The following is a 576,716-nucleotide window of genomic DNA, read 5'->3' on the forward strand; positions in this document are numbered from 1 at the left end:
GTCCAGACCCCTCTCCAATTCTGTGCGTTCAATTACTAAAAAAAGATGGTGTCTGGAAGCACCGCTTGGGTGTCCATTTGAAAATGTATGTTTTTGGGCAATGTTTCCCTTTTGAGGCCTTTTTATTTTGCATGACGTTTTTATTAATTCCATTAATTATCACCAAAGTTCTCTAATTTGTTGTACATGATTAGATGTTGATGCTGTCTAAAAAGACTGTCTGAATAAAGTTTACGAGATGCATTAATGGACAAATGCTGCCTCCATGTAGAATTCCAAGAGGACTCCTGCATGCTCCCTGTAGGATTCCTGAACCATTCCCTGTAAGACTCCTGCAAGAATACTAGCTGTTCCACATTGTAGTCCTGCAGGAGTCCCTTGTGTTCCCCTAATGGATTCCTGCACAATTTCCTGTAGGTATTTCTGTAAGAGTCCTCATATTTCCTGTAATTTGCCTGCAGCAGTCATACAAGTTCCTTGTATTTTTCCTGCAGGTGTCCTGCATGTTTCCTGTAGGAATTCTGCTTGATTCCTGCTTATTCCTGTATGTTCCCCGTGTGTTTTTATGTCTAAACATTGTAGCATAAAAAGTATGGAAAAACATGTTACTAACTATGGATCAAACTATGACTTAGTCAGGATAAATGTATTGAATTTAAAGCGTAAAGTTCAAATGGTCCAGAATGTCATGAATGGTTCACTGAAAAAATTATTCAGTGATGATTTCTTGGATTTACTAAATTTGTTTACGTTAAGTGGTTGTAAACAATTTATTTGTGTTGAGTTTAAACAAACAAATTAAGTTGAACATTATTAAACTTAATTTGTTTAAATTTAACACAAATAATTTGTTTGCAACAGTTCTACATGCAACACTTTTTTTCAGTGTTGATGAGGTCATCGATGAGTCAAAAGTGCAACATTGAATCCTGCAAAGGCCCCAGTGACCTAGCCGGTGTCCTCCCTGAATCTGCTCCCTCTCCACGATGGATGCTCATTTCCCCTCTGATGTCCAGAGAACTTCTCTCCTGCCTGTTTCCTGGAATGTTGCACAATCTGAATGAAAATCTATTGAAGCTGCTTTGGCACATTCTACATTGTTAAAAAAAACACTGTAAAAATAAAACTGAATTGAACTGAGCCCTCTCAGGAACTTTTTTGAGGTTGTGAAATATTAAATGTAATAATGTCATAAATGATACTGTTTCTGGCACAGACATCTTGTTTGCTTCAGAAGACCTCAGTGTATCATCAGGAAACATAGATATTCATTTTGCTTTGCCTGTATATATTTTTTTAGTATTTCAAAGTTTTTTTTATTTGGTCTTTCACCAATAACCACATTTTCAGCTAGTTTTTGTTTTACTGAAAGTTGCAGCAAAAAAAAAAAAAAACAATGGAGGAATCGTCCTTCAAGATAGATGAAGACAAAGCCTATGATTAGTAGTATTATAGTCTTTAGAGCAGTGAGCATTGTCAAGCATACCCATATTTACAATTGGTCCTCGTTTTTTACCAATTCCAGTGCGCTCACACACACACAATTTGAGTAATGAGTGAAAGCACACATAAACACACACTGTGAGCATACACCCAGAGCAGTGAGCAGCTATATACAGTATATTTAATGACATTGTACACACTGTACTAATATCCCTCGCAGACTGAAATAAACACCATAGTTTTTTTTGATTAACCATAATAAATAAGCCAAACAGCGACATTATTAAGGCTGAGTAAACTCACAATTTTAATAGAAATTCAAAGACAATTCAAAAACAAGCATTAACAAAAATTCCACTGACACCAAACAGAAATGCAAAGGAAATGCAACAAGAGGTTCAGTGTGAAAAGAGTTGTTGTTTAGAGCTTGTGGCTCTGCTTTGGTTACAGTACATGGTACATACTGCCAAGACTAAGACACCTTCCTCAATGCAACTTTAACATCTTCAAAATATGAACTGGGAAAAATATAATATAATATAAACAGAGTTTTGGCAAAAAAAAAAAAAAGTATAAAAAAATAATTATTTTATTCTACCGTCTGCTCGATGTGTTGAATAATTCAACGTGCATTTGACTATTTCCTCTAAAATGAAAAAAGGTTGGTCGTGTAATTGTTTATTATTTACATTCAGTGCAAGTTGAGGACAGCAGATCACGAAAGTAAAAAAAACGTAATAAAGCTGAGCTCTACAGGATGCTTGCGCTTCTCTCAGGCCGGGACATTTTTAACTCAGACTTTGGCATTAACGTAACTCCCTCTCCTGTCACAGTGAACATGAGAAATCTCATATGAAATAGCTAATCAAAATAAAAACTCAGAGGCATGACATGAACCCAACATTTTGCTTACATATTTGGAAAAAAAGGTCAGCCGTGTCAGAGAATTTCCCTGACTAATTTATTTGTACAGAAATTGCCCTCAAGCTTTATCACTGGGCAGTTTCAGCGCTGATCCTGATGAAGGTTTACAGTGGTAAAGACAGTCTTGGTGCTTCAGTGCATGGACTATGATGTGAAAGCAGGTTCAGAACAGACACAATGACAGCATGAAGCAAATTATGACTCTTCGGCACTTGTTGAATGCCCCTCAACAAAGGCACTTGCGTTATCATAAAGATATTCAAGCACAACCTTTCAAATGATGTCTCAGGCATATTAAATAGCTAAATATATACAATATTTTATATAATATATATATATATATATATATATCTACACGTTTGAATACTTGAGCGGAGTCATTCTTTCATTGATTTTTCACCCCAAAATAAATATTTTGTCATCATTTACACTCCACGTTTATTTTTTTTCAGTTCAGAACATTAAAAATACTATAAAGACAATATTATGAATAATATTGGAACTCACTAGCCATCACTTCCATGGTATTTTTTTTTCCTACTATGAATGTCTACTGGTTTCCAACATTCTTCAAAACTTCAACTGTGTTCAACAGAAGAAATAAACCTTGAGGGTGAGTAAATGGTAAGTAAATATCCAGTTTTGGGTGATCTGCGCCTTTTATTAACCTTTCAGAACTGTATATGGAGTCAGATTATAGCGAGTCTAATAGAAAACATGGGAAGACAAGAGTGGAACTGAGTGGGAATCCAAGAAGAGGGGAAATTGAGGTCTTTCTGCACTCATATTGGGATTCACCCTGAGACGGAGCACTCGAGGACAACATGTCCATGTAGTTTTTAGTCTTTGACATTGTTTGAAAGAAAATGCGAGGTTTTCATGGCACAGGGAGTGTCTGCCTTATAAATCGTGGGTCTTCGGATTGGATTTGAGTTCAGAGGACTGTAGAAGAGCCAATAATGTGAACGTGTTCAGAAGTATTGACCTATTCAGTGGGTGACTTTTTGTCTCCGTTGACTCCCTGTAGAAGAACAGCCTCTTCAGATTTACCGCTCTTCATCTCCATCACAATATCATCCTTACTGGCCTTTTGCTTCATGCTGCAGAAAAAAAAGCAACAGATGAGATGATAATGTTTTCAGGGTTCATACACATTTTTGCTGCAAAAATTCCAAGACTTTTCCAGAACTTTCAAGTCAATTTTCATGGCTCAATGTTTCATGTCTACATATAGACCTTTTTCTTAAAACGCAAAATTACCCATTATGCTTTGTGTGTATGCGCAAGGAGAATACTAAGAACTTCCGTTCGGCAACTAATGTGTGTAAACAATCACATTTGGAAAGCTTTGAAACGATAGTTTTAATCTACTTTTTCTCTTTTATCATCTTTGAACTAATACTGTTGTCGATCAGCGCCACCTCCAGGACTAATCATTTAAAAATGTGATCTAATGGGATGGAAAACAGCTGCTGTGAGGCATTTTCCCCTCTTTGTCAGACAATATCTTGTGCTGATCAAATGAAGCCTCGTCATCGCTAAAGCTAACTTTTTGTCTTTCTTTCAAACATTTAACCAGCCCAAACAAATGTAGTTCAACACACACACACTGTATTTCTGACGGCAGACATGTGAACTAGGAGAACGTTTTTCTCTCGCGTTTGAACCACATCTGACAGATTATAACGGCTTTAACACACACTTTTCAAAGTTGTGTCACAGAAACACTCCGAAATCCATGCAAAACGCTATTGAAACCCATTTTCGGAGCGCCGGTTGTAAACGCTGTAAACGGAAGTTCTAAACATTTTACCAGAAGATACTGGTCGCTATGGTGCCCTCCAGGCAGCTGCCAAGAAAAAGGTCTATCCATGGTAAATCATAAGAAACATTTAAATTTATTATAGCATATCATTAAACAAGAAGAAGTTTCAATTTATTTTTATATCTATGTAAAATAGATGCAGCTTACACAGTGCTAATAATGTGAGAGCATGTTTTTGCACAAGAAAAAAAAAGTAAAAACAACTAACCTCCATTCCAATATATAGATATTTATCAAACTAATTTTAGATCATCTTAATCGTTTGTTAAACTAGTAATAGTCGGTAAAACTACTTCTATTATGAAGCCACGATCACGCTGCAGTTTTCGCTCCATAAACTTCCATTCATAGGCATGCGAATGCGGCAGACCAGAAACGCAAGCTCGTGTTTCACCTTTCACTGCATACGAAAGTTCAAGCTTGGTAAATTCTTACCTGTGAAATCACATCAGGTGATTGCGATGGACAAATTGAAGGCAATTTAACATTAAGAAATTTAAAATATGGAGCAAACACTCACTTTTATTAATGTCTAATCATATTGTTCAGCCCTGCCCTTTTCACTGCACCGTACGACACAATTTTGCAAGCACAAGCTCTAGTGTGATCGCAGCTTAAGTCACTTTGGACTAAAATGTCTGCTAAATGTAAATATAATTTCTATGACTTTTTTCCAAAACTTTTCAAGGCCCAGAAAATGCCATGTCAAAATTGCATGACTTTTCCAGGTTTTCCATGACTGTATGAACCCTGTGTTTTGTTTAAAGTGTGTGTGCTTTCTGTAGCACCAGACAGTCAAACAAACCTATACATTGCATTTTTCTTGCAGTATTTTACTTGATATAATTTCATTCATTTATTTTCCTTTGGCTTTGTTCCTTATTTATAGAGGGTCACCACAGTGCAATGAACCGCCAACTATTCCAACATATGTTTATAACAGCGGATGCCCTTCCAGCTGCAACCGAATACTGGAAAGCACCCATACACTCTCGAATTCACGCACACACACACACACACACACACTACGGCTGATTTTGTTGTTTTCCCGATTCACCTATAGCACATGTCTTTGGAGGAAACCCTTGCTAATATGACAGACTCCACACAGAAATGCCAACTGACACAGCTGGGACTCAAACCAGCAACCTTCTTGCTGTGAGGCAACAGTGCTAATCACCAAGCATTTATAAAGATGTTATTATTTATTCGTTTATTTTTGGCTTAGCCTCTTTATTAATGCGGTGTCACCACAGCGGAATAAACCGCCATCTTATCCAGCATATGTTTTACACAGCAGATACTCTTCCAGCTGCAACCCAGTACTGGGAAACACCCATACACACTCATACACACAGATACACTACGGCCAATTTAGCTTACTCAATTTACCTATAGCACATGTCTTTGGACTTGTGGGGAAAACCGCAGCATGCAGAGGAAACCCAAGCGAACACGGGGAGAACGTGCAAACTCCGCACAGAAATGCCAACTGGTACAAGCGGGGACTCGAACCAGCGAGCTTCTTGGTGTGTGGCAACAGTGCTAACCACTAAGTCACCAGTATAATTTCAGTTAAAGTATAAAGATGTTAGTATATTAGAAATAAAAAATGTTCACATACAAGTCCTTCTTTCCTGATCGTCCACAGGGCAGCTTTCCCTTCTTGTAGAGGTAATAGAGCACGCTTCCCACTATGGCTATGAGGAGCAGACAGATGATGATGACCGCAATGATCACTCCACTGCCACCTGCAGGACGAGGAGAGAAACACATAGGGGAAAAGCTCGCACCTGAAGCCTGAAAGACAGATACACTGAGGAAACGTTTTCTATGTATCTGACTAAAATACAATAATGGTCAAATTTTTGGGGGTCATTTTTTATTTTATTTTTAATCTTATTTAATAATTTTAATAAAATTAATGTTCATCAAGGTGGCATTTATTAAATGTAAAAAAAAATTAAATACTTATTGAATAAATATTTATTTATGACTTATTGTATGGAGTTTCAAATGAAATTATTACTCCAGTCATTATTGATTTTATTAATTTTACCAATAATAATAATAATAATACAATAATTAATATTAGTGTGTTTTCTGAAGGATTATGTGACTTTGAAGACTGGAGTAATGAAGCTGGAAATTAAGAGCGGTAAATCTGAAGAGGCTGTTCTTCTACATGGAGTCAACGGAGACAAAAAGTCACCCACTGAATAGCTGAAGCATCTTTAAAATCACTAGAATAAATGATCAAATTAAATGATAAACTACTTTTGATCAGTTATTTTTTAGTGCAAGAACATTTCAAATTTTTACAATTTATACTGTGTTTTTGATGAAATAAATGCAGCCTTGATGTCTTGATATTTTAAACCATTTAAAAATCCTACTGACCTCAAACTTTTGACCGGTATGTATTTTTAAAAAAGAGCTGTCAGTAAAGTGTGCTCTGAGTGTGCTAGGCAAGGAAATGCAGTGATGATGCGTGATTCATTTAAAGTGATAATACAGAGAACAAAGCATTCAAGTTTCATTCATTCATTTCTTTTTCTTAGCAGGGCAGAAGAGGTGAATGGCACCTAAAACACACATAGATGTTCACTACTGATATGCCTAATTTAGATATTTTAAGGACGATCCAATTGCCATTTTTACCAGCAAATTGGGCATCTTCCAATAGTTTTTTTTTTTAATTGAAAGATAATGATACTGATAGATAATGACTTTAACTTTCTGAAATTTTTCTTTCTAACGTAAACCTGTACAAAAAAAGTAAACCAGTTGAAAACAATGCTTATTACTCTCTTCCTAAAATGGCTCTAGAACAGCAAGAATAATCTCCATAAAAAATACCATCTGAACTTTTCTGAAGACAGTTGGGTTCTAGTTTTAGATACTTGAATTAAACTTTCAACCACCAATTCAGTGAATTTCTTTCAGTATTTTATGCAGCAGAAACATTGACATTTTTAAATTCAACTATAATCCAAGTATAGGATCATGCACAAATATATTTTGAATGTTCAATTTATAGCACATTTAGATCAGATGTTTACTGTAGCTTTCGATAAAGATTTTCACTAATGTTTTTTTTTCTAACTAGAATTATTTGCAGATTTGATGTATTTACAGAAAGCGGGGTTGCACAACACATTGGCACTCATATCAATATCTGCAGATAAATGCTATTTTTAATGTTATCATTACGATATATAACTTGGCAGATATCTTTAAGCTGATGGATTACGTAGTTGTACAGAACTCCATGCCTCCCTGCGAGCACAGGACGTCAACTTGATGTCATATTGACATTGTACCCCAACGTGAAGGATTTTTTTATTTTTTGAAAATAGCAGACATCAATGTCTAATGTCCAACCTAAAATCAACACAATATCATTGTCTAATCATGTTATACCTTGAAGTTGTGTAGACGTTACCACAATGACATCTATAAGACAGTGGATTTTGGTCGCTTTCCATTACAACTTAAAATCAACCAAATATTGATGTATTTTGACATTGTTATTGGACATTAAATTACCTTGTCTTTAGATGCTGACTAGACATTGACTTTTGGTCACCCGACGTCATGACCTAAATCTAACCTAATATTAACGTCTTAAGACATGATGCGCCTGCTGGGCTCATGCACGCATGGACTGAACTTGTTCAGACTTGTCCAGTGCACTATGAGTTTTCCCTCACATTGCTTATTGACAAACTTAGCAAGAATGAACATAGAAGCGTTGATTGATTGACAAGCTGCACCCATGTGTTCAAAAGAATCTAAAACGCCAAATGGAACAAATTTATTCTGCATTTTCTAAAGTAAAACACACCTTCTGTATTTAGCTTATCCCTTGTATGATGGCTCTGAGTCTGAACTGTCAAAATGTTCTCTCAAAATGCTTTTTCGAACATTACATATTTGTACATATGCACATTACTGTAACACACTTTATTCAAGAACATTTGAGCTGTTTTCAGTACTTCAGTTCTTTCATTTTCAAATACATTTTACTTAAAATGTATTTATTTTACTTGTTAATTAAATCCCATTTTGTTATTTATCCAATTATTTTTATGCAGCAGTCAAGGTTAATTTGCTATGCGAAAAAAAAGGAAATAATTTGTTTTGGCATGCTAATTTATGTAAATTCGTGAATATAGGTCTATATAATCACCTTGCACTTTTGCAATTATAGGTTTTTTGCTTTGAGCAGGCTATTCACTTCATTAGATCAGTTCAAACTTTTATGAAGTTTTTAAAATAAAATCAGTTGAATAAAAAAAAATTAAATAAAAATCAGTTGAATGAAATAAAACAATTTACTCTATAAAAATGTAACATTTTGAAATATTTATATTTATCGGCTAATATATCGGTCATCGGCCTCTAAATCTTAAGAGTTATCGGTTATCGATAATGGTCAAAAAATTCATATCGGTGCCTCCCTAACAGAAAGAGAGAGAAAAAAAACAGCCAATTGCTGATCACGTTTTCCCTTTTCTCTTCAGTCAATCCTGTATCTCTATTGCTGATGATAGTTTAGACCAGTGAGTTAAAGCAAAGAGTTGGGTAGAAAATAAAGGGCTTTCCAGCCTGTAGAAAGGTGTTTTTGTGAGTGAAGCTGGCAGTCGAGTAGGCAAGTAGAGATATTTTGGTCTGGATGTTATCACAGATGCTATACAAACCTTTCTGTGGAGATTTTGGTTGCACCGTAATTTCTGTTGCTAAGACAACAAAAGTTTGAGTTACACCACAGACACAAAGTATTTATGTTCATTCTGAAGATTGTTTGTTCACACTATTTTCTAAAGGACACTGGGAGGAAGTTAGTGGTACACCCTGTACATTTCAGTGTCTTTTGAAATTAGGCTGTTTTAAATTTAGTGTCAATGGATCTCAGGAACTGGCAGGACAGCTGGTGGTCCATGCAGCTTTTGAAAGACAGGTTTTTAAAAATGAGATTTGGAGGAAAATTTGTTAAGTGACTGTGTACAAATAATATACACCAACCATTTACTTTACCATCCTTAAATAAGTAAAAAAAAAATCATATACAATTAAGTATATTCCAAATAATGTAAAAATAATTTGAAGTGTTATACTGTTCAACTCCTACTGTATTTTAAAATACAATAACATATTCTAAATCTATTTTATAACTTTAACTATGTTTATTCCTGGCTACAGACATAAACAGTACATGACTTAAAAGCTCTGAGGGCCAGCATAATATGAAACAGAGAGGTCAGCCGATATCCCTAAATAAGAGTGGATACTTTGCCTCATTTGCCCTGATGCCAAGCGCTCTGGACCCATGAAGTCATAGGCCTGATGTGAAACCTGCCTTTGTCCTAATGAAAATCCAGTGACCACATGAAAGCCTTTTCACCATTAGCTGCTTTCTTCTATTACAGTTAAACTGCTCTGTGCTCAAACACACACTGCTTTTGACTGCACCTCTGGAATAAATACAATTCAGCTGCTTCATTAGCTGCCCTCTCAGATCGCACACTGTTTATACGGCACAAATACTGATTTCCGTCATCAAATCTCAAGCGTGTGTTTTCTGAGCATTTTCTGTTCACTAAAGTCAAAGGAAGCGTGAAATTAAAAGTATTTTTGAGTAAAAGTTACAGATACGTACCTTCAGTGGTAGTGGATGTGGGTGAAATCGTTGTCACACGTACAACTACAAAAGAAAACATGTTATGGAATTAGTATAGCATAATGAAATTGACATTGAACATATTGATATATTTACAGAATTGATGTTTATTTATATACTAAAACGTATAAATTCTTGGTGCTACATTATATGTACTCCTAACAGTTTTAAACTTGAATTGTATTATTAAAAATGACAAACGAAAAATGTCAATTATATAAATTTTATCAAATGTTTACTTTGCTATCACAGAAATATAAATATTGTTTTAAAATGCCTGATAGTGAATGTGTTAATGTTAAAACTTTTTATAAAGCATTGCTAAAATGGTACAAAGATAAATCAGGGGCCGTATTAATGAAATGTTGCATAGAAACTATCCTTTTTTTATCTGAGATTATTTAGCAAATATGCATACAAATTATGCATAGATTAAAAAATGAAAATATACACACAAAAAACATACTCACTTTTTGTTTTGTATACAAACTTTGTAAACACACTTTTTAAAAATGTGTAATAAATGATCTTGAAAATTGGCAGAATAAAAGGGTTTAGGGTTGTTGACCTTACAATTATCCATTAATTAAACTCTGGCATATACAACTTAATGACCAGACTTGAGAATTATAGTTGCTAACATTGCTCGCATATCAAAATTCTCTGATTTGACCAGACACACACACAAAAATGTGCATGGCGCTATAAGCACTTTTCTGCATTGAAGATAATTTTAATACATCTTAACATTGGCATGAATTTTAACACGCACACACTCTAACCCTATATCTGTACACAAATATGTTTCAGAATTGTTGCCCCTAGTGATGCATAATATTATTCATAGACCAATTATACATTTCAAGTAGAGGAATTCATCCAGTCTGAAAACAAACACTTACATGCTTTAATGCTTTGAGAAGCATCATCTGTGCCCAGCTCATTGGTGGCGCTGCAGTTGGCAATGAGATCAGAGGTGGCTTTCACAGAAATCAAGCTGTGAACACTATTGTCCATCATTTGGTTCACTATTTTTAGTACAGGGACGATCTGGCCAGTCTGAAGACATGAAGAAATCATAATATTATAATAGACACTCAACAGTGACATTCTAATAATTGAAATTCAGCAAAATGCCTGCTGGTCAGAATAACAGTGTAAACGTGAAAGAAGATGTGCTCAAACATGTATACAATCCCCTTTTACAAACCAACTGGCAAAGCAAAAACGAAGAGCTCAGTTTAATTTAAAGATATGTGAGAGTTACATCTGCGGTTTACAAGGTTTCATAATTGCCCAATAGTTGATTTATATATTGTTTTGCATTTTATATATGCCTATTTGTTCAGGCATACTCTACTTGTTTGACTGTAGTTGTGTATATCTTGATATGGACATTTGCCATATTTCTGTGATTTCAATAAAATAGCACAGCCCTAATTTATGGAGCCAGATCAGTCTCAAAATTAATACATTTACAAAATATAATTCATACATCCACAGCACAATTCACATTTACAAAATCCAATTCCAAAGTTCAAAACACAATTCTTAAATACACAAATCCAATTTGTGAATTTAAAAGACAATTCATAAATACAGAAATTCAATTCATAAATTCATTAATTTTCTTTTCTGTTTAGTCCCTTTATTAATCTGGGGTCGCCACAGGGGAATGAACTGCCACAATTAGTAAATTTGAAACACAATTCATAAATCCAATTCATTTTACTTGTGAATTCACAAATTGTGTCTTGTATTTATGAATTGTTTTTTGAATTAACAAATTGGATTTTGTAAATGTGTATCATGCTGTGGATGCATGAACTCTATTTCATAAATGTATTATTTCTGAGACTGATCTAGCTCTACATTAATTGAAATCATGTGACTAGAGAGGTAGTTTAAGGTGCATATTACACCAAACCCGCTTTTACGTTCCAAAAACGCAAGGCACACCACACTGCCTTTTTTGCTCACAATTCTTATACGCTTTTACACGCAAGAAATTTTATGTGCTTCAAAAGTCTCAGTAGTTGTCTTGAAAACACAAACAGTGAAGTCACCTCATCGGAAACCCAGCCTCTGCTTTCATTTTATTGGAAAATGAAACTGACACAACAGACGTAAAATGCTTTTTCCACTCAAAGTTGACTTTTTTTTTTCAACTGTGAGCGCACAGTGCGCAAAAATGTGAGGTTCAGCAGGTGGTTAAAACATGAGGTGCTCAGGAAGCATAAGCAGTGTGCAAAACACTCGCGCGGTTAGTAAACAATTCAAAAAAGGCTCTTCTCAACACAAAAAAACACATTCAGTGTGATTGGTCTCTTAATCAGTGATTTAAAACAAGCTTTTTACTTGCTTGGTCCTTAATCAACATGCATATTAAAAGCCCAGTAATCTCATCTCTAATCTGCCCTTAAATTCTAATGAGTCACCAGAAAAAGATTATTGAAAATTTAATCACTCAGGATGTATACCTGTTGGTCAAAGAGGGTCCAGGTGATGTTGGGGATTGGGTAGCCTTGTGCATAGCAGGTCAGGTTTACAGGGTGGTTCACCTTATTCATCTGGTTCACTTTTATTCCTTCTTTAATCTCAGGCTTTCCTAAAGCAGGTTCAAATGTTACTAGCCATAAAAGCACATATTTTATTTTATTTACTTGTTCACCAATGAGCCAAAATGTTATAACAACACAGCATAGGCTTGTAGGTTCTATGACAGCTGCTGAAACAGCATTAACACACCAAGTCATGAATTCTACAAGACCCATAAAAGTTTGCTGAGCTACCTGAAAACATGCCTCTCAACCAGGACAACAGCAGCAGATCTTTTAGATGTCATGTAAATGTAGGTGTTCTTGGTCAAGCATAAGCAATAACATAAGCAATAAACATTACACAATCAGTTGTAGTGACCCACCTCGCACGTTTACTTGCACTGACTTTTGTTTTTTTAACTCTGGCAGGGAAAGGACCATCACTTCACACATATACTTCCCCGTGGTTTCATAGGAGGCGTTGTGTAACTCCAAAACATGCCTCTCGACCAGCAGCTTGCCATCCTGCATTAAAACACACCATCAAATAAGTCTATTTACATACTTGTGTTTTTCAGGAGCATTGTATATAGCAATTTAACTGTATTAATGTTGGATAGTATTAATTTTAGATCACATAAACATAGTCTTGGTGTATTTTTTGGTTTTACTATTTAAAGCTAATCTGAACTGAGTCTAAAGACCTTGGGCCAAGAATATATTTGAATACTTTTATTGAGAAAGAATGCATTAAAATAAACGTGATAGAAAATAAATGTATGTTTCAAATGATTGTTATTTCCAAAAAATGCTTTTCTATTATATGTTCTATTCCTCAAATAATCTTAAAAAAACATAATACTTTCCACAAAAATACGTAACAGCTGTGTTTATCAATGATATTAATGATATTAGAAATGAATAAAATTACAATGATTTCTAAAGGATCGTATCAAACTGACTGCTCAAATTTATGAATTTAATCTCACAATATAGAAAAAATGTATTTGTAAGTGAAATAACATTTCACAGCATTACTGTTTTTCTGATTAAATTAATGCAGCCTTGTTGATTCTAATTGTTGACCAGTAGTGTATATGGGCCATTCTTCAACTACGTGCACTTTTAGCCTTGTGAAGTTGAGTAAAAAAACTTGTTCAAAATAAATGTAACATAGCCGTATAAGTTTAAACAATTTGTCCCGTTTTTGTCTCGATATACAAGAGAACAAACTTAGATAAGAAGAGAACCCTTTTTTCCATCGTGAACTGAACAAATGTCAATTTCACCACATCTCAATATACAGCTTTTATTTCAAAATTAAATAAATGATGGCAGTCAAACATTGTCTAAGATCATTTTTGTATCTAGTTTAACCAATCTTTCCACAATATATATAATAATTATACATTTGTCAATGAAATAAATAAGTTGTTAGCTGAATTGTACACCTTTCACACGCTAAAATTTAATATTAATTTGGTTAAGAGCTTATTAGAAAATAAATAAACTGAATTTGTATATTAAATAGAGCATGAACTCATACATTGTGAATACACTTTAAATGTGTGATGAGAACTTTTTAAATATTTTTAAAAAAATTGTGTGTGGTGATGGAAATGACATTTCAACAGTTTATTGTGCTAAAATAAAAAATAGCTTCACCAATTAGCTTTGAATTGATACTAGCCTTTCATGCATACAAAACACTCTTATTTACCTTAATTTTGTTTGGTTTTTCAAAACATCTTTAAGGGTACAACCTGTTTGGAAATGACCTAGAATAAATGTATTTCTTTATCAAACATTATTTACCTTGATTTTACTTCAAGTGTTGTTGATAAAAATGTTCTCAGATGGCACTATTCATTTTCATAAAAACCACCTAAATAATCTTTCACAAAAACTTTTTAAAGCGACATTACAGTGTTGTGTGACACGGAAACTGTGTGAACGCTGTATTTTGTTTAAAAAATAATATTGATAATAGTCTCATATTAAAAACTGTAAAATATTTAAATTATTTCACCAGTGCTTCATTAAGATACATTAACAGTTACCAGATGAATAACATTTTAAAATATTATTTTCATATTTTCATTTCAACTCTGGGTGTGTGACAAAGTGAAAACAGTGATTTTGACACCTAAAGGAGATTGAATAATATGAAAAAATATTTAATAGAAAGGAAGTAAATCTTTTTAAAGTGGGTTTATTGTTAGTTTGACAAAGAAAGATGGTTTTGAACGAAATTATATATATGGATATATGATCAAAGGACATAAAAGTGCCCGTAGTTGAAGAATTACCCATGTCCAGCATAATCATGAAATCTTAACCTTAGATACAGGCTGGCATGGTGTTCATTAGTTTGACACTATCATATTGTTGTACCTTATACCATGCTGTGTGTGTGGGTAAAGAAGACAATGCGTTGCAAGTCAAGGTGATATCATGCCCCTGGTCTGGATCTGTCTCGTCTGGTGTCACCATAATATTATCCAGATCTATAAAATAAAAACAAAAAAGCCATTGGTCGTAATGAAAAGAAAGGTCAGTCTTATCTCATTAATGCCTGCCATAACTCAGAAACCATGTAAGTAAATAAGTTCTTACAATGTACTTTGATATTGAGGGAGTCCTCATAATTCATGCCTGTGTCTAAGTCTAACGACTCGCACACATATTCCCCGCTGTCTGAGCGCTTAACGTTTTTCAGATGTAGTATTCCATTGTCTTCGTTTATTAAATCCCTCTGGAAGGAACAAGTGAGAAAAACAATCAACTGTAATGTGCAACAAAAGTGCAGGTGAACATTTTCATGTTTCAGAGATTTCAAAACTACTGACATTCTGTTTATTTGTTCATTTGAGAAAATAGACTAATGATAGATAAACTAACATATTGGTAGATATAATGACAACACTTAATGCCATATTTCCAGAATATCATCAAAATCCTGTTTTTTTATGGTTAATGATATCTAAATATATGTTGTTACTAATATCGCTAAGCAACTTTTGCAATAATTATTCAGAATTTGGATTCACACACAATGCTAGCTTCAGCATTCCTTTAAATAATGTTAATAAAATAATCATTTCAAATTCCAAGATAATAATGGGTTGTTTTTGTGTTAATGGTACATTTTACATTATTTCAAACATTATATATATGATAAAAAATATGAACTCTGGTTCTCTAAAACTAAATGCACTCTAAACAGAATTCAGCATTCGACAGCCATGTAGTAAAAGCAGACATAATTAACATATCAGGCAATAATTGGAGCTTGGTTGGTTTATAGTATGTCTTACCTCGCCATGTCTGAAACTAAAAATGGGTTGAGGGTTTCCATTTCCCTCACATTGTAACTCCAGAGTGTCACCTTCTTTTATAAGCTTATCAGGTGGATTTATGGAGAGCTTTATATTTGTTGTAGGGTCTGAAACAATGAAATTATAAAAAATGTTAAGACTCTGCAATAAATGTTGTGCTTTGTAGATCCAACAGATGGCAGTACAGAGCACTGTAACCTCAAAAATGAAAAAGTCTGTCAGAAATCCAGACAAGAAAGAAAGTTTATCAATGAAATGAGAACAGTAATGACTATATTTAGTTTTATTGTGAACTGCCTATTTAAATTAGAAGCAGGCTGAAAGCAATCTGACTCACAATGAACTGTGACGTTGAATCGACTGGACTCTGTCATTCTTGCTTTACCAAGCATTAAGTACTTGACTTCACAGTAGAAATGAGCACCTTCATCTTCCTTCTTGACTTTGATATGCAGTTCACTCTCTACCCTGAACAGGCCACTTGGTTTGACCGTCACTGACTCCAAGATCTTGACCTCTAAAGGGGATGCAGATGTTTAGTTTTTGTCATTTTTAAAACAAAGAGAATGTTAAAAAATGGTTCTGTATTTTACCACCATCTGAAGGATCGAGAGGGAAGCTGCCCTTGTACCATGTAATGTTGGGTCTGGGATAGCCATCATCCACTTTACATTGTGCAACCTGGGTATTAAAGATAACATTTTTTTACACAAAGTTAATCATAAGTACAAAAACAAATGATTTTGTTAAGCTTTACCTTTGACGGTTCTGTCTCACTAACAGAAATCCCTGTGTGTTCACGTTCAATCACAGGTAGAGATGGTGAATCTAAAGGACGGAGACGTTTAGAGTTAGGAAAAGGTCACAAGTGGTCAAGCAGCTCTTCTAAATTAGGTGGGACAAGTCCTTTTTGTCTTACTGTAGATTTTGAGATGAGTGCGTCCTTCACCAACATCATTCAACACACTGTGCACCATGCAGATGAACTCTCTCTCATCAGTCAGTTGCACATCGTCGAGGATCAGAACAACACTACCACGCTCTTCCTCTGTGTCATAAGAGTGACTGACTTTGATCCGCTCTGCATATTCATGGTTCTGATCGATAATCTCGGTTTGATTTTCAGAGTAGTAAAATCTTTTCCTGTTTTGGTCCTTGCCTGGTAATTTCTGTCAAAAGTAAAAAATAATAATTCAGATTTCAACATATTTCAAACACATTTTTTGATTATTTCTTATTATAGATTATTATAGATTTCAAATTTTAAAGAAGAAGCAAAAAGGTTTGATTGATAATAGCAGAAGTGTGATTGTGTTAAAATTCATAACATTGAAAAAAAACAAAAAATATTTTGTTATAGAGTTAACTTGCTAACAAAGGCGGCGAAACCACACCTCACTTTGTCTCCTTAACCAATCACCTAATTCATAAAACTTGTTTAAAGCAGACCGCTAGCACCTCTAGCACTGCTCTTCTCGTTCTTTCGAACCCACCATCCCTCCCTCTATTTACTTGCTTCCCATTCACAACCCTATAACCCTCTCTTTAATCCTACGTTAAATCGGGGGGTCCAACCACTTAAAAATATTACAGAGAGAGATGATACCCCCACTCTGAGTCTCTGGGCATCATCATAGAACACCCGATCAACCAATTAGGTATCTGTTCACTGTTTATCCTCTTAATTCCCTTCCCCTTCATCCCACTGTTCTCTTACTATCATTATATATTTACAATAAAGGCTAGCTCAAAGTGTGGCATAGTCCATGTCGGTGAATTGTTTTTTAAAGGTGTCATTGGATGCATTGTTTCAATAAATTAAACTGTTCTCTGATATTTACATGGTAGGTATGTAGATAAACAGTTTTATATAGATGTTAATAAAACACTGGTATAAGATTATGATGGTATAATAACCTTGTATAAATGGAGGAATTACCCCTACAATCAGAAGGTCCTTATTGAATATTAATTAGTAAATATTAATGAGCTCCATCCTGGTGCTCTCACAACTCTCTCACTTACAAACACACACACAAACACAGCGTGAAATACTCCAAAATAACATGAAATATTGACTAATTAAAGCTGCAAGCAGTGATAATAGGCACTTCGCACCCAGGCTCACCGCCACTCGGTGGCCTCAGGATGACAGATAATAATAATTTAAACCAATATATATATAAAAAATTGAAAAAATCACAGATTTATGCCAAACTTCCTTCTGTCAGCAGGTAGCGCTATGACTGTGACTCTATATTGGCCTGTAGATGTCTTTAGGAGAGGAATCTTATCAACCATGTGAAGTTTCAGGAAGGTCAGACATTGTGTGGTTGAGTTATAACCCAAACTTCCTTCTGTCAGCAGGTGGCACTATAACAGACTCAATATTGGCATGTAGTTGTCTTCAGGAGAAGAATTTTTTCCAACATGTGAAGTTTTAGGCAGGTCAGACATTGTGTGGTTGAGTTATAAGTACTTCCTGTTTCATGGCGAAACACAGAGGTTTGTCATGCCGCCACAGACACGCCCCTCGGCAAAAACTTTAGATCTTCACAATATATCATTGCCAGAGCTTTCAGACAACACCAACCAAAATTGGTGCTGATATGATAAAATTTGTGGGAGGAGTTTGTTACAGTGTAAAACATGTAACATTTCCTGTTGTCAGCAGGTGGCGCTATAACTGTAACCTGTATATTAGCATATAAACGTGTTCAGGTAAGGACTCTTATCAAGCGTGTGATTTTTGAGGCAGGTCGGGCAATGCATGCCTGAGTTAAAACAACTTCCTGTTTCGTGGTGAATCGTCAAAGTTTGCAAGGCCGCCAAGGACACGCCCCTCTGCAAAAACTCTAGATCTTCGCAATTTAATATCGCCAAGGCCTTTAGATGACAAAACCCAATTTTGGTGTTGATCGGATAAAATCCCTAGGAGGAGTTTGTTAAAATACAACGCCTGGAAATGGTAAAACCAAGCCACTTTTTCGGAGCAGGAAGTTAAAAATATTTTAGAGAAGAAGAAGAAGAAGAAGAAGAAGAAACAGCAATTCAAATAGGGCCTACTTATAATTATATTGGACAAAAGGGACTGACAGAGATGTGTTTAGAGTTGTATTTTAAAGCTTTAACATACAGAGACAGGAATGAAGATCAACCTCTGCATAAACAGATGATGATTAATAAAATGTGTTTGTTGCCTCATTACAGACATACATGCACATTTCTCATTTCTCCTCCCTTCTCTGAATAAATGTATAATTCGTATATCCTGCATCTGTAATCAAATGGATAATGGAGAACTGTACATTAGGGGACATTACTTAGCAACACTGCTCCTAGCTTGTCTACCTGCATCTCTGGTTTTCAAAATAAAAGTCACATATATTTTTCATATTTGCTAGAATAAATGTGAAAATAAACTAAAAGTCTGTGCTTTGGCTGCAAAAAAGTTATGACTAGGTTGCTGACGTAGAACATGACCTAGAGTACATGCAAATGTTGAGTGCGTAATAATTAATGATCCCATGTGCAACGTAACAGTCTGTGTTTGTTTCTGAAAGGCCTGTTTTCCAACCAGGGATTTACAGTACACTCACAGGATTTACATGAAAATGACAAAAAAAATGATGTTTGAGGCCATTTCCATGCATTCAACTCTTATTATTCAGCTATACTCAGGTATAACCAAAAATATATATAATTTAAAATGGTAGATTATATTTTATTGAGGAAATTGAACTGAATGATTGCAATTGCAATAAATAATATCAATTAATTTTTTTTATTTTAAATACAACATATTTTATTGTGAATGAAAAAAAATATACACTTAGAATTACTTTTTACATACACTTATGTGTATTTAAAATATTAAACAGTGTAGATTATGAACATGTCTTTTTCTCACCGTAAACCAGATTATCATCTTGGCTTCTTCCGTCAGAGTGTAAGTACAGCTGATCTTTGCCTGGCCTTTCAAAGTTACCTCCACCACGTCTTCCATTCTCACATCCACCAAAGCCCATGCTGAAAACACATCAACATACATCAGTTTGTCAGTAAGCCTAATGTTTTATGTGAAGTGTCCATCAAACAATGCAAATGAAAATGCAATGAAAGAAGGGCTACATCTGCAGCTACTGAACATGTGCAAATCAATATACAACAATAACTGTTTTTCCCATTACTGTAATAGGTAAGTTTTACCCCCCCCCCCCCCCCCCCTTATTATTGAACACAATATTTTTTATTTTAAGAAAATTATTACACATTTTGGAACAGTAAACATTCAGTTAAAAACATTCAAATACCTTCCCATTTGCCAAATTAATATTTCTTTGATTCCTATGCAAGACCCCAAGACCCTAATTTTGGAATGCAGTGACTCAACAGGTCAGTGATTTAACAGGAAACAAGGCATGGGGAAGACCACTTCAGATTAGACCTCACCCCCATGTTTCCATGTCAAATTCTCCATCTAGTAGGAGCAGAGCACTTGAGAGAGAAGATATTATGAGAGGAATTCACAGAGCCCACCCATGTCCAGATTCATGAGTAGCATTCCCTCATGTCACGCCTCAAGAGGAAGAAAGACTCGATTTATCTAGAGAATAAGTGACCTACTGTTTGCCAGAAATGAGCTGTTCTCTCCCTTAAAGCATCTTAAAGCTCTCAGAATCATGAGGAGGTTGAAACTATTCATCCTCAGAAGTCTAATCACTACAAGACAAGACAAAACATTCATCTGCTGCTCATTCTGGCGGCGTGTTTGTTCTGTGAGGAGAAAGAATAGATTGCTAGCACACTTCACAGAGACTATAATCTAGACTCGCATTTCCAATTGATTTTGCACCAGTGTTACTTGGTAACCTTTCCAATATATTGTAAATGGCCTTTCTGGCCTCTATGTGGTCTTGTGGGCACTACAAGGGGATAATTGAGTATGAAGGATGCTTTCACATTACAGAAATTTGATTAGTGTCTTTCAACAAAGGCATTTCCTGTGCATTAGTGACATTAGCGCAAGACTGACGTTCTTTGTTGTGGCCATCAAACATTCACCTTGTTCATAGAGCTCAAAAAAAGGACAAAGGTATCTATAATGCTTTTTCTGAACTTTCTGAAGAGTCATGTGGCAACGAAAACAAATTTAACATTTTTTCCCAACAAACGTTAAATCAAAGCTATTTTTAGTGGTGACTGAGTTAGCATGTTAATGCTATGCTGTCTTAAGACAATTTGTAATAAGCTGTTTTAAAACATTAATGTATTTGGGGAAAATATCTAATTGCGATTTTTTTTTTTTTTTTTTTACCTTTATTGCGATTTTGATTTGCGTTTTATTTTGTAGTCAAGATTCAGCTCAATACTCTGTATTGTAGCTTCTTACTGCTAAAATGCAGTGGGTGTTAAAAAAAGGAACTTAAAATATATTAATTTTTATTGGCAAACATCTTTGAAATTATACTTTGCTCTGGCTTATTGGAAGACTCTCTGTTTTTGCCCTACCCAACTTCATTTAGGTAAGTTTGATGATGGAGTTTGATGTCATCAAAGCTATTTTAGAAGCTATATATATATATATATATATATATATATATATATATATATATATATATATATATATATATATATATATATATATATATATATATATATATATACAGTTGAAGTCAGAATTATTAGCCCCCTTTTGATTTGACTTGTCAGTCTTATTTGTTTTATTTCGGCTAGAATAAATGCAGTTTTAAATTTTTTAAATTAGCCCCTTTAAGCTAATTTTTTTTTCGATAATCTACAGAACAAACCATCGTTATACAATAACTTGCCTAATTACCCTAACCTGCCTAGTTCACCTTATTAACCTAGTTACGCCTTTTAAATGTCACTTTAAGCTGTATAGAAGTGTCTTGAAAAATATCAAGTCTAATATACTTTACTGTCATCATGGCAAAGAGAAAATAAATGAGTTATTAATAAGTTTTTAAAACTATTAAGCTTAGAAATGTGCTGAAACAATCTTCCCTTCATTAAACAGAAATTGGTGAAAAAAATAAACAGGGGTGCTAATAATTCCGACTTCAACTGTATATACATAAAGAAGCAAGCTGCCAAACTAAGACCTGGGTTCTATCCCCGACTCTGACAAAAAAAGAAAAAGATGAAAAATCAGAAGAAGATGACAACTAAGCAGATGAGTAAGGCCAAGCAAAAAGCAAACATGATAATGCGAACCATAAAGGTCAAGATGAAGACTAAACAGATGATGCAATCGAAAAAGACCAAGCAGATGAGCAAGGCCAAGAAAACGACCAAGACCACGAAAATGAAGACTAAGACCGAGCAGATAGCCAAGAAGAAGACTAAGTCCAAAATAACTTTAAAGACGATAAGACCACGGCCAAGATGAAAACTAAGCCCAAGATATTATCCAAGACAAAAAAGACAAAGCAGGCGACCAAGAAGAAGACGAAAACTAAGCAGATGACAAGGGTCAAGAAGAAAACAAAGACTAAGAAAAAAGATAACGTCCTAGATGAAGACCAAGCAGACGACCAAAAACAATGAAAATAAAGACAACCAATTTTGACATTTACCATTTGTTAATCGGTTGATCAACTTGCAGTAGCTCAGTCGATACATGACTCACCTCTCAACGTGAAGCAAACGGCAAAGACGATGACGCAAACCATGAAGATCAAGACGAAGACTGAGCAGATGACCACAAATGATGCAAACCAAGATAAGACAACTAAGAAGACCAAGCAGATGTGCAAGGCCAAGAAAACGACCAAGACCACGCAAATAAAGATTAAGCCTAAAATAAAGTCCAAGAAGATGAAGACTAAGCCCAAGATATTATCCAAGACAAAGAAGAAGACCAAGCAGGTGATCAAGAAAAAGACGAAAACTAAGACAAAGATAACAACCTAGATGAAGACCAAGCAGACGAACAAGACCAAGAATTTAACGATGAAGACCAAGATGAAGAAGAGGACGACATAGAAGATAAAAACAAAAAAGATGACGACTAAGACCAGACGACGAAAACAAAGAAGATCAGTGTTGGGCACTGTTGGGCAACAAGTAGTGACGCTACTAGCTTAACTACATTTCTTAGTAGCGTGACGGTAGCATCGCTACTTGCAAAATCAATAGCTTTTCAGTAGCGAAGCTATTTTATTAGTCAAGTAGCGCAGCAGCATCCATTCAAGCTACATTTACTGATCGCGGATAAATAAGTGACGGCACTGACATTCACGGAGCTGTGAGGCCGGTGTCTAGTCGATGAAATTAATTCCATTTGATGGCTAGAATGACGATTTCTTTTTCTTCCTGTTTTGCGGTATTCGACAACAAAGTTTTTGGTGCGTTACTGCCACCTCTGGTTGTCGACGTCGCCAACCGAAACTAGCTTGATGGAAAGAGAGATTTGATTTAGAGAGATTGAGAAAGAGAAGTTGTTTCGGAAGCGGGATTCCTCATGACCATACCCTGAAAAGTACTTGTTAAGATGCAATAACTTAATTTCTGATGCTGTGCCCAATATTAGCGCTGTCAAAATTAGTGCGTTAACGCATGCAATTAATTTTAAATAATTAACGCGTAAAAAAAAATTAACGCAAATAACGCAGTTGCTGGTTTTTTTACATCCTGTTGTGGTGGACGTGTGTTTAACATGCAGGAAATGTGGATAAGACCAAGGAAGAACTTTTTGAAGGCAAGTTTCAGTATAAAACAATTAGTTGCATCACCAGGCTCTCCAAAGTTTCATGCAATTTCGGGTGTTTCATTTTTAACTTTTGACTTCTGTTGTAAGTTGATACCGTATGGCAAACAGAAAGAAAATCCTCCGCATTTCGTGACTCGGTGTTCCCTTAAGGTAATAAAATCACTGTTTAGGCTACAGGGTAGAATTTTAATAAGTGTAATCTTAATCATATTAAGATCTGAGTATTGGTGTCTTATGTAAATGTACTCAGAAAGTCTCTGGTGAAGTCGCGAGCTGTAAAAGACAGGGCATTACTCTGCCTTTCAGGATGAGCCCTCCAAGTTTAGCGTGTTTCCTCATTAAACGCAACGAAAGCGTATGCTTCGCGTTGTTGTGTCAGAATCCTTGTGAAATACAGTAATACTTTAGGATGCTTAGTTTAAGCAAATTTGATAAACGTGATCATGCGTGTTGAATCTGAGGGGAGTCGCTCCAGTATGGAAGGCCGTTGGGGCCAAAACGTCTGCAGCGCATTGCGTGTGTTTGTCTGTGTGTGTGTCTGTGTCAGGCCCGTTGAGGGGTGTCAGGGGTGGAGTGAGCGACATATCTGAGTAGGGGCGTGTGCGTGCGAGACGTACCTGAAGGACGGTGGGGGTGAGTTGCGCGCGACATAGGCTACCTGAAGAGCTAGCAGGGATGGGGAGTAGAGGGGTGTGCAATGTATTTAACGACTGGTTTGCGAGAGATTATCATTAATTTGCGGGCATTTGGGAATCTCTGTGCACTTGCGGGATACTCCTAGTCTTAGCAACTGGATGAATGTAAAGGAGGATTAAGCAAAATTGTTTCTACTCTATAACTAATAATCTCAACTAACAGCAATACAACTTTACAATGAGTGCAACAGTTCGTATTCTATAGTTTTTATTATAATTTTTCTTTTTCCATATCTACAATTCCTGTATTTTGGCATTTTTTTGCAGTTCACTTAGAATCCAATATGGAAATCAATGTTTTCTTTATTGGTATTGATTGTTTTACTGAATTTTAATCGATTGACAGCACTAATATATATATATATATATATATATATATATATATATATATATATATATATATATATATATATATATATATATATGAGCAATTCTGTACAAGTTTGTCAACCTTTGCAGGTAGATTAAAATCAAAACAAGACCAAAAAGAAGACTAAGACCAAAATAGCCTCCAAAACGAAGAAGACCACGGTCAAGATAAAGAAAATGAAGACTAAACACAAGATAGTGTCCAAGACTAAGAAGAAGACCAAGAAGAAGATGAAAACTAAGCAGATGACAAAGGCCAAGAGGAAGATGAAGAAGACTAAGACAAAGATAATGTCGTAGATGAGGACCAAGCAGACGACCACAAACGATGAAGACAAAAACAACGAAGTAGACCAAGCAGACGAGCAAGGCCAAGAAATTGATGACAACCAAGATGAAAGACCAAGATGAAGAAGAGGAAGACAAAAAAAGATGACGATTAAGACCAGATGATGAAGAAAAGGAAGATGAAGACTAAGACCAAGATAATGTCCAAGCCGAAGAAGATGACATAGACCAAGACAAAAACGACCAAGCAGACGACCAAGGCCAAGAAAACGATGACTACAAAGATGAAGACGACCAAGGCCAAGAAAGTGATGAAGACCAAGTTGACTACTACGAAGATGATGACTAAGACCAAAAAAACAGAAGAATACCAAGATGAAGACTAAGACCAAGATGAAGACAACGAAGAAGACCAAGATGAAGAAGAGGACGACAAAGACAAAGAAGATGATGAAAATAAACTTAATTTCTTATATATAAATATATATTCTAATTCCCACCAATATGACCACGACCAAAAATACTAAGACGAAGAATACTCTTAGTTTTTGCCTTTCCTAAGTTCATTTCTTATATATAAATATCCACAAAGAAGCAAGTTCGTTAATCAGGTTCATCATCTCCAAGTAGCTCAGCCATTATATGACTCACCCCTCACACTAGAGACCCGGGTTCTGACCAAGATGACGCTTGCGAAGACCAAGCAGACGACCAAGACAAAGATGATGACTATGTAGACGAAGACAACCAAGGCCGAGAGAACGACCAGCTGCAATCCAGCACTGGTAAACACCTATACACTCTCGCATTTACACACATACACTACAGCCAATTCAGTTTATTGAATTCACCTATATAGTGCATGTCTTTGGACTGTGGAAAAACCGGAACACCTGAAAGAAACCCACAAAAACATGAGGAGAACATGCAAACACCACACAGAAATGCCAGCTAACCCAGCCAGGGCTCGAACCAGCAACCTTTTTGCTGTGAGGCGACAGTGCTAACCACTGAGCCATCGTGTCTATCTACAATAAGGTTGCATTAGCTAAAGTTAGTTAACGTATTTACTAACTTTCTATTTACTAACATCTTTCACAGTATTTAATAGGAGTTCGAGCACGAAGCGCTGAAACCCTATGGTTCATCTTTGTAATTGTTATTTAATATTGTTAGTTATTGTTAAATGAGGCCCTTAAATGAGTATATTAAAATTAATGTAACAAAAATATTACAATTAATGAAAAAAATGTTATTTGAAGTATCAATTAATATCAAAAAGTTAAATACTGATGCTAAACATTACTCAATATCACGTGTTTGCAAGTCAGCAAATTGTTTTAGATATTAATATTAAAGTAGTGCAATTAATTGTACATAAATACAGTATTAAAAATGTAAAATTTTGAAATATTAAGTAATTGTATTATATTTTTTCTTCTTTAGGAAATAAAACCACAAGCGTTTCGGCTCAACACCTTCCTCAGTGTATGAAACCATTTTCTCCCTCCATCCTTTTTTTCAGTTGTCAATCACATTACGTCAATCAATTCAATTCTCAATCATTAAGGGGGTGGTCCACTGAGATATTTTAAACTTCAGTTCATGTGTAATGTAGCTGTGTAAACATAAACAACATCTCTCAATGTAATATGCTCAAAGTTCAATGCAAAGGGACACATTGGCCTTTACAGAGTTAGCTTTGCAAAGCCTACAGCGAACAAAGTTTGGGGAATACAAAAAATACATTCCGACTAGTAAGATCACAAGGGCTTCTGGTTACACATATTCACCACGCGCACACACCCTGAGCAGTGACGAGGCATGGCCAGAGGTGCTGTAAGGTTATAACAGAGAAAGCTAAAATATAAAATACGTATCTCAGCACATTATGTTAGCTGACCAATCAGAGCCGCTTAAGGATGGGCCTTTCAAAGGAACTAGGGAATATGACAGTCGATTTCATGTTAGCAGAGTAGCTGTATATAATCAAAGTAAAATATATGAAAAAATAACAAGATTTTCTACAAGTTAAATATGAGCACTGTTGGAGAAAAGGAATTTATTTTTATTATTATTCTTTTTATTATTTTTTGTTAGAAAAATGTTTAGACTAACAACAGATTAATCAATCTTTCTCTTTTGTATTATAAAACATCTTGACCAGACAAACTTCCTCTTTTTTACTGTGCTGCATACTTTTTAGAAGAACTGCTGACAAGTGGAAAAGCAGAATAAGAATAAATTGAGGGTGGGGGCCTTTGTTCCAGAACTATAGTCTAGACATGTCACAAGTTGTCCTGATGCTTGTAGAAGTTGTGAAATATATTAAAGATGCACGTAATTGTTCAGTTCTGGTATGCAGAGAAAGGTTGCAGAAAGAGGAAGTAATGTCCAGGGGTTGCAAAGAGCCAAGGGACTGCAGAATGACTGATAAGTGACGTTAAACCAAAACTCCACCTGTTAAGATCAGTTGTGTATATATATACTGGAGTCAGGAAATGTAAGTTAGTTGCGAACCTTCGGAATGTAATTCTTGTATTGCATTGGGGTAACGTAACCCAGAGCTCTGTCATCGAATTATTCATTTGTATCTAATAAATTACTAATATTTTTGCCATTGAAGAAAACCCTCTCCAGACCTTTTCTTATTGAACACGCATGGAATTGGCTAGATATTCCAACAGCACACATTGCTCTGCATCTTATAAACACAACCAAGCCTTAAAAATACACTGTGGACCATCCCAATTACATGTATATAACAAAGAACATCAAAAGGAATATCACATGCACCTACAAAAAAACATAATCTCCATAATCAATGAAGACAGGTTTGTTAAAAAAAATCACAATAAAATTATATGAATCATAATCACTTATTATTTCATATATTCACCAAATGATACAACAACGAAAGCCCAACAATTAAAAACATAAGAATAAGATTCCCAAACATTATAATTATTTACTTTAATATAAACTCAAAATCCATCCTAATTATTAAGTTTTTTTTTTCAATAAACCATTTTAAAATGTAATTTAATCCATAGCATGTGAATTACATACACATAATATCCGATTTGCTTGAATCTAAGAATCAGTAATGTCATCTGCAATCAGCTCTGTGCATAAACTTTTAGAACTGGGTGTCATAATGACTAGCATTTCCGTCTGTACAACGTTTGATTGAGATAAAATGAATACGATAAGAAATAACAACAATCAACTCCAACATCTTGCCCATCTAAAGATCTCCAGACAAGCACAAGTCTGCCAAGATGCCACAGCGGTAACCATGCAATACATCATAACAAGCTTCAATTATAGTTGAGACTCAGACACACTCAGCAGTTTGGCTGTTTGAGCTGCATGTCACTCTCTTTAAGAATGGAAATTGCCAAAAATGGAAAAGAGAGCTCATTAATGTGCCTATGAGCCACTGTTGACATTTTGGTGTCTGGAGTGCAGATAACAGCCACAGATGACTTGCTTTGTGTCATCATAAGTCTATTAAATTGGCTTAGTTCAAAAGCACCAGAACTGGACAAAAATCAACACATTTAAACAAAGTTTTGCCTCAAAAAGCAGGAAGAAAAAGAAAAGAAAGCAGGAAGACAAAACTCAAGGTTTACACATTTGCCATCAAAGCACTGAAAAATGTCTATGAGTCCTAGATGAGCCCAATATCAAGCATCTTTACTTTCAGATGAAGTCACAAACAAAAATAACACATCCTGTGATGGTTGGAAGATAAATAGAGGCCGACTTGGACATTAAAGAATGTACTTTTCTTCAGACAATAGAAATCACCCCATGAAATCCTGACTGCACACAAGAGAACGGCTACTGACAGGAAGTCACAGATGGATGAGTGTTGTAGCACAATTACGCACGTACATTTATATTTTACCATAAAACACAACAAAGGAGTCAAGGCTACCGTGTAAAGCTGAGCCATGGGGAGTCATGCATTTTTCGTTTCCTTGCAGAAACACAAGCCAAAATTTCCAGACTTGCCAAAACACACGAGACAGACAATAAGGTAAAATAAGAAACAACACTGATGGTACATGGAGGAATTTGATGTGTGCATCTTAGTCGAGTTGTTAAAACTTGCAAAGTTAGCTCATTGCACATATAAAAGTCAAATATTAGATCATACACTGTAAAAAAAATCTAATTTTACAGAAAATATCCTTAAATTTTTTACAGTAATTTTTTGTCATTTCACATTATATTCAAAATTTAGTAAAATGACAACCAATCTCTTTAAATTAACCATTTGACTTTCATTTTAGGTACTTTATTATTAAAGACAAATTACTGACATTTGTGTTTTTTATACAGGGAAATTACAGTATAATTTATACAGTATTTTTTCTGTTATTTTAAATTATATTCAAAAGTTCATAAAAATTACAAACATTATCTGTAAATTAACGGCTTGACTGTTATTTTATGTACTATATAATTAATGACAAATTACAGCAATGTGTCTGTTTTTTACAAAAAAATGACATATTATTTACAGTGTTTTTTCCTGTTTTTTAAGTACATTTAAAATTACGTAAAATTAAAGTAATAAATTGTAATTACTTGCTCTGTAAAAAAAAAAAAATCTTAAAAAAAAGGTCAAATGACTGGCAGCTATGGCTGCCAAACAAAAACTAAGGTAAAATTTCTTTGTTGAAAAAAAGTGCAAAAAATAATAAATCTACAGATATTTTCATTAAAATGTTTACAGAGAAACACTGTTATTTTACAGACTTTTTCTAGATTATTACTATCAAATCGATTTAATAAAGTAACACACTAAGACACATACACCTGTTTCAGATTCCGCTGATTGCACACACACAGTCGGAGGATCGTTATGAACTGATTACATGCACTTTAAAAGCAGCACAGACGCACGCTCCAATTGCTTAGTCTTGTTATACTGCTACTGTGAACAATATGACGCGTTTCTCTTCTTTTGCCTTGCTTTGTTTGTTAATTGTTTATGTTGTTTGCTGCCGGGATTGACTATTTGCCTGTTAATTGACCATGACTCTGGATTCCCTGCAAAATGTTACATCTGTTTGCCCCTGTGTTGACTGTTGCTTGCCTTTGGATCTGCACTCATTTGTCAGCGTCCCCTTCATGTTACAGTTCCATTTCATTTAAGATCTGTAACTGAATCATTCCATATAACTTAAACCTCTACACGTTTTACATAAACACTATTCAATAAAATGTAACAACTGTAATTTTAAAGTTGTGAGAATTTTAATCAGTTGTATCTTGTTTGTTGTTTTTTCCAAAAATTTTTGATCCAAAATAAAACTGTTAAATTACGATCATGAGCATGTCTTGGCATGTTATTAAAGGTGTTTAACCGTAATGATTTAGGGAAAATTCTTTTAAATAACATTGTTTTCTCTTGAACGTTTAGTGCGGTCACTTTATTGATGATGTTTGATCATAATAATCTAGGAGAAGTCTGTGTAATAACAGTGTTTCTTTGTAAAACTCTTAGCGTATACCTTTATTGAACGGATTTGATCGTAATAATCTAGGAAAAGTCTGTAAAATAACAGTGTTTTTCTGTAAACATTTTAATGAAAATATCTGTAGATTTATTATTTTTTGCACTTTATTTCAACAAAGACATTTTACCATAATTTTATGTTTTTTGTTTGGCAGCCGTAGCTGCCTGATATTTGACCTTTTTTTTACGATTTTTTTTCTTACAGTGTACTTTACAATAAGGTTTCATTAGTTGATGTTAGTAAATGCACAGTATTTATTAACAATGAACAATGAAACTAACCATGAATAAATTTTTCTACATTAACTAACAATAACAAAGATGAATAAATGCTGTGAAAAAATGTTAGTAAATACTAACTGACATTAACTAATGCAGCCTTATTTTAGGGCAACACAGGGGTTCAGTGGTTAGCACTGTCACGTCACAGCAAGAAGGTCACTGGTTCGAGTCCCGGCTAGGTCAGCTGGCATTTCTGTTTGAAGTTTGCATGTTCTCCCATTGTTCACATGGGTTTCTTCCGGGTGCTCCGGTTTCCCTTATGCTATAGTTGAATTGAAAAGCTAATGTAAGTGTGTGCATGTGAGAGTGAAACATATGGATGTTTCCCCGTACTGAGTTGCAGCTAAAAGGGCGTCCGTAGTGTAAAACATCTACTGGATAAGCTGTTGGTTCATTTTGTTGCGGCAACCCCTGATTAATAATGAATGAATGAATGAATGAACTTTTTTGTAAAGTTTACCAAGTGTGTTAAGAGTTATAGAAATAATCTTAAGGATACATTTCTTTATGCAAAAGGCTATGAGTGTAAGTTGTGTTTGCAAAATTGTTTTAAAATATGCTGTATTTAAGTAATTCTATAGGCTTCACCTTTAAAATTCTAAACATTTAAATATACTCTTAAAAAGTGAAACATGGGCAGCATGGTGGCTCTGTGCTTAGCATTGTTGGCTCACAGCAAGAAGGTCACTGGTTGAATAAAGGGGCTAATCCGAAAGAAAAAGAATGAATGAAAAATGAAACATCTACTTATATTTTCAGATTGTACTTTATGATTTTTTTAAATCTGCAAAAAGAAATAACACTCTATATTGAAAGCATGTCAGCTTTTTCTGCCAGCTATAACATAACCGTCTACAATTTTCTAATAAAAGACAGTTGAGTTGCAGATTTAGCTGTAGTCAACTGAATGCCTTAAAAGTGTTAGTTACTAAAAAAAAAAGAAGTAAACTTTTCAATCATACATTTTAAAACCTGACCATGTCAAATAAATAATTTGTGACTTTTGGACCCTTTCCACAAGAGTGTTATGACGCATTTGACGATAATCATAATCTTAAATCATTGAGAGTTTTTAAAATAAAAATAAAAACATATGAACATTTCTATGCATTTATGTATGTATTATATCATCTTTGTGTCAAATTACAAAAAACGAATTACTGCTTTTGTGAGGTCTGAGCTGCTCATTATGAGCTTGGGTCTTGACCTGACAAGAAATCTCTGATTGCCTTTAATGCCGGAAAAGCACACCCAAGCCGAGAAAAGGTAAATAACTGGTGCTTTTTTCAACAATTATCAAATTCTTAACCCCGAAAATCCCCTCAAGATAAGATCTGACTTCATTCAGTTCAGCCGTATAAGAGCCTATGCTCTTTGCTAAAAGGAGAGTTCACCCAAAAATTCAAAAATTTGCTGTCAATTAATTTATTTTATGTATTGAAGAAGATTTTTAGTTAAAACTGTGGCTTTTGTGATTCATATAATAAAAGCAAATAATAAGTCACTACTGACACATCCAACATACAAAAACATACCTGTGCCATTAACTTATCAATGTCCAACGAAACAAAATAAACTGCCTATAGGATTAAAACACTGAACATTATTATCTTTAATCCATAGCCTTGTCATGAGGGCAGAATCCTAATGTTTGATGTTCGTCGTTAATGCACACAGGAAGCTTGCTCTATATGCTGCCAAAAACACACTCAGTATCATTTGTCAAGGCTGTGGATTAAAGCTAATGTTGTAACAACATTCTGTTTCTGATTGTTTTGCTTCACTGTCTTCATTGCATTTTTAGGAGCCACAAGTTTTCATTTGGTTTGGCCTGTATACACTACCTGACAAAAGTCTTGTTGTCAATCCCAGTTGTGAGAGCAACAAATAAAAACTTGACTGCTATTTGATCATTTGGAAAAGTGGCAGAAGGTCGATTTTTCTGATGAATCATCTATGAACATTATTGAGCTTGTCTGGGGTAAGATAAAGGAATGAATGGCTTTCTTTGCCATTCCAGATGACTTTAATAAGTTATTTGAGTCATTGCAGAGATGTATGGATGCAGTCCTCCAAGCTCATGGGAGTCATACACAATATTACTTATTTTTCTGCTGCACCATGACTTTATATTCTATACTGTACATTATTTCTGTCAGAAAGTCAGATCTTACTGTTCTAATTGAATAACTAAAAATCACGGCATGATCATATTTTATTTTGGTAAAATAAACATAATCTAGAGTCCTTTGCCTTTCATATTAGCCACTTCTGATACCAACTGATCAACTAGAACTGTGTTTAAAACTTAGATAGGTGACAAGACTTTTGGCAGGTAGTGTATGTTTTGTTTTTAGCAGTTCAATCCGCTGTGGCGACCCCTGGTATATAAGGCACTAAGCCGAAAAAAATATGAATGAATGTGCTAGTTGTTGATCTTGTATTATATAATTCACTAAAGATAATTAGAGTTAAAAACTGCAAGATTTGTCTGTGTGAGTGCGTGTGTGTGAGTGTGTGTGCAAGTGCGTCTGCGTGTGTACGTGTTTTTGTGACATATCAGGACACAAATCCGTGTAATGACATAGGTATGACACAGGTATTACAAAAAGGAGGTGAAATATGAGGACATTGGTGATGTCCTCGTTTCTCAAAATGCTTATAAATCCTACAGAAAGTTTAATCAGAGAGTAAAGCTGAACACAGTCTCCTGTGATGTTTGGGTTTAGGGGTGGGGTGGGGTGAGAGAATACAATATATGGTTTGGAAAGTATAAAATGAATGGAAACCTATGTAATGTCCCCACTTTTCACAAAAACAAACATCTGAGTGTGTGTGTGTGTGTGTGTGTGTGTGTGTGTGTGTGTGTGTGTGTGTGTGTGTGTGTGTGTGTGTGTGTGTGTGTGTGTGTGTGTGTGTGTGTGTGTGTGTGTGTGTGTGTGTGTGTGTATATATGCATAAGAACAATAACAATGATGAACATTAACAATATTAAAAAGCATAAAATATAATATCAAAACATAAAGCAAGAATAACAACAGGAATAATAAAAGCAAATGAAAAGAAATGAAAATTAAGGAACATGATCTATATTAATGTTAATATTTGTAGAAGTAGTGGCTATAACAAAAACAACAACAACAATAATAATAATATTTATATATATATATATATATATATATATATATATATATATATATATATATATATATATATATATATATATATATATATATATATATATATATATATATATATATATATATATTTATTGTTAATTAGACACAATTTTCTAGAAGAAATTAAAGGAAAAGCTCATCTACATTTTGGTGATGAAATAACTGCACATTTTTATTTTGACCCTCTAATAGGGAATACAGTCGACGTATGCTAAATGTGAAATATAGGATATTTCAGATAAATATTGCTCTCCTTTTATTCATGAGCACACACATACACACAAACTCCCACTGCTGCAGAGTGAAACTGAAGTGCTGGAGTCCCCATATCAATCATTGCAAGCTTTATTTATAGGACGTTCCACATCGTTGCAGCATAAACAAACACAGACACCCTACAGCAGCTCTACAGTATAAGCTTCCACATCCTCTGATAAATATCGTTTTTTTTCACAAATCACACAGATGTTTGTTTAATACCTAACGCTGCACAAGTTGTTTTATTAGTGTTGTTTATTATTTGGCCCTGCAGATTATCTTGTGAGAGTTGAGATTCTGCTGCCAAGGGAGATGACTTGTGTTATGAGACAACAGAGGAGAGAATCGCTGCGCCTACAGCACAGCAAGCATTACTTACTACAGACTACCTTGTACATCGATTCATAGGGCAAATTCAAAGGTTAGTTACCATGCTCCACTTTATCACATCTAAGAATAACTATATCAGGTGTGTTTGACACTATGAAAAGCTTGCATGTCATGCCATTGAGGTTGCACGCAATGGTCCAAAGACACAGACATTTGTTTCTAAAAATACAGCACTTCAAAGAGGGCTGATGGAATTATACCAGCATATCATAGTGATAAGCAACAACAACCCTGTAAAAAGTTGCCTTTAAAGTTAAAAAATTGCCTTTACTTTAAAAATTGAGTAAACCCGTTGTAAATTGGAACTGTTAAGTAGGGTTGTAACGGTATGATTTTTTTACGGTATGATAATCGTCTAAAACAATACCACGGTTTGACGGTTTCGCGGTATACGGTATGTTACAAATGTTACAAAATAATAGAACAGTGAAGCAAATTTGACTTTTTCCAAATAATATATTTTTAGTTACTATAAACAACACCACTTACAATGAACAAATACAAAAATAAGAAAATAATAAATAATGTGTCAAAGTCCAAATAAAGTCCAAATAAACATGGTGCAAATCCTCAGTAAAAAAATAGATATAAATATTTACTATACTATAAATAGTTACATAACGAAACTAGATTCAATATGGAACATCCTTAGGTTTTATGTGCCAGCATGGATATGGTTGTCTGTGGATATGCATTGGGATTTGGTTGGCTGCAATGCAGACAAACAGCTGCACCTTCATTTGCGTCTTTTGAAAACAGCAAGAGCAGCAGTTCGTCTTTGCTGTGTCACTGTTTTGTCATGTTTCTGTGCTGCTGTGCATGCAAAAGTACTTAGTATGAGAATTATTTCATGCAAAACTTTTTGCGTTTTATTTAGCCACGCATAAATGTATGCCTATCTCTCATTCTGTGTTGTTCAAAAAGCTCATTGTTTGGTCCACAAACAAAAGCGAAACCTATGCTTATTGGTTGTGATATAGCGAGTTTGAACCAATCTGGGCATGGAGGAGGGACAATGCATCAATGTATCATGTCTGGTTTGTCCGGAGACACAGTGACGAGCGTTTCTTTGTCAAATCAGCGTGGTCAAATTTTGATGACGTAACCGCACTGATTCCGGAGCCTCTGAAAGTCCGTAAATGTAAAAAAAAAAAAAGAAAAAAAAAAAAAGAAAGTCCGCGAATGTTATGTGATACAGCACTGGAAAGCTGAGATTCTCTTCTTTATGCCAATCTTTGAATTGTATGAATCGGATCAGCGGATCAAAAGTTATTAAACATTTAAAAGCAATACTTATTTTTAGCCGCGGGCGGCTGTCTCGGTCTTTAAGGGTTAAAACCGTTGATATGCAATTGTTCATGGTATGATAATCGTGCACGTTCAAATCGTGGTAGACCGTCATACCGGTATATTGTTACAGCCCTACTGTTAAGTAGCTGTTTGGTAAGCTTTTATGGCCGTTTCCACAGTCAAAAGTTACCTAAAGTTACCACATCATAGCCAAGAAGAAGAGCAGAATCTACTCTGTGCACCATAGTTGTTTACAAGGCCATCTAAAGCATGAGTGATGTTGGCGTCAATGGTGTAGTGGTTAGTGCGGTGACCAAACTAAATAAGGCAGGTGTGAAAGCACCCTATAGCCGTACTCACACTAGGTACAGTTGCCTCGAACCGGGCCAAAGCACGCTTGTCCCCCCTCCTGTCTCCCCCGACAGCCCGCACTCATACCACAATCGGGCCTGGGTACGCTTACGTCATCGATGCTACGCTGTTTAGTGAGAAGCGCTGTCACTCAGCAGCACAGTGGAGATTTCTCTAGTTATATTGTGTCAGTCGGTTTGATATGCAGTGACATGCAGTCAAGTATTTCGCCAAACAGTTCTTAGGGATGCGGTGACACACAGTCAGATATTTCGCCGAATAGATCCGTCACTTTTGGCGCTTATAAACAATCATAAAGCCCTCGTGCTGCAGGAATGAGGACGTCTGCTGAAGCCGCGCAGCTGTTGTGCAGTGAGGGGTTTGCATATTTAATAAGCTACGGAAGTTTGCGTTCACTGAACAGTAAGAATTATTAATAAATCTATATGAACCAGTCCCTTAAAAGTCACGTCTCGCTTTCAGTTTCAGGCTTTGGCGCGTTTTGCACTCATACTACAAGCGTACCGTGCCAAAGCCCAAGTGAACCGCGCTCAGGCCAACCTCTTCCAACCGGGCCAGGGCCGGCCAAGTGAACCGTGCTTGAGCCCGATTCAGCACACTCACACTTGTCAAACGATCCGGGAAACGGGCTTGGGCACGGTACGGATGGCATAGTGTGAGTAGGCCCTAAGACTCTAATTTAAGCCTTGCACACTATTACAAATAAGATACAGCCTACACTGTAAATTCATGGATTCCACTGCAATGACTTTTTCTATAGCCATACTGAGCTTATCTATAGGACAAACTTTAAACATAGTCTTTGAGACATTTATCCAGTGCAGAAAAACTCAGATTGTCGTCATTTATATACAGTCTCACAAATAGCACACATATCTCATTTTTCCGTCCGTCAACCATCAGAGTAAAGAGACAGCATGTGTGCTATGAAGATGTGCAGGACTCCATATTAAAGCACAACTGCCAGCCACTTCTGAGCTTCCCAGCTAATTATTGTCTTGACCTGAGGTTCAGAGACTCTTTTTAAAAGCTTTAATGCCTTTAGAGTGGAGTTCCTGTACTTCACCCCGGGCTGCTGAGTGACATGAACTGACTGTTGGAAGGCCTTTAAAAGAGCCATAAGCGATACAAAGCTTTTTATGGTGAGGTTAAAGTAATGAGAACATAATCACTATTTATAAGCCCAAAATCCTACAGTGACTAAGCTGGAGTTCATGATGCTCATACTGCACTGTAACCGGTGCCTGTGTCTTTTATTACTCCTCTCAAGTGGAGAGATGATACAAACAAAAGCAGCTGTTTAACTCCATCTCATTCTCCCAAAATCTCCCACAATCCAGTGACCTACAGTCCAACATGATACGTCACGCTGTTCCCCTCACAGCACCCTCCAAGATTAATAGGAGTAAATGGTGTACTTACAAAAGTTAAGGCTCAGTTACATAAAGAATGATAACAATGAGGACAACTATGAGAACTGTATTATAATCTACACAAAAATGGCTTTGTCGTATGCCACTTAATATGCCAAAGCTCTTTAAATAGAATGAATTCAGATTGTCTCTTAATATGAATGCTTTTATAGTTCACCACCAAAATATTTTTTTATTGACTCCAATTATATTGTTCATTTAGTCGACAGTGCTAACCACTGAGCCACCATGTTGCCCCCCAATTATATTGTTAATTTATGCATTTATTGTTAAAACTGGGGTTGAGGATGCTGTTATTCTGTTTGTAAAACTTATAAACCAATTTAAAAACAATTTTATTTACTTCATATTTGATTATTGAAATTGAGTACACGTTTACTAAATAGGTTAAACTGGCTTGAGAATGTAGTATAATAAATAAGCAAGTGGAGTAAATAGTGTTAAGTGTTGCAATTGATCTATTAACAATACCAAAATGACAGAAAAGAAAAAAAGCTGCTCATTTTTATAGTGACCAATGCAATCGGCACTGATAGCCTCATGGGCAGTGTGCTACAATTGCATTTTAGGTCTCGCAAGTTTGAATCTTCCTCAAACCTGTTTCCCCTCTCTTCTCTAACTCCTTTCCTATAAAAATAATGCTACAGAATCTCAAAAATATTAAAAAATTTAACAAAATAAATAAATAAATAATGGGGCGGAGCAGTGGGTAGAGATGTTGCCTCACAGCAAGAAGGTCACTGGTTCAAGCCTCGGCTGGGCTAGTTGACATTTCTGTGTTGAGTTTGTATGTTCTCCCCGTGTTGGCATGGGTTTCCTCCGGGTGCTCCAGTTTCCCCCCAAAGGCATGCGCTATGGGTGAATTGAATACACTAATTTGGCAGTAGTGTATGAGTGTGAATGAGTGTGTATGGGTTGCAGCTGAAAGGGCAAACATAAGTGACGTCAAAGAGTAATGTTCAGCATTAGTAAAAAACTTTTTGGTGTCAATTGGACTTTCATAGACAATTTTTATTTTCATTAAATGTAATGTTTTTGTTATATTAATTTCCCAGTGATGGGTTGAAGCTGGAAGGGCATCTGCTGCATAAAACATATGCTGGATAAGTTGGCGGTTCATTCCACTGCGGTGACCCCTGATTAATAAAGGGACTAAGCCAAAAAGAAAATTACTGAATAAATGAATGAATGGATAGATAAATAAATAAATAAATAAATAAATAAATAAATAAATAAATAAATAAATAAATAATAACCAATAAAATTTACCAGGAGCACAACAAATTAGTGTATGGTCCCATACAACCAGAGGCGATGCTAACATTTGTGTTCAGTACACAGTACCCCAGTAAACAGAAATACTGATAAATATCCATAAAATTGCTGGAGCCAATAGCCTAGTGGTTAGAGTGTCCACATAGCACTAAGTTGCTCATGGGGACCTGTGTTCAATTCCTGGCTTAAGGTCCAAAATTCATTGGTCCAAAATGACCCTGGAATGATTTGGCCTGACAATGCCTTTGACTGGTATTCCAAATGAATAAACCTGAGTGAAGAAAGTTCTCTCTTCTAACATGCTTTAAGGGTAAGAATCTGTTTCCTATTAATTATGATATAGCTCAGTTATATACAGCTCAAGACATAAATTAAAAGAACATTTCTTGTGCCTGATGCTTCTTCATTTTACCTCATACAACAATATTGCAGCATGTGAAGTGCAAAAATGGGTTAGGACATACTTTTTTTTGGTGGTAAAAAAATAATGCAAACGGAGTAAATTGGCATTAAAAACTAAAATGTGAATGTCTGTCACAAAAATAACTGCAACCAAGCCTGTTCTTGGCTAATTTAGTATATCCTGACATTAGTTATATATATATTATTTACTAAAAGTAGGGTCGCACTGCCAAAAGTTGTTAGAAAAGCTGTCCCTCGGTGTAAACTGGCCTTTGGAATTTGATTTACAAAAAGCATCTGATTGAGCTGACAAAAACTCAACAGCCATAATAAATGTACTTCATCTCTGGAGTGTATTAGCAATGATCTCAGTGGACTTTTCCCCAAGCATCCTCCCATGAACCTCCACTTCCCCTCCGTCTTTTTTTCCCACGTCTCGGACAAATCCTGCAAGCAAAAATAGCTGCTCATTTCTGGGGTATGGGAACAAGCAGCAGGACATTATTTATGCTGCATTGATTGTGATGACTTGCCCTGAGAAGTATGGGATATGCGATGGAGATCTCTCATTGGTCAAGCAGATCTAAGCACTAAAGATAGCCAGTAACTAGATGTGATGGAGCACTAGAGAGCGGCTCATTCCTTTTTTGGTGCACTAGAAACTGGCATGAGGTTGGGTTCTGCATCACTAGCCTCAAAGTGTGCCAAAGAAGAGGCATTCACCATGTGACACACAAATATGTGGGATAGCTGTTAAAGACATAGCATTCAAAGATAAAGTTTGTTAAGTTAAACATCTTTTAATCTCCAGAAATGGAATGTTGTGATGACAGAAAAAAGTGGAAATCTCGTATTCTTTAAAGGCCAGAATTATCTAAACATAAGATCACAGAGAAGTCTGGTCTGCCCTGGGGAAAACTTACAGAGCATCACAGTGTTATAAAACAAATGTAAAACAGCCTACTTAAAACTCAGAATGCCCGCGAGACCCTTCAGCGTTAAAACAGATGACTGAAAAAAAGCTCTTTTAAATAAGAATGTTATTTCCTCAGGCACTTTTATTTAATTTTTAATTTTAATTTTTAAAGGTTTATTTTTTATCAAACCTTTTTATTAAAACCATGTTTGCATAATGCTTTAACTACTTTTCAAATGTAGAAATGTTATTGTTTCAGGCTTGTGCCATATATGATTATGAATTTAGATCTTAAAAATTTTCTAAATAATAATTGGCACACCAGTAATTTTGTCCCCAACTCAGGCTCATAAAAAAACGTGTATATTGATGATATTTTTGTGTAAATTATATTACAGTCAGTGCTTAATTTGAGTCTGACCTTGCCGAATCCTGTTCCCGAAATGTCAGTTATTCGTGTTTTTTATTCATTCATTTTCTTCTCGGCTTAGTCCCTTTACTAATCCGGTGTTGCCACAGCGGAATGAACCGCCATCTTATCCAGCATATGCTATGCCCTTCCTGCTGCAACTAATAACTGGGAAACATCCAAACACACTCACTCACACACATACACTACAGCCAGTTTTAGCTTACCCCAATTCACCTATACCACATGTCTTTGGACTATGAGGCAAACCAGAGCACCTGGAGAAAACATATGCCTTCAAGAGGAGAACATGCAAACTTCACACAAAAATGCCAACTGACCCAGCAACCTTCTTGCTGTGAGGTGATCATGCTACCCCTTGCGCCACTGTAACGCCTAAACTTGTTTTGCGTTCCACTATTTATTTTAATGGATCTAGCATTACTTGTGTTTGGTTAATACCTACGTGTATGAGAGTGAGAGAAAGAGAGAGAGAGCATGTGAATGTGTGCAAGCAAAGGCTGTGTGGATTGTGTGGTGTGTGCAAAAGTCATGTTTAACTATTGGCCCTCAACAATATATTCAGCCAATCGGCTTTCTTAAGTTTACAATCACTCTCATTGGCTGGTGATTGTTTCAGGCACAGAGAGCATCAAAAATAAATAATAGCAACATGGCTTACCTAAAAAATATTTTTAATAAACCGCCAACTTATCCAGCATATGTTTTCCGCAGCGGATGCCCTTCCGGATACCCAACACTAGGAAACACCCATACATTCTTGCATCAATCACATACACTACGACCAATTTAGCTTTCTTTGGACTGTGGGGGAAACCCGAACATGGGGTTATTCATGCAAACTCCACACAAAAATGTCAACTGACCCAGCCAGCGAACTTTTTGCTCAGAGGCGATCGGGTTACCCACTGCGCCACCGTGATGGCGATTAGACAGAGTGAGTCATTTAATCATTATTTTCACTTGCCACATAATATTGAAGTGAACTGAATAGTGATTGTTCGTACAATTTATGTTTGTAGCTACATGTTTTTATTATCCATGACTGACCTATAACATTATATGGCACAAAATAATTAAAGATGTGATGCTCTTTTTTGTACCATCACCGTTTAATGACGTCATGTTCTGAGAAAACTGAAATTGTTTGGTGGACATTGGTCATGGTAACTTTTATTTCTAGGTTTTGTTACGGGAATTGTTCATCTTCAAATTAAACACTGATTACAATGCTTCTAAATATCGTCTTTGTGGCTTAACATTGACAATGACACAATACTTAATGCTTTATTAGATCTAAAAACAACACCTACATTAATCTTTACACTAAACCCAACCAATGAAGTAAAAAAAAAAGTGTGCACTAAGAAATAATTTGCTGATGTATCTATGCAATTTCACAGACATACAATGCAGATGTCAATATGCATTTGTTTACATATAAAGCACCATGTTAAACGTGTTTAAGTAAATAACAAAGCCAATTGTCTGCATTAATTAAATAGTATAATCATAATTTATGTGGGAAAAAAGAGCTATTCCATTTTGGCTATGTTTTTTGTACCTCTAATTGATTTTAGCTGAAAACTGCAGCTACAAATATGCATATGTACTTTTTTTGACAAATATTTTAATATAGAAGCATGTTTTTAATGAGCCTGGTCTTTACAAAGAAACAATGTCGACGAAGAGCTTGAGAATAAATTTGAGAATTGCACACATTTTTTACTTGAGAAAAATCGTGTAACAATATTTAATTGGTCCACCTAGTTGCCAAGACATTCTGAATCCAAATGTCATTCACCAGGTAATATTGTTAAGCACAATTTATAATTTAAGATGTGGTAAAAATGACACTGTGAAAGGACTTTCCTGCTAATGGACAAATTATATAAACTAGTGAGAGTTTGGAAAGTGTTTTAAGAGAGTTTATTTCTTAAAGTCCAACAGTGTTCATCGCTGAAGTAACCTCATTCTGTATATAAAATGCCGTCAGAACCATATTTTGCTTGTCTTAAGGGTGATCTATTAGACCTACATTTGTGTAAACACAGAAACCTCTGTTTATTACTGGAGAGTCAAGTATATGTGACCTACTGTGCTGTAATGCAGCAGTGCAATACCAGAAGAATAACTATGAGCTCTTGCCAAAATGTCCAGAAATCATAAATCATGTGTAGTTTGTCCTAAAAAGCTCATTATGCTGTCCCTAGATCTTTGCAGTGGAGAGGATTCATAACATCACTCTCTGAGTCCCACACTGATTACATTCACTTTTTTGTATTTACATTCATGTCCTTAAGCCAGGATTCAAACGGCACAATCCTGATGGTTCAAGACTGTGAGCTGTTGTGTCTGCCTGAGGAGGAGACAGTCATGCTGGCTGTAAAGGCTTCTTAGATGCTTGTGATCAGCAGAGGTTGGTGTTTCAGGAAACACCATTAATTATTAAGTTGCATAAATGAAGGAAGAGAAGAAGCTGCTTTTCCTTGTCAACATCAGCTCCCCGAGGAACATCCATCCCTGATCACGCTAGCTAATAGCTGAAGGGCTTCAAAGCATAAGCCAGTGGCTGTTTACAGCCTGCTTCAGTTCATAGATGCAAATGGATCCAATGCATGCCTGTAAAAGCTCCCCGAGGGGTTACAGGAGGATGTAAGGAAGTCCATAATCCAAACACAACATGAATGGAGCGTTTGAATTGAAGATGCAAGGGGGATATCTTAAAAAGTGCACAATGTGTTGACATGGAAGCTTGCATGTTTGCAGTTCATATTATAAATAGCAAGATTAATATTATTAAGTCATATTTCAGGAAAGTGAGATCAGACCAATATAATCATTGAGGCCATGCTTTTACCAAGGTATCAATTAAAATCAAAACTTTCACCAAACATGTCACCAATTAATGACGTACAGCTTCAATTGAGAAAACACAGAATCTACATTTTCTACGACTTGATTGGTTACAACTAGGCATGGGAAGATAACCAATTTTCAAGGTATACCGCGGTTTGGAAAAGTCAAGGTTTTAAAACTGCCAAAATTTTCTGGTATACCTTTTCTAAGGTATATGTAAGTTTTTTATGTTTTGTTTTAAGTTTTTAGGATAACAGTATCTCCAGCAGAAAAGCTTTCCAAAAATGATGTTTTAAAATGTAAAGAAATCAGTGTTTTTGAAACTAATGAAGACAGCAAAAATCAATGATTCATATTTAACTATTTAGCCTGACATGTTTACTGTTCCAAAATATTTTAAATGTTTCTCAAAATGAAATACATTGTGTTCACAGGAGATTTGTTTTGTTTTGTTTTTGTTTGTTTTTTACCCAGACATTTAAAATGAACTCATTTTAGAGCAGTAATCACAATACAGTGAAACTGTGATATTTTTATCTAAGGTTATCATACCATTAGAATTTCATACCGCTCTATACCTAGTTGCAACTAAATATGTATCTCATGAACTGATCACAATTTGAGGATGTGAAACTTGAACAAAGTTTGACGAACTTGAGAAAAAAAAAGAACACAAATACCCCACAAATTCAAGATAAGAGGGCAAAAATGCCTCTCCACAATTAAAGATTTTTTTTTTCAATCTGCCTTTAGGCTTCTTAAACTTTTACTCCATGTGAATAGGCATAATGTAACTATGACATCATCATAACACATAACCAAGAAGGATTTTCTCATCAAAAACCCTATTTTAAGTCTCTGACTCTCACAAAGCCCACCACGATTCAATAAAAATTTTCTCCAGTCTCCAGTGTGTTATATGATCGTTCAGATTTGCAGTTCAAGAAACATTATCAGTATTGAAGACATTTGTGATTGACATTTTATATATATATTTGATAATGAGTAAAAATGAATTAATACAAAGTGTTCTCAACATTTACTCAACATTCTTTCCTGAAGTCATATTTCAGGAAAGTGACATGAGACCAATATAATCATAGAGGGCATGCTTTATCCATATTTCATTCCAAGTCATTTCAAATCAAAACTTACACTAAACATGACATAGATTAATGACGTACACTTCTAAGTGAGCCTTGCGTATTTCTGTTTTAAATGAGTCTTCATTAGCCACATTAGTCATTAGTGACAACAGATATCCCACAGTGTGACATGGCCGATGGCTGTTAATGTGCTTGTACAGTCTGCCAAGCAAAAATTTTCAAGGACTATCAATCATGCATGGTGCACCTGTCTTAAATCGGTAATGAATCTCCAAAATCATGTTAACGGTTTAAAGTGAGAAGGTGTGAGTGGATTTGATATGTTGTATGAAGATCCATCTAGGGGGATTTGTGCTGGTATGTATTTCAAAAGTAAGACTTACACTATGGCAAAAGTCTAGAAGGAAGAACCAGGGACACACAGGACTTTAGATGGGGGAAAGGAGGGAAGTCTCAAAGGAATGTCTGGCATCTCTGGCCATATGATGGCAGGGATAAGATGACCATTATGGAGCACCGTATGTCCGACAAGCCAGACGCTCCACAATTCACGCTCTGTCATCAGCCACTGACCCCACAAGTGTCTGTTTCACTCGCAAGTGGGAAAGGAGGCACCCTTTTGCAGAGATTAGGCATGGCTGCTACAGATCAGGATATATGCACAATCTACAATGACAAAACTATTTCTCAGGTCATGAATCCTAAACTGAGAACACACAGGGGTCTGTGTGACAGAGGTTAGGAGGTTAGGAGCCTCATAAATTACTCTACTGTGTCTAAAGAACCCTTGAAATGACTTGATAAATGCTGTTTTCTACCCTTTGTTGGCGAATTGTTTCACAATATTTCGAAGGGCTTCTTAATCCTTTAAAAAAGTGATGATAAGCATTTCTTAAATGGTTAGTTCAGTCAGAAATGAAAATTATCCCATGATATCAAGGCAGGTGTACATGTATATGACCTTCTTTCCAACAAATCCATCCTAATATTAAAATTGTCTGTTGACTTGTAGACCCTTCTTGATCCTGAACCAATCTCATCCTCCCTCTCTCTATCTTACTTTGCTTCCTGTCTAACTACTTTCCTATCACAATAAACAAAAACAAAAAAATGGCAAAAATATATATTTTTTTTAAAAAAGTGTAATAGATTGGCAGTTACCAGGTGTTAAATTCTTCAGTCCATTTGAAGTTAAATACAGAGCATTTATCTATAGTGAAACATGCCTCACATGGCTCCCGGGAGTGAATATAGGCTTTCTATAGATAATTAATGCATTTTTGTAATAAAACTTTTCATATTCAAAAACATATAAACACTTTTCTGTCACTTCCTCTAACTGAGTTCACTGAGATTGCTTTCCAGTAGGAAAGAATACAAAGCAGCTGTACTTTTGTAATTCTATATATGTTGGGGAAGCTATAATTGATAATTCACAGATTCTACACTTTCTACAACTTGATTGGTTGCAACTTAATGTATCTCATGAATTTATCACAATTTGAGGATGTAAAACTTGAACAAAGTTTGAGGAACTTGAGCAAAAAATGAAAAAATATACCCCACAAACTCAGGATAAGAGGGCAAAAAAAAAAACTCCACAATTAAACTAAACTTTTAAACTAAATGTTTTGATTGAAATTGAATGAAAAGTTTCAATTTGTAGCATTACATTTTGATTTGCCCACTCTAGATTCAGCTTCAGTTTCTTTGCAGCGCTGAACATTATAACCAATCACACACGTTTTTGTTTAACTTATGAAAACAGTAGCCAATCACAGTCCTTTGGCAGCCGATTAGATCATTAAAAGATATTCGTATCAAAATAGAGCAATATTGATGAATGGATCAAGGCAGAGTAGAAATGAGACAGGCCCTCATTTATTCTAACTTTAGCACACTCACAAATTCTCTTATTAAAAAGTGCTGGAATTATGCAAGATTGTACTTTACTATGGCTTCAATGAATATAATGGTTGCTTATAGAATTAAATATTGAATTATTGAATTCATGATCTTATTCTGATGAATATTACATGTCATCTAAAAAAGCAAACAGAACGCTTCGATATCACATACAGAACTTTAATGATATGGAATGCAAAAATCCTGATTGAAGCATTAGCTAATGCTAATTGGTATGGACAAAGATTAGAAGGTTCCCACAGTAATCACAGATGTGACTCAGAGTGAGCATTTCAGTAAAAGACAGCAAAACAGTTTCAGAGTTCTAGACTGAGTGTCGGAGAGTATCAGAGACAGACATCGCTCTGTTTTCTGAAATCAAATCACATGGCTGAGCTTTATAAGTTCATGAGCTTTTCATGTCGCATGTGGAAGGTGTTTGAGCCTGAAATCCTTTACAGCTGTCTGTTTTTAAACCACTACTGTCCCCATTTCTCAATAATATGTTTATCTGTGAGGCTTACGTGTAATCAAATAAAAACTAATTGAAAATATTTTTGCCATATATTGTCAGAGCCGCTTCGGCCATTAAAGCTGAAGTGCATCTTTTTATAGCATTTAAACATGATCTCCTAAACAGATTAATGTGAAGCACAGATATAAGACTCATCTGATGAGTATACTAGACACTCTAAACCGTGGCTTTGTTTGTTTGAGTGATATCAGGGGTTAACTTTAGCCTCAACCAGATTCTTAGAATTGGAAACAGTTATAAACACAATAACCCAGACTCGACATTGCATGTGCTATTTCAGTAAATATAACAATCGTGACTTAAATGTGGCTTTCAAAGATCAAACATCATGAGATGAAACATTTGGCTAATGCATGCCTTTTAAATTGGTGGTCCACTACGATATCATATTTTAAACTTTAGTTGATGTGTAGTGTAGCTGTGTGAACATAAACAACATCTCTGAATGTTATACTCAAAGTTCAATGCAAAAGGAGACATTGGCTTTTACAGATTTAGCTTAGCAAGGCCTACAGTGAACGAAGTTTGCTGTACAAAAAATACATCCAGGTTAGTGAGATCACAAGGGCTTTCAGTTACATGCATTCACCATGCGCATATACCCCACGCGGAGAAGGGGCGTGGCCAAAAGTGCTGTAATGTTATAGCAGAGAAAGCTAAAATGCCATCCAACTGCTACTAATCATTTACTATTAATCAATGATATACGCCTAAATACAGATTCAGGCAAGCTAACAGTGCTGGTATTGCTCGATCTCAGTGCTGCATTTGACACTGTTGATCACAGCATACTTCTGGATAGGCTGGAAAACTGGGTTGGGCTGTCTGGCACGGTCCTCAAATGGTTTAGATCTTACCTTGAAGGTAGAGGTTACCATGTCAGTATAGGTGACCATAGGTCGAGGTGGACACCCATAACACGTGGAGTCCCACAAGGTTCGATTCTGGTACCTCTCCTGTTCAACCTTTACATGCTCCCTCTGAGCCAAATAATGAGAAAGAACCAAATCTCCTACCTTCAGTTAAACAAAGAGAAAACTGAAGTCATTGCGTTTGGGAACAGAGATGAGGTTCTCAAGGTAAATGCGTACCTTGTTACTAAAGGTCAAACAACAAAAAATAAGATCAAGAATCTTGGTGTGACTCTGGAGTCAGATCTGAGTTTCAAAAGTCATGTCAAAGCAGTCAGTAAATCAGCATACTATCATCTCAAAAACATAGCAAGAATCAGATGCTTTGTTTCCAGTGAAGACTTAGAGAAACTTGTTCATGCTTTTATCAGCAGCAGGGTGGATTACTGTAACGGCCTCCTCACTGGCCTTCCTAAAAAGACAGTCAGACAGTTGCAGCTTATCCAGAACGCTGCTGCCAGAATTCTGACCAGAACCAGAAAATCAGAGCACATCACACCTGTACTCAGGTCTCTACACTGGCTCCCAGTTACATTCAGAATAGACTTTAAAGTATTATTACTGGTCTATAAATCACTAAATGGTCAAGGACCTCAATACATTACAGATATGCTCACTGTATACAAACCCAACAGATCACTCAGATCTTTAGGATCATATAAACTAGAAGTTCCAAGAGTTCAGTCAAACCAGGGTGAATCAGCTTTCAGCCACTATGCCCCCCGCTGCTGGAATCAGCTTCCAGAAATGATCAGATGTGCTCCAACATTAGGCACATTCAAATCAAGACTGAAAACACATCTGTTTAGCTGTGCCTTTACTGAATGAGCACTGTGCTGCGTCCGACAGATTGCACTATTATGTTTTTCTCCTCTTCTTCATTCTTTTATATCACATTTTACCTGTTTTTTACTTGTTTCTTTTATTCTAGTTTATGTAAAGCACTTTGAATTGCCACTGTGTATGAAATGTGCTATATAAATAAACTTGCCTTGCCTTGCCTTGCCTTGCCTTGCCTTGCCTTGCCTATTTCCACAGAGCACATTCTGTTTCTGTATTTGGCCTTTCAAAGGACATGACACAAAGAGAGAAATGCTTACAGTTTAATTTTAATTATGTTACAGAGAATTATAAAAATATATATATAGCTAACTTTTGACAAAGGACAACTTCTAGAATCTTTCCCAGTTCAGTGCTGGAATTGGCTAAAAACTCCTCAAAGAAGGAGCAGCTCCAACCATTACAGACGAAGCTGTGGACTGTGAGCCACAACCTGTAAATATTTTTATTCGTTAAAATTGACCAATTAAATGCACAGTTTCTAGCATTAATGGTATGTTGTAGCAAGGATTTAAACAAGGTTGTAAACAATGGTAAATGCTGTTTGCCACAGTGAACAATTTAGCTACAAATTCATATTTATCCATCAAACCGCTGTAAACACCCACAATCTTCAGCAGTGCGTGCAGTCTCTCTATGTGGCTTCTTTCCATGCATTCTACATCTCAAATAACAACCTCGCAAAATATATGAGAACGTTTTATATTACTTACACATGCTTATAATTCGAATACATATAGAAGTGCGAATATATATAATGATGCTAACAGCTACTCTGACTGACTGTTTACACAGCACAAAAGTGTGTGCTTGTAGGGGCAAGACCTGGTGATGTGGAGCCGATCAACGAATCACAGCACATTATGTTATCTGACTAATCAGAGCCTTTTGAGGGTGAGCCTTTCAGAGGAACTATGAAAAATGACGTTTTATGACGTATTTAGCTTTCATGTTAGCTAAGTAGCTGTATATAATCAAAGTTATAGACAGTAGTGTAAAGTAACTAATTACAAATACTCAAATTACTGTAATTGAGTAGTTTTTCTCAGGAATTGTAATTTACTAAGTAGTTTTATAAATGTGTACTTTTGCTCTCACTTGAGTACATTTTAGTGCAATATCTGTACTTTTACTCCACTACTTTCCTTTAACCTGCAGTCACTACTTTATTTTTTTCTTTTCTATCGGGATTAGAAAAATCAGTCCTGTATTAGTGTATATGTATGGAGTGTATGTGTATAGTGTGTTTATGTATAGTGTGTTTAGATTCATCAACTTCTAGTAGCTCAGTGGGTAAGTGATTCACCTCTCACACAAGAGACCTGGGTTCTATCCGAGATGCTGACAAAAGTGCATAGTGTGGATTGTATTGTATCATGTGTGCATATGTATAGAGTTTATTAGTGTGTATGTATAGAATGTATTGTGTGCATACGTATGGTATATGTATATGTTTTCATGTGTATCCTGTGTGTAAATGTATAGAATGTGAAAATGTATGGAGTGTATTATGTCTGCATATGTATATGTACAGTATAGTATTCATCAACTTCCAGTATATATGTATATGGAGTGTATCGTGTGTGTATGTATAGAATGTATGGAGTGTATCATGTGTGCATATGTATGTATATTTGCCTCTCACACTGGAGACCTGGGTTCTATCCCAGAGGCTGACAAGAGTGTATTATGTAAGGAGTGTATCATGTGTGTGGATATGTATAGAATGTATCATGTGTGTATATGTATCATGTGTGCATATGTATGAAGTGTATAAAGTGTATAATGTGTGCATATGTATGGAGTGTATTTTGTGTGTAAATATAATATGTGTGTTTATTTAGAATGTATCATGTGTGCATATGTATGGAGTGTATCGTGTGTATATATGTGTGTGTGTGTGTGTATAGAACGCATCATTTGTATGGAGTGTATCATTTGTATGTGTGCATTTGTATGGAGTGTATCATGTCTGCATATGTATGGAGTGTATCGTGTGTATATATGTTTGTGTGTATGTGAAGAATGTATCATGTGTGCACATGTATTGAGTGTGTGTGTGTGTGTGTGCATGTGTGTGTATAGAATGTGTGTATGTATAGAATGTATAATGTGTGCATATGTTTGAAGTGTATATGTTTGTTGTATCATGTGTGCATATGTATAGAAAGTATTGTGTGTCTATCTGTATGGAGTGTATATGTATAGTGTGTCAGGATTCAACTTCCAGTAGCTCAGAGGGTAAGTGATTCGCCTCTCACACCGGAGATGTGGGTTCTATCTCAGAGGCTGACAAGAGTGTATTATGTATGGAGTGTATCATGTGTGTGCATATGTATAGAATGTATTGTGTGTGTGTATGTATGGAATGTATTATGTGTGTGAATGTATAGAGTGTATCGTGTGTGTGTGTGTATAGAAAGTGTGTTTATTTAGAATGTATCATGTGTGCATATATGGAGTGTATTGTATGTGTATATATAGAATGTGTGTTTATGTATTGAATGTATCATGTGTGCATATGTATGGAGTGTTTAAACTGTATCATGTGTGTAAATGTATGTATTTAATATGTATGTATAGAATGTATTGTGTATATATGTATAAAGTGTATCATGTGTGTAAATGTATAGAGTGTATCATGCCTGCATATGTATGGAGTGTATATGTGTAGTGTGTCTAGGTTCATCAGCTTCCGGTAGCTCAGTGGGTAAGTACATTGCCTTACACACTGGAGATCCTGATTCTATCCCAGATCCTGACAAGTGTATTGTATGTATATGTATAGAAGGTATCATGTGTGCACATGTATGGAGTGTGTCTGTATTTGTTTAAAATGCAACATGTGTGTATATATCTGGAGTGTAACGTGTGTGCATATGTATATGAGTGTATCATGTGTGTAAATGTATAGAGTGTATCATGTCGGTGTATGTATAGAGTACTTCCAGTAGCTCAGTGGGTAAGTGAATTGCCTTTCACACCCGGGTTCTATCCCAGATGCTGACGAGAGTATATGTATAGAATGTATCATTTGTATATATATATGGAGTGTTACATGTGTTTATATGTATAAAGTGTATCATGTGTGCAATTGTATGGAGTGTATAGTGTGTGTATGTATATATATATATATATAGAATGTGTGTTTATTTATAATGTATCATGTGTGCATATGTATGGAGTGTATCGTGTTTGTGTATATGTAAAGAATGTATCATGTGTGCATATGTATGGAGTGCATCATGTGTGCATATGTATGGAGTGTAATGTGTGTATATGTATAGAATGTATTAGGTGTGCACATGTATGGAGTGTGTCTGTATCTGTATAGAATGTATCGTGTGTGTATATATGGAGTGTAACGTGTGTGTATGTATAAAGTGTATCATATGTGTCTCTGTGTATATGTATAGAATGTGTGTGTGTGTATAGAAAATAATGTGTGTATATGTATGGAGTGTTGTGTGTAGTGTAATGTGTAGTGTGTCTGGGTTCATCAGCTTCCAGTGGCTCAGTGAGTAAGTGAATTGCCTTTCACACCAGAGACCCAGGTTCTATCCCAGATCCTGTCAAGAATGTATGTATAGAATGTATCACATGTATATATATATGGAGTGTTGTGTGTGTGTGTGTGTGTGTGTGTGTGTGTGTGTATATATATATATGGAGTGTAATGTGTGTGCATAAAATGTATCATGTGTGTAAATGTATAGAGCGTATCATGTTTGTATATGTATAGAGTATCATCTGTGCAAATGTGTAGTGTATACTGTATATGTATGGAGTGTATGTGTGTAGTCTGGATTACTAATAATAAATGTATGGAATATATGTATGGAGTGTGTGTATATATATATATATATAGAATGTGTGTTTATTTATAATGTATCATGTTTGCATATGTATGGAGTGTGTCATGTGTGTGTATATGTATAGAATGTATCATGTGTGCATATGTATGGAGTGCATCATGTGTCCATATGTATGGAGTGTATAGAATGTGTGCATATGTATAAAGTGTATCATATGTGTCTTTGTGTATATGTATAAAATGTGTGTATGTATAGATTGTAATGTGTGCATATGTATAGAATGTATTGTGTGTGTGTGTGTGTGTATAAGTATGGAGTGTATCAAGTGTGTAAATGTATAGAGTGTATCATGTCTGTGTATGTATAGAGTATCATGTGTTTTTGTGTAGTCTGGATTCATCAACTTCCAGTAGCTCTGTGGGTAAGTGAATTGCCTTTCACACTGGAGACCCGGGTTCTATCCCAGATGATGACAAGAGTGTTTGTATATAATGTATCATTTGTGTGTATATATATATATGGAGTGTTACATGTGTGTATATGTTTAAATTGTATCATGTGTGCATATGTATGGAGTGTTTAAACTGTGTCATGTGTATAAATGTATGGAATATGTGTATATGTATGGAGTGTGTGTGTATATGTATATATATATAGATTGTGTGTTTATTTATAATGTATCATGTGTGCATATGTATGGAGAGTATCGTGTTTGTGTATATGTAAAGAATGTATCATGTGTGCATATGTATGGAGTGTATCGTGTGTGTGTATATGTATAGAATGTATCAAGTGTGCATATGTATGGAGTGCATCATATGTGTATATGTATAGAATGTATTAGGTGTGCACATGTATGGAGTGTGTCTGTATCTGTATAGAATGTATCGTGTGTGTTTATATGGACTGTAATATGTGTAGTCTGGATTCATCAACTTCCAGTAGCTCTGTGGGTAAGTGAATTGCCTTTCACACTGGAGACCCGGGTTCTATCCCAGATGCTGACAAGAGTGTTTGTATATAATGTATCATTTGTGTGTGTGTATATGTTTAAATTGTATCATGTGTGCATATGTATGGAGTGTTTAAACTGTGTCATGTGTGTAAATGTATGGAATATGTGTATATGTATGGAGTGTGTGTATATATATATATAGAATGTATGTTTATTTATAATGTATCATGTGTGCATATGTATGGAGTGCATCATGTGTGTATATGTATAGAATGTATTAGGTGTGCACATGTATGGAGTGTGTCTGTATCTGTGCGTATAGAAAATAATGTGTGCATATGTATAAAATGTATTGTGTGTATCTGTATGGAGTGTATCGTGTATAAATGTATAGAGTGTATCATGTATGCATATGTATGGAGTGTTGTGTGTAGTGTAGTGTAATGTGTAGTGTGTCTGGGTTCATCAGCTTCTAGTAACTCAGTGAGTAAGTGAATTGCCTTTCACACCAGAGACCCAGGTTCTGTCCCAGATCCTGTCAAGAATGTATGTATAGAATGTATCACATGTATATATATATGGAGAGTTACTTGTGTGTGTATGTATAAATTTTATCATGTGTGCATATGTATGGAGTGTGTAAATGTATGGAATGTGTGTATATGTATGGAGTGTATTGTGTGTGTGTGTATATATGTATAGAATGCATCATGTGTCCATATGTATGGAGTGTATTGTATGTATATGTGTATGTATAGAAGGTATTATTTGTGCATGGAGTGTGTCTGTATATGTTTAAAATGTATCATGTGTGTGTGTGTGTATATATATATATAGAGAGTGTAACGTGTGTGCATATGTATAAAGTGTATCATATGTGTCTTTGTGTATATGTATAAAATGTGTGTATGTATAGATTGTAATGTGTGCATATGTATAGAATGTATTGTGTGTGTGTGTGTGTATAAGTATGGAGTGTATCAAGTGTGTAAATGCATAGAGTGTATCATGTCTGTATATGTATAGAGTATCATGTGTGCAAATGTGTAGCGTATACTGTATATGTATGGAGTGTATATGTGTAGTCTGGATTACTAATAATAAATATATGGAGTGTGTGTATATATATATAGAATGTGTGTTTATTTATAATGTATCATGTGTGCATATGTATGGAGAGTATTGTGTTTGTCTATATGTAAAGAATGTATCATGTGTGCATATGTATGGAGTGTATCATGTGTGTGTATGTATGTATAGAATGTATCATGTGTGCATATGTATGGAGTGTGTCTGTTTATGTATAGAATGTATCATGTGTGTATATATATGGAGTGTAACGTGTGTGTGTGTGTGTATATGTATAAAGTGTATCATATGTGTCTTTGTGTATATGTATAGAATGTGTGTGTGTATGTATAGAATATAACGTGTGCGAATGTTTCTTCAACTTCCAGTAGCTCAGTGGGTAAGTGAATTGCCTTTCACACCGGAGACCAGAGTTCTATGCCAGGGGCTGACAGGAGTATATCATTTGTGTGCATATGTATGGAGTGTTTAAAGTGTATCATATGTGTAAATGTATGGAGTGTATTGTGTGCGTGTCTGTATATATAGAATATGTGTTTATTTAGAGTGTATCATGTGTGCATTTGTATAGAGTGTATTGTATATATATAGAATGTATTTATGTATAGAATGTAAAAGGAAGAATCTAAAACCAACCAAATATCAATGTCTAATGATGTCACAGCTTGAAATTGTGTGGACCTTACCACTATGATTTCTATCAGATGTTGAATTTTGTTTGCCATACCTGAGGAATAAATGTCAGTATTTGACGTCAATATGATGTTGGTTTAAGATGTTGGCTCGACGTTGGATTTTGGTCACTTTCTACCAAAACCTAAAATCAACCAAATATCACTGTCAATTGACGCCATTATTGGACATCAAAATAACGTTGTCCTTAGGCGCTGTTTAGCCATTGAATTTTGGTCACCTGACATCACAACCTAAATCTAACCTAATATTAACGTCTTATGACGTTGTGTGCCTGCTGGGCAATAACTAAATACCCTACAGAATGTTACGTTTACACACACATGCACAAAATACATATAATTGCATCAGCTTTATACAGCATAATACTCACAACTCAGTACTCTTGAGTACTTTTGAAAGGGCTACTTTTACTCATACTCTGAGTAATATTTACAACAGATACTTTTACTCTACTCGCACAACATTTTTAGTCAAGTAGTGGTATTTTTACTTGAGTATGATTTTTCAGTACTCTTTCCACCACTGGTTATAGATATATAATATATGAAAAAAGTATGTGATTTTCTATAAATGAAGCATGAACACACATTGCTTTGCATCTTATAAACACAACCAAGCCCTAAAAATACACTGTGGACCACCCCTTTTAAATTTCTCCACATTCTCAAAAATTATTTTACTTAATGGATTTTACTGAGTCTACTGACAGTATATGTTACAATTGTGATTGAATTGTTTGTTTATTCGTCATAGCATGAATTGCCTGTGCATGCAAGATCTGCCTTAAAAAGTTCAGTATAATAAAAAAAACATTTAATTTTAATATTTATCCACTTTTATTGTTTCTACACCACTCTTAAAAATAAAAGTACAGTCTACTTTCATAAAGGGAAACATTTCCATGTTTATGACCGTTGCCTCAATGAAGAAGTTTGAGATATTTAGATCAGAATTTAGTAAAACAGAATAAGACATTAGCGTGATATATATTTGTCAGTACTATAACCAATATGCAAGATAATAACCAGATAGCTAAATGTTCGAATTAATCCCCATACTTAAGTGTTCTTTAATCACATTTATTGTTCCATGAAGAACCTTTGACATTCAAAAAAAAATTTTTACAGTCAGAAAAGCGTATTATATTAAGAATGCTTTAGTAAACGTTTTTTGGGAAACTATACTTTATTTAACATAGTGTAACACTTTTTCTGTGCCTATTATATCGTGCATTTCCCTCGGTTCACTAATTAGGTTCTCTACTAGGCAGCTCTATAAATTTAGAAAGGGAGCTTTAATTCTAGATTCATTGCCATGTGATTATTAGTAATTAAATATATAGTTGTGTGTGTTTCACATTTTAAGGGCTGTTGAAAGACACTACCTCCATTCAGAGGACAATCACCCTCTAGCTGTCCTCAACTCATAATTTCCATCCTGATCTCCTGCACAAGATGATCCAGAGCTCTATTTTAAGAATGCGTCATTGCTAAATAGTTTCAGAAGACCACAAAAATGAGGCCAATCATGATAGCAGTTTACTTAACTGCTGCCATGCAGGCTTTAAATTGAGCGTTAAACCGCTCACGGTGAAACCCAATGGCACGAGACAGCAGATTCAACACAACATGATTTACAAAACATAGGATAGTTTTTATGTAATAGTTCAGATTTGTATGCTGACACACTGATGTTCTCCAAAACTGCCCTGCAGCTCTGTTTAAAATCATTTGACCATGCCCTGAAAATATTTACATTTCTTAAGTATACATTGTGAAATATCACTTGCCAACCAAATATTCTGAATGAACTCATAACAAACTCAAGACTGATGTACAACTATAATGACGTATTGTGCCCTGCAGTACTCCACCATCCAAACTGACAAACCACTGATCTAAGTGGCGTAAAATACTTGATTTCATACCACATTACACTGATGTAAAGGGATTCATTAATACAACTCAGATCCATTTAATAAATAGACCACTTTAGACACATGCACTGTGACCCATTCATAGCAAACAGCTGTAAACTCATTCTTCCCACATCATTTAAGCATTCTTTTATATTTTTATAGTTTGGTATGCATTTTACTTTGTTTATATATTGGCCAGGTCATCCAAGATGTATGTGAGGGTTTTTTCATCAGCTAAAGAGATTTTTTTTCCAGACATTCCTCTAACATTTGCCACAAGTTTGTATATGGTCCAATGTCCATATTTAAGCTGCCTCAAAAAATTTTTTAATCAAAAATAAATGATTATACTAAACTTTGCGGGCTCTGTAATATCCATATATCTCGTATGGATAAAATAAAAAGTCTACTTCGTATTATGCTCTACTGTTTATTTCATGGTGCCGGAAAATACATTGTCTGTCTACATCATTTGGATGAGTGGGGAAAACTTGAATAACAGCATGGTGAGCAAGTCGGAACCTTAAAAAAATCTGGAAGAAATCTGAAATCATTAGTTTTTGGAAAGTGATTGTAATTTATTCATATTTATTTTATATTTATATGTTCTTAATAAAAAAAATTTAGAAATATGATCATATATATTGCATTAATTTACAGAAAAGGTATGTATGTTGATATTGTTTTCAGATTTTAGTCATTTTCCAAAGCCCAATACTTTTATATTATTATTACGTTGGCTTGAGAAAACCAACACATTGTTATCATACTTAAACATATTATTATTGTTATCCTGTCATCAGACCAATTCTATCTGCTCTTAGGACTTTTTTTGCTACAATCCCCAAATTTGGCCAAAAGCTGTGTTCTGCATTAGAGTTTATTGATATATCATTTCAGGTTTATCAAACATATATTTTTCCAGTAAATAATTTTTAAGTGTTATATTTTTCAAAATATGGCAAGTAAGTTTAACTTAACTAAATGTGTACCCGCATCACACATTTAGTAAGCATTATATTTTCCATAAAATATGGCAAGCCATTTTTACATAATGTCCAAGTTCATTTTTTGACTGTCCTAGGGACATCAAGTTGATTTATATCACTCATATTGGCAAGAAGCTTTGATGTATCATCACTAAGCTGTCAATTTTTCCCATACCAACAAAACAGGCAAACCTACCAACTTTTCAAAAACAGCAATATCTCTACATCAGAACATCATAGGGACCTGGGTATTGGCTCATTTGACTCATGCTAGCAAATGGGATTTCCTGTGCACTATCCATGGTAACAATGAATAGCCAAATGCTAACAATGATTAGCTACATGCTATTAATGATTATCTAAGTGCAATAACATATGCTAGAAATTATTACTAAGTATTAAGATTTGATCAAACATGTACATGAGGGTTGCCATTTAATAACCTAGTTTACATTAGCAACTAGATTAGCCATAAACATTTTAGCCATTGCCTAGTGCCATTCCCAGTCCTAGCACGTTCACGTTGTCTTTCTCTAACCAACATCAAAGTTTGTCAACAAACTTTAGGTTCTAGTTATTATTATTATTATTATTATTATTATTATTATTATTATTATTATTATACCGGTTAAGTTCAAAAGCCTCCCAGCTCTGCAATCACAACAAATAAAAAAAAAAATTCACAAAACTTTAATTTACAGGGGAAAAAAATTACATGGCAGTTTTGATTTAAAATTAGGGAGAAGCATTATCAGAATTGTTATCAAATATTATAACTCAGATATTATTAAAGCTGTCTAAATTTAAACCAATTTTTCATCCACATTGTTGCAGTGTTAGTGGACAAAGCTGTCATGTCCACTTGCATTAAGTGAAAAAAATCTTGGTTTGTTTCTCTCTAAAAGTTTTCTTTTTGCATGGCTAAAGAAAGAAAGTCATGTGCATCCTGAAAAAGTAAGTAATCAGGGAATATTCATTTATGAGCAAACAAATCCTTTTTACCGGAAAGTTGTACAAGATTTGTTCACATTAAGTTAGAGTAGCAGGCTTTCAGAATGTTCGAATCTGTTTGACTGTAGCACATGGCCAGAGCTGAGCACAGAGCAGTTCCTCTGAGGCCTCGACACAGCCTCCAGACCTCCAAAACAAGAGCCACATTCAGGCCTACTGAGTTCCTAGCGGGCAGACCTATGGGCCCTGGCGACTTTTGAAAATTGAAGACTTCTGTCTTCAGACCACAATACTGTTTCCTCTAACCATTATACATCATGTGTCCCTAAAAATAAGCCAAGGTTCTGGATAACTTTTTAAACCGGCCTTTGTTTTTGGACAAAATATGAACAGGATGTGACATTATTGTCTTATTTTGGTATTTGTATTACTTGTATGACTTTTTTTTCCTGTGGGACATAAAGAAGGATGTCTAATCTACTCATTTCTATACAGTAAAGGTTAATAGTGACAACAGGGTTATTTTTAGAATATAGCTACTTCTCACAAAAATCAATTCAACTTTAGAATACAATTTGCAGCACAAAATATATTCTCATATGATTCTTTAATGATGCTTTTTGTCATTTTTTAAGCTAAGCACTATGAAAGAGAGCTTCTTGAACATTTTGCTAAACCTCTTATTTTTCAAAAATGAAAATTAATCATAGTTTCAAAAAACATGGTAAATAAAAAGTTTTTATAAAGCTATGCAACTGGTATATGTTGCATTAAATACCTAAATTGACTATGTCTATCATTACCAGTGTTCTCATTCTAAAAGTATTTGTTTGAAGGGGACAGTTGTGTGTGTTTAGTCAGAGAAAGAAAGTGAAAAAAGGATCTGTCTTCTGTTTTCATTCAGGTCATCAATAATATAAAATTAAATATGTTAAAAACTGAGACAAAGTCTACATAATTAATATTTGTTTAAAATTGGTTTAAAATAGCATAATTTTAAAAGAAAAACATCATAGAATTTATTAAAATTTATTTATTTAGCAAGATCACATGGAATATTTCAAAAGGTAAAGACAATTGATTATAATGATAATAATAAAAAATTATATTAATAGTAAAAGCACCAATAATGTTACAGAACATTTCTATTTCAAATAAATACTGTTACAAACCTTCTTTTCATGAAAGAATTGAGAATGTCGTCGTTTAAACAAAAATAGTAAGCAGCAAAACCTTTTTGGTATTGATAAAAATAAGAAATGTTTCTTGAGAACAAAATCAACATATTAGAATGATTGTGTATGTCATGGAAGAGTGTGGTAATACTAATAATTAATCACAGGAATAAATTACAGGTTAAAATATATTTCAATAAATAAATGAATACTATTTCATAATAGTACAGCTTATACCTTTACTGTCACACATAAGGGATATTTTACCAATCCACAACTTTTGAATGCTAGTGTCATTTTTTCACTTTTAAAATGTTTTAAACATTAAAACTTTGAATATACTGTATATAACAGATTTGCTGGCAGTGAACTTTGTCTCAAAATGCATCACCTTCATGCTGAAATCCACAGCTAGAACTGTAGCTTGTTCTACAGATCTCAAAAGCAAACATACATTCACACAAACTGCTCAGCAAGACCGCTTTTCCAACCCACATGTAACCTCCTCCATCTGGAAAGATCCCAATGCAGCCACAAAGTTACTTCTTGTCAAAAAAGGAACACTTTTGATTACTATATTGGACACCATTTGACCCCCTTTGCTCTCTGATTAGTGGACTTTTCTATACAGTAACATGGATAATGTACAATTCTGATCAAATTCTACACTATAAAAAAAATATTGTAAAGTTTAAAGTGTTACTAGCAATTTTGGTTGCCAGTAATACAGTAAAATTTACAAGTGCACTGTACATTAACAATTGCAACTGTGTTGTAGTTTTAAAGCACAATTGTAATTATTTACAGTGCAGTTTTACAGTTTAAAGTTGTAAATTCTACAGTATTAGTGGCAATTTTTATAGCATTGCTGGCAAAAATTTACAAGCACATTGTAAATTAAAAATTACCACTTGCCAGTAATACTGTAAACTTTATGGCAATTACAGTGTACTATTAAATATTATTAGATTAATCATTCATTTAGTTTAACATTGAACAACATCTGAGCTAAATTTGATTTTAAAAAGTCAGTTTTTATTTCCAGAACATGACTGATGTGAAATCCAGCAAAGCAAACAACGGCTGTATAGTGGAGCTGGCGTACTCCAATTTTAAAGAAAACCACTGAATTTACAAAAAATTAATAAATTTATATATTTTTGTTCGGGTGCCAGGTAGATCCAAATCTACCAAATGCAGCATAGAATTTAAAAAAATTATTTATCTGAGGGTATGCCTGCATTCAATCAATACAATCCTGATGGGAAAAAATCAAGTCACACCTGCATTTCTTTACGTTCAGTAAGCCGTTTCACTCATCATAATTATGTTTAAGCCTACAAAAACACTGTCAAAACCTTTTTTTCGGTGTAGTAACACACAACCACATTCTCAAATGTTGACAATAGCAAACAGTGGAAGTATATAGGATAGGTTTACCATGTGCGGGTCATAAAAGGAAATGAGTCTGAGAGCAGACTCGATGTTGGAGTAATCGTAGTGAATCATATGACTCATTTCTGTAACGCAGCAGGAGGGCTGGTGTGATGGGGGTGGCCTGGACCCGCTGTCTGAAACTTGAACTTCAGCAGGCTCTCTGATTGTTTGAATGCCAGCTGTGGGCAGCTGTTTGCTGGGACCGCTAACAGAACAGGGAACGCATTATGGGAACATGTCCAGAGATCTGCAGTCAGTTTTGGTAACATTAAACAGCTTTTGGCTACACTGCAAACACATCTCTTAATCAGTATTTAAGAAACGACATCCTTTAAACAAGATAATATTTGAAAGAGAAGACTGCATATGTGGCTTGTTTTTGAGACTTTATCTTGAATTAAGTTTATCTCAGAAAATTGTTGTCTTAAGTTTTTAAGGTGCTCTAGTAAACATCAAAATTATTGTAATTACATTTTTGTTAAGTAAAACAGTATCTTTAAAACAGTGTAATTACACAAGTATATGAAAAATATTCACAACATTGAGTTTGGGTTAGGGTTATGGGTTGATTTAGGGTGTATGTTGCAACCCAGGATAATTATTGATATGTACCCCTATCTACATTTCTGGAGATCGCGAAATGCATCCTAGTAGATTTTTCAGTTTTTGTTTTTCAAGAATCCACCGAGGCCACCGTGTACACTTTTCCTGATCTCAAATATGTCTCGTGAGTGCCATTCGCACTTGCTGTTCTCACGTAAATCCACCAGAGGCTGCTATCGACTGACTGACTAACCGACCGATCCCGCCATCCTTCCCCTTGCCTAAACTCAACCAATAGTTTTTTTTAAAAGCACTGATTGACCTGCCACCTTCCCTAAACCCAGCTAACAGTGCTTTTAAGTAATCCAGAAAAAGAAAAGCCCACGTGGCCACCTAATTTCAATCACAATTTTAGATCTCACCATGTTCTCACCCTGTTATTTACTTATCTATTTTATTTTGGACTTTTGTTTAACCTGCTTTCTGGAACCGTTCATTGCCGGACTTGAACCCCATCAGCATGGTTAACTCCTCTTTGCATCTCTAGTCTGGTAATAGTGGAAAAGCCATCCACATGAAGGTAAGCAGTTAGCAGGGAGACCGAAAAGAAACAGAAGCCGTTGGTGGTGTCATACCTCTTCATAGCATTTATTTTAAAAATGAAATGCAGCCATACGTAGCTCTGGATACATAATTCGCGCTCTCCAGAAATGTATGTGGAGGTTCGTTTTCACAATGACCCTGTGTTGGTATTTTGGATTCATTATCCAAAGATTTTTGTAATTTTTTAAGGAATTTCCTAACTATTTAACCTTTGACAAAAACACTGTTAAATAAAGCTATCAAAATACCCTTATACACTATTTAAAAGTATCTTGCTGCCTTATTGTTTTAGGTAATCAAATTAACTTTTCTAGTCAGCTCAACTCTCATTCAAATGACTCAACTAAAAATGAACGTTGCATATCTTAAAAAGCATAGTTGAAACCTGATTAACTTATTAAAATACCAAACATTTGTAGTCGTGACTTTTTGTCATCAATCTTACAGTGTACACAGAACCCTACACAGTAAAATATAATCTGACAGCCGACAATTCTTTTCATCTGCTTCCAATGCAGACTTTTATTTCACATCCTTTATAGCTGCTAATAACATTAAAAGGCTAAGCGCTTGATAAAAATGAATGTAAGCAGTTAGCAGGGAGACCGAAAAGAAACAGAAGCCGTTGGTGGTGTCATACCTCTTCATAGCATTTATTTTAAAAATGAAATGCAGCCATACGTAGCTCTGGATACATAATTCGCGCTCTCCAGAAATGTATGTGGGGGTTCGTTTTCACAATGACCCTGTGTTGGTATTTTGGATTCATTTTTCAAAGATTTTTGTAATTTTTTTAAGGAATTTCCTAACTATTTAACCTTTGACAAAAACACTGTTAAATAAAGCTATCAAAATACCCTTATACACTATTTAAAAGTATTTTGCTGCCTTATTGTTTTAGGTAATCAAATTAACTTTTCTAGTCAGCTCAACTCTCATTCAAATGACTCAACTAAAAATGAACGTTGCATATCTTAAAAAGCATAGTTGAAACCTGATTAACTTATTAAAATACCAAACATTTGTAGTCATGACTTTTTGTCATCAATCTTACAGTGTACACAGAACCCTACACAGTAAAATAAAATCTGACAGCCGACAATTCTTTTCAACTGCTTCCAATGCAGACTTTTATTTCACATCCCTTATAGCTGCAAATAACATTAAAAGGCTAAGCGCTTGATAAAACTGCTTTAAAAGTGATGCAACATGCACAGATCTGAAAGTGATTTCTCCGAATGTACATTTATAATTCATTTTTACATTATACTTTAATCATGTCAGAGGGCTTTCTCTTTTTTAATTCCAATTTATTCATTCATTTTTATTACTGGATGATATCCATATACAATAGTATTTAATTGCACTGACCACCATGTCATTAACATTTGCTTAAAAACTTTAAAGTGCACATGAACTTTTGCAGCTCCTGAAATGCTATCATTTGTGCCATATCTAATGGAGGCATAGAGTAATTACATATATTTAACTGAAAATGCCTAAGCTGCATCGAATCATGCATTAATCAATCCAGACACAAAAGAACTGCGGAGCCTCATATATCGCTGCTCACTTAAAGTTCAGAAGCTTCCAATATCATTAGGAAAGAGTTTAAAGTCACAATTATCTAAATCTTTTTTCTCTTACACTTACTAACACACACTAAGCCCCTTATGAGGCTTTTTATGCTCTTTCTGGGAAGTGAAAGTATTATATTAATGGTCATGACCTGATAAGCAGCATGCTTTCGTAAAAAAAACTTTTGAGTGAAAAGTTATGGCAGAGTAACTTACTGCATTCCAATAAACTGCGCTCTAGACATAAGTATAGCAAGTGATCATTGAGAATTGTATGTATTAGCATACTTGAGAACATTACAGTGTTATCTTAACATGTTTTTAAATGGGAGCTGATTTAATACCCCCAAAAATAAACAATATACAAATTAGAGGATGAAATAGAATTGACCCAAACTTACACTATTAGTTCAACTTAAAAATATCTTTCAGGAAATTCAAGTAATGACTTTGTAACAGTGATATTCAACTCTAAAGAGGGTCGCACAGCTGATGCGCCACTCGACAACACGCAGCACCATGCATTTTGAATTTTAAACATTGATTTCTAACAGTGTATGCACACTGGCACCCCAAGTCAGTGGCTCTCTACGACACCCAGCTATGATACTGTTCATATTTCTGCCGAGCCACAGAGCGCCATCTGAATAGTTTCATATTAATTAACATTCAAATGTGCACATCTGGTGTGCAATATTTCCAACTGTCATGGGTGGCGCATCTGGTGTGCAACCCCTTTAATTCTGATGGACAAAAAAAACTTATGTTTCTTCTAGTTTTACACAATGTAAGGATTAAGACTTACGTTTTTTTTTTTTTTTTTTGTCTTTCTTTTTTAAATGTATTGTTTAATATAAAAAATATTTAACAGCTTGGCATAAAAAATTGGAAAAAATCCAATTCCATAAAAAATGCTCATGTAAAATTTATATTAATTCACATTTACCAAGTCTATAAAAACTTCTGAAATGAGACTTATAAAATGAGGCTCAGATTTTGATTGATATATTCCGATTATGCCAACTTTTTCCTATTAAGAATTCCTATTTCAAATTTTTGAGTAAGATTTATAGTCTAATTACATTTTTTATGCAGTTTTCAAAAAGTCATGATAACTTATTTTATTCTAAAAAATGTGTTTAAAAGGAATTAAAATAACATCAATTTGTTTAGTTTTGGCTAAAATTAATACTTGTTTTGTCTCATTTTAATCTTGAGGTCATCTCATCTTAAGGTCCGATAAGAACACTCAAAAAATTAAGTTTGTTGTTTGTTCAAAAGACGTCACGGTGGCACAATTTCCTCACAGCAAGAAGGTCACTGGATCGAGCCCTGACTGGGTCAGTTGGCATTTCTGAGTAGAAGTTTCATATTTTTTCACAGTTCCAGAGCTCGCAGTTCATTTTGCTGTGACGACCCCAGATTAATAAAGGGACTAAGACAAAAAAAATGAATAAAGCAATGCATGTTTGTCAAACTACTTATTTCAATTGAGCTGAAACATAACTCTTGAGTTTTTTGGGGGGACAACTTAATTGTTTTATGTTAAATCCACTTACATTTGTAAAAATTTATTAGTTAACTTAATTCCTTCATGTTGTCCCAACACAAATCGATTGAGTTGAAAAAAATGTTATAGTGAAGTTTGCTGTACTATTATGCACTGTAAAAAAAAAAGTGTTGATTCAGCTAAATTTAAATGAGTAGTTCAAACAAGCACCAAAAATATTTCTGAATGTAATACATATAAAATTCATATATTTAATTAATTATAAATGTATGTATGTATGTATACATATTTTAAAATATATCGTAATTATTATAAAATCCCACCAAAAACAGGACATTTGAATAAACAAATCTCCTTAAAACAAAAGGAAACCAACTTATCAATGCAATTATGACTTTTCTCCAAAGCCCACTAAAACACAAGTTTATAATGCAATAGTTTAACAAGAGTGCTGGGCTTTTTCTGCCGGCAGAGATCTGGATTCTGTCAGCCTATAATCTCAACAATACTGCATTACCCAGACAGATATTTATACAACACTGATAGAAACAGAATATCATAGCCAGGAGCACGTTTCTTCTTCTGTTATAAGAACGAATTGATAAAGACTGAACAAAAAAGAAATGCACATCCAGGCATCATAAGCCTGCTGATTATTCCTGGAAACCGCATGGCAGGAGGCCACACTGGAGAAGCTGTAGATCTGAGCAGAGACACAGAGCAGCATAAAGGGGAAATGATTGAACACTAATGGATGGTCAGCTGCTATCCATCACTCAAATAAAGCAACAACAAACACTGCAGACCCACTGGACTGAAGCACACAGTGAACACAAGGCATGCAGCAATTATCACTCATGACATGTGCTTCTGCCACTTAGAGGACTCTTTCTCTTTGGCTCCTGCATAAGGATTGACTGTATGCTTATTCTGAAAAAAACTCAAGCAAAGAAGAAGTCTAATCTCAAGTTAATGACATTCATCCAATTATTTTTTAGGCTTAGTTCCTTTATTAATCAGGGGTCACCACAGTGGAATGGACCGCCAACTTATCTAGCTCATTCGCACACATACACTCCAAACAATTTAGCTTACCCAATACACTTACACCGCATGTCTTTGGACTTGTGGGGAAAACCGGAGCACCTAGAGGAAACCCACACGAACACGGGGAGAACAGGCAAACTCCACACAGGTATGCCAATTGACTCAGTCGAGGCTCGAACCAGCAACCTTCTTATTGCAATATACGTATTGTAATAAGCTGTTGTTTTTGGACCTATTTCTTTTCTTAGAAAAGAAATAATGGATTTATAGGTGCGCACTTTAACTCCTTATGTGCTCCAAACTTTATTGAGACATGTTGAATTCTTCTTCAATGATTTACAATGTTTCCAAACTGCTTTATTAGTCAATTTTTTATGTTTTATCTATTTTATTCTGTAAATTTGCTTCTGACCATGACATGATCACGCTAAATGGTTCAAAGTGACATGTTTAAGGAATTTTATGCAACATCTTTCATTTATTCTCTGAGGTAAGGCAAGATCTCCACTTCAGTATCATACTTGGACTAAAAATGTGCTTAATGCATCAGTAATCTATTTAAATAAACCAGAAGAATTTCACTTGAATGAGCAACTTTACAATTTAAAAACTGTAGCACTAGCATGTTTTCAAAAAACACTATTTCCTCATATTAAACTTGAACAATATACAAAGACCTTTTCTCTTTTACTACATGCCTTTGTAAGAATAAAAGCTCATCATTTTTGGCATAGTCCTGAGATGGAGAATGGCCTTTAACCCTTAATTAGCTGCTGACCAGAAAGGCACTTTGTTTCTTTATCAGCTTAAATGTTGAGACGATGAAACTGAAATGTTGTAAGTCATTCAGTCAGTGACTCAGAGAGGAAGGCATCTCTTCGTACCAAGCACATAAAAGCGGCTGTAGTCACAGAAGCTTTGTTCACTTTATGCTCAAACACACAGTCAAACCAGACAGCAAACACAACACCATATATGAGTAGAGAACATGTTCACACTGTTTTATGTTCATCTCTAATCTCTAGGAAAATATGACTGTGTGGAAGAACAACTATTTGTCTATATAAAATACTCACAAACTAATGGCATGGTTGACCCAAATTTAAATGCCATAAAAAATTGTCTGGTGGTTTACAACCTTTATGAGTTTATTTTATGTGTTGAACACAAAAGAAGATATATTTGAAGAACGCTGGATCCTGGCACTCATTGACTTCTATAGTAGGTAAACAATTACTATGGAAGTCAATGGGTGGCACAATATTTTCTATTTTGTGTTGAACAGAAGAAAGACATTTGAACAGGGTGAAGGGTATGGAACGATAGCAGACATTTCATTTCTGGGTGAACAGTCCCTTTAATAAACAACTCTGAAATGTGGACTGTTTTATCGCATAAATTGTATTTGCTTAATAATAAATAAAGCTTTGAATAAAGCTTTGAAGGTTTGACTCTAAAAATAATACATACATTTGCTGAATCCATAGCAGGCTTTGATTACCTAATTACTTAAACAGATCAAATGCAGTAAATGCAATAAGTGCTGGGCATTTAGAATTACTGGGGGGACATTTCTGGATGATATTACACAGATAAAAATCTAATTTTCCTAACCAGATCCATTTATATCAGAGTACTGAGCTATATTGGCTCTTTTATCTTTTGGAAAAGAAGTCCTTAATCAAAAAGTGAAAAAGTAAAAAAAAAAAAAAAACGAAACAATAATAATAATAAATAATACAAATATTAAATAAACACTAATTTATTATTAATATTATAATTAGTAGTAGTAGTAGTAGTATTCATTCATTCATTTTCTTTTCTGCTTTTTCCCTTTATTAATTAGGGGTTGCCACAGCGAAATGAACCACTAACTTATCCAGCACATATTCAACGCAGAGGATGCCCTTCCAGCTGCAACCCATCACTGGGAAACATCCATACACACTCATTTACGCACATACACTATGGCCAATTTAGCTTACCCAATTCACCTACAGCTAGGCATGGGACAATAATCATTTTCAAAGTCAGTTTGGAACAGTCAAGGTTTTAAAATCGCCAACATTTTCTGTAATACCATTCCTAAGGTATGTGTAAGATTTTTAATTTACGTTTTTAGGACAACAGTATCTCCACCAAAAAAGATGCTGTTTAAGTTGTAAAGGAATCTGTGTTTTTGAAGCAGAAGTCAATAATTCATTTTAATTATTCAGCCTGACATGTTTACTGCTCTAAAATATTTGAAATGTTTCTCAAAATCAAATATATTGAGGCAATGGTAAAATAAGAAAAAGTAAAGGTAAAAGGGTGGATTAGTGCATTTCAGGTTGGAGAACACAAACAATGGAAAAAATATTTTGGGGGGAAATAGCAAAACTAGAAAAGGTAGGCATGGGAAGATAACCGGTTTTAAGTTTTACTGTGGTTTGGAAAAGGCAAGGTATTAAAACGGTTGCATTTTTTTGTTATACCGTTCCTAATGTTTATAAAGTTTTTAATTTTTTTTAAACTATTTATTTAGTTGTTATGGACCTGAACATTGCAGTGGCTTACTTTATATTCAAAGAAAAGAAAGATATCAAAAAATCCCTTTTCAAGTAGTTTTTTTAACTATTGAAGATGGCAGAAGTCAATGGTTTATTTTAATGACTTAGACTGACATGTTTACTGTTCAAAATATTCTAAATGTGTTTTCAAATAAAATATTTTGTGTTCAATGAGAAAAAAAAACACATTTAAAGAGAACATTTTAGAGCAGTAATCACAATATCGTCATACTGTAAAAAACAGTGATTTTTTTTCAAGGTTTTCATACCATCAGAATCATATACCGGATAATTATAAGTTTAGAAAAAAAGAATGAACAAAGTAAAAGGTAGAAAAACTTTTTTTCTTTTTGAATAAACAGCAAAATTGTTATACTAATGTAAAAGTAAAAACTGCAAAAATCATTTCAGCACATTACAGAGACCCTTTTATCCTTGTCAGAAATATGGATTTTATTTTTATTTTTATTCTTATTTTCACCCAATAGAAATCACCTAGTTGATTTTGATGATCACAGCAGTTTAAAACTTTTCTACTTGTATGTGTATAAATCATCAACAGCAACAGGATGTGATGTGCCACACAGATTACGTCAGAGATCCACCAGAGGTGTGCAGGAAAGGAAGTTTGCTTATCTGAAGGAGGAGGAAAGAAGGAGCTCAAACAGGAGGTCAGTACAATAAGGAAAAGTATGAATGGAAAAGCGGAAGAGGGGATAATTACGCCAAGGTGTAAGGAAAAATGAAGAAATAGTGAGGAAGTTTAGCACAGATGTGGGGATAAAAGAGAAAATGGAAACAATGTCACACTATGAACTTAAACAGCAGTCAACAGATGCTTGTGAACAATGAAAATGCTGTTGGTGGAGACGCAGTTCCTTCCTTCTCAGTCCTCACAACTAATTACACAGAAACGTATAGGCTGCTCCATCATTTAACACATTCACAAAACACATCAGCAGCGAATCCAGTGATTCAAGAAAAATTAGATCAGCTCGTGGTAAGCTGTCTTAAAAACACAGGCATTATCTAACCACAGTCCCGTGGTCTGAAAAGAGAACCACATAAACCTGCTACTGTGTGTCTGCCACAAAACTGCTTTCACTCCCCTCACTGAAGTGCAATCGCTAGTCCATAACAATCATGTTGTTTTACCAGTAAATTCCAGTGCTTTTTTGTGTTTGTCTGTTAAACTAAAATAGAATTATTGGCTCTCCTGAAATATTAGATTAGATTATTATATGTTTTGCCCAAATATTGTTTAACTGAAACAATATTTATTTTTAGACATTTTTTAATAACTAAATTACTAATAACTCATTTATTTTATCTTTGCCATGATGACAGCACATAATATTTAGATATATTTCAAGACACTTGTCTTCAGCTTAAAGTGCAATTGAAAGGTTTAACTATGTTAATTAGGCAAGTTAGGGTAATTAGGCAGGTCATTGTATAACAGTGCTTTGTTCTGTAGACAATCAAACAAACTAGGGCTGCACAATATATCCTTTCAGCATCAATATCACAATGTGCGACTCTGCAATAATCACATTGCAGGGATCTAGAATTATAGTTGACCAGACATTATAATTATCAACATACTAATTTCTTATTTTAACCTTTATTATTTGCATGTGTTTTTAAGACCTGACTGTATGGGTTGGAAGTTAAGCCATTTGGGCACATGAAATGAAATGTTTGTAGCTTAAAGATTAATTGTACATTATATAATTATTTACTCATTATTTTAAACGATACAGTGTTGTTGTTGTTGTTGGTAATGTTGGTAGTGATTATTTAATTTCTGCTTCTGAATACTGTTTGACTATAGCAAGAAAATCGTAAATCAATGTTTATTTGTATGTTTTCTCTGTTTTATTTAACTTTGCTTGTCATTTTTTAATATATTTTATTCAGATTTGCTTCCCTACACAATAATCTCAATCTTTACAAGCTATTCAAGTCATCTGCTGAAATTTGATTTATATCGCAATATATATCGTAGTGAATGAAAATATTCCATTGTCAGTTTTTTTCCAATATTGTGCAGCCCAAAAACAAATATATTGCATAAGGAGGCTAATAATATTTACCTTAAATGGTTTTAAAAATTCAAAACTCCTTTTTTTCTAGCCTAAATAAAACAGATAAGACACAAAGAAACAAAACCCTTGCTCTGTTAAACATCATTTGGGAAATAAAAAAAAAAAAAACTAATTCACTGGAGGGCTAATCGTTTTGACTTCAACTGTATATAGCAATAAAGCTAGCTAGGCATATTGATAATAATATACAATACAGAATAATATCATAATTATATAACAAATATATATAAATATGTACTTATAATATATTATTGCTAATAATACTAATAATATAAGGCTTTTATACTAAATATATTTTCACAATTTAAGGATATTAAAACCATACATATATATATATATATATATATATATATATATATAATGTACAAAATAAAGTTAGTGTATAATTTAAAAAGAAATCAAGTATAAATGTATTTTTTGACTAAAAAAGATAAAACATTGGATTAGCTTTGAATGCTGTATTTTAAATATGCATATTTATTTATTTATTTATTATTTTCGTTGTTTGTTTGTTTGTTTATTGCAACTTTTCATTCATATCAGGTATAACCAATATTCTATCATTACAATTTAAACCATGCGTCAATCACTCAAATACTTTACATTATTAAAAAAATTATTCGTGTTAAGCATTTGAATCACCCCGTTAATATTTCATAACCCAATATGCACCACGAATAGTGTTCAGTCTTAATGCCAATGCATTTCGTACAATATTTTCCTTATTTCTCATGAACTAGAAAAGCATCTTACTCTCTTGCACAGAAATCCTCAGCTCAGCCAACATTAGTCTATTTCAGGCACAAACTTTGCAGACGACTGTTTAACCAGATGCTGTCACGCTTATTTGAAAGTTTGCCTTACTTTTGCAGGTGAGAACGGCGAGTCCCGCGAGCAGCAGTGCGGTGTAGGTCATTTCTCCAGATTTTGGTTCTGCTGTTTGGAAAGAAACAATTACTGACTGACTGACTGACCGAGAGAGAGAGAGTGGAGAACCGCGCTGGACAGCACAGGTTTACAGTGAGCGCGCCTGGAGCCCAGAGAGAGCAGTGGGAGGAGCCTGAGTGCTGAGCTGCGCCCTTCACGCCTTCATACAGTAACACACATCAAACACGGACATCGGCGATAATAATTTCTCATCAGCTTAAAGGAATTTGACACATTCATCTTCAAATACGGCTTTAATTCAGGAATAGTGAGTAGCTTTCCTTTAAACCACTTAGTTAAAGGGATAGAATGTACCCATAAACAGAAAATTCTAGCATCATTTGATCCCTCCTTACATGTTTAAGACTGTTTCACATTCATTCTTCTGTTGAACACAAAAGAAGATATTTTGAAAAATGTTGGAAACCTGTAACCAGTTACATCCATAGTAGCCTATTTTTTTCCTACAAAAGTTAAGGGTTACAGATTTTCAACTTCCACCAAAATATCTGCTTTTTTCATCAACATAATAAAGAAACTAATAAAGGGTTCACTGAAAAAATGATGTCTGCAAAACTGTTGCTAATAATTTAGTTTGTATTGAATTTAAACAAATTAAATATAATAATTCATTCTTTTTTTTCAGCTTAGTCCCTTTATTTGTCCAGGGTCACCACAGCAGTATGAACCGACAACTTATCCAGCAAATTTTTACGCAGCGGATGCCCTTCCACCCACAACCCATCTCTGGGAAACATCTACACAGACTCATTCACACTCATACACTACGGACAATTTAGCCTACTAAATTCACCTGTACCACATGTCTTTGGAAACGAGAGCACCCAGAGGAAACCCACACAAACACAGGGAGACAGGACACAGAAACGCCAACTTACCCAGCCGAGGCTCAAACCAGCAACCTTCTTGCTGTGAGGCGTCAGCACTACCTTCTGCGCCACTGCGTCGCCCTAATAATAATCAACTTAATTTGCTTGTTTAAGTTTAGCCCAAATAAATTGCTTAATGTAAAAAAAAATAATCCAAGGAATCATTTTTAAATATATTTTTTTTAGTGTTGGAGCCACTTGAGTGTACATAAAGAATAGGTTAATTTGCGTTTTTTGTGAACTGTTCTTTTAAGGATTTTTTATTTCTCTTACGGGATAGTTCAACATCATTTGCATGCCCTATACTTGTTTCACACATTATGCATTTCTTCTGTTGAACAAAAAGGAAGTTATTTTGGAAAATGTTGGAAACTTTGAACCTTTGACCTCCATGTTTGTTTTTATATGGATGTTGTTGCAGGTTTTTAGATTTTTTCAAAATATCTTCTTTTGTGTTTTGAGTCACTTAATTGAAATGGAGAGTAAATAGTGAGTAATTATTTTTATTTTTGGGTGAACTATTGTGTACGGTAGATTTTGATTTTGGAATTTTAAAACTTTACATTATATTTTCTCTAAAGTCAACATGAAATTAAAATGGACAATTCATATTTCTAGAAAATATTGCTACATTTATTATAGGTTAAAAGGTTTATGTGTGCATATTATTATTATTTAAATTCTTGTGACCTCATAATTAAAAGAATAACTTACCTAGGGAAACAGGTCAATCACATGAGATTGACAAATAATCCATCCAGTCACTAATCCATGGGCAAAATCAGATCCAGCCCTGCATATAAAAACCAGAGTCAAGTGAATCAAAACATTTAGACTTTTTATAATAACTGATGTATAGTTGACCAGAACATGGGACAGACACCAAATGTATTTTTAATCACTGAAATTGCAAAAAAAAAAAGTACATTTTCACATGTTCTCTTAATTGTTTCCTTAAAGATGTATACACTGAAGACTTCATTTACACTGTTTCCTTATCATAATACATTTAGAAACTATGTTGAGAGATTTAGAGTTGTGTATGTCTCTTGCAGTATACCTAACATTTTCTGACGTGCGATTACAAGAGCTTGACCTGATATATTTAACTAACGGAGCCTAAAATCTTCTAATCAGAGCTTTCTATATTTATCAGCGGTCATTATAAATGCTATTGCTCTTGATAATGAGGCTTTTAGTTTTTAAATAGTTTCTAAATTGACTTTATTTGAGCTGTCTACCATTAGTGGATGAAAAACAGATTGGGAGCCTGTAATCTGATCAGCCATCCAATGCACAACTGCTGAGAACTAATTACAAGAAGGAATATGTATTTGAAAATAGCCTAAAGATTTCCAGTGGGACTATGGCTGAAAATCAATTTGACATGGTTTATCCCCTCACAGGACCGACTAAGTCCCCCTTTGAGAGCTGAGTATGAAAAACTCAAGTGAAGGCAGCATTTGCCGGGGTATTATGGGATGCTGGCTGCAGTTTGTGAGTGTGATGTTGACAGCTGTGCTCTGGAGACAGCTATAATGTTTGCACACCTGGAGGAAAATATGGCACTGCTTTGATGATTAAAACAAGAGATGCAAATTTGGTTGGTCAAGTTTTTAAATCACATATATCAATGTAAATATGTATGTGAGATCTATCGTGGGTTGCCAAAATTGACCAGTTATGTTCATCAAAAAAATTAAAATATTCTCATTATTTACTCACCCTTTAGGAGTTCTTTAGAAAGAAGATACTCTGAAACAAACTGGAAAACTGTAAACACTGACTTCCTTAGTACACTGTAAAAAAAAATCAGTTGTTTTATGTTTTTTTTTCGGCTGTTGGGGTGCTGGAAAAAAAAAAAGTAAAATAACAGCGGTATAATTACAGAAATTTACCATAAAATAACAGGCTTTAAATTACAGAAATTTACCGAAAAATTTTTTTTCTGTAATTTAACATCTGTTATTTTACGGTAAATTTCTATACTTTAACGTCTGTTATTTTAGGGTACATTTCTATAATTTAATGCTGTTATTTAAGGGTGAATTTCCGTAGTTTAATTGTCGTTATTTTAGGGTGAATTTCTGTAATTTACCCGCTGTTAATTTAGGGTGAACTTCTGTAATTTAATCTTCGTTATTTTAGGGTAGAATTCTGTAGTTTAACCACCGTTATTTTAGAGTAAATTTCTGCAATTTAACGTCTGTTATTTTAGGGTAAATTTCTGTGATTTAACGTCTGTTTTTTTAAAATAAATTTCTGTAATTTAACGTCCGTTATTTTACAGTTATTCTCTGCAATTTAAAGTCCATTATTTTACTGTGAATTTCTGTAATATAATGTCCATTTTTTGCAGTAAATGTTTGTAATTTAACACCCGTTATTTTAGAGTAAATTTCTGTAATTTAATGTCTGTTATTTTACAGTAAATTTCTGTAATTAAGCGGCTGATATTTTATAGTAAATTTCTGTAATTAACATCCGTTATTTTACGGTAAATTTCTGTAATATAATGCTGGTTAATTTAGGGTAAATTTCTGTAGTTTAACCGCCATTATTTTAGAGTGAATATCTATAATTTGATGTTCATTATTTTACAGTAAATTACTGTAAATTCACATCTATTCATTTATGGTAAATTTCTGTAATACTGCCGCCATATTTGTACTGTACTCCCAGCACAAATGCCATTGAACCGCACTAGTCAAGACCAAAGCCAATGGAAAGATGCTGGACATTAGCGCTGTGTATGTACAAGAATCAGAGCAGGCTTAAATTTGCTTGGGTTTTATGCAAGATTTATGCAGAGCTCTGCTAAGGAGCTTTGGAATAAATGTCTAGAAATACCTACTGACATGGAGAATATGGTAGTTTGGTATAAATAAAATTCCTGAAAGAAATTTTTTGTGCTTCTATTTATGTTAAGGCTGTTGAAAACAGCTTACTGCTTGATATTGAAGCCATTTCTTAATAATTAATGATTTGTCTTAAAAAATGAATTTTAAAAACACTGGTTTGTGGTACAAATATATTTGTATAGTTTTATTAAAAGTTTATCTATAGTTTTACAGTTTATTTGCACTTTATTTTCTCATCATGTCCAAACAGTGGCTAATGATTCAGAATTCTCACTCATTCAAATCAGCTTGAAAAATGGGTTGATTCCCACTTCGAAATACAGGTGAAGCTTCAACATCTATGACAGTTGAATTTTTGTGAATAAAAAAATACTGCTTGTTGTTTTATTAAAAGATGGATTTTTAAAAAGTATTTCCTATAGTGACTATTAAAGGGTTAAGAACTGTATATGTTTTCAACCACAGTATACGTAAAATACTGAAAGCATACAATACAATACAAAACATTGAAAAACAATAGAAAATGACATAATCTTTCTGCTGATAAGCCAGCAGATTGATTCATATCTGTAAAGTGCTCATATCATTGTCTTGCTTACTTGAAGTGGTGGAAAGACCCATGCCTTTCCTTCAAAGACAGGAAGGAAGAAGGAAAGAAGTCATTCTTTCCATTCTGAACCCTGGGGAATGTTTTTTGGAGTTGTCTGCTTGCATGAGAGGGGCTTATTGTCTTTTAAACACAAGGGTGGAGGCTGTGAACGTCCGAGGACTGAAGAGGCTCAAGGGCAGAGAGCAGAAGACATTTAGGGTCCATTCTGCGTAAAAGAGACTTCACAAAAACAGCGTTTGTCTCAAGGAGACACTGACATCAGTGGACTTCATCATGGCATAAAGCTGTTTCTGTGGTGATAAGAAGATCTAAATATGTTGCATGCAAAAATGTTAAAAATGCATGTACGTGTTTATTTGAATAAATGATCTCTTAATAACATCATTTAAAAATATTCTTCAAAATTATAAATTTTTGTTTTTACAAATATTTCCCATATTATGTTTAAGGAACTTTTCACAGTATTTCCAATAATATTTTTCAGCTTGAGTCTTAATAAGTCTTATTTGTTTAATTTGGCTAGAATGATGTTTATTAAAAAAAAAAAAAAAAAAAAAAAAAACATTTTAAGGTCGACATTATTAGCCCCCTTAAGCAAAATTTTTTTTGATCGTCTACAGAATAAATCATTGTTATGCAATGTGTCACAATCATCAGTGATCCAACCCTCATAGATTGCTGGAGAACACCCACTTTTACTTGGTCTACAATCCTGTTACCAGAAGAACTACAAATCCTGTCATGCACCACACACACACACACCTGTCCCATTTCTCATTTGATTACACACATACACAGCTGAGAGCTGCTCAAAAACTGATTACAGGGACTATATATACAGCACACAAACACAGACCTGTCTTGTCACGTTGTAATTATACAAAATGTCTTCTTGTCTTCTCTTGTTTAACCATGTTTTGACCCTTTGTCTAAGTTTATTGTTCCTGTTGTTTTTGCTAGTGGTGGGCAAAGCGAGGCTTCATGAAACACTGAAACATTCATTCATTCATTTTCTTTTCGGCTTAGTCCCTTTATTAATCAGGGGTTGGCCAACTGACCCAGCCGAGGCTCGAACCAGCGACCTTTTTGCTGTGAGGCGAAATCACTGAAACAGTTGAAGTAAATGAGTCAAAGCTTCAAAATGTTTTGAAATCCATCTCTACGGTGACACCTAGTGCTCATTTTATTATGCATCGCTCTGGAACAGCTTCAGAAAAGAAACAGTTAAGCAAATTGAGGTATTAAACCCCACGTTGTAAAGTTGAGGTTTCAAGTGATTCAGTGAAGCAGTGAGAGTTCCAGGCTAGCATGCCAAGATAATGCGTTTAAATCTAGGGTAATGCAGCTATGGATGATAGTTTTTAAATGCTCTGTTCTGGTAGCGTGTGTTGTTTTAATACTGGTCTGACATAGAAATGAACACTTTGTGAATAAATATCTTGTTTTGGTCATAAAAAGGTAACATTAATGAAATACATCAAGTCATAATTTCAGAGTATTTTTACAAATTGGAATTCAAACTCGGGCCATTTGCAGCACAGTAAATCTGTGCACACACAAAATCCACAAGGCTATTTAAGATTTTTTTCCGACCCTGTCAGTCAAACACAGATTTGCCAGGTCTCAAAACGCATTTGAAATGACCTATGCTTTGAATCGCTTTAGTCACATGACCTGGGTATTTCGGATCATGATTCGGTGGGGTGTTTCGAAACACTTGTTCTTCGAGATCTCAACGCTGAGTCAAAACATCAGTTTCAAGTCAGCTATCCCTAGTTTTCACTGCCTGCACTGTCCATTCACCTGTTTTTGACTGATTCTGGATTACTCTTATGCTACTGTTGACAATTGCCTGTCTGATAAAGCTTCTTAAATAAACTGCACGAGGATCCTCACTTCAGCATCACCCAACTCCTTTGTTACACAATGACTTGCCTAATTACACTAACCTGCCTAATTAACATAGTTAAGGCATTATATTGCACTTTAAGATAAATATCTCAAAAAACATTTAGTAAAATATGCACTGTCAACATGGCAAAAATTTTTAAAAATTAGTTGTTAAATTTATTACGTTTAGAAATATGTTGAACAAATCGTCTTTCTGTGAAACCGAAATTGGGCCAAACATATACAAGGGGGTTCATAATTGAGGAAGAGTAATAATTCTTATTTTAACTGTATTTGAACATTCAATATCTTTTGCGTGTCGATGATATTATTCTGAGTTTTTAAGTTTAGAGGTCTTGGGAACAATTAAAAGAAGTCCACTCTGAGTGAAGTTCACCAATTATTGTCCATCCCTTCATTCAAAGTAATCAATGCAGTGGAGCTGTGATAAACTCTTCAACTAAAGGCTATAAGGCAAGAGAAACATGGCTTAGAGATTTCAGAAAAGAAACAACTTTACTGAAAAACAGAAAATCAACTTGCAAATCTGTCTGGCTATGTCTAGCTAGCTTAAAGGAAAACATCTTACAAAATGTCTAAAGAAAACAGAGATATAAACTTTTCCATAATAGATATAAATATTTCTACAACGTGCGGAATCGGTATTTCCTTTGTTTGTGGTAATCTGATAGAAGGATCACGCCCTGGTAAAAATGACAACGCTGGGAAGGCAAACTTTCACAGACTAAGAATATAAACCCTTGGGATTGTCCAATTGAACAAATCAATATTTTCTCTACCCCTTCCTATGCGTCTTTTTAAGAGTGTTGGACTTGGCTGGAGCCGTGGGCTGATGTGGTATGTGAGGTCGCAGTCTAGGTTGTGACCAGACGACACACCAGTGGTTTCTTCTGTTGAGAGTTTGTGTTTTCCCATAGAAGCTCATGGACCGCTGCACCATTGCTCTGTCTAACTGACTGGCTATTAATAGTTCTCCTTATATTGCTTTTGATAAACTTCCTGAGTCAAAACAGCACCATCTGCAAGTTAACCCAGTGTTTGCTCTAAAATTTGGATACTCTCGTTCAGGATCAAATTTAGTCTGAATTAGTTTTTTAAAGTACAAATTAAATCAAAACTCACGAATTTTGTTATGTTACATTGCTATTTTTGTGGTGAACAATTCATCTGAACATGCCATCAAGAAAAAAAATTTTTGCCCTTGTAATCTTTATTTAAAATCTGAAAATGTGTGTTTTCAGTTAAATTGTTGTGTTATGTCTGTCTTACGTATTGGGCATGGCTAACATACTTAACCACAAAAAGTGAAAAAAGACCCACACTTACTTATTCAACACAAAAAAATTACATTTACGCATCAGAGATCAACCAAAAAATACATGTACTAAAGAGGAAAGGGAAAACACCTTTAAGTGTAAAATAAGAATATTACCATTTAGCTATGTGGAAATAGGTCATTATTTCCATCTGTTGCTCAAATTGTCCCACAAATATCATAATCCTAATCTAAACTTTGTATAGACTTTATATTCCAGAACACTTGTCAACACTTTACACTTCACATGCCAAAAATGAAAAAGTCACAAAATTCAGGTAACTCATAGATTAATCTGTGCCCTTTAAAAGTGGGTTATATGAACTATTTAAATTAGGGGTATCAAACTAATTTTAGCTCAGGGGCCATATGGAGGAAAATCTATTACCAAAATGGGCCGGACTGGTAAAATCATGGTATATATAACTTTAAAACAACTTCGGATTGTTTTCTCTGTTTTAATACGATCAAAATAAAGCAAAACTGGAGCCTGAGGACAACACTATCTCACGGCAATTCATTACTTTTTTTAATCAGTGGCTAATTTGTATGAACTTGTACAATCTCATTTGTACAATTTAGTACGATTTGCTTGTGCACCAATCACAGTTGGGTTTAGGGGTGTGGTTGAGTCCCATGCCTCCTTTTTAAAATCGTACATTTTCATACTACTGAACTGACAAATCAAAACGTTTCTTCTTGAGAGCACCGCAATGTGGTATGGCAGGGCATAGATGTGGTTTTTCTCTCTGAGAAAGCTGTCAAACTGATGCTGATTCAGGCTTCTGGATCAGATTAAATTAACAGTTTGCAATTGCTATGTGCGCCATCAATTGGAATAGCAGTTTCTATTATTGAAAATTTGCAGCTCATTTTTATACTTTACAAAATCATCTCACGGGCAAAATTAAACCCATTTGCGGGCCTGATCTGGCCTGTGGGCCGTATGTTTGACACCCCTGATTTAAATACTAATTTGTACACTTAAGGCTCTAAAATGTAGGGAAAATTCACCAAAAATTAACAATTTACTCCCAAGAAATTTGTTTGCAAATCATCTTACTTCTGTGATATAAACTGAAAAAGAATGATTTATCTGCATAGATGGCTTTATGAAGAAATTTGCATTGAAACTTTCTATCCTGTGTAGATGTTAAGGTTCTTGAAAATAAATTAAAAATGTTTTTAAGGGTGGCACAGTGGCTCCGTGGTTAACACTGTTGCCTCACAGCAAGAAGGTAGCTGGTTCAAGTCCCAGTTGGGCCAGTTGGCATTACTGTGTGGAGTTTAACCTGGTTTCTCCCACAGTCCAAAGACATGCGCTATATATAGGTGAATTAGATTAACTAGACTGGCCATAGTGTATGATTATGTGTGTAAATGGAAGGGTATGCACTGCAAAAAACATATGCTGGAAAGTTGCCAGTTCATTCCGCTGTGGCAACCTCTGATAAATCAGAGATTAAGTTGAAGGAGAATGAATGAATGAATGAATGAATGAATGAATGAATGAATGAATGTTCTTTTAAGAACTGTTCAGAAGGAACTCTAGGGGACATTAGGAACATAATTAACAGTTTGTTGTATTTTGTTTTGTGTTTTCCATGTGTACACGTAAAACTTTAGGTCCTACAAAATTAAATTTATTCACTTTGAAGATTCTGACTTACACTGAACACACTAATAAAAATGTGTTTTGAGAATGTAACCAAACCGTTTAAAATAATACTATATAAGTCAATGGCTTCCAACAATAGTCATTCTTTTAAAATATCTTTTTTGTGTTTAACAGAAAATGAATAAATTATTGCACACTTTAGAGTTAAAAAAGGTGCAAAGGTGTAGTTTCAGTGACAACTTTTGTTCTTTTATTTCTGAAAGTAAATAGGTAAACCAACAATTCATCATTAACAATGGGTTTAATGTGTGCTAAACAAATTTTCTCATGTCAAGAAAAATATTTCACTCTGTTAATTTTGGCAAATACACAGTCTCTAAACAAACATTTTTATAGATGTAGCAGAAAACCAAGTGAACCGAACTAAAATTAGATTTACCAAAGTAATCTGTTGAAGCTTTTCCAGCTCATTGTTACCAAACAATGGCGCATAATAGCATGCTAACAACAGCCATTGAACAAAGCATCTCTGTTGATCAGTCTACAGCAAGCTAAGCAAGCTAAGCTCCTGCTTCACAATATGAACCACAAAACACCAACATAGACAGATTTCTAAATGTTCAACACACCTGTAAATCAATATAATGTTCTAATTAGCATTCCTGTTTACTTAGAAATACATAAAACATGTAAAACCAACATCTACTCTCTCAATCCAGTCAAATGCTAAACATAATGGAAACTGTAACACATTGTGCAGTTTCACCCCTAAAAAATGGGTAATGACCTTCTTTATTGTTGTTTGGTAGATTGGTTATCATTTTTATAACCAAACTTTAACTACAAATACTTTGCCTGAACAATGGGTAGTGTAGCGAAACGATGAATAATGGGTTTAAATTGACTAATTACGGGATCATTTTCAAATAGTCTCAATACAAAGGCATTAAAGGGATAGTTCACACAAAAAATTACAATTCTGCCATCATTTACTCACACTTCTCTTGTTTTTTAAACCCTTATTTTGTTAAATGCTGATTGCTGGCACCTATTGACTTCCATAGTATTCTTTTCCTACTATGGAAGTGGATGAGCATTCTTCAAAATATCTTCTTTTGTGGTTAAGAAAGATAGAATATAATAAAAGTTTAAAACCAAATTAGAGAGAAAAAAATAGGTAATTGTCATTTTTGGGTAAACTATCTCTTTAAGTTACATTTTACAAGTAGCCAATAACATATGTCTATGAATTCTCCAACATTGTTTTTGAGCGTCATCAATTTCAATAGTTTGTAAATAAGGACAATGTTTGCTTCAAATGAAATGCCAAGAAGACCACATCAATGTTTCATCCTGAATGAATCCAAAAGCTGTTGTGAAATATGAGAGTAAATACAGTGTTTTGTTGGAGGTGAAATGTTAGTGAAACAATGGAACCATCAATAAAATGACAACAACCTGTCAGAATTGGTTTACAAGTATTTTGTTTCCCTTTCCTTGAATACTCAGAACAGACAACAACAGAAAGGAACACTTAAAGACTGTCATTGAGTTTAATGGGGTGGAAGTGTCCTGGAGGAATGGAAAACACAGCAGTTATGTTTTGTTTTATGCTCTGGAAGAAGGAAATGTGTCAAAGGAAATCTGTTCTCCAGGGCTTTGTTACATCCAAACGGGGGTCTCAGATCAGTGTAGTTTGTTTATTTTCCCAAGAGGCCATAGCTGAGAATGTGTGTTTGGCCTCAAACGAAGGTTAAAGAGTGTTCGACCTGCCGGCCCTGACAAATGCTCGGCAGATCAGCGTTTGTGTCCTCCAATACGCCAAATGGCTTGTGTGTTTGCATGTGTGGGTATTTTCCCCATGAAATTTTAATGAGAGGATTCATAAATTGTGCAACACTGACTAATTTTGCTGTTCTTTCTGTAATGACAAGCAAAGCCGCTCCTTTTGTTCATTCAGCTGTTTATCAGTAATGTATTTTCTTTGGGCTTGAAGCTTTACTGACATTAAAATCAAGTCCAGAACTATAGGAAGCAATCTGGATAACATGAAGTCAGAATGGGTAATGGGTTAGTTGACAAACCCTATTAATTATTACCTTATACATTACATATTTCTCATATGCACATTAATATCTTCTTAATGCAATTCTAAGAGTCCTACCATTAAGTCTAAAGGCATTTAGTAAAAACTGCATTTATATAACAATATAAATCAAACATGAAGATATAATCAGTTTGGGTAATACATTTTGTAGCTCTATTGTGATACAAATGTGTATTTAATTGATATTAAAGGGCATCTATTTTACCCCTTTTTTAAGATTTAAGATAAGTCTTTTGTGTCTCCAGAATGTATCTGTAAAGTTTCAGTTCAAAACACTTTTCAGATTATTTATTATACCATTAAGAATGTTGAATTTGTTGCTCTGAACACAATGTAGCTGTTTTTGTGGCCTGTACCTTTATTGCTAGTTCTCCTCACCCACCGTTCCCACATGCCAGTAAGAGTGTGCCTCAATCTCCGCCTTGCCTGCGTCACATAAACAGCACAGTGACAGACATGAAGTAAATCTCACGTAACAAACCTTCGTACAAATGATAATTTGATGTATTTGTTGTGGAGTTAATTAAAGCCTTTCTGCAATGATGAGTCACACACAATGTCATTACAAAGTTCATGCACATACACACAAACAAACACACACACACACACACACACACACACACAGTGAGTGCAATTATTGATATCTGTTTTGTTATAAGTATGTATAAATCAGTATAAATCATTCTTCTTTTATAATTGTACTGACATGCAGCTATATGGTGATGATTTACATTGTGATTTTACCATAGTTAACTTACTTTATTACAAACATGCTATGTTTTAAAAACGTTTTAAACTTGTAAAACTCACATTTACATTTGATGATGATTGATGATCACAGAGAGCTGAATAGATCTTTAATCCTAGTTGCTTTGTGCACGGCCTGTCTTGTTGATATGATTATACGTGTTACTATGGAGACATTTTAATACGCAGCTGACAATCAATTTGTGGGTGAGGAAAAACCACACTTCTACGTCATGTCGGCCTCAATATGGGAGAGATTTTGATCCTATTTTAATGCCAGGAAATTAAAAAAAATAAACTTATTGTCATTATATGACTTAAATATGACTGTGGACACACTTTACCTACAAGCAGTTCTGTCCAAACGGCTTACAAAAATATTTTTTATTATAGATGCCCTTTAAATCTAGTGTATAAAAGAGTGGTTAGAAATTGTAAACAACATTTATGTAATGGAAAAAAAATTTTTTTTTCCCTTTCACCTTCAAATGAATGTATTTAGAAATATCTGAACCAAATGGACTGAATATGTAGGGTTACTCTATCTAGATTTTGTAGAAGCATAAAATAATTACTGCTTGGTTTTAATCTGCCAGGTACATATTGTCTAATTTTATAACTAAACTTTCTCTCAGTCTCCTCTCCATACTAAGAACAAAGATTTGATATTATTTAATAGGGCTGCACAACATATCATTTCAGCATCGATATTGCAATGTGATCATTTGTAATAGTCACATCGCAGGATGTGCAATGTTAAGTTTGTATTAGAAAATGTCATTTGCATGTGTTTTTGAGTGCTGTGACTCTATAACGATTTTAAAAGCACCCAGGCATAAGAAATTTTACCGTTTGTAACTTTTTTAACTTATTTTAATTTTTATTATTCAATTACTGTATGTGACTATTGTTAGACTTGGAAAACGATAAAACACTGTTTATTTTAATTTAATATATTTCTTTATTAAATTTATAGATTTTTTATTAGATTTAATGCAGATGCACTTCCACTGCGGAACCATCCCAAATAATTTTTTTCCAAGTCATCTGGTGGAAATGTACTGATATTGCAATATATATTGCAAAATAACAATATATCGCTATGTTAGATTATTCCAATATCGTGCAGCACTATTATTTAATACAAAGTTTGCCAATTAGGTGTATATTTGACCCTCCCTGAATTGTGTAAATTTTGTTATTTAAATTGTTTACATTCTTATTTTATCATTATTGTTATTATTGATTTTGTTTACTTTATTTTTTACATTGTGTATTTTTAACTTTCGATGTTATGTAAAAAAGTGAAATGATTGACAGTGGAAAACATCTACTTTACGCTTAAATGCATTGCTTATGCTGCTACAGAATTTTTTTATTTTATTTTTTAATCTAGTATAAATATACTAAGAGAAATACATTTCCATTTAAAATATTCTATTATTATTTTCGCATATTACCTTTTTAATCGAATATTGCTCTATCCATAGGAACTTATACCATTGTTTTCTCTATATGAATTAAAGATTTTTTTTCAGTCCACATTAAGACCAAAGTCATTTTGAAAATGTCTACGCTCATTCCTCTTGTCTTAAAGTCATTATTTAGGCTACATCAACAATTATGCAACGAAAAGCTATTTTCCATGCGTCAAACGCCTAAAATGCCTAGTGAGGTTTATATTGTGGAATATCTCCATCTTAAACAAACGCCAAACCCCTGAAACCAAAAACTAACCAACAAATAAAGCAGTGATTTAATCAACAGAAAATACATTGAAACTTGCAAAGATGTTTTTGTTTGACTGTCAGTGACAAATGATTATTGTTTTCAGCCTTCAAATTCTCCAGGAAAAACTATTGTTTGTGTAATCAGATCGTGTCCAAAGTGCACTAAGTCAAAGTCCCTATGTATTGTCTTTGGCTAAGTGCAGCCGTGTGTCTGCGCAGCCCGAGCGCCTAGTTGATCCCCTTCATGTATGTTTTTTTGCAAAGCGGAAACAACAGGACCCAGACAAACCGAGAAGCTTTCGATTATCTCGATTAATAACAGAAAGAAAGAAACATCTGAGCTTGTCGTCGCCTCGGAGCTTCACAAAACAAACCGGGTAACTGAATTACACAATGTACACAATGGACTCGTTCTCGGGGTGTACAGATTTATACAACAAGCCAGCACGACGCTGTTTCGATTTTCAAACGTAAACATCCGCCGAGCAGCATCGTCCATGTGTTAGCAGCAACTTCATGATGCTAACCGTGTTTATGAAGACTGTACCTGTCCAAAACAGATGATATGGGATTTCTAACTAATCCTCGGTTATAGTACGACCGGAATGTCTTTGTTTTGAATCTTCCAAGACGGCAGGTTATGATACGAAAGAGTTAGCACGCGAGCTAACTCGGCTAACGTTATCAAAGCTGCGTGATTGTGTAGCCACTAAACTGAACTGTCGTTTGACACCACGAACAACACGACAGATGATATACAGTTCATCTCAGCGAACTGAAGTGGCATTTTACGAGCGGACATGCTTATTATGGGTGTGCTGAACATTGTGTTTAGTACAGTGGGAAAATGTGTAGATGTCATTTGCCTCCTTCTGGATCTAAACTTCGTGATCGTCAGCTCATTGATTCAGCTGTTGGTTTCAGTGCTCTCCTTCATCAATAGTCTGCCCATGCTCCTCACAAACTCGGTGTTTGAGTGCTGGAACCTCACTCTGCTGTGCATCATCACCATGAGGGACGGAGTGACCGTCGTGACCCATAACATGGTCGGAGGCTGGACTCAGCTGCTTGGAGGTGTGTTGGAGAGCTTCAAGATCATCGGATACCTGTCTTCACATCTACTGCTACGCACCAAAGAGCTCCTTCACCGTGGCCTGCTGTCCGGACACGGTTTGCTTCGACAGGCTTGGGAAGGCTTTGGGATTTTATTCAGCCTGCTGCTGTATTTTATCAACACCATAGTCAACCTGCTCCTCATAGGCACTCAGAACTTATACTCGCTGTTGGTGAGCACTGTGGAAGCGGTGTCATGTCCTCTGCAGAAAGCTCTAGAGCTGGCGTTAACCGTGCTGACCTTTCTTTACAGCAGTCTCGTTGGCACCTCCATCCTGTTGTGGACACCATGCAGACTAGCGATGGAGTTTTTGGGATCAGCGTGTCACATTTTTGTGAGCATATTTTTGCTCAATTCCTACGGGCTGCTTCTCACGTTGGTGATCATCACCGGTGCGACTGTGTATCTGAACCCTGCGCTTCCACGACAAGTATCTCTGCGCATGATCACCTATGTTAACACTGTACCTATTTTACGCCGACTCCAAATGGTTCTACAGCGACTCTATGTGCTGGAGAGGAATGTTTGGCAGCGATTAGCATGGCATCGCAGCCGGATTGGCCTCTTAGTAGCTGCAGAAAGAGATATTGGTCAAGCTGAGCCCAATATTGAGCCACAAGTTGAGCTAAATGTACCAAACCAGGAGGTGGAAGATGTTCCCGAAGACGCCCCCCAGCCTGACATTCCACTTCCCAGTTCCAGCGCTCACAGACCACTCCGAAAGTTTCCATCTGAGGACAGCTGCAGAGGCCCGCCAACAGACAACCTTCTCAATCTCCTGCAGGAGCAAGAGGAGAGGAAAAAGTGTGTGATTTGTCAGGACAGCACTAAAACTGTTGTGCTCTTGCCGTGCCGTCACTTGTGTTTGTGCAGAGAGTGCACCAACATTCTTCTGCGCCAGCCAATGTACCAACAGAACTGCCCTCTGTGCCGCCACATGATCCTTCAGACCATGGATGTGTATCTCTGAGGCCAAACGTTTACGGATGTGTTTGTCATCCTCAGGTGTTTTTGTTTTTTTCCCTCTTCTTCCGAGCAGGACTATTGCAGAAATGTGTCCATTCCACTACTGATGCTTGTAAATAGATTTGAATCTCAAAGCTTTTATAAATTGTGATGGTGAGGATTGTGTGCTTTTTTATGTTTTTATATTCATTGTCACTTTTTTCATCAGCTTATAAAAGCAACACTATTTTTCTCATGAAGCAGAAATATCATATGAATGTAAGCTTTGTATTAAAAATTGGAGGTTAATTGTGCTTTATTGAGAGGGTTTTGTATGCTATGATACTAACGTTGGAGTTTACTGTAAGAATTCTTGTACACTTCATTATTTTTTAAGGTGATCAATGAACATCTGCGACATCCAGTTGATTTTTGTTTCAGCATACACTCCCTGTCAAAAGTTTGGGCTCAGTTTTTTCCATGTTTTTTTAATGACTTTGTTCATCAAGGCGGCATTTATTAAATGTAATTTTTTTGTTAAATTTTTACAAAAATTTTAAATAACTGCTTATTTTATGTAATATCAAATGAAATTATTGCTCCAGTCATTATTGCTTTTATTATTATTACCATTAATAATAACTATAATATTAGAGTGTTTTCTGAAGGATCATGTGACTCTGAAGTAGAGCTGTGCGAATAATCGAAATCAAATTGCAATTTGCAAGAGGCTGCGATAGGAAATAAATATATTATTTAATTTCCTCTGCCTAGAGCAAATGCGTGACTGTCCTCTGTGTGTGACAGTCTTAGTAGCCAATTAAGTAAGCACAATTATGTTCTGCCCAATCAAAATTGCACAACTGAATCATGCAGAATGCCCACCATAAAACAAACAAACAGGAAAGCACGGACAAGTGCTTTAGAAGCATTAATAGACAAATTCATATCGAAGAAAAACAGCATGTCAGTAATATGGGAATATTTTAGACACCGAACAAAAACAGGATATTTTTAAGAGCTGTCACAGAATTGTTGCCACAGCACAAGGAAATACAACAAGCACCTACAAAAGGAGCACATAAAAATTTGTGTTTCATTTCTGAATATTTAAAACAAATTTGAATAAAAGTTGGAGTTAGTTAAAAAAATAAACTAAATAGATGTTAACTAACACACTGCATTTTAGCAGTAAGAATCTGCGATAAAGAATATTGAACTGAAGCTTGACTACAGAATGAAATCACAAATCGAATCAAAATCGAAATATCTGTTAAAAAAATTCGCAATTAGGTATTTTCCCCAAATCGTACAGCTTTTTACTGCCCTACTCAGAAATTTAATCACAAATACAATTTGAAAAATTGTTACTAGCTAATCACAAGAGGCTGCAATATGAAATATATAAGTATTATTTGCCCAGAGCAAATGCGCGCATGCCATCTGTGTGTGACAGTCTTACTAGAAAATTGAGTAAGCTCACTTTTGTTCTGCCCAATCAGAATTGCTCAACTGAACTACGACCACAATTTAAAAAAAAAAAAGAAAACAAACAGCAAATCACGGACAAGTGCGATGATGGTGTCTGCTGCTGAAGCAATAATACATGAATAAATATCAAAGAAAAACAGCATGTCGGTAATATGGCAATATTTTGGTTTCAAGGTCACAGGTCTCGAACAAAAACAGGAGAATTGTTGCCAGGGCTTACAGATGATTGAGCTGAAGCTTGATTACAAAATGAATCGCAGATCAAATCACAATTGCAATATCTGTCAAAAAAATTAAAAATCGAAACTATCGCAGATATTTTACCCAAATTGCACAGTCCCACTCTGAAGACTGGAGAAGTGAAGCTAAAAAATCATCTTTAAAATCACTGGAGTCAATTATTATATTAAATGATAAACTACTTTTGAGCAGTTATTTTATAGTGCAATAACATTACCAAATTGTACAATTTGTACTGTATTTGTTTTGTATGTTTAAATAAATGCAGCCTTATTGAGCAGGAGAAGTTTATTTTACAACATTTAAATATCCTACTGACCCCAAACCTTTGATGGCTAGTGTATGTAGTAATCATTCCACAGAAAGCTGTTTTGCACTCTCTTTGACTGACTACAATATTTTCACAATCTGATGACGTAGCTATGCTGTTTTTGTCATTTATTATTGAAGAGCATTAAGGCTCTCTCACTGCTCAAAGGGTATTGATCAATGCATTTTCAAATCGAAGTTTTGTGCTTGTTTTTTGTTTCGAGAGCCGGTAATCCAATTCAGTTGCAGAAAGGCTTTTAGCTCGGCTTTTTCCAGTAGTTGTTGTTAGAAATCACTATTTTGGAAACATCTTGTACATTAGAGAGACAAGCTGCAGGTCTTATCTAATTTATTTTTGTCTTATGTGATTTTTCAAAAGCTGAAATCCACAGATGTTTTCGGAAAGGCACAATGCGCACGACAATCAGGTGCATTAAAGAGACAAAAGCAAGTCCAGTCAAAGTTTAACAACTTTTTTACTTTTTCTGCCACTCTCATTACTGCTTAATGCAGATGATAAGCACTAACACATTTTATTGGTTATTATTGTCATTTTAAGATTTAAACAAGCTGTGATTTCATTCCATATTTAAGCCACAAGCCTTTTTAAAGTATTCTTGTACTGCAGACTATTTTGTATAAAGGTCTTCAGTGAAGTCTGTGGGCAGATGACTGTCTCTCGAGAGGCCTGGATAATGTCAAAACCACATTCACTGACCATCCAGATGAACAATAAACAGTGTTTGACTCTGTGCTTGTGTTTTCTTTGTCTTTAGCATGACTTAAGTAGTTTAGTCACTGGACTAAAATGCGATTCACAGCAATGTCATTGATTGACTGAAGTGAGTAATCCAACTTTTGCGCACACATATGCAGATTCTTTGGACTGCCGGTTGTAAATGCATGTGAGACATTACTAATTAGAGAGTATTAACCTTATTCTTCAATGTGGAAGTTTTCGAAATTGTTTTAGTACTTCCCATTCAGTTGCTTATGTAAGAAATGACTAGGAATAATAAATGGCAGAAAACGGTCAAACTACTTGCTCTACAAACAAGTGTTTGCATGACTACAGACAAAGAAGAATATTATAGTAAGAAAATATCAGTTTGCAACTTTAAGCAGCAAAACAAGCTGTTTTTAATGTCTAAAAATGAATGGAAGTGAATGAGACCGGAAGTCTCGAGGCAAAAAAAATTAAAATGGATGCACCCGCTTGTAAGCGGAGAATAAGGTGAACAGGCCTTTTCTTTCAGTTATTAAATATTAAATCTCAAAGGGATACGTTCTCCAAAACTGAAAATTCTGCCATCATTTAATTATCCTTCGGTTCCAGAATTGTTTGACTCCTCTTCTGTTAAACAAAAAAGAAAATATTTCGATGAAAGCTGTAAATGCAACCATTGACTTCCAGAAGACCCAGGACACTCAAAGGGACTATGTCTCTCAGCTGGCCTGGGAACACCTCGGGATCCCCCCGGAGGTGCTCTAAGAAGTGTCTGGGGAGAGGGAAGTCTGGGGTTTTGTCCTAAGACCGCTGCCCCCACGACCCGGCCCTGGAAAAGCAGTACAAATTGAATGATTGTAAACGATTCCTTTAAGCCAAGGGTGTCAAACTCACATTTTTGAGGGCCGCAGTTCTGCACAGTTTAGTTCCAACCTTGCTTCAACAAACTTACCTGCAGGTTTTAAACAGCTTATTTGCACTTAAAGCCACAGGCTACAAATAAAGCTACAGCATACTCTAGACAACAAAATGGGCAGATTCTGGAGGCTATAATAAATAATCTGATGGGTGTTTTGAGTATGGTGTTTGGTGTATCTCTTACATCTCGTAAAAAGGGTAAAATATGTGTCCTTTACAGTTCTACGGAAGCAAAAAGTCAGCTTCAACTTGAAAATAAATAAATAGAGCAAATTGTCATTTTGGGGTAAACGATTCATACTTGATACAAGTTGTGTAAAATGCAAGCACTAATGAAAAAAAAACCTTCATGTTCAGCACTGGACAGCTCCACATTCCAACATTTTAGAAACAAGAGGAAATTTTGAGCAATGTGAATCACATATTAATAGTATTCAAGCAATTCCCTGAATACATTCAAATGCATCTTCCATAATTATCTGCGAATACATTCTTTAGAACAATGCTTTAAAAATAACCTAAAGCTCAGGAAGTGCAACACCCTAATGGATTAAACAGAGGTCGGCTTCCCATTTTTTTTTTTAAAACAGAGATGAAAGCTTTTCCGTGTTTATTTTGTGCTTTGAAATAAAACCAAGTGCCACTTCAATGATTGCTATTCGCAAATAATCGTTTAAATATGCCAAAACCAAGGGGAAAAACTTACAAAATATTTATTGCTTGATTATTGATTTATCAACATGAGTCTACAATTCTACTTTGTTCACTGCTATTTCTAATTATGTGTATGATGATGATGAGGATGAGGATAATGATGATGATAATAATAATAATAATAAAATCACTCAGAAATTGGTAGTACTTTTCACATTTATTATATTATATTATATTATATTATATTATATTATTATATTATATTATATTATATTATATTATATTATATTATATTATATTATATTATATTATACCATTGCACCATACACCTTTCTGGAACATTCTTTAGTAAAAATAGCTTTTAGATTAAGCATGCAGGGACAGTGCTATAGTTTTCTAAGTATAGCACAGTTAGAATAGACTCAACTTTAGTTCAGAGGGTCAACTATTTCACAGCATGTCATTGTCTGGCTCTGGGCCCACTTAACCAATACGTGGACATGCTTGAGATTATCTTACAAATAGGAAGTCCTGCCTAAGGGTCAATAGGAAAGTTTCTGTCTCTGAGGATGAGAACAGGGCATAAACAGCAGCTCCTCACAACACCCACACTCACCATTCCACCGCAACGGGGACTTCCATTAAGCCTGTCACACGTCACAACATTACACAATCATTTGTCCACTAAAATAACTTCAACTAAATCTAATAACTGAGCAAATGAATAGTTCAGATGCAAAAACCTCTAAATGCCGTCTGACAATTTCTTCTAAAATAAACATTTCTTTTAGGCTCCTGTGCATAGGGTCAGTAATTTCACTTTTACCACACAAGATATGTCCTTCTTTTCCCTGTAATGGGTTTTTGCTGGAATGGCAGCCGCTGTGTAAAACATGCTGGATAAGTTGATGGTTCATTCCGCTGTGGCAACACCAGATTAAAAAAGGGACTAAGTCAAAAAGAAAATGAAAGAATGAATTATAAGTCCTTCTCATGGTCTTCAAAGTGAAAAAAACTCAACATAAACACTGGAGGCTGAGAAAATTGTTCATTTTCTATGGAAATTTCAGATGGCACTTGCTTATATAATTCTTTTGTATGCATTTAATGCTCATATACTGTGCTCATGATAATGAAAGGACGTCCCCTGCTGTTAATAGAGCAAAATGTACAAGAGTAATGTGATTATTATAATTATATGATATTGTCCAATAGCGACACCATTGATCAAATATTTAATAGAGAGAAGCAGAGCATATCAGACCTCCAGAATAATGAAAGGACGCCCCCTGCTGACGTTTAATAAACATGGAAATTTAATATGCGCGTGTATAAACTGAAGTTTTTGGAAATGTAAAGGACATTATATATTATAGTTTACATATACCGTAGTTCACATTGTATATCGTAGTTTGTATAGGCTAGCCTAAATAACGTGAGTTTTATTCAAGTCCTCATTTTTTTTCCAAGCAGAAAATAATGGCATCATAAATCTTTCAAAGACTTAGCTGCAGTAAAATGTCATTCAGTAAAACTATATTGTATATAATAATAATAATAATAATAATAATAATAATAATAATAATAATAATAATAATTACACACACAGTATTATTAGACAAAGCTATTAGCCCTACTGTAAATGTTGTGCTTTTGCAAATATTTTCAAAACGAGATTTTTCACAGTATTTGCAATTCAATTTTGTCTTCTGGAGAAAGTATTATTTATTTCTGTTTAGCTGCTAGTTTATATTAGCCTCTAAGATTTTTTTATTTTTATTAATCTATTAGCTACAGAATAAACCACTGCTGTAAAATGACTTACCTAATTAACTTACCAAGTGAACATAGTTAAAAGCTTAAATTGTAATTGAAGTGGAATACTATCTTGCAAAGACAACTAGAAAAACACAGTGCATACTGTGATCAATCAAGAAATTTTCCTTGCTCTGTTAAACAACATTTGGGAAATAATTAAAAAGGGAAAAAAAATCAAAGGGTGCTAATAATTCTGACTTCAATTGTATGAAAAAGATCACAAATATACTGTCAAAAAGAAACAAAGATATCTGGAGACCTGTAATAACTTCCTAAAGTACAATATAAATGTTGGCAGTCTGTTACAACAAGAACACACTCTGAGAGAGAAGGTATCATGGTCTAAACATAGACTTTTTCCCTTGTTTTGGCTTTTGGTTAGGGTGTAAAGTGTTTGCTGTGTCTAAATGGTTATTATTTTGTAATCTGTTGTGATATGCAAACTGAAAAAAGTAATAAATATATTGTACAATCAAGACAAAGCAAAAAAAGTTAGTTAGTGTTTTAAAATGGGTTGAAACTTTCACTAGTATATACAGCATTTGGGAAATATGTGTGTGCGTGTGTGTGTACTGACGCTGCAACAGCATGACAGGAAAACATTTACAGAGAACGGTCAAAACATTTAACTTATGCAAATACAAGTTTATCTTGGTAATGCCTATAATTTAACTGTCTGCCAACTTGAAACAAGAGCAATCACACTTGCGCCAGATATTTAGCTTAAAATCGGACACTTTCGTTGTCATCTGCTGCTTTTCAGCACTCAAGCTCTATAAAGCTGGATGGAATGCGAATGCGATTTGTTTATCATAAGTTTATCATTGTATGCTTGTGAAACAGCTTAAAAAATTGGGAGTGTCTTGTCTTGGACAGAGATACCCTTCTGTGCTTGTTTTGGTCTGGTTGAAGCTGCTCTGCGAACAGCTGTGAAGGCGCAGGCCGTGACCTCATGGAAATGAACTGCACTATGGGAGGACACAAATGTACCACTCACTCTGTCTTCTCAGAGTTACTGCAAAAACATTCCGTCTAAAGTCTGTGCCAGAAGCCCGAGGAAAACTGGAGACTGCTACTCTTAGAACAAAAACACATAGAGAACGCAGGAAAAAGAGCTACAGAGAAGAATAAAAGAAGCAGCCAAGGTGAAAAAGGTACATTTAGACATCAAGAGACGTGAAAACAATAGTTCACACAAAAAATGACATTTCTGTCATCATTTACTCACCATTCACTTGTTTAATCCACATAAGCGAGAGCATTTTTCATTTTATGGTGAACTATCTCTTTAAGATTTGTCATTTTACCTGCATTCACATCACATTGTTGTAAGTACAATGTAATTACCATGACTATTAGATTTAACTATAACAAAAAACAGCATTCACATCCTTGTAATGTGACCACTGACCAGCATTCATGCTTAGGCCTCAAATTTATTGTCCAAACCTTTCCTGAATTTACTGTCCCTCATGAGCTCTAATCGTGTTTAACCACTCCTGAATAAGCTAATGATGATCTTTACACCCACTAGATTGAAATGTCCAGGAAGTATGTTGAAGCTGGCTGGATTTATAGATATTTTGCACCACTTCGACGACCCTAAAAAGATGGATTAAATGTTTTAGGTTTAATTTTCTGGCCAAGAATTAAAAAACTCAAAAGTATGATAAATACAACATGACGTGACTGCAGCTTGTTGTCTTTGCAGATGTTGCTGTTAAAGGCTCGGTCACATTAGTAAAAAAAAAAAAATCCGTAATATTTTAACAGTAATATTTTAATATTTAAATACCAAATTTCAATCAGGTGGGTTTTTAGCCTTTATCAGTATACAAAAAACTGAGATTTTAATTAAACTATAATCCCCAGTTGTGGACATTAAACAGCTGATAGAAATGAATTATATAAAGGAAAACTTCTTAAGTCAGTTTTTCCATAAGCTCCATGGCCAGATAATGATTTACCAGAAGTAATCAGGGTGTGATTCAGAAGCCAGAAACACATTCCAGACAAAATACAAGAAGGTTTTGATTTAATATCTGACAGAATTAAAACAACAGTGCCTTTTTTTTGTCTATTCACCTTGTCTGTCTGCAATAATTAATGTTTTTTTATAGTTTATTTGGAGCTAGTATTAATGTCCTGTGGATTCATCCAATCTATTAAACAAACAGCTAAAAGATATATGAGAAGACTGATCATTTTGAAAGAGTACCAGCTAATATTAAAGTTTAAATAAAATTCTGAATAAAAAGTACAGAAATGTACTGAAATATAATCAGTTTCAAGAGTAACAACATTAAGCTGATGATTGATTATAAAGCGTGTTTGGCATGCTTTCCCAGGAGAGAGAGCCCTGAGCTCAAAAGGTCCTCGAGCCAGGGCTCAATCCTATTTGCAGGGCGAGAGGGAAGTTTAAGCTCAGGTAGATCTCGAAAACTCCCCTGCTTATTTATGGCTAATGACAAATTAGGGACTTGAACCAGTGACATTCTTGCTGTAAGGCAACAGTGCTAAACACAGGGCCGATCATTTCGGTTAATTTTGCCAACTGACAACCGCCACTTATTAACCTAATACTAAAGGTTAACTGGTCAGATTAATATTGAGTCATTATTTAATTTTGGCACGTCTATTTTGTGTGTGACACATTAAATATTGCATTTTAAAATACTGATTTATTTTAACATGCAAACATATTACCAACAGAACATAACAACAGAGCATCTTCACGCATCTGCAGTGTTTACAACAGAATAGATACAAAGAATAAACTACATAAAAATAATAAATAAATAGTCCTGCCCTTGATATTATTTCACTTAAATCACAAATGTAGATTACAAACCAAAAACACTGATGTTATTCAGATAACGTTTGTAGTTTTCTTCTTAATGCCAACTGTGTAAAATAATATTGATAAAAGGATTACGATAAACCGCTGTTTGTTTTCCTTCAAGCTCTGCTTCAGTTACTTGATGCGTGTGCACGTGAAGCAGCCGGTGAGCACCAGCACACACACATATATTATGAACATCTCGACATGTGAAAGTATTCCTCCATATGTTTTCATATAAGTTGTTCACAATACTTATTCATCCACGTAATTTGTAATTTAGTCAAGTGTGTAAACATTAAGCTGCGGTTGGCGTTTCTGCCTTTGGATGTCTTACAAAGCAGCTGCATAAATGATGAAGCTTTTAATAAAAGTGAAATCGCTTGACCCCTTCTACACAAAACACAAACGTCAGACCCCATTTACAAACACAAGCGCTGCCGTTTAAAGATCATTTCAGGTTATTGATGTCTGAATTTACCGGTATTTTGGAATAGATGTGTGAACAGTCTTGTCCGGAAAAATTCTGTAATGCCCTTGCCTGTATGAACAGCGCTTTTTTGAATTTATCGGTAAAGTCATTCTGGAAATTTTCCAGATAATTAGCGATATCGCTGTGTGAAATGGGCTAATGGCGAGGTTCATATGTTGACCTTTTGTAAAGTTTAGTAAAGTATTTTGTATATTATTTACGTTCCAAAATGCAAGGTGCACCCCACTGCCTTTTTTTGTTGTATTAGCAAGGGCGATTTTTCCTCTCAGGGTTGACTTTTATTTCAACTGCGAACACACAGCAAACAACAGCAAAAATGCGAGGACGCATAAGCAGCGCGCAAGTATGTAAAGTTAATAAACCATTCATAAGATGCGCCTCAATGCAAAAAGTGCGTTCGCTGTGATCGGCTGCTTATGCAGCCAAACTTTAAAAATATAAAAAAAATTATATTTTTTAATCATTTAACTGATAAAATTAATGGTTAAAAACACAGCCTTTCAGTTTACGGTTAATCAGTTATTTTGAGCACCCCTACTCTGGTTATTTATGGTGAGTTAGGAATCGTCTGATTGGTAAATCATGTGTTAGCTAATGAGTGGGACCAGCCGTGGACAATCAAAAGCACGTAATCCTCTCGAAATTACTTTATAAATAAACTTCACTTAAATTGTAACTGAGTGAAGTTTGAATGATCCATCCTTCAATTTAACTTAAAACCTTGTAATACTTATATGTCCTTTTAGAAGCTTAAAAGTCCATCAGACCTCATTCCCATTGACAGTGAGACACTTACTTCAAAACGTCCATATTTGTGCTCTACAGACTCCATGAAACCTGAAACCACAGCTCCCGCTTGCCCAGCTGTAGAAATGACTTTTCCTTATGTCATTTAGTGATGAATTAGGTAATTATTGGTGTCATTTTTATTGAAGTCATATTCCAGAGAAGTAATGGAAAGTATTTATTATGCTTTTTCTCAAAACATAGACTGCCACTAAAATAAATGTTTTCTGTAAAAACAGCAGAAGGTTTTCTTTTTCACTATTTCAGTTTTTATTCCATATTTGTGAAGCAGTATTTTTCAGTAATAACTTTAATGCTTTCATTCTTTACATGGCAACATTTTAGCCTTTTTATTCAGTGTCACTACATATGATTAGAATGGGGTCATCTGTGCCGTTCATATTAACCATATTACTGAAGGCCAATCAAAGGCCTTTGTCCTATTACTTTCAAATTGCTGAACCCTGCAGTGTGATTTTAATCTAGGCAAAAACAGCAGAGTTTTTCCAGTCTGAGTACACTAGGAAACCAGTGAACGTGCTGTCTGTCTTTGAGCTGGAGTAAAAACCGATGTACTCGCCCAGAGCCATCTGCACCCAAACCTGATCACCAGGAATCAAGTGCACTAGTGTTCCTCCAGACAGTGACGCTGGTTTGGACCAGTTCCCAAAAATCTGAAAGTAGGAAGCCACGGTGTGCCCGTTCTTCATGAGGTCAAACTGCAAGCTGGAGCGGTAGACGGTGGCGTGAACGGCAAAGTAATAAACACCTGGCACTCTGCAGGTGAAACGCCCGGTTTCTGGATTGTAGTCACCCTGCTCGTTCAAAATGACCTTGTCGAAGCGCACCGAGTCACCTACAGTCAATGGAGTCGTGCGAGCCTCTGACAGTTTGGCGCTAAAGGCTGATTTAGGGGCCACTGCACACTCGCCTGGGGCTCCTCGCTCACCTTTTTCTCCTGGATCCCCTCGGTCTCCTGTGAGGCCCCTCACGCCCGGTTGACCTGCCATAAGCATCATGGGAATTTCATATTTTATGATTGACATTCAATTGAGTGCTGCAGGGATGATGTCTTTTTGTAGACCGGTAACTAGAAAAAGTCAGCATTGTAGGATTTCCAGCTGCACCGTTTGTGGTTTAATGCGTGAGAATAATGTCAGTGTTGAACGTGAGCTCAGTACTGTTGCACTTGACACGAATGACTAAAAATTGTTTTATTAGCATTATCATTTAAAATGCAGTAATTGGTTAACATTTCTACCATAGACCTCTTGGTATTAAAACTGTTGTGTAGAACCAAGTCTCAAAACTGTCTAATGGTGTGACTTTCTCAAGCAAAGTTCAGTTAACTACAGCTCTAATATATGAAAGAGAAAATTATAAAGTCATTGATAAATACATCAGGTGTAATTTTACAAGAGCCTATTTAAGCAAGTGCCGTTTCAACTATTTTTAAGCCATATATCTCTAAAAACATAGGAACTAAATACATGTTGTCACTGAAAGCCATGTCCTCTAGTGTGACACTGTGCTAATTATAAATGGGCAGTTCCTAAGAAAACTTAAATCAGTTAAAGGACCCCGTTCAAGATCATGTGACTGAAGAATCCCCCTGACATTTTTACTGATTAAATTTTTTGGAACCACTATAATATTAAGTTTTTATGTCATTTTGTGTGACACCTCATTAATTGAAAATGTCCAACAAGTCATGGAGAAAAACATTATTATTCAGTGAAGATAAATCACTCTCATGCTATTTGTATATTATGAAATGAAATTTTTTTTTATATTGCTGATTTTTTATATCACTTAATCTTTTATTGACTTTTAAAATAAAGGAAATCTCTACATTTTAAATAATAGTTTTCTTAAAATTAATTTACAAATAAAAATAATTAATATAGTTTTTTTATATAAATTTGACTGCTGGACTGCTCCGTGATGAAAATTTTATGTTGTATTATCATTATTATTATTACATAACATTATATTATTATAATAATTTTATATTTGATTGGATACTACATTTTTAATTACATTGAATTGTATTGTACTGTTTAACTCTCACCATACAAAAATGGTAGAAAACTGTCATATATAGTTTATAGGTAAAATTTAAACTTCCAGATATTTATTAGGGGCCCCCAGATTTCCCGGCTGCATACCTCGTTTATTGGTTAAATCTGCCCCTGTATATGTGTGTGTGTATGATTTGCAACCAAGTATTAAAAAGTGAAAGTTTGATTTATGATCATTATTCTGTCCAATCACTTTTGGACCCTTAACAAGTGAGAGGCACATATGCAAATTGTTGTAATCCCTACAGTGTTCACCTAATTTGGATGTAAATACCCTGAAATTAAAGCTGACGGACTACAATTAAATCACATAATGTTCGTTTCATTTGAAATCCATTGTGTTGGTGTATAGAACTAAAATTGTATTGTGTCGATGTCCAAATATATATGGACCTAACTATATATATATAAACATGAGTTTCAGTAGTGTAGCCATCAGAACGCAACAGTAAACTGCTATTGAAAAAAAAACTCATCTGAGAGTATATCAAGACCTTTACATTTTAGTTGTGTTTAAAAAGGCTGCTACAAACGCATGACTAAATGGGAGGTTGTCAAGGAAATAAGGGGAATGAAAACTTTTGTACTCATTTTTCCAGGGGTGCCCAAACTTTTTTGTATGAAGGACCAAAAACCACATATCATTTAGAGACATGGGCCAAGGTTAAATATACCAAACTATTTTACATTAAAGTTGCCATGGTTAATTTCCTAATTTATTTCGTAATATTTGAAAATAAGTTAAAACATTGCTTTGAATCGTGTTAACTAATGCAGTACAACTTCTTTATTTTAACCTATTGCAATAAAAAACAAACAATCACATTTATAACGCAGTGGACTAGTCAAGCAGAATCTGCCTTTGCCTTGATTTGCTCACCAAAGTCTCTGCATTGTCCTCTATTCGTCGGGTAACAGTATGTACATTTTAAACTAAATTACAGCATTTAAATTGAAACATTAATTTCAGATAGCTTTTTTAAGCTTAACAATAAAACAAACAATAAAAAGGTTACATTAAATTTGAAATGACAAGACCTAAACCATCCCCATTATTCCCCTCTCTTCTCAGATGGGGTGGCAAGCCAAATCAAAGGTTACCATGGGCCAACTTTGGCCCGTGGGCCTTAGTTTGGGCATCTCTGCACTATTCCATTTTTAACTGATGCTCTTTTAACCAAGTTTACTTGAATATTTTTTTAAGATATATATATATATATATATATATATATATATATATATATATATATATATATATATATATATATATATATATATATATATATATATATATATATATATATATATATATATATTTTTTTTTTTTTTTTTTTTTTTTTTTTTTATTAAAAGCTTGGTAGTGTGCATACTTTAGTTTAAAACCAGTGTTTAGCTTTTTACTTCTGCTGACTATTACTTGTTTAAACCTTTATGCCAATTTTCCAAAAGTCAATGTAAAACTTCTATCGAGTATTTGCCAAGGGCACCAAGACAATGCTGACTTACAGGCTGTCCTATAAAAAGGCATCACCACTGCAGCACTCTGTAGAGAAGAAGGTGAGAAACGCATCATGACAGTGGGTATTTTTGTACCTAGTTCTCCGCTCTCCCCTCTTTCTCCTTTCTCTCCTGGTTGAGCATCACGGCCATCTCGTCCATCCCTGCCAGGCTGACCGGGGCTCCCGTGCAACCCAGGGGATCCTGGGATACCTGGGCTTCCTGTGCACAAACTGGGAATCTTGTTATCTTCAAGTGAATTCGAACAATGTACTGCAAAAACAAGCAGCAATGAGAGAGGCCATGTCTGCAGAGATGTCATCGCTCAGTCTGTGGAGAAAAGAACGGAACTTTCATTACCTTGTCTTGTTTCAAGATGACTTCAGTCTCAAAATAGGCTGATGGTACAATTTCTGCACTTAATGTGAAAAGCAGCAGAGATCCATGATCTCACCTCTCGGTCAATAGCGTGAGTAAGCTGAAGGAAATTTGACATTACATATAATTTCTAAAGCTTTAAAGGTCACCTATGGTGAAAAATCTACTTTTCAAGCTGTTTGGACAGACGTGTGTAGATATAGTGTATAGACCATCATATTGGGGTGATATAAACACACCCAGTCCTTTTTTTTTTTCAATTTAACAACGTAAAAACGGTGGACCAATTGGAGCGGTTTTGAGACACACTGCAACTTGACATAGAAAAGCGGTCCCCTCGCCCACCAATATTGATTGACAGGCGCACAATTCCAGATCCTCAGTTTGTTGTTTCATGTCTGCCATTTTCAGCGTTTGAGTCAAATCGATGTCATCGAAGAAACACCCTTGCTTTATTTTTGGATGTAAGGCTCATTGGGCTCAACACAAGAGCCTTCATTGTCTTCCTGTGAATAGGCAACAAAGATTTAACAATTAGCGGTTATTTGAGCGGAGCACGCAGTGCATGCAACATATTGAGTTTGCATTTCCTGCGGTCACAGAAGCTCTCTATCATCTCAACTAGGTGCCGCTGGAAAGTGCGACCGCGTTGCCCTGCATGCACGTCCCTCCAATGAAAATAACGAACTTGCCTCAGTTATAGCCTCAAAGTTAATCCAATGTGCGTGGTTATTAGTCTCGGTGTACAAGCTCAGAACTTTAAACTAGCACACAGCTGGCATAAATTTGTTTAGTTGCCGCAGTTTTGTGCCGTGCAGAAACCCAGTGTTTATGAATAATTAACCGTGATGAATTAAAGTGCAGTTAATAGTGAAACTGGTTAATTATTACATCCCTATACGGATGACGCATGCATCATTACATAGCGACTGTAAAACTATACAAAGAAACAAATGATTTTGTAACTGCAACTCTGACACATTCTAGCACATTAGGAACATTGATTGCTCATCAGTAGTCTCTGTTTGGTCTGTGTCAGAGTCGTAATGTACAGCTGAATGCTGGTCCTCTCACTCATGCAGCTTCTCTCTGTCTGCCTGTTTGTTGCCATACACAAAGTGGCGGAGCGCTTGGCTCCGCCCCCTTGTTAAGTTGGGCGGGAAGTCGAAACTAATTTTCATGTGAAAATTTGCATGTTTGCTAAACTGGCACACCCAGAAGAACCATAATGATGATATGAAATCTTTAAAAAAGGGGTAAACTAGGTGCCCTTTAAGAAGAAACCATATGTTGCAAGACACTTTCAAGATTTGAAAATAACTGAAGAGCATCGTTCAAGTAATTTAAATGTTCGAAATTCATACAATTATTTAACAATTACACTTTTGTCAGCCAATTTGAAATTGCTTGTCATCATTCACAGTAAAGAGCAGCTCATAAACGATGCTTATAGCTAGATGGTGAATAATGAAAATGCAGAATGTGCGGACAGACCACAATAGTAAAGTTTACTATCTACCATCTCTCATTGATGAGGTGCTGAAGCCAGTCAATATACTCAGACTGCAAACACACACACACATCTCTACAGCAGGAAGTATTCATGGCCTTGTCAGCTCTCGTAATCCCGTCTGGAACGAAGCATTTCCAACATTTTATGTGTTGCCGTAAATCTGCAGGTTTCTATTCAAGTCTGTTGTCTGTCAAACAGCTGTTTCTTATAAAAGTTGAAAAAACTTGCTGATGATTCACTCTGAGAAATACAACCAGACCACCAAAGCATTCTTCGACAATTCTGCAGATTCTGTTAAAGCCGTGGCATCTTTAATTTAGGAGACACATCTGTCCTCAGACATCTGGATCTCTCAGGATCGTGTTTATGTGTTATGGTTTTCAATGCTCTGAGCACTTTAATCCATGTTAGGCCAAAGAAGAGTGACTGCCAGAACATATACTGTCATTCCACTGTCAACCGGACAGTCTGATTTCCAGAGTGAGCTTTCGCGTAACACATTCTTGATTATTTAAGTCGAATAAGTTGAAGGAAATTAAGTGAGTGCACTATGAGAAAGACTAATGTTTACATTTAGTCAATATCGTCATTTGGTAAATGTTTTTGAAATATTTCTCTGCTTAAAGGAATGGTTTACCCAAAACTGAATATATCAATAGCTACATTTCCATTCACCTATTCTTATGTGCATTTTGGAGATTAGTATAAAAATAATCAAGATGCGCAAAAATATTGCAAAATGTGCATAAAAAGCATATGCACATGATTGAGTAGGATAAACTTTTTATTCTGTAAGAAAAGATGCGCATAAATTACTATGGAAACACTTTTACCGAACAAATTCTCGTATGCGCATTAAAAAAGGTAATCTGATTTTGTTATAAGAGATCATGTGATGATAAAACTGTGTGAACGGCTGAGCACACTGTAAAACATCTGAAACGCTGTTTTTGTCATTCTAAAACGCCTTGACCATTTCAGTATTACTGTTATTATATTATTATAATCCACATATTATATTATATATCCACATTTGTCAAGAGTGTCTGCGCTCTGCGTCTCATAGTTTCAAATGCCACCAAATGCTTATTGCATGTTGGAATCATCTTCTGTGGTGAAAGTCATTTATTAAATAAAGAATTGATTGACGCAGCTTCTCCTACCGCAGCAAATTCCATTTTTATTGTTGATATTTGGTGCCAGTTAATCAGAAAGTGGCGATTTTGTTCTCTTTGCCTCATTGGATGGAAACGCTGCTTTATTTGCACGTCTTTAATGCAATATTCCAGTTTTGCGCATAAATTTAATTAGCATTTTTGGATGGATAGAAAGCTATTCACTCACTTTTTATTGTTCAAATCCTGTTTGACTTTCTTCTGTTGAAAATATTTTGAGTAAAGCTGGAAACTAGTAACCATTGACTTACATAGTATTACTGTAGAAGTTGACCGTGAGAGGTTTTCACCTTCAAAATGTCTTCTTTAGTGTTTAACAGAAAAAACTCAAAGTTTTGGGACTAATTGAGAGTAAACATAGAGTACTAAGGCTGGACGATTTAGAATTAGAATTAAAATCTTGATTAATTGCATTTTAACTTGATTACAATTAATAAACAATTATTTTACTTATTTATATTTTTTGCTGTCAGTTCAGACAAGTTTTATATGGCGCCTAAAGGCATCTCTGGCGCAGCTTCCAATTATTGTCAGTGTAGTGCAAAGAAAGGCTCAAGAATGAGTACATCGTCCTACTTGACCAGAGTGGCTGCAAATGGGCCGCAGAAGTATAAATAAGCCTCAAGCTTTAACAGAGCGTGGTCACAAAACACGTATGGAAAGTGATTGAAAAAATTGTCCTGGAAAAATTAGATTGATTATAGGTTTTGAATGTCGATTTCGATTACTTTTCAATTAATTATCCAGCCCTAATGAGTACATTTAAATTTTTGGGTGAACTACCCCTCTAAATAAAATATATAAAAAAATAAAACAATTCTCAGTTTGTCCTAAAATGTGTACTTTGGTACATTTCCCATTACTTTGAAGAATATGACCAAACTTGTCACCATCTCAAGAAAAACAAATATTACAAAATAGACTGGAAAATCTTTTCATTTTAGGACTTTGAGACTATGAAAGTGAATTAATATACTTATATGCACATAAACAGCATATACAATTTAACAAATTGCTTTAAACAGCAAATAGTTTTCATAATGCTCTAAGTAAACCTTTAAAATGATGCAACAAAATATCAAAACTCACCATTTACGTTACTTGAAGCTCCACTGGATTGACAGTCTTGAGCAGGCGAAAGAGAAACGAGCAGTGCAAACTCCTCTTTTCTTTGCCGTCTAAGGCATCTGGGAAAAAAATGAGCACTCCTAGTCTTCAGAGGAAACGGGAAGCTGTTGGAAGCCAATTAGAAATAGGGAGGCTGGGAGATGGGGAGGGAGAAAGAGGGATCATCCAAGGGACGGAGACTGAATGCTTGTAGCTTGTCCAACTTTTTAAGCGTAAACATTATCTGATACAGGAGAGCCCAAGAGATGGGGTCTTGGGCGCCAGTGAACAGTCTGGCGAGACCCTTGTGTGTTTAATTAGCATGGGGTTTATAAAGGAACAAGGCCAGTTTATTGTGGTGAATTTGGAAGAAATAAACCATTGAAGGATTACAGCTCTGTGGTCAACTCTGAGATTGAACTATTCTTTCTTTAAAAACACAAAGCATATTTTTGAAACCATGTTAATGATCATGTGACATGGTCTCTTCATGTAAACATTTCTTCTGGATTCATTGTTGCCACATCAAGAGAAAATAAATATTCAGTGGGGTTGTAAAATGATGGGGTTATTTCTCAATTTAAATGAGCAGTGAAAATCTGCAGACTTGAATGAAAGTTGTGCTGATGTGGGTGGCAGTCCAGACACATGGTTTTAGTTACTTTGGAAGCTGTATTCAGAGGGCAGCTCTTCCCCATTAGGGGTATACAGGCCCGTCCTGAACCTTTATCCTGCCTTGTAATTCTCATTATAGGCCTAATGGCTCATAAACTACTTCAGGGAGACTGTTAGTGGCTCCTTCTTGTCTGTAAAGTTTCATAGGCCCAGGTACTCCACAGTATGAGCAGCTGGATGGGACTGGACATCTTGTTCTTGATCTCTTGGTGTGAATGGTTTCAATAAAAAGACACATTTAGTGTTAAATCATTAATGCTTTACACCGTAGTTTCTCTAAGCCTTAAAAATAAGCAGAGCATTTAATTAAAAAAAAAATTACATTTATTGTTCACATGTACATACTGTTTACACACATTACCCAGCAAACTATTTTGTGTCTAATAAACATCTAAATGGAGACAGCTTGACTAAAACAAGGCTAAACTTGGGCTGTTATTAAAAATCTAATAGATGTCTAACATTAGCCCAAAACTAGACTAGTTATCAAATAGACAGACTCTATGTGTGTAGTCATTCATTTGATGACTAGTCTAGTTTTGGCCTATTCTTAGACGTCTATTAGATTTTCAGAGACAGTCCCAAATTTAGCCTTGTTTTAGCCAAGATGACTATGTTTAGACGTCTATTAGACATCTTTTAAAAACAAAAAAGGCTTGTTGGTAGTGTTGAAATATCATTTAAAAGTGAATTTTGCTAGGTATTTAAAGCCAATATCAGATGTGTGTAACTGCTCCTTTTAACAGCCATTTTGAATAGATAGTATTACATGTCATACTGACAAAACAATTAGCCTTTTATTCAGTTTAGAGCAGACTAAAATGATTATAAATCAGATTGCCTAACAATGGGATTTTTTAATAGACATGCGGTACTTTAAAAAGCACATTATTCCTGGTATTGAATTTTTCATTCCTTTTATAATAATAATATTGGCCACAGCTATTTCACCCTACGGCTCAAGACCGGGTTACTCACTGAAACTAAGCAGGGCTGAACCTGGTCAGTATCTGGATGGAAGACCACATGGGAAAACTAGATTGCTGTTGGAAGTTGTACTAGTGAGGCCAGCAGGGGCCGCATAACCTGTGGTCCGTGCAAGTCCTGATGCCCTTGTATAGTGAAGAGGACACTATACTGTCAGTGGGTGCTGTCTTTCAGATGAGACATGTAACAGAGCTCCTGACTCACTGTGGTCATTAAAAATCCCATGGCACTTCTCGTAAAGAGTAGGGGTTTAGTCCTGGTGTCTTGCCAAAATCCTTCCATCTGCCCTTGTCCATCATGGCCTCCCAATCACCCCATCCACTGAATTACCTTTATCACCGTCTCTCCACTCCACCAATAGCTGGTGTGTGGTGAGCGCACTGGCACTGTTTTCCTGTGACTGCTGTCGCATCATCCAAGTGGATACTGCACACTGGTGGTGGTGCGGAGAGAAGCGCTTTGGGTGTATGTCCATACACAGTAAATGCACTATATAAATACACATTACATTACAATAATATCTAGTTTATTAACTAATAAAATAATATCTGCTGTATACTATCATTCTCAGTATTTGACTATCCTAATCCCCAATATACATCACTGATGTTGGATACCACTCGAGTCGACAACTAAAAAAGTCTTTTATTTTTCCTGCGGTTCCATAAAGAATATTTATTGAACTGGATATTTATCTACTGGACAAAAGGTTTGCATAGATGTAAAGATTATTTAAAGCTGCAATAGGTGACTTTGTCCATAAGTATTTTTGTTGTGCTGATTGAAAGTCTCTTCACATTCCAATAGTAAAGATTTAAGTAAATAATCTGAATGCGTTAAAATGTATTTTTATATTCTGGGTAAGTTGTAGGACCAAAAAAATAGTTTGTCCAATCAAAATATTTGGGCCAAAAATTATGATAGGCAGCTTAAATTGTCGGTCAACAAATGTAGATTGTCTGCTGTATGCATCTCCCTGTGTCCACATGGGTTTCCGCCCAAAACTAAAAACATGCAATATATTCAAATTGGACTAAACTGGCCATAGTGTGTGAATTGAAGAGTGTGTGGGTGTTTCCCAGCCCAGAGAGTTGTACTACCAGTGGTGGGCTGTTGTTGGCAAATGTGTTGCAAAAACCGTTTTGGATTTTATGTGATGGTAGTGGTTCCTGGTTGATGTCCAATGTAAAATATAGGTAAAATATAGTGCAAGCAAATTACTACTCTAATAATAATCTTGAAAAGATCAAGCAACATGACACCCAGTTTGAGTAAACAAGACATGTTTATTATTTAAACTATCACTTAAATAAAAAAGTGCATAGAAAATAAACATGATTAGAAATTTCCTTTTTACAGTTATGTACATTTTTTTCCTCATTATACATTCATCTTTAAGTAGTTTGTGGTTGAATATTTTAGATTAACAAATTTTCCTTCATTTTTGTGTAAAATGGTAGAACACTGATGGGGCAACTTGGAGAAAAAACAAAACAAAACAAAACTAAAACTGTCAGTATCAACATCGACATGATCTCACGAAGCTACAGGGGAAAGGAAGTGTCGGTAAGACAAAGGAAAACTTGCTTCCTCCAAGAGGAACAAATTTAAAATCTCTCCCTCTCAAAACCTCCCTCAAGTACCTCCGATGGTCCGCAACTCAATTCTGTACAAAGTGAACCATGTAAAAACTCCGAAAAACAGTGAGCGCCATCACCTGCTTTAGAAGATTTACCTCAGTGTACATCTAGAGATGTTTGCAGAAATAAATAAATAGAATGGTCACCATTACTCATTACAGAACATCACATAAGAAAAAAGTACAACTTAAGTTCCAACAGGAGAGAGAGGTATAGGTGACAAAGGCTGCGTTTAGGCAAGGACATTTTTTTCCTGATGTCCACAAACTGTTAAAAATGTACAGAGTAAAATAAAGCTGACTACACCATCGAAAGCAAAAAAAAAAAAATATCAATGCTCAAAAAGTTTACAACCACATTTTACATGAACTTGTTTCATAATATAAATAGCGCTCCTTTCCGAATAAAAACAAACCAAAAAGTAAAACCAAGAAGAGAAGAAAAAAACGAAACAAACTGCGACGCTCCGTTGAAGGAACATACACAGGCACAGGAAAACTGGTACTTGATCTTGATATTAAAATGATGCACAAGTTAGTTACTCTAAAGTTTATCTGTAACACAAAACCATTATAGATTATACACTGAACATTGCAATTATTAACCATTATGAAGCTGCTGTTTGCTACTGTAACTAAGTTTGTCTGTCCATTCCGTATATTGTGTAGATATTGAAGTACAAGTTACTATTCATACACGTTTAGTTCATATATATATATAGATATTCATGTATATTTTGTATACATATAGACTGTTGATAATTACAGAAGAAGTTGTGGTGTGGAAGAGTAAAGTCCAGGAAAACGACAGAGCGTGTCTGTTCTGAAACACTGACTGAGCACTGTTACACCAGTTTATGGAGCATCTGAAGTTGTATTGATGTCTGTACAGGAGTCTATTACAAAGCCCTTAGGATTAGTAACTGCATTACAAAAAAAATATATTAATAAAATAAAAATCTTATTTCGTTAGACTGAGCAATAGTTTCTGTAGAACCCTGCAAAGATTGCCATTGCTGTAGAATCCTCCTAGCGTACGAAATAAAAAGCTGTCCTGCATCTTCCCAGCCTTTCATGTTGGAAAATAAACTCATGAAACAATCAAAACAACAACAACAAAAAAGCTATTCTAGAATACATTCAACGACGGCCTAGCTGCAGAGTTCAGCACGTCCCTGTCCCACAGGGCCAGAGGAAAGTTGGGCGAGACCCCCAAGTATCCCTGAAAAAGATGGCGATCAATACCGCATCAATACAAACGGGTATACAAATATGAGGCAGCAGCCAACGAATGTTCAACGTGAGGCAACGTACAGAACTCTGACCTTCAGTGCCATAGTCAAAAGTCAAATGCTGGGAAAAGGTCAAAATTATTGCAGCCTAAATACAGGGGGGTCTGCAGTGGCCGAGGAAAACAAAACACAATTGTATTAGAGTTACGAGGCAATGAGCAAAAAGAACTGGCCTTAAAAGTGGCTCGCTCAAGAAAGCCACGCTTGCACAAAGCAGCTTCGTCTAGAGGTATGTACAGATCCCAAGCCATTCTGCAATACCCACATACTCATGCTACAGCTTTCTTTAGAAAAATAAAACCAATTTGAAGAAGAATCTGTTCGTTTGTGCCCAAGTTAAACAGCTCTACACATCTGGAGCTCCTCAGCTGACGGTCCAATTAACAGAAACGCACGACAACAGTTACATAGAAGGCACCAAACTTTTGATCTGAAAAATGGAAGAACAATCCACAGAACATCCGTAATAAAGCCACGTCTACCTCAGTCTTATTCAAACAGGGCTCAACAAAAAAAGGGGGTCGACATTTGAGAGATGATACAAGCAAATAATGTGCATTGACTGAACGGGCTGGCTGGAACAATCCATGCAGTGCCAAGGCAACATGTGTTGAAGAAGACTGGGAAGAAGACTGATCTTCAGTGCACAAGACCGTGAGGAAACCAGAGCCCTCTCCTCCTCCATACATATAGTGCTTTAGAAGTAGTTTTAGCCTATGTGGCGATTCCTTGCAGTACATCAATCTCTAAGAAAATATTTTGATATAACAAAATATATGGAATAAACTTTGGGACTCGTCAGTTGCTAGAATGCATCCAAATAAAATAGGGGGCCTTTTAGGGGAAGGTGGGCTGTTCTTGCATGTGATTTTAAGGCTGGCACTAAGAAAGGAGAGACCGATCTCACACCTCGAACAACCGAACTCCGGTTTGAAATGATATTTGACATGTCCATGCTTGATCTGGGTTGGCAACGAGAGCCTCTGGTGGACCGCACTCTGTGGGAACCGCTTCAGTCTTTGGAATAGAAACGAACCATTCGAGCTACAAAAATTAAAAATCAACTAAAAAAGGAGACAGCGAGCACTAGAAAATGTCTGGACAAAGCATTAGTGTTGTAAATCTATCATTTTCTACAAAAATGTTGACAAAATAAATACAATGTTTTATTAAAAATATAAATACCATCGTTAAGTGCTATTCACCAATGAGTGCTTTTTAGTCATTTGTATAGAAAAATATACATATTATTTACATATTCCAATTATATTTCCGTCGGTAACATTGGAGAGAACAAAAATAGTCAACAACATTAGAATTCATACACAACTATGGGCCTTGGGAGAGAAAAACAACTCCCTTTTGTTGAGACACAATAAATAAACTACTGACAATATTTGGACTAAAATCAAATCAATTAAACAACATTTCATAAAACATGCAAATTATACTTTTTTTTTGCAATACAACGCAATTAAGCTACTTTCTCTCTAAATTACTATAAAAAACGGATAGGAAATAAAAGCATTTTTATTCCCCCCAAAAACTCAGAAATTGCTCTGGTCCATTGGTTGTCAGTCCACCAGGATCTCAACCCAGCCAGCTTCTACATCTCACAAGCCCTATGCTGGTTTACTCTTCGAAACACATCTCTTTCTACCACTGACAAAAAGAACATTTACAGACAAACTATTCCTGGGACCACTGCTCCCCCTAGTGTTTCCCCTAATCACCTTTCCTACGAGACAATATTTACAGTGTCTTCCCTACAGAGAATCAGGCCCAGCTTGGCAAGGATGACCATGGATGCTCTGAAGGCTTTAATGTACATTCAAAAAGGGAAAGATGTCTAAACAGCTCAGGCTAAAAAAAGGATTATGTATCGTCAATCTAAAAACATTAAATCTTTCCCTTCCGAAATTGCACTTTGGTGTAGAATGGAACGATGTGGCAATTTTTCAGTAATTTGTCACACTCAGTAAGTAAGGGCAGGCCAGACTCGACTTATTACAAATTTAAAACTATTCACAATATCCTTCTTATAAAAACAAAATGGTCAAATAAAAGAGCACATACAAAACGTTAAGAATGAAGGGGCACTAATCTCTTAAATTGCACATTACTAAAAGGGACATAAGGGCAATCTTCTCCATTGTGACTCCGCTCGAATGTCTTTTTCTAAAAACCAAACAACTTAAGAGGCACAATACCATTAACCTTCTGATAACCTGAGCCTGCTTCGGTAAAAAACAAAACATTTAAAAATGTCTCTTCCCTGGCAAGTGTACACTCTTGATAGCGCTTCACAGATACTTTTACATTGTGAATTTGCTTTCAATTGAGGAACTTGCGACACTTCTTTGCCCCGCAGTTGCAAGGCAGCTTATTGCCTGGTTCTTCGATGGGAAACTTGTAATCATACGTGAGCTCCTCGCCTTTATAGATCTTGCGTGTGGCAAAAATGACAATGTGCTTCTGACCGTCAACATTGACCACACGAGAGTAGCAGTTGGGCTCGCATGAGTGGTTAATGAAACGGGCTGAGTTGCCGTGAATGGTAGCATCCACCACCTCGTAGTCATCGATTCGAAACATGTAGCAGCCAATGCCCTGAGTATTAAAGAAAATAAATATTAAATCGTTAAGTAACACTGATAATGATTTCAAACTGCATTCATGAACCATCAAGAATTCTACCTTGTCATCATAGTACTTCTCCCGCTTGTCAGTGAGGACAGAACGAATTACATTGCCAGAATACTCGATCACCATTTCTCCGGGCTCAATGTTCTTCCTGCAGAACAAACCTCTGCCATGTATGGCTGATCTGTGAATAAACATAAGTTTGAATGCAATGAAGCAGCATATTTGTTTTCTGTCCTCTATCCAACCTTTCTTTTTCATTTTAAAAAGAAAGTGTAAATACCTATAGACACCCACAGCGTCCCTGGATGCTTTCTTCAACTGCCTGAACTTCTCAGGCAGTGGCAAGTCTGTGCTGGTGGCCCGTCTGTATATATATTGAAAAAGGCAAACCAGGAATTATGATGCTTTAAAGGGGTTTCTAAGGTTAAGGTTACAAAACTCGTAACAGTAAGTTGACTCACCGAGCAGACTTCTGTTGCATCTCCTCCTCATCTTCCTCCTGAGGGTTGTATACTGGAGGCTGACGGTGTTTGGATGCCAGGAAATTAAACATATCCAAAACTGATTTCCTAAATAAAACATTTCAAACAGATGAAGAGTAATTAACATACAGAATAATTTCAATTATTAACTTTTCCCAATCAACCCTTAGACCCCCTGGCCATGGCAAGTACCTGTGGTACACTTCAGCACGGGCAGATCCATGAGGGTTTACAGGAAGATAGTCTGTCTCCTCAGGCTTGTGGAAGCGAAACCTATAGTTCCGGCAATGCCTGGCTCCATACAGCTGCTCCAGCAGAAAAACTACAGCATCATGAACCACACCCAGCATCTTCAACCCATTTACTCCTAAAAGAAAAAGACGACGCAAAAAAATTTACACAAATACACAAATATTCAAAACAAATATACACTCCAATACACACTTACCATCGAAAGAAAGTGCCTTGAGTCTAGCATTGGACCGAGCTTCTTGCACTTTATCTGTCAGGGACTTCCAGGCCTCTGAAACAAACAGGAATTGCAAACAGGAGGTTTAGGGATTGGGGAAAGTAGAACTAGAATTTGGAACAATTGTACTATATAATCTAGATCTCGCTTACCCTCAATACTCTCACAGCGAATCTGAAATCCGTCATCACTGCAGATTTCAAATATGAGGCCTTTCTTGGGCTTGTGGTCCAGAGAAGAATCTCTCCCACTGTCCCTTTGATCAGGTGTATCCACTGAAAATGCTTTGTTTCCTGTTCCATCACCTTTACTTGGCAGTCCTGCAAAGAATTATAGAGAAAAAATAAACTATAACTACTGTGACCAATGTAAAGAGAATTGGGTTGACAAAACTGCTATTGTACCCACCTGCAGTACTTGGTTTCTCATCAACAGCATCTACGGTTTTACGTTTCAGAGCAGAAGAATTGGTAGTCATAGTGGTAGAATCCCTATAAACAAGAAAAAGTTTGATTAGGTCAGATACAACTGATTACATTGGAAAGTAAAGATTGACTTTTCTTATAGTTTACCTCTTCTTTGAACCGGTTTCATTAGACTGTCCTGTATCCATTGGCTCAGGTGATGACAGTTCCTGGTCCCTATAATATACATATATTTTTATATAATGTGCTTAAATTTATTCTAATTGCCTATAAACAAGATGTTTTAAATAACATCAGGTTCTTACCCTTTAATATATGATAATTGGATTGCAGATGTGTCAACAGTTGGTGTATCTGAATGAAGTCCTTTGTGTTTCTTTCCACTGCTCTTATCTGGACATGGACGGGGTCTTTTTGCTTTATGTTTCCCTTTCCCAAACGCAACTGAGCTTGCTCCAGCAGGTAATTTTGAGGCTTGGTGCTGATGTTGTGGCCGAGAGATGGGAGAGGTTCTTGAACTCTGAGTAAGGACGCTAACAACATGACCTTTGTTAAGTTCTTGAGAGATAGGATTAGGGGCAAGAGCCACTTGACCAGCTGAGCTGACATTTGGGTCAAGGGTCTTATCCGCCAGGACTCGACTGACTGCATGTTGGAGATGGACAGTGCCCTCCTTCTCCACTTGCTGGTTGACAGGCACAGTTATGCTTTGGTTTGGGGGAAAAACACAAATGCTACTGGCAATGGACGTCTGGGCAGGATTTGTAAGATGAGACATCATTGGGGTTCCTGGATGAAGAACCATTGGTTGCTCTGAAAGGCTCAGGTTGTGAGGGTTGGCTTTGATAAGGAGGTTACTTAAAGATCCTGTGATCTCAGTTGAGCTAATGAGGCCTGGGGCACTTAGAGATACAGAGCTGCCCCCCAAAAAGTTTCCAGGTGCACTGGAAGGGACCGACACTACATTTAAAACAGACTGACTTGTGTTGAGCCCCGACACAGTGCATGGGAGCAGGTGAGTTGAGGAATCATGTCCCAGTATGCCAGGCTGAGTTGTGGTTGAGATGGGCATGGGCTGTGGGAGGATAGTAGGCTCCAAGTACATCACTCCTTGCTTTGGCCGTTTTATGATGTTTGGAATTTTTCGATGAGGTGTGGCAGTTATAGTCCCCAGTTCCATCAGGCCTGTCTGAGCAGGGATGCCTGCTGCAATCTGTGAAGGTGACAAATTAATGAGGGTCATATTGGGTCCAACATCAGAAGGAGCAAGAGTGGGCTGGGTTTTTGGACGAGCCTGTTTCTTGCTCTTAGGACTCTGAAGACGGGAAATAAGGCGCTTTTTGCCATGACCAGAGGGAATCATGGATGGAGCTGGGGTGATAGTTGAAGCACTAGATACCATGGCAACATTAGGGGCATGATCATGCCTATGTCCTGCTTCTGTTACACCAATCTGGGGATCATGGGAGGTAACTCCTATGAGCAGGCCAGATGTGGTGCTGGGAATGACTGGTTGGAAACCTGTCTGAGTGGTGCCTGTGAATGCATGGATTTGTGGATGATGAGATACAGGCACTAAACCTTTACTGCCAGCAGGAAAAATGGACTGAGATGTGGAGATGCCACCACTGAGTCCTGTCAAGACAGGGGCATTAGGATTCATGACACCATTAGGAACGGTTTGCAATACATAGAGTGGCTGCAGATGTTGGTTAAGCACAATCAATTTCTCTGGGCCAGGCTTCAACTGAGAGGCAGCAGCTTGAACAGCAGAACTTGTAATTGGAGCCGGACCTGAGGTGACAGTGGTAGCAGGGATGAACTTCTGATTCTGGAGAGGCAAGGTGGGTGAGCTGGGAAGAACTGGCGTGCTACTAGTTCTAGTCATATCTTGGTTCCCGGTCTCTCCCACAGGTGCTACTCCAGGGCTTGTAATATGGTCACCATCAACACTTGGAGGAATGAAGTGTTCAGGAGTCATGTGTCCTTCTGGAACCTGTGAATCAGCACATCCCTCCTGTGGGCTCTTGCTGGATACAGTGGACCCCGTTCTTGTTTTCTTCTTGCTTTTCCCAGCTTCTGACTCTTCCGTAGCCAGAGCTAACATGGTGCGTTCAGAGGTTTCCGAGATAAGTGGCCCATGATTTTGATTACTTACAGTGGGACTTCGAGTTGTAAGCACAGAGAGGTCAGAGGGCAGCTCAAGAGGAAGCCCGTATGACTCTTCTACAGCAATGGTAGTGCTCACCCCAGATTCGCCAGATTCAGCATTGGCCAGAGGCTGAGTAAAATCTTCAAAAAGCATGTCTTTTCTTTGGTTAACATCCACCCCATAACTCTCATCTAAAGAGAATTGTTCAGCAGAAGGAGCTTCTGCTTGCTGTCCCAAAGCCTGCATTGAAGGGGTATTGAGCACAAACTCCATAATATCAGAGGGTAAGATGTTACCACAGTCATCACTGTTGTTGTTATCAGAGTCAGACTTGAGCAGATCTGTGGTGAGTGATAATTGAGTTTCAAGTGGGTCTTGTCCTTGTGTTTTCACACTTCCTAATGGAAGACAGTTATCCTTTTGATTTTTTCGACTGTCACGGCTGTTACTAGTGGTATTTACTGCCTCCTTCCCTGAGTCAACATTTGATTTTTCAGTCCTACTTTCTCTACCTTTCCTTTTTGTTGAACCTTTTTGTGTGGATGAAGTAGTAGCAGTGGTTGTGCTACTGGTACTTATACTAATGTCACTCTCTGAACCATCATCTACACCATCCAGCTGACCAATTTGTTGCAGCTCCAAGTTTTTGGTTGCTGTTGAAACTTCATCACTGTCATCTTCATGCTCCTTTGCCTGGTCCCTCAAGAATCTGTGGATCTGTGAACCTCTTCCCAAACACTGATCAATACCAGCAATAGATGGAAGACCAGAGCTAGGGTTTATTATAGTGCGTGTGAAGTTGTAATAGTAAGTATCCTTATTGGAGCCAATTCCTCCTTCTTCATCCTCTCCGCTGTCTGCTGAAGAAGATGTGCTCATATCATCTGCTCCATCAACCTGCCCTTCGGCTGAGCGCTTGCTGCTCCCAGTCCGCTTCTTCATAGAGATTTCACCACTTCTGTAAAAGGGTATGTCTTCCTCACCATACGATCGAACACCATAGAATGGAGTTAACCCAAAAAACATGTTAGATCGAGCACGGGCACTCCTCCTTGGGTATCTGCGTTTTGCTGAACCTGCTGAACCATCACTATCCTCCTCGTGGTGTTTATCGACACTGCCTTCATCCTCTAAATTATTGTCCTCCCCATCATCAGCACACTGGTGGTCCATGAGATGCTCTTCAGAATCATCCGGGTGGATGTGGCTGTCTGATTCAGAGCTCTCTGAACTTGCAGATGGGGAGAAAACCATAGCTCGAGACGACCTTCTTTGGGGGCCCTGGTTGCTAGGGGTAACAGAAGTGTATGTTTGTGTGTTAGGTGATATGCTGACTGCTTTTGTTCGATTAGGATCCATTTTCTGAGACATTAAAGAAAGCCTTTCGGTGTGTTTCTTTCCCACTAGAGGAACTTCCTTACTTGACTTAGGGTGCACTTGTGGTGGTCGAATACTTCTCTCTGACCCTGCTTTCGGTTGAATAGCATCCATGGCTGAAGTATGCTTTTTCTCAAAGCTAAATCTCTCTTTGGACTTTAATGGCTTCTCCACTTCCTTCTGATCAAATTTATTAACTTCCACAGTGCCAGACCCTGTGTTGCTGCTTAGTGCTGTGGCTTTATTGCTGATGTTGTGAGGTGGTGGAACCTGACCTTGTGTTTTGACATTGCTGCTTTTAGAGTTGCTGTTGAGCACCGCATTTCGGTTTTGAGGAGTCTCTTTTCTTTCTTTTGAAACATCCCTGCTGACATTCATTTTGACTTTGGAGTGTTTTTCTTTGGTGCTAGAGGTCCCGTGACTACCAGTGATACCAGCACTTGCCTGAAAGCCACGCTTTATGTCTTCCTCTCCCAACTTGGCACCAGATGACCAGAGAGGTTTCATTGCTACCACTGCAGCTGGGCCTGACGCATAGTCATGAGACTTCCTACTCCCACTTTTATTGTAAATCCTTTGCGGAGAACCTGTCTTTACTGTGTCTTTTAATGCAGCCATTGATGTCATATTTCCTTCCTTGTTTGGATTAGCTTTGTCTTTTGGAAGCATGGCAAGTGGATGACTGGACATAAAAGTGGCTCCAGCTGGCAGGTCATTATCTTTTGTTGCTTGTTTCCCTTTCTCATTTTTTATACCACCACTTGCTCTCTGATGTCCTGTCAATACTGCAGTTCCAAGAGGTGGAGACACCTGACTTACACTAGCTGGTTGCGATGACTTCAAACTCTCACCATCAGAGTGCTTTTTGGTTGCTTCTTTACTACCATCCACTCTTTCAGTGAAACCAAAACTGAGTCGACGCTGTGCTCCAATGTTTATCGAATTTGGTTCTCGACTGAAAGATGTCTCTCCAGATGATACCCTTCCTTTATCTGTGTCCTTGGTTAAAGGTTCTTTAGAGGTTGAAGACATGAAAGAGGCAGATGAATTGCCTGTTTGGCTGTATACTGTACCTCCCTGTGGAGGGGAGGAAACCTTTTGCCTAGGTTGTTGAGCAGAGATGGAGGAAGTGCTGTGTCGACGAGATCCAATGCTTCGAAGACTAGAGCTCAGCAGAGGGTCTCCAACAGTCACAATCTCATGGCCTGTATTATTAAAACCATCTATGAAGGAAAAAACAATTTCATTAACATTTTTAAAAGGTTTAAAAAAGCAGAAGGAAGTCGAAATATAAACATTTACAGTATATTACTCCTACCTGGTGAGGGAAGTGGTCTGGTTGAAGGAGAACGATGGCATGGTGGAAAGCTGGGGTGCCTGTTCCTAAAATAAACTCGTGGTTTTGGTGTGGAAGGCACATTTGATGGTTTTGTGGAATCTATGGGTCCAGGCAAAAAGGTATCCACTGCTGAAAGGTTGAACAATAATCAGACTTTAAAATGGCAAAAAAATATCTGAATACGGACAAAGAAACATGATAACATGCTTACCTGAAACAGGTGGAGGACTATGGACAACTGTGTGGTTCTCCTCTTGAGCTGCTATGTTCTTATTCAAAGTTTCACTCAAAGGAGGCCTACACACTAATATTCTACATTTATAAACACATCGCTTGCGGGCATCTAGAGTGCTCCAGTAGACCCTTGAACATCTGTGTAAATGCATAATTTGATCAATTAATTTAATTTCTATTTGTATTTATTAAAATGCAACAACACAATTTTCAAAGACTTACTGGTATCCCACAGGAAATAGCTTCCTCTCACAGTCTGACAGTTCAGTTAGCATACCTAGACAGTCGATGGTCATAGATCCTGTATAAAAAAAAAAAGGACATTTAACTTTTCTGCAGTGTGATTTCTTTATCATAGACAAGCCCCCTGTAACAACATACAGACCTATCACCATGTGTATGTTATCTGGTTCAAGTCCATTAACAAATTTTCTTCTCAGACGGATTCCCTCAAAGTCCACAAGAACCCTCCGAGTTACTTCAAAACTAGACTCTGGCACCACCTTAAAAAAAATAAAAATAAATAAATAAATAAATATAAATATATATATTATATATAATTCACAACAAATAAGTAATCCTTAGTGCACAACTTGCTTACTGATATATGCATGCATCACTCCTTACCTCGCCCTTTACAAGATCTTTGTGATGCTGACAGTAAACCTTCTTGTCCTCTAAAAAGGCACACTGCTGCTGACGTGCACACATGAAATGGTAGTTGTTGGTGCAGGAGGTCATACAACAACTCACAGTGGCTCCAGGTTTGTGACAATTCTTACATTGCTGAGAAAACAAAGCATTATGCAGTCTGTTTGTGGGCAAGGAAAGATTTATTGACAGTGGTCTACTTATAAAATACCAAAATTAAGCAGATTAATGTATATTATTGCGATGAACAAACATGACACAGTGCGTACCAGCTGTTTGCCTCGGCTTACAGCCATATGAACATTTTTCAGAGCTCCATCAACATCCTCATACACCTCTGCTGACCACAGGGCACAGTTCACATGCGCCCACTCATTATGACCAATATACAGCAGTCTGCCACAATCCTAAAAAACACATTACCAAGCAATGTCTTATAAAACTGAAATCCAGCATAATTATAAATCCAAGTGTAAATGCTAATGTATTCTTTTTGATGGGTGATTACTCACATTTGTTTTCTCATCTCCATAATTCAGACAAAGCGCACACTGTCTGTTGTCACCAACACCAGGAGGAGGAGGAATAACAGGGCTGTCTTCAAGGCTGTGGTCTGAACACAAAAGAAACATAAGAATATTATAATTGAACTCTTCTTGCACATATTGTATCATACCAGTAGTTCTTGTACATGTTTGTTTTTACAGTGCTGTAAAATGACTTTCTAACCATGGATAAGCATTGGTGGAGGAGGGGGTGGTGTAGGGGCCATCAGAGAGTTGGGTTCTCCAGGGGCTTTAGGATGAGGAGCCGGGATGATCTTTTTCATGTGCACGGACTGCCCAGCCTTGGCTATCTCCTCTCTCTCCTGGCACTGGGCATAGTTGTGATCCAAAGAAGGTGGCAGAACAACATTGGGAAGCAGTCCACTACTGCAAAGATGTAACACTGCCTTGTTAGCCATGACTTTGTTACACAACATGAGTACATGAATACCCAACATATTGAGATATTTGTGTGTATACAAATCTATTCAACCGTTTTTATTGACATTATACAAAAAAAAAATGCTATTGTGGCATTTTACAATAAGGCTAAATTGCTTAATGTTATAGTTTTTATAACAAATAAATAAATATTAATGATACATTTATTACAGTATTTAATCATATTTGTTAAGGTTAAAGAAGTTGTTCGTTATTAAGTCAAGTTAACAAATTTGGATTTGGATTTTTAAAAATGCATTAGTAAATGTTGAACTATGATTAATAATTAATGTACTAGTATTGTTCATTCTTAGTTCAGTTGAGTAAATATCAAGCATCACTCCCTCGTGAAGCCAATCCAGAAGTAACTGAAACTGCAAATCATCAGCTCGCCTTTGGGGGCTGGCTCCAGGAAGTCCAGATGTGCACTGACTGCAACGGTGAATTGGCCAATTTTACAGCTGATAAAAACATGTTTACAGCCTGGTACAAAAGTTGGTTTTGGTGCATATAGCTAATATTACTCTTCATGACAATTGTGAGGGGGTGATTTTTTAAATAACTAATCCATTTTGTTTTTTTAAGTTATATTAAGTCTGCATAATTAAGGGTGTGGCCACTTGAGTAACAGCTAGGTCTTGCTGGTCGCGTCACGTCACCTCAGCTGATTAGCCACCAAAACTCGGCATATACATTGTGTTTTTGTTTTGTTTTATGTGGCTTTACACAGTCTACTGCCTTTTGGAATTATTAATATTATCAGATAATATGGGATGCTGTGTGCACTTAATTGTGCTCACAAACCATTCAAGTTACCTCCATTTCCCAGGTGAGAGAAATTATATACTTATATACCATCTCTATAAATGTAAATGTTTTATTTAGGATCATTGTAAAGCACTCCAGAATCTGACAGATTGATTAGCTGTAGGCTATTGAACAGTCATCTGAAACGATGTCATACAGTGTTAAGCCTGGATTTCAGAAGTAGACTTGCATTTACTAACAGACTATTTTTGAATTATTTGGAAGTAATTCACATGTTCCTCAAGTAGAAAAGCATCATAACAACAATGCTTAGAGGCTCAATGTGTTACAACAGTGTTTTTAAAAGTCTAAACACTTCATTAATTTATTGATATAGTACACAACAAAACACCTGTGGCCAGAACACAAATGAAAAGAAGGTTACAAAGAATAAATATTTAAACGGTAGTGTAAATTTCCATGCCTTATTGATGAATAAGAGCAAAAAATATGTTTTATAAAATAATCCTACTAACCCCAAACTTTTAGCATTAGTGTAGGTTTACAAAGATGGAAGGAAAATATGCATAATAAAATCTAATGACCAAAAGACAATTTTAATTAAACAGACTAAAAGCTGAAAAATTATTTTAAAAGGAAAGTATGAGCAGAGATGCAACGATTAACAGATTTTTCTGTTAACCACATTTTAATTGGTCATGGTTAATTACTTGTAAAGGCTTCTCAACATTGCGTTTCAGCATGGAACAAAACTGCTGCAACTAAACATTTATGCCAACTGTAGACTAGTTTAAAGTTCTGAGCTAGAACACTGAGGCTAATACCCATACACATTGGATTAACTATGACTGAGACTATTAACTAAGGCCTGTTCACGTCGCGTGTTTTGTGCGCACAATTTTGTCATTGCTTTTCTTGCGAACCAGCGACTTTCTTGCTGTGAGGCGAAAGCACTACCTACTGCGCCACTGCCTTGTTTACTTTGTATTGAATATAGATATTTCTACTACAAAGGCAAAAAAAATACTAAATGAAAATACCAAACAAGCTCATAATACAGTTGATCAAAATGCCTTAGCCTTTGACTACATTTGTTCTCTTTAAAACGCAAATACTTAGCTAATATGATGCTTAGATTTACATAAAACAAGTAAAAAAAATTTCATTGTTCTGTAATTTATTTTCAATGTAAAACTATCACTTCTGTTTAAATGCAAAAAAAAAAATGTTTTCACTTATTTTTAAGTCAAAGGAGAAAAATTGACTAATTTGTCCAAAATGGATGTTTTTATTATTATTTCATGTTGTATGATTTGGTTACTGAGAAGCAATAAATAACACTTTAAAATATATATTTTTTAATATAAATATAAATAATTTTTATGTGATTTTCTAAACTAGTAGTGTTTTGAAATTAATGAATGCATACTAATCATGATAACCCTGATTATTCCTCAGACTATAATCGAACAACCAAAATCTATAATCGTTGCATCCCTAGGTATGAACATTGTTTTCTTTCTTTAGGAGGCAATATTCAAATGTCAGGCTTGCATACATACACAAAAACAAAACTTAGCACTGCTCTTAATAATTCATGGTAACAAATGAAGTATACAAACAAGCAAACCAAATGCCAACCACAAGACTTGTCAAAGCACCCCATGTGAAATGTGACACTGCCTGTCGACCTCAAACAATGGAACTAGACCATACAGGCTGCATTCCCTATGGAAAGGTGATATTTCTGCTCTACCAGAGAGCAAAGAATAGACAGACAGTCCGCGGTGAGTTTGCTCTCGATGCTCAAACACTACCTTGACTTGTCCAACTGTTTACCTTTAAACAACGTATATTTTGTGTGGGAACTTAGCAATGAAAAAATTCTTCTTTGATCAAATCAATTTTAAGGCTGAAATTAAAACAGCAAGCAAACTAAAACAAAGTTTGCACTCACTTGGAAGAAGCTTTGCTTGTCTCCCAAAATTTGGACTCCTTCACCTTGTACCATGGAAAAATCCGCTCCATTTGCTGTAACAAAAAAAAGCGACAAGTGTCATTAGACACAACGCAGGACTTCGAGACACCCAACTGTCAGAACTGTGTGTCCACCAGCTTTTTCTCACCCGAATAAAAAAGGACTTGAGCATGCTGTTGGCTTTCCTGCTCTCTAGCTGACCTCCATCTGAGTTGAAGGCTGTCTGGATGATTTTCACAATGTCATCACTGAACTCCAGCTGAAAGAGAGGAACAGAAAATGACACCTGGGCTCTCACATGTGACCGTTGCCTGAACCCTGCTGAACTGGAGGCTTAAAAGACAACAGATAATCTTTCGCAGAAGAATAAAAACATAAAAGCTACCTTTCGGATTTCACAAAGGAGAAAAACTTACCACAGATTTATAGCATCCAGAATCCATTTTCTTCTCCACAGACTCTAAATCGAGCGGCGAATCGTTTGGTGGAGAGACCTCCGTTAACACAGGGGGATCAGGACCCTCTGGGGAACGTCGTGAGGGAAGGCTTTCTTCGGTCTCTGGGTTGAGCTCAGGTGGCTTCATAACAGCCTGAAACAATTGGCAATGTTAAGGTATATAGTGGAAATAAAGCTGTGGGCAACTGAGACTGGAGATGGTAACTCACCTGTCTATAGCGGAGCAGGTGTGTGGATGTGCGGGAGTTGAACAAGGCGGTGAGAACTTGCCGCATGGACCTCTGAATTTCTTTCTCTAGGACAGTGCGCCACTCAGCAGGATGGGACTCAGTGCAGTTTGTGCAAGTGTAGACCACGTTCTCAGGCAGGCTAGACATGAGCTCGCACATGTCATCTACATACAAAAAAAACAAACAAAAGATTGCTATTACAACATGGCATTAAACCTCTAGAATGCTACCATACCCGTTTCATCACCAATGGCCACGTTAGAACTTATTACAGCTTAAGGGGATAGTTCACAAACCAAAGGAAAATTCTGTCTTCATTTACTCTCACTTGTTCCAAATCTGTATCTTCTGTTGCACACAAAACTATATATTGTGACGCATTTTGGAAAGCAGCAATCATTAACTTCCATAGTAGGAACAAAAAATACTATGGATGTCAATGGCTGTTGGTTTCCAGTGTTCCTCAGAATATCTTAATTTGTGATGACAAAATTTGTAAAGAATAAATAAATAAAATAAAATAAAAAGGAACCACTTGTGTGAGAGTAAATTTTCATTTTTGGCCTAACTATCTTGTTAACTAAAGACTTGCACTACTGTTTTAAAGAAGTATTTCAGAGACTACATTTATTTCACCAAATTTACAGTAAAAAAAAAATAAAGCAATATTTTGAGAAAGGTTTTCTATTTTGACACATTTTAAAGCAATTTGTTCCTGTGATGGTGATAGCAAGGGTGAATTTCTAAGATCCACTGCTCCATTGTTTCAGTATAACATTATCAAAGTTATAATAGTTTCAGATTTCTCATTAGTTTTAGTATTTATTTCATTGTGATTTTTTTTGTTTTCAATACAGTTTGTTTTAAATAGTTTTTAGAGGTCAAATTACTTGTTTTTTATCATTTGAAATAAGTTTTTCATTAGTTTCAATATTAGCTATACTTTTTTTTGTAAATTAGTATATTTGTTAGGTACAAGATTCAAAATCATCAGAATAAATAATGTACAATAACTCTACCCATCCTCAAATCCAAATACAACAGCTCACTAGAAAGCAGCCTCTAGTAAAATATGTGTGCAAGGCTGCTTCTGGTGGCAGATAAACTGAAGTTTATCTAACAGTAGATGGGAAGTTCCGATCTTTACTGTGAACTGGGTCTTTTGTGACAATCTTTTCAAGTTTGGACTCAACAGATCAAAAATATGTAGTCAGCAATCATAATTTCAGTCAGTTAAAACATCACTATGATCTAAAAAAGTTTCTTACAATTACGTTTTGCAACACAACTTAAGCAGGATTAGGCTTATTTGAATTCCATTACGACTTTCTGTTATAAAATAAACTTATGTTTCCTCTCATTTAATCCCTTGGTTAACTCAGTTCAAGTTAAGTTCCGTAACAGCAGGCTGTCATTACTATTTGCGTTCGATTCACCATCTATTGAATAATACGCATACGCAGTAATATCGATTAATCGCTTCTCAAATCTGATCTCAGTGTACTGTTCTAGTAACTGAATAACTCAGTATATATTGGTTTATTTTGAGTCAGAGGGGGGTATTAGGCATGTTAAAAAGTTGTTTGTGGATAAGTGCTTATCACTATTGGAGACACGAATCGTTTCAAATGATTCAGTTCGATTTGGTGAATTAGTTCAACCGGTTCACTTAGAAGATCCGGTAAAAAAAAAAAAGATGTCCACGATCACAATCACTAATACAGAAATAAAATTAATAAATGCTGTCATGTCCATTCATTGTTTTTGTCATGGACTCATAGCGGGAGCAACAGCGAGGATGACTGGCAAATGGCAACAGGAGCACTGGCAGCACAAAGCAAATATATTTACTTCTAAAAGGCTAACAGTATGTATTTTAATACAATTACAAAGACGAAAACAAAGGACGTTTTTGCGATAATTTTTGTTTAAATTAGTTTTGTACATACACAATCCAGTTTTAGTTAGTTCTAGTTTGTTTGTTTTTTTAACTCTCGTTTTTATTTTTATTTCAGTTAACAAAACGTTTTTCAATTCTAGTTTTCGTTAACTATAATAACTTAGCATGTGATCTTTTAGAAATGATTCTAATTTGCTAAATTTTGAGCCTGAAGAATCATTTATCTTTTTAAATTTTAAAAGAATAGGATTTATTTAAAAAAGAAACACTAGGCAAAATCATAAATCCCTTTGTAAGTTTTCAAATTTATGCTGCTTCACAGAATAAAATATAAAATTTCTGTAATCCAAATAAACAAATAAAAAATAAATGAAATTGTGCCTTGTTATGCCACTTGATACATAAGAGATGCAAATAAAATTTGATAATTCACCTGTTAAGCTTTCACATTTGGCATGGACCCAGCGGTCACACTTTTTGCACTTCATCATTTTGCTGTCACAGTCATCGTCATCATAGCCCTTATTACAAAGTGGGCACAAGTTGCCTGGAAGGGGGAAATAACATTTATTACATTGTTTAATGACAAGGCATACAATAAACATTCAAGATGATTAGAACTAACCTTTAGTTAAACGTTTGGCACAGTCATGACACAAAGAGAAATCATGTGACCACTGGGCATCCCAGGCCTTTCCTGGTTTGGTGGCTCCACAACTCTTACAGCGCACACACTTGGTGCAAACCTGTGGCAGAAGAAAAAATAACTATGGGAGAACGCTGCCACAGATGTTACAGACTTCTAAGATTTAGAGCATTCAAGTACCCAGACTCTCTTCTTCTTGGTGGGTCTGGTAGGATGGTTGGGTCCCAGGCACTCGGGGTGATAGCTGTTTCGGCACTTGTCACACTCCAGTAGCTGCTAAATGATGATGGAAAAAATAACATTTAAAAGTTTGTTTCCATCTTAGTACTGAGCATTTGTCATTTCTGAAGGGCTTTAAGAAAGAAAGAAAGAAGCTAAAACTTGGAAGTTGCTTAGAAGGTTTTTAAATAAACAGAAAGGAAATTATAATTCCAGATTGCTGACAAGAATTCCCCATTCATAAGGTCTTATTTTTCACTAGCACATCACAAAGGAGGACATTTATAATTCTTGATCCAAGCCAACTCATGCTTTCAATATTAATCTAATGTATCTTAAAATTATTAAGACAGAATGCATCACATTCTTTTGGATGTGGTCATTGCTTAGCCAAGTCACCATGTGAAATACAACTTTAGTAAATTACATAATCTCTCCCATTAAATACTGCCTACTGTAGAGGTCTAAAAATTCCATTAAATATGGTAGTTTAAAAAACTTTCCCCTCTTTGTTCCAACACTGTCTTCTTTTAAAATCAATTATGTATGTTTTTTTTTGGAAGTATTTGACTACTCTTATGATCTCTAAAATACTAAATCAGTATCTATGACAGCCTCAAACACTTAAGTTTTCGAGAAATGAAAATACCTGCTATTGTGTTCCTTGTCTATAAATTAATCTATTAGTCTAAATTATAAAATAAATAAATAAATAGATAAATGTTTTTGAGAAGTCCCATCTCAATTCTGTCTAAAATGAGCATTTTTCTCAGTCTCATGTTTATTTTCAGCTGTTTTACTTTAAACGGCAATGAAAAGAACCAATTCAACACCCTAATGCCAAGTTCAGACTGCACGATTTTCAAAGTAGACCAGTCACAGATGTTTTCACACTGCATGACTATCTAGGCAAGCGTTTTTATAATAGGAAGAATCAGCGACAACTTTGTCTCGTTCTGAAAACTACATCTCTTACAACCAAACACACGTGAGAAGTGACGCAAAAACAATGCAAGGTCACGTAGTTTACCTTTTGTTATGAACTACATAATGTGAAAGAAGACATTAGTGGAATAGAGAATGTTCTTAATTTTGCTCATCTGCCCTTTGGAAGGAATTGGCAATTTCTCTTAAACATTTTTTTCTTTTTCGACCCGGTTTGTTGTATTGCTCAGGTGACACTTCAAACAGACACGGGTGCTCCTGCCAAATTTACACTATTTCTTGGATCCAAATAGACTGAAAAGAAGCCTGCAACTTCTCCCCCAACTTCCCGCTGGCTTGCCAATACCCATACTAGTGGATGCTTCTCTCTCATTGGTTATAGGTGATCACTGATGCTATTAACAATCAGAACACATTTCACACCGCATGATTTTGAATCGTCGACAGGACGCCAACAGCACGCAAAATATCTCATGGGTATTGGCGACTGTGATTCTCTCAGAACGCGACTTTGATAGTTCGCAGAGTGTGATTGTTACTCGCGTGAACGAGCAACGATTTGCCTGTGATTTCAAGAATTTGTTGCTGATCTCTCAAAGCGGCGAGTCAAAATTGGGGCTAAAATCATGTAGTCTAAACTCGGCATAAAAGTAAAATTACTGTACCTACACAAAGGAGCCTGAGAAAGATGTACATTTTAGAGGAAACTTTTAGATGGCTCTTGCAGTCTTTTACATCAGAATTCTTCATAAAATGTCTTACTTTGGTTTTCTGATATTTCCGCCCACAAACATGGCAAAAGCGGCATCGGCGGCAACACCAGTTTTCCCACTGTTCGTCATGAGGCCGCTCTGCCTCCCCCAAGCAGAAGAGATGGAAGGGTTCACAGCACACCTGGCAGAAAACAAACTAAACACAACAAGGCATAAGAACACATCCCATCCTTTTTATGCCTTCGATTCTTCTCCTTTAACAAAAGATGACCCACCTCTACATTACCGCTGCTGGCACAAAGAAAGCACACCACCCGTGGGGTGATTGGCACAGAGGTGAGAATGCTGAGCCCACCCATCTCCCACACATTCTCAATGTTATAGTCCTCCTTGAAATCCACTCTGATTCGATGCACTCCATCGTAGGGCGCTTTCTGCTTGGCTGTGCCCCCAGTCGAAGGAGTGCTCTGGGAGTTTAAAGTACTGCTGTCAGGTTTGGGTAGCTGTTTCTCCTGTAAACAATCATATTTACATTACACAGAAGCATATCGAAGATGCTTTTATCCAAAGTGACTGGCAATGTATTCAAGGTACATTTGATCAGCATGTGCATCCATCGGGAATTAAACCAGCAACATCACTTGTGCTACGAGTCACGGAAATATCAGCATCGCTAAGAATATTATCAGATCAATAGACAACACTACTGCTTATAAACAAAATTTATGACAACAATAATCAAGTGGCTGCGAAATCTGCTTACCTTTTCTTTTGGTTTAGGCTTGAGTGGTTGAACGCATCGAGTGGTCTGTTTCTTTAGCTTTGCATCAGGTGCTAAAAAATGACATGACCATAAAACAAAAGAATTAATGGCAAGTTAAAGTTAGGGGTGTCCAATTCTGCTTCTGGAAGACCATCTTTCTTCAGAGTTTACAACACACCAGCCTGATACTAGAGCTAAACCTAAGAGCAGAAAGTGGTCTCTTCCAGGAGCCTAATTGGAAATGTTAACGAGAATAAATCTCTTTACCTGTGTCTGTGGCAGAGCTGGGTTGACTTTGTTGTTGAGATTTCTTCTTGGGCTCAGTGTGCGACTGCGACTTTGTAAGACCTTCCTTTTTTGCTGGCATTTGGCATGGCTGCTGCAAGGAATGCTGGGACTGTGCTGGTGGGGAAGATGGGGCAGCATGCAGGAAGGTGGGTGAAGAACTGGGCTGCTGCTTCCGTTCCTTTCTACAAGCTGAGCTCAGAGAAGTCAGTGAATGCTTGTGGTCGTCAGGAGGACTAGAAAGGAGAGGGTCCTTTGGGGAGGAAGCTGGTGAGGATGGTGATGAAGGTTGTGTCTGCTTTTGTTTGTCATCTCCCTGTGCTGGTGGCGGAGTTTCACTTTTCTTACGGGGAGGTTCATCCTTTGGAGGAGGAACCGACTTGGGGCTTGCTTCAGAACACTGGGATTTGTGGTGCAATTCCTTTTTTTCAGACAATTTATTCCTCCTCCTGTCTTTTTTACCTTTAGTTTGCAGAAACAAACAATGATTTGAAATGTAAGAGCATATTTGATTTATAAACAAAGCATTTTTAGGAAACTGACCTTTTGCTTGCTTCTGAAGAAACTTTGATGGCATCCACTGCAAATTCTGACACTTCCGTACTCTGTGATGACACAAGCAAAAAAGGTTTCAAGGCAATTACACTTTTAAGATACAAGAATTCTGAAACCCACAATAAAAAAAAAGATTGAGCTTACTTGCAACATTGTTTTTTAATATTGCGCCCCCCAAATTTGGGCTTATCCAGGCAGTTGGTGCACACCCCACAGTCATTTGGGACTTGGCAGCCTGGACACTGCCCGCAGCGTCGAGAGCGCCGGCCCTTTCTGGGTGGGGCCTCATGGACTGTCTTCTGCCTTGTTACTGGCTTAATAGGAGGTGTGGGTGGCTCTGCCTCCTCTGATCCCGCCACTGATGATTTGTCTATTCAAGAACATCATTTAAAACAACTTTACAACAACAATACTTTTGTAAACAATATCAAACTAGTTTTAAGATCTTTTCTCACCATCATTTCCCATGGAAGACAAGATCTTTTCTCTCTCCTCCCATGGCAAGGCACTAAGGGTAGGCATATCATCTGGGAACACGGCACGGTTGCGACCCAGAGCTACAGCTGCACGACGACACACATGCTTAATTCGTGGACCACGGACTGAAGTCTCAGAGGAGTCACTTTCTTGTCCCTGCACAAGACAAACAAGTGAAAATTAACTTTGCTGCATTTACAAACCTGAAAATGTTTATCAAAGCAAAGGTGACAAAAGATAGGACATACCGGCAATTTGGGTTGATCACCAGGTTGTAACTCTCGCTTCTCTATCTTATTGAGCTGGGCTTTAGCTTTTTTCAGCAGTCTAACAACACGTCTGTCTGTAACAGGCTGCTTCTCGGCACGATCTAATATGGAGTCTATGGATGTAGTTGTTGGGGGTTTCCCCATCTGACCTGCTTGGGTAAGGGCACTCAGTTTCTCTTTGTCCTTTTCCCTCTCTACTCCCTCTGATTCAATACTCTTCTCTGGAGGTCTGCCTTTTTTAGTCAGCCGACCCTTTGATGACAAGGACCCAACAGCCTGAACTGCTGCAGAGTCACTTGGAGAGGCCTCTGCACAGTCAACTGTGACTGACTTTTTTCGGCCAGGGGTCCTTTTTTGGGTGAGAGATTCCTCAATAGCCTCCAAACCAAAGAAACTAGATATAGAACTGGGGGAAGCTTCTGATGGAAGGCTTTTCCCTCTTTTATCCCAATCTCTTCTTCCATCTCTTTTGTTTTCCTTTTCACGTTCCCTGCTCTTCTCCATCTCCCGGTCCTTCTCCTTTGTACCTGTGTCTCTGGTAGCAGATATACCGCGTTCCTTTCCTGCTTTTCCAGTACCCCCACCTGATGCTTGAGGACTTGGTGTAAAAAGAGGGAAGAGCTGTGAAGATGAAGCAGAATTCCCACTTACACTGAGACCCCCTGCTGCTCGCCGCCCATCTGAAACTCCATGGCTTGTAAGACCAATGGAGCCTGAGGGGAAGCCACTGAAAGATGCTTGAGTTAAGGCACTGGCAGCAAGTGGACTGACTGCAACCCCAGGTAATGGACTAGAATTTCCAGTTACGGTTATAGGGACAGAACTGCTAATAATGGATTGTTCAGAAGACTTCCCTGTTGGAACGCCTGACTGACTGCTCCTGGTAATCATAGAGTGTGAAGGTGACCGGGGTTGCCCACGAGAGAACCTTGACCCCTTTTTCTTTTTGCTTGATGTTGGTGAGACTTGTAGGGGAGACAGAGATCCAGGGCTGCTCCCTGAGGAGGATGGGAGGGTTACTGACTCAAAGATGCGGGAATGAGCTGGACTGGGAGTAAAGAAAGGAGGGCGTAGTAAAGGGGTGCGCTTTTGGAGTGGTGTTTCAAAACGTGATGAGGAATGTTGGTGGTGATTGTGGTGAGGATGATGATGCAAGGGGGAGAAAAGTCTTGTACCTGTCCCAGCCGCACCACCAGGTGCTGGGAAGCCTCCTGAAGTGACACCACCTCCACCAGTGACTGGAGGCATGAGTCCCACATCCTCAGCAGTCAGTGGAGGAGGCCGAAAGTTGTCAAAAGTGGGTTTGCGGATAAGACCCTCCTTTGCATACTTGGCAGAGGAGAAGTATTTATTTTCAGCACATGACAAAGATGTCCAGCGGAAAGTAGGCTCTCGTAGTATTGAGCGACGTTTGTCATGAGAACTGGAGAGTATTGAAGAAGTAGGTAGAAAGGGGGCAATGGAGTGTGACATCATCCAAGGTGAATGGGAGTGATGTTCTGCTGCATTGGATGAAGCTGTCTGAGGAGGCTGAGGAGGACTAAGAAGAGGAGGCGGCGGTGGGGAAGATGAAGACGATGCAGTGGAAGAGGCCTGTTGAGATCCAGCTTGTGAAACTCCTGTGGCTGGGCTGATAATAGCCTGTTTTCTTCCAATAATTAGGTTGCCCCTACCACGTGCCACTACAGCACCTCGTCTATGACTCTGACCTCTGCGACCCCGTCTGCTGTGCTCCAAAACTATATGGTCTGGCTCTGGCTCAGATGTTGGTGATGGTGGGTGAGAGGCATGGTGCAAACTGGCCTCTGTCTCTCCTTGAGAGGCTGGGGAATGATCAGCCTCTTCTGAGAGGGCCTGCGTACCCTCAGAGGCTTGGGAATCACAGGAGGAGTCATCAAGGCTAGGGCTAGTAGAGCGAGATGACTCACCAGAAGAGAGCTGAGAGGAATGCTGCGAAACAGCACTGGAGCCACAGGATGCCGCACTGCTACTGAAGCGTCCATTGCTAGTGCTATTGTTGCAGCTGCTGTTAAGGAGACTAGCTGCAATGGCAGTAGTGCTGCCCGTTGAGACAGGAGGTGGTGGAGGAGGGAGAGACTCAACCGCAGACCCTGACCCAGGTGTGGCAGTAGTTCCACTTGTAGAAGGAGCTGTGGAAACGAGAGCTGGGGTGGATGGTGTTGCGGGTTGGGGTGCTGGGGCAGTCAGTGCTGATTCTAATCGAGCAATTTTCATGTGTGGTGGTGGAGTGCTGAAACTGCCCTCATCTTCAATAAATCGCTTTGGAGTCTTGATGATGCGCAAGGACACTGTGCTCACAACAGGCATGATAAACTGCCTAATGTTGGTTAATTGTGTTCGCCTTCTGTGCTTCCCAGCCTCAAGACCGGCTTTTCCTTGTGTGCCAACAGAATCTTTTTCCAACAGTTTTTTCTTCTGGGCCCCCTTTTTGGCCCTCTGTAATAGCTGCTTCGCAATTGTGGCATCAGTGCGTTTAGAGGGAGGGACAACCCGCACAGGTTTGATATGGCGAGGGCTCTGACGTAACCCCAAAGGCCTGCCAACTTTAGTTGGGGTCAATGGGTCAGCTGCTGTAGGGGAGTCTTGGGAATCTGAGTGAGTGTGTTCATCAGCAGTATGAGAAGCCCTGAGCTCATGTGGAGTGCGAGCACCCAAGTCTTGTGACCGACGAACCCTAAAGGCCTTTTTCTTAGCAGTCCTCGGTGCTGTTGTGGATGTCTCCTGGGCCATGGATGCATTTGCAGCTTGAGCAGCAGCGGCAGCAGCAGCAGCCTCAGCTTTGAGGCGCTCTGCAGAAGGTGGTCTGCCTCGCTTCCGTCTTTGCTTACCAGGAACAGTGACTGTTTTCCTTACAATGGCCTTCAGCTTAGACTTCAGTGGGCTCAGTTTGACTTCCCGCAGTCTTTTCAGTTTGGTCACCTTGGACTCCCGACTGACTTTGTGAAGCTTAGCCTCAGATCCCTGATGGTGCCCAGACCCAAGTGGAGTTTGCCTTTTCTCCTTGTTTTCCTCCACACCTTCCTTGCTGTGTACAGGACTGGAGCTGCACTCCTGTGGGACTTCTCTACCCTCTTCAGGCAGTGCATGGCCGCTGTGTTGCCAGGTCCTTTGGCTGACAGAAGCAGGAGGGCGACCTCTTTTTTTTTCTCTAGTGCCAGGAGGCCTCCCTGGTTGTCGCTTTAACTTCTCTGTAGGTGATGTGGCAACAGGCAAAGGGGCTGTTTCAGTATCAGTGCCAACCCTCTGCACAGCAGGAGTCCTAGGAGGACGTCCTCTGGGCTTCTTGTCTGGTGTGATAGAACCTGACAGATAGACAAAGCACTCCATTAACAAACCCTACATTTCTTTCCAGTTACCAGCTAACCAAATAAGGGCCTTTTTAAAATTACAACAATAATTTAGAGAATTTGTTTACCTATTGACGTTCTTCCAGGGCTATGTAGTCTTCTGTTGTCACTAACTGTGGTAAAGCCTCCAAATTCCTCCTGTAAATAAGAAAAATTATAAAATGGTTCAGTGTCAATTTATGATTTAACTCGCAGAGATTTTGATTTGTGTAAACTATGAATCCACAAAAATTAAACTGTTCTAAAGAATTAATTCTGCGATAATTTTAACTCACGACAGAAGACCACTCATTATGTTAACAATGCACATACTAAAGACACCTTAAATTAACTAGAAGTTCTGGGGTCAAGTCTTGAGGTGAAAAAAACAGCCTGTTCATAATAAATAAACATATGAAACTAAGAAGGCAATACGCTACAATCTTGATCATTTTAATTATTTCTACAAAAATATCAAATTTTCATACCCTCTACTTTGGTGTGCATAATTTATTTATTAGTTCACCACCATCTGTCCAAAACAAATAGTGTAGCCTTAACATGACCCGTATAATAAAAATGCAATAATTCACTTTTTGAACCCGTCATCACCAAAAAAAAAAAACTAACACAAAGTATTGGAAGTAACTAAGTATCTCTAACACATTAAGAGACCATGTATCTGTACTTAACTACCACACGTGAGATTCGGTTGTACCCAAAAATAAACAATAAATTTTTAGCTTGACAGCTACTTGTCAGGTTTCCCAAAACATCAGCCATTCAATTTACTTATAAGATGGTTTGCTACTTTTGTGCACTTCCCACAAGTAGAGAAAGTAACAAACGCATCTGTGATCACCTCCTACTAAGATGACCAGTTCTGCCAATTCCACTCAGGTATCCTTCGCAGAGGCTGTCGCTAGGCTGCATGACATCAGTGATGATCTCACTGTCAGGACATCTGTTGCAATGGCCGTATCACCTGACAACTGCTCCACCTCCGTCAATCAAACAGGCTAAGCTTTGCAGACGTCCTATGATAGGATTTTATAAAGCTCCAGGCTTTTATGATAGCCCTGTGCTTATCTCACACCTGACATGAGGGATACAGGGAGGAATGCTGATTACATGGCCCATTTGGGCTCTTGCCTTCCTGATCTAATTCTGTCACAACATTTTAGGTAAGCCATAATTCCAAATCCATTTCTGAGTCAACTTAAACGCTCCATATCCTTTCAAGTCAGCCACATTTCCCACATTTATCAGATTTTTCAACTGGCTTACAGTGCAGATGATTACTGTAATTACTGTCTGCTCTGCAGCTGGGCGCACTGTTTTATGTTGTGATAAAAATGTCTCAGTCATTGAAGTGTCCTTGGTGTGAATTAAGTTGTACTCACAAGGACACACACTGAGAGAAGGCATACTCTAATCGTCTGTGTTCATGTGAAGAGGCCAGGTCCGCGGAGCATTTAAAAGGATTTTATGGGCCTAACTGGAACATGGAGCGTATCAAAAGGAATTCCCTTTTACTATGACTTTTGAAATTGACATAAGAGGACATCTTCAATTTTAAATAAGCAGTCAATCTTAAAAGGAAAGCTCATGCAAAAATGAACATTGTCATCATTTATTAACCATTTACTTCATTCAAAACTTTGAATTTCCTTCTATTTAACACAAAAAAAAGATACTTTATAAACCTGTTACTGTTAACTTCCATAGTATTTGCTACTCTTACTGTGGAAGTCGATAGGTGCGTCCCAAATCGCATAGTTTTGCACTATTTTATTTTGTAGTATAAATAGTGTGGGTAATGCATTCACACTTAAAATTAAAAAAAATAAGGGCACCCGGATAATGCACTTATTTAACCGTAAAAAAAAAACTAAAAAAAGCGTGGAATGGTGGACACTTCACACACTTAACAGCCGCTGATTTGCTTACGAAGCGGAAGGGGTGGAGCTTTTGGTCACTTATGTTGGATTATTTATTTTGAATTATTCTGCCATGATGGTAATTCCGATGGTGAATGCGGTTATACTCATGGCAGGTATTCTTTGGTAGTTTGGTCTTTTATTTCACTAATTTGGCAATCGTCAAACGTCATCAGGGAAATGGTTTGAATTTTCGCTTAGAAAAAAAACCTGATAGCGTTCCACTTGGGACGTCACTACATACACACTTAACAGCATAGCATATGTAAGTGCATAAGTACATAGTGCACAAGTGCATGGTGTAAATTGTGGCATTTAGCAGACTCCCTTTCTCGATTCCGCAATCAATGAATCCAACGCAAAATCAACAAAAAGTCGCTAATTTTAGCAATTCTGTAAAATTCTTAATTTAAACGCAAAATAGCTGCAAAAAAGTACATAATCCCATAAAACATCTAACCCCAAACCATTTAATCAAATTATATTTATTTCAGTTTGCAAAGAATTGTTTTACATGATTTATAGATGTCGTATACGAAACACAAGTGATATATTTGAGTGTAAGCAGACGCGGATGAAGCGCGAGTGATTTACATGTTAAGTCAATGCAAAGATGGGATTAGACATCCTATGGTGTATATATATATATATAAAATCTATAGCAAAATTGTCCACAAAAAATCCTGAAAAACTACAGGGTCTGATTTGGGATGCTGCTAATGATTACAGGTTTTCATCTCTTTTTATTTGAAGAACAAACAAAAAGAAACCCATAAACGTTTGAAACCTGAAGCCATATGCCTATTAAACCAAATGATTCAAATGGAATAATGTTATAATAAAAGAAATGAGAAAATGTGACAATGCACACAAGACATCGGTCTGCATGGGCTGGTGGTCTGAAGCTGATGATTTTACACAAAGTGAAAACTATAAAAAAATAAACTTATAAAAATACTAATGACAAATGCACTTTATGTAAAACACTTTATGAAATCTCAACCAATCAATCATCAGAAAAGTGATCAAGTGATGTTTAATGTATCCTGTTGAAACCGATTTACACGTCCATTTGCCTACATACTGCTAAATGTTCCTACTGCTACAACAATTACAGAGAGTATATGGGTCTTTATTGGATTAAACAAGCACTGACAACATTTCACTATGCACCAGCTCCTACCTCTCAAAAGATGATTAATGTCCGCAAGTTCCTTAAACAGCCTATTGTGTTGATTTTCAAGCCTTAGGGGGCGTTTCATTTCATATTCTTTATTTATAGCAGCATGTGGGGCTGCAGCTAAATTCCCTTCGGTCCAGTTTGTAGAACAGATGCCGCCGGAGACTGCACACATACAAGTCCAATCTCACTAACAAATCCCCGTTCAGCTTTAATTTCAACATATGGTGACAAATTTCTTACGGGAAGCAGCCCAAAATTAAATGAAGGTCTGTTATCAGATGATCAGTGTTAACGGATCATCTCAATTAAGCATTTTTCATATCATCAACCAGTGAACATAATAAAGAAAACGAGGACCAGGAATGCAGCCCTATAGAAATAATGTTTACGATTAACCCATGTGGATAATGAATTTGTTTTCTGCTTTTGAAGAGAGCATGTTTTGAGTTTATTACCTTATCATCCTCTCTGGCTGTCAAGGCAAAAACAGGTCATTTATAAACATTTTATAAATATCACTTTAATAAAAAGCCTTATTACAATAACAAGACAAAGGTAACAATATAGAATTCACTACCTGATGAAAGTCTTGTCGCTCATCCAAGTTTTAGAAACAACAAATAATAACTTGACTTCTAATGATCATTTGGAACAGAATTAGCTTATTTGAAAGGAAAAGTCCTGTAGATTACACTTATTTTACCAAAATAAAATATGATAATGCCTTGATATTTAATTAGGACTGCAAGGTCTGACATTGCTTAGACAAAAGTCTGGTCACTTAACAGCAATAATGTACAGGAGAATATAAAGTCATGGTGCAGTGGAAAACTAATTAATATTGTGTATGACTCCCATGAGCTTGGTCGATCAAATCTATACATTTCTGCAATGACTCAAATAACCTATTAACATCATCTGATATGACAAAAAAAGTGTTCTTGCAGGATCCCAGAGTTCCTAAAGGTTCTTTGGATTCATCTTTAATGCTTCCTTCATCTTACCCCAGACAAGCTCAATAATGTTTATATCTGGTGACTTGGCTGGCCAATCCTGGAGCACACTGACCTTCTTTGCTTTTAAGAACTTTGATGTGGAGGCTGAAGTATGAGAAGGAGTTCTATCCTGCTGAAGAATTTGTCCTCTTATGTGGTTTGTAATGCAATGGGCAGCCATATGTTTTGATACCTCAGGCTGTTGATGTTGCAATCCACTCTGCAGATCTCACGCACCCCCTCATACTGAATTTAATCACAAACCTTGATTTTTCCTTCACTAAACTTGATTGACTTCTGTGAGAATCTTGGCTCCATGCGGGTTCCAATAGGTCTTCTGCAGTATTTGTGATGATTGGGATGCAGTTCAACAGATGATTCATTAGAAAAATCGACCTTCTGCCACTTTTCCAAATGATCAACTAGAAGTCAAGTTATTATTTGTAAATTGTTGCTCTTACAACTGGGACCGATGGCAAGACTTTTGTCAAATAGCTTTAGGATTTACTTTTAATAATTATAAATAACTGTGGGTCTAGACTGATTCATCATTAAATCAGTCCTCCGCACATCAATAACTGTCTGATTTAGCTCAGCTATCAAATCTGACCCTCGAAGACTACGCAGAATAGTTCGAACTGCTGCGCGAATCAATGGTACAACCCTTCCTACTCTTCAAGAGCTGTACTTATCCAGAGCAAGCAGAAGGGCTACCAAAATCACTCTGAACCGCTTACACTCAGCCTCTTTGAACTGTTACCTTCTGGTAACCAGTGCTACAGAGCACTGTGCACCAGAACAGCCTGACACAAAACAGGTTCTTCCCTCAGGCAATCCCTTTCATGAGCACTTGATGATAACAATTATGAAACAAACATCACTACTTGCTATACACTTCTTAAACACTTATCTAACAACACACTTTACATGTCAATTTGCACAACAGCTGCACACATAGCGTTGTATATAGTACTATACCTGTACATACAATCGTCAGTTTGTGTATTTGCATACAATACTTCTATTTTTAAAATATATTTATTATCTGTTTTTTGTCCTGTCTCTGTAATTCTGTTGCACTGTAGAAGCTCTGTCACGAAAACAAGTTGCTTGTATGTGTGAACATACCTTGCAATAAAGCTCTTTCTGATTCTGATAATTCTCTTAGGCCCCGTTTACAATGTCAGGTCTTAATGCCCAATTCCGATTTGTTGCCTATATCTAATTTTTTTTGCCCATCCGTTTACACATTGTTTTAATTGTGACACATCTAGGGCCAGACGGAATCTGCAGACGTTTTTTGCCATTTCTGCTGAGAATTTTGTTAAAAGTCTGCAGATTTCTGCTGAATTATTTTCTGCAGAGTATCATAACTAAAACCTTAATATATGAAATAAAAATATCTTTTAAACTTTTATTTAATGTTTAAAATGCAAATCCAATTAGATTCACTTTATTTGGTAAAGCAAGTTGTCATATAAGATATCTAGTAAATGACTAGATAAAAAAAATACTTTTTACTATAGTAAAAATATTACTGTACAAACGGCATTGTACATAAATCAGATTAACATTTTTACATTAGTCAATAATATTACTGAAATTAATTTAAAAAAAAACTGAATAAATATAGGTTTACACACATTTATTACACACGGGTGGGCCTACCCATATCCAGTTCATGTTTACACTTGCTATACCATTTACGATGTTACGCATGCATAAAGGCGGGATCTGGCATCTGTGCCACACTACCCAAGATGGAAGAAATTGTCTTGTTTTTAGCTCTGCGAAATATGCAGAGTGTAGTATAAGATGTGAATGGTTCAGTCCAGATTTACCCCCACGCAGTTTATGTAATGGTATAGCTCTGAGGTGTGTGTGTAGTTGAAGATGTAGCATTTGCCTGTGTGTGAACTGGTGTTAGAGCCCGCAGTGAGTGTATTAATAGCGACAAAAAGCAAAAGTTACAACACGAAGTTCGCCCAACTTTAAAAATGATTTTGAGGTGGGAAAGGGCCGTCATCGCAGCTTGCACCTATGGTTTATATATGGTGTCCTCCACCATTCAGAGGAATTTGTTGGTTCGAGAGAGATCTCAGGTCTGGTGGGAACAAATTGTGGCGACTGATTTCTTTCCTCCTCCATGTTTCCTCTGTTGTTGTTGTTTACCACTTTAGTGTTTCCTCACACGCTCTTCCTTCTATGTCATTAAACCGTGGAGAAGCACCACATTGTTGCAAGTTTAATAACATATAAAACGGAATGCCTCAATAAATCTGATCTGACTGTTTACAAGACAGTAGCATTGTCACATATCCAAATTATATCTGATTTATTTCCACATTTGAAGGAGGCCTGAAACTGATCTCAGAATATCCGAATGCGAGCTTTTTATTTCGGTTTACACGGCCATAGAACAGATCCGATCTGTGTCACATAGGTGCAAAAAATCTGAATTTGGTAAATGGGGCCTTAGTCTCTCCAGATAAAAAGTGCTGTTTGATAATGTTAAAAATTGCATATTACAAAAGTATAAGTGTGAGAGTTGGGCAGGCATTGCAATATTTCATTTTGGAGAAACTTCTCCTTTGCGTAAATGTGTCTAATATGGCATCATGTTAACAACCTCATCATGTCTTGAATTAAAAGAATAGTTTGATTATTCATTCATTCATTTTCTTGTTGGCTTATGCTGCGTTCACACCAGATGCGGAACGCGCGTCAAGCGCGAGTGATTTACATGTTAAGTCAAGGCAAACGTGCGAATAGACATCATGCAGCGCGATAGGCGCGAATGACGCAAATTGCGAGGGGCGATTTGAGCGTTTTGCGAGTTTGATGCGATTAACGAGCGTTTCGCGCGAATCTCGAGTTCATTCAGCCGCGTTAACCAATCAGAAGCTTGCTCTAGTGGGGGTGTGATTGTGACGTAGAATCTGTTGATGGTGTCCCGGGGGAAATCCTCCAGGCGACACCCACAACAAGTCATTAAACTGGGCTTGGCTCAGTCAGAAGCACCGCTGAAAGCCTCCATGATCCAGGTTCCATTTCTGGAGGAGTTTATGAGCTCACAGAGCTGGATGCACCTCTGAAAGCATGTAGTGGACTAAACGTATCAACGCGGTTTTTCAGCCTTCATAAAGAACATAAGCACTGCAATTGTCTTCATAAAATCCATGTTACCCTTTTAGCAAAGAAGCTAGAGTCACCGGGCAGACAGAAGCCCTGCGCCTCACGCGAATCCGCATCTGTTCTGAAGTGAATTTGACACGCAAATGAAGCGGGGTTTGACGCGCGAATGAAGTGGGGTTTGACGCGCGAATGAGGTGAGTAACCTCAAATGTTCACGCGGCAATTTACGCTTGAATAGCGCGATTTATCCGCACGTTCCGCATCTGGTGTGAACACAGCATAAGTCCCTTTATTAATCCGGGGTCAGCAGAATGAACCACCAACTTATCCAGTAAGTATTTACGCAGCGGATGCCCTTCCAGCCGCAACCAATCTCTGGGAAACATCCACACACACACACATACACACACACAATCATACACTACGAACAATTTAGCCTGCCCAATTCACCTGTACCGAATGTCTTTGGACTGTGGTGGAAACCGGAGCACTCGGAGGAAACCCACGTGAACGCAGGGAGAACATGCAAACTCCACACAGAAACGCCAACTGAGCCGAGGCTCGAACCAGCGACCTTCTTGCTGTGAGGCAACAGCACTACCTACTGCGCCACTGCTTAGCCCTCTAGATTGATTATCCAATTATGTTATTTGAGCTAGGCATGGGACAATAATCGTTTAAGGTATACCACGGTTGGAAAAGTCAAGGTTTTAAAGCCACCAAAACATTCTGTATTACCGTTCCTAAGCTATGTTTAAGATTTTTTTTTATTTACTTTTTTTTTTTAGAACTATAGTATCTCAAGCAAAAATGTTATCCAAAGCTGCTGTTTTAAATTGTAAATAAATCTGTGTTTTTGAAACAAATGATGACAGCAGAAGTCAGTAATTCATTTGAATTATATCCCCTGACATGTTTACTGCTTCAAAATATTTTTCACAATTCTCAAAACAAAATATATTGTGTTCAAAGCGGAAAAATGTTTTTTTTTTTTTTTTACCCAGACGTTTAAAAAGAATATATTTTAGAGCAGTAATCGCAATCCCGTAAAATACCGTATTTTTATCCAAGGTTATCATATGGTCAGAATCTTATACTGCCCCATGCCTAATTTAAGCGCTAATTCTGTTCCGCTTCCCACACCCTTTTTTTTTGACTATAGCTTTTTATTCTGCTTTTGAATGTAGGCTCCCAGAGCTACGATGATTTCATTGCAGCTCTACTGTTGAGCCGAAGGTGATAGAGTACTAGAGAGCTGTGAGCAGTGGAGCTCAAAGTCAGTGTGACACCATGAGTAGCTCTCAATGACAGCACGACTCTGCCTCAGGCACTCAAAAGCGCGCACACACACACACACACACACACACACACACACTCCCTCCTCCACCTTGTGTGTGAGGCTCACTGCAAGATGTAAACAACATCCTCTAGACATGAGGAGAGGGAGGAGGGATGGAGGAATGCAGGGCAGGAGAAACAGGGCACCACAGAGCATCATTCTGACCATATAGGCATGGAGCGAAGATGCCGCATGATGAAAAGGACCAGTGGCTGACAAGCACACATGAAAAGCTAATCTAAACAACTCACCCCCGCAATACAAGTTCTCTGACTATTCACTTTGGCTGCTCAATCAACACCCACGGCTGAGACCGAAGGAGTGGTGGTAGTGGGGGGTGAGCGTCGAAACTGGGCTCGAGAAAGTGTCACTCGGCTCGGCCAAAGCACCTGCTGCCAGAGCAGGATGGGGGGAAGAGAGATATCGGTGAAGGAGAAGGTAAACAAAAACACTTGTTTGTTATTCTCCTTCATTTGTGTTCTCTCATTTTCAAAAAAAAAACTAAACAAAAAAACACATACATAAATACAGGATAATTATTCATTCATTTTCTTTTCGGCTTACTGCCTTTAATAATCTGTGGTTGCCACATTGGAATGAACTGCCAACTTATCCAGCATATGTTATCCAGCATTATGCAAGAGATGCTCTTCCAACCCAACACTGGGAAACACCCACACACTCTTGCATTCACACATATACAAAAAAAAAAAAAAAAAAAAAAAAAAAAAAAAAAAAACACTAAAATAAAAACCGCTAAATTTCACGACCTATAATCCCTAATAATAACTCCTGTATAGTAGTCCCACAACATTGACACTCAATGACACTGGAATACCCTGTCAGAAAAGTCAAGTGGCTGTCAATGTTTTTTTTTTTTTTTTTATAGTTTCTGCTATAATGTTAATGCTGTGTTTACATTGAAGAGTATGGCCACTGTGTTAAATGCACATGATTACGATCTTATTGTCGCATTAGATCATTATGATAACATAATATATGCCTTCAGCTATTTCCTGAAGATCAATACCAAAAAATAACACAACTGGAATCACTCCAGCAGTCGCGATTGTCTGATCTCATATGAAGCAAGAAATCGCGAGGACATATGATGACGTGTGCAGGTACTGTAGTGCTGTCCCAATTCTTAGGGGTAAACTTTGAAGCCCTTCACCTTAACCCTCGGTTGCAAGGGCCGGAGTACAAAATAGAATTGGGATTGGGCCTTAATCACCTTTCACTTGTTTTAAACGTGTAGGAGGTCTTAAGATATCTTCTTTTTGTGTTCAACATAAAAAGAAACTTGTAAACGTTTAAAACATGTGAATGGTGAAACAAAGATAATGAGTAATGTTGAATTTTTGGAAACATGAAGACGATAAACTTTCTCCATTATGATTAAACTATGCATTGATTATAATCAACTATAACCCCAACTCCACATTCCATTTCCTGCTTTAGATTGTGACTACTGCAGATGCGCACATTGCAATATCGACGTGTACACTATTTATTGTGCAGCCCTACCTCAGTATATTTTAAGGTATGGTTATGAAAACTTCCAACCTTCAAACACGTGAAAATGCAGAGTAGCATCAGTTCATTCTTCCTTTTAAAAGAGGTAATGAAATACTTGTTTGTGCCACCTCTGAGTTCCCGTAAATAAAAAGGTAAACAAACAAGACTATTTGTTTACATAAACTCATTACATCCTGTTTTGAGCAGATGGTCAAAAACCCGGGAAAGTTGCTCAACATGGCATCTACAGTTCGCTTAAGAACTGGGCATAAACTGGCAAGCACACTGCAACCTGGCAACTCTCCCTCCCCAGAGCAGGACATAATTGCACTACTGTGTGTGTGGCCAACAAACACACACACGCACGCACACACACACGCACGCACGCACGCACGCACACACGCACACACGCACACACGCACACACGCACACACACACACACACACACACACACACACACGCACGCACACACACACACACACACACACACACACGCGCGCGCGCGCGCACACACACACACCCCTATAATCACAGAAAACCAAAATAACCACATCAAGACATGTAACTGATTATCATCTGTAAGCCCGGGGATATGTGATAGTGAGGCCTTTCAAAAATTCACTGAATCACCAATTTCTAAACAATGTGAAGTTTTGACAACTGCTGAGGCATCAGATTGCCTCAAAAAAATCCTGTGCAAAAGATAAACGCAACGCGGAAAAGCAAAGCATTAAATTGGGGTCAGACTGGTGGCGTTCAGCTCAGCCAAAACGGACAAACCCCAACCACTCACAGAGAAAGAAACCTGTCTGGTCATCACACCTCCCTTTCATCTCATATGAAAAATCATTTCGAAAACAAGTGGTTGCTGCTGAGCCTCCTGACACACTTTCAAAAGCATCAAGTGACATTTCCCTTGATGAGAGATACAGAACTGATGCTGCAATGTTGCTCATGCACCCACATTCAGAGCACCCAAAACTGAGAGCTTCTGAAACGGCATGTTCTAACACCTCACGCCCACACTAATGAAGAGCCATGGCTTTAAGATAAAAACAAAGATGCGCCTCCTGTGAGGTGTAATGAGGGACGTAAATTCACAGAGAACTGGTCCATGCGCTCAATGGCTGCCGAAGCCCCCACCCAGGCCAAAAAATAAAGTGAAAAGCGGTAGACGAAACCCCCTCTGCCCGCCTACAAAAACAGAATAAAGCCATGGATGGGACGGCCTGTGTCTAATTCCCCTCCCAGCGCTGTCCCAGGGGGAGGAGGGCTTGCTCTTCACCCTTTGATATCCACGTCTGTGCTCTTTCAGCTGCCTGCACTTCTTAAAGGCTGGAATAAAAGCAGACACAAAGCTTCCTGCTATGATCCACACGCTGTCTAGGGGACAGGGCCCTCTCCAGATAAATAGGCCAAACACCTGCTGGACTTTTTCCCTCCGTATAGGCCACACCATTCATTAGAAAGCAGCGGAGCAAAGCATTCATTTGCTGTATCCATTCAACTGCTTTTTTTGTATAAGGCCTTGATATTGATCCTCATTCTGCTTCTGTAAGCGGGGCTTTACTCTGGACATTAAAAGGCAAGCCAAATGGCGTCCCTCACAAAGAAGCCGATGAATGGAGACTTAAACAGGACACCTCCCGAAAGTAACAGTTGTCTAGCAAGCAGCCACCGACTAGTATTTGCACTTTAGATTTACGAGGAAAATATCTCAAATGTGGACGATCAGAGCGAAAGCGAGCAGCGTTTGGTGAAATCACAGCGGCGTATTACCTCTGTGTAAACATTTTTAAGCCATCCAAATGGGTTAATGAAGTAGTCTAAAAGGCAGCCATCAGAAGTAAAATCCTATTGGGGCCCTGTGGGCCCGTGCTGTTGGATTTGGGTCTGATGGGAAGGAGGGGCGGCGTGCTTCTGTTTACTGAGCATGCTACTGGCCTTAGGCTGCTCTGTGAGCTCAGCGGGCTGCGATGAACCAGAACAATCCTACCCAGGCACAACATCCCCTCTGAATGAAACTACAATGCTGTGTCCGCAACTCGCATGAGCTGCAAACTCCACTGGGATTTTAGCCGTCTGTCTGGCTCGTAGACTACTTGTACATTTCACAAATGTATTCATGTTTTAACGGAGCACTGTGCAAAAGGGCTTCAATTGTGTATTAAAGCACACTGAACTGTTACAATGATAGGGCATAACTGCTAATCGAAAAGCATATTCAATAAGAAAACAAAAAACAGAACAATGCTGTGGAAATTGCCATTTCCATACTTGTTAATACCATAACCAATAGCAGATACAACCAAAGTGACATCACAAGGAAAGTTGTTTTATATGTGCCATTTGATTAAAGCAGTTCTCACTTTTTCAGCAGTGCTGGCTTAAAAAAAATTAAGCAATTTAAATCAATTAAAACACATCTGCTAATTAAAAATAGTAATAATTAAAAACAAATAGCACTGGTTCGGTGTGATTTTCCATGGTAAACTAATCACATGTACACAAAACAGACTGAAGCAATGAACCCAGAGAAGCAGAGAACTGCATATTTTGCCTCATCTCAGTGGAGTAAACAGGGCAAATCTAGGATTTACTGAAATATCTCAATATATAATATAAAAAAAACGTCTCAAAAACATCATGTCTATGAACCTCACCAGCACGCTCTTAAATCTGCGCCACGTTTTCAAACCCAAAAATTTCCCGAGGCGAAACAGAGAATCCAGCACGCTATTTGCATGTTTCTGGTTCGCGCCCGCTCTTGTTTCGATCTCCCCGCGATTCAGATGCGCAGCGCTGTACTACCGAGAAAGGAAGATGGTAGTTTGTCACAGTACACACCCCCACACATAACAACCTTCGTCAAACGCTGCCCTTTTTATTACAGCCGCCTTTTGCACACCTCAAAACATTGCGTTTGGCGTCTTTGACTAAACATATGGTCCCTTCAGCCGCTGTGAGGTTTTGCACAGGGATCGTTTGATTCCGGGTTGAAATAAAACATTTTGTTCCGAATGCATACTGCTACTACGCAATATCTGAGAGGGGAAAAAAACATGTCCACCTCCCATTTTCCCGTGCATCACGGGTGCTAACAAGCTAACGCGTTAGCCAGCCTCTCGAGGGTGAAGGAAACCAAACACCAGAGCTTTAAAATTTACACGCTGCAAACTTTTGGAAGTGAACGAATAATTTGTGAACATAAATCCCATTCTCCACAACAAACACAGACCAGGAAGCATATTTTTATAGCAACGATGTTTAGGCTACTAGCATCCATTTCTCAACCCAAGCTAGAGGGCAATGTATAACTGAAGAAAATAATACCAGAAGTGCACATATGGCCAGTCACAATAGTTTTATAAACAGAACATTACACATTTTAAGTTTAATCTTCATTTTTGCGTGGGTCAAGACTGTAAACTTGAGTTTAAAAACCAAACAGACTACAGCTGGGATAGATGCACTCCTGCGTGCTATCGCTAAATGCTCAGACAACAACAACCAACTGGCACCAGGTGTTCAGTCCTGCTCGAATCTGATCGTTTATGCTTCTTGAGAAACCATAACCTAGTTATTTCACTACAAGAGGAAAGTTCCGTTATACACCCACCAAGTGTCTGAACTAAGTTGTCTTTAGGTGAACGACACGCCGTGAGCTAACCTGGCAGTTTAAGACGGATGTATGTAGTAGGGTATAATTTAATCTCGTTATGAGTGAAAACGCAGTTTAAAAAGAAACAGTGCAGTCGATGGTTGCTAACGTTACATATTTTTAAACGTCATCCTTTATTAATCCTTAGATACATCAGAGACTCACAAGCTACGAGCAAAGTTCAGTATTTTGATCACTTTTAGCTTAAAATGGTTTTCATGATGTTTAACGTAAAAAAAGCGGCGATAAGCGAGACTCAGATTTGAATTGAAGCAAGTTCAAGCCAAAGCAACCTTCAGTTATCTAGCTTCACATCTCCATCCTGTCAAAAATGGACGCAAACTCCTCAGGGTCACTAAATATGATGCTAGATCGCCTCAACATAGACAACTGGACTACAGAGAAGCAGCAACACCAGTCGTTAGATAGAAAGAGGTGCATGTTTTGATGTGGGCTAGCTAGCAGTTTAGCCTGTCAGTGGTGGTCCCATAGTAAGAAAAACAGCACATGGATGGAGGCATGTGTCTGCTGCGCAGCAAAATAACTAGCACACTCACTCACTCTCCTCACTTAGCAACTTAGAGCTGCTACTCAGCCGCCGAGTTATTTTGCAATTCCTGCGTTGATCATGAATGAGGCTAACGCTTTAGCCAGGGTCCCGCTTACCTCCCCGCTACTGGAGCCGCTCGACTCCCCCAAAACATCCCGAAATTTCTGCAGGTTGCTGCCGATGGCAGCGGACACTTGCAACGCAGCGTCGAAACCGGGCCCGAGCCCGTTCGCGTTCGGATTTGTTCCCGCGCTGATAAGGAGGGAAGCATTGACTCGAATTCGGCCCGCTTTCCTCCCGGTGCCCGAGCTGCTGCTCCCTCCGGGCCGAGCAGGGAACCGCCACCGACAGCTGTGCGCCATTTTACACTCTGCCTGCCTGCCCTAGGATCAGGAGCTCAGTGTGGGTGTAGCCCCGAACGAGCGATCTCAGCACACGGCAGCTCGCGTCTAGCGGTCAAAATGGATTATCCATGTTTCGGGGCGGTGGTACCGAGGACCCCGACGAGATCCCAGCGCAGAGTACGCGCTCAATGATGTTTTTACGCAGGTTCGTCGGCGATACTCAGGGGAGGAAAAAAAAAGTATATTAGGCAGACCGACATTTAGTCAAATTTAACTGGGTAATCAGTATACTTTATATAGACCTTTATGGTTCCGTCTTTAAGAAATTAGGTAAATAAAAATACTTAAGTTTAAAAATATATTTTTTTAAATAGTTTTTTTTGTCTGATATGGTTTCAGTTTGCAGAAATGACACTGAATCGACGCACAGCTATCGTCACCAAACGCAACTGCATAAAGAAGTGTCTAATTTACAACCAAGTGCATCTTTAATTGCCCAATTTCCAATTAAGTCTGATTCCACACAAACACACAAATTAATCAAATCAGTGAAAGACTTTGACACCTAAGAAAAAGAAAGTACAATTTGAGCATCATAGTTTTTAATTAAAAAAAAGAGTTAATTACAATACACATATTCTTTTTAATCTTAATCCAACATTGGAGCAAATATAAACAAGCCATAAGCACAATTAATGATTTAATAGGCCTACTGTCATTTTCAGCAGTTACTTTTCTAAGAATCATCCGATACCACTGTTGAAAGTCTTGCACACTCGATAGGGACACAATGGTATGTAAAATATATGGATCATGCATACTTTTCTGTGCTATTTCAGTATAGTACATCTTCGTGAGAAAATGCTCAGATAATTATAATGTAATAAATAATAATTATGATTCACCACTAAAAAAGTATCCTCATGTTGAGCATAAATAGTTAGAGTAACCTATGCACAAAACCAAGAATCCAGGTGTTTGTCCAAATTGTTGAATTCTTCTTTTAGCTGGATGGACTTTCTAAATAAACGTTGTAGTTTTTCCATGAGACATCATTTGATCATCTCTTCATTTTCGTCTCATACTTATGCATTTCACTCTTAAATCTTCAATATACAAGATGATGAATACCAACACTGTCTACAAATAACCCTAAAAGCTAATAAACATATTTTAAAAAGCAATACTTGCCCTGCTTCTTGTAGATGTTTCCCTCCAAAATGATAAGCTACTTCCTGATACCAGATTAACAAATATATATATATATATATATATATATATATATATATATATATATATATATATATATATATATATATATATATATAATTGTGTTCTAGGACTGCACAATTTATCATTTCAGCATTAACATCGCAATGTGCGCATCTGCATAAGTCACATAGCAAGAAATGCAATGTTGAGTCTGAATTATAGCTGATCAGGAGCCACAGAACACATGATTTGTAGAGTCACTGCTGTTTAACCATAACAGAGTGAAAGTTTATCATTGGCGTGTGTTTTTAAGTCCTGTGACTGATTACTTCAAGAGAGTTTAAAACATTTGGGCATCAAAAAAATTATGTTTGATTTTTTTGTCTTGTTTCTAATCCAATTATATATATTTAAGAGCAAAAATATGATTATTTTACCATTTATTGGCAGATAGTTTTGCTCATTTGAAGGAAAAAACACTTAGTTTTGACTTATTCCTTCTGAAGGTGAAACAAAACCAAACCTGATCTAAGAAATTTAAGATATTTGGACTAGAAACAAAAAACAAACAAAAATAATTTTTGGCATTGTGATTATACAATTTCTCTACCTCAATAATGTTAGATTCCCCAGACATCCATCAAACAGAGCTGTTCAAACGTGTAAATAGTTCTTATAATAAGCAAACTTAATATTCTGAAACTGTATTCATATCGCAATATTTATTCAAAGAAAAAAATAAAATAAAATTGCAGCATCGGATTTTCCAATATTGTGCAGCCCTATTGTGTTCTGGTGGAGGAGAGTTAAATCATGTAAGACAATCTGTGAGAAATTAGTATGATCACATTTTTATTTTAAAAAAAGTGATCCTGGAACATTAAACCAGTGATAAGGTTTTTTTTTATTTCAGATTAATACATCACCTGAAATCTAAATAAATAATATTTCCATTGATTTATACTTTGTTAAGATAGGACAATATTTGACCAAGATAGAAGCATTTTAAAATCTGGACGCTGGAAGTAAAAAAAAAGTCTATATAGTGAGAAAAATCTCCTTTAAAAGTTGTCTAAATTGAGATAATTTATGAAGAATTAAATTATAAATATTTGTTGCAAATTTAGTTTTGACATATTTAGAGTAAAAGACTCTTTAGAACATAATATTTCTTTACTTATGACGTTTGCTAGATAGAAAAAAACAATAATTTTAACCTATACAATGAAATTTGGCTATTCCTAAAAATATACCCAGGTTTTGTGTTCCAGCGTCACATATTACGTTTTGGGCTCTCAAACAGCACAGAATTGTAGGAATGATGCATATACTATTGTCTACAGTATAAATCACAGAAATGGAAAAACTAACAAAAGTATCCTAAAGCGTTTTTGTTTAAGCTGAGAATTCATGGGGTCTCATTTATTATATCTTGAACATATAATGGAGCTAACTTAAAACCAACTAACACACAGCGAAAAAACAATCAGTGCAGCCGAAATGCAGACATACCCTAATACCACTTGATGGGTCAATCTAATGCAGCTCCCTGGACTGAAGGCAGTGAGTGGACAGTGTCTTATCAATGTCATCTTTTAAGACAAATGTCAGTAGCAAAGTCCATCCGCCCCGAGCATGCAGTTTTCCAACTACTAGAAAAAGAGACATGATGTCACCGTGTATGAGAGTAGGTCATAAGGCTGACTCAGCAGTCAAATAAGTCATTACTCGGGACATATTGCACTGTTAAAAGACACAATGGATCCTTGTAAAATGTACAGGAGCATTTCCAAACGCCTCAACAAGAGCTCAATATTCTTAACGAGTCTCGTAAATGTGCATATTATAGCAAACGTTCCTTGTGTTTCTAACATTAAATGTTTGTAAAGAACAAAAGCATTTTGACAAATGGAGGAGTTATAGACAAGCCCAACAACACAAATGCCAGCAGGAACAACCATTAAGCTGAAGCTTGCTGGAATATAACGCTGATGATCTTAACTAAATGTTTGATGGTAGTTTGATCTCGTTTGCAGCCAACATTGATTTGATCTTCCTTAATTTCAAAATGAGATATACTCTAACTTAAAAAGTCAACAAATAAGCGATGTGTACAAAATATTGCATGCATATGAATCAAGTCAGAGGTAGGGCAAATGCATCGAACAGGTAAGCAAACCTTAGATACGTCGTTTATAAACTCTAGTTTAATTTTCCACAGTGAACAATCTTGGCAAGGCAAAATGCAACCAATAGCGTGACCCGGATTACCGAGTTCAGTCTATGAAGAGCTCAAACTGTTGAGAGAAGAACAGATAGCTGAATATGCTACAGCGATATGGCATTTAGAGATTTGCATTTGACCTTTGAGGAGCACACTAACACCATAAATGCATACGTGCTGCTCTGTATGTGGTTAAATGCTCTTGTTTCAATGCGGCATGAGTGAGGCCAGAAACATCTGAATGGTTTAGTCACACAGAGCATGCCTGGGTTCTGGGGGGGAAGGGGAGTAGTGTGGTTTAGCCACTGGGTCCCATTTGCTGGTTGCTTTGCTTATGATCAGCAAGCCACTTCATGATCTGTTGCCTGAGCTCTTCGTTGGGCCTGATCTGGTCCATGGTTAGCGGACTGCGGTTGAATGGGTCTGTCTGGTCACTGGAGGAAAAAAAACAAAAACAAAAGACAAGAGTAATACTGGGATGAGATGTTATCAACTAGAAGTTGTTTCAGTTAGCAAGCTGTTGATATAGTTTTTCAATAGCTGAAATAAAATGTAAAAAAATAAAGGTTGTTTTATTTTATACAACAGTTCTGTATGTTTCTTGAATCTGATTGGCTGATAGCCGTGGAATATTCTGCAATATCAGCACTCATACTGCCTCTTCACCCTTGTGTATTACTCCATCCACATAAAGTGACAGCAAATCAATAAACTCACTACAGTTTGGCAAATATTGCAACTGTTGGGCAACATAATGTATCTTTGAGGCATTTTTAGGCGAGATGGTAGTTGTTTAGATTCCAACTATGCACTTTATTTATAAGGATAGTGCCAGTTTTAATAGTTATAATTTGGAGAGACAGTGCGTCCATGGCCATTAGCCTGTCATTGAGCAGAGCAAAGACTGTTGACGTTGTCTATCCACAAGATAGTGACAGAGACTACATAATAAGCCCTTAGATTAGCATAACAGCATCATTTCTAACTACAGCTGATCAAATCATTATAAAACTGATTACTTTCTAAGTCAATCTTTCTCTTATGCGTGGTCCAGTGCTGTATTTATACTATATAATTTTAGTGTATTGAGTGTGAGATGGAACTTAGATATCAGAAATGTATGTATTTTCTGTTGGCCACTCTTTGTATAAACCTGAGTTACCTTTTGCTTGGCCATCTGTTTGTTTCTGATGCGTCTTCTGTTTTTTATTGCAGATTAGTTCAGTAAAAAGAAAGAATTGGCCGCATCTTCTTAGCATTTTTCCTTATGGCAAACACAACAGTGATCTGGTGGTGTTTGCACTGCTTTGGCTTTTTCGGGTTTAATTATTGTAATTTTCGATTGCAACAGAGAAATGCTGGGAAATCTCTGTAGACTGATGGCATTTCATGCCGTTCAGCCCTATAATCTTAAAATGTGAGCAAAAGCAGCTCTTTTGTCATCACTTCAGACATTACACTAGAAAATCATTCAAATACAGCAACAGTTTGTGCTGTTCTGATGTCAGCTGCAGATGTGAATTAGTGGTGGATGGAAGTAGTTCGTCATACAAAAGGGTTGTTAGACTCTGCGTGTTTGATTTTCTTTTTTATATACACCATTATGCCGTCCACCATTATGCACACACACGCACGCACGCACGCACGCACGCACGCACACACGCACACACACACACACACACACACACACACACACACACACACACACAAAGACTTGTGTGCCCACTTTTGTAGGTTAAACAGTACATATAAAATAATCTGTAATAACAGACAAAGAAATAGTGAACAAGAAAAAAATACAATTTCAGCTTCTCTGGAAATCCATCTGAACTAATCCAAGGTAATTTAATATGAAGAAAAGATCAAAGGTCTTACTGAAGCTGTCCGATATTAAGATCATGTTGTTGTCTTTATTGTTTCTGTGTATAGTTTCTGTATTTGTTTCTCTCGTTCTTTATTGCATTTGTGAATCAGCGGGCAGAGCTAAACAATAAGCTCTTACTTGGAATTTTGATTTCTTAGTGCATGACCCCTTTAAATGAGAAAAATGCTGCCTTTGGCAACCAAGACTAGTTTAGAGCAGTTTCTGCAAAAGAGGTTGGTGACAAACCTTTTTAAATAAGCACAATAAGCAATTGCTTTTGCAAAAAAGCTATTGCAAAAAATGCTTTTCTTACTTATATTTTTTTGGCATGTTTCTAGTCCAAATATCTAAAAGTCTTAAAATCTTAAATCAAGAAGCATTTTCTAGACAAGCATGAATTGTGTCTTGTTTTAAGAAATAATATACTAAAATGAAGGGAGTTTTTCCTTTAAAACACAGGTGTCAAACTCAGTTCCAAAAGGGCCGCAGCTCTGCACAGTTTAGTTCCAACCCTGATTAAACACTCCTGATCAAACTAATTGAGTCCTTCAGGCTTGTTTGAAACCTACAGGTAAGTGTGTTGGAGCAGGGTTGGAACTAAACTGTGCAGGGCTTTGGCCCTCCAGGAATTGAGTTTGACACCCCTGCTTTAAAACAAGCCAAATAATCTGCCGTGGTGCAAGTAAAATGATAAAATTTTTTCCCTTTGACATACCATTATTTTGCTCACCCCACTGGTAGATTATTGAGCTTGTTTTGAGGAAAAACACTTGATTTTGACTATTTTTTTCTTATATCACTTGGCATGGGCCTGTATAAGTTTCAGCGGTATGACAACCTTGGATAAAATATCATGGTATCACAGTGATTACTACTTTACAATAAGTTCGTCTTAAATGTCTGAGTAAAAAAAACTTGAACACAATACATTTTATTTTAGGAAAGATTTAAAACATTTTTGGGCAGTAAAGGCTAGACGTCAGGCTAAATTACAAAAATAAATCATTGACTTTTGCTGTCTTTATTAGTTTCAAAAACACATATTTATTTCAAAACCTTGCAGGTTCTTTAGGTGTGGTATAACAGAACATTTTAGTGGTTTTAACACCTTGACTTTTCCAAACCGCTGTAAACCTTGAAACCGGTAATCGTCCCATGCCAAATCAAGACAATAATTTTGCAATATATTGCTTGTCTAGAAAATGCTTCTTGATAAAAGTATTTTTAAATATCTATACTAGAAACAAGATAAAAAATCTAAGTAAGAAAAGCATGGTCATGCCCATGTTTTGTACAAATGTGATGTACTATTTATGAAAACAGGCCTAATTGTCGGAAATGTTGTATTCGTGGCTCACCTTAGTAAGTGTCGTGCTATTGTTGAGCGGTCCACTGTGACGTTTGAAGACGGTAAAAGCACAGGATCGAGCATCAAGGTAGACATAATGGGATCCAGAAATTCATCTGGAGCATCAGAGAACGTCTCTTCCTCTTGCTGATGCCTGTCTGCAAGAGACTGAAGGAGGTGCATAAATTCAATTAGATTACCATGAATGTCTGTGACTTATGGAGAAAGGTGTGTTTGTAAAAGAAATATGCGTAGTGATGAAATTTACCTTAATTTTATCTGCTAGGAGACTGAAAGATATAATCATGTCACCAGGCTTGTTGATTTTCTTGAGGACGCGGACAGTTTGACAGAACAGAGTGGGTGAATATGACCTTCCATCTTTTGGGACGGTGGCGCAGAAATTTTCTTCATCTCTGTGGCCAAAAACAGCATCCAAAAACATTTAACATTATCCTCATTTGAACAAGCAGATTCAGAGTAGAAGTTTAAGTGCACTATTATGCTCTTATGTTTGTAAATGTAAAAGCTCTATAAAACTTTAAAAATGCATGATAAATGGAGTTATTGTCTCTCAAAAGAAAGAACTGATTCTGAACTTCATGAAAAGAGGCATCAGTAATTCCAGCTTTACTTTCTGCACAAACCAACTAGGGTTTGTAAAAGATTTGTATATTGCTAGGCTATGGCTTTCACTAGCTGCCCATGATCATTTACTCTGAACAACCCTCAATCACTTAAGTTGTACATGAGGCCTTGAAGAGTTTTGGTTTTCGATGTCAGACATTGTTTTCTGCACTGTAAAAGCAAATCCACTTTGTATGCGCTTCCAAAGTGTGAGGAGATAAAGGAAGAATTCATACAAAAAAATGAATGTTTATTCACTATTTACTCTCCCCTACGTTGTTCCAAACCTTTATGATTTCCCTTTTCTGTTGAACATAAAAGAAGATATTCTGAAGAAAATTAAAAACATGTAACCATTGACTTTCATAGTAGGAAAAACAAATACTTTGGAAGTCAATGATTACTTGTTTTCAGCATTTTTTAAAATAACTTATGTGTTGTGAAGTCAAGTAAAGGGTGAGCGAATGATGATCGAACATTCAGATTTAGGTGAAACGTCTCTTTAAGCTTAAACTGAGACTGAAAGCTATGGTTGTGGACACTTAGTTACTGACACACTGCAAGACGTTTACTAATCACAACAGACTGAACCACTGGACCAATCAGAGCAAAGCAGGCACCTGAAAAGGGGGAGTTTAAAAAGACTGAATCCTGGAATGAACCATTTCAGACAATGTGAGAAAAAGCTGAAACTGTATTTTTAATGATAAAATTTAAGTTTTTATTTTCCTATTGGACTTTTGTTCTATTGCAGTAGATCTCCTAAATGAAATTAAGTCAATAAAATAAACTTTTTTTGTCCATTGCATTGCGATGCTGATGTGGATGATTCTGCATCAAAGCTTGCAAACAAAATAATCTCTTTTTTGTTTCAAACGAAACAACTTTAATATCCGTAACCCATTGGGCATGTCTTTTATAAGGAATACACTTACAGATAAAACATTTATGAAAAGAACATGATTAAGAAAACACTGCCAGACATGTCTGATGTAAAAGAGCTATGCAATAAATCAAAAATGCAATCTCAATGCACGGACTGACACATATCAAAGGTGCCTCCTTCAGATTTTAGTTGTCTTCAGTAACATATTATGCTTCAGTGGTCAGATTTTTATAACCATAAGATCTAGAGCAGTGATGTCACAGTGGCGCAGTGGGTAGCGCGATCGCCTCACAGCAAGAAGGTCGTTGGTTTGAGCCCTGGCTTGGTCAGCTAGCATTTCTGTGTGGAGTTTGCCTGTTCTCCCATGTTTGCGTGGGTTTCCTCTGGGTGCTCGGGTTACCCCCAAAGTCCAAACACTGCGCTATAGGAGAATTGAATTAGCTAAATTGGCCGTAGTGTGTGTGTGTGAATAAGAGTGTATGGGTGTTTCCAAGTGCTAGAAGGGCATCCACTGCATAAAACATATGCTGGATAAGTTGGCAGTTCATTCCGCTGTGGCGACCTTTGATTATTAAAGGGACTAAGCCAAAAAGAAAATGAAAGAATGAAGATCTAGAACAGTGTTTCTCAACCACATTCCTGGAGAACCACCAGCTCTGCACATTTTCCATGTCTCCTTCACCAAACACACCTGATTTAGATCACCAGAGACTAAGGGCATACTAACACTATGTACAGTTGCACAGTGGAGATTTCTTTAGGTACATCGTTTTAGTCGTTTGGGATGCAGTGACATGCAGTCAAATATTTCGCCGGACAGATCAGCCACTTTTGACGCTCATAAACAATAATAAAGTCCTCGTGCTGCAGGAGTTATGAGGTTTGCTGAAGGTGCAGCTGATATGCAGTGAAGGGTTTGCGTCTTTAATAATCTAAGACAATTTGCGTTCATTAAACAGTAAGAATGATTAATAAATCCATATGAAACAGTCCCTTAAAGGTCACGTCTTGTCTTCAGTTTCGGGCTCAGTTCCGCTTTGCACTCAAACTACAAAGCCCAAGTGAACTGCGCTCTGACACACCTCTTCCAACCGGGCCAGAGCTGGCCAAGTGAACCGCACCTGAGCCAGATTCAGAGCACAATCCGGAAAAAGGGCCTAGGCACAGTTCGGATAGCATAGTGTGAGTAAAGACATGTAAAGTGTGTGACAGAGAAAGGAGACATTCATATCATGGAGACATCCAGTGCATATGCATATACATGCAGTGCTGGTGGTCCTCAAGGAACTTGGTTGAGAACCACTGATCTAGAGGAAAAGACGACACAGAGAAGGTTAACTTACCCCAAGTTTAGGTAAATAGTACAGATGTCCGACACAAGCTGTTGGGGTTTGAAGTCAAATTCACTGAAGTCCTTAACCTTCAAGGCGCCCATTTTGGGGCCTACCAGGTGCTGTAAAAAGTAGTTGAGCATGGAGATGATCCTCTCAGCAAGAAAGGGGTGAACAAAAAGACCTTTTATCTCTGGAGGAAAGAAAATGAACACACAAAAAAATTCTGTCACACTAAAAGCCAAATGTTTCTCTTAACGATTATCTAAACCCCTTCTGTTCAAGTCTAAATGTGTCGTGTATGAGCTAAAAATAAAAAGAAGAAGAATTCGGGCAGAATTGAGTGCATTCGGTTTTCTTCCAACGTCTCTTACCAGATGTGAGGAAAGCCAAGGTGCCAATGGTCTCATTTGACATGATGTTGTGGAAGCGACCCAGCTGTCCAAACATCTGCAGACTCGATTCTTTCTCTCTGCGGGCGTCAGGGGCCAGACTGTCCCACTCCCCCCGATCCCGCTCCAGCTGGAGGATTTTGATCTTACTTAAGTACTGAAGGCAACAGATGCACATACGGGTGTCACATCATTAATCAGTCAATATTTCTTAATATTATACATGCATGGAGGTAAATATGCTAATTAACCACATTAATGAAAGTCAATTACTTGATGCTAATTGATAATGTAATTAAAAAACCACTAGGGCAAGTAAACAAACATAAAATCCACTAACTAGTACCTGTATAGCCTCGTCAAGTAAGAAGATGGCATCATTCATGAGGAGATTGAGAAACCTAAGGAAGAGTGGTGGATTCATGGCTTCAAGGTTTTCAGAGGCATAGTCGGCAAGATTCTGGAAGGAAAATCATCATAAAAAATGTCAATTAAAATATTTTGTTTAGATTTTACTTTGTTGAATTTATTTTGTTTCATGGTATCACTTTATTTTGATGTTCTCTTTAACGCATTTTGTTGAATTTAAGTAACACTGCATCCACATGCCAACTAATTGTCAATAGATTATCAAGTAGACTGTTAGGTTGGGGTTGTGGTTAGTGTAAGTTGACATGTACTTGCAAAGTTTCTTATAGTCAGTTAAATGTTGAACAAGTAGTATCAGCAGATATTATCATTGTCATTTCTCATGGATTCTGCATTGTATGCTTTACGATTTATAGTTTTATGGGAAAGTAAGAGTGGGTTTAAACTAAGATAATGTGTAATTTTTTTGTTCTGCACTGTGCAATACTATGTACAGTTGAAGTCAAAATTATTAACCCCCCCAAATTATTAGCCCCCCTATTTTTTTTTCTCCCAGTTTCTGTTAAACGGAGAGATTTTTTTCAACACATTTCTAAATATACTAGTTAATAACTCATCTCTAATAACTGATTTATTTTATCTTTTGCCACGATGACAGTAAACAGTATATTTTTCAAGACACTTCTATACAGCTTAAAGCGACATTTGAAGGCTTAACTAGGTTAATTAGGTTAACTAGGCAAGTTATGGTAATTAGGCAAGTTATTGTATAATGATGGCTTGTTCTGAAGACTATCGAACCAAAATTAGTTTAAAGGGATTTACAATTTTGACCTTAAAATGGTATTTAAAAAATAATAACAAATAAGACTTTCTCAAGAAGGAAAAAATATCATCAGACATACTGTGAAAATTTCCTTGCTCTGTTAAACATAATTTGGGGAATATTTAAAAAGAAAAAAATAAATAAATCAAAGGGTGTTTAATAATTCTGATTTCAACTGTATGTATGTATGGTCTTGTTAATTACCAATAAATAAAATTATAAAAATATATATATTAAAAAATATTGCCAGTTATTTAATATACATTGCCCAGCATAGTAAGTGTTTTGAAATAATTTTTTAGGATTTGTTGTTAAAACTGTTGCCAAGAAATTAAATAAAATTTAGAATTTACAGTACAACATCAGTCTGGTTCACACCTTAATGCTCTCTCTGTAACTCTTCTCTCCCCACATGTACTTCAGAATGGCGTACATTGGCCTCCTGTAATTAAACTTCTGCTCAAACTGATGTGGATCACCTGAAGAAACAGTACAGACAACATCTTACAAAGTATGCTGCAATCAAATCTATAAAAATGAGTAGGCAAAGCTTCAGAAACTGACCGGTGAACTCTATATCCACGAACACTGTAATAAGGGCTTCAGCGAGTTGGGGCGCGTGCCGATATGAGCTGAAAACCCTTTGGCGCTGAAACATGATAGGTTGGGCAGCGCCAGGTGACAGAGTCTCCATATGGGGCATCACAGCCTCAAGGACCTCTGCCAACTTTGCCCGCAAATGAGGATTCTTCATTCTGTGAGTAAATAACCAAGACTAAATAACAAGCCACATGGCATGCACACAAAAAAATGCATGAGAAGCTCAGCATCACACCGCCTCGCACCTATCAACATTGCCCATGAGCACAGTGATGAAGGTCAGGACGTGTTCTAAGCTTTCCGCAGAGGACTCCAACACCTCATCAGCAAAGCGGCGCAGGAATATGAAGAAATCACCCATGTTTTCAGCAAAGAACTCTGTGGGACATACAGGAGATTTGCTTGTCAGAAAACTGAAAGATTGCTAGGGTGTTTATACAACAAAAAAATATCTAAGAAAGTCCTAAAAAAAAATTTATTTCTAGAATATATGACCCGTTTTATTTTCAATAAAAAGATAAAAAAGTCTAATAAAACACACTGCACACCACATTATAAATCCTAATAGAATAAAATTGGTCTTATCAAGTACATTTTATGCTACATTTTACTACAAACAAACTATGCAATGCATATTCAGTTAGACTGCTGTTAGCTTTAAGAATAAAACCACGACAATTAAAAATTTAAATAAAGATTCATTTGAGGCATAGATTAAAGTTTCTAATATTTTCAAGGTCCATTTTTATTCAATTTTGAGGTAATCTCAACTAAAACAAGAAGGGGGGGGGGTGACAGTAGGTCCTCCCATAAAAAAAAAACATAATAGTAATAATAATAGTGTTTTGTTAAATCACAGCTCTGCCAGTGAGAGTGGTTCAGCTAAAGCACATCAACTAAAAAGCAAATGCGAAGCATATTACGGGGGTGGGGCATGTCAGCTACTAGAGAGCATTTGATTGGTCAAGATTTGATGAGAAACTGAAATATGAGGTGACGTGAAAAATAATCAATTTAGAAGGAAGTGACAAACTGCAAGCTTTGGATGTTTATATCAGTTTTTTTTTTCAAAATGAGAATTTTGTCAATGTTTTGTAGTACACATTATAATAGAGATCCTTAAATATAACCTTTAATGTTAGGGACCTTTAGGGTGATTGAGCATATTGAAAATACCTTCAAAAAATTCTAGGCGATTTGCATAGTTTTAAAGATTTTTGTCAACTCTTAAAACCCAAAAATATTTAGTTACTAAATCGTAGATAAAATATTTTTAATTAATACTAAAAATTCTAAAATAATAGTTTTAGGTATGTTTGTCTAGATTTAAAGGGCACCTATGATGAAAACTTTTGTGAGCTGTTTGGACAGAACTGTGCGTCCACTGTCACATTGGAGTGTTATAAACCCAACAAGTCTATTTTAAAAATTTCCTGATGTTAAAATAGAACCCAAATCCCAGTTATTTTAAGGCCCACCACAACGTGACGTAGAAGTGCAGTTTTACCTGCCCACTGAATTGACTGACAGGGGCAATGTTTCTATAATAACACGTATACACATGTCCACAGAACATTATTTTGCAAATAAACTAGCACTGAAATATTTGTGGGAATTATCTCTCTGTAACTTTTAAACATTTTATAAGTTTAAAATATTTTTAAAACAGAGCATGTTTGTAATAAAGACAAGTAAAAATCCATTTTCAAGTAAAATCACTGTCATTCTAAACAGCTATAATCAACATGCAGCATAGTGTCAGTAATTGCGCGTGTATGTGTGTTTGTGTATACTGCAATCAGCATTTATGTGAGACTCATCATTGCAGAAAGGCTTGAATAAACTTCACCACAAATACATCAAATAAACTTACTTGGTATTTTTGACTAATGAGCTGTATTTCAGCTTGATCTGAGTCTGTCTCTATCACTCACAAACTGCTGATTATCTGACGTAACACATGATACGAAGCAGACACGCACATGGGAATGGTGGGCAGGGAGAAGCAGCTCATTTGCATTTAAAGCCACAGGCTACAAAAAACGCTACAGTATAATCTGACACCAAAATGGGCAGATTCTTGAGGCTATATGGGTATTTTGAGCTGAAACATTACAGACACATTTTTGAGATATCAAAGACTTATCTTACATTTTGTAAAAGGAGTAGAATAGGTGCCCTTTAAGTGTTATTAGTGACTAGATGTTTTTGCTATTTATGCATTTTGTGCACTAAAAGTAAGAGTTTTTAGCATTGTGTCGCTACCTGGCACATAGCAAAGCAGGCTGTTCTCTAGTGAAGGTAAAGGGAAGGTGAGAGGAATGTGTTCAGGGCCCTGATTGCCCAGGCTGAGCTGAACCAGCAGGGCGGCGCAGGAGGCCTGGAGGTTGAGGCAGTTCTGCAACATGGTGGGCTGTGTGGTTGCAGCCTTGGTTGAGAGATAGACGGTCATAAGGTGTTCAAACTGTTCCCGCAGCTCTGCTGCTGCTGGGCCTCCACTGAGCTGCGTGTCCCGCCACGTCCCCTGGAGCCGGTGCAGAGACTGATTCATCTTCACCATCTGATCATGAAGTCTGACACACAAATAACAGAAACTCATATGTTCATTTATTTATACATAGAAACAGTTAATAGTAATGATTTGGTACACACTAGTTACATACATGCTTGTAAGTAAATGGGGTATATGCACAAAAACTTTTTATATCAGACAGCCAGCCTCAGCACTTCCGGTGAACTTCCGGTGTCTTTCCATTCTAAAAATGCCACGTTTGATTTCTTTAAAAATCAGTAATCTTAACCACCTGATAGATTTACGATATATAAAGTGGTTCTCAGAGCGGACAAGACGCACTGCTTTAAATTCCATTTCCCCCAGCCATGTCTTTAAAATATGACAATTTATATTACCCCAGTATTTTCAATGGAGTTTTTGCGCTCGCCTGCTGATCCTGACGGCACTAGTGCTTACACGGTCTTTCATCTCGTTTTTCGCTTGAACAACTAAATGAATGCTTAAGTCTATTTACCTGAATGTATTGTGATTACATTACAAACTATCGATGCTGTAAAAGGAACTTCATTCATGAAATTGAAAATAGCCACATTAAGCTTTCACCGGAAGTTTATCATTGGCTGAAAAACACTAGCTGTGCATATACCCCATTGACTTGTCTTACTTTTTAGTGCTCAACCATGCCCTGTACACACACTATGCAGTAATTTACAGGACTGACCAACAATATCTCATGCCAATTTGTAAGTTTTTGATTTACTGGATAATACTTTGAATTTGTACAGTCTCATTCAAACATTTTAGTATGATTTGCTCATCCCCAATTACAATTGGGTTTAGGGGTGTAGTTTTGGTGCCATGCCTCCTTTTAAAAATTATACATTTTCATGTGACCAAACTCGTATGAATTAGCCACTAAACTGACTAAATGTAAAATAGTTGCGTTTCCTCGTGACATTCGCATTCAATAACAAAATTAACTCTTGGAAAATGCAGATAATGACAATGACATTTACAAAAAATAAAATAAAAATCACCAATGACATAGTTTAGAATTGTTTTTTTTTCTGTATGCGTGGTTAGAAAAACAGGGAATGAGGTGTGCTTAAGCTCAGTGTTGCCAACGTTGGCTAAACAAAAACATAAAAATGATAAAAAAATTACTAAACTTAGTAGACTTTAACCCAAATAAATAAGCCACACACTATCATTTCGACACCTGCTGACTTTATTAACTCCATAAAATGGATTTAAGTGCAGACTCATACTCATGAAACTTGTTTTTAGATGGCTATTCTCAAACTTCAAAAATCTTATATAAGAGCATTTTAAATCTACTATGACAAATTCCAAAATAATGCTTTTTTTTGTTGTTTTTTTGTTCATTGATAAACAAACAGGTGGTTAATTTAGCAGTGGCAACCCCTGATTAATAAAGGGATTATGCCGAAAAGAAAATGAATGAATGATAAACAAATATTTTGTGTGTATGTTAAAAATGCTGCTCTTTTTAACTTTCCCTTTATCAAAAAATGCTGAGCTAACATGCATTGCATCTTATACAAAAAAATTAAAGGTGCAGTTGGTGATCAGCCAAAACTCTTGACTCTCTTGACTCTCATGACTCTTGAAACACGAACGTGGACCTAAAAGATTACAGTAGACAACCCACTAGATTATGTTATTCGCCAGTAAAAAAACTTTATAGTACTTTATAATACTACAATTCCAAATGAAAAACTGTATTATATGTAGTATGTTTTCAGTTGTGTAGCAACCAAGACATGTCATAATGTGCAATACTTCATGAATGCAAGGATTGCTGCTCTCACACTCTCATGCGCTTTTTCCTAAAGTGACTACTGTATGCTTGTTGCTTGGCCGGCGGGGTGCAGGAGTTACACTTATTATTAAGCTATACTTACATGCTATTTCAGACCGAATATTCAGAGTAGCATGATAAACAATATAGGGATCACTTTACAGGTTGTCAATGTTTAAAAATGAACCAATGTGATGTGAATATAAAACCAACTTCAGCTCAGTAAAGCAGGCTAGGCGAAATAGTGCTATTTACTTATGTTTTGTTGTTAAACTAAATGAAAATGATGAATTATGGGAATTATCGGCCCAAAAATTAATTTGACAAACATTTTTTAGTCTTATGCCTTACTCAGAATATAAAAACACATATAAATACATTAAGATCATTTACTTTAGTCAGTACTATAGGAACGTGAAGAGACTTTTAACCAGCACAACAAAAACATTTCTGTAGACAATCACCTACTGCACCTTTAAGCAGTACAACTGTTTTCAGCATTATTGATAATAATAGAAAATGCCTTTAAACACCTATATTATCAAATTAGAATGATGAAATGACACTGAAGATCACAGTAATGGCTGCTGGAAATGCAGCGTTTTTGTTTTGTTATCACATAGATAAATGGCATTTTAAAATAGAAAAGTTATTTTTAACTGCATAATTACTCATAATTATTCTACTTTCAAATTGGCATCACTCTTTAGCATTACCTATGGAAGCCAAGGTACAGGGTGAGTTGTGTAAGAATGAGGTTTTCTGTCAGAAGGCTGTATGATTGGGCAAATTCAACCGTTTGTTGAGGGGGCACAGGTATCAGACATGTCTCCTTGTCCAGACCTGTAGAGAGAAGTATTAATAGTTTCTATTTGCATTTATGCAATTAGCACATGCTTTTATCCAAAGTGTCTTGCAGAGGACAAACAAAAGCAATCTGTCCAGTCATTGTTTAGCTTACACAAAAGAAGACATTAAGGCTAGTGTTTGTTAAGGTGGAGCACAGGTACTTCACCTCTAGCATGCACGTTTCTGTTACGCCGCTCTTCTTCGCTCAGCTCCTTAAGCAAGCAGTATGTGGGGTTAAAGGTCAGGAGTTTAGGAGAGTAGGGTCGAGAAAACGGCTGGCAGAGCTTGAGCAGAGCGGCTCCCAGATTTAAGAAGAATGCATCCGATGCATACATTTGGAAGAATATCTCGGGCATCTGGTTTGCCCAGATTTTGGCCCGACCCATGTTGGCCTGCAGGCAGCCACCCAGCCACGAGAGCAGCAGGTGGCGAGTCTCGCCGGACTGCTGGAGCAAGTTTTTCAGGATCTGATAGAGCTTATCATGAAACTGCCCCATAAACTAACAGACAGGAAGACAAGAAATGAAAGTGGTTATGCGGCTCACTTAATGTCACAAAGCTTTTGTTTTGTTTTGTTTTCGCTCACCTGGTGTATATTTGACTCTTGAACCTTCAATTCCTGTGGGCTGGAGCGAGATGGATTCAGGAAAAAGCCATGGTTTTCAACCACACCAGGAGTTTTCAGCAGACATGAAATATTAAGGATGGCTCCCAGAAGTGTTTTCTGATACTGAATCCCATTGTTAGGGTCTTTGGGCTGAATGTGCTCCATTAAAACCTAATATCAGAACATGTTTTTTAAAATGTTTTATGTTTACGAAAATAGCTACAGTTACCATACTGTGTGTCAAGTTGAATATATTAAAGAGATAAGTTCACCCAAAACTGAATACTCTGCTATTAATTCCTCACCCATATGTTGTTCCGATCCTCTAAGACCTTTGTTTATCTTCAGAACACTAATTAAGATATTTTAGATGAAATCCGAGAACTCTCTCATCCTCCATAGTCAACAATGGTCACAAGATATTCAAAGTCCAAAAAAAGAAACCAAAAACATCGTCAAAACATTCCATGTGACTTCAGTGGTTCAACAGTAATCATGCAAAGCTCCAAGAAGTACTTCAAAAAGTACATATGACTTTGTCTAGCCAATTTCTTCTCTTCTTGGGATACAACATTTTGCCATTAGAGTCAGCAGTGCAAAAAGCAAGCGTTGTTTTGCCCATAGTAAATGTACACCTTGATCTGACATGAGAGACATTGGCAAACAAAGTTGTTTGTAATGTTTTTGGCTCTGTTTTCGTGCATTCTTACAGTTTCATATAATTACAGTTAAACAACTGAAGTCACATGGTGTGTTTCGACAATGTTTTTGGTCCTTTTTAATGTGAATTGAGTGCTCTCAGATTTCATTTAAATATCTTAATTTTTGGGTAAATTGATACTTTAAATAATAATGATTAGCAATATTATGCTATATGGGTACAATATGTACAGTACAGTGCTGAGCATATATAAGTACACCCTCGCAAATCTATCTTTTATTTTCAAATATTAAATAAAAAGCTATACGATATTATATTTGTGCATATACATTAGATTTGTCAGTACTGAAGCTAAATCTGGAGCTTATATAACAAAATAACTAACGATAATAGTCCAAAAACTAGTAAACCCCAATTTATATGATATAGAAAAATATTAAATACTAAATTTAAATAAGAGGGAAAATCAGGAAAAGCTAAATTTTTAAAATATAGTTGAAATTTTGTAGGCTGCAATTTATTTTGCTTGAATTTAATTGTATTATCTTTCAATTTCTAAATATATTTGGTGACTAAACTATTATTTTAATAAATATATCTGTTTAATAAATCGGTTTTGTTTAAATGCACCAAAATACATTGCCTATATTCACTGAGAAATGGATACAAATATTCATTTTCAAAACGGGGTGAACTCAATTAAGATGAGCAATGTATATAAGTCACATATACCCTATTTTATGCATAAAATACAAAGTATACTTTGGGCTTTATTAAGTGTTTAATCAAACCTTAGCAATGTCCTTTTGTCGACTGAAGTACAGGAGAATTTCCAGGTAGGAAAACAGCAGCAGCTGACAGAGGTCTAGGTCTTTAACCCGGCCATGGAAAATATCAAACACTGGCACCATTACCTCCCCAAAGGTCCGCACTTCTTGGTCAGCCAACAGGCTAGCAATGACCTCCTCTAAAAACTCCACAACCTCTTCAAACTCTGCAGAGACAACCATGCAAACAAAGTCATCCAGACAAAGTCATTTCAGAAGCTTCAAATGTATCAGATGTCCTCAAATATGACACTTACGGGCTCCTCTGACAGCCTCCAGCAACAGGTCCAGAAGCTGCTCGTAAACGTTCTGACTGATGTAGATCTCTGGGGTCAGCAGCACAGTTCGTGCATTGGACACGGTCAGGTTTTTGCAGTGCACAGCAAATGACAACAGTTTCTCAGGGACTTTAGTGATCTGTGTGGTTTTGAAGCATATGCATATTTTTGTGTAAATAAGCAAACATTCTTTTGGCACAACTGTCCAGTTTTATTTCATTTTAGTTACATTTTTTAATCTATTTTTAAAAATTATGATTTAAACAAAAACATTAAAGGAATGCTCCACTTCTTGGAGGAAATATTGTAATTTTTCAAGTCACCTAGAGTTAAGTCTTGAGTAGCCAGACCTCAGACTGACGGATGAAGGTCTGGGAACTTTGACCGATTTGAATGGTCAAGGATCGCCCACGATGCTCTTTGACGGACAGATTAACAGATTAGTGTGTAAATGAGGCCGGTAAACAACCATGCATCATTCATTCACAAACGTTTTTAAAAGTCTACAACAACGATGCATCAATATACTTAGTGATCTGTCAGCAACAGGCCGTAGCCACCTACAGACAAATGTCCAGAATTTGTCCCAAACCTGAGCTCATTTGTTCTATTTTGACTGCTATGCCATCATAAAAGGTGAAAATTATCAACATTCAGCTACTAGAAAAAAAATACAATGTGACATAAGTGAAGTCATCTTTCACTACTGTGTTGTTTTAAACAGAAAAAACATTTTACAGGTAACTTTTATTCTAAACCTTGGACCTTGTTCTTGAAACAAAAAAAAGAGCAATAAAATGGTGGGAAGCACCAAAAGCGACCCATGTTAAAATGAATTTGAAAGTGTTTCCAGAAAAGTGTGTCATATGCATCAGATGATCAGGTGAAGCTTGGTGTGACATCTGAGGCTGAGATGACCCTGAGTTTTACCATTTTTGAATCCATTTAGTCAATCTCTGGTTTGGTGGGGTACACTTTTAGCTTAGCTTAGCATAAATCATTGAATCTGATTATACTATTAGCAACTCACTAACAAATGTAAAAAAAAAAAAATCTAATTTAAAGCTTGACTCTTCTGTAGTTACATTGTGTACTAAGTTGCTATTTTCTCGATTAATATGACTAGGAACAATAATCTCATTCGGGCAAAATAATCAAGGAATTTTGCTGCTGTACCATGGCTGCAGCAGGCGCAATTATATTACATCGTACATAAAAATAGGTAACAGCCGTGCTTAATATCATAGTACTAAAAAAGCGGAGTATTCCTTTAACAAATTTTTCAAGTAGATACACTGACAAAAAAGCCCATGATAACAACTTTTTTTGTCAATATGTCCAATGGCATGATGGCGCATCTAGAAATAATCTCTCCAGAAAATACCTCCTCTTTAGCTCTTTGGTAGCAGGCGTAAAGGTAAGGTATGGCACGTTTCTCTCCAGCGTCTCGATCTGCCGAGAGATTCACTACACTACAGGAGGTCATGTAAATGAGATGGTTTCCTGGCTCCTGCAAAAGCAGCCTGTTGAACAAAGCCTGGAGGGAAAGAAAGAGCAATATTGTTCTTATTCAAAGTTCTTTATATGCACATGCATAAGACTTATCTGACATTATACAAATCTGGAAAAGCACAACACTCTTAACACATTGTACCTGCTCTATGGTGTCCATGTTAAGCCAGTCCTGACCATCAAGATCAGCTGCCATTTCCTCAAGGTAAACACAGCGTGGTGGGATGCCATTGCCACTTCTTAGACTCGGATCACCTGGAGAGATTTCAACCAGCATGGATCATTATATAACAGTAAATTCTTTCTTAGTCTACATTATGGAGACACAGACTCACCACCACAGTTTAGAATCTATAAAGTTTTTCTTATGTCTCTTATAGTTAAAGTTGCATTTATTTTATAAAATACTGTAAAACAAACTGCATTATTTTGAAATACTACAATAAAATATCTGTTTTCTATTTTAAGATATTTGAAAACCTGCTGTATTTCTGTGATTTAAAGTTGTCAGTGCAATCACTCAAGTCTTCAGAGTAAAATGATTTCAGAAATAGTTTGTTCCATTTCTTCTTGATATGTTAAATACATTTGCAGCTAAACATTGAAAAATAAAAAATATGGAATTGTTACAGGATTTAAACAGCAACTTTAAATAAAAAGAAATCTATAGCATTATAAAATGTCTTACTTTCACTTTGGACCAGTTTAATGCATCTTTTTTTAATATAATCATTACTTACCTTCCAAAAACTAAAAATAATAATAATAATACAGCCCAAACCCAGAAACAAAGATTTGAATGGCAAACAGACCAGCGTGATGGACAGTAGATAGATGTAAAGGACATAGATAAATATACAAATGAGAGCAACATAAATGACGTAATGGACCATTCTGCAGTGGATGAGCTCATCTGCAGCACTGCCTGGAAACGGCATGTCAACATGATATGCTCATCAAATCTGAGATCATCAAGACAACAGTCATTTAGTATAAACTATCTAATGTCTCTTTCTTTCTGAATAATGATGAGTTATGACAAGTACTTCTCAAAACTGTTCTGTCTCAGAGGGTCAGATAAAAAAAAGTATCATCTTTTAAAAGGAAAGGGGGAATATTATATGCAATTAGAGCTGGAAAACAATTTCTAAATTAATCTTTATTATATATCAATTTTATAATTCATTTAAAAAGGGAGTCAATTCAGTATTGATTATCAAGATATACGAAAATGAACACAAGTCAAATCAAAATTGATACACACACACACACACATGCACTATAATCTATTAAAATGTATATACAATATCTGTGTGTTGCATGTGTAGAAACTTTGCACCTTATATCCATCAAAAGGGGCTAAATCAGCTTTTTGAAGCATCATGCAAAATTTTATCACATTATATTTATCAATAAATTACATTTGAAAACAGATTAATAATATTACTATTATTATTATTTTGATTTATTATTATTATTATTATTATTATTATTATTTCGCATTATTACTGTATTAGTAATCAAATATCTGCACAGAGGGTTACAAAAATGTTTCAAAATGAACACCAAGCAAATCCTCTGAACAATAATGTACTGTATATTAGTTGTCAAATAAAACAAAACTATTATTATAGTTATAATTACTACATAAACACAGACCTACAATGGGACAGGTAGTTCTCATTTCAGAGAGGTGTTTTTGCTCTTACTGTTGTCCAGAGTGATGAGGAAGATCCTCTGGATCATGTGGTTGACATTGAGCTGTTCACAGAGCTCCTGTCGTGAGCGGAACGATCGGCTGATCTCCGCCACTGAGTCATCATTCTCATCAATGCTTTCAGACGCAGAGTTTTCTGACTCAGACTGGCTCTCTCCTGAATCTACTGCTGCAGGGATAAACAATTACAAAGAACCATCACATCGATGTAATCCTTCAAGGATAAATGTAGAGTGCTCCTTTATTACCAAGAACTTACATTGCTGCTCAGTTGGACGCTGTTGCTTTTGGTCAGATGCAAACTGTTTTGCGTCAGCAACTGAACTGAAGAGTGCTGCGAAAGGGTTTTGTGAGATGTTCTGATTGTTATTGCCCTGGTCTGTCATTTCCCTGGAGCACGTCCTCCATCAACAAGTATTTTCACTGTCTGCAGGAGGAAAAATCAGATGTGAATTAGATCCACAACTCCAAGTCCAAAGCCTAGCAATGATACTGAATTTGATCTACCTAAATTCCAAAACAAAAAAACTGAGCTCATCACAAAAGAGTTTGCCTACATCATATTTAAAAAAAGCAAGATGACATCCCATAACGATTTATTTGCTCTTCTGGTGAGTCAGTAATCAACAAGAATTGATTAAATCATGTATGAGTCATATTCAAGCAACAGGAAACCAGACTGCAGATCAATAGGGACTGCAAATTAGTGTCAGGAATGCTAACTTGCTACACATATGTGTCATATTCATCCCAGAAGTGAGTCAGACTACCAGCAAACAGAGCCTAGGGGGTCTGAGAAGATGTGTGATAAATGTAAACCTAAAAACACGAGCTTTCTAGCCGTCAAAGGCAGTGACAGATCTCCTTCCCTGCTGTCAGGTGTCTTATGCTAGCTAAACAACTAGCAGCGTACTTAGCAACTGACAGCGCGCTGGTAATATTGCTGAAACACCGCAACAAAGTATAAATAAAGTAAATAACGCTTTAAATAGCAGACATACGATCAAATACATCAACATGAAGGCACGTCATACCTTGTTTTAGGTTGAAATGTGGTAAATCGGATATGGTGCTGTGCAGGAGATCCAGATCCTACGCGTTGTGTGACGTCATCAGAAGTGGACGATACACTACTGTTTATTTCAATGTTTTTTTTCTATCTCCCTCCCTCTCCCTTTTCTTTGGTTCAAAGTCTTGCCAGATGTCTTCAGGCTGTAAAAACAGTCGGCTTTAGCAGAAGACCTCGTCGTTTAAAATGGCTGTTGAACTTTTTCACAAAAATGAGACTTTGCAAATGCGCAAGAAGCTGATTGCGTAAGTTGGATCAAATATTAAACTTACCGTTAGCTTTTTTATTATGAGGTCTGCTGCAGTTTGAAATGCTGTTCTGCTCTTTTCAATGTCTTTTCAGACAGTCCTGCAGACTCTTTTTCTCCCATGATCCTGTGAAAATAGTCCGAGCACGGGGTCAATATTTATACGACGAGAATGGCACGCAGTATTTAGATTGCATTAGTAATGTTCAACATGGTAAGGACATTTTGCAGTTATGGCATGTATCCAGCTGATGACGTATATAAATTATAATTAGACAAAAGCGTTAATAAATAAAACCTCAACATGGAATGCTTGTCAATACATACTGTAAATCATCTAAATACAGTAAAATTGACTAATGTTGTCACTTTATTACATTATCAAATAGCTATTTTCTATTTTAATATATTTTAAAATGTAATTTGTTTATTTTTTACTAAAGCATGTAACTGACAAGAATACAGGATTGTAAAATGACATACAGTTGAAGTCAGAATTATTAGCCCCCCTTTGAATTTTTATTTATTTTAAAATATTTCCCAAATGATGTTAATACAATGATAATAATATTTCTTCTTTAAAAAAGGTATTATTTGTATTATTTCAGCTATATTAAAAGCAGTTTTTAATTTAGTTATACAAAAACAATAAAATTATACAATAATTTGCCTAATTACCCTAACCTGCCTATTAAACTAATTAACCTAGTAAAGCCTTTAAATGTCGATTTAAGTTGTATAGAAGTGTCTTGAAAAATATCTAGTCAAATATAATTTACTGTCATCATGGCAAAGATAAAATAAATCAGTTATTAGAAATGAGTTATTAAAACTATTTTAATCAGAAATGTGTTAAACAAATCTTCTCTCCCTTAAACAGAAATTGGAGGGAAAATAAACAGAGGGGCCAATGATTCTGACTTCAACTGTATGTAACAGTCATTCAAAAAACTTAGCAAGTGATGCAGAACATACATAAAATTAAAATATATTTAAATTATTAGATTGTACAGATTATTTTTTTCATTATTGGAGAGATTTTTATAGTCTTCTTGTTGCTTGTAATTGCGGTCAAAGATTTATAAAATATTTATAAATCTTTACAGAAAAAAATAAAGAAAGGAGTAACAGACATCAGTTTTACTTTGTGTATGTGAAACTTCCCAAGAAAAATGATCGACCTCAAAGCATTATTAAATGTATTATTGCCAGTTTTACTATTTTAAAAAAAGAAACATCCATTCATCAAAGTTAAATATTTTGTAAAATGTATCAAAAATCAAAAATGTTTTCAAAAATCATTAGAAAATGTACAAGTAGGCAAAATAGATGTAGGGCGCACAAAATAGACAGTGGTGCAGTGGGTAGCACTATCGCCTCACAGCAAGAAGGTTGCTGGATTGAGCCCCAGCTGGGTCAGTTGGCATTTCTGTGTTGAGTTTGCATGTTCTCCCCATGTTCGCGTGGGTTTCCTCTGAGAGCAAAGACATGCGCTATAGGTGAATTGGGAAGGCTACATTTTCTATAGTGTATGTGTGAATGTGTATGGGTGTTTCCCAGTGATAGGATGCAGCTGGAAAGGCATCCGCTGCGTAAAACATATGCTGGATAAGTTGGCGGTTCATTCCGATGTGGCGACCCCTGATTAATAAAAGGACTAAAAAAGTGGTTTGTCTAACCCTGTTACTTTGTTCATTATTTTTGCCAAAACCAAATTGTTACTTTGTGCAATTTTTGTGCAATCTTTGTGTTTATCTGGTAAATTTATTTTAAATTAAAACATCTCCAGTCGGGGAAAAGACAACAAACATTTAGACTCCTCAAAAAACTGACATCTGGTCACTCTATATGTCTACAGAAAAAGAAGCAGCTCTTGTCTTCATGTCACTGAATTTAAATAGGCTTTCCATAGCTCTTTCCAAAAGTGTCAAGTACATAATCACATGATCTTTTCAGTGGGTCACAGTCACCCCAGCATCACTCAGGTGGCTGGCGCTCAGATGGATCTTCTGAACACAAACACTAGATTCCTTCATGATAATATAGTGCAGTATGCTGATCGACTGGCTGCCACTCTCCCAAAGAAACTTTCTGTCTTCTATTTTGTCAACTCAGGGTAAGTGGCTTTTCATTGGGTTTAAAAGCACTGTTCAACAAAATCTTTAAGATGTTTGTCATCATTTAAAGATCAGAGGCTAACGATCTGGCCTTGAGACTGGCCCGTCAGTACACCAGACATCAGGATGTGATCGTTCTAGATCAGTAAGCTTTACTCGATGTAAAGATTTTACATTAACAGGTCATGGGAACTTGCTTATTTATATGTCATCTTTACCTTCCTCTTCAGTGCATATCATGGACATCTGACCTCGCTTATTGATATCAGCCCATACAAGTTCAGGAAACTGGAGGGCCAGAAAGAGTGGGTTCATGTGGTGTGTACAAGACATAAAAACATTTTTTAAGCTGTAAAAAAGGCTCTTTGCTACATATCTAAAGGCTCTTTTTGCATATCTACAGGCACCTCTCCCTGATACTTACCACGGTATCTATCGAGAAGATCATCCTGAGCCTGGACAGGCTTATGCAGACACGGTCAAAAGCCTGATTGAAGAGGCGCATAAGAAAGGTCGCAAGGTATGGTTAAGATAAAAAAATAAATGTTTTTACATTTTTTTTGTATATATAATAAAAGTCAGGGCTTCACGGTGGCACAGTGGGTAGCACGTTTACCTCACAGCAAGAAGGTCGCTGGTTCGAGCCTCGGCTGGGTCAGTTGGCATTTCTGTGTGGAGTTTGCATGTTCTCCCTGTGTTGGCGTGGGTTTCCTCTGGGTGCTTCGGTTTCCCCCACAGTCCAAAGACATGCAGTATAGGTGAATTGGGTAGGCTAAATTGTCCGCACTGTATGTGTGTAAATGAGTGTGTATGGGTGTTTCCCAGTGATGGGTTGCAGCTGGAAGGGCATCCGCTGCTTAAAACATATGCTGGATAAATTGTCGGTTCATTCCGCTGTTGCAACCCCAGATTAATAAAGGGACTAAGCCGAAAAGAAAATGAATGAATGAATAATAAAAGTCAGTGGTGTCCATGGTTATTAGATTTAACTGAAGTTAAATGAAACAATAAAAAAAATTATCAGATTTTATTTCAGCTAGAATTTTCACCAAAAAAATACATCTCATTTTAATTAAATTTAATAAAAATAATAAAATATAAAATAACATTTATTTACCAAATTATGTACAAAATTACAAAAACTTTCAAATTAAAATGAACAAAATACTATAGATTAAAAAAAAAAAACCTGTACAAAAAAAACCCTACAGATCATTCATTAGACACTTGGAGAAATTCCAGAATATGTACTGTACAGTAGTTATAGAAAAATGTTTAAACTACAGGCCTGTAGCCAGGGAAGATTTGTGAGGTTCGAAAGACCCACCGCTCAGTGACAAAGTTCCAGAATTTGTCGCATTCATGAGCTCATTCGTCCTATTTTGACTGCTATGCCATCATAAATAGTAAAAATAACCCATCAAAAGGCTTTAAGATCGAACGTAATCCTGGTGTGACTTCAGTTATTCCGTTTTGGAATAGTTATTTTTCAAGAGTCCTAATATATGACGTAAGCAAAGTCATCTTTCGCTACTGTATTGTTTTTAAATAGAGAAAATATTTTACAAGTATATTTTTTTCTAAACCTTATTCTTGAAAGAAAACATGACGAATAAAAAAAGTGTGTAGCACCAAAAGCAGCCCATATTAAGATTTATTCCAATACTATTTTGGCTATTGTTGTTATCCATGAAAAGAGGCTAGGAAAATTGTGAAGCTCTAAATTATTATTATTATTACTGTTTTTATTATTGTTATTATTGTTGTTGTTGTTGTTTGAAAATATTTTTTGTTTAAATGGCCAAATTCTTGAATGGAAAGTTGAAAGTGCTGACCGGTTTGTTATTTGCCTAATAAATTACAATAGGCTACAGTTTTTAATTTAAAAATGTTTTCTGTTGATATTATGATGTAATAAATTTGTATTTTAAAAAATATACGTGTCAATTTTCTTTATTCTAAATCTTTAGGAAATATTTTCGGTACATCAAAAAGAGTGGTTATGATGACCATCCGACAAGCTAATTCAGCTAAAAAAAAGTGAAAAATAGAAAATGAGGCGTATAACTGCAAAAAGGTCCACTTTTTTGAGAATAAAGAACCACCCCTTTTACCAGGCTGGCTAAAGCCTGAACTTGCAATTGCAAAAAAAAAAGTATAGTAAATGCAACATAACTCCTAACAGCCGGTTTGATCACATCTTCAGAAAAAAGTGAAAGTTTGTGTTGTGTGTAAATGACAATTGTGTTCTATTTGTGTAAACTTTTGCTGCCCGTGTTTACCGTTGTGTAACAAAAGACAATAGCATCAACGTTTAAAACTATTTTAATTTTAATCTGTAGAAATGTATATACATTTTTGCATTAAGAGTGTATACGATTTGCAAATCATGTCTAACTGCCTGAACTTGTTTAGTTTTTAAAAAAAGAGTGATTTATTACAAAAATGGATGTTGATCATTGAGAGTTTGGTTAACAGGACAGGGTTTGGTGTCTAAGGAACTAAAAACTGGTATCTAAATTGGATTAAAATGCTGATTTGGACCCCACTGATGTTTATTGTATTTCAAGTTTGGGAAAAAGCAAATGATGACAATGTACATTATTGGATAACCTATTATATAAATGATTAATTTTATCAACAGATTTCATCTTTTTTTGCTGAGTCTTTACCCAGCGTTGGAGGTCAAATCATTTTCCCCACTGGATATTGTAAAAGAGTAGCAGAGTAAGTGTTTTTCTACAATTTGATAAGTATCTTTATACTTTATCAGGAAACCAGTAAATGAAGCTGCTTTACCCTCAGATATGTTCATGAAGCAGGAGGGGTTTATGTGGCAGATGAGATTCAGACAGGCTTTGGTCGTGTTGGGAGTCATTTCTGGGCGTTTCAGCTTGAGGGTGAAGATTTCTGCCCTGACATTGTGACCATGGGCAAACCGATGGGCAACGGTCATCCCATTGCATGCGTGGTCACTACAGAGGAGATCGCTGGTGCTTTTACAGCCAATGGAGTGGAGTACTTCAACACAGTGAGTGCTTAGAACACCGATATGCTTGGAACTAATTCTGTGATAATGTATGTTAGAGAGCTGCACGATATATCACTTTCATATTTCACACATATAAGTCACTTTCTAAAGCCTTGTCATTTATCCACACGATAACCTCAAAACTTTATGCAATTTTAAGTGTGGCTCACACAGGTAAGTGGGCTTGACAAAGCACACTCTTTTCTCTCTAATAAAACACACACCGTACTCTAGCACTTAGTTCTCTGAGCACAAACAGTTCTTTTGTAAAATTAGCATTTGTATTGCCTCTTCTTTTTGTATTACTAAATGCCTCCTCAATTGGAAGTCGCTGTGGACAAAAGCGTCTGCCAAATGACTAAATGTAAATTCATATAGTTTTAGGTGTTTTGAAAACTGTAAAAGTAACATTTCGGGTTTCTCCCATGCAGTTTGGTGGTAACCCAGTGTCCTGCGCCATTGGTCTGGCAGTTTTAGATGTGATAGAGAAGGAAGATCTCAGAGGCAATGCGGTGCGTGTCGGAGGTCATCTTAAACAGCTGCTCCTTCAGCTTCAGGAAAAACATCTACTCATCGGAGATGTGCGGTATAAAATAAACAAAATAAATCTTGTCTAGTACTATTGTAATACTATGGTAATAATGAATATATCTTTTCAAAAATAAACTCACAATTGCATGTTTTTGTTTGGAAATGTGAGAGGGAAACTCAAAATTCTGAAATATTTGACAGATATAAACAGGCAATTATTATCCCTCCCGCAAAATGTTTACACTTTTTCAAATATTCCGTAAGTGCTATTAAATGGAGTTTTTTACAACACATTTTTATGTGTGTAATATAATAGTAATAATAGTTTTATTATTTAATTTCATAATAGTTTAATAGTTTTAATATTTAATTATAGTTTTAATATAGTATTAGTATTAATATTAGTCATGAATATTAGTATTAAACTTAGTTATAGTTTTAATATTTAGTTTTAACATAAGTTTTAAAAATTTTAAGATTTAATTTTCAATAACTAATTTATTTTTTTCTTTGCCATGATGACATGCATGATAAGATTTATTAGTTATTTTGCAAGATACTTGTATTAGTATCTAGTAACTTAAAATGTGATTTAAAGGCTTAACTAGGGTAATAAGGCAAATCATAGGACAATTGTAGTTTGTTCAGTATTTGTTCAGACAATCAAAAAAATTTACTGAAGGCGACAAATAATATTGTCTGTAACAGTTTTTGCATTTACATATTTTAAAATCTCAGCCAAACTTAAAGCAATACGATTTTTTGCTGGAAGATAAATATAACAAGACTTACTCATTTTCCTTGCTCTGTTAAATGTCACTTGGGTATAAGTTAATAATCATGTCTTCAAATGTAAATCTCAGAATTTCAACTTCAAGAAAAAGTAATAAATGTGAGGAAAGAAAATCTGAATTTTATTATATAAACTTGAACTTCTGAGTTAGAAAGTTTGAACTGTGAGGTAATTCCAAAAGAAAAGATTTGTTTTTTGTTACTCTTTAAATATTTATTCATTGATGGAAATGGCTAACTTCATGCTTTAAAATAAACAAGAAAGCATAGCAAGTCTGTCTTTTGTTTTCGTTTTTTCTTCCAGTGGTGTTGGGCTGTTTATAGGTATGGAGCTTGTTAAAGACAGAGAGTCCCGAGAACCAGCAACAGAAGAAGCAGCACATCTAGTCCGAAGGTACAGACATCTTCTCTTTTTTCTCATCTAGTTACATGTATCTGATGACCAACTGCTTTTTCTAATTTGTTCAGGCTGAAAGAGGATCGTATAGTGATGAGCACAGATGGACCATGGGACAGTGTCATCAAATTCAAACCTCCAATGTGCTTCAGCAAGGAGGATGCTAATAGAGTTGTTACATGCATTGACCAAATTCTTACAGGTTGGATTTAAAAGTTAAACTAATTAATCTGCAAATATTTTCTTGTAAATAATAAATAAGTGAAAATTAATTTCTCTTTGGATTTACAGAACTGGAGGATGTCCAAAAAGAGGACTGCGGAAAAAGTTGAGGTTTAAAAAAAGCTTCTTGATAAAATTTATTAATGATTTCACATGTAAAAACTGATCGAAACACATAGTAAACGTCATGTTATTTGCATTCTTAAATATACATCGATTGACATTCAGAGCACAATTCAAAACACTTTGAACTGAATTTACTTAAGCTACACACCTGACAATATTTGTGAAATAAATCTTAAATCAGCATATTGACACAAAGTCACAGATAACTACACATATTATTTACCAGAATGAGACATGAGCAAATATTAAGACATTTAGCATTTTAACGTTTTATAGTCCTAAAACTAAATATATATATTTTTTTCTTTTTGAAAACCAAATTGTACACAACTCCTCCTGCATGATCTTTATATTACACATGTACTGCTCATTTTTAATAGTGACTAAAATAAAAGTGGTTATTGACAAGCAATGTTCACCCTTTTGTAAACATCTTTGCACAACATAAGACAATATCTGTACATTTACATCAAGCTATTGAAATGACTTTTTAGCCAAATAAACAATATTTGTGTTCTCCAGTAGAGAAAGGTTGTTTTACATATATATAAAAAAACATTACAGACAATTTAATCTTTCCATATATATTTAAAGGGGTGGTCCAGAGTGTATTTTTAAGGCTTGGTTGTGTTTATAAGATGCAAAGCAACGTGTGCTCATGCTTCACTTGTAGAAAATCACACTTGTTATTTTTTCATTTATCTTACTTTAAATATATACTGCTACTCAGCTAACATGAAAACAAATGTCATATTTCCTAGTTCCTGGAAGGCCCGCCCTCAAGAGGCTCTGATTGGTCAGCTAACATAATGTGCTGTGATTCATGGATCGGCTTCACGTCTACTAGCACATGCTTTGCCTTTTTGTAAATACACTGTCAGTCAGTTTAACTGTTAGCCTGAATCAGACAGAAAATGAAAAGGACACAGCTGAACCTCATACCTGCTCTTTAAAATAAAATCTGACAAGTGTCTTTCACATATATTCGGAATAAGCATGTAATATTAAATGTTCACATCTCTTTTGCAAGTTCATTATTTGAAATGTAGAATGCAGGGAAAGCAGCCACATAGAGAGACACTGCAGCGCTGCTGCAGATTGTGGGTGTTTACAGGGGTTTGACGGATAAAAACGCATTTGTAGCTTAATTGTTAACGGTGCCAAACTGCATTTCCTGTTGTTTACATCCTTGGTTACGTCCTTACTGCAACATATTGTTAACGCTAAAAACTGTGCATTTAGTTGATAAATTTTAACGAATAAAACACTTAAAGGTTGTGGCTTACAATCCACAGCTTCGTCCATTATGGTTGGAGCTGTTCCTTCTTTGAGGAGTTTTTAGCCTAATCCAGTACTGAACTGGGAGAGATTCTGGAAACTGTCCTTTGTCAAATGCTTTATTGTTTTTAAAATTCTCTGTAACATAATTAAAATTAAAATGTAAGCCCTTCCCTCTTTGTGTCGTTTACTTTGGTAGCCCAAATACAGAAACAGTAGAAGCTCTGTGAAATTAGCAGCATTTGGACAGCATTTTAGCCCACTGCTATAATCTGGCCACCCCAGATGAATGTGCATAACCTTATGGATAAGGGTTTATGATTTCATTAATCCAGATGTATTTCTTTGTAGTCTCCAAACTTCGTTCGCTGTAGGCTCGGCAAGGCTAACTCTGTAAAAGCCAATGTCTCCCTTTGCATTGAAGCGTATTACATTCAGAGATGTTGTTTATGTTCACACAGTTACACTACACATCAACTAAAGTTTAAAATATGATATCATAGTGGACCACCCCTTTAAATGAACAAAATACATTCATAAAACTGTACCTGACTACTACATTCACACAAAATCGTCCTGTGAAGCATCTGGAACCTGAAACATAATAACCAGATTTTAAAAGGTATCTAGAAATGTGGAAATTGCTACACATTTGTGAGCAGGTCTCACCTTGTTATTAAGTCCCAAATTTATGGTCTGCCTGGTGTTTCTTAATTTGTCATATTGAAGTCCATCCACCACCAGCAGCCTGAGAGGTGTTCCTCCTCCTGTTATCAGTCTCACCACTTCATCAAAATACTCGTCTTCCACATTCTGGCCATTCACTTCAATCAAAACATCCCATTTACGCAGGCCAGCTCTTTCTCCTGTGCTCCCCGACACCACCTATAGGCCAGAAGGAGAATCACGCGACAGAAGCATATTTAAAGCTGCAGGTTTTTGTGTGTTATTAAACTGCTTTTAAAATATGTTGGCTTGAGCATCCCAACAAAAGTTAATGTCTTAAAGAGATAGTTCACCTAAAAACGAATATTTGCTGTTAATTTACTTTCCATGTAGCTAACTACACAATCTATGGTCTTTGGTGATTCATAAAATGCTAATTAAAAGGTACTGACCCTTTAAGAGTTAAAAACAAAAAAAACATGCTGATGATACATTAAGGTTTTATGATGCGACTTATGTCTTACACTGAGGTCTTATGATTCATGTGTGGAAGAAACTGAATGTTATTTCCAAGCAGCAGCCTTCAGTATGTTTATGACAGTCTAGATATGATGTTGTATATGAAATAAATGAAATTGCACACATAAAATGTGCAGTAATGATACTCTTTTATACATGTTTCAGAATAAGTAAATATGATTTTGATAAACAATAAAACATAGCCGTCCTCCTTCTCTGTTATGAATACACAATGTCAGCTCGTGTGTGAATTTACGTGACAGAAAGCTCACATTCCAGACTGCTGTGAATGTGTTTCACTGGTCTGTGGATTAATGTTATCTTTGGATAATTCTGTAAATAATTTTCAGTTTCTTGCTCAAACCAACTGTTTCACTGTAAGACATTGATGCATCTGAAGAAGCCACAGGTGTTAATTTGGTTTTGCCTGTATATGTTTTCTTGAATACCAAAGTGTTGAGGTTTACATGCATTACATGCCATGTTTTGGCAAAGAATTGAATTTAGAGTGAGTTAATTGTTGGGTGATCGATCCCTTTAACCAAAGTGATGAGTCTGGGAACAGAATTATCATTTTGCCTGACCAGTGGCAGAAGAATTCTTAGGGATGATGTATTTTTGTAGGTCAAAGCCTGGTAATGAGCTAGTATATTTGAACTACAGGGTGAGTGACATTTTTAAAAGTAGGATTAAATTAAGTGATGGGTTTGTTAGTTTGTTTGTTTAAACAGGTTTTTAGTTAAATGCCTTGAAAAAAAGAAAACATCTACAATATTAAAGGCACACTGTAATTTTCACCACTAGAGGGCGTGTATTCACAACAAACAAAGGCATAGGCTGTTTCTCAATATGCGTTCTTCAGCGCTCTGGTGTCCTTGTGTAACGTCATCATCAACCACCAAAGTTCAGTTCTAAAAATAAATTGTTGTATGAATGCTGTAATGTTTAAATAATTGTCTGTTAAAAAAAATGTGTGAAGATCATGTGACCATTAGGAAGAACCCAGCATCTCATTTCTCACAGAACGCGTTCTCTATTCTTGCGGTATCCCAAGTTCGTTCCTCTGACGTGACCTGGCAAGACTGTTTTCTGCGTTATTGGAATTGAGAAACAGCTATAATCTGATGCCGCTGAGTGTGGAATCATGGGACTTGTCATCTTTATTGTATCCTATGGAACTATGCAGAAACTAGTTCATGGCTAATTGTATTCAAAATGTATTCTCATAGTATGAAGCAGAGTAAAACTGAAAGCCATTGAACTAAAAGAAAAAAGGCATGAAAGCAGCGGAGCTTTTATTATACAACAATTGACCACTTTTTTATAGTCCCTCACAACATTTGTGCTCCCTTTTAGCCACTCGTTACCAGGGGTGGACTGGCCATCTGGCAGACCGGGCAGTTTCCCGATAGCCCGACATACTTTTCGGGCCGGGCTGATCATTTTCTTATGATTTGATCGGCCCATAAAACACTTAGCAGACTGTTGTTTTTTTCTGCCTAATTAACTGATCATGCTGTGATCTGTAAAGCCACCTTTCCACTGCACACAACATTTGGACATCACTGTCCGAATACGCCCCTTGTGGCAGTCGCACAGAATTTTCAGTTCTGATGTGTACCATGGGGGAGAAGCTGTTCTCATAGTGTCCGAAATAAAGGAATGCAAAAACTAGAGCCATTATTCTTTGTGCGTTGTGCGCAAGTGGAGGCAACATAAAAAGTTTAATATTTTATGTTTTTATTACTTACATTTATCAATAGAAATGTTTTTTTGTTTTGTTTTTTAATATAGACTTTTTCTGTTTCACAAAATAACAGAAAAAAAAACTACTAATTCTTATCTCACACACACAGACCTACTTGGACAACATGCTTGGAATGCATCACATCCGGTCGGACTGGCGCATACAGTCTAGTCACAGGAGTTCAAATATTGTAACAGATCCGCAGCTCAATTCGCATCCGAATTTTTCGCATATGGAGATGATCGGAACGCTCAGACTACTCTCCATTGGAAATGAATGACCTCTGGTCTGTCGTGTGCAGTGGAAAGGAGGCTTAAAAGGGGTCACACACTAGAAGTGCCGCTCAGCTATGTGCTTTGTAGCCACATGCAGCGCCATGCAGCACCATGCATTTTAGAGTTCTAAACATAATTTTCTATCAGGGTACACACACCGGTTCCGCAAGTCCAAGTTCCACAGACCGCCATCTGATTAGCTGCATTTTAAATAAATGCGAATATGCACATCTGATGTACAATACTTTCAACTGTTCTGTGCGTGCCGTGCCATGGCTCTAAGCGGCGCATCTGGTGTGTGACGCCCTTAAAGAGCCCATATTATACATGAAATAGGGTCATATCTTGGTTGTAAGGGTCTCCAACAACAGTCTAATATGCATGCAAGGTCAAAAAACACTTTCATGGTCTTATAATATGCATTTATTTTTATCTAATTATCACAGCGACTCCTGTATGAATCGTCCAGTGATTCATTTGTTCCCAAACCCCTCCTTAGCGCGAAGCTAATCTGCGCTGATTGGACCGATGACAGTCTGTCGCGATTGGTCGACTGCCTTCAGTCAGAGAGCGAAATGGCCAATAGCCAATCAGCAATATAAAAGTAATCACAGTTCATACACGCTCGATAGTGTAGGCGTGGATTTTAGCTGCCACACACACACAAAAACACACGGGACGACAACGCTCCCGCTTCCGCCCACACCCGCCAGGTTTTAGCCTAAGAACCCGCTCCGTTTTCTGCCCGCCGCGCCCGATCCCGCTAGAGCGGGGGACCAAAAATCACCCAGCTACACAGTCCAGACAGCCAAGCTGTCTGTATAAACACAGCACCAAGCACAAAAAGCTCGTTTGCTCGCTCTCTCGTGCTCTTTCTCTCTCTCTCATACGCGCGCGTGCGCACTAACACACACACAAGCACCAAGCAGACACATCTTTCTCATTCGCATAGCAATATCCGTGATATTGCTAGACAGCCCGCTCCCATTCCAAATTAAACCCGTTACCGACCGCTCCCCGCGATTTATTCGGAAATTTATTCCCGCGGCTGTCCCCGCGCCAGATTTCTGCGGCGCGGGAATAAATTTGCGAATAAATCACGGGAGCAGAACTCTAGCACGGAGCTCCATAAACAAAGCAGCACGCGTCGCGTTTTTAACGTGACTTTGCACGCGATAAGAGAATATAGCCAGTTAACCTGATACAGTACACTCGGTTACAAGTAACAAATCACAACTAAATACATTTGCAAGCTAGAGTAAACGAGGCAACAACTTTAACCGCACGTACTTACACTTGAGAAATGGAGGAAGAAACCCATCCTGACGTCCATCAGTAAGTTACTCTTTACTGATCCTTCCTTTAACAAACTCAGATGAAGTATTCTTTGTAGCATGTAGCTTCCAGAAGTTTCCAACTGCTTGGTTATAATACTGATGTTTCATCTTTGGGTAGAGACTCAATATATCCATCTGCAGTGTGACTTCAATCGACCGGCATGTTTGTGTGCATGTTGTTGTGGGTGTGCGTGTGTTTGTGGGTGTGTGTGTGTCTGGGTTTCTGCGTCAGAGGGCGGGGCCTCGGGTTTGAAATCTCCCGGGTTTGCGCGTGCACGTGAATAACTTGGTTTCGTTCGTACGTCATGGCGAAACACCTAATGAATCGGTATCAAGGCGACTCGTTTGAAGCACTATGAGTCGACTCTTTTATAGATGAATCAACCATTTTAAACACTGTATTCTTACAGATTTAAGCCTTAGCTGGATACTTCACTTCACTTAGAGCTGTGTTACACACTACATGGAGGGGAATTTTCAAAAACCCATAATTTGGGCTCTTTAACACTCTGAAAGTTTTTTTATTTCGGACAGACCGGCCCATGTGACATAATCTGCAGCCGATTGGTTCTTTTCTTTATTGACATTGGGCTGACCCAATCACAAACTCCCATTTTGGGCCTTGTGTCAGCGTGCAATGTTGCTGTTTATTTGTCAAAGTAGTCGAGAGTCACGCCTGTTTCACTCCGCAAGCTCTAGTCTGGAGAGCAGGATCAGGCGTTTGCCTTTGCGTCTGCAGCGCGCAGCGTATCGGCAGCTGTTGCACAGATCAATCTATCTCTGTCTATTCTATCTAGTTACCTATCAGTTTATATAAATACACTTTTTATTTTTACTTTGCATTTGCACCCACGGCAACTTCCTCCCTTGCTGTTTTCCTTTACCTGTAACTCTTTATTTTACAAATTATATAGATCCTAAAGAACTGTATGCTTCTCTAGCTATATGAGGAGCGTCATTCATGTCTTTTAAGGTGCACTCGGTCAGAAGACAATTGCCAGTGGTATCATGACATTTTGTTTTTGATTGTCAGCATGATGAAGGCCTATATAGTTACAATAATATTTATAAAATATGGTTATAATGATATTTATACATGACAAAGTTGATGTGCAACTTAAGCAAAACTATTACATTTTTTTTTACATTTAGTTTTGTAGTTCAAGCCCAAATAAATATTTGTTGTATTTTTTAATCGTTTAAGTTCATTTGATTGACTATATACAATCTTTAATCTATGTTCGATGTTTCATTGTTGAGTTAAACACTTTTAAGGCTCTGTGACACATTGCTTTTATTATTTATCTTTATTTTGTTAATCAATATTAACTGTGTGCGTCAGCAGGCGGTTTTTGTTATGTTCATTATTTAATATAGGCTCCCTCAAAACACACAGGCACACACAAGATGGACTTCCAGTGCGGATTATAATTTTATTCTAATAATAAATTAAAATTTGTATGTTTTTAATTTGTCAACCCTCATTATTTCCTATAAATGGCTTTTGTGCTTTTATAGAATGGGAGTTGGTAAACATAATCAAGGCCGTGCACAGATGGGTAGCATTTTGATTGTATGTAGTGGGCCACTCTGTCCCAAAATGCGAGGGTCGAAAAAAAAACTAAAATGATTTTAGCACGATAAAACCACTGCTTCCTTACCTTCTTCACTGCTTGTAGATAATGTGGTGAAGAAGAAGCTCAGTTTTACCATGCTGAATGCTTTTTAGAAAGACATGGTGGGTAACAAAAGGCTAAAAGGGACCACAAATGTTGTGAGGGATAATAAACGTCCATCACAGCAAAAGATGTTGTGTTTTTAATGTAATTGCAAACTGATATTGTGACACTAAACACTATTATGGAAGAAAGCTGGGGTGTTTACTATTGCAACAGTGAGTGCTTATTGAGATTAACTAAACAATAGATTCTCTTTAGAGATGTGAACTTGATGCCATGAACATCGTGTTCTTGACAGTTTATCATTTACATTTTTATGCCCCTAAACACGAAGCTGAGCAAAGCTAACAGTGATTGACATGTCAATCACACAGTCTATTGGAGGATCCTTTCCTAATAAAACTTTCAAAGACGTCCAGATTTTTCTGCATGTCATCAGTCTGACAGTCCAGCTACTGTATGTGATTCACTGTAAAACTCTATTGTTTCTAACAAAAAAGTGTACACACCAATAATACTAATACTTATTAATAACAACAACAATAATAATAATAATTATTATTATTATTGTACACACTATAGTTCTACCAACAAAATAAATAATAAATCAGAACTGAATAACAATACCTGGCCGATATAAGTCCCAGGCTTATTCTCAACACAGCCCAGGTTGAAGCCGAATCCTGTACCCTCCTTATGAAGCTCACAAAGTCGAGGTTGCGGTGGATTTTGGTGTCCCTCAGGATGTTCTAGGGCCGGTGTAGCGAACGGTTCACATTTTGGTATGTGCTCGTCATAGAACAGCAATGGAGACATTGCCAGCTGAAGTGAAGTGAATGAAAAAACAAACACCTTTTCAGTGATAAATCCAAGCACATCCTACAAAAATAACGCTTCCCAACATTATCTAGGTCACAGTGACCTCACCCAATCCCCAGGGTCCAATTATCTTCCCCACGGTTGATTCATTTCATTTTAAAAACACCTGTTTCGGTGTACTAGAAGCTTCTTGGTTGGGCCTTGGGGTCAAATGTCTTTAGTCGGATGAAAAATATGTTGATTTAGCAGCTGAATGTTGCCGCTCCTCTACTTTTTTTTTTAGGAGTACTGTATGTGAAAGCTTGTTTGTGTAAGCACCTGTGTGTAAAAGTCTCTGCCAGCGATGGAGATGGTGGTGAGGGTGACCTGCTGGCCGCTTTGTCGTATTTTGCTGACGATGCCCTCATGCTCTGCATCCTCCACCTGCTCTCCGTTCACAGCGAGCACAATTTCTCCATCCTCCATTCCTGCAGTCTCAGCTGGGCTGCAGGGGTCGATCTCTCGCAATATATGAGCTACAGAGCAGAGCAAACATATTAGTACAGTGCTGATTGAAATACTATACCGCATGCTGAAAATAATGCTTAGTGTTAATAGAGAACAAAGAATTTTGTTTTCAATGCCATTGACAGTGCTCCTAAATATTGCGATCCCTTTGTCAGACAACTATTTTATATAGTTTGTGATTTGCATTTCAAATAAAGACACAATTATACTATGATAAACATACAAAAATAATAATTGTAAAAAATGTGATCTTTTTCCTAAAAAACATTAGAATATGAAAAGAAACATTAAACATTGGATAGAAATGAAAGCAGATTTTTTGTATTTTATTATTATTTATTTATCTAATAATTAAATGTGATTTTAAACAAGTGGTTTAGTTATATAATGTTAATGTTATTCACTTAGTTCCATGATATTTTGTGATTAATATGTTGATATTTAATTTTGAATAAAAAAATCACTTATATGGTATTTTATACCATGTTTCAAAAAGAAACATTACTTAAAAAACTAATTAAATGAGGTTACTTTCCAAAACCATAAAAATATTTTATTTCATTCACAACTTTTCATCAATAAATAAATACACTGACAGGCCACTTTATTAAGTACACCTTACTAGTAACGGGTTGGACCCCCTTTCGGCTTCAGAAATGCCTTAATCCTTTGTGGCATAGATTCAACAAGGTACTGGAAATATTCCTTATATTCCTTGGTCCATATTGATATGATAGCATCACACCACATCCCAAAAGTACTCTATTGGATTAATCTATTGGTGCCAAGAAAATATCCCCCTCACCATTACACTGCCACCACCAGCCTGAACCATTGGTACAAGGCAGGATGGATCCATGCTTTCATGTTGTTGATGCCAAAATCTGACACTACCATCCAAATGTCACTGCATCGAGACTCATCAGACCTGGTAACATTTTTCCAATCTTCTATTGTTCAATTTTGGTTAGCCCTTGCGAATTGTAGCCTCAGTATCCTGTTCTTAGCTGACAGGAGTGGCACCCGGTGTGGTCTTCTTCTGCTGTAGCCCATCCACCTCAAGGTTCAACGTGTTGTGTGTTTAGAGATGCTCTTCTGCATACCTTGGTTGTAATGAGTGGTTATTTGAGCTACTGTTGCCTTTCTATAAGCTTCAACCAGTCTGGTCATTCTCCTCTGACCTCTGGCATCAACAAGGAATTTGTGTCCATAGAACTGCCACTCACCGGATATTTTCTCTTTCTCAGACCATTCTCGGTAAACCCTAGACATGGTTGTACATTAAAATCCAGAAACCAATAACCATGCCACGGTTAAAATCACTTAAAACACTTTTCTTCCCCATTCTGATGCTCGGTTTGCACTGCAGCAGATCGCCTTGACCATGTCTACATGCCTAAATTCATTGAGTTGCTGCCATGATTAGCTCATTAAAAATTTGCGTTAACAAGCAGTTGGACAGGTGTACCTAATAAAGTGGCCGATGAGTGTATTTAGAAATACACATAAAAAATGCACATTAAATATATGAATATATCACAGATAGTAAACATATAAATACTAAATAAATTGTTTTTTTCTAATTTTTTGTAAACATTTTTAAAATGATGACGTTATAAAAATACTAAATTGTATTTTAGTTATAACCAAAGTTTTAGTAAACCTCTCACCAATGCGTCCTGATCGTAACTTCTCTTGCCTTAAGAGGAAGCCGTATCCCTGTGGTCCTTGAGTCAGGTGGAGTGTTTTTGGTCTGTAGGGCAGATTATGGGTTTCGGCAAAAGCAGGAATTATGGGTAATCCCATGCGATTATAAATCTCTTCACTCCTGCTGTCAATTACCAAGACGGTCAGATGCTTTTCACATTTCTTCACCTAGTGAGAAAAAAAAGGAAAACTCTAGCAATTCTGGTAGATAACAGACCCCTTTTTCCTACACCCCATAATGCTTAGTGTGAATTTTAATAGTAACTTCCGTTAAACTGTTTGTAATGAACTGTAAAACTGAATTGTTACACCAATTATTGTAAGACTTATTATAATAACAGCTTATTAGAATATACAACTAACTATCAACACATCATGAGTAACCTCCAAAAACTCTAAACAATAGTCTTTTCAAACCAATGAACACAGATGTAAATTACTGTACTATTGGGAATGCAAAGAGAAAATAATCAAAAACTAAACACAATGAACTCAAAACAGTTTTGATATGCTTGTGGCAATACAAATGTGCCGATAAAATACCATAAAAGATATTTATTAGGAGCACGCTTACCATTTTGGCCAGTGCTGCATATGAGATGACAGAAATCGAGACTCCATTGATCCAGATGAGCCTGTCTCCATTCTGGATGCCTGCTCTTTCCGCTGGACCATCAGTCACTGGGTTCAGGCGATATCGGCCTCGCGCTCCTGATCACACATATTCCATTAAATAAACAAGAGCTCACCAAAATCATTCATATAGAGTTGAAGTCAGAATTATTAGCCCCCCTGAATTATTAGCACCCCTGTTTATTTTTTCCCCCCAATTTCAATAATTCTGACTTCAACTGTATATATATATATATATATATATATATATATATATATATATATATATATATATATATATATATATATATACTGTTGAAGTCAGAATTATTAGCCGCCCTGAATTATTAACGCCCGTTTTTTTGTTTTTTTTCCCAATTACTGTTTAATGGAGGGAAGATTGTTTCAGCACATTTCTAAGCATAATAGTTTTAAAAACTTATTTCTAAAAACTGATTTATTTTCTCTTTGTCATGATGTCAGTAAATAATATTTTAGTGACAAAAGTGACATTTAAAGGCTTAACTAGGTTAATTAGGTTAACTAGGCAGGTTAGGGTAATTAGGCAAGTTGTTGTATGATGATGGTTTGTTCTGTAGATTATTGGAAAAAATTTGCTTAAAGGGGCTAATAATTTTGTCACAAAAATGGTTTTTAAAAAAATATATAACTGCTTCTTTTCCAGTCGAAACAAAACAAATAAGACTTTCTCCAGAAGAAAAAATATTATCAGACATACTGTGAAAATTTCTCTGCTCTTTTAAACATCATTTGGGAAGTATTTAAAAAAGAAAAAAAAAATTAAAAGGGGGCTAATAATTCTGACTTCAACTGTATATATATATATATATATATATATATGAATTATTCATTCATTTATTGATTTTTCTTTGGCTTAGTCCCTTATTCCAGTGCTTTAACTTATTTCACAATTGCTTAAAAATATTAGCAAGTCAAAAAAGTGAGCGACAGAAGCAGTACCTTCAATGGGAATGATGCTGAGGCCCAAACCACAGCCAGGCTCTTTAGTGATGTGGCATAACCGCGGGCGAGAGCAGCCCTCAGGACGATAAGATCTGGCAACGGACAAAAGGTCTCTTCCCTCTGAAACTGCAAACTCATAATCTTGAGCACTCAGAACTAACAGATAGAGCTTTAATCCAGACGCCTGCACCTTCAGCACCACCTGAAAACAACACACAGCTCAATATACACACACTAGTAAAGAGTGTTGGGGGTAATGAATTACAAGTAGCGCGAGTTAACAAGTAAATCAATGCATTACTTTCAAAAAATAAGTAGAAATATTTAAGTTATTTTTTTTATTAATTAGCTTTTAAAAAATAAGTTGCTGAATTGAAATGAAAGTAGTCACGATGAATCAAGCAGTCAATGAGAGCATGTGTTCATTATTTTGAGTGCATCTGAAAAAAAGGGGGATTTTACCCAAGGCTTTCACTCAACTGGTACAAAAGTAGCAAATACATTGCTTTAAATGTTTAATAATCTGTATATATGGCATGTATAGCTCTGGGGTCATGAGGTTCTCAGATAACATTATCCTAAAATATATATATCATTTTTTTAGGTGTTTTTTAAAGGTAAATGAAGGTGTAGGTTATACAGTGCGTTGTTAATAGCAGAACTCCTCTATTTAAAAAAAAAAAAAAAAAAAAGTCAGTTCTGTGGAGTTTTCATGTTCTCCCCGTGCCTGTGTAGGTGTCCTCCGGGTGCTCCGGTTTCCCCCCACAGTCCAAAGACAAGTGGTAGGTGAATTGAATAAGCTTGGCTGTGGAGCAAATGAGTGAATGCAAAAATGTATTGGTATTTCCCAGTGCTGAGTTGCGGCTGGAAGAGCATCCGCTGCGTAATATCATATGCTGGAAAAGTTAGTGGTTCATTATGTTGTGGCGACCCCAGATTAATAAAGGGACTAAGCTGAAAAGAAAATGACTGAATGTATATTTGTAATGGTATAACAGGTACACAGTAATAAGGACACTGTGAATTAACATTTTTGTCACTTACACTTATGTCAAGATTTGGTGATTTAATCGTACCTGCAGCCATGGTGGCGATACTCGAATGTAAACATTATCATTGCACGGTTATTGTACTACACATCATTCTGCCCATTTATGCTGTCTAAACCATATAGAGATTAAAGACTTACCAAGCAGGAAACTGAATTGAATTAGTGGTAAGAATTATGTATGACAGGTATTAATTAAGATATTAATGCCTTGGAAATCCTGAATCCTGAATCAGTATGGTCCAACACAAACATCTTTTGTTCCTCAGATTTTTATTAATTTATTTTTTTTTTATACCTTTTGGCAGTTTATACACTCAGAAGTAAAGATACGTGAGCTGTCCCTGGGGTGGTACCTTTTTTGAAAGATCCATATTAATACCTCAAGGGTACATATTAGTACCTATAATATATACTTTTGAGGGACCAATATGGACCCTTCAAGTACAAATGTGTACCTTACCCATCCAGCTGCGACCCAGTACTGGGGACCTCCAGGCCGACTTATGATTGGCTATAAAGTCAAACATTATGACACTCTATATAAAATGTGAACTTCTGAGTGTATTGTAAAAATGTGATTACAATTATATTTCAGTAACAATTACAGCGTTTACTAATCTATGTTAACATTAGGTAAATACGGCTATAGCATATAGGCCAGGAATGTCAAACTCAATTCCTGAAGGGCCGCAGCCCTGCAGTTTAGTTCCAACCCTAATTAAACACACCTGCTCAAACTAATTGAGTCCTTTAGGCTTGTTTGAAACCTACAGGTAAACGTGTTGGAGCAGGGTTGGAACTAAACTGTGCTGGGCTGCGGCCCTCCAGGAATTGAGTTTGACATCCCTGATATTGGCTATTAATTGTTAGCTACTAAGAGGTTAAACTTTTGTTTAAATAGTGTACTCATTCATTCATTTGTTTTCCTTCGGCTTAGTCCCTTATTTATCAGGGGTCGCCACAGCAGAATGAACCGCCAACTATTCCAGCATATGTTTTATGCAGTGGATGCTCTTCTAGCCAACCCAGCACTGGGAAACACCCATATACTCTTACATACACAATCAAACACTACTGCCAGTTTAGTTTATCCAATTCTATAGCGTATGTATTTGGACTGTGGAGGAAACCGGAGCACCCTGAGGAAACAAAATTTTATAGTGAACTGGAGAAATGCCCCCCTTAATGCTTTGCATTCACTTGCCAACATTATTGTATTCCATTGTTTGTGTGATTAATTCACACGACACAACGGTCTCGTGTTTGCATAAGGAAGAGCTCTTACAGTCGAGTGCTCCTTGTCATCCACAAAGTCCTCATTGACCTCCAAAACATGGTCCCCGATCCTCAGTCCAGCCCGTTCGGCGCTGCTCCAAGGCTCCACCTGCCGCACCACATGCCCTCTGCAGCGACCCGCGTCCCGGCTCAGGTAGAAGCCGAAGCCCTGGCCCTCCTCCCGCCTCAGGACACACAACCGCGGGTGCACATCTGGCTCTGGAAACAATAGTCAGCAATAAGAGTTTTGACATATCTTTCGCTTTTAGTCGTTTACGATATACTGCCTGTAAATGGATGAAAGTGATTGAGGAAGTAACCTTTGTCATCGGAGATCACCAAAGCAGGATTGTCAATGCCTTCTTTCGGGTTGAAGGTGAACTTTCTGTGGAAAACATTTGCACTGTGCTGTACATATGTTTTATGTAAACAGACCAAAAAGATAAGGATATATTAATAATATGGTTCTTTACACTTGACAACGTTAATAACTCTCGTGAATGAGTAAATAACTTAATAGAATCTCGAGCTATCTTGCGACACTTTTTAATACGTGGATATCATTTAACATTACAAACTTTAGCACAATATCCTAAACCATGACAATAAATCATGGAGCATATAAAGGCTATATTTTAACTGGGTTGTTTGCTACACTAATAGTTTATTCAAAACATTAGCCTAGACTTTTACAGTAATAATATCTGGGGATTCAAATCGTTTATAAACTTAAGATTTTACAAAAAAGTTCCCAACTTATTCATTTTATATATTGTGAGAATTATTAAATTAATTAAAATCACAAACAAAAAGTCCTGCAGTGTAGACAGGCTGGAGAACTAGGAACAAATTTGTGATATAGGTGGTTTAAAGTGGTTAAAAATACTATTTTAATTAAGTTTAATTAAATATATATTAATCTTTTAATAACATATTTGGTAACACTTTATTTTGATAGTTCATTTGAGTATTAGTAAACTGCTTAAATTCTGTTGATACTACTTCTTCAACAAACATTTAACTATAAGAAATTTCAACTTACACTAACCTTAACAGTCTACCTATAATCTAATAAGAGTTAGTTGGCATGTAGATGCAATGTAACTAAATTCAAGTGTGAATATATATTTGGGTAACAAAAGGCACTGAAACCCAGGAATGGCATACTTAATTGCTGAGCGTAGCGTGCATTTTTGGGAAAGCCGTTTGCTATAAAAATAATAATGAAACATTATCATGTCTAGGATTATCATTACCATGTGTAGGATCACCAGAGATTAAAATGTCATTTAAAGAACTTTCTGATGTCTTACTTCGGTAAATCTGGTGCCTCCACGGTTTCTGTAAAAGTAAAAAAATATATAAACATTAAAAAGCAAATAGATATTTAATTAGGTAACAGTTTGTACAAATAAAATATTCTTCTTGGTATATAAGATACAAAAATGTACAATTTGAAAGTGTCTTATCCTGTTTATATAAGGCTTCTTTAACAAATTGAAGAGGCCAAACTGTTTTATGACATTGTTACATGGCAGATATCAAGACTTTTCTGAAAAGTAATGGTTGAACGTATACAAGCGTGCCACATTTGCTCATTTCTATGGATTCAAATCCACAAAACATACAGTTGTTTGGCAGGTTTTTGTTGCCAATATTTTAGATATAGAAAAAGTACCCAGAGTGCTTGTCAAGAACATGATTTGAAATCACATACTCAGCCTAAACAAAACGCTGACAAGACTTAAGATCAGAGTTCAGGAGGAAACTCTTCAGTTGATTAGATTCTGTACATATATTTGTTTCTTTAGCTAAGACCTCAGGAAGAAAACATAAATAAATGTTACGTTTGTCTTAAAGGCCATGAATACAATTTTATTTAAATAAAAATGAGTGCTGTAAATACTTAAAATTATAACAAAATCCTTTCAAAGCAATGCTCCAATTAGAAGTTGAATGAAATTTTAGTAGAGTGCATCAACAGAAATCGTGTCAGAAATGCAAATAAAATATGACACTGCTAAATTAAAACACACAGAGACATAATTCAATAATTCAGCATTTGCTTTCCCTCCTAAACATATTGCTTATAAGGGTTCTTTATCTTCACAGTTTTTTGAAAATTAAACCATGACAAACCCTTGAAATATCTTACCTGACCTCCACATTACATGCTGTTCACTCATCTCAATAAAAACAGAGCATATTTATACAGTATGCAGTGTACATTACCTGCGGTGAATCTCATGATCCTTCTGAGGCCTGGATGTTGTGAGGGTGCAAGGTACACATTTAAATGAAGCATAAAAACGCTTTTGTCAGTATGGCTCCTCCTTGTTCCACCAGGAGATTAATATTTAATCCCAGGTTTATGAGAAAACACCTCTGCCACCATCAGTGTTGACATAACTAAATAACTAGGTATGACATAACTAACTGTATTCAAGATAACTGACAGACAACAAACTCCCAGCCCAAACCCCAACAATTGTTTTTTAATTTAATTTTAATTTAAAATAATGACAAAAGTCTTTAATCAGCACTTTTTATTTTGCTGATCTCAGTCACAATTTGTTAGTTCAAATGTGTTTTTTTTTTAATCAAGGCATAAGATATGTGAACATTGTAGAAGCATTCTAAATCCTTGCCTTGGTTAAGATTGCACCATTTGACACTTAAAGGGATAGTTCACCTCAAAAAAAGAAAACTTCCACATCATTTACTCTCCCTCATGTGGTTCTAAATTGGTAAGAATTTATTTCTTTTTTTGAAAACAAAACAAAATATTATGAATAATGCTGGAAAAAAGCAGTCATTGTCATCCACTGTAGGACCAAAAACCTAATCGCTGTTTTTGCCCCAACATTCTTCTGTATATCTTTCTTTGTGGTCAGAAAAAATGATCAACCAGGTTTTAAACAAAGTGATGAGTAAATGACAGAATTTTATTTATTTATTTATTTTTGGGTGAACTATTCCTTTAAACACATAAGAGTTTATATGAACTGTACGTTCTCCCTGAACACATATGCATAGGAAATGGCTTCAAATGGCATCATTTGTTATCGTGCAATAATGAGCAATTTTCAAGTAGTAATCCAAAATAGTCTGGTGCAGCAAATATCAGTCTTTCCCTAAAATAATCAAATATACTCATTTTGTCACAGTGTTTTCTGAAATTGACCTAATGCTAAAATAGATAGCATAACATGCACATAAATCAACACTTTGCAAAACACCTAGGAAATGTTAAGGCTAATTATAACATTAACAACAAAAATCCAATTGAGAAACTAAACCCCCATTCCTTTAGAGCTAAAGATAATTCATTTAGTACCAGTTCCTGTATCGCTGCTTTTCTCTATAAAGCGCAGCATTTGCCTCACAACACTCTCTACTCTTCGAAAGTGCATCTTTTTCCAAAAACTCAGGTGCTGTTTCCTCCCCCATTCGAGGTCTTTCAGAAAAACCAGCAGTTGCTCACGTACACGGTCTCTTTCCCAGGAAAGGGAATTTTTCCCAATGACACTCAAAATGGGATGCCAATCCTCAGAGATGTCCGAACCCTCGGTCACAGAAGCCAGGACTTTCACCCGCCGGCCCTCCTTCACCCGAGGACCTCCACGCACATATAAAGACTGCTTGGCCACGTCGGTAAGCTGATTCAGGTACAGACTAAATGAAAAAAAGCACAAGGCATACAGTATAACAAATAAAAACATCTATATTTCTATATATTTACAGTACATTGTCAGTAATTGTAGACATATTTAATTTGCTCAACGCCAACCAATAGTCTTTAGTGGCTGCCTACAAACAAGACACCTCAAACACTATCTGATGCCTGGAAGAGTTTGCCTTTTGTTGTTGACATTTAAAGCAAATTGTTTGTTTGCATTTCCATAGGATGAGGACTCAATGTAACTCATACAGTAGGTGAACCACCAAACCCCCTGCCCTCTCTTTCACATCTCATTCTCTTGAATGGACAAACACAAATAAATATGTGTAGCATCTTGGCAATCAGCATAGTTTTTGTCTCAAGAGAACAAACAGCTGAGAAAAAAATCAAATGTGTATCATTGTATTGGATCCATGCATTAAGTCTACAAATGACAGCTACAGGGGCAACACGGTGGCGCAGTGGATAGCATGATTGCCTCACAGCAAGAAGGTCGCTGGTTCGAGCCTTGGCTGTGTCAGTTGCTGTTTGGAGTTTGCATGTTCTTCGCGCCCATGTTTACGTGGGTTCCCTCTGGTTTCCCCCACGAGTCCAAAGACGTGCTGTAGGTGAATTGGGTAAGCTAAATTGGCCATAGTGTATGTGTGTGATTGAGTGTGTATGGGTGTTTCCCAGTGATGGGTTGAAGCTGAAAGGGCATCCACTGTGTAAAACATATGCTGGATAAGTTGGTGGATCATTCCACTGTGGCGACCCCAGATTATTAAAGGGTCTAAACCGAAAAGAAAATCAATGAATGAATGAATGAAAGCTACATAAATGACCTTGACTGAATTACTATTGGGGGACGCAGTGGCGCAGTAGGTAGTGCCGTCACCTCACAGCAAGAGGGTCACTGGTTCAAGCCTCGGCTGGGTCAGTTGGCGTTTATGTGTGGAGTTTGCATGTTCTCCCTGCGTTCACGTGGGTTTCCTCCAGGTGCTCCAGTTTGCCCCACAGAGCAAAGACATGCGGTATACAGGTGAATTGGGTAGGCTAAATTGTCCGTAGTGTATGAGTGTGAGTGAGTGTGTATAAATGTTTTCCAGAGATGGGTTGCGGCTGGAAGAGCATCAGCTGCGTAAAACATGTGCTGGAAATGTTGGTGGTTCATTCCGCTGTGGCGACCCTGGATTAATAAAGGGACTAAGCAAAAAAGTAAATAAATTAATTAATTACTTTTGGCGGCACGGTGGCTCAGGTCCTTGTCGCCTTACAGCAAGAAGTTCACTGGTTCGAGTCCCGGCTGGGCCAGTTGGCATTTCTAAGTTTGCATGTTCTCCCCATGTTTGCATGGGTTTCCTCCTGGTGCTCTAGTTTTCCCCACAGTTCAAAAATGTGCTAATTGGCCATAGTGCATGTGTGAATGTGAGAGTGTATGGGCGTTTTCCAGTACTGGGTTGCAGCTGGAAGGGCATCCGTTGCATAACACATATGCTGGAATAGTTCTGATAAATAAGGGACTAAGCCAAGGGAAAATGAATGAATACCTTTTGTAACTTGAACCATGGGTATCGATAGGCCAATTTTAGGGGGGCTATTTTAATTTCAAAATGAACTATGAACATAAAACACATTGCAGTACATGTGGCATCAACTATACCATACAGTTATGCACAGGAGTGACTAAACACAGAACCTCCCAGTCAATGTACTCATTTTAACTGCTTTTTAACTGCATATCAGAGTGACTGACAGATAAAAACATGATGTGTTTTCTTGAAAAAATGGTTTGCTATTTAATAATGTGCCAGATTTAAAAAAAAAAAATTATATTTATGCTATGCCTTTTTGCATTAGAAAATGGGAACAAAAATTACTTGAGGTTAGAAAGTAGTCTGTATCTAAACAGAGATCCACAAACAGTATCAATTTGTTCAGGCTAAGCCCCCTGAAATGAAAATCCTAAAACCACCCCTAGCATGATCATGGATTAATATGTATTTGATTTATATAGTGATTATTATTTTTGTTACAGAACACCTACAACAGGGTTTCTGCAGGTTTCATTAACTTCTTAAGACCCGTTTAAGACCATTATGGATGAAATTTTAGACTTATATGGGGCTAAACACTAACGACTATTTCTAATGGCCTGGTTTGGCCGATGGAATTTATTTATTTTTTTGCTTGCCACAAAAAATTTAATAATTTCTTAGTGATGTACTTTAATGTGTCAAAACAGGAAAACTGTAGTTGTATACACTTCATAGCATAATATTTCTTTAAAAAAATGACAAGTTTAAATGTTAAAATTATATTTATTGAGGAGAAATTACATAAATAATTAAATATATAAATTTGTTGGCTTCTGGTCCAAATTGATGAAGTATAACTTAGATTCAACCTAATGTGCTTCTGTTCCATGCCTTTTACAAATATTACATCTATTCCCCCTTTCTTCTGTAAATAGTTTTTGTATGAATGGAAGATAACGTAAAGAGATTTATTAAAAAGATTTTGGATTGCATTTCTTAACTTCTAATATTGCTACTTAACACACTGAATCAAGACAAAGGAGCCTGAGAAAAATGCTTAGAAGAAAATTTCAGATGGCATTTAGAGATTTTTTTTGCATCTGAACTCTTCAAATACATTTAAAACAGCACTCTGAAATCAGATTTAAAGGAAGATACATCTAAAAGGTGTATTATAACACACTGTACTCACTGCACTGTGTGGATGCTGGGGTGTTCGCGACAAGCATCGACCAGCGTGAGAGCTGCACTGTCTCCGATGTTGTTGTAAGCCACGTTCAGTTCCTTTAACTGATCATGTTGGCCCAGTTTCTCAGCCAGTAGTAGTGCAGATTTGTCACTAAGTCCTGTGTGCATCAGATTCAGCCGCTGTAGAGAGTGATTTCCAGACAGAGCTTCCAGCAAATGACTAATGCCGCTGTCCGACAAGTAGTTATCACATAACCTGTGATCAGAGGGGCATAAAGGTCACATAAAATACACAGGAAAGTCTTTTCATAGTATAAATACACTGATTTTTGAACACTAGGATGTTAACTCATGTATCATTTAATTTTTCTTGATTCGTCTGATAAGCAGTGTCACAGTTGATTTCAGAACTTGGGACGTGATTCAGAATTTTTGTACGCACAGCAGCACATTACATACTGTAGATGATAATTTTTTCAGCATGTTTTATTGGATATTATTGCATGGCTACGTGGAATACTTGATTTTAATTGATCATTCACAACATTCCAAGTCATGCCATTCACTAAATTCAACCAATAGCATGCAATTGTTCATATATGTGGCACGTAGCCACGTAATAAGCAGGATAATATACATCTGTTTTTTTTTTACAAAATAAAGCCCTTCACTCTTATACAAGTTGCTTTGCTATTCTGCAAGAACAACTGTCTGGATGTTCAATATGCCTAACATAAAATAGAACATATTTTGTCAGTTATAACATCACCTACCCTGATAAAGATCACTGTAATAATGTGCTACTGAAAGCAGGCTTACTGTAATGACTTAATGGTACAGTTGGGTTCGAGTAGCAGATCTCGGAGCAGAATGCAGGACTCGGGATCCAGGCTGTTAAACTGGAGACTGTAAACACACAGTGAGCAAAAAACACACACGCGTGCCATTAGTTTGTTGATTTCCCCATGCAGAAAATCAGTAACTAATGCATTAATTGTGCTCAGAAGTAAATATTACAGACTGCTTTTTGCAAGCAAAGCAATCATTTAATTAATAGTAAAAGACGTATGTTAAAGACCAAACCAGTCCTCACTTGCTCTTACTTTCACTGACATACATCACATTAGAAACTTAGGGTCATTCATAAATATTGACTTTAACGTATTTCAGGGCACTTCAACTTGTGTCTATTTAAAATCAGATTATTATAATAAAGATTTAATTATTAATTCTAAATAATGATCCGACTGTGATGCCATCATGTGTTAAGTATAAATCATTGATGCATTCATTTTTGTGAAATTCACAGCCTGTAAATTTTTGATGAAAAAAGTTTCTTATGCTCACCGATGTTGTAATTATAATATTATATAAAAATACAGCAGAAACAAGACAATTGTGATCAATTCTTCCTATTCTAAATAGTTTTCTATCGGTTTTCTGTTTTATTATATCTTTAAAACCTAATTTAATCCTGTCATGACATTTGATATTTTTTCAAAATTATACCCTTTACAGTGTCAATTAGTCAATTAATCAATCAATAACAGCCTAAATATATTTGCTGATTTTGTCATTTGTCTGATTTCGAACACCATTTAGCTGCTCTTTTAAATTTTAAATTTAAAAGAATAGTTGACCAAAAGATTCAAATTTACTGACTACTTACTAACTCAGAAGTGGTTCCAAAAATTCGTACGTTCCATTTTCTGTTAAATAATAAAGAAGATATTTTAAAGAATGTTAGAAACCGGTAACCATTGACTCCCTTAGTATGAAAAGCAAATACTGTGAAGGTCAAAGGTTACTGGCTTCCAGCATTTTTCAGAATAAATTATTTTTGTGCAGACAGAAACTCAGAAACAGGTTTGTGACCTGAATTGAAGAGTGAGTTAATGATAGAATTGACATTTTTGACCAAACTAGGCGACCATTGATCCAGCTGACCTACAAAACTACCTTAAGCTGGTTTATATTCAGCCAATTTCAGCATGAAGGGTAAACATGCATAAACTGTACACCTAAAACCTAAATATAATATAACCATTGTCATTGTTGTTTTTACTTTAAAACTGTTAGTGGAAGACCCCTGGTTTACAGTTAGATTATGTCAAGCATATTTTGTTATTCATTTCATTATTATAAAAAAAGCTCATGTCAGGTGTTCAATATGCTTAAAAAGGTTAATTATTTAAGCATGCAGACTTCTTCTAGACCAGGGGTCACCAACCCAGTTCCTGGAGAGCTACCTTGCTGCAGATTTGAGTTGCAAACACACTTAAACCAATTAATTAGGACCTGAGGTAACACTTGATAATTACAGACAGGTGTGTTTGGTCAGGGTTGCAACTGAAATCTGCAGGAAGGTAGCTCTACAGCAGAGGTGCTCGACCCTGTTACTGGAGATCTACCTTCCTGCATAGTTCAGCTCCAACCCTGACCAAACAAACCAAATCAAACGCTCCTGAACCAATTCTTTAGGACTGAACAGCACTTGATAATTACAGGCAAGTGTGTTTGATATGGCTTGCAACTGAGATGTTCAGGAAGGTAGATCTTCAGGAACAGGGTTGTCACCCCTGCTCTACAGGAAAAGAGTCCGTGACCCCTGTTCTAGAGCAGTGCTTCTCAACCATGTTCCTAATGAGTTGATGATCTGAATCAGGTGTGTTTGGTTAAGGAGACAGAGCTGGTAGTCTTCCAGGAACGTGGTTGAGAAACACTGTTGTAAATCCATATTAGTAAGTGGATGTCTCACTTGAGGTTTCTGGTGTGTCGGAAGGCTGGCCAAAGCATCTGCAGCAGTTCTGGCGTGATGTGGCAGGAGGACAGGTTCAGCTCATTCAGGTGGAAGCTGGAGGTTGTGCAACCCAGAACTGTGCTCAGCACAAAGCACTTATGTGGCGTCATGCGGACAGTCGACAGGTTGAGGGACTTGATGGACTGCAGGACTTCAGCCGTGAGTCGAGGGTTCTGGAACTCATAGAGCAGAACCAGCAGATCCATGAGCTCCTCAGGAGGTTGGTTCTTCTGGCTCTGCTTGATCAGGTTTTTCCTCAGCGCTCGAGTGATCTGAGAAACCGTGTGGCTTTTGATGTTGCAGCCGAGTTGATCTAACAGCCTTCGGTTGCCATAATGAAGAAGTCCACCCATGAAGATAGGGTAGAGTTCAAACGCCCTGGTGTAGATTTCCTCCTGCGGCTGGGGACCATGAACTCCCAGCAGACTTTGTTCCACTTGGTCTAAGACGTCTTCGTTGAAGCTGTCCTCCGAACGAAACATTTCTGCTGCCATGGTGTTGGCGATGCGCCCCTTGCTGTAGCTACTGACCTTCTCGAAGAGTTTGGGGAACAATTTAAGCAAGTTGAAAATTGCAAAGATTCTGAAGGGTATGATTTTGGAGAGGACGCTCAGTAGACTTGTGATGTCCTCGCTGGCTGGTCCCAAAGCCTCTGAAACCTCCTTAGTCAACTTCTCCAGTACGGTTTTGTTCTCACCGAGAACAACATAAAGAGCGGCTAGGTATTCCTGCATGATGGGGACAGCAAACACATAGCGTCTACCTTTCGTTTCGGGATCTGAACCATAATCATCACGAGGAACAAGAAAGAAGTCGAGTACATCAGTACGAAACACTGCCAGCTCACGGAGCTCTTCGTCTGTTTTGGTTTTGCCACCAACCCACTGCTCCAGTTCTTCAGCGGTGAACGAAGTCCGCTTGTTGGTGATCCCGTCAAAAGCTAGTTTGCCAACAGTACGGACTACATACAGCATTAATGAGTTCTGCTGCTCCTGTGAAGAGACACCACCATTCAGAGTTATCACTTCTCCTCCAAAGTTGAGCCTCATGAAGCTGGTGTAGATGCCAGTGAGGGTCCGAATTGGTGACTTTGTGTCAGTGAAATGCAGTAAATGAAGCGTGGCGCATGTGAGCCAGCAGTACGATGGTAAGAAGCAGGCGGTTGCTAGCTGACTTTCCCGCTGTAGATTTAGGTAAAGCATCTCTATCAGCATCTCAGCCGCTCTGTCTGGCTTGCCTTCATGCTGCTGCAGGAGTCTGCTGGTGAAGTAGGCTCGCTGGCGATCAAGGTCGTTGAAGCCACAGATTTGCACGTAACGGTTTATGTATTTTTTAGGAACTCTGTCCACAGCTGATAGTCTGGTTGTAACTAAAATGCTAGCCTGTAAGAAAAGAAATATTTGCTTAATCAGCTATTAATCACAACGTACATTCATCTTAATTAGGGCTGCATGATATTGGAAATATCTGATATTGCGATATTTACTTTTTCTGCTATAAATATTGCAATATGAATATAGTTTCAGAAGATGGTTTGAATAGCTTTATTTGACGGTTTTCTGGGGAGTCTAACAGTTTTGGGAACTTGAATTATTAAAATTGAATCATTAATCACAATGCAAAAAAAAAGCTTTTCTTACATTTTGTCTCATTTTTAGTCCAAATACCAAAATTAATATTAAAAATAATTAATGATTTTAATTTTACTAATAAATATTTTTTGCTTGTTTTAAGAAAATGATCTGCCAGTGGGGTAAGTGAAATAATTAACATAGGCTCATTCTGAAAACGTAGCCCTACATATGTTTCTGGAGATCATAAATTATTTAGTCAGAGCTACGTATGGCTGCATTTCGTCTTTAAAATGAATACTATCGGGCAGTATAACACCATTCCTTTTCTCGCTAAACAGCTGACCACTTAACTGCATGTGTAAAACTTCTGGCATTACCAGTTTGTCCAGTAGCTCGACACGTACGTCGGCGGACTTGAGATGCAGAGCGGAGATGACCGCAACAATGGGGTTCATGTCCGGTGAAGAACAGTCAGAAAATGCAGGTAAGACAAAAACAGAAGTCTAAAAATAAAATAAACCAGTACATAACAGGGTGGGAATGTGGAAAAATCTGACGTGGTAAAATCAGGGGGCTTTTCAAAATACTGAGGTTGAGTTGAGGGAAGGAGGTGGGCAGGTAAATAGGTGCTTTTTAAAACACTATTGGTTGGGTTTAGGGAAGGGGGAGGGAGGGGATCAAGTCAGTTGGTCAGTCAGTCAGTGAGTTAGTCAACAGCGGCCTCTGTTGGATTTACGTGAGAAGAGCAGTCACGAATGGCACTCACAAAAGAAATTTGAGATCTGAAAAAGCATACACAGCTGTCTCTGGTGGATTCACAAAAACTGCAAAAAAAAGTAGCTCCTGGGATGTCTTTTGCTCTCTCCAGAAATGTATATAGGGGTACGTAATCAGAGTGAGCCTGGGTTGGAAATAATCTTGTTTTTGCTTTGAAATGTAGATATTTTGACAAGAAACGAGACAAAAACTCTAAGTAATAAATGTTTTTTGGCAGAAATCAAATTCCATATAAATACAGTAATTAAATACAATTCTGTAGCTCCTGATCAACTATAATTCACACTAGACATTGCAAATATTTGCGATGTGACTATTGCGGATGTGCACATTATCGATGCTCAAACAATATATTGTGAAGCCCAAATCTTAATGTATCAGGGATAATATTATCTGCATCTGAATTCTTAAGTTTATTATGAGTTCCTGTTGATTTCATAATGCTCTAAAAATGACTTAATAAGAAAATGTATTGTTATGGAGATCACTGAAAAATGTAAATTACCCTTTACTATTGAGTACTATTAATTACATGTACTTACTATATGGTTGGGGGATGGAATGTGGGTTAGGTTTTGGGTTAGTTACATTTAATTATGCATAATTTTTTTAATTACTATAGTAAGGCATGGAACGTCATATAGTAAGGCATGGAACTACATCACCCTAAATGAATGTGTTACCCAAGAAAATATTTATTATAGAGCAGGTTAACTCAGGTCACTGTATTTAGAAATGCATTTTATAGTTTTAAATACATTAATAGATCCAGACAAAATATGTGTCATAAATCTATGGCACTGCAATTATATATTAATATAATATTAACAACAATAACATTAATAATAAAATATTGGTATATAAATAATATATTAGTTTTTTTTTTGTTTGTTTTTAATAATATTCACATTTGATAAATTCTATTTGTTTCTGGGTTTTCACAGGGTTTTTCCTATTATTATAGCAATGGATAGCAAAGTAAAAATAAATTTAAAAATGTACATATATACAAAAAAATTATATTCGCTGTTTGTTACTCATTTAAAATGAATCCAAACAACACAATTTTTGAGTTTTTTTTTTTGCTACAACTTATTTGCTTTATGTTCAGTCAACTTATATTTGTAAAAATTCATATGTTAAATTAATTCTTTCATGTTTTCCCAACACAAATGGATTGTGTGTAACCCAACATTTTTGAACAGCGTATACCATGTCGTAAAATCAAAACAGTGCGTTTTACATCCCAAAACCACCACTAATTTAATCTTGAACATTATTCCACATGCCAGTTCACAAAGTAAAAAGCTTAATACACTTTAAATGCTGAGCCTCATACCTCAGGTAGCATGTATTTCCTAAGCAGATTGACAACAATAGCTCCTGAAAGGAGAGCCTCATTAGGATCGCTGCATAACTCAGTGGAGCTGATGCGAAAATCCAGCTTCATCTTCTCCATTCCATGAAAGATAAAAAGGACATCCCTAGCCATGTCATTCTCTCCACTAAGATATGGCGTCTTGCGGAGGTGCATATATTTCCTGCCCACAAGGTCTCGAAGAGATATTGCTTTGGATAATTGGGAAATATCCTCACAGGAGAAAGGCAACATAAGTTTGAACTGGGAGAAAAGAGATCCATCACACCAGTCCTGCACCAGTTTACGGATAACGGTGGATTTCCCTGTACCGACAGCCCCGTACATCAAAATGTTTAGTCCACGAGCCTTCCCATGATTGCTATCATGAAACAGATCCCCAACTGTGAGCGACTGTTGTGCACATACGCTTGTCTTTTCTTTGAAAGGACTAAGGCCGCGATCCTCATCGGGATGACGTTCTAGGATAAGGGGCTCTACATGCATAGTTTCGGGAGAAACGTAGCCAGAGAACTGCCTCTCTTCTTGAGGAATGTGACTGAACCATAATGCCAACTTCTGCCTGTGGATCTCAATGGGATCTGAGGGTGAATAATAATACAAGCGTGATAACATTGTTATTTTATGAGCTGAATGATCATCAATTAAAGTAGTGGTTCTCAACTTTATTTTGGTAGCGTCCACTTTAAAGGTTAAATCACCTAAAACTGAAAATTCTGTTATTAATTTCTCAATTACTCAATCACCTCACACCATTTTTGGAACTTAAATTAAGATATTTTAGATGAAATCCAGGAGTATCCTCATTCTCCATAGACAGCAATGGTCCCGTGATTTCTTAAAGTACAGACAATGAACCAAAAAAATGTCAAAACATTTCATAAGACTTCAGTGGTTTACTGTATTGAAACGAAGATCTACAAATACAACTCTGTTTGCCAATATCTTCTCTTCTTTGTCAGGTACTTAGGATGCCAATTACCAATTAGTGTTTAACCCTTTGTACAATCACACTGGTGTGATTACAATGTTCAGTGGGTCAGACAATCAGCAGCTAAATTCAAACTCTGCTTTTTTTGAAAATGAAAAATCCTGAAAGACGCATTCAGCATGTTTCTCCCAGCTTAACAGCCACTCACTTCCACACTTTTGGGAAAAGTTGTTAAATATGCAAGATGAAATCCAGCAGCTTTAAGTTCTCCACTGCAATTAATGTCATAGCAGTGCCCATCACCCATCATAGATCAAATATTATTATTATTATTATTATTATGTTTAATATTATTATTATTATTATTATGTTTAAACAACAAATACATGTTCTTAAAAATATTGAATCAAAATATCCGATTTTACAGCATTCAAAAAACTATACATTCACAAGTCATATTGGCTGAGGTATGTAAAATGATAAAAATCGCACACTTCACCATGGAAATGTAAAAGGAATGAGTTATAAATAAAGAACCCATTAAAAACTAATAATTCAGGTGGTCAGACAGGGAATTAAAAACCTATTTATGAAAGGATTAAAATTAATTCTGTGAGGATGAGTTAACAGCACGAGGATGAGTAAATAATGACAGAATGTTCATTTAGAGTGAACAGCCACTAAATCATTTAAATGTTGTAATATGGCATCCAAATGTCACTGATTCATGTATGAACTCACCTGTGACGGGCTGAGAGGTACAGAAGAGCCTGTGGTTGAATCCAGAGGCGGAATAACACATAGGTGTCAATTGTTTTTTCCATGCATTTCTACAAGAGCTTGCTGTCTTGCTGAAGAAAGAGCACAGAGATAACTTTAAAACATATTATTTGAAATAAAAACATTAGAAAAAGTTTATTTCTTATAATACTTACATTGGGAATGACAAGTGACATCGCTTTATATTTCTGCAGATGCCAGCTGATTGGAGGCTTAAGTTAACAGCTGAAATAAACAATTGTTATTGCTATAATTACAAAAATATATTTTGTTTGTTCGTTTGTTTGTTTTAAAGGTAATAATAAAAATAAATTATATATACTCAGTTGAAAATAGAATTATTAGCTCCCCTTTGAATTTTTTTTCTCTTTTAAATATTTCCCAAAGGATGTTTAAGAGAGCAAGGAAATTTTCACAGTATTTCCGTAAAAAAAAATTTTTCTGGAGAAAGTCTTAGGGTGCTTTCACACCTACACTTTTGTTTCGGAACGTGTCTCGTTTGGCCAGTTAGCGCGGTTCGATTGGCATATGTGAACAGGGCAATCGCGCTCTGTTCCGCGCCAAAGTAATCGCTCCGAGATCGCTTGAATGAGGTGGTCTCGGCTCGATTGAAACGAACCCTGGAGCGGTTCGATTGCAGTGAGAAAGCGATCCGATCCGAGCGCGGTTATATCACAGTGTTTTATGCATACGTAATAGGCTTACGGCTATATGAAGAGAGAATTATGAGTAGGGCGGGGAGTTTCGCGAGTCTCCGGATGCCCGCAAACGAGTGATGATCTCCCGGTAATCTTGCGTCTCCCTCCCTCAAATAGGCATCGTTGCGCACCCTTCTCACCCCTCCCCACCGCGTCTCTCCTCAGACATGTCGCGCGCGCGCACCCTGTCAATCACCACCAAACCACCACCTCTCCTGACAGCTGAGCGGGACGCTGCAAAACAAACCCTGACACTCTGACCAATGTGAGGAGAGTTTACTCGCACGTGACTTGTTTTAACTCTTTTGGTCCGTTTAGAAACTTTGCAGTGTGAAAGCGAACCGCTCCAAGAGCAAAGAGCAACAATGTAACAATTGCAATCCCTGTTTCGGAACAACTGAATCGATTCACAGGTGTGAAAGCACCCTTAATTGTTCTATTTCGGTTAAAATAAAAATTAGAATAAAAGCAGTTTTTTAAAGCCATTCTAAGGTCCAAATTATTAGCCCCTTTAAGCTATATATATATTTTTTTATTTAAGCATTTTATATTTTTATGATTCAATATCACTGGTCAAATGATTGAGGTCAGTTCAACAAAAATACTTTTAATTTATAAAATAAATGGCAATAAATAATTTATGTTATTACATGTGTTCTATTTCAAATAAACTCTCTTTTTTATTTTGTATTCATCTGAATCCTAAAAATGATCTCTTTCTTTGATTTTTTCACGCAAAAAAAAATATTTAAGAGCACAACCATATTAAAAATTCATAACAATAACAATTAAGAAAAGGGTTTCTTGAACAGCAAATAAGCTCATTAACATAATTTCTGAAAAATCATGCATATTCAGCTTTGACATCACAGAATAGATTTGTGAGCCAATTTGACAAATAAACACTTGACAAACACTTTGTCTAGTAAGACAATTTGTAAATTGAATATATTTTACAATATAGTATTTTTTAGAACAGTAAATGAAACTTGTTGAACATAAAACGCCTTTTTCCTTTAAAAAACACAGATCCCTAGCTTTTGAATGATACTGTGCACAGAAGTTGTACATACATTTATGAAAAATAAATAAATAAGCTACAAAAAAACAAGTAAATAACATTTGATTCATGAATATTGTCATATTTTTATATTTAACACCTACTTTTTTGAAGAGCCATGGTGTGAAGTTTGCAGCATGTATCTCTTGATGACCTTTGGCACCTCCATTTCAATACTTCTGACCCTGATGGCCTTCCAAATCGCCACATTTTGACTTTAAAGTAACCCCTGAAATACAAGGGTTACATGTTAATTGTGTACAACGGGGAAACAATTGCTACAATAAACCCAAGGGACACAGTAACCCAAGAGAAAATCAAGCCAAACCTTGTAAGGTCCCTCCTTTGGCTTTGTGTTTCAATGACACATGACGCTTACTCAGTTACGTGATACACATATTTCTTTCCACAACACACCCAAAGTGTTTATTTTGGTAATGTCCATTATCTAACGAAACTGCATGATCCATCACTATGTGTGATTAATATGCATTATAATAAACATCTTAATTCAATTTGTGACAGGCATTATATATAGATGAATCTATTCTTTGCATATGCAAGACTATTTCGAATAATGATGAATGATCAGGATTGTCCTAGTCTGTTTATTCAATGCGCAACAGATTTATTTTTCCCCCTTACAGCTGAAATGATGACTAAGCAAGACACTGAAGGTGTGATTTGACTGATTAAAGGATAGTCATAGGACAATTTGGTCATAATTGGTCACTTTAAACCTGTAGCATTACTTTGCTGAACACACAAATTGATTTGTTAGCATATTTGAATAATATTCAAGCATTTTATATCCTAATTTATCCCAGTTGTATTTTTTGCTATAAAAGTCAGTGGGAATCTTTACAATGTCAACTTCTGAATTCAACAGAAGAAAGATTATCATACAGGTTTGGAAAGACATGGGGGTGACAGAATGTTTAATTTTTGAACATTATCACAAGATTTCTTTGCATGTAATTCATCAAATATCCAGCTTAGACCAGTGATGTTTAGCCCTTTAGGGCCTTTCACACTTAAAGGGACACTCCAGTTTTTGGGGGGAAATAGGATAATTTTAGCCTCTTAAAGTAAAGTGCTATTTTGGGCTTTCCACCTGGATTTTGCCTACCCAAATTTAAAAGCTTCAAAAATCTACATGCAGAGGTGTAAATGCAAAAGTTTGGTATCATTTAAAAAAAAACTTTTTAGAAAACACTGTTGAAAGTAATGATTTTTTCTATATGTTGTCTGTATTATAATAAACCCCTCCAAAAAGAGACATTTTTTTTGTAAACTCAAATTTTAAACTACCTTTTAGGTTTTTTTGTGTGGTCTAGGTTGCTGTAATTAATTTCGGTGGTTCCTGCAAATGTCAGTTATCATAGGAAAAAAGAAAAATGTCTTTATCATAATCTATGCAAAAGTTACTCTCTTCCAATTGATTCAATGGAACCACTTATGGGGTATTGGGCCAGTACAGACCTTAAAAGTGTAAAAAATGTTGTAGTAAAGGATGTCATGGACCCGGTACCAGGTACACATAGTTTTTAAAGTCCTTTCCTTTAGAGTAATCAAAGTTTACTTTTTTAAATCCATTCAGTGAATCTCTGCATAAGCACAAGTCATTGAATCAGATTAGACTATTAACATCTCACTCTAAATGTTTACTCAAAAAAAAAAAAGCTTTTGATAATTTTCCTATTTAAGGCTTGACTCGTCTGTAGTTACACTGTGTACTTTTTCTGACAGAAAATTGTAAGTTTATTGTCTAGGTCAAATGGCTAGGAACTAAACTCTCATTAATAATCATTAATAATCAAAACAAATTAGCTGCTGTGCCGTCACAAATGCAGCAAGCAGAATGATATTACACAACACCTGAAAACAGTTCCCAGCTAGATAACTAGGTAACAACGCTCAACAGTGGTAAAACTCAACTGTTAAATAAGTCTATTTTCAAAAAAGGTGGGGTGTTCCTTTAAAATAATGAACCCTGGGTCATCCTAAACTCCTCGGAAATTTAACCTCAATCTGTCTTAATTGAATAATCAAAGCACATGACCTCTTTAGAAAGGCTCTAGCGATAAGTATCCTCATACTATATTTTGCCAACTATTAATGTTATGCTGAATGCATCTTTGGAATATAAACAATGAATCATACTGTATTGTCTATTGGTTTGCGAAGCATCTACTGTAGCTGTAACTACACGTTTGACACCACAAAGGGGATTAAAGTCTGCATAAACTGTAAGTTTCGTTGTTTAAGTATTGTTGTTCATTTTCAGCTGAAACCCAATATCGAATGGAGGGCAGAGTTTTATTTTGTAGCTCCTCCTCGGAATATCTCACTCAAACTCATGGCTGAAGAGAAGTTGATGAGGACATTCTTTAGCCAAAACTGTCAAACTAACATCTGAGAAAGAATGCAGGATTTTTGTTGTTGTTGTTTTACTATGCAAATTATAGCCGTAATTTAAAACAATTTTTATTTTACTCACTTCAGCTTTAAATGCTTAGAAACAATTATGGAATTCAATGGTTACAGGTTTCCAACATTTTTCAAAATAACTTATTTTGTGTTCAACAGATTTAACCCTTTTTTAAGAAAAAAATTTACTTCAGTTTGGAACAAGTGAATGGTGAATTTTCAATTTTGGGTGAATTATCTATTTTAGGTTTCACAAGGACCTTAAAGGTGAAAAATGTATGGTCCATATGTTAGGGTTCCATTGCCAGCTGTAGATATACAAGAACTAGTGTAAAAAGCCCTTGTTTGTCCAATGCTTCAAGACTCCAATGTAAGCTGATGTGAATATTTATTTACTAATGTATTTTAGCCATGGGACGATAACCATTTTCAAGGTATACCGCGGTTTGAAAAAGTCAAGGTTTTAAAACCGCCAAACTTTTCTGTAATACTGTTCTTATGGTATGTGTAAGATTTTAATTTTTAGAACATTATCTCCAGCAGAAAATATATCCAAAGATGCTGTTTTAAATTGTACAGAAATCTGTGTTTTTGAAACAAATGAAGACAGCAGAAGTCAATGATTCATTTGAATTATTTATCCTGACATGGAAATGTTCTTTAGGTTTTGTTTTTTACCCAAACATTTAAAAAGACTATATTTTAGAGCAGTAATATTCACAATACCGTGATACTGTGAAACCGTGATATTTTTATATAAGGGTATTATACCGTCAGAATCTTATACCGGTCCATGCCTAATGTATTTTTATTGTAACATTTTTGGAAGCATCAATTGAGAAACAATTGAGTAGCATGGCAACCACTGTCTAATAATAGCACTCAGTTCAGACTTCTACAAGCTTTCTACTAGTTAGTTTCTACTTATACAGCGGTTCCTGGCTGTTTCCTTAAAGCTAACATGACCACATGGATCTTCAAGTGCACTGAACAGGTCAAGTCAAACCTTTTTTTTACATTCATTGAGTCAAACACTTTGTCTGACTGTACATGTAAACAAAGGTCGCGATGCGTGTCTGTCATGCATATTCAAGTGTAAACAAGACACTCATGGGAATTCCCTAAATCGAAATAGGAATTCGATGTTCTGATTTTGGTTTCAAATGCGTCATGACGTACGTTATTTCTGTAGTTATAAACCACCGTTAGGGGACATGATAAATCCATAGAGAAATAGAGAACAATGACTACCACCATTCACACTAAAAATCACACGTAGCGATCGATATGCTGGTAGGTCTTTACCCAATATAGAGGCTGGAAATGCGGTACTTTCCTCACTGATTTTCCTCCAAATCTGCTAGCGCTCTTTCACTCAGTTCACAGCCGAGTAAAGCGTCCATTCTCCGGTAGGACGATGAGTGCACCGCCGCGTCTTCCTGCTAGTCAGTTATAGAACCGCCCACATACAAAACACACTGGTTTAACTTTCAACTCTGCTCTTTATTGCGTCGCCGTGGCGAAGGTCAAATTAAATGCTAATGACTTTATAAAAGCCATAAAACAGACATAGTAAAGATAAGTTCGGAGTTAGCATTTTTAAATCCCCCCAACAGCTTCAACTAGCTTTCTTCGAGTTTTGGGGCTTTTTGTTGAATTTTCAGTCACTATTGTGTATTCAGACAGCAAAATCATATTATGTTTTCAACCTTGCCTCAATTTATTTCAAACACTTTATAAATCTGAAAAAAATCTGTTTTATTTGGACAAACTGGATCATACTTACACAATTTTCAGTATCAAGTCTAACAAGTTCTACATATTGACCTGTATAGGGGTTCAAGATGAAAGCTTCCATTAGTGTAAACCCTTTGTTGCTCCAAGGGATTCGTGGTAAAATGATTCTCAGAAAGGATCTTCGAAAGAAACAGGTGTGGCTGCGGTTTGTTTTTGCGTATGCTGTTTTAGTTTAATGAGATAGCGTTCAGGGAAAAACCTAAATGTGCTGACTGATAACATGTTGATTATTAATTAATAAAGTACTTAGTTCTAATCTGACCCAATATGAAAACACACTTAAAAAGATATATATATATATATATATATATATATATATATATATATATATATATATATATATATATATATATATATATATATATATATATATATATATACAGTATGCACATATATATTCATTGCATCTGTTCATAAATATGCCACATATAGGCAAAACTGATGTGCATATATGTGCATATACAGGCCATAGGTCTCCTGTGTTGCGTTTTTATATCCACGTTTAAGCCCTATATGTACATACAAGATATGTCTCCTATATAGCTCATATCTCACTTTGGCAACTGTCATACATGATGCCTATCTCATATTTTCTATTATCAAGGCAATAACTTATAACTAAAAAAGCCAAAAAAAACTGAAGTATGTGCAAATAATTGAAATTGGTATCACATGTAATTGGCATGTTATGGAATTTAACTATGGCAAATAAATGATAGGTAATGGAAAGCTATGTTTTCCTGAAACATTCAATGACAATTCTTTCTTTTATGAAGATGGTGGAAAAGAAGGAAATGTATAACAAAATGGTTTGTTGTTTTTTTCTATTCAGTTTTGTCTTATTTTTGTTCTCGTATATTTTGTTCTTGTACTATTTGATTGAATAAATAAAATGAGTAAATAAAATGAATAAATAAATTGAGTAAATAAAAAATGCAAATGTATTGAAAATGTTGTCTAGCAGTTATGGATTTTAATAATTTTAATAATATACTGGTAAACATATAGGTGAACATATATGTGCACACATATATACATGCATATGAACCTATATAGATACACATATGCATGTATGAATGATATTTGTACACATAATATAGCAAAACAGCCTATTTCTGTTTAACGAAGAGAAGAGTTTTTTTAACATTTCTAAACATGATAGTTTTTTAATAACTAATTTCTAATAACTGATTAATTTTATCTTTGACATGATTACAGTACAGCATATTTTACTAGATATTTTTCAAGACACTTCTTACACCTTAAAGTGACATTTAAAGGCCTAATTAGGTTAATCAGGTTAACTAGGCAGGTTAGAATAATTAGGCAAGTTACTGTCTAACTTTGGTTTGTTCTTTAGACTATCAAAATGTATATATTGCTAAAAGGGGCTAATAATTTTGACCTTAAAATGTTTTTTAAAAGATTTAAAACTGCTTTTATTGTAGCCGAAATAAAAACAAATAAGACTCCAGAAGAAAAATATTATCAGACATACTGTCAAAATTTCCTTGCTCTGTTAAATATGATTTGGGAAATATTTTTAAAAAATAAGAAAATTAAAAAGGGGACTAATAATTCTGACTTCAACTGTATATTAAAAACCTATATCAAAACCTACAATAAAACATATGTTTATTTAGGGTTTTTTTTTCCATGTGGGAACTAAAACTCAAAAATAAGAGAAACGCTTCATGGTAGATCTCAAACATTTTATTTCCAAACACACTATACAGGTCATTTGGCAGAGTGCTGTTATGTAGTACATTTCTGATATACATATGTTTCTCTAAAAAAATTACAACTTGTTTTTTAATACATTAATTGTAGCACCAGGGTGTTACATACAATCTGTAGACAAAAATGCTAATAATTAAAAAAAGAAAACTATTATAAAATCTACTGTACAAAAAGTTTGAACAAATGGTTTAATAGAAACACAGGCACGGTGTGAACCTTTGCAGTCTTCTGGTTTGAATTAAAACCATTTTCTGACTTGTGCAATAAAATGTAAACATCCTCATCTAAGGCTAAAATATGTTCATGATGTCTGAAACTGAAAAAAACAAACATAAAATTTACTCTAATAAGTGTTCAAGTGAAAACACCAGTGTTAGTGTGAGTTAAATGAGTTGCCACAATGAACACTAAAAAGTTCAGTAAATGATCATTTGCAAATTTACATTTAGTATCAAGTTTATTTTTAATTTCATCCCTGCATAAAACAGATTTAGTTCTTTTGACACATGATGGTACTGCATCAGTAACATTAAAACACATAAAAAAATACATATTCCAATTTTTAAAGCCAATTACATCGACAACCAATTGATTAATTTCACCCAAATGAAAAACAAAAACCAGTACACCAAAATGATCAAATAAATCAAATCAATCTGACCTTCCTGAGCAGAGAATGACACCTTTGGAAATGGTTATTACTGTAGTCTGAAATCAGCCCACAAGGCTTGAACATTATCGCTCTGACTTGATTTTGTACCGAAGAACCACATATGTGGCGAGTCGTAGGATGACGAAGAAAATCCCCAGTACGATGAAGTCCATGTAGAGCTTGGCATCTTCTACATCCAACAACTGCAGAACTTCCTCAGGTCTTTGAAACTTGCAGACCCTCCCTGGACACTCGAGCTCGGTTCGGTTCATCCCATAAATGGACAAAATCACCCCCTCAAATCCGTATCTGTCATAAACACATCAATACAAACATGAAAATGATACTGCATGGTGAAAACACACAGAATAAGACACAAAGAGCTTACCTGACATAAGACACATAAGAACTCCATTGTAGGTATTCTGGAATGGTGTCGAAGTTTACAAAGAAACCAGAGAAGAGAAGGACTGGAATACCTGTAACTGGACCTACAAATGTGGCCACCTGTGAAGAAGATACAAAGTATTCAAGAAGTAGTCAATTCCAAGACCTTTCAAAATGTTATTAGAAACCAAAGCAGGGCTCCAGACCGAAAAATTACATTTAGAGGTAAAATTACTTTGTGTTCCTTTCATTATTGGTTTTGTTTGTTTAGTTCATTTTTATTTTGTGATCACTTTTTGTAGGTTTCAGATTAAATTTGAGTAGATCTAGCTTAACACACTTAGTTTCGACTAGAGCAATGATTTGTGTTTGCACAGCTTAGTAATATATAAAATAATCGTTTGAACAAACACAAAACTCAAAAAAATATACAAATCCATTGAATTAAAGTAAAAATTATGACAAATTCAGGCGTCATGGTGGCGAAGTGAGTAGCACTATTGCCTTACAGCAAGAAGGTCGCTGGTTCGAGCCTCAGCTGGGTCAGTTGGCATTTCTGTGTGGAGTTTGCATGTTCTTCCCGTGTTGGCATGGGTGTTCGGGTTTCCTCCAAAACCAAAGACATTTGCTGTAGGTGAATTGAGTAAACTAAATTGCCCGTAGTGTATGTGTGTGCTTGAGAGTGTATGAGTGTTTCCTAGTGATCCGCTGCATGAAACAGATGTTGGATAAGTTGGCAGTTTATTCCGGAATTTCGATCCCAGATAAATAAAGGTATATGTGCCATCAATTCGTCTCTTCTTGTTTTGTTTCTCTCTTTGAATTTGCAGGATTTGAACGCGGGTAACATAAGACAGCCCAGTGATGTCATTTCGAACACGTTTAATAACAACTTAACTGAACTATATTACACGGTCAAAAACTTGGTCTTGCTTCCATCTCCATGACACTTCTTTTTTCCCGGAAGTGACATTAGCGTATGCTTTATATAAAAAATTAAATTACTTTTAGTAAAATATTTTCAAGTTTGCTTTATACATTATTATTAATTTAACATAAATCAAACAATGAACTTATGGCTCTTATAAAAGGGACTAAGCCGTGAAGAAGATGAATGAATGATGACAATTTTGTAAAGTCATCATTCATTGACTCAATAGTTGTCTTATGTCCCTAGAGTGTGTATGTGAAGTTATCTACCCCAACAAATAATGTTTTATAACTCTCTGAAATATAAATAAGATTGTGCTCTTTACAAACGCCTGTGCATTAGCATAGCATCTGATTCAAAACAGGAATGACGTTATCACTGTGAAAACTTAAAATTGTGAAATGAAGTGTCCTTTGAAAAAGGCAGTCTATGGAGGTTCTGGTGTACATTTGAGCATCCTAAAAGTCCACATTTATAGTTCTGTTAGTTGATAACATTATCTTCTCACTCAGGGCTGATTATGCTAATAAGAGAATGTCAATCAATTAAAGTGTTTCTGCAGACTGTTTTTAATCAAGTTTAATTTATATATATATATATATATATATATATATATATATATATATATATATATATATATATATATATATATATATATATATATATATATATATATATATATACATATATATTTATTGTCAACAAAATGTAATGATTAAAATTGTAATATTAGAAACTGGTTATATTCACACACTGTTGCCACACAACTGGGTTTAAACTCCTTTGGACAGTGATTTTTGCATAATAGGTCCCCTTTAATATCAACCATCATACCGTATCAAAACATGCCTAGTTTACATGTTTTAGCAAATAAAAAACAAACGTAATAATATTATACATTATACATATGTTGATAGATTTAGGTACTTTTCCAGACAGCCACATGTCAGATATTACGCCACAGAATGAGTGCTTATTATTCTGAAAATAATTATTTATCTTTGCTAAATTATTATTTTATTTCAGTTAGCTTTTCGGTGATTGTTGTTTCCTTTAAGTACATTTTTTTCAGGTAACAAAATTTTTTTTGGCAAATAGTTTTGGTGCCCTATCATACACACGGTGTAATAAAGCGAGGTGCAAGACGTACTTGGTGCATTTTTTTGCTATTTTCAGGCCAGCGCAACCCTAATTTTTACGTTTTGCACCACGTTATTTGAATAGCAAATCCCTAATACGCACAGGATGTAGAGCAAAACACAAATATCTTTACATATGAAAATAATGAAGGATTAAAATGTTACAATTGCTTTTTTATTCATGACAATTTGCATTTTTATTATAATGTTATTATTATTATTAGCAGCATTATTTATTATATGCGTATTTATATTTGTTTCATTAAAAACAAGTTTAGATTTGTCCTCCTGTCACGTTTTGGAGACGTATGCATCACTATATGGGGCATAAGAACAGGACGTGGGTTTGGATCAGGGGTCACCAATCTCGGTCCTGGAGGGCCGGTGTCCCTGCAGGATTTAACTCCAACTTGCCTCAACACATCTGCCTGGATGTTTCAAGTATACCTAGAAAGACCTTGATTAACTTGTTAAGGTGTGTTTGATTAGGGTTGGAGCTAAAATCTCCAGGACACCGGCCTTCCAGGAACAAGCTTGATGACCACTGGTTTGGATATAAGTTTTTGACCACACTTTTTTATTATTGTTCATTTATTCATTTGATGGAAATTAGAACTTAATTAAGAAATATTTTATATTTAATATTTTATATTTTTTAACAAATTAAATTAAATATTTAGGCTAATGGATATCTTCAGTGGAGTGCGTACAACACAGTTTTCACAAAAGTAAAGTAGTGAAGAAAAGAGTAAGAGTAATCTCAAGAAAATGTAAAGAGGCCGAATGGAGGAAGCTCATTCTTTATCCTCGCGCAGATGGTCTGTTTAACTGTTTTCCCGCTAGTGAAGCATTTAGTTTGTCAAGTCTGCTATGTAAATAGCAAATGCACTTAGGCGCGAAACAACTGACTCTTAAAGCGAATGGGAGATGAGACTCTGATTGATTTATTGCACATTATGCTCAAAACAAACCCATAACTCATTAGGAGATTAATCACAACCCTGTTAGACCATGTGCCATGGCGCAAATAATATTTTTTCATCCTTAAAATATCAAAAGTGTATTCGAACACACTCTTAATGCATTAGATTTTGGGCCTAGATAGTTAAAAACTATTTCTGAATAATGGGGACTTGTGGGACCAAAGCACTGGCGTAAGTAAAAACATGTAAAGAAAATACAGTGTAACCTTTCAAAATATGCTTAATATAATAGCATTTTTGAAAATACAATCTTTGTCCTGTATTTGCATTATTTACTCAAAAAGTTAAGATCAGGATAACGTCTTTGTTAATTATTTAAACTTGGATGTATTTTATAACCCCCTTTATATTATCGTGGTCTGTTTGGTTCTACTGAAACCAAATGATGTCATGTAAAACGTACGCAGAAAAAAAACATATAAATTTGGTCTTAACATGACAAAAATGCAAATGGACACTAGATTTTAAATGGTTGTAAATGTTTTTGTGTAGCCTGGAGCCCTGGGGGCCAAAGAGTGACACAGTAGCTGTACCTGAAGAGATGTGGAGGCAGCACCGACTAGGAGCCCTAGAGACTGGGCTACTAAAGCTGTACAGATCGACAAAGCCAAAAACAACAAGTAGCGGCTTGCCTCTGGAGGCTGTTCAGTCATCCAGTACACAATACTGCAATACATAATGGGACAGAGGACCTGTGGAAGAGCCATTGTTATAAAGGGCCCTGATTAACATTGCATTAAACATTCGCTACAGTATGCTCAGCTCATATCAAGCATAAAATGGTGTCGATATGGCTCAGACAGGCATTCGCTCACCTGGAAGGGAATGTCAGCCATTGTCTTTGCTAGATAGTAAGCCTTTAGGCTGTACCAGTAGTTCAGGTGTTCCCTTAGAAACACAGCCATCTCTAGGGGAACTGAAAGCAGGACAGAAAATTACAGCAAAAACCATTTTCACTTCCCCTGAGTGAATGTTGGACGTGATGTTAGACCCAAAATTGAAATGCTGCAATGGGTTGGTAGTGAAATGTGCCTGTGATGTGTTTCTTCACCAACTTACAAGTAAGAACTGTAGGCATCAGTGCTCCAAACATGAGAAAGAGCATTGAGAAGAAGAGGAAGCCAGTGTTGTTGAAGACTTTGCTGGCATCATTGCCAATATTGAGGTATAGAAGGCCTATCAGCACTCCAATGGAGATATGCGACATTAGCCGCAGATGTGTCAAAACCTATATGACAAAAATAAAAATAAAAACATGTTCAGTTGGCATTATTGCAAACAGTAAAAATGAAGTAGCTATACATATATACAGTTGAAGTCAGAATTATTAGCCCCCTGCTTATTTTTTTCCCCAATTTGTTTAATGGAGAGAAGATGTTTTCAACACATTTCTAAACATAATAGTTTTAATAACTAATTTCTAATAACTGATTTATTTTATCTTTGCCATGATGACAGTAAATATTTTATTTGATATTTTTCATAGAAAAATACAAAACAACCAGTTTCCACGTGCTAATACAAATTATTATTCATGTTACAGTTTTCAGTAATGTGTGACCTAAATACATCTGTTAACATTTAAAAATTTGTTTCTGTTTTGATGAAATTTTAAAGACCTACTTAAATTGAGAAAACTCAATTACTGGTTATTTGCTGAATTATAAGGCACATATACAGTTAAAGTCAGAATTATTAGCTCTTCTTTTAATTTTTTTTCTTTTTATTAAATATTTCTTAAATGATGTTTAACAGAGCAAGGACATTTTCACAGTATGTCTGATAATATTTTTTCTTCTGGAGAATGTCTTATTTGTTTTATTTCGGCTAGAATAAAAGCAGTTTTTAATTTTTTAAAAACCAATTTAGGGACAAAATGATTAGCCCCTTTAAGCTATATTTTATTGATAGTCTACAGAACAAACCATCATTATGCTATAAATTGCCTAATGACCCTAACCTGCCTAGTTAACCTAATTAACCTAATTAAGCCTTTAAATGGCATTTTAAGCTGTATGAATGTGTCTTGAAAAATATCTTGTCAAATATTATTTACTGTCATCATGTCAAAGATAAAATTAATCTGTTATTAGAAATGAGTTATTAAAACTATTATCTAGTTTTTAATTATTATAGTAATTAACAACTAAAATCTTTTAGTAGTTATTCAGCAACCTTTGGTTCTTCGTCATTGTAAATGAATTGTAAGCGACTTCAGTCCAACATCTCCATTAGCAGGATGGTAAAAATTTCAGCAAATTTCAGCAAGACAAACATCCAAAACACAGTTAACTAAACTTTCAGATGCTTTTAGAGACAGAAAATCAAGGTGTAGAATGGCCCAACCAATCCCCTGAAGTGAAACCAATATAAAATACAAATTAAAGATCAGATTTGTATTCATATTATTATGGGTTTATGATTGGTTTGTTCTGTTTCTTGGCTTTTGCTTTCTTTTCTTAATAGGTGAATCATTACGAGCAGGTGTGGCTAATCTTATGGCCTATTTAAGCAACTGCAAATATGCATAAGAGAAACTGCTTTGGAGGACCTTTTTCATTTGACTTCCTTTGACTTACACACCGCTTATATTATTTTTGTTTATTTAGCAATTTGCTCTTATGTTACCTGTTGTTGTTTTAAACGTTATGTAATGTTTTCTTTGACATTTAATTCACATATTTACTGTGATACCCTTGTGATATCACTTTTATTTTTTATTATTATTATTTTTGTTCATTTATTTATTCATTTTCTTTTTGGCTTAGTCCCTTCATTATTCTGAGGTCACCAGAGCAAAATATACAGCCAACTTATCCAGCCCATGGTTTATGCAGCAGATGCCCTTGTAGCTGCAACCCATCTCTGGGAAACATCTATACACACTCATTCACCTCGGACAATTTAGCCTACCTAATTCACCTGTACCGCATGCCTTTGGACTGTGGGGGAAACCGGAGCACCCGGAGGAAAACCCACGCAAATGCGGGGAGAACATGCAAACTCCACACAGAAATGTCAACTGACCCAACCGAGGCTCGAACCAGCAACCTTCTTGCTGTGAGGCGACAGCACTACCTACTGCGCTACCGCGTTGCCTTATTATTTTTGTAAATAATAAAATAATGATAATATAGTTTTATACAATATTTAACAATTAAAAATTTAAAACATTATAAGAATAATACTTAATATTACTTTTTGATGTTATTTATACTCAACATGTATATACCTTGAAATTTAATGTTCACATATTTAAATACATTTCATCTATTACCATTTTACATAGTTCAATTCTACAGACCTCTAAGCACTTTCTTACTAATTTAATACCTAGTTTGTAAAAATGGTTTGGTTACTAGTAAAAAATGTATATTACATTAAACAAAAATAGAAACAAATAAATGAATGTTTTTTTTGGTATGTCGATTTGTAAGGCAGCATTATGTCTTCCTGTCCATAAAGCTTAAGCTAATGTATAAGACTGAGACAACACTGTACCTGGTCTCTGCATATTGTAATGAATGTTCTTTTGAAAAGAATGCAGAACTGAGTCAGAGAGCTTGTCGCAAACGTATGACTCTCAACATGCCCCGGGTCCTGTAAAAGCAAATGGAGAAAAGCAAAATTAGTAACTGAAAAATAGATAAATATAAAAGGTTATCCTAAAGCATGGATCGTCTGCAATAGACAGCTTTTACTATTTAAAGCAGGTGTCAGTGACAGTTCATGTACTCTTCTGCCAAGAACAGGCTTTCAATTATCTAATACGTAATCGTATCTTTGGGAGACAGCTCTCATCAAAACATGAATTAAAAAAACTGTTATATAGTTGAAACCCATATAGGGGCTTATGAAAGAAGCTTTAGAACACAGTAGGCGAGTTTGTGTAGCAAACATCCTGACCACAGTTTCTGCACGTAAGCATAACATGCTATCTTGGCTAATACTGAGAATAGCATCACTCACTTTGACACATTTTGCAGCGCATGAGGTTACGGTGGTTTTGTCGATACAGTTGCACTTTTCCTCCAGAGCACACATGCCACCCTGAACAGCCTCAAACAAGACTGGGTTTAAGTCTCCGTACTCTCCTGAGGCTACTTCAATGACTGGACACAAAACAGAAGAGATTGCATGATGCTTATGGCATGTATACAATAGAAACATGCATGTATATCTAATTAGCCAATCACATGACAGCTACTCTGTGTATTTAGCCATGTAGGTGGTCAAGATAATCTGCAGAATTTCAAACTGAGCAACAGAATGAGGAAGAAAGCTGGTTTAAGAATGTTGCATGGTTGTCGTTGTCAATATGAGTAGGCCGTGCATTTCAGAAACTGCTGATGTACTGGGATTTTCACACAAGCAGCTCTAGGGTTAACAGATAATAGTGAGAAAAGAGTAAATAATCAATGAGAGCTCTTTGTTGATGTGACTAGTCAGAGGAGAAAGAATAGACTCATGCTGATAGAAAGGCAGCAGTAACTCAAATAACCACCAGTTACAACCTGAACAACTCTAAACACACAACACATCCATTATGAAATTTATGCTAAAAAGTTTGGAACTAAGATTTTAATTTGGAATAAACAACACAAAAGCATTGATCCATCCTGTCTTGTTTAAACAGTCCAGGCATGCTCATGCAGGGTGAAAAATGTTTGCCCCTAGAGCATACTGTGAGTGCACAGTGTCAGTGTCACATGAGAGACATGTTTTACTATGCTGTCAGTCCACTTTATTCCTCTAAACATTTTATTGTGTGTTTGCCTTCAAGAACAGTATGGAGAAAGACCAGAAATTTAACAGGAAGCAGGGAACAGTATACAGAGAACAGAATGGCCAACACAAGAAGGCTACTAGTAATAGCTTTCAAACTTTAGTGATTCTCTTGGTGTATACATCATGTTTTTGGTAGTGGTCACAAGTACTGTGACGATAAATCGACTTATCAGACAACACATGGTCATGACCTCAATCATTCTTGGTGAGGTCTAGCATCAATTCTAGCATCATTTTAGCTGATTGCACTGATTTGTCTCTATTTCTATTAAAGGTGTCAGTGTAATTTTGGTTGAAAAAAAACAATAATATCTACTATAAAGGACTTTAGTATATTTTCATGTGGGTGTCTGACAACTAAAAATAGATCTGGCAGCAGATATCAAAGCCTCTATTACATTTTATCTTGCTTTTTTAATTAACTTTTATGAATATTTATCTAGGATAGATATTTTTAAATTCTGATTGCAATGCCTAATAAAATAAATATAATTCAATTAGATTTTCTTAAAAAACGAAATATTATGTTGGTGCAATAGCCTAGTGGTTATGTGTGCTGACATATGGTGCAATAGCACATCAGTGTGTTGTGAGTTCAAATCCCGGCTTGACAACATTTCCCTACCCCCTCTCTCTCTCTCCCACTTTGCTTCCTGTCTCATAACGGTCCTATCTAATAAAGGTCAAAAATAAATCTTTAAAAATATATATATATAAAATATTATGTCTTCTTTGGAAGAGTGAACTTGCAATGAGATGTCACGGTTGCAGGTTTGTGCGCTTCTCCGGAGTGTATGTTTGATCACGTGGGTTTGTTTTGTTTTGGTTGTCCATGTGGATTTGTTATGCTAACGTGTTATGACGTCACTCAGTTGGTCTGATTAGTTCGCCAGCTGAGGCTCATCGTGGTGCCTTTATCTGTGCAACGCTTTTGTGTGTCTGTGTCAGTTCGTTACTATCACTTATGTTTGTGCTGTCTGTGCTCAGGCCCTGAGGAGTTTGTCTGGATCTGGTTTCCTCGTTCTGTTCCTGTCCTGTGTTCTGCGTTCATCTAGCCTGGCACTATTTGTTTTATTGTCAGATTCTAGTAAACATTGTCACTTGCATTTGGATCCTCTCTGACTCTCATTCGAAATGTTACATAAGATGCTACTATATTGTCATTCTGGGATTACATAATGAGTGGGATAAAATGTTCTTAAAATAACAATAATATTGTTTATCGCAATAGATTTTAGTGCACAATATTGTACAACAAAAAATAGATATGGGGCGAAGCAGTGGCGCAGTATGCTGTCGCCTCACAGCAAGAAGGTTGCTGGGTCGCTGGTTCGTGCCTCGGCTCAGTTGGCGTTTCTGTATGGAGTTTGCATCTTCTCCCAGCGTTCACGTGGGTTTCCGCCGGGTGCTCCGGTTTCCCGCACAATCCAAAGACATGCGGTACAGGTGAATTGGATAGGCTAAATTGTCCGTGGTGTATGAGTGTGTGTGTGTGAATGTGTGTGTGGATGTTTCCCAGAGATGGGTTGCGGCTGGAAGGGCATTTGCTGCGTAAAAACTTGCTGGATAAGTTGGCGGTTCATTCCGCTGTGGCAACCCCGGATTAATAAAGGGACTAAGCCGACAAGAAAATGAATGAATGAAAAAATAGATATTGTGACAGGCCAAATTGTCACATCCACCAAGGTGGAACTAAGAAGTACCAGGTACTTGGTAAGGAACACAGCAGAAGAGCCCCCAAAAGTTAACCATCCTGAACTAAATTGCGCCATAACATGCAGTGGAAAAGCACTCTCAGCCCAGACCCAACCTGAGTATTATCAATGACCATGTCTTTTTTTATGACCACTGTGTACATCTTGTGATGGCTACTTTTGGCAGGATAATGTGCCATCTTATAAAGCTCATATAATATCTAACTGGTTTCTTAAAAATGACAATAGTAATTACCCACATTTATAAAGTGCTTTTCTGTGTACTTAAAGTGTATTATTTTAGGGAAATTTATTTAGTTTTTCTTCACCACCAGTCTGCAGCATCCACCTGGATAACGTGACGGCAGCCATATTCCACCAAACCTCAGACCAGCTTGATGTATACCAGCATGAGGCCAGAGGGCAAATTTGGCCAGGATACCAGGAACACACCCCAACTTTTTTTGAACGATATCCTGAGATTTTTAACGACCGCAGAAAGTCAAAACCTTGGTTTAATTTTTATTTCTGAAAGACGGTGCTCACTGACAGTATAGTGTCCCCTTCACTATACTGGGGCGTTGAGACCCATACATAGCGCAGGTTAACCTCTGCTGGCCTCACTGACAGACTTGGGCAACACTGGAGACTTGCAGAGAGCTAGCTGCTGGCTATAATCTGAGCAATAAGAAATACCAATAGAGCATCTTTGTTACAGACGATTTTATGGATTTGTATTGGTCTTAAGCAACTGCATGATGCCATCACATCAATATTGACCAAAATACCTGAGAAATCAATTCAATGAAAAATTAAAGCAGTTCTTAAGGCAAAACAGAGTATCAATTAGGTGTACCTAATAAAGTGGCCACTTTATTTGAATGACTAACTTACTGAAATCTGCGGGATTGTGGTATGTGGGGCAGTGAAGACCCAGTCCTCTCAAGTAAGGAATCAGGTATGGGACACTTCCTTTGTATATACATTGGCCTTGGCTTAAAATATAGAGCTGTAAAGCAAACCAAGAAACAAAAAAGATGATCCAAAAAGCTTTCAGCTTCTGAAAATGAAGACTTGCACATGCCTTTTTATTTACCTTATCAAACATCTCAAAGAGTTTGGCACTGGGCTGGTGAATGGTGCAAATGATGGTCCGGCCTCCTTGTGCCAAAGACTTCATCAATGACACTACCTGGAAACAGGAGGCACTATCCAAACCACTGAAATACAAAACGAACAATTCCTGCAGTACAGCTTTTAATGTCACAAGCATCTAAATAATGCTGTTTTATGCATGTCTGAGTGTATCATTACCTAGTGGGTTCATCAAAGAACATGACTGGAGGGTTGTTTACTAGCTCAAGGGCAATAGCCAGTCTCTTACACTGACCACCAGACAGAGACACGGTACGAGTGTGGACACATTCATGAAGTCCCAGTGCTGTCAGGATTTCTTTTATCTACAGGTCAGCATAAACACAAAGGAAGGAGCTGAATTTTAAAGGCAAGCAAGCATACCGGTGCAGCTTCCAAGGAGATAAGCTTCACCTACCAGCTCTTTTTTCACCTCTGAGCTTTCATTCAGCTTCAGGTTGGCTGATACCTTACAAACAGTGGAGAAATCAGTCATTTTCTTTTGCATGTGACTGTATTATAAGCATTAGCATCAAATCAGCACTAGGGGGCATCCTTTACCACATTATTCACCCTGGAGACTCACCATCATTGCTTCTTGAACTGACAAGTGAGGCAGCAATTTGTCTTCTTGCATAATGTAACAGGACATTTTACGAAAGGTTCGGGGGTCTCGGAGCTTTCCATTTACTAGGATCTGTCCAGTCATCCCTGTTTCCCTATAAAGCACATAACAAGATTTTTAAATGTTCAAGATTTGAATCAAGATAGATTTAATTTAGTTTATATTTAATATTAAATATTATTGAGAAAACTATTTTAAAATTTATTTTAGATTACATTTGTGATTAAAATTTGAACTGAATTTAATTTATCCTTTTTTAGTGTAATTATTTTAATGCATTACTATATTCTACTATATCTATTTTTCCTATACTATATCTATTTTTACGATTTAATTTTTTTGTTAAATGTAGAAAGTGATAATTTATTTAAATTTTCTTTATATTAAATTTGATCAAAGAACAATTTATTTTTCAATTTAATCTAAATTTGCAATTGCTGCACGGTGGCACAGTTGGTAGCATGTTCGCCTCACAGCAAGACAGTCGCTAACTCAAGCCTCGGTTGGGTCCGTTGGCGTTTCTGTGTGGAGTTTGCATGTTCTCCCTGTGTTCGCGTGGGTTTCCTCTGGGTGCTCCAGTTTCCCCCACAAGTCCAAAGACATGCGGTACAGGTAAATTGGGTAGGCTATATTGTCTGTTGTGTATGTGTGTAAATGAATGTGTATTGATGCAGTTGAAAGGGCATCCGCTGCGTAAAAAATATGCTGGATAAGTTGGCGGTTCATTCCGCTGTGGCAACCCCAGATTAATAAAGGGACTAAGCCAAAAAGATAATGAATGAATGAATAATTTATCATTTATTTATGTTTACATGTGTTTATTTTATTGTAATGCTAATTCATTTAATAACTGGTAATTAAATTTAAGGCAAGGCAAGTTTAATTATATAGCACATTTCATACACTGTGGCAATTCAAAGTGCTTTACATAAACAGGAATGACAGAGACAAGTTTAAATAAAATGAAATCAATAAATATAAAAACAGATGAAAACAGCATAAAGACAGTTTTTTCATATCCCAAAACGCCGGTGTATCATATTTTCTCATTTTACTCTGGGACTTCCCCATTCTGGTGATCACCCCCTCTCTGTGGACATTTTGGGTACCTAATTATCTATTGGATGTCTCCAACAGATTCGATTTTTCACCTACAATCAAAAAGTTAAGCTTTACAGCTCTAATTACGTGCTCCCCAATTTCAACTTCCCTCTGAAAGTAAATTGCACAGCCCATGATTTCTACCCCCTCCCGGAAGTAAATAGATTAAGCTAGCCAATTGTAATAAAAGATATTGATCAGACGCCAGGGACTTTTTTTAGTATTAGTATAGTAGAATTTTTCATTTCGCCCCTGATAAATAAAGGGACTAACTCAAAGGAAAATTAATGAATCTATAAATATTATTACTGTTATTATTACCCTCACCTGTACCCTGCCAGGATGTTCATCAGTGTAGACTTTCCAGCCCCAGAAGGACCCATAATGCCAATGAGTTCCCGACTGCTGAACTTCCCAGATAGACACTTAAGCAAAGCCTTGTAACCTGCAAAGACAAAAAAAAAGCATGCTTGGCCTCATATGGTTCTCCTTTGAAACAAATGGTCCACTGGTAGTTAATCTCTTCAAATAAGCAGTATGCATTAATCCCTGAACCTCATGACTGTACTAAATACTTTCTCAAAAGCTAAGAAATGTGAGAAAGCAAGTGATAAAGGTGATGAGAGAATTAGGCTCCAAAACCTTTAAGTACAGTGGCTAATTAAACCTCTCTGGACAAGTCTGCTCAATGACCTTTCTGCGAGTCCACCAAGATATCAGAAAGACAGAAAAAAACTATGTCATTCTGCTATAGTTAAAATCTATATAAAAAAGCACACACTCCCAGGACTGTCAAAGCGCGACTTACTGTATTTCAAAGTAAGTGCCCTAATTAGAAACCTTTCAGCCCAAAAGCTGTTCTCACAGTCAAATCTCAAGAAAACCATGTTCTTTATCCAGTGAATTATTCTCATACATGCAGAAATTATATAATTTTATCATTGGTGGCACAATGAAACATGTTCAAATTACAATTATTTCCTTCATTATTACATTAGGTGTTGATATTGTTTTAACAATGTATAAGCTGACATTATTGCATACGTCACTATTCATATAGAGTGAACTGAACAATACTTCCGAAAGCACAAACGTATTATTAAGCGAGCTACATTTAATACACAATACTGTGTAATGTGTAAAATGTCTTTTTTTCTGTTTTGCCAAAGAAAATAGTCAAACAAAAAAACTGTTGCAAAACATTGTAGTGTTTCCTTTCAGAATGAATCTGTTTGAATGAAACTACTGAATTAATCATTTGAGTCAATGATGAGTCATATAGCTACAGTGTAGATCAAAATTAGACAACAACCTACAATTTCCTATATTAATATTCCTTTATTGTATTATATTATATTATATTATATTATATTATATTATATTATATTATATTATATTATATTATATTATATTATATTATATTATATTATACACCATAAAATGTGTGCAATACACTTTAAGGCTATGACTCAGAAGTGACGTCATTTGAGAGGAGAAGCAGACAGTGATCAAGGAAGCCTTCTATTATTGAACTGTATGCTTTTTACAACAAGCTTAAGTCCCTGTCACATTTTTTATTAGTGAAAATGTACGTTTTTGGAAGAATGTTTCATATGTTCTGAAGTCCATAAGAAACCTTAATATTATATTTGAAAAAGATATTGATCTAAATGAGTTTGAGATACCTCAGTTATTAGTGTTAGTCTGGCACCTGGTGGTAATTTCCTTAAAGGGTTAGTTCATACAAAAATGAAAATTTTGTTATTCTCACCCTCATGTCATTCCAATCCACTGATACATTTGTTCATCTCCACAACACAAATTGAAATATTTTAGATGAAATACTAGAGCTCTCTTGTCATCCATAATTATGGTCCCATGACATCCAGAGTCCAGAAAATGAACCACTAACTCCAGTGGTTCAACTAAAATTTTGTGCGTACCCAAAAATAAATGGTAAATACACAAATATGTTTGCCTATATCTTCTCCCCATGTCAGGTCATCAGTGTTTGCATGTTTACGACAGGCAATTTGGTGTATTGCCATAAGAGTCAGCAGTATAACACATAAGCATTGTATTGCCTGTAGTAAATGGCGAAAAAAGTTGTTTTTACCGATTTTTTGGTGCACAAAAGTGTTTTTTGATTTTCATATGATAGAACTTGAGCCACTGAAGTCACTTGGAACGATTGAACAAATTTTGGGAGCTTTTCTGGTCCTGGCTTGTGATTTGACGATGAACAAAGGTCTCAGGGGATGAAAATGCTGTGGCTCAGTGGTTAGCACTGGCGCCTTACAGCAAGAAGGTCGCTGGGTCAATATCCGGCTGGGTCAGTTGCCATTTCTGTGTGGAACTTGTTTTCCTTATGTTTTCCTTATGTTTACCTGGGTTTCCTCCGGGTGCTCCAGTTTCCCCTACAGTCCAAAGAGATGCGGTGTAGGTGAATTAAATAAGCTAAATTGGTCACTCATAGTGTATGAGTGTGAATGTGAGAGTGCATTGGGTTTCATATGATTAAAGTTGAGCCACTGAAGTCACATGGAACATTTGAACTAATTTTGGGTGCTTTTCTGGTCCTGGCTTGTGTTTTGAAGATGAACAAAGGTCTCAGGCGATGAAATTACACGAGAGAGAGAGAATTGTTGGCTGAAGTAACCCTTTAAGCACACTGACATGTAGCACAGTACATTTGAGTAAACGAAGTAATTTGAGCACAGTAAAACCCAAGTAATGAAGAGAACTCAAACCAATTGAGTAAGGTAAAAACCCAATAAGTTAAGGCAACTCAAACCATTTGAGGAAACTGATTCCAACAAACCATTTGAGCTAGAAAAAAAGTAATCTGTGAACTTACTCCATCTAAGTTTAAGTAAGGAAAACTCTTAAAAACTCTTTTCAAATGAGTAGAATTAACTTTTAGTCAGTTTTGGGTTAACTACACTAATTTCATTTGATAAAGTTGACTGTTGGGTTTTACAGTGTATATAATAATAATAATAATAATAATAATAATAATAATAATTATTATTATTATTATTATTATTATTATTATAAAATATATAAGAATAAATACCAAGGCATAAGCAGCTCAGAAGCTCAAAAAGACAAAAAGGCAGCTCAGCCACAACTGAAATTTCTGTGATCACACCCTTCACTTGCTCCAAACCTTTTTGACTTCCTTTCTTCTGTTAAACACACAAAAAAATATTTTGAATAATTTTGGAAACCTGTAACTATTAACTTTCATATTATTTGTTTTTACTATGAATATCAGTGTTTACTGGTTTTCAGCCTTCTTCAAAATATCTTCCTTTGTGTTCAACAGAAGAAAGGAACTCATAAAGGCATGGAACTACTAAGTAAAATAAGTAAAGTGAGGAAATTATTATTTTTGGGCAAACTATCCCTTTAAAATGATGTCAGGAGCCAATTTCTAATGGAAATGTTGGTCTCTTTACTGATGTCAGATGTAGCCGTAGAGAGTAATAAACTAACTGCTATCTTTGTCCCATGCAGACTAGAAAGTGCATGTGTCAGCTTCATCAGATAAAACAGTAATCGGTAGGAGACACCAGCATTCATGACGTGACCTGCAAATCAATAGATCTGAGTGTCTGACAGGAAAAGGTTTCCATTACTTTTGTTTCATTGTCCTAATGCGATTTTAATCTCCCCTGAATGCTAAACTTCTCAAATGCAAATATCGTAAACAAAATCTGATAATTTAAGCATGCATATAGCTGAATCATTTTAATGTACCACTGAAATTTTCAACCAGGAGAATGGTTTATCAAGACAAAGGGTAATCAGCATTTAGGCTCAGTTTTATTCTCCAGATGGTATTTCTCTGTTAATCTGAGCTGCTGTATATATTTTTGAGTTCATTTTTTGATTTCTATAAATAACTTTAGATTTTTTTTGTCATTTAAAAACACTAAAAATATTTTGTCAAGCCAGAAACTATTCATACCCCTGGCAAATTCTGACGTACAGTTTTTGTTTAAATGTAAATAAAAGCTGAGCCATATATTATTTTCACAATGATGCCTCTTGTACATCGTCTTATAATCTTTTGAGAAAAGACTGAGTCATATCTAGTCAAAAAATACTTGCTGGTTGAATAAAAGTAACTTTAAGTCAGAATTTGCCATGGTTGTGAATAATTTGGGGCTTGAATGTATATAGTGGTGATAGAAGACAGACGGTGATTGCGTTTTACAATGATCCTCAAGGTCTGTTCACACAAATGAGGCTCAAAACTACAAGTCACGAACAATTTATTATGACCAATATCAATCGATGGACAGAATATATATGGTTACATTGATTAGAATGTGTAAAGTGACCACCACTGACCTTGTTTCTTCCACCAGGGTCCTTCCCTGATGGTGTAGCAGAGCTCTTTGAACTCCAGCTCCACAGTGGTGCGTTTGGGCAGGTGAGAGAAGCGCTGCGCCTCTGTGATGTGGTTCTCCACCTTCTTTAGATGGGTCAGCAGTGGAGCTTCCTGCGGCTGGGATCCTCCATTACACAGGCTTTCCTCCATACCGATACTAACTGACCCAGGATCAGACGTCTTCTCTGCCATCCCAAAAAAGCCTAAAGCCTAAAACTATTAAATAAATAGGCGCTTTGACCTTGGACGGGTTGCACAGGACATTTATTTGCAACTGTATCAGAAGTAATGTAAAGTACACTCTGATCCACTTTTACTTTTAATTTTATTGTGGCTAATAGTCAATAAAGTGCACTCACTGGCCACTTTATTAGGGACACCTGTCCAACTGCTAGTTAAGGCAAATTTCTAATCAGCGAATCACATGGTAGCAACTCAATGCATTTAGGTATGTAGACATGGTCAAGACGATCTGCTGCAGTTCAAATCGAGCATCAGAAGGGGCAAGAAAGGTGACTTAAATGATTTTCAACGTGCCTTGGTTGTTGGTGCACAGGCTATTCTGAGTATTTCAGAAACTGCTGATTTTCTGGGATTTTCACACACAACCACTCTAAGGTTTACAGAGAATAGTCCGAAAAAGTGAAAATATACAGTGAGCGACAGGTCTGTGGGTGCAAATGCTGTGTTGATGGCAAAGGTCAAAGGAGAATGGCTAAACTGTTCTGAGTCATCTCAACTTCTGCTGCGACATTCGAGTGGTAGGGTCAGAATTTAAGTTCAACAGCATGGAAGCATGGATCCATTCTGCCTTGTATCAACGGTTCAGGCTGATGGTACCATCTTCTGATGGCTACTTCCAGCACTACCAATTCACTGTACTTAAATGGCCTCCACAGTCACTAGAGAACAATGCTATAAAGCCCCTATGGGATGTGGTGGAACAGGAAATTTGTATCATGGATGTGCAGCCAACAAATCTGCAGCAACTGCATGATGCTATCACGTCAATATGGACCAAAATCTCTGAGGAATATTTCCAGTACCTTGTTGAATCTATGCCATGAAGGATTAGGGCAGTTCTGAAGGCCAAAGGCAGTCCAGCTCGGTAATATTAAGGTGTACCGCTGAGTGTACAGTATATGAGTCAAAAAAAAAATCTCCAATGGGAGCGCCTTCCTGTACTTTCCTCTTGAAATGCAAACCCCTTTAGACTGCCTGCTCATTCAGGAGAGGCCCCTACTCTGTCATATTGATCTGGCTGAGATTTTGGAGCTTATGTAAAAGGCTGGGATTTGGTTTCCTCCGAGAGACCGCATTGTGCTGACACATTGAATTGACTTTCTAGGTGCAAGTCCCAGGAGTTCAGAACCAAAAGGAAGAGCGAAATCAGAGAATGTGAATAGCCAGGTCAGAGAGAGAGACATCCCTGGCTCAGTCCACAGAGAGCACTACAGGCAGGAGTGGTTCACATAAGACTAACTGTGCTGAGTGGAAAAGGCCTGTATAATGAAAATCCTGCTGGATCCCATTTTAATCAGTGAAACAATCAGAACTTTCAGAAACATGGTAAAACATTCTGAGTTGTTTCAAACTAAATTTAATTGCAATATGGGTAAACACAAGTGTTGTATTATTAAAAATGAATTGAAAATAATTTCATGTTTCAACCCAGTGGTTGTGTTTGTCCATATTGGATCCAAATCTTAAAGCGACCAAGGCCTTTTTTTTTTATTTGTAGCACAAATCATCGACCATTTAGTCTGTTTCTGTGCATTTTAATGTATGAGTTATTGTTACATAACATGCACCTCCATAAAATCTAGAGCCACTGTCAGGAACTTACAGCCTACTCATATAAAGTATTATTTAGTGTGTATTTTTGTGAATATTTCTTACTTGACTACACTTCAAACGATACATTTCATCAAATAAAGAGGCCCTATATATAAATATAAGATCTGCAAACACTATGGCTCCAAATTTATCAGAAAGAAACAATGCTTTTACACATAAATGTTGATATATTTATTTTAAAACGATGCCTGTAAATCAAAAATTAAAAGTCTTTTTTAAAAAGGTGAAATTATAATTATGTTATAAGGCCCAAATGTAATTAATATTAAAATATGCCACCCTTTAAAAGGGTTACAAATATTTGTACTGAAAAAAGTTTAACAAGCCAGCATTGAGAATCAAGAGATTTGGTTTTGTGGTCTTTATGCTGTGTATGTAGGCTAATCCACAAGGATTAGTAGTTTTATCTCTCCTAATACTATGCACATATACTACAGTAGGCTACATAATCAGATAAGGTATGATGTACAGATGTGATGCTTTAATTAAATAAAGAATTAATAGCAAATAAAAATAAAACATCTCTGAGGGTTATCAAATTCTAATTCCGATATAATAGAACAAAAAGCCAGTCTCAAATTATAAAATCAGTATTGCTTCTGAATATGAACAACAAAGAGCTATTTGTAAAATATGTGGGGGAAAAATCACTTACCCAGGCACACACTCGACGGGAAATATATTGAGAGTTGAAATGTGCGTCACTTTTCTCCTTTTACAATAGATATCAAATACGTCCTGCGTCAGTTGTAATCCTGTACAGAACTGAATGAAAGCTCCAGTCCTGAAAGAGAGTTTGGTGGCGAGGTGTGACGCAAAACCTGGGATGGACAGAAAAGCCGTCAGACCATTCAGTGATGCTGCAAAAAAAAAAAAAAAAAAAAACCTGCACGTAGTGGTGCACTAGCTGCAAGCTTGAAGCGTGCACTCTCTGACCTTTAAAGAAATTACCCTATTTATGTGTTTATTTTCATTAATTTATTTTCATCCCGCTTAATCCCTTATTTATCAGGGGTTCCCACAGCGGAATGAACCGTCTTGGCATAACGCAGAGGATGCCCTTCCATACACAACCCAGTACTGAAATTATTTATTCATTGATATTTTCTTGTTTAAGGTTATTTAGTCTTTGGTTTATACTTAACTTGCATCTCATACAATTTTCTATTATATAGATACTCAGCTGCGTGTCGCACAAATATGAAAAATGCATGTTTGTTGATTCTAGGTGAGATTATAGCGCTCAGTGGGCAGCACGGTGTGTAATTTCCTGTGAAGATGAGTGGACGCGATGACAACAAGCCACAACTAGTTTCCAGAAAAAGACAACGCTAATAAAGGTAGTTCCTCCTTAAGAAGACATCTGGACGGGTCTAAGCTTGAGACAGTCCTTCACTGCATACATGTCAACTGATATAACAGAAATATGATATAAAACATTTTCATCATGTTATCAGTTAAACTGGATATTAATCAGATTGCGCGTGTTATAAATTGTTATTTATTTCTTCTTTATACTCTCACCCATCAAGTCTGGTCTTGGATGAAACTTAAATTTTTTTAATAACAATTTATGACACCTAGTGGTACCTCAAGAGCTGGCACATCAGCAAATCACGTGGAAGCAACCATTGCATTTAGGCCTTTATTTGTATGTATGATTTAGTCATATAAACGTGTGAAAGTGACTAGCTGAATTTGACCAGCTGAAAGGGGTAGAAAGATTTAAGTGACAAAATAAGTAAGTAATTTGACATATTTTGTGTGTGTGTGTGTGTGCCCAAGAGGCTGCTCTGAGTAGAACTGCACATCTACTACTAGAATTTTCACACACAAATCTGGGAGATGACCAGCTAAAACAAGCTTGACCAGCCTAGCCAGGCTGGGAGCCCAGCCAAAACCAGCTATGTCCAGCTTAAACCAGGCTGGTCAAGTTGGTTTTAGCTGATTATTTTCCAGCCTGACCAGCTAAAAGTCTTGGCCTAAGACTAGGATGAAAATGGCTGGAAACCAGCCTGGAAATGGCCAAAACCCCTATAAAACCAGGCTGGTCGATGAGTTAAAACAAGCCAACCATCCTAGGCTGGTTTAAGCTGGATTTTTTAGCAGGGCATGGATGCCAGAGAAAGACCAGTATATGCTGATAGAAAAGCAACAGTAACCACTCATCATTACAACAGAGGTCTGCCCCAGTGGTATTCCTAACAGATAAGAGGAGTGAACTGAGGCTACATTTCACACAGGCTTACCTAAATTTGACAACAGAATCAACTCAATCATACTCAGTATGCAGAGCTAGTGTTTTTCCCATACTGATAAACCTCCAGTAAACGGTTAAGGTGACTTTTTGCATTGTATAAGGTTCCTTTTACAGCAACAGTGTTATAATGCAATTAAAAAACAATCAGTTAAATAGACTTTGGCATTCATTTAGTTGCGTAAAACGAGACAAAAAGCTGATTACTCGCACGCAGCCGTCAGAATCAGCAGGTGTGCGCAGAAGTTCCATTGAATAATATACTGAGGTAAAATTCAAGAGTTCACACTTAGCTCATGATTTATACATAGCTTGTTTGGCATGCTGTCCCGGGAGAGAGCCCTGAGCTCAAGGGATCCTCGAGCCCAGGGCTCCCCCCCTTTTGCAGGGCGAGTGGAGATTGAGCTCAGGTCTATCTCAAACTCTCCCGCTGCTGAGGCCAAGGCGAACTTCCTGAGAGTAAGACAATATAAAAAAGGTTTAGGCTTGTTTTATCTATAATATAGAGCACATTTGGATGGTGGGAGGAAACCGGGGAACCCGGGGGAAACCCACGCGGACACGGGGAGAACATGCAAACTCCACACAGAAATACCAGATGGCTCAGCGAGGACCCAACACCATTGGTATTCTTGCTGTGAGGCAACAGTGCTAGTCACTGGGCCACCGTGCCGCCCATTCTGGATAAAGGAGGAAGAAGGGGAGGAGGGGGGTTTCTTCCAGACGAAGATAGTTGTAGAAAGGAATTGAGGATATATATATAGTGATTTGGGATCCTTCGATTGGAGGATCATAATTAGTTAATGTGGACCAGCTGGGTAAATCATGAGCACATGCTCCTCTCGAAATTAGTTTAAAACTAAACTTCACTAAATGTTCATATTTTAAAGACATGGTGGGGACAAATGTAATTTAATGCAGTGCTTCTCATACAATCTGACACCCACTTTACATCAGGTATCACTCAGCCAGTGGACATCGCCAATTTTTAAAGAAAACAGACCTTAAATGGGCCGATTTTGTAACAGCATACAGTTCACCGGAAGTGCTTAAGCCAGGTTACTGACAAATTAAAAGTCATTTAGCATACTTCTGCATATACCCTATAGTTCCCAACCCCCACCTGGGGCCACCAAAGATTTATGAGGGTGTAATATATATAAAATGAGGAATGATGATCAAATTAATTCCTGACAGTTAATGTCACATTTTTAACAATTAATTTTAATTGTATTTAATTGCAGCCATTTAAAAAATAACAATAAAAATACACTTTTTTCAAGAAGTTTTTACCTAAAAATGAAAATTGACTCACCATCAAGTTGTTCCAAACCTTCATGAGATTCTTTCTTCTGATGAACACAAAGGAAGATATTTTGAATTTAAAAACCTGTTACCTTGATTTCCATAAAAAACAAATACCATGGAAGTCAGTGGTCACAGGTTTTCATCTTTAACATATCTTCTTTTGTGTTCAGCAGAAGAAAGAAACTCATGAAGGTAACTCATCCCTTTAACTAGATGTGTTTTCAGGAATTATACCTTTCAACAGTTAGAATGTGAATTTCAGTGGAGTTTTTGTTCTTATCATTTAATGGACGAAACAATAATAATAGTAAAAAAAAATTATCAAATGAGCTTTTATTAAAAAGCAGTTCTTGAAGCAAATAACAAACACCCCATAAAATTGCATTTACATAGCTTGATTTATTTAGGACAGGCAAGTACAGTCAGTTAAAGCAAACAAATCTGCTCTGAATTTGTACAAACTGTACCATCTCATGTAAATGTCAGCGGCCCATTTCAAGCTATTTCAATGCTATCAATAATACTACACTAAAATGTAAATACTAAATGTATCCATTTCAGAACATCCTTAAAATCTTGCATATGCTCATATTGAATTAGTTCAACTATGACTCTAAATCACATTAAAAAAATGGTCCAGAATATCACAAGAAATGAATACTGGCTTAGCTTTATCATAATTCCTCATTCAAGAGGTTCTCCAGCATAATAACACATAAATAATTAAAAATGCCTTGATTACTTTAAATGGAACGAATGAGAAAGATAAGCCGATGCATATAAACTCCATCAGAGCTCATAAGGCAGATTTGCTGAGGCAATATTTTAAATTTATAGGCACTGATGTTAGACTCTTCACAATCACACTGATGATTCGACTATTAGTGATATGTAACAAAGGCATAACATAGAATGGTAAATGTCTGAAATGAAAACATTTCAATTAAATCTAATTCATTACAATTTTTATCTGCGCATAAAACAGCCGACCCAATCTACACAAAACTTCTGTAGTGGTTTACACAGGTCATTCTGCTTTACATCTTTACAAGTATATATAACCACAGGGAAGATAAACGGCATATGAAATCTCAAGCAGCCTCAGGAAATGTAGATCCCAGAATAATTCAAGTTTCAAATGTGTAAGCATGTGTTTATGTACAACACACACCATATTAAAAGGCATGATTGTGTGTTCATGGCTTCATATAAGAGCTAACAGGACATTAGCTCTATGTAATGCAGATGATTTTCATGTATCCCAGTCCCTGTGTTATTCTTCATTAGTTTTGCATTGTTATTATGATCATACATGCAATCCTGTTGAAAGGGTTTGTTTGGCCTGAACTGAAAAGGCAGTCATCTTTTACTCACACTTATGAGGTTCCAAAATCTGTAAGAAAATTGTTCATTCTCAAACCAAGAAATCCTGTCACTCTATTGAAAGTCTATTCACCCAAAACCTAAACGCTTCAAACCGTTAGTCAAGAGATTCAAAAGTAAATCCATATGAATTAAGCGGTTTAATCCAACACTTCTGATGAGACATAATTACTTTTTAAGATGAACAAATGAACAGTTTTGGATGAATAGACTTTTAGTTAATGACATAAATATAAAATTTTTATAACAAATATCTTCATTTGAGTGAAGATGAACAAAACTCTAGTGGGTTTGGAATGACACAAGCAAGTAAACAATGACATGAATAAGTTAACTGTAAATAAACTAATACAAGGCAAAGTTGTAAACTAATATCTTAAATACGCCATCTATGGCACATTAATCTTCGTTTATAAAAATACTTCTGTATAGGCTGGTGTGTCTCCAGCCACACATATGGTCTTTTATGTATAGTAGGCTACCTATCGCGCGTCATTGAGCTGTCTGGCTACAGTCAGTATCTCTTTGGCTCCTTTGCTGAGCAGCAGATTTCCGAGGTCCACGCCTAACTTCATTGCGGCATCCTGAGCTGCCTCTGGCACTTTTAATGCAGTGATTCCCAAACGCTGGACCTTCTCATCAACCTTCTCCTGCTCCTCAGCCTGGAAAACATGAGATTACGGATACTTAGGTCAAACAAACAAACCTGAGAATTTACAATGCTGAAAAGATACCTATATTCTAGTTGATTAACAACCTGTGTGTCAGGGTTGAAGCTGGTCTGCATGGTCTCCTTCAGACTGTCTGAGCCATCAAGACTGTACACCGCTCCAGTCAAGTAGAGCTAGAAAACAAACACAGATGGGTCAGTCAAATACCATTCATTCATTCATCATTCATTCATTCATTCATTCATTCATTCATTCATTTTCTTTTCGGCTGAGTCCCTTTATTAATCTGGGGTCGCCACAGTGGAATGAACCACCAACTTATCCAGCATATGTTTTACGCAGCAGATGCCCTTCCAGCTGCAACCCATCACTGGGAAACACCCATACACTTTCATTCACACACATACACTGACAATTTTGCTAACTCAATTCACCTATAGAGCATGTTTTTAGACTTGTGGGGGGAACTGGAGCACCTGATGGAAACCCATGCAAACACAGGGAGAACATGCAAACTCCACACATAAATGCCAACTGACCCAGCCGAGGCTCGAACCAGTGACCTTCTTGCTGTGAGGCAAGAGTGCTTCCCATTGTGCCACCGTGCTGCCCCAGTCAAATACCTATTACCATTCAACTGGATTTAAAGGGATAGTTATTTAGTCCCCCTTAAGTGTTTCCAAACATTAATGAGTTTCCTTTTTCTGTTCAACACTAAAGCAGATATTCTGAAGAAATAAAAAAAAAACTGTAACCATTGACTTCCATGGTAGGAAAAAAACAAACACCATGGAGGTCAATGGTTACAGGTTTCCAGCTTTCTTCAAAAAAAGCATCTTTTGTGTGAAATAGAAAAAAGAAACTCATTAAAGTTTGAAACAAGGGTGAGAAAATATTTTTTTTCGTGAATTATCTCTTCAAGCATGTAAATAGTTAAAAGGATAGTTCTCCCAAAAATGAAAATTTACTTGTCCTTAAGTGGTTCCCAAACTTTAAGAGTTGTTTTTCTCTGTTGAACACCAACATTTTGAAAAAAAAGTGTTGGCAACCTGTAAACACTGACTTCTATAGGATGAAAAACATCAATGTTACTGGTTTCCATCAAAAAAGACTCAAACAGGCTATCAGGTGTGAAGTAAATGGTAAATAAAAGATGACAGAATTGACAGTTTTGAAAGTCTTAAACTTTCCCTTTAAGGGTCTGTGAATAGTTCTTAATTGCAGTGATTAATACTGTAGGCTTCTGGCTTGTTACGTGTTTGGCAATAATTCTTTAATTCTAAATGGTGGCCATGCTAAATTAAAAAACCACTGCACTTAGACTGTGACAGATAGTTTCATTCTCACACATAGAATGATTTGAACTTCACTGAACTAGGATGTGTTGCTGTAGACTTCACAGAGGGGTTCTCCTAAGAGTTACATGTGCATGCATCATAAGATTGTTTTGACAACCATATGCAAGATCACAAAGGTTACAGTGGTCAATTCATGTGTGAAACAATTTGTGGAATTGATGAATCATAATATTTTAACTTCTGACATGATTGTTAAAGAAATTGTTGACAAATAAACTTTTTTTTTTTGGTCAATGCACTCTTTTTTTTTAATTGAGTAGTAAAGTAAATGCAGCATGATGTTTCTCAATACCTGTGAATTCTTCACTTCAGAGTGAACAGCGACTGGAACACTGCATCCCCCTTCCTATTAAAGAAAATCAGTTTTTTAAATATTTTTTTATAATATATACATATATCTTGTATTTACTGTATGTTGGTTTTACATGGTTTTGACATCATTTTCTACAAAAGTTTCTATTTATTGAGGTGATTTAACCAAGTAAAAAGTATTAAGTATTTTTTTAAATAAAATGAATTATGAATTATTTACATTGTTGTTCATTAAAGTTTGAAAAACAAATACGTTTATTCATTAAGCATGCATTAAAGTGTACAAAATATCTGTAAAAACATGCATAATATTTAAGTATTTGTATTTACTTTACCTTCATCGAAAACTTATCACAGTTTTGAAAAAAAAAAGTTTTTAACGTTGATTGTAGAACCAAATCAGAGCACCAAATTAGCATATTAGATTGATTCCTAAAGAATCACGTGACACTGATAGCTAAAAACTCGCCTTCACCATCATAAAAATAAATAACATTTTAAAATGTGCTAAATTAGAAAATTATCTTTTGAATGTATATAAAATATATATTTTAAAATCTCAGTGACTCCCAGTTTTTAAACAATACAATATACATACACATATACATACAACTATAACTATTAATGAATGAGGTATATGCAAGGGACTTTTCATTTTTAGTAAGCCAGCTTAAATGCTTCCGGTAAACTTGTCACGCCACGTTTACGTTATGGTTACTTTATAAGTCTTCTCTGCCTCATTGGTATATGATATAAAGTTGTCTTAGACTAGACAAGCAGCCATAAATTCCATTCTTCCCCGCCATGCCTTTAAAATATGGAAATTTATTTTACCACAGAATTTTCAATGGAGTTTCTGTGCTTGTCTGCTCCTCCTGACGGCGCTTGAGTTTAAATGGCTTTTCATTTTGTTTTATGCTAGAAAAGTGTTTCTCAACCACGTTCATGAAGGACCACCACCTCTGCACATTTTCCATGTCTCCTTAACCAAACACACCTGATTCAGATCATCAGCTCATTAGCAGAGACTGAAAGACCTGTAACGGGTGTGACAGACAATGGAGACATCCAAAACATGCAGTGCTGGTGGTCCCACAGGAACGTGGTTGAGAAACACTGCACTAGAACAAGTAACTAAATGCTTAAGTCTATTTAATTGATTATATTTGAATTCAATTACATTATCAAAGCTGGAAAAGGAACCTTATAAAATTGAGACTAGTCACTTAAGGCTTTCATTAGAAGTTAATTGATGGCTAAAAACACGTGCTGTGCATATAACCCATTAGTTATTAGAACAAAAAAAACAATGTGAAGGGTTTTCTAGTACATCAAGAAAACCCACCAGGTGTTTGAGAAACGCTCTTTCTGCAATGCAGCTCAACGCAGTGTCTGAATCATTCAAAACTGACACCATCTCCAGGATGTCCAGGTCTCGAGCCCTGACCTCGACTGCCAGAGCACCCTTCAACAAAAGCAGTGTGTAAGTTTAAACGTTATTTATTAGAGAATTTAAACAACAACACTAAAGGTTACTCACCTGTCCAACAGCATACATGCAGTCTTCAGGCCCGAGAATCTTAAACAAGATGATAACAACAGACCTCAATATGTGCTATAGAACTGCTAATCAGTGAAATGATGACATCAAGTTCTTACATTACAAGTTTATAAAAGGAAGACAAAGGCACCTGGCTGATGCGGTTCTCCCAGCCCATTCTCTTCAAGCCAGCAGCTGCTAATATGATGGCAGAAAAGTCATTGTTCTCATCCAGCTTCTTCAGACGAGTGTTGAGATTTCCTCTCTGAAACATGACTTAAGGTGGAATCTCACAATAGACATGAAGTGCTCTTGAAAACACAGACAACACACAGCTAAAATTTTGGTTTCTAAAATATTTGGAGAAACAGCAATTTCTGATTGAATATAATATTTATTTTTGAAGGGCTGAAATCCTTTACTGGGCCACAACATTAAAACATGGCAGCTGTGTGGTTTCTAGGGGTAGTCTCACAATTTGAATATTTATTTTGTCACTATTTGTCAGCATTTTGTTTGATTTTTATTTACAACAATACTAAATATTGTTGATACATGAATGTCACTAAACATTTGTGCTCTTTCCAGCTTTGTTCTTTTTTACATGAAGCCAAGTCATTTTTAAAATGTAGCCAATTTTAACACAAACATAAAAACTTGAGTGCTATTTTTAAACTATTTAATATGGTGTTTTAGATGAAGTACAAATTAAATGTTAATCAAAGGCAGAAACACCAAGGCTCCATAAATACAAATTTATGAAATTAAAAAGGCTGACACAAAGCGTGTTTATACTTTAGATAAAGTATAAATTAGCTGCAGATAACTATTGGCAATGCAGATCAAGCAGGGTAACATCAGCTAATCATCTTTCTTTCTTAACTACCAGTAACAATAAATTAACAGGACAAAAAAAAAACATATAATAAAATAAAATAAAAAAAAGAGTAAAATCTCACATGAGACAGTGTAAAGTACTCTTAATCGGTACTCTCAATAGCTATGTTTCCACTACTGCACCTATAGCGAGTGTGCCAGGGTGAGCCAGGGCAAGGGTTGTGTTTCCACTGTCACTTCCGGGTCTGACCAGGCCAAAGTGGGACTTTCTTGAGGTCAGCAGCTGGCCTTTTTCAGCCTGCCGAATATCTTGGGCCAAACAGGGCCAGCTGGGGTTTCAGGGTGGAGTGAAAGCAGAGGGAGAGTATGCCAGAGTCTGGTAAAGATATAGTGCCGCCAATCAGTGTAAAGTTCCACTTACCTCAGGAAAACCATCACTTTTCTTAAAAATTGTTAGCTAGCTAAACGAATAACTCCACAGAGCAGCATTTTGATATAATGTAAACAATTGACTACAAATGTCATTATATTTTTTACATAAACTTAGTGGAGTCCAAATTATTTATTAAGTTTGAATAACTCTGTGTTGTTTACACAGCAAGGGAGAAGTGTTTTTAGTGTTTAGATAAAATGCATAAATAATAATTGAAAAAGGTAAAAATCAAAACAAATAAAATAAAATGAAATAATGGTTAATGGTTGTAATATAATGGTTTTTGGCCAGTTGGATACTTTGCATTTTTGTTTTTGCTTTATAATATTAATTCTGGTGCCCTGCTGCAAAATCTACTAATTATCTGAAGTATACATACATTGAAAAACAATTGTTGTGCACTGCAGTAAAAGATACAATGTCTTTAAATTCCAGGTGAGGGAATCTTTTCTTCAGCTGTGCAGCTCGGCGAAGAGAACTGGTGCCTATTACGCTTCAAATATAAAAATCATTATTTATTTTTCCAAGAAAACACATATCCTGTAAATATATCTTTAAAAAATAATAATATACAGTGCTCAGCATAATTGAGTACACCCCATTTTGAAAAAAATGTTTGTATTCATTTCTCAGTCAATATGGATTATATAAATTGATGCATTTGAACAAAACAGATTTAATAAACAGATATATATTTATTAAAATAATATTTTAGTCACAGTACATCTTTTAAAATGAAAAGATAATACATTTTAATTCATGCAAAATATTGCAAAAAAAAGACAAACTACAACATTTCAACAAAATTGTATATATTTTTTTGTTTCTCATGATTTTATTTTATTTTTTTGGAGAAATTTATTTAATATTTTTCCTTAACATAAATTTGGGAGGCAGCACGGTGGCACAGTGGGTAGCACAATCACCTTAAAGCAAGAAGGTTGCTAGCAAGGTCAGTTGGCTTTTCTGTGTGGAGTTTGCATGTTCTCTCCACGTTAGCTTGGGTTTCCTCCGGCTGCTCCGGTTTCCCCCACAAGTCCAAAAACATGTGCTATAGGTGAATTAGGTATGCTAACTGCTAACTGCTAACAGTAGTGTATGAGTGTGAATGAGTGTGTATGGATGTTTCCCAGGGATGGGTTGCAGCTGGAAGGGCATCCGTTGCGTAAAATCTGTGGCAACCCCAGATTAATAAAGGGACTAAGCCAAAAAGAAAATGAATGAATGAATATAAATTTAGGCTAATAATTAATTTTTCAACCATTATGTAATTTATTTTGTTAGATGAGCTCCAGATTTGGCTTCAGTGCTGACTAAACCAATGTATATGCACAAACAGGCACGTGCACACATAGTGCACATGCCCTTTTCAGTCTTGGATAGAAAGTGCCCTTCCAAAATTATCCAAAGTGCCCCCGCGATGCGGCACACCCTCGGTCCCGCTCTTCAGTAGGCGCGCGACAACACCGCTCTTGAGTACGCGCACGACAACATCCGCCCTTGAGTACGCGCGCGATAACACAGCTGATCAGAACGCGCGTGACAACACCGCTCTTCAGTACGCGCGCAACAACCCCCCAACTCTTCAAAAAATGTATCCAGCACATGCCCTTTGGACGGTCTCAGCACGCGCCTGTGCACAAATATAATATTGTAAAGCATCCTATAGAAAATATTCATTTAAATGAGAGATTTGTGGGGGTATACTCATACATGCTGAGCACTGTATGCACCGCTAATAAATCATATGAGGTTGACATGATTTTTTTAAAGCATTAGTCTCTTATCCTCACAAAGGCTGTTTATAAGACTGCAAAAAACAATAATGTTGTAAAATATTGTTACAATCTTAAATAACTAGTCCATATTTTATTCTAGTAATGGTAAATCTGAATTTACGACTCAATAAAAAATCATTCAATACGTTGAATAGGTTTAATTATAAATTAAAAAAATTGTTATGCTGCTTAATATTTCTGTAAAAACTGATTTACATTTTTGAAGGATTTATTTGATGAACAAAAAGTTTAAAAACACAAATCTTTTGTAACATTTAAAGTATCCCTACTGTCAGTTAATATGAATTTAGTTCATATTCATTTACATACTTCAAAAAGTATCTAATAACTGTCTCAAGGTTTTACCTCTTGTTGGAAAGAGAGTCCAGACGTTTGCCTTTATTTTTGGGGTGCAACACAACAGCATCATGGGGGTTTTCTCGTCTTTGAAGAAAGGAAATATCAATCACAAATTGGCCTTTAGATTTACAAGGATTTGCAATGTGCAATATGTTTTACATCAGCGTTTCAATACAAATAACATTTAAGCTGAATTTGATCTGTAACATGTCATTTGTAAACTCCTTTTAAGATAAAAGAGTCTTCTGATGTTGAGGAACAAATGAACACTTGCGAACACAGAGACACGATTGTGATTTCTTACTTCAACACAGCTCCTATAGTGAAGCCCCCCGGAAGAACTGTTGGCAAGTCTTTCAAAGAGTGCACGACCAGGTCTACTCTATAGAGACAAATATTACAACAGCGTTATTCATACTGAAACATCAGCACCAGTGTTGCAGTACAAACCTCTAAAACATGCATTATAGACTGAAGAACTACTCTGTATTTCCTGCACAGAGGATGTTATTGATGTTAAAACGTCACGATTGGTGAACTCACTCATTTTTTTCCAAAGCATTTTCCAGTTCCTTTGTGAAGAGGCTTTTTTCTCCGATCTGGAACACGGAAGTTGAACAATAATTAATATATGTTTTAAAAACGAACAGCTCTTCTTTTATTAGATGTAATTAACATCTTGAATAAATTGCTATTTTTCTTGCTCAAATAATAATATAATTCAAATTAATTCTTTAATTGTGTAATAAATGATTTGATTTCTTTATGTGGATTAAAACTTACTTTGGATAAAGCTGTGTCTAGTATTTTATCTCCAGTTGTTGACATGGCCACTGAAACAAAAATGTAAAGAAAATAAGAAGTTGTATGACGTGAAAAGCAAAATGAATATGAAAGCGAACATTCATTTCCATCATATATGCTAAACTCAATACAAATAAACATCAATTGTTTTGAATATTAAGGAATAATATCCTACCAATTTCAAAAAGAACATCAGGGTATAACTCCTTGAGCTTCTCCACGACACTGTCTGTCTGGATCCGAGCCAGCTGTGAAAAGAAACAAAAAGTTTCAATAATTTTCCATTTCTCAGCCAATATGAGGCTCTTCTGAAGAAGAGTCAGTTTCTTTAATAAAACTAAACAATGTTTTACCCACCCTGACAAAGACAAAACCCTTATCACACCCATCACTCATCACCACCACTGCCACACCCAAACTCACACATCTTCATTTGTGAGTATAACACTTGCATCACTGAGTGATGACGAGAAAAAATAATATTTAGAACAAATTATTCATTTCGGAAAAAAAAAAAAAAAAAAGAAAAAAAAATATATAATTTTCCAAATGATGTTCAACAGAGCAAGGACATTTTCACACTGTTTGATAATATTTCTTCATCTGGAGAAAGCCTAATTTGTTTTATTTTGGATAGAATAATTTTAAGGACGAAATTTTTAGCTTCTTTAAGCTAATTTTTTCCCAATAGTCTACAGAACAAACCATCATTATACAATAAGTTGCCTAATTACCCTAACCTGTCTAATTAACCTAATTAACCTGGTTAAGCCTTTAAATGTCACTTTAAGCTGTATAGAAGTGTTGAAAAATATTTTTGTGAAAAATTATTTACTGTCATCATTGCAAAGATAAGATAAAATGGTTATTCGAAATTAGTTATTAAAACTACCATATTTAGAAATGTGTTGAAAAAATCTTCCCTGCATTAAACAGAAATTAGGGAAAATTAAAACAGGGAGGCTAATAATTCAGGGGGGCTATTAATTCTGACTTCGACTGTATATATACAGTGCTCAGCATATACAAGTACACCCCCACACATCTCTCATTTAAATGAAAATGTTCTATAGGATGCTTTACAACATTATATTTGTGCATATACATTAGTTTAGTCAGTCTTGAAGCCAAATCTGGAGCTAATCTAACAAAATAACTTACAATAATGTTTCAAAAACTAGTAGACTCAAATTTTATTTGATACATATTTTGTTTTACTGATTCATATTTTATATATATAATATATATAAAATATTAAAAAAAAAATTTTAATAGCAAAAATCAAGAGAAACAAAAAATATAAACAGTTTTGTTGAAATTTTGTAGTTTGTGTTTTTTTATTTAAATGTATCATCTTTCCATTTCTAAAGATGCTCTCAAATATTATTTTAATAAACATTTCTGTTTAATAAATCTGTTTTGTTCAAATTCACCAATATAAATTACCCATATTCACTGAGAAATTGATAAAATTATTCATTTTCATATTTTCATATAAAATGAGCATGATGACTTTGTTTGGTTAGATATTATGTTAGATTATCAATTTTAATGCACACAATAATTCATCATTAAAAATGGTTTTAATGATTTCGGAAAGATCATGTAACAGTGAAAACTGAAAACTTATTAGCTTTTCTATCATATGACTAAATTACATTTTAAAACATCAAAACTGACTTTGCTTATTTTAAGTAATTTATTTTAATAATATTAATAGTTTCACTGTTATTTTAATTAAAATATATTATTATTTATTATCATTCATATATTTTTTTTGTCTTGGTGAGCATAAGAGACTTTTTTAATAAAAAAAATAATTCAACAGTGGGGTATGGAATTAATCACATTTCTTTCTTACAGTTCTTTTAAAATTAATATGATATGGCAACAGAATATGCACAATAAGCATAGATATATCAATTCACCTGGCTTTTTCTGGTGCCAACACGGATCACCCTGCTGACTCTTCCATCACTGTCCTGTAAAAGAAGAGAATATTTTATACAAAAATCTGTAGCAACACAAATAATAGAAAGTTACATGTTATTTTGCATAATATCCTGACCCTGGCATATTTATAAGGTCCATCTGCCATATCTGTAGAGAACTGAGCTAAAGTTCAGATACTTTCAGGAAGAGAAAGCAATGTATACTGAAGACGAAGCAGGACAATCTGATGCTGGAGGCACAACGCCCAGTGTCCTGCCTTCAGCAGATAACACAATAATGCCTATTCACTGTGTCCGTTACACACAAGGGAGGAGTAAATGACACAATTCATATAGAAAAATGTCATATTACATCTTAACGTATTAAGTATTCCACTTACAATAACGTTACCTATATTAAAATATGCTTAGCGATTATTTCAGAAGTGCACACCAAAGGACCAGCACCGTAAGGTTTTTAAGTGCTAGTTAAATAAATAAAGCATACAATACAGTAAATATGTCAAATAAATGCAGTTATTTTTCTTTGGAGAGATAATATGAGTTAAATTTAACTTCAAACCAGGTTTCAGTTCTCTAAAACCATTGAGTGGTGAATGAATGAACATACCTGGAGGTTTGTCTTTTCCGACATTATTCAAGATAAATTATTTAGCGATATTTAGTGCTAATCTTGTTAAAACTGCCGTAGCTTCGCATTCATTATTATGAAAATATTAAAGTGGAACAAATGTCATTCTCGTATGTTACAGGTTCTTGACTTCCTTAACGTGCGGAATTTTATTTTAAAATAAAAGTCACGCTCTCAGGACTATGGAGCGACTCGTCAGGACGAGAAAATGCGTGCTTTTAAAGACTTTTATTTTGAATATTAGTCCCACGGAAGTTTACATGAACGCATTGACCGCGGTATCGTTTGTGTACCCGCTGAATTCACTCACTTTATATGTAGTACAATGGTGGAGTATGACTTATTTCACCAACAAATAGTGTCTATAATGGCACTGCTGTCAGAAACTGCTCGAGAAGAAATTCAAAAAGTTTTTGACTATGAATGTCATCTTTCCCACACTCATATATGTTGTGACAGAGACGAGTTTTTGGAATTGAATGAGAAACAACGCAGAGTGGTATGTTTATTTTTTTACTCGACAGATATTATACCTGCTATTTAATTTTCAGTAAGAATAAAACAGCTCTTTGTTTGGTTAAATATGTTCTCCTTTATTTTATTTATTTATTTTTTGGTTTTATACAGTAAGATTTCAATAAGACTTTTAGGTTTAAAAAATATTATGAGTAACTATATTTCTTTTTTTTAATTCTCATCTTCTCTTGTTAGTTTCCAAACTGATCTTCAATGAAGTAAAAATAAATAAATAATAATAACCACTAATTATTAATATTTATTACAGGCAAAGCTCACCGCGGTGATGGAGACCTTTTCCAAGGTGGCTATTCAAAAAATATGTAAAGTTTTCAGTTGTTGCTTGGCACTTCAGCAGACTCTACTGAGAGATGTAAAAAGTTACAGTGGAAATGTTGTAAAAGTTAAAGCACTCAAGAAGAAGCATTTGGAAAAAGCAGAAAGAAATTGTAATCAAATTGTCAAAGATGTACCTGGTAAGATATCCTGCATTTAAAATTCATTCATTCATTCATTCATTCCTTCTCTTGTCGGCTTAGTTCCTTTATTATCTGGGGTCGCCACAGCGGAATAAACCGCCAACTTATCCAGCAAGTTTTTACCCAGTGGATGACCTTCCAGCCTCAACACATCTCTGGGAAATGCATTTAAAATACAGATGCAATATTCAGTTCTCTGCTATGTTAACAGTATAATCATCTTTCCAGCTGTAGCTCCATCATTGTTTCCAACACAGCAAAATTTGCTCACTTTGTTACCTGAAGAAAATAAACAACCACAAGAATCTGTTGAAGGCCATCAGGTGAGTTTGTTGATGCATTTTAATAACTCTGTATTGTCAACTGACTTGTATTAACGTTGGTCTTTTCTTTTTTTTTTCAGTCTGAAGAGAAGACTCACATTTCTGAATTTTTTCCTGATTCGTCAAGTGCTGCTAAAGAAAAAACAATGCAAGCATTTCTAATAGAAGGTATGCGATAGTTAACTTATGTATATAAGTGGATTAACATGCTATTCATTTTAGAATTGGTTTGATTATTATGTTGTTGTATTTTTAATTAATTAATTATTAAAAAACAAATAATATTTCAGTCCTAGATTCATTACTAACGGTTTTCAACAAAAGAAAGTCTGGACTTACTAACTAATCAACTACTTTTATTATGTTTATAAAAAAAATATGTAATTTCTACTTTATATCATGAAATAGCTTTATATTTCCAATACATAATTGTTCTAGAATATGAATAAAGTCAATTTAACTTGTCAGTTACTGTTTTTTGCTACTGAATATATAAGAATCTATGATGTCAGATTTTCATTAGTTAGTTATTAATTAGATTTTTATTTAAATTAATTGTAAATGTTAAACTGTATCAGTGGTTTCCTTCTGTAAATATAGTTTTTTTTTAAGTGTTTAGAATTTTTTTGGGCTCAGTCAAGACATGACAAATTCTCATGTACTGTAGGATACTCTAGTCTAGTGTCAAACGATCCTTCATAAATCATTCTAATATGCTAATTTGGGGCTAAACATTTCTAAATTATATTAATATACTTTTAGAGACTGTAATACATTTATTTAAGATTTTTTCTATCCTATTTACCTCAAAGTCTAGCTACCTTTTTTAAAACCAGCTAATCATGCCTGTAGCCTTCATCAATAACTGGAACTCTGTTCATTTTTTTTTTGCAGTTGAATACTCTGCTGTTACATCTGGAGAAGACCAGCAAACTGAAGTAAACACACAAGCAGAGCAAATCACCACAAAGTCCAAGACAACTAAAGAGCCAGTATCATTTGACTGTAATGACTGCGGAAAGACATTTCGCTGGAGACACTCACTAAAGCATCACAAATGTGGACTTTCAAAAGGACCTCACATATGTGAACGGTGCGGAAAGAAGTTTAAATTTGTAACAGGATTACAGAAACACCTACAAAATCACAAAGAGAAGAAGGGAACCTGTAAAACTTGTGGGAAAAGCTTTGCAGATCTTAAAATGCATGAACGTGTCCACCTGGAGGTGAAGCCTTTTCTTTGTTCCATATGTGGACGCGGCTTTACTGTAAAGGGGACTTTAATGGAGCACCAGCGGATTCATACTGGTGAAAAACCATACAGCTGTGAGACTTGCGGGAAGCAGTTTGCACAAACACAAAACCTCACCAACCATCTGTTGGTTCATAAGACAGAAAAACCATGGAAGTGCAGCCTCTGTGACAAGACTTTTAAATCAAAACATAATATGAAGTTGCACCAGATTGTGCATACAGGAGAGAAGTCCCATATTTGTCATATTTGCGGACAGAAGTTTGGACACGGTACAAATCTCAAAAGGCATCTGCTTTTGCACAGTGGTGTGAAACGGTACGGCTGTGAAATTTGTTCCAAGCGGTTTTATCAGAGTATAGCTTTAAAGAGACACATGGCAATACATGGAGCTCCGAAGCCATTCATGTGTGACATATGTGGGAAGAGCTTCGTGTTTAACTTTGCTTTACAGAAGCATTTACTCACACACAGAAATAAAACAAATGGTAAATCTGGAACTGGGAAGACTTTTCCATGTGATATGTGCGAGAAAAGCTACAGTACCAACGCTCTGCTCAAAATGCATCAGAGACTCCATTCGGAAAAGGATCCTTATATGTGTAAAGTCTGTGGTAAAAGCTACGTCAGCGTGTATTCATTAAGAATACATGAGAGATTACATTTGGGGGTGTCAATGTGGAAATGTGACGTGTGCAGTAAGAGTTTTTGTAACAAATATGGGTTGAAACTCCACCAGGTTGTTCATACTAAAGAGAAACCCTATGAATGTTCTGTTTGCGGCAAAACATATGGACAGCCGCACAGTCTTAAAACGCATATCCGCATACACTCTGGTGAAAAGCCACATAAGTGCAAAACGTGCGGAATGAGCTTTCGGTTGCCTGGAAATTTAAGCCGTCACAAGCGGATCCACACTGGCGAAAGGCCGTTCAGCTGCGAGGTCTGTGGGAAACGGTTTGTACAACACAACCATGTGAAGGCACATATGCAAATCCACACTGGTGTGAAACCATTCACGTGCCAAAAATGCGGGAAGAAATATGCATACCGTAGAAATTATAATGATCACAAATGTGTGCCTCTGTGAAAAAAAGATGTTTCCCTAAGGCAGGGGTGCTCAGCCCTGCTCCTGGAGATCTACCTTCTTGCAGAGTTCAGCTCCAACTCTGATCAATAACACCTGAACAGTACTTGATAATCACAGACAGGGGTGTTTGATATGGGTTGCAACTGAAATCTGCAGGAAGGTAGATCTCCAGGAGCAGGGTTGGTCACCCCAACCACAACGGGTGCTGGGAACTGAAATGCAGTGCCATTTCTGTTACCTTTGTGAGTTGTTGTTGTTGTTGTTTTTACCTAACCTCCACCAGAATGTGGTGGAGTGGTAAGTTGAAATGAAATGAATACTGAATTGAAGCTGACTACACCACCCTGATCACACTGAATTAACACAGGTTCTTGGTGTAAGGAACAGGCATGAGACGTGAATAACATTATTTTCCTTAAGTATGCAAAATAAGAATCTCTGTAAAATGATTAAATATGCAAATATGCACAGAGTGCGAAAAGAAGAAATTCCTCTGTTGTACAGTACGTGTGGCGAGAGCTTCAGCACATGAACAGATTCATGCAGAAGTCAAGTCCTAATGCAATGTCCTCATTCTCATTCATTGGTGAAAATCTCTTTTTATATTGCAGCATTTCTTGCTGGAATTTCTTACTATTAAAAAGAAAGAAAGGCATTCAAAATAAAACATTGGGCAAGATGTTGTACATTTTATTACTGTATATTCAGAAGACTTTAAATTAAAACTAACATTGGTTTTATTATGGAGAAAGTGTAGTAAGCTTGTTTTTTTTGGCATATTGATTACCATTTGTTTTACCACGGTTTTACTATAAATGTCAGATGGATGGATGGATGTTATTAAAAAAACATGGGAAGTAATAATTTTTTACATGTTGGCATGGTGACAGAAAACCTGGTAATATTACTAAATTGTGTATTGCGAGAGCTTGTGAATTGCAGTTCTCTTCGCCTAACCCTGCTGAAAATTCCAGCTTAAACCTGCCTAGCTCTGGTTGGCTGGTTTTAGGGGGTCAACCAGCCTGGTTTTGGCCATTTCCAGGCTGATTTTAGCCATTTCCAGCCTGGTTTAAGCTGGTCATTTTCCAGCCTAAACAGAGCTAAGGCCAGGCTGGAAATGACTGGAAACCAGCATGGAAATGCCCAAATAAAACCCTTAAACTGATTTTCAGCAGGGATGTTAGCACCAATAAATTCATTATTCTCGTTTTTGAGCATTTTAGTTATCCTTTAATAAATACTGTAGTCTATGAGATAATTACTGTTTGTGTAGACGTTTTTTTATGAATTTCATTGAATATTCAATTTAGAACTTTTATTTTGAAATCTAAAAACCAAAGAGGAAGTACTTCCTGCTTGGTGAAACTTTCCGGAGGGGTTCAGCGGTTTGTTTATATTGCACTGAATCTAGCTAAAGCAGCTGTCAGACATAAGTTGAGCAGCTCATAACTGTGGACACTATGGGGAGGTACGAGCTTTTTCAGAGTCAAACCTCTCTCATCATAACATTACTGACGGACACTGCAAAACACGAGATACAAAAGGCTTTTACGAACATCTCAAATGAATCCAGTCTCTCTGACATACTAAACGACCCTCAAATTCAAATGGTAAGAACCTCTTTAACCTTGTATGATTACAATTTGTTGGTTATTGGTTAAAACTGTATGGTTGCAAATACGTTAAAACTAATAAAGTTTACAGCCAGGGTAGCCAAATTATTCTTTACACGATTATATATATATATATATATATATATATATATATATATATATATATATATATATATATTTATATATATATATATATATATATATATATATATATATATATATATATATATATATATATTTATATATATATATATATTTATATATATATATATATATATATATATATATATATAATTTTTTATTATTATTTTACATTGTATAATAGACACAAATTTTACCCTTACTAAATTTCATTAGTGATTGCGTGACATTTATGTTTATTTTGCATGCCTTCTCTAAAGCTTAAACCTCTATTTGTAATAAAATATGGTCAATATAATAATTTAATATATGCTCTCTATCAGTTTCATTGTGGACCTTGTAAATTAATTTTTCATTGAAGTTTATTCATTCGATTTTGATATATATATGTATATATACAGTATATATATATATATATATATATATATATATATATATATATATATATATATATATATATATATATATATATTTTTTTTTTTTTTTTTTTTTTTTTAATATTTATTCTTTTTTATTCTTAATTATAGCATTTTCTTTTATCAATGCAGCTTAATTCCATCATGGACAGGCTCACTAAAGAAGCAGTGCAGAAGATTTGTAGTCTCTTCAGATACTGTTCATCTGTTGCACCTCTTCCTGCTCAAATGAGTCTGAGTGATGAAGACGGTTTGAGGAAGACTTCATCTCAGTCAAGATGTGATTTCAGTGGAACAACATATATCCATAACCAGAGTACAGTATCACACACAGTATAGAGGATTTTTTACTGTGTTTTTTAACCTAGTATTTCAAGTCACATTTGTTTTGTCTTGCTCTCTGACAGGAGATATTATGTCTTCCTCTTTGAGTCCTCAGAAGGATCTTGCAACAACATCTCACCAGCAACTCTCAAGTATTGAGGTCAGTAATAATCCAATGCAATAAAAAAAACATTAAAAAAGAAAACAAATCACAGGGTGTAAAATATCCCATAATTATATCTGTATTTATGTTGCACAGGAAAGTAATGTAAGCACATGTCTTGTGGTGGAGGACAGAGCAGAAGAAACCACCCAGACAATATTTATTAGTGATGGTGAGTTACAATTAAATATACAAAACATCAATTAAATATACAAATGTGTGTGTGTGTGTGTGTGTGTGTATTAGGACTGCACAATAAATATATATAAATAAATAAAGTTTCAGCATCGATATCGCAATGTGCACAGCTGCAATAGTGACAGGATCTGCAATGTTAGTATTTGAGTTGACCAGGAGCTACTGGACACATGTGATTTGAAGAGTCATTGCCAGGTTTAACCATAGTAGAATGAAGGTTTATAACTTGCATGTGTTTTTAGAGCATATGAAGAGAGTTCATGTACAAAGAATTCTGAAGTTTGGAGGTGTAACAGATTTATTTAATTGAATTATTTAAACGGTTTATGCAACAAAAAAGGTGTTTCTTACTTAGAATTTTGGTCTTATTTCTAGTCCAATATAGCAAAAACATGATTACTTACCCCATTGTCAGATAATGTAGCTTGAAAAACAGAGCTATTCAAAGCATCTTGTGAAAAGTATTCAGATAAGTGAAGTTTTACAAACTAATTTTCAGAGGAGCACATGACATGATTGACTGCAGCTGTCCATATAAGTAATCATTAACTAGCCAATCAGATTATTCCAAATATAACATCAATATCCAGCCTAAACTTTTTTTCCCTATCTTCGTTTTGGAAAACCCCTCCCCCATTTATCCCTTCTCCCTCTTCTTCAATTCTAGGATCAGGCAACACGGCGGCTCAGTGGCTAGCACTGCTGCCTCACAGCAAGAATGTCGCAGGTTTAAATCCTGGCTGAGCCAGTTGGCATTTCTGTGTGGAGTTTACATGTTCTCCCCTTGTTCGTGTGGGTTTCCCCCAGGTACTTTGGTTTCCTGCCACACTCTAAAGACATGTGACACAAGGGAATTAAATAACAGTACCAGTCACAAGCACTTAATGCGAATGCAATGTTGTGGTTGACCGTCTATTCCTATAGAGCCATCATATTTATCAAGATATAGGCCCAACAAATTGGGGGAGCTCTCGAGAACTACCTACTCTCGTATGCCTCTTAATCCTCATTGACCAGGCGGGAGCCTTGAGCTCATCTATCTCCGAGCTCAGGGTTCTCTCCTGGGACAGCATGCCAAACCTGCTAGAATCGTCAAGCATTATCTAAGTATGAACTCTTGAAAATGAATGCGGCTGGAAAGGTATGAGTGAAACCAGTCGAGGGGGTGTGAGAAACGCCAATGGAAAATAATCTGTTGAGATGGTTGGAATGAGATCTAGTGTCGAAGGCTGCACTCAGATCGAGAAGGATGAGCATAATGATTGATACACGATCAGCTGCCATGAGGAGCTCGCTTTAATAACTTGAATAATTTCTGAAAGTCATCCTGAAATCAAAAATGACTTTATTCACTGACTTGCTGTCGATTCTTTTGTAATATATATATATATTTTAATCTGTTGAACATTTCACCCATAATCAGCAGCAAATTAAGACTGATGTTGACTATGATGCATTTATTATTATTGTTATTACTTCATCAGCTGCTGAAGACCAGAGCTGGTCTGAAGATCAGGAGGGAGCATTGCAGACATCAACCAAACAACCCGAGGTTTCACACGGGAAGGACTCTTTTGAATGTGAGCAGTGCGGAAAAGCCTTTCCGAAGATGTTTTCTCTCGTCCAGCACAAACGTGTGCACTCAATCGTGAGGCCGCACGGCTGTGAAAAGTGCGGCAAGAAATTCACACTGCTGAGAGCACTAGAAACTCACCTCCGCAAACACTCGCAGAAGTTTGAGAAGAAGAAATTCCCCTGTGCCACCTGCGGAAAGAGCTTCAGAGATCTGGCAGCACACGAGCTAGTCCATGCGGAAGTCAAACCATTTACCTGTGAAACATGTGGACAGGGATTCACCATCAAAAGAAGTTTGTATATGCACCAAAGAGTCCACACGGGCGAAAAACCATATAGATGTGACACCTGCGGAAAGTGTTTCTCCCTGATCGGCACGTTAAACTATCACAAGAGGATTCATTCCAACGAAAGGCCCATAAAATGCAGCCATTGCAATAAGAGCTTCAAATACCATAAACTTTTGAAACACCACCTCCGCGTTCACACAGGCGAAAGACCGCACACGTGCGACATCTGCGGGAAAAGTTTCGCACTTTCTGGTACATTAAAGCGCCACATTCTTATTCACACCGGCGACAAGCCTTACGTCTGCGAGGTTTGCGGCAGAAGATTCAATCAGAGAAGCACTCTTAAAGGCCACATGCGTGTTCACGGTGAAAAACGGTTTATGTGTGAAATGTGTGGCAAAACCTTCCAGTATAATTACGTTCTGAGGAACCATATTTTAACACACAATCAAATCAATCCGGGTGAAAAGAGCAACGCTCAGCGCTGTGAGGTGTGCGGAAAGTTCCTCAGCTCCGCTTACGCATTGAAAGCTCACCTTCAGCTGCATTCGGACAACAGCAAACCGTTTGCCTGCACGTCATGTGACAGGAAGTACAGCAGCATTCATTCCCTCCGAATGCACGAACAGCTTCATACCGGTGAAAAACCGTTCAAGTGCGAGATCTGCGGTAAGGACTTTTCTCTGAGGGCTTCATATAAAACCCACATGTTTCTGCATTCAGGAGAAAGACCTCATAAATGCTTGCTGTGCGGTAAGAGATTCAAACTGTCGAGTTCGCTGAAGATGCACATGCGCACTCATACAGGAGAAAAGCCTCACAAGTGCGAGACGTGTGGGAAGGCGTTTCATTTATCAGCTAATTTGAAACGACACAGGCTTGTGCACACCGGGGAAAAGCCGTTTACTTGTGACATTTGTCTGAAGAGTTTCACGCAGCCCAATAATTTGAAGGCGCACATGCACATTCACACCGGGAAGAAGCCGTACACCTGCACAAAGTGCTGGAAAAGTTTTGCATATCAGAGAAATTATAAAGAGCACAAATGCGTTCCAGTTTGAGAGGTTTTACTTGATGCGTTTAAACTGAGCATGTAGGATTGTAATGACTTTACTGGTGAATTTCTGGATTGTTCGTGTTTATCGAATGTTATTAAAATTAAAATAGTTTTGCTTTTTTTTAAATGGGTGAGTGTATGGGTGTTTCCTAGTGCTGGGTTGCGGCAGGATTTACTGTGTAAAACATATGCAATGCATATGTGTGTTTTGGGGTGACATGGTGTCACTGTGTGTAGCACTGTCACCTCACGTGGAGAAGGTTGCTGGTTTGAGCCCCGGCTGGGCGGGTTGGTGTTTCTGTGGGGAGTTTGCATGTTCTCCCGGTTTTCCCGTTGGTTTCCTCCGGGTGCTCCAGTTTTCCCCGCAAGTCCAAAAACAAAATGTCTAGGTAAATTGGGTAGTTAAATTATCCATAGTGTGTGTATGTCCTGGTTCTTCAGGGGTTGAGTGTTGGGTTAATGACCCACCTTGATATAAATGGCCCTGGAATTAAGTATATGTGTGTTTAAATCTCGGATCTGAGACTAGAAGGCAATGTGTAGAATAAGTGTACTATAATAAACATAATTTAAGAAGCGCTTCACTTAAGGACATGAATTATAATGATCTGACTAAACACATAGATTTTTGTTTTTACATCATGAACATTGTGTATTTTTACTCTTTATAATATCTAAAATAAAAGTACTCAGAAAATATTAGATTATTTTTCCCATCGTATCAATATTCATACATTTTTGAAAGGCATCATATACACTACCTGACCAAAGTCATACATTCAGTATGGGGGCGTGCGAGAGATCTACAGAGTGGATGGTAACATCAACAGGCTGAGGTATCAAGACATTTGTGCTGCCCATTACATTTAAAAAAACAACAGGAGAGGACAAATTCTCCAGCAGGATAGCACTCTACTATCCACCACAGATACTTCAACCTCCACATCAAAGTTCCTGAAAGCAAAGAAGGTCAAGGTGCTCCAAGATTGGCCAGCCCAGTCAACAGATATGAAAATTATTGAGCATGTCTGGGGTAAGATGAAGGAGGAGGCATTGAAAATGAATCCAAAGAATCTTGATGAACTCTGAGAGTCCTGCAAGAACATTTTCTTTGTCATTTCAGATTACTTTATTAATCAGTTATTTGAGTCATTGCAGAGATGGATGCAGTCTTTCAAGCTCATGGGAGTCCTCCACAATATTATGTTTCCGCTGCACCATGACCTTGTATTCTATACATTATTACTGTTAAGTGACAAAACTTTTGCCTAGGCAAAGTCAAACCATACTGTATTAATTAAAAATCAAGGCATTATCATATTTTATTTAGAAAAATAAGTATAATGTAGAGGCCTTTGCCTTTTATATTAGCCACTTCTGATACCAAATGACCAACTAGATACAAACTAGAGGTCAAGTTTTTATTTGTTGTTCCTAAAACTTGGATAGGTGACAAGACTTTTGTCAGGTAGTGAAAATATATAATTCATTCAATAAAATAGATAAACGGAAATCTATACCCCTGATGTTATAATACATTATTTTAAATGTCTAATATGTTGAATAATATTAATTTATAAAAATATATTATTTAAATAGCATTAAAAATGTGCAAGAGACGATTTTTTATTTTATTACATTTACTTTAAATTTGAAGAACGAAGTAGATGAACAATGTGGACTTCCACAACAAATATATGCGTGCTTCGATGTTTCCGTCAAATACAAATGCACTCCAGTCCAGTGCGGGGCAGCAGTGAGTAAACGCACCTAAATCAACACAAGACGCCAAGAGAGCGTGCATGTAACGAAGATTGTATTGTTATTTTTGGAATTATGATAACATGAGCTACTGAAAACAACAGAATGATGTCCTCTCTGGAGTATGAGGTTGTCTCTGTTCTGGAGACACTTATACATTCAACAGTAAATGAAATGAGTACAATTCTGACGCAAACTACAGCAGACGAGTCTGTCAGCATGGAGTTTACAGTAAGTTAAGTCTACATAAAGTGTATATAATATGCGTTCATACATTTGCGACAATAAACACAACGTGTTTAATAAATGATATGCAAGTTGGACCAAATACAAGTATCTTTTTATTAAGCTGAACATTCATAATAATACTCTTATTAACACCAACTAGTAAAAAGCTGTCATGATTAGATATTATTCCAAGACTCAGGAAGATTCATTTTGCTGACATGCAGTCAGGGAACAATACAGAAGAAACACTGGAGGTTTCATTCTGGTCGTTCAAAGGGCAGTCCTTCGAGGGAAGTTAAGATACAGGCATATAAATAGATGTTTTAATCACTGTTCTAAACAGTTTGTTTGGTTAAATCCTATTGATCATATAATCATATCATTGTCAGCACAATGTTCCTGCAACTGTCATATTCCAACTATTCAACTCCCTGAAAACTACAGTTGAGCATGTGATTATATCAAGAAGCATATGCATTTATAACATTAACTTTGGGTTGCTTTAAAAGTATACATGTTTTAAAACAATATGAATAGAATATATGGATATGAATAAATTAATTTATCTAATAATAGCATAGTTTCTCAGTTTCTACACTGGTTGTACTGCATCAGTCATGCTTAACCATTCAAACCTCAGTAAAAAAAAAACTGTTCAAACCACGGCAGACATTTAAATGGTTTCCACTACACATTTTATTTAAACATTACAAATCCTGCAAGTTTAACCATTAAAACCAGTACATTTGAATGCTTTCTACTGTGTTTTGGAACCCAGGTAGACACTCCTTATCCATTAGGATTTGCAGGTTTTAAGATCCCACAAACGGAAGGCAAAGAATTACCAATTGAGACACAACTTATAATTTATAATTCACTATATATATATATATATATATATATATATATATATATATATATATATATATATATATATATATATATATATATAAAATATAATATAATATAATTTCTATTAGGGATGCTCCAAGCAATTGGCCAGAGATTGGTATTGGCCGATTATCACATTTCTTGACTCGGTTGGTACTCATCAATCTAGACGATCTCATGAACCAAGCAGAGAAAGACACACATCAGCAGTGGTCAAACACATGAGGAGGTAAATGATGTGTCTGTTGCGCTCCCAAAACAGCAGGTAAAATATGTACAGATTTATTTGTAATTTATAGGCCTACTTACTTTTATTAAAGAAGTATTGGATGTTGGCGCCAATAGCCTTGTGGTAGTGTGCGTTGACATATAGCACTAACATGGTCACGGTAACCCGAGTTCGATTCCCAGCTCGAGGTTCTTTGTCGTTCCTTCCCCTCTTTCTGTTCCCAATGCTTTCCTGTCAAAAAATCTCTACTGTCCTATCATAATAATAGGCTTTTTATGCATCAAATATGCACTACAAATTTTCTTATTGATTGAGACATGCTGAATTGTTCCTGCATCGTTTGCAGTGTCTCCAAATCACATTATCAGTCATTTTTCTTACCATTTTAAAAATCTGTTTTGTCCATTATTTTCTGTAAATCTGCTTCTGACCATTACACGTTCACACTAGATCATAGGTGTCAAACAAAGTTCCTGGAGGGCCTTAGCTTTGCCCAGTTTAGCTTTAACCCTAATTAAACACACCTAATCAAACTAATTGAGTCCTTCTGTGTTGTTTGACACCTACATGTAAGCGTGTTGAAGTAGGGTTGGAACTAGAATGTGCAGGGCTCACTGGTGCTAATTATTTTCAACAAAAAGGCGCTAAACTCTGCCCAAAAAGTCGCTAGATTTTGTCATACTTTATATTGCAAATTATCACTATAGGTCAGTATAGGGGTATTTTAATTTACACTACACTTTATGTAAGTATGTCAAATTAACTAAATTTATTGCTGATTAAATACAGTATATCAATATAGATGTGTAGTGAATTTGCAGTAATCTCCCAGACGTAATAAACTCAGGCAAGTTCTGAAACTCTCACATAAAATTTCTGTGATTGTGAACAAGAAAAGAGCAAACAGTCAAATTAAATTGTTAAAATAAAGGAGAAGCAGATTGCTTTGACTGTACAAGGGAAATACCTTCACACTGCCACTGCTAAATCATTTGCCGTCGGTACGCAGAGGGATGATCTGCTGTCAGGCTGCAGGTGGGAGAGGCTGTTGTACGAGGACTGGGCAATAAATGACTGTACTGGGCCACCTGTCGGTGCTCTTAGGCGTGTTACACAAGAGCGTATTGGGTTGTTTCTGTGCTGCTGTGTGGGTGTGTCTCTCTTTTTTCCCTCTCTCGTCCTGTCCCGTTCCTGTTTCTAGGTTACCCCGCCCTAATTGGACGTGCTGCGTGCGTGCGCTGTGGTTGGTGCTGGGAGAAGTCAGCATCTTTTGAAAAGGAACCGACGGAGTCAGATCGCTGGGGGGAGAGACGGAGAGTTTTCTAAGAGTGTGGCGTTCGTGTGAAACATATCATAGTGCTACTGGTTGTTTATGAATTGTGAACATTAAGGTGTTCTCTCCCTTTTTCCTCTCCCCTCCAATTTTTGTGATTGTCAAAATACCGTTTGATAAAGCTGTGAGCTGAGCGCCGTAGGGGCTGAGCGCCATTTACTTTGACACTGATTTTCTCCTGTTTTTTCGTTTAGTTAAGGAGTAAGGGTAGTGTTTGTAATTTATTTTCTTCATTTATTTTTGATTCAGTAGGTAAGTTATCTTCGGGGTGGAGTTAGTAAATGTTTTGTTTGTTATTTTGGCCTTGCTCAGCCCTGAAGCTTTTTGTTTGCGCTCATTTATTTTGTTTATTGTAAATACAAACCTTTTCCACCTTCTCACAATAAAAGAACCTTAAAGGTCATTTAAAAATCAAACCTGCTACTGTTTATTTATTCTCTCTATAATTTTTATGTTCGACTTCAGCCCTAGACATTTTTGAGGTCGTAACAGGCGGGGAAGGGGCCGACGGCATCACCCGCAGCTTGTTGAGAAGAGTAGGGACGGTACAGTATGGACAAATGACAGTCTATAAAAATCTCCAGTAACAGACAAAAAAGTCGCTAGATTTGTCGCTAGTCGCTTTTTTGAAAATTTGTCGCTAGGGGGTTCTGAATAGTAGCTAAATCTAGCAACAAAGTCGCTAAGATGGCAACACTGGCAGGGCCCCTGCACTAGATGGTTATAAGAAATGTGTTTAGAGAATAATATGCAACGTCCCTCTTTTATTCTCGTAGTTGAGGAGAGATCTACACTTAAGTAGCATACTTGTGAAAATGCGCTTTATGCGTTATAATGCTTAATAATAATCAAAATCTCTACTCTGTATTGGCCGATCACCACCACAAGGAATCGGTACTTAGTATCAGCTGCAAAAATCCTGATTGGAGCATCCCCAATTTCTATTATATCCTTTATAAATTGTTTTACCAAATCTAAGACGGTGAATGTGTTGGGTTTTTTTAGATGGTCTGTCATCTACATTATTGTGCATATCTAATGCTGTTTTGATCCCTAACTAACTAACTGATAGCTTAATTAAGGCTCCTTTATGATTTGTTTACCTCTATATTTAAGGACCAGCTGAACAGTGTGTTGGAGCATAACGCAAAAGAAGCTGTGAAGAAAATATGCCAGATTTTCTCTGCACTCCTGCATCATGATATAAGTCCAAGTGCTCAAGAAACAAGACCAAAGCAAGTTGAGCAATGGCAAAAAGCTCATCTGGAAGTAACTGACCTACCAGATATTGATCTTTACAGAAGTTATTCCACCGACCAGCTATCAGTAGGTGAGATTATGCTTCATCTACACCACTTTGCTTCTCAGTGCACATCTTTAAGATTCATGATTCGTTGTGTCATTGCAGTCTCTGCTGATAAAATTGCTGTTGTTGTGAGCTGGAATGGGGAGGAGGACGTACACACCAAGCATGTGAAAACAGTAAGTCGTTCACAGATAGTAAAATGCAACAGTTAAGTTCTAAAGCTTTCTTTTAATTACATTTAGTCTTTTAGCAAACGCTTTTGTCCAAAGCGGCTTACAATTGATGAGGTGTTCCGCAATTCAACAAGAGGCAATACATATGAGAAGTGCTATTTATTAAACATAACTTGTTTATGCTCAGAGAATTTAGTGCTATAGTATGAGTTTTTTTTAGAGAGGGAGAGAGGTAGAGGGTGCTTCATTAGGTGGTATTACTGTCGAAAGGTTATTGTAATGGTATCGCATAAACTTTTTCATACAGATATAAAGTAAAATGAGCTCAGGGATTAGGATGTTCATTTGTAAAATAACACATTCCAGTGTGAATGCTGAATTTCACCCACAAAAATCTTATGTTAGTTCTTTGCCTTACTGTAAAATGAGTGTTTAAAAATTAAATTTTTATAAATATTATAAAAATAAACATATGACACCATGGACCACAAGATTGTTTTATGCTGCACAGGTGTACTTGTGGGAATAGTGCGAGTAATAATCAGAAAAATTAAAAAATTCAAAGATTATTAGAATAATAGGTCTTAAAGACATTTTGTATGTGTCCTAACGTAAATATATAAAAACATACTTTTTGATTAGTGTTATACACTGCTAGTGCTAAGAGCTTCATTTGGACAAATTTAAAGGAGATTTTCTCAGTATTTTATACCAGATCTTCAAATAGTTGGTTTTTGCCAAAAACTGTAAGTGAGCAATTCTAGCGTTACTGATGTGACATTTGCATAAAAATGTCACATCCGTCAAAGCATTAATTCACATGGAAAGTATTTGTTAACATTATATTGAAACATCTGTTTAAATTTTACAAAACAACTAACTACAGAGTTATGGGATCAGAAAAATATCAGTCTGTAAGCAGTTTTTTATATTTTAAATAAGGAAAATAGACATGCGTTATGGATGTGACCAAAAAAAGTGCACGTTTACAGTTTACAACATACTTTGTAGAAATTCTGTGAATTAAACTGCACAACCCAAATTAAACAACGCCAATCAAAAGGAAAATAGTTGCTCTCTACAGAACAAAAATGATTGATTTTATTTGACATTTTTGCATTTATGAGGAAAAAGCTGAGATTTGGATGTGACATCTTTCCATTACTGATGTGACAGATTTTAAAATTGTGACTTTGGTAAATCAAATATAATTGTTTGAAAATATTGACAGACGGATGTTTGAGTATTTTTTAAAGTACTGTACAATACAAGCCTACACAAAAAAAAACTGTGTGGCTCCTAATGCCCCAGTATATTTATGGGGACTCTATACTGCTCAGTGAGCGGCGTCTTTCGGATAAAAAATCCCCTAAAAACTTGTACAGGGCTTTGGGTGTCCAGAAAAGTGTTATGTAAATGTAAGGAAATTATTATTATTGTCATTTTTTGAAAAAATTCAGACGAAAAATGTAGTGACTTTTTTACCCTACACATTTTAGTACAGTTGTTAAACATTTCTTCCATGTAAACCTATTTTTTCTGTTTTGAAAAGCCTACCAAAATACAGAAGATGGTGATTCTTGCGGACGAAACGTTGGTCGATTGTTCAGAAAGTGGCGACCATCCTCAATTTGTGCTGCTGCAGGACAGTGATTCTGTGGAAGAAGAGCAAAATACAAATTCCCCAGACACTCAGGATGGTGCAATAGAATCTGTAAGTTCAAGTGTTTCAAAAAGCGCAGATGCGCAGTCGAGCCGTCGGAAGAAAGATAAACCGTTCAGCTGTGAACATTGTAAAAGGACATTCGAGTCGCCTATTCTGCTGAAAGCCCATCAGGTCGTTCATGTCAAATCGGAAAAGACCTTCATCTGCTCGCAGTGTGGTCGACGCTTCGGCAGTAAAGACACCTTGGATGTACACTATCAACTTCACACCGACAACAGCCCTTATGTTTGCAATAAGTGCGGCAAGATCTTCACTGAGCACAAACAGCTGCAGAGTCACCAGAGGGTTCATAACGAAGACAGGACTTTTATCTGTAAAGTCTGTGGGAAGTCTTTTAATCAAGCTTATGGTCTCAGGAAACATCTTGTCGTGCACTCGACAGAGAAGGTGCATAAATGTGACGTCTGTGGGAAGAGCTTCCACTTTCGTAACAATCTACTTCGCCATCAGAGAATCCATACAGGCGAGAAGCCGTTCACCTGCCAGACGTGTGGGCGAAGTTTCAATCAACTCGACACGCTGAAGGCGCACAAGCTAACGCATACTGGCGAGAGACCGTACAAGTGCAAAATGTGCAATAAGGGCTTTGTCCAGAAGCAGATCCTCCGGTTGCATGAAGGAGAGCATGAGGGAGAAGGTGGATACAGCTGCTTTATATGTGATATGCTTGTGGGATGCAAAAATTCCCTTCAAACACACTTAGCCGTCCACGAGGGACAGACTCCAGTTGTCTGTTTGGTGTGCGGAGAAAGCATTGTGTCCACTTTGAAATCTCACCAACACAATGCCTTGAAAACTCAGCAATACAAGGCCATGAAACTTCGCCAACATAATGCCTTGACATCACAGCAACGCAAACACACCATCACTACCAAATTCAGCTGTAGTCTGTGTGGTAAGTTCTGTCGGAGTTTTGCCGGTTTGAACCTTCACAAGATGATTCATACAGGGGAAAAGCCATACAGCTGCTCAGAGTGTGGGAAGCCTTTCCGGCAAAAGAACAGCCTTAAGACTCACCAGACCTTACATACCGGCGAAAGACCTTTTAGTTGTGTGGAGTGCAGAAAAAGCTTTCACACTTTGGCAAATCTACGTCGACATGAGCGCATACACACTGGAGAAAAGCCGTTCAAGTGTGGCATATGCGAGCGGAAGTTTAACCAGTCCAATTCACTTAAAGCTCACATGCACATCCACACAGGGGAAAAGCAATACGTGTGTGATAAATGCGGGAAGAGCTTCGCTTATCTAAGAAATCTCAAGTCCCATAAATGTTTGCAGGTTTAAAGAGTTTGTTGAGGTGAAATTAAAAATGTAGTTTTTTTGTCATTGAAATGGTGTTTTCAGATTAATGTCAATGTGCTTCATTGACTTTAATTGTATTAACAAAAAACTTTTGCTTGCCACAAAAAGAAATAACACCATACATTATTTGAGTAATCGATGAGTTAAATCTGTTATTTGAAATTCTGTCATCACCCAAAAGTCATCTAAATGCAAAAGTATTGCAGTCAGTAGATTCAGTTTGGGCTTTTCACATATAAACATTGGTCAGAGAACATACACAGAAACTGAATTAAAGAAGTGACAATGAGCCTCATCGGTTTTTGTAGAAGCAGCATGACATGGAAGACTGAAACTCGTTGGTTTGAATGCTGGAAACGTTATTCACCTTTTGTTCATAAGTTGTAAATTTCATTTGTTATCTTTTAAAGTGAAAATATGTTAAGAAGACTTGGATTACACCCCAATCCATACTAATTTATCTTTCAGTCTGGGGTGTCAGAGGTTGAGCGAATACAATTGCAGTAAAGGGAGAGAATCTCTCTGAAAATATCTTCATTTGTTTCAAAGATGGACAGATTCATATGAGGTTTGGAATGTAATGAGGACCTGATTGTCATTGTGTGAGTGAACTTACCCTTTAAAAGGGATCTATGGGTGTGTTTTGATTATTTGATGTGGTAAGTTCTTCAGTTCGTTGAAAATATCTCTGTAAAAGTTTTTTTTTTTTAAAGTTTGAATGTTGAATTCAAGTTCATGTTAAATAAACTATATTGTGCTTTGTTACAATTAATAAAAGTCATCATATTATAGGCTTATAGTGTTTTGTTGCATTGCAACGTTTTTTGGTGCATTGTTCAAATGGTTGGGAAAATTGTTGTTTTTTTTTACTCAGTAACTTTAAGTGTTTAAGATTGCTTTTAAAAATGGCTAAAATCAAATCAGAATATTTCACAACTGATATAGTATTTCTTTGTTGGTCATTTTTTAGTTTACTTTTAGGACTTAAAGTAATCAAACATGCATACAAACCTACGTTTTATTAAAGAGGTCATTATGACTTATATAAAAAAATATAACTTAGGTCATTTTTAGCTGGTCTGTCTAATGCCGAGACTGCATGATTTTAGCCCCGGTGTTGACTTGCTGACAGGTTTTGAGAAATCGCTGACAACTGCCTGAGATCACAGGCAAATCAGTGCCAATCACAATAACACAATCTGAACTATACGTGATCAATATCAAAGACGTGATCCGTGAGATATTTGGCGTGCTAAATATCTAGAGATGTCGGCGATTCAAAATCATGCCGTGTAAAATTAGTTTTTGACTAAAAATAACATCAGCGATCACCTACAGCCAATAAGAGAGCAGCATCCGCTAGTGTGGGTATCTGCTGGCCAGCGGGAGGTTGGGGGAGAAGTTAAAAGCGCTCATTTTAAGTTTATTTGGACCGAAGAAATGGAGGGAAAACTAGTGTAATTTTGGCAGGAGCTCCCGTGTGTGTTTGACGTGTCATCTGAGCAATATCACAATCGGGTCGAAAACGAAAAAAAGCTCCCAGGTGAGCAAATTTACATTTTCTACCCCACTAAAGGGTTCTTTCTTATTATGTATTTAATAGCAAAAGATATGCTACATGTTTTTAGTTATGAGACGTAGTTTAGACAAAGTTGTCGGTGATTCTTCCTATTATAAAGTCATGCATTGTGAACCCCCTGTCGCCGATCTATCTCACAGTGTAAATAAAGCAGCGACAAAATCCTAGCCCAGATAGTTATGCAGTGTGAAAACATCTGACACGACTACTTTGAAAATCATGCAGTCTGAACTCGCCATCAGCTGTCTTTCAATGTGAAAATTATTGTTGCGTCCAATCAAATTAAAGTAGGCGTGGTTTACATTTCATACACCGAAGAAGAGGGAAGCATCAGTTTAACATTGCAAGAGCACGAGGCAAGATTAAAGAAGCAAAACATTTTAATAACTATTGCAAAGTGTTAAACAACTTACATTAATATACAGTAATATTTACGTAAATTGAGTAGACATTCATAGTACTGGTTCAAGCCTCGGCTGGGTCAGTTGACATTTCTGTGTGGAGTTTGCATGTTCTCCCTGTGGGTGGTCTGGTTTCCCCCGCAAGTCCAAAGACATGTCACATGCTGTATAGGTGAATTGGGTAAGCTAAATTGTCTGTAGTGTGTGTGAATGAGAGTGTATGGGTGTTTCCCAGTGATGGGTTACAGCTGGAAGTGCATCCGCTGTGTAAAACATATGCTAGATAAGTTGGCAGTTCATTCCGCTGTGGCGGCCCCTGATTAATAAAGGGACTAAGTCTCCTTACAGAACATCTGTCACATTTATAACTTTATCATAACCTAAGACAAAACAACTAATAAAAAATACTCACTAAGCATTTAATTTCTTACTCCCCTTTTCAGCAGACCATTAATCCTGCTTCTACTACATCTCAATGACTGCTTTCGGTTTCAGTGGCTATGTTAATAAAAGAGGTAGATTTAAATTTAAACACAATGTTCAAAATCTTTGTCAGATGTACGTACATTACTAACTAAAATTTAGTCCAGACATTTTAATTTATAAATCAGTTTCTTTTTGTATGTAGAACAATTTTACTGACTGAAAAAAAGGAGAAAAAACAACATCCGTTTGTGGTCAGCCATACATCCTTGTTGTGAGGCCTATATGTATTTCTTAGAAACACTGGTGTAAGTGAATACAAGTGAATGTGATTTTCTGGGTTATGAAATGAGTAAGTGGAAATTCCCAAAAGCATTGTCAGCATCTGGCCCCTTTAAATTCGTGACACACACTCCCTGTGAAGTAATGAGGCTGTATGTATTCATCATAGAAGTTTATTTTAATGAATAACACAGTAAATGTCTGGTTAAATTTAAATGCTTTATAAAAATGTTATAGATCTCAATAACATCATACATATTGCTTATTATTTGAGCTTGCAGTAATACACAGGAGATTGATTGATTGAATGTATGGATATATTCTTATAATAAAATATAGATGAGAAAATGATATGAGAAATGGTGAGAAAGCAGCCGTTAAGAAAACATAGCAATTTCATGAGAATAAAAAGCCTAGAATGAGAACAAACAGAACCGTAAGTTGCTTGATGTTTGCAGAGAAACAGGCAGAGTTTAATAATGATGAAGGGAACAGAGCCGGATTGGAAAGATTTTGGCCAGAGGAGCACATGGGTGTAGTTTTTACCAGCTGAGTATTATTGTTAAACCACTGACTGATATACAGAATGACGACAGTGGAGCAGTCCCATGGATTCCCATCAAGATGAATACGTTTGAGCTTTCTCAAAGGCATTAGAGTTCCATCTTCCATTGAGCGCAGTTGATTTGATTTCATATCTAGTTCATGTAGTTTTACTAAGCCTTCAAACTGTGTTGGATGAATTCTCTGGATATAGTTTCTGTCCAAATGGAGCTCTTCCAAACCAACAAGGGCAGAAAACAATCTGCTGGGCAAATATCTAAGCTTGTTGTTTTGCAGGTGGAGCTTTGTGAGGTTTCTTAAAGATGCAAAGATGTCTTCTGGAAGGTTATGGAGAAAATTGAAACTCAGATCTAGGTCTTTCAGTGCAGACAGATCATTGAAGGCATCTGGTAAGATGAAATGCATCTTATTGTTGGACAAGTCTAGAACCCTAAGGTTTTCAAGACCTTTAAAAAATCCAACAGGTATGGTTTCTATCTGGTTTTCGTTCAGCAATAGCTCCCGCAACCTTGTAAGATTAGTGAGTAACTCTCTATAAAGTTTTGACAAGTTGTTATGGCTGAGTTTCAGGGACTGTAGTCGGTGCAGATTTTTAAAGGAGAACTTTGAAATGAAGCTGATATGATTGTTCTCCAGATTGAGCTCCTTCAGATTCTTATGAAAGAGGTGATTTGGAATCTTCGTGAGGTCGTTGCTGCTAATATCCAGTTGCTTAAGCTGCCTCAGTTTCTTAAATGTGTGAGAGTGAAGCTTCGAAATGTGATTGTTGTCTAATTGTAGATCCTTCAGTGCTGATAGGGGATGAAAGAGGTCTGGTGGGATCACAGAAATATTATTGCTGTCCAGCTGGAGCTCTTTTAACATAGTCAGGTTTTTGAACATGTTGTTTGGAAGCGATGTCAGTTTGTTATGATACAAATTAAGGTTTTCAAGCTTCCCCAAGTCTTCGAACACATGCTGCGTTAGTGTCTGCAACTGATTGAAACTAAGATCCAAATAAACCAGCTGAGAAAGACTTCTAAAGGAACCATTGGAAATGGAAACAAGACCATTATAACTTAAATCCAAATGTTTCAGTGAGAGAATCTCTGAAAAAACGTTGTCAGGAATTGAAGTTATGTCATTTTTTTGAAGGTAGAGGCTGGTGAGGTTTGAGGTCTCTTGAAGGACAATGGTAGGGATGCCAGCTAGTCCATTTAGACCAAGATCGAGATGATTTAGCCCAGTGGCACCTTTAAAACTCCCATTGCCAACACTTTTTAGCTTGTTCTTTGACAGATAGAGTTTAGCTAGATAGGTGCAGTTCTCAAACACATTCATCTCGATCATATCGATCATGTTATCTCTCAATTGCAGGTCTGTAAGGGCAAGAGGTCCCTCCAGGACCCCATAGGATAAACTTAATATCTGGTTTATATTCAGATTAAGGGTTTGAAGATTAATCAGGCCATAGAGAAACATCTGAGGCAGGCTTTTAATGGCATTGTTACTGAGATCCAACACTTGGAGGTTTAGCAGCCCCTCAAATTGTCTTGGTGTCAGTGCTCTCAGTCTATTTCCTCCCAGGTGTAGATGCGTAAGACCTCTCACGCTCTGCCAGTTGGTATTCAGTGACAAATTGAAGACATTTTTGGTGAGATCGAGAACCCTCAATTCATGGAAAGTTTCATTTGGGAGAGCCTGAATCTTATTACGTGTAGCATAAAAATGCTTGGTACCATTAGGCAGAGGAGGGAACTCAAGGAGATTTGTGTTCCAACATGTTACAATGTCAACATCAACACACGAGCAGGATATCGGACAGGCATCAACTGCTGCGATGAGATCCAGAATTATCAACAAAGGCCAAAACATTCTTAAAGATGTAATCTGCAAAGAAACCCACAAGTTACTTTTGTTACACAATGTGAAACTAAGCATTTGTACATTTAGATCTGAAATGCAGGTATGCGGCTGGATGAGCATTTAGATCTATTCAAGCTTAGATGAAACCAAGGCGTGACATCAATGCTAGCCAACTTGACAAATCGTCAGCTTAGAATTATAAGGTTCTATCTGACATTTTTGTCAAAATTGAGTTATTGACATATTACTAAATGACAATTTATTTACATTATGGGATGTTTTTTTATAAGTTGTTTACATTTTAAGACTTTTTATTTAAAAACAAAACAAAAACAAATGTTACACACATACTGTTTGCCATGGAATGCAAAAACTTTGAAGCTCAATATGTCAAAATCATTCAGAATGCAGATAGAACCTTATAATTCCAAGGTGACAAAATGTGTAACGCAATCAGTGCCAATCATTTCTTCAGTGTGCTGAATTTTAATTTAATCATGACATTAGTGCTTGTTCTGGATAAGTGGATTTTTTGAAGGAGAATTTTATTGTCTTACTGAAAAAGTCATATAAAACATGGAGACACAAAAATGAATGTGAGAATTATTGACTCATTGAGATATCTAAACAAATTATTACAAATGCTCGCACAAGAACAATATACAGTGGTGAAAGCTAAGTGGGTTTTTAATTGAGCCAGTTAATGATTCAATGTCGTATTTATAAATTGATTCACTTGTTTCATTGCTGAATGAATCAGCTTTCTAAACGAGTCAATTGAATGACTCTCAGGCCATCATATACTGGCAAATTTCTTTCAAATTTAAAAGTTCCATGCATTTTTCCAACATGTCTTAATTTTGTATGAATACGTATTTTAAATACAAAGCTTTTAAAGTTATTTGTGCAGTTGTTTGCCTCTATTTTCTGCACAATGGAGAGACTTGTAGATTTTTATTTGCTAACAACCTTACAATGCCTTTGTATATGACTTTGTAACAAATACAACTCAGTTTCCAAACATCAAAAATGAGAATTTGAAAGTGCTTGAGAGGCTTTTTTAACTTTGAAAAACCGGTAGTCACAGTGGCTGATGAGTCAAAAGATAATGTCAAGCCCCGTGTGCAATATTTTAATAAAACCGACGGAAAATCTTTGTCACCATTATTGTAAATTATATTTAGAGATTAGACATTAAACCTTGAATGGTAATGCTCATTTAAACATCACAAATTTGCTAGTTATGTTTATATGCAAACAATGTATGTTTTAGCTGCTTTTATATTTTGATATAATTACATAATTATAAAATTAATACATAAATGAGCTTACCTGCACGAACAGCCAGCTTGCAAACTACAATGGTTTTGAAAGTAATACGTGCATTATTTCAGCAGCATAGCATAATAATGACCTGTCAGCAGAACAACAGAGCTTCAAAGACTCTGTTTATGATGTCACATGCGATACATCCTCAACCACAAAGTAAAACCCCACCACAGCAAGACAGAACTCAGCAAACAGCTGAGACTTATTGCAGTGTGTAGCCAAAACATTAAATTCACATCCAAGAACAAAAAAAAAAAAATGACCAAACCCCCAGGCAGAGGTGGAAAGAGTATTAAAATCTACGCAAATAAAAGTACTGTTACTTCCAAAACATTTTACTTAAGTAAAAGTAAAGTTACATGTCTTTCAATCTACTCAAGTAAAAGTACAAATGAATGTACTCATGAGTAAAGATTAACTTTTTCTCAAAAGAGACAAGAGGATATAAACCTCCAATTAGTTGTTTTTATTTGAATAAACAACTTTAAAAATTAAAGACCAATAACAAAAAATATTTACATTAACATTTAGTCATTTAGCAGACGCTTTTATCCAAAGCGACTTACAAATGAGGACAAGGAAGCAATTTACACAACTATAAGAGCAACAATGAATAAGTGCTGTAGACAAGTTTCAGGTATGTAAAGTGTATAAGAACCAAAACATAAGTTTTTTTTTTTTTTTTTTTTTTTTTTTTGTAGTACAGTTAGTGGTAGAGCCAGAGAGGCAATTGCAGATTAGGAAGGGAAGTGGAGACTAAATAGTTGAGTTTTTAGTCTTTTCTTGAAGACAGCGAGTGACTCTGCCATTCTGATGCAGTTAGGGAGTTCATTCCACCAAGTGGGCAGATTGAACGCGAGAGTTCAGGAAAGTGATTTCTTCCCTCTTTGGGATGGAACCACGAGGCGACGTTCATTCACAGAATGCAAGTTTCTGGAGGGCACATAAATCTGCAGAAGTGAGAGAAGATAAGAAGGACAACCCTCGGATGGAAGGCCTTGATTTGTTTGCTGGTGTCTTCTGCATACACTGCTATAGACACTGCTATAGACACTGCTTTATCTGTCGAGTGACATTATTTACATTTAAAATAATTTTTTATTTACAACATTTAATTGAAACTTTTAATTTCTGTTTGCTCTTTTGTAGCTTAGCAATAAAACAAACTAAAAAGGTAACATCAAATTAGAAAGTTACGATATGTGTTAAATACATTCACCCCAACCCTCCCAATCATACTCACTGTCCTCTCAGATGGGATGCTGGGCCAAATCAAAGGTTAAAATGGGCCAACTTTGGCCCGCGAGCCCTACTTTGGACTTCTCTGCAGACGTTATGGTATGTATGCGATAGTGTTTTCTTTGCTCGCCAAAGCAGATGTTTAAACAGAATTTGAAAATAAACATTAAATTTAGGGTCTGGTGAAGGTGTGGTGAAGTCCTGTTTACATGCAGATGTTATCCCTTTTGCTAGTTTCTTTTTACACATCCACTCCAAAACAAACTCTTCTTTATTCAGTCTGACTAAAAAGAAAAATAATGTAATCCATTGTTGTGGCCAAAAGATGGCGCAGTCGCTCAATCAGAAAACTAATGTCAATTTGTCAGGAATCTATAGTGAACAACATTGATACAAGAACAACATTGATTTGTACTGAAAAATACTGATATTATGAGTTTCCAGTGACCTGAAATAATCTACATTCAGTCAAATGACTGAAACAGAAGTCCCTCTTCTGTGACTAAAGACCCTACTTTATCATTTACTCAACTTTATCTTAGTTTTTCTGTGTCAGTAAACACTCCATGTTTATAAGAAAACAGTGCAATCCGCATTTTTTTTTACAAACACTCCATTACAAGGACTCAATATTAATAATAATAATAATAATAATAATATTTTTTAAAAACTGCTAAACTAACTTAAACATGTCATCCATTGCAGATTTCTGGTGATTTAATGTGCTTCATTTATTCTAATTTGTAAGTCGCTTTGGATAAAATATTCTCCTGAATGAATAAATATAGGCGTAACAGTGGTGCAGTGGGTAGCACGATCCCCTCACATCAAGAAGGTCGCTGGTTCGAGCCCTTTAATAGTTCTTTTTATATCCTCATAACTAGTTTTTCCACTTTCTTTTTATAATAGTCATGTTGTTTTGTTTCATTCTTTTGTTTTCTTTTGGGCTTAGTCCCTTTATTAATCATGGGATTCCATCGAGGAATGAACCACCAACATATCCAGAACATGTTTTTACACACTGGATGCCTTTCCAGCTGCAGCCCATCACTGGGAAACATCCATACACACTCATTCACACACTACCCAATTCACCTGTACTGCATGTCTTTGCACTTGTGGGGGAAAAGCACCCACCCAGAGAAAACCTACGCGAACACGGGTAGAACATACAAACTCCACACAGAAATGCCAACTGACCCAGCCGAGGCTCAAATCAGTGACCTTCAGGTTGTGAGGCAACAGTGCTACCCACTGCGCCACCACACCGCCCTTGTTTAGTTTTATATTCACAATATAGTAATGCCAGTCAAACATTTAATGTTTGTTCATGTGTTACAATGACTTCAAAACTTTTTTGCTATAAAGTTGACTTTAAAACTAAAATTTAAGGCAACAAACTTCAGGACATTTTTGAGAACGTAAATCTAGTCAAGTGCAGTTATTGGGTTGAAAGTTGAGTCAACTCAAAAATGTCCAGATGTTTGTTAACTTAAAATTATACGTTGAGACAACTTTTTACTGTAGCTGAACATGTATTAGGCCTATGTAGTTATGTATTTTAATCCATTTTAATTTAATTAATTTCATTTAACAATGACTTTAATGAATTTAACAATAATTATTTTCTTTATCAACACAACGCAATGTTTAATGCAAATCATTATGCTGACAACAATGCATAAATATTATTTTTTCTCTTTGTTGTTTTAATAACAATAATCTCAAATATATGATTAGAAATGATCGAAAAGATAACATTACTTAAAATGTGCATTGTAACAGATTACATAACTGGCTACATGTATCATCATGCTGTTTGTAATCCGAAACTAACGACCATTTTTTCAGTAACCGCACCAGCACTTTTCAGAAGCACTCAATTTCTCCCGGATTGAGCTGCACTGCCGTACAGTGTCCAGCAGGAGGAGTGGTCCGCTTTTATTATGGCCAGACTTGTTTGTCAGTCGACGAGTCTGTTACTTGAATGAATGAACAGTGTCTTTAGGACCATGGGGGAAGGGTGTGCATAAGTGTGTGTGACTGTGTATGTGTGTGTGAGCGTCCGCCGCAGCCCTGCCCAGCCTATTCTTTCTCCTGACGTCCTTCCTTGATGCCAGTGTCACACGCTGCTGGGGATGAACATTTTACAGCCACTGTACAGTTTTTATAAGCTAAGCTATACCGTCTGGGAGCATTGACAGACGGACTGCCTCTGCGAAAAGGATATTGCCCACCGGTGCCTGTCGGGACGGGAGTGCACTCGACATACGCTTAACAGTTTGCATTTCGTACTGTATCCGCCGATGTTTATTTATTAATATATTGTTTTCCTGGAAATGTGCACAGATGAGTCTTTGAAGGGGACACCGCGTCCGTGGGAGTGGTTTATTTTCTTCTGGACAACCCAGACTCTTTGAAAAAATGGGTCTGTTTTCATCTGTTTGATGCTGCGGTAGCTCTGTTTTTCCTATTCTGTTCTGCTTTTGTTTTCTTTCGTTGTGTCTCGTGATCTACAGTCGACTCAACATACAAAAAACTCGCTGGTATGGGACATTTTTGTTTAGCTCAGGACAAAATGATCTATTGTTCCGGCTAGCCGAACCACCACAGACATGAGCATCATAGTATAGCCTTTTTATCTTTGTTCTCATCCCATCAGTATTGTGCATAGCATCCAGCAGACTTGGGCGAAAATGAGGATTGTTTAAGAGGGAAAACACTATAGTGGTGGTCGGAGAGGGCAGCGATAGCCTCTCGATACTGGCTCGGCTGCGGACCGGGTCTGATTCAATTAGCAACTGTACGCGGAGCCCTGCAAATAAAGGCAGCGTTGCTGAAAGCTGAAGCTCAGGGACGATGTCTTCTCGCGCAGCGCTGCAGCCGGGGAACGACAGGAATGCAGACCACGTAAGTGTAAAGCTTTCTTACGTCATTTAGTTCCACTTGACAAACGAACCATTAGAACGTTTGTCGTCAAAAGTGGAGAAGGGAAGTGATGAGGCTCGCTTTTCCAAACATCAGAACAGAAAGGAGAATTCGACTTCTCTTTTACGTCATCAATTAATATTTACGACATCCTGGCAATTAATGTTGTTGTTTTTTTTTTGTATTAATGTTGAAATGCAAGAGTGTGTGTTTGAGTTTTTCGTGTTGTAGTTCAGTTTGTTGTTCATACACACTTAAAGGTATATATTTGTTTCCTTGTTTAAACTAGTTACCTTTTTAAAATGAGCTAAAACAACACAATTCTTGAGATTTCATAGGGACAACTTAATTGTTTATGTTCAATCCACATAAATTTGTTTAAAGTGTTAAGTTCACTTAATTTGTGTTGAGACAACATGAATGAATTGTGTGGAACCCTGCCTTCTTTTTACAGTGCAGGTTAAAATATATTTCCGGAAAAACAAAGCAGACATGTCGGCTACATTGTATTTATGCTAAACAATAGCTGCTAAAGTTAATGTACAATTTCTCACTGAAAAACACAAAACCCTCATAATTATATGTGGGGGAATATGTATAATGTATGCACCAATTAACTAAACAAAACGAAAATTTGTTCCCTCCTTACGAATATAACCATGGTTGTACTACAAATCAAACAAAAATTGTAGTCAACCCACTGTAACCACAAATTAACCATGTTTTGTTATACTAATCTTAGTTTAACATTAATTTAGCTAGTTTTATAATTATTAAACCGGGTTTTTTGTATTATAGGCCTAAAACTTCTTCATTTTCTTGTTCAGAATGAAGTGTATTCGATGAATTATGACATCATCTTTCCAACCATATTTTCATCTTATCCTTATGTTGTAAAATTATTATTAAAAGTAGCCATACATGGTTTTATAATAGTAACAGTGTAACAATTTTTTGTTATTATTCTTATTAGTGCAAAAATAACGGTGTGGCTATGGTAACTTCTAAAACTTGCATTTTTGAGTTTTGATTTATTTTTTTTTTTTTGTAGGCCTAGTAAACCATCATTAATGTTGGCAATAATATGCTCTCAGTCTCAATATAATCATTTTACTAAATCATGGCCATGTTGTAATAATTTGTTCTCTGTTAAATCAAAATGAGGGAGCAAATTAGTTTGACATGGGTGCGATCTTCTTTAATGAGTAAACAGATTAACTTTTAGTAAAGATTTATTATAGTTCTTGGCCACAATTTTATTCAAATGGGTGAATGAAACAGTAAATAATAGAGTTTACCAAATCAAATATGTTTCTTCAATAAACATGCAGTTTTTTTTTTTTTTTGCAATTTTTGCAATTTTTGATAATCATTCTGTTTGTAGCATTTCTGTTTTTTGACAGTTAACATATTTTTATCAGCCCATTGATCAATAAATCGATTCACTCAAAAAGTATAAATTCACTTCGGCTTTTGGTTAATTACGAACTGGACATGTCTGAAAGAGTTCTTGATTTTCAAAAACCTAATATAATAATAAGTGTATAAGTTGTACCGACTTTGTGTGAATCAGTTCAATCAATTCACCAAAGAGAGAGAGTTTAAAGAATAACTGTTAATTGGGGATATTATATGCAGTCATGATAGAATTTATGTCAATGGCAATGATAAGCTTTGGACCTTTTTACCCTATATTGATCTAAGAGCCAATCACACAGCAGGAACGTGCATCAATGAGAATCTAAGGTGTGTTGATATTACAGATGTACCAAATGTTTGGCCACCGAAAATTTATCAGCAAAAAGTATGTTATGCCATTTAAGGGACCCTCTAATTTTGTAGCTTATATACCGTTAAATACCGAAATATATACCGTTATCATTCAATATGGAAAATAATTATAGAGATTGCATTTTTGCTTTATCGCCCAGCCCTAACATTAATTACAATTCATAATCAGTGATTAGTCAAAAGTTTTCATCTCAGTAAAGGTGTAGTTGTTAATAAATTAATAGACTAAAGAGTTAAATTTTTACTAAAACCTGAATTTTTTATAAACAGTATTTTATTCCTACTTGCTCTTTCAGAAATGGCATACGGTGATTATGTATCTAGAGCTATCACTAATGTTTGTTTAGATCTTGCAGAAATAGATGCTTTTGCAGACAATGTATAGCATTTGATTTGTAGATGTTTTATTTACAGACATTTGTGGTTGAAGTTATGTGTGTCCTGATGCAAAATGTTCTTGGCAAACCTCGGGCCTACGAGAAATGAACTAAACCTGCTTAACTTCTTTTATGGCCAGTATACTTTGAATTTAGCTTTCACAGGCCAAGCTATGATACATGTACTCATAGACAGAGCCATAAGTATCAATTTTACATATCAGCTTTTAATAAATTATTTTACTTTCTCTTTTCCTTCCATTTTGGACATTTGGTTGCATATATGTGTATACTCCAAACTAGAATAGTTTGTTTTTTTTGAAGAATTAATTAGCATAATTATACTTATTGTTTATTGTATTATTACATAAATTCTTAAAAGTTAGCTTGTTTGATGATGTGCAGATTTAAATAATGTTGTAAAATGTAGTAAGACCATGCCAAAGTAGCAATACGATTTCATCTGTGGCCAATCTTCGTGCAAATATGGCTTTGACACATTTTGTAATTAACAGTTCAGAACTGCTGTCTCTATTTTCACCTCAAACTGTCACATAATTTGTGGTTGGTGTACTTACTGTTACCAGAGCTCTTTATTATTCAAGTTGGATGCCAGGTTTCAGTTTACCTGGCCTAGGTCTTGAATAGTTCATCAGATGTAAAAGACATCTGCTTTCCGCATTATTACGTCACATGCCACAATTTAATTGCTCGACAGAATGTTGATTGCTTATTGCTACTGTAATCTGAAGTCAGATTATACATTATGCAAAAGGAATCCTAAACTCAGTGACTTAACGGAGAATACAATAGATTGAAAAATATAGCAGCAGATGTCGATTTGCGACAACAAGCTACATTAATGAAGGTTAAATATGAAAGTAATGAAAATTCTGCAGTTTTTGCTTTAATTATCCAGTACCTCTATCTGCACAGTAGCGTGGCATGTCACACAGAGGCACGACAAGTCCTTCTAGAATGATGAGAAGGGATGAGATAGCAAGCAAGATCACAAAGCAAACACAATGCATCCACCAATCCGAGAGGTTATGTAAACACTGTCTAGCCATGGAGCAAGAGTGGAATGGTGATGTCAAAACAGAGCCTGCAAGTGAATACACATATTGCATCTATTGTAGAAAATTGTAATCTGTCAAAAAGACTGTAAACTTATTAGTCTAAAGGACTGGATAAACTGGAGAAGGAAGCCTGAAATGTCCCGTGCATTTACTTATATGAAAATTAATTCATATGCATTTGCCAGTTTTGATTTGATCCAAATGGCAGCCATCTTTACAGCATCACATTGAAGCAACTTAAAGAGTTAGTTTATCCAAAAATGTAAATGATGTTATTGATTACTCCTCTTAAAGCCACTGAGACCTTCAATCATCTTTGGAACACAGATTAAGACACTTTAGATGATATCCAGGAGCTCTCTCATCCTCCATAGACAGCAACGGTGTCCAACTCATACAAAGTTCAGAAAAACACAAAACAAATTCCTCAAAACAGACCATATGTCTTCCGTGGTTCAATCAGAAAATTATCACACTCTAATAATACTTTTGTGCACACACAAAGCAAAAATAATGACTTTATTCTATAGTTTCTTCTCATTGTCAGGAAGCACATTCATGAGAGCGATATTCTCTTTAAGAATGTTGTGCTCAGTTGCATTGCTGACGTTTACTTCAGATGCCACAAAGGAAGAGTATCCAATGCAATGTTACGGCCATACTTAACTTTTTAATTTAGTGGGTAATTCGTATGAATTCATTCAATCTAATTTGTACAATTTAGTGCGATTTCCTCATCACCCAATGACAGTTGGGTTTAGGGGCAGGGTCTGGTGCCATACCTTCTTTTTAAAATCGTGCATTTTTGTACAACTGAACTCGTGAGAATTCGTACGAAGTAGCCACTAAATTGACAAAACGTAAAATACTTACGTTTTCGCATCAGATCAGGCTGGAGTATCTGGTGGGGTATACATCAGTGTATAGTGCTCAAGAACTCGTGCCCTATTCTGACACTGAGGAGAATAAGCATTCAATGAAGTAAATATTTTAGTTTTATTTGTTTTTATTTAGTATTTTGTTTTATCCAAAATATCTTATTAGGCCTGTCACAATAATCTATATATCGACTTACCTCATAACACAATAAACACAATTAAGAGGGGACTTGAAAATCCAGTTTTTGTTGGATTGAATTGTAAGCATGTCACAGTAATCAATATATAGACTTATCGCACAACACGTGAGCATGTCTTCAATAATTTTTGGTAATGCAATATATATCGCTCATACATAAAAGCCAATTCTAGCAACAATTTTTCTGATTGTGTCAACATCTCTTTCTCTATTGGAGGTGTTAGTATGGTGAAAAAACATTATAGTATTTACTATAAATTACTATAGTATATGTAGGTGTCTGACAACTGAATAAAGAGCTGGTAGCAGATATCGCAGCCTCTGTTACTTTTAAATCTTGCCCTTTTTTGTTAACATTTATCATTATTTATTTGTTTAGGGTATGTGTTTTCACATTCTGAATCCAATGCCTATCTAATAAAATGACTATAATTAAATGAAGGCGACGCAGTGCCACAGTAGGTAGAGCTGTCACCTCACAGCTGGAAGGTTGCTGGTTCGAGCCTCAGCTGGGTCAGTCGGCATTTCTGTGTTGAGTTTGCATATTCTCCCTGCATTCGCATGGGTTTTCTCCGGGTGCTCCGGTTTCCCCTACAGTCCAAAGACATGGTACAGGTGAATTGGGTACACTAAATTGTCCTTAGTGTATGAGTGTGAATGAGTGTTTATGGATGTTTCCCAGAGATGGGTTGCAGCTGGAAGGGCATCTGCTGCTTAAAAAGGTGCCGGATAAGTTGGCGGTTCATTCCACTGTGGCGACCCTGGATTAATAAAGGGACGAAAAGAAAATGAATGAATGAATGAATGTATCAAATGAAACTCTTAACTCTATGTGTTCTTGGGAAGAGTGTACTTGCATTGTGATGATATTATATTGTCATTCTGGCGTTATTTAATGAGTGGCATAAAATGCTTATAAAATGACAATAATATAGTTTATCACAATATATTTTGGTGCACTAAATACAACAAAAATAGATATCAAGACAGGCATATATCTTATTTTGTCTTCTGAATATGAATAAAGGTCTTGGGGGTTTGGAACGACTTGAGGTTGAGTTGAACTAAACGTGTGCTACTGTGTTTTACTTCTTTTAAAATATGTGTTCAAACTTGCAATTTTCACTGTAGAGCAGGCACTTTGAACAATGTCTGGATCAGCTAAAATTCTTTGGTGTTGATCAATAAATATTTGCGTGTTAGCTAGTGGGGATGTTTAGCTTATGCTGTCGAAATGTCAAAAGAGGAAATTCACTGGTTAAGTAAGCTTTGTAAGTGTCCACAACTTCCTCCAGTATTTCCTCATTAATGATGTTTTAAATGTTCTACACGTCATTTGCAAATCAGCAATATTAAAAGTTGTGACCTCTGTTTGATAATGAAGAAAAATTATAGGTGTTATTATTCTCAATACAATAATTAAAAAACTAAGGACAATTAGAGATTGGTCATTTTCAACCACTTCCAATGGTAGAACAGTCAGCATTTTCAAGTGTGTTGTAAACACTCTTGTGGTTGAATGCATTCATATAGCCACAAAAACCTCTGACTCTGAATAAAGACTTAACGTGATCACAGTTAAACATTGTGAGAAATTTCCTTAAAACAAGTTATTTATGCTTTCCTGCATTGTACCAAAACACATGGATTAGGTTTAAAATCATTCACTTCCTTTTTTTTTATTTGTTTGCTCTCTAGCCTGCTTTCATTTAGTACTTTCATTTAGTACTTGTGCATCTCACTGGTTGCTCCTGTGAAAGTGAGAGCCTGTCAAAATCTGAACAGAAGTGGTTACGAGAAACAGATTTGAACATGTTAATGTCAGTATGAAATCAAAATGGACTCTATCTAATTTAATACGTATACATTAGTTCTAGCAGTGGCCCCACTTTATATTTAGTGACTTTAACTATGAACGTGGATCAAAAAATAAGCACAATGTACTGTTATAATGCAATTGCAGAACAATTGTGGTGCTCTTGAGGTGGGATACAGGTAGAGTTAGAGACAGGTTTGGTGGTATGGTTAGGATTAGGGTGTAAGGTATGATGGTCAACATTGTAATTAAAAATTTAATTGCAAGTACATATTAGTTAAGGCCACTTAATATAAGGTGGGACCGTTTTTATGATGTATCTGTGCACCTCTTTATTTTATGAAAAATAATTCTTCCCTCAGAATCTTTAATCTAATACTATAACCTTCCCTCTTCACCCTCAAAACAACTTTCCTTCACTTCTGGTCCGATGGAAAGCCTTTTGGGTGGGGTTATCAGTCCTTTAGGGTATATCATTCTGTGTTTTGCTTCTGCTCTGCCTTTGCAGGAGGTTGTGGGTCGAACGAATATGATACAATTCAGTCTTTAAAATTGAGCCCGTCATCATCAGGCACCTGAAAACCTTTAGCTTTGTTGATTCCAGTGGGCAATCGTAATCCACGAGTTCAAATGACCGTTCAAATATGCCAGCATTTTGTTTACCAATAAACCAATCAGTTACCAAAGGACAAATTTATGCAACACCTTACATTTTTTTTCTTATTTTAGAAATCGTTTCAATCAGATGTATAGGAGAAAAAGGTCACATTTAATGTCAGTTATGGTGACTTTAATGCTCCATAGAAATATTAATAATTTTCGCAGACCATAAGGATCACTGAAGATGCATCATAATACCTAAAGAAAACATAACCCAAAAGTAAAGTTGATTTCAAAGTGACTTCTGTGTGATCTATGCATCATGCTTTACTACATTATTAACAAATGACTCTTGCAAAATTTGACTAATTTGATTAAAGATAAGAAGCCTGCCATACTATGTGCTCTCTTTGGCTGTGTTTGTGTAACACCTACAGCTCTGCGGTTTGGAGAGACTGGTTAAAGTTTATTTCAACAAGCCCCGTTGTTGTTTTAGTCCAATTTGCTGAACACTTTCAATGTTTTCTGGAGCTGTCCAATTTTAGCCTTTGCAAACAGATGAATAAAGTAACACAGACCGAATTTCACCTGGCAATAAATCGGCAGCTTGTATGTTAGTGCAGCAAATAGCTTAGGGTTCATTTTATTTTAAAATTAAGGCTATGACCCATTCAAGAGAAACCGTAACACACTTTAACCCTCTATACCAGGCTAGTTCAAAAGACCCACCCCTCAATGACAAAGGTTCAGAATTTATATTATACGTGAGCTCATTTGACTGCTATACCATCATAAACTGTGAAAATGACCCATTGAAAAAGGCTTTAAGACCAAGCCGAATCCTCTGTTGACTATCACATCACTGTGACTTCAGTTAATCAGTTTTGGCCAATGCAAACTATTATTTTGCCTGTCCAACATCCAGCTGTGCAAGAAAACATACAATCTGATGTAAGTGAAGTCATCCTTCGCTACTGTAATGTTGTTAAATGAAGAAAACATTTTACAAGTAACTTTTATTCTAAATCTTGGACCTTATTCTTGAAACAAAAAATCACAGATAAAAAGGTGTTAAGCACTAAAAGTGGCCTGTATTACAATTAATTTGAAAGCTAATTTGGCTATTGTTGTTATTCATGAATTTTCAATCAAATGTACTTTTTTACTAGAGGGGCTAGTCAAATCCTCAAGGTCAAAGCATGAAGCTCAAGTTATGAAGGTCAAATTCTGACTGGGGAAAGTTGAATGTGCTGGCCAGGGGTGCGTTTCCCAAATAACAACTTAACTCACGGCTGAACTATCATAGTACGATGCATCGTTTGGGGAAAGAACTATGTAGTGATAAGTATTTCTCAAAACCCATAGTTTCTCTGTCGCAGATCCTTCGCTTGAACCACGTTATATTTATAACGTAAAACACCCATAATGATGCTCTAAAGTGGGTGAAGTAACTACTTCTTTAGAGAAAAACCCATAATTTCATTGTGCAAATTAAACTGTTTTACACACACACGCATTTAAAAATCATTCATTCATTTTCTTGTCGGCTTAGTCCCTTTATTAATCCGAGGTCGCCACAGCGAAATGAACCGCCAACTTATCTAGCAAGTTTTTACGCAGCGGATGCCCTTCCAGCCGCAACCCATCTCTTGGAAACATCCACACACACATTCTACGGACAATTTAGCCTACCCAATTCACCTGTACTGCATGGCTGTGAGGGAAACCGGAGCACCCGGAGGAAACCCACGCGAAGGCTTGGAGAACATGCAAACTCCACACAGAAACCTCATCTGAGCCGAGGTTCGAACCAGCGACCTTCTTGCTGTGAGGCGACAGCACTACCTACTTAAGTGGAATATTTGTAAATGGCACATATGGCCTATGTTTGCTTTACTAATATTATTGAGAAGTTGAACATATTCTTGTCTAAAACATATCACTTACAAAAGCTAACACGTATTCTAATATCAAATAAATCATAGAAAAAATAAATAATTAGGCTAATTATTATAAAATGTAATGCAATATTTATTATTTATTAGAAATGAATACTTTAATAATAATATTAATGATGATTATGATGATAATTATTATTATTAATAATATTATTATTAAGTAGGATATTGTTTATTCATTTTTTTAGAAAGTTCTGCAGAAAGAACTCTTTTACTGCAGAAATTTCTATCCAGCAGGCCCATTTCATATACAGTACAGATACTTAATAAATAACCTACTATTAAAAGAATTAACGTATGGTTTTTGTTTTCACAAGCTTTGGAGACGTAACATAAATTTCGCTTTTAAAAAATAGGTTGCATATAGCTTTGCCATGAGGCTGTTCAAAATGACATCAATGTTTTCAAAGTGCACTGCGAAGGGAGCACAACTGTAAACAGGGAAGATCGCTGAAACTGAACTGTAAAAATAGTTTGAAAGCAAATTACACCTAAGAGAGATGACTTTAATGCTTTTTTTATTTTTAATAATAATTTGAATGTTAGAATGTTCTAAATGAATAGGGCATAGGGGGGATAAGTGGCAATAGAACACAGCCAGGAACTATGTTTCAAACTACAGCTCCAGAGCTGTAGTTGAGAGTGCTCAAGTTTGCAACGCAGTTTGCGAATGTTCATTGGAGTGATGGATTTGGGAAACAGCAAATCAACAAACTATGTTTGTAATGATGGAACTTGCGACTTTAGTTGGCTAACAATGGTTTTGGGAAACGGACCCCAGGTTGTTAATTGCCTAATAATTGAGAATAGACTACTGTTTTTAATTTAAAACTTTAGTAGATTCCAATTTTTTTGTGTGATATATGATGTAATAAATTTGTATTTTAAAAATAAGCATTTATTAATCTTTCTTTATCCTAAATTTTTATGAAATATTTGGGTACATTAAAAAGTGTTGTTATGATGACCAAGCTAATCCAGCTAAAATAGTGCTTCAAATGTCTCTAAAATGGCATATTTAAATCTCATAAATAAACAGAAAATGAGGCGAATAACTGCAAAAAGGTACACATTTTGAGAAAAAAGAATCACCCCTTACATCAGGCTGACTACGGGCATGTATACGATAGTTGTGACTGGACATTATGCCTCCACTTTCAGCCAAGAGAAATTCGCTAAGAGGATTGTTTTTTCATTGTTTCTCGGTAAAGCGGGAAAGCTGATCCAATGCTGAGGTCAGATAGGTAGGAGACCACAAGGCTGGTGGCTTGTTTCTGAGAACCTAGTGAAACCAACCTCATGTTCTGAATAAAGAGGTTATTGTGTCTGCTGTATGTGAGGGAAGCAATGAAACTGAACTGGAAGGGCTATCTTTTATATAGAGCATTTGCTCCTCAGTTGGACATTCGCTTTGTCTTCTTCAAATTTGCCTAAGTGATGTCGAAGTGTTTAATATATCTATGAGTTATCTTGTTCTTTGACTGATTACTACAAGTAAACATGTTTATCTTTGGTAACCTTTAACTCTGAGAATGTTTTTAACCAAGAAGGTCTGTGTTTAGACAATCACAGGATCACCATGTTTTTATGCGTGTCATTGTAGAAGGATTGTGCCCCCCTCCTCCCCCTGTTTCGTTGCCACACCGATTGTTGCTCTTGACAACTGATATTGATGTTGTCTCCTTGTGTATTTGGCAAATGTGTGTACGTGCGCATGAGGGGGTTATGTTACTCGTTGGTGGGGAGGGGGTTGCGGAGCACGGCTAGCAGATGGACCTCAGCTGGGGTTTTTTTTTATTTGGCCCTCTCATCTGATGCCAAGGTGAGACTTTACCTCTGTAGTCATGAGGATTGCTGCTTGTCCGTGATGGCTGAACCATTAGTTATTCAGATGGTTTCACTCGTGGCAGAGGCACTTACTAAAGGGTAACAAGTAGCAGAGGAGCTGATGGCATTTCAGTCACAAGGCATGAGTCAGTAGAGAGGCAGTGCCTAAGAAATGGGTCATCCGTTAAACAGTGGAAGATTGCATGTTGATATACATATATGAATCTCACAATAATGGTGATATATCCATGTTGAGAGGAGTCTTTTTTGAAATGGGTTTGTCATTGAGTTGAAATATAATGGATATAATAGTTGGATAATTAAGCACAATTAATTTAGTTATGAGGCAGTTTTCCAGAACTAGTTTGATTCATTAGCACTTGATTTTTTTAACATAACATAACGTAACCATGTTATCTATCTCAAAAGCAATCTGTTGAAGAAGAATTGTCATTCAGTTAAAATATTAACAGTTGACTGCATGAGGTGTTAAATAATTAATGACAATTAATTGCCAGGGCTAGGTATTATGATACAGATTTCCAGATTCAGCTTATGCCCAAGCTCTTGATTAACCCATGTTTTAGAGCTTGACATATATCATATGTCATTTGCTAAATGTTACAAGTTCTCATGGGAAGATCATATGTATAAGTTGCAATGACAATCATAATTGCAATATACATTTCAAACATACATTTCAACACATTTTAAATTTTTAAACTCTACATCTACTTAATGACCAGTGTGGTTAGCTTTTTCCTGTTTATTCAGCTTGAGGAGGTGTGTTCAACTTCTAAAAACATTTTGAGCATGGCTTAAATAAATTGTTTATCACAACTAATTAAGAAGCCTGAATAAATACTGATTCAAATACCTTGATTCAGTTAGATTCTGATTTCCAGTCATTTGGTTCAGTTTTGATTCTGGTTCATAAAGACATTTCTGTCATAGTGTCTATTACCACCGAACATTGCAGGACAGTTATTAAAAGTTTGAATCACACCGGATTTAAAATTCTAATCATGTAGAATTGTTTTGGTTGAAATGATGACAGTAATGAAAACTGAACGGTTAGTTGCTCTCCATTTATTTTGCACTGTCTCCTTTCCTGCCTATCTCAGTATTTAATCAAAACATCTGAAAATGAGAGTGTGTCTACTTCATCCACTTGGTATCTGATTGGCCAAAACACATCATAATATAGACCATTTCGAGAGACGTAAACAAAAACAATGGTCCCATCAATTTTCCTGTTCTACATTTTTAGTTTCTATAACTTTCGAGATTCTAAAAAGAGCCACTTGTTGATGAATAATGTTTTGATGGCTGTTTTAACATTAAGTTATGATTGAATAGCCTCTTGTTGCAGTTATGAAATAGTTTGAAAACAGGCAGGAAATGTTCATAGGCCAGTGACATCTCTACATTGAAATGGTCTATAAGGTGTAAACAGGGCCTATTAAGAGTCATTTGCGTATGAATTAAGCCACTGTAATCCAATTTGTTTTCATATGCAGCCGATTATTATTGTGGCCAATAACAAAAAGTGGCTTTGGAAGTCAATATATTGTTTGTTTTATTTCCATATGAGTGAACATAAGCCAAACCAATAAATCCTTTTATACTGAACCTGTTTAAGAAGCCTGAAGCTTTGCTGCAAGCATTTACTCTGGAAGCCACACCAGAAAACCGCTATGAAGGGATCCATTCGAGACAGGAAGCCATGCAAATTTGAGTTCTGGCGACGTTTTTCACACCTGGTTCGAGCACACACCTGTTTCCCACACTTTTATCTCACATCAACACAGTATTGAGTAGTGGGGTTGTGAACAGCCAGAGCTCATTGTTGTGCATTCGTTTAAAGGAAACGTTGTGAAAGAAATCAGCACAGAGGAAACTGGTCTGCAGCAATGCCAAATGCAGAGGTTCACAGAACGGGACAGGACAGGACACAGACCCCTTCAAATGCATTTTGTGAACTAGTCATAAGATGCAATAGCAGGATGTGTGGCTGGATGTATCAACCCTGACCCATCTCTACACCCCTAACATGTGCTCCTATCCCACCCGGGGCAGGATGCTGCCCAGATAGGCAATCTATTGTCTTGGTCTAGGGTGAATCTCTTAAGTTATGTTATGTTATGTTTACTGTGCAGCCCTACTAGTTCTTGATTAGAATGCATGTTTACATTTTTCATTTTGACTTCTTTTTAGTAGGTTGCTCTAAAACGATTCGCTAATTTCGAACAGATCTTTTGTGTGACTCGAGAACGATGAGTCCTCTGCGGGTGTGATTCATTCATTTGTGCACTCGCACATTTGTGCAGGTAGAGTAGAAGACTAGCTCCTTTTTTGTGTTCTCTATTGGGTTTGAGTCGTTCGTTCATCACATGAAAGACTGAAGCCAATCATATGCATTTAGAGCTGAAAAAGATTTGATCCGTTTGATTCCTCACATTCTGAGGAAACTGTGTTACATGCTGTTACGTGATGAACGAATGACTCAAAAACATAAAAGTATGAAAAGTGAACTAATCATGGCTCTTTTCGGCTCAGACTGAGTACATTGGTTAAGCTTATATGGGACTGTCAATGTGACGTGAACAAACCACTCAAATTTGAAGACCTGTTAGAAGAGTTGAGCTGACATAATCATAGACAAAAGACCAGGTAAACAATAAATGATTATTTCTCTTGCTTATACCATTCTAGTTATGACTTGTTCGTAGTGTGATCAATGCTTAGTTGATCGTTAGTTGTAGATGTGTTTGGAAGCAACTTGGTGTTTTGGCAAAATGAACAGAATGACTCGAAAAAAGATTTGTTCACCTTGCTGGACGATATTCATAGATCCGAGTCAGTAAGATGATCTGAACTTCCCATTACTATGTGGTATCACCTCTGATACAGCCTTTTTATAAGTGTATTGCAGGCTTCATCTCTATAAATAGATAACACATCCATTATTGAACTCTTTTTTTGTCTGTTGTGGAGTCATTGTTTCAGATTATTTCATTTTGACTTCTAAATTCTTGCTGTGTCATGGACAAGAAACATGCGTTTTTATATGTTGCTTCCTGAGCAATGATTGGTTGCTGTCTTTTAGAACATGCATGAGGTCCTAGAAGCTATCTTACGTCCAGATACAGAAACATACACAAACAATATGTTTCCATCAATCTATTTTAAGAGCAATTTGTAGTATCCCATAAAAAAATTGTTATTTCTTTAAAAAAATTAACTATATTGGAAATGCACAACCCAAGCTCATTCTGAAAACGTAGTCCCATGGACATTCTGGTGACCGCGAAATACATCCCGGGAGGTACATATGGCTGCATTTCATTTTTCTAAGTGAATGCTACAGGGAGGTATGATGCTGTTCCCTTTCGCGCTTACCGGCTGACCGCTTCCCTCCGTGTGGAGGGCTTTCCAATCAATCAGTTTGTCCGGTCACCTCATTGTGTGCGTCGGCTGACTTCAGATGCAGAGAGGAGGAGTTGACCACGGCGACCAGGTTCGAGTCCGGGGAAGAGCGGTTCCAGAAATCAGGTAAAACAAAAACAGAATCTAAAAAATAAAGTGAACGAGTTCATAACATTGTGAGAACACTTTCTTTTTCTAGACGGCTTTTCTAAATGGTTGCTCGGGTTTAGGAAAGTGAGTGGGCGGGTCAGTTGGTAAAACTGGTTGGGTTTAGGAAAGAATGAGGGTGGGTCAGCTGATTGGCCGGTCGCGCAGTCAATCATTCAGTCAGTCAGACAGCGGCCTCTGGTGGGTTCACGGGAGAACAGCGCGGGCACGAACGGCACTCGTGAGAGACATTCGAGAGAAGAAAAATCGCATACGGCAGCCTTTCGCAGATTCGCGAAAACAAAAACTGCAAAAATACGTACCTCCCAAGGACGTATTTCGCGGTCTCCAGAAACGTCTACGGGACTAAGTTTTCAGAATGAGCCTGGGTTAGAAGTACATTTACTGAATAAATTCCAGCATGCACGTCAAAAAGATGTGATTTTGTTTTAACAGATCATGTGACAACAAAAATTGGTGCAATGAGATGGCATTAATAGACAAACCAGGAGACTGACCACATTGTTAAAGACTCGAAAGGTTGTGTTGGTCATTCTAAAATTCTTAAGTCAAAATCTGTCATCTAGTTGGTTTGGAATCATCACCTTCCAGAACTCTTTTAAGCAGTTACATTTCCAAAGAGTGGTCTTGTGCCTATAAGGCCAGTTATGACTGCGTTCATAGAATTTTGAGCATATTCCAGTTTTGCGCATATGTCTAATTCTCATTTTTGGATGAAACATAGCTATTGGTTACCAAAGCACAGTGTTTTGTACAGTCATATCTTCAGAAGAATTATAATAAAGCATGTGTATTGTTACTATTGCTTCACAAACATTTCCTCCATTGCATAAATCAATCAAGCATCAGTCTCGTTCATTTCACCATGTTTGAGAGCTGTGTGAGATTCTGTTCTCCTTTTAGGGCTTTCACTATGTTTTCATAGTTGCTAGAATTGTTGGCGGAAGTATCTTCTTTTTAGTGTGTTCGCACCACAGGAACTGAAAATTATTAAAGAAACACCTTTTGAGGGATTTAAATTAGCTCCTACTTTAGCGCAGAGTGTAATCCAGCACATATAAACTACGAGTGACGTGAGTGTACATTGATTGGGGGAATGCATGCCATACAAACCACTGCCGCAGGGTTTTAAAATATTACAAAACACTAACATCCATGTCACATTTGTCAGCTGTTTTGCGTTGTTTTCTCATCTAACAATGATATGTAAGATTACAAGTTTTCATTGAGTTCCAAACAATCGATTTGTGTTGGGACAACATGAAGGAATTAAGTTAATTTATTAGTTTTTACAAATTTAAGTGGATTTAACATAAAACAATTAAGTTGTCCCCCCCAAAAAAACTTTTCAACTTAATTTAAATAAGTAGTTTAAACAAACAGCAAACTTCATTTTTTGAGTGTATATGTCTACACCCATATCAAAAAAATCAAAAACACACATGAAAACCCTTGAAAACATTTGATTGTTGTGTCCTACATGCGTCAGTTGTTGATTTTGTTGAATGTCACACTTGATGTTTTCCGGAAGATTTATTTTTAATGTGGGTTTAGTCGCTAGTTCTTATTACAGAGTTCCTGTACAGAGTGCAAATTACAGGGGGGTTTGGTGGGGTCTGACCCTCCTAATTGATCCCCCCTGAAGGACACCAAAACATCTTAATATTTAAGAAATAGTTTGCTCTATCTCTATCTTAAATAATATTAATAATTAAAATAATAGATAACTTCATTATACATTTGACCATCCCCATAAGGATTCATACCATTGTGAATGCATGTTTGTGTCGAAAATATTAATTCATGGGTTTAAAACTAGCAAATCTAGAGCAGTGTAAGTCTAGACAGCATAAGTGTTCACAAAACATGTTTCTTTAAAAAAGGTGTCTGTAGGTGTCTGTAAAACTAGATGCATAGTTTGTATTGTATTATACACTGGCTTGAACATGGAAGTTAAACAGTGTAATAAAAAATATGTGCAGTCTTTCATGGTCATCCATTAATAGGTGCAGGAAAGCAAACCTGTCACCGTTTATTTATTATGACAAATATCATTGAGAACCACTCAATATCTCTCAAAACACTGAAAACATAATAACAAGTTCGATTCATAAAGGAGATTTCATTAAGTTAAATATAAAAATTTGGTTCACTGAGGCATATTACCGAACATAACCGAAAAACTTAACCACCATTCGTCAATCTATAATTCGCACCCTGCTTATAATCACCTGGTGTGAAAGCTCTGTCAACTATTGGTCAATGTCACAGATGTGACCCATTGAGAAGAACTGAAAAATATAACTAGCCTTTCTGTTGGCATGTTGTGAAGTAACTCTGAGTGAGTGTTGGTTGTTGTCCAGTTTGACACACAATCCAAGATAAAGCAGTTGATTCTCATTGTGACTCAATGCTTGATGTAATTTACCGCCACAACACCCTACGTCAAAAGGATTTTGTTAAAATTAAGCTGATTTACTCTGACCTAAGGATCACCTCTGCATTTCCCAGCCAAGCTGTAATAACATTTCAATAAGAATCCATACAATCATTCATTTTGTATGCAGATTTTGCTTGGTCACAAGTTTACCAACAAAAGGCTTCTTGGTTTTTAACATAACTGAATGAGCAATACATTTCTACATCACTGTCAATGAGCTCTCTGACTACACCTTAAATGAAACTGATATATCATACTGCTATTATTTTGGCACACTAAATGACATTTTACTTGAGATTTCTTAAATTATTGCTTAATCTAACCCTGTAAAGTGCATTTAATTGGAAGCAAACTAAATATATTAATGGACCGTTGGTTCTTTGGCCATTAGCAAGGTGCATTTCCTCCATCCCCACCCATCTATTTCAGTGGCATATTGCTTTTACTGAGGAACTCTTTTCATGTAAACCCCTGCCCCCACCTTCTCATATAAATTGCAAGGGCAATCAGACAGAAAGCAGCAGTGGAGCAATCAATGTGTGTGGCTTGAACTGGGTGGGGCAGTGTGGGTGGGGGTGGAGGAGGATGGGTGGGTGACAGGCGATGAGGTCTGTGTCAGCATAAAATTGACAAAACTGTTGGGAATTGGGCTAGGGGGGATTTTACACACTAAAGGGGGGTTATTAATGTGAGAAAATATGCTATGCGGATGTCTTTGAAATCATCATGAGCTTCCTCATATAGATGTACTGTTTATATATTCTGTTAGAATGATTTAGCCACAATTTAAGATCGTTTTCATTAAGATGTAAGAGTAAGGTGCATTCTTGGTTTTGTTTTGTGATTACATGGGGCTCTGTAACCTCACAGTCAGCGCCTGGCTAAGAAATGCCACATGCGTCACATTGCATCAAGGTGCGACTGCAGTTTAGTGTCGCAATGCATTCCTGAATAGATTAGATTTAAGATTTAAGATCCTAGAACAGCCAGACATAAAACATGTCTGCAATATAGCGCACATATTTGTTTTCTTGGACAAACAACTAAAAACTAGAGTGAGGATAATGGTTATATATAAATATTCATTAATTCATTTTCTTTTCGGCTTAGTACCTTTATCAATCCAGGGTTGCCACAGCGGAATGAATCGCCAACTTATCCAGCACATGTTTTACGCAGCGGATGCCCTTCCATTTCTCACTCACACTCATATACTACAGACATTTTAGTCTACACAATTCACCTGTACCGCATGTCTTTTGACTTTGGGGAAACCAAAGCACCCGGTGGAAACCTACGCGAACATGGGGAGAACATGCAAACTGACCCAGGCTCAAACCAGCTACGTTTTTGCTGTGAGGCGACAGCATTACCTACTTATGTTTTAATTTATTTTACTATATTTTATAATAATAATAATAATAATAATAATATTATATTATTATAATGAATATGTTATGTGTTATGTCTTGTGTTAAAACAAAACTTTTATTTAAGATAGCTGCCAGAGCATTTAATAATCTTAGCAATCCTGTATTTTAATTTATTTTAATAAGGTATTTTTTTCTTGTATTAACAATGCTATCCAACTCAGTTAGTGTACCTATTTCAGTCATTTATCATTCCAGAACTATAATGCTTGCTTTCTGCTTGGAACACTAACACACAGGCATGGGACGATAACCGGTTTTCCGTGGTTTGGAAAAGTCAAGGTTTTAAAACCACTACCATTTTTTGTTATGCCATTCACAAAGTGTATATAAAGCATTTTTTGTTTTGTAAATAAATCTGTGTTTTTTAAAACAATGAAGACAGCAGAAGTCAGTGGTTTGTTTAAATTATTTAGCCTGGCATGTTTACTGTTTCAAAATATTATAAAGGTTTGCTAAAATAAAATATATTGTGTTCAATGGGGTAATAAAGTATTTTTTTTATCAAGACTGTTATGATCACCAGCGATCTAGTGGCTAACCACACAGTTTACTAAAGAACTACAAATCTGCTAGTATATAGACTACAAGTTTCAGACATGCACCGCTCAAACGCACCTGTTCCTCATTCCGTTGATTTCACACACTCACGGCTGGGAGCTGCTAATGAACTAATTACATGGACTTTTTACACAGCACACACGCACACCTCTTTGCTGATTCTTGTTATCTGTCTTTGGGAACACTACGTGTTTGATCTTTGCTTTGTTTTCTCGTTTTGATTCCTTGCCGCCTGTACTGACCATTTGCCCATTTAATGACCGCAACTTTGGATTTGCCTGCATATAACTGTTTGCTCCTGATTGTGACCATTGTGGGAGTGTAATCAATGGAGACTTGTAGTTCTTATTGTGGCAAGATTATAGTTTGTGGCAATGTTCTCCAGCGATCTATCATGGTTAGAACGCTGGCAATCGTGACACAGACATTTAAAAAGAACTTATTTTAGAGCAGTAATCACAATACCTTGCAACCGTGATTGGTTATCATACCATCCAAAATGTATACCAGCCCATGCCTACTTGCACTTATTAAAAAATATTAATAATGATATAATGCAAACATGAATAATCTTATAATAAAACAGTGGGGTCCAATTTTTTTTGGTGTGGATCAATAAAAGGTTGAGTAAATGATTTCAGCATTTTTGATTGAACTATTCTTTAAATTTGACATTCAGAGTCTAAATTGAATCACATTTTTTAAATCATACCCTCAATATTATACACTACATCTAGATGTATCAATCAGAGATGTGTGTAAAATATAAGGTTACATTAGCTTTTATCGATCTTGGTCATGACTCATGCTTTGAATCAGAATGCATTAACAAAACACTTTTTCTCTTCACCCCTCAGCATGCCACTCTCTCAGCCAGCCGTTCAGAGAAGGGCTCAGGATGGTCGAGTCGCTCACTTGGAGCCCGTTGCCGGAATTCAATTGCCTCCTGTTCAGACGAACAGCCTCACATCGGCAACTACCGGCTGCTCAAAACCATCGGCAAGGGCAATTTTGCCAAAGTGAAGTTGGCACGCCATATTTTAACCGGCAGGGAGGTAAGACGTCTACACAGATGGCTAAATTATGGTGGGAAATTGGGCGTATGCAATGTGAAAACATGACTTCTGAATCAAAATGTTCTATTTTTGCGATCAGACATATTATGCCTACCTTAGTGTGAGGCCATAAACATCTTTACATTTACTCTTTTTCTTTTCACACTTTGACCAAAAGCAATTATGTCATCAACTTACTGGGTTGTGCGCCATCATCATAATTTTCCAGGCGTTCACTCATTTTATAAGCAATTTAGTTGTCAAGTCGTTGCATCAGCTGAATTCTGATAATTTTTTTTTACTTTGTGTCTTCTCAGGTTGCAATAAAAATCATTGACAAAACCCAACTCAACCCTACAAGCCTGCAAAAGGTAGGAACTAGGTCATAACCGCTGCACTCATGAAAGCTTGTGATCCTAATTATGTCTTAGCGTGCTAATGTCTCTGCACTTAGTGCCCGAGGCATAAGGTCAAACTGAGGAGCTTGTTTTGTTCAAATTGTATTTGATTTAGCACAGTTTAGCAGCAGTCAGTAAAAACGTAAACTTTAACCCTATGACTTTGATTTGCGACCATTGAGTTTTGAGCTGGACTGTGCTCTGATACTGTTGTAATACGTCTGAGAGGTTTTTCTGTGTGAAATCTGGAATATACATCTGTGAGTTGTTGTTTTGTCTTTGAATATGCAAGAAAATGGCAGGAAAGGCTGGGTTAGCAATACAAATTGGAAAAAGCTGCAGGAACCAAGGAAACAGAAGTTGTTGATTCTTTATAAGCATGCTATCATATTATCATATTATATTATCATATTATATTATATCATATTATTATGCTATCTTATTCATGTCAATATTCATGTCAATTGAGTATGCTAATTTCATGCGGCCGCCATTTTAAAAAACAAAAGCGAGGCTGCGGAGGTAAAAAAACTCACAAGTATAGGATGAGCACTGTACACATTGCAACAACATGCTGTGGACTACAAACCTCCAGCTGTTGCCGTGATTTTAAAATGCAGATATGGTGTAAACATCACTTTATTATCATTCAGTTAACTTTAATTTAAACTATTAAAAGCATATTAGGCATCAAACAAAGTCACAATTCCTTTAAAAGGGGTCACACACCAGATGTGCTGCTCGGCGAGGCATCACGTAGCGCCACACAGCGACATGCATTTTAGAATTCTAAACATAGGTTTCTATCAGGGTACACACACCGGTGCCAAAAGTCGGCGGCTGTCCGTGGCGCCCAGCTACAACTCAGTACACTGTTCATATTTCTACCGCGCCACAGAGCACCAACTGGATAGTTTAATTTTAAATAACATTTGAATGTGCGTGTCTGTTGTGCGATACTTCTAACTGTCCTGTGTGTTGTCTGTAATAGTGTTGTCCTGGTACTGAAATTTTATAAATGTCCATTGCCTGCTAAAATTTTAGTGCTGCTGAGTGCGTTCTTAAACACAGCTGATTTGCCATTGTATTCACCAGTGCTCAACCGAAATGATTGTGATTGGCCGTGAAGGTCATCAGTTCACCGCTCTTCACAGATTGCGACCACACAGATACACGGACACTGAAATGTTTTAAAGCTGCGAAGATCAGTCTTTTGCTTGTCTGTGTTTGCACTCGGTAAACTTCGGTAAAGTGCAGTGAACTGATGGCCTTCACTGTCAATCACACTCATTTCTGTTGAGCACTGGTGAATACTATGTTAAATCAGTGCTGTTTAAGAACGCACTCAACAGTGATTACATTTAAGTGGGAAATTGGCATTTTTCAAAATTTCGATACCGAAATTGAGTATCGTGTTAGGTCTAATATAGTGAAAGAATAACTTGAGTTTGATAAAAGGCATCTAAAACGTGTGTTTGCGAGAGAAAGCATCAGCTAACTAGTGCTATTTCCTTTAACTTAGCTGAAAATGAGGTCCTGATATCCTTTTTATTGTCACAGACCATTTATAACGAACCTTCGGGTCACTCAGAAGGTGGTGAAATTATAAATTTGCTTCACTTTCTCTTGTCTGATAAGATATACAGACTATGTGACTCCAGGCGATACGTCCGAGTTTCTTTCCACCGCAGCCTCGATTTCGCTTTTAAAATAGCAGCCGCGTGAATTCAGTCTATAGATGACTTTATCTGGAAATATTAGAACTGTTAGAATACAGAAATCTGAACAATTAAAATAAAAATGATTAAAGAATAGTATTTGATTATGCATGCTTTTTCGCTAGGGTTTGTATTTTTTATACTATTTAAAAAATATCACATTGATAGACTCACAAATGGCATTTCTTCATATTTGCAAAGTGCAAAAAAATGCACTTATGAGGTGCAAAATTGGCCTAGCGGTTGTGCATATGGTTTGATGACTGGCTAATGTTTGTCTTTATGCGGCAGTCTGTGAAATCATTACACATCTGATGTGAGAAGTGTGGTGTTCTGCTCATTCAAAAGTTCTCTTTGCCTAAGAGAATTTCAAACCTAGAGATTATTATTAGCTCTCTAAGTTCTTCTAGGATATCCAGAAATAATGCATTAAAAGAAGCGGTGTCATGGTGGCTCTGTGGTTAGCACTGTCGCCTCACAACAAAAAAGTCACTGGTTTAAGTCCCAGCCAGGTCAGTTGGCATTTCTGTGTGTAGTTTGCATGTTCTCCCCGTGTTCGCGTGGGTTTCCTAACATGCCAAAGACATATCGTATATGTGAATTGAATAAACAAAATTGGCCATACTGTATGTATGTGAATGAGTGTGTATGGACGTTTCTTAATTCTATGCATGATACCTTGGTGGTTCATTTCACTGTTGCGACCCCTGATGAATAAAGGGACTAAGCCGAAGGAAAATTTATAAATGAATTCAAAGAAAATGAAGTATGAATGCTTATTTACTGGGTGGTGTGATAACACTACAGTTATGTTAGTTGATAAGTTGGTTTAAGAAGCTAATGAGTGAAGTCATGTGGTTGAAACCAAATGCAAATGAAGGGTCAAAGACGTTGTGTACTGCAGTATGTTGTGTAAGGTGGGGCTGAAGGTGCTTGCGGTCTCTGCAGGATGTATTTAGACGCTGCAGTCCCTCCTGGCTGCATTAATATTGCTCACCAGTACAATATTTGTGTAACAGTTTCTACTTTCATAGGTTGATCCTCCGTTCAGATGCAAAACGTATCAATCACAACAACCTTCATTTGTCTGTCTGGCTTCTAAACTGACAGTAGCTGTATTAACATGGATATAAAACATAGACATGGACAGTTTTTTTTTTTTATATGATAAGTAATCACATTCCACACAATCTCAAATGTTGTTTTAGTTATTGTGAAATACCTGAGCTAAATTATTCAATCTGATTATCTGGTTAAATTTGAATTACTTTCATGCACAAGTTATTGATCATGTAGGAAAACAGTAGCATTGTTTTTCCTCGCTGCATTTAATTTTTGTTACTGATAGTAATTTTGTTCACTGATAAAAGATTTTAGATCACTATAAATAGCTTTTATTCAGAAATTTATGTAATATTCTATTTTATGCTCATGCTTAAGATTAAAAATATCATTGATTTATTAATATAGAAATTAATAAATCAGCACCAAGGCTGCATTTATTATTAATGTTAATTTTCCTTATGTATAATTAAAGTGTAACCTTTTCATCTGTTCCTGTGATGTCAAAGCTGGATTTTCAGTCTTAAATGTCACATGACCGTACAGAAAGGATTCTAATATTCTGATTTGCTGACCAAGATTAAAATATTTATTCATATTATTATCATAATCATTATCGTTGTTGAACACGGTTGTTCTGCTTAATATTTTTGTGAAAACCCTGATGCTATTTTCAATATTCTGTAAATAGAAATTTTAAACGAACATTATTTAGTTAAAGAAGAAATGCTTTGTAGCATTATAAATGCAACTTTAGTCAATTTAATGCATTTTTGCTGAATAAAATGATTAATTTATACGGACCTCAAACTTTTGAACAGTAGTGTTATAGACAGTTTTAATTGACCAATAAAAGATTATCATGGAAATTATTAGCGTAACTACCTTAGCGTAATTTTTGTTGTGTTTCCTGATTACTTAATGTTTTTTAATTTTATGTAATAATGTTCACGTTTGTCAAGCTGCTTTCGAATGATAATTATTGTAAAAAGTAGGACTGGGTACCAATCAAAAAACTTCCATATCTGTACCGATACCGATCCTTTAAATTCAATACTGGCTCCCAGTCGATACTTTTTAAATATACAATTCAATGTCAAATCTTGTTTGGAAACTGCTATTGAATTTAAAGTATCAGTATCGGTACCGATATCGAAAATGTCTCATCCCTAGTGAAAAGTGCTATAAAAATAAACAATTGAATTTAATTGAACCATTTTCTTAAGCTTTGCGCATGCCTTGCGCGTTGTGGTACATTTAGACTTCTGCGCGCTGTTTGTGTTGCTCTGCAATAACATTCAGTAAACAAAGTTTTTAAATGCTAGCTGGCAGTGATGTTTTTATGTTCTTCTGTGTCGAGTTTCTGCGCTGATGTTTTGTTTTTTCTGAACGCTACCTTATTGTAAAAGTAGCTCAAACTCGATCCTTTTGAGGCAGGAACCGGGGGACATGCAACAGTTTTAATCATAAGGTAAACACAAAACAACAGTTTCCATCTGGGTCTGAAAAGTTTGCACAGCTCTCGTTCCCGCCCACACTCGTCAGTGCTACCAAGCCAACCAATCACAGAGCTTGCGCTACGCGTCATTGCGACATGTAGTTAAATATTTTGAGAGGTGCGTGTCGGCAACGGCCATGGCGAGGGCTTTGCGCTGGAGCATATGCATGTGCTTGACGCAGAAGTATAAATCAGCCTTAACTTGTGTTGTCATATTTAGTTCAAATCAGGTTTTGTTAGTCTTATATGGCCACAGCACTGGAGATCTGCCAAAAATCCTTATTCTCCACTTCTTCTGTGCTCTCCTCTCTGTTTAATCCTGTTCAGAGATGAAGGAGGCCAAAGCGCAATCAGCTGACCATGAACTTTCCCAGCAGCTGGATTTCAGAAGAGCTGGAAAAAAAGCATGGATATCGTGTGTGTGTGTGAGGATTTGGGGTGTGACCATGAAGTGCGGGGCCCCATCATAAGAGCATAGTGCTACTTTAATGAAAAAAAAAAAAAAAAAAAAAGAAAGCCTAGAGTGCGGGCGATGGACTTGGACTGTGGGTGAAGAAGGGTAGAGGGGGTTGGGTGTCCCTCATTCAAGTCTCTTGCAGCCAGGAGTGCAGTTCCAGACAGACGAACAATGGGGGCAACTGAGTCCGGAGGGGGTGGGGGACTCCAGGGGGCCCGTGGCACAAGAGCAGACCCTGAGAAAGCAAGACTGCATACAGGAGAAGAGTGTCTGTGACATGATACCAGAAGAGTGTAAAAAAGCCCAGATTGGTTGGCACTACTCAATATGTGGATGGTGTGTAATTCAGGGCATTTAAAAGTCTTGAAGTGATGGAAGTGTATTGACATATGAATACTATTGTATATTTGCTAAGTATGAATTAATAATTATGTAGATCACAAAACAGTTGTAACCCATCCCCCATGTCAACTTAAAGGCAGTGTACACGCAAAGTATGAATATTGTACATGTATACATAGACATCACCTATATACTATATAACTGGAGGTTAACTATTTTATATATAGGAGTTATTAGTAATTAGTTAGTTGTTAATTGAAGTAATTAGTAACTAATGAAGTTATGGTAACTAATAACCTTAACATTTTTGATTGTAATGCAATAATGTGCACCTTTTGTAAAGCTGCATTGAAACAATAGTTATTGTGAAAAGTGCTGTAAAAGTAAACTTGAATTGAATTCTGTCATCATTTGCTCATTTACACTCTCACCTGCATGACCTTTCATTCTGTGAAAACAAAATAAGATTTTTTAAATGGAAGAAATTATAATTAAAATATCTAAAATATGCTGCACATAATTAAAAAAATCATAAAGATTTGGAATGACTTGACATGAAAAAGGATGACAGTTTTGTTTTGAATAAACTGTCCCTTTAAGGCAAGTCAAACATCTTCCTGAATGATTGTAAAGATTATAATTACTATAGTTAAAAAAATTAATGGACGTTGGCAGCTTATTAGAATTCACTCTGCTTTAAAGGGACAGATGACAAAAGAGCAGTGCATGCTAATTTTACAACAAACGTGCTTATTTTGCCTATATCGCTTTAGTTTAAAAAAATGTGTTTGAAATTGTGTTGCAATTATATACTGTTAGCAAACATCTGAATGCAGTGCACACTGCTGGGGGAAATAGGAAAATTAAATAAACATGCAAAAGAAATGAAAGTGCAGAGAAAACAGCAGGTAAGAAAGCATAACAATGCAAATGTTTTATAAACTCTGCAATTCATTATAAACTTTCACATCAAATTTATAGCTGTTTATACAATCCATTTCTTTAAAGAGGACCTATTTTAATTATTTTACAAGATGTAAGATAAGCCTGTTGTGTCTCCAGAATGTGCCTGTAAAGTTTCAGCTCAAAATACCCATCAGATTATTTATTATAGCCTCCAGAATCTGCTAATTTTTGTGTTTGGTACATTGTAGCTGTTTTTGTAGCATGTGGCTTTAAATGCAAATGAGCTGCTTCTCTCCCCCCTCCGTTTTTATGTGCGTGTCTGCTTCTCATCATTTGTTACGTCAGATAAACAGCAGTGACAGAGACAGAGTCAGATGAAGTTGAAATACAGCTCATTTGTCTAAAATACTAAGTTAGTTTATTTGATGTATTTGCAGTGGAGTTTATTCAAGCCTCTCTGAAATGTTGAGTCACACACAGATGCCATTTGCAGTACACTCACACAAAGACATATGCACGTTTACTGACACCATGCAGCCATGGTGATTGCAGCAGTAAGAATGACATAGCGATTTTACTGTCTTTATTACAAACATGCTCTTTTTAAAAAAAAAAAAATTAAACTTACAAAAATCACAGAGAGTAGTAGCAAATATTTTTATCCCAGTTTATTTGCAAAATAATGTTCTGTGGACATGTGTATCCATGTTATTATAGAAACATGGTGCCTGTCAATCAATTCGGTGGGCGGGGAAAACCACACTTCTACGTCACGTTGCGGTCGGTCTCAAAAACACTAGGATTTGGGTCCTATTTTGACATCTGGACGTTTTTAAAAAGAGACTTGTTGGGTTTATATCACTCCAGGATGACAGTGGACACACTATACACACACAAAGTTCTGTCCAAACAGCTTACAAAAGTTGATTTTCATCATAGGTGCCCTTTAATCAAAGCAGGTTTATAGTTTTATACTTGAAAAAGGAGGTCAGTTTCACAAAAAAATCTTGTGTTTTATTTGTTTATTTGACCTTGATGCATTGAAGGGAAAAAAGTAAAGATATAATAAATAAGATAAAGCAAAATTAAGGAAAGTTACTTTCAAACGTAATTACTACACCATCAACACGATCCAATTGTAGTTTGAAGGTGTTTACCAGCTGATGCTGGATTTTTCATTCCGCAAGTACTAATTATTCACCAATGTCAAAATGCTAATGTAATTATATGTAACCCAGGTTACTAGTGGGTAGTATACAGCATTAGAGCAAATAGAAATATGAGGAAAAAACATTGGCAGAATACTCGATTAAATAATATACATTAAAATTATTTACTTATATAAATAATTTACAATAGAGTATTATACAGCATTCAAGGGAATAGTGCTTTAGAATGACATCATCGTGCTTTACACTATAGCAGCAGATCAGCTTTCCAAACAATAACAAATCTCGCTTGTCTGTTAGCTTGTGTTTACCGTTGCTATGGTGATTCAGTGTTCGCAAGGGAAAGCAGAGATGTAAGTTGTTATATTAATAAAAGTAATATAACTATTAGATTTACATCTTTTAATGTTTTAATGCGTATTAACTGTGAAAATTGACTATTAATAAGATGCTGACATGATTTCAATCATATATTTTTAATGAAGGATTGAGAGAGAAAAAAAACAAGATTTGTCTCTGAGAGTGAAATCTGCACACGAGTGCCACCTGGAGTTTTCCTGTTTGTTTCATTTTGATTTTGAATGATTTCCTTGGTGAGTTCGTTTTTTTTTTATTATTATTATTGTTTTCATTATAACATGATTTAAACTAGTGTCGAAAAATGTGTTTTATTAATTAACCATTTGTTTGGTCTAGTAAAAAACTCAAAGTATTATACAGAGTATTATACAAGTGATTGTGTAAAGTTTAAGTGAGAAAGAAAGTAAAATGTTGTCATTTGTAAAAAGAAAATGCCAAATAGGAGAGAGAAATAGGAAAAACACAGAAATTCAGCATAGAGAAGCATATACATGGTTATTTACTGTTGCTGTTTATTTAGAAATGTGTTTAGCTGAGTTAATGCATTCACTGTAAAATGCTAATGGTTTCTTTGGCCTTGTGTTTTCAAGGCCAGGTTTTTTTTTTCTTTTCCTTGGTTTTGTTCGTTTGTGCATCTTCTTCTGATTTTTCATCGGTGAGATGTTCTATTGACGTCAGTTGCTGGATGTGATCTGCTCTGGATTCGAATTAATTGAAGTTTGAACTCTTTTCTGGATTTGAATTGTCTCAACTTCCATCGGTGCGTGTCTCATTGTGGAGTTGGACTGGCGAGCCTCCCATTGAGTGGATTCTTTGGATACACCTGTTGAAAAGATACAAAGTAAAACCTATTCAGCGTCATGGTAGGAGTGTAAATTTACAACACACTCACAAGTGCAACATCCTGGATCTCTGGAACTGAATTTGCAACCTAGTTGTTTTGCAAAAGAATCTTTTTGAAAGTTTATCACCTTTACTGGACTTTTGGAACATTTTGAAATGTTTTAACTGAATGTTTTATTTTCATTTTTATTTTATTTGTACATTGTTCCTTTAGAGTGTTCATTCGTTGAAATTTTTGAATCTTTATAGAGAGAGGTTAACTGATTTAAGAAGGGAAATCTTGATTATATGTTAAATAATAATACAATTTTAATATTGTATTATTAACTTACACTTGCAAACCTTTAATATAGTACTGTTATTAGCATATTAATATTATATTATTGTTATAATAGTAACCAAAATATAATATTAGCCTTAACAATAGAAAAACAGAAAAACAACAATATTAACTTACCTTATTAGTGATATAGCCTGTGAAGAAAGAGAAGTGTTATTAGAGAGTGTAAATAAGATTGAGGTCATTAGATAAGTGTGAAAAAAACCTAGAATTTGTTTTATTTATTTATTTTTATTTATTTATTTATTTTATATTTCTGTGAACATTTTACAATACAATATTTTATTATTCTTACCTCTGTGTCCGAGTCCTTCACTGTTGTTGTATCTTCTCTCTCTTTGGAGGAATTTAGACTTCTGAGCATCTGGTCCATTGATTAAATCTTATAATACATTTGTGTACCGAGGGTTACATACCAAAAAGTGGCGAGCCAGCCAGGAGAGAGATTGCAACAACAGTGTCTAATTACAGTATTCGAGTTCACTATAAATATTACAAATCGGAGAGAACTTTAACGTCATGGATATCATAGAAAAAGAGAATGTAGATATCTCAAAAACAGTGATTGTGGGTGGAATGACACTGACTGAGACAGACTCAGATTTAGAGTCATGGCTTTTAAGATATGGTAGTATTAACCGACATCTTCTCATTGATGACCCTGACTGTGAGTTTCATCGACATGCTATCATAGAGTTTACACATAACTCCGCGATGAAAACATTGATGCCTCTTTTGCCTTTAACTGTAGTTAGTATGTCAAACCCAAGTACCACTTTTATGGTACATGCTTTAAGCTGCGTCTACCCCCATATTGCTAGTGATAGTGCTACTAATGGATATCTGGAGGAATTGCAAAACATTGCTAGTTTTAGTGGGAAATCCATTGAGGAAGTACTCCAAACAGAGTTACTGAAAATTAAATTTGGTCCTTCTCATGCTGAGTCACTACCTGTTTTGGATAAAAAGCTTGAATTTCCAAATGCAGCACGTTCTCAAATACTTGATCGTAGCACAGTCAGTTCACCAAATAGACTGCTGTCCCCAGTCATATCACAAAGTATGATTACTGAACAAACAGCTTTTCCTTCATCTAGAATTTCACCATTTCATGAAGTTGAGTCAACAAATTCAAAAAACCTGTCCAAGGAAAGCCTTAACCATAGAAGTACTAAACCCACAGTAACAGTGTCATCCCATCCAGCACTTACCATGGATATAATTGATCCTCCTAGCGTGCAAAAGGTAGTAGTTGAGCACATTGTCCGCACAAATGACACAGCTCCAATGCACCATACCTCTTTTCGCCTCCGATCTTTCTCTGGAAAAATTCCTAGACCTGTTAATGAGCCAGATTTTGACACTTGGCGTGCCAGTGTTGATCTCCTGCTGACAGATCCTTCTATATCTGACTTAAATCGAGCCAGAAAAATCATAGACAGTCTGCTTCCCCCTGCTGCAGATATTGTTAAACATGTCCCACCAAACAGTTTACCTGCAGTATATCTAGAATTGCTGGAGTCTGTATATGGCTCTGTAGAAGATGGAGATGAGTTATTAGCCAGATTTATGAATAGCTTCCAAAACAATGGTGAGAAGCCTTCAACTTACCTGCACAGATTACAAGTTCTCTTAAGCACAGCTATTCGACGAGGTGGGATATTTGAAGAAGAGAGAAACCGATATCTTCTAAAGCAGTTTTGTCGCGGCTGTTGGGACAGTTTTCTAATTGCTGACCTTCAATTAGAAAGGAGAAAAGCCTCTCCTCCTTCATTTGCAGAATTAGTAGTTCTCATCCGTACAGAAGAAGATAAAAATGCCTCTAAAGAAGAAAGAATGAGAAAACATTTAGGGCTAAATAAACACTATCCTGCCCCCTCGAAATTCAGACTGTCAGCTCACCAGATATCTGCCCACCAAAGTGAAACGCAGGATGATCAAACTGACACATCTCTCGCAAAGCAAGTGTGTGAACTTCAAGCTCAAGTTGTTGCACTGCAAAAGCCTTTAAACCAGAAAGAAAAGAAAAAAAATGCAAAACCAGATGAAGTGAGTGAGCTGAGAAATGTTGTCACTGAGTTACAGGCACAGATTACAGCCATGCAAACTACAGCCACTCCAAAAATTAAAAGTGATGTAGAAGCAACTGAAATTGCTGACTTAAAGAAACAGATTGCTGATTTAAAGGTTCAGCTGACTGCCCCTGATATGTATAGAAACCGCACCAGAAACTTGCTGCCTGAACCTAGAGCAACAGATTGTTACAGAGCTAGTAAACTACCTGAAAGTAGACCTCGTCCGGGGTATTGTTTTAGATGTGCGGAAGATGGTCATCTTGCCAGCAGCTGTAGTAATGCTCCTGACCCTACTAAAGTTGCTGAGAAAAAACGCAAGTTAAGGGAGCGACAAGCCCAGTGGGATACCCAACAAGTAGCAATAATGAATCCTTTAAACTGAGGACGGTCTCTGTAGAGGGGCATACAGAGACTAAGAGAAATAATAATTGCCCTGAGAAACGTAAACAATTGTTCAACCAAAATGCGTGTGACGCACCCCCTTTGAGAAATTTACCAAGAGGATTAGTGGGAGTGAAGTGTACTGCCCAAATAACTGTTGGTAATAAAAGAGTTTCCTGCCTTCTGGACACAGGGTCCCAAGTAACTACTGTTCCCTGGTCATTTTATCAAGAGAATTTATCAAATTGTCCACTTAAATCATTGGATAACTTGCTGGAAGTGGAAGGGGCAAATGGTCAAACAGTGCCTTATCTTGGATATGTGGAATTGACTCTTAAGTTTCCCAGAGAGTTCCTTGGAACAGAGACAGAAGTGCCCACTTTAGCCCTGGTAGTCCCAGATTTGATGAACACTCCCCAAGTTCTAATTGGCACAAATTCATTAGATGCTCTTTACAGTAACTATGTCCAACAATCTGCTTCCTTTCCTCAATCAAACTTCCATGGTTACCGTGCAGTACAAAAAGTTTTAGAAGCAAGATACAAACAAGCGAGTGCTGATGTAGTGGGCTGTATCAAATTCAAGGGACATGTTCCAGAGGTAGTACCTGCAGGATGTACAGTGGTTCTTGATGGACATGTTCTAGTTAATTGTCCTCATGTAGGGAAATGTGTAGCTCTAGAGTCACCAACTTCACCCGCTTTACCCGGTGGTTTGCTAGTTGCCAGCTGTTTGCATTCCTTACCCACCAAAAAACATCAACAGTTACCAGTTGTGTTACGGAATGAAACTCAGACCGACATTACCATCTATCCCAGAACTATAATTGCTGAATTGCGGGCAGTCCAAGAAGTAATAAAGAGTGGGCCAGTAAATTCCAGCACTGTCAATAAAGAACTTTCTGCTTGTTCCAATCTCAAATTTGACTTTGAAAATTCCCCATTGACACCTGAATGGAAGAAACGAATAACGGATCAATTAAATTCCATGCCTGAAGTCTTCGCCTTGCATGACTTAGATTATGGACATACAAACAAAGTCACTCACCGAATAAAGCTTAATGATGAGACTCCTTTCAAACACAGACCTCGACCCATACATCCTCAGGACATTGATGCAGTACGAAAACATTTGCAAGACTTGTTAGCAGCTGGAATTATCCGAGAGTCAGAATCCCCTTTTGCCTCCCCCATAGTAGTTGTAAGAAAGAAAGACAATTCTGTACGTCTTTGCATTGACTTCAGAAAGCTGAACTCACAAACCATTAAAGATGCCTATGCCCTGCCAAATCTGGAAGAGGTCTTTTCAGCATTAACTGGTTCGAAATGGTTCTCTGTCCTTGACTTAAAATCAGGATATTATCAGATTGAGATGGAGGAAGCTGACAAAAGTAAAACTGCCTTTGTGTGTCCCTTGGGGTTCTGGGAGTTCAATAGGATGCCCCAAGGCATTACCAATGCCCCAAGTACGTTTCAAAGGCTGATGGAAAGATGCATGGGTGACTTGAATAGAAAAGAGGTATTGGTCTTCATCGATGATCTGATCATTTTCTCTGAAAGTTTAGAAGAGCATGAATCAAGGCTGATGCACGTTTTGAAAAGGCTCAAAGAATATGGACTGAAGCTATCGCCTGAAAAGTGCAAGTTTTTCCAGACTTCTGTTCGATACCTTGGTCATATTGTATCAGAAAATGGAGTGGAGACGGATCCAGTGAAAATCGAGGCCCTAAAAACCTGGCCAAGACCAAGAAATCTCAAAGAATTAAGATCTTTTCTGGGATTTTCTGGATACTATAGGAGGTTCATTCAGGATTATTCCAAGATAATCAAACCCCTTAATGACCTCACAGTAGGGTATCCACCTCTTCAAAAACGTCACCTACAAGAGAACAAGAATAAGCAATATCTGGACCCCAAAAAGGAATTCGGAAACAGATGGAATCAGCCCTGTCAACAAGCCTTTGACATGATTATTGAGAAACTCACCTCTGCACCTGTTCTGGGATTTGCAGACCCAAAGCTTCCTTATGTTCTGCATACTGACGCCAGTACCACTGGGCTTGGGGCAGCCTTATACCAGAAACAAGAGGGACAAATGCGGGTCATTGCTTTTGCAAGCAGAGGGTTGACAAGAAGTGAAAGCCGGTATCCAGCTCACAAGCTAGAATTTCTAGCTCTTAAATGGGCAGTCACATCTAAATTCAGTGACTATTTGTATGGAACAGAATTTGTGGTCGTAACTGATAGCAACCCTTTAACTTACATTCTGACATCTGCAAAGCTTGATGCTACCAGTTATCGCTGGTTGTCAAGTCTGTCCACTTACAATTTCAAGCTCCAGTATAGGGCTGGAAGTCAAAACTGTGATGCAGATGGCCTTTCAAGACGACCACATGGTGAGCTTTTAGATGACCCTGCATCTCAGAAAGAGAGAGAGAGAATTAAACAGTTTACCCTTCATCATTTGGATGAATTTGGAGTTGAAGATTCTCTTATCCTCCCAGAGGCCATAAAAGCCATCTGTGATCGACATCAGATTGGAAATTCCTCACATAAATGCAAATTTTCCAACCCTTCCATTGCCCTTGTTGAGTCCTTAGCCCTGCATGCAGATGTATTACCAAATGAGTTTGAACAAGAAAATGAGCATGGTCTTCCAGTCATTCCTTACCTGTCCAACGAAGAGTTAAAGAGACAGCAGAGAATGGATCCTCATCTCAAATTCATTATTGATTGTTTACAGCGGAATGAAAAACCTTCTAGTTCAAAAGACCAATCGCTTGCTGTTACTCTGTGGATAAGGGAATGGAGCAGATTAGAATTAAGGGATGGATTGCTTTATAGGAAGAAGCAAGATCAGGAAAGCACTCACTATCAATTAGCCTTACCTGTAGCTTTACGTGGAACAGTGTTGAAGAGTCTCCATAATGATATGGGACACATGGGCATGGAGAGGACACTTGACCTTGTCAGGACCAGATTCTTTTGGCCAAAAATGTCATCATCTGTGGAAGAGAAAATTAAGACATGTGAGAGATGTGTACGTAGAAAAGCGTTTCCTGAAAAAGCAGCTGAAATGATGAACATCAAGACTACCAGACCATTGGAGTTGGTCTGTATGGACTTCTTGTCTTTAGAGCCAGATCAGAGTAACACCAAAGATATATTAGTTATTACAGATCACTTCACCAAATATGCGGTGGCTGTGCCTACCAGAAACCAGAAGGCACAGACTGTGGCTAGATGTTTATGGGAAAACTTTCTAGTACATTATGGATTTCCGGAAAGACTGCACAGTGATCAAGGACGAGATTTTGAGTCAAGCCTCATCAAAGAGCTATGTCTCGTCGCAGGTATACACAAAGTGAGAACTACTCCTTACCACCCAAGAGGAAATCCAGTGGAGAGATTCAATAGGACCCTTCTCCAAATGTTGGGTACTCTTGAAAACAAAAAGAAGTCATGCTGGAAGGAGTTTGTCAAGCCTTTGGTGCATGCCTACAATTGCACTCGAAATGATGTAACAGGATACACTCCCTATGAACTTATGTTTGGTAGACAGCCCAGGCTGCCAGTCGACTTAGCCTTTGGGTTACCTGTGGATCGTTCTACCAAATCCCACTCTCAGTATGTAAAAGATCTGAAAGAAGGTTTAAGAGAGAGCTATGAAATTGCCATCAAAAACTCTGCAAAAGTAGCCCAACGTAACAAGCGCAGATTTGACAAACATGTGGTTGTTTCTACTCTTGACGTGGGAGATAAAGTCCTTGTGCGAAATTTGAGGCTAAGAGGAAAGAACAAACTGGCAGACAAATGGGAACCAGATGTCTATGTAGTTATCCGTAAAGCTGGAGATCTCCCAGTGTATGTAGTCCAGCCTGACGGAAAGACTGGTCCAGTTCGAACTTTACACAGAGACTTACTTCGACCTTGTGGATATTTGTCTGAAAATGAAATTGAAGAAATGAGTCCTCCAAATGTTCAACGTAAGCCCAGAACTAGGTCTAGCTCTGCTCTAGAATTTGCTCCCAAAGGACATCAAATGAGTGATCAGTCAGAATCTGAGGATGACTCTCTATATATTAGAAATGCAGGACGCCAGTTGGAATCCATTACAACGACTGTGTTACCTTCATCACAAAGTCCTGTGCTTGTAAGGAACTTACCTGGCATAGAGCCCATTGAACCACTCCCTGTCGTGGTGAACCCTGAAAAAGAAACCTTACCTGATTCCAGACTAGAAGAAGACTTAACAGAGAATCAAAGAGATGATGTCAATGAGAATTTCTTACCTGTGCTGAACCCTGCTGATATTGACCCCAAAGAAATTGAACCTGAAAGAAGTGGAAATAGTGTTGAAGGACAGATCCATAGAAGGGCGCTTGAATTAGATCCTGTTGATGTATCCCATTCTAATGATCAAAATCTACATGTCAAAAATGTTTCAAGTAACCAGCCAATAGTGGATGAAGACCTAGATACAAGTGGCCCTAGACGCTCAAAAAGGCAATGTAGACCTCCTAATAAGCTTGAATATCATAAACTAGGAAATCCCTTGACACTAGTCATTCAGTCCTTACTACAAGGTCTGAGTTCTGCCTTTACCACATCGTTAGAAGAACCCATACTCACTAGAGATCAGCCCTTTGTTGTGCCAGACCCTTTTCCAATTGCAGTGACAACCCAACCCCGTACATGCCCGAGGACGTGCCTGAATTCAGGGGGGGAATGTGTAACCCAGGTTACTAGTGGGTAGTATACAGCATTAGAGCAAATAGAAATATGAGGAAAAAACATTGGCAGAATACTCGATTAAATAATATACATTAAAATTATTTACTTATATAAATAATTTACAATAGAGTATTATACAGCATTCAAGGGAATAGTGCTTTAGAATGACATCATCGTGCTTTACACTATAGCAGCAGATCAGCTTTCCAAACAATAACAAATCTCGCTTGTCTGTTAGCTTGTGTTTACCGTTGCTATGGTGATTCAGTGTTCGCAAGGGAAAGCAGAGATGTAAGTTGTTATATTAATAAAAGTAATATAACTATTAGATTTACATCTTTTAATGTTTTAATGCGTATTAACTGTGAAAATTGACTATTAATAAGATGCTGACATGATTTCAATCATATATTTTTAATGAAGGATTGAGAGAGAAAAAAAACAAGATTTGTCTCTGAGAGTGAAATCTGCACACGAGTGCCACCTGGAGTTTTCCTGTTTGTTTCATTTTGATTTTGAATGATTTCCTTGGTGAGTTCGTTTTTTTTTTATTATTATTATTGTTTTCATTATAACATGATTTAAACTAGTGTCGAAAAATGTGTTTTATTAATTAACCATTTGTTTGGTCTAGTAAAAAACTCAAAGTATTATACAGAGTATTATACAAGTGATTGTGTAAAGTTTAAGTGAGAAAGAAAGTAAAATGTTGTCATTTGTAAAAAGAAAATGCCAAATAGGAGAGAGAAATAGGAAAAACACAGAAATTCAGCATAGAGAAGCATATACATGGTTATTTACTGTTGCTGTTTATTTAGAAATGTGTTTAGCTGAGTTAATGCATTCACTGTAAAATGCTAATGGTTTCTTTGGCCTTGTGTTTTCAAGGCCAGGTTTTTTTTTTCTTTTCCTTGGTTTTGTTCGTTTGTGCATCTTCTTCTGATTTTTCATCGGTGAGATGTTCTATTGACGTCAGTTGCTGGATGTGATCTGCTCTGGATTCGAATTAATTGAAGTTTGAACTCTTTTCTGGATTTGAATTGTCTCAACTTCCATCGGTGCGTGTCTCATTGTGGAGTTGGACTGGCGAGCCTCCCATTGAGTGGATTCTTTGGATACACCTGTTGAAAAGATACAAAGTAAAACCTATTCAGCGTCATGGTAGGAGTGTAAATTTACAACACACTCACAAGTGCAACATCCTGGATCTCTGGAACTGAATTTGCAACCTAGTTGTTTTGCAAAAGAATCTTTTTGAAAGTTTATCACCTTTACTGGACTTTTGGAACATTTTGAAATGTTTTAACTGAATGTTTTATTTTCATTTTTATTTTATTTGTACATTGTTCCTTTAGAGTGTTCATTCGTTGAAATTTTTGAATCTTTATAGAGAGAGGTTAACTGATTTAAGAAGGGAAATCTTGATTATATGTTAAATAATAATACAATTTTAATATTGTATTATTAACTTACACTTGCAAACCTTTAATATAGTACTGTTATTAGCATATTAATATTATATTATTGTTATAATAGTAACCAAAATATAATATTAGCCTTAACAATAGAAAAACAGAAAAACAACAATATTAACTTACCTTATTAGTGATATAGCCTGTGAAGAAAGAGAAGTGTTATTAGAGAGTGTAAATAAGATTGAGGTCATTAGATAAGTGTGAAAAAAACCTAGAATTTGTTTTATTTATTTATTTTTATTTATTTATTTATTTTATATTTCTGTGAACATTTTACAATACAATATTTTATTATTCTTACCTCTGTGTCCGAGTCCTTCACTGTTGTTGTATCTTCTCTCTCTTTGGAGGAATTTAGACTTCTGAGCATCTGGTCCATTGATTAAATCTTATAATACATTTGTGTACCGAGGGTTACATATAGTTATTGTTTTTGTTGTGAATGAGACTTACAACAAAGCTGGAATTAATGATAAAATGAATGAACTCTTTTGAGATTTACGCTTGTATAACTGTTAAATCAGGCGAGTTGCAGAGCTCGATTTACACCAAAGAGACAGGAAGATAAAGTGAACTTGACATTTATGAGTCATGCTGTGGATGATTCAGCGCCTAACACTTCAAGATTATTTCTGATCAACTCCAAATACTCATGGATTACTTATGTAAGTGACATCAATTATGAGATTATCACTATTTCTGGCACTATGGGGCATTGTGTGTTGTTTGTGCCTAGGAGGCAGATTGTGATGACTAAGCTCAGGGGCATCATGGACCTTTTTTTTGTTTGTTTTTTGGAGTGGGAACCTGTGGTGGTCTTGGTTTTAACTTATTGTAAGTGTCTTATGTGTAACTTAAGATACAACTTATAATTAAATATTGAACAAAATCATCCATGTGCCAATACCAACCTACTCTAAAATAATAATACAACAGTATGTTGTTAGGTAAATATTTCTTTTATTAAGCAAGGATACATTAAATTGATGCTGATGTTCAATATTAATACATAATAAAATAAATATGTAAAAAATATGAAAATAAAATGTCAAAATAGGAGGTAAATAATATTCCATTTTTTATTTAATGAATTATATACTGTATTTGAAATTATATATTTTTTTCATAATTATACTACATTTTATTATAATAAATGTTATTTTTTTAAGTCTTGCTGACAAAAGCAACATAGGCTCATTCTGAAAACGTAGCCCTATAAACGTTTCTGGAGATCGTGAATTATGTTCCCAGAGCTACGTATGGCTGCATTTCATCTTTAAAACGAACGCTACAGGGCGGTATAATGCCGTTTCTTTTCTCGCTAACTGGCTGATCAGTCAGTCAGTCAGTGAGTTAGTCAACAGTGGCCTTTGGTGGAATTACGTGAGAACAGCAGGCGCAAATGGCACCCGCGAGAGATATTTGAAACACACTGGCCTCCGGTGGATTTGCGAAAATAAAAACTGCAAAAAAGCATCGCTCCTGGGATGTATTTTGTTCTCTCCAGAAATGTATATAATGGTACGTAATCAGAATGAGCCTGGGTTGGACAAATGGGTACAACCTAGTGGTTTGAAGTAGTGGCAAAGTACAGAGATTTTAAATAACTGTTAATTAATATTTTAGTGTTGTATACTTTGCATTCTTTTAACATCATCAATATACAAGTCAAGATTTTTGGAGATTTAAACTGTTGTTACACTGAATTACCTTAGTGGGTATCTTCTGTAAATCATGGTCAATTTCTATGCTGATGTTTTTTGTTGTTGTTTGCTGCATTACTCTTACACTACAATGCTATCAGCTTGTTAAGTCGTGACGTATCGGTGAGTATGCAATACTGTTTCCAGGTCCAAGCCGGTTCTTATTTGAATTAAAAATAAATTTGTTAAAACCACTTTTCAGTCATATCAGACATTAAAGTGAATTTTATATAACATCATATTGTACATATCATCCTCTGAGCTTGCTGCATCACAAATATAAAAAATTGATCAAACAATTCAATTTATAAAACATTTATTACTTTCTGGCCGATAATAGGCATTGATATATACAGTTGAAGTCAGAATTATTAGCCGCCCTGTTTATTTTTTTTCTAATTTCTGTTTGACGAAGATAAGATTGTTTTAACACATTTCTAAACATAACAGCTTAATAGTTACTCATTTCTAGTAACTGATTTATTTTCTCTTTGACATAATGTCATTAAATAATATTTGACTAGATATTTTTCAAGACGCTTCTATACAGCTTAAAGTGACATTTAAATGCTTAACTAGGGTAATAAGGTTAACTAGGCAGGTTAGGGTAATTAGGCAAGTTATTGTATTACGATGTATTGTTCTGTAGACTATCGAAAAAAATATAGCTTAAAGGGGCTAATAATTTTGAGCATAAAATAGCTTTTAAAAAATTAAAAGCTGTTTTTATTCTAGCCGAAATAAAACAAATAAGACTTTCTCCAAAAGAAAAATATAATCAGACATACTGTCAAACATCATTTGGGAAATATTTAAAAAAGAAAAAAAATTCTAAGGAGGGCTAATAATTTTCACTTCAACTGTATATTGCGATCGTGATTTTTGAAAGTATCACATCGCTTTGTGTGACGTCACACTTAACAAGCGTATACAGAATATCCTATAGAACACGCAGATCACAAAATTTCATTTGTACATATATGTAATATCTAGTTGTTTTTTAGAAAATAAAAATCTTAAAGATTAACAGATCAAGATGCCACATGCATACAACAATTTAAACAACTGCAATATCCAATAAATCTCCACAAAGTTTTAAAAGTGCATTGAGCAATAAAATGTTCCTCTGGGATGTGCCACCTCACTTCCAGTGGCCTCGAGGCTTCTGGGTAAGCCAAAGGTGTTTTTTTTTTTTTTTTTAATCTTTGGCACTTCCTGTCCTGATGTTCGGCCCCCCAGAGGCAGCTTTGACCTGAGCTGTTGCTGCGTCCTGATGAGACCATCTGCTTTGCTCTCTGTGGTGCTCCAGCTCTCTTTCTCTCTCCATCACTCACTGAACTCCAGATCAATGCTAGGGAAGGGAAATGGGGTGGGCATGGACCGATGATGAGCCACTGTGACATATCACTCTGTTTAATTTGGTAACATTGCTGATATGCAACGTCTTACATTAATAATGGCACCCGTGGTTAATACGAGAAAAGAATGTTGTGGAAAAATATCTTTATTGTTTAACACTTTTAAACTTTTGCTCAAAATACTAATACAAAAAAACTCTCATTGAGAACAAGCAATTGCAAACACAGCACAGTATACATTTGAAGTCAAAATGATTAGCACAACAAATAATTATTATATATAATATACAAATGTTTCCCAAATTATGTTTTAGAGAGCAAAGGACTGTTCACGGTTTTTCCTATAATAGTTTTACTTTGCTTTATTTAGGCTAGAATAAAAGCAGTTTTTAATTTTTAAACCATTTTAAGGTCAATATTATTAGGCCCCTTAAGCAATATTTTTTTCAATTGGCTACAGAACAAACCACTGTTTTACAATGACTTGCCTAATTATCCAAACTAGCCTAATTTTTGGTAAATGTATGTGGTCAGATGTACTGGCACCCCATGAATTCATTTGAGAGAAACATGGGAATAGTATATTCCCATGTGACATTTTACATTTTATTTAGTACACCTGGGTGACCAAGAACAGGAAATTGTTCAACCATGGGTTCCTCTTTTAAACATGAGGTAACACATAGACCATAGGTTGTTGAGCTTCACAGGAAGTGGCTATATAAATAGCAAAAACACTGTGTCAAAGTGCCCATTGCAACACAAGCTCATTGGAATCATGTGCTTCATCGTACATTTTTGTGAAACCGCAAATACCTACATCAACAGCAGCAGCTGAACAGAAGAACTTTTGTTCCTTTTCACACTAATGATATTTACAGGGATGAATCATTGACAAATAAAGGATTATTTTGATGCATTTATTAGCGCAACACCATGTAAATTCCACAAAACATCAGTGTCTATGATTTGTTATTGCATACACTGCCTCAAAAGAATATCTCTATATCAACAACTTTTCTGATAGTCAATTTGCTTTATAGCTGACTGTGTAGTGTTGAAATTGTGAAACTGAGCACTCTGGTTTGATGCCGTGAAGCTCAGTTTTACAAAAGAGTTAAAGCAATGTAAAATCAAGGTATAACTATGTGGTCGCAGTGTACATATCTCTTGCGTTTGCTTTTGAAAACAATATTAGTTAGGTTTAGGGAAGGGTCAGGGGTTTGCTAGATGTTCTGTACAACACGTTTGTACCATCATGTGTACAAGAAGGATGTGTATCTAAAACGTACAACAAAACATTCCTTAAGTAAAGTATTTCAGATTCGCAAAAATGTACACTAGGCTCTCTAGTCATCTGAAACGTGCAACAAAACATGCCCAGAGCAACCTATTTTGCGTTGCACAAAAATGTAGGCTGAGGTACATGTTTCCAATGAGCCTGTGTTGGTTTATTTCAACCTTTAGGGCAATAATTAAGAAATGTCAGTCAACTGGAATTGTAATAAATCAGCCTGGAAGGGGTCATGTGTCTTTTTGCCTAACACACTTTCAGTCTAGGTGTCTGAAAGTCTCTACAACGTCTGGTGTCTCCTACATCACCTCAAATAGATTAACACTGTTTCAAGAAAAAAGCCTATACTGTCAGCCAAAGACCAACTCACTTATCTTCCTTTTTATGTTATTATTTTGAGCAAAAGGTTACTTAATAAATGAAATTTTCCACAGCTCATATCTATGGTGTCAATATTAGTGGATGATGCTCTCGGTTTCATTAATTTGCAATGTTTAGTTTTCACATGTGAATGTTACATTCTTTCAGGACTCAACTGGCTGTGTATGTACAGTATATCTGCTTGTGTGTATTTGAGGATTTGAGCGAATGCTAGACCTCTTTAAGTGAGACCGTGGTCATGTGAGGATGCCATTAGCTTACTGACAGTCACTCTGGAAAAACACACCCTTTGGGGACTGAATGAAGCTGTGATACAGAAGCTGCGATTACCAATGTGATGCAGAGCCGTTGCTGAAAAAAAAATTCTTGCAATCCTTAGTCTGACAGACAAGACTTGTGGATTTTCAGAAGAATACATTCCTCCGTTCTTGAGAGGCTCTTGTAATGTCTTGGATATAATGTGGCTAGCATGTAAGCTCCTTGTCGACTCTTCCCACAGAGAGATTTAGTTTAAAGAATTGAAACAGTTTTGTCTGGGTGAAAGATTCAATTATCTGTTGGTGCATCTCTTTATAGGGTGCAGGAATATATTGATACTGCACATTATCACAATATTTTCAATGCAGTATCGACACACGGAAGCCATTATCAATATTTTGACAATATTTTTGTAAGAAAGGCATCGCAGAAACATTTATGATAGGTTTTTATTCAAATGTTTTTAGATAAAACAGACGTTGCCCAAGTTTTCTTTTGGGAACATAATTTGAAGAACTTGAAAAAATGTAATAAATTGCAATATATCTTAGATTATCAAAGTATAGTTCAAATCGCAATAATATTGTATCATGTCACACTATGATATATCGCATTGCGTGGTTCTCAGCCCTAATTTATACACACTGATGTGGTTCCGAACCAAATATTTTTGTAGTGTCATTGATAAACTCTAAAAGCTTTTTAAATATTTTGATTTAATTGCTTTCGCTTTTATTTTATTATTATTATTGTTATTTTTATTTTATTTTTTTTGTAATGTTTGTGCTTTAGATGAAATTAAAGTTGAATTAAAATGTTGCCAAGGCAACCACTACATGACTTGTTTTTCTGTATAATAGTAACATTATTGTTTGGACTTGGGCTGGGTGATATATCCAAAAATACATTTGATTCATTTAATTCAGTATTTTCTATAAAAAAGTTTCCCAATTCTTTGTTTTGGGATTTAATATATAATTATCTTCTAAATGGTATCTAATAAAATTAATTGAATGTCAAAGTAAAGCTGAACGGGTCATTCACATATCATATGAGATGCACTTCTCACAAATCAGAGGCTTTATACACATAAATATTAGTGTATAAATGTTTATTACTAACTTTTCTATGAACAGGATTTGATTATAACTGCAGATCAATGACAGTCCAAAAAAACTCCTGTAACGTCTGCAATTGTATAAAGTAAATAAATGCAACATTCATGAACACTTACAGACCATTAAACTCTCCGATATGTTAGCAATTAAAGTAAGACTACACACAGTATGCATTTAGTCCTTATTTGGGTTCAAAAACAGCATGCAACATATAGCTCAGTCAGTGCAAACTGACTGGTTTTCATTCTTCTGCTTGTGTACGTGCTAGTGACTTATCTTTGTAAAATCTTTGTTGTGCTCAAAAGGGTGCCCAAAAAGTGCTTTTGGGTACCTTTTGACGGCAGAAACGGCCATAAAAACATACTGAACCATACCTTACCATACCGTACCATCCTTTAGAAATGTATGATTTCGTAGTTTCTATTCTAAGAAGTATATTTAAGCATATAATGGTGATATACTGTGTCAATTTCTTCAAGTTAAACCAGACTTTTATTTTAGCAGGTTGCTGTATATCAAGTTGCAATGTTTTTGACAGTAGGTTTTTTCAAGTGATATGCACTAAATGGCTGTTGTCATCTTTTTTCTGCTTGCATGAAAGACTGCATCATTTTTTCTGCTTGCATAGATTGATCCATATCTGGTAAAAAAAATCTCCAAAGTTTTGTATGATTACATCGACATATATTTTATTGCAGTCTCGATATATCATAGCCACAGTTTGGACCCCAAAGCTCTTGTCTGTATTTATTTTCCCCACATCCTAAAGTCAGTCATACAGGTTTATTAGACACAAGATGAGTAGATGATGACAGAATCCTCATTTGTGGGTGAATTATCCCTTAAATTGTGGAATTACACAACAGAGATCGGAGGCAAAGGATAATTCACATGCTAATATTGGTTGTCATAGCTATTATTTGATGTCAGAAGTGTTGCGTGGGTGTTTTTGTTCTCTTGCTCAGACATGCAAAAATGTCAAGCGCCTGATTTGCATTTTTCACCCCCTCTCCATGAAGCATTCAGAGACGCTTTGGAAAGTGTAAGGACTGGACAGAAGCAGACGCCGATGAAAAAATTATTCCCAGTGGATGTGGATGGCTGAGAAATGCGGATGTCTGACCGATGAGCTTTGATGAGGGCGAACGGAGGTTACTAAACACATATTAGTGAACGTTTGAATAAAGAAATTGCTAAAACTGAAGTAGCGCACCAATGTCAAGTATAAAGATGTGATCTGATAACAGTATCTTTTCATGTAAATCGAGTTTTATATGTGTGGCAGGCTGTAGTGTCCTTCAGTGAAATCCTATTGGTCCAGAATCCTGCTTCACATTAGTTCTGCCTCCATTTGTGTTGGTAACACCTTGTCCTGCAGTAGGTTTTGTTCCTATTTTATAGCAATTTTATACATAAAATGGAAGTAGAGGGGATTGCAACTACAATTTAATGCCGGATTCAATTTTTAAATGATCAAATATAATCTAAACAGCTGTATACTAAATTACAGTTAACAGTTTAAAATATAGTAGTCAACACTTGAAGTGAATCAAAACCTTTCATCAAAGTTATCCTAAAACTAGACTGTAAAACAACAAAAAGTTAAAGTAACTCAAACCATTTGAGAAACTGATTGCAACACAAATGTAACAAAATATAAAACATTCAGAGTATTTTAGATAGCCACTAAAGAGCTAAAATGTGCTGTCCATGTTTGTGGACACTCAAGCCCTAGGAGGTTAAAAGTTCTTCACTCTACTAGGCTAGCATTAAACTTGGCATGTGATCTGAACTGTGTTTTCTGCTTATTTATAATATCCATATCCTGTAGATTTGTACATTGTGATGTCAATGCAGAACAATATTTTGTTCAGCTTTAAATAGGACCAATTTCATTTTATGGTTTTTGGAGTATCTAATGAGGTAGAGAAATTTAACCAAAAGTGATATAGAACTTTGTACAGTAGACAATACTTGAAGTGGATCAAAACCATTCATCAAAGTTGTCCTATTGAAAAAAGCCATTAAACAACACCCATTCTTGTCTTGTTTTGATCCACTTCAAATGTTGGCTACTGTAATTATTTGTAATTATGGATTGTTGTTTTTTATTGATGTTGCAATGTGACAAGTGATGTTTTTGACAACTAAATGTATTAAGTTGTTTTCATTCATTAAAATAAATGAAAATATGAATAAATAAATATTACTTGAGAATGTAATTAAATACATAAATAAAAAAGTGAAATAAAAATAAACAAAGTAAAAAAATCTAGTAATGAAAGTGTCCACATTAAAGTGGTAAAATTATTTTTATTAAGTGTTAAAATATTTTTCTTTTTCAAATATTTGTATCTCGCAATCATTTTTGTTATAAAATAAAATTAAAACGATTTAAAGTTGTTTTATTTATTTTTATTAATTTATTTAAAAAAAAGATTAATAAAAACAAAAGCACTAATAACTCAATCTTAAAATGAAAAATAAAAAATTAAGTATAAATCCAGGCTTGGCAAGTATAAGCGACTAAAAGAAAATAAAGTAAAACCATTAAAAAAAAAAAAAAAAAAGAAATACTAAGGAACTGTAATAACACCTTGCTTAGTAAGCATAAATTACTAATATATAATAAAATAATTTAATAATTCATGAAAAGTATACTGCTTTTATAGAAATTAAATGTTTATAACATTGATGATTATGATGATGATAATAATAATAACTAAATGTTTCTTCAACCCTAGATTTGCATATTTTAATGATTTCTAAAGAATCATATTTATTGTATTAGGCTGAAAAAATTATTGATTGGATTTACAATTTTTTAAAGGTAACTAGTTACAAACAATTTATATGGACTGAATTTACACAAATGAAGTTGAACATTACTTGATTTAATTTGTTTAAATTCAGCTTGTATACATTTTATTGCAACCAGTTATCTTAAAATAATTTTGTAAATCCAGTAAAAAAAAATTTCAATTAATATCAAAATTTTATGTTAATAAAATATTAATATATTAATAATATTATATTTGATGTTACAATATTTCACAACAATATTTTTTCTATTTAATTTTGATAGAATCTGGGCTTGGTTAGCATAAGTGTCTAATCAGGAAAATCATGAAAAAAAAATCTGCTAAAAGAAGATGAAGAAAAACAAAAGCAGTAATAGGTCAATCTTAAAATAAAAATGAAACTACAAATCCAGGCCCGGTGAAGAGACTAATAAAAAAATACTTACCTACTTACTCCCAGGGCTGTTTTATATTGAAGTTGATATTTAGCTGCGCCATATTGGTGTTTTGTAACATCTCATTTTACGAGGTGGGTCATTAGCTCAACGCTCAACCCCCAACCTGGAGGACCAGAACATACAGTACATACATTCACTATGGACAATTTAGCTTACCCAATTTACCTATAGTGCATGTCTTAAGACTTGTTGGGGAAAACGGAGGAACCCCACGCCAAAATGGGGAGAACAAGCAAACTTTACACAGGCTGTAGTGTCCTTCAGTGAAATCCTATTGGTCCAGAATCCTGCTTCACATTAGTTCTGCCTCCATTTGTGTTGGTAACACCTTGTCCTGCAGTAGGTTTTGTTCCTATTTTATAGCAATTTTACACCTAAAATGGAAGTAGAGGCGATTGCAACTACAATTTAATGCCGGATTCAATTTTTAAATGATCAAATATAATCTAAACAGCTGTATACTAAATTACAGTTAACAGTTTAAAATATAGTAGTCAACACTTGAAGTGAATCAAAACCTTTCATCAAAGTTATCCTAAAACTAGACTGTAAAACAACAAAAAGTTAAAGTAACTCAAACCATTTGAGAAACTGATTGCAACACAAATGTAACAAAATATAAAACATTCAGAGTATTTTAGATAGCCACTAAAGAGCTAAAATGTGCTGTCCACGTATGTGGACACTCAAGCCCTAGGAGGTTAAAAGTTCTTCACTCTACTAGGCTAGCTTTAAACTTGGCATGTGATCTGAACTGTGTTTTCTGCTTATTTATAATATCCATATCCTGTCGATTTGTACATTGTGATGTCAATGCAGAACAATATTTTGTTCAGCTTTAAATAGGACCAATTTCATTTTATGGTTTTTGGAGCATCTTATAAGGTAGAGAAATTTAACCAAAAGGGATACAGAACTTTTTACAGTAGACAATACTTGAAATGGATCAAAACCATTCGTCAAAGTTGTCCTATTGAAAAAAGCCATTAAACAACACCCATTCTTGTCTTGTTTTGATCCACTTCAAATGTTGGCTACTGTAATTATTTGTAATTATGGATTGTTGTTTTTTATTGATGTCGCAATGTGACAAGTGATGTTTTTGACAACTAAATGTATTAAGTTGTTTTCATTCATTAAAATAAATGAAAATATGAATAAATAAATATTACTTGAGAATGTAATTAAATACATAAATAAAAAAGTGAAATAAAAAATAAACAAAGTAAAAAAATCTAGTAATGAAAGTGTCCATATTAAAGTGTTAAAATTATTTTTATTAAGTGTTAAAATATTTTTCTTTTTCAAATATTTGTATCTTGCAATCATTTTTGTTATAAAATAAAATTAAAACGATTTAAAGTTGTTTTATTTATTGATTGAATATACTTAGCAAATTTAAAGATCAACATTAAAATTAAAATGAGATTAAACAAGTTTGTCTTTATGTTAAATGCCTTTAAAGGGTCACGAAACACAAAAACACATTTTTTTGAGATGTTAACTGTCACCTATCTGCCCAACATTGCTAAAAACACTATTAGGACTAAAAAATATGTTTGTAATAAACATTTTTTACCCGAGAGCTTTTCAAATCTGGAAATGGTGAAATACAGATTTGCCACTCGTCTACTTTTAAAAAAAGACCCGTTTCTAGTTTGTGTTGATTGTCCTGTCTCTACGGATTTGTAAGTGTGTGATCAATGCTCTTTGTTTATGTTTATTCAGATGGCAAAGTTAGTTATCGTCAACAGTTCTCTTTCAGTTTTTAAAGACATACCTTAGTCAAAATGATTTAGTTACCAAGTATAAAGTATCTTAATATCACTACAATATTATGGGCTGAAAGATCCGCTGTTAATGCTGCGCTACAAATGTAAACATGTAAACACCATAATCAAACTGTAAATGTCGTGTAGGATTTTCGCCCCATTTTGTGACAGGATAGTCTATACATACATGGCACTTACCGAGTCTTTGCATCAACCGAGAAATGCGAAGGTTTTTTTTTTTTCTCCCATATGACATGCAGTATCAAACATTCCATCAAAACAACACTCTTTCAGCAGTTCCTTGAATCCAATATCTCGTTTCTCACAGGGGGCATGCAAAAAAATGTTCCTGAATGAAAGTGAAAGTGCCAAACCACAGTTAAAGTCGATAAAATAAGAATGAAACACCCGAAATTACATGAAACTCCGGAGGAAATGTGGATAGTGTGGTGACACAATGACGTTAATCGTATTATGTGGTATAAAATCAACGCGAAGCTCCTCTTTTCTTGCAAACCCTTCCCTCTTTCGCCACTCAACACTCCCATCTAAACAAAGCTGGACTCACCAACTTTCCTGACTTTTTTCAAGCTAGAGGTGTGAAGCACTCTGCTGAGGCAGGGAGATTTCATGGCCCTTTAAGTCAAGATTATTCACTAAACACTCTTACTGTCATGTCTGGTTTCTGTGGACATTAAGCATACTTTTTATTTAGACATTTTGACAACTGTATGGTTGTAGTTTTGACCTTTTGCATCTGTAAATGCTGCGTAATCAGGCTAGATTAACTAGATTTGAGGCCTGCTTTTAAAATAAAGGTTCATTATTGGCATTAATGTTTCCATGAAGAAACTTTAACATCTGTAAAACCTTTTCATTCCATAGAATATTCGTTATAGTGCTAAATGGTGCTTTAGATTAAAAAAAGCATTGTTTTTTCACAATAAGAAATTTTTTTTAATAGTTTCTAAAGCATCACTGTTAAAAACACATTTTGATTCTTCCTGCACTCTTATTATGTAATTCTTCTCTGTAAAGCAAAATATTTAACTCAATGTTTGATTACCGTTCTTTGGAGATCAGTGGCATGAATGAACAACAGAAGCACTAGTGCTATGATGGCGCAGGCAGAGGTAGGTTTTCCGTTACCGACTGAGGGGGCGAGATTAGTCCCTGCTTTAATACCAGTTCACCATAGCAATGGTGACGTGAGGCCAGAGCCTGGGAAATCAACCAGGAAGTGGCGTCTGAGGAAAAGCAGATGAGAGAGAGAGAGAGAAAGAGGGAGGGCCTGGATTATCTGATGCTTATCTTTAGGGCTCAGGTGAACAGCTGATGTGCAATTCAATTAGAGCCGCTCTCAAAGGACTGGGCATGAATGTGTGCGTGTGTGTTTTTTCCAGGTGATGTTTAATGCTGTCTTAGGATAGCCCCGATGTCATGTGATCATTCAGCTCAGTGATCATAAAGTAAAAGAAATACACTTTCACATTCCAGATTGAAAGAACAAGGTCATTAGCAGTAGAGCAAGGTCATAAGCTGTTGAACAATAACAAATGAGCTCAATGAACAATTGATGGTTTATTCGATATATCGTTGATCAAAAATTACAGTGAGATCTTTTGCATTATTGCAAATAATATATATACAGTAGTAAATAAATGTTGTTCTTTTAAACTGAAATATAATGCATTTCGGTTTAAAAAAACACTGAGCAGCTATTTTTGACATTGATAATGATGATGATAATAATAACTATAAATATTTCTTCAACCCCAGATTTGCATATTTTAATAATATATAAAGTATCAAATTTATTATATTACCTGAAAAAAATGAGTGATTGGAATAAAAAAAATGTAAGGTTACTGGTTACAAGCAATTTATATGGGCTGAATTTAGTTAAACATTACTTAATTTAATCTGTTTGTTTAAATTCATTAATTCATTTTCTTTTCAGCTTAGTCCCCTTATTAATCTGGGGTCACCAAAATGAACCGCAAACTTATCCAGCAAATGTTTTGCACAGCGGATGGCCTTCCAGCTGTAACCCATCTCTGGCAAACACCCATACACACTCATTCACACACATACACTATGGACAATTTAGCTCACCAATTCACCTATAGCGTCTTTTGTATTTGGACTGTGGGGGTAACCGGAGCACCCAAAGGAACCCACGCGAACATCTGGCAGAAATGGCAACTGACTTAGCCGAGGCTCGAATCAGCGACCTTCTTGCTGAGGCGACAACACTACTTCTTGTAAATTCAGCTTGTATAAATTTCATTTCAACCAGTTATATAAAAATTTAGTAAATCCAATGCATAATTTTCTTTAGTGTATGTTGAATTTGATAAATTTTATATTATAACAATAATTCACAACATTACAGTTTTTATAAAACTTGGAGTGAATCCAGGCTTGGTGAGCTTAAGAGTCTAATAATAAACAGGAATTCCACTAAAAAAAGATGAATAAAAACAAAAGCAGTAGTAGCTCAATCATGAAATAAAAATAAAAGAAAATGTTACTATAAATCCAGGCTTGGTAAGTATAAGAGACTAATAAAAAAATTAAACAAATAATTAACTAGTAAACAAATTAATTTATAAAGCTACAGTTATGGATATAACTGTAGTAAAGCTTTACTTAGTAAGCAAGCATAAAAGACTTATATAAAATAAAAATAAATAAACAATTCATGAAAAAGTATACTGCTTCTATAGAAGCCCCAGATCTGCATATTTGACTGATATCTGAAGAATATTTTTTTTATTTTGATTCAAATGATTTACAAAAAAAAAAAAAAAAAGATTAATAAAAACAAAAGCACTAATAACTCAATCTTAAAATGAAAAATAAAAAAATTAGGTTTAAATCCAGGCTTGGCAAGTATAAGCGACTAAAAGAAAATAAAGTAAAACCATTTAAAAAAAAAAAAAAAAAAGAAATACTAAGGAACTGTAATAACACCTTGCTTAGTAAGCATAAATTACTAATATATAATAAAATAATTTAATAATTCATGAAAAGTATACTGCCTTTATAGAAATTAAATGTTTATAACATTGATGATTATGATGACAATAATAATAATAACTAAATGTTTCTTCAACCCTAGATTTGCATATTTTAATGATTTCTAAAGAATCATATTTATTGTATTAGGCTGAAAAAATTATTGATTGGATTTACAATTTTTTAAAGGTAACTAGTTACAAACAATTTATATGGACTGAATTTAAACAAATGAAGTTGAACATTACTTGATTTAATTTGTTTAAATTCAGCTTGTATACATTTTATTGCAACCAGTTATCTTAAAATAATTTTGTAAATCCAGTAAAAAAAAATTTCAATTAATATCAAAATTTTATGTTAATAAAATATTAATATATTAATAATATTATATTTGATGTTACAATATTTCACAACAATAATTTTTCTATTTAATTTTGATAGAATCTGGGCTTGGTTAGCATAAGTGTCTAATCAGGAAAATCATGAAAAAAAAAACTGCTTAAAGAAGATGAAGAAAAACAAAAGCAGTAATAGGTCAATCTTAAAATAAAAATGAAACTACAAATCCAGGCCCGGTGAAGAGACTAATAAAAAAATACTTACCTACTTACTCCCAGGGCTGTTTTATATTGAAGTTGATATTTAGCTGCACCATATTGGTGTTTTGTAACATCTCATTTTACGAGGTGGGTCATTAGCTCAACGCTCAACCCCCAACCTGGAGGACCAGAACATACAGTACACACATTCACTATGGACAATTTAGCTTACCCAATTTACCTATAGTGCATGTCTTAAGACTTGTTGGGGAAAACGGAGGAACCCCACGCCAAAATGGGGAGAACAAGCAAACTTTACACAGAAATGCCAACTGACCCAGCTGGGGCTCGAGCAAGTGACTTTCTTGCAATGAGGTCACTGCGCCACCGTGCCGCCCAATAAAAAATAGACTAATACATTTTTAATGAAAAATATCAGGTAATTTATAAATGTAAATAAATACATAATAACAATAGAAATACTATGTGCAACATTGCAGATTAAAAAAAGTATACTGCCTTTATACATGTTCATTGTTTATTAGCACTTGATACTTTTACTATGAAACCAAATGTGAATTTTAGTAGTACAGATCGGCTAGTTCATGGGATATACTGAACATTTAACACACTTGTGAGACACACAAAAGTTAATTTGAGGCAAATAGGCGGTGTAAACTAGTGATATAACAGCTCTGTTTAGTTTCAGCACTCAGTCTCTGTAACAGAAGCAATGAGAAAGTGGATTCGATTTCCTTTCAGTGTACAGTGATTGTGTCGCTGGCTCAGAGTCTTTTGCATTAGCAGGGTCATTATGTAACCTGTCTGCCTCGATCAGTTCAATTCGCATTTGTGAGCATCTGTGTTTGTGTGTGCCAGCCGTACATGCGTAAAACAAACAGATTAGTGACCTCAAACAGATGCCAACCCACCATAACCATGTTTTCAACTAGTACACCTTAAATAACGCCTTTGAAATGAAGCGTTTGATTTCAAAAATAAAATAAAAATACTGTTTTTACTTCAGAATAACCCTGAATGCACATTAGAGGGCTTATTACAGTGATCACAATCTTTCTGAATCACGTTCTTAACCTTTGAAAATATATTTTTAGTGCTGCAGCATCTAAAAAACTTGTCCTACTTGCTTTTAACACCATGTCAAGATTTGTTATCTCTTCGAATTTGCTGAACAGGCTTGTGTTTCTCAAAATACATGTAATAACAGTTCGATCATAATGTTATCTGGAGTGTGTTTGATGTAAATAAAGGGCAAACCTGCTCCTGTACCGGTTTTGTTGGAACAAATTATGCCCAAAGGAAGATGCATGTGCAGCGAGGAGCAAAAGAAAACTCCTCGGGGGGCTGTCAGCATGCAGACAGCATAAATCTGCAGAGAACTTCACTGGAATTCCTTCTTGCTCTTTAAAGCAGCCAAATATAAAGCCGCATGAGCTCATTTGTCTTGAAACGGCCTTGCAGCAGAGACAGAAGAGCAAACATTTTGGAAATGAAGTCAGCAAAAAAATAAGGACTTCCTCATTCTCAGGCTGCAGAAACAATTGAGAAATTTAGTAGATTATTAGCTCTATTTAGAAAAAGAAAACTACACTGTAAAAACTATATGAACATTTAGTCATGAGAGCAAATGCTTTAGTTCATTGTAACTTATTAAACTCAGTTAATCATGTTCTAACTCAAATTTATATGTTATGCAATCTGTTTTAAGTCAGTTTAACATGATATAAGTTCAGTGCACTCATAAGGTGAATTTGATGCAGCCTAAATATTTAAGGCAACTAGGATTTTTTTACAGTGTACTGAGCTTAGTATTGGTCTATGTATAGGTTTCAATCAAATGGGATCTAATACACCCGTTTCTGTGCTTCTGAGTGCTTGTGTAAATATATGTATTTTTTTTATATTTGTTTTGTTAAATAATTATTTTTGTTATATAGGCATCATTTTATACACTGTATTCTTTTTAGAAATATTTTAGAATTTGGTTTTGATTTCAGTAGAAATTTATGTTTGCATGCTGTTGAGTTAAGAGCGATATTACCAGGGTTTATAAAAATAAAACCATAAAACACTTTCATTAAAAGTGTAATAGCATGTACAGTTGAAGTCAGAATTATTAGCCCCCTGAATTATTAGTCCCCCTGTTTATTTTTTTCTCAATTTCTGTTTAACGGAAAGAAGGTTTTTTTCAACACATTTCTAAACTTAATAGTTTCAATAACTCATTTCTATTAACTAATTTATTTTATATTTGCCATGATAATTTACAACAGTAAATAAAATTTGACTAGATATTTTTCAAGACACTTCTATACAGCTTAAAGTGACATTTAAAGGGTTAACTAGATTAATTAAGTTAACTAGGCAGGTTAGGGTAATTAAGCAAGTCATTGTACAATCATGGTTTGTTCTGTAGACAGTCGAGTAAAAATAAAGCTTAAAGGGGCTAATAATTTTGTCCCTAAAATGGTGTTTAAAAAATGTAATACCTGCTTTTATCCTAGCCGAAATAAAACAAATAAGACTTTCTCCAGAAGAAAAAATATTATTAGACATTCTTTAAAAAATGTCCTTGCTCTGTTAAACATCATTTGGGAAATATTTAAAAACAAAGAAAAAAAATTCAAAGGGGGCTAATAATTCTGACTTCAACTGTATATTTTATTGGGTAAAACATGATTATTTAGCTGACTATTGAATAAAATTTTTGATTTCAGGAGAGGTTGACGGTAGCCTGATGCTAAGCTAAGAGAGAAACTATCAGGGTTTTAAAACTAAAACCGTTAAAAAAAAACTTCATTAAAACTGTAATAGCACACTCAGCAGGCACATCAAAATGACATCAGATTGATGTTGTACCCCAACGTTGTTGGGACATTGCATTTTGTTTGAAAATAAAAATGAGGTTGATGTCAGAACCCAACGTCAGGCCAACCTCCTACCTATAATCAACCAAATATCAACATCTAATGATGTTACAGCTTGATGATGTGTGGATGTTACCTCTATATCGTCTATCAGATGTTGGATTATGGTTCCCATACTTGACGGATAAATGACTGTATTTGATGTCAATATGATGTTGGTTTAAGATGTTGGCTCGGTGTTGGATTTTGGTCACTTTCCAACACAACCTAAAATCAGCAAGTCGTTATTGGATGTCAGAATAACGTTGTCCTTAGACACTGGCTACACATTGTATTTTGGTCACCTGACATCGTAACCTAAATCTTACCTAATCTTAACATCTTATGACGTTATGTGCCTGCTGGATATATATAATATTTTATTGAGTAAGCATTTTTTTGCTCAGCAGCCTATTAAATAAATGTTTTGATTTCAGGAGAGATTGATGTTAGCATGTTGCTAAGCTAACCAACGTTATATATACTTTAGAAAATACAAAAACAAATATTTAGTAAAATACACTTTGGTCAGACTGAATATATTATAGAAATATTACATTTAAAGTTTCTCTCGGTGCATTGTCAGGTTGGATTCTGCCTTAAAATGTGGCGAAAGACATCCTAATTAAGTTGGCTTTGTGTTGAGAAACCATGTGAGGCCTTTAAATCTTGCCTCAGTTGGCATCACACTAGGATTTGGATCAAACCCACCGTGTTTATAATCATTTTGTTTATACTGCGTCGAAAAGTAAACTTGGCCCTGATTCCCTGTGAGTTTGTTGAGCTTGGTGTTGTGAAGCTTTTTGTAAACCTATGATTTTGGCCAAGGGCTGGGAAAGTGAAGCTGCACAGGCTCCTAAAACCAAGCGAATGATAAGTGGAAAGTAACTGAATGCAGTGAGTGAGGACAAAAACAGGACAAGTGAACACATGGCCTCACTCTCCCTCTCTCTTTGTCGCTGGGACGCTCTCCCGGGGTGACTGAGCGTGTTTGGGAAGAATTAGCTCTGACGGTGTCGTGTCTGTCAGCCATCAATACTTTATTATACATTTTCACTCTCTCCTCTTTCCTTCACCTTCCCTTTCTGCTTCTCCAGCTCGCACATGCACTGGCCGTCTTCGTGACTCTTTGTCTTTCAATCACGCTCTCTCTTTTTTTCCTCATCCGTCACTTTTCTCTTTGACTCTTTCTCTCCGCCTCTTTCCTTTTGTCACACAAGGTCTTTGCTGCAATCAAGTTCTGCTTTCAAACAGCAGATGGACGCTTCACACACATCTTGTTGATGGCCATTACTTCTGAAGCTTTAAAGGAGAATATGAAATACAGCCATTATTTGCACTTTCAAATTGGGGAAAATGTTACAAATAAAGATTGATTCTGCGATAAGCAACTTAACTTTGATGTCCTAAACAGTAGATGTTCACAATATGCATCTTTTTTTGGCTTGATGTCTCTTCTGTTTCATTTAACTGCCGTATGAAGGACAGGCTTGTCTGTGAGCAGGCGGTATCTTGGATTGTGTCACAGAGTGCGTGGGTTGTGTTTTGTAATTAGCATGGGCTTTGGCGTAGATGGTATTTATGGATTTGCTCGTGATGCATAGCCATCCATCAGTCTCTGCAGAGTCATTGTGGCGTCTGATGTTTACATGATATAATCAATGAAAGCATTTCTGACAGAGATGACTGTATCAGCTGCTGAACATAACTGAAAAGCGGATCCAAAAGTTTGAGGCCATTATTGAAGATACTTTAATGTTTTTCAGTTGTTTCTAAAAAAGTGTTGATTAAATGTTCAAAATATATAGTGATTTATATAGAGGAATGAAAAGTAGGAAAACACAAGCAAATAGAAAAAATATCAACAAATTGGGAAAATGGCATCAGTTTGACGACATGTGCAAGCAAATTCTCACAACCAGGACTTTAAAATAAACAAAAACTGCACCTCTTAGATCTCCGACAACATTGCTGACTCTAAACAGAAAGCGGGGTTTGCAAATTTTTGGGGTGCCCTGACACATGCCTGTTGTGGTCTGTCCTATTTAGGCATGGGATGATAACCATTTTCAAGGTTTACTGCAGTTTGAAAAAGTCAGTGATTTAAAACCGACAAAATTTTCTGTTATAGCGTTCCTATGGTATGTGCGATTTTTTTTATTTTTTTATTTATTTTTTTTTAAGGACAAAATTATCTCCAGCAGAAAAGATATCCAAAGATGCTGTTTTAAGTTGTAAAGAAATGTTTTTGAAACTAATGAAGACAGCAAAAGTCAACGATTCGTTAGAATTATTTAGCCTGTTTCAAAATATAATAAATGTTTCTTAAAATAAATATATGTAGGCTGCGTCCAAAATTGCATACTACTCATTAGGTACTGAGGTATTTTGAATTCGATTTTACTACTCGACCGATAGAAAAGTACAATCTATACAGTATGAATGTGAGTAGTATGAGTAAAGCTCAGCCATACTACATCCACCATATTATCATGATCATGTGACATACCCGCTTCACTCCCATTCATGAATTCTCTCGCGGTGCATCATGGGATAGCATAGCATCCATCTGATGCGCACATACGAATTTTGCCGGAAGTAGCAGGTCATCTGGGTACTTCTCACATATACTGTTTTTTCGATTTCTATGAATTTGGATGTTTAGAAAGTTAGGAAAACAGAAGCAAATAGAAAAATATCAACAAATTAGAAAGATGAAATCTGTTTGATGACATGTGCATACAAATTCTCACAACCAGGACTTTAAAATAACCTCGCAGATATCCAACAACATTGCTAACTCTTAACAGAAAGCAAGCAGCAAGGTTCGCTAATTTTTGGGGTGGCTTTAACATTTCTATTGTGGTCTGTCCTATTTAGGCATGGGACGATAACCATTTTCAAGGTTTACCGCAGTTTGATAAGTCAGGGTTTTAAAACCAACAAAATTTTCTGTTATGCCGTTCCTATGGTATATGTACGTGTTTGTTTGTTTTTTTTAGGACAACATTATTTCCAGCAGAAAAGATATTCAGAGATGCTGTTTTAAGTTGTAAATAAATCTGTGTTTTTGAAACCAATGAAAACAGCAGAAGTCAACGATTTGAATTATTTAGCCTAAATTACTGTTCCAAAATATTATACATTTTCTCAAAATAAAATATATTGGATGCGTATGAAAAAGTCTAGTACTGCATTTGAATTTAAATTTACTACTTGACCAATAGAAAAGTATGTTCTGTACAGTATTAATGTGAGTAGTATGAATAAAGCTCAACCGCACGACATCCACAATTTAATTATGATTACGTGACACACCTGCTTCTCTCTCATTCATGAATTCTCTCGCAGTGCATCATGGGATAGCATAGCGTCCATCGGATGCACACTTCAGAATCTTGCCGAAAGTAGTAGGTCATCTGGGTACTTCTCGCATATGATTTTTATCTATGGATTTGCATACTACTCGGCTCGCATACTGTTTTTACTGTACTATATAATATGGAAGTATGCAATTTCGGACACAGCCATTGTGTTCCTTGCGGAAAAAAGTCCTTGTTTTTTACCCAGACATTTAAAAAGAATATATTTTAAAGCAATGATCACAATTCCCTGAAACTGTTACATTTTTATCCAGTGGTTATCATGCTGTTAAAATCTCATGCCAAGCCTATTTGTAGCATGCTTCTGTATTTGTATGTGTTGTCAAACTGACCTTCGTTTTATCAGTTTGTTAGGGTTTTTCTATTTGCATATGTTTTCTTGTAGCGCATTTCAGGTCTCTCGGCAACTGTACATTTAATTATAAACACACAATCTTGTTAATTACATTTATTGTTTAAGTTTTTGTTGTTGCTGCTTATTTTACTGAATACTTTCCTTTTTTATCTCTCCTCAGCTCTTTCGAGAGGTGCGGATCATGAAGGGGCTTAACCATCCAAATATAGGTGAGTTTTTTAGATACTTTTGAGTGAAGCCTTGCTAAGTCATTAGTCAATTTAATTTTTTTGTTTTATTTATTTATTTATTTATTTATTTATTTATTTATTTATTGTTTTATTTTCAATGTTTGTTTTTTATTATATTTACTTATTTTGTCAAGTTAGTTATGTTTAAATTAAATTAAATGTTTCTATATTTTGTATGGATTTTAAAAATGTAATTTAATTTATTTATTTATTTAACAATAACTTATATTAATACCACAGCTACTATTATTGTTATAATTATTTTAGTATATATAATTTATTTGCCAAATTGCTACACGACTTTGGACTATACCTCCATTCGAAAGTTTGGGGTTACTATAATATTTTTATGTTGAAATTGAAAGCCTCCTAGTTATTTTCTTTTATTTATTTAATTTTATTTATTTATTTTTTATTTATTTATTTATTTTCTTTTGAGAGATCTGAGAGCTTTGTCGAGGAGAATTCTATCAGTGAATATGACAATTTTGATTTTTGTGCATACTTTTTTTTTTACTTTTGGGCATGGTTATGTAATTTTTATTTTTCTTCTATCTACAGTTCAGCTCTTTGAAGTGATCGAGACGGAGAAAACGCTCTACCTTGTGATGGAGTACGCCAGTGGTGGTACGGTTCTTCCCCACATTAACTTACTCTATGATTTTGTTCAGAAAATGTAAACTAAATTTTGGGATTCCAGAAAACAAAAACTAAAAAAGATGGAATCTGTTTCTAATTGACCTACTGTATGTACCATCAAGCTTTGATGAGTTACATGAACAAACACACATGTCTCCAGTCTTTATATGCGCTCAACCGTAAATGCGCCTGTGTGTGACTGTCGCATCAGTCTGACTGAACACAGCTGCACAAACTCTTCATCCTTCCCTTCATTCCCTCTTGTATAGGTTTCATGTGCATTCACTGAAGCCAGAGCCAAACAGCTCAGCAATTAGAACGATTTGCCGCTAGTAAAGATGCTCATAGTCAAATCAGGCTTATTTCAACTTTAGCCCGTCCTATTTGTGGAGCTTGAATCGGCTGCATGCCTAATGAATCACATGTTTCCATTCCTAATCTATTAGATGAGGCTGATGCACGTGCAAGATACACACACACACACACACATTTCAGCATTAGATTATACTACACACTGGCAATCTGCCTTCCCTGTTTCCTGCCCCTGCTTTACATCTCACTGGAAGCTTATTTATTATCTGTACTGTCAGCTAATGAATCTCATTCTGTCGTCAGTGAAAACGGAGGGGAATGAAATATTGCCATGGTTTAAGGGTATTAAGTAGCTAACTTAATTAGTCAGGAAATTTGCCATTGATTGTTTATGACTTATCTAAATGAGTTATATTAGTGACCTCCATTACCCATTCAATGTGTGTTCATCTTAATCTGTACTCATACCACTATGCAGCTTCATGAAGGAATGTGCAATGTATCTATGAATGTAGATGTCACAGGGTAATAGATCTTTAAGTTAAATATCATCATTTTAAATGTCTACATTTTTATTTATAAAGTTATTTTAAATATTTCTAAGTAGCTAATATTAAGCATATTTGAACAAAGGATTTGGATCAATATAGTTATTATTATGTTGTAGCTTTACTCAATTCTGTCTTTTGTGTAGGTGAGGTATTTGACTACCTTGTATCCCATGGGAGAATGAAGGAAAAAGAGGCACGTGGTAAATTCCGTCAGGTAAGAGACGCTTAATTGTTAAACAGTCCAACATAGGCTTTTTCTAAAAACATATACCCATGTACATTTCTGGAGACCACAAATTATGTGGCCAGAGGAACTTATGGCTGCATTTCGTCTTTAAAACAAATGATACGGGGTGATTTTACATCATTCCTTTTCGTGCTAACCAGCTGACCGCTTACCCCTATATGGACAGCTTTTCCACTGTTACCAGTTTGTCCAGTTGCTCGCCGAGTACGTTGGCGAACTTGAGATGCAGAGCTGAGTTGACTGTGATGACAGGGTTCAAGTCCGGCAAAGAACAGTTTCAGGACGCAGGTCAGACTAGTCAATTGACTGCTAGTCAATCAGAGCTTTTGAAAACACTATCGGTTGGGTTTAGGGAAGTGGGTAGGCGCTGGTCAATCAGAGCATTTGAAAATACTATCGGTTAGGTTTGGGCATAGAGGCGGGTGGGTCATTTGATGGGTCTGTCTGTCTACAGCTACCTCTAGTGGCTTTAAGTGAGAAGAGCAGGCACAAACGGCACTCGCGAGAGAAATTTGAGATCTCAAAAAACATACACAACAACCTCTGGTGGATTCACGAAAGCAAAAACAGCAAAAAAAAACATAGCTTCTGGGACATATTTGGTGCTCTCCAGAAATGTATATAGGGCTACATAATCAGAATGAGCCTGGGTTGGAACAATCCTGATACTGGTTCTTTTTAAACGTAAATGTAAATCTTGCTTTAGAGATATTCTATAAAAAGTTTGGGTATCACTTTATTTTAGGGTGTCCTTGTTACACATGTTCCATGTACTTACTATAGTAGTTACAGTTATTTATGCATAATTTCATGCAACTAACACTAAACCTAATCTGCATTTTAACCTGAACTGTATAATAAGCATATGTAATAATTACTATCAAGTAGCTTAATAAATAGTGACACTCCAACAAGGATATCTTAAAACAAAATGTGACCAAAGTTAGTGCTTATAATAATAGATCTTCCTTTTACAGAGATGTCAATATCAGTGCTTCCCTTTCAGATTGTGTCTGCAGTTCATTACTGTCATCTGAAGAACATTGTTCACAGGGACCTAAAGGTTAATCTTCATTACTTATATATTCTTTGATTATCTCTGGATCTTTTGTAAAACTGTAAAGACCTGTCGTTAAAATATTTGCGCTCGTTTTAACTATTATGTCCTGCTCATAATCCTATACCGTCTTATACCTCACATCTCAGGCAGAAAACCTCCTGCTTGATGCCGACTCCAACATCAAGATTGCTGACTTTGGCTTCAGTAATGAGTTCACTCTGGGCAGCAAACTGGACACGTTCTGCGGCAGTCCACCGTACGCCGCACCAGAGCTCTTTCAGGGGAAGAAGTATGACGGGCCTGAGGTGGACATCTGGAGTCTGGGGGTGATTCTCTACACACTGGTCAGCGGATCACTGCCCTTCGATGGACAGAACCTCAAGGTGCAATATGAGAGGGCCATGTGAAAGTGTTTTAGGGATTGTAGGAGCTTTCTTGTCCACAATTAATCCAAATTTAAGCCACCCACCTTTGTGTGGAAGGTTGAGGGATTATACAATAAACTAATCCAAGAATGACCTGCGTACCAAATGTTAATGCTAAATTCAGTGTGTATTTTCAAAGTAGAAAGCAATAATCATCAAAACCAGATGCGTCATCAAACTATGTGCATTTGAAAGCAAGAAAAAACATATCCTATTATTGTTGCTTTAATTTGAAATTAAATGTTATCATTTTTGCAAAGCACATTATTCAAATTTTATTATATAAAATTAACTATATTATATTAAACAAACTAGTAAAATGTAAATTGCTTGAACAGGTATTTGGTCAAGATTTATATGTCAAAGATGTCAGGCATGTTTATTTTAATTTAGATATGTGTTTTAGTTGTTATAAATTAAGAAATAAACAAAACAAACAATAAAGCTGTCATTTTAAATGCTGGTGAATGTTCAAAAACAAATGGAAATTAATTTCAATAGACATGTAAAATTACATTTAACAGGATTTAATTATATGCATTTTGCCATATATAGATCATTGTTAATTAATTAATACTAAGCTTCATGTAGATAACAGCAGACACAATCCACACACACACATACACACACACACACACACACACACACACACACACATACACATCAAACATTATAATCCAGGGTACCTGGCTTAAAAACTCAAATTGACTGAAATATTGTGCTGTAGGCCTAAAATAATTTTAAACTGGTTTTAATTTTCCTTTGTATATGTAAAGCTACCCAATCAATCCAACAAACATCCAGTCACCAACAAATACATCTGAATAAAACTTCTAGAACAGTTTTTTTAAAGGTGTTTTTATTAATTGTTAATTATGTTTAATAGTTATGTTGCAAAAAAATGTACATAGCTAGGATCAGCTTTTTTAGAAACATTATTTAAATATGTGGCTAAGAAATAATTAATTAGAATTATAGACAAATCATATTAGAAAGGGGAAGTTCATTTTTTTTCTTATGGGCCATTACAAAATCTTTAGCATTTAGTCTTATATAAGTCTGACATTTTATTCTTCATGGTCTTAAAAAGGTTTTAAAAAATCTTTGACTTTTTGAAACCAGCAGAAACCCTGTAAACAGACAAAGGTAATAAGCTACTAGTTAAAGGGTACCTATTATGCAAAAATCTATTTTTTAAGGGGTGTAAGCACAGTTGTGTGTGAATATATTTAGTCTCTAATGGTAAACATTAATTAACTCTATTTTTATAATGACACTTGATAAAAACAGTCTGCAGAAACACTTGACATTCTTCTTTTGTACATGTCATTGAAGGGGCAAAGCTCCGCCTATTTGTGACAACCTCTCCCTCATTAACATAAACAGCGCTGATTGAAAAGCAGCCATCCACAGTTAGAGTTTTGCTAATATACCTGTCAAAGAAAATGTCACCAACTTAAAGCCATTATAAATGTCTAGTTTTAGGATGCTTAGCATAATCTCCTCAGACTAGCTGCTTCTAAACCACTACTTTTGACGTTTTTAGTTTTTCATGAAGATAACATTAGTCCTGTTTTGAATCTGTCGCCATGCTGACACAAATGCATTTGTTTCCCTGTCTTCCTTTGAACAGGGTAGCTTCGGGTTAAAGTGTCTTAAATTTCAGAAAAAAAAAAATTTAGGCCTTAAAAAGTCTTTCAATCACAATATATTTTGATAAAAGTTTAAAGAAACGTTTATTTATTAACTCTATTTGCTTATTTAAATGGTTTAATTATCTTCCTTACAATAACATTTGTTTTTAATGCTTTTTTTTAAGTTTGTCTTGACCATTTAAAAATCTTTAGCGTTTAGCCTTGTGTAAGTCAGAAATTTCATTCATTATAGTCCTAAAAAGGTCTTAAAAAGTCTTAAGTTAAGTTAAGTTTGATGAAACCTATAGAAACCCTGTTTGAAAAAAGAGCTGGGAGCCAAATGGCATTTAAATTTAAAACAAAAGTCACCAAAACAGCACAATTTGGATCAAAGCCTAAACGGGGTAGTTTCAAAGAGTTATACAATCTTATCTGCGAGATATATTGAGCTTAAACTTCACATACACGCTCTAGAGCAGGGTTTCTAAAACTCAGAGGTCTAATGTCCTGCAGAATTTAGCTTCAACTTGCCTCAACACACCTGCAAGGATGTTTCTAGAACACCTAGAAATGCTTTGGTCACATTAGAGTTTTTGCTTGCACAATTCTGTTGTACGGTGCTGCGAAAAGGGGCTGGATTAAACAAGATGACTAGACTTTAAAAAACGCGAGCGATTGGTCTATGTTTTAAATTTCTGTGCAGAGAGGTCATGTTTTGTTCTACGATTGGTCTCACGCAATCATGTAATGCGATTTCACAGGTCAGAGTTCACCAAGCTTGACCTTTTAAATGCAGCGAACTGCGAAACTTGTCACACAAGCTTGCGTTTCAGCTCTGACGCATTCATGTGGTATAAATGGAAGTCTGTAAGGAGAAAAGTGCAGTGTGAACACAGTTTAAGAGCTTGATTAGCTAGCCAAGGCTTGTCTGATTGGGGTTGGAGCTAAAATCTGCAGGACACTGGACCTCCAGGACCGAAATTGAGAACCCTTGCTCTAGAGACATATTATTTTACATTTTGCAGGCTGCACATATAAAATATTTCTAATCAATATACTGTAAATAATATTTCATATTCTGCAAAGACAAAGAAGTGAAAAATATAATAACAAATAGAAATGATAGTGGCATTCACCCTCCTTAAAGAGAAATAGAAACAAGCACCATGTGGGAAATGCAATTACTCATGAGCGTCTCTCATTCTGCATGAATTCAACTGTGCTCTGGCTTGCTCAACATTAATGACATGTACAGTAAGTTGCTTTGGAAGTTGAAGTAAGCCTTGTCAAGTATGCATTTACCTAGGCATGGGTCAGTAGATTATTCTCAAACCACCAGCAGATCTCTCATGTCAATTTCAAACAATCCTCTGGCAACATTTTGCGACATTTTCTAACTCATAGCATTGGCTCTGATGATATGCTTTACTCTCCACTAATGTAGGTCAAGTGAGCGGTGATTGTGTGTGTGTGCCGTGGGCTTGATCGGCCCACTGACTGCATCACAATGACATTAGGTGTTGAACAGAAGTGTGTGTTGTTCCCTCAGGAGCTGCGTGAGCGAGTGTTGAGAGGGAAATACCGTGTGCCGTTCTACATGTCCACTGACTGTGAAGGTATCCTGCGCCGCTTTCTTGTGCTCAACCCCACCAAACGCTGCACCCTGGAGGTGAGGAGGAGAAACTGCAGAGAGGGCGTCTCATTGAGTTTGCATGGATCTTGTGGCCTTCGACTCACTTTATCTGCCTCTCTGTTCTTCCCTTTCAGCAAATCATGAAGGATAAGTGGATGAATGTCGGGTATGAAAATGATGAGCTCAAGCCTTACATAGAGCCTGTGGAGGATTATAATGACACCAGCCGTGTTGGTGAGAAATGCTGTCTTATCATCTCGTTTTAGGCCAAAACAAATGGTTTTTAATTCTCAGTGTCTTGCTTTCCTGAATATATTTAGAATAAAATGTTTTATCTTGTTAATATCTATATTCAAAAGGATAAATAATATCATTTATTTGCCACATCGCTTATTGCTACACAATTTTAGACTATACCTCAGTTCAAAGGTTTGGTGTTGCTATGATTTTTTTTTTTTTGTTAAAGTTGACAGTCTCTTAGTTATTTTATTTATTTATTTGTTTGTTTGTTTGTTTATTTGTTTATTTGTTTGTTTGTTTGTTTATTTAACAAAAACTAATATTAATAGCAATCACTATTATTGATATTATTAATTAATTATATAAATAATGATACAGTATTATTAATATGAGTTATTAATATTTATAATTACAATAATAAAAAAAATAATGGGGCTGTATGGTGGCGCTGTGAGTAGCACATTCTCCTCACAGCAAGATGGTCTCTGGTTCAAACCTTGGCTGGGTCAGTTGGCGTTTCTGTGTGGAATTTGCAAAAAGTTATGAATAACACTACCAACAATTATGCCAATATTAATATTTAAATAGGATAATAATATAACATAATCATTCCTTATTATTAATAATAATATTATCATTAGAAGTATTCAGGCTGTTTCAGTTGGTATTTCTGTGTGGATGTTCTCCCCGTGTTTGCGTGGGTTTCCTCTGGGTGCTCTGGCTTCCCCACAAGTCCAAAGACATGTGGTATTGGCTAAAATTGACTTTGGTTTATGTTTGTGAACGAGTGTGTATGGATGTTTCCCAGTTACAGGTTGCAGCTGGAAGGGCATCTGCTGTTTAAAGCTGGATAAGTTGGATAATGCTGGAATAGTTGGCAGTTCATTCCGCTGTGGCAACCCCAGATTAATAAAGGAACTCTAAATAAATTGAGTCGAATAAAGAGTCGAAAAAAAATGAATGAATAAATGCAATAATAGGAAATAATTAAAATATTACCCCATTTGCAAGTTTTCCATACACATATGGTTAAATCTATTTGATAACAAAGTAGGAAAAAATTAGAAACAAGACACTTGAACCCAGATTGCTTAAGTCTGGTTAAAATGATCTGCTAAACCACTTGTCTGTTTACCATAATGATTGTTTTCTCTTTGTTCATACAGATGTAATGGTAGGAATGGGTTACTCGCGAGATGAAATCAAAGATGCTCTGACCACTCAGAAGTACAATGAGATTTTCGCCACGTATCTGCTTTTAGGTCGCAAGAATGAGGTGAGATAGGGATTGCAGCTGACCTGAGATCCCACCTGTGTGCTGTCCTGTCGTTGTGTAATGTCTCATATGTCACCCATATAGGATGGCATGGAGTCCCGGTCGAGCAGCAGTCTTTCCCTAGCACGTGTGCGGCCTAGTGCAATCACCAACGGCACCAGCAAACACTCGTCCACCTCCTCGTCCAGCTCCACCTCTGCCTCCAGTCACACTAAACCCCAGCGCAGTGCCTCTACCTACCACCGCCAGAGGAGACACAGCGACTTCTGTAAGCCCTTTTCTGTTTTAGAAATTGAAATCTACAGTTTACAGGCTACTATCTACAGTAGGACTAATGGAGGTTACACATAACAAGAGGAATAGTATTTATAGCTTAATTATAATTAGATATAAATTATGTTGATGGAAATGACTGGGCATCTGTTGATGGTAAGAAGTTTAAATATTAAGATTGATTGATATTGACTAAAAAATTGTCACTTTAGTATTATTAATATATAAGTTATATTATTAACAAACATTATTATTTCTATGATTAATAATAATAATATCTAATTCATTTTGTTGCTGGGCTTAAACAATGATTTGATATTTATATTGACAAAAATGAATCATATTGATTTCATAATTTAGTATTTTTGTCATTGTTGCTGGTATTACCATTATAATGGTTTTTATTAATTCTGAAAAATATATAATTATATTACCAGTTCATGAGAAATAATAATAGTAATTATTATTATCATATGTAATGTATAATTATTAATATTTATATGTTGTAATATATTTTACAAATTGCACTATAATAAGTATAGTAATAATAAAACAGTAGCAATAATAGTAATGATAATAAAAGAATGTATTAATGACTAAATTGTAAAATTATTCCTATTAACAACTTTATTAACAGTATTAAAACAGTAAAAAGTGTTTAATTATATTAATAAAAATATGTAATACTTAAATATAATAATAATGTGAAATAATAGTAAAAATTATTGAGTAATGTTACTGATAAATAATAATTCTACATTTTAAACTAATATTAATTTATAAATTCCTAAATATAAAACACGATTCACAAATCCAATTCGTAATTTCAAACATGATTCATGAGTACACAAATCCAATTTGTAAGTTCAAAACATGATTCATAAATACACAAATCCCATTCAAACATTATTCCTATTAACAACATTATTAACCATATTAAAACAGTAAAAATTGTTTCAATATTTTAACATAAATGTATAATAATTAAATATAATAAAAATGTGAAATAAAAGCAAAATAGTAGGGAAAAAAGTAATGAGTTATGATACTGATAATTAATAGTTTTAAATTTTAAATTAATAATTAAATAATAATTAATAATAGAAAAAAATAAGTAATAGTATAAATAATATAAATTCACATAATAATTTAAAAATAAAATGATTTTATTATACTATATTTAAATACTACAATTAGTTTTTTTCTTTTTTTAAATTTTACAAATTGTCTTTTTATGCTTGTCAGGTGGGCCATCAGTGCCAGTAGCCCATCCGAAGCGCAGCCCCACGAGTACAGGAGAAGGGGATCTGAAAGAGGAGCGTCTGCCCTCGAGGAAGACCAGCAGCAGTGTGGTAGGCAGTCGCAGCATCCCTCCATCCAGCCCTATGGTCAGCACCGCCAACAACCCCAACAAGTCTGAGATACCGGACCGCCGCAAGGACATCAATGCAACAACGGTAATCAAGACCGGCAAATCATCTACATCCTGTTGCAGGAAATAGTCTTATATCAAATATTCACTGTTAACCCTTGTGTATTGTTCAAATTTACTACCATTTTGTTATGTTCGTGGCTGTTTTTGCTCCATTTACTTCGATTGTAACCATATTTTTTGATTGCAAACCCATGTCACCTAATAATCATGCATTCTAGATTGTTGATCATCAGTTACAGGGCAGGACTGATCATCAGTTACAGTGCAACCAACAATCAAGAATGCATGAGTATATGGTGTCACGGCTTTGCAATAAAAATTGTTGCAATTGAAGTCAAAATGGGGCAAGTCATGTAATGGGGCAAAAAAACAGCCACGAACATTACAAGCATAATAAAAAAATTAAGTCTTTTAAAACAATATGATGTATATTTTAGGAGGATTCAACTGAAATTATAGCCATAAACTGATTTACAGACATGATCAACGCTTTCATTCTATGGAAAAGAGAAGCTGGACATTCAGCTATAAATAACTTCTTTTGTCTTGCACGGAGGAAAGAAAATAATGCTTTGTTTGAAAGGCACAGTGATAGAAATTTCTTTTTTGCACACACTATTCTGTTTTTAGAGTAAACAATCTAAATGATCTTTGGGACAATTCAAGTGCTGTCCATTAAAAGGTTGCATAACGGCCCCCTAAAAAACATCAATATCAACAACAAGTTTCCCCCTGGGATGTAATGGCACATGTTCATCATCGGGATTTTCTGCTCACAAAGTGATGTTCGTTTAGTGTGCAAACAGCTTGTTCCTGAAATGTTCCATTAGACAAAAACACACACATTTTTGAGGACAGCGGTGTCAGGAAAGCTTTTATTTAAAAAAAAGTGGTGTCTTTCTGTGTTCAAATCCAATGCCTGTTTTTTTTGTGCTTTAGAACAACATCCCTGCCAGTGCCATGACCCGTAGAAACACTTACGTGTGTACGGATCGCACCGGCACCGACAGACACTCCTTACTCCAGAATGGGAAAGAAAACAGGTATGCCTCTGTGTGTATATGTGGAATAAAGTGATAGTTCACCACAAAATGAAAACCCTTTCAAATCTTGAGAGACTTTCAATTAAATACAAGAAGAAATTTAGAATTTTTTTTTAAACTGGCAACCATTGACATCCATACAATGGAGCCAGATCAGTCTAAAAAATAATACATTTACAAAATATACTGTAGTTCATACATCCACAACACAATTCGCATTTACATATTCTAATTTGTAAATTCAAAACATGATTCAAAAATACAAAAATCCAATGTATAAATTTAAAACACGATTCATAAATACGCAAATCCAACATCTAAATTCAAAAAACGATTCAAAAATATGAAAATCCAATTTGCAAATTCAAAACATCATTCATAAATATGCAAATCCAACATGTAAATGCAAAACATGATTCAAAAATACACAAGTAAAATCTGTAAATTTAATAGCAATTTAAAAATACACAAATAAAATTTGTAAATTCAATAACGATTCAAAAATACACAAATCCAACATGTAAATTCAAAACACGATTCAAAAATAAACAAATCCAATTCGTAAGTTCAAAACACGTTTCATAAATATGCAAATCCAACATGTAAATTCAAAACATGATTCAAAAATACACAAATAAAATTTTTTAACTTTAATAACGATTCAAAAATACACAAATAAAACATGGAAATTCAATAATAATTAAAAAATAAACAAATCCAATTAGTAAATTCTAAACACGATTCATAAATACGCAAATCCAACATGTAAATTCAAAATACGATTCAAAGATACACAAATACACTTTGTAAATTCAAAACACGATACATAAATACACAAATCCAATTCGTAAGTTCAAAACATGATTCAAAAATACACAAATGTAATTCATGAATTCAAAACACAATTTATAAATACGCAAATCATTCAATTATTTTTCTTTCGGCTTAGTCTCTTTATTAATCTGGGGTTGTCACAGCGGAATGAAATCACCAACTTATCCAGCTTATGTTTTTACGCAGTGGATAAAATGCGCAAATCCAATTCATAAATTTAAATTACCACTCAAAAATACAAAAATAAAATTTGTAAATTCAAAAAAACATTCAAAAATACACAAATCCAATTCGTAAATTTACGATGCATAAAGGCACAAATTCAATTCATATGGTGAAAATATTTGATTTTTAATTGTAAATTCCCAAATTGAATTTATGAATTGTTTTGAATCTACAAATTGTATTTTGTAAATGTGAATTGTGCTGTTCATGTATAAATTGTATTTCATAAATATTTTTGAGACTGATCTATCTCCATACATACAAAACAAAAAACTCCAACATTCTTCAAAATATCTTCATTTGTGTTCAACTTATTCAAAGGTTTGAAAATGATGAGTGGTGTAAATGATGACAGATTTCTCTTTTGTGTGTGTGTGTGTGTGTGTGTGTGTGTGTGTGTGTGTATGTGTACTATCTCTTTGAAGTTTCATAATTGATGTACATGCTGGAGCTGAAACGATTTGTTCCTGTGTGCTTGTTTATTGAGATGGATTTGGTCTGTTATGCTTCAGCAGTGGCAGATGGCGACTGCTTAGCTGTCCTTCTATCACCCTCCTCTCTGAGGATGGTGCAAACACTGGCTGTCATGTGACTTAAAAAGAGCCATAGGAGGCACGTGGATTGTCTGGGTCACAAGGCTGCTTGACTGCTTGACCTAAAGAACCATCCCTCCCCCGAGCCTTGACATTACAGCACACGTGTCCACACTTGCAAAACTCACCATCGTTATAATGTGACAAATACACTGTGAAATAGAACTGCTTACACACAAATCCTTTTCATGTCATGCAATTTTTAAACCTCTCACTCAAAATGCAAAGCTAAATTTCCAAACACAACCAAACAAAATGCTACACTTATTCACTGTCACACACACATAATTTCTGATCACTAAACAATCACTGTTTTACTACAGTATAGGTCTATAAATAGGTTAAAAAAACTGGTCCACAATTTGTAGACGGCGTATTCACCTTTTCTACATCCTAAACTCCTCTAGAAAACAATAGAGAAATTCTTCTCAGCCTGGCTCTGGAAAGTGTATGATGGCCAACCCTATGCCCACATGACGCTTCTCCAGGAAAAGGGAGACCCCACACTCAGTTTTTTTCACTGTATTTTGGAGAATATACTTTTGCTTTACATACAGTATATTTATAGTTTTGCTGTATGCTACTGTATATAACAGTAATGTTTGTCCTAATGAATATTTTCAGTTTCTTCATTGCATTTGTGTTTATAGTCTACCTGTTACTCCTCTCTGCAGATTATTTTCACTGCAGGACATTGTATTGAAATGTAGATATAAGCCTGTTAAGGAGCAAAGAGCTTTACATTTAGAACAAAAGTGTTTCATTCTGACGTGTGTTTATGGCATTTTGAATGCAGTGTTACATTTTGAAAGAGATGTGAGGCATTTTGCATTTTGTGGTTGCAGTTTTAAGAACTGTAGAGTTTTGATAAAAGGTGACAATGTTCTGAAAACGCATATAAGCAGTTGGAAAAAACTGTAAAAAAATTTAATTATATTAATAATTGTTTTATTCATTTCTCCTGGTTTATCAGCATAATTGTAGAATTGAAAATTAAATTAATTTAATATATTTTATTTTTGTAAGTCAAACAATCAATCCTTGACAGTATCAGTACTTCCATACACACACACTTTAAACATCAAATTTCATCAATTTTCAGCAGAAAGTTAGAGAGATGGAGGAGTCTGACTGTACAATTGCCTCTAAGTGTATAGAGTGTACACCAGAAAACACTGTGTTCCAAAAACACTGACTAGTCTGCAATTTTAAAAGCTTAAAGTAGAGTTTAAAGGTTAGAAGTATTGAATTTGTGACGTACAAAAAACAATCCGTTCAATCTCAGCATACCTGAAAAAACAATTCATTCCACACACAATTTATTGCATAAAATAAAAGCAAGTATTGATAGTGTGTGAACTTAATTTGATTAAATGTAACATTTACACTGAATAAAATTAGGGCAGGTATTGATTAAAGTGTGAAATTAATTGTTTATTTTTCACACACTTTGACGGAGATGTTTCTTCTCCATGTACGTACGTATCATTAGTCATAAATAACTTTTTTTTTTAAACCTCACTGACTTTGAAATAATGCAGACTTGTAGACTTTGCATATAATATAGTTTTACACTTTTTAAAACAGTGGACTAGTCAAATTTTTGGACCTCAGGTATACACTCTATGCACTCAACCAAGTGTACAGTGCTCCTCCATCTCCATAATTTTCTGCTTTTAATGACTACAGTGGCTGACCAAGTGTGTGTGTGTGTTAAATGTCCATCAGTACAGGGTTATTTAGAGCGTTAAGTGAAGTGGCCCCAGGCCAGTGTGCAGGCTGAGGCAGCAAGTGAGATCTGTTAGATTTATGCCAGAACTGAGCAAGATGGCGAGGACAGAGGCGGTCTGATGTCAAGCGCTGCACATCAGTGACGTGAACCCGTCTGAACTGAAGACTATTAGTGCTGGTTGCTATGGGAAGAATCTCTATTTTTGTTGCACATAAAAAGAGAAGGTTTCAGCTTGACTTTAACACACCTCTTTGACAATATCAGGTTCAAACAACAATCAAGGAGTCCTTTGTAGAGCTGTAATTTGGCCTTAAAAGTTGGGCCTGACAGGGACTGAGCCAGACAGAATTTGTCCCGAGCCCGACAAGTACAGTTTGTTTGACAGCTTTTTTAAAGCCCGAACCCATTTACAGCCAGACATTTTTCAGATAGGCATTTGCACACTGCTCTTTTGTCTTTTTTCAAGAACAAGTCATTTATACGTGTGTAGTTATTAAGTAATCTGTAACATCGTAACATGTCAGCACTCTAAATAGGTACAGTATATGCACTTAGCTTTTAAATTGGCCAACACATCATTAAAAATAAGTCTTTCCTAAAAAATTATATTAAAATTAATTCTAAATTATGATGGGTATTTGAATAATGAAAGAATAATGCCAACATTAGCCTATATACTCTGTTTACATTTTGCATTTATGATTTAATTAATATTTAGTTATCATTTAAAAACCCTTTACTCACCTAGATCAGGCTCTTCAAAAAGGGTCTTGTTGGGTTCCTTCAGGTTAGGGCAAAGATATTCTGCTCTAGTCCTTTGTAACCTTATAGAACATCAAAACTGCATAAACAGCTATAAAGCCATATACATTTCCTAACAATGCCCAATTAACCACCCAGAACACCTTAACTCTGTGGCAAGTAAACAACTAGTAAACCATAGCAACCCATACCAGCCAGAACAGCGTAGCAGTACCTGGTTATCCATCCTGAAAATCATAGTAACAACTATGCATATCAACACAGTAGTAAATACTCAGACAGAGATGCCAGGTCAAAGCAGATTTTCAATCCCAATGATGACTGAAACCCCGCCCAAAACAAATAAAAAGTAGCTCAACTATTTACCTTGTCCAATCAGAGTCAACTGCTGGATTTCCACAAAGGGAAAGGTTTATCACATCTTGTCTGATGTTTTTTGATAAACATAGATACATTGTACATGTTGAAGTGTTGACTAATTTTCTCACACTAAACAACATGACTCGTTTCATAAGAAATTATTCAGTTTTTATTTTATATTTGGAAGAAATCAATATTTTTGTGGTCACAGCATGCTACGAAAGGAGCCAAAATAACCTGCAAAATCACCCCAATAATATGGGAAAACTGCGACCCTGGCAACACTGTACCTGAACACATAACTGCAAAACTCCAGCATAGCAACACCCTATTAGGCACATAGAACACAATTTCAGCTGCTATTTTTAGATTAGTATTATACGTTATTGTTTCATTTGCTCTCTTAGTCTCCGTCTTTTGTCATTTTATCTCTCCTTTGCCATGGGTTCGCACTAATTTAATACACAGAACAGGGAAAATTAAGCGATTTTTCTTGTCTCCTCCTTTCTCTGTGTCCTCTGTCTCCATTGTTCAGATGTGCAGTCCTGTCCAGGCTTTTTTTTACTTAGAGTTTAGTTTTAATTTACCTTAAGTGGCTGTTTCTGAGATGGGAATAAGAACACAAGAGAGCTCATGCCTCAGTGACTCAGCATCCTGCCTCACATTTACGCTCAACTAAATCCACATAGAGCTGCCTCACCAAGCGTCAAGATCTGATATCGCTCTAATCGTATAGCTGTAGAGCTCTTACTGTGTTTCATTCTTGGACACCATCTTACGGATTAAGTCCTGCCACCAATGTAGCCTCAAGTTAGGGCCACAATGACTGCAAATGAGCAGCAATAATGAGCATACATCATCACTGATTGTCCCTCAAAGCAGCTGTATTTAAAACTAGATTCTGCATTTTCTGGAGAAGTGTTTGCTCATGCAAAACTCGCTGACATATGCTGGGGGTGTTACAGTGCATGTGTCATACTGTTGATATGGTTGTACTGTTTTTCTAGTGCAGGGGTGGGCAAGTTCAGTCCTGGAGCGCCACAGTCTTGCTGATTTTTGCACTAACCTTGATCAAACAGGTTCTTCAGGACCAAACATGCCTAACCATGTTCTGGATGGTTGTAGGCAAGTTATTGCACTAAACTTTGGTTTAGGGAATTTAATTTCCATCAATGTTTTCTGATCTCTTTCCTCAGCTCTTTGTCACATCGATTACCTCCAGCTTCCCCGTCCACCCACAGCATTTCTGGTGCCGGGGCCTCCAGCTCTACTTCATCTGAACGGTCTCGGCTGACGAGGGGCTCCACCATCCGCAGCACCTTTCATGGGGGCCAGCTCCGGGAGCACCGGCCTCCCACCCACGCACCTCCCACCTCACCCACCCTTTCCCATGAAGCCAGCCCTCTGCCACATTCCCGTAGCCGTGCCACCACAAACCTGTTCACTAAGCTGACCTCTAAACTTACCCGCAGGTAAGAGGAAAGCGACAGTTTCATTTTGTAAGCCTGAGAATAAACTTTTAGAGATTATAGCTAAAATAGATCCAATAAATAAAATCTCTTCCAAAGCTTTTCATTTTAGAGCTAGCACAAGGAAATTTATGGCTTGTTCACACAAAGTACGATAATTGTAGAGATAACTCGAACAATATTCACACCAAGAATAATAACATTAAACATAATTATAATGTGAACTATTTTAACATCCACTCCAACAGGTAAAGTTGATTTCAATGATAACTACACTCACCGGCCACTTTATTAGGTACACATTACTAGTACTGGGTTGGGCCCACTTTTGCCTTCAGAACTGCCTTAATGCTTCGTAGCATAGATTCAACAAGATACTGCAAATATTCCTCAGAGATTTTGGTCTATATCGACATAATAGCATCACACAGTTGCTGCAGATTTGTCAGCTGCACATCCATGATGTGAATCTTCCATTCCACCGCATCCCAAAAGTGCTCTATTGGTTAGGATCTGGTGACTGTAGAGGCCATTTGAGTACAGTGAACTCATTGTCATGTTCATGAAACCAGTCTGAGATGATTCGCGCTTTATGAAATGGCGTGTTATCCTGCTGGAAGTAGTCATCAGAAGATGGAGACACTGTGGTCATAAAGAGATGGACATGATCAGCAACAATACTCAGGCAAGGCTGTGGCATTGACACAATGCTCAATTGGTACTAGTGGGCCCAAAGTGTGCCAAAAAATATTCCCCACACTAATAAATCAATATCCATGCTTTCATGTTGTTGATCCCAAATTCTGACCCTACCATCCGAATGTCGCAGCAGAAATCGAGACTCATCAGACCAGGCAAGGTTTTTCCAATCTTCTATTGTACAATTTTAGTGAGCCTGTGCAAATTGTAGCCTCAGTTTCCTGTTCTTAGCTGACAGGAATGGCACCCGGTGTAGTCTTCTGCTTCTGTTGCCCATCTGCCTCAAGGTTTGATGTGTTGTGTGTTCAGAGATGCTCTACTGCATACCTCAGTTGTAACGAGTGGTTATTTGAGTTACTGTTGCCTTTCTATCAGCTTGAACCAGTCTGGCCCACAGAACTGCCGCTCACTGCATATTTTCTCTTTTTGGACCATTCTCTGTAAACCCTAAACATGGTTGTGCATGAAATCTCCAGTAGATCAGCAGTTTCTGAAATACTCGGACCAGCCCATCTGGCACCACCAGCCATGCCACGTTCAATATCACTTAAATCAAATTTCTTCCCATTCTGATGCTCAGTTTGAACTGCAGCAGGTCGTCTTGACCATGTCTACATGCCTAAATGCATTGAGTTGCTGCCACATGATTGGCTGATTAAAAATTTGCGTTAACTAGCAGTTAGGAGGGTGTACCTAATAAAGTGGCCAGTAAGTGTGTATATGCTTTCATCTATAAACTACAATACCGTTCTAATTATTATATTAACCAAAGGAAAATAACTATAAATGCATCCACACCAGTAGAGGCTTATTATAAAGAGAACTATAATAGCATCCACATCAACAGACAATAACTATAATAATGATTTTTTTTATCATGTAACTACAGTGCTCAACGTATTAGTATACCAGCCAACAAATAACAACTAGATTGAAATCTATAATGACAAACATTTTAGTGTCTATACTAACTAAAAAAGTGGACTCTGATTGGCTGCCTTCTTTGTTATTATCATTCTGTTTTGTTGTCAAATTTAAAAGTTTTTTTTTTAAGGTTATAATTACCACTGTCATCTTTTAATGTGAACCGCATTAAATTGGCATGACACAGGCTCCGCCACTAGAACAATCCATTGTCCTGTAGAATCTTAGGAGGTAATGGAGTTAGACATGGGAGTGCTTGGAGCCTGTAATGTAATTGAGATGTTCAGTAGCTTGTAGGAAAGCTGATGGTGCGCTTTGCTCTTCAGCATCCTTAGTAATATTGTTTATGTGGCTGTCTGGGCCGAAAGCCAAAGAGGACGACTTTTGCAGGGATATGCAACTAGAAGCTCTTTATTAGATTAGAGCAACACTTCCAGCTTTTAAAAGAAACTTCCAGATTAGATTAAGCACCTATCTAGGGGTGACATCCAAGGTTTAATGTCCGTTTTCTGCAAAAGTTTTCATATGTACTCTTTGTATTAACTCTGCCTCAAGCCTCCTGTGTTATTAACCGACAGCTTTAGGCACCTGCTCCTCCACGTGTCCCTCTATCTCTTGGTCTTGGCTGTTATTGGGTGCTCAGTGTTTCTGTTTTGTTTATTTGCTTTATTTTTCCTTGCTGCAATCTTATTTTTCTCTTGATCTCCCTGTTTTCCTTCCTTCTTTCTGTCTACAACACTGTCCTTCTCTCTTTTTCCTTCCCCTCATCAACTCTTAGGGTCAATCTTGACCCCTCTAAGCGCCAGAGCTCAAACAAGTCAGTCTCGGGCTGCACTCTGCCACAGGGATCAAAAACAGTTAGTAAGTTTTCTTCCTGTTTGTGGCCTTTTCCCATTTCTTAGTCTGTCGAGTTACTCACAGTTTCACTGCTCTCCTGCGTTGGCGCTGGGTGTCAGAGCACCTCCTTGAGCTTGTAGACATAATTACTTTAAAAAGTTAAAAAGGAATTTGAATTGACACCATTTTTTTGCTCTCATATCATTCCAAACATGTATGGGTTTCTTTCGTCTGTGTTTAACCTTGCTTTAAGTGTACTTGCTCCACTCCGAGCACGTGTTTCTAGCATAGCTAAGGTAGTATGGTTTTACTAAAACAGCTCCCACTAATTATCTTCTGTTACACTTATCTCCTAAACCTTACTTCAATTTGGGTTATGGGCCACAGCACCAGTATAACAACTCTGCTTCTACTGTTGTTGTAGTACTGTATTTTAACTGAGGTTAAACTAGCGTCAGTAGTTAATGTAAATCATGAGGCCTTACACTCATTCTGTAAAAACTCACTTCCATTGAAGTTATTATACAGGGTGTCCACGGGGTCTTAATAAGTAGATAAATTAATATAGAGAAATTTAAGGCCCTTAAAAAGAATTAAAAGTCTTAAATGCTATTTTGAAAGGTATTAAATTTTATACCGTTTTTGATTATGTAATGAATGGTTGTATGCTAAAGTTTGCCTGAATTAAATCTGTGAATATCAGCATGATGTGCAGTTTATGAAATCATTAAAATCCTGATAGATTTGACATCATGCAGCTTTGTTTACTGCAGTAACCAAGGCAACACCATTATTTCAGCAGCTCTATAGTTGCCAACCTGCTGAATTAGCTAGATTTAATAGATTTGTATTCAGTTTATGAATAATGTTTTAGTTTTGGATTAGTTTCTTACATTAATATTTAGTAAATATACTGTAAGTTAAAATCTTGCCAGTGTTTCCAGTTATAAGGTCTTAAAATGTATGGAAAGAGTCTTTAAAAAGGTCATAAAAGGTATTGAATTTCACTCTCTGATTCCTGTATGTAGTGTTATACCAATCCATACCGCTTGGTATGGAGCCAGATCAGTCCCAAAGATAATATTTTTACAAATATATAATTCATACATCCACAACACAATTGACATTTGCAAAATCTAATTCATAATTTGAAAACACTATTCATAAATAGGCTAATCAAAATCAGAAATTCAAGACACTATTCAAAATTACACAATCAGATTCGTAAATTCAAAACACGATTCATAAATACACAAATCCAATTCGTGAATTCAAATTTCAAAAACACACAAATCCAGTTCGTAAATTTAAAACACGATTAAAAAATACACAAATAAAAATGATTTTTAATTGTAAATATACACATTGTGTGTATTTTTGAATTGTGTTTTAAAAAAAAAACATTTACAAATTGTATTTCGTAAATGTGTTATTTTTGAGATTGATCTAGCTCCATACTCCGGTTCTACTCATCCCCCTCTAAGTGAGATTGGAACTGGCGAATCCTTCATTGGGGGTACTCATGCTAACAAGGACTCTAAAAAACCTATGTCTAATGAGGTCAGTGTAGTTAGTTTTATTAGCACCACCATTTCAAGTTCATTTGAAAAACATGCCTCAGTCTGTAATTGTTGCTAAATGTAAAATACGTTTCTTCGGGTACATTTTGTTGCACATTTTAGATGGGAAATCCACTAGACGGCAATATCTGTGAGAATCTGAAATATGTTTCTTAGGGTGTGTTTTATGAAAGTTTTCACATACACGTCCTTCTTGTAAATGTTAATAAGCAAGTGGGGCTTGTCATGCAGCTCAACTAGCGAACCACTGACCTAAACCCAACTAATAGTGCCTTTAAAAGAAAATTTAAGAGAAAAGTGCACTATGGCTAGATAGTTTTACATTGATTTGACCTCTTTTGTGAAGCTGAGCACTCTGCATCCTAATTACAACACTGTATGAAGTGAGCTTCCAAGCAAACAAATCCACAGCAGTAAGGTTGTTCATATAGAGATAGAAAGGTGAGGCAGACATTTCTGGTTACAAATCATAGACATCATAAGTTGTTTTTTGGTATTCATGTATGTAGTGCTGTGCAAAGAACTGGACAAAATTATTCCTTTATTTGTCATTAATGTGTCCCTTTAAATATCACTAGCGTGAAAAGGAACAATAGTAGCTGATGTCATGTACAGCATTGTTTTTACATAGAAACTGCAGTCAAACATATGTTTTAGTGTGTTTGTGTGGTTTTACAAAAGTGTTCTGTACACTGAGGCATGTATGTTCAATGAGCCTTTGTTGCAGCAGAAAGCTCCTACTACTGTTACGCTCACACAAGGTTCAATCCCATGCAGGTCATGGCAACAATGTAACCTCTCCAATTTTGCACATCTCCCTATGAGTGTCTCTAGTTTGGAAGATGGCTGTTTTTACAAGGACTTTAAAGACCATCTAGTGTCAGTTGATAGTGCGCACTTTTAGGCTGGGGAAGTGATGTTTTACATGCAGAGCTCCTACTAGCTGACCTCTGTTACTCGTAGAACGTGTGGGATATTTTGAGAGCTGTCCGGCACCATATAAGTGTCATATGACTCATATGTAATAGAGTACAACAGTCGGTCCTGGAAGTAAAATTACTCTCATTCATAGAGAAATAGATTTTTAATAGCAATTTATAAACCTTTAAAGACAGTCAAAGAAGCATTTAAGTGTTTCATTTCTTAATGATTGTGGTTTTCAACTGATCACTTGTATCTTTGATTTATCCATAATTTATCCTCATTGAGACAGGAATTTGCCACCAGCAGTTTTTGTGTCATGTTTATTTATTCACAACAAGGTTATCAGTATAAAACTTCAACAATTTTTTTATTATTGTTATAAATTTTTATTATCGTACAATATTGCCCACCCCTACTCGCAGCTGGGTAATTTGTTTTTCATAGTGTACATTTATGAAACAATCACTTTTAGATATCCTTATGTAAAAAACACTTCCAGAATAAAGTATCCTGAAAAAGTAGGAGGAATCTGTTGCACTCTATTCTAAATGTTCTGAACTTTACATAATAATATCATAATAAGGTATTATTTGATGAAAACGTTCCTCATTCTTGTGCCGAAGGAATGAAAATGTTTTTTGCAATGTCTTAGCATAACATATATAAATCAAAACTTTTTAAAAGGTTATAGTTAAAAGCTGTATATTTGTGTACAAGTCATATGAATCAATGTTATGCTGCTTTATTTGTTACTTCTGCAACATGACAGCCTTAATTTGGGTTTTATGCAAAATATACTGATTGTCATATGATGCATTGAATTATACATGTTTGGAAAGACATGAAGGTGAACAATTTTGACAGAAATGTCATTTTTGGAGAGAGATTTTTGGAAATAATTTAATGTTATGTATTGAAAAGTTCTTTATTTATGTTTGCTCAAGGGTTCTTTTACACCAAAGCGCCATACATGTATCACTTTGTCATGCAATTTTCACACTTTTTACTCATTCACAGGAATATGACTCTTATCTGGATTCGAGGAATGCCATGTGTCCTATTTGTAGTTATTAAAAAATACAGAGAAATCTGTGTCAAATACCCTATTACAAGGCCTAATTTCAGACAAACCAGAGTCGAGCAGGGGCTTCCTCTTTCCTTATTAAACCCAGATTAGTTATGTAACATGCATTTGATCCTCTCATTCCAAATCTCATTCACCGCTGCCCAAGCTCATTTGCTTCACCTGCCAAACCACATGATTTTTCTGTTTAAATATGTTTTATTTGTATTCCCATTGTAATTATTTGAGAAAATGGACAGTACATTGTCCCTTTAAGAGGGAATCCACTAACTACCTCATTTGCTACATCATGTGAATGGAAAGTTTCACGAGTGCTCATAAAAGCAGCCTTGAACCGTAGCGCCCTCATGTGGGTCAACTAGTACTTGCTTTGTTTAATAATTACTAATCTGTTTTGATGTCTCTCATGTAGAATACTAGATTAATACACTTAAAAACGAGGTACCACACTTACACAATTAAATGTTGTATGCTGTTATCAACTGTGAATGTTTCTTTAATTTGTGTTACACTGGCATGAAGCAAGTGACGTCTCAATAATACAAGATACAATCTAAATACGTAATCCAACTTCTATGAATTCCATCACTGTTGTCAAATTCTTTTGTTGTCAGTGGTGAATTTTTTTGTTTTTTGTTTTTGTGGAATGCTGAAGGTGATGTCAGTGTAACAGTGCTGTGGTGTTATGGCAAGCCGTTTTGACATTTAATCTATAACCAGTACTAGTATCTATTTTCATGTTACTTGTGCTTAGTTTTAGATACTAGTATATTTTCCATTAATTAATAATGCTTATTCATTAGATACTAATACTTATTCATTAGATACTGCCTTTTCTTTAGATACTAGTGCTTACTCATTAGACACTAGTTCTTTTTATTAGATATTATTACTCATTCATTAAATACTAGTACCTATATAGTGGAGGAACTATGACATTACCTTGTAGGCTAATCAACTGCTAGCATAAAACTAGTTTCCTCGATAAAATCCCTATACAGTTTTCCCATAGGCTTTTTGAAGATTCCAAATAATAAGCTCCGTGTTTAAACATTGTTCATTACACTTACACATTTTGTCCAACTGGATAATCCTCACACGAAAATTCAACTTTTAGCACTTTTTGAATGCAAATGCAACAATTAAAAAGCTAACATTAGTCTATAAATGAACTACAGCCCGCTTACCTTAGTAATAGATGACAGAAATAAGGCGTGAGGGATAAGCCTATATGCCTGCAAGCTCCATCATGGACTCAGAAACAACATTCAATGTTCTTTTTTTGTCTCGAAGTACAGCGAAAAGCAGCCCATACAGTCACATATGCTATAAAGTTTAAGGAAGATTGTAAATACTGCAGTTATGACGGAGTTAAATGTGTTAAGATGTTCTGATGAAGAAAAAAAACAAAAAAAAATCCATTGATTGTTAAAGTGACAGTTAACGTGTATGTATTTTTTTACACGTTTGCATTACTGAGATTATGAAAGAGACTGGCAGCACTGGTAAGCAGTATCCCCTTAATGCCGTTTAATTAAAATAATGTTCAAAAAATGTATGTCTTGACAGTATTTACAGGTGAAGGCACAATCTTCACACAATATAAATTCCCAATTAGAAAAATAATACAGACTATAAAATACTATTTATGAAAATACTTAAATCACAGACAAATCCAAATGCCCTACACATGGGAGCTGCGTTCTAGACCAGCACAGCTCGATGATGCATAATGTCTCCGACAACGCCTGTAGCCCCATTTAGTAACTTGATAGCAACTGTCTTTTTAAAGAAGTGTAACCGATTTAAAAGATGAAGAATGTGGTGTAACTGATGTGTTTTATGTCGTAGAATAAAACGTGAAAGTATATTGAGCATGTGTTTGGCACAAACCTTATTTAAACAATTTAACCAAAATCCTCTTCAAAATACCTATTGACTTTTGGACGAGGGAACCAGTACTGCTAAACTGCTAACTCGCTTCCAGATTTTTGCATACAAATTGACATCATAGTTCCTCCACTCTATTAATTAGATACTAGTACTTATGTATTAGATACTAATTCATATTCATTAGATACTAGTATCAATTGAATAGACATAGTGCTTATTAATTAGATACTAGTACTTATGAAATAGATACTACAACTTATTTAAAAGATACTAGTACACATTTATTAAACACTAGTATTGTTTGAAATGCTACTAGTAAAATCTTAAATAGTACTAGTAAAATGTATAATTGAACTCTACTCCTCCATTTGGACTAGTCATATCATAAGATGAGTAAAAATGCAGAACTAACTAGTAAATAAGAATAGTTACTAGTAATAATTATAAAAGATACTAATGTCTAATAAATAAATACTAGTACTAATGAATAACTACTAGTATCTATTTATTATTTTCTAGAGTATGTAATGAATTGGTACCAGTATCTATAAGTACTAGTATTTATTAAATACTAATATACTAATATCTATTGAATAAGTACTATTATACTTAATTAATAAGTACTAGTATCTAATAAGTAATAGTACCTAATCAATAGGTACTAGTAATAAGTACTACCTGATGATTAACTACTAGTACATAATAATATGTACTAGTCCCAGCTATAATAACAGATAGATATAAATGACAGATCCCATAGAAATCAATGGTTACAAATATGCAGCTAAATCATTTATATGAGTAAATTAAACTCTGAGCTCAAAAATATGCCCACCTAACTTACAATTTTAAACTGAGCTAGCAATTTTTTAAGCTGGGTTTTTTTTTTACAGTGTACTAGTATCTAATACATAAGTAGTATATAATTAATAGGTACTAATATTTAATAAATAAGTTTTAGTATACAATTAAAAGAGCTTGTGTCTAATGAGAAAGCATTTTAAAAAGCACTAGTATCTAAAGAATAGGCACTAGTATCTAATGAATAAGTATTAGTAACTAATAACTAAGCACTAGCAGGCCCTGATTGGCTAATCGGGAGGACCGGGAGAATTCCCGGTGGGCCAGTCTGTTTTTTGGCCGTGAGGGCCGGTGTCCCTAGTTCCAGAATCGGTTGCTCTCAGCAGTCACACTTTTTAAAAATTATTTATTTATTTACTTGAACACAGCCTTCTTATTCATTATTTTACCACAGCTCTGCTCTTTTTATCTATTTTCTCGTAGCCTCGTGAGCAGTATGCAGGTTAATGATGATATAACTGGATAAGTCGTCATTAAACATACAGCTGATGTGGTACAGTGGTTAGTACGTTAGATTATGACGTGGCCAACCTGGGTTCGGTCCTTGTCTGAGTAACAATTTTTTTTTTTTTTTTCATTTTTATTGTTAAGACATAATACTGTAAGGGTTGTTGAACATTTGAAGTTCTAAAAGTGCTGTTTTCTCAAAAAAAGACGTGATAGTGTAATTAGAAACTGAATTGGAAATAACCTTATTTTAATATAGTCAGTGGTGAACTGAGGTGGGCTGGTCTGAGGCTTGAAACTCCAGGGCTGAAAAAGAGTCCCACTCCGGCCCTGAGCACTAGTAACATGAAAATACATACTAGTCCGGATTATAGATTAAATGTCAAAACGGCTTGCCATAGTAATGTTATATGTGAATTCGTTTGATTGGCTGTTTGAGGAGGGCGGGATAAAAGAATGCTAATCGCTGCTCTATTGACTGATTGATTCCTAACATGAACCTTTTCTTCTTCTTGAGGGTCACAGACGAACCTGAGAGAGTCTGCAGATCTCCGGTCACAAGGTGAGTGCTTTCATGTAGCTTTTAAAACACAAATATGGCTTCTTCTTTTTTTTCTTCTTTTTAAAAAAACATAAAAATAAATTAAGCAAAACAAAATAGCTGCCATAGAAGACAACAAGGAAGCTACTCAAAATGGAAATAAAGAATATTTACCAATGGTAGTAAAAATATCGTCTAGATAGAAGGAAAAAACATATTCTTAAATTATTTATTAATTTAAAAAGATTAACTTGTGCCTCGCATATTATTTTAACTGTCTGTTACTTCTCCTTAGCTACAGATACAGCTACAAAAAGTCAGGCTAAAAAACACAGGTAACTTCTAGCATGTGCCATTGCAGATCAGAATGTGACTGCTTTTTGTTAATTGTATAGAACCGTGTATTGTTTGTATATTATGTGCATCAAAACTAGTGTAGCTAAATGTACAGTTTGGTTAGATTCGTACTTGCCCTCCCCTTTACCTTATTTTACCCACATTTACAGTATAATCTTCATTGACAGTGGTTGGCTATTGCATTTGAAAGTGGCATTTCAGTTTTGTTTTGTTTTTTAACTTGAATGTTTTTCGTGTTTTTTTTTCTCCTGTGCTACTAGTGTCCTGTTAATTTTAATCAATATTACTGATAGAGGTTGAATTAATTTGGAATGCATTATACCCTCAGATTTACATTGAGGGATTGTGTGTAAGAGACATACAGTATGAAGTGCATGACAGGCGATGTATGGCTGCACAAGTTGTACTGGTTTCAGCTTTTACACAGCGCTGTACCAAATATACTTTGCTTTGTTATATTTTATTTCTCTGTTTATATGTTGTTATACACTGTCATTCAAAACTTTGGGGTTGCTGAGATTTCTATAAATAGACATTATTCCTTTTATCCAACAAGGAAACATTAAATTGATGAAATTGAAAGTAAACTTGCATAATAATTACAAAAGATTTTAATTTCAAATAAATGTTGTTCGTTTGGACTTCATATTTTAACAATGGTAATAATAAACAAAAATATTTCTTGAGTGTCAAATCATCATATAAAAATTTTTTTGTGTATGATCATGTGAAATTGAAGACTGGAGTAATGCAATAGCTGCTGTAAATTATTCTTTGCAGTCACATTGTTACATTTCAAAATACATTTAAGTAGAAAACTTTTAACTAGATAATATAATCAAAAATATAATAATACTAATGTGCACAAAAAAATATTTAAAAAAAAAAGAATCTCACCAGACCCAAATGTTTGAACAGTTGTGTACTTTTAATCACCTTGAAAATGAATTGCATTCACATTTTATTTAGGCCTTGCAAAATGTTCTAAGGCTTTTTGTTGTGGAATTTTCCCCCATCCAATTTAGATAATGCTAAAATTTTTAACTGGTTTTGAAAATGATTTTATTATCCGGAAGAACTCCAGTTTCTCCTGCAAGGTAACAGGTTTTAACAATTTAAATGTTTTCTCCCTTTGTATGTTAGAAAGTTTTCAAGCCTTTTTAGGATGTTATTTTTAACCCTTTTTTATTAGTAATACTTTACCATAAGGTTCAGTTAAAATTAGCAGATGGATTATGTTTAATAAAATGACAATGAACATTTAAAGTCTTTAATAATCTAAAATATGTCTATGTATTAGGAAATTTAATTTAAAAGAAATGTTTGTAAATGATTGTAAAATATAAATGCATTAATGGTATAAACAGTACTCAGTTTTGATGATTAAGGCCCAATTCCAATTCTATTTTTCTATCCCTACCCCTTGCCTTTGTACCCTGAAACAGAGTGCGAAGTGGAAGGGCCATTTCTTAGGGGCAAAATTTACACCTAAGAAATGGGACAGAACTACACCACTGCACACGTCCTCATATGTCATCGCGATCTCTTGCTTTATTTTAGATTGATGATTGTTACTGCTGTAGTTATTCCAGTTGCGTTATTTTTGGGTATTTATCTTTAGGAAATCACTGAAGGCATATATCATAAGGATATAATGTGGCAATAAGATTGTAACTGTACTGTGCGTTTACACCGTGGCCATATTCATCTATTTAAACAAACAAAAACAACATTAAGATTATAGCTGACTTTTCTGACAGGGTATTCGAGTGTCATCGAGTGACTACTATACAGGAGTTATTATGGATTATAGATAGCGAAATTTAGCATTTTTTATTTTAGCATTTGTTTTTTTTGTTTGTTTTTTAAGCATGAGGCTAAAACACAAACACGGTTATAAATGCATTTAAACATATGCTTGTTTGTTGTAAAAATTGCATAATAATGGCAAAAATACTAATTGGTGCATCTGCATACTTCCGTGTGCAGCCATGCTGCTGTTGGAGATGGTGTATTCTGGGAGATTTTTGTACCCCTTGGTTTCGAGTGTGCTCCTGAAAAATCTCTGTTTTGAGGGCTATCTAGCCCTTCCCCTTAGCCCTACGCCTTCAAGCTAAAAAGAATTGGGACACTATACCCCTTCATGTGAATGCACAAAACAAGGGGAAGGGCTAAGGAGTACAATTGGGATTGGGCCTAAAAGTAGTTCTTCCTTTTTAGTTTGTTAATGCTCTATTCAGTGTTGACCATCTGAAACTTACTGTACAGTGTTTCATTTTTTATTTACTGATCCATGAACTTAAAATATAATGACAGACCACTAGTCTACACATTCTAGTCAGTCTTTATGATTTTTGAGTTGTATATATTTCTAATATATTTCTCTCTTGTCCCTCCCTTCCACCCCCGTCCAACACATGTCATTGCCCACCTTCCATTTTGTCCACCATTTCACTTCCTCCCCTCTCTACAGTCGCTATCTATCTGGGTATCAAAAAGCGACAGAGCCCCGGACCCCCCGATGCGGCTGGGATGTGAGAGTGCGGAGCCCACGGGACCCGGCTGAGGTGGTTCTGGCTCTGCGGGAGGCGGCGCAGGGCTGCGGTTGCCAGGTCCACCAAGCCGGGCCCTTCCTCCTCTCCTGCACCCATGGTGCCGCCGGTTCCCGTGTTGCCTTCGAAGCGGAGGTGTGCCAGCTGCCCAACGGCCCCACCGAGTCCAGTGGTGTTCGATTTAAGCGCTTATGGGGGGCACCGCTCGCCTTTCGGGACATCGCCGCCAAAGTGTCTAAAGAACTTGAACTCTGAGGGCGACAGGGGGTGGAGGGCAGGGACAAAAGCATCGGACAGGACGATGGGATTAGTGAAAGTAGCCCCGCTCACACCCCCGCCCCCTCTAAGCCTACAAAGACTGGCACACACACATTGAGAACTGGGCATCTGCTCACACAAAAGCCCTGCTGAAGGAACTCCTTTTACCGGGTCTGTTTTACCGCTGATTTTACCTGGTATCTTAGCCATGTTCTTTTTAACACCCATTTTTTTGTCACATGGTCACTCTATACATTGTCATTCCTTTTTAACTGCTGCTATTTAACTCATTTTTGATTTCAAGTCTTCTGCTGCACCGGCAGGGAGGAGGATGTTTTATTTTATCCTTGTTTAAATAACCATTTTCACAAACACCTGTGAACGCCATGCCATTTCCAACCGTAGACTACATGCGGAGCCGCTGATAATGCTGAAAGTGATAGCAATTTCTCAGCATATTCTTTTTTTAATGATCTCTGTCCTTGTTGGTTGTTTGTTTTAGCCATCAAACTTGCCAGTGGTGCAGGTTGAGTAGGAGATGTCTGCTTTCCTGAGCCTCTTTGTTTTTAGATTCATCATATTTACATGGTCACATCGTAGCACTTTAGGGCTGAGTGAGCAACACCACCTGTTTTAAAGCAGTTCTCCCTTCAAATGGTGCAATTTTATCCCCGTTGAGCCAAGTCGAGACACAACGCTCTTTGTGTTGCTCTTGTACGTGTTGTACGCTGATGAGAAACCTCTGTTATTTTGCCAGAAGTGCACTCTGCTGAATGGCCGCAAACAGACTGTTGACTTTGTTTATCTTCGGTTTGAAATAGCAAGTCCTCATCGTCAAGATTGGAATATGTCTGAGCTGTGCAATGTGAGAAAATGCAAGAATGATTAATACAACATTTGTCTGAAATCCATTTATTTGTGCGTCTGTTTATTTAGTAGCATTATGTCTTATGAGTCAGTATTTTCAAAGTGCTAAAATCTGCTAAATTGCCTTCATAAAATGACCTGTTCTGAATTTAAAATAGTTTGCATCAGGGGTTTAAAAATTAATGGTTGTTTTAACATTTTTGTAAAGTTCACTAACTAATTTCCAGAGATTGTAATATGATTGATCACGGCTGGTCCCCCATAAGTAATCATTGACTAGCCAATCGGATCATTCCAAACTCAACATAAATATTCTGCCAAACTTTACTCCCTATCTTTGTTTTGGAAGACAACCACCCCCTCCCCAAGTTTAATTGTCCACTCTTGCCATCTTCTCGGCTGGTTTGCGTTCACACCATTTTTTTCTTTTGAACCCCGGTACGCTTGCGCCATTTAGCTGCTGTTGTGTGTACTGCTGTTGCTAGGTGACGAAAACACGAAAGCAAAGCGTCAAAATAGAAAGTTGTTTGCACATCGTGGTCGTTCTGCTTTTACTGAATCTTTTGATTTTGGTCATACAGACAGCGACACGCGTCCATCTGCCGCAAAAATATTATAAACATTCAGAACATAACGTTATGTCTGCAGAAGCTGTTTTTGGAGGTGACAAGCAGACATTATCGCTGTGATTGCCTTGGCTCAGTCCTGCTTGTCACCAAGGTACAGTAAGTCACACACACACACACACATTCAGTTGAAATCAGAATTATTCGATTAGAATTATTGATTTATTTTATCTTATCTAATTATTGAATTATTTTATGTGAAAGAACATAACATTTTACTAGATATTTTTCAAGATACTTTTATACAGCTTTAAGTGACATTTAAAGGTTTATCTAGGTGCGCATCGATGGATTGCACTTCAGTGTTTGGACTCTCAGTAGTGATTATAAAACCACACTGAACTGAGCTAAACTGAACTGAACTTAAACTCTAAAAACTGAACTACACTGTTTCAATTTACTATGATCTTTTATGTAAAGCTACTTTGGCACAATCTACATTGTAAAATTCTATACAAATAAAGGTAAATTGAATTAAATTGAATTAATTAGGTTAACTAGGCAGGTTAGGGTAACGAGGCATGTTATTGTATAACGATGGTTTGTTCTGTAGGTTATCGAAAAAATATATACCTTAAATGGACTAATAATTTTGACCTTAAAATGGTGTTTAAAAAATTAAAAACTGCTTTAATTCTAGCCGAAATTTTCTCAAGAAGAAAAAAAATATGATCAGACATACTGTGAAGATATCCTTGCTCTGTTAAACATCATTTGGAAATTGTTTGAAAAAAAAAAAAGAAAATTTAAAGAGGGGGCTAATAATTCTGACTTCAACTGTACATACACAAATTAAAGTTATGAAAACTAAACGTTGTTGTTGGTGGTTTACTTCCGTTATTTATGCGTTCATACCACAAATGAACCATACAAGAGTTTGCACTAACTGTACCCCAGACCACCTCTTCCAGGTGGACTCGGGTACAGTTCATGGGTGTGCACCCGAGTTCAAAAGACACGTTCACACTAGCTAAACGTACCGGACGCTGACATCAAACGAACCTGGCTGTGGACCAAAAGGGCTAGTGTGAAAGCACCCTTACATGCTCACTGACCAGGCTGGAACCTTAGGATTATCTATCTCCGAGCTCAGGGTTCTCTCCAGGGACAGCATGCCAAGCCCGCTAACATCATCAAGCATTATGTAATTGTGAACTCATGAAAACAAAGATAGTTGCATAATTTTTTGGAGGGTTTATAATTAGCGTTTTTGTATTTATGAAATAAAATAATGCAAAATAATACTTTTTTGGTAGTTCTAGTGTAAATATACACTGGATCTATTTGCATTTCTGTGTCTGTGTGTCTAAATGTTCAAATATTTCAAATGTGTTTCTTTACAGTTTGTATTTTTATTTATTATGATTAAGTTGTCTTTGTACCAGCAATTTGTTTTAATTGTGTTTTAGGTTCAAATATATTGTTTATGATTTGCAAAATATACTGAAATATCTTATAATACAATGGAGCATAATGTGGCTTCATAATCACAAGAAATGACAAATGATGCTTAAAAAAATATCAATATGTATCAATCCACAAAAACTGTTATTACCGTACGTGTTCACAGATTTGTCCAGAAGTACAAAAAAGGGGACTATTTAGACTTAAGACAAAGGTTGATTGTTACATGGGGCCGTTTATTAAACTTTGTACAACCAAAAAAGTTTAGGTGAATACAACACAGCTAGGGGTTTCTAGCTATGTGGATGTTTGATCCCAGGATGTTACAGGAGGAACAGCAAGATAAGAAGAAAAAGTGCTGGAAAAAGAAGACGACAGGAAAGAAAGGAAGGAGAAAAAAAAAGTAGGACAAAAGGAAGCAGGGTGGAGTGTCTTTTGGAAAAGTCATGATGGCACGACTGCATGAACAAATAAAAAAAAGAAACACTTTTGGCAGTTTACTTCTGGGCAGGGATCATGTCATCGATGGACTCGCCCTTCTCCAGTTTCTTTTCCATTTCAACCATGAGTTTCACACCATCGACCACCAGCTGCACCTGCTGCACCTCAGAGGAGCCCAGACGGTCAGCGTTTGAGATGTCGAACACACCACCGACGGAGGCTGTGTCCACACCACCTGGATAAGAGAAGTAAGGAGAGTTGCTCAAACTAACGATCACAGTCTAACACTTAACAATTATACCTACAGTTAGAACAAATTCAAGCTCACCTGTGCCACGCTTCTGAAGACGCAGTCTGGTCAGGATCTCCTCAAATTTGGCATGTGTGCTGAGTTTGGGCAGCTTGACGTGGACACCACCGCGCAGACCGGTACCCAAGTTAGAGGGGCAGGTCAAGATGAAACCAAGATGCTCGTTCCACATGAAACCGTGGTTGTGCTTCTTGAAAACATCCTCAATCTGCAAGATGCAACAAGCTGTTTAACTTCTGGAGTTACCAAAAATGTTAAAGTACTGACTGAATTGGTGGTAAATAAAGGGATTTACCTTCTGCAGGCCAACGCAGAACCTCTTGAAGACCTCCTTCATGTTGCCACCCTTCTGCATAGAGATGACACGGAGGTGATCCTCCTCGTTCACCCACACAAGGAAGGTCTTGTTGTCGTTGTGCCAGATACCTCTACCGTCAGGCCAGTCACGGGCCATGCCAGCAGCCAACAGCAGGGGGGACACAGGCTTGTCAAACAGGAAGTGGTCAGCAATGAGCTGCTCCTGCTCCTTGTCAGTCATGTCCTTCAGTGGGTAGTACTTGCCCTTGAACTCACCATCCAGGCTGTTCAGAGCTGTGAGAGGACCATAGTGAATGTCAGTATCATCTTGCATGTTGTGTGGATATCGAGACAACATAAGGCTGATACATACCCTCAATGGACAGCTTCTCCACAGCTCTGCGCTCACCACGGCTGTTGTGAGGAGGCAGGGTGAATCCCTTGATGCTGCGGCCGGTACGTACGCGGCTGCTCAGAACGTAGTTGGGGTCAAGATCATCACCACCCTGTGCACAGGTAGACATCAGCCAGTGTAGAGCAAAACAGCTGTCATTGTACAGAACTTTAGCATACCTTCAGGTTCTCCCAGTTCAGATCAGTAAGATGCTTGTCGGTGGGCTTATAGCCACCATGACGGTCAGAAATGACGGGGTCGAACAACTCCTTGAAGGCTTCATAGGACTCCTCATCCCCAGCCACACAGCCGACAGTCATGATGAAGGGGTGACCTTGTATTAGAAACAAAGAGCAGTACTTCATATATCATTGCTTGAGCTATCTTAAGAGACTTGTATGGGAGATTGTAATCAAGTGTTCTGGGGCCTAATGGTGAGAGATGGACTTGTGATCCCAAGGTCGCAGGTTCAAGTCTTGGGACCAGCAATGATTGTAGGTGAGCAAAGTGAATATCCAGCACTCTCACCACCCTCAAAACCATGGCTAAGGTGATTCCCTAAGGTGAACAGCTATTTACCAGCCCACAGTCATGTCTACTGTTCATGTGTGTGAGTCACTTTGGATAAAATTGTCTGTTAAATGCTTAAATGTAGTGCTTACCAGGGTTGTCCACACCAGTCTGGATGCAGTCATCAAGGGTGAATCCACTGGGGGTTGACTTGCTCCTGAGCTTGTTGTAGATGTCCTTGGTGAGGACCTTGGACATATGGTTGTTGTGCTGGGAGAGGTCAGGAAACTCCTCATCCACAGCAAACTTCATCTTGTAATCGTTGTTGCAGTTCTTAGTCATGATTGCACTTTTCCGGCAATCTACCAAAAGACAAAGGAAGGCAAGTTAGGACAGGATCTAGAGAAAAGTCTGAAAGTCTTTCTGGCAAGGCCATTTTCAGACTGGACAACCAGGAATATTGTCCTAGGCCTACCAAGGTCCTTTATGGTGTAGCCTAAACTTTTGAGGAAAGAAGGGGAACCAACTGCACCGTTCTTTTTTATTTTTATGACAACCAATCGTTGTTAGTCAGGAATAAGCAGCAATAGTGTCCAGAATAAGATGCCAGACAAGGTTAGTACATACGATATTTTGTCCCAAGTAAACTTCAGTCTCTTAGTAACAGAACATGTTCCCCTGTCTATGCGGCACCTCATATTTCTACATGGAGTGGTTGCTGCATTGCTTGCATGCTTATATGCATCAGACAGCAGATGATATTTTTAGCGTAGCTGCCAAACTCACTCCTGTCACTTACAGCAAACAGCATATTGACCTCTCTCATTTCTGCAGGGGTGGAGTTTCCACAATCGCCCCATAGTTAGTTTTAAATCCACATCAATTTTGCTTTTATGAAAATTACTATTTAAATAATTGAGGTGTAATATCTTTTTTCAGGAGTAATAAACAGCTTTGTGCATACAGTTCCAGAGAAAAATAATCCAATGTCTGAGGCCTTATAAATAGTCTTATAGTCTGTAAAATTCATTAGCCGTAAATCCTATCACACATGACATGACCTTGCACCGAAGCAGGTGTCAAGCCTCCTACCAAAGATGACAAATCTACTTTAGACTGCACTCTTAGATTTCTCATGCATTATAACTTTAAAAAAAAAAAAAAAAAAATCAGACAAGGACAGTCTACATATCTAGCATGAATTAAGCAGTTTTTAATATTTATTAATGATAAATATATACTCTAGAAAATAAGATAAACCACAAGAGTTCAGGCTTGTATGATGTTTTCAATCATTAACACAATTATAGTGTGACTAAATTGAGTGGGGAATACGTAGGTTCAACCAAACTGAAACTCCTATAGAAAATGTCCTTTTTGCTGAAGAATTTCATGTTTCATCAAGTACCCCTTATTACCACCCTTGTAAAATCTCTTGAGTTTACCTGTATGGGAGAAAAGGTAACAGTCCTTGGGATCAGATCCTGTTCACCAAGCCAATGTAGGGGTTGCCCAACTTTGCAAGACGTCAGACCTTGGTTTATATACTTCAATGTTTGCTGCCCATTGGTTGTCCCGCTCCTGCATGCTTGAACTTCATTGGATAGCTGCACTTCTTGATGGGGGTTTCAGGTTCTAAAAGGAAAGAAGCTACATCACAACACCCGAGAAGGGGAGACAGCTGTCCCCACCCCACGGTAACCTATTCCTCTGTGCTCAGTTATGAAATAAACTGTAGGCACTGCTGAAGGTTCATTTCCTCATTTCAATCAACTGTATTGGTTATTGATTTAATCATACTGTTGGGTTGTGCACATTGCAATTTTTTTGTCAATATTCTGAAGGAAACTGAAAAAGATAAAAAAAATTTAAGTAAAATGAATCAAGATATTCTAAAGTTCTTTTGAATGCATGAGTTAAAATAGAGATTGAAATCCCTACTTTTAATATTACAAAATATTGTTTACTTGTGTAGTAGTTTGTATGAATGACATTCCTTACTCATCTCCCTTGAAAGACATACAATGCTTTCAAGAGTAGGCATCGTGTCCCTTGATATGAAGACACTTTGTACTGTACCAAAGTGTTCTCAGTGTCCAGTTGGTGAGCTCTGCTGTGTAAAATCGTTACATATACAATCCGTGACTATGGCAACATTTCAAAGATTTATTTATTGGACCTTAGAGAATATGTGAATATATGATACTTGCGTGGTTTGATTTCCCTCATCTGGTTGGTAGCATATGATATTATGCGATCCTGTGCCTACCTTTTTTTAGCTGGTCTGATTGAGCAATGTCAAAGGTTCAGCAATTAAAATTCATTTCATTTCAAGAGGCAAATATTTGCTTAGGTCTGGATAGCACTCATTTGGATTTTTTTTTCTGGATCACTTGATGTGAAGCAATGACTTATCAGTCAGTCTGTAACCAGTGTCCTGAGAATATATACTCAACTTTTTATCTTTATATGTCAAGGATTGACCTTTGTGAAGTGTCCTTAAGCTTGTAAAAAGTATACGGCCTAATGGTCTTGAAGCTAAACCAGAAAAGTGGACATCCACAAATGCAACAAAACTGTCAACTTTACAACCCTCTAGAGTTTATCAAAGTAGGTAAACCTCCAGTGTTTATCTGCTAGATCTTCGGTGGTTTTGTCCCTGGCAAATGCTTTAGCACATGACCGTGGCTGTGACAGGTGGTCCTAATGCTCAGAAAGCCTATGGGGAAAAGACTATAACAGCAGTGAAGTCTGTGAAAATGTGAGTACAGTACAGAAAGATGGAAGGGGACAAAACTCAACCCTTCCCCCTACTCTATATTAAAACCTGGGATCCAGTTTCACAGTTGCACCCTGCTTGTGTGTTCCAATGTGACAAAATTAGTTTAACCATTATCCCCTTCGTGCCTATCTGCCAAATCCTGCCAGATCCTGTGTGTATAAACATATTGATGTGTTCTCAAATCTTGTTTTTACAGGTTTATTTTAGGATATGGAAAATTCCTGAATGAAATTGCTATGCCAAATATCTTATGATGTTTTGATTTTAGTATTTAATGGGTTTGTATACTATAATGCAAGAGACTTTGTATTTGTTGAAGGAGTTAAATGGGGAAAGGGGAAAAAACAAACTCCAAAATTAGCCACTATGCATCCAACACCATAGCACGCTTAGCAGTGCTAGCTACGAGGGTGTATAAAAGGGAGTTGGGGGTCCCCATGAACAGGGAAAACCCCCTTATCTCATAACAGGTTAAACGTATGTATTTGAGGTAATATTGGTGGGTTGGGGGTGCTGCACATGCAAGTTTCACATCTGCACACTTCTAAACTTTTTTAACATAGGATCTGAGAACTTTCTAAACATTTGACTTAGGGTTTTCAACAGCTGTTTGGGATGAAGGTATGTAGAGGGGGGTCATAATGGCACCTTCTTTGGGCCCCGTGTGTAGGGCATGACCTCTGAAAGGCCTGAGTCAAAAATACCGCCAACAAACTTAGCTTAGTCTTTGCCATGGTACAGTTTTGTTTGGTACATGCTATTGTACAGTCAATGCCTCAGAAATGAGAGTAATATTTTAGTATTTTGCACTTGTCAATACCTGTCCACACATTGTTGTATAACTCAGTCAGCTGAGATAAATTTAGCAGTATGTGTATGATGCTCTTCTGAAACTGATAGCTGTTGTATTTTAGGATTGTACGCTGCATATGCTTTCAAACAAATTTACATGTGACACAAGAATTCAAAATGTGGTTGGTCTCCACTTCAGGTTTTAATGTTGAATGTTTAACCCAACCAACTTAACATTCAGTTTAGCCAATAGTGATGATCTGCTGGAGCCCAGGCAAATGTAATGAGAGATGTAATTGTGCTACACTGTGGTATTAACTGACAGCCAGTTCATTCCATTTAATCTTAAGTAAGTCAGAGTGGTGACCCATAAACATATGAAAAATGTGTAGGACTAATTATGATCAGTTCTATTAGACCAGGGGTGTCCAAACTCAGTCTTAGAAGGCCGGTGCCCTGCAGATTTTAGTTCCAACCCCAATTAAACACACCTGAACCAGCTAATAAAGCTCTTTCTAGGTATACTAGAAACTTCCAGGCAGGTGTGTTGAAGGAAGTTAGAGCTAAACTATGTGGGACACTGACCCTCCAGGATTGAGTTTGGACACCTGTATTAGACATTCCATTGTCTCTGGGCTGCGCCTGTTGTTGCACCCACTTCGAATGTTATCACATGATTCAATGGGCATTATAAGTGGTTATCAGCTGATAGATATGGGCTAGAAGGGGCCTTCTGTGCCTACTATTATCATCCATCCACATGGTTAATCAGCTATGCTAATAGAGAAGACTCCAGATCCAGATCTGCTTTTACATTACTGTGGCGGTTGGGGTAGGGGTAGACATTATTAACATACAAATAATTGGAAATTTAATAAATAATATAAATAATACTTGTTAACTTCTGGCCGGATGTGATCTATAGCTGATTAACCATGTAATAACAGCCTTCTGAGGATGATAACAAGATGATAGGATGATAACAGCCTTCTGAGCCTACCAGCCCCTACTGGCCCATATCTATCAGCTGATAACCCCTGATAACACCTAGTGAAAGCACTCATTGCCATGCACAAGTACTGTTGAATAAATAAAGTCAAGTGCCAAGTTCTGACTGAGCTGGAAAGCCAGTGAATGAAAAGTATAAGACTGGCAAACATCATTTTGATTGCAATACTTTTGTTTTATTACAATGTAGAAATGAATGAGTATCATGTGTTTGGTCAGTAGGTGGAGAGTAGGTGGTCCTTCGTGGCTGTTGGAATTGGACCACATGAGTGTTTACATTAGCTAGGCACTCTACACTCTAGTGTGTTTATGACTTTGAAAGTGGTCAAACTGCTTTGGTTCCTGTTCATATCTGTTATGTCTTCATAACTCCGCAACTGCTATGGAGGTAAACAATATATAAATATAGAGATTAATGTAAGATTTCCTGAATATCCTGTTTGTTATTATTCTAAAAAGAGTGGTTTTAAGCATATTACATAAGTTAAATTAAAAAAGAGCACTGGTCAAATTTAGAGAACAGCAACAAGTGTAGCATGAAGGAATATTAAGAGTTTTGAAGGTTACAACAGTGAAAAACAGGCCCTTGTTTTGAATGATGTGAGCACATCTCCTCTCTCTTCTGCAATATTCATTCATTTTCTTTTGGCTTGATCCTTCAATAATCAGGGGTCGCCACAGCGGATTGAACCGCCCACTGTCCCAATTCAAAACTAGTTTTAAGACCTATCTTTTTAGTAAAGCATACACTTAGTGCATCATTTAGCGGTATGATACATGAATGTGCTCCACACAGGTTTCTGCATCTCGTTTATATACACTACGAACAGCAGCTACGCTAATTATTCTCTTCATTCTCTATTTCCATCTGGGGATACTCTTCCTGAGGCTCTCAGACTATGCTGCGATTGATCCAAGACCAGCGATGAGATGTTCCCAAGGTCTCCATATCCTGGACCAGGCCGTATCGTGAGCAGCTGCTGTGGTGGTTATAAGACAGTGGAGCGCATGAGACTGATTCCTGTGACGCTCCAGGGACAGATGAGTCTTGGCTGAGGTCCAGCTTCCAGCCTCCCGTGCCTTGACTTCAGCTCTGCACAAGACATTTGGCCCGTGAAAAAATGGTCGTGCCCAACTGAGCCTGCTTTCTCTCAAGGTTTTTTAATTCTTCACTTTCACCGACTGCGCATCGATGGATTTGCTCTTCAGTGTTTGGACTCTCAGTAGTGATTATTAACCACACTGAACTAGGCTAAACAGAACTGAACTTAAACTCTGAAAACTGAACTACACTGATGTAATTTACTATGATCTATAATGTGAAGCTGCTTTGACACTATCTACATTGTAAAAGCGCTATACAAATAAAGATTAATTAAATTGAATTGAACCGCCAACTTATCCAGCATATGTTTTGCACAGCGGATGCCCTTCCAGCTGCAACCCAGTACTGGAAAAACACCCATGCACTCTCATTCACACACATACACTATGGCCAATTTCAATAGCATCTGGATGCAGCCTTTATGATGCAAGCTGAGATTGCATCACTCAGCGATGCATTGTCAGACACAATGCACTATGGACTATGGAGTGAGTGACATCACTGTGATGGGTAGGGTTAGGGGTGAGGTTAGGTGAGCATTGGGTTAAAAAGCATTGGATGCAACTCAGATTGCACTGCACCAAGTCTGCATCTAGATCCCTCTTGCCAATTAAGCTTTTTCACTTCAACTGTACCGCATGTCTTTATACTGTGGAGGAAACCAGAGCACCCGGAGGACACCGACGCGAACAGAGAGAACATGCACACAGAAATGCCAACTGACCCAATCGGGGCTCAAACCAACAATCTTCTTGCTGTGAGGCGATCATGCTACCCACTGCGCCACCGTGACACCCTCCTCTGCAATATACTGACTGTAATATCTCTTAGCCCTCATTCTGTCGCTATGATGTTTTCAGTCAGGTTTAGATCAGGACTCTGGGCTGTCCTTTCATTATTTCAATGTTTTCAGCTGCTTTATCTATTTGTGACAGTGATCATTTTCTCGCAGTAACATTTCTCGCAGATTGAACTGTAAGTTGTTGAAGCAGCTTCTGACATACATTTGCATACACTCTTCCATGTAGCTATCTAAGAGACCCAACTCGTGCTGCCTCTTATCCTGTCCTCTTATGCATTTGTCTCTGTGGGTTTCCCTCAAGTGCTCTGGCTTCCCCCACAGTCCAAAGACCTGCAGTATAAGTGGATGGACTAAATTGCTCGTAGTGTATGAGTCCGTGTGTGAATAAGAGAGTGTGTGGGTGTTTCCCAGTTCTGGGTTGCGGCTGAAAGGGCATCCACTGTGTAGGACATATGCCAGCGTAGTTGGTGGTTCATCTCGCTGTGGCGACCACTATTAAATCAGGGACTAAGCTGAAGGAAAATTAATGAACAGAGCTACAGTAGCTTCCCTGGTTGTAGCAAATTCGTAGCCCTTTTTACAGATGATTATATGCACAAGTTGCCCAGAAATTGAGGATTTGACTGTGAGACATATTGCTTTATTCACAATTAATGCAATGTTCTAATTTTTTATAATTTTAAAGTCATATGGTTTATCGCTAAGGTGCCAGGTATGCTCTTGTTTTACTGTCAGCATAATGGTCACGTTAATTATTTAATAATAAATAGATTTAAACAAGTGGTTGTGAACTCACAGTGCATGCACATCCGCAGCAACCTTTTCCCTTGAAATCAGAGTTGGTCAGCTGGCTTACGCTACAGGCACTATGTTTAGTGCTAGGTTGCAAGGCTGTCTCTTTCCCCATGCCATCTCACCAGATTGAATTGCACTGACTCAGTTATGAGTCCCTCTGTGTGTCTGTTCCACTCTATGCCTGTCCGTTAACCTTTGCCCTTAGACCTCAGACCAAAATGCACTTATACACATAAAATACCAGTCTCCTGCTCCAGATGTGATATTTTTACTGTGCTTATATAGAGGGGATCTGCACATCTTTGTGAAAAGTTTGGTTACTTGTGAAAAATTTGGTTGTGAAATATTGCTGGATAGCATTGATGAGTCACATGTTTTAGCGCTAAGGTGCCAGATATGTTCTCACTTTGCTTTCGCTGTCAGTGAAAAGGTCAATGAACATTTGATTAATATACTGACACTTTGCTTGCTCTCTATAGCGTTACGTCTTCCACACCTGTACAATCAGTCAATATACAATTAACCAGATCTGCAGTTGTCAACATTTAAAGTGGATCAAATTGTCTTTCAAAATTGTCCTAAGACAAGAATGGGTCAAAAGCATAGGTTTTGATTCAATTCAGATGTTTACAACTGTACACATCATGCATTGCTTCAGAAGTCCTCCTTGAAAGCGCTTGTATAACATCTAGAAATAACAGCTGCTCTTTGCATCACCTGTGGAGGGGCTTCATGCAGACATGTTCATCGCATTCTCTCTGCTTCACACTGTTCTTAGAATGGTGTTTGTATAAAGCCCAAAACCCCTCATTTTTAAGAAACATTTTAGTCCTCAGAATAATTAATACCAAAGCATGCATATGTGACCCTGGACCACAAAATCATTCATTAGAGTTGATTTTAGTAAATTGAGAATTATGTATTCATACATTATATTCGAACGTTAAATAAGCTTTCCGTTTATGTATGGTTTGTAAGAATATGATCATTTTTGGCCAATATTTAACTATTTGAATCTGAGAGTTCAAAAATTAAATATTGAGAACATTTTCTTTAAAGTTGTCTTAATTAAGTTCTTAGCATTGCACATTACTTATATAAAAAAAAACTGGATTTAATATATATACAGTAGAAAATGTAGAAAAATCTTCTTTTCGTTTCATAGAAGATTATTGTTTCTTGATCTTGTAGTTATTTCTAGAAGAAAAATTATAATTTTGACCCATAGATTAATTTTGGCTATTACCACAAAAACATCTGTGCAATATAAGAATAGTTTTCTGTTCCTGGGTCACATATTTGTATTGATTAACAATACATTTCAATTGATAGAGAGATAGGAATGACAGATACAAGTCCTGCACAGTGGCCGGAAAGATTTTGAGCCATTCTTCTTGCAGAATAGTGACCAAGTCACTATGTGATGCTGGTGGAGGAAAATATTTCCTTACTCACTCCTCCAAAACACCCCAAAGTGGCTCAATAATATTTAGATCTGGTGACTGTGCCTGCCATGGGAATTCTTCAACTTCACTTTCATGTCCATCAAACCACTCCGTCAGTAGTTCTGCTGTGTGTATTGGTGCATTATCATCCTGATACATGGCACAGCCTTCAGGATACAATGTTTGAACCATTGGGTACATATCGTCCTCCAGAATGATTCAGTTGACCTTGGCAGTGGCGTGCTCATCTAGCACAAAACCTTGGGAATCCCATAATACTGCAGCCCAAACCATCATGAATTCACGCTTATGCTTCACTCCTTCTAGGTGGTATGCTGCGTCGATACCTGGCTCTTGATACAGCACAAAAAGCTCACAGATGCACAAGCAAGATGCGCACCAACAATTTGTCCTCTTTTGAGCTCTGATATGTCATCCATAATGTTGTGTGCATTGCAAAATGTTAAGCAAAACTGTGCTATCACACTGCTAATTAAACCTTCACACTCTGCTCTTACTGGTGGAATGTGCAATCAATGAAGATTGGCCATGAGGCTGGTCAATTTTAGTCATGAAACCACCAACATTAAATAGGCCAGTGTTTTAGTTTCATTGTCCAACTCCTGTATGTTTATATATGCACTTTCTTTATTCCCCACATCTTCTTCAGTCATGTTGTGCTTTATTTCCTACCTTTAAAAAATAATGTTTGATTTTCCATATCAGACCCAAAATTGATTATGATTGTGGGTTAAAGCTCAAAAAACTGCTTTGGGTAAATTGTGGACAAACCAAATATTGGGTTCATTTTTTTTTACCCACATTTTTTTTACGTTTTGTTTTGTCCATATTTCGCCCCAAGTTGTGTTAAAACCACTCATCATTTTTAAGTAATATTTAGACATTTCAATGAACAGCTCACTGGATTTGTTATACATCCTGAATTTGTATTTTGCTGACAGTTTCGACCAGGAATGTCCTCACATACAGAGTCATGCCAAAGTGTGTTTAACCAGACACAACAGAGTGAGCGAGAGAGAGAGAGAAAAGTGTTTTGGTGTTTTTTGTATTGACTTGGCCTCATCACATTTGGAGCAATAGATTAACTCTCTGCCTGGTTGAGAACACTAAACTGGCCCAGCCAAGCTGCCCTTATTGGGAGTAGATCTGCCCTCAGCTCAGCTCCTCTAGCAGCTGAACCATTAATCACTCAAGTCTCATATATCTGCTTGCAGTTGCTCCATCTCCTTCCACTTCATATCCCACCTCTCATTTTTCTTCACACAGTTTTTTACTCTCTCTGTGTCTCATTATTACTATAATTCCTTTGGTTGATGCATTCTGAACTCCTTCCTTGCTCTCAGCTCTACAGGCTGTGATTCAACAGAAGTTTAACTGAAGACGATTCCTAGATGTCTCCTGATCTGCACAGTGCCTGTGGTTGAGTTAAGTCTGTCTGATGGGTCCAAGGCTAATGCTACTTATTTTACACACCCAGACAACACCCCCTCCCTCTCACCCCAACTCACCCTAAGCGGCTTTATTGAAACTATGCCAGTGTGGCGTCACAAAGAGACTCCTCCTTCTACATAGACTCTCTGAACTGATTTGTGACTGTCTGATGTAACAAACAGATTTACTGGGCATCTGCTATAAGTCTTTTTAATGTTTAATATACAAGTCATTTTAAACAGCTTGTTGTCATTATTGCATATAATGCCCAAAATGCTATCTGCAGGAAACTCTTTTCCCCGCCTAATGTTTTAAAATAGTGGACTGCCTCATATTTGTTGCCATCAGTGAAATAATCAAGCAATTACACAAAGGTTGCACTGTCATAACTCAAATGTACCTTCATTTATTTATATCTAATTTTATTTGTATACATTACGAGTATGATACACTCTCAAAAATAAAGTTACGTGAGCTGTCACTGGGGTGGGTCCTTTTCAAAAGGTACACATTTGTACTTAAAGGGTCTATACTGGTAACTCAAAAGTACGTATTAGTACCTGAAAAATTAAAGACGAACACTTTTGTACTTTTTAGATACTAATATGTACCCTTGAGGTATTCATATGGACCTTTTAGGTACACAACAGGTACCACTCCAGTGAGAGCTCGCATATATTTATTTCCCAGAGTGTAAAGCAGACTGTCTCTTACTCAGATATTATATATAATATTTTAAATGTTTATCAAAGTACAAGACACCATCAGGTCAGGGTTACACACATAATAATGACACTTAAATGATGCAATAAGCATTACGTTTAAGTAAATAACATTAATTAAATGTAACATTAAGCATCCCAATATAATAACAAAATATAAAAGAGGCAAACTATTAAAATAAAATACAGTCATATGCATGAGTAATGGAATTAATTGTACCATAATTTAGCTTTCTTTCTTACAAAATCTATGAGTAAATTTTATTTGTGCATATAATAAACCCTTTAATTTTTACTTTTTAAATAAGCTTTTACTCATACTTTTGTATTTATTTTTATAAGGAAAACTCTTTTGGGGGAAAAAAACATGCCTATATGTTTTGGCATGAAAAATAGGTTATTACGTGGAACATTAACTTGAGAGTATTCATGCTAAAATGATAGCCAACATAAAAAATTATAATAATTTCAATGAAATGTAAAAATATTAAATGTTAAATGTAATGTTCAATTAATGTTTAAATATTCATTGCACAAGGGTTCTTTACTTGTATTGATGCTTTCACGTAGAAATGTTATGACTGGAAATATTTAATTCATTAACAAAATAGAGAGCCTTTCTTGGTGGTTTTTGTTAGCCGCAGTTCTGCTTGTCGCCAGTAGATGGCCTGTGGTGCGCCGCGCAGCCGCCGTAAATAGTGTGAACTGACGGATCAGGTAAGAGCTGTTAATTTATCCTGTCTGCGACACAACAGCAGGTGAATGAATGACCGCAACCGAGGCTTTACTTGGTTATTTTACCCCCATTGTTGACCTCTACATCATGGAATTAAAGATGTAATGTGGAATATTCCACTCGGAATTCTCTGGCTTTGAGTTTTGACGCGTCGCAGACTCTTGTCTGACTTGCAGCAGGTAAATAAATATCATCTGTTGACAGTCACTGGCAGATAGTCTCTTTATACGAGCTGACAGAATTTACAGCTTTACTGTTGCTTTAATAGACTATAACTCTCTTTCATGGCCTGTGTTTGTTTTCCTGAATTAGCCTTCGTTTCGTTACTAACTGCTAATCTGATGAAGTCAGCATATTTAGTTCATTTAGTACATATATAGTTCATTTATCATCCATAAAATAATGGATATTTTCATTTAATTCGTGCATTTTAGACTGTATGTAGAATACAGTGCTCAGCATAATTGAGTTCAACCCATTTTGAAAATGAATATGTGCATCCATTTCTCAGTAAATATGAGCTATGTATTTTGGTGCATTTAAACAAAACAGATTTATTAAACAGATATATTTATTAAAATTATATTTTAGTCAACACATATATTTAGAAATTGAAAGGTAATACAATTAAATTCAAGCCAAATATTGCTAAATGAATTACACATTTACAACATGCAACATTTCTAACAATTTTTCTGTATTTTTTTTTTTTTTTTGCTTTTTTTTAAATTGTAAAAAAATGTTTACATTAAAAAAAATATTTAATACTTTTCTATAACATATCAATTTAGGTGTACTAGTTTTTGCACAGTTATCATAAGTTATTTTGTTCAAAAAGCTTCAGATGTGGCTTCAGTACTGACTAAACTAATGTATATGCACACATAATATTGTATAGCTTTCTATTAATAATATGAATTTAAAAGATAGATTTGTGAGGGGATATGCTGAACACTGTATATGTAGTATATATATATATATATATATATATATATATATATATATATATATATATATATATATATATATATATATATATATATATATATATTTCTATGCTATTCATACTATATATTCATTTTTATATAAATATATAAAGCATACACTGCATTCAAGTGTCAAATCAGATTGATCATAGATTTTTTGTTGTTATTATTTACACACACACTCCTTTTAATTCAAGCTTTCATGACTGTTTTGCTTACATTTTATTTCCTTAGACTTAACTTTTATTCTTCTATTCTATTCTACAAGTTTTGTATTCTGAGTGCTCTGAAGCAATGCAATATAATATACTTAAATTTAGTATATAGAATTTATGAATATGACAGCTTGATATATATAACACTAATGATATTAGCTTTTTTGTTAGCAAACTTTATTTTAATGATGCTCTTGATCTCTTTTTAACCTTCAGTCGAGTCCATGATTAGATCATTTTCTTCTTTGATGTTTGAACTGGAGCTATTAAATTAAAGTATTTAATGTAATTTTCAAAAGCTTTTCCAGCAGCAACAACAGCCAAAACAGAGAAATATAACCCAATTTAGAACAAATCTAGGTTAGTCGTTAGTCTGCTCCACCCTTTAAACACGCCAAACTGGTATCTAAATTCATTTATCTTTGTTGTTGTTAAATTACTTGATTAATTAAGCTTAAAAGCATGTATCTCGTGTTTGATGACCTCATCGGCCTGGCGTAAACATTAGCTCAGTCCTTTACCTCCCCAGAGTGATGTCTGTTCCTACCTGTAAACTGATGCTTACTTAGCAACCCTTACCTAGTGAATGTTTTCCTCTGCTGGGACGGAAGAGAAGCTTCACTTCACTTTCAAGGCTGAAGGCAGTTCCTGCTCTTACTCTCTTAAAGAGACAGTTCACCCAACACTGAAAATGATGTCCTCATTTATTTTGTTCATAACCTGTTTGACTAACTTTCTTATGTTGAACACAAAAGTAGATATACTGAACAAAGCTGGTAGAAGCCTGTATTGACTCCCATATTGTTTGTTTTTCCTACTATGAAAGTCAGTGGTTGGTTTCTCACATTCTTCAAAATGTCTTCTTTAGTAATTAACGGAATAATGAAAGGTTTGGAACCACTTCCGAGTTAGTAAATAGTGAGTAAATTTTCATTTTGGTGTAAAACTATCCATTTGAAAGTAAAATTGTTATTTTCAGAGCACTGTGTACACTTCTTTAATCAACATGTGTATCGCTGATATGAACATGTCAATCAAATGTAGTTGTTTTTGTTATCGCATTAGAGAATGCATCTTGATTATTATGTTTTCTTTCTTTGCAGCTTTGCATCTTTACTGTGAATTAAGGTCAGTTTTCAATATTCCATGCTGTTTGTGATGTAAAGTTACGTGTGAGGGTGTCTGCACATTTGTCTTCCCATTTTCTTGCTGACTTAATACCTGTGAAGATTCTTAAAAGTATGTCTATGTTGCTTCCCACAAAATTATGAGCATTCTAGTGCTAAATGAAATAAAAGATGGTATGAGGGGAACATGGTGGCGTAGTGGGTAACATGATTGCCTTACAGCAAGTAGGTCGCTGATTCGAGCCCCGGCTTGGTCAGTTGGCATTTCTGTGTGGAGTTTGCATGTTCTCCACGTGTTCGCGTGGGTTTCCTTCGGGTGCTCCGGTTTCTCCCACAGTCCTAAGACATGCACTATAGGTGAATTGAATAAGCTAAATTGGCCGTAGTGTATGTGTGTGAATTCAAGAGTGTATGGGTGTTTCCTGGTGTTGGGTTGCAGCTGGAAGGGCATCCGCTACATAAAACATATGCTAAATATGTTTGCGGTTCATTTCACTGTAGAGACTAAGGGACTAGACTATGCCGAAAAGAAAATGAATGAATATTGTTACAATCTCTCTTTAAAAATGGCCCGTCTTAAACAGAGAGAAAGCAACATAAAAAAAATGTATGAAAATATATTGCAAAAATATTTCTTTAATATGTTGTGGATCAGCTATACTGTATAGTGACTGCAAGGTACTCAGAAATGACTACTTGGTAGAGTATCTTAGTTTTTGTACAGTTACAGTAAGGTACCAAAATAAAACGTTGAACATGCAATTAAGCAGTAACTTGAAAAGAGAAGATAAAATATTAGATACATTTTTCACACAAAGAAATATTGAAATGTTCTTCTATGCAGTAACTTTTGATTTAATTATTGTGTCTAAATTTATCAAAATTTTACTATTAAAAACTGACATCAAACCTTTGAACAGTGGTGTAAATGTTACCTCTTTACATGTACGAGCAAATTTAGTTTTACCCTTCAATTTTCTACTTTGAATAATCGTTTCCATCATCAAAACCAACTCTCTCTAAAACTTGATGCAGTTACGGTTGAATGAGTGGTTGGAATGATCATGCACTTTTAGTTTGTAGCTTCAAGATGAGTACTAGTGCTGATATAGCACTAGCATACAACTCATCTTGGCATAAAACCACAAGTTTGAAGAACGTGCCACCCCCCAGCCAATTCAGTTTAATTTATTCTCTCTTTCTTTTATTGTCGTAATTTATTTTACCTAACACACCATGCTGCTGACCTCAACTTTCGGTACTGACCTGTTTATATGCTTAATTTGTAAAATGAATGCACATCGTGTATTGTTTATGCACATCATATTCCGTTTGTTGCACAATAAGAGGATTATAGTATGGTTTATTTTTATTCTTTGAATAAATTTTGTATGGTTATCTATCTATCTATCTATCTATCTATCTATCTATCTATCTATCTATCTATCTATCTATCTATCTATCTATCTATCTATCTATCTATCTATCTATCTATCTATCTATCTATCTATCTATCTATCTATCTATCTATCTATCTATCTATCTATCTATCTATCTATCTATCTATCTATCTATCTATCTATCTATCTATCTATCTATCTATCTATCTATCACTGTCTCTCTGTCTGTCTGTCTGTCTATCTATCTATATATCTATCTGTCTATCTATCTATCTGTCTGTCTGTCTGTCTGTCTGTCTGTCTGTCCGTCCATCCATCCGTCCGTCCGTTCGTCTATCTATTCATCCATCCATCCATCTATATATCTATAAATAAAACAAATAAGACTTTCTCCAGAAGAAAAAATATGATCAGACATACTGTGAAAATGTCCTTGCTCTGTTAAACATCATGTTTCATTTGGGAAATATTTAAAAAAGAAAAAGAAATTCATAGGGGGGCTAATAATTCTGACATCAACTGTATATATATATATATATGTGTAGTGTGGGCCATTTATATGGAGACACCTTAATAAACGTATTGAAAAAAAAAACAATGGTGTGGTAACTTTATTCTTTCATGAATTATTTAGTTAGGATTACCTAAATGATTTACATTTGCTAAATGCCAGAATAATGAGAGTTTTTTTGAGAATGTTTTATTAAATTCTAGAGAGTCAAAAGTTTACATACAATTCCTTGGTATTTTTTAACTGTATAACTTGGGTCAAATGTTTTGGGTTTGAGCTTTTTACAATAGTTTGAAGGAATTTTGGCCTGTTCCTCCTGACAGAACTGGTGGGACTGTGTTAAATTTGTTGTGTTGTCTTACTCGCACAAGCTTTTTCAACTCTGCCCACAAATTTTCTATAGGATTGAGTTCAGGGCTTTGTGATGGCCACTCCAAAACATATATCTGTTGTCCTTAAAGCACATTTTAACTGATTTGGCAGTATGGTTGGAGTCATGGTCTGTTTGGAAGACCCATTTGTGGCCAAGTTTTAATTTGCTGGCTGATGTCTTGAGATGTTGCTTCAGTATTTCTACATAATGGTCTTACTTCATGATGCCATCTTTGCTGTGAAGTGGACCAGTCCCTCCTGCAGCAAAACAGCCCCATAACATGATGCTGCCGCCCCCATACTTCACAGTTGGGTTGGTGTTCCAAGGGTTGTAAGCTTTTCCCTTTGTCCCACAAATGTAACACTGGTCATTATGGCCAAACTTAGTTCCTTCAGACCACAGGACATGTCTCCATGGCTTTTTTCCCCAGTGTAATTTAGCAAATTGTAATCTGTCTTTTTTTTGTTAATTCTGGCTTGTTGATTTTCCCATGTTGTCACAAAAGGAATCAGTGGGTTTGAGGTTTTCCTTAAATACTATTCTACAGTTGTGCCCCCAATTAACTCAAATGTTGTCAATTAGCCAATCAGAAACTTCCAAAACCTTGACAGATTAACCTGCTACTGCTTCTCCAATCAGGTAGGAAAATATTAAAGAAATGTGGATAATGTGTGGATGATTGTCAGGGCTCATTACTAAGCAACACAACAATCTGTTAACGAGGAAATAGAAGGTCCCAAAGCTTCCTGTTACACAGTCAAAAGTATTTACTTTTCCCTCACAAAAAAGTACATACTTTTAGGGCATAGTATAAGTATGCGAATTGGGGCGCAGCAACTGTTAGTGTATAATGCTCTCTTACATGCTGTGCGACTTAATGTGCACATTAATTACACAATAACACCATATGTATATTTTTCTGTCCAGGGTCTGAGTGTCAGACATGCTGTCAGGGGAGGAGATCTTATGCAGCACCCAGCAGGTGATCGCGGGGCTGGAGGCTCTTCGTGGAGAGAACCGCACACTTCTGGACAGCCTGCAGGAAACACTCCAGAGCCAGACGTCCAGTGAGAGCAGCCTGGAGCAGGAGAAGACCAGCATAATTCTAGAGTCTCTGGAGAGGATCGAGCTGGGCTTAGGAGAGGCGCAAGTGAGCAGTACACTCATCTTTATTCACATTAAAACAGTCCTTCTAAAATCAAGAAAAAATCTGGGAAACTAGTTGGGGGTTTTCATTACATGCCATGTGATGTTGTCACTATTATTATCATTCAGCCAAAGTCCACTTGAAGATTGTGTTTTGATTTCTTGATTTCTACACTTCTTGTTGCTTCACCTAACCATTTGTCACTGTTTCTGATTGCACAATTTAAAAAACTCTATACATCAGGCTTTTAGTGACCCATGTGATGTATGTTAAGAATAAGAAATAAAACAAGAGTACCGGCTCAAACTGGGCTAAAAGAACTTTTAAAAATAGCCATTTGTTACTGTTGTCATTTATGACCACAAATTTAGAACAATAATGTTTTCTCAAAAGTGTGACATACTACTTTAGAAAATGTACATAGATATAATCAAAGACTATATAATACACAAGACATGTCACTTGTATACTTTTTATTAGGGAAAAGTGTAACTGTCAATATGGCAAATGAAGCCCTGCCTACTAGTACAGGAGCCAATCAGCGATTACTATAGCATGAATAAAGCCCGCCTTCTAGTACAGGAGCCAATTAGCGACCACTATAGAATGACAATTCTACCGGGGAGGAATCAGACCAGACATGAGTTTCTGCAGATTTTGTGTGATATGAACATTTAGAAATGAAGCTAAATAGACAGTTGTTGTTCAATTTTATTGGTTATTTGTAATATGGAGATTAATCATAATCTTGGCTTTTTAGCTTTGGAGAATTTGATGTTTCCCTATTTAAACAGAATGCCTGAGCATACTGCCCGAAAGGCGTTTCAAGGTAGCAGCCGAGTGAAATTACTTGCCTTAAAGGGACTTTGTTATACAGTAATTTGTTGATCTAAAGCAGGGGTGTCCAAACTCGGTACTGTAGGGCACTACACTTTTCTCCCCATAGACCTCCATTCATACACAGGCGAATGCGTCAGACCAGAAACACAAGGTCGTGCGTCAAACTTTTCAGTTCACTGCGGTGCAAAGTTCAAGCTTGGTGAACTCTGACCTGAGAAATCGCATCCCACATGGCAAAATTTCTCTGGCCCAGCTCTGGCCCACACAATCAGGTTTTGCTTGGCCCACATGCCGCAGTGAATTACGGTACTTGACTGGACCAAATCTGGCTTCCAGACAAGGGCCAAACACGGACCATATCTGGGGCAAGTCTCAGCCAAGTTAATAACTCATAACTGGGCCTGAACCAGGCCAGATAGGTTGGTGTGTCACGATTGCAATGAAATTGATAAACCCATGGAGTGATGCACTTTAGGTACACTATGGGCACGCTTTTTCTCAAAGTGACCTGATTGGTAGAATTTTTTTTCTTTACTCAAAAATTATTTAAGTGTATTTTAAATGTGGGTCAAGACTGGCCAAACTCACATGGCCCAATTATCAAATTTTTAAATCTGGGCCAAATACTACGCTTTATATCTGGCCCAAATCTTGTGTGCCGCCTTAAAGACGGTGCCACCTCTGCCAAACCCGGGCCATGTTTGGCCCACATGCTGTATGCCAGTGCCGGATGAATGCCTGCTGTGCCAGCTTTATGCCAAATCTGGGCCAGAATTCTTTGCTACTAGGGATCACTTGACTGCGTGAGACCAAACAAGGATCAAAGCATGACCTCTCTGGACAGAAATTTTAAATATGGACCAATCGCTCGCTTTTTTAAATGTATAATCATGTTGTTTAATCTCGCCCCTTTTCGCAGTGCCGTATGATAGAATTTCGCATGCTCAAACTCGACTGTGACTGCAGAATTACTAGGCTTTCTTGAAACATCCTTGCAGGTGTGTTGAGGCAAGTTGGAGCTAAAATCTGCAGGACACCGGGCCTCCAGGACCGAGTTTGGAGACCCCTGATCTTAAGCATAGGTCTTAAATTCAATTCCTGGAGGGTTGCAGGTGTGCACAGTTTTGCTTTATGGTATGTTAGGGTATGTGTTCCCCTAATAAGTTCAGTGAGAGATGTTATTTACCCCATAGACTATAAAAAATATGGATGTAGTATCCGTGACGTCACCCATTGGTTTCTGACGAATGCAAAATAAGCTACAGGTAGGGGTGGTCAACCTTCGCCATTTTGTTCACGCATCATCACATCGACCAGGGGATACCAAACAAGGGCTCAATTGAAATTGCTCTATTATGGAGCGAGGACTAGCGGAATTTCGATATATTGCAGTTTCAGTTACTTCTGTATTTGCTTCACGAGGGAGAGCGGGAGGTTGCCGCTTGTTTACACCAAGTAAAAATAGCAGTATTTTCTTTTTAAATTATTCTACCTACACTAAGTTTGAATAGAAGTGTGAGGATTCAATCTAGGGTCATGTATACTTGCAAAATTAAAGGTTTGCAAACAAAAAAATAAAGTATTAAGCAAAAAATAAGAAAATAAATGCAAATCTCCAAAAATCTCAAAGTGAAAATTCATTTTTAACTAATAAAAATTAATTTTGCTAACAAAAATAAAGAACTGCAAAGGTAAAATTAAGTTTTGAAAAATAAAAATGAAATTTACTAACAAAAAAAGAACTGAAAATAAAAATCAAGCAGTGCGTTTATGGTAGGCCCGGACCTGCCTCCATTTAAGTGACATCATCACCTAGTATCACCGAGGTGCTCTTACAGCCCAGTAGGTCAGGGCGTAAACGACCAAGTTCTCTTGACCCTGCCCACTTGTGAAATCAGGGCCACAAAGTGAAACAGGCAGAAACGTGAAGTGCAAAGTGAAAAACTCATGTTTGACTAAAAAGCTAATCAAAGTGAGCATTGCAATTGACTGGATGGGTTTTGTAAAGGTAATGAGATAAAAAATCATTTGAAAAAAAAAAAAAAAAAAAAATATATATATATATATATATATATATATATATATATATATATATATATATAATAGGGATGTAACGGTATCAGAATTTCACGGTACGGTAATACCTCGGTATGAATGTCACGGTACGGTATTTATTGAATCATTTACAGGAAAAAAAAAACTTTTGAAAATACTCCAAAAAAGTGCCAAAAATGTCAATGACATACAAATTAGCCATCTATCTGTAAGCTTTGAAACAGGACCTTCAATTTTAATAACAAAAAATTATTAAACCATGTAAAAAAATAAAGTTTCAATTTAGTATTGTTGAAAACTCATCACATTCAACATTTAATCACTCACTTAGATAGAGATGGGTTTAAAGAAAAATTATCATATAATTATAATCTGGTAAAAGCTGGTATCTCTGGGTATTTACAATGTCCCCTGCAACAGAAAAAACCCCTCTCATTTGGGACTGAGGTTTCTGGGACAAGAGAGATATGACTTGGCCCATGTTGACAGCAGTGGGTAACGTTGTGCATTGTCTTTCCCCCACTTGAGAAGACAAACCATGAGTGAGATAGAGATCTCTTTGCGGTACAAGTCAATGTCTGCATCAATCTGAACAGTGCTGTGTTTCTGCAGTCCCCATGACTGTTATTAGTCGTATTCCCCAACTTGCAGGCACGTGCACACATAGGGCTCAACCTGTGCAGTGCACATGCCCTTTTTAGTCTTGGATAGAAAATGCCCTTCCAAAACGATCAAAAGTGCCCCCGCGACGCGACACAACCTCCGTCCAGTCCAGCCCTTCAGTAGGCGCGCGACAACACCTCTCTTGGTATGCGCGCTCAACCCCCCCCCCCTCGGCGCTTTACAATACGCGCGCCACAACACAGCTGATCAGAACGCGCGCGACAGCACCGCTATTCAGCACGCGCGCGGCGACAACACCCGCTTTAGGTTCGATCATTTCCATCTTTTTTTCATCTCCGCTACTAGCAGCACACTCCATTTCCGCATTACTGGATCTGTAGCGACAACAGACCGCAAAGGATTATGGCCACGCCGGGGCTGATGGGAAATGAAGTTTCAGCTACCTCCCGTTCGCTTCATTCGCCTGAGCAAATTTTCTCTGAAGATCTATAGTTTTACCGAGTCATGCGACTTCGGTAATATCGAAAAAATTTAATATTGCGGTATGACGGTATTTACAATACCGTTACATCCCTAATATATATATATATATATATATATATATATATATATGTGTGTGTGTGTGTGTGTGTTTTCTTTTTTTATTTTTATTTCTCAAAGCTTAATTTTTCCTCTGCAGTACTTTATTTTTGTTTGCAAAATGTATTTTTATTTTTGAAAAAAAATTGCTTTGCAATTTTTAGATATTTGCATTTATTTATTTACTGCTCAATATTTACTTTTTGTTTGAAAAAGTTTATTTTACTTTGCAAGGATATATGGTCCTAGATTGGCTTCATAGAAGTGTATTCTGATTACACTCTATGTAAAATAATATTTTGTGCCAAGTGCCAAAGTAGTGGCAGTAAGTAGTGACAAATATTTACAGCTCAGTATTACAGATACATTATGAAACAGTATGCAACAATACCATATTGAGTGTAAATGAGAATATTTATCAACTTAATGCTGCTACATTGTGACAATAAAGCCATCACTACATTTACTTTTAACTGTAACCATAAACAATTTTAATTAAATTCACATTAGGAAATTTTACTCATTATTATTACAAATTTATGGCATTGTGATCTGTCTTGTTCTGAGAAGAGTAACAAACACAAGCAACATTCCTGCAAGTTTTGAGAAAATCCACCACCAAATCTGTCAAATTAAGCCAATAAAATCAGAACCAGTTCCTGGAGGCAGTAATAAGAGCATGTCTGTCTGTGTCCTGCTCCTCCAGGTGATGATGGCACTGTCGGCACACCTGGGCTCTTTAGAGGCCGAGAAGCAGAAGCTGCGTGCTCAGGTGCGGAGGCTGTGCCAGGAGAACCAGTGGCTACGGGATGAACTGTCCCGAGCACAGCAGCAGCTGCAGGAGAGAGAGCAGGAGGTGGTGACTTTAGAGGAGCAGAACAGACACCTGCAGTTCATGAGCAGCATTCGCAAGTACGACCACGAAGAGACGTCTCTGGTAAGCATTCAGTTAAGTTCTACGGTGCTCTTTTGCTCTAAACAAGATTCGTGGTTTAGCAGTTGTGTGCTAAATCATGGAATTATAAAAAAAAAATGTATAAATAAAAAAAAATTATAAAAGAATTTTTTTGTAGTGTCATTTTAGTTACATCCCATATTCTGCATTGAATAAATGACATTAAATTGGGAGGGGGTGTTTAATGTCTTAAAAATAACACAACACCATTGAGGCAGTTTTCCTCAAATGTCTTGTTTTGACCGATTCCATCATGAAAATTGAAATATGTTTTGGTTTATATTGCACATCAGATTACTTGTTTATGTAGTTATAATGCAGTTTTTGTTAAATACGAATTTTTTTTAAAAAGAATTAATAAAATTTACTGGCCAACTGCCAAGTAAAACTTTCTCATATAATTTCACCATCACTAATTTTTATCCATGTCTTACTGTTCTTACAGGAGGATAAAGATTCTACTTCAGGAAAGGAGTCCCTTGATGATCTCTTTCCTACAGAAGAAGAGGAGCAGACTCACAGTATGACCCTCCTCACACTTCTGTTGCTTTACCACTTTTTAATCTGCTTTTTAACACAGTTATTTTCACAGTTTACTACGTCAGTTGTTAGATTAGACCAGGGAAGCCCAAACTTTTTCTTATGAAGGGCCGAAAACCAAACTAGATTGAGGCTAGTGGGCCGAAGGTAAATATAGCTGCCATAGGTACTTCTCATTTAATTAAGAATATTTAAAAATAACTAGTAAACCTTGCTTTGTATTAACTAATACAGTATACATTTTTTTTACATTTTTATAATGAACTTATTACAGTAAAAACAATCTCATTTATTACAGAAAGCAGATACCCTAATCAAGCTGCAACTGATTGTGTCCTCTATTTGTCAAGTGACAGTATTTACGTTTTTACAAAGTATTTATTTACATATTTACAAGTAACATTTAAATGAAACATTTAATTTCAGTTGGCTTTTTTGTAGCTCAGCAATAAAACAAACAAACAGATTATGTTAAACTAGAAATGACAATCTCTATAAAAGTCATTCGCCCCAACCCTGCCCATCATTCGTACACCTTTTTCAAATGGGATGGTGGGCCAAATCAGAGGTTACAACGAGCCAACTTCGGCCCGTTGGTCCTAGTTTGGGCATCTCTGGATTAGACGCTGGGTTAAGGGTGGTGTTATGTTTCAACCACACTTTTACGACACGCACAACTAGCATTATAAATCTTAAAAGATTGTTTTATAGCCATTTATATTGGGAAAAGAGTATTGGACAGGAAAGTGAGACATGTATCTGACCTCGCGATGACCACAGCTCAGTTATCAGCTCTTGTATTTGCAGTGTCTCAGCCACACAGTAGTGCTGCCGCTGCTGCCCAGCAGGGAGGATATGAGATCCCTGCACGACTGCGAACGCTCCACAACCTGGTGATCCAGTACGCCTCCCAGGGCCGATATGAGGTGGCCGTGCCGCTCTGCAAACAAGCTTTAGAGGACCTGGAGAAATCCTCAGGCCACAGCCATCCGGATGTTGCCACCATGCTCAATATCCTGGCTTTAGTGTACAGGTCAGCTCTGCTCTGTTAAACTGTAAATTTTCATTAACATTGTTTTAAGAACAAGGGAGATGATAATTAAATTTAAAATGAATCTCCACAGATATTAGAACATGTCTTATACAGGTTTAAATTTTACATAGATTTTACTGAACCACTAAGAGACTGTTTAGAGCAGGTTTTAAAATTAATTCAGAATGTTAGAGATGCCCGGAAGAAAAGGGTGATTATTTCATGTATTATGACAATGCCCAGATGTTTAATATTTTCTGAGAGAAACTCAGTGACCCCTTTCCCTTAATCACATTAACAAAACTACATCACAGTAGATACGGAGTGATTTTCCAAAACTGGAAATCTTCCAGAAAACCTTAGATAATTGATGTTTTTTTCTACTAATTTACATTTGTTATTTAATATGCGTATACATTTATATATATATATTTATATATTATTTATATATAATAATTTTTTTAGGGGGGTTTAATCTTTAATGGATAGAGTAGTGCAGTGACAGGAAATAGTTAGGATCAGAGGGAGGGGAAGGGTCGGCAAAGGACCTTGAGCTGGGAATCGAACTCATGTCGCCCTGAACACCATGGTGCTATATGTCAGTGCACTTAACCACTAGGCTATTGGTGCCGACATGCATATACATTTATATGACATTATTTGCGTTTTACCATTTTGTTTATATTTTTTGAAAATTTAACAAAAGGTTCCAAATATAAAAATTAAATATATTAAGTGACAAACTATTATGAGAATGTGTTAGCATTGAGTCAGTTATGTTTTAAGTCAGCATAAACAGGAGAATATAGGATGTGCATCAGCATTTTTTATCCATCCATTAGGACCTAAAGTGTCAGCAGACTAATAAACCTTAGAAAACGTTGTGCTTCACAGAGATCAGAACAAATACAAAGAAGCTGCCAGTCTCCTAAATGATGCATTGGCCATCCGTGAGAAGACCCTGGGCATGGACCATCCAGCAGTATGTACTATGTGCGACTGTTATGGTTTGCTTAACACGTTGAGTTGTTTTTTGTTATAAAGTCGCATATCCAGTCTATGCAAATCCCTTTCCTTGAGTGTGTTTGTGTTTGTGTTTGTGTTTGTAGGTGGCAGCTACTCTAAATAACCTGGCTGTATTATATGGAAAAAGGGGGAAGTACAAAGAGGCAGAGCCATTGTGTAAAAGAGCTCTGGAGATCAGAGAAAAGGTAATGACACAGAAGAGGAATTATACTGTAGCATTTGATAGTTTGGTGTCAGAGCATATATATTTTTGAAAATAAATAAATAAGCAAGGCAAGTTAGATTTGTTTATATAACACATTACATACACAATGGTAATTCAAAGGGCTTTACATAAACAGGAATAAAAGAAACAAGTATAAGAAATAAAACCAACAAAGAATACAAATGATTAAAGAATTAATTAAAAAAGACTATTTACATTGCTACAAAATGTTATGATTCAAATAAATGCTTATTTTCAATGAAGAATACTGAAAAAATAATGTGCTATAACTAATAACTGAATAAAAATAACTTGAATACTCAAATTGAAATAAATACAAGTAAATTGTAATAAAATTTCAAGATAGGGTTGGAATATTTAATCAATTTCAATAAAAAAGGTCAGGAGAGTTTTTTTTTCAATATCAAAAATCTTAGTAATTTATTGAATACAAAAGAAAACCCATACATACACCCATACATGCATCCTCTTTTTTTACGAATTCTCTGCACAACCTTAAAAAACATAAGACTTCTCAACTGCACATATTCTGTGTTCAGTTTCAACTAGTGGTGGGCCGTTATCGGCGTTAGCGCGCTGCGTTAACGCAAGACTTATTGCACGATAAAATAAATATCGCCGTTAATCTATTCTCAAAGTAAAGTTAGGAGCTGACTTTCACCTTGATATTTACACCTTGATGATGACTTTCACCTTGTATCAAATCAGCAGAATGCCTGACTTTAACTACAGTTATGCCCCGTGACAAAATGGGGTATCAGATGCAAATAAGAAGTAAGGACTGGTGAGAGAGTTTTGGAATTTAATAGCGCACACCAAAAAGAAAGAAAAAAACTTCTGCTTTTCGCGATGTGTGTTTGTGTGTGCGGTCCTTTATTGCCCGCGTGTGTGTGGATCTTGTCGGAAAATATGGCGAAAAGTTGTACATAACGGTGTTTACTAATTGCGGTGTTTATACTGCCACTGATATATGCATACTCCACATGTCTTAATTCCATTTCTGTTTAGTTCAGTTATGACTTTAGTCATATTAAAGTAATCAAAAATCGCTGTTTGGAGCTTATGTAGGCCTACAGTTTAAAAATTCATGTTTAACTGAATAAACAATTAGTAAACACAAGTACATTGAACAAATTATTGAACATAATTTATTTTCATCACCAATTACCATAGTAGAACAGTTTCTCTAGCAGTTTGTGATGCATTTCGGAAACAGGAGATGAGCCCCTGGTCTAATGCGCCACCTGGCTTGAGAAACCCGTTCTCAAAGACTTATTATTTGGGTAGCACACATATTCTGAATGCCTTCGGAAGAATTCAAATGAGCCATTTTAATCTAGATTAATCTAGATTATTTCCAAGATTAATCTTGATAAAAAAAAATGTCCAGTTAGTTTTAGACAATCAGGTCTTTGTATTTCTATTAGCTTCACCTACTTCTGCAAAAATGCTTCATTTAATTTCCAAGGCACATCACAGTTAATATATCACCTTTAAGCAATACAAATACAATTGTTTAATGCAGAGAAAAAGAGACAAAAATAACAAAAAATATATTCCTTTTTCACAACAATATTCATATTTTAATCAAATTAAATAAAGTCTTGGTGGCAATTAAAAATGATTTAAAACGCAAACACATTTTTTTACAAAGAACAAACTTTTGAAAGTGTAAATTATATTGCAAAAAAAAACGTGTCTTCACTTCCCCATTTTAAATTTACTATCTTGTTTACATAGCGTCACCTCAGAATTATAAGGTTCTATCTGAAATTTTTGTCAAAATTAAGTTATTGACATAGTTTTATTAATTGACAATTTATTTACATTATGGGATGTTTTTTATAAGTTGTTTACATTTTAAGACTTTTTATTTAAAAAACAAATGTTACACATATACTGTTTGCTATGGAATGCAAAAACTTTGTAGCTCAATATCTCAAAATCCTTCAGAACGTAGATGGAACCTTATAATTCCAAGGTGACGATATTTTAAAAAAATCTGAATAAGATGGAAAAGATATTCTGATCGGAACCTTTGAATGCTGTTTCATACAAACAGGGGTCTTGAAGACAAAATGGTCGAGAAGCACTGATCAAATCTAAATCTGTAGTCTATGTTTGTATGTCTATAGGTTCTTGGGACGGATCATCCCGATGTAGCGAAGCAGCTAAATAACTTGGCCCTGCTGTGCCAGAACCAGGGCAAATACCAGGAGGTGGAGCAGTACTATGAACGAGCGCTGCACATTTACCAGAGCCAGCTCGGACCTGATGATGCCAATGTGGCCAAGACCAAGAACAACCTGGTAAGAGATGCTTGCCTGAAGGCACAGGATGTCAACATAATGTCATATTGACGTTGTACCCCAGCATACCCCAACATTGTGGGGACTTTGGATTTTGTTTGGTAATGAAAATTGGGTTGACATCAGAACCCAGCGTCAGGCCGACATCAATGTCCAATGTCCAACCTAAAAATCACCCTAAAATCAACCAAATATCAAAGTCTAATCATGTTACACCATGTCGTTGTGTGGACGTCACCACTATGACTTACATATGCATTCACTTAACATATGACTTACTATACAATCAGACGTTTGAGTTTTGTCACTTTCCAACACAACCTAAAATCAACCAAATATCAATGTAATTCGATGTCGTTATTGGAAGTCAAAATAACATTGTACTTAGACGCTGGCTAGACATTTAATTTTGGTCACCTGACGTCACAACAAAAATCTAATCTAATATTAACGTCTTATGATGTTGTGTGCCTGCTTGGTTGTGTTGAAGTAATGCTAGCATAAGTGTGTAATGTGTGATATATACTGGTGTATGTGCTCTCTAGGCCTCCTGCTACCTCAAGCAGGGAAAATACAGACAAGCTGAGGCTCTTTATAAAGAGATTCTGACTCGAGCTCATGAGAAGGAGTTTGGCTCAGTGGAGGGTAAAATCACTTGTACATTTACACTCTATGCACAAAGTTTTGAACTATTCAACTTATATACCAAATGGTAATGTTTTTGTGTCTATAAAGGAGATGGACGGCCTGTCTGGATACATACCGAAGAGGGAAGCTCTAGACCGGTATGTTTCCAATCCAGATACACAGTGTCAAACCAACCAAACTTTAGAACGTTGTATGTTTTGTGGAATTAATTTGATAGAGAAAGAAGCTACATTTTCAGACTTTTTTCTGTAAAAAGTAAACATTTATTTTGTTAAAATACAATTACAACTACACCTGACAAAAGGACAGAGGCAACACAGTGGCTCAGTGGTTAGCACTCACAGCCTCACAGCAAGAAGGTTGCTGGTTCAAGTCCCAGCTGGTCCAGTTGGCATTTCTGTGTGGAGTTTGCATATTCTCCCTGTGTTGGCGTGGGTTTCCTCTGGGTGATCCAGTGTCCCCCACATTCCAAAGACATGCGATACAGGTGAATTGAATACACTAAATTGTCTGTAGCATTTACCTTCGGACTGAGCCGAAGGAAAATGAATGAAAACTATTGAAGCTTTAACATATATGGCAACGCAGGCAAGAACATCCACATAAACAGATGTTTTATAAAGTTTATTGGTGTTCTTTTACTCAAGAAAAATCACAGAAAAAGCTGAGTGAAAAGACATGATGCATCAGCAGTTTACATGTGTTTGTTGCCTCATTACAAACATAATCAGAAAATTCAACACTATACACGTTAAACTAACAAAAGAATCATGTAAACAGATCTTATGCCACTTCATGATGGTGCTAAATACATTTTTAATCCATAAATTCTTTTTTTGCTATTAATTTTACCAGAAAAGCAACTGCTGTTGTGTAAAATGTTATACATACAGTTGAAACCAGAAGTTTAAATACATTGTATAAAAAGGCACATAACCATTTAAAGTCAGATATTAATGTGACTTAACTTTTTTTTCTTTTAGGTAGGTTAGGATTATCAAATTTGTTTATGTTATGCTTAATAGAAGAATAATGAGAGAGAGATTTTTTGAGAAATTGTTATTACTTTTCTTGAAAGTCAAGTTTACATACAATAAGATTATTATGCCTCTGAAAAAGCTCAGATGATGGTGTCAAGGTTTTGGAAGTTTCTGATTGGCTAATTGACAACATTTGAGTTAATTGGAGGCACAACTGTAGAATATTATTTAAGGAAACCTCAAAATCACTGCTTCCTTGTGTGACAACATAGGAAAATCAACAAGCCAGAATTAACAAAAAAGCCAGATTACTATTGGCTAAATTACAATGGAAAAAGAATCATTTTTGGAGACATGTCCTGTGGTCTGATGGAACCAAGATTTAAATAATGACCAGTGCTACATTTGGAGGACACAGAGGAAAGCTTACAAGCCTAGGAACACCATCCCAACTGTGAAGTATGGGGGCGGCAGCATCATGTTGTGGGGCAGGAGGGACTGGTCCACTTTACTGCATAGATGGCATCATGAAGAAAGAACATTATGTAAAAAAATTCTGAAGCAACATCTCAAGACATCAGCCAGCAAATTAAAACTCGGCTATAAATGGGTCTTCCAAACGGACCATGACCCCAACCATACTGCCAAATCAGTTAAAATGTGCTTTAAGGACAACAGAGTGAATTATTTGAAGTGACCATAACAAAGCCCTAAACTCAATTCTACAGACAATTTGTTGGCAGAGTTGAAAAGGCTTTTGCGAGCAAGACAGCCTTCAAATCTGACTCAGTTATACCAATTCTGTCAGGAGGAATAGGCCTATATTCCTTTAAACTATTGTGAAAAGTTTGTGGAAGGATACCCAAAACATTTGACCAAAGTCATGTAGTTTATAAGCAAAGCAAAAAAATAAAAAATAAAAATACCAAGGAAATGTATGTAAACTTTTGACTGTTTAGAAATTAATAAAAGAAATGATCTCATTATTCTGTCATTTAGCAAATGTAAATCATTAAGGTAATCCTAATGGACCTGAAATAGAAAACCTTAGTATGATTTACCATCCGACATTTTTTTAAAAATGCTTATGTTCCTTTTTTTAGAGTGTATGTAAACTTCTGGTAAACTTCCTGTGTATGCACTGTAGGACGGTCTGGGAAACCTGAAGCGCAGCGGATCATTTACTAAACTTCGAGAGTCCATACGACGAAGCAGCGAAAAACTAGTTCGGAAGCTAAAAGGAGTCGGAACACAAGAAACAACCCCTCGAGCTGTTGGGTAATCCCACTCCACTTATTATTCAGCTGTTTTCCTGCAGAAATGAACGCAATGTTTAATTGTGCTCCTTTATCTTTTAATAGGATGAAAAGAGCCAATTCTCTCAATGTGCTTAATGTGGGTGTCAAAGACAATCAAGAGGCTGCTATGGCAAGTGTTTGCTTTCAATTGTATTATTTTTTACTTATTCTGTAAACATTAAATCCCTCCCACATGAAACAAATACTATAGTAATTTATGGTAAATAAACTATAGATGTTTTAGAGCCATATTACACTTAAAGTGTGTATATATTAGAGCATTCACAACACTTTGTTAGTAAATAATACAACATACGTTATTAATAAATATAGTGAATTGATAAAACTAATAAATACTGTAGTGTACTTTAGTTTGTAATACACCCCATAGTTATAGTTGCATTGGGTAATTAGATATTACAATAGCATATTTGTTGTATCACTTTAGCAATAAGAAAAATACCACAACAGATTAATTCAAGTACTTTACTATAGTATATTGCGAAAACGCTATTGAGTTTACTATAAATTATTATTACTATAAATCGGTCTGGTCAGTACCTGGATGGGAGACGACATGGGAAAGCTAGATTGCTGCCTGAAGTGGTGTTAAGTGTGACCAGCAGGTGGCGCTCAACCTGCAGTCTGTGTGGGTCCTAATGCCCCAGTATATTAATGGGGATTCTATTTGAGGAGAATCCCCTGAAAAATGCGTAAAGCACTTTGCAGTACTGTTGCAAGCGCAACTGGCACTCTAGGCAATTGACAATTGTGCCGCCCTCAGGGTGTCATGGATAAAAATGAAGAGGCTGCCCTTTGCAAGATGCCGCCCGGACCAATCCTAAATCTTGGTTTGTCCAGAAAAGCTTTGAGTGCCTAGTAAAGCGCCAGAAAAGCACTTTGTGTCCAGAAAAATGCTCTATAAAAATGTAAGGAATTATTATTATTATTATTATTATTATAGTATTTTTTTATGTGGGTCATTCGCTTTCTTCTTTAAAATCATTGTGAAAAATTGTTATTTGATGTATAACAATCATTTCAAAGTTTTAGATAGTTGTTTTTTAGAAGGCTTTATTGAATACAACAGCATTCATTTGAATCAGAAATATTATTATTAATTCATGTATTTTCACCCCTGAATCTCTTTCTAACGAAAAGAAAATGACATTTTAACACTAAAATAAAAATGAATGGAAATGTGATATTTCATCTTTTTTCAGATGCCCAAGAGGCTGACAGACGCTCGGGGTCTGAGTTCCAGCACACAGAGTTTGGCTCGTCGAGCGTCTCTGACCGGAGACAGTTAACCTTCAGCCACATCAGCTTCAGGATCTACCACATCTCACTGGTCTGTAATGACTGCAGATCATATTTGATAATGATATGAGAAATAGTGTGTGTGATCGATTCAGAACTCCCTGAAACACACATTTAATTGCAGTCCGTCAAAGCACACTTCGACATATTTCAAAAAAAGAAAAGATTTTTTACGTGGTTAAAACATTTGAAATAAATTTGGTCTACTTATTTTTTTTAAACCAGTTGCAATATAAAGTGTGACAAAATGATAACCTTTTACATTCCAGATCTATCAGACTACTTAATATGACTTAATATTTATCATTTTTGTAAAAGAGCAGGCAGGATGTATGTTTGGTCAAGGTGTGGTCACATTTATTCTTGCTTGACGAATGCTGCGATTCAGTTCGCATACTATCCATCCTAAATAGTATTTGAAAATAGAATTAGAATGTACCAAAGCGTAGTACGTTGAAAAGAGTATGGCAAAGTTCCCGGGTTTTAAAAGCGTCCATACTATGATCGCTGATATTTCCCACAGCATATTGCATGTTGGATGTGAATTTGTGACTTCTGTGAGTAATGATAATGGATGCGACCACATCTTGACAGTTGACATCTTACTTTGAGTGTTAAAGCAGGATGTGAAATACATCTCTCATGCCATCTTGAATTTCAATATCAGATTCAGTTGCACTTAAATCTCCAAATTGCTTCTAGATGCACCTTAATCCAATCATTTCCCAATGCTAACATGAAGTTACATAACAAGATAAATTCAGTTTGTTTCTTCTTGAGCTCATCAAACGTTTGCCTATAAAATAAGGGATTTTTTATTTATTTCAAACAGATATTGTGTATATATTGTGTTTTAGTACTGAATAGGGTGGATTTTATATATAAGCAGAATTACGGAGTACAAGAACAATGTACAGTATGTTACTCCAGGTAATGGAAGTAGTTGTTAAGAGGTGTTTTTGCACCTAGAAATCAATGGGCTGCTACATCATCTTAACAGTTGTACATTTACATATGGTTGTTACATAATTATGTGCTTTCAGACTGTATTTATATACTAATTGTTGCTGATGAACCAAATAAAATTCTTCTACCTCTCTTAAAATCTAAAAGTCTGAATAATGCTTTCAGATGTGACAGCTACTGTAATATGTGCAGAATTCAATTCAAATTCAGCACTCAAATTTGAACATGCGCACTTTTATAAATGATGAATTCTCGCCATTTTATGATTCTCGCCATTTATTGATCTATGCAAACATTCAGATTTATAAAAATGTATTTGCATCAGGTTCTGAGCAAAATCACTGATCACAACATCTGAAGGAGAGCTTTTTTTTTTGTTGTTATTGAATTTGACAACATGTGCAGCAGACTGCTGTCAAAGCTCCGCCTTTTTGATGCCCCTAATTAATATTACCATATAAAAGAACACACCAATATCTGGATTTGTATGCTTGAGAATAACAAGCACAAAGAAAATATATTTAAAATTGAGGTCCTGCTTTCGTATCATAAAAACATAAATAATTGCACATTTATGGTCATTTGTCTTCAAAAATAATAATTGTCACGCGTCTAAAAACATTTATGATTTGGCATTTCTTTATATTTACAGTTTACTACTACTGCTCAAATGTACAAAAATGTATTTTCTGCAAATATAACTGATGTAAATGACTAAAAGTTTAGGGCTGATGGCAGCAGATGTTTATTTATTTCCGATATATTTTAATTATTTATTTAGTGTGGATTTTAAGCATTAGTAAATCAACATGATTCACAAATCACAATAATAATAAAATACAATAGTGAATGGCAGCATGGTGGTGCAGTGGTTAGCACCATAGCCTCATAGTAAGGTCACTGGTTTGAGCCCTGACTGGGCCAGTTTGCCTTTCGGTGTGGAGTTTGCATGTTTTCCCCGTGTTCATGTGGGTTTCCTCCGGGTGCTCCGGGTTCCCCTTCAGTCCAAAGGCATGCGCTATAAGTGAATTGGATGAACTAAATTGTGTGTGCGTGTGTGTGTGAATGCAAGAGTGTATGGTTGTTTCCCAGTATTGGGTTGCAGCTGGAAGGCCATCCGTGTGATAAAACGGTTTATTCTGCTGTGGCAACCTCTGATAAATCAGGAACTAAGCCGAAGGAAAATCAATGAATAATAATGAATATAATAATAAATAAAATAAATTCCAACAACTTTCCCAGAGATTGGTTGCGGCTGAAAGGGCATCCACTGCGTAAAAACATGCTGGATAAGTTGACGGTTTATTCCGCTATGTCGACCCCAGATTACCAAAGGGACTAAGCCGACAAGAAAATGAATAAATTAATTAATTTCCAACAGCAGAATAAACTGTGCAGTATACAGAATGTGTAAAGCATTCTCTAGATCAGTTTAATCTCACAAAATGTCCCGTTAATAAAAAAGATCTGACCGCACAATCTCTCACACTGTGTCTTTGTTGTTTAGGATTAATTTGGTGCGCGTACACTGCTTTTATTAGATGCTCAGATAGCTGCAGTACAACAACTTCACCGCCAGAAAAAGAGTGTATACCTACTAAGACCTAGATGTGGTGGTAGTTTTATAAATACAAACATTTCTGTGGATTTAAGTGTACACACACTTTATAAATGAGGTGTCTGCAGTTTAGTGTGTTTGTGTGCTCTCTGCAGCTGGATCTGGCACAGTATGTTTGTCTTCAAATATTACAGAACAACACTGGATAAAGAACAGCATTTATTCATGCTCCTGTCATTGTTGTAGAAAACACTTTATAAAACAGTATATACATTTACACATCTGCCAGAGTTTATTTCTTTGTTTTAGAAGAGCGTTCAGGCTTGGTGAGCGATCTGGGCAATTTTCTGCAACATATCCTCAGACTGGAGCTGTTCCAGAGTCAGCAGAGACAGACCCAACTGATCCTCCTGCCAAACATAAAGAAATATATATCTAAATTGGTGTCATAAATCAAAACATGCAGCTCACAACCTCATTCTTGCAAAAATAAACCTCAATATATGAATATTTCCTTTGTCATGCACTACCTGACAAATGACTTGTCGCCTATCCAAGTTTTAGTAACGACAAATAATAGTTCTAATTGATGTGTAATTGAAGTGGCTTATATGAAAAGAAAAGGCCTCTAGATTACGCTTATTTTACTAAAATAAAATTGATTGATTTTTTATTATTTAATTGTGTATGACCTCCATGAGCTTGGAGGACTGCATCCATCCATCTCTGCAATGACTCAAATAACTTATTAATGAAGTCATCTGGATTGGCAAAGAAAGCGTTCTTACCCCAGACATGCTCAATAACGTTCATGTCTGGTGACTGGACTGGCCAAACCTGGAACACCTTGACCTTCTTTGCTATCAGGACCTTGGTTGTGGAGGCTGAAGTATGAGGAGTAGTGATGCACAGATGAGGGTTATATCCGCGGGCGCTGCGGATAATCCGCGGGTCAGGCGGTTCAGGTAATAAAAAAAAATACATTATGATTGTATGCAGGTCGGTTGCGGGTGGATGTAGCAGAACCAGCGAAAAAGCAGAGAGTGGGCTTTGCAGAATGAAAAGATGAGACACCCAAAATAATGGATGAAGTGCAAGAGTAGTACTGTTCAAAGTTTTAGTTAGAGGAGTAATCAGAGGAAAATCTGCTCTCGTTCTAAAAGAAAAAAAGATCGCTTATTTACACGACTGCAGCGCCTTGTGAGGAGAGTCTTGTTCATTCCTACAACAAGCGGTGCGAGCAACGCTCATTCAGTGCAGCTGGCCGCGTTTTGGAGGCGAGGCGCAGTAGAAGCTATACTGTTTTTGCACAGTGTGAAGAAAAGGGCCAAGTAAACACGACATAACTGCCGTTTAGGCTAAAGTGGCACCATTTTTGTTATCTTGTTCTTGTATCTGTAAAAGCTAAAATGTCCTATTTTTACTTTCTGTATTTGAAAATGAAGAAAATGTTGTCTAAAGACAAACTTTTGTTTCTATAAATAAATATTCTTTTAAAAAACATTTAAGATTAACATTATTTTACTATCAGAGATGCGCAGATAATAGCTCACTGAATCTGCTGTTAATATCCATGGTGACTTATCATCATGCCAAAAGCAAATATTTAACTATTAAAGTGACGATTAGGCGCGGATTCATACATCTGATAAAACTATATGTGCGGGCGGGTGGCGGTTGGATGATTTGTATGAAGCCGCGGATTCGGTTGTCATGTCAGCTGATCCGCGCATCCCTAAATGAGGAGCACTATCCTGCTGAAGAATTTACCCTCTCATGTGGTTTGTGATATAATGGGCAGCACAAATATCTTGATTCCTCAGGCTGTTGGTGTTGCCGTTCACTCTGCAGATCTCTCACACGCCCCCATAATGAATGTAACCCCAAACCATGATTTTTCCTTCACCAAACTTGACTGATTTCGGTGAGAATCTTGAGTCCATGTGGGTTCCAATAGGTCTTCTGCAGTATGTGTGATGATTGGGATGCAGTTCAACAGATGATTCATCAGAAAAATCTACCTTCTGCAACTTTTCCAAATGACAAACTAGAAGTCCAGTAATTATTTGTTGCTCTTATAACTGAGATAGACGAGACTTTTGTCAGGTAGAGTATGTATTGAGATTAGTGTTGAGTGTAATTAGTTACAAAGCAGCTAGTTACTGTAAATAAATGACTTATCTGCTGAACAGTAGCGTAAGGAATTACTTTTAAATTTATAGGCAATTTACTTATAATATACTTGTATTATTTCTTATATATATTTTTTTCCCAACAGTTTTGTAATTTATTACAGAGTAATTATATTTATCAGCTAAAGTTTATATTTATTTTCCAGCACTGGGATGCAGCTGGAAGGGCATCTGCTGGTAAAACACACGACAGTTGCCGGCTTATTCTGCTGTGATAATCCTTAATAAATAAGGGACAATAGGAAAGTATAACAAAGAAAAATTAATCAATGTGTTTAAATTTTTTAAGATGATTATATGTTCAAGAAAGAAAAATGTTGTGTGAGAAATTAATGACTAAGACCATGTTTAAATTAAGAGTTGAATTTATATCATTAAGCATTGAGATTTACAAAGATTTTAAGTAGTATTATCAGGTCATGTAATTAAATTATTTTCAGACTAATTAAGAAATGTTAAATACAATTTTAATGATGTAATTAGAGATTACTTTTATGAAATAACTTACCAAACACTGATATATGCAATATGAAGAAACCAAAAATTAAAAATACTAACATATTTGATGTTTGGCTTAATTTGGAAAAGAATTAATAACTATGAGGGGTGAAAATATTTAAACAGACATATTTTATTTTATTTTATTTGTTTGAGTTTGATCATTATGGCTTAATGTTTTTTTGTTTGTGCTTGCTTTCATCCTCTTTTCACCCATTAGCTTTAAATTAATAATTACTTTTTGTATTTTTTGTTGTTATTATTATTAACAAATATACTATATACTGTAAGAAACTGACTATTTAAGCAATTATTTCATAGCAATGTTGATATTTACTTCTGAAATTATTCATCTTCGAATGTTAAACGATAAAATAAGCAAGATATTTCACAATTATTAACCTTCCAAAAGTTCTGAAGTAGTTGTTAGCAGTCGTTTTAATTCAGAAAGTATCTAAGTGCGAGCGTTGTAAATGAAGGCCAGTCAGCATGACAGGTTTGGATGAGTGAGCGGCTGATCCGTACAGGCTGAGGAAGGTTAATGTGGTCATGTTACCCGTCTGAAAGGCTGTGCCATCTGTCGCAGGAAGTGTTTGGATAACTGCACAGTCTCATCGATGGTCAGATTTAGGCTTCCGTCCGTAAGGTGTTCCTGGATCCAGCGGGGCAGCTTTCCTCGCTTATCCGCTCGTGCGTAGCGCTGAGGAAAACAATTGTTAACCATCCACCATCTTTTTAATGCTCATTTTCCCTTAGATTTATATACCTTATCCGCAAAGATCATCAGGCCGTAGTCAGTTTTTCCTCGGATGGCTCTGCCTACACACTGAGCCGCGTGGCGCATGGCATCAAATGTCAGAAAGTCATTCTCCCGGATTTGAAACTGGTCTCTGAGGTACTCCAGTCGTGCCTGATTCAAAGCAAACACATCTCGGTAAGTTTCATAATGTACTACTTTAATGTGTGAAAAACATCTTGACAAACCTTGAGGATTCGGCTCTGAGTGTAAACATAAGGCACTCCGAACATGATGACAGCACGGCCAAAATGATGAACTGGGGAACAGAACAACCTTTTTTTTACTTAATTGTTTAATTAAGAGTTAGAAATCCCCAGAACTGTTTAAAGGACTAGTATTCACCAAAGTCAATCCCCTCTGACACCTTCCCTCGTGCCACCGAGAGCAGAATTGCTCCTCTGCCGTTCTCACAGGCCTAAAAGTGAAAGACAACCTTTAATACAGGACACTTAAAATAAAGTTAACATTACACAACCCGATTAAGGGGAAATAGGATTAGGGAGCATTAAAAACCCAATGATTACTGACCTCCTGATACTTTTCCAGAGCCATGCTGGTCTCTGCTGCGTCCTGGGTTTCTATGAAAATGAGCTTATTCCTTTGGATGTTTTCAAGGATCCCCTACAAATCCAGCAGGAGAATTGTTATATGTGGTTATCATAACAGCACTTCAAATGATTAGAGGCAAGAAGTCAGAAGTTGCATCTTCATACCTGTTCATACCATGAGGCTACAATGTTCTCCATGTACATGTAACTGGTAAAGAAGGCCACAATCCCATCTGGGACAATAGCGGACATTTCCAGCAGCAGGTTTCCATAATTACGAATCACAGCTACGGGATGCATGAAAATGCTCATTATTTAGCTTCAATATTAAGTCAGTATCACTAACAAAAACTACAAAGCAACTTACCAAAGTCTTCTCTGGTCTCAAACTTGGAGGTCATCGCCACCTGATCATTCCCTCGACCAACAATCTGAAAAAGTTAGTTAGATTTGAAAAACATTTAATGAAGTAGTTTTCAACAAGGGGCTAAAGACCACTAGATGCTTTATCAAACTTTCCTATTAAAGTATTTAAAAATGAATAAATTATTAATATAATAAAACAAAATTTGTATCTATTAAAATGTAAATAAAAATGTCACAAATGCTGCATATCTTTAATCAAAAATGTTAATTAAAAAGCATTATGTAATTTCACATACTTGCTTCTTTAAATGTAAATCTACACTTCAAGAGTTCACACTTAGATAATGCTCGACTATAATAGCAGGTTTGGCATGCTTTACCGGGAGAGAACCCTGAGCTCAGAGATGAGCCCAAGGTTCCCGTCTGGTCAATGAGCATTAGGAGGGATACGAGATCAGGTATACAAGAGCCCTTAGGTTCGCTTTTTTTTTCTATACCTGTTCTATAGGAATCGATTCAGTATGTATGCGTTAAGTGCTTGCGGCTGCTTTTACAATTCGCTTATGTTACATGTTATTAGACTGGAAGGAAACCGGAGTAGCCGAGGAAAACCCACGCGAATATGGGGAAAACATGCAAACTCCGCACAGAGAGTACCGACTGGCTCAGTAAGGACTTGAACCATTAGCCCTGTTGCTGCGAGGTAGCAGTGCCAGCCACTGAGCCACCGTGTTGCCTGATCATAAAATTAAGAAGGGAAGGATGGGAAGGGGGTTCCCAAAACAAAGATAGGAAATGAAGTTTAGGCAGAAAATTTATAGTAATTTTGTAGTAGTAATAAGGTTATAGTACAAGTTATAGTAATAAGAACCAGCTGTAGTCGATCATATCACATGCTCCTCTCGAAATTAGTTTGTAAAACTTCACTTACAGGGAGAAGATCAAAATTAGAAACCCTACAATTTCCAAAATTTTGCGATCACTGCTTCTCTCCTATTTAAATTGAAAAAGTAATAATACCCTTTTTAAGTATATTTCGTGTTACGTATATTCTGAATCACAGTATAAAAGCTTAGTTATCTGAACCACTTTCAGATCCCCACACTTCGTTTTACTGCACCTGATGAGAGTTTCCTTATTTATCTGTCAAAGCCTATTCAACTGATAACCGAATGTTACCATTTTCACTGACTTTGCAAAATGGAGAGCTGTCTCTAATGACCAAAACCCTCAGACAGCAGATTCTCCAGATGAAGGCCGAAGGAGGAGCCTTTCAGCCTTCATAGCAAGAGAAGTCGCTCATTTCAAATGTGTGATTTCTAGAATATTCTGTTAAACTAATCATCTAACAGAAGACAAAGTCATAAAAGGACAGTTTAATCCTGAGCATTTCAATGATCGACCAGTTCAACACTGGAGTTGGAATTCTCTGTAGCTCTGAACAGGGTAAGGATGTGTCTATGCATTTACAAGAATTTACACTACTTGGTGAAAAAAACTCATCAGCAGTAATGTTTATAAATGGCTCTCTAATTTTCATCTCCAGTGTATTTTGCTGGCACTGCCTCAGTCATAACTCACAAGCGGGCACAAGCAGGTTCGTGCCAGTGTCATGGTGAAGGATGCCATAGTGACAGGGCGGAAATCAAGGATGCGTGGGTAGATGTCCAGCGGAGAGAGTGTCTATTAAGAGACAATCATAAAATATGTTAGAACAAAAGTTGCTATAGTGAAGCTGGACACAACAAAACAAACATCTGAAGCTTTAGATGTTTTGCATTAGATAGACTATGGATGTTGGATGAAAGAAAAAGCAATTTAGCAAGACCATTTAAAAAAATAAACATTTGAAAGTGAACAATGATGGCATGTAGAGATTAGCGAGCAGCGTGTGCGTGTGTGTAATCTCATATTCAACAAAGACATGGACACATGGGTGGAGAAGCCCAGCTTACCCCTGATGTGATAATGACTGTCTGAAAACGGCCAAACACTGGCTTTATGGCGATAGAAGGATCCATACAACTGTAGACAAAGGATTAAATTGAGCAACAAAGCTAATAAACAGGGCTTAATAGACATTCAGTAAAAACACAAGAAAAAACTGTATTATAGCAGACCTGAAGTGAAGAACAGGATTTGCTATTGTCGGCGTTTTGTCTTCAAAGGGCTCTATGATGATGGTGAAACCTAAAAAAAGAAAGAAAAATCACTCATAAAACTAGCAGAGGGAAATTTGTGAGGAGCTTTGGGCCATGTTTCCACCTAGTATTATTTATTGTCAGCGACACGTTAAAATCTCAAGTACATGAAGAATAACTGGTCTTTTTTTGCTATTCGGATGAATTAGACCTTATTGAGCATTTACTCTGAAAGCAATGCGATTAAAGATGTAATATTCTCTCGATTTAACGATACTGAATTTATTACATGATTGTTTTTTAACAATTTTTCTCATAACAAATTAGAAATTAATTAACTAGAAATTAAAATAAACTAAAAAAATAAACCAAATGCAAAAACAAAGTACAAAGAACAAAAGAACAACCCTAATACCAGGTGTAAACTGGGCCTTTGTTACCTTTGCTGTAGGTGCTGACAAGAGTGGCAAAGTGTGATATCAGAGTAATGGGTGAGAAGTCGGCGATGTCCGCAATCTCCAGAGTCCGCAGCAGTGACCGTAACCGTTCTGCACAAAATCTAGAAGTGCAATAAATGTACGTTTATGCTGGGTCCATCGGTTAATAGTGACCACCAGTACTTGTGTTAACTGACCTCAGGGGTTTGCGGTCAATGCAGACCTTCTCAAAGATGTCTTTGAGGAACTGAGGAGCACTTTCCTGCACCACATGATGGATCCGCAAACGGGCCTTCAGATACTCGAGGAAGCGCTTCATAAAGCCTACAAAGTGCTCTGCAGTGCGGATGCTGCCAGGAACAGCCTCTGTAGTGAAAGTCACACGTGCTATGATTTAGATTTTATTAAATATTCTACACACACATTTTAAAGGAGGAAACAGCTTAAAAAGTACCTCTTCCAAACATACTTATACACTTAAGCTACATGTATGAATGTCTTTATAGATCATATTTTCACAACAAATGGTATTTAAAGGAATATACTGACTTCTTTACAAAAAAGTCTCTGTTTCATATGTTAGAACAGATATTATATATTTATTGCTCAAAATCATGACTTAAAACATCAGATGTCAAGTAAAAAGTGACTTTGTCACTTTATTATAAAAATGCCTAAAAATCTTAAGGGAATGAAGAGAAATATAAAAATTGTGTGCAGATGACACTTCAAGAGTTCACACTTAGCAGAAGATTGATTATAAAGCTTTTTTGGCATGCTATCCCTAATTGCTCATTAGCTACAAACAGTAGGGAAGTTCACAAGATTTCCCTAAGCTCAAACTCCTCTCTCACCCTGCAAATGGGAGGGAGCCCATGATTCAAGGATCTTATTGAGCTCAGGGAAATCTCGAGAACTTAACTGCTATTTGTAGCTAATGAGCAATTAGAAATTGTTATGAAGAGATAACTAATTACTAGGAGCACGTCTATAGTGCATGTTTTAAAATTGTGGGAGGAAACCAGGGAACCCGGGGAAAACCCATGCGAGCACAGAGAGAACATGTTAACTTCGCACAGAAACGCTGACTGGCTTGGTAAGGACTAGAACCAATGACATTCTTGCTGTGGGCCAACAATGCTAACCACTGGGCCACAATGCCGCCCATCTAGGAAAGAAGGAGTAAGGGAGGAAGGGGGGATTCTTCAATGCGAAGATGACTGTGAAATGGAACTTAGGGTATTTATGGAGACTTAGGAATATTCTGATTGGTAAAACATGAATTGCCTAACGCAGGCGACGCAGTGGAGCAGTGGGTAGTGCTGTCGCCTCACAGCAAGAAGGTCGCTGGTTAGAGCCTCGGCTGGGTCAGTTGGCATTTCTGTGTGGAGTTTGCATGTTCTCCCTGCGTTTGCATGGGTTTCCTCCAGTTGCTCCAGTTTCCCCCACAGTCCAAAGACATGCGGTACAGGTGAATTGGGTAGCCTAAATTGTCCGTAATGTAGGAGTGTGAGTGAGTGCGTATGGATGTTTTCCAGAGATGGGTTGCAGCTGGAAGGGCAACCACTGCGTAAAACAAGTACTGGATAAGTTAGCGGTTCATTTCGCTGTGGCAACCCCAGATTAATAAAGGGACTAGGCCGAAAAGAAAAGGAATGAATTGGCTAATGCAGGACCACCTGTAATCAATCATAAGCAGGTGATCTCTGGAAATTAGTTTATAAATAAACTTCACTTAATTTATTATTTTTTTTTAAAGTCTATATGATTTGTAAGTTGTTAGATAACAAAATCTGACCTTGCAGGATTTCATCAGGCAGAACTGGATTGGACAGATAAATGTCAGTTTCTCTGGCAACATTAGCTTCTTTAAGACCCTCGACTAATCTTCTGTATTCTTCTCGAAGTTTGGCAGCATCTGTTTCTTTAATTCTTTAAAAGACAACAAGCAGAATGCAGGACATTAAACACATTAAAGGCATTAAGAAATGCAGAGGTTGCTTATTAATTCCCACTCTTTTGTCACACCTGCTAATGGTGTTTTGAAGGGTTTCCACATTGGTTTGGCAGCGATCCAGTGTCCTCCTGGTGATGTTGACGCTCATGGAATCAATACACACATTATCTAAAAGAAAACAATATGAGCTTAAATAACAATAATCTAGTCCACATGATGTATAAATCACAGTGATAAATATTGAAATGTGCTACTCACCAATGTTGTGAGCCTCATCGAACACGACAACTGATTTCTTTGCGAGCTCTTTCGAGACCAAGTCTGCGATTTTCGGATCTAGTAAGTAATGGTAGCTGTACACTACTATGTTTGCGTGAAGAAGCTGAATAAAGGAACATATGAGAGAGTGAAATAAATTACATGCACAGCAATTGCACATTATATTAACCTTAGCAAAGTACTCACTGCGTAACGTGCCAGGAAGTAAGGACACCAGCCTTTTCTACGCCCAAAGTCCTTCAGATCGTCCAAATTATATATACCAGGGGGAATGGGCACCTGTCTGCCTACATTATCAAATTCCTGCAAACAGGAACCAATTTCAAGCTATCATTATTTTTTTTTGTTTAAATGTGTTTATTATTATTATACTTTTTAAAAAACATTAAAATATAGAAAGAAACAGCAAAAATAGAAAGAAAAAATACACTTTACACTAGAAAAAAATAAAATAAAAAGTAAGAAAAACTGTGCCATGATTGTATATGCTTAGGAAATGTGTCCCACCTCATAAAACTGGCAGACAGGCTGATTTGGGTTACTCTGATGCTGCGCTCGAATATACGATGCTGTCAGACTGTGACATTTTCCATCTACTTCTTTTCCAAAACGCAGAGAGCTCACCTGTAGTCACACATTCAGTACTTTTTAATAAGATCACAGCACAGATTTTACTGAAATCACAGACAAATCTGCCCATTCAGCGGCCTCTACCTCAGGATGAATGCACAGGTTTTTCCTCGAGGAAAGTGCAAGGGCGAGGAAGTCGTTTTTTACTCCCGTTTGCTTTGAGTAATAATCCATCAGTTTCCTTAGCTCCTCCACAACCTGCAGGTAAATGAAAGATGCATAAAATAAAAATTAACATACGACATGTGTATTTAGAAAGCAAAAAAAAATGTATAAAAGGTAATAAACATCTATATCAAGTCAGTCAACAAAATACCTTCTCTATCTCAGGCACCGTGCGAGAGCAGTACACGAGCTTGGTGACTTCTAAAGGGTAAGTCTGTAAGAGATTAAACATTATATATATATATATATATATATATATATATATATATATATATATATATATATATATATATATATATATATATATATATAATTATATATATAAATCAGGGATATTTTTAAAGCCATCAGACTGTCATTTAATAAAGTATTCAAATATTTAATCGTCGATCAAAATCCGTCACCTTCTGGTAAGCAACGATGAGCGAAAGAAGAGAAATAGTTTTTCCTGTTCCTGAGGGCATCTCCAGAACTCCATGACCCTTTACACACATAATAAAAACAAAATATGAAACAACTATACATAAGACAAACAATTTTTTTTTGTTTTTTATTGCTTTTTACTTTCACTCAGTCATGGCTCTGTTTAACATAAACATCCCATCCAACATCTCAGATAATGCGAGATTACAAAAAATGCATTCATAATCAGACTAAAAATGATGTGGTGAACTTTATTATTCCCACCAGGGGCAATTAAATTAGGGCAGTAGCATCATGATAACCTATAAATCCACACATTTGGTCTTTCTCCCTAATAATATACATTTCAGAAAAATATTCTTTGCAAATTCATATTTATAGGGAAACCATAATAGCATCCAATGACTTTTAAAGTACAACACTGTTCACTGTACAAAAAAGATTGTTTTGAAGTCATACTTACATAGGATTTTAGACCAAATATTCAAAGTACCATGGTAAAAAATAAAGGGAGGATGTCACGGAACGATTATGCGAATATAAAACCAACTTTACCTCAATAAAAATATTAGAGTAAAGCTGGTTTTATATTCACACATTCAGTCTTTCTCTCTAAAAATATTTTCAGAAAATTTTTCGGTCCCACTTTATATTAAGTGGCCTTTACTAACATGAACTTACACTGAAATTGAATCATTCGTTACACTTTACTTAATGAGTAAATATATGATTTTACATTGTACTTATGCTTGATTAAATATCTGCATGTAATTACATCTGTAATTAAATTCTGTAAGTACATTTATAATTACACTTTTTACCTGAACCAACTCTTAAACCAGCAAACCTTAAGACCACATTTCACTATACAAAAAAAGATTGCTAATGTTGTTTTGAAGTCATACTTACCTAGGATTGCAGACCAAATATTCAAAGTACCATGGTAAACAAAAAGGGAGCATGTCACTGAACAAATGTGTGAGTATAAAACCAACTTTATCTCAATTAAAACAGTAAAGTTGGTTTTATACCCACACATTCAGTCTTTTTCCCTAATATCATATTTTTAGAAAAATATTTTAGCAAACTCTAAATAGGGAAATCTTATTACCATGACTATCAAAGTACAACATTGTTCACTGCCTAAAAACATATAGCTAATGTTGTTTTGAAGTCATACTTTAATAGGATTTCACTCTGAATATTCAAATTACCATGGTAAACAATAAAGGGAGCATGTCACTGAACGAATGTGCTAATATAAAACCAACTTTACCTCAATTGTAAAAATAACGCTGTAAGAAGGAACAAAAAATACACTTTAAATTAGTTGTGTATCAACTATAGATGCATCTTTTGGCCTATGTCAAAACATCCAGCCACAATGTTAATATAGATCACTTCAATGTGGTGATATCTTTGGCCCATGAACATTTTCTGCTTGTTTCAAACTATTTCATAACTGTAACATGAGACAATTAAATCATAATTTAATGTTAAAACCGCTATCATGACATTATTTTACAATATATGGCTCTTTTTAAAATCTCAGAAAGTATGGACATTACAAATGGAAAACATGAAATACATTGAGACCATTGTTTTGGTTTACATCCCTGAAAATGGTCTATGTTGTTACATGATACAACATTAGTTTAATGTATGAGTGTCTGTGTATAAATACCTTTGCATCCAGCGTCCTCTTCAGCTCAAGCATATACGAGTATTGTTCGGGATAGATGTAGTCATACGGAAAGTAGACTAATAACCCGTCGATATTCAGCCTAATAGGATCAAATAGACATTAACGTTAGAGGAAAAACAAAACTTGTGTTAAATGAACAGCGGTTTGGGCCATTACCAGTCTGCAGATTTGCAGCAATGCTAACGTTAACAGTTAAAATTTACCGTTTACTTACTTCATGTTTGCTGGTATTGTTTCTCTGCAGCACTTAAGTGTTTCTCGTATTCAGTTTTGTATGTTTCCACACATTAATATAACTGTCATGAACGCATTACACAAAAAGACTTCTATCGAGGTACACAAGCGATCTCGGTAGCGTAAAACGCTGTCGCAGTGAAAGTGCGTAATCTATTTTGCTTAATTGATTGGTTGTTCGCTTCAAAGCCCGCCTTATCCTGTCAGCTCATTGGATGACACGCACGTCATGTCAATCCCTTGACGGAAGTACATTTGTCACCATTGGGGTTAATCAAAAAATATATATATAGAAAAGAAGTCCGCACTAAACTTTCGCTAAAATTGTGTAGGTTGTAATTTTCTTCACTACAAATATGACTGATTTTTTAAAACAAACAACAGTATTTTTTTCATGAAAAGTAAAATTTGATCAATTAAAAATATAGCCTATCACAGATTACACTAAATTATACTGTATTTTAAATAAACAAAGAAAAAAGAATGAAAAAAGCTAAGAAAAACGAAAAGCAGGTACAATTAGAGTGCATTGTAAACAAACAAGAAAAAAATAAAAACAAACAGAAAAGAGAAAAGCAAGTAGAGTACACTTAACTTACATTCATTCATTTTCCTTCAGCTTAGTCCCTTTATTCATCAGAGGTTGCTAAAGCGGAATGAATTAAAGATCTGAACTTCCCATCACTACTGTGTGTCTAACCTTAGAGGCAGCCATGCACACGATTTTACTTAAGGCTATCTTGTGGGCTGTTGTATTTGAATTTGAAGATGAGTAGGTGGTAGTGGTAGATGATAGTGGTCATGTGTCCTGTGAAAACATGTTTCAAAAAATTATTGTTGAGTTTTTATTTTACAATATTTATTGTATTTTGTACAATATTTATTGATTTTGAATCTTGTACATAGCAAATATCCCAATGTGCAAAAATAAATAAATAAATAAACAAAACTAAGCAACTATAAAATATGGAAACTAATAAAAACTAGTAAATCTACCTCTAAAAACTAATTAAAACTGATTTTGAAAACAAAAAGTCAAAACAAAATAAAAACTAAAACCAATAAAAAATCCAAAACTATAATAACCTTGCTGTGGAGGAAACCCACGCGAACAAGAGAAGAACATGCAAATTCCACACAGAAATGCCAACTGACCCAGCTGTGCTTCGAACCAGCGACCTTCTTGCTGTGAGGCGACAATGCTAACCACTGAGCCACTACTACTAAGCCCCCCTTCTAAAATGACATTTTTTAATACATATGAGGGGAAAAAAGAGAAAGAACCAAAGAAATGAGAACATTTTTCATTATTAATACAGGGGCATATTTTATATAATATATTTTATTTACATAAACATTTTTAAATCATATATTACAATGCAATAAAATATACAGTATTTCACCCTAACAAAGATTCATCTTCATGAAGTGATTTCCTTCGTACTCATAGGCCGGGTAAAGACCACAGTTTAGACATATTAAAATATTTGTATAAATCCATTTTGGGTCATTCTTTGACAATATTCACCTCAACAGAATAAAACTATACTTTCTAAACCTTTATGACAAACTTCCTGATATAACTACAGAGCCAAAATCCCAATTCCCTTCCCTGTAAAACGCAGCTTAATAAGTAACATCAAATATAAAAACAAACAAATTTTAATGCTCGATTATTTAACATATCCAATTGGGTCAAAATGACCAAAGCATCACATCACTGCTTTTGTGATGCCATCCACAGTTATAGCGTTAGCGTTCATCATGCTGTTCATTACTGTCATGACCTCTTCACCTTATGCAGATGAACTGATCACTGTATTTTTACAATGACAGAGTTGAAGTTATAAAGTTTATTGCCTGTTTTAGATGATTGCATCTAGGATCTGAATCAGCACTTTCAAGTCCGAGGCCATGGTGCTCCACCAGAAAAAGTTGTTTTGCCATCTTCAGGTTGGAGGAAAGTCTTTACCCCAGGTAGAGGAGCTCAAGCATCTTGGGGTTTTGTTCACGAGTGAGGGAAGGATGGAGCATGAGAGAGGCGGATTGGTGCAGCGGCAGCAGTAATGCGGTCAATGTACTTGTCCGTTGTGGTAAAGAAGTAGCTAAGTCGAAAGGCAAAGCTCTCGATTTACCGGTCAATCTACAATCCTACTCTTACCTATGGTCATGAGCTTTGGGTCCTGACCGAAAGGACAAGATCTCGGATACAAGTTACCAAAATGAGTTTCCTTCGCAGGGTTGCAGGGTTCACCCTTATAGATAGGGTGAGGAGCTCTGTCAACCAGGAGGAGCTCGGAGTAGAACCACTGCTCCTCCACATCGAGAGAAGTCAGCTGAGGTGGCTTGGGCATCTGTTTCGGATGCCTCCTGGACACCTACCTAGGGAGGTGTTCCAGACATGTCCCACCGGGAGGAGGCCTTGAGGAAGACCTAGGACACGCTGGAGGGACTGTGTCTCTTGGCTGGCCTGGGAACGCCTCGGGATCCCCACGGAGGAGCTGGAGGAAGTGTCTGGGGAGAGGGAAGACCTTAAGGCTGCTGCCCCCGCGACCCAGAAAAGCAGTTGAAAATGAATAAATGAATGAATGAATGAAGAAAATTGCATGTGGATAAAAATACTCTACTGGCACAACCAGATATTTTGCTAACATCCCAGTCCATTCAAAGTTCTTTAAAACAGGAATACCAAGATGGCTGACACCAGACATGATGCAATTTCAAACGTATGCAAACTGAGCTGGATGCGATGCTTTTGAAGCGCACACCTAATCCCCGCTCTTAACCCTTACTCCTCACAAAGACGTCACTAGCTCTATTGAGTGCATTGTGTCTGAGATTGCATGTCCCAGCTTGCATATGCAAGTCTGCAGTTAGACACTATTAAATATTTTAGCATCTGAAGAATTCCCCTTATATCTCATGTCTCTCCTCCATGCTCTTATAACGGTCCATGATCCTAAGAACGTCCTCCAAAATGGATGGCCCCAAATCCAGGTCCAAACCCATTAGAGACTCTGAGCGGGACACGCTGGGAGAGACAGCAGGAGACTCGCAGTGTTCACTTCGCAGGTCCTCATTGCTCAGTCCCGCATCAGAGTCCAGACTCAAGCCTCGCTTCGGATCTAACGGACCACAGCCTTCAGACATGGAGTCGTCTGATGAAGCCTCGGATAAGGAGCTCGTGGAAGGCATCATGTGTGGCAAGACTGGGATTGAGGCCGACAGAGTGAGCTCGTGACATTTCCCAATCCCGCCCTCACACACAGACATGGAGCGCTGCTGCGGGCTGTGATGGTGGTTCTGCTGCTGGTGGTGAACAGGAGTAGGCTGCTCATCTAAATGCAGACGTGGAGGTTTAGGAGGAGGCTGCACGGGCGCCATGAACACCGGCATGGAGATGGTGGTTTTGAGGAGTGAGTTATGGTGGCCTCGGTGGTAAGTGTGACTTTTGCCACTCACCTCAAAGATCTCATCCATTCTTCTGTCAATGCTGTGAGAACGGGAGCCGGGCGCTTGATTGAGACCTGGAAGCATGTCCAGTTTGCCTCGCAAGAACCCAACATCACCAAACATGTCCCCTTCTCCATCTGGCCCAACATGGGCACTGTGGCGCACATCACCCAGTGGCGGGCTTATCATATCACCTGATAAAACGTCCCGTATCTTGGGCTTCTTCCCTCGCTTTGGTGTCGATGTCTTTAAGTAGATGGGTGTCTTTGCTGGCATTCTGTTTCCCAGTATTCGGGGTCAAATGTCTGCGCTGGTGTTTGTAGCCGAAATGAAGAGGAACCAAGTCCTCAGTCTGATATTAGCTCTTTCATACGTTACGGTTGGGTTGTGTCCTTTATTTGACTTTTAAATCTTCCAGTTGGAGGTGGAAGTGGCCTGCTTTATGTTCAAAGCTCTTCAGGAGGCTCAGGAAGGTTTCATCACAACAGCGGATCTAAGGAACAAATAAGGAGAAGAAAGATTTACAACCTTAAGAGAGCGTCTAGAATTTCAACAAAACACAGAAAAAATCAAAAACTCAAGAAACTACTTATTTATTTTCCCCTGAGTGGTGATTTATGATCAGCTACAGAGCTCAGCATACCTGAGTTTATCCCAATATTTTATCCATTTCTCAGTGAATATAAGCAATGTATTTGGTGAATTTAACCAAAACAGATTTATTAAACATATTTATTTATTAAAATAATATTTTAGTCAACAAATATATTTACAAATTGAAAGATAATACAATTAAATTCAAGCAAAATATTGCAAAATAAATTACAACCAACAAAATTTCAACTAAATTTTTCCTTTTTTATTTTGCTTTTCTTGATTTTTTCTCTTTTTTAAAATTTGTATTTAATATTTTTCTATAACATATAAATTTGGGTGTACTAGTTTTTGGACTGTTATCATAAGTTATTTTGTTAGATAAGCTCCAGATTTGGCTTCAGTATGGATAAATGTAATGTATATGCACACAAATAATATTGTAGAGCTTCCTATTAAAAATCTGAATTTAAAAAGATAAATTTGTGAGGGGTGTATTTATATATGCTCAGTTATGTATATACCTGTAAATAACAACCCCTCTGACATTTCAGTTGTTCTACAACATGACTTTAATAACATATATTGGCATAGACAAAGTCATTATTTGCATGCATGCATGCTTTTATAAGTATATTATGAAACTGCCCCAGAACATTACTGGCAGTGCAGAATGAGATTAGAAATCCACAGTTCAGATCTCCTTTAAACTCTGGCCACCAAATAACATCCACACTTACGTATGCTATTGTGTTTAGTGTTTTAATGTAGTGATTGCACAACTTTTTGGAAAGCTTCCCTGAACTGAACACAACAGAATAACAGCAGTTTTATTATTTACTCAGAGTTTCTCTGAATAACAATTTCTAACATTTACAACACAGCGCTAGAAGACTGTAAAACCATATACACTGTTTATTATTTAAAATCTTAAAATGGTTATATAAAACAATACAATTATTGGTAGGGCTGCACAATATTGAACAAAACTGACATTGTGATATTTTATTTTTCTACTATATATATTCATTCATTCATTTTCTTTTCGGCTTAGTCCCTTTTATTAATCAGTTGTCGCCACAGCGGAATAAACCGCCAACTTATCCAGCATATGTTTTACGCAGCGGATGCCCTTCCAGCTGCAACCCCTCACTGGGAAACATTCAGACACACTCACTCACACACATACACTACGAATGTCTTTAGACTGTGGGGGAAACCGGAACATCTGGAGTAAACCCATGAGAACACAGAGAGAACATGCAAACTCCACACAGAAATGCCAACCGACCCAGCCGAGACTCGAACCAGCGACCTTCTTGCTGTGAGGTGATCGTGCTACCCACTGTGCCACCGTGACTCCCCTACTATATACAGTATATATCGATATTAAATATATAATTTCACCAGATGAAATTAATGTCTATTTGGATAGAACTAATAATTAAAAAATTGGGATAATTCTGTGAGAGTGCATCTACATAAACTATAATAAACATTACAAACATTGAGAAATATGCAGCAACAACATTGTTCATCTGATTTTCCGGACGTCTAGCAATATTTAGATGCACAAATTTAATATTTAAATGTAAAATAACACCAAATAGTATGTACAGTGCTCAGCATATATGAGTACACCCCCCCAAATCTCTCATTTAAATTAATATTTTCTTTAGGATGCTTTTTAATATTATATTTGTGCATATACATTAGTTTAGTCAGTACTGAAGCCAAATCTGAAACTAATCTGACACAATAACTTATAATTATGGTTCACACATGAGTAGCCCAAATTTATTTTAAGGAAAAATATTTAATACAATTTTGAAAAGTAGCAAAAATCAAGAGAAACAAAAAATATATACAATTTTGTTGATGAAATTTTGTGGTTTGTCATTTTTTGCAATATTTTGCATGAATTTAAATGTATCATCTTTCCATTTCTAAAGATTTTCTGTGGCAAAAATATTATTTTAATAAATATATCTGTTTAATAAATCTGTTTTGTTCAAATGCACCAATATAAATTACCCATATTCACTGAGAATTGGATGAAAATATTTATTTTCGAAATGCAGTGTACTCAGTTATGCTGAGCGCTGTATATACATAAATGCAGTTAATTTTGCTTAAACATTTTTACCATGACTCACAAAAGGCAAAATTCATTCATTCATTTTCTTTTCGTCGTAGTCCCTTTATTAATGAGGGGTCGCCATCATTTGATGAATAAAATACATTCTAATGAATCACACTGTAGCAGCAAAATATTATTCAGCTGTGAGTGTATCTATAATAAGTGTATTTTATATCATATAAAATCATATGTTATGCTTGATGTTCTTCACAAAATGTATTCAGAAATGTGACACTTTAATTGCATTTAATACATTCTCTTTGTATGTAAAAACAACTTTTGTAAACTGCTTTTCCCAGCAGGCTGAATTTAATTATGCTGTTAATTATGCCATTGCTGGCAGAGGATGCATTAAAAACAAGCACAATTCTGTTATTGTTCCTCTATGAGAGGCATATGTTTCTTACCATTCGACTGTTCACAGTTTGTTGCTGAGATTTATTGGCAAGTGACGCAATTGTAAAAACATGCTTGTAAAAAGAAAGACAAAGATATAAACTGAATGTTTCAAAGATGTGTGTTCTTCTGTCAGACAACTAATGTTCATCTCTTATATGACACCAGTCCTCTTGACCTTCACAAAATCTCTTGGACCAGTTACACTAACACACTCCTATTATGTAATGCTTAAACACAGCTAGTCCTTGAGATCAGCCAATTCCCGGATTTCCCTAGTAAACCACATGGTGTCATTGCTTTAACACTGCTGAGACTTCAGTCTACACCCAACATTGTGTTTAAAAAAAACTAGTTATTTTATATACGTTTATTTATTAAATGCACAGTTTGGACTGTATTTGCTAGATGAGACAATAATTTAGATGAAGTTTAAATTTTTTTGCTTTTGACAGTCAATACCCTGACTTGTGTAATGCCAAAGCAATATGACAATTTAGTTATAGTACATGTTCAGAAACACAGTAAACAAGGTGTTCATAATGATCTATTAATATCTTTACTTAGTTTTTAAATTACATTTACAAAAATATTATCAAATTTCTATTTGAATCTAGTAGTTTTAGACTATAGTTTCTTAGTTCAATCATTTGAAATTAAATGAAAAGTCATTAAAGTGTTTCATATTTTAACAATAAAAGTAGCTAAGTTAATGGATTTTTCTATCGTACCACTGACAGTGTATCAGATTGAGACAAATTTAACTCAATTTGAGACAGTAGTAAATCTCGGTTTAACAAAGTGAGTCTTAAAACACAATATTTAACACTTCAGGTGAAAGTATTTGTACTTGCCTTTGATATCTGCGATGAAACCCTTGATTGTTCTTGTAGGTTATTCCTGGATGTAAGTGGATAAGCTGTTCTATCTGCGCGCTCTCGGAAGGGTTGTTATAAACCTCTTAAGCGCGCGCTGAAGCCGAGAGTGAAGAAGGGCAGGACGGGGGCGTGTGCGCGCATCATGCTAGTGAAAGAGGAAAAGAGGACGAACAAAGTGAGTTTCCACACATCGTGTGGCGATTGTCGTTTAAAAGTTGCATTAAAGTGCGCATTTATATAGGAACAGCCACAACGCGGTTTGTCCACACTTCCCCCCTCAGATATTCATTGTATTTAAAGAGACCGTTCACTCCAAAAAGCCCCAGGCTTTTTTTAGTGTCTGGTTGAACACAACAGGCATTATATATAGTTTAATGTCTAAACTGCTCATTTCCAAACAGTTGAAGTAGTCTGATCACCCACATAGACGTTATTAATGACATAGCCTACAAGTTCATATTTGAATTTTGCATATATACAATAGTTGCAGCTAGAAGGGCATCTGCTTCGTATATGCTGGAATAGTTGCCGGTTCATTCCGCTGATACATAAGGGACTAAGCCGAATGAAAATGATGGAATATGTAAAATGCCATATATTCAACATATATTTCCAAAAATTACAAAAAGGATCCGTTTTGTAGGCCTACATAAATGTTCAAATATATTGCATATAATGTCACTTATGTGTTATATACATGGTCAGAGTTGTTGGTACATTCAATTTTGTCCAAGCCTGTTTGATTAGTTTGCCTTTTTTAATGCTTCTGTTGAACCACAATTCGGGAGCAGTTTCTGATTTTCAGTAGTTCATTTTCAGTCATATTTGATTAATCATATACTTTAGTAATATTATATATTTTATATACTTTTAAAAGTGAAAAAATATACTTTTTTCACTTTGAAATAACTACAGTGACTGCTCAAGTTTTTCTTTTTTAGATTAAAGTGTGTACCAACATTTTTGTCTGGTCGGTATTTGAAATTCAAATGGTTGAAATGGTTGCCATTTTTGCAATCTTTGTAAATATATACTGAATATATAACTTCTGTTTTAAATAAATGAAATCCAAATATGAACTTGTATGTCATAAATGTCATTTGCATATATTTTCATTTATCAGATTTGTATATGGTCAGAGGTCAAATACAAGACTTTGAACACTGTGACAACTTTTATGATGTTTTTATGGTGTTTTGTTGTCTTTTTTATGCTTGACAGCTCAGTGTAACTATAGTCGAAAGAGTGCAGCACCAACATTCTGTTAAAAATTTCCCTTTTGGGTTTCAAACTAAAATTAGGTGTTCGTAATTTTGACAGAAGTTTCATTTAGTGATGAACTATGGCTGTTCAGATCCACATAGGATTGCAGATGCTTTTCTCCCAAGCTGATTCTGCATTGACTCATAGGATAGACGAGCCCTACCCTGTCTGTTTCATAAATAGTCTTAAAACTCAGCAAAACTGATTGCATAAGCACAGGAACAGAGTTGTAATATCCTGTTGTAACAACACCTGAATAGAGGTTGTCATTTATATTACTTTTTGTTGCATTAAATAGCTGCTAAACGAATGTTTTCATATGTTTATCCATTATTGCATAGCAAATACTAGTGTGTTTGCTTCAAAAGAGTTATCAATATTTGGTGGAATAACCGTAGTATTCAATCACACCAAATAAAAACTTTTTTTAAATTTTTTTTAGTTTGGAGAAAATGTGGTCAGATCATTATAGGATAAAATAAATATTAACATTTTACTCAAACCCATAAATCCAAGGAAACTGAGTATTGTCAACTGCTCTCCTACAATGACAGTGATAGTGCTGGGTAGTAACTCATTCATTCATTTTCTTTTCGGCTTAGTCCCTTTATTAATTTGAGGTCGCCACAGCGGAATGAACCGCCTGGGTAGTAACTGATTACATATAATTATGACGTAGTGAAATAATCCAATTCCAAAAATTAAGTACCTGTAATTAGATTATACCTTTTACAATGCTCATAATCATATTAAATTTTCTTATATTGGATTACATATATTTTTTATGAATTACATGATTACAGAATTGATTTATTTTATTTGAAAATGTTAGTCATATCTCATTTGCTTGAAAAGATTGATTAAATGTTCTTCTCAAAATTTAGATTTTTTTATCATTCTTAATGGTCTGTGAGGTGCTCTGAAATATGCATTTTTATTCTATGTTTGATGTATACTCAATCGAAAAAATGAAGAGAGAGCTGGTCATAATGTAGCTCCTCCTCCCCTTTTTAAAAACGGGCAATAACATTTTGTTTTATCACCGCTCTGCCAGTGAGAGGTTGAGCTGAAGTGCATAAAATAAAAAGCAAATGAGAAGCATGTTAAAGAGGGTGGGGCATGTCAGATATTATATATATATATTATATACTATACTATACTATATATATATATATATATATATATATATATATATATATAGAGAGAGAGAGAGAGAGAGAGAGAGAGAGAGAGAGAGAGAGAGAGAGAGAGAGATGATTTAATGAGAAACTGATGTATGAGGAGACATGAATAAAACCGTTGATCTATTTCGACGGAAGTGACAAACTACAAGCTTTACATGTTTATATCTTTATATCTTCTAAATGTGAATTTTGTCACAATTTTCTGGGACCTTTAAATTGTTATTTAACTAACATTAGTTTGGGTGTACTTATTTTTGGACTGTTCTCTTGAGGTATTTTGTTAGATTAGCTCTAGACTTGGCTTTGTTACTGATTAATGTAATGTTAATGCACAAATATAATATTGCATTCTCTAGCATAATATTGAAAATATACATTTAAAAGAAAGAATAATGAGGGGTCTACTCATTTATGCTGGGCATTGAATATAGTACTGACGGCAAAGTATATTACTTAATGGTGATTTAAAAAAAACTGTGTACAATACACATTTTCATTGTTTGAAAGGCCTTTGTAATGACAGAATGTTCCAGAAAGACTGATAAGTGAATGTGACGTTATCAGATTTAAACAGAGTTGAATTGTTTAAATACTGACTGCTGGATCATCAGTGCACATAAAGACATAAATGCAGACGTGAGCACTTATAAAGAGGTTCAAAACAGCAAAGAAAGCCCACTTATATTAAATGAATTTTCTCCAGATTGGAAACATTTGTTTAACACCGTCCACACAGTTTCAGTAAGAATGTGCTGGGCCAAGCTGATCTCAGACTATAAGTATGCACACAAGGCTTTTTTCAAACCATCCTTTAAAACAGGTCTCTGTTTTACTGCTCTGTGGGTTTAAGCTCCAGTTAATGTTCACATCAACGACTACCTCTGAAATTATTATCCGACTTCTAACATTCACAGCACCGACATTTATAATATGGAGCCAGATCAGTCTCAAAAATCATACATTTACAAAATATAATTCATACATCAACAATACATTTTACATTTACAAAATTCGATTCGTAAAATCAAAACATGATTAAAAATATGCAAAAAAAAGTTAAATTCAAAACACGAATTATAAATATGCAAATCCAATTAATTTGGCGAAATATTACTTATAAATTCACAAACTGTGTTGTATTTATGAATTGTGTTTTGAATTTACAAATTGGTGTGCATGTATGAATTCTATTTCATAAATGTATTATTTTTGAAACTGATCTAGCTCCATATTATAACTAACACGCATTCAACGTGTATATTTTTCACAGTCTCAGACATGTTTAAATAAGTCTTCCAAGTTTTTTTTGTAAATTTCACCTAAAGGTTTATAGTGATGACTCAAATGGCAAAACACTCTTCCATAATGTTTCATTTTCTGAGTGAAGACTTTCCTAATGATTTATTGACCTAGTATTTTCCCTTGCTCCTCTGACAGACAAAATATACTGGCAAAAATGCTTCTGTGACATTTTGAGTCTTCAATAAGGTCACATACATCCGTTACAACACCCAATTCACAGATTACTGCAGAAACCATGTGAGAATTAAGAGCGTCCTCCTACACATCATTTTTTGGAGGATCTAATGTCTGTTCTGGTTGAAATAATCACTTGAGGGTTCAGTTGCTGGTCATCTCTGACGCAGAGGGCCAGAAAGAACGCCCCGGGTCAACCGGCGGAGTCATCAATCCTTCAAAGATGTTACTGTTTGTATTGAATGAATGGGCAGTAAACGGGGAATGCTGAACGAGAGACCTATTTTGCAGGACAATTGACGGGCTGAGCGACCCTACCAGTGGGAATTCTGGGAATTTTGAGATATGACATGTGGTTTGCATTAGTGCTCGGAGTGTTTTCGCAGTGTTCAGGCCTGTCAGAAGGCATACTGGGAGGATGACACACTAAGCCGAGATGGAAAAAGAGCTGTAATTCTGCTATGAAATCATTCTGGACTCTAGACTATTGTGGCTTGTGATAGAGCTGCACGGTTTATCAGTCATAGAACGCAACCTTGATTCAAAGACAACTATTTATTCTTAAAGACAAGGATTTTGTTATGTCTATTAAAGCTTTGATACAAACACTGCAAACATTCAAATCTGTTTTTGACAGATAGAGAACAGTTGTTCTTTTGTATATAATGGTTATCAAACTGGGTACATTGTTAACCATTTTATAAACTTTGAAAGGTATAAATGATGGTGTAAAAGTATAAATTCTATGAATAATGCTAAAATCTACACATTTTTAAATGAGGAAGACAAATGCATTTATATGTCCACTTATATGTATATGTAGATGACACATTTAGCCACTCTAAACAAGTTAATTAATTCAAAAAGCTGCATTAATAAGTAATAAAAGAAGTAAGTCTTTCTAAATGAGATTTCAGATTATTCATTTAAAGGGGACCTCTTATGCAAAAAACACTTTTATAAGGAGTTTTTATATGGAGACCCCCCTAATTAATGGTTTATACCCCTGAAGACATCAAAACAACATGTATGGGAGGGTCAGCCCTCTAGAGAGGGGTCTAATGTCCAATGCTTTTTAATGGGCTCACCTAACCCCACCCCTAACCCTACCCGTCACAGTGACGTCAGTAGCTCCATATGAGTGTATTGTGTCTGACATTGCATCGCTGAGTGATGCAGTCTCAGCTTGCATCATAATTGCTACATCCAGATACTATTGGCCCTCTAAATAGTGAGGAATAGTTTGCTCTGATCTGTATCTTAAATACTAATATTATTGTAATAGATTATACCATTGTGAATTTATAACTTCGTCAATCAGTTTACGCTGATAGACATGGTAAGCGTTTACAATACACTTTTCTTGTAAAATAGGTGTTTGTTTCTATACACTCTGAAATAACTAATCAGGGAATATTGTAGGACAGAATACACAAAATACCCCAACAAAACACTGAAAACTTAAATGTTTTAATAATAAAATATATGTCAATATATTTAAACAAATACACACATTTGATTCACTGAAGGATGTGTTACACAAAATAATATTACCAAGAAAGTTAATAATATGTATGTTCAAATATTTTATGAAATGTTGATTCATCAAGAAATGTAACAAGAGAAGTATTACTATTTTATTGAATCATTAAATCTAGAGATTCTTTCATAAATGCTGCTTCATCAGGTAATGTAAGATGTATTTAAAATACATCTGGATCTGGACCTGCTAACTTATAAAACAAGTAAAAACTTTATATGCAAGTCATCACTCATTCAAGAGATTAATAAAAAAAATGTGAAGTCTTTAAGTCTTAAAACTATTGAGCCATTTAATCAAGAGATTTATTTTCAAAACGTTTTGTAAGTCTTTCTAAGTGAGTAATTAGATTAAAACCATTCATTCAAATGACAGATTCAAAACAATGATCTTCCAGTTATAAAACAAGTGAAGGTTTGATATAATAAGTCACTGAATTTATGACATTGATTCAAAAAGTTGGATTTATCAAGTAAAGTCTTTAAACATGAGTCGCTGAATTATTTATTCAACAGATTGATTGAAAAATGCTGCTTCACCAAGAGGAGAATTGAAGTCTTTATACTTGAGTTATGAATAGTTTTTAAAAATAAGTATTTTAAATGCAATTGAAAATGTCAGAGACCATGTAACTTTGTTGAGTTGTTCAATTTTAAAATTGAATTTGTTTATTTACAAGGAACATGCACAAAAATACACTGATCTTGAAAGTAAAGATGCGCTGTGCCAGGTTTTACCAAAGATGTTAGTTTCCACCTGCAGTCCCTGGACAGGTAAATCTTAAAACAATTTAATAACAATTATAATAATTTAAAAAAATTAATAATAAAATTGCTATATAAAACATACATACTCAATTCAGAAATCCAATCAGAAATCTCAGTTTATTCAGAATCATGCATCAAATTGATTGGCATATTTTAGACATGCTTCATGTACTGTTCATTTAACAGTGCTTATTTTGTTCTGTCTACAAAATAATTAAATAAGCCTATGTACAGACTCAAATGTAGGTTGAAATGTGGTAGAATGTCGTAAAAGCCTGACTGCCATAAACAAATAAACAAAATTGAAGCAATTTTTAACCTATTAACTAATTACATGTTTCCATTCATGGTCTATTTAGTCTCTTCTCTTCACGAGGACATATACAGTATGACATACGAACAAATTGCACAAGGAAGGACTGAAATAGAATGATTAACTATATATTAGTTCAGAAAGAGCTTAACACTTCAGTTTCCGTGGCATGTCAGAAAACTGGTGTGATTTACTACAGCAATTTTATGAGATCAGACTTGGGAAAAGGCACAGCTCAGCAGGAAAAGAAATAAACAGAGCTTATATGACCCATTTAGTGCAGATCATTCCCAGAGGGCCGTGGGGCTGCTGTGGGAACTCAGTGGTCTCTGTCTGATTTCTCCACAGTCATTATCATTAAACGGCTCTTTCATACACAGACAGCATAATGTATGTTGAGTTGAAAGTGTCATTGAGCATGAGTGAGTACAGAAGTTTAAAAGTTTTTTGAAAACTTTTTTAATACTTTTAATTCATTTTTCTTAATTTAGATTTAAGCTATTATATATAATTATTTAACTTTTAACTTAAATTAAAATAAACTAAATCAAAACATTAAATATTTCCTTAACATTATTTTAGTTTTCTGTTTTATACTTAATTTTAATAACTTTGCTTATAGATGTACATATAACAAAGGCAAAGTATGATTAAATGCATATGTTATGACATGAAATTAACACTATCTTAAATATTTAATGAAAAACATTTTCAAATATTTTCAAAATATTTATTTTAATTAGTGGGGCAACACGGCAAAAATCTATTAAAATCTCTAAGAAATATTTCCAGTATTATTGAATCTATGCCACAAATGATTAAGGCATTTTTGAGGGTAAAAGAGGATCCAAAGGGCTACTAGTATGGTGTTCCTAATAAAGTGGCCAGTGAGTGTATATAAACATTTTTGCATTTAATATTTTTTGATTATTATAAGTAGTTTTCTTTTGTAAGTATATCAGTACCTTTTAATGGATTACAAGATCTCACAATAAAACAGATTGATACGATACCACAGACAAATTTATGTCTGCAGATATAGTTGTAGTCTTTTTTTTCATAATACTTTTACGTAAAGAGCTTTGAATATCCCATGCTATTTTTGTCACAACTGGCACATCATTTTACATAACAATCTATTTTGAAATGTTATTTCCCCTTGATTCCCACCAGTGGAATAGGAAGAAAGTGTTTTGAATGAAAAGGAAGGCTCCACTCATAGAGTGACTGAATTTCCCTGTCTGTTTTTTTCCAAAGGAAGCCAGTTTTGTTTTTGAGGTCTCTTAAGCAGACATCTCGTTCCTGCTGCAGAGCCTGGCTCAGATCAGTCATCCCAAGAAAAATGAGCGCTGGGTGGAATTCCTCAAACAGGGCAGGAAATAGGGTGGAGGGACCAAAGAGTAGGTTGTATTTGTGACCACATGGGAATCACAAACATGATGGCTTTAGAAATTTGGCAAGACGTTTAGTACGACTTGATCTCCTAAACAGTTCTTGATTGGGACCAATCCAGAGAAAGTAAACCTAAAAATAGGCTTATAGTAAAATGTTTTCTAAATTTTTCCACAGTAAACATTTGAATAAATGGCCAATTAAATGGCTGAGACCTTCACTTATAATGACATTTAAAGCTTTATGAGCTGTTTTTTTTTTTTTTTTTTTTGCAAAATACACTTATCTTAGATTAAAAGACTACTGAATATACAGAGGTTTTTGTTGTAACTTTAAAAGGAAAGTGAATTAAAATTCTGTCATCATTTACTCACCCTCCGCTTGTTCCACTTTTTTTCTTTTAAGTTTTCTTTGAGTTCACTACAGATATCAATGGCTACTGGTTTCCAACATTTTTAAAATATATTCCTTTGTGTTCAACAGGAAAAAGAATACTACAAGAATTGGGCGGGTAAATGAACCGTGACCATGTCATTTTTGGTGAACTATCATTTAAGAGGTCATTGTATTTTAACTTTTACATATTCTGTTCAAATAGTTGATGGAGTCTGTGACAAGCAGCTGCAGTTTTCTTCCAAGAGCAGCTTTGCATTCTGCTTCAAACAAAGGAGTAGGGCTAAATTAAGCTACTTTATAAGCACATTACACAAAATTAGCCTGTTTAATCAAGGCCAGTTTCTCCTGCCCAAGCAAATCAACACACTTGCAACTGCAGTTATAAACAGCAGGGTGTGTCAGTACCCTGTATAGAAAGTGTTTACAATGCACTAAATGTAAAAACATAGTCAAATAGTATTCTTTTTCGGTGGTTCCTCATTTTAGGGTTCAGCCTGGCGGCAGAATTTTACCTTCTCCAGTTAACAATGGGTATAATCTTGAGTAAGTGCCATCAAGTTGCACCTAAAGGCCCAAAGTTAAGATTCTGGTGACTATCTTAACATGGTCATCAGTAATCGCATTATTTGCCTTAATCTGAATAAGACAAAGGGTGATGCGGTGGCGCAGTAGGTAGTGCTGTCTCCTCACAGCAAGAATGTCGCTGGTTCGAGTCTCGGCTGGGTCAGTTGGCGTTTCTGTGTGGAGTTTGCATGTTCTCCCTGTGTTTGCGTGGGTTTCCCCCACAGCCCAAAGACATGTGGTACAGGTGAATTGGGTAGGCTAAATTGTCCGTCGTGAATGAGTGTGTATGGATCATGTTGCCTAGAAATGGGTTGCGGCTTGAGATTATTTAAATGTTCTTGGTACCAAGAAACAAATTGTTATAATAAAAACCATTCACTTAAAGTTTAGGGAACCCAAAATCAATATTCAGTGAAGTGTACAAAATATAACAAGTCGACATGTTTTTATGCTACTTTATTAAAATCAGTTAACCATGTTTTAAGTCTCAAAAAAACATACATGATCCTGTCCATAAATAAATGATAAATTCAATCATGATTTATTTAGCATTTTATTTATATTCCATGTTCTGTCTTGTTATTGTATGTATTTTTTATTTTCGATATCCCCAGGAGTACATTAAATAATATCTTCATACAAATGTTTAAAAATGTAATATATGATGATTGAAATTATTTTTGGCTCTCATAAATTTTCATAAATTTACCATTTGTAATCTTCACTTTTTATAAAACTTAATCAAAAAATAAAAGCTTGCAAATCAGAATGATTCAAATCAGGATTTAAAATCTACACCCTCCCTGAGATATGAATGTTACATGGGAAAATGAATTGATTGGTCTTACCTTTTTACATGCCTACCGACTTCCGAGACAGGAATGCTGAAGACCTGGAATTTAGAGGAAATGACTCATATGATTCTCACACTCATACTGGAGAATTAACCATGACAAAACCACCACTGCCACCACTGATTCACCCATAGTTTGAGGCCAAGCTCATTTTCAATCTGGTATTGCGTTTATTAAATACTTCACAACTTCACCTACAATGAATGGTTACAAAATGTTACCTTTTTGTCAAATATGGACACTTCTCAATTTACAAAGCCGTCATTTTGCAGAGAGGCAACCCAAAAAAACAAAACTCAGGAAAATTCAGAGCAGTCATTGAGACATACCACCTGTTTCAGGAAAGCGTGACAGAACTGTGAGAGAACTAAAGAAAAGACATGATATATTTTACCATCAACATCAGCTGTTGCACAATTCCAAGTTAATTTACAAACCAGATGGGAAGAATATGTACTATACACATGTATATATATTTATATTTTATGTATATATATACATTCATAAAATGAATCAATGTGACAGTCACGTTACAAAGAAAACAAAAAGAGCAGACCGCTTAAGTATAAAAAATAAATTAAAATGATTTCACATGTCAAACATACAATGGTAGGTCTCATCCATGGAGTGGCAACACACTAAACACAAATATGTAGCAATGGGAATATAAAGATCGTTCATACAGACATGAAAAAGAAGCGAACTAGTCTAAGCAGAGCGGAAACAGAGCTAAAATTTCTTAAAAGGATCTAAATAATTGATGGGAAGCAAATGAAACGTGCCGCTAAACAACAGGAACTCGTTCAGTTCCTCCACAGGACGCAGAGGGAGTGGCAGTAAATGAAGTCTCCCTGCTGTCAGTCAGGATGGTCATAATCCAACTAACCTGTTTGGTGTATGCTGATGAAATTAACTTTTGTAATGCCAAAATGTATGCAATTCTGTGTCTTCTGATCTACACACCACCCATAGAGGTCCTTAAAATGAACATTTATTTAAACTTTCTCATTTGGTTTTAAAATAGACATTTAATTTTCATCTTTCCATCACTTGTACAGACATAATCCCTCCCTATCCCAACCGTCCAATAGAAATCTTTCCGCGAATACTGTGGCGTGAAACCTGGCATGGGAGGTTATTTATATACCGTCAATCTGTGAAGCAGCACACCTAAAAGTCCAAAAAGCAGTGCACAACACAGTAGTTTCACTGGCAAAACGGTGACGCTGTGGGGTCAAAGCCTTTGAAAACGTCTTTTAAAGAAGCGTTGTCCTGCTCAGCCGTATCAGGCTGTGCTGGGCTACTGCCGCCAAATGGGCTACCAGTGCCGCTTGGCTTGTTGACCTGCTTTACCATGGTGAACAGTGTGGATACAGGTAGATTGTGGACTGCTGCGGGTTGCTCTGCAGAAACGGTAGTGCCTTGACCAGCTGTGGATGGACCACTTGTAGCTGTCGGCGCTGCGGCAGTCCCTGCATTGGGTGAGGGTGAAGGTTTGGGTCGGGGGCGGTTGTAGCTATTGTAGCGATCTGTAGTTTGCTCAGTCGAGCTCTTCTCTGGTTCAGGCTGGTCCAGTGCTGACTTGCGCACAAACAGTGGCTCTTTAGACTTAGGCTTAGCTGAAGCAGTTGTACTTTCGCTTGATTTGGGCTCAGGAGGAGGACTACTGTTTCTAGTGGCCACTGAACCCTCTGTCTTGTCTGCGCCTTGACTCCGAGGGTCGTATAAACTGATGCCGCTCAGCACACTGGTGCCACCGCTGCTACTACCTACACTGGCAGATCCCACACTTCGAACCGAGCCTCCTGCTGATAGCAGCCGAGGATCATATGGTGCAATGGTGGGACTGGAGGATGGTGGAGATAAGGAACTAGTAGGGGGAGATCCTTGAGGAACAAGTGGCTCTGAGGTGGTCTTAAGGGCAGATTTTTGAGGCTGTAATCGGGGGTCAGCAGGGGTTTTTCGTGCCATACGAGGGTCAATGGGCTTTTCAGATGAGACGGACGGAGGTGATGAGATTCCCGTAGAAGCGCCTTGAACAGGGCTTGATGAAGAGGCGTTAACAGTTTTAAGGATACGGGAGAGTAGCTCAAAGTCTGGTAGGGAAGAGGAGGACTGATTCGATTGCTCAACAGGAGCAGGAGGAGGAACAACAGTAGGTGGGAGAATAGAGGAGTGATGAGGGGGCTGTGTGCGGGATAGGCGGGGGTCAATGGTAGTGACTGGTGGGATGCCAGGGGGTAGTGGGAGCAAGTCTTGTTTAGGGATGGGGATAGGGATGAGGTCTTCTGGACTCCACAGCACCGCCTTAGAAAATGAAGGCTTTTGAAGAACTACATCCTTTTTGATGTGGCTGAACTGCTGTAGTTGTGAGCGGGGATCGCGTAAAGCCATGCCCATTAAAGGGTCAAGAGGGATGGGCACAGGCTTGTCCCTCAGCATCCTTTCACCCTCCTCTTCCTCATTGCTGGCTGGAGCGGTCAAAGGTGGCGGTTTGTACACAAGTGGTGGCTCGGGTTTAGAGGCATGTGCAGCTGCATGTCGGGCAAGACGGGGGTCTGAAGGGGTAGGAGATAGGGAAGATGAGGCCTCGGGTGCCTGAGAAGAGTCTGTGTTGCGGGATAGACGTGGATCCCGTGCCAGCCTGGGGTCTGCTGGTCTGCTGGGTGCCGGTGTAGGCTGAGATTTTTGTAGACGAGGGTCACTTGGAGCTCCATCAGGCTTGGCAGGGCCTTGGTTCTGGGTTTGTTGTCGTAGTGTTTTCAGAATTGAAGTGACGCTGCCACCACCATCCTCATCTTCACTAGAATACCAGTTTGCTGAATCTCCTGTAAGTAAATAGAAGTGAAATGATTCAGAGTTCAGTCAGTTTTCTTCACTGGTAGTCTATAATCTGAAACATCAGCCTGTGTAATTTCAATCAGTGACAGAAAGCACCATCTAGTGGAGAGATATTATTATTTTATGGCAAGATTGCACAACCCCAGGCTAGAGGATGTTTACAGTATTATGAGGTCCTGGGCAGGGTCAAACTCTGAGTAGAGTCCTTGAGAGGTTTCCTTCCCAGAAATAGCTTTGGCAACATATACATTTGAAGTCAGCCCCTGAAAACCTATTCTATTTGCATAACAAAAATGTTATAGAAACTAGAAAGGTATCCAAGGCAATAAATTACTGTTGAAATGCTACACTTTCTGTTTCTACTGAAAATCATATAACGTTTTGTTATCTAGTACCAAAACATGGACTTATGGAGTATTACCTCCTTCATTCTCCCTCTCAGTTCCTCCTCCATCAGCTAGCCTCCTGGCTCTCTCTTCATCCTCCTGCTGCTTCTGCTGGAGTCTCATAAAAAGCACCCTCTGCGCTGGAGGCAGGAAATCAGGCACTGCCATTCCAGTCTGATTTGACGGGCCTACATTAGCTCCACTCTCCATACTTCCAGAGTTGTGGTTCCCAGGTGACTGATCATTGAAGTTTCCACCACCCATGCCTTGAAAGTTGTCACCTGTACAGTGAGGCAAAGAATACTCACGTTTCAGAAAAAAAAACAGAATGGGACAATATACTTTACAGCATTGGTTCACAAAAAAACGTAATTTAACTATAAAGAATGCATATATATTTCTTAAATGCATTTAATTACTATAAGATTAAATGGTTAAATTACTATTAAAATTAGACATTAACTCACAGTCTCTTCCACTTCCATCTATCGACATTGCTTGCTGTTGCTGGTAGAAGTTATCATAGAAGTTATTCCCAGCAGATCCAGCACCTGGAGACATCATGCCTGGGTTTGGTGGTCCTTCTCCCTGGACAAAGTTTTGCATCATTGGTGGTCCTGTACCCATTGATGGAGGGCCTTGATTCATATTAGATGGTCCCATAGGAGGCCTCTCATGAGGACCACCTGGACCCATATGACCTGGTGGTGGGGGAAAGCGAGGTGGAGGTGCACCTGGGGGACCTGGAGGTGGTCCTTGAGGTCCTGCAGTACCTGCAGAAGCATTGGCAGGAACTGGTCCTCTGTAAAGATAGGATCTGTGTCATTATATTCTGCTTACAGCTGGTAAATAAACATCAAAAAAGAGGACCTTCAAAAAAAGAGGAATAGCTTACCTGACACCCAGTTTTTGTGCAAGCTGTCCTGTGGGCTTCACAACAATTTCAAATAAGGAGGGGATCTTCTTTCCTGCATTTCCTCCACAAACAGGTGGTGGGCCCATAGGGGGTGGAGGGCCAGTTGGAGGAGGCCCTTGGAAGGTGCCTCCATCAGTGCAGGGAGGAGGGGGAACTGGGCAGGGCCCAATTCCAGGACCAGGACCAGGTCCAGGTCCAGGTCCAGGAACAGGCCCAACACCAGGGCCTGGGGCCGGTGGACCACTTGGAGGGATGTTACCATGTGGGGCACTAGGCATTCCAAACTCCATGGGCGTTGAAGAATCCCCTGGGGAAGGTCTTGGTGGAGTTGGGAGAAGGCCAACACCAGGGGGTGGTTTAGGAAGAGGGTTAATGCCTTGCTTTTTCAGTTCCTCAACCTCTTTCTCATCTTCTGCACCAGCTTCTGCATCCTCTGCCAGCATCTTTATAAAATAATTAAAGAAAAATTATATATTATAACACACATACATACATTCACACACACACACCAGTGGTGTACAGAAACAACAATTACAAAGCATCAGCTATATTTTTCAACATATATGTTAAGATTACCTTATCGAGCAACTCTTGAGTATCTTCTGTTAGGGAGTCATGAGAGAACATGCACTCCTCGCCATTCACACAGTTCCCTGTGGTATGGAACAGCTTGCAAGGGAAATCACGTGCAGTGAAGTCAAGAAGTTATTAACACAATTGGAAACTCTTACTCTTTTGCAGCATAAGACTGCAACCATATGTATCATTAAAATGTGTGTGTATCTATATATATATATATATATATATATATATATATATATATATATATATATATATATATATATATATATATATATATAAATGATAATGTCAGACTCAGCAAGCAAAATGACCAAAGGATATCATGCATGTAGGGACAATTTTCTGCTCGTGCACAGAAGCCAGTGATGTAGAACTTGCATAGTTCTTTCTTCTTAGGCAACTCAATGTCATGGCTGAAATTACAGTGGTCACCCTGAAGATAAATTGACAGAAATTAAAACAGAATTAATTCCTCGTTGTCAACAAGTCATGTTATTTTGCATAATCTCATAAATTAGACATGACTCATTTATATCAATGCTCCTAAATACAAAAAAAACTAAATTACGTTAGCTTATTTGCATTGTCTTACAAAGCTGAGCTTACCCATGTGCAGCGACCCTCAATGTAGTATTTGCAAATAGCCTTCCCCTTCTTCTCTGGCCCATGTTTCTCCTGATCATTCCTTCTTGGGGGACCAGATCCATCCTAAATTAGTCAGTAAGGTACAATAATTTAGATGATAATTTATGTTCTGCCGATAATTACAAAATAAAAAGATATTCTGAAGAACTTTCTCACTACCATGTCCTTATCTCCACTGTTATCATCATCAGGACCTTGATCTCCTCCACGGCCCCTTCCTCGATTCCTCCCTCTTCCCCGATTCATTCCTCGACCTCCTTTTCCTCGACCACGACCTCGCCCACCTTTTCCACCTAAGCAAATTAAAAGGCAAGGTATTAAACTACAAACACAATCCACTTCCGTGCTGACCTAAGATTTGGATGTATTCCTACATCTATAGCTCACCCCGCCCTCTGTCCTTCGTTTTCCTGTATTGGTTTAGCTCTTTTGAGTAGTCATCATAGTCATCATCTCCCATGTTGTCATAGTCATCATCTCCATACTGTTAAACAAAAGTTAACTGACTTAACTCTTATACCTTTCTTAGTAACAATGACAGATCCCATTTGAGAGACAGACGGGATATAAAAATTTCAGTATTTTTCATATTTAAAAAACACTCACAAAACAGGTTAGGGCATTATGTAGGGTATTCCCTATAACTATTCTTATGGCAAATACATATATTTTTCTGGAAATTAAAACATCAAAGTTCCTTGACATTTAATTAACTGTGACCCACCTCCATATCCTCTCCATACATGCCATCACCATCATCATTCTCTCCACCCATTTTGCCTCGTCCTCTCCCTCTGCCGCCACCTCTTCCACCACGTCCTCTCATTCCTCCTCTGCCTCGACCTCTCAAGTTCTTCATGCGGTTTTTGCCCCCTTTGTGACAGTAGTTAAGATTACATACTTGTGAATTCACAAACATGATTCTTGTCATACTAATAACACTGCAGCCAAAATACATACTTCACATGACCACTACTAAATAATACAAGAAAATACAGTGCTTATATTAATATGTAACAACACATTCTGGCAAAACGACTAAATTATAAGCCATATATTAAAATAATCATTCACCTCTGCCACGTGGACCTCCAACCTCTTTGGCCTTGCGGTACTGGTTCAGCTCCTTGGCGAAGTCATCATAGTCATCGTCACCCATGTCCTCATCGTCTTCACCTTCATACGTTTCCTCCTCGTAGTCATCATAGCCACCATAGCCCTGCTTATCAATCTTCATATAACCACCTTTTTTTGACATGGGACCGCCATGACCAGAGGGAGCAGAAGAGTAGCCTCCTTGAGACTACAAAATACAGATAGAGATTAAAACCCAATCTGACTGGAAGACTGGTGCGTTTTATCACTGGAGTTGATGTTTAATGCTATATTGTAATATGACACTAGGGTGCCTTTTCCATGTAAATCAATATAAATTGTCCAAACAGGCTACAATGATAAGAAACAGAACTAGAAAACAAACTTTGATAATAATGATCTAAGGTACTGATTATAAGCATTATTTAGGGCTAGGCGATAAAATTGGTATTGATATTTATTGACCGAACACCATTGTCAATATTGATAATAAAAAAAAAAAAGATTTGGTATGTAGTTTTGGTACGAGGCGCTATAGTTTTATTAAAATAAGGCTGCTGATCGTGCACCTTGGAAGCTTGGGTCTAAAGGCATGTGCACACCGAGAAGTTTTTTGCTCGCGTTTTCTGTCAACGTTTAACGCCTAGTGACTATATAAAGGGCGTCAAAGTGATCGTGCACACCAACGCGCAAAACAGCAGGCGCAAGTGTCATATAAAAAAAAAAACGCAGATTGGCACTTTTGTTCACCAGCACTTGGAGGTGCTCAAGCGCAAAACTGTCAATGCGAGTGCACATTGAAGAAGATGCCCAGAGGCGATATGAACATGAAGCTGCTTATTGCTCTGTGAACAATAATCATTTCTTCATTGCTAGAGCTTCTACTTGAACCATCCATGCTTTATTCGAGTCACAAGTAACTTTAACAACAAGCGTGTGAACTTCCTCTCTTCCTCTTCTTCTGTGTAACTGTGTTTCGGTGTCGGAAGCTTAAAGTTGTGTAGCGCCATATAACGTGAAGGAGGGATTTTGCATGCTCTTCTGCTTGATGCCAGTGAAAATCGCTTTGGTTTGAATGCGGAAAAACGTCTTGTAAAACACTGACGATAAACGCAAATGAAAAGCATCCCGGTGTGTAGGAGCCTTAAGTTCGTCATTTCCAATGGAGGCAAGTGACATGCACGATACGCTCATGGGAGTGATTCGCACATGCTGTGCAAGCGGATGTAAGGATGTCACAAGAGTGGCTTTTTGGTTTCTTTTCTTGGCATCCCAGACACTAGCACCTCATCTGAACAATTTGTTTTAGCATAAGGGGTAATATAGTCATTCAACTTTACAATTTAAACGTTACAATATGTATTTAAATAATGATGGTTGATTCCTTTACTTGAAAGCTCAGATTTGATTATCATAATTTGGGTTGTTGATTGAGTTTGAGGTTTACTGTACCATTATTATTCACTCCTTAAAGTTTGCTTTGATTGTTCAGTATTTAAGCTTTAACATTGGAGACACTTTGTAACATTTTATTCATCAAGTTATAAGAGTCTCTTTATCAATTATGTTTACTTTATTATGAAGAGATCAGATATTTTGTTTACATATTTTTTATTTTTGACTATTAAAACTATTTGCCCAAGTACTGTTGGTAAAGTAAAATAGTGGTTAAATAACAAAATAAAATCCTAATATTCCTAAATGTATTGTTAAAAAATATTCAATAATTATCGATATCGAATGATTTGAAACATGATATGCTTATAAATTTTTTGCAATATCGCCCAATCCTAACCTTATTTAATGTTTAAAGTGTGCTATGAGTTCAAACTTAAAACTGTAACATTAAGTCTGTGAACAAACAAAAGTATTACAAGACAAAGATCACATTAGTTACACATTATGTACTTTTTTGATGGTAAACTTATTCCCAATTTATTAAATTTAATCACGTCATATGAAAAAAATGTTGCCGATTCACATTTAGTGTGGACAATTACTTTCCGCTGGAATCTAATTGAATGTCATGTAGTTAGGATATTGTGTCAAGAGCTAAACACAAAAGTTTTACTCACAGTGGGGGGGTATGGTGGGCTGTATTCCCTGTACTTCCTCTTTTCAGATGGACTGTAATCTGATTCGTCACTGTAGTCCGAGTACTCATCACTGGATGACTGGTGACGCTGTATCATGCAGAAAAACATTGAAAACAAATAAATACACTACCATTTAAATACTTTTTATGGATTTTTTTTCACATTTGCATCACATTTTACAGAAAACTATTAATCTGTAGATTACTGTTATAAATTATAAATAAATGTAGACAGGGTGATCATAAAAAACTAAATAAAAACATATTAATATAAGCACTTACCTTGTGCTTTGATTTACGCTTTTTCTTGGCCCTCCTTTTTTCTTTTTCACGCTCTCGCTCCCTCTTTCTCTTTCTCCTGCGCCGATGTGACTTTTCCTCATCATTTGATTCACTGGCATGGCGCTCCTTGCTGTGGCGAGGTTTATCCTGGGGATCAGCCACCTCTCCACTGGGCACCTCTGCCTCTCCACCATCATCCTCCAACTCACCTTCTTCCAATTCCCCATCTTCCTGCCTGTTTAACATGGAAAACAAATGATGAAAGTCAGAACTCAAAACAAAAAATGACAGACCTTTTTTTTTTTTGACTCAAGAACCCTTATTTGTTCTTCATCTATAACTGACAGCTGCACAATGGTTACGGTTTTCAAAATTATGGGAGTGCATTATCATGGTCCACTATATTGATTAGCTATTAAATGGGCCTTCATTCTTAATTCTGGCATGTCTATTTCTGCTGGTCTGACTATTAAACACTACAAGTGAAGAGAGTAAGAGAGATGTCTTTATGAACACTGCTGCCAATCTACAGATGCAACATTGTAATTTAGTTGTGTTGAGAATCACACTAGGGGTGTCAAATGTTCAGTGCTCATTTGTGCATTGCTCAAAGCAACTCTGAGTCACTACAGAGCCACCCTGTTTATAGAAGATCTAACATATAGGTTGTATAGTAAGCAATTATAAGGTTTAGACAGGACTACACTTCAAAACAAAGATAAGGAGCAGTCACATAAGACAGAGAAACATTGCTGCACTTTACAGTGCGCATTGACAAAACATTATCAATTAACCCCTAAACTTTACTCCTGAAAAAGGAAACTTCAGGAAAAGGATTTGCTAAAACATGAACCTAAATGCAAAGCCATGGATGAGATATGATTCAAGATACACAAGTTTCCACAAGTATCAACCAACTGACACATTTACATATTTATATTGTAGTATATTTTAAGTAACTTTAGCTAGTTTAAAAAAAGCTTTATGCTATTAGTAATAACAATAAAAAATTAGTCAATTTGCCAAACTTTAAAGACAAAACTTTTACATTTAACTAATAATATAAAAAACTCAAAATCATTATAAAAATACAAACTTCCTCATCAGTGGACTGTAAGAACCATATCTTCCATGGCTAAACTCAAGTTATCTGTTCTTCTGAACAGGTAATGTTTTTAAAACAGTACAGAAAGAATCAATTGGTAAATGGTCACTAATGATTAACTACAAATCCATTCATCTCTATGTCAACAAAAATATTTCATGGGTATTATTAGCATGTTGTGAAACAAAATATAGTTACATAACATAGTGGGCTCTCAGTAAATAAGGAGACCACCTTTTTTAAAAACCTCATTTGATTCTGTAATTTTTCATTCTAATGTTTTTGAATACAATGACAAAACAATAGGTTCAAACAAAATTATAAATGGGGCTCCCTCGCATTATTTACTTGTCAAACACACTTTGAAATAAATAACATCTGACAAAAGCAAAAAAAAAAAGTATGTATACAATGTAACAAAAATGGATCTAGCCATAAGGTGTTGCAAGAAATTCTTGGCAAATTTACAACTAACTTAAAAAATAATAATCATTCAAAGTATGTTCACTGTATGTATGCAAGTAATAAAAGACAATTGCATGCAAAGATATATAAAATAACTTGGCCTGTACATTTCTGGCAATACTTACTGTGAAATACTTATGTATGCATAAGGGAGGTGAAAGGTTGCAGTTTGGGCAAAATGGTTAACCACTTTTGTGTTCTGATAAGACCTTGAATGCTTCTGAGACATTGAACAGCACTGGACCATGAAGGGATGCATGTGTACATTAAGCTAACTAAATTACAATAAAAGAAGTGTATGAAAAACAGGGACACCTGTTGTGGCATATTTACTAGATTAATAACAATTTAACATTTATTTCTACTGTCAACAAATTAATTCATGTGGAGGACTAAAAGTAACGGCATTTAACCAAATTAAAGCCCATGAAGCTTAAATGTAAAGAAACCTAAAACATTTTTATAATCCGAATCAACAGGCATATGTCGTGCTACTAATAAGACATAAATATAAAATAAATATTTAAAATAAATAAAATCATATACTACATTAATTTTAATGTACCTGTATGTTTTAACAACTTATTTTAAAAAACAAAAGCGGATGAGTTATGATTACATAGCTCCTATTAACGTTAAAACACAAATGTAACGCTCAAGCAACCAAACCCTAAAGGAATAAAAATATTTAAGTTATTTTAGTGACGTCTCCAATAAATCTATGTGCGTAGCTCGTGACACTTAGCATAAGTGCTAAGCGCTAAAGGGAGACAAATTATCATCCCGAACTAAAATTTGCGTTATTACGTTAAGATAAACTAAATCGTATTGCATTCGATGACCAATTAAATAAGGAATAATTAATCAGACGCCAAGTTATAAACCGTGCTAATCCGTCGCTATTCATTAGCTTCCGTTAGCCGTGTTTTGTTGCTAAACTGTTGGCTAACTGTTAGCACTGCTAGCTTTAGCTCGGTCCAGGCCTCGCGATGGATAAACAAATTCCTTAATGCGTAAAAAGGGATCAGTTTTACCACATAACATACGGTTTGCGTTGTGGTAATAAGTCGGAGTTTAATTTTAGGTCTATAACAAAAAAAAATTAGCTTGTGATTTCTTTTGTCCATCTGTTCTTTATCTGTGATGAAAACACTGTTACAGGATCAATGTTTTGACGTAGGGGTGGCCCCATGGTCTTCGATCACTAAAAAAACATTAGAAAGTGACTGAAAATGTCAATTTGATCATATTCTGAATGTTTTCCTGATTCGCTTGTGACCTTCCAGATTGCGCTGTGTAACGTTTCAAGATGGCGTTTCGTTACCTCTGTACGTTTCCCAGAAAAGGCGACTTTAATCCCTTTGAAAGAAAAAAAGCAAATGCCCGTGCTTTTTGTTTTTGGAAAAAAGCAAAGGACAAATCAATAGTTGGATAGAAATATGATGATATTACTCGACCTTTCGTCAGTGAGAAGGCTGTTGTGTTCGTGGTTGGCTGTTGGGGAGTTTGGATGGACAGTCATGCTTTCCACAGCCATTTCCTCTAACGTACTACATTCAGTGCAAAAAATCAACTGTCTTATGCGTTACTTGACTTTGATCTACTTGTTGATTGGCATTAGGAAGAGATTCAGTTCATTGTAGTCAATTCCCCCCTAACAGTTTAAAAGAGAAACAGGTTGAAAACGTTCCTGAGGTTCTCCGTCCTACAGTTGCGATGTGAAATGAAACTCATTCTCTTAAAATGGCGACGCTTCTTCTCCGAAGAGAATGGGCGGACTTACGTGACGTCGACTGTCACGGAAATGACCGATCGGGTCATGAAAAAAAAACACTTTTTTTTTTACTCTAAGGGTAATGTAATAGTTAAAATAGTATATATTAACTGTAATCATGCACATAATATCTTAATATAAAACGTTATTTTTATCAGTATTTATTATTATTATCATCATCATTATTATTATCATTATTCATTGTATTATTACTGTTTTATCAAAAAAGGGGCCTTGCAGTTAAAATATATCAACATTGCATTATCTTTGGTATCATATGTTTCAATACCTATTCTGGACCTATATATATATATATATATATATATATATATATATATATATATATATATATATATATATATATATATATATATATATATATATATGTATATATATATGTATATATATATATATATATATATATATATATATATATATATATATATATAATTGAATATAATAACTCTAAAGTATCAGTTTTATACAACTCAACTTTTTATTTGATTCTATTTTGCAAGCACAGATCTAGAAAACAATCATTTAATGCTATTAATAGTGATCTACACTCCAATAAATATAATTCTGTCACGTTTATGTTTGCTTAAAACCATTATTATTGTAAATTATACTATTACATTTTGTTTGAAATTAAAATCTTATTTTGCCAGTGATGGGTTGCAGCTGGAAGGTCATCCGCTGCGTAAAATATATGCTGGATAAGTTGGCGGTTCATTCTGCTGTGGCGACCCCAGATTAATAAAGGGACTAAGCTAAAAAGAAAATGAATGAATGAAAATCTTATAATGATTGTCAAATGATTTGTCAAATCCTTTGAGAATATTTTTAAAAATAAAGAAGACTCTATATTATTTATACTCTTTATTATTTAATGTCTCTTAAAATAAAAAGTACTAATTTTCTTTTTTCCATTTCTTTGCAAGTAGACTATTATAAAATAGTAAAATGCACCATTTTCACTCATATCTGGACAGAAATTTTAAGTTAAATTAACACCATGAACGGACCTTTGCTCATAAAATTATGCATTATTAAAAATTAAATTCATCATATGTACATGACATATTTTGGTGACACATTTAACGCTCGCTAGATGTATAAAGGATCCCTGATAAATGTCCATTGTCGAGCTCTGATTCTGGCACACATCTCCTGCGTCATCATTGCGCGCCTTTACGAGTTTCACTAAGCGGCACTTTTGTCCCATTGAATGGGCAATAGAAAAAATAGAGCGTAGAATAGTCCAACTAACCCGTAGTTAATTGATTACAGCTTATCATCAGAAATACAAATATTCCGAGATGATCGATACCATCGAAAAAGAAGACACTATTATTAGTGAGGAGGAAGCTGCACAATATGATCGCCAGATTCGCCTGTGGGGTCTCGATGCTCAAAAGAGGTTCGTGGATAAAGGTTTCGAGCAAAAAAACAAAACTTAATCATATTTTATGGATCTTGTTTTTAGATGATTGTTTGTGTGTGCAAAAAACATAAATTATAAGTTGGGTTAAATGTAATTAATTATTGTGATTAATCCATCTTTCACAGTCGTCTGAAATACAATGCGTGAAAACAATGTTCGTAACTTACTGGTTGTATATTGCCAACATAATAATGAATTAATGTTATGTACGTGTTTAGTACTTGTCAAATGTTTTAAATCTTCATTATTTTAAATGTTATATAATAGTCTCTCATGCTCACAACATGCGCATAAAGGTGAACACATATTGTATTACACGATGTAAAAATAAGTTTTCTAGTATCTAATATGTTATGTGAATTTCTGAAATAAATGCACAAACATTACACATTTGAATGCTCTTAGGTCACAGTCTCTACAAAGTGGCACTAAGTAACTGTTCATACAGTTATACATAATATACAGTTGATTTCTAAAGCATAGTGTGACACCTTAGACTGCAATTTAATAATGATGGTCTTTTTTAACTTAATTTTTAGCACATAAATTCACTCATGGTGAGCAAGAGAGGCTTTATTAACAACATATAAATCACCATGTTTCCAAACATTTGACCAGTACAGTAATTAACAAACATAACTGCATTTTCAGACTGAGGGGATCACGAGTACTTCTTGTTGGTCTGCGAGGTCTTGGAGCAGAAGTAGCAAAGAATCTTATTTTGGCTGGAGTCAAAGGACTGACCCTCCTGGACCATGAGCAGGTATCAAATAAAGTGCTGTCTAGCATATTAGCATTGCACTCATCAGACATCTTTATTGAATGGAAAGGAGATACATCCATTCATTTTCTTTTTGGGTTAGTCCCTTTATTAATCTAGAGTCGCCACAGCGGATTGAACAGCCAACTTATCCAGCATATGTTTTACACAGCGGATGCCCTTCCAGCTGCAGCCCATTACTGGGAAACACCAACACTCATTCAGGCACATACACTACGGACAATTTCGCTTACCCAATTCCCCTGTAGCGCATGCTAAGTGCCAACTGACCCCCCGAGGCTCGAACCAGCAATCTTCTTGCTGTGAGGCGATCGTGCTACCCACTGCGCCACTTTGACGCCCTAAAAGAAATGCAATAAAATTGAATTATGAGCACATTAATAGAAATATAACTTGGCAAAAAAAATTCTTATGACTTCCATCGATCAGGTGACTGAAGAGTCCAGGCGCGCTCAGTTCTTGATTCCTGTGGATGCAGATGGTCAGAACCATGCTCAGGCCTCTCTGGAGAGAGCTCAGTTCCTCAACCCCATGGTGGAAGTAAAGGCAGACACTGAACCAGTGGAGAGCAAACCAGATGACTTTTTCTTTCAGTTTGATGCGGTGAGTTACAAAGCCAACATTATATTCCTGGAAACTGCATAATTTACATAAATAAAGCATACAAAAAGGCTTTTATATGTAATAATAATAGTAATAGACACTCTTTAAATAATAACCACAGAATAATAGTTTGCAAAGGCAGAGAGCTAATTCCATCCGGAAATGCTCTATTGCTTAAAAAGAGGCATTTCATATTTTACAACTATTTATAAGTGGTAAATGGCTGAAATTAATATCCAGTGGTAACTATTTTCAACTTTTTTTCCCCAAATATAGTCATTTTAAATTGAAAATGTGGTACTATTTACATAGTTCAGGTTATAAATCAATGAATGTGATGATACAAGGTTTAGATTTTTTGAAAGTATTAGGCGTAAAAAAAAAGAGTGTGTGTGAATAATTTAAAAAGTGATTAGCAAACAATTCAAAACAATCACAATAAATGCCTAAAGTTGATCAATACTATAATTTGTATCCATTTATTTTGTAATAATAAATTATAAACAATGCGCTACAGTAAATAAACTTCTTTAAATGTAATTATATTGTTTTTTTTTTTCGCTTTATATTGTTGTCTAAATGTATTATTAACTTAGTGAGTTATGTTTTGGTCTCACTGTCTGCTTGTTAAGTCGTGACGTATGGAGTACTGTTTCTGGGTCTAAGCCGCTTCTCATTTGAATCGAGCAAATATTTGTTCATGACCATTTTACATCACACATTAGAGTTGATTTTATATAAAATCATGATGTACACAATAGTCTCTGGGCTTGCTACATCACAGACACCAATATTATAACTATTTATAAAAATTTATCACTTTCTGGCCACCGGTTATTAGGCATGGATATTTATATTACTATCGTGATTTTTGAAAGTATTACATCGCTTTGTAAACGTTTATTATTTCCATTTGTTGAGCCTTCCCATACAGTTTGATAAAGCAGTTGGACCTGGAAGCAACTTTGCATGACCTCACACTTAACAAGGAGATGTTGATATTTTTTATTGAAATGTTTAAAAATAGACAAAGAGTTCAGATGCAAAAACCTCTAAGTGCCATCTGAAATTTTCTCCTAAAATTATAAATTTTTCTCAGGCTACTGTGTTTAAGTTGAGTAATTTCTCTTTTTTGTCAATATGTTATTTTTATTACCTTTATTGTTAAATTAGAGAACATAAATATAGGAGTCTTGGAAAAATGCCTAGTTTAAACGAAATTTCAGATTGCACTTAGAGATTATAGCATCTGAACTCTTCATATGAAAACATATATGAATCCCTGTAATAAAAGCACTTTCTCATACTTTTGACAATACAAGAGACGTTTTGTATTTTCAACATAGTCATACAAAAAGGAATACATTTTCCAATTAAAAAAAAAACATATTTGCAAAAGTTTAAATGATCACATTAATTTAAAGAAGAATTAAGCCTAGTATTTCCTTCACCCTGCTATACTTGTTTGAATACAAGTTTAGAATTAATGCTTGTTTATACAAATTGTTTGACCGAGTGTTGAAGGCATGGTTGTGAACTTGGTCTGATATTATTTATTGAGCTATTATTTAATGAATGTTGTAAGAAAAAAATGAAGATGATGTAGAAGATCTTAATGAAAATGTTTATACATCATAGTAGTCTCCAAATACACGGCAGTACCCTGTTTTTATCAAAGTCAAAATGAACCCTTAACTCTTAAACTCCAACCTTTTATACTGTTTTAGACTTGCCTTTAGGTGTTAATAAAGTTGCTCCTTGGCTGTTGATACAGCTGTTTTCTCTATCTCTACTGTATGTTAATGCCACTTTCACACCATTGATGAGATGATTCTCTGTGCCACATATCCATCCCCATTCTACAGTTGTTACCATTTGGTCAAGATGTAGTCACCTCAAACAATGCAGAGATAACAAATTATTGAGTTGTCTTCTCTATCATAATTCAGCCCTTTTGGGAAATGAGCATCAAACGCACTAATTAGAATTTAAGTTGGGTCGAGGCAGACTTAATTTCTTTTAATGTTCAAGAGAATTGTAATTAAAATATAGTAAAATCTTTATTTGCAAAACAGCATTTTTGTTCAGGACTTTCACAACACATATTAGAATAACCATAGAAATCTAACTGTGCTAAAAATCCCTTACAAAATGTAATTTTTCTATGGAAAGTGTCTGTTTGACTGGCTGTAATTTTAAGATGAAGCGTGAAATCTATCACAGTTGTGATAGAGATTCATCAACACATCAATGATTAATTAAGCATTAATATTTTAAATGAACCATCCTTTTGTTTGCGCCTTTCATGTCCACTAGATGTCTCAATACACAATTGAGCATTATCATTTATAACTTCTGTTTTTGCCTCTTTTTTTTTTTTTTTTTTTTACCCCTCAACCTCAGCATGAACCCATCTATGAACAATCCGCTTCAGATCTAGACTCAGACTTTTATCTACGGCTTAGTTTGGTCTTTTGCAAGCTCGTGCTCCTCTTTTTTTCAGGCATATAAGATATTCCAGGCCACATTTTCTTTCAATCAGGCCTGTTGTTGGCTGTGGAAGGTGCAGGCAGCATGCATAGCCTGTTCAAAGCACAGACAGGCGGTCTTTCATCTCGTCTATGTCTGGGCGCTGTCTGAACTTTCCCTCTGGGAGCGTTAGCAAGAGTTCATGAGGAGGAGGGAAGAGATGCTGGGACACCACATTATCTATTCTCTTTTATCTGATTCTCTCCATTTCTTGAAGTGCACAGGAAGTATTGTGTGTTTATGCGTTTGTCTTCTCTTGTGCATGTGTGGTGTCATTTGGAAGCAATTTTGTCAAAAACGATGCAAAATTATTCAAGAGGAAGCAAACAATAGACTGAATTAATTCATCGTCAAGATGATCTGTACATGTGTGAATGCATCGTTTGAGGGATGAAGAACAAATTCTATGCGGTACAGGGCATTGCTGTTGCTGGTGATGTGGAAACATTTTTTTTAAAGTAACCAATTTCTATTCAGAAAATAAGTTGTATGTATTGTTAATTATCGAAGGATCAGAATCACATATTTATAAATGACTATTAATCTATTTATACCTATTTTTAAATGAATTTCATTTATGTATTCAACTATTGAGATATATAAGTAAGTAATGTGTATTTATATAGCGCATTTATCGTGCATGTCCAATACACCCGAATCGCTTCACCATCCTTTGGGAGGGTCTCTCCACACCAACACCAGTGTGCAGCATCCACTTGGATGATGCGACAGCAACCACAGGACAACGGCGCCTGTGCGCACATTACACACAAGCTATAAGGGGAGGGGAGAGACAGTGATAGAGCCTATTCGGTGAATGGGGATGATTGGGAGGCCATGCTGGGTCAATGCAGATCGAGGAATTACACCCCATCTCTTTAAGAGAAGTGCCAGGGGATTTTTAAGGACCACAGAGGCTCAGGACCTCAGTTTAACATCTCATTTGAAAGACAAACTTCATATGTCAGAGAGAGCTGTTGTCTTGTGTGGTTGTGAAACAGCAGTGCCATTATTTCTGTTGCAAAAAGTCAATAACCACAGTACTAAAATATAACTTTAGACACAAACACTGATGTAGCGGTCAAAATGGAGTAAATCACCAACAGAAAATTCAAATGTTAAAAAGAATATTGAGACTTCAAAACGTTCAAATGAATATGGTTTTACTTTCGTTGTTGTGGCACTTGGTGATGACAAGTAACTATTAAAAATTAATTGAAAGGGATGGTGCTGCTTTAAATCAGTAATGTTATCTGGCTTTCTTGATAAACTGTTTTGTTAAATTTTGCCATCATTTACTCACAGTACACTTTCAACCCTTTGAGTTTAACGAAAGGGAAGATATTTTAAAGAAAGCTGAAAACCTGTACTCACTGATCTCCACTATAACTGTTTTTCCTAACTATGCATGTCAATCATTACAGGTTTTTAGCTTCCTTTAAAATATCTTAACCTTTACAAAGAAACCTGTATGAAAAGTAAATATTGAGTAAATTTTGGGAGAACTATACCTTTAATTAATCATTTGTTCAATAGATTTGCTAAAAATGCTGATTAATCCATTAATAAAACAAGTAAAGTCCTTCTTTTAAATAATTTAAATAATAAATAAATCTAATTAAATAAATGTTATTTAAAGAGACTGCAGCTAGTTGCTAGGTCCTCTATGTAAACTATTTGTCATTTTGTTTAGTTGTTTATTTGAAATTGTCAGAGAATTGTCATCCCTGTGGTCCAGAATAGTGAATATCTAATTTAAGGCAATTTAGGACGTATGTAAATAAAATCATGCTTTGGGAAATTATATTTAGAAAATAAAAAGTACAATTATTAAATATTAAGTGATTTTAATAATAGGACGAAAAAAAGACTAAATCAAAGTTTTGAGATGAGCAGACATTTGTTTTATAAAAAGTCATAATTAGGACTGACATAATATGCCATTTATTTTTATGCCATAATTATAACTTCTCTCAGTATGACAATGTTGACATTATTATTTTAATCTCTGTTTTAAGTTCTACCATGACAATCACTTTTCTCATAATTTTACATTTTGTCTTGTAGTTATGACATAGTATGTGGAAAATTTATTTTATCTCATAATTAATAATTGATGCATACATTTTCTTTTGTGGCAGAAATGGTCATTGTGCCTGGCATCTTTGTGAGGTGATGTTGTTACATTGCATTTTGTGGAGTAAACTGAACTGAATTATAGATTTGCCACCACAGACATCATGTAATGCCAAGTGGCAGCCGTTTAGCGGTGGCATATGGGAAAAGCTGGTACCTCTGATTGGTATTCCATTGTGGCATGTTTTGTTTTGCCTTTCCATCCTCTAGGTGTCACTGCCTGATAAAGATGTCTTCTTTCGAGTTGTCTTGCTGCCTGGAGGCACATAATGCTCACAGGAAGAATGTCAAAAGACAATGTCTCGCCGTATGTTTCGTAATGTTTCTCAGATTCCCAGATGAACTAGAACAGTGAAGGTGTTATTCCTCAGGGCACAATTACACTGCAACAGTAATTTCTGAGAAGTGTTGTTGATATTCAGGTGTGGGTTACGTAACCTTTGAACATCATTGGAAATAATCCTGCTTAGATAATCAGTTCATTTTGGGTTTACTTTAAACTGCACGGTTATGGATGGTGTTCTGACAACGAAAGTAAACAAACAGAATCCATGTCAGCAGATAAAGTGATGATTCAGTTGTCCTTGAAGATCCACCCAGTTAACGCATCATGGCACGTGCCATCAGTATCACAACTGGGTATTAATACGCCACCCCGTTCTTATCTCAAACCCAAAATGTGGGGTGTGGGATGTTTGGGACCTTGGATAAGAATGCTAGTGTTCTGGTCAGTTTTTTGTCTTTGCCAAACTTTTTCCTTCAAGTTTTTGGTTCTAGTGGTGAGACAAGGACCAGGGGTGTGTGTGTGTGTGTGTGTGTGTGTGTGTGTGTGTGTGTGTGTGTGTGTGTGTGTGTGTGTGTGTGTGTGTGTGTGTGTGTGTGTGTGTGTGTGTGTGTGTGTGTGTGTGTGTGTGTGTGTGTGTGTGTGTGTGTGTGTGTGTGTGTGTTGTGTGTGTGTTTGTGTGTGTGTTTGTGTGTGTGTTTGTGTGTGTGTGTGTGTGTGTGTGTGTGTGTTAAAGAAGAAAATAATCTCTTGTTGGAAGAGTGCTGATGTAGCAGGTGTGTGTATCGGCTATCTGTGATGCTAAACAGATCTTATTGTCAAGTTTTTATTTGAAGTTTCACAACAAGGCATAGATTTTTGGCAAAAAAAAATTCACTCCTTTTTTTTATTAGCCAAATAAATTTCTACCTTATATTTAGGCCAATGTATTGTAAAATTTACATACTCCTAAAGGTCCATCTATTTCACCAAAAAATGTCTGGCCAAGCCATTGGGTTTTATTCAAAATGTGTTTTATGTACCTATCAAGGTCACTGATTTGAAAGCAGTTGTGCATTAATGTCTGTTGTTTGTTCAGGTTTGTCTGACCAGGTGTTCCAGAGACCTCATGGTTCGAGTAGACCAGCTGTGTGCCTCCAGGAACATTAAGGTCTTCTGTGGTGACGTGTATGGCTATAATGGGTACATGTTCTCTGACCTCGGCCAGGAGTATCACTATGTAGAGTAAGTTGAGTAACTTGGATGAAAATGAGATTGTGTTTGATTTTCTTGTGCACCAAATTCATGTTCCTGTTCAAACTTGTCAGAGAAAAGCCCAAAGTGGTGAAAGGGTCTAATGAAGCCAATGATGGTCCTGAAGCAAAGAAGCCAAAGATCGACCCCAATGAGACTACAATGGTGAAAAAGGTGGGAAATTTGGTAGATTAATTTCATAAACTATTTTTGATTTCTCAGTTTTCACTTTTAAAGTTAGTTATTGTAACTTTTCCACTTCCCTTGTAGACTATCAGTTTCTGCTCTCTGAAAGAAGCTCTAGAGGTTGACTGGACTACCGAGAAAGCTAAAAGCAGCCTGAAGCGCATTCCTGCTGACTATTTCCTTTTGCAAGGTAAAATTTTAGATGGGGCTTGGCTGATAAATTATATCATATCGAATTTCTAAAAATTTTATGTTGATAACGATGATGAGCTCTGCATATTTTTACTCTATATTACTCCTAAGTGCCAATCGCACTTCAAAAATATGCAACAACAGGAATAAATAATTGTGTTGATATTAGAGATTCACCTAATTTTTGTCCGCTGAAAATTGTCAGCTGAAAATAGTTCATGCTGCAAATTGTATTTTTTCGTGCTCTCGGTTCACTTTCCCGCCAGCAGCATCCTCCTTATGGTTGGGATACTCTTTAAAGGTGGAAGCATTCAAAACTTGTATCGAAATATATATTGTTATATCGTTCATCACAGAAAGGAATTATTGACATTGCATTTTTGTTTTATTGCCCAGCTCTACTTTTAGGTTATATTTGTTTGATTTATTTAATTTTATAACCCATGGAAAATTGAAAATGAGAAATAGACTATTTCCATTTGAAATAGTGACGCTTACAGAGCTATCTTCATCTGTGCATGTTGAGAACTGCTGGACAGAACAATTCCATTAAACACTTTGAAATGTTAATTGTGAAGTAACAAAAATTCAAGCAAATCTTTTTTATAGCTCTATTACAAATGAATAATCAGGTTCAAAGTGCTTTACAGGTACAAAAAAAAAAAAAGACAAATGACAAAAATAGACAATGCTAAAAATAGCAATGAAAAAAAGCTGCAAATGTGAAATAAATAATACTGAAAAGCAACAAAAAAAAAATTACAATATTGTTCAAAATTTTGGGCTGTTCTTTTCACAACTCAAAATCACTTCCTTTACAAAAATACAGTCATATTTTGAGATATTGTTAGAGATGTTAATAAACTTTAAAACAATTGTTAAATGTAGTTAAAATGTAATTTTCCCCTGCGATGGCACAGATGAATTTTCATCAAATCAAATATGCATTACTTTCCAACGTGGTTCAGTGTTTTATAGTTGGAAAAAATTGTACATTTTCACAGTATGTCTGATAATACTTTTTCTTCTTGAAGAAAGTCTTATTTGTTTTATTTCAGCTAGAATAAAAACAGTTTAAAAATTTTTAAAAACCATTTTCAGGTCAAAATTATTAGCCCTTATTTTCCAATAGTCTAAAGGACAAACCATCGTTAAACAATAACTTGCCTAATTATCTTAACCTGCCTAGTTAAACTAATTAACCTAGTTAAGCCTTTAATTGTCACTTTAAGCTGTATAGAAGTGTCTTGAAAAATATTTAGTCAAATAATATTTACTGTCATCATGGCAAAATAAATCAGTTTTTAGAAAGGAGTTATTGAAATTATTATGTTTAGAAATGTGTTTAAAAAAAATCTTCTTCCCGGTAAACAGAAATAGGGGAAAAAATAAACAGGGGGGCTAATGATTCGGACCTCAACTGTATATGCATGAATTGACAATAGAAAAATTGCCCATATCTACAAAATATTAGATTTATTAAAAAATTGTTATTATTAATATTATTTATTTTTATACTTAAAAATAATAATAATAATAATAATTAAAATAATAATAAAAAATTTAATATTTGAAATATAAAATAAACAAAAGGTATAAAAACTGTCCTTGAAGCATTAGAAGGCATTACAGGAAAATGTTAATAAACAAAGATAACTATCATAATAGATATTTTACACTTGGTTGACCAAGCTTTGATTGAGTCGCCTGAGACCGACACCAGGTGCAGACAGGACCTTAAATGGTTCCTTTTGCTGCAGTTTGTTTGGGCGACTGAAGGCAGTTCGTGCAGTCTGTTGTACACCGTTATCAGGGGGAGGGCCTGTTGATCTGTGTAATTATAGTTGATGTTTCTCTTTTTTTTTATATTAGCGCTCACCTGGTCTCCTCACCGAGACTGGCTCATTTTCCATCACAGGCTGTCCATGGCCAGTCATGTGCGGTGGCTCTCAAAAACAAAACATGCCACCTCCGCAGCTCTCTATCATTATAACCGCACCTCCGCCCCTCCCTCAGCATCTACTATTACATTTATGGAAAAAATAACATTTCCTATTTGTGCACTGAAGCAAGACTTTAAATAAGTTACTGTGCTTAAAAATACCACACATCAGTTCAAACAGCTTTTGAGGAAGAGCCGTTTCCTCTGTCTTAACTCACTGATTTATTTGAGGTTTTATCGCCCCACTGGTGCGACTATTACATCAATGATGGGTTTTTTTTCCAAAGCCTCAGATGTTATTTTCACAACCTGGAGAAAATTCTATAAAGAAATTCAGCTATGAAACTTGAAATTTCACCTCTGTGGCAGATAAAGTGAGATAACGTGAATGAGTGGGAGTGTGTTTCTTTGATGTGTGTGTGTATGTGCTGCGCTGCCAGGTGGAAATGCAGTGGGCTGAGGTTCATTGTGCTGCAGTTGGTGGGCAGTCAAAAAGGAGAAGTGATACTTTGGAAAATAGCCTAAAGGGGCTGAAAGCCTTTTCACGTGCTGCGCACATCTTCAAACACATCTCCCCTCCACTCACGTCCTGTTTTAATGTGGAAAACCCACTCTGTCTCTCTTGCTTCCTCCAACAGTGCTTCTGAAGTTTCGCACAGATAAAGGTCGCGATCCTCAACCTGACAGCTTTGCTGAAGACTCTCAACTGCTCTTGCAAATCCGCGATGATGTCCTTGAGACTATGGGCTTAAGCTCGGATTTGCTCCCCAACACCTTTGTCAGGTACTCACTTAACCAGAAACTCAATGTTGCCATTCATTCTCTTCAGCATCTTCCTTTATTTCTAACTGAGGATGTGAGTGGTTTGCATGAATGACTTATTTTGACCAAAATAATTGGTCTGGTTTCAGATTCAGCTGGGCGTTTTTGAGTGCAACAGAATAGAACTGAATCTAGGTGCTTTTGTCCCATTTTAAGAACAGCTGTGTGAAAATGCCCACAGATTCTAGAGTGATGTTGAAAATATATGAGAGGCAGCATAGCGTTCAAATACACTGACGTTACATTCAAAAAAAAAAAATCGACATTTCATTTTACTTTCAAACTGCATTTTTTGTCCTTGATCTCCATGTGCACAGCCTTTGAAGTTGAAAGTTTAACAGTGTGATTCTGTTAAATTAACTGCAAAAGCTCTGGGACCTGCATTTTAAATGTCAGAACCAGACATTTATGTCCTTTCGAATGTTAAAGTCAGTGTGAACAGGAAGTTGCTGAGACTTTTATTTGAGTTTGTTACTGTTCTTTCAACTGAGAACTAATGGTTAAAGGGGCGTGGTTGAGGGGTACAGTGGTCCCTCCCTCACTAAAAAGCTGTTCACTTTTCGCAGTTTTGCAGATTTTTCTGTGCAATTTAACATGCTTTTTTTCTACATCGCATTGTGTTCTGCGTCCTGATTGGCTATAGACCAGTGTCAATCAATCTCTTCTGTGTTGTGTCTCCTGTACAGTACAGAATGCATTCAGCGATGTATTTTATGTTTGCAAGTTTTCCCCCCACAATGTCGATGGAGCGTTCTGCACCCTCGAAGGCATCCACGGTAGCACCAAAAAGGCAGAGGATGCTAACCATCATACAAAAAGCTTAACTTCTGGACATGCTAATGGAAGGTAGCAGTTACGCGGCTATAGGGTTCCATTACAAAATAAATAAATCAAGATTAACTGGTTTTGATCTTTGGTTTCATTCTGTGGACTTATTTTTCTACGAAGGTTTTAACTTTGAGAGTGTTTAAACAAAAGAGAAAAGTGTGAAAATGTTAATGTCTGTCTGAGAAAAGTGTATAAAGTGTGTTGTGAGGGGTTTTACAGTCCTAAAACATCCATAATATTTAAAAAAAAAAAAAAAGCTGCGGATTTTGCCTATTGCGGGTTATTTTTAGAACGTAACTCCAGAGAATAATGAGGGACCGCTGTGTCGTAGCTGAAGCTGACAAACTAACGTCAACAGAAGGTCCTCCACTTCCAACACAGAAGAAAATGGCCAGATTTTGATTAAAGATTTCCAAAACAAACTTTTTTTAATGGAATAACTTGCACATATTAATAGCCCACCTAAAGAATAACAATGTTGACCTACAAAATAAACATTGCACATTTTGATTTCACACAGAATTGTTTTCAATTGTCAGTAACATTTGCTTTTGCAATTTTTCAACATTAAGTGTTGACTGAGCAGAGATCAAGGACCCAATTTGCATAAAAGCGTAAGTGAACAGAAAACCTCCGTGAATTACAACATTCCCCATGAATGTTTGTTTATTAACAGATTTAGTTTTTTTACAATGTGTGTAAATAGCGCTGACTGTCTGAAAAGTTATTCATAAACAGCTATATTATAGCCAATAGCAAGCTAGCAGGTCTGGACTGCATCAGAGGAAATAACTGACTGCATCAGCGATTACCCATAGTCTGTTTTCAACATTTTAAAAGGTAAGCTGAAGCTAGAACTGCAGTATATTTGTATATTGAAATGAGCAGGTCAGATGACATCAATTTAGAAGAGTCTTCTGCGTTTGATCACTCTTACCACACTCTTATGGCCATGACTCATTTGCTGACCTCATTCTCCAATCAGAGTAAGTTCTCTCTCTCATGATGGATCTCAGTTTAACCTGCTTAATCTGACAAAAAGCCCCCGACTGGTTTGGCACATGTAAACCAAGAAATAAGCTGCCTGAAGCAGAGTTTCATATTTTTAGAGTTTACGTAATTCCTGCTTTAAATTACTTTCAATTTATGGCATGTATATGTATGTATTTATTTATTTATTTATTTTTTTTCAGTTCTAGAAAAGACTTTATAGTGCATTAATGTGTACATTTACATTTTTGTCAGCTGTTTTCAAATGACAGACAGCCTTTTTTTTTCTGTTAATTTTAATTATGAAATATTCACACCTCACATGGTGAATATGTGACCGTGATGTACGACTGACTGGAATGCAAGTGGGACATTTCACTGCTAAAATTTCTGGCCTCATATGTGTCTGGAACGCAGCATTAAAGCTCGCATATACATACTTAATAAAGCACTGATGCCGTTTTTTGCCATCTATGAAAATGTATTCAGACTTATGCAGGGATCAGGAAGGGAATAAGAGTAGGTTACTCTTCTTATACTTTGAGATTCACAGGTTGTGAGAGTAGAGATTTTAACAAGACACTAACAAAAAAATAATAAAGATAATTTTGCTATGAAATAAAAAAATGTACATTTTCAAATGAATCTGTAATTGTAATATGTGCTTTGTATTTTGTGCATTATTTTTAGATTTTAAAACATTTCTTCTTGTTTAACCATCTATTGTGTCTTCTATATGTTTTTCACCAACATCCACCTTTTGAACTACCACATATAATTGTGTTAGTGAGGCCAGCAGTGGGCACACAACCTGTGGTTTGTGTGAGTCCTAATACCTCAGTATAGTGAAGGGGAAACTATACTGTCAGTGAGGAGACGTTAAACCGAGGTCCTGACTCTCTGTGGTCATTAAAAGTCCCATGTCACATCTCATAAAGAGTAGAGGTGTACCCCAGTGTCCTAGCCAAACTCCTTCTTTCTGCCCTTGACAATCATAGCCTCCCAATCATTCCCATCCCCCGATTTTGCTCTATCAGTGTCTCTTCACACCCCCTATAGCTGGTATGTGGTGAGCGCACTGGTGCCCTTGTCCTGTGGCTGGTGTCACATCATCCAAGTTGATGCTTCACACTGGTGGTGGTGTGGAGAGACCCCCCCCTCACGATTGTGAAGCGGTTTGGGTGTATGTTCATACACAATAAATGCGCTATATAAATACTCGTTACATTTGCGATGGCTGTCTGTTTTTTAAATATGATTTTTGACATGACTTACAATAAACATGAGTATAAAAAGTGAACTGAAAAAAAACCAAATAGCTGAACAGCAATTTTTTCCCAACTTAATTAGCACTCCTGGCTTGTGTTTTCTGCTCACAGTTACTGCTTCTCTGAGATGTCGCCGGTGTGTGCTGTAGTCGGAGGAGTTCTTGGACAAGAGATTGTCAAGGTGAGATTTAAAGTATTCTTTATAGATTTGTTCATTGTTTTATATATACATATATATACATGAGTAGCAGTGTGATATGGCTTAGTGTGCCACCAGTGACGATATACAGCCATGTCGCACACCTACGAGTGTGATATTGCATTTATACAACAGCTTAACGGCATAATCATGTATATAAAAAAGAAAATCAATTACGGAGAGTCTAAAAACCCTTTTGTATGAGGAACTACTTTCTTTCATCATTCAATCACATCTGCAGTTGACATCAGAACAGCAGAAATCGTTGCTACTTCACACACGTCACTTAAGAGCTAGTATTTGAATGATTCTCTAGCATAATGTCTGAAGTGATGACAAAACAGCTGATTTTGCTCACATTTCAAGATTATAAGGCTGAATAGCATGAAATGCAATCAGTCTACTGATTAACTAGCATTTCTCTGTTGCAATCGGAAAATCACAATAATTAACCCCAAAAAAGCCAAAGCATCTCAAACATTACCAGATTGCTGTTGGGTATGCAATAAGGAAAAATCACATGCGGCCAATTCTATTCACTGAACTAGTCTGCAGTAACGAAAACAGAAGACGCATTAGAAACAAACAGATGGTTAACTCAGGTTCTACAAAGAGTGGCCAACACAAAATGCATATATTCCTGATATCTGAGTCCCATCTCACACTCAATACACTACAATTACTGTGATATAAATACAGCTCTACAACATACAAAAGAGAGAAATTTACTTAGAATGTCACTCACCAATTTTATAATAATTTGATCAGCTGTAGTTTGAAAATACATCGATCTTATCTCCTGTAAAGGCTAATTGTAAAGTTTCTGTTACCATCTTGTGGATGGACAACGTCAACCATCTTTGCTCTGCTCAATGACAGGCTGATAGATGCCATCGCAACGTATCTCAAAAATTATAACTATTAAAATTGGCACTATCCTTATAAATAAACTGCATTGGTGGAATCTAAACAACTACATTCTCGCCTAAAAAAGCCTCAAAAGTGCATTATGTTGCCCAACAGCTGCAACATTTGTCAAACTGTAGTGAGTTTATTGATCTGCTGTCACTTCATGTGGGTGAAGTAATACAGAAAGATGAGGAGGCTGTACGAATTCTGATATTGCAGAATATTATTTCAATCTAATTCTCCACCCTACACTTTCATAAAAAATAGTAAATTGTGATGAGGCGCAGTGAGAAGCGTATGGCAGCTGCCCTCTCCATCAGGATCTGGGCTAAATCCAAATGTCTTATCTGTGATGGTGTGTAAATGCCAGAAATGACAAGGTAATACTCCGGTCACTGATGAAATCCAGCGGAGAGTGGCTGAAATCTACTCATATGCTCCATAAACCGTGCGAGATTAAATAACCCAAAGCGTAGTGATGTAATCAGTCGGCCTAGATTGATAATTACCTGGATTATGGACTGTAAAAGAGGATCAGCTATACTCTGGTCCACCTTCAAAACACAAACCATTACCACCTCATACAACAGCCTTTGGTGAATGCTAAACGTCAATACCGCTCTGAGAGGGTGATGTCATTGCACCGAGCGGGATGCGGTGTGGTCTTTGTATGGGGTGTTGGAGTGAATGACATGGCTGGGCAGGCCTTGAACCCACATGGCGGTGGAGTGAAGCCAGGCTGTCTCGCCATCTCCCTGCATGATGAAACAGGCTGCAATTGGCATATGGCTCTCTGTTCCTCACTGCCCCTCGTCCATCAGTCTCCGTCGCCACAACAGAGAACGTGTCCGACGCCTTCAATCAAAGCAGTTCATTACCCAAGTGGTTCTGTGTCGGTGGCGCCTGATGTGATTTGTTTGCATGTGTTCCGCAGGCGCTGTCTCAGAGAGATGCTCCGCACAGGAACTTTTTCTTCTTCGACGGCCTGAAGGGCAGCGGGGTGGTCGACTACTTCAGCTCCAAATAAGTGGCCTCGGGAGAACACAGAGCCGTGCATGTGGAGCTCATCCTCTGCCAGTGGCCGCAGGCATCAAAATCTGTCTTTTGGACGATACCTTTGCGTAGCTGTTTGCCACACGTCAACTAATGCCAAGAGCAACCAGAACATTTTGTCCACACACTCTTGAATATTCATGCACACACATTTTTTTTTCCACCAGGGTTGTGATTTCTACTTTTTGTATTAAAATAATAAAAGACCAATGGAAATAAATGAGTGCTTCTAGTGTCTTTTTTTAAAACTCGGCAGCCACTGGTTTAGTCTGCTTACTAGAAATGAGTGATTAAACACTTCGCTTACCAATAAAAAGACTGTTAGTGGCACAGCTACAGTGCTCAAATTATTTAAGCATCCTTAAGCTTTTCTAACTCCAGATTAGTTTCTGATGCATTCATTTTTGGGTCCTTGTAAGGAACTGATGACTACATGCTTGACCTTTTTTATGCACCAAGAAATGGAAAGTAGGATTCACACCAATAACAACTACTGTATAACAATAACTTGTACCTGTTCTTATTATTCTGTTTAATATAAGAGTTTTAGTTTTGTCATCGTAAGATACATAAAGGTTTGTGTCATGTACAGCAGTGTAAATATAATACTAAAAGTTTTTTTTAATAATCCAATTGTACGGTGGCTGAGAGAGATTAACATGCTGAAATAAAAAAAAAACACCGACAAGTAAAAAATTATCTTCATCAGTTTGACAGCACACATGCTACAAATCCTCACAATGCAAACACATGAAAACGCACTGCATTTTCCCACAACGCAAACAAAATGCCAAAACGCGATGCATTTTCCTACAATGCAAACAATTTACGAAAATGCACTGCATTTTCACACAAATTAATAAAATGCGCTGCATTTTCCCACGACGCAAGAAAATTAACAAAACATGCTGCATTTTTACAAACATTAATAAAATGAGCTGCATTTTCACACAAACAAATTAATAAAACACATTGCATTTTCCCACTTTCGCAAACAAATTATCAAAAGGCGCTGCATTTTCCCACAACGCAAGCAAATTAACTAAACATGCTGCATTTTCCTACAATGCAAACAATTTACAAAAACGTTGCATGCTCTCACAATGCAAACTATTTATGAAAACACGCAGCATTTTTCCAAAGCGCAAACTATTGAAACGCGCTGCAGTTTCTCACAACGCAAACAAATTTCAATCCAAACATCAAAGAGACTATTAACTTTTATTAATGTTTCAGTAACTATATATTTATGTAACTGACCTCAGACCAGGTAAAAACAATGTGGACAGGTTCATGGCTTCTAGCAGCAAGCCACAGAAAACCAGAAACACTTCAAAACACTTGTGAAGTAACAAATGACCAGACTTCAGGAGTTTGATACATGATCCAAATCGCACTTTCAAAAAAATATATTGGCAAAGCTTCCAGAAATAATGTTTAGACCCAGCAGAAACACGTTCCTCTAACAAGTTTTGAATTCTGTTATTTTTATTTATTTAATTTTTTTGATTACATTTAATGCTTATTAATTTTTTTTAGCAATCAAAACATAGCAATAAATAATAATTGTTGCTAAAGTTTTCACTGTTAGCCCTAAAAATTTATGGCATTTAAAATGAATGCAAATATGTCTCTCCCTTGAGTCATTTATTTCAGAAAATTCAACCACGTGAATACACTGCTTCTTCTGACGCTTGTTATCATTCTGACATACTAGTGAAAGCCTGAGGCGTATCTTGACGTATTTTAGTCAGCTCTAGGGATTTTTTCAGGTATGTCATTACTGGACTGGTACTGCAGGGTTTATGCCCTCGAGGCGAATGGGAAGTCATGTTTTGATTTTTCTGTTTTCGTTGAAGGGAATTATCCTGCTCGTCCAGTTGAAGGAATGCTAAAGCACGTACTGTAACATTTGGTACTTTTGATAGTCCAACCAAATGATGAGGGGAAACCATAACTCGTGTATAGGAATAGAACAAACTGTACTAAACGTGTCACGTTTGTTTGAATATGATGATGAAGATGATGATGTTTGAATATGCTGTGTCTGTGCTGCAGACATGCAAAATCAAGACTTCAGGCTTTGAAATGGATCGTAAGCGTGTGCCTTGTATGGCAACACAGCATGGATGAGTCATTGTGAGTCAGATGAGATTCTGGTCAAACTGGTCCAACAAGTGGGAGTGGCGGCAACTCTTGTAACCGTTTTCGTTTTGTTTTTTTTAAGGTTCAGGGAAATTGTTGACAGTGGAAACGTGGTTACTGTGTACAGCTAATAGGCATAACTCTTTGAAGATTTTATCATTGCAGGGTGAAATCAGATGGAAAAGGCCTTTAACTGTACTGTGCTAATAATAACAAGACAGCTATGTTAAAGTTCACTGAGACACAAACTCCCACATTATATCAGCTTGTACATGCCATTATGGTAATGTGTGCATGTTCTTAATATGACTTCTAGGTATTATATGAATACCTTGTATGGATTAAAAAAGAGCTAAAACAAGATAATCAGCATAACTATATCTAGATTTTAAAAACTTCTTATTCCATTTTTAACATAACAAATGACTTTTTTTAGTCAGTCTTGATAAACTCTTTCTAATAATTAACTTCAAACGCAAATAACTTAAACAGCAATAGAACCAAATCCCCACTATTTGATCAGAAATAGGCTACTATGTAAGAACTTGCATAGTAATGTTCAAATAACTAGTAACAGATTTTATATTTATATTAATCAGCCAATCACTGACCAGTTTGATGTTTTAATTCAGTTGATTATGGAAGCCTGTTTCTGCCATATTATAAAAAAAGATATTTTTATCCCACTTTTTTCAGAATTGTTTTATTGCTAATAGCTAAAACTGAGCGATACGAACTCAAAATTAAAAGAGTAAAAGGGCAAATTTGGAGAGCTTAATTCGCAGTTGTGACTTTATAACTTAATTTAGGAAGCAGAAACTCTGAGGGAAGAGTTGTCGGAATTGGAAGTTTAAAATTGTGAAATACAAACTAAGGTCTGAGAAAAAAAAGTCTGAATTTTAACTTGAATTTACTTATTTATTAGGATTTATCCCTTGAGATGTAGCGTACCATCGCATTTTCAAGGTGGTCCCACCATGCAACACAACCACAACATAATAACGAAAAAAACAAAACACAAATTAACATTACATTCTTGAACAACAACAATACCTAAACACAAACATCAATTGAAGAAATAAAAGCACCACAACATTAATAAATGTCAGAATTATGAGGTATAAACTTACAATCTTTAGAAGAAATATTGGATTGTGGGCAACTAAAAAAAAAAAGATGAGCACAGTGTGAAATGAAGAATTTACTGTGTTTATTCTGGCGGAAACCATAATTTGTCCACCTTCAGTGAGTTTTGATAAAAAAAATCCCAGATATTTTATTCAGTGACTCAAAATGTGTTAAGACAAACAGCTAAATAATTCTGGACCATAATTACAGTTCATGTTAAACTTAGGGTGGCACGGTGGTTCAGTGGTTAGCACTGTCGCCTCACAGCAAGAAGGTCACTGATTCGAGTCAAGGCTGGGTCAGTAAGCATTTTTGTGTGGAGTTTCCATGTTCTGCTCTTGTTTGCGTGGGTTTCCCCCACAGTCCAAAGACATGCGCTATAAGTGAATTGAATAAACTAAATTGGTCATAGTGTATGGGTGTTTCCCAGTACTGAGTTTTGGCTGGAAGGGCATTCACTGCATATAACATATGCTGGAATAGTTGGCAGTTCATTCTGCTGGGGCAACCCCTGATAAATAAGGGATTAAGCTAAAGGAAAATGAATGAATGAATTAAACTTAATCTAACTGCTTGAAAGTGCACAGTATTTTCTGTTCCTCATAAACGTCTAGCACAAATATTGTATTTTCAGTGCTGTTCAATTGCAAACTCACAGGGATAATGAAGTAAAGTAATGAAGTCCAGTTCCTTCAGTCCTCCGCATCACTGCCAGTGTCAATGTAGTGAGAAATGAAACTCGGATTGATTAAAATCCACTGCTATTTCTCTAGTAGAGAGCAGGATTAATTACGGACTCTGCGCTAAGCTTCTCCTTTTAATTAAGCAACCTTGGTATCGTCGAGAAGAAACCCCCAAGGCGAGATGTTTTTACTCTACAACAGATGTGTTGCTTCCAGCTATATAGTGCATAAACAAAGAGCAGTCCTCAAAAGATCAACACTGCCTTCAGGAACACTGGCTAAGGCTGAGCGCTCATGCACGGCTGATGTTCTGGGCACAGGCAAATCAATCTTTCACATCTTGTTCTGATAAGAGTAATGTTCTCAGCGTGAGTACAGTCAGACTGTCCCAAAACTGCATCGCTGTCTTAAATATGGAAACGAAAATCATCTTCATGCTCTTCACAAAACACAACGGGAATAGTGCGGGGCTAGATCAGTATAAAAAACACATTTTAGAAATACAATTTATACATCCACAGCACAATTCACATTTACAAACTCCAGTTTGTAAATTCAAACTCAAAAATACAACACACAATTTATATATTCACAAGTAAAAGTCATAAATATTTGTGCCAAATTAATTGAATGATTTCTGTTTATGAATTGTGATTTAAATTTACCAATTGTATTTGTGTATTTAAAATTTTTTTTTTAAATTTTCTAAATGTGAATTGTGTTGTGGAATTGTATTGCTTTGAATTGTAGTTTTGTAAATGTATTATTTATTAGACATCTAGCTGCACAGTAACGAAATCTCACTGTAGCATTTATTTTAGGTTTGACTTATGGAGCATATTAGTGTTTCCTATGAGCCTGTATTAAATGGCTAACCTTATGGATAGATGTTAGTCAATGTTTTAATGTACCCTGTAAAAGATATCTGTAAAGTAACAAGTTTGTGATTTACAAGTATTTTCTGTTTATTTACGGTTATGAAAAGCATTATGGGATGTTGATCTCTGCTCTGTCGACTTTTAATGTTGAAAATTTAACTCTGGAGCTTTAACAGAGTGAGTTTTATTGACATTTTAAGCAGTTTAAGACAAGATATTGTTTAAAAACTCATATATAGAGCTCTAAGCTTTTAAAATAACAGAAAACATATTTTGAGTTTATTGTCAGGTTTTGTACTGTAAAGTAAAACAGCAACTCAGACAATAAATCACTTTAAACTATTCAGTGTCAATAAAAGCTTTTCAGCATCAAAAGCTTTTGGAGGAAAGATCAAGGACCAATAATGCAATTGAAAAGTTTAAACAAGTGGGAAAAAACAGGAATCACAAAATAAGGAAAAATACAGATATATATATATATTTTTACAGTGTAGAGTTTACATTGCAAAGCCTTTAATGTATTCATTATTAAATTCATTGATGATATACTGCCACAGTTTTGAGATTACAAGAGGAAAGAGTATCATATAGCCTACAATATGGTGGTGTAAAATATTGATGATAACCATGGGCTTTTTAAATAGATTTTTACAAAACAACTGTAATGATCCTCACACCAAAAACCCTGATCAAATATATGGATGATATCTGGACGTGTCCATCATGTCTTGCTTTAATTTATTCTTTTACATTGTAAAAAAAGTTCTGTAGGAAAAAAGAAAATGAGTAAATGTCCAGTTAGTAAAAAGTTTTATTACGTACAAACTACTTAAAAATATGTGTTTGCCTTAAAAAAAAAACATAATGAGGATACAACAGATTTTTTGGCATTTAATACATAGTTTTGGGCACTTTATGTATGCATAAACTCAAAAAAGTGTCATTCTTTTATGTTTATTCATTAATTAATTCAATTTCCTTTAGCTGAGTTCCATTATTCTTCTGGGGTTGCCACAGCGGAATGAACCGCCAACTTATCCAGCATATGTTTTATGCAGCAGATGCTTTTCCAGCTGCAACCCAGTACTGGGAAACACCCATACAACCTCACATTCACACACATACACTACGGCCAATTGTTTATTCAATTCACCTATAAAGCATGTCTTTGGACTGCAGGGGAAACTGGAGCAGCTGGAGATAACCCACACGAACATGAGGAGAACACGCAAACTCCACACTGAAACTCCAACTGACACAGCCGGGACTCGAACCAGCAGCCTTTTTGCTGTGAGGTGACAGTGCTAACCACTGATCCACCATGACCCCTTATTTTATGTTTAATCCACCTAAATTTATAAAAATGAAGTTAATTGATTTGTGTTGGGACAACATGAAGAAATTGTGAATCCCAGCCCTTTTTGACAGTGTATCTTTGCATTCAATAGTAAATAATTCAAATCAACTGACTAACAATAACAACACAAAATCAAAACACTTTTGTAATTGTCATATTTATTGAAAACGGTGAAGAAAAAAAAAACTATACAAAAATTCATGTAGAAATTTTACATAGAAAAATTTCAAATGGCAAAAGTACAAAGCTAGAAAATGAGTCATGAGTTTAGTGTAAATCTGACAGTACAAATAAGGCCTTTCCGCATCAGCGAACAGTTTGGTTGAAAGTCACAAGGTGGCCACAGGAAACAGACCACACAACTGTTGTTAAACAGGAAGTCATGAGACAAGCGGCCACAGGAAACACATCTCTGCTCCACAACATGCCATGACCGACACTACAGAAGCCGACGCAAACACAGAAATGAGTGGTTGAAGGAGTTTACACACCGACCGGCCACAGTTGTTCAAAAGTGGTTTCTAAGGGAAGTGCTTGAAACCCATAACAGTGTTACGTATCTGTAAAAGTCCCAGACAGACCTGGATCTGACACGATGATTCAGTCTGTTCAAGTATGATCAAAGTTTGGCTCAGTTTAGTCCTTTTTGTAGACAAATAAATTACAGCAGAATGAAAGAAAAAAAAACAGGAAATGAATGGATTGTTCTTACAACCTTCAGGGGAATGTCAACAAATAAACGACAGAGAGATTTGGTCCATAGGAACACAACACTAATGAAGATCTCCATGCTTATTCAATCCACTTCAGTTCCGCCTATAACAAATGGACGCTCAATAAATTAGCTTGTGCTTCTCAAATATATTTGTTTGAGAACTCAATTCGCAAAGTACATTTTTATCATGGGGAGAGGGGTGCTCACTTATTTTTACACGATATATTTAATTAAGTTCCAGAAACAGACAGAAATCCACTGGACTTGAAAACAACTGCATTCCAGTGTCGGCCCCCCAAAAAATAAAGCTCATATAACGAAACCAAACTGAAACCGAAAAAGGAACTTAATGTTAAGTACTTTAAGGTCATTTCATCAAAATATAGAAACCACATAAGAAACCAAAAAACTCCCTGTTTATTCTATCCTCAAAATATGTACACTTGCAAATATTAACACTGCTCTCCAGCCATTTCCATTACTAGTGGTCTGGCTTTCTCCTTTGCCTCCATTGGAGGCGACCAGTCTTTAAATTAAGTGGCAAATCTGTGTCCCGAAGTTTAGATTCAGCTAGGGGGCGACAGTATGGGTTAACCCGCACACTATTCAATGATTGTCCCTAATGGCTTTAGTACAAAAAGGGTGTTCGCAAGGCACGATCCAACTGTGCTCCATTAAAAAGTACACACACGTTCCATTACTGCAGTAAATATCACCCGTTTACCATTAAAAGGGTTCGCTTTAGAAAATCAATTATGTCATCGTATATACTCACCCTCAAGCTTCGGAAGATCTTTTTAATGCAATCTGAGACACTTCTGTAACCGTAAATCTATTCATTTTCAAAGGAATTAGAAATGAATGATGTATTGAGGTATTCTACGGGGGATTTACATGATGACCTGATTGAATTTATGCTTTTATTTATATTATTAACGCATTGATTCTTGCATGTGAAGCAAGCTGTAAACATTGTTTGCAGTTCAGTGTTTATATGTGAATATATAAACCTAAATTAAATCTGTTCATCATTAAAAAAAACTCCAATTTCTTCAGAAAAATGCATTTTCAGTAAAAGTGAAGGGGCTGAAATCTCAGATTCAGTCTAAAATATTTTCATCCATGTGTTCTGAAAATGAACGTGTTTTGAATTTACGAATTGTATTAGTGTGTTTTTGTATTGTGTTTTAAATTTACGAATTGTAATTTTGTAAATGTGAATTGTGTTGTGGATGTATGAATTATATCTTGTAAATGTATTATATTTGAGACTGGCTTCATAAAAAAAGAGGTCAAAGATAGCGAAAACTTACTATAGATTTTATTTTTGACTTAAGGAAACTGAGCATATTAGTGTTTCCCATGAGCCTGTATTAAATGGTCGAATGGGTGGATATTAGTCAATGTTTTGACGTACACTGTAAACATATCTGTAAATACAATTTTGTGATTCACACATTTTCTGTTTATTTACGGTTGTGAATTGAATTATGAGATGTTGATCTCTGCTCTGACTTTTGATGTTGAAAATTCAACTCTGGAGTTTTAACAGAGTGAGTTTTACTGACATTTTAAGTAGTTAGAGACAAGATATTGTTTAAGAAATCATAAATAGATAAGTTAGTTTTTTTAATAACAGAAAATGTACTGGCTGCTTATTGCCAGGTTTTTGTACCGTAATTTACAACACAAGCCTAGACAATATATCCATTTGAATTGTGAAAAAATATCAATAAAAGACCATTTAAAAAAAATCAACATCAAAAGCTTTTGGAGGAAAGATCAAGATCCCATAATGCAATTGAAAAGCCTAAATGAGTAATAATGGGTAAAAAAACATGAATCACAAAATACTCAATTAACAGATTTTTTCCGAGTTTACATTGCAAAGCCTTTAATGTTTTCATTATTGAATTCATTAATGATACACTGCCAGTTTTTATTGTTGTTGTTCCTGAATTTTCAAATTACAAGAGGAAAGAGTATCATATATCCTACACTATGGTTAGAGTAAAATATTGATAATGATAATATTTCACGTGTTCAGCAAATGAACAAATTTACGAGTGTTGAATGAAAATTAGAGGTGCGTAAACGATGACAGAATTGAGATTTCAATATTGTGCGAGTGCTTGTCCTGCGCTGTTGATGACTGATAGTGCAGCGCAGTTATTGCTCCTGTAAGGCAGCGGAGAGGAAAACCCATTACCCATAAAGCACTTCTAGGCTCAGTGTGTTTGTTTGAGAGTGACCCGGTATCATGTAACTTCCAGCACTCCAGTTAAAAATGCAAAAATGAGTTCACTAATTCGCCACTTACTCCTAACTGACGTCTATCCCGGGACACACGCTTCAGTCACTATATGCTACATTTATGAAAAAAAACAAAAAAACAAACACAGATAAAGAAACAAACATGGCGTCTGATCCTGCAGAAAAATCCCAGAGTCTGTAAGTGTTGGAAAGGAGAGCGCCTGCACTCGTCCTGTCCTTTGTAACCCGTGTGTTCATCTGAGGCCGTGCTGGTAGAGGGCATTGATGGTGTCCGAGACCAGCGCCATGAGCCCGCGGTACAGGCCTCTCCAGTTCTGCCAGTGCGGGACGGCATTCTGAAACAAAAGAAGAGAGAGCGGAGTGAGATCATCGCCGTCTGTTTTATGCAATATCAAAAGAGTGAAAGGAAACAGGAGAGTCACAAAGAGCTTGTTTTTGTAGATCACATCCAAGAATGTGAAAGCCTGAAGCTGACAGACAGCCCTTCAGAGCTCATTAATCAGCTGACTGTGTGAACAACAAAGTAATTATCTCTATAGCACTTATACCAGACTAAATACTTTAGTACATTTTTAATATAGTTCAGTGCATTTATAATATATTAGCTTTAAAGCGATAGTATACCCAAAACTGAAAATGATGTCATCATTTGCTCACCCTGCACCTGTCACAAACTTGTTTGAGTTTCTTTCCTCTGATGAAACTGGTAACCATTGACTTGCATAGTCATTTGTTTTTTCTTCTATTACATTTCAATGGGTACTGGTTTCTAACATTCTTCGAAATATCTTCTTTTGCATTTATCAAATGAAAGCAACTCATAAATGTTTGGAACCACTTGAGAACGAGTAAACCGTGAGCAAATTTTACATTCTTAGAAATATCTACTTCTGTGTTTTTCAGATTAAGGAAACACGTAAATGTTTTTAACCACTCGAGAATGAGTACATTTTTACATTCTTCTAAATATCTTCTTTTGCGTTCTTCAGATGAAACTCATAATTGTTTGAAACTACTTGAAAATGAGTAAATCGTGAGTAAATTTTTAAATTCTATTAAATATCTTCTTTTGCCTCATCAGATGAAAGAAACTCATGAATGTTTGGAACCACCTGTGAACGAGTAAGCAGTGTGTCAATTTTTACATTCTTTGAAATATCTTTTTTTGCCTCATCAGATGAAAGAAACTCAAAAATGTTTACCTGACGCTGAGTAAATCGTGAGTAAATTTTGACATTCTTCAAATTATCTTCTTTGGCGTTGTTTAGATGAAAGAAACTCATAAATGTTGGGAATTACCTGAAAACTAGAAAATTTGAGTTTTCTGGGGTGAACTTTGCTTTTAAATGTAATATCAAATATAGTTCAAATTCAGAAGTACAAATTCAGAAGTACTCTACATATGATTGTGTGTGCTAGTCAGTACTTCAAAATAAGTGTACTTATTTAAAGCACAAGAAAACTAGAGGGACTTGATTTTAAATGTAAAGTACAATTTACAAACAAGATATTTTAAAGTGTCCTTAAATGTGTTCTTTTTGTGTTCAGACCAAAAGTTTATTGTTAAATCTATTTTAGATTTGAAGTGACAATTTAAAAAAGCTAATTTTATTAATAAGGATAAAATTAAAACACGGCAAAGACAATTGCTTGAGATTTTCCCCTGTGTGGAAACCTTTGCTTTATATAAATCACTTGTTCCACCTCTTCAATCCTACACAGCCGTGAGGTAAACTTTTTGGACCAACAGGAACACTCGCATCAAGAAAATAAAGCTTTGTGTTTGAGTAGGAGTGTGTGAAGGGTTATGTTAGCATAGTAGTGTGTGTGTGTGTGTGTGTGTGTGTCTCAGACAGACAGACAGCCAGTGTCTGCAAAGTGGAGTCAGGAGAGCAGCACATTACTGTCAACAGCTGCGATGAGTCATGCGCTAAAAATAACTCCTCGCAGGGGGGATCAAGTGAAGGAGACATGAAATAAGACAGTGACACTGAAAGAATGAGCCAATCACTGAGAAAAGTGCAGCAGGGCAAATATCAACACAATATTGAAGAGTGCAGGGTTACCACTGCTTTCAGCTGCTGCATTTGTAATGGACTTTTTTTTTACTTAATGTTTAGAGTAAGGTTTTTCTGCTGATGAACATGATTATTTAAAGCTTAAATATTTAAATAAATTATATTTATTAAATCAATTTTTAAAAAAGTCATGTAAAATTACTAAGATAAAAAAATGACTAAAGATTTAGGAGTTTTATTAAGAACAATTCAATTCAATAAACATTATGTCTATTCCACAAGGGTTAGAAGATTGTCTACAGACACAGGCTCACACATAACAACAAAACATAAATACACTTATACAATTATTTTAATAATAAAAGCAATGGCAGTGGGAATAAAAGTCTTCTTGTACTTAAGTCTTTTTATACCATGTACCAGATGGAAATAACTTTAAGGAACCATGTAAAAAATGGGAAGAGTCTTCAACAGAAGTGGAGCTTATTATTTTTGTCGCTGCTATAAATAAATTAGTAAGAGGTGTTTGTCTCTCACCAATTATTTTACTCTCTGTTTACTAACCTTAAAAGTTTATTTGTGCTTTTAACAGAGGCAGTTAAACCAGGCTACAATGTTAAAAGTAAGGACAGGTTACTTAACAATGTGGTATAAAATATTAATGCCCATTAATATACTTTATAATTTTTTTATAATAAAACATTTTATATATATTAACTAGGCATGGGACGATAACCGTTTTCAAGGTTTACCGCTGTTTGGAATAGTCAAGGTTTTAAAACCACCAAAAATGTATGCTATACCGTACTTACGGTAAATGTATTTTTTATGTACGTGACTTTTACAGCTATTTAATTCAGCTTTTTGGGGGCAACAGTATCTCCAGCTGAAAAGGACTGTCCACATCAAAAGCTACCGGTTCAAAATATTTTAAATGTTTCTTAAAATAAAATATATTGTGTTCATTGAAAAGAAAAATGTTGTTTTTTTTTACCCAGACATTTATAAAGAACTCATTTTAGAGAAGTAAACACAATACCGTGATATTTTTATTCTGGTTATCCTGTCAGAATCTTATATTCTATGCCTAGATTATAACAAAAATATGTTTACATTTACTATGGAAACCTTGAATTTGAAGTACTTTATTACTTATTTTATGATCAACATGCTAAATGAAATTGGTATATTATGTAATATTAAAGTATAATGTATTAAATAATGTATTATAAAATGTTAGAATACAAAAAATAAAAATTACAAAACATTTTTGTATATATATATTATATTTATTACATTATTATTAGGCCCGTAGCCAGGGCGAGTTCGGGCAGTTCGACAGACCCACCCCCCACTGACAGAATTTGGTCCCTATTTGAACTCATTTGTCCCGTTTTTGACAGTATGCCATCATAAATTGTAAAAATAATTTTTAATTATTACAATTGACAAATTCTCACTGAGAAAATGAGCTGGCCAGTTTATTATTTACCTACAGGCTACAGTTTTTAATATATGTTTTACATGGTTTCCTATAAGTTTTAATTCCTAATGATAATATATTCCATGATAATAAATTTGTATTTAAAATAAGTATTTTTCATAAACATTATTATTCATTTAATTTTAAATTCTAATCTCATTACATTATTTATGAAAGTGCAATAGCTTTCAGTTTAAACGCATATTTCTAAATAAACAGTTTGTAATAAAATAGTATGGTAAGCATTTTGACAAAATTGTAGGAAATATTTTTGTTGGATCAAAAAATGTGGTTATGATCACAATGCGACAAGCTAATGCAGCAAAGATAAGTGCTTAAAATGACACTAAAGTATTTGAACCTCATAATTTATTAGAAATTGTGTAGAATAACTGCAAAAAGCTCCACTTTTGGAGAAAAATGGTTCACCCCTTCCCTACGAGCCTGATTATATATACATTTATTAAAAGATTTTTATTTGAATTGAACTGAATGAATGAATTGCTGTTGCTTTAAACGTTGATCTAGATCCTTAGAAACAGATGTAAGAGCTGACGATGGAAGACTGACCCAGAGCACGTGCTGAAAACTACAGTCTCCAGCGAGGAGGACGAGACTGCAGAGAGAAGTGAGTGAGTTCATAAGGGCAGGAGGAGGATCTGTGGTCCATCAGTCTCACATGCCCACGGTGAAAGAGAACTGCACTTGTGCACACACACACACACACACACACACACACACACACACACACACACACACACACACACACATACTGTGCTTTTGTTGCTCAGCCTGTATATAGGGAAGTCCCTGTCATGCCATTCTCCTGCCGGCCTCAGTAAACAAAGCCATCATCCAGTAAAAACACACTGCTATCAGAGTTCAGTGAGGCCACGCCACAGGTCGCAGGCTTTCTGCACGTGACACACACTGCCTTTTATTACATCGCGTGTGTCGACGCAGGTGTGTAAGTCTGAGCGGGAAACTGGGACGAATGTGCGAAAAACAATCGACTCTTACTGAAAATGAGCAGCGAGCGCACACACTTAAAGGGACAGTTCAATCAAAAATGAAAATGTTCTCACTGTTTACACACCTTCTAGCAAACCCACGGGAGAAAATGTTCTGCAGAATGTTGGAGATCGATAGCTACTGACTTTCATAGTAGGAAATATGTATAAATACTATAAGAGTCAATGGCCACTGGTTTTCAACATTCTTCGAAATGTCTTGTGTTCAACAGCAGACAGGTTTAGAACAAGTGAAGGAGGAGTAAATGATTTTTTGGCTGAACTATCACTTTAACTCTAGGTAAATATGAGGCAGAGCGGTGACGTCATGTGTGTTTGTCTGAGGAGCGGAGCGGGAGCTGGGGGGAGGGGAGATTAGCCTGTGTTTACTCCTGAGCGCCTCACAGAACAGATCCTCACGCTATACAACAGGGATCCAGAAAGAGAGAGAGAGAGAGGGAGGAGGGAAGGTTATTAAGTTCGTCCACAACTGGAAACTCGACTCCAGTCACAACACTCACTACAGGCTTGTGAATATCGTATTGATCCATTTACTAGAAGACCCACTGGAGGCTACATTTGAGCACGGCCCAGCACACTCGCTCATAATCACAAACACACACTGACCGCTTACTTTAGGATTCTGAATAATGCTTTGCCATAATTAAACTATCACAACTAGACAAAACTTAAGAATTTGTAGTATTTTAGGGGGGATTTTAACCATGATTAAAAAATATCTTGTTTAAAGAGTTAGGTATTTTGGCTGGTTTAAGCCTGTCATCATGGATAAATAGATATGACACTAGGGGCAGGTGTCCCTCGTAGTGTTGAAAATGCCAGTGCTCTTCTAAACAATGCTCAGCAGCGAGTGCTACTCCAATTGTTGGAGCTTGTAAAAATTGCTGAGAACGTTTTACAAACACACACTTAGTACCTTGCAACACTGCTAGTGCTTCAAAAACGTGGCGCTTCTATTAGCTATGTTTCCACATCAATTTTCAAAATGCGCATAAACAATTTGTGCTCATAACTGAGTAGGATAAACTTTTTATTCGATAAGAAAAGATGCGGGCAATGCAGTGGCGCAGTAGGTAGTGCTGTCGCCTCACAGCAAGAAGGTCGCTGGCTCGCGGGTTCGAGCCTTGGCTGAGGCAGTTGGCGTTTCTGTGTGAAGTTTGCATGTTCTCCCTGCGTTCGCGTGGGTTTACTCCGGGTCCAGATTTTCGCATACATTTAATTAGCATATTTGGATGGAAACATAGCTAGGGACAACAGTTAAAAAAGCCCTGCTCTGCTCAGATAAAAATCCTGCCACAATGGCAAGGCAATTCACATTGCTTAGCAACATAAAGAAAACAATGTAAAGATGACATGTGCAACTCACTAAACAACCAGTAGGTGGTGACTAATCCCTATTTTAATGAAAGGTTCACCAAATCGTTCAATCAAACAACTGATTCAAAATGGCTGACCCAACAAGCAAGAGACTTAGCATGTACTATTTTGAGGTACTCGTCCCTATACCCTAATCTTTTCAAACAGTTTACCACTGGAAGGATAGTTTTAAAGGGCTTAAGGCATAGTGATGAGCCCTTCCGAATGGAATGCACTTTTCAACAACAAACAATTGATCACAGGGGCTCAAAAGTTGTACGCAAACTCCTAAACTCCTAAGGGCCCTTAGAAGTGGCCCATTTAAAGCATTTTGATTTGGAACGACACTTTAATTTGGCAGCCATGATTATTTTCACTGCAATTTCTTTTTGTCATACAATGATAATCACAGCTTTAATTTATTGTAATTGGCAGTCCCTTACAACAACGCTGTGAATGTAACCAAGCATGACTCTTACCCTCTGAAGGAAGACAGCGTTCATCTCGTCCCCAATTGTCCTCAGTTGTACGGCCACCCTCTCCACAGCCTGCTCCTCCAGTGTGGGGTCCTCCTCAGCGGTCGAGCTGCTGCTGGACGTGGACTCCTCTGAGGAGCTCTGGTTGTCTGCTAGCAGATCTGGCAGAGGAAGAGGCCTGGACACTTCCTGTTCTGTTCCTATACAAAAACAAGAAGAGTAAAATCAATAGTGTATGCATGAAATATACATTTTTAAAGAACAGAGTTTATTTAATTATCATATATTTTACTTCATAAATCATTAGGATTTTGGGATTTACCAAACCTGGCATTTTACAACCTGAATAAACTTTATCTTGCGTAAAATAAGAAACTATTAACTAATAAAATAAGTTTATTACCTTCTTCATGATAAACACTCCTATTTCTTTGTGTTGAGGATGTTCATTTGTTAGCAGTACTATATAAACTATTATTAGAATTATTAGCCCCCCGGTTTATTTTTCCCCCCAATTTCTGTTTAACGAGGAGAAGATTTTTTTTGACACATTTCTAAACATAATAGTTTTAATAACTCATTTCTAATAACTGATTTATTTTATATTTGCAATGATGACAGTAAATAATATCGGATTAGATATTTTTCAGGACACTTGAAAAGATACAGCTTGAAGTGACATTTAAAGGCCTAAATTGGTTAATTAGGTAACTAGGCAGGTTATGGTAATTAGGTAAGTTATTGTATAACGATGGTTTGTTCTGAAGACTATCAGAAAAATATATATATATAGCTCAAAGGGGCTAATAGTTTTGACCTTAACATGTTTATTTAAAAATTAAAAACTGCTTTTATTACATTTGAAATAAAACAAATAAGACTTTCTCCAGAAGAAAAAATATTATGAGACATACTGTGAAAATGTCCTTGCTCTGTTAAACATCAGTTAGGAAATACAAAGGGGGGCTAATAATTCTGACTAACTGTATGCAGAGTTTAGATGCAAAAACGTCCAAGTGCTGTTGAAAATGAACCCTTTTCTCAGCCTCCTTTGTTTATGTTGAGTTATTTCATTATAAGACCATAAATATTAATTATCCTTTGCCTTGAAAGTGATATTTCTGAACCTACACACAGGAGCCTAATAAAATTATTTTTTAGAAGAAAATTTTAGACGGCACTTAGAGGTTTTTGCATCTCAGCTCTTCATATGTTAATAACTTGTTATATGTAAGTAATATAGTAATTTGTTTTCAGAAGATCTGTAAAATTTTTGAACCTTCTCAGGAAAGTGTTACAAACTAACAAACAAATATTTAATAAAATAATGAATTACAACGTTACATATTGAAAAAAATATTATAATAAGAAATAATAATATACAGTCTTTTAAAGAATTATTTAAATTATAATTACTACTTCATATCATCATCTTTTTTGACTTTATAGATTAAATTACAATCTATAGAAATCCCTTAGAAATGATAGATTAATAAAATTAATAAAATAACACCATTGAATCCAAACAGAAGTAAATCATTTTTTAATATATTTACAGATAAATGAATGAATAAGCATTATACTACTGACACATTCACTTATTCATTAAAAGTATTATTCAAATGCATAACCACCGGTGGCTTTTTAACAACACACTTTGTATTTGCAGAACTAATTGTGCGCAACTGATCCACTGCTGAGCCAGCATTTATTGTCATGCTATATGTCAGTACTGTTGCAAGTTCACTTAAGGTTACTACTTTAAGTAAAAACGCCCCAGGCACAATGTTAACAGTATTCTCATAACCAAAGCAAGATATATGAGACTGTTGGACGGGTTCAGTTGGGGTCACTATTATTTAAAGATCCATTTAACACACCGACATGCAAAGAAGCGGGTAGTCTAACCAAATACAGATTCAGCAGAGATTACAATGGCAGAGAGATTTCATATACAATGCTGAGCCAAATTTTTATTTGTTTAAGAAACTTTTGCAAGCATGATGAGCCACAATGGTTGTTTGGTTATGTCGTGCTAAGTTTTGTATTAAACTCATATTTTGTGTGTATGTGTGTGTGTTTTACAGTATGGTGGCTTCAATACTGTCAGATCAATTCTACAACTGCTCATTAACTTGTATTGATCAAATGCAGGCTTCAAGTCCTCGTTGTTTAGGTCACAGTAGGAAAACCGAAATATGTAAAGCACCTCTAAATGAGTACTGTAGTTGAAACATGACAAAAAGCAGTAAAAGCATGAACCCAGAAAGCATTTTTTGTTTTTAAAAGATGTCTAATAGACGTCTAAACACAGTCGTCTTGGCTAAAACAAGGCTAAATTTGGGCTGTCAGTAAAAATCTAATAGACGTCTAAGTATAGACTAAAACTAGACTAGTCATCAAACAAACTGAAATGAATGACTAGACATATAAAGTCTGTCTAATCTGTCGATTTGATGACTAGTTGACTAGATGACTAATTTTGGGCTATTCTTAGATGTCTATTAGATATTCACTGACAGCCCAAGTTAAGCCTTGTTTTAGCCAAACTGTCTACGTTTAGATGTCTATTAGACGTCTATTAAACACAACATTGTTTGCTGGGAAGTGTGGACTTCCTAACCTTCTGTTACACCTAGCAAGCAAATGACCCGATTTAGCATAAGTGAATAGCTAATTCACTTTAAAATCCAAGTGTCCATCCGTCATACGTGCTCCACACTTGAGAGTCAATTTCAAAATTCAGAATTTTTCAACACCCTTACTAATTTTTCCATAATTTTAATATTTCCACGAACAGACTCTGTCTGATTCAGTAAGCAGATGTAGCAGTTCTGTTATACCATTGCTGGATTTGTACCGCTGATTATTCCTTTACATTCAGTTATGTACACAGTGTTTGTTTGAGAAGAAAGAATCAACATCAGTTTAAAGGATTGACTTCGATTCTGATTCTGTGTTCTGCCCTAGTGGACTATCTGCATTATATGTACAGTTAAAGTCAGAATTATTAAGCCCCCCCCCCCTAATTTCTGTTCAACACATTTCTAAACATAATAGTTTTAATAACTCATTTCTAATAACTGATTTATTTTATCTTTGCCATGATGACAGTACATAATATGTGACTAGATATTTTTCAAGACATTTCTATACAGCTTAAAGTGACATTTAAAGGTAAAACTAGGTTGACTAGGCAGGTTAGGGTAATTAGGCAAGTTATTGTATAATGATGGTTTATTCTGTAGACTATCGAAAAACAATACAGCTTAAAGTGGGCTAATAATTTTGCCCTTAAAATGGTTCATAAAAATGTCCAAACTGCTTTTAATATGATAAAATAAAATAAATTAGACTTTCTCCAGAAGAAAAAATATTATCAGGCAGACTGTGAAAATTTCCTTGCTCTGTTCAAAATTCAGAAGGGGGCTAATGATTCTGACTTCAACTGTCTATAGACTAAACTCAGTCCTTTTAAATGCTGAACTCTGCATTTCGGCTTCATAAAGTATCATGAAAAATTTGACTATTTATTCTGAGATCCTCTTAAGCTTACATTTAGCTGTGACTATCTGTAAGTGAACACGCAAGGATTCATTTTCTTGCTTTTCTGCAAAGGTGTGCAGGAGATTAGTGGCGCAGCCTTGAGAATCTGCTGATCTGCGGCGCAGGTGAATGGAGAGAGCGGCACTGCCGGCTCTGGCTTGTTGCCAGGGTAACTGAGGGCCGGTGCAACAGCCTGAGCTGAAATCCAGCCATTGGCGGGCAAGAATGAGGGTGGGCTGGGATAGGGTAGGACAGGATAGGGTGGACAGCTGGAGGACAGGGAGGAACCAGCGACAGGCTATCAACTAGAGAGAAAACCTTTGAGGAGGAGTGTCAGCAGAAGTGTCACATAGGGTTAACCGATAGGTTAAAAACAGGAGGAATAGAGACATTGAAACGCAGTGTGATTCTGTCTGACAGGCCGACACTGTGGACCCGAGCAGTGCTTGACAGGAAGCCAACAGTAAAGAACATGTCTAAACATGCCTCAGTTAGAGCTCTCTGACACGGGGAGGACACTTCCTTGTGCATTTAATACAGGCAGAAACACTGTACTTTCATGCACCTGTCAGTTTTGAGATTTTGGCTGTTTGCAAAGTAACAATACGTCAAGAAAACATCCAAAATCTACAGTTTTGTACTTGGTTTGTTGCATGTTATCAATTTGTCACTGTAAATTACACAGTACATAATGTCTCAATATATTTTTCCGGCACTAACTCATAAATCTTCACTTCCACTTGTCAGAAATTAATGCAAATTAGTGCATGTTTAATTAAATACTGCTAAAACTCCAGTTGTAAACAAAACATTTTTTTTAATTAGATTTTTTTAGGTAAATGCAGCTTTATTCGCCAGCAATGTTTTGCACTAACACTTGGAGTCAAAGCCAGGGATTCTGTCTTCTGAATCTCATTTAAATAAATGATGCTAATTATGCACAGCATGCACATATTAATTCAGTGTGTTCAGCATGTTACCTGAATTGTCCCTGAGTAGACTGTCCTGCTGCTGGACGCTGTCCAAGCTGAAGGCATCATGTGAGGGGATGTGGGGCAGTGGTGCAGAGAGAGTGCTGGTTTGAGTGGCAATGGTTCGGCGTCGATGGCAGGGCTGGATGATGCTGCCATTTGGCCAGGCGTCCTGACGCAGCACCTCCATCCTGCAGCTGTTCGGCGTGCCAGAGTTATGTTCGTCCACTCTGCTTTCCATCTCTGGTCGGGCCATTCCACATACAGTCTTGAAAGGAGAAAAACAAACAAAATGTTACACAAAATCATCAGACCTGTTTGCATGCCAACTGTTTCGTCTAAAACTGCAGTTGGACTCAAAAGACAACATATGCTGTTGCAAAGAAGAGACCTGTTAAAAAGTTATACTCGTTAAAAAATACATTTTTATTCAGATGTAAGTGAAAAGAAACTTAATAATAACATAATAAAAAGATAATCATTATAATAAGATAATGATAATACAATTTATGTAAATGAACATAATAAAAATTGCATTATAACTACAGTATTTATTTATCTTTGTAAATGTTACTTAAAGAAAATAAGGTTGTTAGTTCTTGTTAACTCACAGTGCTTTAACTAATGCTCTCAAGTACTTTGGATTTTAATAATGCATTAGTAAATGTTGAACTGTGAATATTACATTCTAATCATTCTTTGTTCATGTTAGTAAACACATTAACCAGCATTAACGAAGGCGACCTTTTTGTAAAGAGTGACCAACAGTAATAACTAAAAAACTGTAATTAATTTAAGAAAATAAAACCACACAAATTTAATTATTTTTATTTTGTGAATGTGCATTCTTTTAGACTTATAAAAATAATTAATCATGAAATCATATTACTAATAATAAATAACAAAATACAATCTAAGAATATTCTCAAAACAAAACAAAATGCAAATAAATGTCCAATAATTTAGACTTAATAGAACAACAACAATAATGATATAATAACAATAACAATAATATTAATAATAATAATAGTTTTCCCAGTGATAGTTTGCGGCTGGAAGGGCATCCGCTGCATAATACATATGCTGGATATGTTGGCGGTTCATTCCGCTGTGGTGACCCCAGAATAATAAAGGGACAAAGCTGAATTTTTTTTTATAAATAATAATAATAAAAATATTAATAATAATTATTATTATAAATCAAAGCCTTCAGGATAATTAAATTTGAGTGATTTAATGATAAACATCGATAAATAAATAAATAACTAAATACTAATAATAAGTAGACTGAAGAAAAAAAAACAATATAAAACTTATTCAAAATAATTTTACAATTTAACAGATTTAATAGTACGCTAACTATAATAATAAGTAAATAAGTAATAAGTAAAATAAGAATAATAATGTAATACCACTAATAAAACATACATTAAAATTTTTATTTTAACTTATTTAAAGTTCTAAGACAGCAGGAAATAGAAATTAATTTAGACTTATTATAATAAACTATAACAGGAACAATAAACTCTACCTCTTCTTCCATTTAAGAAAAGCTAAATAAATCAAAACAATCCAGCAATGCAAGTATCCCTATCTGACCCATAGACTGTAAAAAAAAGGCCAGCAACCTATATTTTACACGTCCACAAGATGGCAGAAACTTCAGCCTCGTGCTCACGGGTGTGTTTGTAAACAAATCCGTGCACGCGATGTCACACACACACACACCGCTTCTCGCGCGCTTTAACACAACCTCACGTGCCATCGTGACTCTCTCTAACAAACATTACATTACAAAAGCTCCATTCCACTGGAATACATATCACACTTTCCTAATTACGACACCCACTGCGATTATATCGATTTTTCTCAATAGGCGACGGGGGCTGATGTTGTGAACGCGGAAAATTCTGAAGCGTCGGAGGAAAAGCGCGCAGCCGGTGACTGGAGTGATGCAAGATTGAAGATTTGACGATTTTGGAAACTGACAATCTTATCTTTTACATAATAGTTTGAACATTTGTTATATTATCTACAAATAGCCAATAGACATGTGCTAAGTGCTAAACAATAAAATCAAGCGGTTTTGTTGTAGCTGGTGAAAGAAGGTCCGAGCTGTTTACATCTTGGGTTGACCAGTTAACCAGCCCTCAAAATCAGCTTGACTGACCAGCTGGTGTCTGTTTTAGCAGCTTGAACCTGTGCAAACTAGTCCAGACCTGCTAAAATCAGCATTATATAAACAAAATAAAACATCAAATATATTTTCTACAGCATGCTGATGATTTCAACCGCTTAAATGGCGTTTAATCATGCAGCTTAATGCACTTATATAGTGTAAATCATATTTTTGATAACGAACGAGCCACTGTAGCCTACTCCCTCCCAAATAAGTAATCTTTCGCAGATGTCTGCTATGAACAAAGCGATGCATGTGCAACAAACACTAAAAACATATTTGCGTACCTTCAAAAGGTGATGTTAGTAAGTTGATGTTATCCCAGAATCGTGATGTCCTGACACCAGATGTGTGTCGTACTTCAGAAACACTTGAAATGTCCGTTCATGTTATTCCTTAAGCTGGAGGGGATATAAAGCGGTGTTAATTCATTAGATGAGTACTCAGTTAGCCTGCCGTGTGCATGTGAAGATGTGTTGATATGATGACAGCAAAGTCCTTTCACTGTTGCGCTCAAGTCCCTCGCTTTAAGCCACGCCCTCCCGCCAGTCTCATAACAAGCCCTGACATGCTCATCATCATCATGGCGAGGTGCCAGCGAGTGGACACACACACGCACGCAAGGCGGTTTATGTGATTTATGGGGACATCTCATAGGTTTCCTTGTTTGTTTATACTTTAAAAACTATATATTCTATGGTTTTACATCAAACTCTGCAGTTATACTTTCTGAAAAAAACAACAACTTCTGTATGATTTATAAGCCTTTTTGTAAAATGAGTATATCAGGACTATACTCATAATATACGTTTTTCTTTTAATACGTTGTCATACGCATGTTATTATGCACATTTGTGTCTTGATATGTCAGCGCGCGCGCGCACACGTTCACGCACAGCGAAGACAGCGCAGCCCTCACACACGCCCACTGTTGTTTGTTTATTCGCACTAGTCTTCATAGTAGTGTGTGTACTGAGTGTGCTCTACTACTCAGATCTTGTCGATGATTGTCAGTCTCTCTGGCTGAGTGCTGCTGTATCAGGTCTCATATTTGTTTTGCAGACAGCAGGCTATTGCTTACGGCATCGATACAAGACGGTGACATAACATCGTAAATATGAACAATAAATAATTCGTGTGACTTGGCGTTAATTATTGATTAAAAACAACACAGGATGTACTACACTCTCGGAAAAAGCAACAAGTTAGAGTTACTATTGCAGCTCACACCTAATACATAAAAAATGTATCATGCTGTCAATTTTCATATGCACTTTTAGCCCTCTGATGCTTGATGTCCAGTTAAAAATATCGTTTACTCACCCATCTCATTGGGAAATAGTCAAAATATAAAATAGGCTAAGATAATATAATATAATTAATATAATATAATATAATATAATATAATATAATATAATATAATTAAAAATAATATAATATAATATGATTTAATATAATATGATTTATTATACGACTTAATATAATATAATATGGTTTAATGTAAGTTGATTTAATATAATATGATATAATATAATATGATTTAATATAATATTATATAAATCAATAAAATATATTATATTATTACAATTAGCAAATTTTCCACTAATAACAAAATGAAATTTACCCTTAAAAAATCACTTATTAAAAAATTACAAATAAATTAAATAAAAAAATCACATTATATGCACCAATTTTTATTTATTATTTAATAAAAGCTTCAAAGAAAATAAACAATTATAGAAGAACACAAAAACACAAAATTCACTAATTGTTGTTTATAATTATTTCTCCACAATAGTCCTAAAAAAACATGAAAATTATTATTTTTTGTTCTAAGATACAGAATTAATGCAATGGAATTTTTAAAGTGCTTTCCGAGGTGTTAAAGTTGCAATTACAACCGGATCCAATGCTTTTAATTCTGGGATTCTCTGAACAAATGCTTATGTTGTTGTCAAATACACAACATAAATTGTTCTCATATACTGTTTAACTACTGCCAAGAAGCTGCTGTTTTAGGAAAAAAGGAATCATCTATATGTAAACTGTGGCTTGCAGAAATTACCTACATTTGGAGCAAATTGGATACTATTTGAAAAGTAAACTCAAACAATTTGACAAAATTTGTTACCTTAAAAAAACCTTGTGCAATTAATAATTTATAATTTCTGTAATGTTTAATATGCTTTGTCATCATACTCTGTTGTTTAAACAGGTCTTTGTAACAAGCTGGCTTTTATGTGTTTTTTTTTTAATTATTATGATTTTAATATTGTTTTTTTCTTTTTATTTGCTTTGCCTATGTTATATGTGGACAAAATATGAAAAAACATAGAATCCTTTTCTTTCTGAATATGTCTTTATTAAAACAAACAAAAAACAAAACAAAAAAACATGAAAATGATATATTATACACTACATGAACACTGAGTATTACATGCACACATGCACACACCCTCACCGTCATTGGATTTTGTTTTAAAAGTTTTCTCTAAAGCAGAGATGTCCAAACTAGGGCCCGCAGGCCAAAGTTGGTCCTAAAACCTTTGATTTGGCCCACCATCCCACATGAGAAGAGTGTAAAAATGATGGAGAGGGTTGGAAAGAATGCCTTTAACAGAGATGGTAATTTCTAGTTTAATGTAATTTTGTGGCTTTGTTTGTTTGGTTGCTACAAAAAAGCCAAACAAACGTTTCAATCAAATGTTGTAAATGAATCTGATTTTAAAAAATATAAAATATGCTCTGATCGATCGGACAGAGATTGGTATCGGCCGATAATCACATTTAATTACTCAATCAGTATTTGCTAAACTAGCGGTTCTCATGAACCAACAGCCTGATCTCACAAGGAGACTTAAGAATTATACATTTTTCCAGTTTAGTGGCTAATTCATATGAATTTGAACGAGTTCAATCGTATGATTTAAAAAGGAGGCGTGGCACCTAACCACACCCCTAACCCCAACCGTCATTGGGTGATGATCAAATCATATTAAATTGTACAAATTAGATTCAAATGAATTTGCCACTAAATCAAAAAGTTATTGCCGTGAGATTGAACACAAATTTATGTTGTGTAAAACATTTTTAACATGAATATTTCTTAATATAACCTCTTGCAATATACTTAATGCAATAAACAGTAGTTAGACCTATTTTAAGTTAAAAAGTAATGGATGTGTGCATTTTAACTTATTATGCATCAAAAACGCACACCAGACTTGTTCTTGATAAAGACCTGTTGAATTCTTTTTCCATCATTTGCAATGATTTCAAATTGCATTGTTTGTCATTTTTTATCTATTATTTTCTGTAAATCTGCCTCTGACCATGACATGTTCACATCTAACTATAAGAGACATGTTGTTTTTTTTTGTTGATTTTTGAAGCCGATATGTATCGGCTTCAAAAATCTGAGCATCCCTAATATAAATACTCAACAGATAGAGGAAAATGCAGAAGACAATCAAGGCAAAAAAACAGATGCAGCTTGACTTGTGCATCTCCATTCTGTTATAAATGGAACTGTGTTAATACTGTAATAAGTTCATTATAAAGTTTTAAAACATAGACTGCATTAGTTAATATAAAGCAATGTTTTCTAGTTATTTTTTAAATATAAGGTATATTAGGAAATCACCAATGGCAACTTTAATGTAATAGAAATTGGTATATTTACCTTCGGCCCATCCGCAATCAAGATTGATTTTGGCCCTTCATAAGATTTGGGCACCCCAAATCTAAATATATATATATATATATATATATATATATATATATATATATATATATATATATATATATATATATATATATATATATATATATATATATAAACGAAAATTTAAATAAACGAAAAATTACAGAACATGCATTTTGCTCTAATACGATTTTATTTACAAAATAAACACAATTTTCCAAATGTTTTATTCATTGTGTTTCCACAAGTCGTGCAGGATTGAGCTAATATGCACATTTAATCGCTCGACTTTAAACTGTACCTTAAAAATACAACCGGAAATTGAATGTTTTCTTACTCTTTAACATCAAAGAGTCGCTAAACATCACCACACAGACAAACTTGAGCTAATGAACCTGCGCTATTTAATTATGCTAATTGATGGGGAATTCCCCCATTGAGCCGCTTTGACCTTTGTCCAGCAGCTTCCAAGCGCGTCTATTGTGCAAATGCAGATCATGCAGATGGTGAAGCTCGTGGAGAGCTTCATGTGTGATTGTGGAGCCCCCGGGCCGGCAGATGAAGAGGGGCTCCGGCTGTGTGCATGCACGGGAATCCCCGAGCAGGTACATGTCTGGGCAAACAGCCGCACACACATTCACAGTGGCGGGGCAGAGGATGGCATGTGTGTGTCGTCTCTGTGTTAAAAGCGGATCAGGGGTGTGGCCGTCATTTCAGATTATATTGCAAAAAAAAAAAAAAGTAATGCAAAAATGAATAGTTGCCTATTGCCACTTATATGTAATAATTATAAAACTAAATAATACAAAATAATTCGAGAAATAAATTTTACAAAATATTTTTAATAAAATAATAATAAATAATTATATAAACTAATTTAACTTTCTTATTTAATACTAAGCATTCATTATCGATAGGATATTAACCAGCTGCTGTCATTCATTTTCCTTCAGATTAGTCCCTTTTTCATTAGGGGTTGCCACAGCAGAATGAACCGCCAATTTATCCAGCTATGTATATATGCGTTTAATGCAGAGGATGCCCTTTCAGCTGCAACCCAGCACTGGGAAACACCCATACACTCTAACATTCACTACGGCCAATTTCATTCATTCATTTTCTTTTTGGTTTAGTCCCTTTATTAATCTGGGGTCGCCACAGCGGAATGAACCGCCAACTTATCCAGCATTAGTTTTAGTTTATTTTACCCAATTCACCTGTACCGCATGTCTTTGGACTGTGGGGGAAACCGGAGCAACCGGAGGAAACCCACGCAAACGCAGGGAGAACATGCAAACTCCACACAGAAACGGCAACTGCAGCCGAGGCGCGAACCAGTGACCTTTTTGCTGTGAGGCGACAGCACTACCTACTGTCCCACCACATGGCCTACGGCCAATTTAGTTTATTCAATTCCCCTATAGCGCATGTCTTTGGACTTGTGGGGGAAACCGGAGCATCCAGAGAAAACCCACGCGAACATGGGGAGAACATGCAAACTGAGTACACAGATATGGCAACCAGCCGGGACTTAAACTAGCAACCTTCTTGCTGTGAGGTGAAAGTGCTAACCACTGAGCCACTATGTCGCCCTGCTGTCATTATATTAATAATTATTCATAACATCTAGTGATATTTTATCGGTAGTAAATCATTATTGTAATTCAAAAGTGTGTATATGAAATTTTATGTAATAACTACGATAAAAATGCGTTCAGTAGGCACATTCAATAAAATTATGGTTGGCAAAAAGACAACTATTGGATTTTGCTATTTAATATTTAGATTTGTCAAATAACGAATTACTTTAAATAGTCAAATTATTAATATTATAATGCTTACTTTTATATATTTCATTTAATTATTAGAGCAAGTTAATATACACTACCTGACAAAAGTCTTTTCGTTGATTCCAGTTGTAAGAGCAACACATAATAACTTGATAATAATTTGACTTGGTCATTTGGAAAAGTTGCAGAAGGTAGCTTTTTCTGATGAATCATCTGTTGACCTGCATCCCAATCATCACAAATACTGCAGAAGAACTATTGGAACCTACATGGACTCAAAATTCTTACAGAAATCAGTCAAGTTTGGTTGGGGTTACATTCAGTATGGGGGCGTGTGAGAGATCTGCAGAGTGGATGGCAACACCAACAGCCTGAGGAATCAAGACATTTGTGCTGCCCATTACATTGCAAACCACAGGAGAGGGTAAATTCTTCAGCACGATAGCACTCCTTTAGCCTCCACATCAAAGTTCTTGAAAGCAAAGAAGGTCAAGGTGCTCCAGGATTGGCCAGTCCAGTCACCAGAGTGAACATTATTGAGCATGTCTGGGGTAAGATGAAGGAGGAGTCACTGAAGATTCTCTGAACTCTTGGAGTCCTGCAAAAACACTTTTTTTGTAATTTCAGATGATTTTATTAGTACATTATTTGAGTTTGCAGAGATGTGTGGATGCAGTTGTCCAAGCTCATGGGAGTCATACACAATATAAATTTTTTTTCACTGCACCATGAGTTTATATTCTCCTGTACATTATTTCTCTTAAGTGACAATACTTTTGTCTAAGCAAATTCAGACCTTATTGTCCTAACTGATTAAAAATTAACTGATTAAAAATCAAGGCATAAGCTTCTTTTATTTTGGTAAAATAAGCGTAATCTAGAGGCCTCTGCCTTTCATTTATGCCATGTCTGATACCAAATGATCAACTAAAAGTCAAGTTATTATTTGTTGTTCCTAAAACTTGGATAGGCGACAAGACTTTTGTCAGGTTGTAAACTACTATTCTTTATCAAAATATATTGTAGATGATCATTATTATTATTATTATATAAAGGTTGCATAATTGAATTTATTAACAGCAAATGTTTATATATGCAAATGTTTTATTAATATTAATTTTAAATAACAAAGCAATATCAATATTTGTTTCTTTTTGGCGTAGAGGAATATAAACGCTACAGTACTTTGTGGTTATTTCCCCTGAGGTCAGGCTACTGAGAACATGCAGTACTCTCATAAACATGAACAATTGATACAAAGCTCAACGGTCAAACAGGTAACATGTTTGTTTCCATTTCATGTGTGATGACATTTCAGCACAATGACACAAAAGACCGTCACTTTACTGTAAATAAATAACTTTTCCCTTTGCTCTAGTATCCACCTGACAGCTGTGAACAATAAGGAGATTGCCAAAGTTCACCTACAGATACAGATTGACATCTAAGTGAACTGATCCTTGTTTCTCTGAGACTCCGCAACAGTTACACGCGTTACCAAAACACTGTGTCCACGTGTGTGTGAGTGTGAGGATTGAGTTTACTAATGACATCATCCTTTACTTCACCCCGCTCTCCAGTCTTCGTTCTCTCACATATCTCTATCTGATAAACCTCGCTCACCTCTCAGTGCACATTTTTCACAGATCAGTTTTCACTGTTGCCACCTGAAGTGCAGGATAAACAGTGTGTGTTGGTGGTGGAGCGAACACATGTAAAGGTAATGGAGAAGCGCTGAGTGACTGAGCCCAGAAAATCATCTGCAAGTCAACAATGACAACAAACAAAACCGCATGCATTTTAGCTGCCGTGTTGGTTTGTATGATAATGCCAACACTTAAAAAAATATGATGGGTTGTTTTAACTCAATGTTGGGTCAGTACCTTGATGGGAGACCACATGGGAATGCCAGGTTGCTGCTGGAAGTGGTTAGTGAGACCAACAGGGGGCGCCCAACCTGTGGTTTGTTTGGGGCCTAATGCCCCAGTATAGTGATGGGGATTATGCTCAGGCACGGCTCTCTGTGGTCGATAAAAATCCCAGGATGTCCATTGAAAAAGAGCAGGGGTTTCACCCCAGCATCCTGGCCAAATCTGCCCTCTGTCCATCATGGCCTCCTAACTATCCCCATATCATAATTGGCTTCATCACTCTGTCCTCTCCCTCAATCAGCTGGTGTGCGGTCTGATGCAAAATGCCTGCTGTTGTGTCATCTAGATGGATGCTGCACACTGGTGGTGGATGAGGAGATTCCCCCAATGTGAAAAGTGCTTTAAGTGTCCAGAAAAGCACTATATAAATGTAAGGTATTATCATTATAAAGACAAACCCAAAGAAAAGCTAATTTAAATAAATTAAATTACACTTTTAAAGGTCGTATAAAATTAAAAATTACTTAGATTATTTTGCTAGCTCACGTTGTTATTTTTACTGTAAATAACTATTCTGTTAAACTTAATCTGCAGAAAATAAATGTTTTTTTGGTAATCTTCAATCAAATTCTGACCATTTGCTTGATTTCGTATATAAAGTCTGCGAAAATATTGAGGAATATTGAGTATTGAGTAAGCTTTCTTTTGCTCATCATTCCTTTATATCAAAATTGCCTCGCAACTGCTTTTGAGTGACACTCCTGGCTGGGGATTGCCCCCTGGGGGCTGTCTGCAGTAAAAGTAATAAACCCTGCTTCCTCCATGTTAACGAAAAAGACTTGAGCCCCCCAAAAAAGTTTATTACACTTGCAATAAAATTTCCCAAAAGATGGGTAGTCAATTAGAGCACTGGTTATCATGCTGATATTGGTTGAGATGTTCATTTTTGTAAACAGTATCTTTTCAGCCAGTAATTTAATGCTATAAAAAAGGGGCGAGTTATCGTGATTGACAGTTCTGATTGACAGTTTCTCTAAGTAGACTGTCTGAGCTTCGGGAGGAGATTGAAGGACCAATGTTTGATTTCTGTGTTATTTTACCATGATTAAAATGAGTTGTTAAGCAGTAAACTATATTTTCTGACGTACAGGATCTGATGGATCACTGTTTATTCTGTAAAGTAGGGGCTGATACATGACTAATGTTAGACATGCGGGAAAAAACAGTTGATCGATATCTAGCAGTGATTCTTTTTATAGGTCTGAAATAATTATTAGGAAAACAAAACTAATGTCAGCCTAATTTTAGATCGATCTCCTGTGATGTTATTTGAACTTGATTTAAAGGACATCTCTAACAATTAGTTTTGGCATGTTATCAAGTTAATCTACTGAATTTGCAGTTATAAAATATCAATATCCTAGAAACAGACTCTTATATAATAAACAGAACTGTAAATATATTCATTAAATACATCACTTGTTGTTGGCATTTATTTTTGAAACCACCAACTAAACATTAAAATGAATGTAAATTCCTCCTTGCCAGATATAATGAAATAAACCAAATGAAAACTAGGAAAAATAGTAAACAATATAATGTTACAAGCCATGTTGCAGCAGCTGAGTTGACATTACTACTGTTAAGTTTATTATACAAATTGATAAGGATTATTTTCTTTAGTGCGTGTATGGGATGTGTAAATATCCTGTTGATATTTAGAAATCTTGCTGTATCTGTCTTTTGCTAATATAAATGCACGTGGTTGATTTGACATACAAGCGTTTGATTGGAGGTTTGATTTTGCTGCTCTGCCTCTGGCTCCATCCGGTATTCTTTCTGTACATGCAGGCTCCAATAGGGTATATAAACATGCTAATAGGACTTTTAATTTGCCAGTAACCTGGGTTAATCGTTTCCGGTGAACTGTATGCCAATGCAAAATAGGTGCGTTTAAGGTCTGTTTTCCTTAAAAATTAGCGATCTCCACTGGCTGAGTGATATCTGATATGAAGTGGGTCTCAGATTGTACAAGAAGCACTGCATTAAATTACAATTTCCCTGCCATGTCTTTATATGAGCATTTATTTTACTCAATGGAGCTTCTGTGCTAGACTGCCGATTCTGATGGGGGCATTCGAGCAAACGCCTTTTTGTCTCGTTTAACGCTTGAGCAACTAATTATATGCCAGTTTCTGTTTAACTGATTGTATTTAAATGACATTGCAACATCGATGCTGTAAAAGAAATCGTATTTACGGGAAAAAAACCTCACAATAGCAGGTCACCGAAAGTTTATCAGTATGGGAACAACACTAGCTCAGCATATACCCTATTTTAGCAGTTTTTGGCAACAGTTTTTGCCAGTCATGAGGTGTTTTGCATTCAAAGCATTCACTGGAAAAAGGCGCTGTTACGTCATCCATATTTTTTTTACAGTCATTGCCTTAAAGCAAACTAATGGCAATTGAGAGGCGTAGTTAAGGATATTAATACATAGTTGCTATGGAAGCCCTCAGATTCACGTCAACAGAAATATTGCCACTGGCTGGAAGCAAATGGTCAGACTATAAATTGAAAGAAATACAAAAAAAAATTAATTAGTCACCTTAAGAATAACAATGTGAGCTAGCAAAATAAACATAATGAATTTAGATTGTACGCAAACTTTTAATCCAAATACTAAAAGAAGGTGATTCATATTTGTCTTAATGAGCGGTTCACTGAATTATTCATTCAAACGGTTTGCTCAAACTGGCTGATTCTCAAATGACACATTATGCACGTATACATTCAACCATGTGTATGCATTGAGTGTCATACCAAATGCCACAAACAGAAATTGAAGGGAAAACAATCTTATTTTCTTTCATTTATGATTGAAAATGAATGTGAGATTAATTATTTAACATGAACGCCGTGGATCCGGATCACCCACAATGTAAGCAACAATCATTATAGAGGTTTATTGTTTACAGGTTTCTTTCAACAATTCTAAGTAAAGAAACAGAAGTGAGAGAACATTCAGTTGAAAGCCGGTTTCAGTCACATTTGTGATTGTTTACATAAAGGATTATGAAAAATGAAAGGAACTGACAGAGAAGAGAGAACGTGCTGTTTTGTGCATGCAGCCACATTAACACTGGTGTCATTAGTGCTTCAGGACGCCTCTGAGTGCAGATTCATCACAGAAGCCTACAGGGTCATGATTAATTATTCATATTACCTAATAGATGATGTCATATTTAATTGGGCTCTTTATATGCACATTTCTGAAATGTTGCTGCATAGTTTTAACAGTGAACTGATGGTAATAAAAGGTTGCAGTGGGTGGAGTGGAGGGTCCCTAAATGCACCCCTGGGTTTAGGGACGGGGTAGGTGTAGCCATTAAAATCCAATAGTGTCTGAGGGTGCACTCCCCCTAGGCTATCTGAACTGTGCCTGGGCGCGCTTCCCAGTTTGTTTGATAAGTGCGAGTGCTTCGAATCATGCGCAGTTGACTGGTCCTGGCCCAGTTTGGAAGAGGTGCGCCAGAGCGCAGTTTATTTGGGCTTTGCAAAGTGCGCCTGAGCCCGAAACTGAAGATGCAACATTTATTAATCGTTCTTAATTTTCAAGGAATGCGAACTGTCATAGTTTATTAAAGATACAAGTCCATCACATTTTACAATATGTGCAGCACGAGGACTTTTATTGTAACTTATGAGCGTCAAAAGTGGTGGATCGGTTTCTCAAAATATTTGAATACGTGACCCAAACGACTAGAAATAATACAAAAGATAGAAATAAAGCAATGTCCACTGTGCTGAGCAAGAGCGCTGAACAGTCACATCATCGATGATGTAAGCATGCTCCGATTCAGAAGGTAAATAATGCAGTGTGAGTGCAGGCCGTCAGGGAAGAGGGGAGGGGGGACAAGTGCGCTTCAGCATGGTTCAGGGCAACTGTACTTATTGTAAGTACGCCCTAAGAGTGCATGTGCAGTCGGTCTACTTTTTAAATCATCTTCATGCATGAGAATGCACCATCGCGTGCTGCAAAGAATACTTAATGTTGCATTGTGTGCTACAGGCATTAAAGTAGCAACTCATGGTGTGGCCATCATCTGGCCCTAAACTCAACCTTATTGACAGTTACACTACTAGCTTAACTAAATTTCTCAGTAGCGTGGTGGTAGCGTCGCTACTTTCTAAATCAAATCGCTTTTCAGTGGCAAAGCTATTTTTTTTTTGTCAAGTAGCGCAGTAGTGTCCACACAAGCTACATTTATCTATCGCGGAACAATAAGTGATGGCAGTGACAATCACTGAGCTGTGGGGCCAGTGTCTAGCTGATGAAAGTAAATCCATATAATGGCAAGAATGATGATTTCTTCTTCCTGTTTTACGGTGGTCGACAACAAACTTTTTTGTGCGCTACTGCCACCTCTCACTCTGGTCGGTGACGTCACCCACCAATTAGGCTAAAAGGAGAAATTTGCTTAATAGGAAGATGACTAAGAGGAGTTATTTCTGAAGCAGGATTCCTTGTGACCATACCTTGAGAGGTACAGTCCATGTTAAGATGTAGCAAAGTTTACTATGGTAATTACTATTAGTTCATGATAGCTTCTATGATACTACATTATGTTGTGTAATTCATTAATGAAGAGTTGTAAATATGTACACAATATAATGCTTTTTCCCAAATGTTTACCTTAACTATAAATTACTATACTATTCTAAATGTGTAACAGCTGGTTTTATTGGATGTTTTGTTTTTGTTGTTGTATACTATAATTTGTTTCTGTTTGGTACAGCATATTTTTTACAGTAAATACCGGAACAATTCTGCCTCATATGTTTCATTGACAGTTTTATTGATCACAAAGATATGATTGACTTAGATTTAAGTTGCTTCAATTTACAAATGAAAATTGCAAAAATTGCTTAGATGAAGCTAAGCTACGCTTGCCAAGTTACCTTAGCTTGCTACATTTCCCAGAGGGTAACTTTTAAGCTACATTTTAAGTAATGTAGCTAGCTTAGCTCACTACATTTTTCAAGCAGCTTGCCAAACACTGCTTATAGAGAACTTTTGAGGAACCCCCAAGCAAAACATATATGAGGGTGGGAGGAAGTAAGCATCAACATAACAGCTCTGTGAGACTATTCTAACATCCTGCAAAGAAATTCAAGCAGAAACTATCCAAAAAAAGTACAATGGATGTTTTGATCCAAATAGATTGAAACAGCTTTTGATTACAGTCAATATGACCTCCTAATGCTGCAAATTCAACAAATGATCATTTTCATTTTTCTTCTTATACAGCCTACACAATGTTTTTGTGTTTAATTATTTGAAATGGTGCATTTTCAGTTTTGTTGTTTTCTTTATTTTTAAAATACTGCTATCAGTGTATATTTATTTGATTAAATGTACACACACATGCACATTAGTTATTCACATTACCCAATAGATGATGTCATATTTAATTTGGAACTTGCAGACTTTTCAAATTAATTTATATTCAAACTATTTATATTTTGTTTTTTTCTAAACATTTACACTCCCGGTCAAAAGTTTGTTTTTTTAAGGTATTTTTAAAATATTATTAAATTGTATTATTTTTATTATTATTACATTTATTTAACAATTTAAATAAAATTATTCTGTTCATCAAGGCGACATTTATTAAATAAAAAGAAGTAAAATTGTTAAATATTTATTTATTACTTGTATGTTGTTTCAAATAAAATGATTACTTCAGTCATTATTGCTTTTATTACTATTACCATTAATAATAATAATAATAAATCTTAGAGCGATTTCTGAAGGATCATGCGACTCTGAAGACTGGAGTAATGAAGCTGAAAATTCATCTTTAAAAATCACTGAAATAAATTATGAAATTAAATTATGAACTCATTTTGAACAGTTCTTTTATAGTGCAATTATATTTTTGGTTTAAATAAGTGTTTTAAACGTGTTTTTGATTAAATGAATGCAGCTTTGATGAGCAGGAGAATCTTATTTTAAAACATTTAAAAATCATACTGAGCCCAAACTTTTGACAAGTAGTGTATGTCGATCATCTCATGTGTGTAGTGCCTTCTGTCTGTCATGTGCAGCCTTTTAATACTATAACTTGAGGTATTTTTGACACATTCCTGAATGTACAATTCACTCTAATTATTGTATAAAAGGTTACATTTTTCAACATCCGCTATGCGGTGCATGACATTACACAAAACAATCAACATGAAGAAAAGAGCAGAACCATAAACACACAGGTGCGATGTTCATAGCTTTCTCCTAGGACCGAGACAAACAGCCTATTGTCTGATGAGCGCTGGTCAATTGCAGTGATGTCAGAGCTGCATGACCTCATCTCCATCATAGGGATCATTTCACACATGGCTGCAAGCTGAAGCGGAGGGACAGCAGTATTAATGGGTTTTAAGGGTGGATTGTGGAGGCTGTGAAGACCAGCTGGTGCTTCCATGACCCCTACTGACATTCGCAGTACCCAAACAATGGCTTGTTGGTGTGGGGTATTTTTAACACAGAGTGGAGGAATGTCAAACTCCAGTCATGTTCACTGTGGAGGATTCAGTTCAGCTGACTCTGCAGACTGCGCTCTGGTTGACGTATCAATTTCATGCTCATTTGTTTATGTGGAGAGTCACACATCAACAGTTTAGATGGCAATTTAATGGAGCATGTAAGCACCAATGGAGGATAATTAGTTACAATTTGATCTACATTAAAAGTTTGAATCAGGAATTGATACAAAAATTAATTATCAAATAAAATAAAACAAAATATTTAAAGTAGAAACATTGAAATTGTATTTTTATCGTTTCATTTATTTTCTTTTTGGCTGAGTCCTTTTATTAATCAGGGGTCGCCACAGCGGAATAAACCGCCAACTTATCTAGCATATGTTTTACACAGCGGATGCCCTAGCAGCTGCAACCCATCACTGGGAAACATCCATACACACTCATTCACATACATACAAAGGCAATTTAGCTTACTCAATTCACCTGTACATTTCTTTGGACTGTGTGGGAAACTGGAGCACCCAGAGAAAACTCAAGTACTCAAACACGAAAGGAACATGCTAACTCTGCACCGAAATAGCAACAGCGCTGTGAGGCAACAGTGCTACCCACTACGCCACGCTATTTTATTTATTTATTTATTATTGGTTTCTTTTATTATGTTTTTGGTTTTTAAATTATTTGTATATAACTTTGAAATTTTTTTTGTAGCAAAAATCTATAAGCAAAAAGTGTGTGTAGCTTTCATATTACTGTTTACATTTTTTTCTAAAACAAAATACAATAATCATTTATAACTAAAAGATTTCAAACTTTATACGCACTCAAAAAAGTTTTTAAACAATAAAATCAATGTCAACTGTTAAACTGCTTAAGCTATTTAAGTGTTTTATTGTAGAACAAATCATATTAATTTTAAACTTTATAACTGTAAAAAAAATTCTTTAAAATATATATTTTTAATGTGAACTGCAGAAAAATCCATTAGATCATCTTAAATTACTTCAGCTTGTTGCACCTAAATGGATTTAGTTTTTCAGCTTAACTTTGCTGAAACTTTTAAGGGACTAAAACAAAAAGAGAATGAATGAATGAAAGAATAACTTTCTTTATTACTGAAAACTGTACTAAACTAGAGTTGAAAAAAAAAAGTTGAAGCTAGGCATGGGCCGGTATTAGTTTGATATACATTTCCCCCCATTAAACACAATATACAGTAATCATTTTACTACTTTTCAATTTACAATTCAAATGTATAATATTTTGGAACAGTAAATATGTCAGGCTAAATAATTTAAATAAATCATTGACTTCCACATAATACATTTATGTTGTCCCAACCCAAATTAATTAGTTTAACATCATTGTTTTTGCTAATTTAAATGGATAGAACATAAATCTATTAAGCTGTTCTAAAAAAAAAAAAACCAAGAACTGTGTTTTTTTTAGCTCAATTTAAATAAGTAGTTTGAACAGCATCAAACATATTTTTTGAGTGTAGCTTACAAAACACGATTACTTTACAACACATAAAAAACCTTAGTTGGGAACGGTATATCCAAATTTTTTGGTGGTTTTAAAACCTTGACTTTTCCTAACCACAATAAACCTTGAAAACGGTTATCATTCCATGCCATTTTTTCAGTGTAAGAACCCTAAAAACCATTAGCTTTCATTCAAGTACAAGAGGTAGGATACAGTGCACACACAGTCAGTGTGTACAGTTAAGGTAACAGACAGTCTGATGACTCACTGTCCCGTGTGGGTCTGTGCTCTGAAAGCCCTGCACCTCCTCTTCATCCCCCATGGGTTCTCTTGTTGCTAATTGTTGGAGAGTCACAACAGTTTGCTCATTGGCCAGTTTGAGTTTACAAAAGCCAGAACCTGACACCGGCTGATTCACTGCTAGGTCAAGACTGTTTATCAGAGCAGTGGGCAGAGGATCGCCCTCTTCATCAGCGAGCGCTGCGCTTGTGTTTAAAAAGCACAAAGTCATGCCATCCTCGTGACATCACTGCTCTGAGCCATGCCCTGGATCAGGTTGCTCGCCCGCATCAAATGATACTCTGGGCAGTGTTTACTTAGTTACGCTGGACACTGTTGTTGGATGCTGTCTGAGCGGTCAGTGCAGCTGGGGGATTTGATGCTCATTTACAGAGTTAAAATCCTTTTAAAAAAGGCTTAAATAAGCAAGATTTTAATGGCACAGTCTGAGGTGTGATCAGTGGCTGATTTAACCAATAAGCAAGGTAAGCGGCTGCTTAGAGCCCTAAGAAATCTGAGGGGCCCCAAATAAATACCTATAAGTAAAAACTGGACCTATAAATTAAAAATAACATCATTCATTTATTTTATTTTTGGGTTGGTCCCTTTATTATTCAGGGGTTGCCACAGCGGAATGAACCGTCAACTCATCCAGCATATGTTTTATATAGCCCATGCCTTTCCAGCTGCAACCCATCACTGGGAAGTTTATAACATAATTTTCTATCATATTTTGAATGACAAGGATGTTAACAATGTAAAAAAAAAAAAAAAAGTTTACTTTTTTAAACTTTTGCGCAAATATGTCCCCCACCCTCAATCATGAAGTAGTCCAGCAGTCAAACTAGGTGAAGATTTAGTTTAAAAAAAAAAAAAAAAAAAAAAAAAAGTAAAATATTGAATAAAATGTCATTAAAACTATTACAAAACAGTATATATATATATATGTATATATATATATAAATTATTTTAGTTGCGAATTCATTTTAAGAAAACAAATTATTTGAAACATTTTATAGGATGCTTTACATATTATTTTGCATTAAGACAAAATACAGAAAAGGAGATTGAGTGATGTAAGAAATAACAGCAAAATAAATCAATTAAAAATAAATTAAAGTACAAACTATTGGGCCTCATAGCTAGAATTGCTTAAGGCCACTAAATCACTAAATCTGCTCCTGGATGTGATCATGCTAATGTGAGGGACTCCTCTCTTAAAATGTGAAAGGCATCTCTATTGACATTATTTGTGGGTGCAGCCATTGCAGTCTTTTTGGCTCGAAACATCCAGGGTTATTCACTTTTATTGATTTTTAAATGTTAAACAGGGTGTCCGTGGGGTCTTAAAATGTCTTAAATTCCTAAAACTAAATGTTAGGCCTTACAAAAGTCTTAAATTTACTGAAATATTGTGTTGTAGGTCTTAAATCATTTTAAACAGATCTTAATTTCCCTATGCCTTTAAAAAGCTACTCATTCAGGCCGAAATCATCCAATCAACAGCAATCCACCTCAATAGAAACTTTAAGCAAATAGTTTAATGTTTAACTCTGTTTGCCTATAGTTTAATTATCTTCCTTACAATAGCATTTGTTTAAAAGTAATTTATTTAAGGTGAGAACAATCACCTGGAGAGAATTATTGCATATACTTAGCAATGTTTAGAAATGTTATGTTGAAAAAAGTGCACCTATAAAACCAGTTTGCTTGTTTTGATACATTATTTAAAATATGTGGCTGAAATAGGTAAATTGGAATACTTTGATGACAGTAAAATCTTTTCCTTTCACATTAGAAAAAAATCCTACTAGTGTTTATCCCCTCACAGGTCCTAAATTTTAGTTAAAAACAGCTTTTTATGCTGCAACTGATATTTCCTTATTGTATTATTCTGCTTTGTCTGTATAGTCACGAAGACACTTGTTTGCAGAACAAGTAGTTTGACTGTTTTCTGCTGTTTATCATCCCTTGTCATTTCTCTCATATAGGCATCTGAATTGGAAGTTCTAAAACAATCGCAAAAGGAGCGCACTTCTGCATGATCTTGATAAAATGTTAATCGTTTATATAATTATAATTTACTTTTTAATTGTACTTTTTGTATTTTTAATCATGGGGAAATAATGTAACAATTCAGCTAGACTAAATTCAAATAAACTGTCTCAACTGCATTTTTATTTATTTTTGTAACGAGTAGCTTCCAGTGGTGTTAAAGACTCTTTATGGAACTGTCAATGCAAACAAACCATATATACATATATATATATATATATATATATATATATATATATATATATATATATATATATATATATATTTATATATATATATTTACACCTTAAGTGTTGCCTTAGATGTGGTACAGTGCGTTTAAGTTGAAACCTCACATGTTTTAGTAGGTTTTGCTGAATCTGTTGTTGTTTTCCATATGTAGGGAAAATTGGGTTATCTTACAAGATGTGGAAAGTATAAGCCCACATGCGTAGCTATAATATATGACTGTACTGTAAACATACACTAATGCTCAAAGATAAGGGGTCGGTAATTGTTTTATTTTTCTGAACTTGTTTTTCACCAATGCTGCATTTTTTTTTAATAATAATAATAATATTGGGAATTACTATAACAACTTTAAAAACTGCTTTTCTATAATACATTTTAATATGTCATTGACTCATGTGATGGCAATGCTTGACAAAGAACTTTAAGTCTGATTACTCATTACATTATTAGTGTTCAGTGTCTCCATGATCAGATATCCTTACAATATGTTCACAAAAAAACTTCTTAATATTTCCAATGTTGAACTTTTTTTTTTAGAAACTAAAACAACTTTATTCTTGGTTTTTAGAAAGCACAAATGAACAGCATTTGTCAAAACTGATTTGACGGTTTAAATGTCTTTGCTTTCACTTTTGATAAACCTATTATGTCCTTTCTGATAAAATTTTGTAATAAAAAAATATACTGAGCCAATAATGATAAATAATTATGCATTTTTCAGATTTATTCCATTCCATTTCACCAATCACATGTCAAAGTTTTGAGATGGATTATTGGTGATTGGGTAGTTTAACTTAGACACAGAAAAATAAAGACCTGTTTAACATAATTTAAGACCTACAACAAAATAGTTAAGTGAATTTAAGACTTTTTAAGGCCTAAAAGTCAGTTTTTGAAATTTAAGACATTTTTCACACCTTATTCTTAGTTGTAGCCTTAAACAGAGCTGATCATTCTTAAAAATAAAGATGGCAGAAAGAAGCAAAAACAAAACAAGATTTTTAGTAATGCCATAAAAAAAAACCTTTTTGGGTTTGAATAGCGCTTCAAATATCCATTTTCATAATCCAAATGATAATTTTCAGCAATAAAGAACATTTTTATGTTCATGAACCTTATAAATGTAAAAGTTGTTAATGGAACCATTGGCAGCTTCATTTGTAAGAGTGTCGATATAAATGTATAATTTGCAGTAGCTGGCCTGTTTCTGGCGGGTTTCTCTGCAGCTTCAGTGAGCAACTCATGCATCAGGGCAGGAACCCGCTGAGATGAGAGGGCGACAGAAGTGCGCTTGTTTTGCTCCTGTGATGCTCCTCTGCCCGGAAACAGTGTTGCCTCAACAGCTGCGAGTGAAGAAGCGATTGGTCGCGAGCGAGGCGGCCGCTCGAGCGCGCGCAGTTCTGGGACCGTCTTTCAGCCGGAATCAACATCAAGCCGCCTGTTTGCCTCACAACGCGTTCGTGGAAGAAAATGAAGACGCATTAAACATTTACAGGCTGAGACAACAGATTAACTTATTTGTTGTATTCTAATCATTTAGATGACTGTAAATATACAAGGAACAATTGAAATTGTACTTTGTGGGCTGGAACATTCATAAAATGTGAATACACAGACACATATTTAGGAGAATACTAAAAGCAGAATTGAAAACATGTCTATTTTTAACATATATATTTCATATTTATTAAAACATCAGGCTGCTCCAGTAAAAGCCTAACATACAATTCCCTCGCGCCCCCTGCCGATCACACAGGGAATCGTCCAAACTTAATAGAATGTTTCTAATTAAAGGGATAATTCACCCTAAATAATTAATCTGTCATCATTCATTCACTTTCAACTTGTTCCACCATATTTAAATTTCTTTCCTCAGTTAAATGCAACTGAAAATTGTAAAAAAAATCTTGGAAACTAGAAGATTCCAGTTGTCTACTAATTTTCAACATTCTTCAAAATATCTTTTTATGTTTTAAAAACAGAAACACTTGAGGGTGAGTAAATTGGAAAGTACATTTTTCTTTTAGGATGAACTATCTCTTCAATGATAGAAGTTTATTTGGTTTATGACATTACTTTATATTTTATTTTTAATAAATGATAACATTAGTGCAGGACAAACTATATACATTATTAAACCTAAAAAAGGAGATCATCATGCATGAACCTATTCCTCCTCCACTTCTTCATCCGGGCAGCAGTAGTACTCCACAAAACAAATCTGACCGTCGTCATTCCTCACGAGATACTGTAGAGAGAGGAAGCCTCGACTGTCAGTTCTGACCGACACTTTACAGGACAGGGCCAAGGCTTTTGTGGACGGTTTCAACAGGGACATCTTATACCTTTGAGAATAAATGTAAGAGTGAATAAATCTTAGTGACTTTGTTTACTTTGCTTTTACTGTACCAGAGTACAGTATATTGTACTAGCAATGATACTGCAATTTGCTGAACAGCATTTCTCACATCACTAGATGTCTGTTGTCAAGCAGGGATCATAGACGACCAGGCACCATATATTGAAATGTGGAACAATTGCAAACATTGACCAAACTAAAGTACAGGTTCATTATGTTTGGCATCTTTAGGTGAACAAAATGGTCATCTGAGTTCTAAGTGAACCTGGATTAACCATATCATTTTTGTTTTTGATCTGGACTAAACAAAAAGAGAACCAAAAGGCAACTGTGAAAAGTTAGTCTGTTTTGCTACCTGTTGGTCTGTATTTTTGTACACTGGAACAGCTCCATCATGTCTGAGTCCTTGGGATAATCATAATGGGCATTTCCAGAATTACCAAATGTGGATAATCTAGGAAGAAAAGGAAAAATGTTTTTAAAAGCTTTTACAAGCACGAAAGCAAAAAAAGTACAAAGCAGCTTCAGATCATTTTTCCTTGCACATATAAATGTGTCCTGCTTTTATTCTGAGTCAAAAATAAATATTTTTCACAAAATTATATGAATTAATAACATAAACACTTAACCTACATTATATAAAATTACATTTATTATTTTTCTATTTGAACCATATATTCAAATAAATAAATTAATTAAAATGCATTAAATTAGTTAATAATAAATAAATAAAAAACAAACCGCAAATTTTTTTGTTTGTTTTTTTCATTTGTTAAAAAAACCCTGAATGCTTATATCATATCACCAAAGGTTTAAAAGTGGAAAACATATTCTGACCTGCATTTATCAAAATAAATAACGTTATCCTCAAATAAATGCTTTTCATTTGAGCTTTCCATTAAACAAAAACTGTATCAATAACCATTTCTAAAAAATCTTATACTGTTCTTAAATAGGAAATCAGTGCATTTGAATGATTTCTGGAGGATCATGAGATGTGGAAGACTGGACACATTGTGCTGGAAGTTGAGCTTTGCCATCACAGGACTGAACAGCATTCTTAAATATCACAATGCAAACACATACTGTAAATTGTGGGAAGATTTCACAAATGTACTGTGATTTTTCAATTTTTTATAAAAATAAAAGAAACCTTGTAAGCATTTTTTTATCAGATGGAAAAAAAATAAACATTTAAATTAGAGATGTCAAGATCAATATATATATATATATATATATATATATATATATATATATATATATATATATATATATATATATATATATATATTTTGTTTTTTTTTAACACATATATTGTTATGCGATGTCACAGAGTTAGACCTCTTTCTTAACTTCACACAGAAACAGCAGCGTTGCCTGCTGAGTATTTTAAGATAAGGTGCTTTTTGGTTTAATATTAGATTTTTTAAATATTTAATGTTGCACTTAAGTCCAAAAGTGAAGAATTTATGTTACTTATTACTTGATTGTTCAAGCTACCTCACAGAAGTGATCTTTGTTAAATGTTAAAATACAGTGAACTAAATAAAAAATAAGGAACATACTGGATTTATTTCTTTGCTCTTCTTTATTTTTTTAATGCATTATAAAAGTATCAGATCGAGTTTCGGTATTGGCAGATACTCAAAATCAAATGACTCGGAGGCAAAAACAAAAAAAAAAACGTGATCTGGACATCCCTTATTTAAACCACTTCAAACATGTCATGTTCATAACTACTGTACCTGAAGTAAGGATGGCTCGGTGACATGGTAATCTGCAGAACCTCACTGGTCATGTCCAGCTCAGAGAAAGCCTCTTTAAGACTGTCCGACTGCAGAATCACCTTGTTGGTCACGTTTGTACTGCAAAAGTCAAAGTCTATGGGCTCCTCGGGCTCCTGTGTGTTAATCTTGCATACAGTGACCACACCACCTTCTTCCAGGAACAAAGTTAGTGGATATCCATATCCATTGTAGCACATTCTCAAGGCGGTGCACACACCTTAATGATAAAATAAAAACAAAGATTATGTTACATTTCCCAAAAAAAGACTGGATCACAATTGTAATACACACCTGGCACTGTGCTTCCCCCGAAGATGGTGAGGCAATCGAGAAGAACAGTTAAGTTAACCTGAAAGCCAACTGCATCCTCTTTGATGATGTATTCTTGAAAGATGTCAGCCTGATGTCAGAAAATACACAAATATGCTTAAAGATTCAACTGTTCTCAGCAGAAAGTGTCTGAATTTGTCTGCTAACATCAACCTGAATGAATGCATTGGCCTGAAGGCATTTGGAGTCCTCAACTGTGACTTTCAACCCATTCTGTGTTGCATTGAAGATGGCATGATCCTTGAAAGAGATGGCTTTTAGGATGTTGGACAGATTCCTTGCATTGTCCAAACTGGCTATCAGGATGTACTGGTCAACATCGGATTGGGACTGAGTTGACAGAGGCATGTTATTACATCTGTAATGACATTTCAAAGTAGAAATGTTAAATAAATAAGTAGTAAATATTGTATACAATAAATTCACAGAAAAGTTAAAATATTAAATTTAATTAAAGAATGTAGGCAGTATTTGGTCCAATAGTTTACAGATAACAATCGTTAAATGGAAAAAAAAAAACATCAAATTTGCATATCAGATTGAAGTTTTAACATTTTCATATTTGTTTTGTACTATTTTTTCTAACTTGTTTTGTAAGTAAAACTAATGTTGTTTAAATGTGTGCTAGAATGGCTACTATGTTCTATTTTGAATGCAAACATAATCATAATTGTCAATTATAATACTAAAATATGGAATCCATAACAATTAAAAACAAGTTAAACACAGAAAAATGTATTGTCGCCGTCTTTTATTAAAAAAACGAGATATCTGAATGTTAATTTTTCTAATGAACTTGAAAATGTCTTTAACAGAAACATGAACAAGTTTCTATCAGCTGTTTACAAATTGTGACGAGAATTAATAAACATAATATTGGCAACTAGTTGTAAGTTACTAACGTTACTAAGTTAGTTAGCTAAAATGGCGTCAGGCCGTGAAAGGGCGAACATTAAACATACACAGTACATGTTCCTGTTGCTGAACTCACCTGTTAGATATATGAAATATGACAAATTAATATCATTTTAGAGTTTGGCGCCCTTAAATTGTTGCCATTAGCTCTTCTTCTTGTGATTTTGACTAAGTTTAGCTTCCCATCAGTTGTCTCGCGCGCGCATATGGGTCTGATGCAGAACTGCAGGACGAGTTCATACATAAACGTTTACAGTATTAGGAGGGGGTAGGTTTTTAAAGTTGGCTATGAATTTGTGTTACTACACTATTGCAAAACAGATAACATAACCGCTTATTCAGTTATTTATGAGACATAAGGGTGTTTATTTAATTTAAAGAAGGCGAGATCTCAAACATAAATATATTTAAGATGCACTCGTACACCCCTCCGTTTCATCACGAGTTGGACGGGCCGTCGCCAGACAGATGCGAGGAAGCGGTCGGTCGGTCCAACAGAAGTGCCACATAACCAAACAAAAGTCAGGTAGGGTTATGACATTTACTAGTTTATTTTACTTTATAAAGTGCCATTTTGTTCAGTAATTGTAAATATTGTATATACAGTTTAATAAGATTGTGGAGTTCCCAGCTGGTTTGTTTGTTTGTTTGTGTTTATCTATCTCAATGGCAACCAGACCATATCAGCAACAAAGCGAATTTTGTGAACAATAGCATCTCTACCTCTTCTTTTAAGTAAACATACTCTACGCTTACGTGGTTGGTGCAATGTAACGACTGTGGTAGTTTCATGTAACGTTACTTCAAATGAACCTGCTACGTTAACTAGCTAATCCGTTAGCTAGCTCATTGTGAATTGGGATATGCTTTATTGCAAGAGATTGTCATGATGGAATCAGATTGTTTTGTTTATCATTGCTAAAGCATTTATCACGTTATATTGTATTATCTTCGTGTGGTGGAATAAAGAGTTGCTTTAACATGTGATAAAAATAAGTTTATATATATATATATATATATATATATATATATATATATATATATATATATATATATATATATATATATGAGAGAGAGAGAGAACTATGATGTGCAATATAATAAAAAAGGTTAGGTTAAAAAGGAGTGTTTACATGATGTCACGGCAAAATTTAAATGCTAGTAAGGCTGTTAAATATTTAGGGCATGTCATTACAGAAGATATGAGTGATAAAAAGTACATGTACAGGGAACGTTTAAAGTTATATGTTGAAGCAAATTTGCTAGGGAGAAAGTTTTCGGAGCAGGTTAAAAGTTAAACCTCTTTAGAACTTATTGCAGTTCTTTATACACAGCTCCTCTGTGGTATAATTAAATAAAGTGTCCATAAGCTCCAGGTTGCATACAATGATTGTATGGAGATTCTCTTAAAAACATAGATGGTGTAGTTAGGCATGGGCCGGTATAGGATTCTGACAGTATGAAAACCATGAATAAAAAATATCAGTTTCACGGTATTAAGATTACTGCTCTGAAATATATTCTTTTTAAATGTCTGGGTAAAAAACTAAAACTTTCCCCCCTTTGAACACAATATTTATTTTTCAAATATTTAGGAGCAGTTAACAAATCAGACTAAAAAGTTCAAATGAATCCATGACTTCTGCTGTCTTTATTTATTTTAAAAACACTTAATTCATTACAATTTAACAGGTATCTTTGAATATTTTTTTCTGTTGGAGATACTGTTGTCCCAAAAAACAACAACAACAAAAAATGTTAATGAAAAATCTTACACATACCTTAGGAACTGTATAGCAGAAAATTATAGCAGTTTTAAAACCTTGACTTTTCCCAACTATGGTATACCTTGAAAACTGTTATCGTCCCATGCCTAGGTGTAGTACAGGTGAATTATTTTGTGATGTAAGAGTTTGATCATTTTTTGCTTTGGATGAGAAATTTGATCTATAAGTTTATTTGTCGATAAGAGAATTCTCAGAATAGCATTTTAATGTTAAACCCTAGGCTTATGGAGGTGCTTTATCAGTCACCTTTAAAATATTGGCATAACTGTATTTTTTAACGTATTGTGTGGTTTATATTGTCTTTTGTACTATTGGACCTAGTGTCTAAAAAAGATTTTATATATATATATATATATATATATATATATATATATATATATATATATATATATATATATATATACATACATATATACAGTATATATACAGTGAGAACATTAAATATTGGGACATCAACACAATTCTAACATTTTTTGCTCTATACATCAACACAACGGATTTGAAATTAAGACGGTCAGTTTAAATTTGAGGGTATTTACATTCAAATCAGGTGAAGACTTCCAGACTTCAGGATGTAATTGACTGCAAATGATTTGCAACAAAGTATTAAAAAGTTAAAGTTTGATTCATGATTATTATTCTATCCCATTACTTTCGATCCATTAACGAGTGGGAGGCACATATGCAAACTGTTGTAATTCCTACAGCGTTCACCTGATTTGGATGTAAATACCCTCAAATTAAAGCTGACAGTCTGCAGTTAAAGCACATCTTGTTTGTTTCAATTTAAATTTGTGTTTCTGTATAGAGCACAAAATATTAGAACTGTGTCTTTGTACAAATACACACACACAAACAATGTATATGTCAATATAGTTGTATACTGGCCCGGATTGGCTAATCTGGAGAATTCCGGGAGGGCCAGTCCATTTTTTTTGGCCACTAGGCCAAATTTTTTTTTATTGACCATAGCCTCACTCTTTTTATTCATTATTTGGCGCAGCTCCGCTCTTTTTATTTATTTTCTAGCAGCCCCGTGAGCAAAATGCAGCCTGCAGGTTAATGATGACAGCAGCGCCTAAGTGAATATAAGAATTCAAATAATTAATATTAGTGAATATTACACCTGCTCAATGAAAATCAGATGATTCAGTACATTAATAAATCTGACATAACTTGATCAGAAATCTAAAAAGAGGAGAAAAAATGGTCAAATGGTCCGCACGTTGCGTTACAACGCTGCCAACCCGAGTTCGAACCTCACCTAAATAATCTTTTTTTTTTTTTTTCTTTTCATTTTTAGTGTTAGTATAATACTGATTGGGTTACTTATGTAGGTGTACATATTTTATTTTTTGTGTGACCGCCCTTACAAAGGACTGGATATCTATAAAGAATTTTGCACAGAATATATATTCGGATATTGCAGGAAAGGACGTTGTAAAGAATAGTGTTGGAGATTTAGCTATCCCTTTAATCTTCTCATATTTATGAAAAACATTTGAACTTCTAAAGCAGCTGTGTCCTTGAAAAAGATTGTATATTGTCATTAGAAACTAAATTAGAAATGACGTTATTTTAATATAGTCAGTCGTGAACTGAGGTGGGCCGGTCTAAGGCTTGAAACTCCAGGGCTAAAAAGCAGTCCCACTCCGGCCCTGCTGGTATATAAATGTTCAGAGCAAAACATCGTTTCAAACTAATTAAATGACATTTTAGCCATGTTGTACATCAGATTAACGCGAAAAAGTTTTTTAGAACATCATTGCAAAAGCAGCAAACTGAATATTCTTAAAATGCATTCTGAAAGTTCAATAACAATAAGTAATTATTACTTATTTTAAAGTGATAAAGCATGTATGTTCATTATCGTTGTGATATATTATTGAATACTGGCACGTCTAGACATTTTACTTTGCAAAATCAACACTGTATTTGTCAGTATTGAATACAATAAAATTATGCATATTTTTCTTTTAACATACTTCTGTTTCTGTATAATTATCAGCCATTATTGAGTCACACAGGCAGGTTACGGTCCTCTGGTCATGGCTAAAGACCCGTTAGCAGAGGCTGGTCTTCATTTTGATGAGCTCAACAAACTGCGAGTACTTGAGCCTGATGTGAGCCAGAAAACAACTGAGCTCAAAGAGGAATGTGAGGAGTTTGTCGACAGTAAGTGTTTTTTATTTTTTAATCTCATTGTGAAGTTTATCTCTCTTAACTGAATTTCTTTGCTTTTTGCAGTCCAGATCAATAACTTCTCCTTTTGCTTTTGAAAACAGAGATCGGACAGTTTCAGAAAATTGTAGGTGGACTTATTGAACTTGTGGATGAACTTGCGAAGGAAGCCGAAACTGAAAAAATGAAGGTACGTTGTTGTTTTAAACTATTAGCAGTGCATATTTGCGTTTTGTATTTATATATGGTTCACCTTCAGGCCATAGGGGCAAGAAATTTGCTGAAATCGGTTGAAAAGCAACGGGAAGCCCAGCAGCAACAGCTTCAGGCTCTGATTGCAGAGAAGAAAATGCAACTGGAAAGGTAAATATGATAATACATCATAATACATCATTATGGTCTGATATTTTTCTTCAGTTCTATTTTTCAGTCATTTTTCAGTTACTGCATGGTAATTTCCAACTTGTTACTTCTAAAAGAGAACAAAAGAAAGAGCATCACCATAAATCTATTACAGCATTTGCATTGGCATGTGCACAGTGCTAGTTAGCAACTAAATACATGTTATCTGCATTACGTAATCAGATTCTGAAAGTTAGGTTGTAACTTGGAATTGAAGTATATAACATTTTAAAATAATGAAACATACTTACATACATACATACATTTTGGACTCCTCCTTTTATCTTTCACTCACAGCAAAGTAACTGTTGGAGGGGCGTGGTTAAGCATATATCACCCAAACTTGTGTAATCAGAGGTGTAGATAGTAAGTGGTCAGAATTTAATTAACGAATATCAAAACACTGAACATCTTTTTCACTGAATTGACTAATTCAGAGCACAGATTAATTTCAGCGTGCTAGCAAAATAAACATGTGGTTACATCAGTTGGTAAGTGAAAAGTTCGTAATCTAAAAGTAGTTGAAATACATAAACCATTACCTAAAATGAACCACAGTTCTTCATGATCATCAGTAATCAGCAATTGACTACAGTTTCAAAGTAATCTGCCCAGAACTGTATGCCGTTCATTTTAGGCCACCAATATTGCTTATGACAAGGGTTTCTGAATGTTGCATACAGCCACTTCAAGTAGTGAACAGCATTGTGTTTATGCTCTGAATTTCTCTTCAAGACTAAAAAGTCTTTTTGTTTTGCAGGTATCGAATAGAATATGAAGCTCTTCAGAAAGTGGAAGCTGAGCAGAGTGAATTCATTGATCAGTTTATACTGCAGAAATAAGAGCACTGTGTTTCCTCTCTCTGCTGGACAGGAAAAATGATGCTATGCATCTTGATTCACATTGACTTCCTAATAAGTGCAAGGTCTCAAACTAGATGAACTGAATTGAGCAGTTATGGCAGACAACAGACGTCTGTTTCAGCCTCAACCTCACAGCATTGAGTGCTTTTGCATGGCCAGTTCCTGGAGGCACATCCTTGTAATCTTTCCAACCATAGATCATAATCTCAGATGAAACTATTTATATACAAATGTTATTTATACTATTTATATGAAAATTAGTTTGTAAATCTGATCTTTTTTTTTACAATAGGGAAATACAGTATTTGCATGTTACTGTAAATAATTCCATCATGTGACATCTTCAGGTAAATCTATTGTTTTCTGTATGATTACAACTCCTGTTTGAGACTTGAACCCATGTCGTTTTTATTATATCATATCCTCATGATATTTTTATTGGGACCAAACCAAAATAATTTCAGTAGAAGTTATGGAAAAGTAAGTTCATTTATTACTTGTTTACATTTACCATGTGTAATCTCAACATTGGGCAAAGCTCATAAAGATCTGAAGAACATTTGAATAAAAATATATTTTGCATTTACATCTGCTGTCATCGGTAAACAATTTCTAGAGCTTAAAAAATGGTCACATATAATTGAGAAATTTGGCACATATTAAATCACGTTTATCAAATAATGACTACTAACAACCCTGTTGGGATTTGATCAATACATACTGTGCTCTAATTTAGGGTGTAGAAAGATGAACTGGCATTTATCTTTGTTTCTTGGCCTTTGAGGGAGCATTTCCTTTCAGAGATGGTGAGTTGTAAGTTGCGCTGAAGAGCATGGTGAGCAGTATCATAATGGGAATGATGAGGTACGGAGCATAAATGGACACCAGGGTCAGACGTTCATTCAAAGTTTGGGGTCCCGGATGTGGACTCAAAGGAAACTTGTGGAAAAGTATGTGGCTTAAAATTGGGACCAGAGTGGTGGCCACATGAACAGAATAAATTATGGCTGGAGTTCTGATCCATTTGCAGCCACCTATTAAACAGACGAGCACAATAATTAGCTGGAATAATATGACCTTAGCTAGTAGAAGACAATGGATTACTTTCACTGCATCTAAACCAATATCATGTTTATTAGAACCCATCCCAATACCAACTTAATTATAGACAGTAGCATCTCCTCTTTATCTTTAGGTCACTTCCCAATCAACAGCTAGATCTTAGTGAATTAAAAATGCAAAAAGAAAAAAAAGGGAAACATATAGACAAATGATATTAATAAAAGTTTTCACTGCACTATTAAAGTTATAAATGACCTTGAATAAATGACATGTTCATTAAATATAATTAACTTGTTTGCTTAAGTTTAGTTTCCATTTGTCAAAACATTTTATTTTTTCTATGCCATAATATTTTAACCAAGTTGTTAATGGTTAATCTTTTTTTTTAGTGCCATTTTATTTTTTTTCATGTTGCTTATGCAGTCACCAAGTTTTACCTGTTAACTAAGGCAGGAAAATGTCAATTTCAAGAGCTACAAAACGACTTAAATTGACTCAGTCTTCTAAGACTGGGTGCACTTGATTCTTTCAATTTAAAAAATCTAAAATTATCTGTTGTTGGCCCTCACGATGGCTTCTGAATTCATGGAAAAATATAGTCAAGTTAAAACTATTTTAATTTTATACAAAGGACAGTAGTGCCTTTATTATAAGCCATTGAAGTGCAGCTTTTCAGTCAGTAAAGGTCAGGAAATGTGGCACTTGGTCAAGAGTGGGACTCCTGTAAGCTGATTAAAAAAAAAAAACCAAAAGCAGACTAGTAAGACAGGAACTGTTACATGTAGCAATTAAAAAAGATACTAGTATTTAATAAATAGCTCTTGATTTTTTTTTCAACAAAAGTGCTGGTATAACTCCAAACTGCATGAGGCAGTCTCTCTGCAATACTTAAATATATTGACACCAAACTTTAGGTTCTTCATGGTCACCTAACACTGACCACAACATATCAAATTTGTAACTTTGCCACCTATTGATCAAAAGCTAAAAAACAATAACATTAACCTTGTTGCTTTTGGCTCTTGAACTGCTTTGCTCATTCTGCCTTTGGACTGCTTGGCCCTTTATTTGCTGCTTGCAGCTATATTTAAAATAAGATACTAGCATCTAAAAAATAGCACCTAATGAATAAGTAATAAAAAAAAAACTTAACCTGTTATAACAAGTCCTCACCAATGGCAAGAATGTACTAGTAACAAAATGTGGTTTGATACTCGTAACAATAGAGCAGTTACTAGTCAATTCTGAAATAACATTTAAGCAATAAGTACTTCTATCTAAAGCAGGGATGCCCAAACTAAACTTTAACAAAACTTTAGTTTAAACCCCAATTAAGCACACATGAACCAGCTAATCAAGCTCTTTCTATGTATAGTAGAAACTAGGCAGGTGTGTTGAAGGAAGTTGGAGCTAAACTAAGCAGGATACTGGCCCAACGAACCGAATTTGGGCACCCCTGATCTAAAGCAATCTAGTACATAACAATATGTACCAGTATCTTTAAAAAGGTACTAGCCCTACCTAAAAGAACACATGTAACTAATAAATAAGCAATAATACTACATGGAAAGGATACGAGAAATAAGTACTAATAGCATGAAAATAGACACTTGTGCATTGTATAGAAACATGCTTCCCACTTACTCTAAGCCAAATATCTAATTGCCTGACTTTTCACAGATATCCCCCGACTTAGATGAATTTTCATGATCTATAATGAACTGAAAAAAAGACAATTGTTGTTTGGAGCACTGAATAGATACCATCAAGGTACAGCCTGGTAACTACATTTGATTGCCAGTTGACGAAGCTATAGATAATTTTGAGGGATGTAAATGATAACAATAGTCCTAACACATTTCCTGTTTTACCTTATTTCCATTAGTTGCTAGAATCCAAAAAGCTCCACATATTGATAAATACTGCTATAGCAGCTGTTTTAACCTTAAGTTATGATAAATTTCCCTCTTTTTAAAGTTCAAAAATAGTTAGAAATTAGCATTTTGATAAAAAAAAAACATTTAATATGACAATAAAAACCCTGATATCCATGGCTCAGGCAACAACAATATAATATTTCCCGAATTTCAATGTCTGGAATAACATCAGTCCTTTGAAAATTCCAGAAATCCCTGTAGATAAATTGCTTAAAAGTCGTTTTAAATACAACTCTGGTTTAGTTATGAAGCCTTATGCCCGTTAGATGTCACTGTTGTGACATTAAAAATCGCTTCTACAAATTATAACAGGAGTGATGGTTTGACCGGAGCAGAACTGACCCTTCAGAAAGGCGTACGCTGCAACTGGGAAAAAGGGCAGCTGCACGAGCGCCTCGCAGAACACAAACGACTTGAACCACGCAGGAGGGTCCATCATCATCGGGTCCTTAAATTCACCAGCATACCAGTGCAGGAGCTTGATCAGCTGTAACGCAGATAATAATGTTTACCTAGTCCTGACGTTAAAGAATTACATTTATTCTATGACAAACACAGCTGAGAGTGTGAACTTACCTCAGGTGGATATACATGTTCGGGAAGTAAAGCTTGAAGATCAACCAGGAGGGTAATTGGAATGTGCGAGGCGAAGTAAATGAAGTATATGATTTCCAGGACGCGAAGAAACATTTTAATTGTCTGGTTTAAGTGACGGGTTAAGTGTTTTCGACAGGTTGTTCCTCCGTCAGGGTGGTTTAGCAGCGGTGGATTGGCGTCAGTGGGAAGAGTAGAGTAGCGTGTTAATCCTCTGTTCCTGATTCGTCCTTTGGCTCGGATCTTTTTAATCCTTGTTTTCCAATTGGTCAATCGGCTCGGTTGATTCCTGGAGTGGGCGGATTCCCAACTGCTCATTGGCTCATGGGGCAATCGTAAAACTACCATAGCAGCAACTCATAGATATATCAATGGCATATTGTCATAATTTTTATAAATTGTTTTATACCCGTCAATCAGATGATACTTCTACATCCTCTTTTTTAGATTCGATAACTGACCTGAAAATTATAGAGGAAAGTGATAAAATTTGCTGTGATGAACCTATTTCTATAAAAGAAGTAATTGATTCCATAAACCTTTTAAAAGTTAATAAATCACCAGGAAATGATGGTATTACTAATGAGTTTTACAAGACTTTCTCTATTTCTTTAGCTCCTTTCCTGGTTGAAGTTTATGCAGAGAGTTTTTTGCGAAGTGCTCTCCCACCTACTTTAACACAAGGTTTAATTAACCTAATTCCAAAGGCCAAAAAGGATCCACTACATATTGAGAACTGGCGTCCAATTTGTTTACTTAATACCGATTACAAAATTTTAGCTCAAATTTTTGCCCAAAGATTACAAAAGGTAATGAGTTATTTAATTGATGAATCGCAGTCTGGTTTCTTAAAAAACAGATTAATCTCTAATAATATAAGATTAATTTTAGACATAATTGATTATTCTGATTTTATTTCTGATGAAAGTTTTATATTATTTCTAGACTTTTACAAAGCATTTGACACGGTAGAGCACAATTTTATTTTTCGTTGTATTAAAAAATTTGGTTTTGGTGATTTTTTTTTATAATGCTATCACGACACTTTATGCTAACAGTAATTGCTCCTTGAAATTTTGTTTTGGTACTTCAAGTCGTTTTAGCCTTCAGAGGGGTATCAGACAAGGATGTCCCATTTCACCCTATCTTTTTCTTTTGGCCACTCAAGTACTTTCTCAATATATTAAAACAAGTGCCATAAAAGGAATTATCATTGCGGAAAGGGAATTAAAAATCAGCCAATTAGCAGACGATACTGCTCTCTTTTTAAGAGACGCATCTTGTGTCCCCTTTGCTATTAATACAATTCAATCCTTCTCCAAAGCTTCTGGTCTTTTTTTAAATTTATCTAAATGTGAATTACTTTCAGTAAAAGAATCTAGTCTTTCTACAATTAATAATATCCCAGTTAAAGATAATATAGTTTACTTGGGTATCACTATTTGTAAAAATGAAAAAGTTAGATGCTCTATTAATTTTGATCCTATTATTGAGAAAACTCGTAGAAAATTAAACTTATGGCTCCAGAGGGATTTATCTTTGAGGGGAAGAATTCTTCTTACTAAAGGGGAAGGTATCTCCAGACTTTCATATGCTGCTCAATCTCTCCATGTTGACAAATCCATTTTAAATCATACTGATAAAATATTATTTAATTTCATTTGGAAAAATGGTATCCATTATATTAAAAAATCGGTAATTATGAATAGCTTTGAGAATGGGGGTCTTAATATGCTGGATTTTTGTACATTTAATAATACTATCAAAATTAAATGGGGAAAAATTTTTCTCAAAAATCCAACCTCAATCTGGAATTTTATTCCAAATTACATATTTTCTAAATTTGGAGGGCTTAATTTCTTATTACTCTGTAATTATAAGGTTGAGAAAATACCAGCTAAATTATCTCAATTTCATAAACAATTTCTTCTTGCCTGGTCACTATTATACAAGCACAACTTTTCTCCTCACAAATATTTTATTTGGAACAACCAAAATATTGTATATAAAAACAAATCTCTTTTCTTTCAGCGCTGGTTTGAAGCAAATATTCTGCTTGTTAGTCAATTATTTAACTCAAATGGCCATTTATTAAATTATAACGAATTTCTTAATCGATTCAATATTCCCATCCCCCCTAAAGAATTTGCTGTGGTATTTGATGCTATACCATCTGGTGTTATTAGATTATTCCAAGGCATCCCCTATCCTTCTGTTTTACCTCTTTTAGACCCTTCTACTACAATGATTGGAAAATATTGTTTCTCTGCAGCTTCTTCAAACAAAACAATACGTTTTTTATTTCTTAATGGAACTGTATCAGTTCCAAATGTTACTTTTTATTGGAATTCTTTTGTTTCGGATATTGATTGGAGAAAAATATGGCTCATCCCAAATAACTACTTAATTACAAATAAGATAAAAGAAGTTTCATTCAGAATTATTCACCGTACATACCCAGTCAATACTCTTTTAGTACGATATAAAAAAGATCTTAATATTAATTGTTCATTTTGTGGGCAGCACCCTGAGTCCCTGGTTCACTTATTTTGGCAATGCAATTACTCTTGCTTTGGAAAGACTTCTCACTTTTTATAATTGAGAATGTTGATGAGGAATTTTCCTTGCTGTGGGAGAATGTTTTATTTGGTTTTGTTGATTATGGAACGGGGGCTTTACATAAAAAGAAAACATATTTTCTTAACCTTCTTGTCTTATTAACAAAATTTTATATCCATAAATGTAAATTTTCAAACCAAAAACCTTTTTTTTTAATATTTTGCTTACTGAAATGCAGTATTACTTTGAAACAGTGTCTAACTCTTTTACAAAAAAGGCTTTAAAAACAACTGAAATTTGTAAATTATATAATCTTTTTCTTTAACTTGTAATGTATTTACAACTCCTGTTTTTTTTTTGTTTGTTTGTTTATTTTTTTGTTATCTGTTGTTGTTTCTTTTTCCAAAATTGTTGCTCTTTTTGTCTCTTCGATTTCCTGTTAACATACTGTGATTATATATTCTCATTTTCGTATATTAATTACAAAAAAAAAAAAAAAAAAAAAGCCACAAGTAGGCGCGGCCAACCGTCGCCATTTTGTTAGCGCGTCATCACACCGACGGCGGGATACCAAACAAGGGCAAAGAGAAGGAGGGGACAAGATGGCGGGCTGAACGCATGCGTTTTCACCGAGCAGCCTAGCGTAACTTCTAGTTTATCTTTAGAATTCAAAAATTCTCATCTTCACCTACCTAAAACAACTTTTAAACACCACAGGGGTGTTTTACATCGTCAAAATGCCGAAATCTTCACAGCAGACTACCCACCCAAAGATATACATCACTTCAGTGAAGGACGCGGCCTCAGATCCAGAAATGGAGGTACAGACGGCTAAAACAGACAAACGGCGTGATGCATCCCATTTCACCCCGACCAAAGACAACGATAAAAAAAAGCTAAAACCTCATGATGATGACATCACTAACGCAACTCTCTTGCAAGCCATAACATCACTGACAGCTCGTTTTGACGTACAAAATGAACAGTTAGAAGACATGGCGAATCAGATGCGAAAGAACAGTATCATGGTGGCAGAGATTTCTAAGGCGGTTGAATTCAATGCCGCTGAAATTAAAGATTGCAAAGAAAAATGTGCAGAAGCGAGCAAATCACTCATATTTCTAACAACATCACACAAAGACCTGGCGAGCAGAACGTCAGAGCTAGAGCGATATAAAAGGAGGTGGAATCTCCGGATCAACGGGATGAAAGAGAAGCCCGAGGAGGATGCTCGTAAAGAAACGATTGCCATGATCGCTGAAATTGCTCCGCATTTGATTCATAAAGTAGAAGACATTGTTGACACAGTGCACCGAGTTGGCAAGAAGGAGTTAGGTAAACCCAGGCAAGTGATTGTGCAGTTCACAATGCGTAAATACAGGGACGAAATTTGGAAGTCTACTAAAAATTCATCTGTGTGCCGTGACCACGGAGTTCGTTTCACGGAGGATATGACGAGGGAGGACCGGCTGGCCCGTGCTGCGCTGTGGCCTTTGATCGATCAGGCGCGAAAAGCAGGAAAGATAGCCTACTACCGTGGACCGTTTGGGTATATTGAAGGGAAGCGCATTGACGCCGCATGACTGTGTAGTTGTCCTTTTTATGGTAGGACAGTTTGAAATATGACTGTTAAGAAACGCTAGGCTGGGAGGTATGCTCTGTTGTGGTTATAACTGTTTGGGGTTTATACCACCCGTTCTGAGATTTCCTCTTTTGTGAACAAATTTCTGTTATTTTATTTCATCTTTTGCTATTTTTGTTATGATTCCAGTTAAGTTCAAAATTTCTCTCATGTCACTTAACGTCAGGGGCATCCAAGACAAAGTCAAACGTAAAGCAATGTTCTTATTTTGTAAAAGTAATGGTTCTCAATGTATTTTTTTACAAGAGACACACTCAACTGTTTCAGACTCTTCGTTTTGGTCTAGTCAATGGGGAGATAAAGTTTTACTTAGCCATGGTTCCTCCCACTCGGCTGGTACTGCAATTTTATTTAATAACTGTCCAGGGAAAATAATTTCTGCTAAATATGACCCTAATGGACATTGGCTAGCAGTGGTGTTAGATATTGAGCACTTTTTTTTCATTCTGGTAAACGTATATGGTTACAATAATTCTAAATTGAATCAAAATCTATTGCAGGAAATATCCTCTGTAATTTCCGATTTAAAGAGATCATACCCTACAGAAAATATTGTTGTGGGTGGAGATTTTAATGTGGTACCGGATGAAACTTATGATAGATATCCTCCTAAAAGCACATCTTCTCTGCTAAATCCCTTGGTTTCCAAATTCTGTTCTAACCTTAAAATAATTGATGTCTGGAGATATCTTCATCCTAGCCTTAGGCAATTCTCATGGTTTAGACCCAATGCAGCCAGCAAATCAAGAATTGATTATTGGTTATTATCAGATAACTTACTTTTATTGGCTAAAGACTGTACAATGTCTGCAGCACCTTTAACAGACCACTGTTCCATTTCCTTAATAATACAAACAGATCATACCTCATCAAAAACTAAGGGTTATTGGAAATTTAACTCTGACTTAATTAATAATGAAAAATTTTGTCTAAAAATAAGGGAGCTAATTCTAGATATTAAAAACAGTAACAATTTTAGTTCTAATAAAGCCAGATGGGAATTTCTTAAATATAAAATTCGTGAATTCTCTATTAATTACAGTAAAATACTTGCCAAAGTCAGGAAACAACAGGAACTTAATATTATTTACGAAATTAATAAATGTTGTAATGATAGTACATTAACTGAATTAGAAAAGACTAAAATAATTTCTTTACAATTAGAACTTGACAACCTTTACATTAAAAAAGCTAAGGGTGCCTATATACGTTCTAAGGCTAAATGGATAGAAGAAGGTGAGAAAAGTACTTCTTATTTCTGTAGATTAGAAAAGAGACGACAACAGAATAACTCTATACTTTCTCTATTAATAAATGGCACAGAATGCTCAGACCCCACTATAATCAGGGAGAATGTTTTTAAATTCTACAGTGACTTGTATTCTTCCAACCTTTCTCATTCTGATTTAAATGAATTTTTTGATAAAATATTACCTAATATTCCCCGTATCAACAACGAGTGGCGAGAAGGCTGTGAGGCCGATTTACAAATTGAAGAACTTGACTCTGCTGTTCAAAAGCTTAAATTGAATAAATCTCCTGGTCCTGACGGTCTCACCGCTAATTTTTATAAATTTTTCTGGAATGATATTAGATCATTACTATTTGATGCTTTCCGTGAATCTATTGAAGATGGTTCTTTAGGTCCAAGTATGAACCAAGGTTTAATCACACTAATTCCAAAACCTGATAAAGACTTAAAATTGATTGATAACTTTCGCCCAATCACTTTACTCAACAGTGATTATAAAATTTTTACACACGCATATGTTAATAGATTAAAAAAAGGTATTCATAACTTAATTAACGAATCCCAATCTGGCTTTCTGAAAGGTAGGTCGATTCATAATAATATAAGGTTGGTGATGGACTTGGTAGAATACTGTGACTTAATAGAGGATGATGGTTTTATCCTTTTTTCAGATTTTAAGAAAGCCTTTGACATGATTGAGCACACTTTTATTTTCAAGTCCTTAGAATTATTTGGCTTTGGTGATAAATTTGTTGATATTATTAAAATGATATATGGAAATATGAATAGTTCAGTATCTCTCCCTTCTGGCACTACACATAGATTTCCGATTGGCCGCGGAATAAGGCAGGGGTGCCCTTTGTCACCGTTTTTATTTATTTTAGCGGTAGACATGTTAGCTACAAAAATTAAATATGATAATTCAGTGGAGAAATTAAATATTTTCGGAAAAACAATAGGAATTAGTCAGCTAGCGGACGACACCACATTATTTTTAAAAAATAAAGACCAAATTTCTCCAGCTATCTCTTTAATTAGTTCTTTTTGTAAAGCATCTGGCCTCCAATTAAATTTAAACAAATGTGAACTTTTAGCTCTTCACCCTAGTCCAGATCTATCCCTGTTTAACATCCCAGTAAAAGAAACTGTGAAATATTTAGGCATTTTGATCTCAAAAGATTCAAACATTAACATCAAAGAAAACTTTGAAAATAAAGTACATAAAGCTAATGGTATCCTGAATTGCTGGCTGCAGAGAGATATTTCCATTTTTGGACGAATTCTTCTATCCAAGGTTGAATATCTATCAAAACTAATTTATCCTGCTCAAGCTTTAGCTCCCTCTTCAGCAATCATAAAAACAAGTAACCAAAAAATGTATGACTTTATTTGGAGACACAAAACCCATTATATTAAAAAATCTGATATTATCAAATCGTATGAAGAAGGTGGTCTTAATATTATTGAGTTCGAAAGTATGAATAGTATGTTAAAACTGAAATGGCTTCAAAGGTTTTTGAGTAATACTGAGAGTTTCTGGTACACTGTTCCTTGTGCCTTGTTTAACAAACTAGGTGGCATCCGATTTCTTCTCAGATGTGATTTTGACTTGCCTAAACTCCCAGTGAAGCTTTCAGCATTCCACCAACAAGTCTTGCTGTCTTGGAAACTAGCGCACACACACAATTTTACACCTCACAATACCCCTATTTGGAATAACAAGTATATTCTACACAGGAACAAATCCATTTTTTATGAAGAATGGTTAAATAAAAATATTTGGTCAGTAACAGACTTAATGGATGGAAGGGGCAATATTCTAGATTACAATACTTTCACTCTAAGACACGGATTTGCTTGTCATCCAAAGCAATTTTTCACTGTTATTAATGCTATACCCTCAGGTATAAAAATGTTAATGAAAAGTTACCTATCCTATTCGAAAATTACTCCAGTCCTTCCCTTATTATATACTGGTGAGATTGAATTTGATAATAAACTTTGCACTAATAAACATTTAAGACAAATTATTATCCAATCTTGTTTCCCTTATCAAGTATTAAGAAATAGGTTATTTCATTCAGTGGATAAAAATACTGTTAAATATTTTAGAACAACTTATCTTAAATTTCCAATTCTCCCCAAGGCAAAAGAAGTACAATTTAAAATATTAAATGATATATACCCTTCTAATAGATTCTTACACCTAAAATTTAACTTAGAAAACTCACCATGCCATTTATGTAAACACTTTAGTGAAGACACAGAACACATATTTTTCTCTTGCAACGCCGTTCAATCATTGTGGAAAAAAGTACAAGACTGGTTGATAATAAAAAACGTGGTTGCTGAAGGTTCGACTTTTACATTACAAAATGTACTATATGGAATTACTAAAGATGGTTCTACTTTGCACGATTTGATAAATATGATAATTGTGTTAGCCAAATATTTTATTCATAAATGTAGATATTTCAAAACTCCTCCATTACTTATTGTATTTAAAAAAGAACTTAAAATATTTTCAGATGCCCTGGTTAAAATGAAAACAAAAAATGCCTTAAAAATGTTCAATTTATTTGTTATATATAACTTGCCATAGATGATATATGTTGTACTTAATTTTTATTTATTTACTCATTTAATTTTTGCTTTTTCCTTTCACTATTGGATTTATTTAACTTGAATGTTTTTTGTATATTACATTTGTATCTTTGTATATTATTTTGTGTTGAGCCTTCCATATATAACACACAAGTTGTAAAGTTGAATCCCATTTTGTTGTATTTGGATTTTGTATTTTCAATAAAAAAAATAAATAAATAAATAAATAAAAAAAAAAAATAAATAAAAAAACAAGGGCAAAGAGGCGGAGAGTGAGCAAAGCTACAGACACCTGCTGGCATTTAGCTTGGACCTGGTTCAGACACACTTTACTTTGGGAGAAATGCTTAAAGGTGCGTTCGACTTCATGCAGCGCTGCGCAGATCGATCGAAATCTGTCTTAAAGCGGTGCATTCTGGTTAGAAATCTTGTCCGGATTGATGCTGCGCCGACGCCACGTGACTGTCACATGTGGCATCAAAGTACCGCGACAGCGCTCCGAGATCAGACGGCAAACTCAGACCGTGCAGCTTCTGAAGAGCGACTGCAGGAGCTCTGATGACGACACCGATATTACACGATTGGCCGAGTTCACCACATGACAACAAACACGTGTATTTCGGGTTTATTATTGGACAAATTCCGATTCAAAAGTTTCAAAACAAACAATTCACTTTTCACACCCTCTCTATCCTGTACACATCTTGCTTATTAAAAGACTACAAATATTTTACTTCAGTATCATCTTTTGTTAAATAATCTGGTTATAAAGGTTAGCTTGTTTGCACAGGTTTATTTTTAACTTTTTTATACAGACTATTTACTGCATTTATCTCCACGAACGATTTAAATGATATATTTTAGTGTATATTTTAGTGAATAACCTATATATGAACTCAAATAAGTCTTACAGACTTGAAATAAGAAAATCATCATCATTGATCCTGCCCCCCTAAAGCTCTCTTAACAAATTAAAGAACTATTTTATTAAATAATTATAAAATGGTTTTATTATTATAATATAAATATATATTTTATTTCCTGTCTAGCAGTTTAAAGGCTACCTGCTCTTTCTGGGAAACTTCTACATAGCTCACTTATTTTACCTTTTGTTCTTTTCAACACAATCTTTTTGGATTAAAATGCTTTTTTGAAAATTCATTCATTATCCAAAATAATGTCATTTATTAAGACCTAATAAAAACACCTTGTTTTGCTTTTTACATGGGAAATTTTTATATCTATAAATGTACATATATGTAAACCCTTTTTTAGCAGATTCAAACAAGAAGTATTAGCCTAAAGATTGATGTTTAACTCCTAGAATTTATGCTTATTGCTTTGTATTTAATAGACCTGTTCGTTTTTATGTTTATATTAACCTCTCATTTCCTCTTATTTCTCTCATACATTTGTTATATATTTTATTCATAATTCTCCCTTATTGTTTAAAAAGGAACTACAGTTTGTAGAGACTGTATTCTGTTTTATTTGTAAATGTTTTGTTGTTATAAATAAAAATAACAAAAAAATATGATGACGCCATGTGATCGGTCATCATGACTGCAGCAACTTTGAGTCCCGAAGTGTCCAGCTGTCCGTCTTGACGGCTCCGTTTTCAACTCCGCCCCGCCTGCGCTCGGCTAATCTCGTTGATCACCGGCTGCAGCTGAGCTTCATGTCGAACGCACCTTAATACTTTATCACCTGTGACTCGTTTGTATTCTGACCACTTGTGCTTGGTTGTACACTATATTACTAAAGTGTTTAGACTTTAAAGAGCCCATATTATGGGTTTTTGAAAATTCCCCTCCATGTAGTGTGTAACAGCTCTAAGTGAAGTGAAGTATCCAGCTAAGGCTTAAATCTGTAAGAATACAGTGTTTAAAACGGTTGATTCATCTATAAAAGAGTCGACTCATAGTGCTTCAAACGAGTCGCCTTGATACCGATTCATTAGGTGTTTCGCCATGACGTACGAACGAAACCAAGTTATTCACGTGCACGCGCAAACCCGGGAGATTTCAAACCTGAGGCCCCGCCCTCTGACGCAGAAACCCAGACACACACACACACCCACAAACACACGCACACAAACATGCCGGTCGATTGAAGTCACACCGCAGATGGACATTATCGATTCTCTACCCAGAGATGAAACCTCAGCATTATAACCAAGCAGTTGGAAACTTCTGGAAACTACAGGCTACAAAGAATACTTCATCAGCGTTTGTTAAAGTAAGGATCAGTAAAGTGTAACTTACTGATGGAAGTCAGGATGAGTTTCTTCCTCCATTTCTCAAATGTAAGTACGTGCGATTAAAGTTGCCTCGTTGACTCTAGCTTGCAAATGTATTTAGTTGTGATTTGTTACCTGTAACCGCGTGCACTGTATCAGGTTAACTGGCTATATTCTCTTATAGCGTGCAAAGTCACGTTAAAAACGCGACGCGTGCTGTTTGTTTACGGAGCTCCGTGGTAGAGGTCTGCATTCCCGCGGCTGCCCCCGCGCCAGATTTCTGCGGCGCGGGAATAAATTTCCGAATCAATCGCGGGAGCGGTCGGTAACAGGTTTAATTTGGGACGGGAGCGGGCTTTCTAGCAATATCGTGGATATTGCTATGCGAATGAGACAGAGCTTTGCCTGCCTGAGTGTCTGCTTGGCGCTTGTGTGTATGTGTTAGTGCGCGCGTATGAGAGAGAGAGAGAGAGAGAGAGAGCTTTGTCTGGCTGTCTCTGGACTGTTTAGCTGGGTGATTTTCGGTTATGTTCTCCCCCGCTCTTTAGCGGGATCGGGCGCGGCGGGCAGAAAACGGGGCGGTTCGGGCACCGGGACAAGAAATTCTAAATATAAGCGGGAGCGGTCGGGTTCAGGCTAAAACCTGGCGGGTGCGGGCGGAAGCGGGAGCGTTGTCGTCCAGAGGTGTGTGTGTGTGTGTGTGTGTGTGTGGCAGCTAAAATCCACGCCTACACTGTGGAGCGCGTATGAACTGTGATTACTTTTATATTGCTGATTAGCTATTGGGCATTTCATTCTCTGACTGAAGGCAGTCGACCAATCGTGACAGACTGTCATCGGTCCAATCAGCGCAGATTAGCTTCGCGCTAAGGAGGGGTTTGGGAACAAATGAATCACTGGACGATTCATACAGGAGTCGCTGGGATAATTAGGTAAAAATAAATGCAGATTATAAGACCATGAAAGTGTTTTTTGACCTTGCATGCATATTAGACTGTTGTTGGAGACCCTTACAACCAAGATATGACCCTATTTCATGTATAATATGGGCTCTTTAAAAAAAAAAAAAAAAAAAAGATACATCTATGTCAGCAACCACTGTTTACCATCAAAATAATAGATGTTCGGTGATGAGCATTGTTTCTTTTTTTTTGGTATGTAAAAGCATTTTAGTTTTTAGTATAGTTTTACAGGGTTCATACGGTCCTGGAAAAGTTATGGAATTTTGACATGGCATTTTCCATGCCTGGAAAAGTTTTGAAAAACAGAAAAACCCACAAAGGTTTAGAAAAGTCATGGAAATTACTTCAACAAATATCTGGATACTTGAATTGGGGCTGTGCAATATTGGAAAAATCTGACATTATGGTATTTTGTATTTTTGTGATATATTGCGATGTGAATACAATTTCACCAGATGATTTAACAGGTTTATTTGGATTGATTGGGGGGATTTTGTAGAGGAGTGAATCTCGAATAATATATAACAAACAAATTACAAGCAAATATAAATAAAATATAGTAAAGATAAAAGTGAATTATAGTTTTTAGGTATTCACTATTCAGGTACAGATATTGAATTATCAACACTGCATAGTCTTCATTGTATATTATTTAATCTTTAATAAAGTTACAAAAAAATTCCTGTGTCCGGATGTTTTAAAATTTGAAATATTGAAATGTTCACAGTCACAGGTCCTTAAAGTGACAGTTTACTCAAGGATTAAAATACTATTTAATCACACTTCAATTGTTTCAATACTACAGGAGTTATTTAATTATATTCTTATTGTGTTCATTAAAAAAAAGAAAAAACATAAATGTTTGAAAGAAGTGAAGGGTGTAAAGGAAATGGTATTTCATGTTTGGGTAAACTATCTGTTTAAAAATGCATGCGGATGATAAACTTTTACTCCATTATGATTAAACTCTACATTAAACTATAATCCCAACATTTCATATCCTGTGATGTGACTATTGTGTCGATATCGATGCTGAAATTATATGTTGTGCAGCCCTTATTTTCTGTCCTTGGCCAAAAAATTGCTCTCACATTGTTTGTGCTGTGTAAGCATCATCAAAATCAATTTTACATAGATATGAAAACAAATTCAAACAAAATAGACTGTTCCGTGTTCTATGATATGCTGTAATAAATTTGAACGTCTTTGTTTTTCTTATTTTGTACCATGTATTTGCAGACATTACACGAAATATTACGTCATGAAAATGTATTTGAAAGTTCTGGAAAAGTCTTGGAAAAGTCATGGAATTTTAGTAGTAATAAATAAATGTGTATGTAACCTGGTTTAAGTCATTTTAGTTTCAAGTAAAATCATTGTTAGCATATGAGGAAGAAAATAAACATTTAAATATACAGCCATTTGAAGTTTGTCCGTTTCTCTGGATTTATTAGGTAAGGTAAGGTTCTGTATTGTTCATTAGACTCATATTTGTTTTATTCTATAAACATTTAAACACATTTACGATAACACTTTAGCCTAAAGACCATTTTCTCACTATTAACTAGAGGCTTAAGTTAAGTTAGTGGATTAAATTACCCAACTATTATTAAATTGGCTGTTTATTTATACGTATGAAGTACAGATATTCTACATCCCTAACCCTACTTAATACTGAAGCACATTTACTAATTTCATAACTATTACAAGCAGCAAAATAGGAGTTCATTGAAGCAAAAGTCATAGTTAATGTAGTCAGTTAAGAGCGATAATTGTAACTTAAAATGAAGTGTAACCAAATTTACTTTGAAATTTAAAATAAAATAGGGTAAATGTACTTCATAAGTACAAATAAACAGGCAATTTAATGATAGACAGGTAACTTAATAAGCCACTAGTTAATAGTCAGACCAATTTCTCATTATTAACCAATGGCTTATTAAGTTATCTGTCTATCATTAAATTGCCTGTTTATTTTTACCTATGAAGTACATACTGTGCATGCATGATTTTATTCTACATCCCCAATCCTACCCAACACCTAAACCCTACTACCTTAATAACTATTAAGAATTAGCAAATTAGGAGTTTATTGAGGCAAAAGCCATAGTTATTAGTTTGATATTAGTGAGGATTGTACCTTAAAATGAAATGTAACCAAATTTGCTTGCAAATTTCAAATAAAATAATGTCATTATTTAATCATAAATTCAATTATTAAGGAAATTCTACCAGAAACATACATTTTCTGTCCATAAAAACAAAACAAAAATACAGTGAATAAAATGTATTTCATCCCAAAAATGTCTAAAATGGCCTGATGGTTGATTTCTGTGAGTTGTTCTGTAAAGTAATAAGTCATTCATTTGGTTCTCAGATTTTTGTTCTTTATTAAAAACACTTTACAAATGTACAAACCCTGTCATTGTCCTTTTCCTCAGCCCAATTGAACCAACAGCTTTAGAAGTTTTTGTTATGATAGAAACTGTATTTTAGAAAAAATATAGAAATAGCAAGTTTAAGTTGTTCTAATTCACATTAATTGATTAAACATCACATTTTAAATCAATTCTACAAATATATATATATATATATATATATATATATATATATATATATATATATATATATATATATATATATATATATATATATATATATATATATATATATAATACAAATAAATTTACAATTGTCTCCATGTTCTGTCAGTCCAGTCACATTTGCATTAAATTCACCATAAAATGTGTGCGATACACTTTAAGGCTATGACTCAGAAGTGACGTCATTTGATGGAGGTGAAGCTGACAGTGATCAAGGATGCCTTCTATTATTGAATTGTATGATTACATGCTTGTTTTTGTATGATTTTTTGAAGACGACAAGCTTAAGTCAGGCCCTGTTACATTTTTAATAAGTGAAAAAGTAGGTTTCTGGTAGAACATCCCTTAAGCATTTACAATAGTAATGATTATAGTAACTTGTTATTTCAGAAAGTAGCCAAAACATGCACATTTAAGCTAAAGTGTTTTTAAAATTTTTTTTTAACATATTTATAAAATTATCTTAATATATTAATATAAAATTAACTTATAACACTTAACTTTAAATAGAAGCTTAATTAAAAATATATTTTTATTAAATTACATGGTGTTAAAATAAAGCAAATTAATCACAATAAAACACTGACTTTATTTAGAAGAAATTTTTTATAAAATGACTCGCGTCAATAATACTGCCTTTTGGCTGTTAGCGTTACATACAATTAAATTCTTAACTGCAAACATTGTTAAACAAAAAGTATGCCTGCATACAAAGAATGAGATTTTTGATGTTCAGAACGATGTGTTGTTTTGCTTAATTAATCCCTTCTGCATTCAAGATCATTTGGTTGTCGATGTGCACGTAATCCTGCAACACATTAGTAATGTTTAATCACTTATCTGCAGGACAAAGGTAAAGAGTGACGAGTGGATCAAAGATGAATATGCCTCACCCCATCGCTCTCCACGATATTCTCCAGGATCTTGACAATGTCTGTAAATGAAGGTCTAGATGTGTATGGATCCGACCAGCAGTCCCGTATGATCTGTTCCCTACGTTATAAGATATAAAACACAAAAGCACCAAGTTTAAAAATACTGGCAGTGTCTAGGACGTTGCAGTGGAAGCTGCAGCTTTGTTACAATTCTGATACTACATCCACTCAGTTCTCTGCATTTTACAGTGGGGGTAATAAGCATTCAACATCACTTTTTTCAGGAAACATATTTCTAAGAGTGCTGTTGACCTGAAATTATCACACGAACACGGGGAGAACATGCAAACTCCACACAGATATGCCAATGGACTAAGCCGGAACTCAAACCAGCGACCTTCTTGCTTTGAGGCGACAGTGCTAACCACTGAGCCACCGTGCTGCCTTTTCAAGATATATTTCAAACATTTTTTAATGTATACAATATTTTATTATACACGTTTTTCTACAAAATGGACTTGATTGTGTATGACTTACATTTCAGGACGGCAGGTTCTGGGGATTGGGTTCTTTAGTCCAGCACAGATATTGTACACCACTTCCTCAGACGTGCTTAAGTTTGAGTATGGCAAGGTGCCTGTGAAACATAAAATCCAATATCTATAACACGTTCATCAAAACGATTCAACAAATCAACCAAATCTCACAAGTACAGTATTTCTCACCGAACATCTGCATTTCCCACAGCACAATACCATAAGCCCAGACGTCTCCTTTAAAGCTGTAGTAGTTGCTCCGGAAGTATTCTGGAGGGTACCAGCGCAGGGGCACACGCTCCTGAAATCACATTCACAGAAACAAGTTACGTTATTATATTCAGGTGAATTTAAAATGTAGATTTCTTTGCATCAGGAAAGTAAGTCTTGAAATTAAGTGCTATTCTTGCTGTTTTTGCACAAGATTAACAAAAGAAGACATAAATTAGTCAGTCATTTTTTTTTAAAGTTACATTTTTTTTTCTTCTATTATGTTGTAATTTGTAGACTTACCATTGCTGTGAAGAGTGAATGAAGATTGAGGATGAGTTGACAAAACTTTGAAGCTGAATATACTGCATGATCCACAACTATAATCATGCAAGTGCATAAAATAGTCTCTTTTATAGATATATTAACACATGCTATTGCTAACTAACACTTAATCATATAGATTGGAGTTTAAGTGACGTTTATGGAAACAAACTGCACAAATTACTAAAAGAGAAGGACCGCCACTCCAAATGCGGAAGCAAATGGCCATTGATTGAATTGATTGAAGATTACAAGTGAATTAAATTCCATGGATTAATGGGGTATATGCAAGACAAAATAGCGACAAGACAAAATCGGCACGTTTAAGATCTGATTTCTTTTAAAAATAATGCCTGAATGATATTTGATATAAAGTGGGTATCAGACCGAACATGAAGCACTGCATTAGATTCCATTGTTCCCTGTTATGTTTTTAAAATATGTAAATTTATGACCCCAGTATTTTCAATGGAATTTCTGAGCTAGTCTTCTGCTACTGACAGCACTTGTGTTTACACAGTCTTTCATCTAATTTTATGCTTAAACAACTAAACGAATGCTCATTTAATGGATTGTATTGTAATTACATTATGATGTCGATGCTATAAAAGGAACCTTATGAAATTGAAAATAGTCACAAAAATATTTCACTGGAAGTTTATCGTTGGCTGTAAAACACTAGCTGTGAATATACTCCATTGTTCACCTAAAGAATAACCTTGTGTGCTAGCAAAATTGTAACATTGTAAATTATGATTTCACACAGACAAAATGTTTTTATTTGTTTACACGAATGCTTTGAGTTGTCTGAACATTTCAGGATTTTCAGTAATCAGAGTTGATGTTGAATTAATTAATTAAGTATGATTAGTTCACCTTGTGTTGTTTTTTCCTGCTGCTGCGTCTGCTCCTCATGCGGGTCAAGTCTCTGGCCAAGCCGAACTCAGCCACCTTCGTCTCCCATGGAAACCGACCCACCAAAATGTTCCTTAATGCAAGGTCACAGTGCACCACCTAAATGATGCGCAGAGATCATCCAATATCATTCATTTTTCATTTGTGTTTATGGTGAATGCACATTAAGAATTTTTTTTGGTACTGTGGCAGTTTGCAGTACCATTTTGGAGCGTAAGTGCTCCATGCCCATGGCGATGTGGTAGGACGCAATCGTGAAATGGCGTTGCAATTCTGGGTCTGCACTTAGTTCATCTTTGTGTTTCTGAACAAATGTGCGAAGAGTCCCGTAGCTCATGAACTCCATGATCAGCAAATACGGCTCTGAAAAAACACACAGACAAACAACCACTTTATTTAGTTTTTTGTAAGATGCAGCAGTCCGCTTGTTAAAGGGATAATTCACTCAAAAATTTTAATTCTGTCATCATTTACTTTTTGTTCGCAAAAGATAAGAATAATAAGAATAATTTTGCAAACCTGTTAGGAAAAAACAAACACTATGGTCAATTGTTACAAGTTTCCAAATTCTTCTTAATGTAATTTTTCAAGAGTTCACACTTAGATATTGCTTGACGGTATTAGAAGGTTTGACATGCTGTCCCAGGAGAAAACCCTGAGCTTGGAAATAATTGAGCCCAAGGCTCCCGTCTGAACAATTATCATGTTGTTGTTATTTATTTATTTATTTAGAACTTTTACAGTGTAGATTGTGTCAAAGCAGCTAAAAATAGAAGATTATAGTAAATTGAAACAGTGTCAGTCCAGTTCTCAGAGTTAAAGTTCAGTTTAGATTAGTTCAGTTCACATGGTTTAATTTTCACTGCTGAAAGTCTAAACACTGAAGAGCAAATATATCGATGTGCAGCATGCAAGGGGATCTGAGATCAGGTAAGTCTTGAGAGCTCCCCCTGGTAAAGGAGGAAAAGGAGGAGATGGGGTGGAAGGGGTGTTTCTTCCAAAACGAAAATGAGAAAGTAGGGCTAAAATCAGTCTTTTTATTCTAGGCTTGGATCAATCAGATTGGATTATTGCTGAATACAGATGAGAGACCAGCCGCAATCAATCACATAACATGCTTCTCTCAAAATTAGTTTGTAAAACTTTACTTTGTGCTTAACAGAACAAAATAATTCAATCTGGTTTGGGACATTAAAGAGTGAGTAAATGACAGAATTTTGATTTTAGGGTGAACTATCCCATTAAATCTGAAGTGACCCTTCACAGTATTTGGGTCCAAATGTTTTATCAGATGCCAAAAGTGAACAGTAAGTACTACTAATATTCGCTCATAATTTGCTGAAATACTATTGAAAGTTATGATAATAATGTTTAAACCAGTGCCTAATCTTAGCCAGACTGTAATCCATTGTTTACAATTCATTATAATATTACAACAACAAAAAAAAAAGCTTTGATGTGTGATACAACTAAAAAGTTGTCATAAATGGCTATTATTTTTCTCAATTAAAACGAGTAGAGGCTGGAATCAGGATTCCATATAATCTCAATATAAGCAGATTGTGACATACTGTATGTTGTGAGTAAAATAGCTTCTCAAACAAGAAAACAAAAGTAGAGTAGGACATGAGATTTTCCATCAGGAAACTGATTGGATGGTTGTGCTTTGGATCTCATTTGAGTGACATTTTGTTGTCCCGCCTTCACATTAATAAACACGTCATCAGAGAAGAGATGTTCTTAAAGAGGTGGGTGATGCTCATTTAATTATTCAGGAATTTCAAAAATAAAGATATGAAGAGCTAAACATTTAAAGTAAACATTGCATTATTCCATAAAAATTGAACATAATCGCCTTAACATAAAAGAATATCTAATCTCTTAAAATTGTTTAAAAATAATCTTAAACAAATAAATCGTGTATGTATGTTGTGAATTAAGAAGGTCTTATTTAGTATGAACATAACCTTTTATAGTATCTGTAGTCCTAGGCGATTGGTATAATGCAAGTCAACGATCACACTACACTTTTGTGCACACCGAAAACTGTTCGCCCAGGCTGTGAATCAATGCTGAAAATTCAGTAAATATTGTTTAATCTCTTGCACAGACTTATCATTTCCCTTTAAAAGACATCATCTGAAGGCACACACATGGATTGATTTGGACTAGTTTGTATCCAAGGATTTTGAAATCTCAAAAAGAGTGATCATTAACTCGCATTACATGAATCGCCAATGACCATGGATTCAGCTAAATCATCTTTAATTGTTCTACATAAGAAAAAAAAGCCACCACAATCTTTGATTTAACTATATATTAGTACACTTCAGCAGGCAACACTTTGCTAAGGACATAAAAAAGCCTCAAATCGAGTGGCCTATTAAAGAAACAGACTGTCACAGTTCACACCTTTAAAACCACAACACATTGTGCTAAATGCACACTCAGAACACTACCAACTAGTTTGGTAGTTCCTCTTTAGCATTTAAAGATTATAAGAGTCGTGTAATGCTGAAATACAAAATGCTTGACTTACCCTCCGCCGTATTCCAGTCCAGCAGCTGCATCACATTTTTATGATACGCCAGCTTTCTCATAATAGACGCCTCATGTTCCATCTGTTTAGACGTCATACCTGCAAATGACAGCGCATCTAAAACAACAGCTCAAAAGACGATCATATTTTGAATTATTTGAGTGCATTCAGTTTTACCTTCTTTTCCAATTTTGCACGTAATCAGCGAGTGGCCTCTGCAAGTGCCTCTTATTATCCTTGCTTTGTAAAAAACTCCTTCTCTGCCAGCTTTTATAAGCTGAATAAGGTTCAGGTCTTCTTTTGTGAACCGTGGAACCTAAAGAAAATCATGTAACGTTGTTTGAGCATTTAAAAAATACATTTAAATTCCTATTAGAGTGATGATAATTACATTCTTTAGAGCAAATTCATCATGTATAGTCATTATCTGCATCACATATACAGTTGAAGTCAAAATTATTAGCCCTCCTTCCTTTTTTAATTGTTTCCTGAATTATGTTTAACAAAGCAAAAAAACTTTGACAGTATTTTCTATAATATTTTTTCTTCTAGAGAAAGTCTTATTTGTTTTATTTCGGCTAGAATAAAAGCAGTTTTTAATATTTTAAAAACCATTTAAGGTCAAAATTATTAGCTGCTTTAAGCTATTTTTTCTCGATAGTCTAAAGAACAAACCGTCATTATACAGTTACTTTAAATGTCACTTTAAGCTGTATAAAATTGTCTTGAAAATATCTAGTCAAATATTATTTACTGTCATCATGACAACAATAAAATAAATCAGTTATTAGAAATGAGCTATTAAGTGAAGTTTATTTATAAACTAATTTCGAGAGGAGCACGTGCTTATGACTGATAGCACCTGGTCCACATAAGCTAACACTGATTTCCCAATCAGACAACTCTTTAATCACTATAAATAACCAGAGTATCTTAATTCAGCCATCTTCATCTTGAAGAATCCCCCCTTCCACCCCTACTCCTCCCATTTCCTTGTCAGGGCAGCACAGAGGCCTAGTGGTTAGCACCACGGCCGCACAGCAAGAATGTCACCGGCTCGGACACTTCCTGGCTAGGTCGGCATTTCTGTGCGGAGTTTGCATGTTCTCCTCGTGTTTGCAAGGGTTTTCACCGGGCTCTCCGGTTTCCTCCCACAGACCAAAAAACATGTAACATAAGCAATTGGACAAATCTAAATTGACAGCACCTTCACAGGATCAATCTACATGGCAATGGGAGGGAGCCCTGGGCTCGAGGACCTCACGAGTTCAGGGCACTCTCCCGGAACAGCATACCAAACTAGCTTCATAATCAATCTTCAGCTAAGGGCAAACTCTTGAAAACTATAATATTTAGAAATCTTTCCGTTTAACATATCTTTCTGGGAAACATATACAGGAGGGCTAATAATTCTGACTTCAACTGTACATTATGTAAGTACAAAATATATCCAGTTAAAAATCATCAATGGATTTGCTCTTCAGTGTTTGAACTTTCAGCAGTGAAACTAAACCACACTGAATTGAACTAAACTGAACTTCAACTCTGAAAACTGGACTGACACAGTTTCAACTTCAATTTTGCAAGAACTTCTATGTTAAGCCACAATCTACATTGTAAACGCACTAAGATGAATTGAATTGAAAGATTTAAAAATGAGCACAGTTAAAACCTGTTGTGAAGTCTTCCAAGGAAACTTGCAGCTGGATTTGGTTTGTTGTCTTTGTAACGGGCTCTCTGCGATTGGCTCTGGTGCCTCTGGAAGAGTCAGGACATTTGGGGACGGAGGTGAAGAATCATGAGAAGCTGCTCGAGGGATCACAGTCGGCCTCCCCTGCTTCAGGTCCCTTATGGTCTTCTTCAATGACCGATATCTGCGGAGGAAACAGAGACTTAATGTATTAAAAATATTGTTTTATTTTATACATATTACTAGTTAACGTATTGATGAAAATGCTGTAATGGTAGTATCTGCTCATTTTTATACTACTGTAGAAAAATACAATGACTTCATTTGCAAAACAGATAGCAGCATTTTAGGTCATTTTCAGAAATCATGTTTTTATATTTTGTATTGAGAAGCAAAACATCAATTGCAAAACTACATTTCTGAAACAGTGGTTGTGTTTTAGCAAATTAACTCTTTTACAGACACAGTATATACACACACACAACTATGGAAAAACTTAGAGACCTCTTGACAATTCTCAGTATCTCTGTATTTACTGTGCAGCTTTACTAGCTGTCTGTAAAACGTTAATATTTGTTTTCTGTTCATTTAAAGGTCTGATAATATTCCAAATTTAACATGAAACATTATAAATGACAATACTTTTTTATTTCACCATTAGTCCACCAAACACTGATATTTTCACTTATCTGAAAACATCACGTTTTTGTTATTTTGACACACAATTATTAATTATTAATCATGAGAATTTTCTTGTGCTCTCTTAATTACACTATATTAATCTACAGTTTAATATTCACACAAAAAATTTTTACGCATCAAAATGTGTGTTATAATAAAGTTAAATATACTTGTGAAAGCAGAGGAACCCAAGTACAGCCATGAAGAAAACGGTAACACCATAGACGCTGATTAGAATTATGAATCCAGGATCTGTGCAGGCGGGGAGAATTTCATATGATCGAAGTGAAATAAAAAACAGCAAGTTTTTAGATAGACACAAACAACAAATATCCAATGCTCACGAAGCAAAACATTTTATATGTTATATATACATAAGATTTAAATATAAAAATGATCTGTCTCTCTCTCTATTCACATAAACGTTTGTGTAATTCACCACGATTCGCTAGCCTTATACTAAACTAAACTATTGCTTAATATAGTTATGTACATATGAAGAGCTCAGATGCAAAAACCTCTAAATGCTGTGTGAAATTTTCTCCTAAAATTAGCATGTGTGTCAGCCTTCTATGTTTACGTTCAGTTATTTCACATTAAAGACAATGAAAAGAATTTAATTCGTCACTGTAAAAGTAAAACGACTAAGCCCTACACACAGGAGAAAAATGCTAATTTTAGAAATAAACATCAAATGGCATTTTGAGGTTTTTGCATCTAAACTATTTATATGTTAAATATATAAATGAACTTACATGATACAGCTCTCTCTCTGTATACCGTTAAAGACAAGCCGTTAAAGACAAAATTATTAGCCTTCCTTTAAAATCGTAGGTCTTTTTTTCAATAATTTCTCAAGTGATGTTTAACAGATTTTTAAATATAAAAAACACAGTTTTAAACAATCATTTTCATAACAAATTTCTAATCAATTATTTGTTTTGTTTTTGGTATAATAAAGTGTAATATTTTACAAGTATTTTGCAAGTATTGAGCTTAACGTACAATTTAAAGGCTTAACTAGGTTTAACCAGGCAATTTAGCTTAATTAGGCAAGTAATTTGACAACAATGGTTTGTTCTGTAGATAATAGAAGAAAAAAAAAATCTTAGGGGGCTGACAAAGTATTAACCTTTTTAAAAATGTTTGAAATGTTTTGTAAGAAAGTGTTTTTTTATTTATTTAAAGAAAAAAAATTGCTCTGTTAAACATTACTTAGGAAATATTTGAAATATTTTACATGAGGGCTAATAATTTTGTCCTAAACTGTACACGCACACATAAAACACACACACACACACACACACACACACACACACACACAAAAAAAAAAAAATATATATATATATATATATATATATATATATATATATATATATATATATATATATATAAAAAAACACACAAAAATTCCTTCAAGTGTAAAAAATTTGTAAGCTAAACCTACCTTTAATATCTCCCATAATGATACTGAGAGCATCACGTTTTAGTCATCTGAGAGACTTTTTAGCAGAACTAAAAGAGAAAAAGGCACAGGAAAAACATTGTCCATTCAAATTCGCACAGCCTCTTCAAAATTCTAATTAAACACACAATACATACCTTAAAGATCAACCAGTCACTGTCTCCTCATACATTCACATGCAAAATTTAAAATAGCAAACATCTTCTGTGATCAGAAAAAGACCAGAAAAAGCTCCCTGGCAGGTTGAGCTCATTATGCAACATGAACCATCGTTCAACCTTCTTCTGAACAAGAAGAACAATACACAAGCATGCATGAAGACCACTGAGGCTGAGGTGCTGTTTAGCACAACAAGCCACAATTCTTCAGCACTTGTGGTTTATAGCACTCTAAAAGTAGAACAGCATACACTTCCTGGCTGCACATGCTTTAAAAAAAACTCTCTTTGCGGCCCAAAAAGCGCACAACAATTCTGAGGCGATTCTCACTAAATCATTTGTATATTTCATTCAAGGGAAATATTCACATGGAAAATATGGTAAAGCGAGTGGAAGGGTCCCACCTTAGGTTAGTTTAAATGTCAAATGTGGCTTGACTTCAAGGAAATAGGCCTGTGTGATGGCACTGGACGTTCTACAGGGCCCGCAGGAGGAGGAGGTGTGTGGTTTCCTTTTGCTTCTGTTGAAGGAAACACCTCGCATCATTCAGTAAACGCACAAGACAACAGACTCGCATTTGGCTGCATTTAATTCGTTTCTTGAATAATTGTTACAGATCAACGTCGTCACTCCATATACAACTACAAGTACATTTGTACAGTTCATTTTCAAATACATCATCGTTTTCATTGGCGTATTTACAAAACATTTATGTACATTTGTCAGTGCAATGTCAATCGGTTTTTCTTTAAACAACACTTTACAAAATAAAGTTCATTAAATTAATACATCTCTAGCATCAAAATTAATTTAACAGAAATTAGGACTAACGACATGGACGAAGACACACGTATCAGTAGTTGATTGCACTACTTGGAAAAGAGATCATTTTGCCATTTGAATAAATTATCCCTGTATCAAAAAAAGCCAATGTTTAAAACCCCATTCGGCCAATTTTCAGTTGAAGCTTTGAATTTGGATCTCTCTTTTTCTTTAAACGTTAAAACACCTAAAAATGTTGACAGTTGATTAATACAGCTGTGTGTTTACTTCATTTCTTTTTTTCCGACAGGGATACACCTTTATTTGATGGCAAATATTTAGAATATCCATGAAGAGTACAGCAGCAAAATGGGTGCTTTTGAATGATTCCCGATGATTTCTGAAAGGTTTAACGTCCCCTCGCAGGAGGAGCTCGTTGGGTTGATGGGTCGCTGAAAAATAAGAGCCATTCAGTATTTCAGATTTCATCTTTTCACAGTGGTAATTAAGGTGGGCTCTTTCAGCAAGAGTCACTGAAGAAATGCTACTAATAACCTGGAGCAGCCACAGACATCCCCAACCGTCAGCAGTTTAGCGAGAATGCTGTTCTCTAAAAGCAAAGCGTGTGAAAGATTCCTGTGCTAATACTGTTCACGCGACAGACGCTCTCATCTAACGGCTTTCGAAGCTTGCCACAAACTATGTACATGACCGGTTCAACACTTTGGCTTGGACATGTGGAGTCTCATCCATAAGATATGTTTCCGCTAGCTGTTTTTAGTCTCTGTCTGCGGTCAACAGTATTTTGTGAAGCAAGAACGTACAGTGGTAATAAGAAAACGTGTGAAAAGCTGCGCTTTTGTTGAAAGGACATGGTTTGGTCAGACTAAAGCTGAAAGCGAACGCGTTTAGGCAAAGTGAACTACTGCATTTAAAAAAAAAAAAGATAAAATAAACATATAAAAAATTTAAAAGAAAAAAGATTTACATATACTCTTCTAAAGAGAATCAAAATCTGGAAATAACCATTTTAAATAAGGTCTAAAACAACAAAAATAGCATCATTTGGCAGCAGAGGAGAGGGAGGATAGTTCAATTGGTTGGAAGAAATCTTTCTTGATGACAATTTAATTAAAGTAAATGATTTCAACTGCCCTCGGATGATATAATACTGTCATTGATTTTTTATATGAACAGTTGGCCAATAAATTATGAAAGATGTGAGGTAGTGTATGGAACTTATGGAAAAAGTATGGTGGCTGAGAAAGCTAAACACGCTGGAATTTTAGAAAACACATGAGATTACAAAAACACACCAGCAAATTAAGAAACGATCTTCATCTGTTTGCCAGCGCACGTGTTGCAAATTCTCACAATGCAATCAATTGCAGAAACGTGTTGCATTTTGTCACAACACAAACAACTAAAGAAACGCGCTCTATTTTGTCACTACGCAAACAACTTTAATAACGCAACGTTTAAGTTTAAGTGCAAAAGACAATGGAATATAGCAATCAAACAAAAAAATTCCAATATTTCAAAGACCACCGACAACTTGACTGAGCAACAGTCACAGCATAATACCACATCCATATCTCAGCAGAGTCCGTCATGTTTTTGGGTCCCCTTGAAACATTTTCGTTATGTTACATGGATATTTGTAAGCGTTGTGACAAAATGCAGCGCGTTTCTTCAGTTGTTTGTGTTGTGACAAAATGCAGTGCGTTAATTCAGTTGTTTGTGTTGTGACAAAATGCAGTGCGTTTATTCAGTGGTTTGCACTGTGGGAATTTGCAACACGTGTGCTGTCAAACTGATGAAGATCGTTTCTTAATTTGCTAGTGTTTTTTGTATATGCATGTGTTTTCTTAAATTCCAGAGCGTTAACGTCTTTCGGTCACCGTAAAAAAAAAGGAATTAACCAACAAAACCTTGAGAGAAACGTATCATTCATACCAACCATTTTCGAATTAAAAAGGACCTGTTTTCTCCATCAGCATTCTGAAATTGAGCAGTGTTTGATTTTTGGATTCACCTGTGTGGGTTGGCATGTGAAAGAGCAGTTTGGTCTGTCTGTCTGCTGATATGGAGGAATTGGCTAGGAGATATTTTTTTGTCTGCTTGGCAACAATCACGTGATGGTGAGCTACAGTTGTCACTCGTTGGCCTTCTCCCTGGTGTATCTGCAGTGTCAGGTACCTCTATTTTGAAAGCGCAGTCAGCGGCGGTGTCGTGCCTGTCGGCTAACTGATATTTTGTGCTTTCACAAATGGCGGTCCTGTGGGGCGGCGAGGCGTACAGCATACTGACAGACCCCTCTAGTGTCTTTCATGTGGAAGAGCTTCATGTGGTGTCACTGCAGCACACAGTACTTCTTGTAGTCAGATTCAAAGTCTTCATCCATGCTAGTGGTGTCTGCCATCTTCTTGCCCTCCGTTTTTGGCAGAAACTGCGAGTAGTCCACTCCCTGTTGCTCATAAAACAGGATGTAGGCTGAATCTGTGTCAATCTCGTCCGAGTGCACTTCCTGAAAAGATGATGACAAACAATTTGTTTTAAGTTTTGCACAAAACATTTAGTCGGTGACTTTTTAGAGGGCAAATTTCAAGACTGAAAATTCTGATTTAAAACAACAATGTTTATAATGAAAACACTCATTTTTTAAAATCCTTTTCATTTCTTTGTGCAAGTGTGTTTTTTTCAAACTCCAGGAACATAAATAATGTTAATAATGTTGGCTCATTAATAAAGATCATTTCAGTTTTAATGCTAAAGTACCCCGTCATCAAAAACAACATTTCAATTTCATATAATAATACATTGATTTGCTTTAATCTTTATTATTATAATCTGAGTGATATTTAGATATAGAGCAAATATAATATCACTGAGCACTATTTTATATAATATTGTATTTGTATTTAGTATTACTTTTTTAAGGTCATGAATACAAATTTTTCCTGTATTTTTTTTTTTAAACCAATGAAATGCAATTTTCTTATATGTAAATTCTAATTTTGGTTCCACAACACGTATAGTGAATGTTTTATTAGATTTTATGATAATACTTTAGAACAATGGTACATTAGTTAATGTATTTACTAGCATTAACTATGCATGAATAATCTTGCAAAGCATTCATTAATTACAGTTCAACATTAAATAATCAGGGCTCACAAAATCTGGTAGCCCGAAGTCCTGATGCTATTGGTTTTTTTTTTTTGTTGGGCTACCAACAGCTATCGACACAGTGCCTGGTGTGTTATCTTGATAGTCTGCCAGGCAAGGTTTAGATAGCTTTTGGTAGCCTGACTGAAAAAACAATAGCCCTGGGACTTAAGGCTACAAGATTTTGTGAGCCCAGCTAATTCATTATTCCAAGTCAAAGTTGTGCTCTGTAACATTAGTCAATACAGAGTCAACATGAACTAATATTATTTAGCCTAAATAATGTTAACTAACGTTAACAAAGATGAATGAATACCGTAATAAATGTGTGACCAATTATTTGTTAATGTTGGTAAATAGATTAACTAGCATTAACTAATGGACAGTGGTGGAAAGTACCAAATGGTAAAAGAACCATTACTTGCCCCAAAATGTACTGCAAGTGGAGTGAAAGTATCTGTTGTAAATATTACAAAATTATGAGTAAAAAGTAGCCCTTTTAAAAGTACTCAAGAGTAGTGAGTATTACGCTGTGAAAGGTTGATGTGTTGATGTGTTTATTTGTGTAAAAACGTAACATTCTGTAGTGCATTTAGCTATTGTTTAAGGCAATTTGGCGATTTCAGTCATCATTCAGTAACAAACATCCATCATATTCTCATCAGTGACATGCAGTCTAAACAGTCATTGCGTGTAAAGATTTAGGACATCTTCTTGGACACTTTTTGTAATGCTTCCAAACGGTTTGCTCATTTTTAAACCGCCCACGTTTTGAGGTTGTTCAGTATGTTGTGATTTTTCTATTTGTGATTTAATTGGATAAAAATCACAGGAGTCATTTTTCTACTCAGCCAATCCCCATAGTCAAGAAAAATGATAATGACTGCAGTTTAAAGGAAAACAGTGGAGTAAAAGTAGAAATACGGTGCTCAGCATAAATAAGTATACTCTATTTTGAAAATGAATATTTTTATCCACGGTGCATTTAAACATAATAGATTTATTAAACAGATATATTAATTAAAAAATATTATAAAAAAATATTTTAGTCACAGAACATCTTTAGAAATTGAAAATAAAACATGTAAATTCATGAAAAATATTGCCAACTACAACGGATCCCAGCTCTCTCTCACTCTCTGTGGCCACTTTGTCCTACTAGTGTGCTTGTGAGGTAACGTTTTATCTCCTGTCTCGGCTGTCACAAAAATATAACGTTACTTGTGGATCCAGACACAAGCGTGTCTGCAGAGCGGGTTTTCTCCACCACATTGACGTCTGTAATGGATCAGCTGATCGCCACATCCATTTATCATCCATGTCCGTGTCACTGTTTGCTGAACAGTGCCAATCGCAGCCTTTGCTGTTGAGCGTGGGATCAATCATAGGTGTTTAAGAGTGAACAACGCTCAAAAAGGAAGCTGGATAATATTTATTTCTCTATTTGCTATAAATGCTCATACTGTTCTGTGCATGTATCTTAGTTTTGTTTGATACATTGAAAAAGAGTGTTTTCTTTGAGCAGGTAAAATTAAAGGTACAATACATAAATTAAATGACAAAATTTTATTACAATTAATATATAAATATAACTATATTTATACATTATAATACAATAATTATTGTGTTGCTAAGTAAAATATCAAATTGTTTATGGAAAGCATCATCAGTGCACCACGATGACTGACGAGGTGTGTGATCGATGTAAAAGTGACAAGGCAGACTTTTTCTATATGTTCTGGGCTTGTCAAATGTTGAATGACTATTGGGCACAAATTTTTAAATACCATTAAATTATGCCTTTAATTTAGAAATAAAACCTGGCATTGAGTTAGCTATTTTTGGTGTACCAGAACACAAAATATCGTTGACAAACAAGGAAAAAAAAATTGTATGGCCTTCGCTACTTTGTTACCAAGGAGAAGAATACTACTTGATGGAAATCAGCAGCTTGTGTGTTCTGATTTTCTATTTGGAATTAGAGAAAATTAAACATTTAATGAAGGGATCTGTCCAAAAATGTATGAGACATGGCAACCTATGATCACATATTTTGAAAAAGAAAGACTCTCTCCTTTAACTGATTTATATGAAAAAATCTGTGCAAACAGGTTTAATTGTGATCACCAATATGGTTTTCTTTCATGTTTATGTAGAAGACCACTATAAATGTATCGGATTATTAATTTGTATTATTATGTACTGTAGGTAATTCTTTTTTTTAAATTATTTTCACATTTGATATTGTATAATTGTAAATACATAAAATACTGTAAAGTTTATTTTTTATTTTATATATATATATATATATTTAAACTTATTGTATTATTTTTATTTATTTATTATTATTATTATTGATATTATTATTATTATTATTATCGTTATTATTATTAATATTTTCAATTTTGCTATATTTTTATCTTTTCCTGTTGTAATTATATTTTAATTTCTATTATTTGCTAATTCATTTTGGCGGAAAGGTTCAAGGGGTTGGGGGAAATTACAACCTTGATTGTACAAATCAAGGTTTTGTTAAAGCTTGAGAAAATAATCACAAATAAATTATTTATTTTCATCATCTGACAGACTGCTCATTCTTTGGGTTTAAACTGTAAAATATCCCTACAAACTTAATCGACAGCATGATAATCATAACCGAACCAAACTGTGAGTACCAAATTAGGTTGCTCAGGTTGATTAACTAGATTAATTGCTACAATAGATCAAGTAAAAAGGCTGCATTGTCAATTATTTTAGCTTCAACTTCAAAACCAAAGTCTCAATACTTTGACAAACTTTGCCATCTAAGCATTTTCCATATTTGCAGAAACTGATTCCACCTCTGCTCAGTAAAAGACTCAAATAATGGAAACGTGTAAAGTGTCACAGAAGCTGAGATCTCACCTTGCAGCTGCTGTCATTGTAACAGTACCATTTTTCGTTGGGGTTTTTGGCATAAGTCACATAGTGCCCCCCTCCCATTATTCCCGAATGGCACTGAAAGCAAAACAGAGAGGCTTGTTTACCAATTTGCCAAGGCACATCTTCCATAATGAAACGCGCAACACAAGAATCACTTACTGAGATTGCATATAAATTATACAGGGACTCCAGGCAGATGTCATTTCTTTGGTGAGGGGTGTCCAGATCGGCGCTGACCTCTGAATGTCCATTGCTCTGACTGCTGTCCTGTCCTAGTCCATTCACCATAATGACATCGCAGTCGTTGCTGGAGGCGTCTAGTGACCAGGTGTCTTGTGTGTTGGCATCAGGGGTCAGATTCTCCCCGTCCGTCACTGCGCTTTGCTCGGCCTCGCTCTCGCTCTCCTTGTTGGTGCTACAGGCTTCCAGGTTTTCTTTGCTGTTGCAGAGTCGATGTCTGCTGCCCAGCTGGGGAAGACGCAAGCGGCCCTGTTTTCGGCCTGTGTTTCTGGGGCTGCTGCCGGGACTGCTGTTTCTGCTCAGGGGACTGCCGACCCTCCTGATGGAGCACGGGGTGGCTAAAAGACAACGTTTAGACAAATTTTGTCAAGACCCAAAGGAGATGGAGAACTGGCTCTTCCAAATCTGTTAAATTACTATTGGGCAGCAAATATACAGAAAATCATTTATTGGTTACAGTTCCTACATATGGCATGGTGTGAAGCAGAGGCTAAGTCTTGCAAATCAACTTCACTACCAGCACTAATTACATTGAAGTCACCTTTCTTACCATCACAATATTCCTCAGGTCCAGTGGATTTAGACAAGCATTTTAATACACAAACTTTTTTTTTTTTTTAGAAACCATATGTAATAATCATCTTTTTCCAGCAGCCAAGCTAGATGCTCCTTTTAATGGCAGGGCCTAGGCATACTTATATGTAGAGATTTTTTCATTGATAATATTTTTGTCAATTTCAATGACATGATTAAAAAATGCAATCTTCAAAAATGAGACTTTTTTTCGATAGCTTCAGGTTTGTCACTTTATTCAGACCCAGTGCTCTGTATTTCATCAAATGACTGCTGAATCTGGACTGAACTTGATTATAAAGACCCCTGTACACCCCCAGGGGGTTTCATTTCCAAAATGTACAACTTAATTATGACATTTCGTAACATAACACTATAGAAGATTAAAATGGAATGAATAAAAGAACTAGGAATTAATATTTCAGAAGAAACTTGGGATAAAGCAGTTGAAATTATAAACAAGACTTTATCATCTGCGCATCTTAATCTAATTCAGATGAAAATTCTTTACCGTTTTCACTAGAGCAAAACGAAACTGGCTAAAATATACCCCGATATAGATGAAACATGCGATCGTTGCAACTCATGCAAGGCAGACCTAACCCATATGTTCTGATCATGTGATAAACTGAGACGATTTTGGTCTTCAGAATTTGAGATTTTAAACTGATACCAAAAAACAGAAAAGAGTTTTTTTTGAAAACAGAAAAAAAACAAAAATTTTCTCAGAGGATCAAACAAAACTTTTTCAAAACATGGGACACTTTAATAATTCATATTGAGACTAATGTACTCCTCCAACCATGAATCCCCTCAACATTCCCTCCTCCAACCCCCATAGGTTTTTTTTAATTAATTAATTAATTAATCAATTTATTTTGTTTATTTATTTATTTATTTGTTTATTTATTTATTTATGTTATTATTTAATGTATTTATTTTTCTTACAAATTTTTCTAATGTTTTTTTTTGTCTCTGTCTTAAATTAGTGTATGGTTTAAAAAAATAAAATAAAAGGAAAAAATAAACTACCTTTGTCATTTAATACCTGCAATGTATTGTACTTTTTTGTCAAATAAACAATAAAAAAAAATAATAATAAAATCTTGTCAAATGTTGATTCATATTAGAACTTCACAATCATCCTAATGTGCACATCTGCAATGGTCACATCTCAGGATTTTTGATGTCAGGATTTTAGTTAACCAGGCACCACAGCTGAGAACATGCAATTTGTGGAGTCATTGTAAAGTTGAATTCATACACAAGAAAGGATAAAGTTTGCTTTAACAATGATTAATTGTTTATTATTATTTTTTAGGACTTCTTTTAATTGAATTTGGTTATATTTTGCTTTTGATATTTGCTCATAGCTGCTTTGTGTCACTTGTTGTTGTATATACACTCGCTAAAATCATTTAAAGCTTTGATTTCACTGTTGATGTTGTTTTTTAAAATTAGTTTATGCTTGTGAAGCACTTAGATTGCATTTCAAGTATGAAAGTGCTATACAAAACACAATTATTTTTATTATTAATATTAATTGTATTTAACTATTTATGTATACATATGAATACTATACAGTGTTACTTGAGTTGATTATTTAATTTCTATACTGAATAATCAGATTTCTCAGAAACCCACAAAGCAATATTTATTGTATTTATTTCTTTGCTATTTTTTTTTTATCCATGCTTGCAACTTGTTTTTTTTTCATGCTGATGCACTGCCCTACAAAATAATCTCAATAAATAAAAAAAAATAAAATAAAAACGAGTCATTTCAATTAACTCTGCAGGTTTTATCTGGTTAAATTTAAGACTTTTTCTGACATTTTTAAGAACATTATGAATGAAATTTGAAACTTATTCAAGGCTAAATACTAAGGATTTTTTTTTTTTTTGAAAAGATTTTCACTTTAATCAAAAATATGTATACATTTAATAATACAATCATAATAATTTTGTTTGAATATTTTATTTTTATTTTCAAACATTTCCATTCATAAACCCTATAATCCTTACCAAGAATAGAACAAAACAAAGCAATTACTTCAGTCTACAATAATAATAAGAAAAATAAATAAATTTTAACAGGAAAATTGAGACCAGTCGATTTAAGACTTTAAGCCCTAAAATTTTGTTTTTGAGATTTAAGACATTTTAAGACTTTAAAACCCCGCAGAAACCTGCTAGAGAAGTTGCATTCATATCACATTATACAGCTGAAGTGAAAATTATTAACCCTTGTGTGTCCAGAAAAATATCTAGTCAAATATTATGAACTGTCACCATGGCAGAGATAAAATAAATCCGTTATTAGAGATGAGTTATTGAAACTATTATGTTTAGAAATGCGTTTAAAAATATCTTCTCTTTATTAAACAGAAATTGAGGCAAAGATAGAGGAGGGCTAATAATTCTGACTTCAACTGTATATTGCAGAATAAAATTTCACAGAATAATTTCCCCCAATGTCATGCAAGAAGCAAAGGAAGTGAGACAGACCTCTGCCAGATATGGGAGGACTGGCCAAGGTGGTGGTGGAGATGGAGGACACAGAGGAGTCTCCTCTCTCCAGCCTCTGGAGCTCCTCCACCAGGCACTCGCTCTGCAGGCTCTGCAGGCTGCCAAGGCTCTGAGACACCTCCCGTGGGGCAAGGAACGCACTGGGGTCGAAGCTCTCGCGTGGAAACTTCACAATCTTCTGAGACTTGATCCATCGACCATTTACAAATTGGAAGCGTTTCAAATGAACAATCTGAAATGAAACACAGAAAATAAAGATATTGACACTTAATGTTCGAAGGAGAAGCTTGCTACGACATACAGTTCAAGTTTTTTTGTGATAAATACAAATATCTGGCTTATCATAAATATTAACGGAGAAAAGATTTCAGTTAAAAATGATTTTGTCTAAAGCAAAATAATTTAATAATTATTTAATAATAATAATTTAATATATTTTTAAATACATTTGATCAATTTAAATACACACTTTATGGTATTCAAATATTCTTAAATATATATTTAATAAAAATAATTCATTACAGAATAGAACTTTACAGGATAATTTTCCTATTTCCTATTAAAACCTATTTTATGTTTTTTGAAAGTTTTATTCATACTGCTTGAGGATCAGGATGTATGAGACTTGTCAAATAAAAATACTTAATACTCTAGTTATTTAATGATATTCTATAATGATACTCTAGTTATTTAGATATTTATGAATCACATATTTTTTGCATTATGGCTTACTTTATACTTGCCAACAGCAGTCTCTTTATCAATATCTTAAATAACATAATAGCCGTAAATGTGTATTTGTATGGTACATATTCAGTTTTTCATAAGATATGCCATCTGCTAACTGCATTTTTTATACACAGGCGCGTGTGCTTAGAACAAAGTTCAGTTATTTTTAATCCTAACACACTAGCACATGTCAGCGTGGGTGGCTGTTTATATGTCACGTTCAGTGGTTATTTTTGAAGTCACTGAATCAACATCCGGATTTGTTTTTGCCACCTTGTGGACAAACTAAAACTATTCCAGTGCACATACATGCACACAAGCACAGGCAAGGCAAGGCAAGTTTATTTATATAGTACATTTCATACACAATGGCAATTCAAAGTGCTTTACATAAACAAAAATAAAAGAAGCAAGTATAAGAAAATTAAAACAAATAATAAAAATGAGTAAAAAACATAAAAACAGATAAAATGTGTTATAAAATAATGAAACAGAAGAGAAAAATATAACAGTGCAATCTGTCAGATGTAGCACAGTGCTCATTCAGTAAAGGCACAGCTAAACAGATGTGTTTTCAGTCTTGATTTGAATGTGCCAAAAGTTGGAACACATCTGATCATTTCTGAAAGCTGATTCCAGCAGTAAGGTGCGTAGTAGCTGAAAGCTCATTCACCCCGATTCACCACATACAATGTGCATTTGGTCAGAAAAACAAATCTATGCACAAATGCACATAGCAAGTTTACTTCTGGGAATTAACCAGCATGAGCTTTCTACTGTTAATAAAAATAGAGGTTGGCTTTTTAAGAGAAATGTGGGATTTTTAATACAGTTCCTGCAAAGGATTTATTGTTCTTACCAGTACAGGAGGCAGCCTCCAGAGGTCCAGCTTCTTAGTGGCCAGGCGGTGTGTTTTACACTTGGAGCAGTAATAGAGCTCGTCCTCTCCCAGCTCTTCTTCACTGGTGAAGGCTTTCAGACAGCTGTCCAGACTGATGGGCTCTGCTTGAGCGCGTCGACTCTGCTCAACACTGGGATGCTCTTCAACTATCTGTATTAGCAATGAATGGACCCACATTAACAGAATGACAATTACTTAGAAACAGAGCTGTGGACTATGTAACGATTCAATTAAATCTGAATGTGGTTAGATTTTAAGAATACTATTTATTTTTAATGTACAATTAAACATTATATGCATTCTAGTAAGATGGATGGTAAAATGGACAAATCTGGTCTGAAATGCACTATAAAAGAAGGTGCAAATTTTATTTTGTTATCTCCAAATTGTAAACAGCTAATTTGCAATTGCTTTGCATTTGCAAAAGCTCTTTCAGCTTAGAAAGTGCCAAGTAGTAACGACAGATAATAATTAGCAGCTCGCGGCTTTATCAGGAGATCTTGCTCAAGGTAAAACAGAAGCAGCAGACCCAGAAAACAATTAATCATATGATATGATTTTAATGGCTTTCCCAGCTGGGATGTGAGATGGAAACTAATCTCTTCACAGGAAATGACAGCACTGGCAGAGTAATCATTGTGTTCAAGGGACACATCAATTCCTGCGGTGCAGCAACAGAATCCAGTACAGAAAGACTTTGCACAGTAACCGACCTTGAACTGACTTAAGTATTAATCAATGGGTTGATTTTGACCCTGAAAATCATTAAACATCTTCATAACACTTACCCTTTCCTGAGACGTCTGGTAACGAAGGTGCAAGGCGGTGGGATCCCAGTCTACAGCAATGTAGGCATTCCCCAAAGATGCTCTGTCTTCATTACAGTCCACTGTGCAGCCTCTGCAGAACCTGGCAAAGTCACCGACAACCCTTGTCAGTCATGACAGCCTACACTGCGGTGAAATATGTGAATACACAACTGCTGAAACTAAATGCCTAACCTGTACCAGGGACACCAGGCACAGGAGTTACCATCTTTCTGCACCACCCGCAGCGTAAAGGGGTACTGATAGCCCAAACTGTCATCACTGGAAAAGAGCACAACATGTCAAAACAGAAGAGAATAGACAAAAACAGACAAGCTATGATGTAAAATTTATATCCTGCAATAGATTTGTCCACGTGAACCAAACTAAGGAAAACTAAGGGACTATGAAATGTAATCATATCATGATGATATTATAAGTTGTAATGATTAGTTAAAATTTAAAACAAAATAGCTGCAGTTTCAATAGGCACAAACTTTTTAATAAAGGCTCTAACATATGTTTCCTGGTGTTTAACAATTTTTTTTTACAATGTTTATTAACACAGGCAATAGAGAAAGGAGGGGAACTAATTGTGAGGGGAAATGGGATCTGGAAATGACTCCATTAAAAAGGCCTACCACTCAAACCACAACTTTCATTACATCTTTTTCATCATAACGTTTACTAAAGTTCACATTTTGCTCATTTTAAATGAATTAATACACTGATTTGTGAAGATTCATATTGTTTATAAAAAAATAAAAATAAATAAAAAAAATAAAAAATTAAATAAAAAAAAAATCGCAGACATTTATGATTTTAAAAGATATATTTTTTAATGTTCTTTTCAGGAACTGTCTATTTAAAGAAAACTAAAATTATGATCTCCAGATTAATATTCAGAGCTCATCCTTAAATAAATAAATAAATAAATAATTAAAAAATGAAATAAATGACTTACTCATAACTATTTAAAAACCTTAAATATTAATTTTAAACATCAATAACACTTCACATGTATATATTTTTATAAATACATCTTTGGGTGCAAGTCAAACATATTCTGACAAAAACCAAACATTCCAAACCAATCCTCAACATGATGCCACTGAGAAATATATCCAAGAACATGTTTTATTGTCAAATATAGACCAAGTCCTTGCTCCACAACAAAATTGAAACATTTTCTTTCGCAAGTTCAAAGTAAAGTGTATTGTGTGTATTGTATTTACCTTTTTTGTTTTTGTTATCTTTTTTTTTTTTATGCACTTAAGTTGATACTATCTATTTAAATAAAAAAAACATAAACAACAAAATAAAAAACAAACAAACAAACAAACATGATGCCACTGACCAGTCTTGAGCATGGTTGCTGGCTTCCTGCGGCGGCAGTGGACTTGCAAGTCGGGACACTTGAATCCACACAGCATCATACAGGTCCTTCTTACTCGTGTGCACTGTGCATGGCACAATCAGAGGCATACCAAACAGACTGGGCCTGTTCTTCTGAGAGGACAGGAAGTACAGTTCCGTCCGCATCTGCAGGGACAGACCTCACATTTAGGATGCTTACGACCATCTTGTGAAGTCCAACAGTGAATATATCAGTGAATGCTCACCATCTTTCTGTGCATGGCAATAATGTAGCCAATGAATGGGCTGTCCTGCACTGGCACAGCATGGCCATTGGGGATACCATTGGCGAGGGGTTTCTCAAGGGTGCAGGGGACCACTGTACTGGGCATACCATTAGGAATCAGGCCAGACTTTCCAATATGATTGTTTCCTGCTGTCCCATTGGCAATAGGTGGTTTTTCTAATGACAACATGGATGGGTCAACAACAAAAAGAGTGTTCAAAATAAAGCAAAATTACGCTTTTAATGAGAGAATTCAGAATTCAATCCTTGTTACCTGTTTGAACAGGAGAAGTGACTGAAGTGGGTGAACCAGGCACAGGGATCTCAAACGCACAGAGGAAGCCGTTGACAGAGTGTCGCACCTTCTGGTTATCCAGAGGAAAGTTCTAGAGTAAAAAAACAACTTATTTAAAAACCAGGATTACTGAATTTTACAGTTATGTTTTGCATGTACAAACAATGTACTTAACACAATCATTACATAAACTGTGTAATAACTAATAATCAGTTTTTAATTGAATTGAAAAAACAGTGGCCATGGTTTCTGCTACATTCATTCTTCCATGGCGGGGCACCACACCCAAAATTCATCCCACCACGGCTACATTACAGCTTCTCCTTCAAAACCTTCAGTCATTTTTTTTCATTTATTAGCAGGTTATAATTGCACCATAACGTATTAAAAGGTAAGCAAATTATAACAGCTTGAACGTTTCTGTAATCTTAGTAGTGCTGTTCGTTATTTGTTTACCCTTTAAGGTGACATGCTGACTGATTGACTGACAGGGCTGCGCAATGTGTAGGCCAGCAAACACGTCGTAGCTTTCAGTTAAGATAAACACAGTTTCCATAATTCTATTTTAAAGATAAAGGTCCATGGTTCTGCACAAAATGACTTTATCTTGCTGGAGTTTATAGCCATTTCACTTTACTTTAGGACGCATTAATGCCGCAAATCTAATAAATGTTGGCGACATACTTGTTACATAAACGAACTAAATCGCACTTCAGCAGTGTTTATTTAAGAGCGCACAAGAAAGTCTGCACTTGAGCAGCATATATTTGAGGAAGTGCAAAAAGTTATGTGCACGAACAGAGAAAATCGGCGCACAAGCAAAGAGATTTGCATACTCGTATTGCATGAATGCCATCTTGAGTAGTTGGTAGATCTGTGTAAAAGGCCCAACAGAGTCTGCTGCCACAGCTGGAATAAATACTAGAGGAAACATTGGTGGCAATAAAAGAATTACATCAACCGAAATGTATGGTAACCTGTCCAGTACAGTTGTACAGTATTTTCATCATGGCTAAAAAAGCTATCCTTTGTTTCTTGAAAAAAAAAAATGTTAGGCCTCTTTTTTTCTTGCTAGCATCTTGGACTCACCTCCACTTTACATTTGGAAAGAATTAGATATAGCACTTCTGGGAACTCTGCGAAATTTGATAAAATGTGGGATCCAGTCTTTTTTCCCCTAAAACACTATAAAGACTAATAATGTTGTTTAATTTATTAAGATTTGTAAGTTTTTTCTCTGTTTTTACATCCATTGCTGTGTCTTTTTGTAGGTCATATATGTCTTATACAGTATGTCTTCCCTTGTTTAATGCTTTATTTGACATTTTGCGCAGATTATTGTTTCATGATGAGTTTGTTTGTCTGTTCCTTGTTTTTCTATGTCTCAAAAACTAATAAAAAAAAAAAATATATATATATATATATATATATATATATATATATATATGTATATATATATATATAAAAAGAATGTCTTGTAACCAAAACAATCAAAATTGGTCATATCTGATTTAACTTTCATTCACATTGTAAAAAAGGACTTTAGCAGTGTTCATTTAGTCAATAATAAAAAAAATTATTATTTTATTTGTAAAGCACTTTTCTTACTCAAAGCACTACAAGGCAAAATACTCACAATAGCAGAAACAGCACAACAACTAAAAAGGTGCAACAAAACGATAAAAACAGACATTAGATAGAATAAAATGGTTAACAAAATGATAAAAGTTAAAAGCAATGCTAAAAAGGTGAGTCTTAAAAAGTTTCTTAAAACAGTCAAGAGAAGAGGCATTCCTAATGCTGATAGGCAGTGCATTCTATGACTTAGCTGCACTGTATGAGAAATCCCTGCCACCTATGGTCTTGAATTTACAGCGTGACTGATACAGGGTAAGTCCTGATGCCGAATGAAGACTGTGGGCAGGAGTGACCAGTCACTAGGTCACAAATGTAACAAGTTGCTAGCCCATGCACTGCTTTGAAGGTTAAAATTGAGGTCTTAAAAAAATCTGTGACTTAATAGGAAGCCAGTGTAGTTGTTGTACAGGAGTAATATGGAGGCGGGATGATGTGTGTGTCAGAACCAGTGCAGCAGAATTTTGAATATACTGTAATCTTTTAAGAGAACTTGTAGGCAAACCCCCAAAAAGTAAATTACAAAAATCAAGATGTGATGTGATATAGCCATGGATTAGCCTCTCCGCATCAGGTTGTGAGAGAAATGGTGTAGTCCGTGCAATTGTGCGAAGATGAAAGAAGGAAGTTTTTGTTAATATTGGCAAAAAAAAAAATCATTGACAACCTGTTTTTTTCTGAGACAAAGACACAATTACATCGGTCGCATTGGATACTAACAGTGACTATATTAACATGCAATATCATTGACAAAAAAAGAGACTCAAATGTAGTCAAAAAAGCAACATAACCAACATAATATATATTTTTATAATCTGCTCAATTCAATTGTGATGTTCATACATTAGATGAGCAGATCAGATCATGTGAATTTATTGTTTTAAGTCACGTTAATGGTGCAGTAGATTTGTAAGATTGCTGTTTGTTTAATGTCATAGGCAATTATTTAATTATTTATCTGTTTAGGTTTTTCGATACAGTGAATCCCAATAGGTTTCTTCGCAAATGCAGCTATTGTCTGTTGTGGTGAGTTGAACTGACCTTGATGTTGGACGTGTGAACTTCGGCCAGTAGGATCTGCTCAGGTTTCAGGCTACAGAGCTCGCTCAGCTGTTTTTTTAGCCCCATGTACTTCTCATCCATGTTGAGACGGAGCCCGTATCGCACTGGAGTGGAGCCGTCAAGTTTGATGACTGCAAACCAAGAAAAGCTTTTAGGTAAGACTCTGATATCTGCTGATGTGTTTTAAAGTGTTTTCCCTCTGCTTGGCTTCACCTGTGATTTCTAAGTGCATGGAGCTGTCCATTGGCAGAGGCAGCGATAGGAAGTTAAAGGGGTCGAAGCGTGCGCTTATGTGGCCACAGGTCTTGCACTTCACCTGGGATCTGAGCTGCCCATGGAAGAGGTCCACCACGATAGAGCGATTTCTCCGCAAATGGTTTTCCCAGGCCTGAAAAGAAGAGGCAGATGTCTTCAGGTTGTAAAGATGCTGATTTTTCATTAGCGTATCATCAGTGTGCCCATTTAGAAGTGCTTAGATAATATGTTGAGCCTGGCATGGGCTGAAAAACAAAAGTTTGAAACTGACCTCTGTAGCAACCTCATGGTCCGGCCGTCCATCACTGTCCTTGAGCTCCACATACGGCTTCTCATGCACACGATTCAAGTCTTCATGAAGCCCATCCAACAGGAAGGCCAAAAGCTCCTGGGAGTCTTGCTGCTGGAAGCCATTGAATCTTGGCGCGTACTTTGCTATCGTCCACTACAAAAAAGATTTAACAAAATGATTTACAAAGTGACAAACTTTGGTTTGGTTCTTATGATTACTAAGACATTAACAACCCACCCTAAGTTTCAAAGGCGCAACATTCTTTTGAGTGCCGCTCCATAGTTCCTGTACCAAATCACCATAGCATTTGGCCATGTGACCACGCATTCCTATTGGATTAGTTCTGTCAGGGTAAGAAAGATCATTGGTCAAAGGGTATAACAGATGACTGCTACTCCGAAAAGGTTGCCTAATTCACTTTCCTAAATCTGCGCAAATTTAAACGATATCTTACAAGTGAATCTGCATAAAGTACCTCATGAACGGAGGTAACTTTTTAACCAAGAACTGTAATGTTGGTCATGGTTTAATCTCAGCCCTCATTGTTACACCCATACATTGCTGGCTGAATGTCTGATGCACATGACACAAATTTAAAAACACTTTGGGAGTTTCGAGGTGATCATCTGATTGAATAAATCATACAGGATTTCTACTCACTGGCTGCTTTAGCCTTTAGGAAGTCTTTGGCCAATAAAAGAGTGAGACTGAAGCTCTGGTCTCGAGTGAGATTAGTTGGGGTTTAACCAATTTGAAACAAAAGTGAAATATGTATGGGAAACTTTTTTGCTGTGAATCATAGGCCTCAAACTAGATTCCTGGAGGGCCACAGCTCTGCACAGTTTTGCTCTAACTGTAATCAAACACAACTGATTTAAATAATCATAATTCAAGACTACTATAGACTATTAAGCTAGTGTGAGTTGGAGGTGGTTGGAGTTAAACTATGCAGAGCTGCGGCCCTTCAGGAATTGAGTTTGAGACCATTGCTCTAAATGTTTGAGTTTAAAAAGAACATTGGTTGTGTTTCCTTACCTATTAAGCTCATAAAGGTGTCGCCCTGAGATGAAGTACTCAGTGAGGGGCTTGGTATTGCTTACACACTGAATACTGGAGTTCATGAAGCACGTGTTGCCCAGATTACTCAAACCTGTGGCACCTTTCTCAGTAGGAACTGCAAGAGAAATGGGGTAAAATAAAAGTCATGACTTCACAGGCACTACCACCTAAGTACCATCTCCATGAATTTCAATAACTCAGTATTTCAGAAAGCTTTCTGGCAACATTTTGAGCTCTAAAATGTCAGAGCTGATATCCGTCTTGATATGACTTTTAAATGGCTTTGTTATGTAATTGCTTCTTGGACTCTTGCTGCTTTTGTTCCTGTGTTAATAATCTACTTGATGCGCTTTAATACAAAGAATTGTAATATAGCGCCATCTAGGCAAGGTCAAACTCGGGTAAATATTCTGACATTTATAGACGGCTTGGCCACCTTCCAATTTGCATAGATTTTTTTTCAACACTTCTGAGCCCTTTTACCTTTGTGTCTGTCGATTTTGCTGCTGTTTGCAATGAAAGACATTTCCTCTGGCCAGCTCATATCTTTGTTTCGAACTAGAGAAAGGGAAAGATATTTGATGAATTCTTCCTTGTCCATCAGTAAAATGGTGCATGCTGTGCAATTTAATCCACAATGCTCAGCGCATGTGTAAAGAGATAAGACTTTAATTAAGACAGATAAATGTCACAGACATACCCTCAATGACTAAGTGCTGTTCATCTGGAATTTTCAAGCTTTCTAAAGTGTGATCTTCATCGTCCAGGAGAGTGAGGTAATTCTGATATGAAGACAATTTAAAACAAGATTAGCGCACAATATAAATGAACCCACTTTACATTATTAACACTTTAATTAAAAGACAAATATTGTGGCCTATGGTTTTAGTTGTATCCATCTACAAAAACTATTTGTACCTACAGTATATCATTATTTATGAATTAAAAGTGACAAGGTATTTTATATTGTTGAAAACATTTTTAAAGTAATCACTGCCAACAAATCAGCTTTGTATGCCATAAAAGATCAAAATGTTTTAGATATGATTGCTTTTTATAGTCATATAGATTAAAAAACTTGGCATAAGGCAATGCAACAAAAATATTCCAACTTCAAACTGTTGAATAATACCATATATGCAAAATGCTCAAATATTAATGAGTCTTCTTGCACTACACAGATTTTTGTCCAATCAAATGATCTCTAGAATTAAAATGCTACCCTCCGAATGCCAGCCATCATTGACAAAAGATTGTTCATGTTGGCTGTGATGTAAATAAATAAATAAATAAATCAATAAAAACAGATAAATCATATTGGCCACAAAAATGGATGATCCAGAAAGTAGGTTTCATTTTGAAGTATTTCCTCAAAGATCACTGCTGTAACACTGGCGTCTTTATAATGAGGACATATTTGCATTTGAATGGCTCTTGATATTCTTTAATCCAGTATCTCTTAAAGAGGTCCCCACCTCGCTGTTGTAAAGCCAGAGGCGCATGTCCTCTTCTTTGATGCGTAACCTCTGGGACAGGTACTCGTGAATGTCTTTAATGGTGCACATTCTGCTGAAACAGCCTGTGTATGCCAGCACTCGCTTGAGCGGGGCGTTGGGAGAAGGAACATTACCTGTGTTCGGAAAGAAGAGCAGTCATCAGCATTCTCTTTGTGACATGCAATAAAACGTTTACAAAATTCAAATATACCCCTTAAAGCATTTACACCTTGCTTTGTTATTATATATTTAAAAACAAACTTTTTTAAACCATGTAAAAAGATTTATTTTACCTAAAGTAGTCAAGCAGTTTTTAAAACAAGACTGTGAAGATCCAGTCCATATATAAATCATTATATGCACACTATTAAATCAACCAGTGACAAGCAGAAAACAGATCAATATGTACACACGCACACACACACACACACACACACATCCCAATACCTGATCGACAGACTGAGGATTAGTTGTAAGGTAGCAGCAAGAAAGGGCAAAGGTCATTTTCATAGGGAACATTCATCAATTCATTAGTCTGGGTAATGTAAATAAAAATCAAGCAAAATGTTTTTAATTAGTCCAAAAAGAAAATACATTTAAAGATTTGTGTAGCACTTACTGATTTCATAAGAGACATGATTATTTGAGACAAAAAAAAAAAAAGATTGATATGATTGCAAAGCAAACGATTACAGGAAATCAGCCAGAGAACTTCCATCTTTACCCGCATCAAACAGTCTTCTGAGCCTCACAGCCATGACTGAGAGATATACAATATTTCTAGTCTCACTGTGCCGAACAAGACCTTAAATTACTGTAGATTACCATCAACTAATTTTTAGGACTCAAAAAATAAGGCTAGTAATAGGTCAGTGTTGTCCTCTCACAACATTTAATGTACATTTTTTCATATTTCGGTCACAAAGGGATAGTTTACCCAAAACTGTAAAAAACCTGTCATTGAGCTCTGCCTCCAATTTCTCTAAAACAGTTTGAGTTTCTTTTTTCTGTTGAACACAAAATATGGTATTTTATCGAATATTTTAATGTGGACTTCAGCAGTTTTTCTTTTTCCTACTATGAATGTCAATGACTACAAGTTTTCATCCTTCTTAAAACATCTTCCTTTGTGTTCATCAGAAAAGCAGAATTTCGTAAAGGTTGTTGAGGTTAAGTAAATGCTCATTTTGCTGTAAAATCTCATTTAAAAAATTTGTATGCTATAAATATATAATATATATATATATATATTTTAAATCTAAGGCTGAACTCAGAAGATGAAGGCGTTGGGATGAGGAGTAATCCGGACAGGTCATTCTGGTAGGTGTATTTAGAAGATTAGGGGTGCTGGTGGAGGCAGGGGACGAAGCCTCTCTCTTGCTGCTGGCTTACGTTACCTCGGGGCATATGCGGAGGGAACATTCGCAGGCTGCTCATACCCATATTGACCCAGATGTTGGACTGAGGGCTCCGTGTGGCCGGTTGCTGTCGCAGGAACAGAAGGTAAAGGGGGAAGAGCTCTAGCTCAGGCTGTGCCTTGACTGTAGACTTGATAACCTGAAGAAACAGTAAAATAGACAGTATAAGTGCTCAAGAGAGAGAGATGCATGCTTTTAAAACACTACAGGGTGCCACCTGATTAGCTTTATTTAGCTGAATAAAAATGAAAAGCTAAATGGCCAGATTGACATCTACAGCATTTTTAGATTTTAAAGCTCTTTTTATGTTCATTTCTTATTTACGACTGTATTACATATAGCAAACAAATACATCACATAAAACAACAAAAACAATATATATATATATATATATATATATATATATATATATATATATATATATATATGCAATTTATTTATTTATTTCTTTTGAGGGGAGCTGTGACCCAATTGAGCTTTATGTCTAGCAACACCCCTGCACAGAAGCGCAATCTGTATTCAGGAAACAGGTTTAGAAATATCCAACAGCGTTCACTTGACACCATGCGTCACGCCATCAAGAACATTGTGCGTCAAAGGAAAAGCCAAAGAACTGAGATTCACTGAAGCATAAATTACATGCCCATGTTGGTGCCATTGATGGGATTTGGGATACATACCGGTCGGGGCAGACTAAGGTTGGCCCCATACCAGTGGTAAAGTGCTCTCCACACCGGCTCTGGAACCGTCTCAAACTCCCGGCCAGACAACAGTTGATGGGACTTCTTCAGTCGACCTCCTTCCATAGTCAGCGTGGGTGCCTGGATAAAACATAGACACACACTCAAGAGGAGTTCATACTGATAGACCTGTGCAATGACAACTTCCTTTACTAAATAAATCACAGGCAATGTGAACGTCCCTCTAATAAGGGGCGACAAACCAATTTTCACAGAAGGCCAATTTAGCATTATAGCTGCCCTGGATGGGCCGGAAAAGACTGTAAAAAGGTTACATATCATTACCATATTAAATAACTGTCTCTTTATTTCATTATAACTTATTAAAGTAACAAATAAATACATGTATTTGCTTAAATGTAAAAAAAGATGTTACTTCTCTGGGTTATTTTAACATGAATCATTTCATCAGGTTGATCAGGTAAACCCTCATTATTCCATCAAAGTAAAACAAAAGTCAAATATCATCAGACCTCCTTCACTCTTGCAGGGGAGGGCTCTTGCAGTTTGACACATGTGGTCAAATGACACAAATGAGAGCTAGAGTTTGGATGAAGGGGTGGAAAGGACCGAAAATGTGCTTTTTGGCTTCAATACTGCTATGCGTCGTATCAAAGAACGATTTGAATGATAATACGGCGTGTTACATTAATACAAGAGTGCAAATGTGTTTGTGACAAGGCATTACTGAAGCAAGCAGTTTTAGTCATAATGCTTTTAGCTTCTCATAAAGACTTTCATTTTCTCGAACACAAATGCTACAGACCATTCAGAGGATTAATTTGTTCCAGACGATTTCAATTTCAAAAAATGGCACTTTAATGTAGTGTTGAGCTCTGCAGCTATAATTAGATAAAAGAAAACACAACTCGAAGGTGTTATTTTGCCTGCAGGACTTTTAAATGCACTAGGGCTGACATTTCATATTTCAATGGTTTCAGTTGCTACGGCTCACCTTCATGGGCTCGGTGGTCACCAGAGGCTGGTTGTCTATCGCACCGGGTCTCTGCACGGCCAAGCTGTTAGGCAAATGGCCATTGGCGCTTGAGAAACACTGGTTGTTGTTGTCAGAGATGTTGTGCTGCCGAGCAAAGCACACGTCTGTGGCAGAGGAGCTGATGTGTGGGGTTAGGCCTGAGGAAGTAAAAAAAATACACTTTAATTAAAGACGGTCTTATTATAGCCTCAATTATGTCACTTTATTTTACTAGAACATTGATTTTAATCACTTTTCTTTAGCTATGTATTCATCAATTTTTATCTTATAATAGTGACCCTGCCTTAAAAAGGATTGTTCACCCAAAAGTTGAAGTTCTGTCATTGAACACAAAAGAAAATATTCTGGTGCACTGGAAGTCAGGTTACAGGTTTCCAATTTACTTAATTTTTTATTTTTTTTTGTGTTCAACACAAAAGAAAGACACTAAAATAGCTGTGAAACCCCTTGGCGATGAGTGACCATTCATTCATTCATTCATTTTCGGCTTAGTCCCTTTATTAATCTGGGGTTGCCACAGCAGAACGAAACGCCAACTTATCCAGCATATATGCTTTATGCAGCGAATGCCTTTCCAGCCGAACCCATCAATGGGAAACATACATACACACTCATTCACACACATACTGTACACTATGGACCATTTTGTCTGTACTCAATTCACCTGAACCACATGTCTTTGTACTGTGGGTGAAACCGGAGGACCCAGAGGAAACATTTACATTTAATAAATAGTGTCTTGATGAAGAGAATAATTTTCTTTAAAAAAAAAACAACAAAAAAAAAACTGACATGTTCTTTAGGTGAATTGGGTAAGCTTAATTGGCTTTAGTGTATGTGTGTGAATGAGAGTGCATGGTGTTTTCCAGTGATAGGTTGCAGCTGGAAGGGCATCTGCTATGTAAAACATATGCTGGATAAGTTGGCGGTTCATTCTGCTGTGGCGACCCTTGATTAATAAAGGGACTAAGCCAAAAAGAATATGAATAGATGAATTTGAGTACTATGCATACTTAGTACACCTGGCAATAATGTATGGCAATTGTATGTCATTTCTCATACTGAGGTCCAAATGTAACTTGGAATATTGTGTGATTGTATGCAAATGAGTGTTAACAATAAACATGAAATAATAAAAACAAAATAGGAAAATCTGGTGTTTCCATCACTCTTTTCTCATGCAATTTTTCTCAAAATGTGCATTAGCACAGGGTGATGGCAACCCAGGTATTAATGAGTATTAATACCTGCCAAAATTCCTGGGAGTTTCCCATATTTCAGATCCATCTCCCATTTTGTTCTCTCTCTCAGAAAACTCAGGTGATTTCACCCCTCCTTTTTATTATTTTGCAACAACTATACTCATTGCAACACTATATTCATTTCTTTAAAAAAAAAAAAAAACATACTGAAAGCTTTAATTTGTACTCCTAACTCTAGCGACAGAGAAAGTACTTACTATTACCAGTGCTCTCTGAAGCCTCTGATGAGCTGGAGATGTTGTCAGGGAATTTTTCTTCTGGGGAACTGGGGGAGCGAACCACTAATCCAATTCTGTTGAGGATAGGCTCTACAGATGCAGCAGACTGAGAACTTCTCATCCCGCTGCCCTGCACTGATGGCTGCTCCATGACAATCGACTTATTATCCTGGAACACAACAGATTACATATGAAAAAATTCAAAGCACCATTTGGTCAAATTGACAGTATTAACAATTTTGGATTATGGGGATTTAATTTATATATCAGCTTCAAAAACTCTCCTTCACAAACTGGATGCTATTTACCATGAAGCAATTTGTTTTGCTACTGGTGCGGAATTTGATACTCATCACTGTCAACTTTATTCCTTTTTTAATTGGCCTTCTCTTCAATCACATCTACAAATTCATTGGTTTATTTTAATTTGCAAAACTCTTATTGGGAAAACTCCACTATATTTACGGTCACTTCTTAACATTCAGAAAACATGTCGAAATCTGCGCTCTAGTAGATTTTTTAACCTTTGTATAACCAAAGTTCACACTTCATTTGGTGGCTACTATTTTCAGTTTTCTGCTACTGATTCTTGGAATCATCTGCAACAGACCTTAAAGCGCAACACTTTCATTACACTTTCATCCTTTAAAAACTCAATCCAGTTAATAGTACAAGATCACTGTGCTTGTTTTTAGTTTTCCTTGGTTTAATATGTCACTATCTATATGTGTGAAATTGTTATTGTATAGTGTGACTGCTGCTTCGTATCTGCTTTTTATGTATGTCTTGGTCAGCTCGTCATTGTAAATGAGAACTGGTTCTCAACTGACTTACCTGGTTAAATATTGTTATTGGTTATTATTATTAAATTTTGTTCCATATGTTCTGCATTACTAAAAGAAAAGAAAAAAATAATAAAACATTTCACTACTGTACTAATTTGTGAACATCTAATGTCTGTAAAAATAAAAATTTCAGGTCTAATAATTTTACACTATAAAGGGCTCATATTGTCACAATCACAAGTAATCTCATCCTTACAGATCGCTAGTTAACACACAGATTGCATAGAATTAAAAATCTGCCATTATATGGACTACAAGTTCCAGTCATGCATCACTCACTCACTCACTCACTCACTCACTCACTCACTCACTCACTCACACACTCACTCACTCACTCACTCACTCACTCACTCACTCACTCACTCACTCACTCACACACTCACACACACTCACACACACACACACACACACACACACACACACACACACACACACACACACACACACACACACACACACACACTGTTCCAGATCATGATTGATTACACTCACACAGCTGGGAGCTGTTCAAAGACTGATTAGACAGACTTCAAAAGCAGCACAGACACACACACTAGTTGCTGAGTCTTGTTATACTGTCACTGTGAACATTACAATGCGTTTCCCGTTGCCTTGCTTTGCCCTGTTTTTGACCCCCGCATTGTTTGTCTATGTTGTATGCAGCCTGCCTTTTGACCATTCGCCTGTGTATTGACCATGACTCTGGATTTCCCGTATACATCTGTTTGCTCCTGTGTTGACTGTTGCTTGCCTGACCATTCAGTTTAATAAATCTGTGTTTGGATCTGCACTCCGCTGTCAGCGCCGCTTCACATTAAACGCATAACATTACATTTAAGTCTTTTTCATTATATTCACAACTTTGCTTTAAAGAAAGGTCATAGTTCTGTTTTAGGCTGTTGTGTTTATGAATAGTATAATCAATGGCCTTCAAGAAAAGTAAAAGGAAGGCTAATCTATCATGACATGATCACTTTTCCTTGCTATATAAAGAATACTCACATATCTGACATAGTCTTTCCATTGCTGCCACCACTGCATGGAGATCAGGAACCAGTTTTGACTGGGCTGTAAACCGTGCCTGCTTTCCCTCTCCAACCAACCCCTGTGCAGGCACACAAAAATCAGCATAGATACACATTCAGTCAGTCAAAGAGCTATCATTTACACAGAGCACCAAAAATGAACCAACAAAACATTTCTACTGTCATAAGGCATCAATAATAGACTTGGGCAGAATAGCCAAAGCAATAAACCTGACACGCTGATGCGGTACAGTATTTATAGTGTCTTTTTGAGCACCGTCAGTACTGCTGGAAAACCTAATTGAAAATGAAATTGTGTTCTCCATCTCTGCCTTTTCGAAAACACTGATAGAGGCAACGGGAGGTACTATGGATCCTTATAAACAGACAGATCCTAATCATGAGGAGGAGTGAAATACAATACAGCCTTCACAAGCCTTGTTTTAAAACACAGAAAGTGCTCCGTAGGGACGCTTTTGAAAGGAAGCCGACTTTCAGAATCGCCGCATCCTACAGTTTTCTCACCTAATGATCTGGCCTTCCTCTTCAGGGGTGGCAGGACGCAGGCCCAGGACAATATGACACACCTGATGACGAACAGATTAACAAGACATTTAAGGCGAGATCCAAGTTAGCAGCGTACTTCACTGGATTCACATTTGTGTGGAAGGATTTGGAAGGATTTAGGCACTTTTGATTTGGTTGCATTGTGCCAACATCCTGACCTGAAACAGCAAGTTGAGGAACTCATTGGCGAGGGCACTTTTCACACTCCATATCTGATAGTCCTCTAGAGTTAAATGTCCTTGCTGTGAGGAAAACACAAGATAGAGGTTACTGCCCAATTTATTTATTTTAAGATAGAGTGTAACTTAGGGCTGCACGATATATCGTTTCAGCATCGATATCATAATGTGATCATTCACAATAGTCTGCAATGTTGTGGCTGGATTACAGTTAATTATTTGCATGTGTTTTTGAGGCCTATGACTGTATGAGGATTTTTGAAGCACTCAGGCATTACAAAATATAAATAAAGATTAATTTAATAGACTTATTTATACAACAAAGGCATTATTTAATATTGAGTTATTAGATTACTGTACCTGAAAATGGTTAAGACTCCTCAGAAAACCATAAAGCATTGCTTATTAGGGACCGAGCACCGAAACGGTGCGTAGGCCCTATTGGAATTGCTCGGTTTTTAGGGACCGAGCACCGAACGGTGCAAGGCCCTATTGGAATTGCTCCGTTTATTATTAGGGACCGAGCACCGAAACGGTGCGTAGGCCCTATTGGAATTGCTCCGTTTATTATTATTAGGGACCGAGCACCGAAACGGTGCGTAGGCCCTATTGGAATTGCTCCGTTTATTATTATTATTATTATTATTATTATTATTATTATTCTCCTCCGGAATGAATCGCGATTTTGAGGGGCTAAACATGCCCGAAAACTCACGGAACTTTGCACACGCCTCAGAAGTGGCGAAAATTTATGTTTATTATGGGTCTCGGTAGTGGGTGTGGCAAAATGACTCGACAGCGCCACCTAGAAAAATTAAACGGACGAGCCCCCGATCTACGAATCACGCACATGCACGAAAAATGGCACACACCTCAAACATGCCAAAACATACGAAAAAGTCTCTTGGAGCCATATCTCAAACCCAACAGGAAGTCGGATATTTTTGACTTCCTGCGGCGAAAAAGTGGCGTTTTTGCCATTTCCAGGCGTTGTATTTTAACGAACTCCTCCTAGGGATTTTATCCGATCGACACCAAAATTGGTTTTTGTCATCTAAAGGCCTTGGCGATGTTAAATTGCGAAGCTTTAGAGTTTTCATCGATGGGCGTGTCCGTGGCGGCCTCGCAAAGTTTGACGATTCGCCACAAAACAGGAAGTCGATATAACTCAGGCATGCATTATCAGATCTGCCTCAAAATTCACACGCTTGATAAGAGTCCTGACCTGAACACGTTTACATGCCGATATCTATATACAGATATAGCGCCACCTGCTGGCCACAGGAAATGAAATGATTTACAGAGTAATAAACTCCTACCACAAATTTTTTCGTATCAGCACCAAATTTGGGTTGTGTTATCTGAAAGCTCTAGCGATGATATATTGTGAAGATCTACAGTTTTGGCAGAGGGGCGTGTCCGTGGCGGCATGACAAACCTCAACGCTTCGCCATGGAATAAGAAGACCTTATAACTCAACCACACAAAGTCCGATCTGCCTGAAACTTCACATGGTTGATAAAAGTCCTCTCCTGAACACATCCCCATAACAATAATGAAGTGGGCATGGCAAAATGACTCGACAGCGCCACCTAGAAAAATTAAACGGACAAGCCCCTGATCTACGAATCACGCACATGCACGAAAATTGTCACACACCTCAAACACGGCAAAACATACGAAAAAGTCTCTTGGAGCCATATCTCAAACCCAACAGGAAGTCGGATATTTTTAACTTCCTGCGGCAAATAAGTGGCATTTTTGCCATTTCCAGGCGTTGCATCTTAACGAACTCCTCCTAGGGATTTTATGCTATCGACACCAAAATTGGGTTTTGTCATCTAAAGGCATTGGCGATGTTAAATTGCGAAGCTTTAGAGTTTTTGTCGATGGGCGTGTCCGTGGCGGCCTCGCAAACTTTGATGATTCGCCACAAAACCGGAAGTCATTATAACTCAGGCATGCATTATCCGATCTGCCTTAAAATCCACACGTTTAATAAGAGTCCAGACCAGAACACGTTCACATGCCAATATCCAGATACAGTTATAGCGCCACCTGCTGGCCACAGGAAATTACATGATTTACAGAGTAATAAACTCCTCCCACAAATTTTTTTCGTATCAGCACTAAATTTAATTGGTTTTTATCTGAAAGCTCAAGCGATGATATATATTGTGAAGATCTAGAGTTTTTGCGGA

The 576,716-nt window shown here is 36.0% G+C and overlaps 28 protein-coding genes and 3 long non-coding RNA genes across 114 annotated transcripts in view; 13 read left to right on the top strand and 18 right to left on the bottom strand.

Annotated features, from left to right (window-relative positions):
• Positions 1–1,723: 1,723 nt before the first annotated feature.
• On the bottom strand, positions 1,724–72,720 carry mcamb (melanoma cell adhesion molecule b). Of its 2 annotated transcripts, XM_087282509.1 has the most exons (16): positions 72,583–72,707; positions 19,664–19,782; positions 16,673–16,922; positions 16,511–16,581; positions 16,347–16,434; positions 16,091–16,270; positions 15,733–15,860; positions 15,032–15,170; positions 14,810–14,922; positions 12,799–12,940; positions 12,356–12,483; positions 10,778–10,934; positions 9,855–9,899; positions 8,896–8,934; positions 5,817–5,943; positions 1,724–3,467 (listed from the first exon to the last, which is right to left on the bottom strand). In XM_087282509.1, exons 1-16 carry the CDS (start codon positions 72,632–72,634, stop codon positions 3,353–3,355), a joined length of 1,893 nt encoding a protein of 630 aa, XP_087138635.1. In that variant the 5' UTR covers positions 72,635–72,707; the 3' UTR covers positions 1,724–3,352.
• Positions 34,029–38,677, top strand: LOC147833674 (uncharacterized). The gene is made up of 3 exons (XR_015509411.1): positions 34,029–34,802; positions 35,919–36,345; positions 36,391–38,677. It is a non-coding gene; the product is annotated as an uncharacterized LOC147833674 (long non-coding RNA).
• On the top strand, positions 72,591–77,380 carry LOC141377839 (uncharacterized). Its single transcript, XR_015509408.1, has 3 exons — positions 72,591–72,913; positions 73,292–73,642; positions 73,722–77,380. It is a non-coding gene; the product is annotated as an uncharacterized LOC141377839 (long non-coding RNA).
• A 9,312-nt stretch (positions 77,381–86,692) lies between these two features.
• On the top strand, positions 86,693–91,285 carry rnf26 (ring finger protein 26). Its single transcript, XM_087284144.1, has one exon. It carries the CDS (start codon positions 87,235–87,237, stop codon positions 88,516–88,518), a length of 1,284 nt encoding a protein of 427 aa, XP_087140270.1. The 5' UTR covers positions 86,693–87,234; the 3' UTR covers positions 88,519–91,285.
• Positions 91,286–99,019: 7,734 nt separating this feature from the next.
• c1qtnf5 (C1q and TNF related 5) lies at positions 99,020–106,601 on the bottom strand. Its single transcript, NM_001029953.1, is given in 3 exon segments — positions 99,020–99,771; positions 102,443–102,676; positions 106,502–106,601. Coding segments are annotated over 2 exon segments (747 nt in total). The 5' UTR covers positions 102,669–102,676; positions 106,502–106,601; the 3' UTR covers positions 99,020–99,250.
• Positions 106,602–109,447: 2,846 nt separating this feature from the next.
• On the bottom strand, positions 109,448–150,154 carry kmt2a (lysine (K)-specific methyltransferase 2A). Of its 2 annotated transcripts, none has more exons than XM_087283011.1 (35): positions 149,863–150,118; positions 135,515–135,584; positions 132,058–135,401; positions 131,788–131,965; positions 131,477–131,702; positions 131,321–131,382; positions 130,760–131,239; positions 130,493–130,563; positions 130,005–130,241; positions 129,779–129,925; positions 128,033–128,128; positions 127,832–127,952; positions 127,640–127,753; positions 125,286–125,470; positions 125,036–125,209; positions 124,768–124,878; positions 124,599–124,672; positions 121,617–121,819; positions 121,400–121,500; positions 121,157–121,294; positions 120,864–121,022; positions 120,622–120,739; positions 120,459–120,537; positions 120,214–120,374; positions 119,982–120,131; positions 115,440–119,886; positions 115,282–115,350; positions 115,118–115,200; positions 114,862–115,029; positions 114,689–114,763; positions 114,433–114,607; positions 114,220–114,327; positions 114,039–114,122; positions 113,810–113,939; positions 109,448–113,722 (listed from the first exon to the last, which is right to left on the bottom strand). In XM_087283011.1, exons 1-35 carry the CDS (start codon positions 150,106–150,108, stop codon positions 113,447–113,449), a joined length of 12,660 nt encoding a protein of 4,219 aa, XP_087139137.1. In that variant the 5' UTR covers positions 150,109–150,118; the 3' UTR covers positions 109,448–113,446.
• A 2,536-nt stretch (positions 150,155–152,690) lies between these two features.
• Positions 152,691–173,671, bottom strand: ube4a (ubiquitination factor E4A (UFD2 homolog, yeast)). The gene is made up of 20 exons (XM_087284147.1): positions 173,592–173,671; positions 172,817–172,984; positions 172,550–172,726; positions 170,983–171,095; positions 170,713–170,865; positions 169,308–169,467; positions 169,015–169,217; positions 167,542–167,733; positions 167,122–167,455; positions 166,823–166,949; positions 164,035–164,342; positions 162,015–162,147; positions 161,734–161,924; positions 161,548–161,648; positions 160,321–160,434; positions 159,957–160,131; positions 159,595–159,775; positions 157,007–157,154; positions 156,749–156,906; positions 152,691–153,960 (listed from the first exon to the last, which is right to left on the bottom strand). Exons 2-20 carry the CDS (start codon positions 172,941–172,943, stop codon positions 153,825–153,827), a joined length of 3,231 nt encoding a protein of 1,076 aa, XP_087140273.1. The 5' UTR covers positions 172,944–172,984; positions 173,592–173,671; the 3' UTR covers positions 152,691–153,824.
• A 50-nt stretch (positions 173,672–173,721) lies between these two features.
• phykpl (5-phosphohydroxy-L-lysine phospho-lyase) lies at positions 173,722–182,533 on the top strand. 10 transcript variants are annotated; one of them, XR_015508653.1, is made up of 13 exons: positions 173,722–173,871; positions 173,969–174,087; positions 175,830–175,989; positions 176,061–176,135; positions 176,221–176,308; positions 176,394–176,510; positions 178,635–178,717; positions 178,796–179,021; positions 179,453–179,602; positions 180,649–180,738; positions 180,813–180,943; positions 181,033–181,074; positions 181,851–182,533. XR_015508653.1 is itself a non-coding variant. In XM_087283013.1 (13 exons), the coding sequence occupies exons 1-12, from the start codon at positions 173,813–173,815 to the stop codon at positions 181,071–181,073; spliced, it is 1,344 nt and encodes a 447-aa protein (XP_087139139.1). In that variant the 5' UTR covers positions 173,722–173,812; the 3' UTR covers position 181,074; positions 181,851–182,533. The 10 variants fall into 10 exon arrangements, 4 of the variants coding, with proteins under 4 accessions (XP_087139139.1, XP_087139138.1, XP_087139140.1 ...); XR_015508652.1 differs by having other exon boundaries at positions 181,033–181,068; XR_015508656.1 differs by having other exon boundaries at positions 173,973–174,087.
• Positions 181,070–197,948, bottom strand: nherf4a (NHERF family PDZ scaffold protein 4a). 7 transcript variants are annotated; one of them, XM_087284156.1, is made up of 11 exons: positions 197,778–197,948; positions 196,859–196,886; positions 195,866–195,930; positions 195,556–195,764; positions 193,217–193,421; positions 192,198–192,334; positions 191,587–191,791; positions 189,728–189,924; positions 189,218–189,412; positions 183,037–183,252; positions 181,070–182,961 (listed from the first exon to the last, which is right to left on the bottom strand). In XM_087284156.1, exons 1-11 carry the CDS (start codon positions 197,848–197,850, stop codon positions 182,929–182,931), a joined length of 1,563 nt encoding a protein of 520 aa, XP_087140282.1. In that variant the 5' UTR covers positions 197,851–197,948; the 3' UTR covers positions 181,070–182,928. The 7 variants fall into 7 exon arrangements, with proteins under 7 accessions (XP_087140282.1, XP_087140287.1, XP_087140284.1 ...); XM_087284161.1 differs by having other exon boundaries at positions 196,802–196,886; positions 197,778–197,835; XM_087284158.1 differs by having other exon boundaries at positions 195,866–195,953; positions 196,802–196,886; positions 197,778–197,835.
• A 128-nt stretch (positions 197,949–198,076) lies between these two features.
• On the bottom strand, positions 198,077–215,785 carry nlrx1 (NLR family member X1). Of its 7 annotated transcripts, none has more exons than XM_087284150.1 (9): positions 215,693–215,785; positions 212,035–212,159; positions 210,328–210,397; positions 210,134–210,243; positions 208,423–209,042; positions 204,691–206,114; positions 202,752–202,838; positions 201,937–202,188; positions 198,077–199,220 (listed from the first exon to the last, which is right to left on the bottom strand). In XM_087284150.1, the coding sequence occupies exons 2-9, from the start codon at positions 212,138–212,140 to the stop codon at positions 198,872–198,874; spliced, it is 3,018 nt and encodes a 1,005-aa protein (XP_087140276.1). In that variant the 5' UTR covers positions 212,141–212,159; positions 215,693–215,785; the 3' UTR covers positions 198,077–198,871. The 7 variants fall into 7 exon arrangements, with proteins under 7 accessions (XP_087140276.1, XP_087140274.1, XP_087140279.1 ...); XM_087284148.1 differs by having other exon boundaries at positions 215,666–215,785; XM_087284153.1 differs by lacking the exon at positions 208,423–209,042.
• Positions 215,786–217,848: 2,063 nt separating this feature from the next.
• abcg4b (ATP binding cassette subfamily G member 4b) lies at positions 217,849–238,354 on the bottom strand. 2 transcript variants are annotated; one of them, NM_001111212.1, is given in 15 exon segments: positions 217,856–218,858; positions 218,938–219,056; positions 222,523–222,681; positions 222,805–222,905; positions 223,049–223,217; positions 225,491–225,589; positions 225,959–226,101; positions 229,366–229,480; positions 229,568–229,691; positions 229,786–229,931; positions 230,024–230,074; positions 230,192–230,324; positions 231,659–231,776; positions 235,691–235,946; positions 238,243–238,268. In NM_001111212.1, coding segments are annotated over 14 exon segments (1,935 nt in total). In that variant the 5' UTR covers positions 235,923–235,946; positions 238,243–238,268; the 3' UTR covers positions 217,856–218,632.
• Positions 238,355–241,531: 3,177 nt separating this feature from the next.
• Positions 241,532–253,367, bottom strand: hmbsb (hydroxymethylbilane synthase, b). Of its 4 annotated transcripts, none has more exons than XR_015508388.1 (14): positions 253,191–253,367; positions 252,557–252,610; positions 250,804–250,876; positions 250,608–250,657; positions 250,368–250,423; positions 250,129–250,206; positions 249,831–249,908; positions 248,066–248,179; positions 246,568–247,629; positions 246,417–246,455; positions 246,222–246,341; positions 244,857–244,910; positions 243,293–243,379; positions 241,532–243,197 (listed from the first exon to the last, which is right to left on the bottom strand). XR_015508388.1 is itself a non-coding variant. In XM_087282507.1 (14 exons), exons 1-14 carry the CDS (start codon positions 252,724–252,726, stop codon positions 243,018–243,020), a joined length of 1,089 nt encoding a protein of 362 aa, XP_087138633.1. In that variant the 5' UTR covers positions 252,727–253,367; the 3' UTR covers positions 241,532–243,017.
• Positions 253,368–253,488: 121 nt separating this feature from the next.
• On the top strand, positions 253,489–257,622 carry si:dkey-182i3.9. 3 transcript variants are annotated; one of them, XM_087284164.1, is made up of 6 exons: positions 253,489–253,710; positions 253,996–254,203; positions 254,435–254,529; positions 254,610–254,697; positions 255,424–256,897; positions 257,050–257,622. In XM_087284164.1, exons 1-5 carry the CDS (start codon positions 253,537–253,539, stop codon positions 256,869–256,871), a joined length of 2,013 nt encoding a protein of 670 aa, XP_087140290.1. In that variant the 5' UTR covers positions 253,489–253,536; the 3' UTR covers positions 256,872–256,897; positions 257,050–257,622. The 3 variants fall into 3 exon arrangements, with proteins under 3 accessions (XP_087140290.1, XP_087140291.1, XP_087140292.1); XM_087284165.1 differs by having other exon boundaries at positions 255,424–256,880; positions 257,036–257,622; XM_087284166.1 differs by having other exon boundaries at positions 255,424–256,724; positions 257,036–257,622.
• Positions 257,623–258,230: 608 nt separating this feature from the next.
• On the top strand, positions 258,231–263,286 carry si:dkey-182i3.8. Its single transcript, NM_001423242.1, has 5 exons — positions 258,231–258,481; positions 259,174–259,357; positions 259,449–259,525; positions 259,625–259,700; positions 261,211–263,286. The coding sequence occupies exons 1-5, from the start codon at positions 258,332–258,334 to the stop codon at positions 262,650–262,652; spliced, it is 1,929 nt and encodes a 642-aa protein (NP_001410171.1). The 5' UTR covers positions 258,231–258,331; the 3' UTR covers positions 262,653–263,286.
• Positions 263,287–264,400: 1,114 nt separating this feature from the next.
• Positions 264,401–272,389, top strand: si:dkey-182i3.10. Of its 5 annotated transcripts, none has more exons than XM_087284168.1 (4): positions 264,401–264,640; positions 265,618–268,420; positions 268,499–268,572; positions 270,122–272,389. In XM_087284168.1, exon 4 carries the CDS (start codon positions 270,140–270,142, stop codon positions 271,580–271,582), a length of 1,443 nt encoding a protein of 480 aa, XP_087140294.1. In that variant the 5' UTR covers positions 264,401–264,640; positions 265,618–268,420; positions 268,499–268,572; positions 270,122–270,139; the 3' UTR covers positions 271,583–272,389. The 5 variants fall into 5 exon arrangements, with proteins under 5 accessions (XP_087140294.1, XP_087140293.1, XP_087140295.1 ...); XM_087284167.1 differs by having other exon boundaries at positions 268,207–268,420; XM_087284169.1 differs by having other exon boundaries at positions 268,207–268,416.
• A 2,053-nt stretch (positions 272,390–274,442) lies between these two features.
• si:dkey-182i3.11 lies at positions 274,443–278,155 on the bottom strand. Its single transcript, XM_087284163.1, has 2 exons — positions 278,027–278,155; positions 274,443–276,718 (listed from the first exon to the last, which is right to left on the bottom strand). The coding sequence occupies exon 2, from the start codon at positions 276,701–276,703 to the stop codon at positions 274,682–274,684; it is 2,022 nt and encodes a 673-aa protein (XP_087140289.1). The 5' UTR covers positions 276,704–276,718; positions 278,027–278,155; the 3' UTR covers positions 274,443–274,681.
• A 3,192-nt stretch (positions 278,156–281,347) lies between these two features.
• On the top strand, positions 281,348–371,767 carry mark4b (MAP/microtubule affinity-regulating kinase 4b). 16 transcript variants are annotated; one of them, XR_015509415.1, is made up of 20 exons: positions 281,348–282,172; positions 301,601–301,798; positions 302,116–302,169; positions 341,087–341,135; positions 341,718–341,783; positions 342,802–342,872; positions 343,912–343,968; positions 344,112–344,348; positions 347,574–347,693; positions 347,792–347,891; positions 349,064–349,173; positions 349,258–349,441; positions 350,692–350,903; positions 351,821–351,924; positions 357,627–357,902; positions 360,301–360,379; positions 367,666–367,710; positions 367,985–368,024; positions 370,520–370,588; positions 370,669–371,767. XR_015509415.1 is itself a non-coding variant. In XM_087284176.1 (20 exons), exons 1-20 carry the CDS (start codon positions 282,122–282,124, stop codon positions 370,781–370,783), a joined length of 2,241 nt encoding a protein of 746 aa, XP_087140302.1. In that variant the 5' UTR covers positions 281,348–282,121; the 3' UTR covers positions 370,784–371,767. The 16 variants fall into 16 exon arrangements, 12 of the variants coding, with proteins under 12 accessions (XP_087140302.1, XP_087140298.1, XP_087140306.1 ...); XM_087284176.1 differs by having other exon boundaries at positions 360,301–360,383; XR_015509416.1 differs by lacking the exon at positions 367,985–368,024.
• Positions 309,667–317,653, top strand: LOC141377840 (uncharacterized). Its single transcript, XM_087284185.1, has 3 exons — positions 309,667–309,701; positions 309,834–309,941; positions 310,299–317,653. Exon 3 carries the CDS (start codon positions 311,411–311,413, stop codon positions 313,346–313,348), a length of 1,938 nt encoding a protein of 645 aa, XP_087140311.1. The 5' UTR covers positions 309,667–309,701; positions 309,834–309,941; positions 310,299–311,410; the 3' UTR covers positions 313,349–317,653.
• On the top strand, positions 324,118–333,302 carry LOC147833675 (uncharacterized). Its single transcript, XR_015509420.1, has 2 exons — positions 324,118–326,958; positions 329,181–333,302. It is a non-coding gene; the product is annotated as an uncharacterized LOC147833675 (long non-coding RNA).
• A 2,201-nt stretch (positions 371,768–373,968) lies between the features above and the next one.
• ckmb (creatine kinase, muscle b) lies at positions 373,969–377,219 on the bottom strand. 2 transcript variants are annotated; one of them, XM_087283391.1, is made up of 7 exons: positions 377,151–377,219; positions 375,858–376,067; positions 375,375–375,529; positions 375,175–375,307; positions 374,800–375,095; positions 374,523–374,712; positions 373,969–374,429 (listed from the first exon to the last, which is right to left on the bottom strand). In XM_087283391.1, exons 2-7 carry the CDS (start codon positions 376,045–376,047, stop codon positions 374,251–374,253), a joined length of 1,143 nt encoding a protein of 380 aa, XP_087139517.1. In that variant the 5' UTR covers positions 376,048–376,067; positions 377,151–377,219; the 3' UTR covers positions 373,969–374,250.
• A 10,047-nt stretch (positions 377,220–387,266) lies between these two features.
• Positions 387,267–408,641, top strand: klc3 (kinesin light chain 3). Of its 6 annotated transcripts, none has more exons than XR_015508753.1 (14): positions 387,267–387,325; positions 389,649–389,673; positions 392,884–393,106; positions 397,908–398,138; positions 398,602–398,677; positions 399,504–399,729; positions 400,624–400,722; positions 400,839–400,940; positions 403,117–403,290; positions 403,836–403,935; positions 404,026–404,075; positions 406,066–406,196; positions 406,280–406,346; positions 407,440–408,641. XR_015508753.1 is itself a non-coding variant. In XM_087283209.1 (14 exons), exons 3-14 carry the CDS (start codon positions 392,900–392,902, stop codon positions 407,524–407,526), a joined length of 1,539 nt encoding a protein of 512 aa, XP_087139335.1. In that variant the 5' UTR covers positions 387,267–387,325; positions 389,649–389,673; positions 392,884–392,899; the 3' UTR covers positions 407,527–408,641. The 6 variants fall into 6 exon arrangements, 3 of the variants coding, with proteins under 3 accessions (XP_087139335.1, NP_001070646.1, XP_087139334.1); XM_087283209.1 differs by having other exon boundaries at positions 400,624–400,711; NM_001077178.2 differs by having other exon boundaries at positions 387,302–387,523; positions 400,624–400,711; positions 407,440–407,695.
• Positions 408,642–410,266: 1,625 nt separating this feature from the next.
• On the bottom strand, positions 410,267–422,606 carry ercc2 (excision repair cross-complementation group 2). Of its 2 annotated transcripts, none has more exons than XR_015508429.1 (23): positions 422,415–422,553; positions 422,180–422,279; positions 420,477–420,554; positions 420,224–420,286; positions 419,992–420,105; positions 419,785–419,901; positions 419,464–419,580; positions 419,257–419,380; positions 419,070–419,166; positions 418,840–418,973; positions 417,239–417,407; positions 416,974–417,163; positions 416,584–416,762; positions 416,419–416,488; positions 416,045–416,146; positions 414,465–414,528; positions 414,263–414,384; positions 414,078–414,170; positions 413,892–413,964; positions 413,735–413,805; positions 413,517–413,660; positions 413,307–413,450; positions 410,267–410,470 (listed from the first exon to the last, which is right to left on the bottom strand). XR_015508429.1 is itself a non-coding variant. In NM_200926.2 (23 exons), the coding sequence occupies exons 1-23, from the start codon at positions 422,417–422,419 to the stop codon at positions 410,378–410,380; spliced, it is 2,283 nt and encodes a 760-aa protein (NP_957220.2). In that variant the 5' UTR covers positions 422,420–422,606; the 3' UTR covers positions 410,267–410,377. The 2 variants fall into 2 exon arrangements, 1 of the variants encoding a protein (NP_957220.2); NM_200926.2 differs by having other exon boundaries at positions 416,584–416,653; positions 417,045–417,163; positions 422,415–422,606.
• Positions 422,607–423,760: 1,154 nt separating this feature from the next.
• Positions 423,761–429,951, bottom strand: zgc:154093. The gene is given in 2 exon segments (NM_001077731.1): positions 423,761–426,380; positions 429,872–429,951. A coding segment is annotated over 1 exon segment (816 nt). The 5' UTR covers positions 426,164–426,380; positions 429,872–429,951; the 3' UTR covers positions 423,761–425,347.
• Positions 429,952–439,791: 9,840 nt separating this feature from the next.
• Positions 439,792–451,818, bottom strand: zc3h4 (zinc finger CCCH-type containing 4). Its single transcript, XM_087284186.1, has 14 exons — positions 451,514–451,818; positions 448,487–448,721; positions 448,185–448,292; positions 446,089–446,317; positions 445,739–445,887; positions 445,402–445,498; positions 445,174–445,307; positions 444,976–445,077; positions 444,691–444,802; positions 444,364–444,473; positions 443,767–444,230; positions 443,339–443,673; positions 442,907–443,152; positions 439,792–442,472 (listed from the first exon to the last, which is right to left on the bottom strand). The coding sequence occupies exons 1-14, from the start codon at positions 451,591–451,593 to the stop codon at positions 440,851–440,853; spliced, it is 4,023 nt and encodes a 1,340-aa protein (XP_087140312.1). The 5' UTR covers positions 451,594–451,818; the 3' UTR covers positions 439,792–440,850.
• Positions 451,819–452,975: 1,157 nt separating this feature from the next.
• sae1 (SUMO1 activating enzyme subunit 1) lies at positions 452,976–469,445 on the top strand. 2 transcript variants are annotated; one of them, NM_001002058.1, is given in 9 exon segments: positions 452,976–453,250; positions 453,926–454,037; positions 454,485–454,658; positions 460,685–460,830; positions 460,914–461,013; positions 461,110–461,215; positions 463,798–463,942; positions 467,179–467,248; positions 469,110–469,445. In NM_001002058.1, coding segments are annotated over 9 exon segments (1,047 nt in total). In that variant the 5' UTR covers positions 452,976–453,149; the 3' UTR covers positions 469,203–469,445.
• Positions 469,446–475,560: 6,115 nt separating this feature from the next.
• Positions 475,561–491,957, bottom strand: bbc3 (BCL2 binding component 3). Its single transcript, NM_001045472.3, has 4 exons — positions 491,756–491,957; positions 489,299–489,557; positions 484,776–484,972; positions 475,561–478,743 (listed from the first exon to the last, which is right to left on the bottom strand). Exons 2-4 carry the CDS (start codon positions 489,543–489,545, stop codon positions 478,642–478,644), a joined length of 546 nt encoding a protein of 181 aa, NP_001038937.2. The 5' UTR covers positions 489,546–489,557; positions 491,756–491,957; the 3' UTR covers positions 475,561–478,641.
• Positions 491,958–510,939: 18,982 nt separating this feature from the next.
• Positions 510,940–514,958, bottom strand: rad1 (RAD1 homolog (S. pombe)). The gene is given in 6 exon segments (NM_200898.1): positions 510,940–511,773; positions 512,143–512,241; positions 513,533–513,791; positions 513,866–513,974; positions 514,058–514,262; positions 514,896–514,958. Coding segments are annotated over 5 exon segments (840 nt in total). The 5' UTR covers positions 514,253–514,262; positions 514,896–514,958; the 3' UTR covers positions 510,940–511,595.
• Positions 514,959–515,285: 327 nt separating this feature from the next.
• ift20 (intraflagellar transport 20 homolog (Chlamydomonas)) lies at positions 515,286–520,638 on the top strand. Of its 2 annotated transcripts, none has more exons than XM_087282683.1 (5): positions 515,286–515,349; positions 518,611–518,781; positions 518,892–518,977; positions 519,047–519,150; positions 519,950–520,638. In XM_087282683.1, the coding sequence occupies exons 2-5, from the start codon at positions 518,655–518,657 to the stop codon at positions 520,029–520,031; spliced, it is 399 nt and encodes a 132-aa protein (XP_087138809.1). In that variant the 5' UTR covers positions 515,286–515,349; positions 518,611–518,654; the 3' UTR covers positions 520,032–520,638. The 2 variants fall into 2 exon arrangements, with proteins under 2 accessions (XP_087138809.1, NP_001001833.3); NM_001001833.3 differs by having other exon boundaries at positions 515,286–515,345; positions 518,615–518,781.
• tmem97 (transmembrane protein 97) lies at positions 520,523–523,850 on the bottom strand. Its single transcript, NM_001326398.1, has 3 exons — positions 523,628–523,850; positions 523,394–523,538; positions 520,523–521,086 (listed from the first exon to the last, which is right to left on the bottom strand). The coding sequence occupies exons 1-3, from the start codon at positions 523,739–523,741 to the stop codon at positions 520,812–520,814; spliced, it is 534 nt and encodes a 177-aa protein (NP_001313327.1). The 5' UTR covers positions 523,742–523,850; the 3' UTR covers positions 520,523–520,811.
• Positions 523,851–538,075: 14,225 nt separating this feature from the next.
• Positions 538,076–550,138, bottom strand: si:ch211-167j9.5. The gene is made up of 13 exons (XM_087284195.1): positions 549,697–550,138; positions 546,879–547,419; positions 546,724–546,791; positions 545,447–545,528; positions 544,578–544,779; positions 543,083–543,221; positions 542,906–543,004; positions 540,569–540,729; positions 540,328–540,465; positions 539,107–539,218; positions 538,919–539,018; positions 538,400–538,499; positions 538,076–538,314 (listed from the first exon to the last, which is right to left on the bottom strand). The coding sequence occupies exons 3-13, from the start codon at positions 546,737–546,739 to the stop codon at positions 538,261–538,263; spliced, it is 1,203 nt and encodes a 400-aa protein (XP_087140321.1). The 5' UTR covers positions 546,740–546,791; positions 546,879–547,419; positions 549,697–550,138; the 3' UTR covers positions 538,076–538,260.
• Positions 547,471–576,716, bottom strand: part of usp32 (ubiquitin specific peptidase 32) — a 92,104-nt gene continuing 62,858 nt past the window's right edge. For 2 of the 27 annotated variants that reach the window (XR_015509433.1, XR_015509441.1), the window contains 26 exons: positions 574,495–574,578; positions 574,295–574,356; positions 573,747–573,849; positions 571,879–572,068; positions 570,378–570,556; positions 569,363–569,503; positions 568,704–568,821; positions 567,244–567,398; positions 566,469–566,550; positions 566,252–566,326; positions 565,745–565,883; positions 564,947–565,052; positions 564,689–564,862; positions 564,376–564,550; positions 564,142–564,293; positions 561,445–561,556; positions 561,151–561,347; positions 560,886–561,070; positions 559,724–559,810; positions 559,511–559,631; positions 558,681–558,872; positions 557,072–557,324; positions 553,911–554,329; positions 553,734–553,826; positions 549,605–550,188; positions 547,471–548,996 (listed from right to left, as the gene is read on the bottom strand). Coding sequence is in view for 8 of the 27 variants with exons in the window: in XM_087284187.1 (XP_087140313.1) it covers positions 550,015–550,188; positions 553,734–553,826; positions 553,911–554,329; positions 557,072–557,324; positions 558,681–558,872; positions 559,511–559,631; positions 559,724–559,810; positions 560,886–561,070; positions 561,151–561,347; positions 561,445–561,556; positions 564,142–564,293; positions 564,376–564,550; positions 564,689–564,862; positions 564,947–565,052; positions 565,745–565,883; positions 566,252–566,326; positions 566,469–566,550; positions 567,244–567,398; positions 568,662–568,821; positions 569,363–569,503; positions 570,378–570,556; positions 571,879–572,068; positions 573,747–573,849; positions 574,295–574,356; positions 574,495–574,578 (3,810 nt within the window). In the remaining 19 variants the exon portion in view is untranslated. Of the gene's footprint in view, positions 550,189–553,733; positions 553,827–553,910; positions 554,330–557,071; positions 557,325–558,680; positions 558,873–559,510; positions 559,632–559,723; positions 559,811–560,885; positions 561,071–561,150; positions 561,348–561,444; positions 561,557–564,141; positions 564,294–564,375; positions 564,551–564,688; positions 564,863–564,946; positions 565,053–565,744; positions 565,884–566,251; positions 566,327–566,468; positions 566,551–567,243; positions 567,399–568,661; positions 568,822–569,362; positions 569,504–570,377; positions 570,557–571,878; positions 572,069–573,746; positions 573,850–574,294; positions 574,357–574,494; positions 574,579–576,716 lie in introns of all 27 variants that reach the window. The other 25 variants (XR_015509431.1, XR_015509440.1, XR_015509430.1 and 22 more) reach the window with 19 other exon arrangements.

This window comes from Danio rerio, chromosome 15, assembly GCF_052040795.2.
Source record: "Danio rerio strain M-AB ecotype USA chromosome 15, GRCz13ab, whole genome shotgun sequence".
NCBI lineage: Eukaryota > Metazoa > Chordata > Actinopteri > Cypriniformes > Danionidae > Danio > Danio rerio.

Excerpts from the sequence above, each read along its gene's own strand:
- mcamb (XM_087282509.1), bottom strand. The coding sequence starts at position 72,634 with ATGACCTACACCGCACTGCTGCTCGCGGGACTCGCCGTTCTCACCTGC. Across the intron at positions 16,435-16,510 it reads GTGAGACAGAACCGTCAAAG|GTTGCACAATGTAAAGTGGA; the intron begins GTAAAGCTTAAC and ends TTTAATACCCAG. Across the intron at positions 9,900-10,777 it reads TTCTCAAAGCATTAAAGCAT|TTGTACGTGTGACAACGATT; the intron begins GTAAGTGTTTGT and ends TTTCTTTTGTAG.
- rnf26 (XM_087284144.1), top strand. The coding sequence starts at position 87,235 with ATGCTTATTATGGGTGTGCTGAACATTGTGTTTAGTACAGTGGGAAAA.
- kmt2a (XM_087283011.1), bottom strand. The coding sequence starts at position 150,108 with ATGGCGCACAGCTGTCGGTGGCGGTTCCCTGCTCGGCCCGGAGGGAGC. Across the intron at positions 131,383-131,476 it reads ATTAAAAAACAATGTTGCAA|AGTACGGAAGTGTCAGAATT; the intron begins GTAAGCTCAATC and ends GTGTCATCACAG. Across the intron at positions 120,740-120,863 it reads AAGATCTTGTAAAGGGCGAG|GTGGTGCCAGAGTCTAGTTT; the intron begins GTAAGGAGTGAT and ends ATTTTTTTTAAG.
- ube4a (XM_087284147.1), bottom strand. The coding sequence starts at position 172,943 with ATGACAGACCAGGGCAATAACAATCAGAACATCTCACAAAACCCTTTC. Across the intron at positions 166,950-167,121 it reads CAGAAACGTGCATGCTAGAG|GTCTGGACAAGGAGACATGT; the intron begins GTGAAGTACCTG and ends TTCTCTCTACAG. Across the intron at positions 156,907-157,006 it reads TCCTAGCAGATAAAATTAAG|TCTCTTGCAGACAGGCATCA; the intron begins GTAAATTTCATC and ends CACCTCCTTCAG.
- phykpl (XM_087283012.1), top strand. The coding sequence starts at position 173,813 with ATGGCTGTTGAACTTTTTCACAAAAATGAGACTTTGCAAATGCGCAAG. Across the intron at positions 175,990-176,060 it reads TTCTATTTTGTCAACTCAGG|ATCAGAGGCTAACGATCTGG; the intron begins GTAAGTGGCTTT and ends CATCATTTAAAG. Across the intron at positions 181,069-181,850 it reads AAAAGAGGACTGCGGAAAAA|TTCCTGGAAGGCCCGCCCTC; the intron begins GTTGAGGTTTAA and ends CATATTTCCTAG.
- nherf4a (XM_087284156.1), bottom strand. The coding sequence starts at position 197,850 with ATGCTTCATTTAAATGTGTACCTTGCACCCTCACAACATCCAGGCCTC. Across the intron at positions 191,792-192,197 it reads ATGCAGCACTGGCCAAAATG|GTGAAGAAATGTGAAAAGCA; the intron begins GTAAGCGTGCTC and ends TTTTCTCACTAG. Across the intron at positions 189,925-191,586 it reads GTTACGATCAGGACGCATTG|CTCATATATTGCGAGAGATC; the intron begins GTGAGAGGTTTA and ends TCTGCTCTGTAG.
- nlrx1 (XM_087284150.1), bottom strand. The coding sequence starts at position 212,140 with ATGTGGCGATTTGGAAGGCCATCAGGGTCAGAAGTATTGAAATGGAGG. Across the intron at positions 206,115-208,422 it reads GGAAATACATGCTACCTGAG|GCTAGCATTTTAGTTACAAC; the intron begins GTATGAGGCTCA and ends CTTTTCTTACAG. Across the intron at positions 202,189-202,751 it reads TGTACCATTAAGTCATTACA|GTTATGTGATAACTACTTGT; the intron begins GTAAGCCTGCTT and ends CTCTGATCACAG.
- abcg4b (XM_087283390.1), bottom strand. The coding sequence starts at position 235,922 with ATGGCAGAGAAGACGTCTGATCCTGGGTCAGTTAGTATCGGTATGGAG. Across the intron at positions 231,777-235,690 it reads ACCCTGGTGGAAGAAACAAG|GTTACAAGGCTTTGCTTAAG; the intron begins GTCAGTGGTGGT and ends TTGTCTTTGCAG. Across the intron at positions 222,906-223,048 it reads GATGCCTACAGTTCTTACTT|TTCCCCTAGAGATGGCTGTG; the intron begins GTAAGTTGGTGA and ends TCCTGCTTTCAG.
- hmbsb (XM_087282507.1), bottom strand. The coding sequence starts at position 252,726 with ATGGCAGATGGACCTTATAAATATGCCAGG. Across the intron at positions 250,424-250,607 it reads TAGACACAGCTTTATCCAAA|ATCGGAGAAAAAAGCCTCTT; the intron begins GTAAGTTTTAAT and ends TCCGTGTTCCAG. Across the intron at positions 248,180-249,830 it reads GACTCTCTTTCCAACAAGAG|CGTAATAGGCACCAGTTCTC; the intron begins GTAAAACCTTGA and ends TTATATTTGAAG.
- si:dkey-182i3.9 (XM_087284164.1), top strand. The coding sequence starts at position 253,537 with ATGGTGGAGTATGACTTATTTCACCAACAAATAGTGTCTATAATGGCA. Across the intron at positions 253,711-253,995 it reads ATGAGAAACAACGCAGAGTG|GCAAAGCTCACCGCGGTGAT; the intron begins GTATGTTTATTT and ends TATTTATTACAG. Across the intron at positions 254,204-254,434 it reads AATTGTCAAAGATGTACCTG|CTGTAGCTCCATCATTGTTT; the intron begins GTAAGATATCCT and ends TCATCTTTCCAG.
- si:dkey-182i3.8 (NM_001423242.1), top strand. The coding sequence starts at position 258,332 with ATGGGGAGGTACGAGCTTTTTCAGAGTCAAACCTCTCTCATCATAACA. Across the intron at positions 259,526-259,624 it reads AGCAACTCTCAAGTATTGAG|GAAAGTAATGTAAGCACATG; the intron begins GTCAGTAATAAT and ends TATGTTGCACAG. Across the intron at positions 259,701-261,210 it reads GACAATATTTATTAGTGATG|CTGCTGAAGACCAGAGCTGG; the intron begins GTGAGTTACAAT and ends TTACTTCATCAG.
- si:dkey-182i3.10 (XM_087284167.1), top strand. The coding sequence starts at position 264,515 with ATGATGTCCTCTCTGGAGTATGAGGTTGTCTCTGTTCTGGAGACACTT. Across the intron at positions 264,641-268,206 it reads CTGTCAGCATGGAGTTTACA|GACCAGCTGAACAGTGTGTT; the intron begins GTAAGTTAAGTC and ends TCTATATTTAAG. Across the intron at positions 268,573-270,121 it reads ACACCAAGCATGTGAAAACA|CCTACCAAAATACAGAAGAT; the intron begins GTAAGTCGTTCA and ends TGTTTTGAAAAG.
- si:dkey-182i3.11 (XM_087284163.1), bottom strand. The coding sequence starts at position 276,703 with ATGTTTTGGCCTTTGTTGATAATTCTGGATCTCATCGCAGCAGTTGAT.
- mark4b (XM_087284172.1), top strand. The coding sequence starts at position 282,122 with ATGTCTTCTCGCGCAGCGCTGCAGCCGGGGAACGACAGGAATGCAGAC. Across the intron at positions 301,799-302,115 it reads ATATTTTAACCGGCAGGGAG|GTTGCAATAAAAATCATTGA; the intron begins GTAAGACGTCTA and ends GTGTCTTCTCAG. Across the intron at positions 368,025-370,519 it reads AGTCAGGCTAAAAAACACAG|TCGCTATCTATCTGGGTATC; the intron begins GTAACTTCTAGC and ends CCCTCTCTACAG.
- LOC141377840 (XM_087284185.1), top strand. The coding sequence starts at position 311,411 with ATGGATATCATAGAAAAAGAGAATGTAGATATCTCAAAAACAGTGATT.
- ckmb (XM_087283391.1), bottom strand. The coding sequence starts at position 376,047 with ATGACTAAGAACTGCAACAACGATTACAAGATGAAGTTTGCTGTGGAT. Across the intron at positions 375,308-375,374 it reads TGAACTGGGAGAACCTGAAG|GGTGGTGATGATCTTGACCC; the intron begins GTATGCTAAAGT and ends ACCTGTGCACAG. Across the intron at positions 374,430-374,522 it reads TCTTCAGAAGCGTGGCACAG|GTGGTGTGGACACAGCCTCC; the intron begins GTGAGCTTGAAT and ends TCTCTTATCCAG.
- klc3 (XM_087283209.1), top strand. The coding sequence starts at position 392,900 with ATGCTGTCAGGGGAGGAGATCTTATGCAGCACCCAGCAGGTGATCGCG. Across the intron at positions 403,291-403,835 it reads CCAAGACCAAGAACAACCTG|GCCTCCTGCTACCTCAAGCA; the intron begins GTAAGAGATGCT and ends TGTGCTCTCTAG. Across the intron at positions 404,076-406,065 it reads AAGAGGGAAGCTCTAGACCG|GACGGTCTGGGAAACCTGAA; the intron begins GTATGTTTCCAA and ends TATGCACTGTAG.
- ercc2 (NM_200926.2), bottom strand. Across the intron at positions 420,106-420,223 it reads CGGTGCCTGAGATAGAGAAG|GTTGTGGAGGAGCTAAGGAA; the intron begins GTATTTTGTTGA and ends ATTTACCTGCAG. Across the intron at positions 419,167-419,256 it reads CGATGAGGCTCACAACATTG|ATAATGTGTGTATTGATTCC; the intron begins GTGAGTAGCACA and ends GTTTTCTTTTAG.
- zc3h4 (XM_087284186.1), bottom strand. The coding sequence starts at position 451,593 with ATGGCTGTGGAAAGCATGACTGTCCATCCAAACTCCCCAACAGCCAAC. Across the intron at positions 443,674-443,766 it reads GCACAAAAACTGGGTGTCAG|AGGACCAGTTCCTGCCAATG; the intron begins GTAAGCTATTCC and ends CTATCTTTACAG. Across the intron at positions 442,473-442,906 it reads TGAGAGGGAGAATGAAGGAG|GAGATTCAGCAAACTGGTAT; the intron begins GTAATACTCCAT and ends ATTTACTTACAG.
- bbc3 (NM_001045472.3), bottom strand. The coding sequence starts at position 489,545 with ATGGCCCGACCAGAGATGGAAAGCAGAGTGGACGAACATAACTCTGGC. Across the intron at positions 484,973-489,298 it reads TCTACTCAGGGACAATTCAG|GAACAGAACAGGAAGTGTCC; the intron begins GTAACATGCTGA and ends GTTTTTGTATAG. Across the intron at positions 478,744-484,775 it reads ACGCTGTCTTCCTTCAGAGG|AATGCCGTCCCGCACTGGCA; the intron begins GTAAGAGTCATG and ends CTTTTGTTTCAG.
- ift20 (XM_087282683.1), top strand. The coding sequence starts at position 518,655 with ATGGCTAAAGACCCGTTAGCAGAGGCTGGTCTTCATTTTGATGAGCTC. Across the intron at positions 518,978-519,046 it reads CCGAAACTGAAAAAATGAAG|GCCATAGGGGCAAGAAATTT; the intron begins GTACGTTGTTGT and ends GTTCACCTTCAG. Across the intron at positions 519,151-519,949 it reads AAGAAAATGCAACTGGAAAG|GTATCGAATAGAATATGAAG; the intron begins GTAAATATGATA and ends TTTGTTTTGCAG.
- tmem97 (NM_001326398.1), bottom strand. The coding sequence starts at position 523,741 with ATGTTTCTTCGCGTCCTGGAAATCATATACTTCATTTACTTCGCCTCG. Across the intron at positions 523,539-523,627 it reads AACATGTATATCCACCTGAG|CTGATCAAGCTCCTGCACTG; the intron begins GTAAGTTCACAC and ends TCTGCGTTACAG. Across the intron at positions 521,087-523,393 it reads AGCGTACGCCTTTCTGAAGG|GTGGCTGCAAATGGATCAGA; the intron begins GTCAGTTCTGCT and ends TCTGTTTAATAG.
- si:ch211-167j9.5 (XM_087284195.1), bottom strand. Across the intron at positions 540,466-540,568 it reads AGCACTTACGCTCCAAAATG|GTGGTGCACTGTGACCTTGC; the intron begins GTACTGCAAACT and ends CGCATCATTTAG. Across the intron at positions 538,315-538,399 it reads ATATCGTGGAGAGCGATGGG|GATTACGTGCACATCGACAA; the intron begins GTGAGGCATATT and ends AATGTGTTGCAG.